Here is a 576716-nt window from a genome sequence, read left to right as displayed (position 1 = left end):
GTATTAGCTGCTCAACCGGATTTCTTTATGTGAACCTTTTAGTGAGAGAGAATCGTCAGTTGCCCGACACGGGACATCCTGCACAAACCTGCCATTTTTAAATTGGTAAGCTACGATCAGTAGCAACCTCTACTTTTTCTTCAAAATGTCAGTGCACAAAGCCACGCCATGGTCATTTGGCGAAGTTCAACTTCCCCCCTTTTTTGTTGCCAAAGAAAGGATTGTGTTGTGTCGTGTTGAAGATTATACCATGCCAGTTTCAGGTGAGATCAATATGACGATAAGCTCAGAATCTCGCCTACAATGAGGGGGTACTATCTGCTGTGAATCAAGAAAAGTAACTGCTACCAAAAAGCGAGCAGAGCTGAGCAGAGCCATGGAAATGTGATGTGAAAGAAGTATTGTGGGATGAAAGGAAAGATCATTAATCGCAGGGGATTGTCCACGTGTGCTAAAGTAAATGCAAAAGTTACAGTAAAATAAATACATCTAAATAAGTTAGTTTAATTCTTAAGCAGTTGGTTATTTGTAAAATTCACACTTCTCCACACAGAAACAACAAACGATCACACTAACAAGCTTGTAGGCCGGGAAGTACAGTAACTGCATGGGTCTCGGGGATAACCAGGTTTCCTGAGCGTGTAAAGGTATTGAATTTGATCCACAGCAGCAGCTTTATCACATAAACAGTCACAAGAGGAAGTGAGCAAAATATATAAAGTAGTTTTACATGACTTGTGTGAATTACAAGGCGAATAACAATGCTTAGATATTTCAGCATTAAGACTACTCTGCCCATAAATTCACTCATAAACAGCAGCGAGGATATTGGTTCAACTTTAGTCTGGATGACAAATAAACACATGTCAGTTGACTGCATGCAGATAAGCAGCTATTCCTTGAGTTGACACAACCTGCTGCTCCACTCACACGTGCACGTGCTGAAAGAGATATAAGTCAGTCAGAGATATAAGCCCCACACACACACACACACACACACACACACACACACTAGTGTCTCTTTGATGGTTTCATGCAGGTATTTTCCTTATGATATTTCCTGTGCTTTTGAACCACACATTGTGTCCAGCCGCCACGTTTAGTCTTTGAAGAGGCCCCTTGATATATCTTGTCAGTTCGATCCACAGTAATTCTCGGAACAACAGGAGTGTTGATTTTCGGAAGAAGCTCGACCATCATCCGCTTTTCCAAAAGACTTGTTTGGACAAAAGAAAAAAAAAACATGTAGTCACAATCTCTTCCGTAAAGAGTAATTCCAATGAAAGCTGCACAGTCAAAGTGAGGTCTGTGGATCATACGTAACACTAACAGGAATAGTCTGTGTAATCTGTGTCATGTCCTGCCTCCTGCACAGTCTACCCAGATGCCACCACTCAAATAAACCATACAGAGTATTTCCAGTAAGAGAGAACACGTCCGACACAGACACATCTCCGGTGTGAAAGGGAAACTTGGGACAATGTCCGGACCTGATTCATCAGACATTGTCCCCAGTTCATTTCCTTGATTTGTCATCTCTTGTTTTCCAATGTCAAGAATTAATTGTCAAGCTGAAAAACAAGAGTGTACCTTGTGCCTGTATACTTTTACGTTGATGTATAAGTATTCTCCATAACCCTTAATATAATTATAACTTTTTCATGTTTATCTTAACCATTGAGATGAAGCCCATACTTCTACTCACTGGAGATGATCCCTCCTGCCACGGAGGCAGTATATATATTCACCTTTTGTGCATACAGGTTTGTCTCTTACTGGCCATTAAGTTGCGAGGGATTTCCTGGCAGTTTTGTAGCACTTGTTACAAAGAAACATCATATATTAACTCGCTCCTGTGTCCATCGGGAGGTCAAAGTCCCAGGTCAGCTACAGTCTTGCTCTTGCGCCTCAACACTTAAGCGGGGCATTTAAAGTTCAGACAGGAAAGAATAGTGCTCTTAAGTGTTTTCTGCAGTGATTGTACATTAAAATGTGTTTAGATCACTGAAGTGCACTTTGGAAACTATAATGTGGAATTTAAAAACAATCCTTCAGGCCCGTCTCTCGTCTGCTTTAGGCCCGATGCCACAGAGCAGACCGAAGTCACAATGGGAGACATCACAGAGTCACGGCCTGTAAATGTTAGCTTTAGTTTCTTTTACATCAACAGTTTACCCATCTCTAATTGGAACGTAGCCCCCCTCCCTCCTCTCTCTATCTAAACACGTAGACCTGCACGCGCACACACATGCTCACACGTCCAGATATACTCACACAGTCAGGCCTGCACGTAGACATCCAGTGGAATTATGGGAACATCTGGAGGAGCTCATCCAATGCACAGACAAACGTTTCCTGGAGAGCACCAAAAGAACCATCAGAGAGGCTTCAAACAGCCCGCCACTGCTAACACAAACACACACACACACACACACACACACACACACACACACACACACACACACACACACACACACACACCTCTTGGCTGCAGAGGTAAAGGGCCAGATCAGATGAGCAGAGGGAACAAAGAGCGTCTCTTTGCACTCGAATGTATTGCGGCACTTAAGGTTAACTCTCCGAGCACAAGGGCTGTCTTTCTTCTCCGCCAGTGTCTCATCTACACATCCTCATATATACACCACCCTGTCAGGGTCCCTGGGTCCACCAGGACACAGAGAAAGCCAATGTGCATAGGGAGATTCTTGTGGAGCAATTTCAGCATGCAGGGTCAGGCTGTTTGGCCCTTAACATTATCCAGAGTGCAGTAGGGAGGGAAGATCAATACACTGCATGTGTATGTATGGTAAACAGTGTTATAGATGACCTGAGATAGGGAAGTATTGGACAAATGTCCAGGTGCCATGTTCATAAAGCTTCTGAGAGTACTTTAAGAGAGCTCCTAATTAAGTATAAAATGTACTAACAATTCTCATCAACTCACTGTCATTCAGCGCTAGGAGAAAAGTAGAGCTATTTCTTCTACCTCTTTGTATTTCTGCCATTTTCTCCCATGCTTAAGAAATTCTTAAGCCTCTTAAAAGCTCTGTGAATAACTTCATAAAGCTTATATATTTACCAGAATCTAGTCTTAACTATAGGGGGAAATTCTTAGAAAACGTCAGAATTATCAGAATTTTCTTAAAATGTCGGTCACTAGAAGCAACTCTTTGTACTCAGAAGCTTTATGAATACAGCTCCTGGTCTTTAGAAGTAAAGACAAAGCAGCTTAACATGCAGAAGCAATGCTGATACATTGGAAAAAGCATTTTTCTTGTTGTTTTTTTTGGAGGGGGGGATTGCCTTTTATCCAGACAATCAAAAAGAATCAACAATCAAAAGCACCGTCCGTAAGTGAGAGAATCACGTAACGTAGACGGGAAAGGCTTTAAGTAAGTAAGTTAAGTAATGATGTCTGGGTCATCAGTCAATTTGACTTATATAGCCAAAAATCAAAGATCACACATTTGTCTCAAATGGACATAAGAATTGCAAATTGCATATTCAAAGTGTGTAAAACTAAATGAAAGATTCAGGCGTAAGTACTCTTCTTAGGTCAAATGATATAGCCGGTTGCTAACAAAAAATGTTGTAGAATTGGATTTTTTTTTTTTAAACACGATTTTGTTCTGTCAGTGATGAGCTTGACTGTTGCATTCTTGATAATTACGTTTTAACATTTGACTCTGCAGAACACGATACCTTTCCTTTCTATTCTCCTTCCCTTTTCCTCCATCTCCCTATTTCTCTGTCTGACACGACAGAAAAAACACAGTTCATCATTATCGCCCCCTCTCACCTGAGACCTCACCTCTTGTCTCCCCTCTCGCTCTACTTCCTGACACCCCCTCCCTCCACCCGCTCGGCCCTTTCACCCTTCCTCTCCCCTGCCACTACCCATCCCTTCACACATTCTCTCCTCCCCTCCCTCCCCCTCCTCACCTCCCTACCACCTAGTGAGCACATTTCCTTACTCCCTCCCTGCCAACAAAGAGGGGAAAAAAAGCTTTTACTCATTAGCGGATGACCCTTGCCCCTAGGCCACATTTTAAGAGGCTCTACTTGACTCCTGACATGGCCGTCAGCAATCAAAACATGTGCGTTCGGCGCGTATAGAGCTGGAAAAGCCCTGTGTGTATTGATGCTTGGCTCGATGTGTGTGTGACAGCAGTCTGACAGGAGACAGACAGGTTCACTAACTACTGCACAACCTCTGCGGTGGTTCCTCTGTCCCCGGGCCGGACGCTGGCGATGGTTACCCACGATGGAGATGGATCACTCCCTCTCTCTCTCTCTCTCTCTCTCTCTCTCTCTCTCTCTCTCTCTCTTACTCCTCATGTGGCCCGTTTTGCGGGAGCCCCATTAGCTTTATCACCGATGTGTGTGTATACTCATTGGGAAAGGTGAAGGGTTTAGGCATAGCGTGTCAGAGTCGGTGGTGTTGATGCTTTTCTAATTGCTCGCAGGAGTTGGATGTGGTAAGCTTGTTTAAGATGTAATGTGTTTGTGTTTCTAATTTCACAGACAGGATGCGAACGCACGTATGCTGTTTATCTCACTCTTGGCCTCTTTCCCTCTCCCACACACACATTCTGCTTGATATAAAACATTATAATAGCTTTGAATCTTTTCGTCATATTTATATCCCCTAGATATTTTTTGGGAAATTGACAAAAAAAAACTGTAAAAGAGTCAACCTGAAAATGTGAGTTAACTTGAAGCTCTCTCCATGCCCCGGTCAGTCTTTTAATGAGGAAGCTGACAGCATATTCCCTAAGGCAAGGTGCTGCTACTGTAGTAATAGCCCTGCATTGCTGACAGATTCATGCACACTCCTCGTTTGATGTGGCTCTCTCCTTCTGCTTCGACCTCAGCTCATCTGCTTTTGGAAAGTTTTCTTCCAAGGAAAAAAGAACTTTTCAAAGGACACCAACCAAGCAATTAAGGTCCTCTTTAACCTGTTTTACTGTGTGGTAATGTGACATACCTCTGGGTGTCTCTGACACTAATATAGACATGTCTGCTCCTGATATGGCAACAGAGGGCTGATATTGTTGCTGTTGACATTTGCATGCAGAAAATGACCCCGGTATAATCGATAATGACATTTAAAACTACAGACACAAAACAAGAAGAGGACAATAACCATTCACTCCGCCAAGGGACTGCAGAAAAAGTATAAGGACAGGAGAGGGGTCAGTGAAGGGGGAGGGATAGGTTTGTTTTTTTGTTTTTTGCTGAAGGGAAGATTTTTTGAAGAGGGTCTTTTAAAATGTTCTCATCCCAGATTCATTCTTACCTTGTGAGATTTATTGTAAATAAAGAAAATCTAATAGATACACCACAAAGATAGCTTTGGTTATATTATTTAATGCTGTGCTCTTATGAAGCCTGTCTGGGAAAACATTTCCAGCCATGCAACTCATCTGAATTGAGGAACAGGCAGACATCTGATCTCCTGAATATCAGACTATAGCATTATCTGATCTAAGTCGTGTATTTTTTCATTAAGCGAAATCCAGGCTCAGAGTCACAGAGCGGCCACCTGTGCTTGTTTCTCTTATTCTGTGGCTGTAATAAATATTTACATACAGTTACAAAATAGCTAAAAATTAGAAAGTAAATAAATACATTATTTTGATATGGGGGGTCTTGTTTTATACAAAATGCAATCTTTTATTTAACCCTCCTCCACAAACCAATCATTTTTGGACGGTCCCTTGGCTGGTTAGAGTTGAAAGTTGGGAGTCAGGGTTAGAGGTCAGGGTTGATGTTTGGGCCTGAAGGACCAAAGCTGGGTGGATAAGGAGGTAGTTGTTGGTGAAAGTCTCATCTGGGGGCCTGTCTTCACCAGTTCACCACAACTCCTGTATTTAGACAGGATTTATTTTCAGCCTCTGCGTCGATGTTAACACGAAAGCCTGCAATATCCAGGCGCTGAGCAGCACAGTGACATGTGGCCACCAGACTCCTTCAGAGCTAAATCTCCTCCCTCCTCCTCCTCCTCCTCCTCCTCTTCCTCCTCCCTTACACCCCCCTTGCCCTCCGCCCCCTCCGCTGCTCCTGCTGTTCCTCTGAAAACATTGTGTCCCATGGCATGAGCAAACATGCTTGGCCATCCTTCCTGTGAACCTGTAGAATGGTAGGACCCCCCTCTTTCCAAGGCCCATAAGACAGCCTGACCTCCTCTCAGTGTAACTCAGAACTGGTGAGACAACAAACCTTGAAGTTGTCTTTCTGTGACCTTTTAAAGGTATTTTAATGGCCCTATCTCCCCACTATTGAAATATTTGGTGGGGCACGGTAATTTTATCTCTGTGAAGTGGAAAACAGCTAATCCTGCTTGAATAGGCTACCCTCTAGTGTTTAAAGCCATTATGACTCATGTCTCCTTCCACATAAAGTAGGATTAATCACAGCTCAATTAGTGGTGGGTTTTCACACCAAAATGACTATCAGAACATTATATAAGCTGCTGCTGGCTGAAGAAAACTGCAAATTATCAAACCAATACAGTCTAATAACCATGGTTATTCCTACACGCAGTAGCAATTAACCTTTAAGTATGAACTATCCGTACATTACTTTAGTTACTAGCTCCCTACAGATGCAGAGAAATAGATCTTTTTATTCCTTGTTAGGTCACATTGGCCTGAGCTTAGCCTCGCTTTCACCCTCCAACTATAGCTGTAAAAGTGTTTGCCTGATGATTGCTTTCCAAACATTTACTCATATCCAAAATAGACAGCTTGCAGAGACTGAGAAGCTCTTTCTCCTTTGCCCCAGTGTCAGTTGCAGAGCGGTGTGGTGTACTCAATAATTTGAGGGAGTAAAAGATCAAACACAACATCAACATCACATGTACATACATCATATATTCTATTACTGTAAGTTAAGCCTCTCGTGTCTCTCTGGGGAAATGAACTTAGTCACTGAAGGGCAAGAAAAAAAAAGAGAAAAGTAATGAGAATAGAAACAGTGGTAGTGGGGGGGTGGAAGAGAAAGACGGGAGAGAATGGGATATCATGGCACGTGTAAAATAAATTAAAGGGTTTGAATAAAATAAAAAATAAAAATAAAATACAATTGTTTCCTTCCATTCCAAGTGGTGTCTGGCCATGCAAGCAGTGTTGTTGTTTTTTTTTTTAACCCAGATTATGTATTAAAAATTAAAACAATGTGTGTAAAGGTGTCAAATCCCTACAGTACAGGTGACACCTTCCTACTCTGCCCTTTTCCACCATACTCTACAGCGCGTTTTAGCCTCTTTGAGTTCTCTGTTTTGGCTTTATGCTCCACAAACTCCTGTTTGGTTTTCTTTAATCCATTCTTGTTTTCATCAACAACAAAAAAAGGTCTAATAAGCCCACTTTTTTACCTGTCCAGCAGCAAACAGCGGACAGGCAAAGTTAATAACTAGCTTGTGAAAGAAGTGAAACACCACACAGGGCTGAAGGAAGGGTGAGCTGGACTTTGTTAGGTGGCCAGAAACACAACTTTAAATGAATACCAATGTTGGAATCGTGTCACCATAAAAACTTTTTTGTCAGATGTTATATTTTCAGTCTTTTCCACCTACCTTACGTGTCCAAGAAAGGCTTTAAAACTACCTTTAGATGTTCTTTTTCCTTGCTTTGAGAGTACAAAGACTCCTTAATCATGATTTTCATGACAGAAATTTTAAAAGCAGATATCTCGAACTACCTGCATAGTTAGACACCCATAGGGGTGGAAAAATATATGCAATTTTTGGTGAACTGACCCTTTAAAGATCTTCTCCTTTCTTAAAAAGTCCTATGCGTTTGTGTCCCTGTGGGCTGTGGCCAACATTCTTTCTATTGAATGGCAAACAAGCTTCTGTGCTGCATGTAATATGTGTACTTGGATCAAAGGAGCTCGATCGTGTTTCTACAGCATTCGATACAAATGAATACACATTACAAAGATATATGTAAGAAATATATGTGAGAAAACAGGGAGAAGTTTACATGTTCGATGCATTGTGTTTTCTTTGGTCAGTCTCCCATGGATGCCGGACGGTTAGCCTCAACTCTCAAACCAGGTGATGACAGCAATATTGTAGTTAGGTCCCCAAAGGGTTATGGTCAGTGTGTTAAAACATTATATAGGCCGTGACGGTCAAAGTGAGAAACAGCTCTTTTCACCTGCTCTGCTCACCGTAGTCACTGGAACCGGCAGACTCCCATGGTTGTGTGAGGTCTTCATTTGTCTCCCTCACCCCTGATAGAGGAATACAGTAAATATTTGAGAGAGTTATTGCCGGGATCGGATTAATTACATGCAGTCTTGAGTTTCTGCAATGCGTCCTTTGTTACCAGAGAAGTCACACAACATTAACAAGCTGTCAAGCTGTGAACTGACATGGTTTGTCTCAGTGACCTGTTGTTGGTTTTCCTTAACATGCTCTGTGTGTGTGTGTGTGTGTGTGTGTGTGTGTGTTTGTGTGTGTGTGTGTGTGTGTGTGTTTCTTATAATCTGTGAATTTTCATGTCCGGGAAGCTGATGGCAGAGAGAGAATGAGAGAAGGAGACAGTGACAGTGAAACAGCAGGAGAGTAAGAAAGGGGGGGAGTAATGGAGCTTGACTAAACCAAGCGCTTGTACATAAATTGACATGTGCAATTAGGGAGATGTACACAGTCCCCCTGGTCTGTTTAAGATCTGGAATAGTTTCCTAACAGCTTCAAGATGCCCTGTTTTGGCTTTGGTTTCAAATCTAAATCGGGTTTGACCTTGTTGAATGATGGTGCTGGTGAAGTTCCCTCTGTTCTCTTTGGCTAAAGTCCAACTCCACACCATACATGCACGGTGAACACAGAACAAGGTTCGGTTTCGCTGGAATCTGATGAATGGTGGAAGAAATTCTGACCTGAACTTCCTAACATTGGATTTTGCAAGGTGGTCATAAACACTTTGGGTTTCCTGTTTATATGGCGTACAAAGATGGAGGGGGCATTAAATGTGGAGGAGCTGAGGGTTGAGCTGCTTGGCCTGACTTTGGGTAGCTCTTGCTGTTTTCTCTTCTTTTCTTTTTTTGCATTTTCTTTCTGCTTTTGTCTCGACCTCTTCTTTCACTGTGTCAATGCAAGTACTTGCCCACAAAAGAGTAGCATTTTACACAGTGGTAGCGTGGCAGACTGGAACTCAGGTGGCATCTCATGGGTTAAAGACAGCTGCCAACATCTGTAGCTGTGGTTAGCTTTTAATTGTGAGGCCCAGCAAGTGAGGGAGCAGCATGGTGGAGAGGGGGCAGGCCCGCATATTTCAGCCGAGTGTTCACAGAGCAGCTTTCCGGCCGGCCATGTGGACTCAATGATGGCGTCCAGGGGTGCGCTGCGCTCCTATGAAATATTAAATCTGCTTGGCCCCCAAGTGTGGACAGACCACCTGCAAGCAAGCGTGGCGTGCGGCGAGCCCAGAGATCGGATGTCCCTCAGCAACACACATGCACAAACACGCACGTATGCATGAGAAAAAAAATATACTAGCCAATGTCCCCACACAGGATAAACCTGTAGGCCTGCACATGCTTACACTAATGGACATAAACACATGCAAAAGAGTGAGAAAATGGAAACACTCAAACTGATGGGGGAGGAGAGATCTCTACAAAAATATATTTCCTGTATGTGATAAAGAGAAGGATTTTTGTATGCATGATGGTCTGTTTAAAGCTGTGGCGAAGTGGGGAGGTTCAATTCACCTATTTCGCTCCAATGAACAATGGATACATCTTATACTCTCTCTTGAAACAATCAGAAAAGGCAATGAACAATGATGAAGAACACAGACAAGTAAACAAAAGATCTAGACCATAAAAAAAGAATGGGGGAATTTACAAAGTCCAAAAAGAAACATAAGCCTACTTCGAAAACGCAGCCAAGAGGACAACGGGTGCTTGTCGACTGCCGTCCCCTTCAGGGCCTCGTTCATTTACATGTCGTGCAGTCGGTCCTCAGCCTCCCCTCCGCTCCCCCAAGGCATCTCTGCCTGCCCAGATGTGCAGCTGTTTATCTGGAGCAGCAATAAAAGCAGCTGGTCTTCCCTTCACGTCTTTAAAGCGAACAGAAGAGGTCGCCATTATCCAAACATACAGCTCTTAAGGAAGGAACTGATTGGCTCAGATAATCCGTAATTTCACTCAGGTTCAGAATCAGGAACATTTATCTTAATCCTTCACTGTTACAACCATTTAAAGCAGCCAGGGCAATATCACACTGCCAATATTGATCATTATAATGTGGTAAGCTGTGTTTTTAGGGACTTTGGATCACTTTTTAATTTGCTTTCCACTTCAAGATTATGATTTAAAAAAAGGCTGGAAATATCCTAATCACTACTATAGAGCTGATAATACTGTAATACATATAAATCAACAAAATAATATATACATTAAGAATGCAATACTGAGTCAAAGGAGATCTATAAATTGAAAAATTATTATTTTAATTTGTTTTGCTTGCCAACCCATCCTCCCTCATCCATACAACTAAATGTTGTTGTTGTTTTTGTTGTTGTTGTTAAGAATACTGTAAAAACATTGTAGTTTAAATTAGTTTATGCACAATGATTGATTGGCTAATGTCAATCTAATCTTCACATCAGCAGTACATGTCTCATGCAGTATCTCCTGGTCATTCCATAGACACTAGTGACACCCTGTGGTCACTTTGTGTCAGTGAATAATAATAATATAATAAATGTGTGTTGTCATTTGTCCATTTCTTGTTAGGGGGTGCCAAACTCTGACACAGCTGCACACAGAGGGATGTGAATGAGACATTGCAATGTTACTCTACAGTAAGGAAAAGAATGTCTTGGTTTTTTTTATGATTTTAATATCTAATGCATTAGCTGAAGTTCATGCTGAGTGGACAGATTTTACCAAAAGCAGCAAAGCTCATGACAAAGTGATGACGTCTATGGCTGAGTCACATCCATCGCTGTTGCTAACAAGCTGCAGTATCTATATAGTGCACATAATATTGAAATCTAAATCAGCATCCATAACAACAGTAAAAGACACCTACTGTATAAATTCAACTTTTCTGGTTCAGAATACATAAATCTTTATCTTTTCATATGTGTGTGTGTGTGTGTCTCTGTGTGTGTGTCTCTCAAAGGGTACACATGACCCCAGCCCAAGACACACAGGGGGGGCCTGCCCATGCAAAGGTCTATGATTGACCATTAATGGGATCTATAGCCTACAACAATTTCCTTATTGCCTTATATCACATATGATGCAAGTGATATGTATTTACATGATAAATACATGTGTTATTATCATTAAAATACATTTCAAATTGTCATCTAATTCCCCATCCTCCGCTGTTATTGTGAAAATGGCGGCCACAGCAACAATGGGGGGTCAGATGTGCAGAATTCACATGCACCACGAGTCAAAATGCCCCCCCAAAAAACAGGGGCTCAAAAAATAGAAGCTAGAGAATAGAGAAAACAAGAAAATAAAAGTAGCAGACAGGCAGTGGCCACATTTCTGACTGTGGACATAAGACTTTATTTGTATGTCTAACTGCTGTGGTGTATTGTTGACTTAATGTACACATTTTACCGATGATACTTTGTATAGCTGTCAAGAGGGACAATGTAACTAAATAGACTGCTAGATATCCACTTCTATAGCTTTGACCAATATTTGAAGAAAAAAACATTTTTGATTTGAGGAACAATTGGCTTATAAGGGGTTAAAGAAAACTCTTTGGGCAGCGTTTTTAAAATAAGACACATAAAGTGCTTGTTTCCTCAGCATTTTGCCTTCCTGCCGGGCATTTGTGCCATCTGCTGCCACCCAAGAGATTTTAATAAAGGGCACTTGCATACTGCCAGATTCGTTGAAGATGAGCTGCATTATAATGTAGTGTTTACGTCACTACAAAGATATAAAGAGAGTGATTTACTTTTAATAAAACGCCTTTTTACAAAAGAATATATATGCACTGTACAGTATGTTTATTATTATGAATGAGACAACTCAGGAGTCATCCTCGGTTGGTCACAAGGTGGCAGTAGAGACTTTCTGGCATTTAACCATCTACCCCTAAAACTGCAGAGCTTCCCCTGTGCACCTGCTTCCCCTGAGCCAAATGTACATACAGTACACCGCATGCAGGGGAATAGACAACTGGGCATTATATAAGGTGTGAAGGTCAGCTGTGTCATAGAGGTCCTGACCATAACATAAACACAGACAGGTCCTGGAAAATCTGGCTTATTATACTTTGAGGACATCATTTCTGAAATTCACGACACAGCCCGGTGGCATGTGTAGGTTAGTCTGCACACTTTATAGGTATATTTAAAAAAGCAAAACTCTGCAGGAGGATCCATTCATTGTTGTAGCCAGACATTGACTTGCCCTTGGAATATATTTGTGAATGAACTCAGGCAGAGAAGCTCTCTCTCTCTCTCTCTCTCTCTCTCTCTCTCTCTCTCTCTCTCTCTCTCTCTCTCTCTCTCTCTCTCTCTCTCTCTCTCTCTCTCTCTCTCTCTCTCTCTCTCACCTCATTTGGATACATGTCACGGACTACCTAACGGGCGAATCAGTGTGTTTTTTGTCATTCAAGAAGGTAAGACTGTCACTTTTGTTGCCTTGGAGACTACAAATCAATAGCATCATGCAGTCGTCTCGTCCATTCCCAATGAGAGGGTTCAGTCGCTGCTGTCGTCATCAGGACTGGGGAAGAGGGTGGAGTGGGGGGGGAGGCGGGGGGGGCGGAGTCACCTGTGCTGTGATTGGCTCCTGCTGATAACGCGCCTGCCATTGAGGTTTTCTGGCCCGTGCGAAGGGGAGGTGTGTCCGCGGCCGAACAAGCACACGCCTCTCGCATAAATGCTCAACACAGCTGAGGTGATGAGCAGACGCACCAAATTATAGAGCTGCCGTTTTCGCGCTCACACTCGACGCACAGTTTACTTTCGGGTTTGTTTTTTTTCCCGTTACTGTGCTGCTTTTATTGGGGGAAAGAAAAGAGGGAGGGGAGGAGAAAAAACTGAAAAGTAGAGAGAAGTCCCCGGCTGTAATTAGATTCCCTAATCAGCAGAATTGACAGCAGGTGTGAATTCATGTCTGTATTCTCCCCGCAGATATACTGGTGAGTACATCTTTCTACCACTTCCACCTGTTCACATGTGAGCAGCATTAGTTTCCTTTGCGTTTTATAGAAATTACTAACATTTGTTTGGCTTTGCACCTGACAGGTAAGAGGTATAAAGTGGGCTTTTATAGGCTTTGTAGTTGTGGCTTGTTTTTGCTTAGTGATTTCCCTCAGAATCAGCCACCTTATGTTGCTACACCCACTCTTGTTTCCTTCTGAGATGTTCTGTGATGTGGGGTGTTGCCCCTGAAATTGGAAATGCCATGGCAAAAAAAGACTATTCTAGCTCTCATGTGCTTTCTTTTTCTTCTGTTCTTTTTTTTAAGCAAGTGGTTTTCAGAATCCAGCTTGATGAATGTTGCTGCACAACAAAGGGCACAGTGATCACAGTCTTCTATTTAGGGATTAAAGGCACTTTAATTTCCCTTCTCTTTTTTTTTTTAACCTCTGACCGTGCAGGCTTACTTTCCTGCATCTTTTAAACATTTGAATGGAATAAGACACTGCAGGTGCAATTGGAGGACGGATGCACTCTGCTCCTATCTGTTACCTCCATCTATTATGGGTGCCTCTTTCCTTCTTCAGTAGCCTAACTTGTTGATTTACTTCTTGACACAGAAACGGGGAGTGCATCTTGAGCCTTTTCTGTTCCCTTATCTGTTGAATACTTTCCTGTCTGTAGAGAGGATATGCAAGTTGAAACATTGTTTTTGCGAGCACTGCTCAAAACCTCAGCAGGCTTCTCTCTACCAGGAAGTTCAGACTCTACCTCTTTACTGTAACCACACTTCTCTCTCTCTCGTACTTACAGTAGACATGCTTCTCTTTTCTGTGATGTCAATCCTATGAGATAAATAAATCTGCAAGTTCCTGTAAGAACTATTTTCAAATGTCTGCACTGTGGTTTTCTTTCTGTGTGAACGGGAAGACATTTTTCTCACAACTGTAGCTGGATCTCACCTAACGTGTAGAAAACTTGGTAAAAGCTGCTCAACAGACTGTATAAGGTCAATAAGATATTCACTCCTACACCAGTCACTAAGATGACCATAAGGCACTTAAGCGGTAACTGATCCATTGTGTGTTTTCATTGGAATCTGGATACAACCATTCATTCCAGCACACTCTTGGGGGTCTTCACTCCCCCCACCCTCCCACATACCTGCACAGCTCTGCTGGTGAATAGCTCAGCGCTGGCATGAAGCGTCAACAGCTCTGCCCTGTCGCCACACAGGCTGAGATTTATGATAGTAGTAGTAAGAACTGTGGGGTGGCAGAGGGGGAAACATGTTGCTAATGCAAGATGCTTATTCCCTTCTTGTGCAGGGAGATTGTTGTAGAGACCACTCGGGCTCCTGCCAGCACAACTAGGCTACAGCATAGAGGGGAACTAGCGTGGCCTTGGTCTCGAGACAAGTGGATGAATTTGGTGTCATGCTTAGATAATGGCCGTCGGCATCTTTAACAATGATTTTGACCATCATAGATGAAGGTGTAAAACCAGCTGGGCAGATGGCCTTACTAACAACTAGCTCTGTTAAAATGGGAATGCTGCCTACTGTTGTATGAATGGCTGCAGCATGAAGTGAGAGCTACTGGGAATATGTTCAATATATAATGAGGTGGTAGATGTTTTACAAAGCAGAACTGGAGGAGGGCTGCTAAATATTACTCCTCCACTGGTCACTGGGTCAGTGCATTTGTCTGCAGCTCGGTGACTGTAATCCTCAGGGCTAGGGTAGGGTGAATTTAAAAATACACTGGAAGGAATCACTAATTTAACTTGGTCATCTTTCATGCAACTGTAGCTTTTTAAAACTAGAAGAGCACTTGGAGAGCGCAGACCTCCACCAAGGCCAATCCACTCCAAAATTAAATGGATTCTTCCTTGACCCATGCTACACCCTTTCCACCAGGTTTCATAAAGAAATCTGGCTTGAAGTTTTTCCATAAACCTGCTGGCAAACTAACAAACTAAAAACGTAACCTCCTTTGGTGGAGGTAATAAATATTGCATAGGTAAACTCTAGTACGGCTGCAACGAACTATCGTTTTTCCATTCTTAATAACTTATTCATGGTTTAAGGTGGCATTTTTATCAAAGACTGAAACCCCCTAAATCAGATTTTGAGAAGTGGGAATCAAAAAAATGATTTGACTGATGAATTTATTCATATTATGTTGCTGATACATTTTCTATCACTGCCAAACGATTTCAGCTCTAAACTCCTAGTAGTCCCTCTGATTGTGTTATCAGTACACCGCACACGACCGACGGTATGTCTTGTACCTGCTGTCCGTCTATGCCGTGGCTGTGTGTGGCATTAAGGAGCTGGCTAGATAGGCGTTGTCTTAACTGGATCAGGAGGTAAAGAGGCTTACTATTACCTGCCACACCAACCTCACACATTAATCAATGAAGGCCATTTGTCGCCAAATGGGACTGCCAAATGTGTGTTGGGCAAAGACTGATCTTATGTCATAGGTGTACAGGTGCAGGTTGCTTAATTGCATATAGAATGACGTCTCTTCTCTAGGAATCAAGTTTTCTGCTCAGGGACCCGCTGTTCTACTTGACACTCAAAGCAGGAATAGATGTGACTGTTGCGTGTATGTTTGTTTCCTCCCAGGTTGACTTGTTTCTTGTGCACACTCACTTCCTCCTCATTGTGCCCCCTCTATGTTTTATTAGGTCGATGTTCTGTTATTCTTAGCCAAGCAGGATGTTTATACGATCCCCGAACAGAAATATGACTGGCAAGGCCTGAGTGTTTATCTTTCTTTCTTTTCCCTTCCCTCCCTCTCCTCCGCTCAGGTCTTCACTGTCACTGTTCAGCACTCTGTCCCCACCTCTGCTGCTTTTTGCATGCCTGCCTCACCCTCTTTGCATCCCACACAAAGATGAAAATAGGTGCAAGAGCAGCCCCAGCTGACATTTAAGTTTTCCACGTTAAACCTTGCGTATCCTTCAATCCTCATTTTTGGTTATCCGTGTATTGTTTCGGCCAGTGCAGTAAAGGTTACTCTACAGTGATTCAGGCAGAAGCTTTTACATTTACTCAATTTTTAGAGCCACCCTACACCTTGCTGTGATGTCAGTGTTTCCTTGTGAAAGAGAAGAGGGGGGGAAATTTAGGAATGGAAAAACTGATTGATAAATGCCACTGCTTCAGGGGTTATTGATCTCCTGGCGTCGAGTGACTCATGTCACCCGATTCTCTCCCCTCAGGATGAATCGGTGTCAAATGTGCTTCTTTCATTCTACATGAAGACTGCGTGTGCGTGCGCGCGTGTGCGTGTGTGAGAACAGAGCATTGGCGACCTAATCGACAGTTCTTGTAGAGACGAACAATGTGGAAAACTGAAAATCCTGCAGGTTTTGTCAGATATTAGTGAATATGGTCCTAATCTCCACAGATTAGGGGAACACATTTTGTTCTTCTTGAATGTAATTTAATATCACTTGCAAATACTAATATGCTAAGATATAGTGTAACACTACTGAAGAGTCAGCAAACTTAATTACAAAGCAATCTAAAGTATCAACCATCATTCAATGATTCATAAAATTTAAGGTTTTATATGTTCAGCACCGTTGAAGTGAAACTGAACTTCCATGAGCAGTGTGACAGTCTGACATAAAAACTTTTTTTTTAAATTGCCAATAAACATGGATAGATAGATATCTTCATGACGTTTTCACTATATAATGGGTTTTGTATGCGTCATAAATGCAGACAAAAATACATAACTGAACTTTGCTTGGAAATTCCAGAGGCTGTGTATCGTAATTGCAGTTAATCATTTTTAAAGGGATTTCTGTTTGTGTGAAACCACAATGATTTAGCGTTTTTCTCCTGTTATCCAATAGACTTTGAAGTAAGTCTGTTCTGATACATGAATGACTGGGATGAATGGTGAAATTGACTCAGTTCAACACATGTTTACATAATCACTCCTTATCTTAAGTCCATGTTTTAATCACTGCCACATTATAATTTTTGACCATTTCCCGTAGCGAAAAATAAACATTTTTATTTAAGTATTAAGTAGGTTGAGTGAAGCCCACACATCTCTTCCTCAAAAAAATCTTAAATCCATTGAACAAGTTAATGTGAGGACGTGAGTGAGCCTCTTATTGTTTTCTTTGTTCTATGAAGTCCGTGACCACACAAACCACAAGCCTGTGGCCACTGACCACAAGGCACAGTCTTTAAATAGAGAGCGTGAGACCGGCCGCTCAGCATCTCGTTCCAAGACTTTGTCTATGGCAGTCCTGGGACCTGCTTCAAGTCTTTCTTTTCTAAGCTTTACTACTACAATACTGGATAGAGGCACTGGACATGGAAAAACAACCTCTTACTTTAATCTAGCATGGAAAGTTTGGCCATGCTTTGATGGAACCGAGTGCATCAAGTTCCACCCCAGTCAAATACCACAGCACGCCCCCAAGACACTCTCACAATGACTGTGTTCTCTGGTTGCTAGTGCAAGAGCACACCATCCTGTATTTAGAAACGGCCACCTTATGCAAGCCACATCATGAGCTGTGCAGCTTTGCAGTGCATCGGCACACCAGAGAACTGGATGCTTGCTGTGTTGTGGTCAATCTGTGCATAAACAAAACTGTCTTAACATGCAGGTAAAACAATCATGACTTTCAGACTTTGTTCATATGCATACACAGTCAGTTTGATAGATGGCCTGTTTGTCGGTGTTCTACTTTGTTACATGCCATTATTGATAGTTTTTTAATTGTGACTTTTATTATCCTCAGCGTATCCGATTGTCCACTACATTTAGTACAAAACCAACAGGGACCAAATTTATATTATATAGCTACATTTTTATCATTCATTTATGAATCAGCACTACAAGCCTTTTTTCGTGTTGTAGCTAGTATACATTATCTCATGGTATGTCAAGATGATGGACACGTTTTCTCAACATTGCACAGTATCTAATCGCACAACTTCTTTTCTCCTTTCAACGCTGCAGCCCAGTGTTTGTGCCAGGCCGAGATATGACTGAGGTGATGATCAACAGTGCCCCCATGGAGGACATGAGGCTCAGCCCCAGCAAGGACAGACTCTCCTTCCAGGTAAGACAGACAAGGAGACACAGACACACACACATACGACAGTGAAAAACCACCACCTGTCCCAATTCCCTACCCGTACGTTTTTATGGAGCGTGGTCAATTTTATACCTGTCCTCATCCATTCATTATCATGCATTGAACAACAGCTGCATTTGGTATGAGACAGTAGAAATGTCAGTATAATGTAAGTCAAGTGTTTAAAGACATAATTATTTTAGAACAGTTTGACCTTGTTTACCATTATGAGGCTAACCAAACTTTTGTCAGTGAAGTGTGGTAGCATAAAGATCATTTACAGATTTAAGAACTAATAGTACTTGGGTGGAAACACTAACTTGCTAAAAAAAAACAAAAAAAAACAGCTAGATAATGAAATTGCAATGCAGAGAAAAATTCAACATAACTTATATTTCCTTTTGCTAATATTTTGGTTGGAAGGCATTGGAGGTTCTGGTTGGTCACAACTTTAAACATACAAAGGAAGGAAATGTATGTGTGGGGGACTGTAATTTACTGCAGCCCATCACAAAAATAAACTGCAGATTCAGGGAGATGAGAGAAGCAGCCATCAGGTGGCCCTGACAAGGTGTTGCCAGAGGCTTTGTTTTACTGTCAGCTCAACAGGGCCATCTTGGAAACAAAACTACTTAAACACAGTGCTGCTTGCTTATTTTAGTGTCACGTTTGTAACTTGGGTGAAAAAAGAGCCATATGTTAGTACTTAAGCCATTTTACTGTAGAAAATGAGATTTAAGAGAGCATTTATGATTTTGGACAAGAAGTTGGCCTTTTGGTTGGTAACGCTGCCTCTTAACTGGTGAGCGAGAGTGTTGGAGGGGCATAGACCTAAATGTGTCCACCTGCTGAGGCTTTTCCAACTCACAGGACTAAAAGGCCATTTCCCATTTTGAAGATAATTTAATACAATATTGGTGTAATTTATTTGTATGAAAGCTATGCATTCATATCTAATACAATAATGGTATGCTGTATGTAGATACTGACTCTGAGGATGTAGACTGGCCTACAGGAAAAAGGCTGGCTTCCTCTCTCCACACTTCACACCCCAGCTGTGAGTCTGTCTGAGAGGAAGAGAGGAGCGGATGAGGTGGTGGAGGAGGGGAGGAAGAAAAGGAGGCTGCCACTTCTCCACTCTTTCCATCCCCACTCTGTACTTCCTCACCTCGGCCACTTGCCCAAGGTCCCAGCCACTCCTTAGAGAAGCACTGTATGAAGCAGTGACGTTGCCATCAGTCACTTCCTCCATAATGGGTGCCGGGGGCTTTGACACAAATTGTGTGACCATTAAATTCCAGCTGCACTTCTAAAAAAGGTATTGACATGAATGTGACCTACCAGTGGAGAAGGATGAGCAATGATTTACCAAAGCAATGGCATGATCCAGGCGTGTACAGTGCGCAACAACCGCACACCCCAAGGATCCTAAAATAGCCAGCATTGTGCCTCACTGATGTCGTCTCTTCCTGCCACTGGACGTGAAACAAGTTATGACATGTGTTAGCTAGAGGTCCAAAGGCAAGGTCATTTACGGCCTAACTCCCCTTGGTGCTGACGCACAGTGAGGATTGTTAATGCAAGCCAGGACATGGAGATGCATGCAGGCATTAGACGTGAACAGACATGCACACAAGCATAATGACCCCTTTTGGCGTGGTTCTGTACACGGCTGTATTTGGAATATGTAAAAGCATAAATACACATGTAAATGCTTTCATAAACTGACAAATTCTCACATTCACGAGATATATTTATAGCTTTTTGTCTTTTTCCTCCCTTATCTGTCTCTTATGGAATTCATGGAGATTTGGACACAGCTGGATCCCCTCTATCTCTTCCCCTCTCTCCTCATCTCAGGCTCTCTCTCCTGCCTCATCTAATGCTTTCTTTCCACTCGGCTCTCTGCCCAGACAGCGACACTGCTCCCGCCCCTCCAATGTCTTAGAGTGAAATATGCAGGTCTAAAAATATTCATCCACTTTATCCAAACAACAGCAAAAAATGCTGTTCTTGGATCAGAAGGGGCAGGATTTTTTTCCCCCTGGGCCATTTCTCTGGTTCCTGAGAACAGAAAGTCTGGGGTTGATGTCCAATCTTGCCAGGACAGGGAATGCATGTAATCTCTCGTCAAAATGTCTCTCATGAACTTCGATTTAGTTCCAAACATTTGAGTATGGCATGCTGCTTTTATAAGCAGACATATCGATGTGGATTTTCAGATAAAGCGAGTGATTTCATGTTCTTTCCTAAACCTTTTTTCCAACGCCATCTCTACAGGAACATCAAGTATTCAGCACTAAATACTGACCATTATAGGGAATGTTGTTTTATTTATACATAAATCATGTCCCAGTTAACCTTTTTTCTGTGTGTTTTACTGTTGATTTGAAATGCCCTGATTATTCTCTTGTATAATCTTCTGAGTAGTGGGTGATGTGGTACTGGATGAGTTCATAAGCAGCTACAGGCTGCTTGGCACAATGCCCTCCAAAGCATTTAGATTAAACATGATGCAGCATTTACAACCAAGTCTGACTAGATGTGCCTCTCTTAGCTGTACACAGCCACTAATGTAACCATTTCTTGTGCAGTTTAATTTTGAACGAGCACCTATGTGGAAAGCTAGCTTGGCTTTTAGAGGAATGTGGGCTGGGAAAGAGCAGGTATGCCACTGGGGTTTTAGGCAACCCCTTCTCGTCGCAGATGTTACTGGGGTTTTAGGCAACCCCTTCTCGTCGCAGATGTTTAGTCTTCACATCACTTCCTTCACAGTTGTTTAGCCTTGTATTGGAGCCTGCAACACTTCTACGACGCTCAACACTAAGTTCTGGTATCCCTGAGCCTACCGCACACTTAGCACTGATCAGAAATATGCTCACAAATCATTTCTTGCATTACAGCAGGGGACAGCTGAATCTGCTAGCTTGAAGCAGTCTGCTCTGCAGTTCAGAAAACAAACAGTATTAAATCCTGAGGTTAATGAAAGATTAATCACCAGTATTTCACCCTTGTCTTTCTCTTCAGATATTCCCAGACCCCTCAGACTTTGACCGTTGCTGTAAGCTCAAAGATCGGCTGCCATCCATCGTGGTTGAGCCAACAGACGGAGAAGTGGAGAGCGGGGAGCTTCGCTGGCCCCCAGAGGAGTTTCTGGTCAGTGAGGAGGAGGAGGAAGAAGAGGAGCAGCAGCAGCAGAGTAATGGCATCATCCAAAACGGACAACCAACACAAAATTCTCAGCACTAGAGGTTGTGTTGCAGCACCCATCTCCCTTGTTACTTCTTTCTTTCCCACACTGGTTACACTGCACCTCAGCACCCCAAAAAACTAGCAGACACACGTTCAGTGTCTGCCATCTCGTTGCCCTTGACACCAAAGCATCACTCGAGAAGCAATGCACACAGGCAACACACTTTGTCACACAATAATTTATCGTACCGGACTGCAAACCCACCAACTCCAACTTGGGAGGACACACACACACCTCTAACCTGCTTTTTTCCCAACATGCCTACCACCGTGTGAGTGTGTGTGTCTCGGCTCAGAACGGATGTCCTGTTGGACAGCGGCAGCTCAGTGCTCCATGGACAGCTCTTAACACTGCAGGGGGCCATAACTGCGACATACTTACCAAAATGGCTGGCGTCATGACCCCAGAGACTTAATTCTTGCATACAGAACTATTGTGGTACCTGTGGGGATTATCGTCTACATCAACACTGTCCATACCTGGTGTTCAGTTTCTGGACTGATGTTAATTATTGTGATTGCCACTGCTGTCCATAGATTGTCTTGTTTTTGAGAAGTTAATGTTCTTGTCCTGTTTTGAGAAGTGGGTGTTTTTGTGTAAAATGTTACCAGGACTTCACCAACCTCACCCCCACCCCCAAAAGATTTTGTGTCCTTACGTCAGACGTTCACAGTAAAAAAGGCAACCTGGGATAGCTTTTGAGAAGTAAGCAGAAAGTGAAAGAAAGTTAACCAGTGTGACAATTCATTTTACGAGGGCTCTTTGTGTTGCAAGGGCAGTCGTGCTATGATCCTCTCATCACATTGGCCTCCTGTGAGCCTTTTTACAAACATTACTAGGATGACAAAACACAACATCGAGAACAAAATGTCACAAACAGGTCTATTGTTCCAAAGGGCAAAGCTGAGTAAGGACTGCAAATTGTAATTTTTGAATAAGCCGTTATACCAATGTACAGACCCGATGAAGGATGTGTAAATACTTGTTCCCAATGTTCCAAGCCCGAGGCCTTGTAGTTCGCTGATCTTGTTTGTACTATGGGTTTGGCTTACTGTTCAGAAAGACCGACTAAGAATCGCTCTGAGCTGTACACACCTGAACGAAAAGTCTGTCCTAGTCTTCCTCTTTCTTTTTGAAAACAGACATGCTTTTGACACCGTTAAGTTCAGGTCACAGAGAATTCACACTGTAGGACAACGTTCACAGATGAGTAAGGTTATATCTGACAGTATTAAACTCTTTATTCACAATATAATTAGCCCTGATGTTTTCCATAAGCTGTTGATGGGGAAAATCGTATTTGTTCTCTGGTAGTAACGTCCGTTTGATCTGTTCAGCAATTTCAGAAATTGGTGTTCTTTTGATCACTTTAAATCACCACTTATTGTTTGTGGAACAAGTCTCATCAGTTAATATGTAGAAAATTTCACTTTTGTGTACAATATATGAAATCCTGTTGTACAAGCATGATCGAGATATGTCTGTTCTCTTTGTAAATTCTCATTTGAGTGGCATTAGGGCTGTGTACAGAACATCTCTCTCTTTCTCCTGTCTGTCACCTACAGGTCCCGCATTGTTTTTGTAAAGCTCAGGGAGATTAGCCGCCATCTTTCTCTTGTTTTTTTGTATTTAGACCACTTTTCTCTGTGAGAATTACAGAGGCTGTAAATAAACATTTGAATTTGCTATCCAACTGCATGACTCTGCTGTGAGAATAATTGACTGTGAAGAGTTACTGCTTTTTAAATGAGTCTTTTAAAGGGGTAATCCATCAGCACATTTAAAGTGTTTCCCAGCGACTTCTATGTTTACTTTCATTTTCCTTTTATTTACCACCCCCTCCCTTTTCTCTGCTCACTTCACCTGCAGCGGTTACAGAAAAGCAGTATTTCCTGCTCGGCATCTCTCTACGAACACCGACGCGTGTATCAAATGGCTATATGTGGAAGCGAGAACAGGCCACATGCTACTTCCTGTCTTCAACTTGCACACACGATGTGACTTTACTTAAAGCAAAACTTACTGTAATTCCCTGAGCAATGAACAGCTTTTAATCCTCCGTTCTTAAAAATTGCACTAAAATGATGCCATCCATCTCCTTTGAGTGCATCGGTTTGACCTACAAATCTAGAGGCTTTTTACAATTACAGAAATATCGAGTATAGTACATGGTATAAAAGTCTGTGGAAGCAACTCCTCACGCTCTACCCATAAATGCTCACCACAATGATACAAGACTAATAAAATGTGGTTGAGTGGAAAAGCTCTAATGGGGAACTGGGGGGTTTACAGGGGGAAAACAGAAAGCTTTCTGATCACTGTTACAATGGAAACTTCTCAGGTGATTTGCTGCTACAGTATGTGCTCTATTAGTGACCCGACAGGTCAAGTTTGATTGCATAGTACCGGGAATAGTGAATCAGAGTTGCTGCGGTAGGGCCTTTGGGGGCCAAGAGCCTGACAGATTGTGCCATGGTGGTACTCTCAGGGCCTTATAGTCACTTCCTGGAAGGGGAACAATGAACTGACATTCTATCCTGCTTCCTTCTTCCTGGAAAAAAAAATGGAGCATAAAGAGTTATTAATACCGCCCAGCTGATAATGGTGGTCAGCAGCAGATTGTGTGACTGGCCACAGGAGCCGGTGGCTACTTGTGAAAAGGTTAGAAAAGCAATGTCCTTTGTCCCTTTCTTAGCAACTGCTCCTTGATCTCAGTGGAAAAGGTCATGAGATCATGGAAAGAAGAAATCATAAGTTAGAAAAGGACAACCTCAGCCCTTGGAGAGACTAGCTGAACTCGCATCCATCTACGCAATCGTGAGACGTCAGCGTCGAACCAAATATAACTAGAAGGAATAGTGAGAAAGCAATGTACTCCAGTTTTTTATAAAGGGTCCTATGTTCCTGGGAGATATGAAAGGGAGCCCCTGAAGCATCTTTCCGTAGCATTCTGACATTTTGAGCAGCTCTTATCTTCAGCTCTTCTCCTTCAGCTCCTTCTGATTAACTCGGAAACCTTTGCAATTAAAGGTAATGGAAATTTGCTAAGCCCCCTCAAACATGATTGAAGCACTGCAAAAAATAAATGTATTTCCATCAAACTATTTTCTCAATAAGCTTCTTGCTATGAATAACAGGGTCCTACATCAACGCAGCATCTTCTGCCAAAAATAGAAATGTGTCACTGTTTTTATTTTAATCCTTACAATTTTCTGACTGGTTTGAATTGGGCGGGGATCAGTTTGTTAAAGGTAATGTCACATACTTCCATGCATCATGATTGAGGGTTATTAGCTTATGTTGCCTATATACAAAACTGCTGAATTAAATGATACTATGCTAAACTAAGCTACGCTAACAGACTACAAGCTGCAATTTCATATTTACCATACAGACACGAGAGAGGAATCTATCTTCTTGTCTTACTCTCGCCAATTAAGTGAATGAGGATGTTTCCAAAACATCCAGCTGTTCAGTTACACTCTTAACGTAGTATCAATGCTACGCTAGCAAGAGTGTGTATGTGTTTGTGAGGTGTAGACGAGTAAATGACAGCCTTATATCGACAGATTGGGTTGTCTATTCCCCAATGACATACAGTATACCACTTATATTTATATAAGAGGTGATATTGACCAAAATATAAAGTCGGCAATAAAATGCGTCAAGATCCAATACATGGCTGTAACTCACTGAAGAAAAGTTGGATTTGCACCAAACTTCACATGTAGCTTCAAACACATTGTAAAATCAGGAGGTAAGTTATCCTGAATCATATGGTTGTCCTGAATATTAGAATGTGACACTGCATACTGACTGGAAGAATAAGCTCAGAATTGGCAGGTGTTTATTTGTTTATTCATAAATGAACTCTCAGGATGTTTTTCCTAACTGTAAATGTAATTGTTACTTACTTATATGCATGGCTTTTTTATGCTATAATGATGTCATGATTTGAAATCAACTTCTCTGGGGTGTTTATCTCATATTGCCCTTTCAACATGCCCTCTTGTTTTAGTGGGGTTTTTTTTATCACTTTATCTCTTGTGTGGAAGTAACTTCTTTACGCTGTCCATCTTTTTATCAGCAACTCCGCTGGTGGTCAGAGGTGACAGAGTTTCATTTTGCGAACGGAATAAGTACTGCAAGCGCTGAGTGCATACTGTAGGGGAACGGAGTATGTCTGGCACACCATTGTCGGTGTGAGTCGAGACACAGTATCTTTAAATGTGTGCGTGTGTGTGTGTGTGTGTGTGTGTGTGTGTGTGTGTGTGTGTGTGTGTGTGTGTGTGTGTGTGTGTGTGTGTGTGTGTGTGTGTGTGTGTGTGTGTGTGTGTGTGTGTGTGTGTGTGTGTGTGTGTGCCTGTCTATGTATTAAAACTGTTGTCAGAGCCCTCTGAGTGAAGTCACTGATAGCTCTTCTGGCTCATTCTTGGAATTCTTTCCAATGGAAACAATCCCATCGCTGATCCCAGTGTGTCAGCAGAGTCTGACCTGCCAACCCCTGACTCCCAACTATAGTCCACATTAATGCTGTTTCACTGTCACCCCTCTACACATAAACTAACACCCCATAACATCACCCCACCTCTTCAATGTCGTGAGGAGAAAAATAATGCTTATCCAAGGAACTCTTTTTCCACTCCCTCTGCTCTTACATTTTTATCCACTGTAGCTGTTTTCTTGTTCTGTCTATTTTTCGCTCTCCCAGACTTTTATACCATTCTGTTGTTTCAGCAAGTTTCCCATACATGACAGTAGAAATGTACCCTGCATCTCCACAGAACGGATTATGTAATGTTATTATAAACAGTGCCCCTGTTCTTATAACCTTGCTATTTTAGTGCGCCAACCTTATGCCACCAGGTTTATTGTGTGTGTGCATGCATAACTGTGTCTGTGTGTTTGTGCGATGCTTGCAAAGGGGCGCATGTGTGCGGAGGTTTTATGTATAACTGCGTCTGTTATTATGAGTGCCATGTGCGTAAGGGAAAGATTCTTTTCCCATGGTTCCTCAAGTGTGAGAAGAAAGTAGAGCTCTCAGGACATGAAGCAAAAACTCTGCTAGTTATTTATAACCTGTCTGGAGACGGCCCACCAAGCGTAGACACATATCTGGCACTGTCAACAAGGGAAGAGCTAGAATAAGGTACGCTGAGAGGCATACAACAAGGAGGGAGGATTAAAATGTGGAGGGTTTTAGGAACGAAAAACAAGGGATGTTGAGGAGGTATAGAGCATGAAGAATACCTGCACCGTGACACGGTAAATCATAGGTTAGAGACCGCTTGTCTCTGTCGGTGGCCTGATAAGATCAGGCAGAATGCAACCATAGCATAAATAACACTTGGGAACTTGCTTAGTGTCACCATACCCTCATACAATTTAACTAATGTACTTTCCAAATGCGATAACAAACAACATGTCAGTGATGTAGGACTGGGTGATATGAGGTTATTTCATATCTCAATAATAAAGCATGTTTTATAGTAATTCAATACATAAATAAATATTCTAACCACATGCAAAAGCCTGTTTTTGTATACTTGTGAAATAAGTACTTTTTAAATGAATAATACTCACTTTATCAAGAAAGTGCGAAATGATCATAACGTGCAAGGATCAGAATGTAAAGCGTCATCTAAATGATATATATGTAGTTCGGCTGCTAGTTTTTCTACATTGCAGTAGAAACGATACAGAAAAAATATATACAACAGACATTTTTTATATTGTTTTGACGATTTATATCGCCACACTGAGGTAACTCATTTTGCTGTTATCTGTGAGAAGTATTCTACATTTGAAAACCCCACAGCACAATCATCCAGAACAGAGGACCAGTAGTGATTGCAATTCAAAACAAAGCCTCCACACATCACGATCAATCAGAGTCAAACATACTCAATACTCTGATAACTGCTGTCTGTACCTTCACGTCAACAGCCTTAAGACACAACGCAACTGCTGGACTGACAACCACAGCACATCCACGATTGATGAGTCAAAGCACCCAGGGACTCATTGTCTATTTAAGAGGGTGATGTAAGGTACATCTCCATCTCATCCTCGAGCTAGCCTTAAAGCTTTGATCAGTACAAGTCTGCCGGCATCAGCTTTATACTCTAGTTCTGTGTGTTAATGTGCTAAGCCACAGAATGCTGCTCTTCCATAGGCTGTTGTTGATATAAATAGACAGCTTATGGCCCCGCCACTCTAATCCTTATTGCCTAGAGACCAGGGTGGAAAAAGAGAGGGAAGAGAGAGGGGATGGGGACATGAATGCAGAAAAACATACAGAAATTAAGATGCAAAACTCGAGTTGCAGTGCTTTTACAGGTGTGAGGCCGAGACGTGTTGGCAATGTGAAGAGGAAGTGAAGTGAAAGAGAAGACAACACAAGTTAAACCATCCATGTCCCCTCTTTGAACCACCACGAAAGCACAAGAGGTCATTAGAGGCAAGAATGTTTTACAAAAACAAACTGAAGAGTTGTTTTTTCTTTTCAGTAAAGCCTTGTTAAAGTGCTATCAATAGACTCTATTGAAAATAAACCAAAACACGGTGTACAATGCCCGAAAAAAGTCACTTTGTCTCTCCCATGTGGATTTATGTAAGTGGAATGGTATGTCTAACATGAATTAATGTTGTTGCTCTCTATCTGTTGCATTTAACTTGGCTTACCTCCCGTGACGTTTTTATCAGCGAACATAGCTAGAGTGTACATGTTTTATGTTTTTTCGTGGATTAAAATGATTCTTACCAGAGGTCCTACATATTTGGAATTCTCAAGGGGAATATGATTATAAGTACCTGATCAACGAGCTTTTGCTAAATTATCTTGGACAAGCGTGATTAATCATGTGGACGTGCTTCTCTCTTGAAGGTGAGTTGGCACTAAAGTGAAAAAACGAGAGCTTGTTTCAAAGCAAAGTTTTTCCATTCCCCTCTGAAGTGATGCGTTGACCCTTGAGAAGTTTATACTGACAAAGCTATACAGTTCACTCAGTCTCTCAGATAGAGTGGATGCCATAGGGAGCAGGTCATGGAAAAGTCTTGAGTTAAACTAAGTGCACTCTCTCTTTTACCCTGTCTGTCAGTCCGTCTCTACCTCACACACCACACACACACACACACACACAAGGGAGTAAATGTGCATGCTTGGATACGCTAAGACACATTGACTAATCTGCGCACACACACACACACACACACACACATCCCTGAATGCTAAGGTAATCTGTAACAGTAGAACACCTCATAACTGTGGGTAAAAGAAACAAATGACACATGCAAGGATTTATGCTACTTTAAAAGGCTATGTTGGGGGACTCAGTCAAGAAGTATATCATCAATACCAGGCTTGAGACATGAATGAGTTCTGACATAGTATTAACATGGCGGTCTTATGGGAGAACACTGCAACATGAGCAGAACCTCCCAAGCTCTGAGAAGAAAGAGGATTAGTGAGAACAAAGTTAGTTACAAAAATGGATGTACTTTTCCAGTGGCAGTTCATGTTAGCAATACATGATTTAAAGACAGTTATGTCACTGCAAAGGTTAAACTTCCATAAATTAAGTAGCTTTTTATTAGGTAGAGTCTGTTAAAACAATGTGAAGCCTACTGGATATTTACTCTTGGAACACTGAACTTCTGAAGTTTTGTTGTAGACTTGTCATGTCCATTGTTAATCTGTGTTAATAATTAAAATGATGATATTTTTGATCAATTAATTGGATAAATAAATAGTTAAAAAATGTAAAGAAGATGCTGTGATTTTTGGAGGGAGTTTTGGAGGGATTGCTGACAAGAATTTTGAGGCTTGTTCCTTACTTGAGTATTGCCTTTTGTGCTACTTTATTCTTCTATCCTATTCTATTTTAAAGGGAAATGTTGTACTTTTTTCTCCACTACATTGATTTGATAGCTATTAGTTACAAGTTACTTTGCAGACCAATGTAGACTATTATGTTTTTATGTAATAATAAGCAATCAAAGTGATACAATACAATATTCATAGGAAACATTTTTTCTGCATACCACTTTTAACACTTTTGCCACTGATGCTTTAACTTCTTTTTTCTTTTTTTTTTTTACCACAGTGTCAACACAGTACCTCTCTCTCTTTGCACCTTCAACAAGGACTGTATGAGTGCAGGTAGTCTGACCGCTGCTTAACATATACTGTGCTTTACTGTAACCTAGTTCTGTAGGAAATGCTGCTACATTTCACTGTGGTTTACTGTAACGTATCTCAGTAAAATGCTGCTGCACTGTACTTTACTGTAACTAACTTACTTCAGTCAGAAAGGCTACTACACTTCACTGTGCCATACTGTAACTTAGTTCTGTAGGAAATGCTGCTACATTTTTAACACTTATCACTCATCGCTCCTTCTCACTTATTTAGTTTGTACTTATTTTATTTCAATCTGCTGCTAAACTGCACGCTGCGTATTGTTGTATATTCTATATACCTACATTTAACCACAATGTCTGTTGCACTCTGTCACAATTGTTTGATTTATTTTACGTTAGCTTTCTTTTGATTTGATTATTTTAGCTTATTGTTACTCTGATCCTTTCCCACCTTTGTATTGAAACTGTTGCACAATAATTTCCCTCAGGATAAATAAAGCTTCTTGAATCTTGAATCTTGAATCATATGACAAACACGTCAACTATAGACCCTATTAACATGTAAAGTTTACATAGCATTCACCTTGACACATTTAGCTCCACATGCTGTATCTGTGGATTACTGTGGAGGAATAAACATGACTCAAGTCTCAATAAATAAATAAATGATAACATAAATACAGGAATAAATCAATAAATGCAGAAATAAATCCTTAAAAACAGAAATTAATAAAAAATTAAATAAATCAAGCACTAAATAAATGCATATATGTCTAAATAAATATGTTTGTTATTTCTTTCTACATTTGTGCTCATCAACATTTATTTATTTCTGTATTTCTGCGTCCACATGTTAATGAGGTAGGAGGTACAATTTAGTCATGCATGCATTTAATTATTTCAGCTTTTATTCATTTATTTCTGTATTTATTTCTGCATACATCAACTTCCATCCTATCTGTGTTCTCTAGTGGCTCCTAGAAACACCAGAATCTGCACCATCCGCTCTAGCAGCCTTATTATGTTCAATGTTCCTAAAACCCAAAGTGTGTTTGGTGAAAGTGCTTTTTAAATATTAAGCACCCTTATCTTGGAATAAGCTACAGGATCATTTCAAACTGGAATTCCTCATCAACATGGACCATTTCAAAAGCAGGATTAAGGACTTTTTGAATACAATTTGCACATGCACTGTTTCTGAGCACTGATCTGTTTATGTATTTATTTTTTATGTTATTTTATCATGTTAAGTCGTGTGTTGTTTTTGTTTTTCAATGTGAAACTTTTACGTTTTGTGCTGCTGTCTTGGCCGGGACTCCCTTGGAAAAGAGATTTTAAATAAAGGTTAATATAAAATACAAAATGGATCTATTTATTTATTCCTGTAATTATTGTTTATTTATACATTATTTATGCATTTAGTTATTATTGAGTCATGTTCCATGGCTCTGTTTTTGCTGTCATCTACTCCTCGACCACCGTAGCTCGCACAAACAGCGCCCCCTGTTGACGTGTGGGTGTAATGGACAGGTGAGAGGTAACAAGTGTAGTTGAGAGGCCGTGTTAGCAACACTGTAAGGCGGGTATACTTTTGCTGCAGTCAGAGTAAGTAAAGGCACCCAAAGAAAGAGAAGTTGTCGTTGGTTAATATATCTCACATTGGTCGCGAAACTGTTTCAACAGTCGTCAGTTTTGAGGACTAGGCACGCAGTTGTTGATCAGCTCTGCTAGTTAGCGCACATTAGCAAGCTGCTAGCTGGCTCGCTAAGTTGCTATGTCGCAACCAAGCGCTTGGACGTACTGGAGCTAACATAACTTAGCTCACGTAACTGAAACTTTGATTCCGCAGGAGAAACGAGGAAGGTGTGTATATTTTTTATCTAACCGTATGCTTTATATGTGTTTGACAGTAGCATTAACCAGTCGTTTTAAAATAATAGCGCCGGCTAACATGAACTAGCTTATGATATAAATTAGATTTAGCTTGCTAATTTAGCATTCATGTTGTTCGTGTCAGCCTGGTCGTTAGTGGCACAGATATAACCTGCAATGACAACAGGTAGCTTTCTCTCAGTTTCACAAGTAGCTATAACGCTAAATTGTTATTATTTGTTATGGCAAGTCGTCGTTTTGATCACATTTGAACCCATGTTTAGTACAATTGTGTGGCCACAAACTGACATAACGGAAAATAGTATTATCATATTGTAACGGTTATACACATACAGTGGGTACGGAAAGTATTCAGACCCCCTTAAATTTTTTACTCTTTGTTAAATTGCAGCCATGTGCTAAAATCATTTAAGTTCATTTTTTTCCTTTTAATGTACACACAGCACCCCATATTGACAGAAAAACACAGAATTGTAGACATTTTTACAGATTTATTAAAAAAGAAAAACTGAAATATCACATGGACATAAGTATTCAGACCCTTTGCTGTGACACTTGTATATTTACCTCAGGTACTGTCCATTTCTTCTGATCATCCATGAGATGGTTCTACACCTTCATTGGAGTCCAGCTGTGTTTAATTCTAATGATTGGACTTGATTAAGGAAGCCACACACCTGTCTATATAAGACCTTACAGCTCACAGTGCATGTCAGAGCAGATGAGAATCATGAGGTCGAAGGAACTGCCTGAAGAGCTCAGAGACAGAATTGTGGCAAGGCACAGATCTGGCCATGGATACAAAAAAATTTCTGCTGCACTTAAAGTTCCCAAGAGCACAGTGGCCTCCATAATCCTTAAATGGAAGACGTATGGGACGACAAGAACTCTTCCAAGAGCTGGCCGTCCAACCAAACTGAGCAATCGGGGGAGAAGAGCCTTGGTGAGAGAGGTAAAGAAGAACCCAAAGATCACAGTGGCTGAACTCCAGAGATGCAGTGAGGAGATGGGAGAAAGTTCAAGAAAGTCAACCATCACTGCAGCCCGACGAGTGGCCCGACGGAAGCCTCTCCTCAGAGTAAGACACATGAAAGCCCGCATAGAATTTGCCAAAAAACACATGAAGGACTCCCAGACTATGATAAATAAGATTCTCTGGTCTGATGAGACAAAGATAGAACTTTTTGGCCTTAATTCTAAGCGGTATGTGTGGAGAAAACCAGGCACCGCTCATCACCTGCCCAACACCATCCCTACAGTCAAGTGTGGTGGTGGGAGCATCATGCTGTGGGGGTGTTTTGCAGCTGCAGGGACAGGACGACTGGTTGCAATTGAAGGAAAGATGAATGCGGCCAAGTACAGAGATATCCTGGACGAAAACCTTTTCCAGAGTGCTATGGACCTCAGACTGGGCCGACGGTTCACCTTCCAACAAGACAATGACCCTAAGCACACAGCTAAAATGACGAAGGAGTGGCTTCGGAACAACTCTGTGACTGTTCTTGAATGGCCCAGCCAGAGCCCTGACTTGAACCCAATTGAGCATCTCTGGAGAGACCTCAAAATGGCTGTCCACCAACGTTCACCAGCCAACCTGACAGAACTGGAGAGGATCTGCAAGGAGGAATGGCAGAGGATCCCCAAATCCAGGTGTGAAAAACTAGTTGCATCATTCCCAAGAAGACTCACGGCTGTATTAGCTCAAAAGGGTGCTTCCACTCAATACTGAGCAAAGGGTCTGAATACTTATGTCCATGTGATATTTCAGTTTTTCTTTTTTAATAAATCTGTAAAAATGTCTACAATTCTGTGTTTTTCTGTCAATATGGGGTGCTGTGTGTACATTAATGAGGAAAAAAATGAACTTAAATGATTTTAGCACATGGCTGCAATTTAACAAAGAGTAAAAAATGTAAGGGGGTCTGAATACTTTCCGTACCCACTGTATATGCACATCTTATTTGCATGTTACTGTAAGGGTCGTGTAATTATTTACCACGCAACATGCTAACCGAGGGGATGATTATTTACAGACAGAGCAAATCTGCAAATCTCGTTTAGGGCTTGTGCTGCAAACATTGGCTGCATGGCAAGAGGTTTTAACATGTAAGAGAATCACACTCCTATTAGATTACTCCTAGTAAATTCACTAGTCAGAAGGACAGTTGAAGATATCTTCACTAACATTCTTCCTACCTACAATGGTCATTTCACACAACATCAATATGCTGCTAAACTGCACAGGGCGTATTGTTGTATATTGTATATACCTACGCTTGACCACAATGTCTGTTGCACTCTGTCACACTTAGTTATTGTTTGATTTATTTTATGTTAGCTTTATTTGATTTGATTATGTTAGCTTATTGTCACTCTGATCCTTCCCCACCTTTGTATTGAAACTGTTGCACAATAATTTCCCTCGGGATAAATTAAGCTTCTTGAATCTTGAATCTAGAAACTATAATTTAAAGCCCAATACACATGAACGAGAAAAGGACCATAATTTGTACTAGTAATAATGATGTTGTGTGAAATGACAGTTGTTGACAGGAAGAGTGGCTATTCTGATTATGTAAAAACATGTGCACATTAGCTAGTAGCGAGTTATTGGTCTGGATTAGATTGCATTCAGAAGGCGTGGTTTAGTTTGTGTTTCCTAATGCAGTTTGATATAATATCAGAAAATAATACCCAGCATGATTGAATTACTCAATTTGGTTGACTGGGAAGGTCCACGAAGCAGCCACTGACATGCACCTTGCTCCCAAGCTCATTACTCATCCACAGGGTTTTTGTACAGCTGATAATATACCCCAGTTCAGACACAATCAAAATGTCTTCCTGCTTTAATGAATAGTCTTTACACTGGGATTATTGGCATGGTTGTTGGTAACAGGAACGCCTGGAATTCTTTTTTTGTTGTTTTCTGTAATTAGTGTTTTCTAAGTCTTTTGTGTCATAACATAAATTAAAATTGGCTGAATACATTGGTTGAGAGACTGAACTATGTATTTCAAAAAACAGTGGTGGTTCCCTGAGGGCCCTCTTCCCCTTTACAATTGGTGCAAAATTGTTTAGTCCACCCATCATGACTCAGAGATTACTTATGTATAGGGCCCAGAATTTAGTGCTACGCCTCTGTACACAACACTTACAACCCCAATTCCAAAGTTGGGATGTTGTGTAAAATGTAAATAAAAACAGAATACAATGATTTGCAAATCCTTTTCAACCTATATTCAATTGAATATACTAAAAAAACAAGGTATTTAATCTTCAAACTGATAAACTTTAGTTATTGTTTTGCAAATATTCGCTGAGTTTGAATTTGATGCCCGAAACACGGCATGTGTTACAACAGCGTGGCTTCATTGTAAAAAAGTGGGTACAAGACTGGTCTGCCTGTAGTCCGAACATGTCTCAATATAAAAATATGTGGTGCCTTATGAAGTGCAAAATACAACAACGGAGACCCCGGACTGCAACTGAAGGCATACATCAAGCATACATCAAGCAAGAATGGGAAAGAATTGAGGACACTAAACTCTTTAGCGATTAGTATCCTCAATTCCCAAACACTTGAACACTTAAATGTTGTTAAAGGAAATGTGATGTAACACAGTGGTAAACCTGCCCCTGTCCAGCCTTTTTGAACTGTGTTGCTGGCATCAAATTGAAAATGAGTGAATATTTGCAAAAAAAACAATAAAATTTACCAGTTGGAACATTAAATGTCTCGTCTTTGTAGAGTATTATATTGAATATAGGTTGAAAATGAAACTGTTTGTTTTCTGTTTTTATCTACGTTTTACACAACGTCCCAACTTCATTGGAATTGGGGTTGTATTACCCATGACCATGACCTGCTTGTGGGGCTACTTGAAAGTGGTTAGAAAAATTACTCCACAACACCAGATTATCCACTTTAATGGCAACATCACCAACTCATGCTCTTAAATCCTCTATATTTTATCCTGTTAATGCAAAAAGTTGTTAGGCCCTTCAAACTCATTGTGACATCCAGTTGTTCAGTCGACGAAGGATGTTTCCCGTACACTCTCATTGTGTTTCATTCCTCCGCTCAATAATGCTTCCTCTTCCACTGGAAGAGCCTGGTTGCTCTTGGCATAACCAACGTGTGTAGATTGAGTGAAGTTGTTAAGTCATGTACAGTAAGTTTAACAGTTGTTTTCTTGATCCATTTAATGTTTGTTTTTGTTTGTTTGTTTTTTGCCTGTACATTTGTCAAAATTATATCCAAAAGTTCTGTAAGGATTTCCTGGGAAACTTGGTAAATACTGAGACACTTGATTATCCCTAAGCCTTATATCTAAGTTTGCAAGGTCAATAAAGCATAGCAAAATTTAAAATGAGTGATAGGGATGATGTTGTTGTGTATCACAGCAAATTGAGTTGTTCAGTTCTAGAGGAATTTCCCCCTCCAAATGCCTATAAATAGTAAAATAGACCTGCACTTTAATCTATTTGTAATTCATTTTACTGCATTATCTGTTTCATTCATCCCCTTTGTTTCTTTCTCTCTCTGTCTGTCTCTTAACACACAGACACACACACAGACACACACACTCACACACCACTTAAACTCATTGTTGAGCCTAGACATGCTTGACCTCTTTACTCTGTTCTTCTCTGTTGGGATGTCTGGTCTTGGCTTAAAGTAAGGAATGCAAAATGATTGCCAGAGAATTCCGACTTGCACTGTAAGGGCTGTGTTTTGCATTGCATGTGGTGTGATGTGTTTGGGGAAGTACTTTCAGGATAATTGCTTTCTTGATTAAATAAATGTTAAACCATTCCCAAATGGATGGGACTAAATCAAACCACAGGTGGTACTTGCTTTTGAGTATGGAAACAAAAGATTTTCCGTGGATCCCTCGTATAAATAGTGTTCTGTTCCAGGTGTCCAGGCTAAGCGGAAGAAAAAACATGTTTATTTAACACTTATGTCCATAATTCCATTCAGTACTCACACCCCTGCCTCCAGGTGTGTCATGCCGTTCTGCTGTATGAATAGGTTTGTCTGCTACTTCCAGGAGCCACCCAAGGGTGTGCTTTTTGTGTGTACAGAGACGCGGCCTAATTGTGCTGAGCAAGCCTGTTTTCTCACCTCACATTTTCCGTTGTTAAAACCAGTAACCCTTAAACCCTTATTGCAAGCATAATCATGCACACAAGCACACTTGCATCTTTTAAAATGCACCTTCAGCCACTTTGGTTGCTGCTGTGAGACTTTGCTGTGTCATGGTACCGCAGAAGGTGTCAATGAGGGCAAGATGATGGGAGTGTTGAGGGCAGGTAGTTTGAACTTAAGGCTTATGTAATCATAACGGTAATTGAGGTGGAAAGTGTGAACCACAGTTCATGACAGAGAAGACAACACCTGATGGATGAAATGACTCCCTGTAGCATCAGTTCAGACATCCTGCTTCAGCAAGGCCAGGGCCTAATCAAATCAAGACTTAATGTATTTCCACTTTTAACCTTTATCTCAGAGGACTTGCTTGTAATTGACTTGCTGTAGTGGTAAGCTTAACTTTAGTTAACCCTATTGTTTTTAAAGGTTGAATGATGGGGTTTTCTCTGAACATGCATGCCGTTCGAAAGCAATGTTATGTTTCTCTTAATATAGTCACAAAACTACATCCAGATACTATAGACAAATAGCCCTTCCTTATCATAGCTGTCTCAGCATGTAGCAATGGCGCCCCATTAAACAATTGACATTTAACTCACTTTCCCAAGGGCAGTTTGACTTAGTTGCTATCGAGAGTGTCTTTCATCCACTTGCCCCAGATATTAATCTTGTGGTTTGACTACATGGAAATTAATTGGTCTATTTGGGCACTAAAGTTGACTCGGAGTAGTGGCTATTTTAATTTTTTATTCATTTATTTATTTATTTTTTAAGGCTATAATATGTAATTAGTATTGCTTACTGTTACAGCTTGGCCTCATATCTAAAAGCGCGTGCGTCACTGAACCAGTTGCCTGTTATTTATTTATTTTTCATCGCCTGTATTTACAAGACGGAGCAGCCACACAGCCCGGCGGAGCAGCAAAGCTCAGCCGTGGAGATCTTTTGACAGTCATATTGGCATCATAACAGCGCTTTAATTACAGTTCCAATATGTATTTGTCTTCTCTGGTTTAGTTGGGCCATACTAGGAATTACACAAGCTGACTAAAGTCCATCCATGTACTAATATACATCAGAACAGGTGCAACGAAATACACAAGAAAGATAGGGAGATTCCAGTCAAGCACACCCCTGAGAAAGGTCAAATCAGGCAATAGACCTGTGTGTATGAACCGTATGTAGAGACATGTTCCACAAGTGTAACATTACCATTGGAAGTTAAAGTAGTTACCACTGATGTCATTGAAATGACAAGGGATCCCCTTTGGTATGTCCGAAAGAGCCCTTCAAATGTCTCTGATACTGTATGTCATGGACAATTGAAGGTCCTGTTACTTGGTTTTGGATTTCAGAGTAGACTCCATTCACTTCCCTCAGAGAGCTAATGACCTTGTGGTATTTCTGCTATGTTGCAGCTACCATTACAAGCATGCTTAACCATGCTCATGTAGTCTACTTAAATGGTTTCCATTAATGGTCATCAAGAGCGTTTTAGTTCAAACCACTTGCTACATCAGCTGTTTTCGAAACTGCCTTGTCATGCCTACACCTGTGTGAATGATGACTGATTTAAGGGCTTGTAATTAATCATAAGGATAATTATCAAACCAAGGATGTAATCAAATCATTCATGTCACAATAAAGTTTAAGCTTATCGGTTCAATTGTGCTTCCATTCATGTGTTATCATGCACTCTCTTTTTTTCAATTAGTTCCACTCCTAATACCCGGGTTGATGGCACAGATAGATAACTGTCATAGCTGCAGGTGCTGGTGTTCTCTCTCCCACCACAGAAGTGGATCTTTTTTTATTTGGAGACAGGAGATCCTTGAGAAGTTGTTACCAGAAGACCCTTTTTTGTTAATGACCATAGCTAGTTGGATTAAAAAGTGAGCAATATGTCCCACTATATTTAATTTTATATTATATCATCAATATATTTTGTAATATAAAAAAAATGTGAAGTCTGAGAATCTACTCTTGGAACAATATCTGACATTGACTTGCTGTTTAATCTGCAATATTGCCATCAGTTGCCTTATACACCCACAGATAATGAAGGGATAGCTAGGGCTGTACGGTATAGTCTAAAATGTATATCACGGTATAATTTGAAGCATAGACGTTAGCAGTATTATATCACTATATTTTGAAGCCACAGCCACACTTGATGTAGTGACCACAAACCCACAATTAGTTACCCACAGTCAAAAAGGTTCCCCTATTTACATTCCACACTAGGAATGTCTGCCCTGGATTTTCCACTGTTTGTGGGAAAATATGCCAGAAGAAGAACAGAACAGCAGGCCTTGCTATTGATGAGACTGTCGATAATCCCATTTGTCTCATGTTACAGCTCTGCTTCATCTACTTTCCATTGTGGAAATCCAAGTCAGGAATTAATCCCTTGAATGTCATTATTGTCTTAATACATCAGCTCACGTTTTGACTGCTCCAGACCATGTTATTTATTTAGCGTGGACTTTTATATATTCAAGTTAATCTTGTCTCATTCATCTCTCCACAGATGGCTGTGTCAGTGCGTGGCCTGTACTTTGTGGTGACCCTGTTTTTGGGTAGTTTCTTCGGAAGTGTCTTCATGCTGGGTCCAGTTTTGCCCCTCATGCTGCTGTCTCCTGCCTGGTACCGCTGGATCACTGATCGCATTGTCGCTACCTGGCTAACCCTGCCTGTGGTGTGTACTCTAGCTTAGCCTTTACTTAGCCTACTTCTATGTGTGCCAGATGGTCTGTTTGACACAGTCACGATAGTCTGCGTCATCTTAGCCTTATTTATGCCTCCCTGTGTAATCAGATTTTATTTTTTGTCAGGAGTAAATTTGATTCATTTAGATTACCCTTGACAAAAAATATGCAAATCTTCTTTACAGTAATAGAATTATTTATGTATTCATTTATTTCCTTCTCACTCTTCCCAGTCTCTCCCCTCTCCCTCTACATTCTTTTACAATATTCCTTCTTGTCTCCCCTTAATCATCTACCTCTCCACTGTGCTCTCTCACTGCCCTTTCCATCCTTCCCTCTCTTGCTTGTCTTCTTCATCCTCCCCCCTCTGCAGTCACTGCTGGAGCTGGTATTTGGGGTCAAGGTGGTGATAACGGGTGATGGCTTCATTCCGGGGGAGCGAAGTGTGATCATCATGAACCACCGTACCCGTCTGGACTGGATGTTTCTTTGGTGTTGTCTGCTCAGGTACAGCTACCTTCGTCTGGAGAAGATCATTCTCAAGGCTGCCCTGAAGGCTGTGCCTGGGTTTGGTGGGTATACAGTGGGTACTCTGCCCTGTCCTGTACACACACACACACACACACACAGGCGTTCAGACCTCTGCAAAGCACTTTGTCAAAAACATCATTGCAAATCAGTTTACACGATATTATGCAAATTCAGAGCAGTAGAATTATAAGAGGAAATTCTGTTTAGCATCAACATGGATATAAATGTACTGGACAAAATAATATACAGCTGTCTGTATAATGCAATACAGACTCAGAAATGACCATACAGAATCAACGCCTCATTAAAACAGTGCAACAAAAACATTTGTTGAACATTATAACCTTAATGAAGGTCAGATTTCATGCAAAACAGTGTAGCTACTAAACTGGCAACTGAGTATAGTTAAGTTAGTATTTTCTTACTTCTTTACTTAGAAGATGCTGGTTTGACAAACCAGATATCCAGAGAGCATTGGTACTTTGATGGAAAAGGCCTCAGGTCAGATACTTTTCTTGGGAAATATAAGCTCTGCTTGCTTTGAATCAGTTAAGCATGAGAAGTAAACAATTACACATGTAAAAAACTTTGTTTTCTCCAGGCTGGGCAATGCAGGTGGCCTGCTTCGTCTTTATTCAGCGTCGTTGGGAGGAGGACAAGAAGCACTTGGGGAACATGCTGGACTACTTCTGTGACATCAGAGAGCCCCTGCAGCTGCTGCTGTTTCCAGAGGGCACAGATCTCACCGGTAAGAAATAAACAATGCAACACTCCGTCCAGTCATGGGACAATTTTCCCACATTTCAGTTGTTATTCTCAGAATACATTACCCACCAAAACTCTGTGTGGCCCTACACCTGTCTAACACCTTTCCATTGATACTGTTCTACAAACTCAATTTCCAAGTGTTAAGGCATAGCAAAATCCCATGACACACAACACACACGGTAATTTCTGCAAGAATGCTCTGATCTTTCAGTCCAAGCAACAGTGACACCAGTGTCTAAAGCCCTTTCAGACCACAACTAAGCCAATCAAAGTCCCGAGTAGCTTTACTGGGGGAGGCTTAACGTCACTGTACATATTGTGATGTCACGAGTGGTCCAGTGAAGTTACATCATAATTGGGCAGCAGATTTAGGGCTTTAAAGATCGCTTCACTTTTGGTGTTGCGTTTGCGCCTGTGCATGTGTGTCTGTATGCTGCACACGTCTGCATTTAAGCCTCTTAAACCTTGAGGCTTAATCTGACGCAAACGAGCATATTCTGACGTCTTATGCGGAAGTTGTCCAGTTCTACTCTTGGCATACATACAGACTTTCATCTACAGTATCAGGTCCGAAGTGCACTTAAATCCCTCTTAACATTTCCATGACCACTTTTGATGATTGTAGAGCTTGTGTGAATTGAATGAAAGATTGTATAAGGACGACAAGTCACAGCTTTGCCCCCCTGCGAGAGCAAAGGCCTGCTTAATAGAGGTCTGTCCATAGTCCTTTTTGTCCTAGAAGTCGGCCTGAAGGAGCTACTTGTTACATAATATGACTTGACTTGAGTCATGATATAGTTTACGTGTTCCTGCAACAAGTTCCAGAGGAATGTTTGGTTAATAAACATTCATTTTTCCTGTGTTTATGTCCGCCTGTGGTTTTTACAAATGTGTAAGTGTTTGTCACAGGTGGATGTATTCCATGAATGTGGTCATATCCCGTAACCGGTGGGCGATATGACAAAAATATAAATATGACGTATATAACAAAGCATTTAGGCCAAAGAACCAGATTTTAATTAGTTTTTGCCAAGTTGTGCCAAGTACAATGGACATTTAGCAAAAAGCTACCTGTTGCCTCTGCTGGCTGTGGTGTGGCTGGTTTCCTCGCCGTTTCACTGTCGGCATACTACCGGATTTCTACTTTATTTCTGTTGCGCACGTTGAAAGTGTTGCGATCGACAGAGAACAGCTGATCATGAAATTATCTTAATAAGACCTCCTCATTTCACTACAAAACTTAAATAAGTGTGTTGTTGTAGCTAGTCCAGATAAGGTACTCTCACTGCAGTGTGTGTGGGGGGCAAGTTTGGGAAGAGGATGGATTCTATGAAGTTGTGCTTTGCGCTCGTTCCTCGTTAACCACATTAGCAGTCTGCTGGTGCACGGGACATATAACACGCTCGCGCTCTGTTAGGACACCATGTAACTCCTCCATTCTGTTTACATGTTTAGCCTTGACTTCCCACTACTCTCTGAATCAGGATGTGGAACGAAAAATCCTCGCCACTGCCTGTAGTTAGCTATGATTGGTTGAACCGGATGCGTCTGTAAAGAGCGTAGAACAGAAATGGATAGAATGTGCCCTATAGATGATCCTGTGATCTCCCTGCCTTGGTAGATTGTCAACATGTTCTAATTCTTCATGATCTAATACCGTCATATTGCCCAACCCTAACCAACAGTATGATTGTTTAGCTGCTATTTTTATAATAGTCATTAAAATGTCCTTGAGTTACCTTACATTGGATGTAAACATAATGCATGCTGTAATTGTGCTGTTATTATTAAGTCTGCACATGGGAATTTAATTTCCAGATGTGCCTTAAAATAAGAACAGTTATACATGGGTCTCTCCTTACCTGCAAATAATATATGTATGTTGATTGCTCCCCAATCAGAACAGTTTCCACATACAACATATGTAACACAGTTTACAAATTAACACGATGTACTGTGGTGATTGCAATTATCTGTGTCCCTTACAGAAAATACAAGAGCAAAAAGTGATGCGTTTGCTGCCAAGAACAACCTGCCGAAATTTGAGTATGTGTTGCATCCCCGCAGCACTGGATTCACCTTCGTTGTGGACAGACTCCGTAAAGGTGAGGAAGATCCACATCAACCTTTTCTGAAATCATGAAATGTCCACATTAAACATGGCACAAGTCTTGAAAGTTTGGAAAATGCTTAATTTGAACTGTTGTGTCTAAAATATTTTTAGATGCATAATTAAACATTCCTCCTCATTTGCTGTCTGATGATGGCTTTTAGATTGTGGAAATGTTTGTTTAGGGACCTTGAAAGTGCTTAAAAATTGCTGTACAAACCCTGATGACAATGATCTGCTCATATTAAAAGAATGTTATTGTTAGTTGAAAGTTAAACAGCAGCCTTTTTGGTGATTGGATTATTTGGTCACAAAGACAATAAGCAAACACAGCGCCAAGTGATCATGATGGAAATATATCAGCAGAACCAAGGGGAAATAACATACTATTATGATGATTGTAGTTAATCCACTGACGCTGTTGAAAGAGAGGGATCATACCTGTTATCCTTCAGAGTCTAAGACCTATGCTTCATCTCACTGCCAGCCATTACAACACCCCAGAGATGCTCATGTTTCCCTATGAGCTAATTCTGGCAGTCCTCCAGAGTTCTTAAATACCACCTCTGGCTCTGCCGTCTGATCCCCCCACCTGCCCTGGGTGCTGAGCATGGCACTAACTCTCCAAGCAGGTGTTGTGAATCAGTGTGATGTCATCAGACTAAGCTAACTCTCCTCTCCCACTCTCTGCACTGCTGACTGACATGCTGTGCATGTTGTCTTTGTCCAAGTCTGGCGTGCCCCTCTCCGCTCTATTTTTTCTGTGGTAGAGCTCAGCTGTACATGAGCAGGCGCTGGCAGGTATCATCAGATATTTCATTTCATTTCACTGACGATGGTATAGAGCTCATGATAGCTTTGAAGGCAGAGAGAGGATAAAGCTCTAAGCCCCTGGATAATTAGTGGTACGTGTTTAATGGAGCTAGGTTCACAAAACACTTCCAATAACCGCTGTGGAAAAGGGATAATATGACGTCTCCCTACAGTGTCATGTCTGACACTGCATAGTTTACATCAAGCTGGTCCTGTTAGTGTTGAAAACAGAGTATTTTTCACAGTTTTTTTTATACTTTTGCAGTACCTCATTTTGGTTATTATACTATTATATCAGCAAGTGTTCCTGTGATCATTTAAAACTGTCCCTTTTCCTAGGAGACAACCTGGATGCCGTCCATGATATCACAGTGGCATACCCCAAGAACATCCCTCAGACAGAACGCCACCTCATCCTGGGGTATTTCCCCCGTGAGATCCACTTCCACGTCCGCCGTTATCCAGTGTCTTCCCTGCCCACCTCTTCCTCTGACCTGGAGTCTTGGTGTCGAGAGCGCTGGGCTGAGAAGGAGAGCCGCCTGCGGGACTTCTACTCGGGCCAGCCCCGGGGCTTTGATAGGGACGGTATTGCACGTGTGCCCCCTTGTAAGACGGAGTTGCGAGTGTCTCTGATCAAAGCCACCTCACTGCTGTACTGGAGCAGCTTCATTGCTCTGTGCTTCACTGGCTTGTGGATGTGGGCTTCATTCAGGCTCTACTTCCTGATCATGGTTGGAGTGTTTATGGCTCAGCAGAAGCTGATTGGAGGGCTGGAGCTGCTGGAGCTGGCCTGCCATCGATACTGGAAGTCCATGGCTGTCAAAGTCGGTGAGAAGAGTAAGGTACTTGATGGGAAGACGCAGTGAGGATCTCAGAGAGGGTCGACTGGACAATGATGTTTCCACCTATGCTCAGCAAGGACACTGATGACTCAGTTGTCTTGGCCTGTTCAGTCCAGAGGGCAAGAGGATCCTTTTGAGGGCCCCAATGCTCCATGCCTTAGAAAGGGAGTGATGAGTTCACTTCCGGGTGTGCATGGCTTCAGTGAAGAGAGCTTACCTTTCTGCTAAGAAAAGAGGAATGTTAATTTACATTTATCTGTGTTGGATTTGAGGAATTCTTCACACACAATGCGTCACATGCCCTTTGTATGTCTCTCCTTGTATGAACACTGTTATTTAGCTTGCCGTCGTTGCATTTTATCAGTTTATATTGTTGGTGTTTATTATAGTTGTTTGTTCAGAACCTCAGTGTGGACATGTGTCATGAAACAATGCTGTTAGTATTTGTTATACTGTTGCCATGTCTTTGAAACTGGTTTTATTGTATGCTATGTTATCTTTGGTTTTATATCGGTGTCAAAATTTCGGAGCAGAGCCATAGTACAGACCACCTGTACATATGATGACTTGACTCTAACCAATATTCAACTCAGCACTGTAGTTAGCTGGATTAGACGGATGGGACTAGTTGAACAATATGTTCTGTTTATTAGTCTCTAGCAAGGAAAGAAAAGGATTTATATAATTCCCTGAGAATTACTAAGGAATATACAGGTATATGTGTACCATTTTATTTTTTTTACCTTTATCGGGTATGATTACCTTTTTATACAAATTGGGGAATCAAGTTTCCCAGTGAGTCCATAACTTTGTGTCATTTTTTTATTTTTATTACAGTATAGGTTGTGAAACATAAACTGTTATTCTGCTTGTTTGCTCAAGTAGCTTTTGCACATAAAAGCCAAAGTTGATGAAAGCAGATGTGATTTTACAAATACAAAAAAACAGAATGTAGTCTGTCTGTCAGGAAATTGTAGCCTCACCCACCACTGGCAGGGTTCCCAGCAGCAACGCTGAGGTAACACTTGTTGTCATCAACTCGTCAAGATCAAAGATCTGACGGAGACCTTATGTGTGCAGACGCAGATGAGCTCTGTGCCCTTTCTGGGAATGAACGGATGCCTTGTAAAGGCAGAATATGGGTGGTGGTGCTGGGGTGGAAGAATGTCCTGTTGGGACAACATTACCCCTCGATGTTCAGGGTGGCATAGAGGACCAGACTTGGAGTGGAAAACTGGCCATGAACTCAACCTAATCCAAAAAAGCCCTGTAATGCCCACCACTGCCTGTGTCCCCCTAGAGGACTGGCATTGATGCGCCTGCTAAACTCAATTAGCGAATGACAGCTGAGAAAGCTACTTCATTGTGCCAAAAAAGGACAGAAATTGAAACAAGATTGGAGTGGTGCTTCAACCACTCTTTTAGACACTGACTCTCCTTGCCATTCAATACCATCCAAAACAATGTTAATTCTGTGAGTTAGGAAACATTTGTGTCTTGGACAGTCTGTAGCCCTTCCTGTAACACTGTGATGTGTGATCTAGGTGACCACTTCAACCCTATTTTGTGAAACAAATGTCTTGGACTGAAGCGTCTTTTTTTTGTTTGTTTGTTTATATGAATCTGAAGCTCCTGCAGTTTAAGTGTGAAGGGGCTGTTTCCCGTCACTGTGATCCAGCTGTGTTCATTTTGTCATCAGCATGTAGTAGTTTACCAAACATGGTACTATATCGGTTTCCTCAACCCTGAACCAGCCAGAATCTTCTTTGCTCTTTTTACCTGTGCTGTTTTCTGTTGCTCATTTTACAATCACTCGCTGATGCTGGACCTCTTCAAAGTCACTGTCCTCAGGTAAACAAGAGCCAGTCTCTTACAGGAGGAAATGTATATCTAAATAAATATACTATATCAACTCATTCATGTTTCAAGTCATTATTCTTTCAATGGTATTTTTAGTTGCTGCGGATGATCTTGTGTATTGTCTCAGCAGCCCCTAAATCTAGTATATACTGTACCAATCACTACACTGAAGTGAATGAGTCAACAAGACCTTGAATGCTCATGTTACACAACACTAGGGCCACAGCTTACACACACACACACACACACATGCACGCACGCACGCACGCATTCTAGTCTACTGTAGACAACCAAAAAGGTCAGGAGCTTTGAAGGTGAAGTGCAGTCACCATAGTAACCAATGTTGACTCCCCTGTCTCCTAGCAACGGGATGTAGAGTGATGTCAATGGAAAGCATGCTATTTTCTCCTCCTGACAGAATGATGTCACTCCTTTGTGTGTGTGTGAAGAGCGAGTGATGGAAAGATAGAAGTTTATTTCTATATTCTATATCTGCTCTACTGAGGGGATACGGGGGGGTTGTGATGCTGACATCCAATGGAATAAAAGACAAAAGGCGATGATAAACTAAAATAACTGTCCGGAGACGATGAATCATGGGCCAATTAACGGTGCAATCATGCTCCTGGTGCTTTTTTTGGTCCCCCACCCGCCTTCGTCTAAATCATCCTCTGGATATGAATATAACTTGAGATTTGCTCTGATAGGTTTGATAATGGGAGGAGGAAGATGGATGACGCACACATCATCCAAATGCGAGCATCACTTCACTAGTATGTTTTTTCCCCTCCCCTTTGAATACTGCATCTCTTAGTAACAGAACAGCTGAATGAGTGAATAGGATCCCTTAAACACTCATGAGAGTTTAAGGTTCAAATCTTTAGGGAATCTCAATGTCTTGCCCAAGAGCACTGGGGAAGTGTCTAAGGGGTAGTGGAAAAACACAGACTATCACATCCAGATTTATGCCTCGTCTATCCAATTGTATATAGACTAATAGGATCGACAAGGCAGTGTAATTCTCTTATCTGGCCCGATGGCTTTTTCAATAAGAGAGCAGATAATCCTGAGGTTATGCAGGGACAAAATCAAAGTCAATGAATTATAAAGCAGGACAGTGGGAGGTGGAGCCACCTTTTTGCCTTTAGTCATGTCCGGCATTTAAATGACTCTAGATGTGGTTATAAAAACACCAATCCTCTTGATTCAATGCACAAATAAAAAGCAATTGGAGTGGATGCAAAAATAGCTGTGACTGAAACCATATGTACCTTGAGTAATATTTCTCTGAGCTAACTTTAGTGCTGCATGAACAGTGCAGTGCGCCTCCGGGAGTGACTGCAGGAAAGCAGACCTGTTGTTGATTCCACCACTGTGACACAGACACACTAACAAAGGAGCCTTCCAACAGGATTGCAGCTATATATAACTCTACGGCAGCACTGCAATATTAGTGGGTGGATTAGGAGAGAATCGTCACCACCTATTTATAAACTCAATGCAGTCAAGCCTCTTCATCGGGAATGATTCACAGTGAGTACTGAATAGGTCGGATTAAAGTGGAATGTATGGTTTATACTTTTGTCATGAATGTTTGCACTTTCTTAACAACTCATTCAATATTTGTCTGCATTGGGCATTTGTTTAGCTGGACATAACAGACAGTAATATCACTGACATGTATTTCCAGACTGCAGTGAGGCTCTACAGATCTTGCCAAGCAGGTTAACGTCAGAGGCAGCATGAAGGGACTCAGCATCACGCATCCAAGGGGAAAACATCTTCAGAGACCAGCGTGTCTCTCAGTATCTCACTGCCACCTAGAGGTCTAAAGACCCCTTTATGGACATGAACATGACAGTATTCAAATATTAAATTTATAAATCCACGTGTGATTATTTGCGCATTTGTCTTGAGCACCAGGTTTAAGCCAAATATTTAGATCTAAAATACAAACATGTTGAGGAAGACGGAAAAAGGAGGCTAGAAGAAAAATGTTATTTGGTATTCATTAAAGTCATGATGTGATCAAACGCCTGTCCTCTCCTTACAGGAATAGATTTTAAACTGTATTCACATTGCTATTTCTCTGACTCTTTCGTACACAAACATGTTTTACTCTACAAAACAAGTGCAAATAAGACAAAGAACTTTAACCCAGCAAAACTACATGTTTATTTAGAAATCACATCAGAGAAAAACCTCGCTACAGCCATACAATAAAACCTTTTTTTTTCCTTCAATAAAGAAAATATACAGTAAGATACATGTATCAGTCTATAAAATAATCATATAAATGTAAACGCAAATAAAAACAACGGCCTATCAATAAAATGGTAAAAGTAAACAAAATGATATCCTGTCGGGGCCATTGACTGCACACTACATGGTTGAATTGGGATATGGATGGTGTCGGTGCCCTGTCCTGTTTTATTTGGTAGAAATGACAACTTGCTCTCGCACGACCTTGTAAAGGCGAGCAAAAGCATAGACAGTGTCGCTAGTGACGGCTTGACCATTCTGCCTGCAGGCATGCCCGCTATGAAATGGCACATACACCAGGGTCATGATGCTGTGCTACAATCCACTCTAAAAATAACTTTAAATGTCATCATGGAGATGAGATGGGGTTTTTTGTTTTGTTTTTTCCCCACAATTTGACATTTTGATGAAATCTTCACAGGACACCGACGGAATAAAATGAAGGCTCTGGCATAGTCAGAGGACAAAGGTTCAACTTTAAAGATTAGAACCCAATTAAAGCTCGCATTGCTTTGTATTGTATGAAACAAGTCATTTTATGGCCAAATGTGCCCAAAGCTTAGGATTATAAAAAAAAAAAAGGGGATGGGTCACTATCCTGAAAGTGGTTCAACACTAGGAGACAGCATCCAATTGTTTAAATAAATAGCACAGTCAAACTCAGGCTTTGATTTAAACACGTTTTCAGTGTCTTCATTTCCAACACTGTAATGTATTAAGTGGTAAGAGAATGTCTGCTGTTGGTTATCTTTAAGAAGGCCGTCTGTAAACTTCTCTCGCATTGTCTCCCAGTGCTGGCTATTTTCAAACGCTTGCATGACCCATCCTCTCATAATCCTGTCCTTAAGTCGGCAGGCAGCCAGAGAATGTCTCCATCACGTCTCCTTGTCCGTCATACTGAAGAGACGCATAGCTGGAAGGTACATGCTCCTCATAAGTCACCAAAGTGACATGTTGCTCTTCACACCGCACACCACACAGGCACAGAATCCATGGCAACGGGATGGAGAGTTGTAGAACTCAATTAAACTGTAGTATCAATTGTATGATTGTCTGCTGTTCAGGAGATCACGGCCACACTATGAACTGCAAGCAGAACCACTTTGTGTTTGTCTCAAGAATGCCAAGTCAGTCAAAAATAAATGCACATCATGTGAACCTGATCTAAATAAAACTCCCATTATGGTCAAACACTACAATGAATACTTAAATATGACATCAATCTGTGCGGCCCATATGGTATCATTTGGACGTGAACATAGATTTTAAACACTATGACATTCATTACACTACCAGCTAATAAAAAGTAACTGATATAGAAATAACAACTATCGTCGGTCTTAAATGCATTCAGTGCTCACCAGTGACGAATACACTGAAACAAAAGGTCACAACACAGAAGCACAAGCCCAACGGAAACATTATGTGGAGTGACACCTCCATCGGTTCATTTAACATTGCTGTGCAGAGCGGGGTTGATTGCTTTGCTCCTGTCTGGATGATGATAAATATACTCAGCTCTACTGCCTCCAGTTATCTAAATAAACAACACAACTAGTTGATATTTCTTTTGTGACTGACCATGTCTATTATCATGCATGCATCTAATTACCAAAAGTGGGCAGCATGCCTTGTGAGGTGGTGAAAATCCTGTGTGACCGTGCATGAACACTTAAACAAGTGAAGTTACGACCCCCCTATCTGTGTCCCCAGCTGTTTCGGGGTGGTGCCCTTTGACACATATCGGGAAGTATTTTGGGGAAGCCTATTCAGCAGGAGTAGAGCCAGCAAACCAATCTTCTAATCAGCAGAGTCATAGGCAAGAGACAGGGAAGAGGTGTGGGTGTTGGGAAACCACTGACCACTATGTCTGCAGGTGGTGGTGCGCAGTGCAGAGGCAAGGGGATAAAGGAGGGGGATAGGAGGACATGGGAATGAGCTTTCCCACACAACTTTATCCAAAAGTAGGGGCTCACGAGTTGTCTGAGGGAACGTGCTCCTCAAAGCCTTCACTCTCCCTAACAAGCGCTCTCTCCAGGATGACACGTCCCTCCTTGTACCGCTGACTGTCCTCAGTAGCAAACTCGTAGATCCAGCCCAACTTGCTGTTGCAGTTCTTGCAGCTGACGTCTCTCACCATGTGTCTGCCCGTGAGCATCACTCTGTCCTGCACCTCGCTGTACTGAAGGTTCACCACCTGTGGAGTTGAGACACAAGCACGCACACACACACACATTTTGAAGCAGGGAACTAGATACTGAATCTGTGTATTTGTTTGATTTAGGTGTAGACTTCATAGGTAGTTCTCCCTAATGCCTCTGTACCTTGTTGAAGAGGAAAGCTCTGCCTGTGGCTCCTGTGAAGCGTGTTGAGATAAGCTCAGACCTGTTGGTCAGGATGGTGTCACAGTTGGCACAGGAGAAGAGGCGAGTTCCGCCAATGTGGTCCAAGAAGATGCGTCCCATCCTCAAATCTCTTGGAGTGACAAACTAAAATCAAAAAGAGAAAAAAGGGCAAACTTGTTGCAAATTTAAATAAAAATAGGACTTCACTATAAACAGTATATAGACAGTAACACCTGACAATACAATACCCAAAGGTAGGCCAACATGACAATGAATAACCTGAGGCAGTAGTGAATAGCTGAATATGTAAGATATTATGGGCAATGTTGTAAATCAACAAACAGTTTGTGACGGTTTTATGGTCACATTGGATTATTAAGTCTATGGAGATCCTCAGTCCTCTAGGCTAACAGGTATCTAGACATGATAAATCAAAGGAAACTGTGCTCGCTTTAAGCCACCACAATGAAATAAGGACCAGGTGAAGCTATTTTGGGTTCTGTCCATTTTCACTTTTATGCCTCAATGCTCTCTCTCTCTGACACACTCTCCTTTCTCTCCCCACTTTCTTCTTTCTCTAACGAATTTTCTAACAATGTTGTGTGTTTTGGGAGGATAAATAGAAAGTGCCCCTGAAGCTATGTAAACCCACAAACAGACTGGGATGGGTGGGATGAACGTGTATTGTGTGTTACAATAATGCCAAATGCCAGAAATTAGAGTTTAAAACATCTGAGAGAATGTAAAGCAAGTCCAGCTTGCATGCATTGTAGTCTGATTATTATTATTTTTTTATTTAAATTAACACATTTTCAATTACTTTCCAGCAATGTACTATATCATGATACATTTCAATCATTACAAGACACAAATAACATGTATTCCTTTCAGTTCAATCATGACGTTTTTCGTAATAAAAAAAACAATGTCAGGTGTTTGTGAACAATGCATCTGAAAAAAGGCAGTGACAATATCCATGCCAATGCCAATGAGCAGCATGTACCTTTAAATAAAATACATGTTTAAAAGCAATACAATGCAACTTAACTAGGCACATAAATATAACGTCATAGTTGACAGTCTTACAAACATTGTAAGCTTAAATTAGTATTTACTGAACTATACTTGGAGGTGTGTGTGTTTACTCCTCTTGCTGTAGAAACTCCCCGATTCAGTACTTTGTGTTCCTGTCTGGACTGTCATGAGGATTGTTGACTGTAGATGGCAGCTGAGCTTTGAATAGTGCTGAAAACAAAAGCCATTATGAATAATAACAATATAACCTCTCTTCAAAAGACAAATACTGTGGAATAAGTGCCACAGGGGAACGCGTTTGCTGGTTTCCACCGGTGTTTCGGTCGTGTTAGCTCGGGGGTGAACATATGTATCAAGTCAAAAGAAGCTACATTGCGTTAGCCGTCCAGCTAACAGCGATAACGACGACAAACTAGGAACAAGGCGACCAACAAAACGTATATTTCTGCTCTACTTTAGATGACGGCTTCCTACCTTTTCAAACTTGTTTCAATGTAACAAAATGTCCCCACCAGCGCCGATGTCACCGACGTTTGTGGTGTATTTCAGGCGCACATCTGTTGTTTTTGTCGTCGTCTTCTTGGCTTTGTTGTTCTTTTTCAGCTGTTCTGTCTGCGCTGCTGCGCTCCAAAGCTAGTATCAACATCCGGTCATGACGTAGTAGGGTGCCCATGGGTGCTGCTGGCTCTCCACGAGGTGTCAGCAGAGCGGAGGAAAGTCTTCACCAAGTACAAATACAGTATTCAATTCAATTCAAATCAGTTTTATTTATAGTGCCAAATCATAACAAAAGTAATCTCAGGATACTTTACAGAGTAGGTAAAGACCACACTCTATGACTTATTCATGATTTACATAGACCCAACAATTCCCCCGTAGAGTATGGTGGCAACCCTATAACAGGCAGGAACGTATATAAACCACATTAAGAAGACCTCCCTTTGAATGTATATTTTACTATGCACAGTGGTGGAAGAGGTCCTCGGAAATGTAATCTTTAATGTAAGTAGCAACACCACAGGGCGATAATACCCTATTTCCAGTAAAAGTCATGCATTCAACATTTTACAGACAGAGGCTAGGTAAAGGTACAGGAGTAGGCTATTAGCATTAAAGCCCCTGAACACCCACACAGGTGTTTTCAGTTAACCTGTTGATTAGACCTTTTTCCAGGACTGTGTGGGTGTGTATAGTGTGATGAGTGACATCTTCCCCAGTCTCACCTGGTCATATTTACTCATATTTATTTATTCAATACTATATTATTACAAAACAAGAACAACTGCTCCATATCATGTGAATATGTATATGTCTATTTCTATTTTCTTCCCTTTTTAAATGTAACTTTATTGATTATTTTTGCTATTTTTTATCTTTTATCGTATTTGATCTTATTTTGTAATATGTTTCTGCTTGTAATATTCTGTTGCTGCTGTGACAAACGAATTTCCCCCGTCTGCAGGACATTAAAGGTTTTCTGATTCTGATTCTGCTAAGGCGGGACAAAGTACACCTTTATCATTCTTATTGGTAGACGGACATTTATGACCTCATAAATCCCCATCAAATTCTCATCAAAGCCCCGCCCACCTTCGCCCAAGCAGGGGTCTAATCAGCCAGAATAACTGAAAACACCTATGTGGGTGTACAGGGGCTTTAAAATAATAACCAATGGTAGACAAGAGTATATCATGACTTACTGGGACACTGGAATAGAGGTGAACCATTGTTAACAGAGGCGATTCTAGAGTCTGTTGGGGCCCTGGGTAAACATTCACACAGAATGCGGTGATCAATTTAGTTGAGTGGGAAGTACAATATTTCCCTCTGAGGTGCAGTTTAGAAGTATAAAGTTGCATGGATGAAATGGAATTACTCTAGTTAAGTACAAATACCCCGACCTATCCACCTTTGTAGGCTACTTAAGTACAGCACTTGAGTAAATGCACTAAGTCACATTTCACCACTGATTTCCAGCAAGTATGGTCCTGTGAGGAAGGGCATGCATAGTATGTTTGAAAAAGACAGTAGTCAAATATAAAATCTGCAGATGGATGAAAAATACAAGGCAAATCAACTCTGTAAAGTCTCTTAGTTTTAAGTAACCAGAACATTCTGAAGCATAAAAACCTGGATGTTACATATCACAAAATTATACACGTTATCTGCTGCAAATCTGATAACTCAACAACATCAAGATAACTTGTTTTACTCTCTCTTGACTCCAAGGGTTAGGCTATCTGCAAAGCTGATCTAAGGACAAGCTCATAAAGTATTTAGCAATCTTGTCATATCATCACATCTCCAAAATTGAACCTGTCCAGCTTCACTAAATTGCTGGTTGTTAACATGCACGTAGTTATTTAACTCTTGGCTGAAATTTATGAAACACCAGGAAGTTACATTTACCATCACAGTTTACAGTGTCGTATAAATGTGCAGCACAAACATGACGAGAAGTTACACTAAAAAATGATTTAAAAATGAAATTGCACCCCAGCATGTTATCCTGCTTTGTATACTTCTGTCTATATCATTAATGGTGTACTTCCTCTCTGTAAGCTGGAGAACCAAGATTATGAACTTTGATTGAGAAGCAGAACATTAATGGTTGTTTGAGCGTTTACACCCAAATGAGTTTTATTATGAATCACAAATGTACTCATTTCCCCGGAAAATCACTCAATCTGGTTACTATCGCTGTGTCCACACAGCTTGTTTGAAATAATGGAGCAGATCTAAAGTGATTCCTGATGACGTGTCCTACCGCTTATGGAGATGTTTATGTGGCCAAATAACAATTGGCTAAACTCTCCGAAATAAACAGAAACAAAAAATATATTTAAACCAAAAACACTCAGCTTTGAGACGTACCAACTCATTAGATATGATCTTAAAAGTTGTGTTTAGTCGTTTTCATCCATTGAGCGTATGATGTTTTTTATGATTGAGTGTAATGGTTAGAGCCATAATGTGTCACTTATGTGATACGTTTTGTAATTTGGTTGATTGTTATCCAGATAAACTGATAAGAGGAAGATATGACTGAGAATAAAAGAGTGTCAGTGGGCGATAATCACAGAAAAATATAATTTGAAGTAGTTTTCCTCTTCTTTTCCACTCTAAAACTTTGCCCTCTTGGGAGCTCTTCTCCTTCTCCATACCCTCTACAGGTACAGTGAACTTTTACAGTCAATGAAAGCTTTGTGAAAGTCATTCATTCTCTGAGGCTGAGGGTGAAAACAGGAGGGCACTACAGAGACTCTCAGTGTGGAAGGCTCTCAGTATCTCACCACATCATGACTAGATCTGCACTCCTGATTCTGGCAGCACTTGTTGGATCCTGCGCTCAGCTTACAGGTAATGGCTCTATTCACATTCATCACTTTGACAATGTTGAATTATTTGATGCAGGTGCAGTAAACAGTGGCACAGCCATGTGATGAGAAATATTGGGTAAATGAATAGCCAGTCAGTTTGTTGTATTTGGGAGGATGGTTGTGGTCACGTTCACAATGTTGTTTGATGTATCCCCTAATGTAGCACTCTATAGGCCATAATGTGGATGGAAGTAGTTTATATCTAAACTACTCATCGCTTTACTTGTGTGTTACAAGTGTGAGCTTTCTCAAGGATTACATGATGTAAGATATGATAATGAACTGTGGTCTACATCGTAAAAAGAAAGGTTTACAGTCTCTCTTTATATTACATATACAGTAAATGTCCACTGTGTACAAATGGGTTTGGGTCGCAAACTAAAACACAATAAAAAAGTAAGTTCTGGGAAGTCATCATTAATCACTACTAACCTCTAAGGTAAAGTAAAATAAGATGTTGGGAAAAATGGAGGAAGAAAGTGTTTTTATTCTTACCTGTAAACGTTTTCAACTTATTAACTTTTTTGAAACTAAAACGTTAAAGAGAAATTCATCCTCTTTGAGATAATTTTGGTATCTTACAAATGTATCAAGTTATATTTTTGTTTCTTTTGTCACATTTAGACGCTGTCAACATTGATGAACAAAAAAATGAACTATCAAAAGAGATGGTACAGTATGACAGTAATATTTGTATCGACAGTAATATATGTATTAAGATTATAACTCACTGAATTTTCTTATATAATAATAACTTATATGGCACCTTTAAAAGTTTACAAAGTGCGTTGACGGACAAAGCGAAGGCAGGATTCAATGTATTGACCAGATCACAACAATTTCTAGCATGTATTAATAGTGTTCTGATACTCTGATACAGTATCAATGACAGTCTGAGGAACCGTTTTTTTTTCACCTACAGATTGAGAGTTACATGCCAATACTCTGCTCACCAACACTTGCCTCCTTATCCCCACCTTCTACCGGTACTACACTCAGCAATCATCACCAATAATAACATTTATCTGAAGTGTCTGAAGACGAAATGTAATTATAAAACATGTCATCTAGTGTTGTACCATGACATTGCTGCTTCCTCTCCAACAGTTCATACTCTCACACCTGTCGATATCTCAGCTGTTTATGTCATGGGGATTCCACACTCTAACAGGTAGACAGACGCAATTACAATAAACACACTTCAGTGATACTTCAGTGATACTTACAAATGTGGCTGCCTGAGCTGCTTAAAAGAGTTAGCTAATATGTTAAAACCTTCTTCAACCCTCTCTCATCTTCATCTTTAGGGATGAGGCATCCAGTGTTGTCAGTAAAGTTGCTGGTAAGTCTATAAACTCTCACCCACTAGTCTTTGTCATCACTAAGGGTTTGTACAGTTAAGTAGAAAAAAAAGAAAGAAAACGAGGTAATCTTGGGTTTGAATATAATCCCTACTGTATTCTATCTAAGATAACAATTTTGAATATATCGTACATATTTTTTCTAGACAAATAGCACTTTCAGTAAACTGAATTTTCTTTTATTATTCTCAGACCTATTTCAGATCAAGGTTGTAGTCAGGACCGTGTCACAAGAAATGTTAGATACAGATGGGGGAAAAAGCTCTCAGAACAATAATCTTTTTGACCAGTTTATCTGTAAGGATAAGACAGTGGGCCATAAACACAGGTTATTGACCTTCATTTCACATAAAAGTAAAGCTGGAAACATGAATGGATGCTTTTACCTGCTTCCTTTATCACAGCAGTTAACGCACAATGTGCATAATCCACTGTTTGACTGCATTTTAAGGATACATGCTGCAGATTAAGTCTGTACAACTCTGTGTATGTGTGTTGAATAGAGTTGCTGTCTATGTTTAACCCCGAAGTGATCGCTCAACGTGTGGATAAGCCCTCAGTGCAGCCTAGGTAACAAGCACATATACAGTCACACTCATGAATAAGCTGTAGCTGTAGAAGAATATTACTGCAGGGGTTTTAAATGTGAGTGTGTGTGTTGCAGAAGTTTGTTGCAGGAAGCTGAGGAACTGTCTCTCCTTTCACATCAGGTACACATTAACCCTCTTATAACATCGCTAACAAATGTTAGCAAGACCATAATTGTCTAAGTGCACAACCTATATTTCCACCGTTTAAGATAAACGCCCTCATATAACCCGTATAACACGTGTTTGTACATATATAATATAAGGGGTTAATTCATGAGCATCAGAGGAGCTTGGAAGATGTTTTGCCTTGGGACAAAGTCAGGCTAGCGCCTTCCCCTTATGTCAGTATGCTAAGCAAAGCTAGCTTCCTCAAATGCTGAACTGCTCATTTACCACCCTTAAAGTGTAAATCCGGCATAAAAGCGTCAGTATTTTTAAGCATGATAATATTACTGAATGCACTGGACTTCAGTTTAAAGAGGAAAGTATTGAACTGAACTCCAGTGAATTCGGTAATCGACTTGTATGGACTGCCTTTAGATATGTACGTAGCCGACTGCTAAGTCTTGTAGCATTGTGAAACAGTCTTTTTTCTTATTAAACTCTCACTTCGCTAACTACGTTATTGGTGCTTTGTTTTATGTGTAGGGACTGTTATCATAATACTGCAGAGGTTTGGTGTTACTTTGAGCAATATTAGTGGTTAAAAAAGCCATTTTGGATGGTTGAGCACACCGCCCCTTGCTACTTGGTGTTAGCTGTGTCTGGCTGATAGCGACTCCCCGGAATTTCTCTGTTAATAGATGATCAATGAAAAAAACTGCCTCAATGGCTCATTTGACGTATATTCATGCCGAAAAAGACCATGGGATGCTTTAACGCCAGAATTACACTTTAACCAAGTGACAGAACAGAAAATGGACACTCACATTTTGCCCTAATCTTAACCTTTACCCTGCGTGATCAGCCAGTGTAAAATGGGGTAGGTTATAAGCCTCCATGACCCTCAACAGACACATGTGTTTTTACCTTTATATATCTTGTATCTTTGCAGGTGACAGACTGGAAGTGTGTGCTGCTGTTTGTCCCGGCAGATTCCATGTGTGTCTGTTCACCACATGTAAGATTCTTCACTACAACAAAATCATGTTTGACGTAGCATACAAGTTAGTAAAAGGACGTTACTGTAAGAGTGTGTTACTGTTTCTTTGTACTTCAGGTTGCTGCAGATGTTGGAGCTGTTGTGCAGGAAGTGGAAGCAGCTCTGCAGTTGTTGCAAAAAAGGGTATTGTACTTTTCGTTGAATACAGTTTTGCCATGAACAGATTGAGTGAAAAAAATTAATGAGCCTGGTGTATGTCTACAGTTGCATCGCACTTTAGTCCACGTTGTGGTCTGGAGCACAAATCATCAGCAGGACAAGTGAGTGTTTTGACTTTTAGGTATTAAAAATATGGCAAAATACATTGTATGAACTATATATATTTTGGCATGATTGAAACACTTTTTACATATATGCAGTCTCTCGTGTTATGATAATACTTGTAAAATGCATGTGGCAGTGATGTGCTTTTTATTTTGTGGCAGGTGTGAGTGTATGAGAGATGAAAGCATAAACCAGCGACTCCATAAAGCTACTCTTCTGAAAACACTGCAGGTAAAATACATGTAAATAAATGGTATGTGTGTGCTTGTGGCTCATCTGAATCAAATTAAGCTACTTACTTGACAATTATGCATCTGTCTTGTTTTCAGGACGCCCTAAGTCACGTGTTGAAAAATCCAAAGTGGCACAGCGAAAGGGCAGACTTCACTGCTGTGCTACAGTCTGCACCAGTTATCACTGAACCATTTTCAGATTCTGTAAGTTAAAAAAAGGTATTTCCAGACACCAGTTGCATTCATTACAATAACTAACAACTGTAAATTATTATTCAGCCTTCCTTCCAGTAAAAATGCACGAAAGGCCCTTGAAATGGCTAATGTGTAACTAGCATATGGCGCGTGTTTCTTTGTAGGAGAACACATGGTCAGACCTAAACCAATTAGCTGTTCAGCTATGGACAAACCTGGTAAGTTCTTATTAAATCAAAGTCCTGAATAACAATTACAATATGCTGTTTATTTGACTGGATGTCTGACAAACCAACAGGCTGAATACCTTCAACATGTCCACACTGAAATTGACCCTGTGTCTCTGTTGTAAAAATGAGCCAACATTGAAGAGTCATCATAATCTCTCAAAGCAAAACTTAGATGGAACAATGATTACTGTGAAAGTTTATAACTCCGACAAGAGATTAGATAAGAGATGTAAGGATTAACTTGATGAGACTATTTTAACCAATTGTGATTTTTTTTCCTTCTCCAGCTTCAGCCAGCGACAGGTCAGGCAGAGGTCATGGACAGCCGCGTCATTACTATTCCTTGCCCTACCCAGGTGAGGCACTCTATCCCACAATACTGCTACGGTGAAAGAAATGCTTCACAAAATGTTGTCACGTGTTGTGGCACAATCACGTCTCAAGGATATAATCAAGATGAAGGTTTTAAATATGATGCTGTGGTTAAAAAAATGGAACATCTTTTATACTGTCATCCCAGGAACGACCTTTCCTGCGCACGCAGAAGAACTCCCCAACTGAATTAGACGGCAGCGTTTACAGCAAAGCCTCTACACTTACAGATCCTGTAAGCCTTTCATCTCATCTTCAGCGCTTACTGTTACTTACATACTGTTAAACTTATTTATTTATTTTTATGTACTGTATGTTTGCAGGTTATGGGTACTGAGATACCTTGCACCGACCGCAGTCCATCTCCCACGACACCCACTTCAGGTAATAAAACAAACAACAACAAAAAATGATTGTGGTAATGCATTTTGGGAAATGTAGTTTAATCCAACCATTTTATTTTGTGTGTAGTTCATAAACTCAGACCTGGAGATATCAAGGTGGTGGCAGCAGTAGGTGACTCTCTGACAGTGAGTGTTTCCCTTTTTCTTGGAAACATACTTATGCCATCGGCATATACATATTAACACCAGATATACAGTATATAATATCTATAACGGAGCTATTAGTTTGTACTGTATGTGTGTGAATGTGCACGGACATACAAACACAGCCACCAAGGCATCAAAGACTGCTAGTTAGGGTAGATTATAAAGCTTAACAAAAAAAAAAAGTGCTCAAATTTGAACTTTAACATTGAGAAATGACTTGTAGATATTTGCACGGTGGCTTTCAACCCCCACAATTGCGATTCTAGTTCAATAATTATTGCCTCTGGTTCTGCTGTGGTGTTTCGATCTCACATCTGATGTGTTTTTTTTCTGCAGGCAGCCAATGGTGTGGGCGCAAAGACAGACAACCTTCTGTTAGTGATTACTGAGTACAGAGGACTGTCATGGAGGTAAGATAACCTAAAGTACACATTTGTTTGGAGTTTGACAGTGTGGGAAAATACTTCAACGGTTCGTTTGGTGATTCTGTGAGCTTTCATTTGAAACTAACAAAATGTTTCTTCAATTTTCAGCGTTGGTGGTGATGAAAACATTACCACTGTGACCACTCTGCCAAGTATGTTTGTCTTCTATTTATGTAAATTAAAATTGTGATATCATTGCCTTACGTACAAATGTGTACTTAAGGTTTATCTCATTAAATATCTGATGTCCATCACTGGATGTCCATTCTGTTTGATAAGCTCTATAATGATGGTGTCTTATCACCATTGTTTTATGCTTCACTGATGACTTTTTCTGACTTCCCCTGTTTGTGGTCTGCAGACATCCTGAGGGAGTTTAACCCCTCCCTGACAGGCTTCTCAGAAGGAATAGGTAACGAGGACACTCCTCAAGCCTTCCTCAATCAGGCCGTGACAGGAGCCAAGAGTGGGTCAGTCTTCATTGTAGTTTTGCTTAGTTTTTACTTTTAATCACCCTTTGAATCTTAATAAATAAAATCTAAGCAGAACGTATGGAACACCAGAATAAGAAATGTACTATCTAATCTTTCTATTTTCAGTGACATGGTACGACAAGTGCGAGTCCTGGTGGACAAAATGAAAAACGATTCGGTAAGGCAGTGGTTACTACAGCCGAAACACATGCAGACCTACTCTCATTGCACCTTAGTCTCAGTTTTATGTTCATAATTACCAAGTTATCAACATAATTAACATATACCTGGTATCTCCTTTACAGCGCATCGATTTCCATAACGACTGGAAAGTGATCACCATGTTTATTGGTGGCAATGACATCTGTGACTTCTGCACAGACAGCGTGAGTTTACTTTTTTTGAATTAGGATGGTTGCCATAATTATATACTGTATTCTGTATGTTCTTTGGCACTATGCTTTGCTTATTTTCCTGCATTCAAAATATATATTAATTAATTTTAAACAATACTAAGATCTACTCAGTCTAAGATCTACTTTATAGTGTCCTTGTCATGTTGAAAGCCATGAAACATTTTCAATGATTCCAATCACTTGTTTTGCCAACAAAATGTCAGAAAACATTGAAAATGCCCATCGTAATTTCCCAGAGCTAGAAGTGACACGTTCAAATTGCTTGTTTTTCTTGGATGAACAGTCCAAAACCATCATAAATAACTAAGAAAACCAACACGTTAAGTTTTGAGAATCTGGAACCGGCTTGATCAAAATTACTCATTGACTCAAAAGATTACTCAATTTCTATAATCTGTGATTATGTATTCACAGGTTATATTTCATACTTTTGGTCCTGTGTACTTCCACAGGTTTTTTTCTCACCCAGGAATGTGGTCAGTCGTATCCGCCAAGCCCTGGACATACTCCACAGTGAAGTATGTTTTCATCTTCTTGCACTACATACAAACATACAATCTCACCTGTTTTGGGTCATAATTCAAATTAGAGACAGCCCACAAACTTTATGTTTTGCATCCTACAGGTGCCTCGTGCTATCGTCAATCTGATAGAGCTGTTAAACATCGTACCATTGCGTGATCTGCACAAAGATAAGACTCTGGGCTGTCCCACCTGGTTTGTAAGGTCAGTGATTTTTTTTTTATTGTGAAAAAAACAACAACAGACCATGTGATTCTTTAACAGTTTTTATGTTTATGTTTCAGTTTAGTTTGCCCCTGCATACTGAAGCCTAAAGAGGGATCATCTGAACTCCAGAAGGTCAATGACTTCAATGAAGCCTATCAGGTACAAGACTTAAAGATAATAAAAGGACGAATACTTACTCTTAAGAGATTTTTTATTTATTTACATTCATTTAGGTTTTGAGGAGGTTTTTCATTTCTTTTAGTACCTATTTTATTTATCGTCTCTTAGTTTCCAGCTCCAGTGTTCTCCTCATGGGAGCCCTCCAGAGTTCTGTCTGGCCTGCCTGCGGGGGTGTTGCCTGGGGGTTGTCCGAGCCCGGACAGTTGGGGAGTCCTGACCCAGGGCTTTATGGCCGTGGTATGGGTCCCTATCTGTCTGGGTCGGGGTAGTCTCTGTGGCGGCATCCCCTGTAGTAGTGGGCTTGGACGGCTCTCGTGGGGATGGCCCCTTAGGATGGTGTTTCCTCTCTCGGTCTATCAGTGCTCAGCCATACAGCCATAATTCACTTTATCTGTGGGGGGTGGGGCGTATCAGTGTGTGTGTGTGTGTGTGTGTGTGTGTGTGTGTGTGTGTGTGTGTGTGTGTGTGTGTGTGTGTGTGTGTTAAACGATTGGGGGGGTCGGGATGTCAAGGGGGTTTGTTTTATTTTATTTTAATATAAAGCACTTTGGGCTGCATTTTATAGATAAAGCTGATTTGATTTGATTTGATTTGATTTAAGTGCTTTAAACATTTTACAATTTCACTAGTGTTGATTTGACTTAGGTTGAGAACATAAATGTACCACCTAATCTTCATTATGGCATTATCAACTCCAAATAACTGTCACTGAAAGTCAAACACTTCCTTGTTTGGTCTTTAATATTATTGCTGTCTTTCCGTCCAGCATGCTATGAGAGAGTTAATTGACTCTGGCCGGTATGACACACACCACAACTTCACTGTGGTACTGCAGCCCTTCCTCAGGGAGATTTTCCTGCCCAAGTTAGAGGTAACACACCTGAAATATTACATTCTCATTCGTTTGAGAAGTTTTCATTTATTCACTTATGTATTTTTAATTTCTTCCCCCTCCTGTCCTGTTCTTTTTAAAAAGGATGGTCGGCCTGATCGCTCATACTTTTCACCCGACTGTTTTCACCTCAGCCAGAAAGCTCACACTCTCATGGCTCAGGCTCTTTGGAACAACATGGTAGGGTCGGCTTTATTAAAGACATTTGTATTTTGTCACGTGTATTGTTTTCTCTTATAATGATCCAAAAATAAATCACTGACTTTCACAATCTCTAGTTGGAACCAGTGGGCAACAAGACTTTTACACAGGACTTCGCAGCTGGCATTGATCTGAAGTGTCCCACTGAGGTGACTAAGTCCAACAAGTGATCAAAAACTACATTATATGTTGTTTTATCAATTTTGTGTGTTCATGTGTTTTTTTATTGTTTCTCTATCAGATCAACCCATTTTTAAGGACTGCTGTCAACAGCAACTACACCTTTCCAGGCCCTCCCCCCACTCCTGCTCCTGTAACAGTAGGTCATCGTTTCATACGCAGAAAAGCTTTAAAATGGCAAATAATTATTATTTATGCACGATGCCAAGTTATAGAGTACAACTACGAACCCCTTTAACGTGTCTCTGTCATTCTTTAGAATTGGGGAAGTGACTTTTCCTGTGTTAACACAGCTCCATCCAACTCTGTGCCCACTTCAGGTAAGCACTCAGGTTGTTGATTATGTATTACTGTATATATTAAATTAAATATTAAAGGGAAATAGAGAGGTTAGATGAAAAATATGCTCATGCTGATGTTTTGTTAGCTCACAGGTTACGACCAGCAGACATTAAAGTGGTGGCTGCTGTGGGAGACTCTTTAACAGTAAGTTTGTACACAAGAATGTGACCGAGGAGTTTGTAAAATTTCCCAACTCAAGGCCCGCGTGCTAGCTTTTTCCAAGAATTTGTGATTATATCTCACATCTGACTCGATATACTTTGATTTCTGTCTTTACTTTTTATTCTTCCTCTAAAGCACGTTTGTGGTTTGTTTGGGTCCTTTCTTAAAGACTACAAAATAAAACTTGTATGTAAGTTATTACATTACCTGGCACTAGTTTCATCATAAGTGGTGTAACGTAATGATGTAATGAATATATTGTGAGATGGAATAGATAAGTCTCTGAAAGTAAGTATGGAATAGCATGTTTTTAGCCAGTGCTATTATAGCGTTTTCTTGTGTTGTCTATGGTTGTTCATCACACATTGTCATGTTTTCTAACTTTTGTCATTGAGAGAGCATTATTCATTCTTTGGGTTAGAGAGAAACAGAAATGATTTTAATAGATTAGAACCATTTGTTTTTTGCATGCAGGCCGGCTTTGGTGCTAAGGCAAAGAATCTCCTGCAGCTAAGAACAGAGTACAGAGGGGTGTCATGGAGGTGAGAGACTGCAGACTATACATATTACAAATGAGTGTACATTGCATCGTGATCATTTTATTTATTGCTTGTTTTTCATTAAAAAGCATCGGAGGGGACAGAACTCTTGAGACTGTCACAACATTACCGAGTAAGTGCATATCAGCACCACTAGGTGGCAGATTTGGACTTTAGCTAACATCTCCTGTTGCAGTAATTTCCCTACTTTTTTACATCAGACATCCTTAAGAAGTTTAATCCTAAAATCAAAGGCATGTCAAAGGGCCAAGGGAAAAGGCAGACTGGCTTCAACATGGCTGTATCAGGGGCTAAAATATCGTGAGTTCTAACGTTCCTTTGATCTGTTATCAGGTTCAAATGGTTTCACTTTCATGTTTCATGTTGTAAGCATTTTGTGCACTCATAAAAACACAAAATCTCATACAGAGGAATCCCAGGGCAGGTCCGACGCCTGATTGATACCATGAAGAATGACTCTGTGAGTTTAATACATGGTACTACACTAATTGGTGCGCCAATGTCGTTTTGTTACTACAAATTATGATATTTTAATGTGCAAGAAAAAAACAGATCTGTGTTCCATCTCTCTTTCTTTCCGATCCTCCTTTTAACAAAAATAGAAGGTGGATTTTGAGAATGACTGGAAGCTGGTGACCCTCTTCATTGGAGGCAATGACCTGTGTCAGTACTGCAATGACCGGGTGAGTTGCTACAGGAAAAGCAGGACGATCCAGTGGAGGAGGAACATTTTCAAAGCACCACCCCCAGTTGGGAGAATCTCTTACTACAGCACAGTGGTCAAACAGCCCGTAGTGTTGTGCGATGCCTTGTGTAGAGCCGTCTCATGATATCACTGTCCAAATGGGACTACGCACTGGAGCAGAATAATCAAGCTTTGTGAGCAGCCCTCCCCTAATTGTTTTATTGTGTCAGAGCAAGATGAGAGCAGACGTGGTTTCTTTTCAATGAGCACATTCTGTTACACAAACACCCCCCCCCCCCCCCCCCCCCGTCTGCATTAAACAAGCACATGAGGCACAGTGACAGGCTTTGTTCTAAGAGGCATACACAACACAGAGGTCAACCGAGACTCTCTTCATCCTGCCTCAGTCTCACTCTCTCTCCCTCCTCCTCCTCCTCCTCCTTCTTCTCTCTCTTTCTTTTTTCTCATTTTGCCTCTATTTCCCTTTTTATCTGTCTTTCTCTCTCCATTACTCGCCTCGCGCTCAACTGACAGTGTAGTATCTCTTTTAATGTTTGTGCTTTGAAGCAGGCCATCAAAGCCCAGTATCAATTTAGGATGAGCTCTGAGACCATGGTAGTGACAGCTTAGGGTTAGTTGTTGCTCGTAAACTCATACATGTTGCATCGCGTCGGCTCTATTAGTTGATGTGCACTTTTCAGCTACAAACTTTGCCAATTTTCCCTGAAATGTGCTGTAATTATTCCGCTTGTCTGTTGCCACAACAGAGAGTTGTTCAAGGGAGAGTTAAACCTTTTTATTGAGTGGGGTTGTCAGTGTCTTCACCTAATGTCAACTACTAGATCCACTGCACCCGACTGACAAACAATCAGAGCCTGTGACGCAGATTGTCTGTTTCATTGTGCTGTCAGAGTATAGTGACAGTTACAGCAAATATGAAAAAACTACATTTTGCATCGTTTGTAATGTTATTATTGTTTTGGTCTCAAAAACTACAGGCTTCTTTATCACCCCAGAACTACAGCCATCATATGATGACGAGCTTGGATATGCTGTACAAAGAGGTAAAATAAGACTGTTTTCTACCAAGAAATGAAAATATACCATAATGGACGGGGACATAAATCCTCCCAGATTAAAGGCCTTCACATTTTTATTCCCTTCTCTTCATGAACCACTTCTGTGATAAAAGAATCCATTGTGAATTTTACTCTTTAAGACTACATAAAGGTCTTTTTTTTTCTTGCTCTCTGGCCGTAGGTGCCCAAGACAATTGTCAACATAATGGAGATCCTGGAAATTGAAGGCCTTCGCAGGATCAAAAGGGATAGTATCGGGTGCAACGTGTTACAAAAGTACGCCACTCAGTCTAAGGCATATTTCTCCTTTAAATCAACAACACTTCACTTAACATCGATCTCATACCGAGCCAATCCAGTAAAGAAATATCTAATAATTCGGTGTTTATTGAAGGATACCTCTTACCTCATCAATGACAAATCACGTACTATGCAAAAAGTAGCATTATGAACCATTTGAGTGATGATTTAACATGTACAAAAGCATTTAATTTATCTTCACCCTTGATCTTCAGGTATGTCTGCCCGTGCTTCTTGTTACCAGGAGAGGATTCCCCAGAGTTGGCTGAAGTAAAACGGATCAATCGAGAACTGCAGGTTAGCAGACTGGAACAGTGCATCTAAAATATGTGACCAGCAGCATCTACATAAAGTCAAAGATGGGTTTAGCCTTTTTTTTTTATTTCAATCAGATGTTTAAGCTTCCCTTTGCAGACTCAAGTATGTGCAGAGACTTACACTCGATTGCTGTTTTCACATGCGTCTGCTGAAGAGGGAAAGATTATCTTCACTCACGTGGAATCTGAGTTAAAGAGGTGTATGTACGAACATCAGTTTAGTTCGGAAGCCAATTATGGTTCGATATGCAACTTACACTATTGTGATGTGGAAACATGGCACATCCAGTGCATATACACTGGAGGTTTAATTGATCTTTCAGTGTAATAGAAGATGTCCTATGTTCTGTAGTTAAACATAATATTTGCATTTTCATAGATTCTAGATGTTTCAATGATGGAGAAAAAGTAGACATAGATATATTCAAATAATTTGTGGTCTTTCTTTCAGATTGAGACGGAACAATTGGCGTATGGAGGCCGCTATGATGAGAGAGAGGACTTTACTGTGGTCATACAGCCCTTTTTTAGGAACACCATCGTTCCTTTGAATGCTGTAAGTCTTCTGTGTACCACTGCACTCGCCTCAAATCCCTCAAAGCACATGTTTCCTACTATCACTGATGTTGTATTATTTTTTCTCCAGGATGGCAGACCTGATGACACCTACTTCTCTCGGGACTGTTTTCACTTTAGTGAACGGGGACATGCTGACATGGCTGCAGCTCTGTGGAACAACATGGTGAGTCTGTCAAGGCCCAAGGTTAATGGATAACTGTTTGACAGGGAAAGGGTTTGTGGATAAGTCTTACTAAACGAACACATTCTCACTACAATTGAATCATGTGATGAGAAAAGATATACTTTGTTTTTATCTCTAGTTGGAGCCTGTGGGTAAAAAACAGGAATACAACAATTTCACAAATACCAGAAATAACATTAAGTGCCCCACTGAGGTAAGAAACCTGCTACACAAGCACGTCTCACATGTCAACATACAATCTATGCACGATGAAGGGTTCATAAAAATGGCTGTGATTGCATAGAAGACCTTTTTTCTTATGTTTTCCAGGAGCATCCTTACATCTTCACAAAGGTGAACAGCTTGCCCAGTTCCACCACCACCAGAGCACCCACAACACACAGCACCGCTTTACCTCACAGCTCCACAGCACCCCCAGCTCACAGCACAGCCCTGCCTCTCACCTCTGAGTGCACTGACAAGGTGTCAGTGGGGCTCGCTGCTGGGCTGGCTGTAGCAGGTCTTCTGATTGGCTGGGGCGTCACCTGGCTCCTCCTCTCCTGCAGAGACAAGAGAAGGAAGCACATGATGACGGCTGCAGTGGAGATGAAGGGCACTGTGTTTTAAAGTGCTACTTATTGTATTTTTGCACTGGACTTTCCAAGGACCACAACTAAAAAACATCATTGCAATATTTAATGTGATAATAAGGCAGTCTTTCATAACAAGACATGATAAGATAGACCTGCCTGCTTTGACTGGAGACGTTAATTACTGTCCTTGAACCACAAACAATATTACTGTGGAAGGAAAGCAATGAAGAAAGATAAGTGTATTTAAATGTTGTAGCTGGTCAACAACTGACTTAATGAGACGATGCAGTCACCAACTACACACCAACTACAGATCGTACAGTAGATTCCATGTTCAAAAGTCAAGACTATAATTACTGGCTGCACATTAACTTATTTCTGCTGTTATATCTAATTTTACGAAAAGGGCCTAAGGATATGGTGTTGTATGCTGTACAGATTGTAAAGCCCAATGAGGCAAATTTTTGATTTGTGATGGGCTGTATAAATAAAAATGACTTGACTTCAAATGAAAATGTATTTGAATTCAGTACTGCCACACTTGTAACCAGCATTATAAAAGTTGAGAAGTACACTCTTTGTAGATGTAAATATGATTCATGCTATTTGGTGCAATGATAAATAGTTGGAAAAAACAATGTAGTTCTAAATTGTTTTTTGTCCTAATGCATGTGATTGTAATGATTGTAAATATTTTTTTTTTTTTGGGGGGGGGGGGGGGGGGGGTTATTTGGAATAAATAACTTTCAATCATTCCTATAAACTTTAATCAAGTGTGATAGTTCAAGTGAAATGGGGACAGCCAGATACCAACCAGTCCTGACATGTTGTCGCCTGCCTGTCCAGGAAGTCATCACCATTACACCTTAATGGTATTTATTTTAGATACAGAGGGAATACAGAATATCACCATATCATAAATGACACAAACCACCCATGCACAAATGATTCTGCTAGGATCACAGCACACATCAGCCTTCATGTATTACCGTCATCATTACCACCAGTGAGAAAGCCCACTGATAAAAGATAAAAGGGGTTATTATATGACCTCCTTATACAGCCGTGGGAAGCACATTTACCCAACTACTAAAGTACAATTTTGAAGTTTGTACATTACTCGAGTATTGTGTGTTTTAGTATGTGCTATTTTATAATTCTACTCCACTATATTTTACTTTTAACACCACTACATGTATTTGATAGCTGAAGTTTGGACTTACATTGCAGATTTACCAAAAAGACATATGATCACTTTCTAAAATGGGATTCATAGTTGCACATTAAACTACCCAATAGTATACAAAATAGTTCATATAAAATCCAGCTAAATCGGCTACAACAATAAAATGCCTTTTTACACGTTTATGCATCAGTAATAATAATTTAACTGTTGCTTTTTTTACGTTTCATACTGTACATTTTGCTGAAAATAATTGTAATTCAGTAAGATTTTAACTACATGACTATTAATTATGAGAGTTTGGTATTTATGTATTTTCCATTGTGGTATGGTTATTATAGGATCTGACTACTTCTCCCACCATTGCAAACATACACACAAATTGTGCCTTTTTTAAAAGATAAGTTTGAAAGTAATACCGTGTGTACTGGATGGTATTAAGTATAGGATACAGTATATTTTCCAGCTTAAAGTCACAAATGAACTTTGAATTAATAGAGACCTTTTCCAAGTTTTAAACATAAACATTCTCAATGTGCCCTAGTTTGGAATTGAACTAACAGATAGAAAGTGTAATAAACATATACGCCAGTGTTTTCAAATGATGAATATAGTTGTACCTAGAGGAACGTTTTACCGGAGGTCCTTATTACAGGACATAAACTGGAGAAGAGCTTGGCTCCTACCCCAAAAATATTTAATATCTAACAAGGCTAAAGAAGTCTACTGTCTTACCTCTAAAGATGTTGTTGCAGGGGAGGCAGTAGCTCAGTCCATAGGTGACTTGGCCAACCGGTCGGGTCACTGGTTCAAATCCCTGTGTGTCTCCATTAATTGCATGTATATAGGTCCTGTCTGTGCATGTGTGTGTATTTTGGGCCTGTGTGTGTGTGTAAAATGAAAATTAATAATAGAGTGAAAATTGCATTTCCCCATTGTGGGACAAATAAAGGAATTCTTCTTCTTCTATTTGCTACTATGTTAGCCCAGAAGATAATACTCTTGAACACCTGATGGACTCTGTTATCCTATGCAAAATTCTTTATTCACATCCAAAAATTTGCTAAATCTGTACCTAAATTTGCTCCTCTCCACCTGGAACTGAGCTCTTTGCTTAAATCTCTGACCTTGGTCAATAACAAAAAAAGTAATACCTTACTGAGTCATTATGAAAAGCTTTTTCCCGAAGCCCCTGTTTTAACTATTTTTTATTTATTTATTTTTAGCTAGTATTATTGATTTAATTGTATTTTTGTACTCTCTTTTATTTGTTTATTAATTATGTCACCAATGTGCCGTTTATTGTATACCTTGAATTTGTTTACATTTAAATTGACATCAACTCACAGGAAGTAAACAAGCACCAAGGCTGTTGCCTAGCAATGGACTTCCTTTGAAAACATTGAAAATGTCTATAGAAAGGCGTTAAAGTGAGTTCAAGTCACTTTTCACTACTTCCCTTAATCTTTATTGTCATCCACCGTTACTGTTTCCTTGACAACAGCGCCTCCTTGTGTCCGTAGGGGGGATCGAACCGGCCAACAGTAACCACATCAGTTTGAAGATGGCGGAGGGTGAATTGAACGTGGACAGCCTCATCTCTCGGCTCCTGGAAGGTGAGGTGAACAATTTCAATAGAGTCCGTAATGTCACACACACTTTGCTGTTCATGTTCATTGAGGCGGGTTTGACTTGTTTTCGGTAACTACCGCGGTCGCCTCACAAAACGCGGGGAATGTGTTAGCTTGTGGGTAGCTAACGCCAGCCAATGGTAACGGTGTATCCCCCAGCTAGCTTTGGCGCTAACGCTACTTTTAGCTCGCTGTGTTTATAAACACTGTCAGCGGGGAACGCCTAGCAACGTTTCTCATTTATAGAAGTCATTGCTACGTCAATCTCGGCAACTAATTTAATTGTGTCGTGGTGTTTACTTTAGCGTGTAGGCCTTATTAAACTTCATGCCTGGTGTGTGTGTGTGTTTTTTTGGTGTGTTCTGGCTCATTTTCCCCCAAAATAATGTACGGCTGGTGTGTATCAAGCAGGACAGGCAGGGGACGTTTGACCTGTGCGTCAGAGCTTTACAATACAACTGTGAATCATTTGACATGTTTCTGACGGTTACGTACGTTATTTAAAGTCAATTAATATTTTTATAAGCAAAGGCATGGACACTAATCTCCACCAAGCCCTTGACACGTTTAAGTTACGCCAGATATCAGTATCACTGTTTATGTTGTATGTATGTTACATTATTGAAGAAAGGGGAATCTGTTTTTGTTGACAGATTGGTTAAATATATATAAATAGACCAACATTAACAATTACAACATGAATATCCCTCTTATCTGATATTGAATGCCCTGATCAATACATCTGAGACTAATTTAAGTTGTTTTCTGTTCAAGTCATTTTAACTTTTTCCTGTTTTTAGTGGACAGGTTTCTGTGATTCATTGTACTCATGCAGACTCTGCCCGTTAACATTGGTACAGGTGAAAAACACACACATTGTAAAATTACTGTCTTACCATGACCTGCACAAAAATGAAACTATCTATAGTTTAAAACAGTGGTGTTCAACCCTGCTCCTGGAGAGCTAGTGCCTTACTATCACACACCTGTTTCAAATGTCCTGCTCATTATCAAGCAGCAAGATTGTCACAGGCTTGATCATGAATTAAGCGAATTAGGTGTAGAGTAGGGAGATACATGCAGGGCAGAAGCTCTGATCGCAAATATTCCTTTGATACATGGTAAATAAAAGATATTTTGTTGGTGTGCGAGGACGATTGGGTTTTGGCAGGGAGAGTGATGTGCAAAAATCATTTTGTGTTTGCCACTTTGCTCAAGAGAAGGCGGGGAGTTTTCTGTTCCCCTGCGCTTTATCCTTTGAGTCAGACCAGACCACTAAGGCAAATTCAGCTGTCCTTGGCATACTTTCCACCAGTATCTGTGACTCTGTTGGAGCGATGAGAGGCCAGCGTGCCAGCACTGAAATGCTAAGATTTGTTATTTATAGTAGCTGCTGGAAAATGCAGTCACACTGCTGCCGCCTCATGTTTCTTGCTGTTTCAGTTTTATTTGAACATTGCTAACATATGATTGAATTGAAATGATATCATTGCTTGTCAGCCTGCAACTTCTTGTGTGTTCTACTCTTAGGTGTGAAACATTATTTTCCCAGCTGGAAAGCTTGTTGATACTTCACACATTTTTTTCCGTGTCTCTCAGCTTGGACTGACAGTGACTTGTTGACTGCGTTGCTCATGTTTTGAATACAAGTCGGACTTGGCATCCTTCATGAGTAGTTAGTTTTGCTGTGATCTTGTTGGTACTAGCAGGAAAATGCACCCTGCAACTCAACAGAAACCAAAGCCACCTTTTCGCAGTGGTCCGATGCGGAGGAGGAGGGGTTACTGCAGATTTTGTCGGATGAAAATATTCAAAAACACTTGGACAAAAACTCCAAGTGTTGATAACGTATAAATAAGAAGCAATTGTGCTGCGGTCAGGTCTTTTCAAGTATTGTGAGTTCAGGCCAGGCCTGGTCCGCGGGGGAAGAGGGAGGGGGTGCGGGGCAATCACGCTTAAGCATGGCTCGGATCATCCGGGCTGAGCTGTGCTTTAGCTTTAAATGATTGCCTCCAAAATTCTGGAATTTTTTTTACTGGATATATAATAGTTGTAAATGTGGTGTTGGTCTTTAACACGTGCAAAGATTTTGTGTTGGTATTTTCTGATATTCTGATATTATTTTCTGACAGTTGCCATAAGAAAACACAAAATTTCCCTGTTGCTGCTTACTCTCTTTAGCCAGATACATTGATATGTCTTGAGCTCTTATTTGCATCCCAACTTCACATAATAGCTAACTGTATGTTTTGCTGTCTTGGAAAAGAAAAACACATTGTCAGAGTGCTTATTCATTGGAATTAAAACTTGTGAAACACCGTGCCACTTTCTCCAGATTTACAGTGAAACAATCACACACTCAAACGGTGAGTTGGTTTATGACGGTTGCTTCATTGCCCCCATTGCTCCATTTTAGCCATTGTTCTTAAGAATGTAATCTGTTTTAAAAGTGCCCAGACTGCATAAGTGGTCACAGTGAAAGGTTCAGTGTTAAAGCCTGGCAGACTTATATCAGCATCCAAGCTTAACTCGCTCAGCTCTGATGAGGCCTGACCGATGAGTGAAGAGCGCTATTTCTGCAATTTCATGCTTCACACCATGCGTGGCACATGGGTATGACGCATTGCAGATACAGTAGATGGATGATAAAGAAAATGATGGTAGAGTAACACTTTAAATAAGGCTGGTGAAACCCTGGTTTGGCACTAAGATTCCCCATCTGTGAGGATCCATATCCCTCTGGTTCAGTGACTTCTCTCAGATTTGGATGGATTATATAACTAATGAACGACTGTGAGGCAGTCTGTCATCTGTTGGAGTAGTACAGTGCATTAGTAGCATGTGTATGCACATGTGTGAATGTGCACAAAATGCTTGCACTGAGCTATAGGAATTTCTCACTAATACCTCCCCATTTGGTCATTCTATAATTTGTCATAATTTAAGGAAACAAGCGAATATGAAAAGTGTTTAAGGAAACTTCCTCTCTGACTAATGTGCATTTTTTTCACTAGGCACAGCTATCCTCTATGTAGAGGGTGTCTAGCTTTAAGGCAATCCCAAAATGGTTAGTTATTACATAATTCCTCAGTCATGGATTTTTTTCATCACTTTTGTCCCCATCGTCAGTGATTCATCTCTATGCAGTGCTTTGATTTGCTCTTTGTGATGCCAAACAGAGGCGTAAATGAAGATTGCTATATAAGTGCCATCCAATTACCTTTTATGTATTAATATAGTGACAAAGCACAATTAGTCACTGTTATTTCACAACTATAAAAAACATATAATTATAACATATATTTATATAGCACCTAACAACGTTACAAAGTGCTTAATGAAACCTATAAATTAAAGAAAAAATATAAGTTAATCTCAATAATTACAAAAAATACCATCAGTTATGAAAAACCATGAGATAAATGTGAGTGTTATAGGAGTATATTGAGTTTATCTGCCTGCCTCAAGCAGCGATATGGCTTAAATATAGTGATCTTAGATATAGGAGTATGAAAAACTTATGTCATGTTTGTTGTTTTTTTTTTGAAAATGTGATTGCTCATAAAAGAAACCACTTGTGTGGAGAATTTTTCTAAAATCTTTGAGAAAAAAAATGGAAGCTTAGAGATCACTCTAAAACTAGCTAAAATGGAGGGATCCAGAGTTTGTGTTTAAAATTGGAGGGGAAAATGTCAGCACACAGAGCAATTAGTAATGCCTGAAATGTCTTAACCAAATGTATGAAAAATGCTGCTTTTAAAAAACAAGTAGGAATGCAGTCTGAAGGGCAGGTGTAGGAAGTGCAACAGTGTGGTTAGGAAGACCATTCTTCAGCCCAATACGTATTTATTTGGATTCTTGCCTTTTAGTTTACTTTACTTTTGCACTGGTCACTGTTTGCGTAGTTGGTTCGCCATGTCACTATTGGTTTGTTTGTTGTTTTTTTTAAAAACATGATGCAATCTTTCAGAAAAATAACCAGGCCGCCCAGCTTTAAATCAACACGAATAAGCACAAATCTATAAAACACCGAATTTTGAAACTAGATGGAACTTAAATTTAAGTTAAAAAGAAGTTTTTATGCAAGCCACAAGGTACTATAGCAAGGAAGCAGTTTTTATGTATAATCCCATTTTCCATATTTCCTATTATTTCAGCTGCTGACTGTAGCAACCGTTTGCAATTCTCACTCCTCTTTTCATCGTTGTAAGCTAAATCGGCTCCCAGAGCTGTGGCAGAACGCCAGAAAGTAGGCTTAAGCAAACATTGCAACTATACAGCCAATAAACCCACACCAGTGCTGAAGATGCAAGCTGCTCTAATAGTCTAAGCATTGGGTTTTTTAAGTGTGGCTGAGACTTATAAGCTGCAAACCATTACAGCTCATCAGATTGCTTGTGATCCTCCTGTAAGTGTTTTTCCCCTTAGGTGAAAAATGATTCTGATCCGGTTTGTGGTGTTGGAGGTTGCTCATGCAGTTGTGTTAGGACTGACGATGATGCTAATTAGGGCTGTGCGATATGACGATATAAAAACGTCCATGGTTTCATATTTTGCTCTATCGTTTATATGCGGTGTCATGATTAATGCACTTTACAGGCTGAGGGGTGTGTGAAGATGAAGTGAGCTGAAGGAGTTGCTCCGGGCCATAGACTGTTTCTCTCTTCATTAAATCACTAGAACACAACTGTAACACAGAGACCAGTCTACACACCAGATGCATGACACACACATGTGACTCTGACATGGAATGCAGTGTTTCAGTCGAATTAATAAATTAGAGGCTAATTACGGCTGTGCCATCAGTCCGACGGTCTGACACAGCACTGTGAAACTGAAAATACCGTAAGCTATGAAAAAGATACACATTAATGTTATAACAACAAATACTTTTGCTGACGGTGTCTTTTCTCTCCTCTGCAGTACGAGGATGTCGCCCGGGGAAGATCGTCCAGATGACCGAGGCAGAGGTGCGAGGCCTCTGCATCAAATCCAGGGAGATCTTTCTCAGCCAGCCCATCCTGCTGGAGCTTGAGGCACCCCTGAAGATCTGTGGTCAGTGTTGTACATTTCTGGCCTGGATTTAAGGCCATTTTCTTACAACCTCGTGTTTTTTTTATGCTCAATACTATATACCATTCTCTAGTGTGCCTTTTTCCTCCTATAGTGCATCTGAACCGAAAGGTTTAAAAGTTTATTTGTGTAACCAGGCCAAATATCACTGTCTTAGATCAGCCTTGGTCACATGATAAGTCACTGTTACTCTCTTGATCACTCTGTGTATGTTATTGAAGGAGACATATAAGCAAATTGCACAAACATACACAGATTGTGTATCACTGTCTTACACACATAATATGGACAGACTGAAGTGGAATAAAGCACTTCACATTTGCCGGCAAACTCCCTCGCAACAGTTGAAATGCTACCACTATCACTAATATCTCTAGCTGACTCCTGCACATCTCTGCACACTCCCACATGCTTTATCTCTACCCTCCAGCGTAGCGCTGCAACTGTAAACAACTTAGCACGGTCTAATATATGTGCCAGTCCTTAAAAATACAGTACACAAGATCAAATATACACCCGGACCTACGCACAGTTAATTTGTGGATGTCCTCAAACCAGTTTCCTCATACATACATTTACTTAGAGTATTGTTGTCCTTAATATAGGTCGACCTCAGATGGCGTCATTTGTATTTCAAGTGATAAATGTTATAGTTTAAAGAAGTCGTCCTATTGAATATTGAGAGAATAATGTTATCCATATGTCTGAGTAACTGACCTTTTCAAAGGCCTCAAGTGCCTTCATCCACATAAAACTAAACCTGACACATTACTCTAAAATATGCATGAGTTTGAGGTGGTTTTATTTGTCACTGTGTGGGGTTTCTTTGTCTCTCCTTTACTTTCTTTGTTTTGTTGCTGAACCCCTATGACCAGGCTAATTACTTTACCTTTAACCCACGGCTGTGACGGCAGGCTTTCAGAGCACCAGCACCGAATACAAAGACCAAACAGTGAATTATTTACAAGGGCCACACGGATCTGGTTCTGAGCTTACTCTCTCCTTCAAATGTTAATGTAAATGCCACTGGCACACTTTTGCCCAAGCCGGCTGCTTTGACACCTTTTTTATTTATTTAAACAGAATGTTATAAAATGGGATTTTTCTTTATTGAGTGTTATTGGCAATAGTGTTTCTTGTGCAGTAATCAAACCCTCTTTGTGAGGATGTGTTGAATTGGCTAAAGAAAAACCACAAGCATGCACGCTGTGTTTATGTGTAGGTTTGGATTCTGTGGTAGCATTTGTCTCTGGGCACAGTGTTAAGTCTGAGCTGGATAGAGTGCCTTTAATTATTCTGACCACTGGTACTGACTGAAAAGTGGCACAAACTGTTCATAGACTGTAAGAGGATGAGAATAAAACGTTAAAGAATGCACTACAAGCATTATATCACAGGCAGCCTGTTGCAGTTTCTCACACTAAAGCCATTTTTGTTAATTGTTTACCTTTCGCATTGTTATATCAGGCTTCTGAGTAGGGAGATGCACATTTATTGTTGACTATTGTTTTTTGTTTTTTGAGATGTGCTCTGATATTGTCACATCATTTTATACATCATGCTCTTTTAAAAGTTTCAGATAACACTTGACATTCAACATTTGCCTATTTTATGGGTTGTGGATCCTTTATTATAAAATGAGTTTACTACAAGTGCAGACTATATCACAGTTATAAACAATGACCCTCTCCGCTGAGTGTTTCTGTGTTTATTTGTTGTTTTCAACTTGAGATGTGCTCTGATATTGTCACATCATTTTATACATCATGCTCTTTTAAAAGTTTCAGATAACACTTGACATTCAACATTTGCCTATTTTATGGGTTGTGGATCCTTTATTATAAAATGAGTTTACTACTAGTGCAGACTATATCACAGTTATAAACAATGACCCTCTCTGCTGAGTGTTTCTGTGTTTATTTGTTGTTTTCAACTTGAGATGTGCTCTGAGCGACATTATGCAGGGTTCCTCACACCGGTTTTTATGTGGGTTGTTTATTATCTGGCTACACAAGGTCATGCAACAGTGCACTTAATAACAGCTTTGTTACTACAGTACCAGTGCCCTGATTCCACGCTAATAATGTAATGGCCACTCCATTGCGCATGCATAGAAGTTGTTATTGTTAGTTTATCACTGATCTGTTTGTCTATTGGTCTGAGCTTTCAGTGTATAAAAGCATGCCTCTATGACATAAAACATTGTTGTACTGCACATTTGTGGCATACTTGTAAGTCATAAGGTCACTATTGCCTTTTTAGATTGCGTTGTCTTCTGAAACAATTCAGGCTCATTTTTAACACAGACCTCAGGAACAGCACTACTTTCTTTTTTCCAACGCTCAGCCTTTTGCGCAGCTTTTGAAATCCTAAATCTCTGTGCTGCTGTTGTCAGACTGTTTTGACACTGAGTGCTGAGTAAATAATTCACTGTCATCCTACAATTTTCTTGTGAGAGGGCAGGCGGGGGGCTGCCCCATAGAAAGCCAGCCTCGGAGAAGCTCACAAATTCACATTCAGTCATGCAGCAACTCTTCCGTCTACACAAAACAAAAGTGACTACAGCGTGCATGCGACACTGAAGCGAATATCTATATCAGAGGTGTCCAACCCTCCTAGAGAACTACTCCTCTGCATGTTTTGTCTTTCTCTCTACTACTCACACCTGATACTAATGAAGATCAAAATGTTGACCAGTGTCAGCTGCTTGATAATGAGCAGATCATTAAAGTCAGGTGTGTTAGAGTAGGGAGAAACCTAAAACATGCAGGGCAATCTCTCTTCAGGAGCAGGGTTCAATTTTATTTATAGTGCCAAATCATAACAAAAATTATCTCAGGACACTTTACAGACTAAGTATAGACCAAACTCTGACTTATTTATGATTTACATAGACCCAACAATTACCCCGTAGAGTACGCTGGCAACGAAAACCTTCCCTTTAACAGGCAGAACCGTCAGACAGACCCAGCTCTATAAAGGACGGGCCATCTGTCTTGACCAGTTGGGGAGGAAGAAAGGGAGAGAGAAAAGACAGACAGATGGACAGAGAGAGACAAAGACAGACACAAAGACAGTATACTATACTATAATAATATCTATAGTAATGTGAATATGACTTATATGTTATGGCAGTTAATACAGCAGAATAGTAGAAACAAGCACAGCTAAGGTAATAGATTATAATAGTAGCAGGAAGCATCATGAAGGACCACGATCAGCAGAGACCTGAGAGACTACAAAGCACAAACAACTCCAGGGAAGAAGTTGAATTAGTAACATGCATTGATAAAACATGAATGATACAGACAGAGAGGAGAGAAGCTCAGAGGACACCTGTGCCTTAAAACCTCTTCGCAAAGCTGCTGAGACCTACGTTTACTAAAGAATTGGGAGAAGTCTTAAGCTAAGAGAAAGGGCGAGATTGACCCTGTTGCTATGGATGATGTCATGTTTCATGAAATTGTGATTGGCTGTTTTGTATCTCTGTCAGTAAATTCCTGATAGACATACGGTAGGAGGTATGTTGCCATATCCAAATAAAGATTTTAAAAAGCAAAGGATTTCACATAAAGCAAGGAGCAATATTGGCTGACTAGTCAAGTATGTGTGTAGCTTATTGTCAGCTTCTTGCATGTCTGGCAGCTCATTAACAATTAGCAGGTGTCCAAGTGAGAAGCCTCGTAATTATCAGACTACAATAACTATGGCTGATAGGGAGAGGTGTAAACCAACCAAAACCAAAAAGAACAGTTTTATTTGTTGCCCAACTTGTGCATGAAAGGAAGGCCATTTTTAAAGGAAAATTCAGAGCCAGGATGACTGCAAAAGCTCAAAAGCATGGGGAAAGCTATATACTCATTAAAGGTTTAATTTCCAGTGGCAGCCAGTTATTCCTTAATCAGCAAGTTAAGAGCTACTTTTAGCCTCAAGATGTTTTGGGAATACGGGTCGGGCCCTTGTCTATTCCAGTTCTGTCTGGTTTGAGCATTTCAACACGTCAAGCTGCAAGCCAAACTTTCTGTGCAGTCTGCAGTTTTCCTTTGACACTGAACATGGTTTGCTCCTCATATCCCTAAAGGCTAAAGTTTGAGAGAGAATGATGATGAAATAATGATACACCCCCAAAAACATGTAGTGAAGAAGTAGTGTTCTATTGGGCATCAACTTCAGATTTACACACACTGTGCAAAAAAATAGACTTTAAGCGTAAATATAAACTTTCAGGTCGTGGTTACGCCTGTGAAACACAGCTGTTAATAGCCTGGCTCCTAGGCTGCAACAAAGATGGTAGACCAGATGAGTTATAAGCGTAAAATAAGCATATTTCTTCACAAGATGTAATAATAAAAAAAAGAACGTGTATGAGTGTGTGGCAAAGTCTGCAGCAACCGAAACGACAGCTGTGCCGGCAAGGGAAGAGAGGGAGTGTGTGGGAAGGTGGTGAGCTTTATGTGCAAAACCATACCAGGCCCAGGTGTGGCTCATGACGCTGACGACGACCCTCTGCCTTGACCAGAACCTAAAACACCTGTAACAAGACCCTGCAAAACAGGCCCACCTAGCAGAGAGCGAGTGGTCATCACCTGAGACCCGAGCCTGCAAGGAGCCGACAGCTGCACAGATTAAAAAGGAAACATATCTGTTGCGTGACACATGCAAGTAAAACCACGTCTGACTTGCTTGAGATCTAGACATAGGGTTAGTGTGGATTTGCAGAAAGTTAAGACCGTAACTAACCTGTTCTCAGGCCCCATGCCTTATTCCAGGCATAGAGCATTTTTCAGATTCATATGAACTTCATTAAGTACATTGTAAATATTTATTCCAGGGCAATTTAGGCTCACAAATTGCTTCAACCCCGATTCCCTTTTCTGAGCAAACTGCAGCATAAAGAAGCTCAGCTAATTGTTTATATCTCATGTCCATTCTGTTTTGGTGCAGGCAAAAGCAGGTTATTGTTCTGTGTGTTGTCCTCTGTATTTACTCAGCCCTACTCTGTTTTGCTGTTTGTGTTGCTTTCAGCCCACCAAGACAAAAAAGGAATCTGTGTTTTCATGTTTTAATGCACTACTTGTAGCTTTCAGCTATCTGTTCCCAACTTTACCTAGATTAGCACAATGAAAACTTAAAATGTTATTTATGCCCATAGATAAAAAAAATAGATATGAATAATGTTGCATACTATTGTGGCAGACTTACATTGAAATAGTTGTAATTGTAATTCAGGCGAGTATGCAAGTCTTTGCACCGATCCAATAACATGATCATTTATTTGTTATAGCCTTCCAAAAAATACATTTTAAAGTAGTTTTACCAGGATAAAACTGCTGTTTTCCCTGAAATCAATTCTTCTTCACTCTAAAACAGACCCTCTTGCTCATATATGCCGCACAAAGGATTGTGGGTAAGAACAGCCAGAAAAGCAAGCTGGCTTGCATTCTGCAAAATCCATCTGGATGTAGTAGGACATCCTGGTATTTTTGGCATACTGCATTTGACATACTATGTACTGGGGCATACAAAAACTCTAAATAGTCTCCATCTAAATAGTATGGATATGGAAATGCAGGGTGCATTCTTTCTAAGTATTACAGAGGGTTTAATATGAGGTCCTACTACAATGATAACAATCATACCACATCCATACAGGGTTAGTCCTATAATCATAATCAAAATGATACGTATATATACCAGTATACATTATCAACATACTGGTATCAGATCTGTACCTGTTATTGGGAAGGAAAAAATGGTATTGAACATCTCTATTTTGTTAAATACTTCTCACACATGGATTCCAGCCTTCCACCTACCATCGCCTATTCATATTGATTGAAAACAGCAACTAAAGTGATACTTTGGACATTTTACAACCTTTCCTGGTTTCATACTGCCAGCTTGCATCCAAGCCTATGTTGCTGGATCAGTGCATTAATACTTTAAGACTTGTTTCATTGAAGTTTAGACATTGTATTATCTTTGTGAAGTGTTTAACATCTCCAGTACTTGCATCAAACATCTAGATGGCAAGCTGGGGCTGCGTGTCCAGTGGGAAGAAAATTATTGATGGTGAAACACAAACCAACCAGCTAAGCACAGCATGATCACTGAATATAAGAAATAGCTACACTTCAAACATTCAGAACTGTTCCTTTAATCATTCTTTTGCACGGTAAAAAAAAGTTTGCTTTTGCATGCCATCCTAAGACACAGGCAAAAATAAGTATAGGCCTGTTGCCATATAGGTTAGATGCCAGTCGTGGTTTGGGTTTTGGTGCCTAGATCACTGACGGGCAGCATGAAATAGAAAAAAATCATGCCAGCCCCTCTCATGATGTAAAGTTGTAATTTTACTTGGTCATTTTAATCTCAGGGCCAGACAGCTGCGTATCTTAACAAGGCAGGCCCTATTATTTCATTTTAATTTGTATTTGGTGCCATCTTGTAATGAAGCATTGCCATAAAAAGAGTGTGGCACATGAATTTACTTTCCGTTTTCGTCACAATGAAGCCTGTTATTATTGTCTTGGTCTCTATGTTGATGCTCCCTGGAGTCATCTGTGTCTGGAGCACTAAGCCCAAATTCAGAGCAGCTCCTAAATTGGTGCGAGAGGATATAAAAGGAAGCAGGTCTTGGCTAGGTGCACATCACTGCCTGAATGATGTCAAAAACAGACAAGGTTGACCCTGAATCCTGAGAGAGTTGTTAAAATTAAAGTTAGTTTGTGTAGGTGTGTGTATGTGTATGTGTCCCCCTTTTTTTGTGATTAACCTGGATTGTCAGCATTCGCTCCCTCAGTAGCTCAGTTCCCATGGACCATGGCATTGATCTGGTGGCAGTTGTAATGGCTCATTTGATGTGTGAATACATGCAGGTGTATAACCCAGTAAGGAAAAGACACAGGCATATATACCCACCAACCCACATAAGTGGCTGTGTTCTGAAAATCAAAATGAATTCAGAGATATATGAGTTGCTGTGTGTGTGTGTGTGTGTGTGTGTGTGTGGGTGTACTTGGGAGTATGTTAATCAGCCTGTCCTTGTTAACTGCACAGTTGTCAAATTAATGTCTTGTCTCCACCCTCACCTTTTTTTTTAGGTGATATCCATGGGCAGTACACAGATCTACTGAGGCTGTTTGAGTATGGTGGTTTCCCTCCAGAGGCAAACTACCTGTTCCTGGGTGACTACGTGGACAGAGGGAAACAATCCTTGGAAACTATCTGCCTTCTGTTGGCCTACAAGATCAAATACCCAGAGAACTTTTTCCTGCTCAGGGGCAACCATGAGTGTGCCTCCATCAACCGCATCTACGGCTTCTACGATGAGTGTGAGTTGAAATGAAATGCACACAGTATACACACAAACAGCCCCGAAGCACATATATAGATTGGTTGTGACCAAGTGTGTTTGCGCTCCACCAGGCAAGCGCAGGTTCAACATTAAGTTGTGGAAGACCTTCACTGACTGCTTCAACTGCCTCCCCATAGCTGCTATCATCGATGAGAAGATCTTCTGCTGCCATGGAGGTAAGGGAACTGTTGGCACATATTTTCTCCCCTTTTCCCAAACGTAAACCAGAACCCTTGTTCGAAGTATATTCATAGTAACTCCAAAAAAAGTTTTTAAAAAAAAATCTTTATTTTCTATTTTAGGACTATCGCCTGATTTGCAGTCAATGGAGCAGATTCGCAGGATCATGAGGCCAACAGACGTGCCTGATACAGGTACTCTGCGTGCGTGTGTGTGTGTGCTTGCTCTCACTCAGTTTTCCTAAATGAATGACTATTACATCAATAGATATTCTGTGTTGCATCAGCAAAGTCAACTGGATCTTTAGCACTTTCTCTTCCCCCCCCGTTGTCTGTCTATGCTCTCCCTTCAACTCTTTCCCGTTTTTTAATGTTTTTTTTACTTCTCTCCGTCTCTCCTCTCCATGTGTGTCTCAGGCTTGCTGTGTGACCTTTTGTGGTCAGACCCAGATAAGGATGTACAAGGTTGGGGGGAGAACGACCGCGGGGTCTCCTTCACCTTCGGAGCAGATGTGGTCAGCAAGTTCCTAAACCGCCACGACCTCGATCTCATCTGCAGAGCCCACCAGGTAATTATGAAGGGAATGCATGTTGCAGAAAGTGCATTTCAAGCAAATTGATCTTGTTTCTTATGAGACTTAACATTGGTTGCACGTTAACAATAGCTGACCTCCATTAGACTGTGTGTCTTTGGTACAAGTAATTACTGTGGCTGATGCAAAGACACAGACACTAGAGCTAAACCACCTATTAAGGGAATAATGAAGTTATAATAAATGATGCATGGGGGAAAGAGATCTGATCTTCCTTTTTTTTTTTTTTTTTTAACCATGCATCATTCATTAGAACTTGATTTAGCACTCAGTTATTATCAATTTGAAGTAAAATAGTATAAATATAGAATGAGAAGCTACTGTTTGCTTTTAAGACACTGACATCAGGTATATTTATTTACCTGATATATGACTAAAAACAATTGATTATGAAAATTGGTTTGTACAACTTTTCTGTTCTACATTTGCTGTTTTGGCTCTGCGTTGGGCGTTTGATATTGATTCAGGTGTAGGTGGCTCTGGACACTCAACCATGATAACAAAGTTGGACTCTGAAGAGCTGTTTCTTGGTATTGATTGCTGTAGGCGGTGGAATAATGTCACATGTCTTCTAACAGGTTGTGGAGGATGGATATGAGTTCTTTGCCAAACGCCAACTGGTCACACTCTTCTCCGCTCCAAACTACTGCGGGGAGTTTGACAATGCAGGCGGCATGATGAGTGTTGATGAATCCCTCATGTGCTCCTTCCAGGTAGTCTAAAACTATAGGGACACATGTACATGTATGCTAATTGCCTTTTGATATTTGACTTAACGTTATCTCAAACACTCACAAATGCATCTTTTCTTCCTGTGTCTCTGTGTTTATGCGTCATTATTCAAAGATCCTAAAGCCCTCAGAGAAGAAGGCCAAGTATCAGTACGGCGGTGTGAATTCTGGCCGACCCGTCACCCCACCCCGCACTGCCCAAGCCCCCAAGAAGAGGTGAACAAACAACCTTGGCTCTCCCGCTTCTTCTCCCCCTGTCCGTCCCTGGTCTGCCATCCCGGCAACCCCTGTAACTCCCCTGTATAGCAAAGATACAGGGCTTATCTAATTGCCCAAATCTTTCTCCTCTTTCTTCCCTACTCATCCACCCCCTCTCCAGCTCCGCTGACAGCTCTTTTCTTAATGTGTATGTGTACATAAATTTGCTGTGACCAATCTGTTTTTTTGCCTGTTTGTTGGTATTTTTGATATTATTAACAGATAATCTTTTTTGTGGTTTTACTTCCAATGCCATTTGAGGTTTTTTGAGGTTCTGCGTAGAGGGGCAAAGTGACTGAGTTTGAGGAATTCTTTTTTCTTTTTCTTTCCTTTTTAAATGAAAAACACAGTTGAGATTGAAATTTATTTTTTGCCTTGATCTCCTTAAAAGCAAAGAGAATCCTTCCATAGTGTTTCAATGAGACTGAGGTTTCCGTGCAATGCTAAATCTGCAGACACAAATAACATTTCTTATATTCCTGTTTAACAGTTTAAACACATGACAGCATATGCGGTGCACTTGCGTTGTTTTATATATTTAACCATTGAAAAAAGCGCACCTTCCCATGGGTAGCAAAGAATGTGAAGAGACCAGCTTGAATGAAATAAGAGGATAAATCAGATGCTGCTGGCAGTGGACATGCTCTTCCCGAACACAACGCCCTCTGGGCCTCGATTCCTCCACACTGTTATGCCTCCCTGTGCCTCAACTCCACACCCACACAAAAACATGCCGCTCCTCAGACGGAGCTGCTATTTATTATTTTTTCTTATCAAGATAATTTCCCTGATAAAATGCTTTTGATTTGTAGCGAAAGATGCCGAGAGATTTTTTTCATGTCCATGCACTATGAGTAACTTATGGTCAGTATTTTACCTGCCGACACACTGGATATATGGTGTACTAAAAGTGCTTAAAAGTGGTCCTTTCCTAGTCTTTGTATGAAGAAGCAAATAAGGATAGAAAATATCTAATTTCGCAAGTGTCTAATGTATCTAAGTAAGCCGTGCAGTGTTTAAAAGACTAAATACATAAAAAGCAAACTTGACTAAATACTCCACAATATTTTAATTGTTTAGTACTATGTTTAAAGTGCACACAACAACAAAAAAATGAAGAAAGTTTGCTCTTGGAAGCTTTTAAGTAAAATGCCAGCTATTCATGTCACCCAATCTGTTCTGGAAGAGAGCGGGTGGCACAACCAGGCCGTTATGCTATGTGATAGTGATGCCACCTGGTGTATATATACAGTGTTACAGTACAGAGTCATTCAAACAAGACAGCTCCGGATGGGCTCTTCATTGCATTGCCAGTACAAAATGACACAAAAGAATGCCAAAAAGTTTCCACAAGGACGTACTGGCAGTTAACTTCAGTCTACTGCAGGTAAGATGCAGTTGACCTAATGTGGAAAACAGTTGCCTCTTTTCTTTCTTTTTTGCTCTTTCTGGTATTATTTGTTTCTGTTCTGTTCTCTATTCACATTGTTTACTTTTATTCACTTAATTTATTTCCAGATACTGATAATAAAAAACAATGATGAGTTACCAAAAGCTGTTTTGCAATTTGTACAAGTTTGTTTGAAAGTCTATCAATTCAATAAAATGGATGGAAACTAACATTGTTGTCCCCTCTTTTTACTTATCTATTTGCATGACTGCGTGTTTCTGTACAGTAGAGAAATTAAAAGGCAGAGGACATCTTGTGTTATTTTTCTCTTGTCTTTGTTTCATTCAACCCAGTGTGACAGTTTACTTAACTGGGCCTCGCAGATGCCCCTTAGCCCAGTTCAGAGCTCTGTGCATCGGCCCTGAATACAACCACAAGATCAGTGGCATGAGAAAACATGGAAGACCCAGGTGGAGGTGGGACAGGATCCAAGCAAAGACGATCCACAGGGCCACTTTTAGAAAGCAGAGCGCATAGTAGATGAGGTTCTGTTTGCTGAATGTAGAGTTAGCCTGAAGAAAGAAATTGCATTTATGATGTCTGTAATAAAACAGATTAGGATGTCTGTTCATTTTAAGCATATGTGAAGCAATCGCTTGCTTTGTCGAACCTGCACATCCTGTGCCTCCACTGCATCAGCCATCATATCATCGCTGTCAACAGACCTCAGGAAGTAGGGGGTCTGATAGGAGAGAGTCCTCCTTTTCTTCTGTATGCGCCCAGAAGAAAGTCGTGGCCGTGGTTCTTCCATTGTCAGCATGAATCTGCCTGAGTAAAGTGTTGGGTTTCGAGCACTTCTATCAACTGTGGAATATTATAAACAGAAAAAGTATGTTAAGCACATAGATCTATCAAATATATCAACCAAATCAGCTCATTGGCATTATGTTTGTTATTAAATGCCTAAGCTCAAATGCATATTGGGTAGCTATTAGATTTTAGCAATAAAAAAAGTAAAGACAAAAAATGCTTTAAACATTCAAAAAGAATCAGAAATCAGTAAAGGAGAATATTGTTGACTCCGTTTGTGGAAGCATATATATATATATATATACCTGTATATATTTTATAGTAGTATCTGTACATTAATTTCTGATATACGGTACGTTTGCAGTCTGCCTCACTTACCGTTATGCCTGATGGTGCAGATGCGCATGCTTTTTGTCGGTTGTAGATGTCGGCAACAACTACAAAATAAAACTTGGAATGTTTTTTTTTAACCAGAGTGTTAGAATAATAACAATATTATATAAACATACGATAATATATTTAATTACATAGCACATTTCATGCAAAGATGCAGCCCAAAGTGCAAAACAAACCCAGATCAAATTAGAAACTGACAAAAAAACACAGAAGTTACAGAAAAACAAACAAAAACAGGTCCTTTTGGTCCCTTTTTTTAGATGGGATCAAAATGAATCAGTATCATCCTACTCAATAGACATTTCCAAAGTTGTAAACATAACCATTCTGAAAGGGGTCCAAGTTTGATTCCTGTTGCAGTAAATGTGAATGACATCAGCTGACAGGAAGTCAACAAGGACCAAGGCTGTTGCCTCGCTATAGAATTCCATTAAAGAGGTCTATAGTAGGTATTTACCTCGCAACTTTATTTGCAAATTCTTACAAACATGTGACTCAAACATAGAACATAGTATTTTTATATAAGGCAGTCATTTTTCCTTTCAATAAACATTATTTTACATTATGCTGACATAACACAAGTAAACTGAAGAAGAGATAGTGCTTAAATACACAATAAGAAAAAGTAAATAGACAAAGTAGAAACTAAAACAATGAATAAAGGCTAAAATAAATAAATACAAAAAGGCAAAGGCAGGCTGTATGATGACGTTTCCTTAAAAACAATGTAGTATATCAGCTGTATAAATAGCTTTCTTGTTATTAATAATATGGATAGACTCAAAAAATATAAATTTTTTTATATGAAATTCGCAGAGATTTTGAAAATGTAGCTTTGTGGATGTGACATTTTCCTTGTAGAATCAAAAGGTTGACAATCCAATGTGTTGTTGTGTTTTTGTTTTAACAGTAGAGAATCACATCCTTTGGTCCTTTTAGGTCAGACCGGTTTGTTGTACACCCTCCCAACCGACTGGGGGCGACACGCATCACCTGGAGTCAGTAAACTGTCCCTTTGACTGTTGCTGACGCAGTGACGTAACATCAGCTCCCTACACAACATGGATAGGTCCAGATGGCTCTCGCTCACGGCGCAGTTGCTGTTGTCGCGTTTACAGATCTGCGACGATTTCCGGGACCAGCTACCGAACCAGAAGTGTAGGCTAATTGTCCTGTCTGCATCCCACAGCTCACACAACGAGAAATAATTAATGAAGAGTGCTCCGAGCTTTCGTTAAACTGCTTGTGTTAAACACTAGAGACTGTATTTCCGTGGGCACAGTTTGAACACGGAAACAAGTGAAGTGTGTGACTGTCGGAGCATCACACTAATACTGTGTGACCCCTCTGGGCTGCTGTTGTCAAGTCTAAAGTTCATCAAAACAGGTAGAGTTGACCGTTGCTAACGTTAGCTTGTTAACTGTGTCTTTAGGTGTCGTTAAACTATGCTAGCAGCGATATAGCATAGTTAGCTTTCTGTAGCTGGCTGTCATTGTACACCTGACTGCACTAAGACATAGTGTGCAGTCATTTAAAAAGGTTGTGGCTGGCTCTCTCTGTATTTCTGGACCTCTTGTATTTATTTTCTGTTTTTTAGGGATCATTTGATTTATTGTTTGCATACTTTTTTCCAACCAAGCTGCCAAACATTTGATGGTTGCAGCTTCTAAACTCAAATGTGACAATTTGCTTCATTTCTTTGCCTCTCATTGTAGTAAAGTAAAGTAGTACGTGAGCTGCAACAGTCTGTTAGTCGGTTTATTAGGGATGTAACGATACACTGAACTCACGATTTGATTCGATTCACGATACTGGGTTGACGATGCGATTCTTCGATTCTATATTTTTAACACAATGATATAAACTAAGGTTGACACGGTGTTGTGGTGGTCAGCACTGTCGCCTCACAGCAAGAGGGTTCGCATCCTGGCTGGGATCCCCTTCTGTGTAGAGTTTGCATGTTGTCTCTGTGTCTGCATGGGTTTTCTCCAGGATCTCCAGTTTCCTCCCACAGTCCAAAGACGTGCACCTGTTAGGTTCATTGGTGACTCTAAATTGCCCGTAGGTGTGAATGGTTGTCTGTCTCTGCTCGTCTCTATGTGCCCTTCGATAAACCGGCTTCCTGTCCAGGGTGGACCCCGCCTCACGCCCGATGTCAGCTGGGATCGGCTCCAGCCCCCCCCGCAACCCTGACAGGGACAAGCAGTTGAAGATGGATGGATATTTACTAGTTGTTTCAATTAGGCTATATGTTCATTTTATTTTGAAGAACTATGGCAAAACAAACACCAAAAGCAAAATGTAAACAAATGTTTAGAGACTGAAATGACGGCTTATTTTTTCATTTTGGTGATCCAAACCTAACCCATTCTACCACCAACCAAACTATCTCATCAAATATAACAATTTGAAGTTTCTTTAAATATTTGAGGTATTTATTAGTTACTTTTCATAATCCACATGAACCTTTCTTCAGCTCGGCATTATTTACTTGCACAGAACTTATTTACATAGAAGTCACTTTTAGAGCTGTTTCCTGTTACTCCCGTTATTAACCTCTTCGAAACAATCTGTCAGCACTCACGTGATTCGCTACCCAGCCTGTTAAGATAAACACTGACGGGAATGCATTGAAACGAGTTAGACTATTTAAAAAGGTCAGCGCGATTCACTTTTCATCTCAACTGATACGCATTTAAATACATATGTAACTGTCTCGCTACGTATCGTTACATCCCTACAATTAATAGATTAGGCGCTTAGAGAAAATGTATCAGCAACTTTTTGAGAAATTTTGACTGCTATTTTTCACTAACAAAAGGATTAGTTGATTAATTTAGAAAGTAATTGTTAGTTGTAGCCCTAACCCCTCTAATCCCTTGTTTCCTCAACCTCCAGGCTGAATGTAAAGTGACTGACAGAGCTTCGATGGCATCCTGTCCAACAACAATCCCTCACTGCTGTCTCAACAATGACCTGTGGAAAGCCTCAAGCACTGACTGAAAAATGGCAAGGTTCAGGCGCAAATCTTGCATCGCATTAATTTCTTTGGTGTTGCTTGTACTCATAATAACGGTGTTCTTTAAGGTGCTGACACCTGAAGACTCTCCGTTCAGCAGCCCTTTCGGTGCGGAGCTGTTCCCAAACAGAAATAATGACAATCACATCCAGAAAGAAAATAGCAATAAACCTGACCAGACCAAAATGGATAACTCCGCTCAGTCAAACAAACTGGAAGCCTCACTGAGAAAGTTCCCTCCTCCAAACTACTATCTCCATGCCTTCTACTACGCTTGGTATGGGAACCCCAAGTTCGATGGCAAATACATCCACTGGGACCACCCGCAGCTGCCACACTGGGACTATAAGGTGGCTCAGGGGTATCCACAGGGGAGACACGTCCCACCTGATGACATAGGATCCAACTTTTACCCGTCTTTAGGGGCTTACAGTTCCAGGGATCCCTCCGTTCTAGAGTCTCATATGCAGCAGATGCGCACAGCAGCCATTGGTAAGAAAGAAATTTACCTCAACAGGGCTGAACAATCATTTTTATCTTTGATTTTTGTTTTTTCTGCCCCTATTGCATTTCACCTACAACCCATTATTTATCACTGCAGTAAATTTACACTATATGAATAACTCATAATGAACAATTATCTGATTGTTTTCTCATGTTTGTACTGGAACTGCGTCTACCCTCAGGTGTCATTGCTGTTTCCTGGTATCCTCCTAATAAGAATGATGATAATGGTGATCCAGTGGATGAGCTTGTGCCTTTGCTGCTGGAAGTAGCAAATAAATACCACATCAAGGTCTGTATGATGATAGCAGTGAGTTTAGTAGCCTTTTGTTTTGTATTTAGCAGTGGACTAAATGTTTAAGGTGCAGAGTTCTCAAAAAACATCTGCAATATTCTGAAATTTGGTGGGGAAAAAAGCTGAGAAATTCATGTCAATAGGTATATTTAATGTTGCTGTCATTTCTATGTTTGCAGGTTGCGTTTCACATCGAACCATACAAAGAAAGAGATGAAGCCAACATGTTCAATAATGTCAAATACATCATTGAGAAGTGAGTGAGTTTCTTCAGTGTTGTCAGTCAAATCTCAGCACTGTAATCTTACACTCTGACCGGATTCATCGCTTCAATCAATAACTATCATGTTTGAATCCGTTCCTTTTGTTCCTGTGACATTTTCCTTTCTTCGCTTGTTTATCTTGTATGCCTCCTCTCTTCAGGTACGGGGAGCACCCTGCGTTCTTCAAGTTCCGGACAAACACTGGCAAGCTTCTTCCACTCTTCTATGTGTATGACTCGTATCTAATGAATTCGGAGCAGTGGGCCAAACTGCTAAAACACACAGAGAGCAACAGCATCAGGGATACCCCGTATGACGCCATCTTCATAGCGCTGCTGGTTGAGGATAAACATAAGAGGGATATCCTGACTGCCGGTTTTGATGGCGTTTACACCTACTTTGCTACTAATGGGTTTTCCTACGGGTCCACTCAGAGGAACTGGGACTCTATTAAAGCTTTCTGCGAAGATAACAACCTGATATTCATCCCAAGTGTGGGCCCCGGGTATATAGACACAAGCATTCGCCCCTGGAACTTCCAAAACACTCGAAACCGCATCAACGGCAAATACTATGAAACCTCTCTAAGTGCTGCATTACAAGCCAGGCCCGATTTTATCTCTATAACGTCTTTTAATGAATGGCACGAGGGCTCTCAGATTGAAATGGCAATTCCCAAAACAAGTCAGACTGTGTATTTGGACTACCTGCCCAATAAACCCGCAATCTACCTGGAGATAACTCGCAAATGGGCTGCAATATTTGGTGGTGAGCGACGAAAATGGCAGGATTGATCTGACTAATGATGTGTTCACACCAAAGGCAAAGCAAATTTTCATCTAGCGTTACTCCCGAGAGATGACCACGGGACCATTTATGCATATGCATTCATGTTTATTCACGTCATTTGCATGATGAAATGCCAGTATAGATACCAACATTTCTTTCTGTCATCAATAATGGCCAAAATGACCACTATTGCTGCTTTGTACCTGTTGTGGAAGTCTCAGATATGTTGTAACCACTAACATCATCTAGAGGTGCACACAGCTTGGTGAATTTTTTCAATAAACGGATGTAAAGGATGCCGGCAGAGGCGCATTAATGCACAGGCTGGCCTAGGCTGCAGCCCGGGGGCACCAGGTGTCCAGGGGAGTCTTATTTGGGACTTAAAAACATTTAAAAAAAAAGAAAAGTTGCTTATTGGATACATATGGGACACATTGATGTGTCACTCACTGTTACCAGAAAGTACAGCGGCAAAATGTCCTAAAAAGGAAATGTGATAAAAGAGCAAGAAAGCGCAAGGCCAAGATCCAGTAAAGAAAAATTTCAAGGTTGCAGACTCTTCTTCTGTTCTTTTTTTCTGATAAAGCATGATTAATATTGTGGGGGGCTCAAACAAACAGCAGCCTAGGGGCCCCTGACCACCTTAATCCGCCACTGGAAGCCTGAATAACTTGATGGCTAACTTTATTATGATGCCGTAATAACTTTATTATGACTAAGTTTACTATGATGCCGTAATAACTGTATTATGACTAAGTTTACTATGATGCCGTAATAACTTCATTATGATTTTTAAAAAGTCTTAATTGATGCTTTAGCTGTCAGGTCTGTCCTCCACACAGCCAGCAAACAACTTTTAAAAATGCTTCTTTTCCAGATGGAGTTTAGATTGATTAGGTCTATACTATGCAGGAGAATCTCATCGATGAAAGGCCTTCGCAGCACAGCTTCACGTGTGCTCACCCCAAATTCATGTCTATTTGCGTCTTTGAATTGACTTTGTATATAATCGGGCCGCGGGAAAAGTTGGCTTCGCGTTTGGTGTGAGCACAACGTGAGAGTCATAGCAAATGTTTATTTAAGTATTGTTGTATAAAATAATTACATGAAAACTAAATGAAGTTCTAGTTGCAGAATGCACAACCAAATGTAAATGATGAATTATTATATAAGAACAGCCAAAGGATTTTTAAAGCCACAGGCCAGTGAACTAAATTAACTTGATTTTTTTGTGATTTATGTTATTTTTTTGTTTACACTTGGGTGAATTATTGTTAATTTAACTGATGTCTCAATACTTATGTTCACACACACTCGCACATTTTGGGATTTATAACGTAATCAGCATGTTTTATCACCAAACTCAGCGTATACAGCTAAAACTGTGCATAGGCATGTTTTGCTGTCCTGTAATCTGTGCCTATATTAAACCTCAATAGAAATAAATGAACCGCACCCTGAAAAAGGAAGGAAAGTTAACAAAATGTTCTGCTACTATAAAGATTTCGCTTCACTTTGCTTCCAGTTCAACAATTCAAGAAAAAGTATAACAGATCTTGATATTTGAAAGGTGTGTCAAGTTGAAATCTGAGATGAATCATAGGGCGCACTCACACTATCCATCCGCACCGTGCCCCGTGCTTTAGGGTACCTGTCCCCCTCTCTCCCCCCGTGCCCCAGGCCCGTTTATACTCACACTGCCTGGGCCTCGGCGAATGCTTCTTGCCTGCCTATACGACAGTGTGAGTGTGCCCATAGTGATAAAAACAGCAGAGGGATGACAGGACAGCAGTTCGGTTATTGAAGCAAAGCACAGAGGGCACAGGGGAGATGGTCTGACACCACCGTACATGCCTGAACAACTATAACATCTCTCTGACTTTATTTTGGAACTTCATTAGTGAAAAAGTTGCATTTTTGGAAGAACATTTCATGTCACTGTTTTCTGGCCACTTGGTGACCTCCAATATGGTTTCTCTTTGTAGTTCTGTTTTTTGTCTACCAACTTCTGAGAGAAATATCTGGCTCTTAAACGGCTAAATGCTCCACTGTGTTCCCCAGCTAGGCCCCATCTGTGTCTTTCCTCTGTTTGGTGCTGAGTGCTCAGTGGGTTTTTAAAGCGTTTAATTTGAAAGAAGTGGGCATTTAATAGGCAGTGAGGGGGTGGTTTAATGAAAGACACTATTGAGTTGCATTATGGGAATTGGAGGATTCAGTGTTTTTGGAGCTTTATCCGTAGAAGGGACAAAAAATGGTGATGTCTAAGCATTTGCTCCTTTGAGTTTGACCATCCAACAACTTAATGGAAGCGCAATAATACATCCCCAGAATGTTCCTTTTTAAAATGATGAATTAATGAGATAATAGGCATAACTTATGATGTGCTAGTGCCTTGTTTGTATGTTTTTTGTTTTCCATCAACTTTATTATTGGTTTACAAAATACACTAACAGTGCATCAAACCATATGATGAGCATCACATTAATAACAATTGGATAACAAATAGACGTAGCAACAAAATCAATGCATACATACTGTAAATAGAGATAAAAAATGAATAATGATAATTTAAAAAAGTAAGATAAAACCAGGGGACATGAACAATAAAAAAATTAAATTGAATTAAAGATATGGAAGTGGGAGCACAGATTTATAGTTTTGATAGCTTTCTTCTTGATAGCAGAGGATATTGACTTGAAATACACCTCCAGTTCTTTCATGAAAACACAAAAAGGGTTTTACTTTGACAAATTTACACTTGTGGATGTAAAACTGTGCAAGAATGAAAATGAGATTCATTAAAAAAAATATTCTTTTTCAGCTGGAGCTTCACTCTTTGCAAAGCCAAAAGTCAAAAACAGTCTCAGCAAGTGCCTTGTTGTTATTACCATGTATATGTGTGCTGAGGCATCAGTCAGTTCATATCAGCTTACAACAGTCAGATTACATGAAAATGTGAATAATTGGCATAAATTACTTAATTTTTTTCCTAATTTTTGCGACGAGACTAACCAATCCCCACATTTTATTTATAATTTATTTTTATTTGTGCAATATAACATTACAAGAACACATGGTGGTATACAACATTACAAACAGACACAGGACAAAACATGTGTTAATACAGACATTTAGGACAAGTACAGTACAACGATTTGCCAGTGTAACAGTAGGGAGAGCAATAGGTAGGCAAATAAGTAGAATAATAGTGATGGGACCAGTCCTGGTCAGATGCGTAAAGGAACTGATGAAGCCTCTTGGATGAGAGGTGAAACGTCTTCCTAGACAAATAACCAAGTCCAGTTGCTTCTGACTTAGATTTCTTTGGGGGTAACGATGACCTGGACAAATGAGAATATTCACAGGCTTAATGATGAAAGCAGGGGATGTGTGTGGTTTTAATCTTGTAGGGTTGTAAACTAACCATGTACAGGACTTGGTGGTTGTGGTGTATCATCATCACTGACTGGCGGTCATAGATTAGCCTTTGGCTTGCCACTACATCACTAAAAGGCAGCCACGCTTACCACAGACAGTAGACCTCCCATTATTTTTGTATTATAATGACTAAGAGTCGGTACAGCCCAAGAGGCAGCAGCAATGATTCACCTGCTTATTCAATGGGGAACCTTAATCAGATGACTGAAGTGCAATACACTCACATTGAATCTCAGTATCACACACACACACACACACACACACACACACACATTGGAGCTCCGCCACAGCCTGCAGCTGCATTGACGGTAAACAGCAAGGTAGCGCATGGGCAGCCAGCAGGGAATTATTCCACATCGCATCACATCACAGCGCATACATGGCGTCCTCACACACCGAGGCATGCATTTAGTGTGCAGGCTGACTGGGTAGTCGGCACATTTTTTTTTTCCTCCTTTTTTTTTTCTGCAGCCATCATTCTTTGCGTCGGTGTTGAGCAGCGGGGACGGTTTTAGCGCACATCGCTACAGTAGGTGTCGTTTTCTGGATCAAGACGATGGATGTGGGCTCATCCGGATACATCCCTGCGAACACGGCGGACGGGCGCGATTTTCTATTCCAAACGCATCCGCATCTCCCGTATGTTGCAAGGTGTCTTTGAAAAGGGTACGGACCTCTGGAGGAAATGAGAAGAAAGGTCTATTTTGACTCACGCCTGTCGAGATGGTGAGTGAAATGCATGGCTGTTTTTGTGTGTGTGTGTGTGTGTTTTCATCCCTGCATCCCACGGCTGAGCAACGGTACCTGATTTTGTCGGCAAATCCTCGCCAGCTAATAAGAAATGATCTCTCACTGTAAATTCACTGACCGACGCTCTCCCATTTCCCCCCTGGGTGTTTATTTTTTTCACAGCTTCAATGCACTGGGTAGTTTACTTTAGGGGGGATATTTGTTTGTTTTTTTCTCCAGTGACTCGTGTTATACACCTTGCATTGCACTCTCAGTTGTGTTTCATAGGCTACTGTACATTTCTCAGCATCATCGCGCTTATTATTTATATTCTGCGCGTTTCATGCGCAAAAAGGGTGCCGTGCGTGTTCGGTAACACACGAAATACGCCGGCGGATCTCTCAATATTCCAATCAACTAGGATGCGGTGTCACGCCTAAAGACAACCATTTTAAACAGTGGCTCGACCATAGCATCACGTTTTAGAATGACCTTCAGTGCTCGCTTGGAAATCCGTTCTCACCTGGGATGGAGTGTCCTTTTTTTTTTACAATAAGTGTTGTGGCCTTCCTGACACATTGCACATAAATCAAAGTGAATATATGGAGGGGAGGGGGGGGGGCAATATTTTTCCCTTTAGCCTACCTGTTATTAAAAACCACGCCAGGGATTTGATGCATCTCTGTGACTGATGATGACACCAAAATCTGTGCGTTGCGTTTTTTTTTTCTCTGCCGCTCTCCATTCATTTCTAACGTAGCCTCGCTGCAGACTACTCACCCATGCGGTGCTCATTCCGTGTCCCAAATACATCACAATGCATTTGACAAAACCCCAGTTACATTATTTAAAACCCGAATGGATGCTTGAGCTGCACACGTCTGATGGATGGAAAGAAGAGAGGACAATTATGATTGTGTGAGAGCCATACCCCTCTCATGTGAAATACTCTGACCTCAGCACCATCACCATGGAGACACTATAACTTTACCACACAGTGCATATTTAATAGGCGTGATTTTGATCTCTGCACTGCTGTACACTTCAGCCTTTCCATTATGTGTTTTAATAGTTGAAGGAACATGTGAAGGTATGCATTGGGCTGCTGCATCCTCTGTAAACCGAGGAGCTTATCACTGCTGTGCAGAAAACATGTTACAGTAAGAGGATTTGCCGACATGAAAATGTATTGATACCGCAAGCCTTTAAAAGCAATACACTCATTTGGCTCTGGTTCATGTGGCCTTTGGGTGCAGCTCTGTGTACCACAGATGGGAGAGATGTGGACGATGTGAAGAAAAACACATAGAAAAGTGTTAGAGCTTGCCTTGATGATTTCAATAAAGCACCTCTCAAGGTCTATTTCTGCTTGTATGGCCTCTTTATGCAACATGCAGGTGTGTTGAGCCCCAGAGGGCTGGAGAGTCGGAGGGGGCTTTCTACTGTCCTCCTCAGCCTTAAGATGGCAGCATTCTCTTACAATATATAGAATATGCCAAAAACTAATAACAGCTGGAAGCTTACATGCATGCTTAACTAACAAATTTGAAATAGCATCCATGATTAACTTGTGATTTTGCAATAACCTTAGTGTTTTCATTTTATTTTCCAGCTAATTTAAAAGATTTGTTGGTGGGGATCAAGCTTATGCCTGCGTGTGGATTGCACATTACCTCACAGGCATGCTTTTTCTGTGGTGATGTTCAGTCTCTCTAGCCCTAATTTATTCTCTCTGATTCTCTCTCTCTCTTTCTGCTCACGTAAAGGAGGCGTCACTAAGAAGACCTGTACATTCAAGATGAAAGGCACCTCATTAGATCATTAAGGATCATTGTTAATCTGCGTAAGAGCACAGAGGCATCTCTTAGCTGTGACCTGCAATTCCTTTTGTCTATGAACACTGCATCACAAAGAAGACTGATCCCAACGTCGACCCAATGTAGTAACTGCTCCCTCCGATTCCCACAGCCTCTACTCTTGCTTGGATTTCAGCATTCAGTTAAATCCACCAGGTTTGTACTATAATGAGCCTCATGAGTCAACACATTTTTCTTTATGAGTATTGATCCAAAGTAGTGGGTGCCTTACGTACAGCAGGGCGCACACTCATAGATTATAGCAAGAATAGGCACACTGTGTTCACATACAGAAGCCAAGCCAACTGTATTTAACTGAGGCACAAATGATGTTAAGAGTCAATGATCCGGTATAACAGACATACACACGGTGGTAATGTGTAATACCTGTGCATGATTAGATGATTAGTCTGGATGTTGTATCCCGTTGGTCATGACCCTCTCTGTCGTTTTTCTTCTTTGGTGTGCCCTTTCCAGGACAGAGTATGCCATCTGCACCTTTTCACAGAATCCTACGACCCCTTCTGCTCGGCACTTTCGTACTGGGATGCTTTGTGACTCTGTTTTTGATGTATTTTAAACCATCCACCAGCTGGTTATCAGGTCCCGTAGAGTCAACAGTATCCACAGACCGGGACAAGAACCTTTTCTCCACCAAAAGCGATAAAAACGTGACCACAGTGCTGATCTGGCTCTGGCCCTTCGGACAAACCTACGACCTGGGCGTGTGCAGCTCTCTCTTCAACATCGAGGGCTGTCTCATCACAGCTGACAGGAACCTCTACAACAAGTCGGATGGGGTCGTCATCCATCACCGAGACATCTGCACTGACCTGTCCAACCTGCCGCCGGTCCAGCGCCCATCCTTCCAGAAGTGGATATGGATGAACTTGGAGTCGCCGTCGCACTCCTCCCAGCTACCTGGGATCGAGAACCTGTTCAATCTGACTCTCAATTACCGTCAGGATGCTGACATTGAAGTGCCTTATGGGTCCATCGTAGCAGCGGAGGGCGAGGAGGACTTTGTCCCACCCAGCAAAAACAAGCTGATCTGCTGGATTGTGAGCAACTGGAACCAGGACCACGTGCGGGTGAAGTACTACAATGAGCTGTACAAACACATTGAGGTTCATGCATATGGACAAGCCTTCGGGGAGTACATCTCTGACCAAGACTACTTCCCCACCATTGCCAGCTGCAAGTTCTACCTGGCTTTCGAGAACTCCATCCACAAGGACTACATTACTGAAAAACTGTACAACCCGCTCTCTGTGGGGACAGTGCCAGTAGTTCTCGGCCCGCCCAGGCAGAACTACGAGAACTTTATCCAGGGAGACGCCTTCATCCATGTGGACGACTTCACCTCGCCCAAGGAGCTGGCCGATTACCTGCTACTCTTGGATAAGAACGAGGAAATGTACCTCAGGTACTTTGAATGGAGGCGGCACTTTAAAGTAAAGAAGGCCTATTTCTGGGCAGAGCACACATGCTTGGCTTGTGATTACCTGCGTAGGCACAAGGAGTACAAGGCATTCAATAACCTTGACAAGTGGTACTGGGGCGGATAGTGCTTTGAAGGGCTATGCAGTGCTTGTTCTGTTGTTAAAGGCAGTGTGTTAAAATTTTTGTCCTTCGGTTAACATGAAGGTTCATTATTGTTCTGTCCAGAGCTCCCAAATGATGTTTTTCTATTGGATCCATGGCACATCGAGACATTCATCTTTTTTTATTTATTTGCAAGCCAGTTTTGCTAAGCCTTATTTTGCCTTTGTGTTATTCATTTATTATTTATTCTTAATTCATTCAAAATGACAAATGCACCACACTTATTATTTCTATTTCAACCCATGTTTAACTTAACATGACAACATTTGCTGCTATTTTTTTATGTTTTTGTTCCGTTATTTGTAAGAATGCTTGATTGTATGGATGTTGCTGTATAACAGGAAACATTCACGATGCAAGGCTGCTGTTGTTTTTTTCTTTAAATATCACCTTTTCATGAAGCAGACATCGGAATAGTATTAGCTGCAGAGGGAGACTAAGGTAAGAAGTGCAAATATTTATGTAATATTTATTCAAGTGAGGCATTAAATGATAAAAAAAACAGTCTCATCTGTGCTAGTGATGCAGTCACCTATGCAGTGTTTACTGAACTCAATGTGAAAGTAGTTAAATTGTGTCATGTATATATTGTGCATTTCTTTGAATTATGTAGCTGTCATTTTTCCCCATATTTTTGTATGTTTTTATTTGCACTGCTAATCTAACTTTACATATGTACAGTAAGACAGACAGACATTGTGTCATGTGGTTGTAGATGGCATACTGTATGGTGATCATTACCCCAATAGTCTCCGACAGCAGATGTCACTCTGCTCTGTGAGGGGGAGGTTACTATTTTAATCATATTGTGAATTGTTCTTTGTCACATTGTGTCACAGTGCAGTTGGATCGTGTGTGGACGATGATAGTACAGAGCCATTGTGCTGCAATTTGAAACTCTTAGACACCTCATTATGTTGCATTCTGATTTGATCTGTCATTTTTAAGTGAATACAGTGACAAGAAAGAGCACAAAATGAACATTTTACTTAAGCTGTTTTTGCTGTGAGAACTGTACTGTCATCCCACAATGTGACATTAAATATATACACTGGTATTTTCAACGATTTCAGCGGATGTTATCACGTGGTTGAAGTGGTTGTGAATTAAATGAAATCAGATCAGGTGAGATCTTTCCACAATGTTTGGGAAACATTTGAAAGATGTGAAATGTGAAAGATTATCCATATATCTGTCTTTGAATCATCACATTGCAGCGTTGTTCGGGAAGTGTTCTTTCCTGGATTTCTTTTGTTTACACTCCTGTTTACAGTTGTGTGGCTTGCCAGCCAAATCACCACTCGAGATCACACTACAAAAAGCCTCAGCATCTGTAGATATCACATCACTTTTAAATGTTGTCAGAACAGCTAATCCACCGAACAATGCATCTCAACAGCACTCAGCAGCTATTGACGTGACGGTTATGTTTTTACAGAAAGAACTGTGCAAAACCAAGTCAACATTTTATGCAAGATGAGCCGGCATCTTCTTGGACAAATAACTCAAACATGTTTCAGGTTATTATCATTTTGATATTTCTTCAGTGTCAAAGGGACCATTGTTGTAAATTAGGATGAATTCAATTATTTTTCTTATGGAATATGGTTCCAAATGCCATACTGAAACCTGTATATAAACCTTGTAGTGAACTGAATCATCATCTGGATCAAACCAGCCCACTAACACAGATCATTCCTGTATGTGCACCGGACTGAGGGAGCTCCAACAGTGTTTGCATTTATGGGGAAAAGAAACAATGTGTTGTATATATTTTTAATAATTCAGATCTCTTTATAACATGCAAGAAGTGTTGTCATGCAGCGAATGTGATTTTGCAGCCCCTTTGTAGGTAATGTTGGTGCTTCAAGAGGCTGTGAATCAAGGTTGAAGGAGAGAAACACTTGACAAGGATAACCAGCGTCAGAGACAATGGCTTTAGTGTTCTGAGTTGGACATTTTCATCAAGGGAGGCAATTTTACACTGATGTTTTATTTTTATTAGTAAACCTGTCGGCATGACCTAATTGAAAAAGTTGTGCAAAAATGCAGCAGAGATATAGCACTTTTATTCATGTGGAGTTATGTGACTCACTGTGCTGGTGGCTGTCTTTAGATGGGGCTATTGTGAGATCAGAAACTGTCATCCAAGACCTCCGCTGTCCCACAGATTACCTATGAAACTGCCAGTCATGGTTTCATATTGTACAGTACAATTTCATGTATGAAAACAACGGTTTCTTGTCCAATGTGGTCGGTGACTTTAAGGAACAAAAGTTATTTTTCTTTGTGTTGTGTCTGTCTCTTTCATCCTCTCTCCTTTTCTCTCTTTTTTGCACAAAAACAAACATGAGGAGCTGTGGTTTCTCTGTGGTTGAACATGAGAATTTCTCCAGAAATGCTTATTTTCTGCCAGTTCACTGAAATAATCAGTGAGTCAATCAGTAGAGGTTTCTTGCCAAATCATTGTATTTTGCCAAATGTTGTGTTTTAACTGTAGATGTCTGATAGTGTCAAAGAAAAATAAAGATATGGACAAATGAGCATACAGAACGGTATTCTTTTGTAGAGACAGCTGATGAAATATTTGAAGATAAACTTCAAACTGAATCCATTTTTCAAACAAAACACCTGTTACTGCTTGCTACCATTGAAGGAATAGTCTGCCAGGCTGGTAGATACATTTATTTGCTCTCTTGCTAAGAGTTACATGAGAAGATTGAGACTCTTGTTTGTACAGTAAATACATTGCAAGAACCAGAAGCCATGTTGCTTAGCTTAGCATAACGACTGGGAACAGTGGGAAACAGCTAGCCTATATCTCGTTTGTTTGAGTCATACAAAAAGCAGTGTAAACAACGCATTTTACAGTCGGTTAAATAAGATATAATCTGGTTTTATTTTATTTTTTTACCTTAGGACAGAGCCAGGCTAGCTGTTTCCACCCGTTTCTACGCTTGATGCTAAGCTAAGCTAGCTGCTGGCTTTGGCTTCTTACAGTACAAAGTTGAGAATGGTATTGATCTACTCATCAAATTCAAAACAGTGAGTTAGGACATTTCTCAGAATGTCCAAATATCTCTTTAACTATAAGTACTTATGCTATTTTACGGGGATCCTGTGGAAATTTGAGTTCTTCAGGTTAGGCAAAGTTAGTTAGTTTGCACATTTTACATGATACCACCTCAAAATAGTCTTCTTGCATCTATAACAAATACAATTTTCACAGATGCTGTTCCCCAGTGCCATGAAATGCAGATGGAGAGGTATAAATAGGTATTCAAAAGCCTTGATAAGTGATTGATGAGAGCGAGGAGAGTGTTGTGTTGGTTACGCCTCAATCCTCTGCTTGTTGTTAGTTACCCCATATCCTCACTAGCTCTCTGGTATTTACAGTCGTCTCCTCCACTTGACAGAGATGACACATCTTTGTCAACTGCCTCTTCTCAATGCTGCGGGTCAAAGTGTGTGATGATACGTGTGTGTTGGCGAGATCAGTGGCACAAATAATCCATCATGTCATTTGGGGATTAATGTGAAAGTTCAGGTGGCAGGGGGATATTGTCCCTCCTGTTTTCAGAACTCAAGACAGTGTCAGTGAGGAGAACATTAACATCGTCAAAGGTGTGTCTTGTAGTGACAACCCCGACAAAAATATCACTCCTCTGCACTTCCCCTCACCCATAATTTGCTGTTTTGGTTCACTCTAACCTCTCTGATAGCAACATTTTCTGCAGCTGTTTCCAGTGTAAACCCACTGCAAAATACCTGCTTATCACAAAACCACGGACAGGCAAAGTTAGCAACTAGCTAGAGTCTAGAAACAAAAGAGAGTGAATATTGGACTCAGGTGGCCAAAAACATGACTACGAACAAATGGTAGTGTTGCTCCATATGTAGTAGGTGTATAAATCGGCAAATTTCTACTGACGCATTCCCCACCAGCTTTAAAGATGATGATAATGTGGGTGTTGTCTGCGCCCAAGTGACCAAAATATCGGTTTATTGCAGGTTTCAGATAGAAATCAGAACATCAGTTTCATAACATCTAAATAAAAAAAAAAAGTCACATCAGCGCTATAATAATGGCAACAAATTTTTTTGCCATTTGCCTTCATTGAGTAATGGTTTGTGATCTGATTTGCTGGCGCTCCAATGTAATCGTCAGCTTTATCTACACAGTTAATCCAAATACCATAAAAATATGTGGGATGGGAGGAGGCGAGTGATGGAAGAGGAGGACATTTTAATGGGTTGTACATTCCTAAGAGTAGACAACTTTCTCTCCTCTTTAGCAGCGGAGATGGCTATGTGACACGTCTTGTCACCCACTCATGACTCATTTTGGTGAGAACTGGGAGGAAGTGGGGTGCAGAGTCGGTGGAGGCATTACCTGGATGCTCACAGGGCCTCCCTGAAGGGGTGTAAGGTTTTGCGAGATTGTAGGCTTAGTAGATTGTATCTCCTCGCCCCCCGTCAACCCCCTATGTGGCTATCCTGTTCAGTCAAAAACGCTGCGTTGAAAGCGAGCTCTCCACGTCGCAGAACAGTGCAGAGGCCTGCTAAAAGGGGCCAGGTTTTCTGTGAGTCCTCTCATTAACTACTAAAGCTGCCCCTCATCTCGACCCTAATGGATCCCACTTACGCTGTCATCGCCATGCCAACCAGCTGTCAACTCTGGTGCGGCGAGGCTTTTGTGCTTCAGAGAGATGCAACTGTGTCGTGTTGATCTGTCTCAGTCAAAAACAAGTCACCACCTCAAAGGAGCCACCAAAGTAAATGCTTCTCTTCTTCTCTGAGATCACTGGATTAAGAGGGGCAAAAAAACAGCCACTGACACCTTATTGTAAAGACTGAATACATTAAGATAAGAGGACACCCGAGTCCAGGTCATATAAAGGCCTATTTATTGAGGCTCGACAGGCTGCATACGAAATCTGTTGGCAGCTGCTCACTAGTTGACTTCAGAGGATTAAGCAGGCAAAAAGGAATATGCAAGATCAGCAAGCTTTTTGCTCTGTTGTCTGGTATACGAGTTAATAATCCGAGAGACAAAGACCAACACCTGGTATCTATCAGATGCATATCCGAGCAGTTATAGTAATTTGACTAGGTCGCACTTGAAAAAGAGATTTTTAATTTTAATGTGAGTATATATATATATAAAATTACAAGCAGGCAAGCACGAATGAAGATTAACACTGATGATATCAACAATACAATCATCTCTGCTCAAACACAATATACAATCATCTTTAATATCTGTCTGTTGACATGCAATTTATTTTTCATGACTTCTTACATTGTTTTAATACACTCAAAGAGATAAGAGTTCTTGATGCTGGTGAATATAGGTCACCTCAGCCCCTCGTTTGATGTCACACGATGACTGACAAATTGTGCAGCAGCCACCAGTGAAACAAAGATTAGAAGCTTTTTGAGAGGCAATGACTATATTTGCCCTCCAGTTGGCTCAGGGTTTATTTAAGGTCTGGATGGCTTTGTGATTTGCAGCCACTGATCTGGACACCAGCAGGGAGCGGGGATACAATACAGTGGTAATTTAATCCAGAACAGCAGATGACAGCGTGTAATCCGACGGATCCACCTACTTACAAATAAGTAAAACCTGAAGGATGGCATGATTTCAGATCAGAAATACTTCCTACACCTGAATTCCTATGATACGGTTGTTTTGTGCTGAAAGCCTTGCATAACACGCAGCTTGCAGGTCAAAAATAACACAGTCTTACATTATTCCTTAGAGGTGTTCAGATACCACCTACATACAACACAGGCCCGTCTTCCAACATCATCTGCTGATCCAAAAATGGATTACATCTAATTTATTCACCAGGGTGTAATTGTAGATGAATTTCTTTACAAGGAGTGGTACTGAAGTTAATGTAGAAAAAAAAGACAGATTTCCCAAAGTGAGAGTTGCATTCCTCTCAGCCTCATCCCTGTCACTGACCTTCCTGTGTGTGTATCTGTGTGTATATGAGGGATTAGGCCTGTGGCCTGGACGGGTGGTCTCCATGGGGCTATTTTTATGAAGATGTCCGCCCCCTGATCTTTTTGGAAAACTGATATGAGCACATGTTCCATGATTTAAATGTAATTAGTCGACTGTCAGTCAACGATGCTGAAGAACTGGAATTTATTTAAGGTGGAAAAGGAGCATTTGTAAAAAAAATTCAGACACCTGGGGCTGTGCTTTCAGTTGATATGGGTGACTGAGCATGCCGACAAATCAGATGCATCTGAATTCTATATCGTACTGTAATGATCTGGGCTCTGTGCTACACTCACTGGGTCAAAATTGATCCAGTTTGGGTCAATATAGCATTCAGCAACACATTAACTTAACCGCCCAACACAAGGGTTGTTTGGACCCAGCGTTAGTGTTATTTTTTAAGTTGTTGTTATTCCCCCAATGTACCTGTGTTTGGTATGGTTGCAAACTGTCACAGAGAAACATACTACATATGTGTGTTTAATGAAGCTACTACACTGTCATATCAGCGAGATGGTCACCATCAAAATGTAATTTCGCCTCCCCCTCCATTATTTTGCCGTGGATGGATTGGACATCCACAGGCCTGCAGCTTCCCCCTTCTGAAGTGCTGCCAAGGCACTCTCAATAACTCTCAATAGCTACTGAGGTCCTGGCAATATATAGTAAAGTACCTGGCAACCACAATGCTGCTGGCGCCTACCTCTCATAAGCCATCTGCAACTGCTCGTTTGTGTAGCAGGCACTGACGAGAGGCCACAAGTGTGTCCAGACACGTCACAGTATCCAAATGGCCAGCCATCCCTGCTCTGGCACCAATATCCAAACTGATGTAACTGTGTGAAAAAAAGACAAATATTTTGTGTATTTATGTGAAATGAATCAAACATTTGGGCACTGTAATTTGTTTTCATTGAAGGTTGTCATCTTCTTGTCATAAAACTGCTTTTACACATACCTGGAATAAAGCAACAATGAGTGACTCAGTTCAAAGCGATCCGTGCACCATCAGCTCCCTTAAAAGGTGCAGAATAGTGCAGCGGAGCACGTCCATTCTCCACAGAGATTACCGCTAATAAGAGGGCCAGTATTTATAGACGATTCCCCCCCAGTGGATACCCCTAATCCTGCCTTACCCCTTTTCATCCCTGCCCCATCCCTCTGTCTGGACCGCTCGCTCTCTGCAGCCCCCCAGCTCCAGCCTCACCCTCGCCCCATTTTAACTGAGGTAGAGACTTCTTTAATGCAACACTGCTTTTTTCAGACTCCTTTGAAATAGGGGGGGGGGAACATCTCTTGGCCTCTTTACTTGCTTGATGAGAGGGGGAAGAGATTGCTTGGACTATTGCGGGACATTTTCCATCTTTCTTATCCTTCTTTATTATCCAATTTTCCCCTTCCTGCTCTCTTTGACCTGCAGCTAAGAAAACCAAACAACAATGTCCACCATGGAGCGTTTCGACTGCCATTACTGCAAAGACTCCCTGCTGGGGAAGAAGTACATAATGAAAGAGGACACGCAGTACTGCACTAAGTGCTATGAGAACCTGTTCGCAAACTGCTGTGAGGGCTGCTCTTTAGCAATTGGCTGCAACTGCAAGGTAAGAGAGCACTAGTGATACCCTGTGAGTAATGGATTTTGATGTCAACAATGTAAGAAGAATAATTAGAAAAAATAAGAATGTGTGTTATGTTATGTTAATTTATGTTATGCATATAAAGATAAAGAGTTATTCTAAATTTTAAAAAAGGTTAAATATCAACAGGATATGTCCTACAAGGATCGCCACTGGCACGAGGAGTGTTTCAAGTGTGAAAAATGCAGCCGCTCTCTGGTGGAAAAGGCCTTTGCCGCAAAGGACAACTTGTTGCTCTGCACTGAATGCTACGCCAACGATTATTCCTCCAAGTGCAACACCTGCAAGAAAACTGTCATGCCAGGTATGGTATGTTAGGATGATGAGGGGGATGGCGATAAATGGGGCTAGACTATAACAGATAAAAACCTATATTTATAACCTTTACAAAAGAAAAAAACCAATAACCACAAGGTTCATAACATAGCTGCTCTGAACCTTTCGTTGACCAGACGTCCCTAAATGTAATTTTCTTATTTTTGTCCTAATTCAAGAAATAGTTTGGCATTTTGGAAAAATATGATTATTTGCTTTCTTGCCAAAAGTTAAATACGAAGAAGATCAATACAACTCTTATATTTATGTAATTTTATAATAAATATGAAGTTACGGCCAGCAGCCGTTAGCTTAGCTTAGCAAAAATACTGGAAACCGGAGGAAACAGCTGGCTTGGCTCTGTGGAAAGGTAACAACATCCACCAGGACCTCTAAAGCTCCCTTATTAACATGTTATTTCTTGTTTGCTTAATCTATACAAAGTGCAGAAAACTATTCCAGAAATGTATTGCTTTAATTACAGGATGACCTGATAATGATGCAGGATTTTCTGGACTAGAGTGTGAGCTGTTTGGTTGGTTTAATTTCTGGTCAGACGTCCTTAGTTATTGTTGCTATTCTCAGTTTGTGTATATGACATTTGGACTATTCATTCAGATGTGTGATGTACTGTGAGGTTTATTAAGAGATCCATATTTAGTTTTGTTGTCCATCCCTAAATGTGATGGTGATAACAGTAATGAGTTTTTTGACCACCACACACCCTCACAACATGGTCCATTTACAGTTGCTCTTTTGGAGCTTTCAATCATATCAAAGGATCTTCCTCAGCCCAGGGAGTTTGCACAGTTACAGTTCATGTTTCTACTCGTCCACATTGGCTTAAAGGTTGAGATTGAAATAAGCTTTAGTCCATGACAAATGCACAAACTCCACTTTCTGAGGAAGATCTTGTGACAGAAAGCTCCAGAACAGCTACTAAATGGACCTTGTGGTTAGGTTGTTTTATGAAACAGGCGACTCCCAACGAGAAGTTCTTAAAGTAAATGTGTACTTGAATTCTATTATTCCATAACAAAGCAACTCCATCTGCTAAAAAAGGCTGCATAAAAAAGGCATGACAGTTATTGTGTATCTATTGAGCACAAAAGACACATAAAACTAATATAACAAACATTTAAAAACACTAGATGTGATTTCGTTCTTTTCCGAAATTCTTTAAGATTATTAAGATCGCACTTCGCCTTCTCCCTACAAATAAAGCAGGACTATTTTGGGCCGCGTTGTGTTCCTGTCATAGAGGTACCATATGCTGACTTAGCTGCTCTCTTCCCCTGTGCCAGGATCCCGTAAAATGGAATACAAGGGGAACAGCTGGCATGAGACCTGCTTCCTGTGCAACCGCTGCCAGCAGCCAATAGGAACCAAGTCCTTCATCCCAAAAGACACCGGCTACTTCTGTGTGCCCTGCTTCGAGAAGCAGTTTGCGTACCAGTGCTGCGCTTGTAAGAAGGTAAGGTTACAGCTGAGTGTTTATTGACTGCTGCGGTAAATCCCCCTGACTCTGTTGTTTTAGTATCACTCACACGGTGGCTGCAGAATAAAAAGGATGCATAGTAAAAGAAATGTCACTGTGTGTCTCTTTTATTCATGCCTTCCATGGATTTGTGTTACTTCTAGGCCATCACGACAGGTGGAGTGACCTATCAAGACAAGCCATGGCACCGTGAGTGTTTCCTATGCATCAGCTGCAGAAAACAGCTGTCGGGTCAGCGCTTCACCTCCAGGGAAAACTACCCCTACTGCCTCGAATGCTTCAGCAACCTGTATGCAAAGAAGTGCGTGGGCTGCACCAAGCCCATCACCAGTGAGTCACTGTCTTCATTCACTCTGACATGCAATTCTCCCGCTCATTTTTAAGGCCTTTAATTGCATTTGTGTAGGACCTGTCAGATTAACAAGGTGAAGATCTTGCATTAACCTGCATATACACATACAAATACATGGATCTTTGTTTGATGTGTGCAGGTCTGGCAGGAGCCAAGTACATCTCTTTTGAGGAGCGCCAGTGGCACAGCGAGTGTTTCACCTGCACTCAGTGCTCCGTGTCACTGGTGGGACGTGGCTTCCTCACCCAGCGCGACAACATCTTGTGCACCGACTGCGGCAGGGAGAAGTGACCTTTCCAATGAAGGAGTCACAGCTTATCCCAAAAACAGATTGTGCATCATTTAATATTTCTCCATTGCATGGTACATAAACAAAGTCTGAATGTCAAATGCTAATTTTGGCGTGTTTGTAAATGACCATTAGTTCTCTAACTTCACCCCCACACACACAAAAACTGTGATGTTTCCCATAAAAATAAACATTTATCTTTAAAGTTAGGCCACCTTTGTTCCATTGTTGAATGTTTTATTTGTTTGCTGAAATGAATAATTCATGTTTTTTTTTCCCTCACAAGCTTTCATTCTGGCCAAGGATAAAATTATATTATTATATTAGAGATGTCTGGTCAATGAATCGATGATCTTTCTCTTTAAAACTGAATATATTTGGATGTTATACTGTTAACATTTTGAAGACGTCACTTTGGACGAAATGATTCATCAAGAAAGTAATTATAATTGATGAATTTATGATAAAATCAATACACATATAATTCTGCTGTATGCCTAGTAAACAGGATTTTGACTGCCTGGATAAATGTGTTCACACTGCGGGAAAAAAAATGATGCATGAGTCATGCTTGTCTCATGTGCTGGCTGTTCCAATAAAGACCTTGCTCATCCTAATACGTCTTATTTCACTCCTACGATGCCATCCACAGGAGAAGTCTGCACATGTCACTTTAGGACAGAAACTTTAGTTCAGCGTAACAAATATAGCTGTGATGGTAGGTTGGAAATCCACATCGTTTTACGACCATCGCCATTTAGACAATCATTGCAGTAAAACACGCTTCGGTTGCCTCTTGACCTCATCACACCCAGCACTTTCAAGTTGTAAACAAACTTAGAGCGACCATATATGGCTTCATCATCAGATCACTTGCTCTTCTACTTGTCTATTATCCACTAACCAAAGCTGCCACTTTGGTCCATGCTGGAGCCAAGAATAAAATCAACCGTCACTGTGGGCACCTCAAAATATCTGTGTTCCTCACCATACCTATTGTTTTTGACAGTTGTAAAAGTTGGTTTTCATGGTGAGGCCACTGGATGAGTTGTGCAAGTGTCCTCACATGGCAGGATGAGCGGTGAAAAAAAAATGCTGACAAAGATTTCCTGTCAGGATACAGTCACGGGGTGAGGTGAAACTACTTTACACTTCATAAACTTGTGGAGCAATGAGAGAGGAAGGCAGAGCAGCAGAGGTAGGGACGTCTTATTTGACATATTTCACAGAAAAGACCTGTAGCTTTAATTTAGACTAATACATTTTGTATTTTAACCGTACGACAATCAAACTGCCTTAAAATATCTGCAATGGCTTTTAGAGCATTTACACAAACACATGTCTATGAAAAGCAATCGGCCCCAAAAGAAAAGGACAAATCCAGCAACCAGTGCCTCGCGTGCTATGACCGGAATGTGTATATAGGGACCAAAGATGCAACAGTTCAGCATCTCATCCTTCCCAGTGGCACAATAGGGGAGCTGAGTCCTGGCCAGATTAAAATCCGAGAGGGTAGGGTGAGAAAACTAGGCTCAAGCAACCAAGTAACCCAACTGAGGGTAGTACCACTTTTCAACCATCTGCTGGTCCTGTGGGACCGGAGCGTTATTGCCCTCAACATGTTCTCCTTAGAGCCCATTCCCACCTTGAAGAAGATCCAACACGTGTCTTTGTTTGAGGTAAGCGGCTCATTGCTCGCAGCCCAGGTAGCATGTGTGGAAATGGTGACTTCCTCCAGCCGCAGGAAGGTGATTCGGATCCACGTGGTGGGAGTAGACAGGTGGGACGTCGTAAAAGAAGTCCCTCTGCCCCAGGACCCTGTGGCCTTGGCAGTACATGGCGCCAGTGTGTGTGTTGCGACCAGTGACAGGTATCTCCTCTGTGATACTGGGACTGGGAGCACCGAGGAGCTTTTCCCCCACAATCACAGCAGGCAGAGTGTCATCGTTACCTCAGTGGGACGAGGGGAATTCCTCCTGAATGGGCCTGGATCTTTGGGTAAGAGCTGCCAAAATGTTTATTGTACATGTTGTTTCTCCAGGCTGTGGAGCACAGACGCAGATCTTGTGCATTATATGCTTCTGTTCCAAAGCAGCTATACAGTTAATCATCTCCTATTACTCACATACATCCATATAGCCAGGGGATATTTGTTTTGCCCAAGATATCATTACTCCATCCTCATCCCTCAGGCATGTTTGTGATGAAGACAGGGATATGCCAGCGCCCTCCCCTGCAGTGGCCTCAGGAGGTGCTGGCAGCCGGAGTTTGTTTCCCTTACATCCTAACCCTGCAGCCCCAAGTGCTGTCTGTCTACAGCGTGGTAGATCAGCAGCGCAAACAGACTGTGAGTCTCAGCGGAGCGAAAGGTCTGCTTTCCACATCAGGTAAATCAGGCAACATCAATTCATCACCTACTGTAATCCTGGCAGATTGCAGACCGACAGGCTGTCAAACGGTGGCTTTATTTTTCTAAAGATGTCACTGTGTCTGTCTCAGTCTGCACTGATTCAGTCAATCATCCTCCCTGCTACTGTTCCTACTCTACTGAGTGTTTCCAAAAAAGACGAAAACAAATCTCCCCTCAGATGGCGTGTTAGTGTTCACAGAGAGAGACATTTTCAGCCTGCGTCTGGTGCCACTCGAGGAGCAGATCAAGGCTCTTGTAAGGCATGAGAGAGTCGAGGAGGCCTTATTGCTGCTCGATGGAGTTCAGAGCCGTTGTCCACTTGACTCATACAAGGTGAGATTTAATTTATAGATACAAACAAATCCCTGCTTTGAAGGTTTCTAACAAATTTGTTCTTCTTAAAGCAGAATTTCTGAGGACAACTAAATGCTACAGATGCATTTTAGTAGGGCGGGGGAAACAAACTTGGAATGATCTGCAGGCTAAGCTCAGACTCAAGAGTTGTATTTTAAACTCAGAATAAAGGAAGTGGTCACTACAAGCTACAGCTGCAAACCTCACAAAACAAAACTTCTTACTTTGACTTGTAGTCCTGTCAATGCACCGTTTTAGGTAATGTATTTTGTATCCATTTAAGGCTACGTTTACACGTGGCCGGCTATCTTCATAAATGGACACTTTGCCATCTCCGTTTTCAAAAATAACATTGTGCACATCTGTCCATTTTCAGAAATGTTTTTGTTTACACTAACCCGTGTATATATGATGTCGAGAGCATGCCAAACCTGTGGGTGGCAGTGTATAGAGAAGCTCAAGCCCTGGTTAGCCAATGATCCATGATCACCACAGCCAAATGAAAATCTAAACACACGTCATGCCTATGACACAGGTGCAAGTTCTGGCGCATACTGCGACGTCGGCTTCTCTGTTTACAAACAAATGTGAAACCGGAGTTTTTCAGAATCTCCACTTGGGCCGGAGTTTTAGGAAAGATTCGTTTTCAGAGGCGAATTCTCCGTTTGTGTGTAAACGAAGGGCACGAACGCACGGAAATGTCTCTATTTATAAAAATAACCTTCTACGTGAAAACAGGGCCTTGGTCGTCATGATCTGTTGTTGTTGTTGTTGTTGTTGTTGTTGTTATTGTCCTGTTTGTGTGTTGATGCTGCTACAAGATCCTTTCTTGGCTAGAGCTCAATTGTAATAGAGATTTGTTTAATCTCAATGTGACTTCCTAGTTAAATAAAGGTCAAATAAATTAATGTATTTAAAACATCAAACCTTTTTTCCCTTTAATTTCCTTTTTTCTGTATTAAGGCAACATTCAGTGCTGCTATAATTTCACCATTTTATAAACTAATTCACACCATATTGTGTAGATAATATGCATACATTACAACCCAAACTGACATTGCATCATAGGGTTTGACTTTCACATTCCATCACTGTAGAACAGATTGAACCAGGATGTAGACGCTGACTACGTCGTTGTAAGCTGCTATTGTAGGTGTATTCCAGTTGGATGAACTGAGGACAGCAGATGGTGCCTGAGATTTAGTGTAATCTGTGTCATATCCCAGGTTGCAGGTTAGAGGTGAGGGTGTCAGAACTTACGCACAGATGAATCAGTCCTTTATAGTTTGGCTGGTTTTTATATTATAGTGTAACATATTGCCCTCAAGATTAAGCATAGTCACAGTCATCTGCCTTAATGATTCCGACTTACATTATGGTCCTTTAAATATGTCCGTGCATGGTGGGCCTGGTTTTAATTGTTTGAGGTTTTTTTTATCTGGCAGGAGCTTCAGAAGGCCATCACTTGCCTGGCTGGACTTGTTCATTTTTACCAGGAGGATTTTTCTGAGGCCAAAGATCTATTCATGTAAGAGTAAAAACCCCTTTCACGACACTCCAAATTCAAAGCACACCGTATAATTCCCAGCACACTGTGCAGTTAAATGTGAATTTTGTGCGATAGTGAGCCCATCCTGCTGAATTCTACCTTAAGTCTAACACAAATCAATACTCATTACCCACTTGAACAGTACAGGAGAGCTGGACCCCAGAGAAATCATCCGCCTCTACCCTGACATGCGGTCGTGTCTCGCAGTGGACTTTCAATCCCAGCTTGATCAAGTGGGCAAGGGCAGGGATCTCCAGGTGCTCTGCCAAGAGGACAGGAACAGATTTCATCATTACTTGGCCTTCCTGGGAGATTTTCTCAGAACAATCAGGGGGACGGAGCAAGGCCTCAAGTGTATTCAGGAGTTGGACTGCGCCCTCCTGAGGCTGTACGTAGAACTGGGAGAAACTGAAAATCTGCAGCAGTTTGTAGCATCTCCAAATGAGTGCAGGCTGGACGACTGTGTTCCTGTTTTGGAGCAACACAACAGGTGAAGATAAAGGATCATTTGTTGAATAGGTGTCTTGTAATCACAAATATGGGGTGGACCTTTTGTTGATTGACGGATATTCTTGAAAAAAAAAACACTAATTAATTATTAGAGACATTTTTTTTAATTTGATGAATTTCTGATCGACTATTTGCTGTTTGATCTCTTTGTATTAACAGATTTTTTGCGTTAGGGTTCCTCTATCAAAGCCATGGAAATCACATTGGTGCAATTGAGGTACCATTTTCCAAAAAAGACCTCACATTTGATATAGAAACTTGATGTATGAATGTACTATGTTTTAGCCTTTTATATTCTTCCAGACTTGGGTGAAAGTTGCAGATGGCTTTCACAATGACCCCTCTTGCTCAGATGTTTATGGACACATAGTGTGGACCCTCACTCGACTGCAAGACAGAGATGCTGTTTGGAAATTTGCAGACTGGACTCTTCAAAGAAACCAAGAGGTGCCTTTTTTCCCTTTTTCATGCCCCTAACCTAACTGCAGAGGGCAGAGTTGCACAATACAACTATGTGCAGCTATAAACGCACAGCAAAATGCCACCCATTAACTAAATTGCTTTGCCTTTTAGACGATTACTGGCAATGAAATCTCCAATAACAGTTTGTCTTTATTTGAAAAAGATAGGTGTGCAGATTTTCAACAAGCGTCCACCAGATCATCGATTTGAGACACAAGACGTCCTCTCTCTGTTGGAGAAGTACCCACTGGCGTTGCTTTTGTATCTTGAGTTCTTAATCCATGATTTGAACAGTGAGGTGGGTGCAGCAGCAGCTACCTAATCTAATATCCCTGACTCCTTTATTAAATGCACTGAGACATGATTGGTGTAATCTGCCCCCAGGAGGAGAAACATCACAACCGTCTGGCCTTGGCATATGTTACTCAGTCGCTGCAAGAGAAAGAGGAAGCAGATTTGAGGAAAACCAGAGGGAAGTTGCAGCAGCTGCTATGGGAATCCACATTCTATGACGTCTCTACTGTATATGGTGTGTAGATGCCTTATGAGAAACTGATTCATTCCTAAATAGACATTAAATAATATTGCATCACTCTTATCCCAGAGAGAGTCAAGTCAGCAACCCTGCACGCAGAGAGAGCTATTCTCCTCGGCAGGACCGGTGAACACTCTCAGGCGCTGCAGGTGCTCGTTCACCAGGAGGGTGACCTCCAGGCTGCAGAGGCCTACTGCTGCAGGGCCTCCCAGGGCCGGGACCCGCAGTTCAGGCAGACCCTGCTGCTCACCCTGCTCCAAATCTACCTGAGCTCAGAGGATCTCACCAATGCTGCCGTGGATCTGCTCAACAACAACCCTCGGGTCTTTGCAGCAGAGAGGATCATCCAGCTCCTTCCTGATTCTTGGTCTGTTGAGCTGGTCTCCCAGTTCTTAGTTGGATCCCTCAGAGAGACATTCCACCAGAGGCGGATGGCAAGGCTGCAAAAGGCTCTGGGCCAGGCAGAGCTCATGCGGCACAAGGTCATTTGGGTGAGTTTAATGACATATTGCACATTGTTTTTGCTCCATGAACATTGTTTTGTATTCATGTTTCCAGTTGTTCTTAACCCTGTTGCCCTTTCTCTGCCTACTCTGCAGATGCAGGCCTCAAAGACAAAGGTCAGACTGGACAAGGAGCAGAAGTGTAGAGTTTGTCAGAGAGACATCGCAGAGCCGCAGTTTGCATGTAACCTCCAAGGTGACCTGATGCACACGAGCTGCACAGGCTTTCCCTCATTGTAAAGACAGTGAAAAAGCAATCTATTGACCATTTATGTGAATATGTGCACCTCTGCACTCTTGAGAATCACATTCATTTTCTAGTGGGATAAGTCGTTTCCTACCTGATCATTTTGACTGATTACACTGTGTCATCTAGACAAACTCTCTACAAGGAGTCAATTCATGGACCTTAGACCAGACACTTTCCCTAATTAGAAAAAAAGAAAATATATTGTGTAAATAACTGGTTTCAGAATGCAAAAGAGCAAGCGGTGCACTTTTTTAGGGCGGCACGTCTGAGCCATTTCCTCGAGACACTGTAGACAGCAATAGTTATGAAGTGGAGGACACTCAGGGGCATATATTCACTGATCAGACACTGGTGTTTAACATGGAAACCACCAGTGGTCAACCTGTTGACCATAGGGAATTTGACCATCATCCATGGCTGTATATATGCATCCCCGCCATCATGGTTTCCACTGACTGTGTATATTTGTCTGCATACAGCTGAAAATAGAAAGTCAACAACTGAAAGGCTGCACGTGAGACTTTTTTTTATTCCGCTCATGCATTAATATACATTTATAACCAAAAATGTAATCCCAATTACAGGTTTAAAAATGAAAAGCAAACATGTTTGGGGTCATTTCTGCTCATTTTGCCAGCGACCAAATGACATGTCTGTGCTGCGTATGGAACATGAAATCAGAATCAATTTTTACCAGCATCCTCCCTATATTATTAGGGTGCGCTCCAAATAATGAAACTCCAGACTGTCCAAACGTAGGGTATGGGAATCTTGTATATAACTTAAACACATATCATTAAGTTAGATAACATTTAAGATGTTTTTGTCTATTTGTGTTGAATTTTAGTCATTAAGGCTAACCATAACTGTGTGTCTTTATCCTGATGCATTTTGGGAGATGCCTAAAGGAGCTAGAACAGTGTCTGTGCATTTGGCTGGACTGCTTGTAAGCTTTTGGTGTTTGTTTTTGGCCTAGGGTGAGTGAATTGTAGTGTAGATAAATAGTAAATTATGAGCATGTTGGAAGGGATTATGTCTCTGTGATGCTCTTGCCAAGATTTCTTGCGTTTTTCTCTCTTAATGAGGTTTTTGTGGGACTTTTTCATTGTTCTCACCGGGGGTCTGAGAGTTTAATATTTCAAAGTGTGGGTGTTATGCAGAAAACAAAGATGTTTGTTTAAGAATAGACTTGATTTGAGCTTTGACTTGAAATTTCTCACTTGAAGTGTTTAAATTTAACCTCTGATTCATAAATAAACTTACTCATATCCCAGAAAACCCAACAAAACCACATTCCAGAGTTTTTCTCTGTGATGTGGTTGCAGGAAAAATTGCCACGTCCACTCCTCCATATCGCTTCCTTGTAATTTTGATAATCTAGGCATTTACTTGTAATCTGCTGTTCAGTCATTGTAAGCACTCCTGGATAAACAGCTGAAATATATCAGTGTGGAACAAAAAAAAAAGAACACAAAGCATCCACTTTTTTCTGACTGAGGGCTGCTGCTCTGTGACTGGCTGATCTTTGGGCCGTGCCTGATGACCAGCGACCACTGGGTGGACCCTAGGCTGGGATTATGTCCTCTCATTCCCTCTCACGGACATCCTTAGGGAGCATTAATGTTGTTTTGAACACTTGCTGTCATGCCTCGAAAAAAAAACACAAAACGTTTTTTTCATCTTTGATGTAGACTTACAGCCATAAGCTACCAAAAAGGTAAAAATATACAGAAGTACAAGTACACCTTCTTCTAATAAAGACTAACAAAAGACCTATTTTATGCATTTACATAACTTTTTAAATTTTTCTTACCTGATGCACTTAGATGCCCCTCTCATTGTATATAAGTGGCAATCAGTAGCTCACATTGATGTGAATGTAATGCTCGTGCAGTCTGGCATTCAGCGCATGAGAAAGTGGGGGCTCCGGGTCACTGCAGGGTGCTCTGGGGCGCCGGCCAGATGGACATTTTACACATGAGGGGGACTGGATGCAAAAATGAACAGTTATAAAACAAAGTATGGTGGGGTATCCAGACATTGGTCTCCTATTATAAATATCCATGCCGCCACAGAGGGAAAACAAGAACATTTTCTTCTTGTGCTTTTCTAAATTTAAGACAAAATGTCTGGACTGTAGGATGTAATTGTTTACATGTTAACATAGTTTTGTTTTATATGAACGGGGAGGAAAGTAGTTATGAGATGCGCAGGACTTCACAAGTTATAAATACCAAAATTAGTCTATTTGAGCTTCCTGTTATTGGAGTTTCATAATAGTTTGTTTATAAGAGGTCTAAAGGGGAAATAGACCTCCTCTCTAATTGACCTTAAATAACGTCACTGTGAAGAATGACATACTGTGCAAAAACTTAAAAAAAATACATTTGTACATCATCCCACATAAAAAATTAATTATTTAAATTCTGTATTTTGCCACCTTCATCTAATATGCATGCTCAGTTTGTGTAGAAAGTGTCAATACTTCTTTAATAAGATCAGAAGAAAAAAAGAATGTTTAAAGAAAAAAACATCTGATCGTAATTATATAGTAAAGCCAATGTGAAACTGGGTTCAAATATGCTGTTTAAAAATGTAATACCTTAAAGTCAACTGTCTGTTTAATACATAAAGATATACAGTTTATTCCACACCAAGTCTAAAGCAGATGCTGCCTCAGGATAATAAAAAATTCATCAGGTACCTCACTAAATAAAGCCTATTGGGAAAATGAATACACAATGCTTCTCTGTGTATCATGCATCATATTTATAGTCGAGGCCACAAATTACTGTATCATGTCCCTTATGACGCATTTTTCTGTCTCTTAGTGGTTGCAGAGGGAGACAAGAGAATCTTAATTTGCAGCCCTTTTGGTAGCAATAATGGTAAGGTAGCAGAAAACCTAAACGATTGAACTTTAATTTCCACTTTCCCCAGCAAAACTAATTCTATAGATATAGCAGAACAAGTATGGGAATAAATAGCTGAAGAGGATGATCAAAACATCTCTATTTTTAATTCCAAAGGGAAACGCTCTCATTTTCATGGCTTGCTACCTTGGGGTTTGGAAGAGCGCCACTTGGGGAAATGTGTAAGGCCCACTGGAGACACAGAGGGCAGTGACGGTGACCACAGACACCCACCCTGCCCTGTTGAAGGGAGGCAAGAGTTATATACATCATACTGTATGCTATAGAGAGTTGTGTCACCATGTCTACAGGGCTAATATTGTTCACTGTGTCTTTCAGTGCTCAAAACGGTTTTCCTGACTAGGCATTTTGAGCAAGATATGATTGGTTTTGTACACAACTGCCACTTTAAGTATAATTATCCTACCTGCAAAAATATAATTTCCAGATAATTTGTTTTCCTAAGAGTTAAATTCTATTATTACAAATATGAGTAAAGCGTTAAGGGACTGTGCGGAAATTAATAGGGGGACTTTAGGGTCAGAAAAGCAGGAATACTTTACCTTCAAAATGAGCATTTACCGAGTGTTGCCTTGAATTCTTGAAAAAACATTTTTCTTGCATGCCACCAAAGGCAGGCTGTTCTCATGCATTTTTAAGTAATTCGCAGTAATTAGTACATTTTCCATTTATTAACTTGTGTATTAAAAGCAGGGGATGTAGTATAAGGTCTTATAGGTTGGGGTGGTGGATGGGTCCCAAAACATAGGACTTCCACCCAGGTGACTTGGGTTTGTTTCACATTGGTGTTGTTGTTAATGTCCCGGATGTACTTACCTCCAGACATGACCTTTTTTCTAATCCTAACCAGTAGTTTTGGTATCTAAACCTAACCGACAACAAAAGCAACCATCACGGTTGACTTCCAGTCCATCGCCTCCTCGCAGTTGACTTTCTTTCGCCATTTTGTAAGATATCATTCTACAGCGGTTTGAATCCAATCGTTCTACTGGCTTGATCCTATAGCGAGTGTCCGTTTAACAATGTTCTGAAGGTTTAAGGAAACAACACAAGACTATATACAAATTCAGTCCATTCCTATGATGTGGGGATAGACAGATAACAGAGTCTAGGTCTAGTCTTGGGTCTAGGTTTAGGTTACAGATAATGGTTGAAGGAGGGAGATTGTGGAACAATAGGAAGATTGGTGAGAAAAATCAGTTTTCACACAGTGGAATGTGTAACATAGTTTGTTTTTTCCACAGTTAACCAAACTGAGACCAAGACATTGGCGAGACATAAAGCTGTGTTTACATGTGTGCAATTTCTTTTCTTTCTTTCAGTGAACTGGAGTTTGCAGTATGCTACAGGTGTCCTTCCTTTTCTTAGAGATTCTGAATATTTTTGGGAAGTAAATTATGCGGGAACACAGCCTGATTAGCTCTCTTGCCTTGAGTTAGATGAGAAATTCGATACCACTCACGTCTGAAGAGCGCTGTCAGCTGGAAAGCACACAGGCCGGATCACTTGAAATTCAGCTCAGGTGCCTCTTGTTTCTCTTGATCATCTCGTAGATGTTCTGAGTGCACCTTGTTAGGAGTCCACCTGCGGTCAATTTAAATGGATTTAACATGATTTGGAAAGGCACACACCTCTCTATATTAGGTCCCACAGCTGGTTAAACGTGGTAGAGGAAACTACCTGCAGAACAGGGAGAAAGTTTTCTCTGAAAGACAGTTTAGAGTTTGCAAAAAGATTATCTCAAGTGTCACATCACATCATCATACTTCCTGAATTAACTGTAAATGGCACAGCTTTTGTGAATGGGGGTTATGTACCGGGTAGTTGCACAAATCATTTAAATGGAAAGGGTTTGAATACTTTGATTTCATATTTACAGTTTTCTTTTTCATACATTTGTAAAAATATTGTCTTGTCATTATGAGGTATTGAGTGAGATGAGAGGGGGAACTGATTTCAACCACTGAAGCATAAGACAGCAACATAACAAAATGTGAAAAAAAAAGTGAAGGCATCTGTGTGCATGTATATTGTCTTATGCACTATGCAAGGATGAACAACAAAATGCTATAACAGAGAATTTCAGTCAACATAATACAGACATTAAAAATACTTATACTAGTTCAAGAATGTGTTTGGTACTATGAGATTCATTGATGTTTCACTTTGCACAAAGAGAAAGATTTTAAAAGTTTTTAAATCACTTTTTGAAGCACAGCATGCAGATGTACTTCCCCCGGTTTTTATGGGTTTAAAGAACGCTTACTCTGGTTTACTCACACATATAATAGTGGCTGTTGCCATGGTTTTGTTGCTTCATTAAGCAACATGTTGAGCATACACAGTGTTATGTTATAGCTTGGAGTTGGTTTTGGTGTTTAGACAATGGAAGGCTAGAGAGCTTTATTTAGGACGCTGTGATTTAGTGTGCCGTCACCACAATGATGACTGCTCTTTGATTCACTGCTGTATCTTTGGACCCACAGGGTTTGAACATATGCTGAGAGCTGACTAAACACAATTCAGCAAATTATCCATCATAGATAGAGCTGGTGTCTCTGTGGCATGCAGGACCAAACGGCAGAAAGAAGTATTCGGATCTTTTAATTAAAGGCGCAGTCAGCTATTCTAATCCAACACACTTATGTCAAATTCAGCAAATATCTCTTTACGGTCTGCTAGCTGTTTGTTTTTTGTGTGTGCTGAAAAAGAAATCTGGTGTTCATACACAGTGCTTGATCTGAAAATGGGAAAACAACCAAAGGAGCTCGGACCGAGCCACACAGTGCTATTCCAGCCAAACCGCAACAGCCGTGTCCTTGCACAGGACAGGGAAAAGGCCGTGGATTTATATAGAGAAGGCAGTGGGAGCGAGAGAGACGGTAAATCTGACACATGCTAACGCTCGGAAGGAGCACTGACAGGCGGGGAGTACTTGTGAGTTCAAATGTCACAGGACATTCAGCCAGGAGACTGCTGTTAGTATCCTTTGTGAAACCAAGTTAATGTTGAAACGTTTACCTAACGTACTTAACCTGCATCATCTGCATAATGTACTTACAAGTTGTACTCCATAAGAATTGTGATATGTTGTTTCTAGCGGCCTCTTTGTCAGTAAGCTGTAACTGCAGGAGAGCCTGTTCTTTCAGAGCCATCCATCTTGTCACGTTCATGGTTACGATGTGTGTGTTTTTTTGTTTTGTTTTTTGCTGTTTTGTAAACTTTATTGAAACATTCACTTCTCTACTTCCAGTCCGTCCCTTATATGTTACCCTCTTAAATCCATACACACACACATTCCTATGTCACTTCTGCCCAAGCCTCCACCACAGGGACTTCCTGGTTGTTCCAATAAGGAAGTGACAAAAATTGCAGTTTGTCAAGTGTCCACTAGGGGCAGGTTTCATAAAAGAGGAATTTCTCATTGAACCCCATGTTTAACAGGCCGTTTTCACAGCATAATTAAACCTATTTAAGGCCTTGTGCAAAGAACATTTTCTGTATGTTTAGGTCATATCTCCATGACAACACCGAGTGTTTTGTACCAGGCTAGTTTTCTACTTTATTGAGAGCTGGTGTAATCTCTGCTAGAGACACAGGAGTGCCTACACTTAACCTTGCTAGAGACTGACCTCCCGTGTCAGTCTCTACCCTCTAAAAAGTCCCATTCCCTTTACCAAATTTTTAAAAATGACTCCCACTCCCGTTTAAATAGTAACATGTTCTGTTAGCCTAGCTCCTGTGCAGGTTGCTAATTTGGCTAATTCAGTATACGTCAGCCAGATGGTCAAGTTGAGAGAACGGACCTTGACGGAAATGCTAGATCCATTTTTATACAGTCTTTGCTTCTGACAGCATAGACAGTTGGCATCAAACACCTGAATACAGAGATTCAGGTGTGTTATGCTGATAGCTTCAAGTCGCTAGCCTCAAGTAGAGATGAGGAGCAGGCTACAGACATCTGGTGAACTCACTGCTTTCTAACTTCACACTCCCAAATCATTAATTTTTTAACTTGTAGTCTTCAGTCACATTACTTGAGGCGATTTATCAAAAACTTTGCCCAGCTCCCTGCACAGCCACAAGATGATTTATACAGTGGTTTTAAGATATGCAGTAGTACTCTACACCCACCACTGGGACCAAACAGCTAAAAGGAGTAGCAGTGAAGGAAATTATGACACATTAATTTAATTTACAAACAAATATTTGCTTGTCTTGTGTACTTTTTGGTCAGAGAACGTCTTGTACTCTTTTGGAATTGTTCCCTGCGTTTTTCTTTTTAGATGCAAAGTGATGCTCGGGGCACTCCTGAAATACCCTCAAGTATGGGTATGTGTTGGTGCATGAAACCACAAAGTGTAGAGATGTCGTGCAGCTTCACGTCAGCTGAGAATCACTCCATTCTTCTGCGCTCCGTGGTAGTTAGGGTTCATGAAAGACTTAATGAAAGCCTTGAAATATCTTTCGTTCGATGCTTCCAGAGATATTCGATCTGTCGAAAAATAGAATTGTAATTCTATACTAAAACACATTATACCTCTAATTTGTCAGAGCCCTGATTGGAGCTTTGATTGCTATATATAAGTTTATGATAGCTCATGGGGTTTTTTTTTTCCTCTAAAATACAGATTACTTGAGATTGCTTCAATTCAAAGATTGAATGAGGCCTTTCGGGGTTAGTTTTGGATTCCCTTTCTTTATTGCGTAGGTTACAGTAAGTTCAGTCCTAGATAGCAGAGAAAGGGCGTTTTTGACTCCTGTGGTTGATATCAGGGGGCGCTGGGACATTTTTAACTCCCTGGCCTATCTGTTGTGGTGAAGGGTGTGTTCATCTGTGGAGAGGATTGGCGCTAAATGTCTAATTATGCGTGATCCCACGTTCTCAACTTTCCCAGGGTACAGTAACAGTAACTTAATGTGGCACATGCTCTGTAATCAGTGATGTCAAACATTGCAAGAGGCAGAGTCTCGCGGATGAAGTGATTGGGGACCCTGCGGTGCAGAACACATGTCCCCCTGTGTTGTCAGAGCTTTAATTATGTTTCTTTCACACAGGATAGACCATGAAGCCATTTTTTGTGGTGCTATATTCATCACCTGCAGCTTGCTAAATAGCCCTCTGTGAATGTCAGCAACAGCATGCTCCGAATTTAGGACCGCTTGTAAGTAAGATTAATTGATTTATGTTCTTTCACTGAGTGGTATGAATTCATTCTTAATGAAAGATGATACAATCTTATTTGTTTTCTGGCATGTTGTAGTACTAACAAATTGTTCACCATATGGATAAGGACGTTTATTCGTATGAATGGGTGTGGAACAACGAAGCGATCGGGCTGCCAGATTGCAGTTTCCGCCCCAACTTTTAGATTACTCAGCAGGTCTGTTTGTTTCTGTTCCCAGAAATCCAAATGGTCCAGAGATGAAAGGTGCCAGATCTGGAAATGAGACACAAGCTTCCAGATTCCAAAAATGCAGGTGGACAGCCACAACTAGACCCCTTGGGCCGAGCACTTAACTCTCTGCCTGAAATTCACTCATTAGAAAAGAGCTGCGTAAACACACACGGCTGCCAAAAAGTCCTAAACTTTCCAAAAATGAACTCTCATTCTTCATCCAAAATGAAGTCATTAGACGTACGCAGTACAGACCATTACGCTAATGCCACTAAAGTTGTTTAGAGACATATCTATTTATGGTTGACTTGGAAAAAGAAGTGTTTCCTTACATCTGAAGCTGTGTTTTTAATTTTATTTGTTGCGAAATGGAAGCTGTTGGAATAAGGGACTGTATGAAAATTAGCAAGTTGGGAAGGGGGCTGAACCTTGTGTTTCCCTTTTTCAAAATATGTTTGTATTTATTTAGTTGGCTTTAGAGGTGCAGGAAGGTAGATGTTGCATTAAGATAGAGTTGTTTATAAAAAGAAAGAAATGAATCACTTTTTTCACATTCAAATTGTAAATAAAAATAAAAGCTTGAATACGTGTTGTGGCACTGGTTTGAAAATGCTGAAAAATACCTTCCAGCTGACTGTAATGAAAACGTGTTTGACAAAGTGTGCATCTGTGCACCTCTGTGACTGCACACACCCGTGTTTTTTTTCTCTTATCCCGAGGTGATTGCTGACATTTACAGTTTATTGCTGCATTTCACCACAGAGGAGAAAAAAGCTTAAATGTCTGGAGGAGCTCAACTCAACTCTCCTGCTTTCTGTACAGACCCAGGGAAGGAGGCTGATTTCCACAAACTGAAGCTTATATGCTAAGCTCTCAGTTGATGTCAAACTGGGACAGACTGACAGACTGGAGAGACTGGGCAGCCTTCTGCTCCCAAAACAGCTCCCCAACTTATAATGTCAGGTTTTGGCACATTTCCGACCTTTAATTTGGAGAGGGTGTTTCACAGTCACGAAACCTTAGAGAGATAATAGGGGGTGAAAGTATAGCTTATAGTAGCTGCATGTGTACAGGCGTGGAATATAATTAGCTTAATTTCAATGAAGCAAACCGCTTGTCTGTGGGGTATAGATGGGATCAAACTGTGCAATCAACAGAGGGGCTTCACACTGTGTATAAAGTGAAAGTGAAGTGCTTTGAAATAAGAGTACAAACATGAAACTAATCTCATTTAGGTTTTAAATCTCTTATTTTGCATCTCTAAGTAAATGTATGCAATTAACAGGGATTTAACAACAGAGCAACAGGAGAGCAAAGAACTCTGTTATTAGAAATGCAACGCAATACCTGATTACAAACGTTTAGCATCTGTGTGAAATCCCTCATTAACCGTGACCTTAAGTTTGGGTCAACAAAAAAAAACGTGTTCAGCTTTTGATCAAAATAAATCAGCATCAGTTTTGAAGAAATCCCCTCGGGGGTGTATATTTTCAAGAAGATCGTTGTAACAGAATAGAGAAAATTAAAATTTGTGATATCCACTGGGACTCACAATCGTCTGCTCATTACATATATGTATCATGTCTGACCACATCTGAATCCGATCACTGTCCACTTATATCTTTTCTGCACTACAGTTCTGTTTATACCTGTTTCAACAGTCTACTGCATGTTTACATCATATACACCCATTCACATGTCTGCTTACATCTGATACACGCATGTCTTTCTACATCTCACGCCGACAATGTTCTCCGTATCTAACTTTGTGACTGGATTCTAACCTGTACTAACACACTAACATCCTGACACTTATTCTTCTTTTACACTTTATTCTTGTTGTTAGATTAAAATGTTTTTGTATAGTTGCACTGCAGTTATTTGCTGCTCCGTGTGCCCTGAATTGCCCCCCGGGGACAAATAAAGTTTTTTGAATTGAATTGAATTGAAATCTGAATTACATTTGTTGTTTCTGATGTTTGTTACGAATAAAGTGAGCTGCTATACTCAATATACTGCTTAGAGTGGGAACGCTTTGTCACAGTGTAACACCAAGTCAGTTAAACTTAAGGGGTATCGGTGTGTCCATTTAGGAAGCACAAGTGATTGTCAGTCTCACCTGCTTTGATGCAAATGAAAGTAACAACAGGTGCAATGGAAATGCAAAAGCAAAACAACCCCCAAAAAGGGAATGGTTTTGCATGTGGTGGCCCCGGATAGTTGCTCTCTCCTCATCCTTCCTAACTGATACGTCTCTAGTTTTGTGTTCTGCTTGTGTCCTTGTCACTACTGGCAACATACAGCTCAATCCGGTTGCACAAAGAGGCAAGTACAAGTGCTTTCATTAGTGGGTCATATGATCAATCACCATTGTTTGAACTCACTCTTTGATAGATATTAACTTAACAGACAATAACTAGATGAAAATCTACATTATATTAAAAGGAAACATGTATGCTATCAATTTATTTGAAAAATGCTCATAATGGTCTGTAAAAATGTTCATATAAGAAAAAACTCCACATATAGGCTTGAAGAAATAAAGGAATGGGTCCATCTCTGTATTGTAAAACTAATCATTAGTGGAAATGCAAACAGATGGCTTTGAATAAAAATATAAATTTTAATTCATTCTGGCAACCAAAGAGGTTACAGCCTCCTGGAAATGTCTGGCTCGGCTCCCCAAATGAGATGCACACAGTCTGTGAGTGAGGCCTGTTTCCATCTAAGAAAACATGTTTGATCAAATGTTCTGTCCCCTCAGTAGACAACCACTTGAGAAAAGCTGCTGTCATTTAAATGCCACTGCAGGAGTTTCCAGACACAGTCTGAGTCCACCTGTCTGTCTGGCATAGGATGGGGACCAAGCAGCGGCTACAACCAAAGTTTTATTCAACCACAAACTGTTGCGATCTGACCAGAGTGGGACTAGACCAATGTAAACAGAGCAGCAGAAAAAGTGCACCAGTATTCGGACTGTACAGCTCTCTTGTTTTACCACAGGACCTCAGACTTCCACATTTGGAGATTTTGTTTGAAATACAGAACTGCAAATAGCTGAGAATACAAATTGGAAACTCTTCAAAGTCTCATATGCACCATTCAGCAGAACTAGCAGTTCACCTTGTGCCATCCAGACTCGACTGTCCACCTCCAACTCTGTCACCGGAGAGAGACATATACTTACAGGTTTAAGATGTGCCCCAACAGCAAAGCCCATACCCTTGGAAAAATGGTGTTTACAGTAACTGTATTATCTCTAAAAAAGGGATATTTGGTACAGGAATTATAGAAGAGATTAACAGAAGCTCTTTGTCGGGAAAGAAGGTCAGAGACCCAAAATAGTCATCAGGCCTGTCCTAGAAAGATCTTCCAGCAGCAAGCTGTCATTGCATTTAAACCTATACATGCTGCAATTGAGGGAGAGAGCTCTGGGAAGTGACATTATAATTATTATGTCAAGAGGAAGGGAAAGTTTTACATGTGGATCAGTCTGGTTAACAGGTCTACAGCCGTGGTCACTTAAGACAGCTGCAGCGTGCCGAAATTACAGAGCACAATGACTCACACTCTTTCTGTGTTTATGACCACTTGGCTCCGCTCAGGACGGGACGGGACAGTAAAACAGGCTCTCCACAGAGAAACTGTTGCCTCATTGAAATAACAAACTCTTTGTTCTGCTTGGCGGCATTGGCCCTGCAGACCACCTGGAAGCATTTATTATTTTTGTCATTAAATGTTGATCAACTCTAAGTAGAAAGTGAACCCTGGATTTTACACACAGGAAGAAACAGGCCACGCCGGTAAATAAAACATTTTTGAAGTCATTTGAAAAAAAATAATTCATCGAGAACCCCTAAGAAGCTACTCTGCTTTTCATTTATAAAATTACATTTCCATAGCTTTCATCTTCGAAATGCAGCTGAGTGGCATACATCATTAAACAAAACCTAGCCAGGATTCAGTTCATTAGACGCCTCGGCCTTACAAGTGCATGTTAAAAGCTATAGAGGATTACAACACTGGAGCTACCTGCTAAAAAAAAGGAGGGGATTTAACAGCTCATTTCATTTAAATGCAGGGCTAATAGCTCCTTTAAAGATGTGCTCAATCATGACTTTTCTTTGTGAAAAAGGTTTAAATCACTTGTAATTTTACAGCATCCTGCAGAACTGCGAAAACAGACGTTCAGTCACAGTGTTCATGTTGCGTTTCTGAGTAAATGTCCGCTAAACACGAAAGAGCCAAATTTAGCCTGCAAGCTTTTTTACACTTTAACTTTAGATTTGTTTTGTCTAAATGTTCGGGACAGTCTCGAATGACCTGTGGTTAGACATGTTTAATGCTCTATGGTTTCCTTTATTGTGGGTGTTAAAAAGATACACTGAAAGCAAGAATTGCCCTGGACCCACGCTGTGTCAGACAGCTCTCCAGGTCCATAATCACCGGTTCACGTGAGACTCTGGACAAACTCACAGCGCAAGTTTACATTCAGGGTCCACCTTTGCCATCAGTCTCAGATATCTCTTCAAAATATCCTGCAAATATGAAGTCTGGTTCCCTAAACCCCATGAACAAACACAACAGGAAGCCAGCTACCAACAAGAAAAACCTTTTGGAATGAAACTTGATTTATTCTGGGATGTTCTTGTGTCTGTGGATTACCAATAACAAACAAAAAACACTTTGCAGCATTGTCGTCTTTCTGAATATTTTCAGATAGAAAGCCAAACTCATGTAGACTTTGTTACATTCTTGGTCACATCTGATTTCAGTTCACAAAACCAACTGCATATTTGCGAATTTATATATTACTGTCTCAAACATAAAAATGAGATTTGTAAGCATACTAGGGCCCAAGCACTCGACACAACTTGGAACCTGTGTGTGTAGTGTACAGAGGCTTTTTTTTACCCCAGCTGCCTAAAAAAGAAGGGAAAAGCCACAGGGCATCTTAAGTTCACAGTTTATTGATTTGTCTTGAACTTGGACCTGAAACTGCTGAACGACCCACAGTGAGATGTCAGTTTCAAACTTAAAGGAACCATATTGCAAAATGGGAGATTTTCTTGTCTTTTTTATTATAAAGAAGGTTGAGGTGCTATTTAAATACTGTGAAAGTATCAAAACACTCAATCCACAGAGAAATGCTCATAGCTTGAATTCAGAAACTGGGCCTTTAAAAAGGTGTCAGGACTTCTGTACGGTTATGATGTCATAACTATACTACTGTATATATTACGGTAGAAATTGCCCCTATAGTGCCCCGGCTGCAATGATGGTGCAGAGATAGAGAGAAGGAAGACCCAGCAAGACTGACCAATCAGAGCAGACTGGGCTTTTGGGGAAGGGGGGCTTAGAGAGACAAGCGCTAAAAGTGATCATTTCAGACAATGCGTGATGGAGCATTCACGTCCTATATAAAATATTGGAAAATGCCAGAAGCAGAAGAAGAATGAAAATTGCACATGAATACCTCCTCACATGGTAATTTTCCACTGGGGAGCTCTTAGAATACTTTGATACACGAGTTGACGAGATTAGATAACCTTTGACCTTTTCAACATGGCGGAGCACAACGCAAGAGTCGTGAATGGTAAGCATTGCACGCTATTAAACGTTTTCTGCTGCTGTTAGCGGATAGTTTCTGTAGCTTATACAATGTTGTGGCATAGACAATTTCAATGTCATGTCACTTTTAAAAATACTGTAATTGTTTAGTTGCAAGATGCAAGATGCAGATGCAAGCTAGCAGGAAAGGATCTGTGGGTTGGCCATGTTTCATTTCACTTCGACAACAAAAGCACTTGAACACAACGCACTGGAAATTTTCAGTTTACAAATGGAGAGGACCATCTCTTTCCATAGAACGTGAGGGCAGCAAGAATACAGGTATATTCAGACAGAGAGAAAAATAATATGTTTTTTGAACATTAAAGCAAGTAAACAAGTTCTAGTATAATCTTAAAATACAGAAGATGCAAAAGCATGAACCTGAAAATGAGCCTAGTCTGTGACCTTTACAACAAATATGAAAAGAAAGAACTGTGCATTAATACCATTACTGTCTGCTGGTATCGTCTCTGACCCCCTGCGACCGTCCAAAAGGATAAGCCGGTGTAGCCAATGGATGGATGAATACATGGATGTCGTAAGTAAAGAGCAGACAGGATTACATTGTTTGTGTATATTATATAATGTGGAATGATTCCCATTTAGACTCAGTAAGGGCCACAGTTCCTGGCCCGAGTATCATCCCACACGTTGTCCATCAGCCAGCAAGACAAACCTCCTAACCACAACAGTTCGAGACTCCACCCCGGCATTGTTACGGACACACTCTACGCTAACTTCCCGTGGCCATGTCTTTATATAAAAACATCATGAGCAAAGATATGTGAATTCTGCGGGCACTAACTAAAAGTTGAGCTCCAACCCTTATTTTGAGACAGACATGGCTGGAAACAAATATAGTGTACAGGAACAACACTTGTCTCGTCTCACAAGTCATTATGGTGCAGAAGGTGAGGTGACATTGTTTTGTATAAACTAATGTCTTAGTTGTCTTTCTACATTACTCGACAGCCGTTTCCCCCCACACAGTAATGCTTAAGTCAAATGCCATTATGGGCTGACAAGTGAAATATAAATCGACCTCTGCTGTGACGCAGTTCACTCTGCATGAGAGCTGGGCGTTTTCATCCTCCTGTCTTTCACAAGGACCTCTCCACACACACTGACAGGTTTTTTTTTTGGCATTTATTGTGAAATGGCTGACGCTGCCTGATACAGACAGTGAAACCTGGAATTTTCGCAGGCTTGATGTAGCAGATTAGTCATTATCCCTAAATACAGGACTCCACCACCTACACTTAAGCACCGAAAATCCCATTAAGTTAGTTTTATTTAACTTTGATATCTTTCAATGATCCCACAATAAGCAGATACTTCTAGCAGTCTGTCTTCTGGGAATTTCTTTTAACTTTGAAAAGATTTGGAACAAGCCAAGATGATCCAGAGAATAGTGGAAAGTTATAATGTCATGGATAACGAGCAAAGAGTCCCTTGTTGTAAAACAAGACAAGAATGAAATATATAGAGAGTATATTGTATGTTACTCTGACCTTTTTACCTTTGTAGTACATTGTGTGCACCAATGTCGTTTTGCAGCACCTCATAAACTGTCTGGCTGAGTAGTTCTAGTTGAATTACTTTTTTGGCTGCTGAAACACTGATTTCCTCAGCTAAAGAAAGACTGAGAGTGCTGGTTCAAACCAACAGCTGAGTCAGACCTTTCCAGAAATAAACTCACAGCAAATGAACTATAGAAACAGAAACAATTAAATCTCACAGTCGAGATAAAGTGGCATTTGCTTTGGTTGACCGGCAATAAGCAAGTTCTCGCTTTCAGAAGTGATGGTGACAAATATTGTCAACTCATCAACTTAATTACATAGTAAATGTGTTCACACAATAAAACACCCTAAAGTAAGATTTTGAACATTTCAGTGGTTTCTAGCTTTTTGTTGCACCTCAGGGAAGCGTGCAAGGCAACGCACACAGCTTCACGTGTGTACAGCTCCATGCATTCACACCTGGGAGTTGTTAAAGGACATCCAACTGTTGCTTTTTTTCATCCAACTGTTGCTTTTGTTCATCCAACTGTTGCTTTTTTCATCCAACTGGTTGCTTTTTTTCATCCAACTGTTGCTTTTTTCATCCAACTGGTTGCTTTCTCACCCATCCCCCATATTTTCCTGCAATTCTGGGGTTTCAAACTGGTGACCTCCCAGACGTCAACCCTCATCCCTAAGGTTACCACCACCACGGTTTTTCAGTTACTTTTACACTTCCGGCTCCTTTTTGGGTCCATGTTTGTTTTCAGGACCCTGTAATTTCCCCACCAATCATTCACAAGGGCCCCCGTCAAGTCTGCCATTCATAAAGTTTAAAGTAGCTCTTAGTGGTCCGTGGAGTTTATTGAAACATTAAATTTGTATCCCAGCCGTGATGGTGTATCTTTAGCCGTTGCTTGACTCACGTGCTCGGCCCGGGTCCCCTTACATCAACCGCCAATTATGTTCTCCTCTTGGGTGTGGGTTGAGCCTCGGTCAGCATGGCGACGAAACCAGAAACATCAATTCCTGGGCAGTGGAGCGAACAAAAACAGACAAAATGCGAAAACCTTTCTTTTGGAACACTGTTATCATTGTAGAGTACAAGCACAAACATCACTAACATCGCCAGTAAGACTGTCCAGCAGCACTCTCTGGGGAATTTTAGTCAACTCTGAGCTTTTATTAGATGCGAATGAAGGCCTGAACAACAACGACCTTAGAATGCCAGATTATGTCCTCTGCAGAAGGGTCAGACAAAGAAAATGTGCCCCGTCAGAACATCCCATGCTCATTTTATCTTTCAGTCTATTTCTGTCGACAGAGGATAATACAATTCACGTTGAGTTATCCTTCCAAACAGATACCTGTGGTGGAGGTAGTGCTCAAGTACTTTACAAGCAACACCACAGTGCACAAGAAAACGTAAACATAAGTATTAGCATAAAAGCACGATGAAAGAACTAAAAGTACTCATTATGCAAAACGATCCATTAGATTCAAACATATTATTGGATTATAATTGTGATGCATCAGTGTGTGAGTAACATGTTAATGATGCAGCTGGTAAAGGTGGTGCTAGGTTTGATTCATTTATATTCTGCTTGCAGCTTAATCAATAATAATACATCATAATTAGTTGATTTTATTTTGTATTAACAATTTGAATCTGCAAATGAACTGGTCACTAAAGCTGTAAAATAAATGTAGTGCAGTATAAAATGGAAACACTCAAGGAAAGGACCTCAAAATGGTACGTAAATGCAATACTAAGATGTACTTAGTTACTTTTCACCTTCACAGAAATCATATAAAAACAGAATCTGAAATCAATATAATCCTGAAATTGAGCCTGTGCAGCTTTCATGTGCCCTCAGTGACTTTGGGTGTGACAAGTTCATAATTAACCATTTTCTTATTTTTCTAAGTGCAGTAAAAGCGTTTTTTGTGTCATACGCGTATCAAGTGCGTGAAGTGACATGAAACTGAAAGCATATTTTACAGTGAGGGTCTCTCCACAATATAAGAGCAAAGCGACGTCACCGCCTCCAGCCTGAAGGCTGTTAACCTAATTCCTAATGGTTATTACAATGAAGCCTGCCGACCACATCAAGCTGCTGCGGCGCTGTAATGAGCTGAGCAGAGACAGAGAGAGCTCTGCCATGCCCTTTCATAGCCTTCAATTTCGCCACTATAAGCACAGGGACACAGAGTCCCTCGCAAATGAGTGCAGTGGCGTGTTTAGAAAATAAAAAAGATGCTGCAAGGTTATAAACAACATCTAAATTACACTGTTAATCCAAGTCTTCCTCAAGCCAGAGTATACTTTGGTTCCAAAGCCCAGCGTGAATGTTTCTGCCTCACATGCAGATGCAGGTTGTTGTTTCATTTTATGCATAGAGATGAATCATTGTTTTCAGAACGTCTGACCAAAATACGGAGAACCTCTTCTGCAGTGGTTTAGCCAAATTTGAAAAACATAAATAAACTGAAATTATCTAAACCTATAAAATCCTGACTCCACCCTCTCTTGCTCTGTCATTTCAGCTAAATGCGACTACAACTGGCATAGCTAGGCCTCGTCTTGGAGCACAGACATAAAGAGAATTAAAAATAATATAGTAACTATAAAAGATATCAAAACTGTTGGCACAGGGAACGTATCGTGTGGCAGCCACCAGCAAATCAATCAAAAAAGGAAACTTCAGCTGCTAAATACATGGAAAGGAAAAACATGAGTTTACTCAGCTGCTAAAGCAAGACCAAACATGTATAATCAAAATATAAAATATGACTTGCATTTACAATATTGGCATAAAGTCATATTGCTTGAGTTGCATGTATACAGTACATGTAATGTGACATTTCTTAATTATCACACAGCCTCAGGTAGTCTGCACCTCAACTGTGAGCTGCAGCTCCTGTCTCGGTTATCAACGGAATTTCAAATATTTGGAAATGAAGATCACAAGTGACATATGTTTTATTTGACAGGAAGAGCAAACTTAAACAATACTTGCCAGAAATGATTAAGTGCTAGAGCCAGCCAAAGTAGCACTTTAGAAAATTGAAGATAATTTGGTCTAATTTACAAAAAAAAGGGTTTAAACAAGCTCCATGTGCTAGAATCTTTAATTATACCCTCGGTGAAAGACGCCTGTCACAGTTAAACGTCTAATATAGAAACTTTGTGAAGGCCTCAATTGTGCAATGCCTCATTATCATTTCTGAGAATGTACACATGCTGTCAGCAATATGTATATACATTCAAAGAACACAGGAAGAGCGTGTGCCATAAATGGTCCCATGTTGTTGAGGAAGATTCTGGGATGGGATACCCTACACATCGTTTATGGCTACTTGTGTGTTTGAGAACATGTGATTATTTGGGTGTATGCATTTCCTATGTGGCCGCGCTAAAATTGAGAAATTACAGTTGGAGGAGCTCAAAGTAAGCAAGGCAAGGTGGAGGGTGAGGGAGGATAACACTGGAGGATAGCTCTGATTGAGGGAATACAACATTGTGACAGAAACTGGCTCTAATTGTAGGAATAAGTCTGAAACCTCTGATGATGTATATGCCCTGAGGGGAACAAAAATACCAAGTGACCACAGGGGCACGGCCCCTTCCCTAATGCAGCAGCAGCAGCAGCAGCAGCATTAGCAGCAGTGCCTTGCTCCATGGAGAGGTGATGTACAACAGTAAAACCTGCCCTCTGGTGTCCAAACATCAGTAATGCAAGGGCTGTTGCACACTGGATTGCATTCACTAGACTGCCCAGAAACAAGCCCAAATGTCTTTTCCAGCGGCTCCTTATATAGTTTTATTAGCTGTTTTGAGAGTGAAACACTTACAAAAATACACAATTTAAGAAAAAGTGTTCATCCTGAAATAGAGACTGAAATCAAGGCCACTATGTCCTCTATTAGCCACAATAACAAGCTGACCAAATCATACGAAATGTACAAAACTAAATATATGTATATGTATGTATACGCCTTAATATATGCGTTCCATAACTGTAGACATTACGTCTGGATTAAACTTAATTACTTGCTTTCAATCTAAGGCAACTAAGATCTCCACATGGAACTCTGGACAACCTTTCCCCACTATTTCCCTTGTTTACCTTATCACGGCATGCATGTAGGTGCCCAGACAGTCGAGAAACGTAAAGACTAGGCTCCACGCGCCGGCTGGACAAGATGTAAATTTGTGTCTACTGTACATCCTCAATGCAAGCTTTGTGAAGCAACACAGGTGGTGCTGCAAATCTGGTGTTTTTTATAGATGTGTTTTGACTATTTTCAGACGTTGTCATATTTAAACAGGGGGGCTTATAAACATTCAGAAATATAAACATGTCCTGAGCATTAAAAAAAACATAAAATGTTGCTGGAAAAGTGTAAATATGTGAAATATAAGTGCATCAGGACTGAAAATACACTAATTGTTTTTATTCCTCCTGCAAAGCTTGTTTGTGTTCTTACTGTAGTTTATGTATTTGTTTATTTTTGCTTATTTTGTACGGGATTCAATTTTAGTTCAGAAGAAGACTGAAATAAGTGATAATCATGTGTCTGGATAATCAAGACATGGAGGCATCCTGATGTGACATGCCCGCTTTGGGCTGATCTGTCGGCTAATTACAGCCTAGCTCTGAGGAGGGAGGTACTTGCACGGTGGGGGCCTTTTTTTTTTTTAATGATGCGAGGGGTAGATATGGTATAAATACCCACAACATTGTACTGGAGGCAGCATATCCTGAGTTGTACTCCTACCCTAAGGATATACAGCAGTACCAGGAGCTCACTGGTGCTGAAGAGATTGATTTACCCCATTTGGACGCCGGTATGTGTGATTTCTCTTCCTCTCTAAACAGCTCTATCTCTGGGAGACTGTAGTCAAAAATCTCTGTCTAGGCCTTGAGTCGTTCCTATGGCAGGCTGACGAAGGAAAGGCGGATTTTGGCCAGTTTGGAGCATCCTGGATGATATTCAAAGAGTCCTGAAGGATGCTCTGGCTGAATCAAAATTCTTGATTTACATCCTGTTACTCTAACTTATCTTATTTGTTGCCCATTGAGTGTCTGTAAAGATGTTCAGCATGTGCACTTAGCCAGGGAAATTTCTAAGCTCTGTCATATAACTCAAAACTAGTAAGAAGGCTTGCTGACACTTGGTCCCTTGAAAGTGGTTGTGCTGACTATGTCCTTTTTTCCCCTTGCAGATTTGACTTTGCAAGATGGATCTACGAGTAGCATGCGTCTTTCTCCTCATGGTGGCCTTGGCATCAGCCCATGGGAAAGGGTACGTGGTGAAGAAGTTGGTGAAGGCCGCCCCTCAGTACCAGCCCTACTCTGTGAAGAGCCACGGTAAGAAAATACAGCCTCCTGCTCTATAGAATCTGTTTGACAACAGAACATGCTAGCATCTCTCCTGTCTTTGTCTAGTTTGTCCTCGTCTAAAGTCAGATTTTCTTCTCTAAAGATGATCTTTACTTGAGCAAAATCTCATGACAGTCAGTCTTGCCTTACCTTTGAATCTTCAGCTAGCAAATTAGCATCTTTGTTGTGGCAAACTGGAGTAGCATAGGGAGTCAGACAGATGCTGGCCACAGCCAGCTGCACTTTACTTTGAAAACTGAACTCCACCTTGCACTGGAACTGCCTTGTGCTCTGATTGGCTGCAACAGTGTGCATGCTTCTCCTATCACAGCATCCGTTTAGATCTAGGATTTGAATACAGTTTATTTAGTCAGGGCAAAGGTTTGCAGTTTTCTTTTACTGGAAGTCATAGCATCCGATACATGCACTATCACTGAAGTGTTTTGGTTGCTACATTAGCAATATTCAATGGAAGGATTTTCTGATCATATTCGTGATGAACTCGATTGGAAACACTTTAAATACTCTTTTGAGACTGTCTTTGTTAACTGTCTGGTACAAAATGTTCATTGCATGAGCCACAATACAGAGGAGTCACATGTTTTGAGGAGCATAATGTTAATACATTTAATGTGTTAGATTTGCCAAATATGGTTCTCATTTGAGTCATTTTAGCTGTAAATGTTGCCTGTTAATTTGCTTTCTCTCATGCTAGTCAAAGCAGATTTCATCTCAGTTCATTTCCAACACAAGTTAACTTTTCTTTTTCTAAAGATTCCTCGTGCAAAGAAAGAAAATACCCATATTTCAAATATGTTGAAAGATTTACTGCACCTTAAAAAGTTGAGTGCTGTCTAAAATACAATATAAAACATGAAATGCTGCTTTTGTGTGAATCAACATATACTTTTATTTGAGAAAGTAGCTTTTAGTGAGTTATTTTTAGTTTGACAGTGACAATTACAGTCCAGTCACCCAGTAGTGTGGTTTGCTTGGGTGTGCCTGCTTCACACAGAAGTAGAAACATCTGTTTGGCTTTATCCACACTCAGCTACAGTGAGCCAAGGAGCGAGCCTTTAATACTTAAACACATGTGACCACATTAAGGCAGCATATAATAAAAATGCTCCTTCTCATTTAGACCTACTATTTGACAAACAGGTCACAAAGTATCTCTTAAAGCTCTTTTATACAGTATAGAGAAATTGTTCTTAAACACATCATTTAAACCCATTTTTAGAACTATTATACTTATTTATACATTAACATCTAAGTAATCATTTAATTAAGGCCCTCACAATTAAAAAGATGTATAATATCAATATATATTTAAAAAATAAAACAGAGACAAATTTCTACACTTTAGAAGGATTTGCAAGATTAAGATTTGAAGAGGGATTTTATAAAACAGCACCAGTATATCAGCACCATGTAGCCAAACTTCAAAACTACAAGACTGGTTCCTGGAGACGAATCTAGCTCCACCTCCAGGAAGCAAATTTCACTGAATTTGGACCAATCAGAGAATTATTTTATAATGCATCCGTCATTTTAAACTACATGACGAAATACATATAAGTAATGATTGAGAGCAACATTCAGTTGAGAATTTTTCTTAAATTGTGTTAATCATCTCACATTTGATTGTTCAACAACCGTGTTGCTCGTCATCGAGAAACTACCAACACTGTTTCATACGTACACTCAGACCTGAGAGCTGGCCAGTACATCCTTATTCTTTTTCTTTTTCAATTAGATATAATGAGAGGTAGCAATACTAGCCCCTGTACTCTAAGATATCATGGCATGAACATGAGGCACAAACTATGTTACTATACTATGTTGACATTTCAGTTTCAATGCAATAGAATCATTAAATAAGAGGGTTTGAAATGTTATCTTCATGTATTTAGTCCAAGCTCTAACTCTAAGTAGTTATTCTAATTTTGGTACTTTTTATTTCTTGTTCTGGGTGGTACTGATGATGGACTGTTTCACTCTTCACAGTGGTGTCAGTGGCAGGTGAGCCCGGTGCTCCAGGTGAGCCTGGCGCTGAGGGACCTGCTGGCCCTCCTGGCCCCCCAGGTCAGGACGGCGTAGGTGAGCCTGGACCCCAAGGACCTCCTGGAACTCCCGGAGCTCCTGGCCGTTCCATTGCTGGCAAATCTGGAACCCCAGGTGGACCTGGCAAACCTGGCAGTGATGGCGCACCTGGTGAAAAGGGAGACACTGGAGCCCCTGGCTCTCAGGGACCAAGGGGAGCCCCTGGATCCTCTGGAAGTCCTGGACCCGCTGGCCTCTCTGCCAGTGGCAAGCCTGGATCTTCAGGTCTTCCTGGACCAATGGGACCCAGAGGAGAGTCTGGTCTGAAAGGACATCCAGGTGTACCTGGTCTGCCAGGTGCTAAGGGTGATAGAGGGGTGGGAGTTCAAGGACCTCAGGGTGAGACAGGACCTGAAGGGCCTGCAGGTGCATCTGGGAGACCAGGTGAGGCTGGAGTTGGAAAGCCAGGAAAACCAGGTATGGCTGGTGAGCCAGGAAAGTCAGGTAGCCCAGGTAGGGATGGTGCCACAGGTCCCATGGGACCACAGGGGCCTAAGGGACACACTGGTGCCCCAGGTGTAGGTATGTCAGGTAAACCAGGTGAGAATGGCGCCCCAGGTCTGCCCGGCCCATCTGGCCCTAAAGGCCACCAGGGACCTGCTGGGGCCACTGGTGCCCCCGGAGTTCCCGGATATGGAAAGCCAGGTGCAAATGGAGAGAAGGGAGAGAGGGGAGTTACAGGTGCTACAGGTGCCACAGGTGCAAAGGGTGATCAAGGTCCAACAGGATATACTGGTGCTACTGGTGCAACTGGCCCAATTGGTCCTGCTGGACCTCAGGGTGCAACAGGTTTCCCAGGTGAGTCCGGCTCTACTGGCCCTAAAGGTGATACAGGTGCAACTGGAAATCAGGGACCTAAGGGACACAAGGGAGATCAGGGAGCACAGGGTTTCGCAGGCAAGCAGGGTTATCCAGGTGCAGCTGGTCCTCCTGGACCCAGAGGAGCCACTGGTCCCTCAGGTGACAAAGGTAATGTAGGCGCCCCAGGTACCCCTGGTGCCCCTGGTATTCCAGGCCCTGCCGGACCCAAAGGTCACCCCGGCCGTGCAGGTGAGCCAGGTGCTGCAGGTTCTGATGGTGCTGCAGGTTCCAGAGGACCTTCTGGGCCTCAGGGTCCCTCAGGTGCTCCCGGGCTCAAGGGACACCCAGGTCTCCCTGGTCCTTCTGGCCCTGCTGGTTTGGCTGCTAAGGGCCTTCCTGGACCTCAAGGTGCCCCTGGTCAGCCTGGTGAGAATGGTGCTGATGGAGAGCCTGGCCCATCTGGCCCTGCTGGTCCCCCTGGTCCTCCTGGTGAGGTTGTGTTTGAGAAAGGCATGGGAATGGGTGAGGTTATGGTCAAGTCCCCCATGTCTGCTTTTACTGCATCTCTGGCCACCCCCTACCCTGCTGATGGCACTCCCATTAAGTTTGACCAGATTGTGTACAATGCTGAGAATCACTATGACCCTGAAACCGGCATTTTCACTTGCCAGATTCCTGGAGTCTACTATTTCTCCTACAGCATCCATGTTAATGGAGCTCATGCCCTGGTGGCTCTGTACAAGAATGGCCAGCCTGTTATGTTCACTTATGATGAGTACAACAAGGGCTTCCTGGACCAGATGTCCGGCAGTGCTGTCCTCTTGCTCGATGAGCAGGACACCGTCTACGTTCAGATCCCCGATGAGGAGGCCAATGGTGTCTTTGCCGCCGAGAATGTCCACTGCTCTTTCTCTGGGTTCCTTATTGCTTCAACGTGATACGTTGATACAGTAGTTCCCAAAAGCCAACCAACTAAATTTGCAATCTATTTCTCAAACTAAAGTAAACTCCCTGTTCATTTTTTCCTCAACAAATCAGACAGGCAGTTCACCCTTATTTGAGGAATAGTAGCATCTCGACTTGAAAACTACAAGAAATAGGTGCTTAGAAGAAGGAAAACTAATTTATGAAAACAGGTGATCAGGGATGGGGGAAGCAATCCACAAAGTTACCAGAAAGCTTTTGTAATGGAGACAGCATGTGAAATTGAGGTGTTATAACTGTGTTGTGTCCTGACTTTTTCTTATTCCACTCTGTTCCTTTAATACTGACTTCAACTGGTGATTCTTAACTTAGTGTTTGTCTGTTTTTATTTTGTTTTTGTTTTTTTGTACCTGTTCGTTTTTGTTTGGGTGACCAATAATCTTATTAAAAGTACACAAATACTTTCTGTTCAACATGTTGTAACTGTTATCTTTGTATGTGACTTGAATATTGTGAAATGGTAATGGTCAAATTGACCGTTATAATGAAATGAGTCACCAGAATACTGTCATACAAACACAAACTACCAGCAACATCGTTATATCCCTGAACATGCATTATGTCTTGTAAAGCATAATGGCCGAAATAAAAGATGTCTAAACAAATGTTTTGTCTCCGCAGAACTTTTTTGTCAAAATGAACCCAAATAATTCTGAACATAACACATAACATAATTCCTACTTTGATGTGTATTTCATGCAAGTATTGCACATGAAATCTGATTAATCCTCTGTAAAGAAAATTTCCCCTGCCCCCTGATACATTGGGGTCAGAGGTCAACTACAGAGAAATGGACCTTTAGTAGTACAATTTCGGTATAGCTTGTGTGCTTACTTTTCCACCTGGCTCTCACTTGTGTTTGCAATAGGGTACAAACTAAGATTAAAACCTTTCTTTTTGGATTTATGTACTGTTCATATTTCCCAAAATATCAATAAGATGTCCACTAACAAACAAGGAAATTAGGCTAAATAGTTTCCAAACTAGTTTGTTTCAAGTTCTGCGAAAATATTAAATCACTGCCAAAATAGAAAAAGTAAATCATATGGTCAAAAGCCACATGGACTATGCATAGTATGATACAAGATATAATAAAAGTAGCAACAAGTAGTAACAATACCTCAACAGAAAATATAGGCAACATTTATAAACATCATATGAACATTTAATTAATATAATTTCTAGCACTCTGTAATGTAGTTGTAAGCTCTAAATGATAGTTGATGCATTTGTCAATATCTATAACCTTAAACCTCCTGTGGGCACCATTACCTGAATGATAGTACTAAATAGTGAAACACAGCTGAAACCATATAAAATATGTCCTCACAGGAGAATAGTGTACATTAAAAAACACTTTATGTAATAAATACTTAATAGGAAGAAGACCGTTATTGATCGGCGGCACAGTGGTGTGGTGGTTAGCACTGTGGTGTGCCTCACAGCAAGAGGGTCCCTGGTGTGAATCCCGGCTGGGGCCCTTCTGCATGGGTTTTCCCCAGGTTCTCTGGCTTCCTCCCACAGTCCAAAGACATGCACGTGTTTGGTCAATTGTTTACTCTAAATTGCCAGTTGGTGTGAAAGAGAATGGTTGTTTGTCTCTATGTGCCCTTGACGTCCTGTCCAGGGGGTACCCCGCCTCCAGCCCCCCACAACTCTTAGGGACAAGTGTTTGAGGATGGATGGATGAAGAACATTATTGTATAATTAAGCAAAACAAAATCTACTGCATGTAAAAGTACTCTTAATGCAGAATCCAACCTTTCTGTTTCTGATGTCAGCAGAAATATTATGTTACTTTCGGGTATTTTAATGTGACATCAAGTTAATGTAAACGGGTTTGCACTCTTGAATTAAGACTTTTCATTAGTGTCAGGTACATGTAGCCAAAGTAAACAGTCCCATATCATAGACAAAAGTTTAAACTATGACAAGGCATCACATTTTTTCAATCTATATTCTATGTAGTATCTCAGTAGGCGGTTACGTTATCTGTCAAATAAATGTAGTAGAGTAAAAACTACCACATTTGCCTCCAAAATGGAGTAGAGTAAAAGTATAAAGGAAATGGAAAATGGAAATATCACTTAAGTACAGTATGTGTGTAAATGTACTACGTTACTTCACATCACTGGTTCCTTATAGAAGCCGGGATGGATACGGATCAAATACGAATTTCTCCCCACAGGATGGGCACTGGTTGCCATGCTTGGGAGCCAAAGTTTACAAAAGCTACTCTACCGTGCAAGTCTGAATATGGGTGTGCTGAAAATAGTTAGTATGTGGGATGAGGGAGAGGGATGGTCCTTTTGCAGGGCAGCGGCTGTTTTATCTTCCCTGGGAGAGAGAGCCAGCCCGTGGTTAGGTGAGGGGCCCTGAGGCACAGAAGAGAGAGGAAGCCGGTTGAAGGAAACCACTGGGGACTGCCATCTGAGGGGACTGCCATTCAGAAACATTCTGCGGTTGGTGCATGAGGTGGGACAGACAGGAACACAGACGGAGCGCTGGCTCTGGTCGACTCCACAAGCCACACTCCAAAATTATCTGTTGCACTCAATGGAATACTTGATTTCTTTGATATTTTTTTTAGGAGGCTCACCTGTCTGTATATATTTGTATGTGTAATATCTATTTGTCTTGATAGAAACTAACAAAGGAAGGAATAACCTGAAGACACTTTGAGGAGGATGGAGACTGGTTTGTGCATTATTGGATACTGCGTGTGAGGCACACTGGGGGCAAAAAAGGGCAGCAAATCCCTCAACAACCTGACCAAGATGGACAAGCAGACCAGGATGCAGAAATAGAAATATTATGTGTAAAACACACCCTGCTTGCGGTGGCTAAAGCTGCAGTACACCAGGTTAAACTTGGTGCAAAGGAAATAGAGGGTTTGAAAATGAGCATGGTTGCAGATGTGGGTGACTAAAAACACCCTGGAGACATTTGCAGCAACCTCTTCCACTCTTAAAAAGACTCTGGTGTTTTTATGGGATTTGAAGGAAGGAATCCCAACATGTCGATGGTTAGTGCAGCCATCAGTTAGGTATGTTGCTGTAGATACTAAAACTCTACATGCCATAAAAATGTTTGTTTCAAACACCATCATTTACGGTGCAAACTGCAGAGCCAGCATCTGACACAACCTACCCCGCATCTCATCACATAATTATGTTGTGGCTGTTCCGAGAAAGTAATTTCCTAAAAATACTGCAGGGCAGGGAGCATGTTTCCATTTGTCTCTTTGCAAATTAGAAAAAAACATTGTTTGTGGTAATTGCGTATATTCTTAGAATGAGCCGAGGCCTCTTGTCATTACTTTTATATCTAGTACTCTAAACAGCTGTACCTTCACAGAGGCTGTGCCGTATTTTATCTTCTTGCTTACTCGATTCAAGTAATTATACGACCTGTTGAAGGCTTTCACTTTGTTCCAATAAGATTCTCTAAATGTGAGATGTTACGCCATCACATGGACTGGTGGAGCTTTACCTCAGACTGTTCCTTTAATGCACCACATGGGGGTGCTGTAAATCAAGCCAGTGCCTGATCCGTCAAAAAACACAATCTCTCATCTACTCAGTTAAGGGATTAAATAAGGGGGACCTTTGATGCTAAGCATTGTGAATAAATGAGTTCAAAGTGCCACTTCATTCTTTTATTCTTCATCAGTGCTCACATAAAATAAACTGAACACCTGTAACCAGTTTGTAGGCAATGTTACATTCCATATCGAATAAGGTGAAGCCTCATTATATACAAGAAAAGATGCTGTTCAAATATTACACACCTAACCCAGAATTTGTGTGCTTTCTCGTGTCATTTCAAGTGGTGTCATAATCACAGCTTGATGCAAAATTTGCTTAAAACATCTCCCAATTTTTATTCAATCTTACAAATGGTGAAAAACAAGAAAAACTTCATTTACAATGGGTAATCTGTTAAAAACTTCAGTCATTTAGGTACATCTCAGTCATAAAACCAGTAATATCAAAGTCTATACAACGTGCATTACTACAGAGTTTTGAAATGGTGGGATCTAATGGGAAGTGACGAGCACCTATTGTTGCGACAGTTAACTAAATCTACTTCATTCAGGAATGGTTGTGTCCACAGGAGCGTCGAGTTTCAAAGAGTTGTAAACAACTGTGCACTGCAAAGACAACATTTACGACTTGGTTTAGGACTTTTCCCTTTAAATATCACAATGTGTCAAAATCTTGCAGACACAGCATTAGCTGCTACATCCAATTGCCCAGCACCAAATGCTTTGATAAAATATGTCAAATTCAGCATTGTGTCAACACAGTCATGGTTTCATGTAGAAAAAAATAACACATTCACACTCTCATTCACGCTTTCACACTCACCCAACGTCACACATGCAAGCACCAATGAGCAGTGAGGAAGCAGCACACTCTCCAGTACACCTCCTGCCCATCACTGCCAAGGACCTTGCAGTCAATATGGATGAGATGGTTGCAGAATAGTAAACAAACACCAACGAAAAAAAAAAACTGAACAAAAAAAAATCCCTGGTTTTAGACAAGTCCTCGCATTCCTTCAGACGAGCTCCGTCGCCTCCTTCATTCCGGTGTCTGGTTCAGCAGGATTACTCGGCGGCGGCGGCCTCTGGACTGGCTGCCATCTCTGGCTCAGTAGGTGAAGCCTCAGCTGGTTTCTCCTCTCCTCCTTCTGCCGCTGCAGGTTCTTCTGCCTTCACCTCCTCCTCAGCCTTTGGTGCCTCAGCTTCAGCCTCCTTGGCTCCCTCCTCAGCAGCAGCAGCAGCTTCAGCCGGTTTGGCCTCCTCAGCGGCCGCTTCCTGTGATGCCGCCTTCTCTCCTTCGGCTGGTTCTTCTTCTGCCGCGGCTGCTGCTGCTCCTTCCTCTGCCGCCTCCTCAGATTCTTTCTTGGTCTTCTTAAATGAGAAGCCGCTGAGCTTGAAGGAGGGTTTCTTGAAGGAGAAACGCTTCTTCTTCTGCTTGCCATCCTCGCTGGTAGATGGAGTGCCTTCCTCCGGCTTGGCAGAAGCCTCCCCGTTTGTGGCGGCGGGCTCCTTCTCGCCGTTGGCCTCGGCCTCTACTTTCTCGCCTTCTTCTTTTGGCGCCTCCTCGGTAGGACTGCTGCCATTGGCCTGAACATCGGCTTTGTTGGCCTCCTCTGTAGCTGGAGAGGCATCCCCATTGGTTTTGGCGTGGCCATTCTCCTGGAAAGAAACAAGAAATGTTATTCTTGAACATGCACATCACCCTTTAACTATACTCAAAGTAAAAAAGGGGGTTAGGCTCTGTTTATCTGTTATGCATCTGGAGGCCAACACTGGTCTACATGTGAACATGTGTGTGCAAGACCACCCCCTGCAAAATCTGGTGTACTGTGGAATTTAATTAAATGCGTTGAGTAGCAGTAACCAATAGGAAAATAGCCCTAAAACTGCAGCAACATCTGTTACTAGGAGAGTGACGACAGATCTGTGGCTTACAGCAGTAGGCTAGTCGGTTAGACTGCAGTAACGCCGGGATCCGCCAGGTGGCGTTCAGTGTGGAGCCGGTGACTACAACATAGGAATTTAGGGGTTTTTCCTTTCTTTTAATGACCCATGCAGAGCAACCAATGTGTATTGTTTTAATTTTGATGTACTTCCTTAAACCCACTCTATGTACTCTGTACTTAATTTGTAGATTTTGTGGGTTCAAAAACGTGGCTCCATTCCTGAATCTGGCAACAAAGGCGTGGTATCGTTTTTAAAATGGCCATGCCACAGTGAGAGCGGCCACAACCCCCCACCGCACACATTTCAACCAAATGAACAATAAAAAAAACTAATGAAATAGCCATGATGTTTAGGAAACTAAAGCCCAAAAATTCTGCTTATAATAACAAAAAAATTACAATTCTAAAGTAACAATTGTGATAAACTAAACATTCAGCAGATAAATGATGCAGTCTGATATTCAAAAGAAACGCCTGTGTCGATTTAAAGCGTTTCAAAATAAAAATGCATCAATTTAAAGAAGTAAAAGAGAGAAATTGTAACAATGCCCTCGCCGGTGAAATGGATACATGTGGCCACTTTCCCTGAACGCCGGTGAGCGTGGGGATGCGCTACAGGGAACATGGAGCACGCCATTGACGCAACACATTGCTAAAAAACGAGATAAATTCCGCTTGAGCGATTCAGACTTGTACAAATGTAAATGTAACATACCTGTCCGTTTGTCTTCGCGGCCACAGCTGCACCTTCGGCCGGGTTTTCTACCGCAGCCTCCTCTTTTCCAGCGGTTTTGGAGATTTGTGCTCCCATGCTTTCGGCGCAACAAAGGAACCCACCCGATCAAATGAATGAACAAAGACCGCAAGCTTCCTCCCCAAATACTCAAGTCGAGCTCCGACACCTCCTCGTCCGATGAATCAGCCCCGAAACCGAAGTGACCGCAGAGAAACGTGCGAGAGCTTGCAAAAAATGTGGCGAAAAGGTGCAAAAAAGAAACGCGAATTCTTTCAATTTTTGGTCGAGCGGAGTTTGTAAATGGAGAAATTGGCCCCGCCGCAAATGAGATGCGGAGTACAACGCCCAAGTCCGCTGATGAATGGGCACCGGGGCTATGACGACAAAGCCGCCCCGTCTGCGCCAATCACAAGTCCCAGATCCAACGAGCAGGGGGGTCATGGAGTTTGGGGGCCATGGACAATAGGAGAGACACAACAACACGGCTAAGAACTTGTTTTTAGATTCACTTTGGAGTGCACAAACGTGATTTTCACTTGACCGAAATAAAGACGGGGATTTCAGGGAGCACACCAGATTTGAATGGGCGCCGATTTCAAGGGAATGTCCCAGAAATATTGAATAATCCCATACTAAAATAAACAATGTGTTTTGTTAAAACAACCCACAAAAATGGCCAACATTTGTTTTGACCGCGTGTAAATGACGTTCAGTTTGTTTATTTAGAAATTTTTATTGTCCCCACTGCACTGGCAAATGTTTTGGTTGCTCTTTTGATTTATTAATAACTGTAATCTACAAGAGTAACACAATTGTCTTTTTTATATAAGATAAGATGAGATAGAGTCCCATAAAGGGGAGATTTCCTTTTTACAGCAGCAAAGTGGATAGCAAACATAGAAGAAGCATCAATAAGAAACAATACATTGTAGAAAAATATGAACAATATTAACACAGGGAAATATAAAATGAAGGAATAACAGGAACTATGTGTGCAATCTTTTTAAAATGACATAATACAACTGTACATATGCCTACACACATTGATGTACAATGTAATATGCAACAATATAGCATTTACCATTTTTTAACCTAATTTAGAGTAAATATATAAGATAAAATAAAACAAGATATACTTTTTTTTATCTCACAGGATTTCTCTTTCTTGTGCTCCATGCTGCTGCATCACACTTGCCATTCATTTCACAATGGACATATATCATATACACTCATGTACAAGATAATTAATATGTATAAGGATGTATTTCTTCATATGCAACGCTGCAACAAATAAGGTCTAAGGAGTTGTTTATCACCACTTATCAAACTGATATGCTAGTGCCATAACAACAGCATGTTTTTGGACAGCTGAGCTCAGCTGGTCTCGTGCTATATCACCCTCCTGACATATGCCTCTCTCTGTAAACAGACGTCCCCTGTAACTATAAGCCCCTGTGCCCACAACTTCCCTCATCCCTCTTCTTGCATAATAGGGTCTTGTCTGCTTGTTGCAGCTGGAGCATCCCAGTGACCCAGATATAATGAGAGTTTATGGCCCTCTGCTCCAGCAGCCTGCAGTGCTCTGACTCCACCACCATCCACAAGTCTCCTCTCTCTCTCTCTCTCTCTCTCTCTCTTTCTCTGCCATCACTGCATGACCCACATCTCCATGGTTACCAGTCCAAAATGGCTCCAAGCGAGAGGCTGCACGTTGAGGGCTTTCGCAGTCATGACTCCTGGTCATGGAGAAGTAGGGTGAGAGTGAGTTCAAAACAGCACAGACAACAGTTTGAGGATTAGGGTGACTTCTTTCACCCACCCTCCCTTCATCAGGCTAACTAGGCCACGCTCATTGTTGTGATATTCTGATTACATGCAAAGCTGTGGTTATTATGGTGAGCTGTCATGAATATGTAAACCAGGGGACAAAGCCATAAGGGCATGAAGTGTTTTCAACGAGCACAATGCAGCCCAGACGTTCAGACATAAAGACTTCACCTGTCAGGATTTGTGTGTGCGTGTGTGTGTGTGTGTGTGTGTGTGGGTGTGTGTGTGTGTGTTGTGTCAGCAAGATGACTTATGGTATAAAAAGGCACAAAATATTAAACTTGCCAAAGGTTTTCATTAAACTTCTCACTGTAAATCGTTTCAAATCGATCTCTTTTATGATCCCATTCAGAAATAAAACAACTATTTTCTGCACTATTTCAATATAAATGAATCATTGTTTTTATTTTTTTTTTTTAAATTATGGGCCAACCACACAGTAGAGATGTCCAATTATTTATATATATATATAAATGTATGTTATCAAACGGTAAACATATAGTTTGAACACTCTGCACAGATTTGTCCATTTCCATTAAAGCGGGACAAAAACAAGAGCAACGTCTAAAACCCATAATTAAAATATTTTACAAATGACATAAACACAAAGAATTCTTTTTTTAAAGAAAGTGCAATTATTAGCAAAGAAATGCACTCTGAAACTGTGTGCACATCAAATTGTGCTATAAAAGATTAAAAATAAATAAAATATATATTATATTAACCTTTGCAAAAAAAGACCAAACTGGGTTTTAAAAGCTAAATCGTCTGATATAGAGCAAGAACAGCCGAATACTTGAATGGTCAATTTACAGAAAAGGAATCAGCAACAATTTTGAGCAAACATCAGTCTTTGTTAAGTGCAGCCTGAATCTGATATGCTGCTAGTCATGGGCGGTCTTAGGTGGTTGCAGTGTTAGAGTCAGTAGTCTCATTAATCCTGTCCTCAAAGCGTTCTTGAGCCAGTGAATGCAACTCAATGAACCTGGAGTACATGCACAGCTGCAAAATGGAGGACTGTTAAGTGAATGGAGGTCAAAGGTCAGCATCGTGATTCATATGTACATCCCTGAACCAGTTTAAATCGCCGTAAATCCTTGTAACGTATTGAAAAGTAACATATGGTTGGGGATTGTATGCACTAATTGTTGTAATACATGTTGCATTTCACACCCCAAATTCCCTCTAAGTGGCTGAAAGTTGCTGATTCAAGGAGATACTTTTTTCAGTTTCAGTTGCCTGGAAAGCATCCAGTGAGAGAAGTGTATCACCTGAATATTATCTAGAATAAGAAGCTACCAAGTATTTTTCCCCCACCTATCGATTGTTATGGTAGAACTTGAATCAGATTTAATGCGTGAGCTTTGGAGGGCCGGTCGTCTTTTCAGTTGTTCAATAATCATAATTTAATAAAACTCACCTGCTGATTTTAATTGTAGTAGATAAAAAAAACCCACCTAGACTGATGAATACAACAAAAATAGACCCAGAGATTTAGGAATTTTGTTTCATTTTATTCAACTCATTTTGCTCTTTGTTGTGCATCGCTCGTGCATCGTGCTTTTTCAGGCTGTTAAAGCTGAATTTCATGGTGTTTTTTTCTGCATTAGGATGTGTATGTACTCTGTGTTTCTTATTCACATTTAAATACTTAAAATGAGATTTAAAAAGAGCTCTAACCACTTGAACAAACAGACAATTTGCCAATCATGTTGTGTTTTCCAGTCTTCCCACAAACGAGGCGGTGTCCCACTGTGCATCGCAGCTCGGTCTGCCATTGGAGGAAAGCCGCGTCAATCACAACCGTATGCGTAACCACGGCTGCGTCAAGACGTCAAGAGATAAACCGGAAAACAAACCCGCTTTTGCACGTACAAAATAAAAGCACAAAAGTCTAGCCTTTTTAGAAAACATACATTGGGCGGGCTTCACATAATCACACCGATACAATGTTAGTGGAATCAAAATCATAGGATTCATTTCTGTTTACTTAAACGACTCGTTATTCTTGTCTTCACCTCGAAATGACGTGAGGGGGAAAACACTTTATTTTGACAGGATCCACCGGAAGCTGTGGGCTTTGTTATTGTTGTGAACTTGCCCCGCTGGTCGCCATCGTCATCCTCTGTACGCACGGCGGCGACAGCAGCTCCTGGCTCGGCAGCGTCGGGTATCCCACCGCTATTCTCTCTCAATGCGAGGACAAAACACTCGCAGGGAGTAGCAAACCATCGGCGGTTCCCCCCACACGAACGTCCCTCTGGAAACACCGATGGATTAACCTGATTTTTCTGCGGTAAGCACGCTTTTCCTCCCTCTTTCCTGTGTTGAATTTCAATTGGTGCACCCGCCTCGTCCCTTATTTTGCGCTGTGGACTGCGAGATGAATCCATCTCGGAGAAAGAGAGAGAGCGAGAGAGAGAGAGAGAGAGAGAGAGCAGAGGGAATAAATAACACACTGTGGGTTTCTGCAATCAAGCCAGTTGCATATTCTCTCCGGTCATCCTGCAGATGGAGGTGCATGTATTTGATGGGCAACTATGTTGGGGGTAAAAACAAAGAGAGTGGTGCTCTCGTAATTGTGGGTGATGTTTTGCAGCGCTGTGATTGTGAGAGGGGGCTCTTGTGTTGCAGCAGCAACAGCAGCAGCAGCAGCAGCAGCAGGGATGGATGCGCTGCAGAGCTGAGCAGAGCTGACCACTGAGGGCATTCACACACACGATGAACGCCACAATGGCCTGCAGACAGCCTCCTATTGATTCACCCCAAAATAACCGTCATATGGTTTGAGCTAATTGCATTGCCACCCTGTTAAATATCCAATTAAAGCTCTCCTAATCGGGTTATGAGATGTGTCTGGAGGTGCAGCCATCCATCTTGTTGGCAAACATTGGGGATGATATAGTGCAGAGTGTAGCTGGGAGCTAAAGGCTCGGTTTTATTTATGCATGTGCAATAAGTTAGGTAGTAGTTGTGTGTTGGTTTGCGCCTGAAGCTCCGAGTATTCAGCATGTCTTGGGTACATGAATGACTGAACTGACGTGCGTGATGCGTATTTTTGAATAAAAGGAGTTGCATATTATGGTTAATCATAGACCATGTACATTCCCCCCTCAGGCCCTCTCTGTCCATACAGTTTAACCTACTTATCACACACACTGGCACATGAGCTGCTACTTGTGACTTTGATTGTTAGGTTCAAATGAAAAGTATGTCTTCACAAAGGTGACATATTTAGCCCAGTAAGGGGTTAATTGGTTACTTTGGTTAAAGCGAAATGTATTTCATTTGCAGGATATCCATGTTGTTTGACTGCTTTCACGTCAGTCAATAAATGTCACACATACAGCAGAGGGCTGCGGCTATAATGATTATTTTCATTTAGAGCTGCTACAATGATGAGTTGATTGATTCGTTGATATACAGAAAACGAATGAACGGTTTTCGAAACTGGTGAAGCTTTTGCTTTACTTTGACATGACTGGAAACAAAATATCTTGAGGATTTGGAACTGTTGACAAAACAACTCATTTGAAGACTCCACCGAAGGGTTCAGGAAGTTGTGATGTTTTTTTTATATTTTACCGAGTAATTGATTAATCATATAATCGTTTGGTTCAAAACATTCATCAGACGTAAAAGTCCCAGCTGACATTTTAAAAAAGTCTTGTTTTATGTGACCAACAATCCAAACCCTAAAGATATTCAGTTTTATACCGAAGGGTTCAGGAAGTTGTGAAAAAAAAATAATCGAGTAATCGATTAATCATATATAGATTCAGTTTAAAATGCCATAAAACAGAGAAAATCCTCACATTGGAGCAACAAGCGCCAGAGATTTTTAATGACTTCTGAAAATATTGTTGCCTGTTGACGTTTTATTGATCTGCTAATCATCAACTCATCGTTGCAGCTCTTCATGCAGCGTTCGTGCACCTTCTGGCTTTTCTATCAACTCAAGTGTTATTCAGTTCTGCCAGAAAACTTCCAGCCTCCATTGCTGCAGACCCACCACATCATTATTTCCAGTGGATTCTTACATCGACCATTGCCCTCCACTGGCACGACATCTGGAAAGAACTGTTTAAAGTGACAGGCAGAAGCAGCAAGAATCTGAGTAATATTGTTCCTGTTTTTCTGATTTGCCCTTTTCTCCCGTTTGCTGAATATTCATCTACTAGGCACAACTGTCACTGACTGAATGGGCATTTACAATGGGCTCAGTGATCTAACAACATGACTCAACACACTCAACTGTGAACACTGTCACCAGAAAACACAGTTAAGGCATAACCCACACGTACATACCATGAAGCTCAGCTGTGGGTTTTATAAACAGCTCTGTTCATTCAGTACGACAAGAATGCTTTAAAAGCCTTAACAGTGTGTTTCATTGTGCTGGTAATCTTGTCGCAGAGTAAATGTGGCCATTGTCTTGTTGTTGATACAGTGAATTGACTCAGTTGTCCGACACAAGCAAATATTGTAACTATTCAGAGAATGGCAGCCATAAGGAGGAGATTGTCAAGGTTGTACCAAATCCAGCAAAATGCACCACGAGTTTCGTATGCGTTCAAATGGCACACGACAGAAAATGATCAACTTGTTTGTCATTTCTTTGTTGAATGAGCAGAAAGTCGCATCACGGAGTTGAATCGGGTCTGTGCGAGTGCGGCTTCAGTAGGAGGGGTGTGGGAGGTTTGACCTTGTTTTGTGCCATGTCAATGAGTAGAAAGGGACCCCACACTTCAAATTGAAACAGAGCGCTCTTGTTAAAAGCTGCCGTTGAATTGCAAAACGATTGTATTCTGGAGAGATTTGCTAATTTATTATCAGAGTTAAATAATGAAGGCATTCTTGGATGTAATGACAATTTGAGAGCATATAGTTTGTAAGTCAAATTTCAAACATGAGCCTATCGTTGTTCTGAACTTTTCTAGATAACCAGTTCCTGTGTTCGGGCATTTTTCAAGCTAAGGAAAAAAGAAAGATTTACTGATTGGGATGGCCGATGACTAAGTAGTTAGAGCAGCCGCCCCATGTAAAGAGGCTGAAGGTCCTTGAGGCAGTCGCTGTGGGTTCGACTCCGACCTGTGGCCCTTTGGTGCATGTCTCCCCGTCTCTCTCACCCCATTTCCTGTCTATCCTACTCAATAAAGGCTTGAAAACTCCCCAAAAATCCACTTACTTTATTGATCACCAGAGGAAAAATTGTATATTTTACATACAAGAAAGAGTCTAAAGATGTATACAGTACTCCTTTTTCCTATTATTTCAGTCTACACTATTGTTTTTTTAGGCTGCGCATATGTCTGTTTCTCAGGCCTGACTGTCGCCTGTGTAATCCATCAGCCAAGCTGACGTGACCCTGACATGTCTGTCCTTTTTAATTTAGTATATTGATCTCTCAGCTTCACTATAAATGGCCGAGTATCTCATTATGGCCCCCAGCTTTCTGTGTTACTACAGATGATTAACACTTATACCCGTACTGCATCAAAACAAAAGCATTACTTTGGGAAATTAATTTCCAGTTGAGCCCGGCAGCTGTGACTGCCAGTAGCACTGTCCCTGTCCTGTTACTTTGTGTTCACATTATATTGGCATCTTTACATTCCTCACTTCCTGGTGTGAAGGAATCTAGCGTCAGTTTTGACAAACTCTGTTCAACACATTTGGCCAGACAACAAAGTTAAATTTTCAGACCACATCTTGAGCCAATCAAGATGAGGAGTCCTAATATGACAGCTCTGTCTGCCTCGTGTGAAAGTCAAGTCCTCCCACTCTCCCACGTCTACCTTTTTGCCATTAACTGTTACAACACAGCTACGATCCTGTCCCATTGGACAGTCCTTATCACGCCAGTGTGGTCCTATCGGAGGCGAGCTGTTCATTTGGGTCCGAAAATAGCGTGATGAGTGTTTTTTTGCAGGCTGAGGTGGTCATGCGATACCCAGGCTGTGCCACGGAAAGGAACAAGCCCTGTGGCTGCAATGCCATCATCTGCTTTTTTTTAGGAGGGGGGGTTGTGTCGCTGTTGGACATGGAGCAGTGTGTCTATCTGTATCCCTGAAACACACCTAAAATCTCTATGTTGCAGAGCTTTGTTTTGACATTTTGATATGATCCACAGTGTCAATTCGTGCGTGTAATTGAATAACAGAGTTGTCGTCCTTTGGCTCTGAAAGCTAGTGATGGATGCGTGTGAAACTCTTATTATATTATAAATCTGCCTGCCGCTGTCAAACGCACTTGAGCTAGACTTGATGAATATACAATTCTGTTTCTTATATCCAAAGATGGTGGATTTGTATCCTCCTAAATTCCAGCAACTTGAGTCACATCACAAAGTGCGCACAGATATGATTCATGTGCAAATGTTTACTAAGCGAACACTGCAAAAAAAGAAAAGAAAAACAGCACAGCAGAGGGAACATATGTATATAAACAGTACAAGATGGCCTGGTTTCTGTGCAGAAGAATGGTTACAGATATGTTAAAGCTATGGTAGTCCCTGCTGGTCATTTTTATTTCAAGAGCAGGAAGAATTTCATTATCCCCACAGGCGGCCCGGCGATGTGAGATCTCCCCTCATTTACGCTGATCCCTCCAGGAGGAGATTCAGTGCTATTTCCATTTCAATCACTGCGGTTCAACAGAAAATCCACCATAAAACATTTGTGTTTGTGTCCCTGTCCGTTGAGTTAATATTTCCATGCTTGTGCAATTCTCGGTCAAAGCTGTCAAAGATTTTAATATGTTACTAACCTTGTTGTCATTGAGCAAGAAGCTGGTCTGGACTGGGGATCTGTTTGTTATTTTTTGCAAATAGTTTGACAGCTCGTCACATTGACGTTATATTAAAGAACAGACTTTACTTTCTCATTTCTACTGGAGTGCTTTGCCCCCCTAAATGGAAATTGTAGGCTTAACAGGCATTTTAAGGTGGATTTTCACTTTTAATATACATGTATTACTGTAGAGAGGGGTGCTTTAAATACCAGAAGTAAGGAGATTTAGATACATTTCTATGAAGATTATTTGTTATTGTAAGCATTACCGGATGATCAGCAGTCCTCCTCCTGCTTATATTTCAGTCTGTGGTCTTTGGACTTATACTGTGATGCTACCGCTGGGCTTGTTTCTACTTCGGGGTATTTTATGGGTTTTTATTGGCAGTAATGAATCACCACGATTCCCCTTCTCTCTGCAGTGGCTCTGTTCATCTCTTAGTTAAGCAGTGTGGAGCAAATATAGGACTGGAGAAACTGGAACTGTTGTGCACAGGAGGGAGGTGAATACTGTATTTGGTAGGCATGTATTTTATACTTCCATGTACCTGTGGGCAGCAGGTAACACTGTAGAGAGATACTTGTTTGCATCACAAAGTATTTATTTCTTATTGCTGCAGCCACATGCATCAAGTCCACAGATAGTAAAAAAGCATCATGGACTTCCTGGCATGATAAATGCGTCTTAAGTATTCTGTGCTTTTATAAAAGTGAAATACTAATACAAACTAAAGTTTTTACCCTTCAAACTACATACTGTACTGTACACTTTGCATGTACCATGTTGTAGTGCTCAAAGTGCACATCAAGTGACACATCTGTTTGCACTTTCTTCTTCTGTAGGCATTCAGGTTTCTGGCTAGTAAATGTAAAACAGGCCTGAAGGAGTTTGGTCGTATACTCTGTAGCTTTCCTTGTAACCATTGAGCTCCGGTGTCCTTCAGGACATACTTCTGACTGGAACATTTTCTTGGTTAGCTACAAATAAAATCTATAAAATGTCAGATATAGCAACAAAACAAAATGCCCATCACAAGTTCCCAGAGAAATCTGCCCAATAGTCCAGAAGTGAAGAATATTTAGTTCACTAGAACACTTAAGAAAACCAGGAAATGTTCACAACTAGTACTAGTACCTAGAACCAGTTGTAGGTATTTCTTTAAACCAATCACAATCCTTTGCGCAACGGCAGTCTACATTTGTTGCAGTCAGACTACTACACCTTCACACATTCCTACTGATGCTACTGGTTATTTTTATATTACATATTCTGACCTTATTTTTTGTCTGTATGTTTACCAGAAACATTTTTCATAAGATGATCCTTCTCTGTGTTGTATAAATTACTCTAGACAGAAACGAGGCACCACCTGTGCGTCCACCAACTGTGCTTTTAATGTGGATCTGAATCTTTTAGCTTAAGTGAAGAGCAGGGCGATGGTTCCCCCTCCTTTTCCATCTCCTGCCGGACTGGCGTTTGCCCCTATAGCACCCCCCACCCCCACCCCCCCTCCATCCACAGCGACTGTAAACAAGTGTGTTTCCAATTAGCTGTCTCCAAAGTCAGCTGGCCGCTAGTGCTGATGAAAGACAACAGTGCTGTCAGTGCGGTCTCTTCCAAAGCCGTGGCTTCATGAGCTTGCAGGGCTTAAAGGAGGGCACAGTGAGCCCAAATGTGCATTAGTTTAACTGGGTCTTTAGAGACGGTAAGGCCATTTTTAATTGGTAAAGCAGATTGCCTCACTCATTACAGAAACTGGTTTAGCTTTGCTTTAGTGAGGCCATCCCCCCTCATGAGACTCAGTGTACAGTCGGGGTGCGGTTTGCTCTTAAGGGCCTCTCTGTGCATTTTAACTGAATCTATACATGTGTGTGTGTTTGTGTGTGTGTTTGTGTATGTGTGTGTGTGTGTGGGGGGGGGGGGGGGGGACTTGTAAAGAAAACAAAAACAAAGTGCATGCCAGCTTGTAAATGCAACGGCTGGGTATAAATTCTTCTTACACATGTGGTCGTGCAATGAGACGGAAAAGTAAACCATGATAAGTAGTGCTGTTAAATGATTTTATAGTGTAGGTTAAGCTGGATGTCAAGTATCTTATCTGTGCACATATTTACAACAGTGATCACATTATGCATGCACTGCAACACACATTATGTTGCTAAGTACGATTAGTAATGGAGTTTAAAGTATCATGTTTAATTTCAGTCTAGATTTTTCACAAGGCTCTCTGTAACTCTCGGAGGAAGCTCTGAAATAATGGAATATTGAATCATAATTTCCCCAAAGGAGACGGCTTTTGAGCTATTATTTCACCCACGTTCTAATTTCATCTGTGTGTCTCTCTCCACCCACAGAAAGTAGAGAATGGGCTGTGTCCAATGTAAGGATAAAGAAGCAGCAAAACTCACTGATGACCGGGAGACCAGCCTCTCACACAACTCGGGGTACCGCTATGGGTCGGACCCCACGCCGCAGCACTACCCCAGCTTCGGGGTCACCACCATCCCCAACTACAACAACTTCCACAGCGGCGCCACGCAGGGGGTGACTGTGTTCGGAGGAGTCCACACGTCCTCGCAGTCTGGGACGCTTCGGTCTCGGGGCGGAACAGGTGAGGTTGAAGGAGCTCTTTTTAAATTTGTCTGTGAATGTGCGTAAGACGTTCCAAATGAAAGGCAGCTGCTAGGGTTTGGCTGATTGTGGACGTTTTAAAAAATAATATTTTGTGATACTTTTTCCAACTGCACCTCTTTAACATTATTGCCACAATGGAAAATCCTCCGTCAACGTGTTTAGACCACCATGTAACACTAAAACTCTCTTTAAAACACTAAAATAATACAAATTAAATAATATGGGGTGAAATAGAACCAGGCTATCTATTTCACCCCATTTCCAGTCTTTATGCTAAGCTGAGCTAACCAGGGGCTGGCAGCAGCTTCATGTTTACTTTACACACATAAGAGTGGTATTGAACGTCTCCTCATTCAACTCAGCTGGGGTTTTTTTTCTCAAGATGTCGAGCTGTTCCTTTAAGACAGGGTCACGTTGTAATTGTGAAGTATGTAGCTGTCATTAAATGGAGTCTCAATTTCAAACGGAGCAATTAAAAGAGGAATAAAACATCAGTCTAAGTTGTAAACTTATCTGAAGACCACTCACTGTCTTGCCCTCGTCCATTATTCAATAAAAGAAGGCTAATGTCTTCTATGTTAACTGAGCGGCATACATCATTAGTCTGGTATCAAGTTTTCGCTCTCAAATGCTCTCAAACTTGATCAAAGTTGGAAATTTCAGCTGTGGGATTATTCTTTTTCCTCCTCTATTCCTCGTAAACACAGTTTGGGATTCTTCTTGTGTGTGCTGATACTGTTGTGATAAATTCACATTTCTGTTTCATGAGTGTCCTCCGGTTGAAAGTTAATGGAAAACAGAGTGACCTAAATTATCCCCGGTGCTCTGTGAAGCACATTTCATGACCATAAAGATCAGACATTGTACGGAATAGTGGAGATGTACATACCGTACATTCTCTCACTCAAGATATTAAAGATACATATGAAGTGTGATGCATAAATTAACAGCATGTCTACTCTGAGGTTTTTTTTCTTCCTAAGCAAAAAATAAACACTTTATATCTATGGAGTCAGCACCAGCAGCTTGTATGAATAAGAAATTATTCCAGGAGGAGCAGCACTAACAAACATTCACATCTCAGATTGTAATGAGAAAAAAAACCTCAGCTCGGACAGAGTAGAGCAGAAACCTCATCTAACCCCCTGTGAAGGTTTTTGGTCGTTGTAAAGTGTCTTTCAGAGGTCCCTGCAGTGACAGGGAAACATGCAGGGTTTTATTTGATGCATCGTAGCTCAGACTGTCCAGGAACGATTCAGATCAAATCAGAAAATGAAATCATTTTACAGTTTCAGGCTTATTAAGAGATACAGGGACTCCAGGGCCGTTCCAAGTCACATCAGATAAATTTGATTGGCCTCCCTAATCTAGACCCTGGCAGCATGAACTGTTCCTACAGGAGGCTCTGTCTGATGAGGCTTAAAGTCAGACTTCTGTTAATTTGTATGCAAAATGAGGAGTTCTATTTATTTGCATGTTAAACCTGTTAAACCAGCGAAAATGTGTTGTTTATTATGGGTTTAGGCTGCACATGTTGTTTTAGTTTCTATAATTTCCAGTAATTGACACGTGAGTGCGGTTTCACTTTATTTACCTGTTCCAGTTGTATGACAGGTTTTTTTAGACAAAGAAGGTGAGTAGGTCTCTGATATTTCCTGGTGATTGTGTTGATTAGCGGCCTTTTCATTCATATTAGTCACTAAAAAGGTGTTGGCATTATTGGCATGCTATTAGTTTATAAGTGAATGTCTCTAAGCTAACAGTTGCTAATTGACACATTGAGCAGATTAAGGCCACATGACAAATGTAAACTCAATGTTTGCTCTCATTTTAACTACATTTTGCTCTGTTTTTGTCGAGCGCCGAACGCTAGCGAAAGAATATATATTTCTGCAATTGTTATATGATTCATAATATTGGAGGGAATTATTATTTTTGCACCATTCTATTAATTTTCAGTGAAACATACTAAAGTGATCATTGTGTGATTTTCTTAATTTTCTAAATCATTATGATTTTTAATACGACTTGAGAGAGACATCTCTGCAGCACCACAATACTAAATTCATATTTTAGCCTTTTACACATATTTTACCTCCTGCGATTTCAATAAAATTCTGATTAATTGTTCAGCCCTATATTCATCCCCCCCAAACTGAGGGAAATATCAGGCTCTTCAGCTGCTTAATGCTCCAGTATGTTCCACTGTCATTTGTTGTTGAGCATTTAGCGTACAGTGAGCTTTTTCATTGAAAACAACTGTTGCCACAAACAATTCTTCAAAAATAACGCCGGCTGTAAAATCAAAACTATTAGCTAAAAGAATCTAAAATGATTTGTGGAGCCGAGGAGAACAGAGTCGGGTGATAACACTCTGTGGATGAGGAACTGTTTTCACATTCCACCTAGTTATTGGATGCATTGTTGATACCATTGATGAATACAGCTTTAAAATCAATAAAATAGCACTCGGAGAGCGCAGACCTCCGCCAAGGTGTGTCCTATCTTACAATGTTAATGCAGGGGGGTTTTTCCCAGTCGGGGGCTCATTTTTCCGATTATTCTGACACCTCTTGAACACAGCTCAAATGCCCAATCTGGTAATGTAAAAAAATGTAATGGGTGTGTTCTGTAGGAGGTTGAAGCAATTCTTACCTTTCCTGCATTTCTCAGTTAGAGCACTCAGCGCTTCCCTCGAAAGTCCCACCCTATTCCCCCTGCCTGACCTCTGAAGCACCCTCCTCTACTGACGCATGCATTGATAGAGAGATGCTGCGTTCAAGTGCCATGGGAAGTCAGAAGTTTCGGACCTCCAACTACGCAAAGTGCACTGGAATGCAATTCGGGGGACATCGATCTACCCCTTGTAGGAGGTTCCACTTTGACAGGCATGCCAGTGCACTTTTCCTTATTGGAGGTCTGAAACTTCGGACTTCTCATGGTGCTTGAACGTAGCATGAGCAGCTCAAATGAAACAAAGGTGACGGATGACAGACAGGAACATCGGCAAATTGGTGGAACACCTGGTGGATGTCTTTTACATTTAAGTGTGCCATACCCTATTAGGAGCATTTTAAGAATATAAAATAAATGTGTCAAAATGCCAGAAAGGAAAGAATTGCTTTAAGTGAATTAGTTTGAAAATAAGACATAAAATGATCCGGAAGATTTCTAGGTCTTAATGATGTCTTGTATATAATTTACATGTACTGTATGTCAAAATAATTAAATTGTGAGAATGTGAAGTTAAAATAAAAGCTGCAGCAACCAGCAGCCAGTGTGTGAGACAGATGAACGAACCCAACAATAAAACCACAACAGGAACCCCATCATAACGCTTCATCCACACAGCTCCCCTCTACTTACTCTAACCACCGCATGTCACTTTTTCTTTGTCCTGCAGGGGTGACTCTGTTTGTGGCTCTTTACGACTACGAAGCCAGGACCGAGGATGACCTCAGCTTCAGAAAGGGGGAGAGATTCCAGATCCTCAACAGCACGTAAGTGTGGAAACATTTGCATGACAGCATGAAGGGTGGCGGTTGTGTTTTCCCCACATTCAGATTTTTGCCCGTAGTGAATTCTGAATGCTGCGTTTGGACTGAACTGCTGTTTCACTGGCACAAACAGAGCAAGCGGTTCTAACTGTTATAGATCCGACCCGGCTTATGATGGTTACAGTGCATGCAGCGGTTGACTGACATCTGAGAAATGTTGTTGTGTCGAATCATGAATCTAAACCAAACCATATCCCGGTCTTTAGAAAAACTACAAGTGACACATTTCGACCAACATAAGAGATGACTACATGAGATTTCAGCCGAACTTTAAAGAGATGATTCACTGAAGCTTCAGGGGCCTACGCACTAGAAAAACAACTTGTTTTGAAGTTTGTTTTTTATGTGCTCTTTCCTCAGCTCTCAGAGACAAGACAGCCAATAAATCTGATCCATCCAGCATCTGATGTGTAAATGTTTTATTTGTTTATTCCAACCTGCCTCCATCCTCCATCTCTCGCTATCCTTCTCTCCCTAGTGAGGGCGACTGGTGGGAAGCTCGTTCTCTCACTACAGGTGGAACTGGTTACATTCCCAGCAATTACGTCGCTCCGGTGGACTCGATCCAAGCTGAGGAGTAAGTAAAACTTTATCTTTTTATAGAAGCACACAAGGCAGCTTCATCAGCGGAGAGCATATCATAAATATTCGAGAGCTCATCTCATCTCATTTGTTAACCATGGCACAGTGGCACGTACATTAGGATTAAAAGACAAGGTATATTTTTAAATGTTCAAGGCAAATATTTCACTACATAGTTTGATGCCTTCTTTTTTTTCCCCGCAGCTGGTATTTTGGTAAATTAGGCCGAAAGGATGCAGAGAGGCAACTGCTCTCCAACGGCAACGCCAGAGGCACTTTCCTCATCCGTGAGAGTGAAACAACCAAAGGTACTCTGAGGGAGCCACATATAACATGCTGACATGTTGGATGCTTTTATCCTCCAGGAAACAGACAGAAGTGTTTAAGAATGAAAACCTATTTAGGAATGCTTTACGTAACTGTTTACGTGGCAGTAGTATCAGTTTATTCATAGACAAACTTCAGTTTCACATCACCTCATTAACTAATGTACGCAGTTGCTCCATATTTGATGCCTTTAATCTTTTGTATAATGTCCGTATACACACTCGTTAAAACTAGGTTAAGTCGTTTTGCTTTTAGTCTACTTGATCCTTTCTTAATCATTGTGTTGTCTCTGTTCCAGGGGCCTACTCTCTGTCCATCCAGGACTGGGATGATGTCAAGGGAGACCACGTCAAACACTATAAGATCCGCAAACTGGACAGCGGAGGCTACTACATCACCACCAGAGCCCAGTTTGAGACACTCCAGCAGCTAGTGCAGCACTACTCTGGTAACACAGTTATGGGGGGGATGTACAAAAAACTCTCTGTCATGATAGATCTGTGTCTAATTTCCCTTCCTTAAAATTAAAAAGTCATGTGGTTTCATACTACTTTATTTAAAATTCAAACTGCGTGGTTGATCCAGCCAGGGCTGCGGGGCTGTGCTGCAGACTGATCGTACCGTGCCACAAAGGCATGCCTCGTCTGACTGACCTGTCCGTCAAAACCAAAGACGTGTGGGAGATCCCGCGGGAGTCGCTGCAGCTCATCAAACGCCTCGGCAACGGCCAGTTCGGAGAGGTCTGGATGGGTGCGTATCTTTTTTGGCGTCCACGTTTGGCACGAATGAAGATTTTGGACAGCTGTGAACAGTGTTGGGAAACATGCTGCATGTGTTGGATCATTCCAAACTAACACCCTGCTACAGTAATTTACACACAGGGAGGAGTGTTTGCTTTCTGTGATTTCATTCAGGAATTTTCATCTCTGTTGAGTCTCAGGACAGTTGGACAGTTGCCCATTTTTTCTGCTTGGATTCAGGATCTGTACGGGCCTTTTTGACTTCGACTTTGTGTATATGGTGTTTGTTTTTTGTTCTAATTAGGTATCTGTGACATGGCTTATCTAGACTCAGTTCAGGCTTATGCTGTTTTATATTAGATGGGTCCATTAAAACTTAATTTGTCCCACATTGGGTCGTGAAATGTCCCATGTGTGTCTGAACATGTTGGCACCACAAACAAGGATTAACCTTAAAATAGGGATAAAAGTTAAAGCTAAATGTAAGTACAGAAAACTAAAGAATTATGTTACTTAATGTTGGGGTTTATCATTTCTAGTTAGGTAGATGGTTTTTTTGAACTGTGGTTGGAAAATTTTGTTGAGATAGTTTTGAAAAGAGGGTCGGATAAACTGGGATCATAGTCAGTCTTCATTTATTTGTCTATGGTATTGATGTTTTTATAGATCTTTATTGTATTTTTATGATCGTTAACTGCTGCAACGCACTATACTTTACTAAGTTTTGTACTCAGCGACCTTCAGCCCACTATTTGTTGCCAGTTATTTGCTCTTAAACCTAAAAAGGCAATAAAAATCTCAAGGTAACTGATGGGTAACTTCAGTAGACGCACATTACTTTAATACGGTTATGTTCTTCCATACCTTTTACATTTTATTAAGACTATAATAAGACTAAGACTGTAATAAGTTTTTTCAAATGGGTAAATATCTTCCACTGAAAATGAAATACTCCTGCATTTCCAGTCACTCACCTCCTGGGGAATTACCCTTGAACACCCTCTTTTTTGTTTTAATCCCCAGGCACGTGGAACGGCACCACCAAGGTGGCGGTGAAGACTCTGAAGCCCGGCACCATGTCGCCCGAGTCCTTCCTAGAGGAGGCTCAAATCATGAAGAAGCTCCGACACGACAAGTTGGTGCAGCTCTACGCCGTGGTGTCCGAAGAACCCATCTATATCGTCACTGAGTACATGTGCAAAGGTAGACGCTATTTTAAACCGACACTTAAAAAGACACTATGAATATTACATACATGCATTTGTGCATACACCTACACAGTGTGTGCATAATTGATGCATCGGCATGGACAGTACAGTATGTGTCCTACTTCATAGCAGGCCCACGTTGCTATACTGTCACAAACACAATTTATTACAGTGATACAAACACAACTTGGGGTTGTTAGAAGGGATTTTGTTCAAAAACAGAGATCTTCAGTTACCACAGCAATAATAAAAGTCTGAGCCAAGAGTATCGTGTGGCAGGAATCCCAGAATTGATGTCACATTAGCTGCAATGTTTTGCTTCAGTTTTAATCCAAATCTGAGTTAAGGTCTAGCATCTGAAGACAGTATGAGAAAACAGATCCTAACTCATTTTTCATCTGTTTTTGTAGGGAGTTTGCTTGACTTCCTCAAAGATGGAGAAGGGCGAAGCCTCAAACTGCCAAATCTAGTGGACATGGCAGCTCAGGTAGGCTGCTGAAAATGATGTTAAAGCTTGATGCTGTACACTGTGGATTTGTTACCAGAGCGCTCTGAAAGAGAGCTCTTCCAAAAGCTTTATTCACTGTAATCATCTCCAGCTGTTACCAATTAATTGACTTGAGCTCGGTGTTTACAGTGTAACATAGCATTTCAAAAAACTTGAACTTAACACATTGTTACTTATCAGCCTGGCTGGTCTGTGATCATTTTATGAGTATCTAATGTTAGTGATTTAGCATTACCATTGGAGCACTCAGTCGCTGCAGTTATTCTATTTTGAAGCTGTAACTTCCTGTGAGTTGATAAAAAAATCATACCTCAAACTGGAGTTTATTTAACAAATCAGTGGGTTTGCAGTTTAAAGATATCCTCTATTGCAGCCCCGCTTTTTTAAGGCTCATAACAAAAAAGCTGTTGATCTACGTGCAAATCTTGCTTAGCACAGATTTAATCACCTTGAAACTGTTCAGTGATGTGATGTTCACTGGAAAAATATGACTCAATTTCCCAGGTGGCAGCAGGCATGGCATACATTGAGAGAATGAACTACATCCACAGAGACCTGCGCTCTGCTAACATCCTAGTCGGAGAAAGCCTGGTGTGTAAGATTGCTGACTTTGGTCTGGCCAGGCTCATTGAGGACAATGAATACACAGCAAGACAAGGTAGGAGTACTTGGCTGGGTTGCACCAGCTTTTGGTTAATCCATCACTAAATCCCTCCTAAACAACTACTTTCCAGTTTCAAACTAGTGATTTACTAAATGGGGTTGTTGTTGTTGTTGTTGTTTTAGCTTATAGAGACTAAAGTTGTGTTGATGTGTAGATCAGTTGCTAGGAAACCTCTGTAGCACAGTCCAATAAAAAGCAATCAAATACCTAAACAGGAAGTCATTGTAGCTGTGAGGTAACTTCCAAAAATAACTGTTTCAGAAGGCCACCTTGAGGGAATACCCTGAGGGATTTTCTTCATATTTGCCACAAATGTCCACTTTAGATTTTCGGGATCAAAGATCGAGGTCACTGTTACTTCACAAAATGCATTTTTGGCCATAGCTTGAGAATTCCTACGCTACTTTTGACAACTTTTCATACAAATGTCTAATAGGATAAATGTATTGCATACGTGGAGGAGTGTGTGTCTAAGGAGGTTAGCATGGTGGCAATTCATTTTAAAACACACTGCACTCCTTCTCAAGAGTCGTAACTCAAGTCTGAAAACACAAACATAATACACATGTTTTAAGATACCGTGACTTGCACTGTACTCCATAAATCTGCCTAAAAATCATTGAAAAAAGGTGCTCCTTATGCTCCTCTTACAGAGCTTGCCTGAGAATCATCAAGTTTTTGGGTTTTCTTGAGTATAAAGTAATCCAGTGATACATTCATGGGCACGTTTAACACAATAAGCGCTAATAGCTAATTCGGCATAGTTTTAATGTTGCTAATTTGCCATAATATCAACAACTGAGGTGACGCTGTTAAACAGTGTCAGGTCAAATGTGTCAACCATAATACATACTTCTTTTATATGTATATATTTTTTTATATTAAGTTACACAATTGATCTCTACTTAGGAGGTAGTTTTGTAGCGTTTTAAATTTGTGTTTTAATTTTGTGATGTGTAAATTTTCACTCAGTAAGCACTTCTCTCATAGGCTGACTATGCTAAGTTTGAACCTACAAACAGCTGCAGCAACCAGAGACCATGTTTATTGTCCTGGTCGCAGTCTGGAAATGTATATTTTGTTAATTTGGAATAGAGATTTACTTGTGACTTGTGTATCTATCCTGTCATATTCTCTCAGTCCGAAAACCACAGCATATTCTGAAAAACCTCAGCGTCAGAGGAAAAAAGACGGCGGGCTGGCAGATGACTTATTCCATTTAGTTAATTCCAAGATACATTTTACACACATAGGCACACACCTTCTTTTCAGAATACAGTAAATGAGCAGGATTTGTTTTTCTTGGGGACACCAGTGGAAAACAGAAACACATGTGGTTGTTGCATATGGCACAGAGACAGCAAAATATCACACTTATACAAGAGCGCAGGATTTGAGACAGAGCGCTTTATACCCAAATATCCAGGGCCTCACTGGAAGGATGAGGAGTAAAGTGGCCCTTCCCCTGAATCACTCAAACGTTGTTCACCCCTGATTGTTTTGGCAGACATGAACTACACCAGGAAGACTTCCAGACTCTGTTAGTCACTCCGTCAACATGTTCAGTCACTCATTTGTTAACGATTTAAATATTTACTTGTTCGACTTTGGGCCAAGTGCAAACCGAGATGGAGAGAGATAATGGAATTGTTCCGTTTTTCCCTGGTGGGATGTTATCATGTCCTCATGTCTCTGTACTAATGAAATCACAGATGAAGAAAAAATATTCTTACAGAGGATACTGACCTACTTATTCCTTAGGCTTTGGTAAAGGTTGTCGCTTTATTTCTCTCTGTATTTCTGCTGGAATTGCAACAGTGAAATAACACCAACTGTTGCATCAGTTTGAGAACATTTAACAGTTCAATAAATCACAAATCTGAACTTTTTCTTTTTAGGTGCAAAGTTTCCGATTAAATGGACTGCTCCTGAGGCTGCACTCTACGGTAAATTCGCCATCAAGTCGGACGTGTGGTCTTTTGGCATCCTGCTGACGGAGCTGGTGACCAAGGGCAGAGTGCCCTACCCAGGTGAGAGTGTGCAGCTCTGCAGATTATGTAATCACTTCTCAGCTCCAGATGATTGCTCATATTTGATTAATGCAGAGTGTGTGAGAGCATTTGAGTCTGCTGAGACATTAGCCAGGCTAAAAAAAGAGCAGCATGTTGCATAATGTACATTTCATTGTGCATTATGCAGAGCAATGTTCCCAGAAGACTGTGAAATGTGTTATCTGCTATACACAGTTTGATATTATATCTTCGGCATTTACATGAGTTACAGAATAACTGGAAAGAACTATTGAAACTGTTATAAGCCTAATAGTGTCGCTGGAAAATAACTACTCTTATTACTGTATATGTGTAGCTATTTTTCATAAACCTCTACAGTTTAAGCACTGTCTTCAAATCTGACCCTGCACACACACTCTCTGGATGATTAAGCCTCTCTTCGGTGGAAGTTGCGTTGAGCAATGCTGGGAAATGAGTGCTTTCACCAAACTATTTATAAAAGGAGCCCTAGCACATATAAAACAAAACTTAAATCAGATGAAACCATGTTTATTCCTCACACAAGTGATAGGCTGTTGTGCCTTGCTCCAGAAAGCAACTCACTAATAGAAATAAATAAAATAGAATACTATAGAATGACATATTTTGCGTAAGTAACATTAGAACAAGAACGGTACATTTCAGAGAAATGAAAGTGAATTATGTATGATGAATGTTATGTATGATAGGGGAGTCACTGAGAATCTTTATATTATGTGTTTAATAGGGGAAAAACCCATTTATATCACTGTATTAACAGCAGATTTTAGTCAGTATCTATCTGCCTCAAAAATCCAAGTTTAGTCGGGCTCTACTTACTTCTTTTTAGACTCATTTTTGAGTTCATTCTATTATTAAGTATACCGTAAGTTGCTAAAATATTCTAAAGCTTTAATTAATTAATTTAATTATTGTAATTAAATTTGAGCTTTGATTGTTTTGGTTATGTGCATTCAGTTATTCTTTCCGCTGTTGTCTATTGTGCTATTTCTAATACTAGAGCTCATGAAGGAGGCATATAAATGCACAATATGTAATTTTCTGCCTCTCAATCAAAACGATAACAAAGGCTGAGTTTGGTGACATCTTGAAGTGAAGCATGAGCTCGGGGAGTTGTCCTCACCACCATTGTTGTCATTGCAGTCAGCTTCTCCCAGTTAGGATTCCTTCAGAGTTCATCATTTAAGATGATTATACCAGGAGTCAAAGGTCCCCTCCTCTATAAATAATCCGGACCAGGTGAATAAAACAGTTTCAAGTTAAAAGTCAGTGCTTCTCCGATGCTGTTCTGCAGACACAGGATGTCCTGGAGGGGCAGCGAGTCGAGCTGCTGCTCGTCTTTTCCCAGCTTGTTTCTCTCATAATTTAAGATCCAGATGTCGGATGACTTAAGTCCTTCATCAATATAAAAGTTTAAAACAAGAAGTGCATTGTAAAAATGGTGGTCTAAAACTGGATGAAAAGTAAATTTAAGACAGCTTCTGACAGACAACCACAACGCTGACGCATGCGTAAAGGGAATACGACGGCATTTACAGGTGACCCAATGTAACGGACCGTCACCTTGAATAAAATGAGAGATTTCTCTGGGTTTGAACAATGTAGAAAACATTTCGGATTTTCTAAGTGCACAACAATATAATATATATATACTGTATAGCAGTCACTTTTGGACATTTGAATGCAAAAAAGTTACATATTATATCTGTAAAGTCACACAGGATTGTATTTTTTTAGCCATATTTGACTTAATTTCTCTGTGTTCTTCTTTAGGCATGAACAACCGTGAAGTGCTGGAGCAGGTGGAGCGAGGCTACCGGATGCCCTGCCCGCAGGACTGCCCCTCGTCCCTGCACGAGCTCATGGTGCAGTGCTGGAAGAAAGACCCTGAAGAGAGGCCCACATTCGAGTACCTGCAGGCCTTTTTGGAGGACTACTTCACTGCCACTGAGCCTCAGTACCAGCCGGGGGATAATCTCTGAACCCCGATGCCCTCATCTCATGTCATTTCGCCAGCTTTCCACCAGAGGGAGCCAGACTCTCATTTTCTCTCATCCTGTGGCTGTCACTATTCAAAGCTCATTGACTTTCTTCTTGACTTCCAGGCTTCATACAAACAAGGATGGCTGCTGCTCTAACAGCAGACTGACGATCAAATCAAAAGATGTTTTGGAGATGGGAGGGGGGGGGGGGTGCTGAGATGACTGAGGGGTTAAAAATGACTGCCATGAATGAACAAGATGAGTCGTGTTGTGTAACTTGTATGTAGTGTAAATATAAAGTGCTTGTTTACTTAATTTTTCTTTTTTTTCATTTTATATCACATTTTGGGAATGTGTGGATTTTTTTTCATTTTTTTTTTAAACCTGGAAGTTATTTAAAATCGACCGCTCGTAGAAAGAAAAGAAAAAACGTGTGAGGCTCACAGCCGGTAACAAATCATGACATATTAATTGTAGGAATGGTAATAGTAAGACATGTTGGACCGGAGCATCTCAGAAAGTTTTCTGGGAGACCACTGACCTTTTTTTATGAGGCGAATATAACGATGCTCTCCTCTTCTCAAGGAACTTAGATGTACTATAACACCTGTTTTTGCCTTTTCATGTTTAGTAATATTCTTATAATGTAAGGGAATGCCTTCATGCTTTCTACACACTAACGTTGTGCATCATGGACTCTTCCAACCAAACTTGTATGGCATCTGCACTAATAATAAGTGCATTCATCGCATTTCAGCTTCAGCCAATGATTCCTTTTGGCTTAAAGTGACTTTTAGTTCAGCTTCTTGTAGTTGAAAAGGAGGCTAACTTCCTCTCCAACTGCAAGCGTTGTTCAGCTGACCGCTTATTATACTGGCAATATTTTAAAATGTATGTTGCATTATTGTATGGCAGCAGGCTGTGTAAGATTTCTTGTCCTTTTTCGCTTCAGCAGCCAAACATACAAACAAACTGCCACTTAACATAATTTGAATGAAGGAAGTGACCTGTGTTTGTCCCTCCATAATGTGTATCTTGAAATAACATGTTTACAAGACCAAACATGTGTATTTCACTGTGTGTGTTTTTTTTTTTGCTAAACATTTTGGCCAGACTTATGTGTCGCTGAGATTACATAATTCTGTGGGTTTTTTAATTAATCTGCAGCTCTGGAAAACGTTTTATCATCCTCAATTGTCAAATGTCTCTCTGTGTGCATTCCAGGACAATATACACCATTCTTGTGCGTATTTAAGTTAAGCTGTCACAGTGAGTTTGCCCTAATTCAGTAGATATACAGAACATGTTTTTCGGTGTCTGCATTATTTATTGTCTCTGTCTGTTACTTGTACACATCTGGTTTTGAAATAAATAATCTTGCCATCATCGTCCTGTGGGCTCACCATTTTGAAACGATCAACACTGAACGCGTGTCAGTGACTGGTTTTTAAGGTTACCTGATCGCTAACGTTCTCCAGAGACAATGCAGCACCGGGGGGAACGTGACGGCACAAATCCATCACTGTTGTGTAAAGACGTGCTGGAATGGCTGTGATGTCTGTGAGAGTTATTGAGTCTTTGTGGGTTTTTTTCTCCTCAGGCTAAACTTGACAAATAGACAACATGACTGAACTCAGGAAACATGCAAATCACTTCCACCCACCAACGGGATAGTGGAGCAATCTTGAATTTAATACCTGTTTAATTTGGGGTTATTATATGATTTCATGATTGTTTGGAATTTCTGTTCTGACTGAAAGAGTGAAAGAGTTAACGTGGAGTTTAGTTTGAATACAGCCTCGTTCAAATCAAATGAGAGTTTAGCCTTGACGTATTATAGCTCCCGTTTTATTGTTACTCCTTAAACTGAATGATATTCCTAAGTAAATCATATTCAACACAACTTTTTCGAGGAGTAAAGAATAAGACTCTACTTTTGAATGTACTCCTCCTCAGCCAGTCTTTGGTCAATCTGGCTTAGCAACATGAACATTCAATTCTAGTCTCTGATTGGCTGCAGCTGAAGCTTCAAGTATTTGCATATAGCAGGCTGTAGCACACACAAGCCTCTGCACCCACAGGAGTGTAAAGAATCCAGCAGGAAACAGGTATGTTATTGTTACTCCTTCTTTTCAGAGCAAGTGGCCTGGTACATTTAAAAGACATTAATGTAAGAATATGTTTTCTTGTGGTATGTTTATTTTAATAACTGCATGTTAAATAGTTTAAATAGTGTATTCGTTTGACTATATTTCAATCACACTGCCGACTTCCCTACAGTTCTGTGTTTTATTCTAACTTGTGAACATAACTTTTTACTGATTGTGTCTTTAACTTGCAGGACTATGCTGAAGTAACCTGGTTAAGATGAAGAAATCTGAACATGTGCCAGAACTAAAAGGGCTTTCCACCACAAATAAGTCAGATAATTCCCCTCGACAGTTAAGCCCTGAAGTCACAGTAAACCAAATATTTCATGCTCATCCACATCCTGATAGATTCATACAACCCTGTTCCACGACTGCAGATTATTTCTGCCCAACAACGTCGTGTAGAGTCGGACAAGTGAACCAAGATGTTAGGAGTCAGTCAGCTGGTGAGCAGCATTTAGAGCTGATGCAGCACAGAGAGACAGAGGATAGTAGAGCGATTCCTGCCAGGATGAATCTCCATCATCACCACCCTCATCCTGCTGAGACCAGGGAGGCTGACATGAGGGGACAGTGCTGCTGCTGGGACTGTGGACCTAACCGACGTGGATCAGCGATACCTGCAGACAAAGACACAACTAGGTGACTCATGTTGGTCTTAGGGAAATCAGTCAAAGAATGGAGTTCAATTCCCCTCAAGGTTCATTCGGGATCAAATAATGTATCGTATTTCAAATTATTTTCAGAGGCGAGGATGAATACAGTTCTCAGCTACAGAGCGATGAGGAGGACCTCGAGTCTCCTTTGCCCCTAAGATCTGATGACGAGTGGCAACACAGAACCCTCCCACCTCCTCACCACTACATGCACGACTACAGTAAGAAAACATCTATTAATTATACTGGAATTATTTTCACTGAAAATAAATGGCAAATAGGATAAATATGCAGTCTGCTTGAAGAAGAAGAAGAAGAAACAAATTGATGCCACTGTCAAGTATTCTGATCTTTTTTGTATCTCGTTGAAATGCAGAAGTAGTATCTGCATCTACTCACAGTATTAAAAGTGAAACTTATAATGCATCAGAATGGCCTCTTTGCAGCCCATTTCATCAGATATCACAGACGTATCCGCATCTATCGGTATCAGTGTATAGGTTTTCTGATATGCACTGGTATGAAAACCTTTTTTACACAACATATGATGCAGAAAACAATGCTTGAGGTGATTTAGAAATGCGGTATAGCTATTCATGTTTTAAATTAACTTAGTTTAAGTTAAGCAACTATATATAAATGGGCTAACCGATACTTACAATGACATTCATGTAGCTTTTTAATTTATTTGTATTTGATCTTTATTTTCTCAGTGTTCATTGTGTTTATTTAGAAATGGTTGACAATGTAATATATAATAATGTTAAATATTATTTAATAGAGTTATGTGCAGCCCTCGGTGCACCTTTGCAGAGTCATATTGGTGCAAAATCCACATAGAAAATGTCTATTTTCATTCCAGCTCAATATTTTTTCTTTATATCAGTAATCAGGGAATGTTCACCCTCTTAAATCAGTACCAGTATTGGTCTTAATAATCCCATATCTGTTATTATTATTATTATTATTATTATTATTATTATTATTATTATTATTATAATTATGGGTACAAAAATGTAAGCAGCACTTTATTGTTATAGTCTTTTGAGGTAAAGCAAATTTTAACTACTTAATATACTGTTGTGTATTTCTATCTATAACAATGCTATAAAAAAAAATGCAGTGAAAAGTATGATATGAAAAGTATAATATTTCGCTCTGAACTCTCTGAAATGAAGTTCCAGAAAATGCTGGAAGTGCTCATGTAAAATACAATTAACTGGCACATGTTTAGTTACTTTCCAGCACGGTCATAAGCAGCAGTTGTATTTTTATTGTGTAAACAACACAGAAACATGATACTCATTTAGCTGACATCCTCCTTCTCCTAAGCCCATCTTATTTAAGCCTTTTCTGCCTTCTTCGTGTGCTTAAACTTTACAGACCTTCATCATACTAGAGATGTCAGGTATTATCACTCTGCAGGAGAAGGACAGTGCAACCTCAGTCCAGTCAACAGACACCCTCCTCAGCCAAGTCACCACTCTGCTCCTTGTCGGCACAGAAGACCCTGGGATAACTCCCAAAACTGGTAAAAACATAATTTTGAAATACAGACAGGTAGCAGACAAGCGCTTCCTTTGTAACCTTACAAAAAGCCACAAAATTCCTCCGAAATCAGAATGTTTGTGGAAAAATGCAGTGTACCAGGTGTCGCAACTACTTTGCATATTACAGACCCTTCACGATTCAACTTGTTTTTGTTTTTCTTTCTAACTGCTTCAGGCAGCCACTTCATTGTAACTTCATGCATGACAGCGTGGCTCAGGGAAGTGTCTCGGTGAACGTGCCACAGTTCTCCGTCCCCCCTGTAGAGGGCTGGTCACAGGTCAGTGTGATGAACCTGAGCTCATCAGGAGCAGAGGCGTCTGTCTCACATCCACATGAGAAAAGAAGAACCATCAGTCTGCCCGACGAGTGCCGTGAGTCACTTTGAGTTTTATGCGTTTTATAAAGGTGTTACCCAGGATACTATCTTACTGGTTTTATCTTTTGGAATTGGCTTTTTATTTTATTTCTGAGGCTGTAGTTTGTGGTTTATACACTGGAGATCAAACTTAGTGAACAAAGTACTTGATTTATTCTAAAATATTGTTATTTTTTACTGTTGGGAATTTGATACAATATCCGCTGTGGCTATACCACTGCTGTACTAGCATGTTTTTTTAAATAACCAAGGCACTTCAACAAAAACCTTTATTTGGTAAAAAAAAAAACAGTGAGCAGAATTAGAGAACAGAAGAAGAATTACTTTATTGATCCCGCAACGGGGAAATTTAATTTTTTTCCCTCTTATTATTAATCATGTTACACACACAGGCCTGAAATTCACACACACTCAGACAGGACCTATACATGCAATTAAGGAGAGATGTTAGAGCGAGGGGGCTGCCAGTGACCGGCGCCCCGAGCAGTTGGGGGTTCGGTGCCTTGCTCAACAGCAACCTTGGCAGTGCCCAGGCGATGAACTTGCACCTCTCCAGCCACCAGTCCCGCTCCACATATGGTCCACACAGAGACTCGAACCAGCAACCCTACGGTTCCTAGCCAAGTCACCTATGGACTGAGCTACAGAAGAGAAGATTTAAACAATGTTTTCTTAGGGTTGAAAAGAACAGGAAGTGTAGAGGCCACAGCTTTAAATGACTTCAGCACGTGGTTGGTCTGGTTTGATCTTGGTTCATTCTTCTTCAGTTTCTTCCACACTTCGGTAACTGTAGTGGGTTTCTTAGCCATTACTTTGTTGCCGAGGATTTTCCAGAGATTCTCTATGGGGTCATGGGACAAAATAAAAAAGAGCATCTTCCAAACGTACCAGTATAGTCTCACGAAAAATGTAATATTTAAACAAAAATAACATACACAGGTTTAGCTAAGGTAGTATGTGGGACTCTTTTATTGCATTGTACTACAGCGTACATGTGTTTCAAACTGCAAAAGCATTTATTCTGAGATTCATTTGGATTTTTTTTATCTCTTCTCTTCTCTTCTCTTCTCTTCTCTTCTCTTCTCAGGAAACGTTTTTATAACTTATTCTTCAGACGTTTCCTCAGAGATAGTCCCCTTTGTTGAGTTCCTCACAAAGCAAGGTTTTCGAGCAGCTGTAAGCTACTACCTCTCCACTCAAAGGCCAGATTTAAATAATAAAAAAATATATTTAATTGACAACTGCATTTTATTTCCCAGATTGACATATTTGACAACCCCATCAGAAGCATGGACATCAACATGTGGGTGGACAGTCACCTGAAAGATGTAAGTTTTAGCCATAGTTGAAACCTGATTGGATCAGATTCCATGTACATTTTGCTCTTGTCACATAAAATATTTGTAAGTAGTATTATACATAATCAGTCTAAGTAACAAAGAAGACAAAATCAGACTTAATGTGACTTTGTACTTGGATATTCCATGTTTTATGTCTGTTGAAGTTGTATTTTCAGGCGGTCACTGTGTCTAAAATGTGTGTTTTTTTAACAGCCATCAACTGTGATCATCATTGCCATCAGTCCAAAGTACAAGGCGGACATTGAAGGATCCATAGTTGATAGCCATGGTCTACACACTAGATATATTCACTCCATGGTGAGACCATATACTTGTTTAAATGAGACATAATTCTGGGAATAATTGTTAATTGGTACTTAAATGTTAAATCTAATTTTGCCAGATGCAGAATGAATTCATCCAGGAAGGCAGCTTGAATTTCAGATTCATACCGCTTCTCTTCCTAAATGCCTCCCAGGTCTGAAAGGATTTTTCTTAAATGACTTAAAGTTCAATGTTTTTCCCACCATTTCTCTGCCTTAAATCTTTCAACATGTATATGCACACTGGTTACAGAAGCACGTCCCATGTTGGCTTCAGAACACACGTGTTTACCGCTGGCCACAGGACACTGAGGACTTGTTACTGCGGCTGCTCAGGGAAGAGAGATACGTCCCTCCTCCTGTGCCTCTGGAGCTCACCCTCATCATCCGGCCTGTGACCCCCAGTGCTGCAGCTACACTGTAAAGACACATGTTTATGCATGTGTTGGATCTCTCCGGGTATTGCAAAGCATGTGTATTTTAAAATCTCAGAATTTATCTACTCTATGTGAAAAACTTGGGATTGTCATTTAACAAAATAAATAAATACATACATATAAATATATACATAAATAAATATGCCTATGAAAAAGTATGCTGTGAAATAAACCATTGAGGCAATACATATATAAATGAGTCAACATAGTTCAATTTATAGATAGATAGGTTTCTATTCTTTATTACATTTTTCAAAGGAGTAGTTCTGTTTAATTCAGGGGGCTTTTATTTTATAACTTAAATTTCTTACATTCAAATGAATGAGGCGTGTAAATAGGATTCAAGAAAGGCCACAGGTGTCGCTAATAACAAGAGTTTATGAAAGTTACACAGAGAACATTTAACTATGATGACAAATCTATTTACATTTACATATATATAAAGGTATATATATATATATATATATATATATATATATATATATATATAGCCTATATTCCTTTATTGCCTTGTTTTGAGCGTTTATTTCATAGCCATATTTATTTATTTATTTAATATTGACTTAAATTACATTCCATAAATCATGTTGCATATAATGTAAAGTTGTTTTTCAAATGTTTCAATAAAGTTATTTGTTTGTCTGTGTATCTACACACAACATATCTGACACTCAGATTCAGAGTCATTACTGATGTCCCTCTCAGGATGAATTGTACTAACTTTGGTGATCCGTTAACTTTCCACATAACGCCGTCATCGGGTAAAAAACATATTTGTCTAACAGATTTCTGCACAAACTGATGTCTCACCTCTACTTTGTACTTTGTTTAATGTTAGCATGCTAACATGCAAAACTAAGATGGTGAACTTTGTAAACAAACAGAAAACTGACATGTCATTGTGACCATGTTAGCATTTAGCACAAAGTAGCACAGTAGCCGTCAACCTCACAGAGAAGCTAGCATGACTGTAGTCTTTTTAAAAATGCTTCCAATGGAAAATATGATTGTTTCTTTTATTTTACTAAAAAAATAGACTTACTTTTACTTATTTACCTTGTAAACAGTTTGTATACTGTACGTATAGTGTAGTATACAGTAAGTACAATAAAGCAGTTCAGTTGTTTCAGGTTGCTAAAAGGATCAAAAGATGCACATGCAAGATATTTCTTTTAATTCGTTGGTGAAGTAGTTTATAATTTTGGGAACATGTTTATGTTAACGTTGCCACCTATAATCAAATAAATGTTAGAACCTACAAAAGACATTGATTACATCAGTGTCAGTAGAAGGAAGAGACCACAAAATAAGAAAGTAGAAAGCATTCCTTTAGTTTTTTAATAGAGGTTCACGTTTCACGCATAGACTGTATAAAAAGGTTTCATGTTACACACACACAGGCCTGAAATACACACATACAGCATACATGCATTAATAGAGAGTTATCAGAGCCAGGGGGCTGCCCCTTGATGAAGTGCCCAGAGCAGTTTGGGGTTATGTGCCTTGCTTAAGGGCACATCGGCAGTGCCCAGTAGGTGAAATGGCACCTCTCCAGTCCACGCTCCATTCTTGGTCCATTCCCAGCTCAGGTCCCAACGGTCTGAGCTACTGCTGCCCCAAAATTGTTGTGAGCATGTTTGCTGGACAGTGAAACATTTTAAACACATGTTTTTTTGCTGTGTTCTTGTCTGTATCTCATTTTGAGCGCCTGATTTGTTTCAGTAGGTAGATTAAAGTGCCCCACCAGTAGGGGTGCCCAATTCAGCCAGTTAATCTCACACAGACCCTTCAACCGCCAAAAAAGGCCTGTCAGAGCAGCTGGTGCGAGAACTCCAGCTAAGAATAACCTGGACCTTCTGAGGGATAAAGTTACCTTGAAGCCTCCCTGTGCTGTTCCCTGACCTATACCCATGTGAGGCACCAGTAACACAGGGTGGGGTATTCTGTCTGTTCCTGCGCACCCTACCCAGCCCTCTGCTTAGCTTGGCTCTTTCCTTCCCCTGCGTTGCTTTCCGTCGCCCCACCGGCCCCAGACCCCCCTCTGAAATGCTGCCGAACTGGCAGCTCCAAATTCTCCAACACCTATAAATCTTTCAATGTATGCTTGATTTTTCATCTTCTTCTTTTTTTTTCCTATCTTGGAGAAGTTAAACCTGCGGATTACACAAATCAAGATACAAAGACTGTGATCACCAAGTGGAAATGGAATAACCTAATAACTTGGACACTATTTACGGATAAGTGGATGCTGATTCCTACTAAAGCTGTGATTTTCCATTAACTTCTGCATGAGGAGGCTTTGCCCCCAACTCAACGGATTATAGCTGAAAGTGTCTCCATATCACCATGGCTGAAGGTAGGACTGTTAGACCTGCATCAGCACTGGAATTACAACAACACTTACTGTTTGCTATAGCACAGAGAGCCTAAATAATATATGCTATGTAATAAATAAATAAATAAATGGTAGTGTTTTGATGGGGTACGTCCTCTTCAGAAAATGTGTTGAAAGTTGGTTGCTATAAATACAGGATATCATGTAGCCAGAGTATTAGTGTTGCTCTCCTGTGACAGACACGACTGCTGCTTGGGCCGTCCCCTGGTTTTCACCTTCATGCTTTGCCATTAAAAAATAAGCCTGCTTCTGTTGTAATCACCTCAAACAAGCGTTGCTTTCCACGCAAGTTAACCTTTGGGGTTTTAATGAGCTGAACAAAAACAGGCAGTTTTCCTTTAGAACTTGTATACATTTGTGGTGAAACACTGACACCGTCTGTCCATCCTGAATAATTCTGAAGGAGTTTTTTTTTCCATGACTCAGCAGAATCATGAGTCAGGCATGATCAGAGTTTATTCACAGTCAGAAGGTGTCTCTAACACCTCGGCGCCAGGTCTAAGTTGGAAAGGAAGCCAGTGTTGATGATGATGAGGATATGTCACTAAATGCCATCTCAAGCATTTTCCACTGGACTAAACAGGTGGCCATCATCCCCTAATCCCCAAACATCAGGGAATGAGTTTACATGTGTATGTGAGGCACAGGCAGAGGTTGTCATTTGATAAATGTGAAGATGAGACACATTATTGAAGAGAATATCCTTCACCTGCATGGTTTAGCTGCATTGTTGTGATGATGAAGGAAGCCGTAGAAGGACATTATTATCCCAAACTTGCAACAGGAACTTCTAAGTTATAAGCTGCTGTAAGCATTAGATTAATAACTGTAGATGGATCTTTTTAGTTTGTTGTTTATCAGGTGTTATGGGCTGCTCTGGCTCAGGAGGTACAGTGCTTGTCCTCTCATCAGAAGGTCGGGCGTTCGAGTCCCTGTCTACATGTTGAAGTATCCTTGGGCAAGATACTGAATCTCAAATTGTTCTTATCAGTGTGCGATTGAATCTTTATTTATTACTAATATAAACATATATATATATATATTTAAGTGCCACCAGTGAATGGGTGAATGCTGGTTTGTGTTGTTAAATGCTTTGAATAGTCAGTAAAACTAGAAAAGTGCAATAGAGATCCAGCCCGTTTACCAATATCTTATTAGATTAATATTCAAGGTAAACATATCTGCTGAGGCTTCATCATCGTTTATCAGTCACTGAACCATTCCTTAGTTATAGGCCCTACAAACTGGCTTTCTCAATCAACGTTATACCATGAACGATGCGTTTATTCATGTGATTTTGATGTTAAAGCAGCTCACTGATCTGCACTGGGTCAGGCTCAGTTGTCTCTGCGCACCAATCAGAGTTCAGAAACACTTGAACAAAAATCTGATGACATTTGTTTGGTTGTTTGCAACACTGACAAACAATCGAATCAAACTACACCCACACAACCCGGATAAAGCAGTTATTAATAATTAATAACAGCAGAAGTTTTTCAGAACTTTGACGTCATGATATTTGCCTGTTTAGTCATGAATATATAATGTTAGAAAATTAAATCCTCCCCTGTAAAGATAAAGGCACAGCAAACATTTTTGTCAGAGCCTATTTTATATATTGTATCAGAGCCTGAACAATAATCATTTTTAGATTCTATATTTTTTCGATAGGTCGATAATGAATTCAATATTCATAACAACAACATAACAATAACATCGGACTTCATATGGATCCATTTAATATGATTATTAAAGAATTGTGACCAAGATGTGTACTGAGCTGAACATTTTACAGTCAAAATATGAACATGTCAGTGCTCTCTGGCACAAACATTGTAATTATGACACAATATCTTTTGGATTTCTGTCCTCATGTAGATGTTGATATACTTGCAGTAAGCTAATACCAGCTGATATATTGGCCCTGCTGATTTATTGGTCAGGTCTAGTACTGTATTTTCAAGAAGGCACACATATCCACACATGCTTTTTTGTTTTTCCCCATAAAGGAGCTGCATCTGCCCCATCCTCTGCAGCCAATGGAGCAGCTGCACCACAGACGAGCTCTCTCAAGTCTAAAGGTCTGGGGCTCCTCAGGAAGCTCAAAGTGTCCGCAGAGCTGCTGATCGCCCTGGCTGCTCTCTTGTCCTGGGTGGTGGTGGGAGTGGTCATGTTTGACATTGTGGAGTACAAGGCAGTCCCTGGTGAGTCACAAATAGCCTTAAAAATGTATCTTTTTAGAATTTCAGTCAACAAACTAGATATCAATAAGTCTGTTATTATTCTCAGACATTCAGCAAGTCGTTTCAGACCCTGTGCAGGCAGTAAACGACGCCATCGATGAAGTATCCAGTCTGCTCAATAAGTTTCAAGGTGCATAAGAGTCAGCAGGCATGCCACATCTTTTTAGTAGTGCTCATGCAAGTATAGTAATATTTGACTCTTATCTCTGGGCTTGTAGAATGTGCACCGGATTTAAGTGACCCCATGTCCGCTGCCACTTACGCGGCTGAGGAAATATCAGAAGCAAAAGATGCCTTTGTTCGACATTTTTCAGATGAAGAAGGTATGAAAACACACTCGAAAGCTGTCAGCACTTTCATTTGATGCAACCGTGTAACCACAGGTCTAATAATCTACCCCCCAAACCCACAGGGAACTTCTACCTCAGCTATGTTGACCCTGTGGTCTTCGGCAGGCGAGCTTTCCATTCAACTAATGATTTCGTGGGTGGAGTTGCGGGCACCTTTAGGGACACCCTGTGTGCTATTGTGGACACTGTATTGGATACTATACTGGATATAAATAAAGGTATGTATTCCATATTCAATGCTTATCTGAAGGAATGTGTCTTTTTTTATTATTCAAAACTAAATGACATGATGATTATTAATTACCTGAGTGAAAAAATCCTAATTCAAGTAAAACTGTACTTCAGTATTTCTTTGTGTTTATGTTTGCCTAGGTTGGTTATTAATAAATTAAAATGTCACTCACTAATGTCCTTGTTTTTCTCAGGAGAAATTGACCTTAGCTACATTGACCCTGTGGTCATAGGCAGAACTGTCTTCAGTGTTACTAATGACCTTGTGTGTGGAGTGGGGGGCTACATCCAGGATGTGCTCTGTGCCATTTTGGACACAATTCTGGATGTAGTGAAAGGTATTAACGCTCCTCATGTAACATCTCTCTAATCTATAACATCTTAAAATATTAAAAGACCAGTTTAACACAGCATGCATTAGTGATTATTTGTCTTTATTTGTTTTCTATTTGTGCTTCTCAGGAACCGTGGATATTAGCTTCATGGACCCTGTGGTGGTCGGCAGAAATGTCTTTATTGCTACTAATGACATTGTGAGTGGAATAATGGGCTACATCAAGGACGTGCTCTGTGGCATCATAGACAGTATACTGGATATAACAAAAGGTACTCAACCCACATCATATTTTAACCTTATTTATTGTTGTGGAATGCAACAACTATATATTGTTTAATCCTTATTTGTTGCCTAAATACATTACAGATTAAATAATATTCACCAACTGTTTGTCATGGGTGTATAACAAAGATTTGTTTTTGCACTAAAAATGATTAATTACAGGCCTTTCTCACTGGTCTTTAACTGTCCTAAAAAATGTCTGGAAAAGAAATAGTGATTTTACTTTGTTGAACTAAGTAACTCACTGCAGCTTTGGCTTGAACGTGTGTTTGTTCTTCTTCAGGAACCACTGACATTAGCTTCATTGACCCTGTGGTTGTTGGTAGAAATGTCTTCAGTGTTACTAACGACTTTCTGAGTGGAATATCAGGATACATCCAGGATGTGCTCTGTGCCATCTTTGATGTAATACTGGACACAGTACAAGGTACAGTATTTTTAACCTTTCACCTAATCTACGGTAAACATGTGAACCGCTGCAATGTCTTCTCTGCTTTACCCTGCAAACTGCAGTTTTCACTTTGACCTTTCTGTCGATCAGATATCCAGAATGCTGTGGGATTTAGCCCGATGTCAGCTCTGAAGAGGATCGCAGAAATCACATCAGAGCAGATAAACATGCTCGTGAGCTACGTCTCGACAATGCTGATGGGTGAAGAAGGTCTGTTTAACATATGACGACATTTCATTTACAAATCAACCACAGTCATCACAGTTGTCGTAATTACTTATACTAAGATATGAATACATTTAGCAATGGAAGAAAAAGTAAACAACCAGAAGGTGAATTTTTTTTAGTATCACGAACAGCAGCTTAAACTGACTCTGTGCTGTTCTGATATTTCAGGGATTTTGCCTGAAGTATCCACTGACCCCATGAAAGTTGTCCAAGACGCCGTGCTGGAGTTCTCAGACAAGAAAGATTTGTTTGTGGCTTACATGTCGAGCATGCTTGTTGGAGATCAAGGTATGCTCTTTTTGCATTAGTTATATATGATAATAACTTCAACTTCAACTTAACTAAATTATAAAAAAACACAATAATATGCAGACACCATAGCATTTGTAATCATAGTTTCTTCTTGTTTTAGGTGAGCCTGGTGCCACACCAGTTGTAGATGTCATAACTGAAAAAGGTTGGACTTTTTATCGCAATTTTATTGGACAAATATTATCTATATACAGTATTATAAAGCAAGTTACATGCCATTTGCAAAACGCATCTGTTTCTTCTCTTTGTTTAGATGAAACCGTAGCTCCCCCATCACCATCTGATATAAAGCTGGTACAAAGGAAAGGTAAGTAATGACAACTTTTTTCTCACTTTTTCCTGCTGCAACACTAAAATAATCCTTTAAATATCAAGCTATTTGTCTTTCATTGCATTTGTTCTTGAAATGTAGGTGAATTCCTGCCACCATTTGAAAAAGGTAAGAACATATTAAAGATTATGTTTATCTGGGTCAGGTGTGTGTTGCCAGCAAATAGTTGCCTTTGCATGTTCCCACTGACTTTATTTCCTACCACTCCATATAAACTGACTTTTAATAGAGCGAACATGAAGTATGATGGGATTGTATGTTAATCTTGTTTGAATAAACTCCATTTTGTACTTTAACAAATATGCACCATAACCACTGTATACTTCCCTTTTAATAAATGTTCATATAAGGAGTTGATGACTGCATCTCTCACACTGACTGTTCGTTGGATGTAACATTTCATGGAATGTATTTTATATTACGTGGTTTTCAGTCATTGTGTTTTCTGCTGTATGTTAAAAATAAAAAAAAATACTAAGCATGGAAACTGATCTTTAATGTGTCCTTTGGAGTGGCATTCCTTTGACTGACCAGCCATTTATTTGTATGTCAACAATCTAAACATCCGTCATTTTTCTTTTGTCAACAAATCCCATGCAAAGAATAAAACCAACAATTAATTAATGCAACTAACAAGCCTTGTCTGTGTAGCCAAAGACTGAGTTATCTCATTTCTGTGTGCCATAGATTAGGGATGTTGATTCTCACAGATTGTATTCAGTATTCACAAACCGACTAAGAGAATCGTGCTAGCCTAGCAACATTAAGGCTACAAACAGCTCATCTTTCCATTCAGCCCAGCAGTATTTTATTTTACCTACACGCCTTTGAATTTGTTTTTACTATATATCTGTGAAGCTTTTTTTTTTTTTAAAGAGTTACATTTTCAGAAGAAATGTTGGAAGGTATTGAGAGATGAACTGCATTGTTGGTTTTGGTCAATTCCTTAGATTTGTTGGCAGTAAGAGAATTTGAATGATATAAGCAATTGTGAAAAATCAATAACTGCAGCATGTGGTGTGTACTATAACATTTTATGAAGGGTCATTGTTCCCATTTCACCCCATCAAATTATTCTGTACCTGAAAATAAGTTTGGAGCTGCGTTTCCATGTAAAGATGTGACGGTCAGATAAGACAGGTCACATGGGTTGATGATACAGTTACAGAGATCATGAACGCTGCCAAAGATGAAGCTGCCGCCGCTGCTGCAGAGTTAAATGAAGCCTCAGACTCAGAGATTGAGGAGGAGGAGGAGGCTGAAGTTCCCACTGACGCTGCCAGTGAAGCAGATGTGAAAGAGGCAGAGGAAGATGATGGTATTCAAACGTTATTTCTTTGATAGTCACATTCATTGGTCAGATAAAAGATCAATAACAGGCACTATATTTTTTAATATCACATCACTAGTGAAACATGTCGACCTTGAAGAGACTGAACATGAACCATCACTGGAAGAAGATGGAGAAGAGGTTGATACAGAGGAGGATGCCGCACACCAGGAAGAGGACAAAAAAGATGAGGGAGGTGTCGGTACAGAAGAGGAGGAGGAATTAAAAACAGAGGATGATGAAGAAGAACAAGAGGAGGGTGATGTTAAAACAGAGATTGAAAAAGAAGTAGAGCCAGAAAGGGAAAAAGATGTGGTAGAAGCTGAGGGAGAAGAAGAGGAGACCAAAGCTGAAGAAGTTTTGGTAGAGCAGGATGAGGACACAAAAACAGAAGATGCATTAAAAGAAGAGGAGGAAGATAAGACCAAAACAGAGGACTTGGTAGAGGAGGAGGAGGAGGAGGAGGAGGAGGAGGAGGAGGAGGAGGAGGAGATCATAATGGAGGATTTGGTAGAGGAGGAGACCAAAGCTGAAGACGTTTTGGTAGAGCATGAGGAGGACATGACAAAAGAAGAAGATGCAGTAAACAGAGAGGAGGAAGATGAAAAGACCAAAATGGAGGGTTTGGTAGAGGAGACTAAAGCTGAAGACCTTTTGGTAGAGCAGGAAGAGGAAACCAAAACAGAAGAGGTTGCAATAAAAGAAGAGGATGAAGAGAAACCTAAAACAACGGATTGGGTAGAGGTAGAGGAGGAGGAGGAGGAGGAGACCAAAGCTGAAGAAATCTTGGTAATGGGGGAGGAGAAGTTGGAAACAAAAACAGAAGAACATGCAGTAGAAGAAGAAAAAGTTTTGGTAGAAGATGGGGATGAAGAGGAGGAGGAGGAGGAGGATGAAGAGATAAAAACTGAAGAAGTTTTGGTAGAAGACGGGGAGGAAGAGGAGGAGGAGGAGGATGAAGAGATAAAAACTGAAGAAGTTTTGGTAGAAGACCAGGAGGAAGAGGAGGAGGAGGAGGATGAGGAGATAAAAACTGAAGAAGTTTTTGTAGAAGACCAGGAGGAAGAGGAGGAGGACTACGACAAAGAGACAAAAACTGAAGCAGTTTTTGTAGAAGATGGCGAGGAAGAGGAGGAGGAGACGAAAACTGAAAAAGCAGTAGAAGTGGAGGAGGAGGAGGAGGAAGAGGAGGAAGCAAGGGAGACCAAAAGTGAAGAAGCTGCAGTAGAAGATGAGGAGGAAGAGGAGACAAAAACTGAATTTCTGGTAGAAGATGAGGACGCAGAAGAGGAGACCAAAACTGAAGAAGATTTGGTGGAAGCGAAAGAGAAGGAAGAGGAGACAAAAACAGAATTTCTAGTAGACGATAAGGAGGAGATAACAACAGAAGAAGAGGCTGATGAGGAGGAAGTTGAAGATGAAGAGCTTCATGTTGATGAAGAAACACACGAAGAAGGCGTGGAATTAACTGACACTGATGTCAAATATCAGTTTGTAAAAAACGATCAGGACGATCAAGCTTTAGATCTCAGCGACGATGAGGCTGTAGAAAAGGAGGAGGAAGGAGAAAAACTGGACAAAGTAGATACGATGGAGGTGGATGATGAAAATGAAGACGAAGAGCCATCCGTCCAACAGCTTCATCTTACAATTCTGTCAACTGAAAAACTCGATAACGCCACCCTAGTGCCTGAATCTGTTGAGGAGCAGGATGAAGAAACAACTGTTCACGACCAAGACGAATACTCTGACATCATCAACGATCATGATGAGAACAACAACAACAGTGAAAGTGGGAAAACTGAACTCAAACGAAAGAGGAAGGTCCACGTTCCCTTTGAGAGGCTCAGAAGAGTCGCATCCAGAGCTGCTCGCAAAGAACAACTTCACAAACACGAGAAAGGTACAACACTCTTACCATTATCATCATCACATATTTTTCATCTTTTTTTTTCATTATCAGATAATGAAAATGTTTCTGAATGGTGAGTGTGTTAATAATGATAAATGTAATGCGTGAATATTGATCATCTTTACCTTTTCTAAACATGTTTTCAAAGGACCATTTGGTCGTGACATGACTAATGTTATTACAGCCCTAACTGAACAGAACAGGAGTTCAATGACTGATGTAACAAGGCTGTTCTCATTTCAGGTTCATATGATATTGTACGAAAAGTAATCCACAAAAATCTGTGTGTACTCCACATATTTCTTTTGTGTGTATTACACGTATTAGGAAGTGGTGCTTTAGTATAAGACTGGTACTATCCGCAAAAGCAGTGTTGTGCTGCTTTGTCCATGGAGTTTACTGTTGGTTGTTGGGCTCAAATGGCTCTCAGATCATAGTATACTCCACTTCCTTGTGGGAAACAAGGTCACCATCACTGTACTAGACACCCAGCATGGGATTAAACTGATCTTATCTGACTACAGGAAGACAAGCACATTTGCAAAAATGTTGGTGTGTTTCTTTAAGAGACAATTATAGCTGTAGGTTTAAAAGCAATTTAACGTTGACTAACAGATCAGCTCGAGTTTCATTTAGTTCAGAAAAACATAAGGTGTGAATTGCTGCAAGGAAAGAGGATCTTAGGACGAAAACAGTACAGCACTCCCTTAATGGATCTTTTCTTTTTGATGACTCAGCAAAGACGAATCTATTTCCCAAAGTGTTAATTGTGTATGTAAGTGTTCCTGCTTTAGACCCAACAGTAATTTCCTCAGGTAATGAGCCAATAGTACAGAAGACAGCTAGATGGAGCCAACAGGCTAAGGAAAACATTGCTAGGCTTCTGGATGAGGACACACAACAACATTTTGTGTACTGTGTGATCTTGTTTCCACAGTAAATTGTGTATCAAAGAAAAAAATATTTCTGAAGAACTTATGACTTAACAATCGTATATCTAGTTCTGATGTGTTTTTCATGTTTTTAGCATTGTCGTGCTTATAGTGCTTATGCAAGCATGATTATTTGTTTTGATGACTAACACTGGTTAGAATCGGTATTGTGCTGTTATGTTCTGTCTTTTTTTTACACATATTTCTGCATGATATACTTCAGTTCTCAAAGAGGCAAAGGAAAGACATGCAATAAAAGAAGTTAAAGACGCCATTATTAAAGGTAATACCCTTGAAATTGTGCACATTCTTCACTTTGCTTACATTAATTTTTCTTTCATCTACCATTAAATGCATTGATTTGGTAGAATTAAGTGAAAACAAAAATGTACTTTGCACACAAGCACCTGAGTTTTTCCCATGAATATTTATTGTTGCTTACAGACCTCAAAGCCACAGCAACTGAAGAGGAGAAGAAACAAGAGAAGGAAGCCAAACATGAGGAAACCATAGAGATAAAACTAAAAGAAGAAAAGATAAAGGACAAGGCCAAACCCTTTGACAAGAAACGAAAGCCCAAAGGTAGTAACACTTAATGATGAAAGTATAAAGTATTGTTCAGAACTACATTTTTTTAACTAAAAAGGGCATTAGGTACTTTGTCCAGTTGTCCATTAAGACTGTTACAGACATCTTAGATCAAATGAAAAATTGACACTTTGATGATTGTTTTTAGAAGAAGCGATTAAAAAGAAAGAAGAACCTAAGGAACCTTCCAAAGAGGGAGCAGAAGTAAGGAAGCCATCTATGGAGGAGGAAGAAACCGCTAAACTTAAAGAGAAGAGACACGTGGCAAAACCCTCTAAAGAAAAAGTGAAGAAACAACCCAAAGAACAGAAAGAAGTCAAGGAACCATCTAAACAAGACAAAAAAGTCAAGAAGCCTCTCAAAGAAGAGAAAAAAGAACTATCTAAAGAGGAGAAGGAAGTCAAGAGAACTCCCAAAGAAGAGAAAGAAGCTGAGAGAGCATCTAAAGTGGAGAAAGAACTCGTGAAACCATCTAAAGAGGAGAAAGAAGTCAAGAAGCCTCTCAAACAAGAGAAAAAAGAACCATCTAAAGAGGAGAAGGAAGTCAAGAGAACTCCCAAAGAAGAGAAAGAAGCCGAGAAACCATCTAAAGAGGAGAAAGAAGTCAAGAAGCCTCTCAAAGCAGAAAAAGAAGTTGAGAAACCATCCAAAGAAGAGAAGGAGATCAAGAAACCATCTAAAGAGGAGAGAGAAGTCAAGAAACCTCCCAAAGAAGAGAAGGAGGTCAAGAAACCTCTTAAAGAAGAAAAAGAAGTCAAGAAACCATCTAAAGAGGAGAAAGAAGTCAAGAAGCCTCCCAAAGAAGAGAAAGAAGCCGAGAAACCATCTAAAGAGGAGAAAGAAGTCAAGAAGCCTCCCAAAGAAGAGAAAGAAGTCAAGAAGCCACTCAAAGAAGAAAAGGAAGTTGAGAAACCATCCAAAGAGGAGAAGGAGATCTTGAAACCACCTAAAGAGGAGAAAGAAGTCAAGAAGCCTCTCAAAGAAGAAAAACAAGTTGAGAAACCATCCAAAGAGGAGAAGGAGATCTTGAAACCACCTAAAGAGGAGAAAGAAGTCAAGAAGCCTCTCAAAGAAGAAAAACAAGTTGAGAAACCATCCAAAGAGGAGAAGGAGATCTTGAAACCACCTAAAGAGGAGAAAGAAGTCAAGAAACCTCCCAAAGAGGAGAAGGAGGTCAAGAAACCATCTAAAGAGAAGAAAGAAGTCAAGAAACCTCCCAAAGAGGAGAAGGAGGTCAAGAAACCATCTAAAGAGGAGAAAGAAGTCAAGACACCTCCCAAAGAAGAAAAAGAAGTCAAGAAACCATCAAAAGAGAAGAAAGAAGTCAAGAAGCCTCCCAAAGAAGAGAAAGAAGTCAAGAAACCATCAAAAGAGAAGAAAGAAGTCAAGAAGCCTCCCAAAGAAGAGAAAGAAGTCAAGAAACCTCCCAAAGAAGAGAAGGAGGCCAAGAAACCATCTAAAGAGGAGAAAGAAGTCAGGAAACCCTCTAGAGGAGAGAAAGAAGTCAAGAGACCATCCAAAGAAGAGAAAGTCAAGAAACCATCTAAAGAGGAGAAAGAAGTCAAGAAGCCTCCCAAAGAAGAGAAAGAAGTCAAGAAACCTCCCAAAGAGGAGAAAGAAGTCAAGAAACCATCTAGAGGAGAGAAAGAAGTCAAGAGACCATCCAAAGAAGAGAAGGAGGCCAAGAAACCATCTAGAAAAGACAAAGAGGCCACCAAACATCTCAAAGAAGAAAAAGAAAGCAAGAAACCTCTCAAAGAAGAAAAGGAAGTCAGGAGACCTCCCAAAGAAGAGAAAGAAGTCGAAAAATCATCTAAAGAGGAGAAAGAAGTCAAGAAACCTCTCAAAGAGGAGAAAGAAGTCAGGAAACCATCTAGAGAGGAGAAAGAAGTCGAGAAACCATCTAAAGAGGAGAAAGAAGTCAAGAAACCTCTCAAAGAAGAAAAAGAAGTCAAGAAACCATCCAAAGAAGAGAAGGAGGTCAAGAAACCATCTAGAGAAGACAAAGTGGTCACCAAACCTCTCAAAGAAGAAAAAGAAGTCAGAAGACCTCACAAAGAAGAGAAAGAAGCTGAGAAACCACCTAAAGAAGAGAAAGAAGTCAAGAAGCTAATCAAAGAGGAGAAAGAAGTCACCAAACCTCTCAAAGAAGAAACAGAAATCAAGAAACCATCTAGAGAAGACAAAGTGGTCACCAAACATCTCAAAGAAGAAAAAGAAGTCAGGAGACCTCCCAAAAAAGGGAAAGAAGTCGAGAAACCAACTAAAGTGGAGAAAGAGGTCAAGAAACTTCTCAAAGAAGAAAAAGAAGCAGAGAAACCATCTAAAGAAGAGAAAGCCGTCAAGAAACCTCTCAAAGAAGAGAAAGAAGGCAAGAAGCTTATCGAAGAGGAGAAGGAAGTCACCAAACCTCTCAAAGAAGAAACAGAAATCAAGAAACCATCTAGAGAAGACAAAGTGGTCACCAAACATCTCAAAGAAGAAAAAGAAGTCAGGAGACCTCCCAAAAAAGGGAAAGAAGTCGAGAAACCAACTAAAGTGGAGAAAGAGGTCAAGAAACTTCTCAAAGAAGAAAAAGAAGCAGAGAAACCATCTAAAGAAGAGAAAGCCGTCAAGAAACCTCTCAAAGAAGAGAAAGAAGGCAAGAAGCTTATCGAAGAGGAGAAGGAAGTCACCAAACCTCTCAAAGAAGAAACAGAAATCAAGAAACCATTTAAAGACGAAAAGGAAATCAAGAAACCATCTAAAGAGGAGACAGAAGTCAAGAAACCTCCCAAAGAAGAAAAGGAAATCAAGAAACCATCTAAAGAGGAGAAAGAAGTCAAGAAACGTCTCAAAGAAGAAAAGGAAATCAAGAAACCATCTAAAGAGCAGAAAGAAGTCAAGAAACCTCTCAAAGAGGAGAAAGAAGTCAAGAAACCATCTAAAGAGGAGAAAGAAGTCATGAAACCATCTAGAGAGGAGAAAGAAGTCATGAAACCATCTAGAGAGGAGAAAGAAGTTGAGAAACAGTCTAAAGAGGAGAAAGAAATCCAGAAACCCCTCAAAGAAGAAAAAGAAGTCAGGAAACCTCCCAAAGAAGAGGAAGAAGTCAAGAAACCATCAAAAGAAAAGAAGGAGGTCAAGAAATCATCTAGAGAGGAGAAAGAAGTCAAGAAACCATCCAAAGAAGAAAAGGAAATCAAGAAACCATCTAAAGAGCAGAAAGAAGTCAAGAAACCTCTCAAAGAAGGGAAAGAAGTCGAGAAACCTCTCAAAGAGGAGAAAGAAGTCAAGAAACCAGCTAAAGAGGAGAAAGAAGTCATGAAACCATCTAGAGAGGAGAAAGAAGTTGAGAAACAGTCTAAAGAGGAGAAAGAAATCCAGAAACCCCTCAAAGAAGAAAAAGAGGTCAGGAAACCTCCCAAAGAAGAGGAAGAAGTCAAGAAACCATCAAAAGAAAAGAAGGAGGTCAAGAAATCATCTAGAGAGGAGAAAGAAGTCAAGAAACCATCCAAAGAAAAGGAGGTCAAGAAACCATCCAGAGTGGAGAAGGAATTCAAAAGACCATCTCAAGAGGAGAAAGAAGTCATGAAACCATCTAAAGAGGAGAAACAAATCAAGAAACCTCTCAAAGAAGAAAAAGAAGTCAAGAAACCATCTAAAGAGGAGAAAGAAGTCAAGAAACCTCTCAAAGAAGAAAAAGAAGTCAAGAAACCATCTAAAGAGGAGAAAGAAGTCAAGAGACCCCTCAAAGAAGAAAAAGAAGTCAAGAAACCACTCAAAGAGGAGAAAGTAGACAAGAAACCTCTCAAAGAAGAAAAGGAAATCAAGAAGCCATCTGAAGAGGAGAAAGAAGTCAAGAAACCTCTCAAAGAGGAAAAGGAAATCAAGAAACCTCTCAAAGAAGAAAAGGAAATCAAGAAACCATCTAAAGAGGAGAAAGAGTACGAGAAACCATCTAAAGAAGAGAAGGAAGTCAAGAAACCATCTAAAGAGGAGAAAGAAATCAAGAAACCCCTCAAAGAAGAAAAAGAAGTCCAGAAGCCACTCAAAGAGGAGAAAGTAGACAAGAAACTATCTAAAGAAGAGAAGGAAGTCAAGAAACCTCTCAAAGAAGAAAAGGAAATCAAGAAGCCATCTGAAGAGGAGAAAGAAGTCAAGAAACCTCTCAAAGAAGAAAAAGAAATCAAGAAACCTCTCAAAGAAGAAAAAGAAATCAAGAAACCATCTAAAGAGGAGAAAGAAGTTGAGAAACTGTCTAAAGAGGAGAAAGAAGTCAAGAAACCATCTAAAGAAGAGAAAGAAGCCGAGAAACCATCTAAATGGGAAAAGGAAACCAAGAAACCTCTCAAAGAAGAAACAGAAGCCAAGAAGCCACTCGAAGTGGAGAAAGAAATTATGAAACCATCTAAAGAGGAGAAAGAAGTCAAGAAGCCTCTCAAAAAAGAGAAAGAACCAGAAAAATCCCATAAAGACGCCAAAGAAGTTACGAAGCTTCCAAAAGAAGAGAAAGGCGTAATGATGCCTGCAAAAGAAGAACAAGAAAAGATCTCCAAAGAGAAGAAACAACCAGCTAAACCTTCCAAAGAGGAGGATGAAGAGGAAAAGAAAGCAAAACCTTCCAAAGAAAGGGCAGTACCAATGAAGCCCACTAAAGAAAAACAAGAACCAGAGAAAGCTTCCAAGGAAAGGAAAGAGGTCAAATTGATTCCCAAAGAAGAAAAGGAACCAAAGAAGATCTCCGCAGAAAAAACAGAACCAACAAAGCCTTCTAAAGAAGAGAAAGACATGAAGAAGACTCATAAAGACAAAGAACCTGCCAAGATAAAAGATACTAAGACAGGTAGGAATAGGCCAGCAATGCATTGTTTAGTTTGTTTTTTGCAATTACACACAATGATCTATTGACTATTCCTACCTAGTCCGCAGTAGCTCTGTAAGGTGGTAATGTTCACCATCTTAGTTTGCTCAGCATTTGCTAATTATCACTAAGCACAAAACACAACTATTGGCTGATGGGAATTGAGTTAGTTTTACAGGTTGTTGTAGAGTGCCATAGAGGGTCTGACTAGAGCCTAATGATGGTGAAATGGAGGGATAGGTTATCTTTGTTCAACGAAGGGTATATTTATTTCCTCTGTGTAATGTATGTGAAAGTGTTCAGTCAGCTTTGCCTTTGTATTTCAGATGCTGGACCCAAAAAGGCTGCAAGGAGGATTAAGGTAATCAAGAAGGAGTTTGCATCTGTCCTGAAGAAAGAACATCTTAACGTTACTAAAGCAGGTGAGATGATACAGTATATAAAAAAAACAGCGCACAGTGACAATTTGCAGTGACACAGCTTACACCCAGTTTAACAGAAATAGAACATAAAGAAAACTGTACTTGAAATGACTTTATTGGTGACTTGTGTCACTTTCTGTTGTTAATTTCAGCTGAGGAACCCAAGAAGGCAATAAAAACAGGTAAATAACAGGACACGCTAAGTGTAACACTGTGTCAACTTTAAGCTACAGTGACTCAGATCCCCGACAATATGCAATTTTTAAAATAACATGACCAAAAGAAATATATCAATGTTAAAAACTATGTTATATTTCGCTCTGCTTTATCAATATAATAAATTTGGCATATCAAGTGACACCATATTATATGGTGTAATATATGTTGTCCTTGTCTCATACAGTCTACTAGGATTACTCTTAGCATAGAGTGATCACATGTTTAATGTGAAGCTAAGATGAGCTAATTAATTATATCCTTCTAATATTGCCCAATAATAGAGCTTCCTGAAGTTCATATGGTGAAAGCCAAACCAGAACCTTTCAAGAAAGGTAGGAGCATGTTTTTGTCAATGTCAATTCATTTGTAGTAAATTGTAATAAACTGCATCTGATGGTTTTTAACTTTTATGCTCAACAATCAAATATCTCATCACTCTTTATTAGACTATTAAAGAATGAAATTATAGAATGAAATACTTGGATATTGTGAATATGTTTTGTTTGCTGACATTAACTAAAGTTATATATTCATCAAAAACACTTGTATTGATATAAACCTAAAAGGACTTTTTAATGTCATAATTATTTCACCAGTGGCAGCTCCCAAGGAGCCCAAGAAGGAACCAAAGGAAGAAATCAAAACTAAACCTGTAAAACAAGGTAATACAAAGCCTTCTACAGAGCCGTGCAGCGAGCATGGCTAAAACTACTGTTATGATACATGTACAAGTTTCATAACAATGCAAAATATGTAAATATTAGTTGTACTTTAGATCTGCTTACTCGTAGAAGGTCCCAAAGAGATGCCTGACTGGAGCCTGATGAAGGCTTAATATTATGATAGGTTTCCCTTGTTCAATGAAGGGTATGTTTCTTTCTTCTTTATAATTTTGTTGAAAGTATTCAGTCAGCTTTGCCTTTTTATTTCAGATGCTGGACCCAAAAAGGCTGCAAAGCCGACTAAAGTACTCAAGAAGGAGGTTTTGTCAGTCCTAAAGAAGGAGCATCTCAATGTTACAAAAGCAGGTGAGATGATACAATATGTAGAAGGACAGGTGACATTTTTCCTCCTTGTGGTTAATATTTTATGATTTTACAGTGACACAGGTTACATTCAGTTGTTTAATGGGAACGAGAGAGACTCGCCCGAAAATATCATTGTTATTTTCGGGCGACCATGTTTAAATTTCTCTAGTCCACAAAATTAATATTAGTCATATTACTGTATTTGTATCAAACTTCCCAGCAAAACAATGCTAAATAACATTTAATTAAATGAAATAGGAACGGAAATTTTAGCATCAAATAGTACGTTGGATATGAAATGCGCTTTTTAAATTAATTTACCTTTCTGTAATCTTCCTGCTGTTCAGCTGATGAACCCAAGAAGGCAGTAAAGGTGGTGAAAGCTGTGAAAAAGAAGATAGTTCCTGTCCTGAAAAAGGAGCACATGAATGTTACAAAGACAGGTAAGTCACAGGCGCAGTGTAACCATATGTGAACTTTAAGCCTCAGCGTGGGAGATCAGAAACAAAACAACTTGATAGCTATCCATCTAACATGAGACTGATTGAATTCCACTATCTTTTAACGTAACATTGTTATTATTCCCTAATAATAGAAGTTCCCGAAGTCCCTAAGGTGAAAGTCCAACCAGAACCTGCAAAGAAAGGTATGAAAGGAATTCATTTGTTAAAGTAACTTCAATTGGATGGTTTTTTTACCTGTTTAGATGCTTCATAGCCTGATCAATCATTAATGAAGAGTGGTCATTCAAGAATGAAAACATACTTAAATATTATGCATATATTATGTCTACTGTTATTTATTGATTTTTTTAAGTGTCACATAATTATCTTTATAGTATATATATATATATATTTAATGTCATAATTATCCACCAGTGGCAGCTCCCAATGAGCCCAAGAAGTAGAGAGGAATGTAAAAAAAAATAGAAATCAAACAGAGATCATAGTCAAAAGACTGTAAATCGTTACATAAACAACTTATACCATATATATATATATATATATATATATATACTCCGTTTATATCAATAAAACTAAATAGCAGAATTCTTCAGAATGTGATTGTTGTCTTTTCAAACACATAGATACTTACTTAAATCAGCAATATATTGATTAGCAGTTTCAAAGCTCCACTAATGTTCCTTGTTCTGTGACACAGACGTTCCAAAGGAAAAGGCCAAAGCAGCTCCAGCTAAGAAAGGTAGGACACACGTGATTTGTGTAGAAGTTCTTGATGTTTCCAATCACCAAAGAGCAAAGCGATTCATTGTCACAATGGAAATATAACGATCCTGCTGTTAAATTATTATTTATTTATTTTTAAATGCTGTGCTTTTGACACACACAGAAACTGTTGCTCCCAAAGAAAAGGCCAAACCAGTCATCTTAAAAAAGGGTAAGCACTGTAAATGTTGTAATACACATAAACGTATTAAACTAACTTCATGTTATACTGCAATTACATACTGTGTGTGTGTGTGTGTGTGTGTGTGTGTATGTGTATGTGTGTGTGTGTATGTGTGTGTGTGTGTCTGTGTGTGTGTGTGTGTGTGTGTGTGTGTGTGTGTGTGTGTGTGTGTGTGTGTGTGTGTGTGTGTGTGTGTGTGTGTGTGTGTGTGTGTGTGTGTTTTAAATCCAAATATCTGCTGCTGACAGAACAAGAAGGAGCTCCCAAAAATGCCTCTCTGGTGAAACAGAGAATCAAAATAGTGCCTATGAAAACAGGTGAAGTTCATTGGTTTATGTTTTATTGGTTAAAGATTTGTCCATGTTGAATGAGTTGAGTCAATGATCCTAATATGCACATTTTCTGTTTTCAGAAGTCAAACCACCCAAAGAGAAAGTGAAAGCGGTCTCTGCAAAGACAGGTTTGGCACATTTTAAATTTCTTCATTCATTCATCTTCAGCCTCTTGTCCCTGTCGGGGTCGTGGGCGTGAGGCGGGGAACACCCTGGACAGGACGCCAGTTTATCGCAGGGCACATAGAGACGAATAGAGACAGACAACCATCAATATTTAACATGGGTATGGTCTGGTGGTTAGCACCATTGCCTCATGGCAAGAGGGTTCCTGGTTCAAATCCTGGCCAGGGCACTTCTCTGTGGAGTTTGCATGTTCTCCCTGTGTCTGTGTGGGTATTCTCCAGGTTCTCTGGTTTCCTCCCAAAGAGATTTTAAATTTCTTAAGGATCAAAATGTTGACGACACCAAGGTTTGGTTTTGAATACTGAGCATCATGTAATGTGTGTTTTCTTTGGCAGCTGAGGTTTTAAAACAGAAGCCCAAGCCAGTTCTGACAAAGAGAGGTGAGAAGCATGTTTGTGTTTAGCTCTAACACTCTGATGCATCATCTTATCCTCTGGAATGACAAACCTTGAATCTCTTCACACAGAACCCGCTCCGCTCAAGAGAAAACCAGCCCCAGTAGTCAAAGGTAAGAGGACACTAATCGACATTTATGTTTGTGTTTAAATAATGAAGCAATTCATTTTCCTCCTCATTCATTTTTTTTCTTACAGAGGCAGAAGTACCGCACAAAAATGTCTCGATCACAAAGGAGAAGGTGAAGGTTGTGTCGCTGAAGAAAGGTACATCTCTTTGTTTCTAGGTTTATCATATTCTCACAGCTACAGTATGCTTTTTATTATTCAAAGTGCTCACTGCGCAATATACATTTATGAATGAAATAAAATGAATTAACAAGATGTGTTCTTTCCATTTCCTTATTTAATGAACTGTATCTTGTCACACTCTTTCTTTCATAGTGCCTCTAACTCCAAAAGTAAAACCCGCACCAACAAAAAAAGGTACTTACAGTGATGAAAGTAGTTTTGTTTTTGTTTTTTTAATTGATTTTAAAGGGTAAAAAACAGGAATAGCATGGACAAATATTATATATTCATATCATACCTAGTATATACGATATGTGAATCATTTACTATACCTTTATTTATAATTATTAACTTTTATTTTGACAGTCTGCTTATTAAACAATGCTTGAATAAAGTGGTTACATTGTGTAAATAAACTGCCTCTGTTATAGCTATGATAGCATGGACACAGAGTGCTGGAAATGGCCAATGTGACTGATAGTTTTGTTATTATTTGCTTTAGAAGCTGAGGTTCTCAAGGAGAAGGAGGCAGAGACAGTGACTCCCACAAAAGGTTTGTTTTTCTTCATCTATTTTGTCTCTCTTTTATTTTAATCAGGTTGTAGTTTTGCAACAACAGTTTCTTTGTGGTTTCTGACTTAACTGTATGCATTAGAATAAATGGGGCTGTATATTTCTTTAGCACCTGTTGTTAAAGCAAAACCTACATCTGCTGGAAAGAAGAAAGGTATGCGTATAAGGAGAAGTGTGTTTCTGCGGTGCTGTAGTAGCTATGGACATGTGGCCGCTGATCAGATGCTCATACACGCTTTATTACCACGACATAATTAATATTGTTGTATGAAAACTGATTTTTGTCATTTTCGGTTTGGACATTTTCATGTTTAAACTTAACTTGAAAATGTACATTCTTCACAATAAGCTGAAAAATTAGTTTAAATTAAGAAGAATTTGATATTTTGGAGATGCATGTTTTTCACACTGCAGAGAGGACTTTGCTTTATCTGAGCTGCACTGTGTGTGTGAAAATGTCTCTGGTCTTGTAGCTTTTCAAACTGAGTTATTGTGACATCCGTCCTTGTTTCTTTTAACGTAGAAGCTGTTGTGAAAGAAAAATCAAAGGCAGAAACTTCACAGAAAGGTGCTGACTGACTGTTCTTTCTGTCTAGTAATAGTGTGGGTGCATTTTCCACTTTCCAGATAAAACAAGAACTGTGTCGTAAAAGGCAGATTTCCAGAAAATGATCTCATGCTTAATTGCAGACATCTCAGTCACATCTTTAAAACACATGATATAGTTTCAGTACATCTCTCACATATCAAACAGCAACAATCATCATCACCCTGCTATTTTTTCTTCTCTCTCTTTAGAACCTGACACAAAGGCAGTTCTTGCCAAAAAAGGTAATACGGATAAAAATCCATCATTATTTGGTAAAAAAGTGAACTATCTTTAACACAAAGCATTTGTATTACACTCAGCAGCCGAGGTTGCAAAGAAGAAGCCTAAACCAGCTCTTGAAAAGAAAGGTAAATATTAGATAAAGACAGATACAAGACAAATATTATATATTTTTTTTAGATTGTGAATTTTCACAATTATTTGTCTTTCATTTGAATAAGCTCCTTCCAAAATAGAGGTGGAAACAAAGAAGGAAACAGTCAAATCACTCATAAAGACAAAAGGTATGCAGATACCAGGAGCGGTATTATCTAGTTATATTATTATTATATATAATTAGATTGTGATTATGTATTAACGTTACGTTAGCAACCAGATAACAAACCGAACATCAACAAATGCTTACATTCTCATTTACTCAGAGCCCAAAGTAGCAGAGTACAAAGTCAAACAAGCTGTTTAAGACGGTACAAAAACATTTTCTTCTAACATTCTCATCTTTGGTGATAAATCCATGTACTGGATATGAATATTCCTTTAATGTGCAGTAATTATACACCAAGCATTGTCACAAATAAACATGTATTCATTTATGCTCAGCAAGCTGCTTTAATCTTTTTGAAATGAGATTTCGCTGTGGCTCCAGCCGAAATATGATTTGTTGGAAAAAAGAGCTAACTGTCCACGCTCAAGTCCTGCATAAAGATTGGCTGAGTCTGACCTCAGTTTTGCTTTTTACAGAACTGGAGAAGCCTAAAGAAAAGGACAAACCCGCTGCAGTGAAGAAAGGTACAGCATTTACTTTGATCAATTTATTGAGCAGCAAGGATAGTGAGTCAACTCGGTGATGCTGAAGATCGGTGAAGATTTTAGTCTATTAAAAATGCTGCAACTCTGCCTCCAGAGGTTCTCCCACACATAAAATAACTGTATCAAAAGCACAATACATGGTTTCAAAACCTACAGTGAGGCAACTCTACCACTGTCTCACTTGCACTACATCATCTAATGTTGTCATATCAGCATTATAAGCTACTTGAAGTCTGTAAGCTTTTTCTTTAATTATATAAATTTTCTTCCTGATGACACAGTCGTTTCTAGGGAAAAGACCAAAGCTGTCCGTGTGAAGAAAGGTACATTTGTGGGGCTTCAGTAGAGGCAGCACTTGATGTTACCATGTAATCTGATTACAGTGTGTAATCTGAGGGCGGAGAATATTTTCATGCTGAATGTGACTGTGTCTATGAATACTCTAAACATCTAGAATGAAGATTTATAGACATGGTTTTATTCAGCGAGAAACTATTCTGTTACAGATTTATAGACAATAGATTACACAATACTACAATATTGATATTTTTGTCTATAAATCTTTGGCTTATAGAGAATAAATGAATAGTTTAGTAACATTTTCCAGTATCTTACTGAACATGCATGCTAGTACTTTTAACAACCCCATGAAGTAAGGTGTTGGTGTTGGTGATTTTTTTTTTTTTTTTTTCAGTTTTTGCTTTGCCATGGGGCCTCAGGCATGGCACTTGCTTACACAAATAGGAAAGAAAGCTCTTTTCTTTCTTCGCTGGCGATGAAACAATTTTAATTTATTGTCTCATGTGTTTTTTTCATATTTGTAAAACAGAGCTTGAGGTTTTAAAAGAAAAGGCCAAACCCACAGCAACAAAGAAAGGTACTGCGTACAACCAGCTTTGATTAATGTTCACTGTAAACAAATTTACAATAGATTTATGGAAAAACTGTGATTTATTGCAGACGATAGAGTTTGCAACCAGACAAACAGTTTACAATACACCTGCTGCTCTAGCCCTGAATTATTTATGAGCAAATATATACACATATATATATATATATATACATTTTCTCTTTTAGGAAAACCAACTGAGAAGAAGACAGCCAAAGAAGTCAAAGCTAAAGGTACAGTGTGGAATTAGTACTGAGCATTAACATCGTCTAATCAGCCAAATGTCAGTGAAAAGGACAAACGGACAAAAAGGGCTTCTAAATACTGCCCTACACAATACTGCGAGCTACATGTGAACCTGTACATACACTCAGGGCAAACATGCGACCCCTGAGGGCAGGTGGAACTTATGGAGCTGTACACCTCGCCTTGTAATTTGTTTTTGGTCTTTTTGTGATAGGACTGTTCTGTCCTAACCACCAGAATAATAAGCAGCATTACAGCCACTTTAATACAGATGAGGGAATCTAGTGCGACCTGTCCATTTAGGCCCACACATCACAACAGAGCTGTGTTCTAATTAAATGACCCGTCGCCTGAACAATGATCAAATCAAACTAAGCTAAAAATAGAGTTGTCGCAAAGATGCACACCTTCATCCACCAAATCCTGCCCTTTGACTAATACGAGTTTTGTATCTTGTGTTGCTACTTACAGAGGACAGAGTTCTTAAAGAGATACAGGAGCCGGCAAAGAAAGGTATAATTGTTTGTTTAGCAACTTAATTCGGACTGTTCAAACTGTATTTACACAGAGAAAATGCTCTTTTTTGTAGAAAAATCGTCTGAAAAGAAAGTTAAAGAAGAGAAAGTTAAAGGTACTGTGTAGCGAAGCTGCAATTTAAGGTAATATGGACTGTAATGTTTTATGGTTAACACCGTGTTCTTATTTTGATAGCAGCGCCTTCTGTATCAGACAGTTTTCAAATGGAAGGTGAGTACAAATTCCCCTCTTATTGCCAAAATATCACACAAGTGTGCAAATTGCACGCTCAGTCTTCTGTCTGGATGCCAGGGAGAGGCGAGGAACATAGTGTCCTGAACTCCACTGTCGTATATTTCACTGTCCTTCACAGAAGAGCTGCCCTACTTCCAGTGTTTCTTTGTGGATGAGGACGAGGCCCAGTTTCCTTTCTACGCCTTCTCGCCGCTGCACATTTGAGGCTTCAGTCTGAATCCAGTCTGAGGTTTACAATTTAGTCAATTTTACTGATAATGACAAGGTCACGTCACCCCCCCTCCCTCTGCGCTGCTGAAACGCAGCCTGCTGTCCACTGCTCGTCTTCAGGAGAAAACCCTGGACAGCAGAGGATGATGGGGGATGTTTATGTGATGGACTGATTTTTTTATTTCACTTCCAGATTTGGTTGAGCTCTCGTAACCAAATACATGCAGCCAGTGTCATTCCTTTCCATTTTTTTCTTTTTTTTCTTTACTTCATTTTTATGTTTGATTGTTTTGAAAGGTGGATATGATGAGAACGATGGAACAATAGAGACTATTACCTCCCTGGATCATCCATTTAGATCCTCACAGCAACACATGCAAATAAATATGATGGTGCATTTTTATAAAAGAAGGGACATAATGCTGTAGACAGGCTACAAAAATGGCCACAGTTGCAGATTCAAGGGTTCACTTCCCACATTTACTTGAAAAGTTGTTTGTGCAGTAATCGTACATACATTTTAATGCACCGTCACCTGTGTAATTTAAGATGTTTCCTTTGTTGCATTGCTGAAGGCGTTTGTTTAAGCTCAACTTATCCTGCTTGAATCAACAATTGGGCATTTATAGTATTTGTGCATAATTCTTGAAGTTATTGCAGACGTTTCAAGGAAACCGTGTTTCTCACTATTCCTCAATCTAATGAACGAAAAGTTGTTTTTTTCTGTTTCTTTCTACTATGTGTCAAAAAGGAATGACCATGCACTGTATATGAGAGCTCCCAAACGTACAAATAAAACCTTTAAAGTCTTATTAAACTGCTGACACACCTCATTTTGACATGGCGGTAAAAACAAGCATCGCATTGCCTGCACTTTGAGAATGAGGGTTGAGTCCATATTTAAGTATCAGATTAATTCTATAGTTGATGATATGTTGGAAAAGATTTTTTCTGCTCACTCTCTTCCAGTTCTTTCACGTAAGAAAGAATTGATGCTGCTCGTTTCAGTCAGAGAGAGAGTGAGCATTAGTCTTTTCTTGCACTGTTGTCAAATATGTTTTATAAGCTGGAACATTTAAAGCAGGGCACATGTGATGGATACATTTTTTGTCAGTCAAAAGGGACGTGGCTAACAGCGATTCCTTGATAGACCAAAAACGCTCGAAACGTCACTAACTTTGGTCGGTGGCTGTTTGTCTGTGTGCACGATGTAGAAGCACGATATATTTTAGCAACCTTTTTGAACGGGTTCTTAACATATACGACATGATATAATGCATATCTTATATAAATACATCCTATTATCTGCATATACAAAAGGTAACAGGGTTCATATGAACGTTTATGGATACCCTGTGCATGGGATGTACAGTATGGGTTATGATTTCAGATTGATTTCAAGTCGTGTGTTTGAAATCTCTGAGAAATGATAGAAGACGGTGAGAGGAGAGCTGCGAGTATCAGCTCCTCCACAGGTTCATTTGACGACCTGAATGTGGTTGAGTCGAAGTTTTTGAAATGACACATTTACATCTTTGGTTTACGTCTGCACAGCGTGTGATGACCCTGTTGGTGCAGACGGAGTCACCAGTTTGGGCGGATGATCTCAGATGTAAACCGGCACATTATTCTCAGCTTGTAGCAGCTGTTGTTTACAAATGGCTCTTTACATTTCGCTCCATATGTCGCATAGAAGACAGTTAACGCAGCTTGTGGCACTAATCCAAAGTCTACTCAAAAGTAAATCCACTTGTCTTTTTTTTAATTAAAATAATAAAAACACTGTTTATTAATCCAAAGATGGTGCTTAAAACCCTCTGCGGCTCACAGTGAGCTCAGGCTCCAGAGACTGTACTGTCAGAGCCAGAGTTGATGCTCCATTCTCACTGATGTTGTTGTTGTTGTTGTTGTTGTAGGTTTTGTTCCCAAAATGACAGTGGGCTGTCTTTGAATATTAATTTTTGATATATTGGATTTAACTAAATAAGACGCTGTTGCTAGTATAAAAAAAAGATATTGAGATTCATGGTGACAAAAGGTGAATATTTGTTTCTATTGTTTTAAACCAATTGTATCTAAAAACTTACCTTAACCAGGTAAACATGTGCAATACATACATTTTTGAATATCTCAGTGATCGAAACCATGTATGTTCGTCCGAATAAAATGTGCATGATGGGTTTTTTGTTTTGTTTTGTTTTGTTTTATTCTCACAAATGTTTTTGTGATATTTTTCCCAACTTTGAAAATGTCAACACTAAATTCTTGAATGTATTAATCATCTTAGAGTAATAACTGAAATTTTCTTCTAAATAGTGCTGCTAACAAGTACAAGTACCGAACCATTCACATTATAAAAGAATCTCATTGTACATAGTTGAATAAACTGAAAAAGTTTTATCCCCTGAACCAGCTGAAACTGGTTTAACTGCAGTTAAAGTATTTATGTGTTATTTGTCAGTAACATCTTCCTTATGCTTGTGAATAGTAGCAATTGACATTAAAACAGCAATTCAAGTGTTTCTTTTGTAACGGTCGTCTTTCTTCTTTTCTCTGGTTATGGCGATATTTTGTGATTAACGTGTGTCTCAACTGTTTATTTTAAAAGTGGATGAAGATTTTAGCGCAGAACAAAACCAGAAGGTTTAATATAAGAGATATAGTATGAAATGTATACCATTATAATTAACATGTTTACATTATTCATGCTTAAATGTTTCAGTTATATCGGTTTTATACAGTTTTGCATGTGGGAGTGGCTTTCTTAGTACAGATATTTTGATCAACTTGCCTAATGATGAGGTTATAAATTAACTTCAAAATGTAACTCTTCACCAAGAGCTGATATTGACACATATTTGTGCACTTTTCATTGTTTTTTATTATTACTATATGTTTGTGTGTCATTGTCAGGGCTATAAACAGGATTTTAGGAATACTGAGATCATGAGTCCCAGCCGACATAAGTAATTAATGGACTAGCCACCAAGCAAACTGTAAGAAATTAACTATTTAAAGATATCACAACATTTTGAATGTATTTATTTATGTAATTATTCAAATATATATTACCAGTGAATTCTATCACCCAAAATGTTATTTTGTAGCCACCTCTGTACTGTAATTGTAGTTAAGACTACTAAATCTTTGTTATTTTAATTCAAATGTTCCATTGTTTTACCAAATGTTAAGATACTACACTTGAAAAAATAATCTGAATCAGAATGAACCTTAGAAACACACATATGTAATACAAGTGTTATCATATAAATCCTGCTTTAAGTAATTTTACCCTCAAATTTCTAGAAATGTTGCTGTTTAAATGACATGAGGACCGGTTTCCTCAATAGTGGGGACAACCATGATGATGTGTTTGATGGGAAATAAATAAGTAAAACAAACTGAAGGGATATACAGTAGAGGGTCAGGTCTTCACGCTGTTTGAGGCCAGAGAGGGGTTACTACTGGTCAGTTTACACCGCTGACACAGAGACACACAAAGAGGAAACTCCTTCTGCTCTCCTGGGAAGCGTACTGAGAACAGAAAAGGCTTCACTCCACTCTTATCTCTCCTCTCCATCACGGAATATGATAATCTTCCTTTTCTAACTTTCCAGTGGGACTGTGCTGCTGTGAATATTGTTACATATACACGCCTGGACTTGCCTTGTTTTCACCCCCAAAATACTTAAAATGCAAATGATCTTGTCTGGTTCTGTGAGAATAGAGGCATGTTTTGGCATACTATAACTGGAGCATAAAGACAGATATTGAATGAAATTAATTCAGCGAGCAATGGCCCAATGAGTTCCACTCCAGTTACCACAGTTTTCTTTGTGTCACACGCTTTTCAGAGGTGGCCAAAAACTTGGTAGTCTGTGCATTGAGACAAGAAGAATGGCCACTTGTAGTCACAGTGTTCAGTAGGCTAGACACAGATCCCGGAGCAGGACAGGGAGGCTTTAGTTTGGCTTCTTAAAATGTGGGAAAGATGGAGGATAGATGAGAGAACCGTAAAATGAACGAGCTTTGAAACAGCATCCTCTTTTATATATCAAAGATGTAAAGAATAACAGTTGGGGATCACAAAGGTTTACTGACAGGCTCTAATTAAAGACTTTAAACTACTAAATGTGGGATACTGGATGGATACAAACTGTCCACGTCAGGTGCACTGTGCCGTGTCATCAGTCATGCCAGCGGCAGCGTTCAACCGCGGTTGGTCCGCACACCATCGAATGATGCCTCTACGTAATGACACCACAACTCTAACCGGATTATCCCAAGGCAAGTGACGTCACCACCCCCACCCCCTCGTTCTCCTACTCTTCTCTGGCCATCTGGGGGTTACTAGAGGACATTCATTCTCCACGAGTTCAATGGTCACACTGGCTGCTGCTGCTGCTGCTGCTGCTGCACGGCCGGCCCTGGCCTGCACAGTCACCCTGCAGCTGTCACCTGGAACTGGCTTGTCACAGGAAAAAGCACTGTTCCCACAACTTAGGTTGACATATATGAAAATAAATATAAGACTGTATTGAAAGTTGCAAGTAAAAAAACACCCTATATGAGATTCTATTGAGATGAAGCGGCACTCTTGATGGAGCTCTTGTGACTGTTCAGTACCAATTGAAAAGGCTGAGACATTAAGAAGGTTTATTCAATCAGTTTATTTTTCCCTTTTTCACAAAATGAAACCTTTTCAGGCCCTTCACAGTCTGAATTTCGTACAAAAGATCTTACAAAATAGTTCCCAAAATATTTATCTCATGTAACAATAGCAAATCAAGTGCAAATCACTGCATACTGTAAAAAAAAAAAAAGAAAAGAAAAAGGAGAACACCGTGTTGATCGTTTTGCAGTGCAGGGAGGATTTGCTTATTCAAGTGGGAGTGCAGTTAGGCTTTCTCATATGTGCGGACGGCCTCGACTCCCTCAAAAGTCAAAGTCTGTGTGGAAGAGAAGAGGGAAAAAAGCAAGACAGCGTATATTACATGATGGCAGTTAACATTTAGCTGTGATTCGAATGCTAATCATGGTGAAAATCAATCAGACTGGATGTAAAACTATTTTTCCTTGATCCATTTGGTTCATTTATGCATATCAGTTATTTATCACAAATGCAAAGGCAAGACGAGTTGCGTGTGTATGGCACAGGAACAGTGCATTAAATAAGCACTTTATAATTCAAATGGCTCAGTCAAATTAAATGTAACCACAATGACAAATGTATCAATTGTGTGTTAATTAATCTTACCGCCACCAGTTTCCCATCCTTGATTTCTCTGACAAATTTGGTCTCCTTGCCATCCCACTTCTGCACTTGCAGAAGTTTGTCTCCTTCCATGGTGAAGGTAGACTGTAAGCACAAGCAAAGTACGATTTAAACCACTGCAGGTCCATCTATGGCCAAAAGACGCTACACTCACACATTGTACTCATCATACTTTGACATGCCGGTCATCGGCTGTGGTCTCATCAAACTCTTCTCCCAGTTTGGAGGAGATCTCAGTGTTCCTGAAGGTGCTCAGGGTTTTCACCACCACTTTGTCCCCATCCTGGCTGATCACTACTGTTGGTTTGGTGACATTTCCCACTTGTCTTGTGGCAAAACCAACACCTGTCGAAAAAAAGTTCCTTTTTAATGAATGCATTATCTTATCTCATCTCATCTCATCTTCAACCGCTAATCCGAGGTCATGCTGGACACAAATTAAAACAATGACAACTATTCATTTTATTTATTTTCTGTACTTGAAGTGAAAATATGTGAGCAAAAAAAAGTACTTTCATAGAAACACAACAGTGCTCACACTACAATGAGCTCTTATTTCAAGGAGAGAATTGAATTATCTTACCAAGTGCCTTCATGTATTCATCAAAGTTCTGGCTGTCGACCAGTTTCCATGTAGCGCAGAAAGCATCAACCATTTTTGGAGATGTTAATGATCCAGTTCAGTGTCAAAGTGTCACACAGCCTCTGTTCTCTGTGCAGTAAATCCTGCAGCGTGTCCACCAGCAAAGTTAATACTGGCACAGAGGGCGGGGAGTTGAGCGGCAGAGGGGAAAGCCTATTGGATGTGCCAGACGCTTAGTGGGCTGTGATTGGTCATGTGCCGTTAAAATACTGTAACATATTAATGAGGAATGTCAACCGTAAGACACTGTGTTGTCTCTGTGATGGACATGAAAATTCAATTCAGTTTTATTTTTAGTGCCAAATCACAACAAAAGTTATCTAAGGACACTTTACAGAGTAGGTAAAGACCACACTCTATGACTTATTTATGATTTACATAGACCCAACAATTCCCCCCTAATATAGGTACATTGTGTACAATATCCACTACAAAGACATATACTGCAAACGCTTAATTCTTTCCTTTTTACATATACGCAAGCTATCATTTTTATGACATGCATAACTTTTTTATATACTATACTACGGCTATTTTTTATTACATACTATACAATGACTATTTTTATTACATACTATACTACTGACTATTTTTATTACAAACTAATGACTTTTTATGACAAACTAATGATTATTTATTATATACTATACAATGACTATTTTCATTACACACTAATGACCTTTTATTAAAAAAGAATGACTTTTTTTATTACATACTACGCCATGACTATTTTTATTACACACTAATGACTTTTTATTACATGTTATACTATGACTATTTATATGACATACCATGCAATGTCTATTTTAATGACATAGCATTTCTATTTTTATTACAAACTATACAATTACTTTTTCGTGATAGCTTTGTGACATCTCTCTTCTATGTCTTTTTATTACATACTTTATCCTTTTTCATGACATTTTTGTGACATAGTTTTATGACTTTTGGTATGAGATTATTTTATTATGGCATTCTATATTTGTTACAGTTTTGCCTATTTTGTCAGGTTGGTTTTGGTTTTCTTGATTTTTAGTTTAGTAAAAAGCTGGTTTTTATGAGGATTCTTGGCAAATCATTTAAAAGAAAGTCACATTTCAGTCAAAAACACAAATGGCAACCACATGGTGGAGCCAAAGAAAACATCAGTGCCTCATTAGGATTCATGAAATGGAAAGCGTTAGTGTTTTTGCCAAACCGACATCGTCATTCATAGAGCCATGTTAGAATCAGTATTAAAGCAACAGTGATTCAGCTTCAGCCTCATTGATGTGACATGACAGACAGTTACTATTGGATACCTTTATTGTTGATAAGACATTTCCTGCAGATACGGTCTGACACAGAAACAAACAGATGTCCACTGTCAAGATACAGTAGAGCTGTCCTTATCAACAACGCCAAATATGTTATCAATAACGAGTAAAATTATACAAAATTTCACTATTGCTGAGTATATAAGATTAAAATTACAGTTAAATGTATTGGCACTGATCCAAGGCCAGATTTATACATGAAACAAAACCTGCAAGTAGCATAAAAATATTGTATAACAAAATCAGATTTACCAAAAGAAAAAACACTTCACAATTCAGAAGATAACAAAATGATTCTGTCACCTTTTGTTTTCAAATTAAATATCTATAAGAACGCTTTGTACTTCCCTGAAGTTCTCATACAGTGCATGCAAATGAAACATTAAATGTTGCTCAATAAACTCATGGAGAAACTCATGGATCTTTACTTTTACGTTATAAAAGGAGAACAGTGGCAGTTACCGTAAATTTCTGAAGCAGAGGCGACCAGCAAATGCCTCTGGCGTCATTCATAGGTGGTTACATAACACTGATGGTTGGTTCCCCATAATTATTCCTTTAAATGTGAAATGATATATACTGTATAAACTGTATTGAGGTGAAAATTTAGATAGTTTTCTTTCATTTTCAGCTCTAAAAAGAGGAGAGTATAATTAATAGAATATGACTAGAATTAAACAACAGTAGACTATCTATAACAGTGGAAAATGCACAGATCCAAAATTATCAAACTGTGTTACCGAAATACTTTTTAAAACCGTAGTTTACAAACAGAGCAGGGGCATTAGGTCAGAAAAATGTAATTATGAAGTAGCAAGAACTTTGGGGTAAAAACAGACAGTGCCGCAGAGGTCGAATGAGCGAGGTAGAGAGTGAGGTAGAAAAGGACAGAGCAGCACTGAGGCTTCTCCGCATTAAGGCCAATCTCTCCTCTCCTTTACCAACCTAAAACAAGCCCAGATAAACATTTGTTCTTGCCACACAGTGACAGGTGTGTCATAAAAATTAGCATAACTTTAAACAACGCAACACCTAATGATGGTTGATGTTCTACCCTAGTGGCTTGTTTTACAACCTTCACAAGTCCAGATTTAAAGCCACTGGCTGATGGCTACAAGTATTTTTTTCCCCTGATTGCTCTAGTTTGTACAAAACAGTATATGAGATAGACACTCTGTCATTATATAACTGTAATAGCAGAAGACCTTTTGTCTCTTCTCCACCTTTCAATACAAGGTTACAAAATAGCTACTGTCCACGCAGCGAAAAAAATCTGTTTTCCTGAAGGCCACACTGTCCTCAAACAAAAAGAGAAAAAAAACACAGCAATTTAATTAAATAAAGGGCATGTGGTGGTTGTAATAGTTGTGGTGGAGCAGGATAAACACGGGGCATATAATAAAAAAGAACAAACTCAACAAAATAGTTAGATTTTAGTCAGTTTTGAAAGATTTGTGAAAAAATAATGTAAAAAAAAAAAATGGCACACGACTGACGTCCAGTGGATTGTCCCAATTGCATCATGGCATCTGTGTGTGTGGTTTTAGGGGTAGTTCTGATTTGTCCATGCAGCCACAGGAGCAGCAGGGTGCTATCTGAATACCCCGACGTTGATTGACAGCGCTACCTCTGGTTTTCTGGATTTGGTCGTTCCAGTCTTTATCTGTGGTCCAACACCATCAGAGCCTGTGGCCTGCCCTCTGAAAACAAGCAAGTGAAAAACAAATAACTATAGGATCCTGGATAAAATTGCCTTACACGGAGCATAATAAGAACAAATTGACACGGTGTCTTGGTATTACAGCTACAGTACTAATCACAAAATGATTGCCAAATATCGACTATGTTAAAATGTTGGATTTTTTTCCTGCAATCTGTAGTCAGTTTAAGCAAAAGCCTCTACAAAGCCATGAAGACAATAGTTACACTAAGTAACAAATATTTTCCCTGCAGCTGCACAGGTCAAGGTCAAAGTCCCACCCTTTCCTGCGTTGCTCTGCCTGCTCTCTGAGCCTCTGCTGGCCCCATTCATCCTCCACGGTGAGGAAGTCCCTGTTGTTGTCAACCAAAAGATTCTGGGAAAAATATCAAGAATGGATTCAGCATTCCTCAAATCATTTAAAAACTGACCTTTATAAATACATTAAAAAGGTATCAATACCTTGATGCCGACTGTGTCACCATCTTTGAGGTGAAATGGTGCTCCCAGCAGTGATTCTGCCTTTCTCTTCTTTTTCTTTTTGGAAACCTGCTGGCTCTGAAAGTTCAAAGGCACATGACTATTCACTGATAATGTGACAGTGAATTAGCAACACATACAAGAATACTGAGAATGTGGGATCTTTACTTATGAAAGAAAAATCCCACATGTTCCTGCCAAAATGATAAACTGAATGCTCAAGGTTGACTCTCATATTGTTAGTCACTCTTTGCTACATTTCATGCAGTCAACATTACGTTCTAATGCTCTTCTCAACTATCTCGAGCATTACAGTTTCCTCTCCACTGAGCAAGATAGTGCAAGTTTACATATGGATTGCCCTTAACACCTAAAATCAGGTTCCTTCTCAAGTAATGACCCTTACCCAGTTTGAGATTTCCTCCCAGGTGTGTTTGTCCGGCTGGTATTTGGCCAACAGCAGAGAGTCCGGGGAGAGGCCGTAGTGTGCAGCCAGACAAGTGCGTAGAGAGCGAGGGGAAGAGTCACGGGTTGCATCCCAAACCAACTCCTCTGGAGGGTAGTAACACCTCTCCCCTGGTACTCCCATTTTAACATTCAGCATCACATCTTTAGGGCTTAGGAACAGACGGACAAAGAATTTAAATTTCCTTAACATACGGGAAATGCACACACTGGGGAAAAAGGGTCCTTTCTCATATCATGGAACATAACATTATGTCTAAAGCATAAAGCTGGTGGCCAAACTTTACCCAAGATCCTCTTCTTTTAGTAGCTGTTGCACACAAAGGTCTATACCACTGGTCAACTTCAATTTTCTGAAACAAAACAGAAAATTTGAGTCAAAACGTCTGCATGTATCAATAAATAGATTCATTACACACATATAGGAATAAACTCAGTGACAGGAGAGTGTTCATACTTGAGTGTGAGCTGTTGTCCTCTGAGGATACGTGCCAGCCTCTGTCCCTCAAGCTGCCACAAACGCATGAACGCAGTGGTTGGCACACACACATCCTGAAGGGCAGGCAGCGTCAACACCTAACACAGAAGTAGAGTAAGAGGAGCATCTTTGAAAATTTGGTAAGGAGGATAAAAGCATAAAAAGAAAAATCACAAACACTTATATTTTGCATGGCCTGCTTTCGATATACACAAACGCTACCTGAGTCTTGAGATCCTCCAGGGTGGCCTCGTCTGATATCTCCACCTGTCCTGCATTTCTCAGCTCTGCAATGTTGCCAGCACACAAAGGAGGCGAGTGACCGTGCATTTCACCTGCAGTCTCGACCTCTTGCATTTGCTCCTCAGCGTGGTCGTTGTCAGTGTGATTAAAACCCATGGAAGCTGCGGAGTTGTTTCTGGGATCCAGATACAGCCACATAGATAACTTGAGAAAACCCTAACAGACAAAGAGTCAAAAAAGGTTAAAGAGAGGGGGAAAGTTGTAGCATATAATGAATCTGCCAACAAAATCAAAAGATTTGAACGTACCTTCGGAGGAAGTTGTCCTTCTGTGACGACTAATGTTTCTCCATTGTTTATCTTCAGCTCTGACAGAGAAGCATCCTGAGAAGAAAAGGTTGTTGTTTTTAAAATGGGACAGTATACGCATATATCTGTCAAACATATGACAGAAGTGGGTCAAATCATTTTTTAACACCAATCAAAGTTTCGGTTCCATCTGAGTGGGTTTTGCCTTCTAGTACAAATCTGCTTTTGGTTATATGCAAGTTTTCATTGTAAGATTTCACAGCATTTGTGGTTTGTTTTTGCTTAACGTGATCTCATCCTCCTTTTTCACCACCTGTATTTGTCTCTTTTTCTCATAACAAAACAAAACCTAACTCTGTGATATCTGTAAACACTGTTTGATTTAGGTATTACATTTTGTGCACAGTACAGTCAGCCACTCACCTCATCCATAATTGGCTCTCCAACCTCCTCACACCAATCGAGCCTCCTTAAGTGCCAACAGGTTCCTGCAAACGCACATTTAGATGACATAAACGAGCAGATGTTACACCAAAGTACTCATGTAAAAAACTGTTTCATTACAGTCTTGGTGAACAGAAACACACAAAAACTGAATCACAATACATGCGAGTTACATACAGTACAATAGGAAAACAACAGAAAAAGACTGGTTTTACCATCAAGCCCAATAGCGTCCAGCATTGCCATTAGACACTGAGAAAAACAATCAAAAGATGACAATTTTTTTAAAAGTACAAATACATGTGTTACACAAAATAAGTACAGAAACGCCCTTTTTCCTCACCTCTTTGACAGTACACGATTTCTCCACAATTATGTCCATCTCCATGCCAGCAGAGGGCGCTGTGCCCACAGAGAAGTGCAAGAAAAGCTACAAAGCAAAAGGAAATCTCCCGTCAACAGCATCAATCAAGCATTTTAACTGCTCGTAACTCGTCTCGATTTCTTTTTAAATATAGGTTAGGATAGGTTTATTGGTATTTAAAAGGTGCTGTAGTATTCACCTGTGCAGCTGCAAGTACAAAGGATTTAGTGAAGCTTTCAAATAAAAAAGACACACCTGTGACGCCTTGGGGGCATTTCCCGGACAGAGAGTCAGTGTGGTCATGAGTCGTACCCCTGCATCCCGAACGCTCAACTCCTCGCACACTGTCAGGGTAAGACAACTACAGTAAGTGCACTTAGTAAAAGTGTTCTTAAACTTCAAAGACAGACGAGAAGAAAGATTACAAGCAGGGGGAGTACCTTTTAAACATTTTATGAGGGGGGCAGTGTAAAGGGATGCCTATCTTAATATTTTGTTAAAATGAGGGGAATTTCCAGCTTTTCAAGTTATCTGCACCATTAAAATCCCCCCCAGGTAACAAATGACACAGTACCTGGAGGAAGGAGTTTCCCTGTGCAGTCCACCTGTCTCAGACAGTACTGTGCACCTGATCAGTGAGACAAGAAAAACAACAGCTAATTTAAGGATTTATAAGAATATAAAAACCAAACACATAAACACATTTTGTTATAATCCCTTGCACAGAGTTATGTTTAACAGCGAGCATCTTGCCTGGAGGTTCCTCCTGCAGCTGCAGCTCCTTTATGGCCCGGTGTTTCACCTCACACAGCAGCTGTAAGAGACGCATTAAACATTACTTTTAGAAAGAACTTTATGATGCTTAAATGGAAAGATAAAGATGACAATTGGACACAGGGCCCATAAATTACTGACCATATTTCCTGTAGCTGGAACTGTGATCTTACACCTCTCCTCTTCTTTCTCCCCTCCTCCTTCATGTGGTCCGAACTCCACCTGGAGCCAACGGCAGTCAGAAGGTGTAGTCACAGTGACGACGTCTCCGTTTAGAGCGAACACGCTGCGCAAAGTTAAAGAGACAGTAGTAAAACATACCTTAAAAAAAACAACACGTGCAAACTTGGTGAGGATTGTACCTGCTGTCGAAGGACTGCGGCTCCAGCACCAAAAGCGCATCTCCGTCTTTCAGCGACAGCTCCTTGAGCGTGCGTTGCATGTCATCAGGGGGGAACACCCTCCAACCACTTGCCCCTCCACCCTCTCCTGCCCCTTGCTCTCCTTTCTTTTCTCCCTTATGCTCCTGGCACAGCAGACTCTCCTCAGGCTCCCCCAGTGCCTCCCTCACCTCCCCGAGAGTTGCAGCACCTGCGAACCCTCTGGCCTCCCTTTTGAGCCCTGGCCCCCCATTTTTAAAACCCCCTCTTCCCTCCTCACATTCCACCGCATCTTCTTCCACCTGATGCCCATCTTCCCCTAAAAAGGGACGGACTACATTCAGCAGTACTGGCTCCCATTCAGCTCCAGTTAGGACTGTCGCGCCACACACCTGAAAGGATCAAAACCAGTCAGCCACTTGGGATCTTTTCAAGTGAGCGTGGTTACACTTAAAAACATAGTGTTGTACTCACCTCTCTACCGTTCCACACAAACAGGTCAGAGTTTGTACAAATGCCTGCACTGTACAAGGACACGCTGTCATCTGCAAAGAGAACCACAACAAGAATGTACCAAAATGTGTAAAACCTCCTCTATCCTCTTGAGGTATTTTGCATTTAAGTGTCTCACCTGTAACAGTATTGTAGAGGTGTAGCCCTGCAGGAAGACTCCTGGCCATAGTCAATGCCATATCCCCTTCCCAGAGCTCCTGCATCTATTAAACAGATACAGAAAAAAAAGAGCTTATTTCTGTTGTTCTTTTCAAGGTTTTAAAACACAACGGCTGGTGTTTTGGGAAAATGAAGTAACCTGATAAATAGCTAATCGGAGATCTCCCACAGTCTTTCTACGGTCAAAACTCAGAGCGGTGCTCCCGTTCTGCTCTTTGTCGATTGGTTGCAGTGCTCCATTTTCTAGCCTATAAGAGGGCGCCAGGTGGAGACGTAGCTCCACGGTGTTATTGGTGGCTTCAAACTCCTCGCTGTAATAGAAACAATGTTGAGTGATATTAATAATTGATGTGGGAAAACTATTTTCATATTCATCTTCTAGTTTAACATGCATTGGTTTCTGTACCGCATTTTCTGCACTTTGATGTTCTCCTCCTGAGCCATCTGGATGAGGTTAAGGGGAACTTTATATTGGGGATTGTTAAGAGCTGCAAATGTAGAAACACAAAACACATTTAAATACAAATAAGTCATCTAATTACTTCATTGTCTGTGTACATGATCCAATTTGTTGGTTCATTTAATCAAATTACCTCAATTTCAATTAATAAATCACCAACTTTTTCTTTTCTTTCCAACCCTCCTTTTCAATACAAATGCAAAACATGGTGTCCGTTACCTTCACTGGGCCTGTGCAGCTGTGTTTTTCTGTAGAAAAGCATGTATGCACTCTCTTTGCCCTGGAACTGCTTCTCTATGTCAGACTCCCTGATGGAGTTCACCGCTGAGTCGTTAAAGTCAAACCAGTGGCTACCCTGCTGACAGACAGGAAGAAACACTGAAGGAAAAGAAAAACAGGCTTCAAAGTGATCATGGGGGCCTAGACGAAAAAACAGAATTAGCAAGGTAGGGCTTTGCATAGAGAATCTTGCGATGCGATATGTTTCATTATACAGACGTTACAATTAAATATATTGCAGTTTTTTCTAATCTAAATTTAGGAAAACTGTCCTAGTATAAAAACCACTGCCCCACATGTATATGTTGATGTGGTGGAGTGGAAGAGTCAAATGGCTAAAGATAAATTACAACACTGTTCTCTAGTGGTTGGGGGATTGAACAACGCAAAATGAATCACACTGCCGGACCCAAATCTTTGCAGGTAAATCAATTCAGTGTTTTTGTAAATGATGCAGTATCACGAAACATAATAACGCAACACTCAAGTGTACTGATTTGTCATTTCACTCTTCATATTATTTAAAAATAAAATAAAATGTGCATTAAACCTCTTGTTCAGGCTCTGGCCTCTGGTCTAGTCTTGGCTGTTGTTCGGCAGCTCCGTGGTCTGAAGGTGTTAAAGAGTTAGCTGTCGGCTCTGAGGGGCTGAGAAGCTCAGTCACAGGGCTTGGCGGGTTTGCCTTCAGTGCCACTCGAGTACCATTGGACACCAACATGAAAACCTCATTGTGGGACTGCAGGAACTACACCAGAAGAGAAAAGGCAAAGAAACAACAATTATTGGTATAATGTATTGGTATGAGCCCCAAAGGACCAGCAATCATTCAAGATTTAAAGAAACATATGAACAGCGTAAAAACACAGAATACCTTTCCTATGGGACCATAGTGTTTTCTGAACTTTTTGCTCCAGGATGAACCAATCTTATCCATGAGTTTCTGTCCCAGCTGGTCTGTCAGGACACTCTTTGATGGCTCCTAGTGGACCGGATAAGAACAGCACCGAATTAATTGATTGGCTTTAATACTGACTCAACAATGAAAAAACGAAATTCAGACCCCAATCAGACAGAGTGTGCGTTGCAGGATGTGAATGCAAACGCTACACAGTGCCTTATTGGTTCAAGACACATCATTGCCAGTTGCGCCTTTTTGTTATTCTTGCTACTAAGCAACCACCAGATCCCAAGAGCTTGGCTGTTATTTCCGTGTTTAGTTAAATGAGGTTGGATGCTTTTCCACTCTGAGCTGATGTTCAGGGCACACCTGTAAACACAAGGTGCTCAGCAACAGAGCAGCAAATAAAACGCTTTACTCGTATTACAGAAAAGCTGCCCCATGATGCTAGAATGTGCTCGGTTTGTTCTGGGCCTAGGGAAGCTCTTAGAATTGTTCTCTCTATACCTGAGCAATAATAGCAGTGATGACAGACAACGGGTCATCTTCATGTAGTTTTGGCTCACACATTGGCTTGACCTCCTCCTTGACTTTCTTCTGAGTCTTGGGTTTGCATTCCTCCTCCTGACAACAAAAACACAGAGGTGATGCCTTTCCTAATGCACACATCCAAAAGCTTGGAGATTGATTGATCACATTCTAATAAGTACAACTAATGACTGCTTTTATTTCATTAAAAAAATATATTCTTTTGTCTTTCTCACCGGTGGCTCCCATTGGCCAAGCTGGTCAATGTCCCTGATATAAACATGGTAATGACCACCATAGCAGCCGCCCTTATGGATGATCACAGAGAACAGCTCGTAGGAGTAATCAGAGTCCTCTCCATCAGTCTGAAAGGCAAGACATCTCAATGATTCAGGAAAGTTATGTTAAACGTGCCTGATCTAAAAAGGAGTGAGTTCAGTATTAAAATCTGTCCAGTACCTCTTCGCAAAATGGCCGTAGGTTGATGTTTAAAGGAAAACTGTAGCGTCCCACCTCCTTGTATCGCTCACATTTGGCAAAGTCAAAGCTGAATCTCAGCAGAGACATGGTCATAAATGGAGGGAGCTTCTGTAGCTTGGCAGACTAAATAATAGCAAAAGAAGACAAGGAAGGTGAGAAACAGCCAAGATTTTTAATAAAAAGTACAAGTTTTAAGCATGTTTAGTTTTAATTCTACTCATTAAAACTTTTTATTTTTTATTTTAACATAATCGCTGTATAATAATGTCATTGTGTTGACACTGTCTGAACGCTGGCACTGACCTTGGCAGCAGTGACTAGCCTGTCACACTGTGCACAGCGGTACAGGTTGTTGCCCTCAAACAACTCTTCCTCCACAAACATGTTCCACAAAGCCTCTTCCAGGCTAGACACACCGCAAACACACACTGTCAGGTCCAGGAAGTCCTCCTAGAGAAGGCAAATAAAACCCAGAAATTGTTAATTGAGAATGTTTAGTTTCAGAATTTGGCAGTATAACTTATTCCACTAGGATAACTCCCATAGTGTCTTACTTAATCATAAAGATATTTCCATCAGTATCATTTTGACAGAATATAACTTCATAAAACAGAGTCATGTCAGAGAAACCCTGTACACGAGGACTAACCTGTCTCTGGCTGACATTACCACACTCCTTGCAGACAATGCTGTTGACAATGGTCCCATGATACAGCTGGTGGATGAATGTACTACTATTGGTTCCCACAAGAGAGTGCTCCAGAGCACTGAACAGAATCCTGTTCAGCTCCTGAACATCATGCTGATTTGTTCCCTGAGAGAGTAACAAACAGAAACAGGATCTAATTAATTGTGTCCCAGTTGCATCCTGTAATCTGACGGTGTACAGTACATACTTTATTACACTGCATGTTTTATTATTATTATTATTGAAGAAAGCAAATGTATTTAATGCAAACAGGAAAATATACAAGACTTGCACCGATGAACATCACTCAAACTTCACTGAAAAAGCAAGATGGTTATTTTCTTTTTTACTGTCTGTTGGCAGCTTCCTCATTTCTTTTGAGCAATGCATTGTAGGACAATAGTGTTCTTAAACCGAGTTAATTTTTAATAAGGAACAAAATTAGCCTTGGTATACCCATGCTGCCTTGCACGCAATTTAATTTTGGCCTGCTCGGCAACCTGGATTTCATGGATCCGATTTTCGCCTCAGCGCGGGAACCAATCACAAAACAGGGAGGGACGGCAGGACGATGACTTCATCCATGCGACACACCGAAGCTTGTAGTTTGTTTACATCTACGGATCCGACATGGCAGCAGACACAAAGTTACCTTTCGATGCAGCGTTAGATATTGTTTTAAGTAGTTTAGAACGCAAGTTTTTTTTGCCTGTCGCTCTGGCAAATGGGGGGGGGGGGGGGGGGGGGTTATTCATGTCCTGTAGCATGTTATGTATGTTTGTACATTTATTTTTGCATGACTGCAGCTGTGAATCCTCCAGACAAAATGTAATTCATGGGGCGGCCGGTGGCTGAGTGATTGGAGCAGTTGCCCCATGTAAAGAGGCTGATGGTCCTCGAGGCAGCGGCCGAAGATTCGACTCACATCTCCCCTCCTCTCTCTCTCTCTCTCACCCAATTTCCTGTTTGTCCTATATAATAAAGGCTTGAAAAACTGCCAAAAAATATAATAAAAAAAATGTAATTCATATCAGGTGTCTGGTCTGGTTTGCCCTGACCACAATTTTAAAGCCAGTTTGGTGGATTTCAGTATGCATTTCCTGGTATGACTGGAAGGTAATTCAATCACTGAAAAGAGAAGTGTAGCCTGAGCATCTCTTTCTCCTCCCCACTGACAGAGATAATGGACACAGACCTCGCTGCTGTTCCAGCCAAAACTGTTGGTAAGGTCGGCGGTGGAGGCGCTCTGCTGGTCCACCAGCAGCAGAGTGGCAAACAGTCTCTGTAGCTCCAGTGGGATCACTCTGACCTGAGCAGAGGAATAAAAAAAAAAAACATTATTACACTTATAATACACATACACTGTACATTACATTAGTGGTTACAGCAAACAACACTGTGCAACACTTACTTTGGCACCTGGTTTGTCTTTGTCTTCCAGGCATCCCAATTCATCTGCCCCCAAACTGAACAACTTTTCTGTAACAAAAAAAATAACACACACCCAACAATTAATACGTAAAAAGAAAATTGTTGTCTACTGCACCAGTGTGCTCAAACTCAGCCCACTCTGAGGCAAATGTGACCTGGCCTTACCTCTGAACTCTGGGGTGAACAGCAGGGTCTGGAGCAGAGAGTTGAGGTAGCAGGTCCCCCCCTGGTTCTTAATGCCGCACAGGTTGCTTCTTCCTCGGGGTGGAGGTGGCTCGTCTCCCCCCTTCGCAACTCTCCCACTGGAGGAAGTGGAAGAGAAGCCTTCCACCTCGTGTTCCTCGAAAAGATTCCCAAACATGATGCTCGGGATATATATTTTGTTTTCTGTGTTATCTTAGGGCTCTGCCTCGTAGTGAATCATATGTTAGCACACTGGTGCCCTCTTGCTATCTCATCTTGGTCTTGCCGAGTTCTCTGTTGACAGTGGCCGGGCTGACTCTGAAATAAGAAGACTTCACGGGGCTAAACATAGCGACTATCACCGGATGTGGCATGTAAGCGTTGGGCTCGCAGTTATGTTGTGTGACTAGTTTAGCTAGCTTAGCACCAAAAAACAACAGCAAATCAAATCGAGTCCACTAACAACAATAAGCAGCGTGACAGCTCAGCGAAAATGAAAAGAAAAGCGGTCTGTAACGTTAACGCTCAGTGTCACTACGACTGGGGAATAAAATGGCGTCTTATAACCGAAACTTTAACTGAACCTTTAGCTTCTAACACTGGCTCTTTCTTCCTCCCTCTGTCTTAAAAAGGACAACAAACGAAACGTAAATAGAAATACCATCGGTGAACTGTAGGCAGCCATGTTTCTTTCCTGGCAGAAAATGGAATGGTGCATTGTGGTACTTGTAGTCTCAGACGTGGTTCATGAACTGACCTCAAAATTCATAAAAAGTGGTGATATTTGCATTACTTGGCCAAAGCATATACACACCTGAAGTGTTAATTATTGTATTTTCAGCTATTTACTGTCGAGTAATGATTCTGCCATTAAAATATGTTCATGGCTATGTGTTTTTTTCACAGCAGCAAGAATTGTAGCTATAAAAACTACATTTAGACTAGACTACAAGTCTAGTCTTGACGTTATGGGGCTTGTAGTCTTCTAGAACAAACATGTTTCTCATTGTTATCATACAGACCATGGTTGTTATGTGCCCAGGGGGCCATGTGTGCAGCTTTGCATACCAATCATAGACCTCACCAAGATTTTTATTAGCCACAAAATTACTTTGAGTAAAAACGTGTGTGCTTTTGATGCTGCAGGGTGTGTTTGCCACCCTTGTTGCCACCCTACAAGCTATAAATGAAGATTACAGCTAACTGAAGGTTAGCAGAGGCATAAACAAATCTTGTCTTGGATATAAACATATTAAGTCCAGTTTATTGGAATGTTGATTTAATTATAATAGCATTGTATACATTCATGCAATAAGTTACCTTGGTATCACCAGACTAATCTGCCAGAATAAATGAAAGTCTAGCAGTAACAATCTGCCCAGTTTTTACGAGAACACACATTCCAGTTAATAAACAAAATGTTAAATATCATTCATTTTAAATGTCTTATAAATATATCACAGTATCCCCCTGTGAGCTGTTTTTTCAGACGATGCACAGAAATCTTGTGCTTGTGATGTTTGTGCTCAAAAAATGAGGTACATGAATTGTCAGCATATGACTGACGGTTGTTATTGTGGGGTAAAATTCCCCCAGCTCAAAACTCTAGGACATTTCTGAGTTATCATTTTATTACTTTCTTTCAATTTTATGAATTCATTTAACTTCAAAAATCAACTTTATGTATTTTTTTTTTATCTCCCTACATGATGGTAGGTTTTAAAACTTTAGGACCGGATACAATTCTTGTGGATAAACACTTTTTTTTAACATGTCAGTTTAATGTAAAAGTTATTTTCCCTCATATTTAAAGATATTTACTCTAAATATCAGAATAATTCTTCGAAACCCACCATGTGCAATTTTGATGTAATTGTAGAACGTAAAATTCTCCTCAGGTTGTTAAACCCCCAAATTCCCAGAAACAACATGAACAACTGTTTCTATGTCCCTGACTGTATGAACACTGAGAATAGGCGCTGTACTTTAAAGGCACATTTACTTAAACACACTCACACATTTAAAATATTATTGCAAACATTTTCTCACAGAACACAAAGACACATGTACATACACATAGACACAGTGCAACAAATACATGCACACTGCATTTTTTTGCCTAGTAGGTTTTCAGCTTGAACACTTTGGAGAGAGGTGCTTTGGCACTAGAGTAGATCAGATATGATTCTCCTCTAGAGCTGAAAAACTCCCAGTCACTGCACCCAATAGTTGGGAGCCAATGAACAGGAACAAATCCTTCATATCCCTGCCACCTAAAAACAAACACAGAAGAGAAATGAATTAGAAGGTGTATGTGCGTCTGCATAACAAAGGATCTAGACCTCACATTATTCAGTTCCCTATGAATCCTCACATGTCAAAAGTGCTGATTTTTCTTTCGCTAGTGTGGCTCACAGGAGGAAAATAAATCTACATTACCGCAGCGCTTAGTTAGGGGGCAATCAGAAGGGATGAATTATTGAACACTGGAAGGGGTGTTGTTGACAAGTTGAGTACCTGTAGAGAATGCTGTTGAGAGAGTAGGATTCTCCGTTAAAGGAGTTAGCGACGACCAGAAAATATTCCTCCCCGAGGCTGAAGAACTCCCAGTCCACTGCACTGGAGAGACAGAAAGGTATGTGGCGATGACGAGAGGTTGAAGTGGCAGCAACCAGGTTATTACACAGGAAGCGTTCTCACAATGTGTCTGTAGGTACATGCACCTGGCCTACTGGAGTGTTTGCACATCTGTACCTGAAGGTGACAATATCCTGGAAGCGGACAAACAGCTGTCCAATCATGTCCAGTTCGTAGATGGTGGAGTTGATGGCATATTGACTTGGTCCGTTGCCACGGAGTCTGTGTCCGTTGGCAACAACTAAGAAGACTCTTCTGCCGATCTGAAACATTTCCCAGTCTGTGGCGCAGAACGTCTAGATTGTCAGTGAGAGAGAAACCATCCAGTGTTTTCACTTGAGTAAAATATCTGAGTGCTTCTTTGACTATTGCTTGCTTGAACATAAGCTGAGAGTGAGTAACAGCTAATGTAAAACCAATGCCAAAATTATATATTTTTACTCATTTCTGGGTGAATTTACATGATTAAATTGCACCTGCCCCAAGGTGTTCTTCCTAATCCTCACATCCAGCTGTGGAATTCCCCTAAATCATCTCCTTATGGTTTCTCATGTGACTATTAATATGTCAACACTCTCTCCTGAAACGTGGATGAATTCAAATATATGATTCACTATCAGTAACGTGTCAAAGCACTGCTGTCGCTCAAACAAATCCTGGCAAACCGCACACTCTATTTTTGTCCCTGTCTTAAATGCATGGATACGCCCATTGCTTGCTCTCCACCGCTCTTTAATTACCGTTTTATCTCTCCCGATTTGTGTTCCCTTCCTTCTGTGCGTACAAAGATACAGATCTCATCAGAGGAAATCAAAGATGCTGCCCAGCTGGAGAAAATATAAATATATATGGAAATCATGCAGCAAAACACTACACTAAAGTGTTAATAGAGGTGACATATCGTGCTCATTTTCAGGTTTCAAACTTATATAATGGGTTTCTACTACAACATGTTTACATGCTTTAATGTTGAATAAAGCATTCATTTTTCCCACACTGTCTGTTTTTGAATATACCTGTATTCACACTCTACCTGAAATGCTCCGTTGTAGCGCCTGTCCCTGCAAGAACCCCTCCCAAAAAAGCCCAGCCTGCTCTGATTGGTCAGTGTTTCCGGGTCTTCTGCATCTGCGCTCTCAGTGTCTCTGCAACATCATTCCAGTCCGGGAATGACTGTAACGGCACGGTAGGGGCACTTTCTACCCAGATATATAGTATAGTTGTGACATCCCAACCGTACAGAAGTCCTGATGTCTTTGAAGACACAGTCTCTTAATACCGGCCATGTGCATTTCTCTGTGGATTGAGCGTTTTTACACTTAAACACCACCTAAAGCTGCTTTATGATTAAAAAAAGACATGAAAATCTCAGTTTTTACTATACAGTGTGGGGCCTTTAAGTTTAATTTACATCAATGCTCAAAAACTTCCAGATTCTCCCTGTATTGTGGTAGAGCAAACAGATGCTTTTAAAAAGTCTTTACAGGCATTTTTAGGGCCAGTTCTGCATTTAATTTTTCTATTTGATGTTCACCACATACCTTAATTGTCTGAAACACCTGGAAGCTTCCATTGACCCAAACGTAGATGACTGAGTCTACAGAAGTGGTCACTCCATCAAAGGCATTTGCGACCACCAGGAAATGGTACGGGCCGACGGTGAAGAACTCCCAATCGTAGGCCCCTGAGGTCAGCAGCATCTGGTGAGCCTCAAAAGACTTTGTTAACCTATTCCATTTGTATATCACACTATCTATTGTGTGATTATCATCACCTGAAAGACAAACCACAAAGAGAGAGAATGTAATATGGTAGTTTAATATTTTGTGGATGTCATGCCATTATGTATGTAGTTAGTTTTTACCTTGTCTGTGATTGGCCACAGCGAGATAGGTTTGTCGGTTGATGTTAAAGGCCTCCCAGTCCCGTGCACAGTGTGTCTGCAGAGTCTGGAACCGCACAAACCGCTTTCTTTTTTTGCTCCACTTGTAAATCACAGAAAAGTCAGTCTCTGATTCTTTACGCCTGTCTGGCCCTCCTCCGGAGTTAGACACCACTAGAAATATCTAGATCAAAGTAACAAAACATAGACTATCAGCTCCCCACACGACTTTGACCACTGCTTGATTCATTTTACATAACCCATCTCTTCCTTTCTGTCATACCTTCCTGCCCATGCTGAAGTGTCGCCAAACCAGAGCTCCATGAGTGCTGATATTCTGGTAGAGCTGGAAACCTGTGTGGCTCCACAGATACACAGCAGAGCCAGCTACTGACCTATGAGCCATAGCAGCCATTAGACCCATGCCAGGTACCTGGAACACCTGTATATTGGATAAAGAAAAATCAATGAAAAAAAAGTACTCCTAAACTCTGGTTGTCAGGATGGTTGAGGTCAGGCTTTGACTTTGAGTGGTTAAGGATAGGCCATGTCATCAGGCAGTGAGATGGATAAGATTGATGACTGAGGTTAGGCAGTGCCCTTGAAGAGTTAGCGGTAGGATAGGACAACAGGCAGCAAGTCGCAAAATCTAAGGTTACCATATACTGTAGACACGACCCTAAACTTGTTGGACAGCCTTAATAGAAGCAGGAAAATAAAGCCTGCAGAAATGGGTGGGTTTGCAACACAGAAAAGCATCAACCACGACCGACTAAGACTGACAGATTCCATTTCCAGTAATGGACACCTTTCTACCTACAGAAAACAAAATACTAGAACTATTATTCCCAACCTTTTTTTCTTGTGACACAGTAATACAAAGCAATATTTACTCATGACCCCTTGTTACAGGATGCATATCTTGTGTTTCACAAAAAGAATGAAAGAAAGAAAAGTCTGGCATTTTCGTATTGCATTCATCTATGTATCTTGTAACTCGGGTTGGGAATCCCTGGTCCTAAAAATCACTAGAATCCCCTAAAGACAAAATACTTTTTCTTCTTTTGTGGCTTTGTTTTCCTTAAATGTAAGTATGTGAGGATCCTAGAAATAACATAGACATAACAAATATGTGTAAATATTAATATTTTGTATATAAGTGGAAGGTTACAGTACCTCTATATCATGTGTCTCTGAGCTGGTGGTGAGGACCTGGTGTTCCAACGCGTAGTCCAGTCGTTTATGATCTGAGTAGATGGAGAAGTGAGAATCTGGTACATTTTAAGCTGAGTAAAAACTTGCTCATGATTGATAATTGGAAGTTGGATTCTCACCCTCTAGCACGGTGATCCACACTGTACCGTCGCAGAGGTAGAGGCCTTTCTTGATTGGATTGAACCACATCTGGCCTTGTAGTGGCTCTGAGCAGGACCGCTCCAACCCCACTGACACACGCTCTTCTGTTACTGACAGTTCATGATCAAAACACAAAGACATGCAGACAGTCAAAGAGGCAAGGAGGCAGGAAAGCATATCACGTCTTTCACCACTTCGTGGCTTTAAAATGTGTCTGCAAGTTACCATAGGAAGTCACGTGGTCATCACCCTCCGTCCCTGTGACAGGCAGGTCTGACAGAAGTGGTGGTACTGACAGAACTGCGAGTCGGGGGTTGGAAGAGGGGCAAATATGATGGGTGGCATCCGAACCTGGCACCAAAACCAGCTGTCGCAACAGACCCTGTGCACGGGGGCAGCAGATAAGAAAGAAAAAATGTACTATTTTAAAGAGCAAATGCATTAATCGTGTAGTTTAGCAGCTTATTTCCCATGATGAGGAAATATAACACTTACTGAATACAAGCCTTTCCACCTCCCCCGACTGCCAATGTGGAATCTCGCTCCCTGAATGTTGACGTCTGAGGGGAAAGGCCTGGAGGGAACACTGTTTGCCATAAAAAAGACATCATTATTTATGAGGTAAGTTGTTTTTTCTTCTGTGAATGAATTTTAATTAAAGCAGCCTCCTCCATTCTTCTGTTCGTAGAACTGACACAGGAGTAGTAGAACAGTATTTTATAGGCATTGTACAGGAGCTGATATTCCTCCCTACTGTGTGCCAGAGGGAGTTTCCACTAAAAACCATCTATCACATACTGTCAGTCTACTGTGATATGGCTGCGGGGTGTGAGCAGATTTGGCGCCATTGTATTCTGGCGAAGGATCTGCTATCCCTCAGGGAATTCAGAGGCAACAGGAAGAGTGGATGGCAGGAGACAGACAGTGAACCCTCCCAGTGAACAAAAAAAAAAAACAGCGAGAAGCAAGAAAAAAAAACTTACATTTCTAGGGGTGAGCTGCAGTCAACTATGAGTCTGACGTGACGACTGTCAACGACCAAAACCAGAGTATGCCACTGGTTGTCAGCCAGTCGGGCAGCTCGAAACGCCGAGTGCTCAACGACCCCTCCGTGACCTCTAAAAAGGAAGTGCAGACGTTTTCGCGAGAACCTCAGTCCCAGGATGACCCGTCCGTGTTCCTCATTGCTCTTGACTCGCCTCTCCTTCTCTCTCTCTCCATGTTGCTCTTCTCCACTGACACCCCTCTCTGTATTCCTTTCCAATATGTCGCCTTTATCACTCTGCTTTTCCTTCGCCCCCACTCCTATTTTCTCAATTTTTTTTGACTCCATCAGGGAAAAGATGTATTCATTTCTCTGAAAGGTAAATGGGAAAAACACTCAGACACACTTAAATGCAATGGGGGAGAGTAACAATGTATATTTGCTCCAGTAGAATTTTGATATAGCCTACTTGTACTGTAGCTGCAAAACAATTAGCAGATTCATCAATAATAATAAAAAAAACAATTGTTAGTTGCAACCCCTCTCCTTGCACTTCCATGTTTCAGTTTTATGTTACTTTGTACTTCTTCTGTTTAATTTTTAATTGAATGAAATGTTTGAAAACTGAAATTTCGATGTCTTGTAAACCCACAAGGGTTGGGCACTTTGTGTTTTCAGAGGGAACTATGGTACTTTCACATCACTACATTTATTTGACGGGTAGCAACTGTTTGTCTGTTCCTTTGATGATATTACTGTATATATAACGGGAGGCACTCTGAAGGGACTTTTAGAGCATGTCATCTTCTTCTTATGCTGCATAAATGAAGTCACATGAATCATCACATCATAGACTCCGTAATTTTAAAGAAAACAAAAGAAATTCTACTACAATAGTTACCTGTTACTTTCAGAGCTCAGTAGTACAGTATATTGTTATACAGTATGTTAAACTACCCTGAATTATGCAAAATAATTGAAATTACCTTGACCACCTTTATGCTGCATAATGAGCACTTTTAGTTTAGATACGTTAAGTTAAGTATACTTAGTTGATATTTTGTATATACTTTTACTTTAAGTACCATTTTACTGCACTAACTTTTACTTGTATAAGTATATTCTTTCTCACTCTCACCCTTCTTCTTCCACCACTGGCATTCACTACCAGGTGTTTAAGACGCACGTGGAGGCTCACCTTGGGCTCAGTGCTGGTGAATTTTAGTGTCACAACAATGGAGAATTCGTTGGGGAAGAGTTCACAGTTCACCAGCAGCTGGGAGGAGGGAAAGCTCATGGAGGTATGAGGGCTTGAGAAATGCACCCCCCTCACCCCTCCAGCCTGCTTCATGTGCACCCCTGGTACGAGTTTGGAGGTGTCCCTCTCGAGCACAAAAGAGAGAAGATCCAGAGGGAGCAAATCTGCAGACAAGCAAATAAAGAGGTCAAAATGATTGTTTAAAGCCTTTTTATGGAGAAATTGCTATACTTGTTGTTGTCCCTGACCTATGATTCGGGACCCCCATAATAAAATAAATCTAAGATGATTAATGGGATAGCAAATGTATGTAAGAACAAAACATGGTATTTATTAGTACTTTTATTTGAGTAAGCATCTGAGCACCACTGCTCATAAGTTAATATATACCATTTGAAACAAAGGTGTCACAAGTACAGTAGGCATATCTGTGATTTAAGGTTGGGTATAACGGCTATAAACTAATAAATCAATTAATGTCAAACCATGCTGGACTCCCTCACACCCCTGGTGTGTGAGAAATAGCCCAAGGTGGGGGTGAAGCTACAGGAGGTTTAAGGAGGGGTTGTTATTATGATATACACCCTTTGAACAGCAAAAATAATAGAAGAGAATTGCTCTAAGATTGGTGACTCATCATACAAAAATGCACCCTGTCCATCCTGATAATCTGATATAGCATATATTGTGGAATCCTAACCACATCCAATGTCTGTACTTGTTTGTGGAAGTTAATTTAAGTTAATATTGCACGCAATACTGCACACTCAAACACTCCCACCGTAGCAGACACAGACAGTTGGAATTATCCGAAAGAATTTTAGCTGGAGGGGTTTCCCAGGTTTTTAGATGAAACCGTAAACCACTCCACTGAATAATCATTAACTGAACATCAGATGTGTTTAAGTGAGCTGAGGTAATAAAGGAAATAGAATAAAATGGTACGATACCTGTGCAGCGTCTCCATGTGTCTGCGGTGGTGTCAATGGTCCTTAACCCCAGGAGAAGGAAGTGCAAAAATATGAGCGATGTCATCACAAAAAGCCTGTTTTGGTTCAGTTGCCAGCTTGTACCAATGTCTCCATACTGAAGGTCTTTGAAGTTGTCCCTTTTGTCTCTATCTTAGGTGACAATAGACACCAGACAACTGTGTATTCTTCATATTGATCCAAGTGAGCATTTTTTTTAGATCCAAAGGAAAATGTCTAGCCAACAAACTATTTGAAATCACCAAAATTCAACTGAGATTATACATTTGCCTAAGATTCATAAATAGTAGAAGAAGACCCCAAGCATCTGTGCTTCGCGAGGAATCCATTCATCTGTGGGTAGTATCCTGCACCTGCAGCTCCTCTTAAATACCAGAGACATGCAAATCACTAACCAGTCAGTCCCTCAAACGCCTCCGATGACACAGAACTCCCAGAGGGTGAGGGTGTGTGTATGTGTGTGTGTGTGTGTGTGTGCTCTCAGACTGACTGACAGACAAGGAGAATATTTTACTATAGAAAATTTAAGACATATTCCCTCCAGACTTTCACTACAGGAAAGGGGCCTTAGCAGACAAAATGTAATTAAAAAGTAACCTAAACACAACAACAGAATATATGTGCCCTTTGGTCCACTGATGGATAGATGGATATGAGCTGAGCTATTATCATATTAGCGGTTATCCCGTAGTTTATTACCTGAGAAACTGAGGTATGTGCAGGGACCCAGCTGTGATATTAAAGTCTCATGATCTACGAATATTTCTGGTTGAAAACGTAATGAAGTCTCAGGGCAGCGAAATAAGGAAACACAGCAATGAGAAAAGTATAAGAGGGCCTGGGACGAATAAAATCAGAATCAGCTTTAAAGGCCAAGTAAGTGTGTACGCATACAAGGAATCTGACTCCGGTCCTTGTGTTTCTCTCGATCTACATACACAGAAATAGAAAAACAGCTAAAAACAACAATGGTAGATATCTCAGAGCGATAAACATTTACTTCTATATACAGATATGAATCTATATAGTTTATGAAACAACAACACAGTGGACACAGTAACAGTGCAAAGGGTGCTGGAATCAATGTGATGATTGGTTTAACAGGTTGCTTCATATACATGAGGTAGGTGGGTATGGCAGTATATGCACTGATGGTTATGTTTATATTGATAAATGTTAAAGAATGAGCATTTAAACTATGAAATATATCATAATTTTGCAAATAATACTTTTATTGCATTATTTAACGAGGTTGAATCGTGAAAATAACAGGAATTCAAAGTCATGTAAATACAAGGGTTTTGATTATCCATGGTCTGCCAACAATTTAACACCACTACAAAGTCTCGCTTCTTGGTTACTAGGCACTCATGTTATAATCAGACTGTGTTTTGAGAGACATCCAAATCTCGGCCTGTGTCAGATCTCTCTGAATCCTTTCATCCACCGACCAGCACATTTACAAGGCAAATGCCCATTAAGTTCATAGACTGGCAGCAGACAGATCAGGATACAGTAGATACAGTATCAACTCTGCCTTGCTCTTCTTTTCCCTCTATCCATTCATTCATCTTTCTTCCTTCCAGGCATGGCATAGGAGTTTCTGAAGGACCTGTTTGGATGCAGAACATTTTATGTCTGTGTGCGTGTGTGTGTGTGTGTGTGTGTAGTTTGCCCACTCATGCTTTTCCTTATTCCTGGTCTGACACATCAACAGCTGCTGTTAGTCTTATCATTGTTCCGGTTGTGCTGCGATGAGATCTCAGTTTCTAAATCAGGCTCCAGGTGATAAAGGGCGATTTGAAATCATTATTAAATTTAATGTATCAACATATCTTTGAATAGTCTGCTTTGTTAAATGTAGTGATCCTTTGTATGTGTTTAAGGAACACGGTGGAAATAAGTCTTTAACTTTTTTTGCCCACTGTGATTGATGGAAAATTATTTTATTGCCGTTTGTAGTTTGTGTTTCTGCAGAGTCATGTTTCCTTTTTGTGGTGGGTTTCTTTTGGGTTAATATTTGGACAAGTGCCTTAGGTGGAGGTTGCGTTTTGGCAGAATTAAACCGTATCTGACAGAGACGTGAGACATAGTTCACTGGCACCATCTAGCTGTCAATTTCCTTCAAGACACAGGTGGTGTTTCCATCTTTAGTAGGCTACATGGGCATACATTTTTAGCAGGCAGGGCCAAGTATACAGTATATGTAGTTCAATGACAAGGGACAAAATGTACAGTTTACCAGGCAGCCTAGAGGTTAAATGGTTGACCCATGTCAGGGTTTGCTGGCGGGAATCTACTTGTAAAATGCTATTTCTTAGTAGTAAAACATTTTTTTTAAATCCGGTATTGTATTTTTAGATAAGCTCATTCAGGGACATGCACTGCAAGCTAATTTAGCTAGGTTAATTCAATACATTGTGTAGAATTGGTTTGTCCTGTGTCCTTGCACTATAACATTAATAATAAATATGTAAAATAACAGATTGATTTCTTTGCCTCCTAAAAAATATTCCCAGAAGAGATTGTAAAGCTTTAGACATTTGAGTTTGATTCTTGAATTCTCAAATACAAAGTAATGATGCGCTCAAGAGCAAATCTGAGTACCAAACTATATTTATTGTATACAGTAGTAAAAGACCACAAATAATGTACAAATCAGTAGAGAAACAAATAACATGACAAGACGTGGGCCCCGTTCTTCGTATATTACATGGCTCAGCTCGTACGTTAGCAAGCTCAAAGGATCCTCGTCGAGCCAACTCTGTTCTTTGAATGCAAGCGGAAGGCTATCTTGATAACTGTGCTTATTTTGTAAGACATGTGAAGCTAAAACCAGAATCTCTACATGTGACTGGCTTGTGCAGAGGTATGTCAAGAGTAATCACATAGATTTAGCATGTCTTTACCACAGTTTTACAAAATGCTTGTTGTTAATGACTGTGGGAAGTATGACATCTGGGTAGTCCTTCAATAAAATGTAATTTTGTATTAATTTGGGCCAGAGTGGACTGTAGTGGATATTTCAGGAGGGCTTTTTTTTTTAATATTCATGTTAAAAATGAATTTAAAATGTTATTGTACTGGCATTAGCCTTTCCTTTATATAGACAAAACAGTTGGGTTCATAATGCGCAAAAAGAAAAGTTTCATTTATTTTTTGTAAATTGCATTGGTTTTATTTGTTGTACTTTCTAGTATGTATGGCTACTTAACTCAAACCCTATTCAGTAATAATAACACTAATCAATGAATGCCTCTAAAGAAAGATTAGCCAAACCCAAGCTCACACCATGCCAGAAACAATCAAATCAAGCCAGCTCTTATCTGTGTACGAAGAACGGGGCCCTGTGGGTACAGAACACTTATTTCCCAAACTCCCGTTGCCCCCCCCTGCCCTCTGGATATGCAACAAACTGCATGCATCCTTCTCTGAAATTTAAAATATTGGAAACACCCATTACTGCATGGGATATTTTCACTGTTTGCAAAACTGCAGTCACTGCAGAAACTTTTGCCTTTAACACACAAGGAAACAGCTTGATAGTTGACACAGCAGTGAAACTTGTCTTGAAAATGTGTTACAAAAACATACGGACGTTTGTTGTATGTTGGATATCCTTAAACTGGAAGCTGCTCCTCTTCAAAACATCTAGAATCAGCTGTCCCATCAGCCTACATTCGCAATGACAATACAGAGATAAAACCGCTGACCACAAGACAGCATTGACGAACAACCTTCCAGTCAATCCCACCAACAGCCCACCCCTCTACTTTAAAAGCACAAAATGTAAAACTGACAAGCAGAGACACTTGTAAGAATACCATAGGGATTGGCCACTGGCCCGCTTTATCAGAAGGAAGGGAAAGCAAAGAAGTTATGTATTCCACATCAAGAGACTGTCCTTACACACAGAGCCGTACCAACTCCAACAAAAGATGACCCCCCCCCCCCCGCTCTTAACAGGCATTTGTTTGGATGAGCGAATAAAAGTCTGTACCACACAGATACCCACAGAGAACCTTGCTCAATTAGTAGAAGTCGAAGAGGAAGCAAATAACATTAATGAAATACAAACTCTCTTTAAATGTGACAGTTTTGACCTTGCAGTTTGCTTTCAGGGTGATCCAAGTACATCAAATATGAAACAGAAGTTCGGTATTTGGAGTATTGGTCCAAGACCCGCAACCTTTATCTAACATCCACTCTGATACTTCTGTACAGGAAAGAAATCAACAAGCCCCCTGGGTGTCCGTTCTTAAAATAAAAAATACAAAAACATCGCAGAACTCTTTAGCAAAAGCACCTAAAATGCAGAGAATTAAAATACCTTTTTGACAGAAGAGCAGGAGTCACCGTTCAGACAAAAAACACACGGAAGCGAAGTGAAATGGAAGGCGGGTGTGTATTAAGTTCATATAGTGCTTCCACTTCAAAACATTTTCATGCCTGCTGACTGTGACCCCCGGACAAAAAACTGGCAGGGCCTCACATTCGACCCCGATGGATGAAAACCATGACAAACTAGTGGATAGTAAGCGTTCACTGGAGAGTGAATGAGAAGCATTGACAAACCAGGAACAGCTGTGACATGCTGTTGGTCCAATCACAGCCTGCGGTGCCAGGAGGAAATGTTGTCCTGATTGGCCGACGGAGACTGTTGACACGCACAAAAGTTCAGTCCTGGCTGAGACAGTACATAAACAGCTGAGGAGCCCCCTCCCCCCCAAACACCTGACAAAAAACCATGACAGATATCTTTAAACTGAAGAAATAATAATAATAATAATAATTAATAATAATAATAATAATAAGCTGAGAAGAGCGATGGGGAGGGGAGGGACAGTGAAGGTGGCTGAGGGCGTGGTCTGAGGGTGGCCGTCGATGAGGTGGAGAGGGCTTAGCAGTGCCCGCCTGTCTGCTGCTGGAAAACATCTATGGTGTCTTCATCTTCCATCTCCAGCTGAGAGGAACAGAGGGAAAGATATTCCAGTAAGTCGATGTACAAAGTAACAGGTAAAATGATGCAGAGAATGGAAATATAAAACTTTCAGGCGCCGATTGTCTGAATTGTGCAGTCAATGTTAAATCAACGTCTCTCTAAAAAACATTTCAAAAGGATATAATGGTGAACAGAGCACTGTATCTTACCTGTGCAGGTGTATCCGTCTCATTGATAGGCTGGCCATCAAACCTGAACCTGATCTGCCTTATTGCGAGACCCTGCAGGACAAGACATGAAGATGAAGGTGAAGCTTGCGACTGCTGGGGGAGGCTGATTATGGGTGTTATAGCAAAAGTAATTGCATGTTGATGAAGAGGGGGGGATTGAGCAGTCATTTGGGAAGTCAGCTTACCTGTCGGTCACAGTACGCCTTCATTAATTTGCTGAGGGGTGTGTGTCTTTTTATTTTGAACTGGACCACCGACCCATCTTGCCCTGCAACCTTCAGGTTGATGTGATCGTTTTCAGTTTTTACTCCCTCCTGCAGACACAAACATAATTAGCATCAGATAAACAACCAACATCAATGTTACACTGACTAGAGTCATAGATAAACTACAGAAATAGCACTATTAGAGACGTATGACAGCCAAGTAAGTTACCAGACTACAAGCTACACATCCTGCAACTTTAAGTAAGACATTTCCAGCGAGCACGTTGTGTAGTGAAGCGATATGGTAACACAGTTTCGTAGATATTTTAACCAAAACAAACTTACATATGCAGAATAACGCAGGCAGGCTTGCTTCAGACACCGATGCTAACGTTAGCATGATTAGCTCCAGGTTGGCGCACCAGCCCTTTAAGACCGATGGCGAGTTTAGCTGACGGCTAACGCTGCTAGCGCTTTTGTTTTGATGTACTGAGGCAAAACAAGCACGGACACATTAAAAAGCACCAAGAAGAGCACTGCTACTTTAATCTTTAGATGAGTGCGTCACCTCCATTAGCGCTCTTTTGTCCCTGTTGCAGTTGCGGCATTTGCGGCGTTGCGGACATAGCGTGGTCCCGTTACGACAAAGAAAAAAAAAAATCCGCAAATGACAATCATGGTGTAATTGACATTTCTGCTGCCGATCTTCGAGGCTCTGGTTAGCAGGATATAATATCGCACATTCAACATCTACCTTGTGCTGCGTAAGCGCGAGTAGATGTGAATATGGATGTGCGGGCACTCATTCATTTGCGAAACAAACACTGCGCCGATTCAAAGAAACGTGCAAACCAGGCCATTTTAGATTGCACATATGAGAAACGGTTCGGTAGGAACTCGACTGAGCCATCGCCACGAATCTGCAGCTCTTTAACCCTTCATTTCTTACCTTGGGCTTTTCCTCTGACATCCTGGCTGTATTTTCGTGTGCGAGTTTTCAAAATAATCGGTTAATTGCGCTATATTTGTCTTTCTGCCGCCTTCTGTCCTCTCTTTTCCTCCGCTGACGGGTGCGCGCTTTGGACCGAAGTTACAAATCGGCGATTGGATCTGACAGGACCACGTGACCACTAAACCGCGGGAGCGCGGACGCGGGAGCGCGCATCTATGCTAAATACTCGAGCACGCGAACTGAAGAACCTATGGAGCTAATATTGAAAGAAAGCAAGCATGCCTTTATTAGGGGAAATTCACTTTTCACTCTTGTTGTTTACACACACACACACACACACACACACACACACACACACACACATACACACACACATAGGCCTCAAATATGCACACGTGCACAAACAGGTCCCGTACTCATGCATTAATGGAGCTGCCCCATGAGAAGCACCCAGGGCATTTTTTTGGGATTCGCTGCATGGCTCAAGGGCACCTCTCCAGCTACCAGTCCACCCTCCTCTCTTGGTCCGTATGGGTGGCCCTTTGGTTCCCAAGCCAAATCCCTGTGGACTGAGCCACTGCATTCACAAACTGCATTTGCTGTGAATATTAAAACACACACACACACACAATAGTTTTAATAAAACCACAATAGGCCTACAGGCAAAACACCAACAATAGTCCACTGAAGAAATTCATTATATCATGTCATATCATGTCTTACAACATTGCCAAGCACATAGCCAATATCCTGGCACCACTGGTGGGCAACACCCCACACCACATCCAAAACTCCATAGACTTTGTGCACAAGGTCAGAGACTTAAAAATGGATCCAGATGAAACCATGGTATCCTACGACATGACCTATCATGTTCACCTGTATTCTAACCATCAAGGGTTTGGCCACAGTAAGAGAGCGGCTCACACAGGACAGCTCCTTACACAACCGAACAAATCTCAAACCAGACCGCATTTGCCAACTTCCGGATTAATGCCTGAACACCACATATTTCTAACCTCACTCTCACCAGATGAATTTCATTCCCCCTTGCTTCTCTCATCTGGGATCGCTCCATAGCAAAGTGATTTCAGGAGGCTGGGCCTTATCAAAAATCCTTACATATGATTGGATAAACCACTTGTCCATCATCTTTATTGACGTACTACTTCAACCACTCACACCGAAACCAACCTGTGACGCTGATGAGCGCGACGGGCAAAAACATCGTTTACACCAACAAGAGCCTTCAGAGCCGTTCTCTGGTGTTCTTTTAAAGACGAAATGTTCGCTAGATTGAACACGGATGAAATAGCAGCATCGATGTTGACGCCTGCTTCCTCGATTCGAGCCGCCATTATTGTCTGAATCACAACAGTGGCTTCTACGCTACGTCACATGTATAAAACCCCGCCCAGTGGTCCTGATTGGCCTGACCATTTTTTGCGTCTGGGATCCCTCTGCGATGGAGCGATCCCAGATGGTTGAGTGAAGCTAGGCGGAGTCAAGATAGAAGCAAGGCGGAACGAAAGTCATCTGGGAATAGTCAGGTTCACATATTTCCAGTTTAATGGCAAATCTTACAGACAAAAACATGACTGGGCCATGGGTTCACCAGTATCCCCTATTGGGGCAAATCTATACATGGAGGAGGTAGAGGACAAGGCTTTGAACTCCTTTATAGGAGTAACACAGAGCCATTGGTTCAGATATGTGGATGACACATGGGTTAAAATCAAATCCAAATAGGTGCAAACTTTTACCGAACATATAAACTCTGTGGACCGAAACATCAAGTTCACCAGAGAAGAAGTCAAGGACAATAGTTTGCCTTTCTTAGACTGTCATGTCCATATGGAGAATGACAGGAGCCTTCACATTGGGGTATACAGGAAACGGAGCAATGTCTACTGTTTGACTCTCACCGCCCCCTGGAACACAAGCTTGGAGTTATCAGGACACTGCAACACGGAGCTGATAACTCCAAGCTTGTGGAGTTATCACAGGCCCAAGGGGAAGAACGCAAGTACCCGAGAGGCACCCTCACAACTTGTGGCTACCCCAGCTGGACCTTTGTGAAAACGGCAGCTGTTTCCAGAAAGAAAACTAAAGTGGTTGAGAAAGAAAAAGAAAACAAGAGAAACAACATAGTCATCTTGTATGTGGCTGGGGTATCAGAGACACTCAGGAGGATCTTCAACAAACAATGCATCCCTTTGTATTTCAAACCCAGTAACACACTCAGACAGAGACTCGTACATCCGAAGGACAGAACACCACACCACCACAAAAGCAACCTGGTTTATGCTGTCCAATGCAATGAGGAATGCAAAGATCTCTACATTGGAGAAACAAAACAACCACTGCATAAACGCACTGCCCAACACAGGAGAGCCAACTCCTCAGGCCTGGACTCTGCTGTCCACTTACACCTCAAGGAGAAAGCCCACTCCTTTGATGACAACAATGTCCACATCTTGGACAGAGAGGACAGATGGTTTGAAAGAGGAGTAAAAGAAGCCATCTATGCAAAAGTAGAGAAACCATCGCTAAACAGAGGAGGGGGTCTGAGACACCACATATCTCCAATTTACAATGCTGCCCTTTCATCACTTCCCAGGAGATTCAACAATCTAACCTCAAAGAACAACTGTTCACACATGGCCCGGGTGACCCCAACGACTGTCGTTCAGACTCAATAGAGCACTAACGAATTCGAAACCAACTGCCCACCAACGACTGTCACTCTAACGACGGTCGTTGGCACTCGAGGCACAAAGGGTTCCAGTGACATCATCGGCCTTGTGAACGCCCTCACCACAGGTTAAATACCTGGATCTCCACCAGATAGTTGGACCAGTCCCAGCCTGGTCAGATGTGTACATGAACTGATGAAGCCTCTTGGATGAGAGGTGAAACGTCTTCCTAGACAAACAACCAGTCCAGTTGTTTTTGACTGAAATTTATTAGGGGTTAACAATGACCTGGACAAATGAGAATATTCACAGGAACATGTCCAAAGTCTTTATTTGGCATTATTGGTGTACAGGGCATACAGGCAAATGTAGCATTATAGGCTAGGAATCCAACTTTAGGATCCACACATTCAACTTAACTTACATGATAAATTATGGATGATTTCATTTTGGCCACTCCTAATTGCTTAAAAATAATTTCTGTCAGTGGAACCGGATGAACATGCAGCAGTAACACAATAAAAATGCCCTCCTACATTTCAGAATAGAAATGAGTCCATTTGAAACTTGGGAGGAAGAAAATAACACAAAGTACAAAAATAGGTTATACTGTTCTAAGTATATCTCTAAATCAGCAGCAGCTCAGAGGAGCAAAACAGATTCAATCTGAAAAGATACAACTGATTTTCTTGAGAAAAAAGAAAGAATTGTTCAGCAACCAAACTGGATTATTTCCATTCTGTACAATTACACTTAAGAGTTACCCTAATAAATAGTATATGTAGACTGATGCTATATGAGTCACAGGATAGACTATCATGAAGAAAACGTCTGCCACATCTATTTTAGCTTTTGGTTACAGCCTCTTAGGTTATAACATTGATCACAACACAACTTTTCATTGGCTGGCCGGACGAGACTGCCTATACAAAACTACTGTCCCCTTTCTGAAACGGTCTTGGTTAAAGTTTACACCAGTTCTCACATCTACTTTCACAACTGCGAGACAGGTTGTTGATGTCTCGCGGGAACAGAAGGGTCTTGATGTAGGTTTAATCTCCGTTCACAGATCCTCTCACGCAAATTTGGAGTATGGATTTGGACCTTTTAGACCTGTAGAAGAAAGACAATCAGTAGAATCATGCACTCATTTAAAAGAGTAGTTTGAGAATTTACAGAATATGTGTACTTGTTTTCTTGCTGAGATTCTCAGTCTATCAGATATCTATATCTATATATATATATTTCTGAGTTTGGACAACCTAATAACGTATGCCAATATTTGCCTTATCTTCTGCGTTCTCAGTTACAGCATCAAAGGAATGTAATTCAGTACCAGGTGACATCGGAAACATCAGTTATTACCGTTTCTTTTCAGGACAGCTGAAAATGTGGCTCATTAATAAACAGTTATGTGTACATTAGGTCTGTAAATGCGTCCCCTGCTGACTTCTTGGTTAAAGTCGTGTCCTGCTGCCTGTTTCTTATGTGCTCATGTCCTTTCTTGTGCTTTGCATGTTAGAGTCCAAATCAATGTGTTGGTGCTGCATGTCTGTGCTCCGTGCTTTTATGTATCTGGGTGTTTGTCCTGTTTTAATCTACTGCAAAAGGTTATAATGTCCACAACGTATGATAATGTCTTATGTATGATGGGTGTTATTGTCTGTTTATTATATTATCTATTTGCCTCTGTCTGTCAGTTTGTTCTACTATGTTGTTGTTTTTTAACATTTGCCAGTACATGCAATCTTTATCTGAAATGTTAGGTTGCCTTTTCAATATCTGTCCGGGGACTACAGGTGTCCTCTTTGGCTCACTTACAGCTTGGCTGTTGATTAGTGTGCAATGTCCCTGAAATAAACCAATATATACAGTAAATATGTTTAGGGATGATAATCTATAAAAAATAAATAAATGCATGCCTATAAAGATGTGTTCTTAGGAGCTTCTTTACACAAGCTGATTCCAGAGGGTTGGAGCTAAGGCTTGCTGAATCAGTAACTTCTTTTAAAATATTCTTAAAACATACTTCTACAGACTTGCTTTTAAGTGATGTCATCTTTTTATTTTTTATTATATTTAACGTAGTATTTTATTTGACTTGCTTATTTAGTTTTTATTTTATGGTCTTTCTGCTGTCCTCTTACCTTGTCATCTGTTTAGCATTTTTCTTGTTCATCTGTCATTTCTACTGTAGTGAAGAAGCGGCCTACTCTCTACTCGCCCTGTTGATATGAATATACTGTGTATGGATCTCTGTGTTTTTGTCTTTGCTCTGCCTGTCATAGCACATTGTAAATGTGTGTTTTTAAAGGTCATATATAAATAAAGATATTATTATTATTATTATTAATAAAAAAAGCAAATGCATGAACTGAAGTGTGACATGTTCTCATTGACTTCTACAATCAGACTTATTTTTTGCAACCAGTGGAGTCGCCCCCTGTTGGCCCTTAGAGAGAATGCAGGTTTAAGGCAAACAAAATCACCAACCAGCTGAAATTTACTCATTATAGCGTTATATTGTGTTTGCATAAATCCAAAAACCAATGTCACAAAACAACACATTTTTTTAGGGTTGCGGTTGGTCGCAGTGGAGACGCCAGGAAGTGATCGCACCAAACAAATGAATAGTCTGACACTTAACTCCCCGTAACACCACAACATGTTGTTTTGACACTTAACATTTATAGAGTCTTAATATATATTAGCTTTTAAAGGCGCTGGTCCCTTTGGAAAGAGCCAGGCTGGCAGTTTCACCCTGGTTTCCAGTCTCTATGCTAAGCTAACCAGCTGCTGGTGGTAGCTTCATATTTACCGTACAAACGTAAGTGTAGTTTCATTGTTCTTATCTAACCTTCAGCAAGAAAGAAATAAGCACATTTCCCAAAACCTCAAACCATTTCCTAAATAACATCTGTCAATAGGATAGAATAAGGCGGCTTAATCGTATTTTAAAAAACAACATTCAGGTAAATGCACTATGTAAATACAGGCACATGTAGATGAAAAAGAGAAAAGCGTGTCAGCAAATGAGAGAGCTCACCATATTTGGTCCTGATTTCGTCATGTCTTTGTTTCATTTCTGCTCTCCTGTGGGGACAAAACATTCTCTTCTGAGCAACACAATGACTCAAAACAATTTTCACACACTCAGAGTTATGTGGCCACAAACCAGTTTGGGATGGTTACAGTTTGACGTGTGCTTTTGTGGCGTGCTATGGAGGAAAGTGATATAGATCAGGACCAACAATGCAACAGGGGCAGCTGGTGTGTCAGGTGTCCACATGTTGAGATTATCAAAAGGGATAGTTTGGATATTTTGAAGTGAGGTCGTTTTAGGCACTTATAAGTAGCTCTACAACATCAAAATAAGCAAGTATTGTATTGTCTCTACCTACGAGTCGTATTCAACATACAAAGAAAAAATCTTTGTTTGTCAGATCGTGGCAAAAATCACACCATCATATTTTGAATGTTTTTTTTTTATGAAAATGAAAATAATGATGCAAAAATTATCATTCCCTCCAATATCGTGACTCATATCGCGATTGCAATATCAAAATAATCACAATTTGATATTCCCCATATCGCGCAGCCTTACTGCTGGATAAGAAGGTTGACTTAACTTCCCTTGAACTTAATAAAAGCACTGCCACAACTGAGCAAACTGATCAGCACACAACACTCACAGTCCACCCAAAGTGAGTCAAGTCATTACAGCTGATCAGTCTACAGTGCCACCAATGCTACACACAGGTTTAACATGGAAATATGACTATGGGACCAAAGTAAAGCAGGAAATAAACATCATTAGGGCAAAGCAGTATGGATGAAGAAGTGGGATTTCCTGTTCAAGAAGAAACCGCTCTTGTGTCGTTAATAAACCTGTAAATCTTCCACACAGGGAGGGCTGGGAAAAGGCGGTTGCGGTGGAGAGAGGGGTCAGATTGCATTCAACAATGCACCGCTGCACCATCGTCCAGTTTCAGTAAATATGCAGTCTGATACTCTGAATATGTTTATGTTTTACTTCATTATTAACTATTTGTATGACAAATTATAGTCCTTCTTGTGCGACACTATCTCTTGAAGCAGTTTATTTTTGCACAGGGGAGACACTGGTAACTAGATTTATCATGTATACACTCCCAAAAACAGAAACCAGGTCAGGCTTGAAACCGCATTACACACAAACATTTATTTCTCACCTTTCTTCCTGCTTGGTTTTCGTCTTACTGGCCTGTTTCTGCATCTTGGCCTCAAACCTTTTGGATCTGACACACAAACCACAAAGTCCAAGGTTAGATAGTTCGATAGGTCACAGGAAAGTACGCGGTGTGTTTAGAGTGCAGACACCATTAGGTAACTACACCAAAGCTATAGTATGTGGCCTTATTATCTTCACATAATTATACTGAGATGTCCCCACATAGTAAACATGTTCACATACTGTACCTAAAACTAACCATTTATAATGTAAAGCATAACTACAGCATTTTTGTAGTTGTACCTGATTTTCAAGAGTTCAAGGCAACACAGGGTGAGTAATCAATATGAAAATGATAATTTTGAGGATGGAGAATTCCTTTAACACCTAAATGTAACTTGGATCCCTATCAAGCCACAGATAAAACTATCCCATCACTGAAATGACTTCTGTCGAACTAAAAACCACCCTGGAGGTACCACATCCCCATTCGTCTCACTGCTTTGTACTACTTATGTGGATAAGGTGATAAGTGTAGATATGCATATCTCAGACTGCAAGACAAACATTGATGGAAACAAATGAAAGGGGAGGAGTGGGAAAGATGGGACCGGGGGTTAACATGCGAAAACCCAGGAGGCAGATTAACTACAAACCGGATATACATCACAATACTTTAAACATACATTTCTACTTCCCACACTGTTATTGTAAGTGTGAACATTATTATTTTATTCATGCATGATGTCTAATGCAAATTCCTTCCATCATAAGTCATAGAGCAATAGGGTCAGCACTAGCTCACTGCACACTTACCCAAAGTTCTCACACTTGCAGCAGCAGAACAGGCAGACCAGGAGGGCGATGATGATAATCCCACCAACCACTGCCAAGGTGATGATCAATATCTGGAAGTTCACTAAAGACGGAGAAACACACAGTGACAAAGTTATGCAGGGATCCACAGATCTACCTTTAAAATAGCAAAAAATATATGTTGCACATTTTCTTTTCTTGCTTTTCTGCCTGAGATAATCACTCGTATCGTTGTATGTACAGTATATTGCAACACTCTTAACCCCTTGTGTGTTGCTTGATTGTGGTGTTATTTTAAGAAAGTGAGACATAAAGGTTAGTGAAAAGACACAAGTGGATTAAGCGTTTACAGAAGCAAAAGGTAATACTGAGGTAGAACGTTTATAAAAATTGTCCTTGTGAAGATTGCTCCTTTCAGAATGTTTAATTATCTACCTGTTAATGTGGAAGCAGCAGTTTGCTGTGTGTGACATCGACGTGCTCGCTAAGGCTGATTCCTTTATCATCTTAGATAGTTTCATTGACAGTAAGAGGCATTTTTTCTTTCATACTGTGGGATCTATCCTTTAATATTTGCTTGTATTAGACCATCATGAGCAATGTTTTCACTATTGCCATTACTGTATTTGCACTATAGGCTATATTTTTGAGAAATTAAAATTCCCAACAGCTAATGCTGCTGTTTTCATTTGAATTATCATTTAAACCATGTTTGATTTCCACGCTTTGAAAAACTCACAGTAAATTGTGTCCAGCATAATTCTCACAGGCACAATTGACCATCGCTTTGTTTAGAATGGCTTTGTTGCTTTTATATACACATTTGATTTGCTTAAATAAGGCTGTCTTCATTTGAACCTGAGCCAAAGAAACATCTCATGAAAAAACAACTTCTTCAGCAAACTAAATCACAGAGTTGGGCTGAAAAAATAGAAAACCCATCCCAGCAGACAAGACCAGTGCAGGAAAATCTGTAAGAGACTAGATCTCATTACTCAAGATTGTGAAGAAATCTTTTTGGTTGCTGTGTTTTGATGTGTAATGTGCACATGGTGCCATCTTCAATGCATTTGACATGGTTTTCAAATACATAAGGCATTGGCAATGTCATTATTTTAACGTTTTGCAAACAAACAGTGCACAGTGCTGCTTGTTGTATGGTGGTATTTAATATAAAAGTCAATGAAATGATTTCAGTGTGCGTATGAGTACTTTTTAAATTGTTTCAGCCCATTTGAACAATTCAGCGATAATACTAATAACTGTGAGCATTTTGGTAATTTTATCGTGATATGAGATGTTCGTACCGTTTCAGCTCTATACTGCACATGTTCCCACTGCTACTTTGCTCAAACATTCATCAACATTCATTTAAGCACTCATTGAAGTTGTGTTGGGCTGTGATGAGTCGTTATATTTTTATTTTATGTTCATCTTGCTTCTGAGTGTTTAGTTGAGGTCTTTTTATAAGCTTTTACCTTCTCCTGCACAAGCTTTTATATGACTTTAAATGAATGCATATCTGAGTATATGTTGATAAATGTGTGATTATATTCATGCCAACGTCTTTGTGTGTGTTTGTGTGTGTGTGTGTGTGTGTGTGTGTGTGTGTGTGTTCTCATACTCCAGCAGAGCCCCCAGCGTGCATCATTCAGCGGACAGAGTGAATGGGGTGGAAGGATAGTCTTCACTGGATACTTCATACACGACTTGGTTTTGATACACCACAGGCACTGTATTAAAAAAAATACATAATGACCTTTTTATGATTTGAACAAAATGATGAATTTTAAGGTATTTAGGTCAATAGAAAATGGAGGAGGGTGGGAGGGGATGACAGATAAATTACTCCTCAAACCAGTCTAACAGGTGAGGGGGTGGAGGAGGAGCCACTTGCTCGAGTTCCTCCACCTAGGAAACTTCTATTTCCATCTCTCACACTAACACACATTCAACACAGACTGAAATCAGCAGAAACTAAAGATTTTCTCCCCCAGGACTTACCGTCACATTTCTCAGGCATTCCTCACAGTTGGTCCCATTTTTTGCCTCACATACTGTGTGGGAGGGGAAAAGCAGTTTAGTTGAAACACCCAAAATAATCCACAGGGCGTAAATAAGGGAGTGAACTCAGACAACATGTCTGTCACAGGTACAAACATGTTCCCTCACAAGAGAAAGTACTCTGTTAGCTGAAAACACTATGATAAGCTGATTAAATGAGGCCTTCATTTGCCCACTGCGGTTTTTGTAACTACTGCTAATCCTCATGGGATATTTTTCCATGGAGACGCACCACAGTAAACACACAGGCTTCAGACCAGTCATGTTATTATCAGCAGACTGCACAGGACAACAGCAGGGTTTGTCTAAGTGTAGCCACATTTCTCTAAAACTGAGGTGTACACAAACAAAGTCTTATGTGGGTGGGTTTTTTTTTCTTTTGTAGCTGCCCCTGCTGGTTTCTTTACCCTGACACAAAAAACTGAGGGGGGTCATGAACTGAAAAGAGTTCATTGTTCCTGCTGAGAGGTTTCAACAATACACAAAGATATGGAACTAACAGAGGCTCAATGATAGCATGCAATAACTTTTTGTCTTGCTTTAAGTAAGATGGAAAGATGCCTTTACCTATGACCTTCTTAACTATTTTATGAGGAATAACCTTAAACCAGACATAAATGAAAACAATGGAAGTGTAATGCAGGACCAACACAGCTCACATAAAGTGTCTTGGTTTCTTTATGTCCTGTCCTATTCCCATTATTCAACAGAACGTGTAAGACACACAAAAATGATTAGAATAACAGCCTCAATACATTTGTGTTATTAACATTTGCCCTAGGGCCTCATGAGGCAGCTAAAAGCGACTGGATGAAATGGAGAATTAGCAGCCATGAAATTCCTCCGTCACCACAGAGTCACTGATTCCCACTCCTACCGTCGACAGGTGCGGAAGACTGAGCGAAAACTGTCGCCAGTCCGAGGAGAAGCAGTAAAGCGGCGAGAAAAATCCGTGAATCCATCCCCACGGCACTTGGACGCGGATTATTCCAGGTGACTCTTCGTCTGAGAAAATGTGAGTTAAAAAACAAAACAAAACAACAACCCGTGAGAGCAAAGCCAGGAAATGTTTCGGCTGCTGAAACTCGAGAAGTGAAGTTGCCGAGAAGGAACCAAACGCTGGATCTTGACGCACGCTCATTACGCACAAAAGGACAAAAGAGGAGGGAGGCGTGTGTGTGCACTTTTTTCCTTGGAGGCAGAACTAGAGCAAGACATACTCCGATGCCAATACAGCAACGTAAAAATACTCACTTGCAAGTAAAAGTCCTGCATTGAAAGTGTCACTTGAGTAAAGGTTTTATCAGCAGTGCTTAAAAGTAAAGTCTGCAGATGAATGGGTCCTTTCACTTACCAGCTGTATATGTTAGTCGGCTTTCACACAACATTGGCTATTAATGTAAAGTCAACTGGAGTTGCTTTTAACTAAAATAGAGGAATGTTAAGTACAATTCTGTCATCTGAAATAGAGTAAAGTAGCACAAAGTGAAAATATAGCAAAATGGAAGACACATAGTTCAAAATATAACAGAAATGTCACTTGAGTAAAGGTTTTATCAGCAATGCTTCAAAGTAAAGTCTGCAGATGAATGGGTCCTTTCACTTACCTGCTGTATTTGTTAGTTGGCTTTCACACAACATTGGCTTTCACACAACATTGGCTATTAATGTAAAGTCAACTGGAGAAGCTTTTAACTATATTGGAGGAATGTTAAGTACAATGCTGTCCTCTGAAATAGTGTAAAGTAGCATAAAACTAAAATATAGCAAAATGGAAGACACACAGTTCAAAATATAAAAAAAAATGTCCCTTGAGTAAAGGTTTTATCAGCAATACTTCAAAGTAAAGTCTGCAGATGAATGGGTCCTTTCACTTACCTGCTGTATGTGTTAGTTGGCTTTCACACAACATTGGCTATTAATGTAAAGTCAACTGGAGTAGCTTTTAACTAAAATAGAGGAATGTTAAGTACAATTCTGTCCTCTGAAATAGTGTTAAGTAGCATAAAATTAAAATATAGCAAAATGGAATAGTTCAGAATTATACTTAAGAAACCCCAGTTCTTTAACAAACATTATTTTCACTGTCTGTGTGTTTAAATAAATCCACAAAGACAACAACAAATAGAGGACAATAATTCCAATAATTTATTAAAGCATTATTTTGTAAAGCCAGTTACAAATTAAAAAAAAGAACAACACATATCTCTCTCTTTCTCTTTTCTTTTTTATAACAAGCACAATGTTTCACTATGTCAATGATGATAATAAGCATAACATAAGATAAGAACAGCCCCACTCTGGCCGCCTGCGGCTGATAACAGGACCCTCTGTGGTGAAGTTGCCCATCTGAAATGTAACTTCAATTAATTTTCTCTTTAGAAAACAAACTGGATCACACTTCAGCAGCTATGGGCGGCTTCTTCCTACTCAGTGTAATATCAGTGACAGACAGAACTATAGATATAGGATAACTAGAACAAACAGCAGGTTCCTCATTAGAGTAATTATGGCTTATGGGTTCTCTGGTTCTCTTTTCATTTTAGCCAAAACTAAAATAACCAAAAGTTCAAACAGGAACCTGTGAGTGAGTTCTGCTTATTCTACCTCTATATGCAGGATCCCAGGGCTGTGTGTATGCGCCCAGGGCCATAGCTTTCACTGAGGACACTGAGGTCATGTCCTTGGAATTTGTTTTGGGAACTTTGGGCATTTTAGCAAAGGTGGTGCAGGGAATTTAAACTCTACAGTGGAAAAAGTAATTTATGGTTGGCCGATTCCAGTATTTTAAAACTATTTCTTCATTATACCTGCAGGCTAAATTTAAAAAATAGATAAAATAGCAAAAAATCCCGAATTATAATACAGCTTTTGGGTGTTTGGTGTTATTTTCAGGGGTTTGGTTGTGGGTTGAATGTCTTTGACTCTTGACCTCTGTGAAGTCCTGGCTACGGCCCTGAACGTGGCACTCCAGATAGACGACAGGCAATTTCACCCTAAGAAGTTCAACTTCACTCAAATATCAGGCAAACCACAATAGCTTTCAGGGCAAACATTGACACAGAAAACAGTTTAGAGACTTTGGCTAAACCACACGAGATAATTTATTGGACCGTGTTTGATATTAGTCAGTATTGTTTCGTGTTATCTAAATATTACCCCTGGATATTTGACGATCTGAGTGTTATAGGGATATTGCAGTCTACCTGCAGTGCAACAGAGTCAGGTGAGATGACAGTAGAGTGACTTCACTTTCAGTCCAAACACACACTTGCACACACACACACACACATGATGCAGTGATGACTGTCAGCATTTCCAGTGCACAATTAAAACCATCTCTGAGCCCATATCCTCACAGTGTCTCATCTGCTCCTCTTACACTAAGACTGAACAGAAATCCAATATATTTGTAATACATTATCCTCCCAAACACACCTTGCAATACATACAATACAATAATATATAAATAACCCCCTAATCCTAATAATCACATGCTTTTCCCTTTAACTCTCAATCACAACGCCATTCTTTACGAAGGTTAGTCATGTAAATACGTCTTATTTCCAAAGAATACACTCATTATAATCACTTCTCTTTACTCATTTTCCTTTTCTTTTTCAACTGTTACACCATAAATACACTCACACACACACACACACACACACACACACACACACACACACACACACACACACACACACACACACACACACACACACACACACACACACACACACACACACACACATACACACACACACTCACACACACAGCAGCATTCCAGACACAGCACTTCAGGGTGGTTAAGATAGCAGAGGGCATACAGTACAGTACTAATAGTAGTATCAGTAAAAAAAAAAAAAAATCACATGTTCATTAACAGGTTGGAAATGGAGCTCTTATGCCATATTGTCTGAGTCACTGATCTTAATAAAGAAATTAAGTGAGAATAGCATGAGCAGACAAGGATATACAACAGTTTATGGCTCCAACTGATGCTGCAGAGTGAGTCCCACAGATGGACAACAATGATAAAATCAGCAAAATACTGTGAAAACACCACCGCAACAGCAGCCTGTCTCATTATGGTCTGTGTTTTTACAATTAATTTCTCTGTGAGTCACACTAATGGCACAGCCAGTGAATGATGTACAGTGTTGGCGTCATCTTCGGACATACAGTGGTCATTATTAACACCGTTCACTTGCATGTATCTTAGACGAGAGGTGTCGCATTGCATTTAGTATGGCATCTATATACTGTACAGTGCAGTGGCCACCTTAAATTCAATAATAACTCTCATAATGATATACAGTACAAAACAATACAAGTTGGTTCAGTTTTACATGTATGTGAATATACAGTAGATATATGTAGTGTGTGTTACATGTAGACATAGATAGGGAAATGTTTTGTCTCGTACTATTCTGGTTGATATTGTTCTCCTTGTAGAGCCGAGAGAGGCTTTTAACCACGCGCCGACTCTCCACGTCAAGTTAAACATGACCAGAGAGCCTCCAAAGCAAAACCTCTACTCTTTCTTCTCAAGAATATCAATCTGATATTGTTCAGAAACATTTAAAGCCACTTCCTTTGGCTGTGACTTCTTCTTGTGGCCACACGGTGGCGCTGACGAGTGAGCGAGTGAACACCATGTCTTGGCGGGGAGCCAGAAGAATCATCATAGAGTCCTTTTTCTCAGTCACAAACAGATTTGATACAGCCGATGTGACGGATAAACAACAGAGTAGAGAACAACAGAGAGAAAGCAAGCAAGAAGTTAGCATAATAACTTAATATCAGTAGCAAACAAAGACGCAACAGAAGTGAGGACACGTGAAGAGAAAGAGAGAGACTCTTGAAATTGGAGAAGTGAGAAAGAAACAGATTTAACTGAGAAAGTGTGGCTTTCTTCTGTCTGGCAGTGCACCGGGGGGTCGGCGGGTGGGCGGGTTTAGGGGGACCACCTGGGACAGACTGGGACTGGGTGGCTAAGTTGTGCTTGTGATTACCGTTTTGTCCGAAAGGGGGAGCGGAGAAAAGTTTGGAGTGTGCTTGAACATCTACATGCAGGACTACAACTGGTTATGTATTTGAAAGGGCTGTCCCAAAATACAGGTTGTTTTCTTTGTCATGCACATTTTTAAATAGATCCCTTATCCCCCTATCCCAAGTGAGACCCAAGGCCAGACGATTGTGCGATTGGCTTCTGTATCGACTTCTATCTCGCCATTCCCCCGTTTGATCATCCACCATTATTGATCCAACCTTGAGGTATAGCTGGTTGGTGCCACTGCCTCCATAAAAACCAACCAACTAATGCAGGGGAGCCGAGGCATCTGTTGCCACCGGGGGAAACGAGGGCTCTGACCAGTTTGTGGCAATCACCTGGCCCAGGAACTGGTTATGCTGGTCACTGACATGATGCTGCAACGTTTCTTCACCACCATGTTAATGTAAGCCCTCATGATCTTGGTAATCTCTCCGACCTAAAGAGAGAGAATAAAAGTTGTATGTTGATAAAAGTGTCATGATCTGGCTGTAAAATAAGGGTCATCTACAGGTTTCTGAAGAGTCGAAATTAAGCTTAAAGCAATTCTTACCTTTCTGGCATTTTTACACTTTTCTTTTGTAATGTTAAAATGCTCGTTATAAGCGTACAAATATTCAATTCTCATATATTTCTGCCAAAAGTCTGACCAATAATTTTATTCGGTCCTACTAAAATGATTTGCTGAGCTTCCTGCCTGTCATCCGTCCCTCCGTTTCACTTGCACTGCTCATGCTGTGTTCCAGTACCACGGGAAGTCTGAAGTTTCTGGCCTTCAACTAGGCAAAGTGCACTGGGATGCCTGTCAAAGTGGAACCATCTCATCTCATCATCTCATCTTCATCCACATATCCGGGGTCGGGTCGCGGGCAAAGTGGAACCTCCTACTAAATTTCGCTAGTAGGAGGTTCCACTTTGACAGGCATCCCAGTGCACCTTGCCTAGTTGGAGGTCCGAGACTTCGGACTTCCCGTGGCACCGGAATGCAGCATTTCTCTCTCACCGCATGTTTCGGGGGAGGAGGGAGTGTCAGAGGCCAGGCTTTAATGTGGGTGGCTCAGGATGTCACCATCTTGGCACTGCCTGACGTCGCCTAACTCCTGACTTAACCAAAAATAATCAAAGAGGTGGAGAGTGGATGGAGCTGAGGCGGGTCCAATGAAGCCTACAGTCTATGATAGCCACCTGTGACGGCACCCACCTGTCACACAAAGCCACCACGCCCTTAACTACACAGGTCAAAGAAAAAAAATCAGCTTGATGAAAATAATGAAAATAATCTTTAGTTGCAGCCCTAAAAACAAAAGAATAAAAAAAGAAAAGGTAAATAATAAGTAATGAGCTCTCACCAGTGGTGTCTCAAAGAACATTTCCCTCTCATCCACGATGATCTTGTAGGTGCAGGGTTGAGACGCCCCAAAGAAGGTGATGTGTTCGTACTGGAAGGTCTCCAGTGGCTTAGGTTCACCTCGTTTATACACTGACATATTGTCAGCGCTCACACTCAGCCACAGATCATGAGGGAAACCACCCTCTTTACACTACAGAGGCAGAGGAAACAGCAGAGAAGAGAAAGAAAAGGTCAATTGTCAGGGATTTTCTAGTCATTGCACAAGTCTCTGGCATCCATCATTCCTTCAACTGCTTTCTCACCTCCACATCAAACAGAGTAGATCCATATCCGGGCCACTCTTTGACAATGCTCATGTATTTAAGCATGGCCTGATGCTGAGGCATGCCCTGCAGTCGGGTCCACTTCTCCAGAACACTGGTCCGTGTGGCGGACGTCTCCTCCTTCACCCACATCTCCAGCATCTGCTCCTCCTCTACCTGCAACAACACCGTTCAGTCAATCAACAAAGAACACTCTGTCTAACTATCAGAAGATCCATCTGTCATTCAGTAAACCTTCTGCGTTGTAGTTAGGTGTAATACACATGATTTGCAGTAAATGGGCTAAAGCTTCACTTGCACCACTGACCTTCTGCTTCTTCAGTGACCCTGTCTTGAAGCTTCTCCTCAGGGTGCCATCCAGGAAGCTCGGGGTCCTTCGTTTCTCTACCCCGACCCCGCCGACTCCCTTTCCTTCTGCCATTCCCTTCCCATCTCCTGCTCCGGCTCCGGCTCCTCCGGCTCCACCAGCCGCCCCCACGCCTGGCTTGGTTGAGTGAAGGATGCGATTGCGGAGACGTCCGATTGGATAAACGGTTCCCAGGCTCCACCCTGCCCGACCTGCCCCATCACCGTGGAGATACTGGAGACGCAGAGCAGCCAGGTGCTGCAAAGTCTCCTCTGAGGCTGGGAAATGACCGCTTATCAAAGACTCATGAGCCTGAGAAAGAAAACAAGAAAGGGAGACAAAAATCTATCATACAGGCCTTGACATAACCTTACTAAAAAAGAATTTCAATGAGTAGGCTTAAGAATGGCAAGTCTTGTTGAGGGAACTTGGCTTAAAGCTCACCTGCTCAAACATAAAAGCAAACTCCACTCCTTCTTTTGGCATGCTCTCTACATCCAAGAAGCAGTAGAGCTTAAAGTAGAGCTTCCATTCTCCTTCCTCCTCCTCTTCTTCACTGCCTGCCAATCTGGAAAAATACAGTAGAAGCAGGTTAAAGTGTAATTCCGGCGTAAAATCATCATGTGGTTTTTTTAGGGATTTACATACTTAAAATAAGTCAAGGCCATTTTTTCCGTGTATAAACCACTACGGAGAGAGTCGCTAACAGCCTGACATGATTAACTCGGGGCAGTACGGTGAAGGCATTAAAAAATATATTTTTAAATTAACCACTAATACTGCTCAAAATAACACCAAACCTCTGCAGTAGCGTGATAAGAGTCCTTACACATGAAACAAAGCACCAATGGGCTCCTTCCTTTTGGATTGCATTTGGTTATTGACTTGAATGGACTTTACTACGAGAGGAGTTGGTACCGGGCCAGTTGGTAACTCTTTCAATAAACTACGGCTTCACTAACTACGTTGTTGGCGGTTTGTTTTACACTTTGAGTTACTATAAAGATCAAAACACACCCACCACACATAACTGACAGCAGTGTACGTACCTTTCAAACTTGGCCAGAACATCGGCCACAATCACTCTGCTCTCCAGAGCTCGGTCTGTGCAGGAGTTGTGTTCAAACAGAGAAAACAGATTCTTGCTCTCCTCCATGGCCAAACCTCTGATCAACTTCTCCACAACCTGCAGCAGCAACATTAAAACTCTCACCAGTTTGTAACAGCAAACTGCTATTCAACCGTTAGATCTTGAACTGGGTCTTAAAATTAGATTTGTTTGACTGAGAGGATGGTGCGTCAGTTTGCACGTGTGTATTTTAAAGCGCACCTCTCCAGCTGTGGTGTGTGAATTGATGGAGATCTTGCAGGAGCCTCCTCCGTGGCAGTAGACAGTGGTGCTCATCTCCTGTCTCACCAGAAGGGCGGCGATCTCCTCCTGAGAGGGAACAAACTCACGAGTCTTGGTCTTTTTCAGGGATTCACCGATGAAACTGGCGTAGCGCTCGATCTCCGTGCTGGGATAACGCTCCCGTACCCTGAATCAGATCACATTTATTACACATTTATTCCATGAATGATATATCCAAAAAGGCAGAATCCATATCACACACACACACACACACACACACACACACACACACACACACCTCTTGAGGTGAAAGCGGAGGTATCTTAGAATGACTCGACTCGGTAGGAAGGTGCAGCTCATGCAGGTGAGCAGATGCCAGTGTGCCCGATTGGCCGGGCTGTTAGGCTGAGGCACATGATTGGTCTGCTTGATCACCTGACAATATACCTGAAAAACAGAAATATGAAGTTGAAATTAGAGAAAGTTTTAATCAACATTTGACACCAAACAGACATGTCAGACGTCTGCACAAACATTATGTTGTGGAGAAAAAAGCAATGAGACGTAATTTAATAGAATAAGAAGTACCTGAAACTGAGATAATACTAAAATAGAAAACATTCCTGTAATACTTGTAATACTTACTTCAATGTTTACTTTAATGTATTTTTGTCATCCAGCAAGTTTTCTTTCACACTGCACATAACTGTATTCCTCTCTCCTCTTAACTCTTCTTTGACATTTTATTTAAGAAATTTTAAAAAGTCCTTTATCTTGTTGAGATTAGAGAAGATAGTAAATAAAGTACCTCATCCCTGAGAGGGCGCAGGTCCTGGCAGGTCTGCAGGATGCCCTGAATGATGGGCACAGTGTCTGCCAGCGTCTCCATCTCCTGCAGTGAGTTGAACACTCGCACCGCCTCATCCTGCAGACTGGCATAGCCCTGCTGCCTTTGTACTGCACACAGACAAAGATTAAAAGGAAAAGTTGAACAGAGACAGAGAAGAAGAAGAAACACACACAGCATGTAGCTTATCAATAAAGTCGAAGGGGAGAGTTTTTACTCACGGCTGGTGACCTCTCCGTAAGGGAGCGGCAGTAGAGGGGAGTGCAGAGGATGCTGAGTGTATCTGAGGATGGGGTTCCTCCTGTACATCTGCTCCACGATATCTGGGTTCACACTGTTCTCCTAAAAGGACACAAGGTCAAAAGTCAAATTCAACTAGGAGCAAGTGTGTGCTTATGAAGTGTGTGTGTGTGTGTGTGTGTGTGTGTGTGTGTGTGTGTGTGTGTGTGTGTGTGTGTGTGTGTGTGTGTGTGTGTGTGTGTGTGTACCTTAATGTCTCTGATGAGCTGCAGTGTCGGGGTCTCTATTGGGGTCTTGCTGTCTATGACTCCCTGTATGGCAGCGGTCCACCTCATGGCCTCGTTCAGCATCTTGGTGTAGAGACGGTACGAATGCTTCCTCCCGTACACGATGATGTTCCAGTAACCTGTAAAAACAGGACTCAGTCAGCATGCGTAATGCATTACTACTTAAATATAAAACCAGAAATATCTCTTTACATGTAGTCTCAAACCTCCTATGTCTAATCCCGGATTAAACCTGCTCTTTCTGCCTTTTCCCTTCACTTCGCGTTCCCCACCTGTCTCCCTGTGCACTCGTTCATCCGGCTGAATGACGGAGCAGAGGGAGTTGAGGACCAGAGTTCCCATCTTGGAGGAGTTTCGCTCTGAGCTCTTGTAGTAATCCAGGGAATTGTGGGTCAAAACAAACCAGCGTTTCTTCAGCTTCAGGGAGGTGCTCTTAGCGTTCGTCTTCATCTCCTTTTGGAGCCAGCCTGAAAGGTGATGAGGCAAGAAGAAGGAGGGGAGGGAAAGTGGATGAAAGATGTAATGAATTTGTACAGGAACAACCACGTTCTGCGATTGTTCAATATAATCATTTATCCCCAAATCTATTTGTATTCAAAATCTCATATTGAGATGTCTTAACAACCAAAAACCATCACATGAGGTCTTAAATACTTGAGAACATATGTATTAAAATTTTAAAATAGCTTCTGAAACATCCTACATAAAAAATGTCACATTTATGATTCAGATTTAACATGATATTGCTGACATTTTTAAAATGGTAAACATGCGATTTATATACTGTAAACAGACTTCATAGCTCTTCTAAAGCCCCAACATACAATTTAAAACACCAATAAGTGATGAAACAAATTCTCACCTCTGACAAGAAACTCCTGGCCGTCTATCCTGGCATCTCCTTTGGGTTTCTGCAGCAGACTGATCCAGTGATGCATCTCCTCCGGCGTGTCACTGTTGCAGTGGATCACACGGTTGGCCGTAATGATGACAAAAGAGTTGGGCCTGCAAAGGTCAAATGGGAGACTTTATTTGACTATTCTTAAGGGTTGTATAAATACGAGGGATAGTGATTGCATATTGGGTAACAGGTCTGTTGTGTCATACAGCACGTTCAAATTTAGTTTTTAAAAAGTTTTAATTTCGAACTGGACAGTTGCATTTTCTACAAAGGATTTTTTCCATGTATTCTTTGAGAACATTAAAAAATGTTTATTGTTTGTAAAGAGCGTATCTCTCTCTCTCTTATGATGGAACTGACACTAAAGGAAAAGCTTATTATCTTTTGCTGTAAAATTCAACCGATTTTAAAAACATGAACAAAGAATAAGATGATCTTCGACATGCAAAGTCAGTCAGCATTTGCTTTCTTTTCATCCATCCAACTCACCGATCGGGGTTGTCTGAAGCACAAACAGAGTCAATCAGCCCTACGTCAAGAGTTCCCTATAGAACAAAAGGGGGACGAGGACAATTTAAAAAACAAATTAATGCTGCACCGTTGCTTCTACAAGGATATCTTAGCAATAATAAATTGAACTAACTTAACACAAAGTGAGCTTAACTTTAGCTCAGGTCACATTGTACAGTAAAAGCCAAAAAATTAACTGAATAATGAATGGTAAGTTGTTTTCAGATGTTTACCACGGCGTTCTTTGGGTTCGCCTGCTCATGAGACATCTCCAGCAGCTGCTCAGGGGTGCACACGCGCACTTTACTGAGCACATTAAACCACCCACTGCACAGAAAGACAGAGAAGTTTGAATATATCAATCTACTCAGTGTCATTTACTCGACAAAATCACTGAAGTCTCCACCGCACCTTGCATCCTCTGGTGATTCAGCAAACACCTGATAAGTCCTCTCATCTGTCACAATGTTCAGAGCGTTCTCCTTTTCATGATTATTCACAATCTCCCTGTAAAAACACAAATAGGGATTGACTAAAATATGCAGGTGTCGTCTGCAAAATAAACAGTAAATAAAGGCTTTTTTTGGGCACCGGAGCTTCCTAGAAATCTTACTTGGCGGCTCGGATGTCGATGGTTCCCTTCAGCTTCTCCTCACTGTCGTTCTCGTAGTACATCAGTTTGCTGTCCCTCAGTACAAACCAGCGCATCTTCCAGTTCCTGAGGTAGAACAGACACAATAAAAACAAGACCAAGACGATCTATTCTAGAGACTATAAAGAATAATCTGGAATAGAAGTGATTTAGCTTCTTGATATAAAATACCTCTGATATACTGTACATGCATGTATAAAAGGGTACACAAAATCTATCTTAGTGCAGTCTAAAAGGTTTTATAATGTAAATTATTTTGATTAATCTTTTTGATTGTATAGAAATATTCAGGTTACCTTGTTCAAATTTTATTTTATTTTCACACAGTAATTGAGATAAATACCAGGGCTTCTATGGAAATTGGTTGTTACCTTTATATTCAAAGTCATTCATTAATTTAATTAATTGTTTGTGTTATGTGCAATTCATTTATTTATTATCTATATTTATTTTTTCTCCTTTTGTGCTTTCCAACATGTAACTCAATACCTCTAAATATATTTTGAATGTTCATCTTTTCTCTTTTTTAGATCATGAACTACAGATTAGATTAGTAAGTGTAAAGTAAGTCAGATCTCAAGTCAAAGTACACCATCTTGAGAGGGACACTGAAGTCTTCCAGCACTGCAGAGGGCTCAAAGCATTGGGTTAGACGTAAATATGATCCCAACACCTCAACAGCACACAGTCATTCACATATTAATTGTGCACATCAAAAATTGGACAGCGCACCCAAGGGATATTGTGGTTTCAATTAGCATGCAGGCTGCGCTCAGTAACAACTACAACAACCTCCGTGAGAGAGTGGACAGGCCTCCTCCCTTCTTGTAGAGCCAGCCGGACTTCAGAGACTCTTGTTTGGATCGGAACCACATGAAGGTTTCATCCTTCAGCACACACCAACGCCTCCTCCATGGGATCATCAGACCAGCTGAGGGAGCAGAGAACAAAAGTTGCTGTCATAAAAAATAAAGGTGGAGACTGTTTAACATGAAAATGAGATGGGAAAAAGAATGAAATGAAATTCCATTTTATTTATAGTGCTAAATCATAACAAAAGTTATCTCAGGACACTTTACATCTAGAGTAGGTCAAGACCAAACTCTATGACCTATTAATAATTTACAACCCAACAATTCCCCCAAGTCGCACTATCTTTATTAATAATAAAAAATATAATATAGTTTTGATCCAGCAATGTTATGCACACAATACCCACCCTTCATGTAGAGGTAGCCGTGGAAATACGGTGGTCCATTTCCATTAAACAAGGTCACTCTGCCATTCGTCACTTCTTCATCCGTGTCCATCATGCCATCGTGTTCATCGTCACTGTCCGCATACTGCAACATCATACGATAACATGAATTATCTCTTCTATATAATAACCAATGAACAAGTATACTATATTATCAGATTTATTTTACAATGCTGAGTCAATTTCACTGCATAGCTGCTCATACATATCTGCGTGCACGCGTGTGAGGATGCGTGTGAGTGTGTGTCCTCACAGAGTCGGAGCTGCCTCTGTAGGACTCGATGCTGGCGTTGGTGCAGGTCGACTTCCTCGGGTGCTCGTCGTCCGTCGCGGCGGCGCTACCGCGGTTGCTCCCAGATACGGAGCTGTCGTCTCCGGCGTTGACAGACCCGTCCTCCTCCTCCTGGTCATAATCGGACTCGGTGTCGGCCGGCATGCTGTAGATGGGCTCCTCCCCGTCCCCCAGGCTCTCCACCATGCTCACCTTCCTCTCTGGGTCTGCCTTGGCTCCATCTTTCTTATCCCCCTCTCCTGGGGGAGCTGGATGTGGCGGTGGAGGGGGAGGGACAGAGGAGCTGTCTCCAGGTGGAGGGAGAGGAGAAACGGATGCCCCATCTGTGGGCAGAGGAGGTGGAGGAGGTGGTGCAGGAGGGACTGTCCCCTCCGCAAATGCGGGCGGGGGAGGAGGGAGGTGAGCAAATATGTCCTGATCGATAGGGGCGTCCGTCTCAGCAGGAGGAGGGAAGTCAGGGAGAGGGATGCACTCCTCCTCAGCATGAAACCCTTCGTCAACCTCCTCTTCTTTGGACGCACCTCTGGTGGCACTTGCAGCTTTCGGAGGTTTGACCTCTGCAGCAGGCGTGGCTGCAACTGCTCCCAGCGAAGGGTCCACACCTCCAAAGTTGAGGAGATCGATGAGCTCTGTGGCTTTGCGGGAGGCTTCCTTCTTCATCCGTTTGAGCTCAGCGTCCCGCCGCAGTTGCAGCTCCTGTTTGGAGGACTCACACAGCTGGGACACCTCGTCCTCTCTCTTCTTCTGCAAACGCTCGATCTCTCGCTCTAACTGCAGGATCTCCTCCATCTGCCGGGCCTCATCCTAGACGGGAGCAGAGAAGAGAAGGGTCAAATGATGCTTCATGTGCTTCATTCTGTAAATCAACGGGAGGAGAATAAGATGCAACATCATTTGTTTTAGAAAGAAAACCCACTGAAGCAGCAGCACCGTCCTCTGAAGGCGACACTGATGGTTTTGCCTTTTTCTCCGCTCCTTCATTCACTTCCTCCTGCTCCCCTTCGCCCGCCGCCTTCTTCTCCTCCCCCTCCTCTTTCTTTTTCTCTTCCTCCTCTTTCTTTTTCTTCTCCTGTCTGAGCTTTCGTACTCGCGTACGCGCCACCTGACCTCGCCTGTGTTTCTGCAGCACCAGCGCCGCCTTACGTTGCTTCACGAAGTGTCTGTGTTGGATGTGCTTTCTGAAGTGTTTCTGGAGGGTGACAACACTGGCACGTACACGCTTAAAGTGCTTCCTGTGAATTTAATCGAAAAGCATATAAAACACAGGGAATAAGAACTGACACATACATTTCAGTTCCTGTTATGAGGGGCTTACTTGGCGGAGAAAGTGAGTAGATGGGCTCGAATTATCATGGCAGCTTGGCGCCGGACTTCATCCCTGTCTTTCTCTAAACGCTGCTCCAGGGACTCTTTCATAAACACCTGCAGAACAACAGTGAAAGGTCAACAGGAAGATGTTTAACGCAATGTAGGAAATAATTAATTAAATGACGGATTAATCATGTTTCGTTTGTGGTGGTTGTTCAAAACTTCTGTCTGAGAGGGCTGCTGCCAAGAACAACACAATCTTACCTTGGTCTTGCCCAGCTGCCACTCTTTCTTGGTCTTGTCGTATTTGGTTAGAAGATCCGTACTTTTCTTCTTGTCATCTCCTGCTGCTGCTGCAGATGATGACGATGATTTCTCTTTCTGAATGATTTTATACCTTGCACGTAGGAAAGAAAGAAGACAAATTCTGAGAGACAAACAAGATCTTAGCAAAAAAGGGTAATAAAATATATAATTAAAAGACACTTGCACAACACACACTCATACACAAATGAGATAAAAGATAAGATGAATGCAGATTCAGAGATTCTTACCGAGAGGAGAAATCTTTGAAGGTTCTGCGGACGGGGAACCCAGCCCGACGGATCTTCACGGTCTCCAACATCCCAGAATACCTCAGCTGGTTCAGGACGACCTCCGGGTTAAATACACTTGGATTCTACAAGTGAAAATAAGACAAATTATTCTACATTGAACTGATACTTCACTAGGTGATTGCCGATTGGGCTCTGAGACGGCATCAATGTGAATTTGAAGACTGAGAAGGAAACAGACTGACCTTTTCCATGTTGGGCTTAATGCAGCGAATGAAGAAAGGGTTGGAAACACTCAGAGTGGCCATGAGAGCATGGAGGGAGTCCTGAGGAGACAGAGATAAGGAAACGAATAACATGTCTGAGCATTTCTTTCATATAGTAGTGAACAAAACAGCCATAGTAACTCCTATAAAGATTGTTACATCTTTGAAGGAGTTAAGCTCTTTTGTCTAACTAGTCAACTAATCCTAGTTGAGTGACAGAAAGATTAATCATTTAAAATATATATCATATATATACGTCCAGGTTTTATATATTACTATAAATTGAATATCTTTGATTTTTGGACTGTGCGTTGGACAAAATTGAAGACGTCACCTCAGGGCTCTGGGGAAATCTGATGGGACTTTTCACGTTTTTTTAAGACTAACTGTTCTCTGACTTTGAGACCCTTTGGTATGAGTGGCTCGTTACGTTGGGCATCTAATAATCTCAAAGTGCTTGCATCACTCACCCTGAACTGGGAGCTCACGGTGGGTTTCCGTCTGGCCGTTCCCATCTTCTCCTCATTGTTCCTGCTGCCGACCTTCTCGAACAAGTCGTAGATGAAGTCCAGTCTGAGAGAAACACGATGGATTACACACTCACATATGATGAACATATGAACATATGAATGCTTTTAAATTCAGGCTGAGAGCACTTGAGACGACTTCCTTTACTTGTACAGTAACTGTTTTTTATAATTATATTTGTTGTCTGTATATTGTAACTTTGTAACTTTGCTACCTTGGCCCGGAATCCCTCGAAAAAGAGGTTTTTAATCTCGATAAATTAAATTAAATTAAATTTCAGCTCAAACAACTAATTCTCTAAATGACTGAAATGTACCTTATACCTGTACCTATATCTTGTACCTTATAACCTGATAAACTATTAATTTAGTGTGTAAATGTCCTGCCTGCTGTCCTTAATCATGTTAAGGATGTCGTCTCTGAAGGTGTCTCTGTTCTTCTCCAGGATCCCTTGAACATCATACAGCACCTGAGCGAGACGGACAGGTTCATCAGAAATCACCCAGACTTCACCGCGCTGACAAATATGTCGACACAAGTGGCTCAGATGTACTTCACTCACCTCCCCGGCATAATGTTTGATACCGAACTGATGGTCAGCAAGTCTGGGCTTTACATAGTAAGGGTTCGTCTGCAGAAAACAGGAAAACAGCACAAAAAGTAAAACATAATGTGACATTGAATACTGAGCTCAACATTTTTTTTCTTTAAATAATGCATGCATTTCGCGCGTGTGTGTGTGTGTGTGTGTGTGTGTGTGTGTGTGTGTGTGTGTGTGTGTGTGTGTGTGTGTGTGTGTGTGTGTGTGTGTGTGTGTGTGTGTGTGTGTAAAGAACCTACAGAGTGTCTGCTGTGTAACTTCTCCAGCAGAGTGAAGTCAGTTCCTTTGGGAAATCGACTCTCTTCATTCACGAGTGCCAACAGGCCTAGTTTCTAAGAGAAAGGGAAAAAACATCATTGCATCAACTTTATGAAATCAGGTCCAGTATTATTATCTATATTATCAGTGTCCAGAGAGCATCTGAGGCCCATTTATTTCAACTCACTTCTGCCACACAACTCTGATTTCGAAAAGGCTCCGGCTGACATTATTACAGACATCTAAACCCTTCTTCGGGTAACAAGTTATGATGCATCAATGCCCTACCTTCTCTATAAGGTCCAGACACTCTGCATTGTCCATCCAGTCTATGGCGTCCCACTGGACACCTTCCCTGTAGAGAGTAAACACAAACAGTTACACATGGAAAACCTATATATCATGACATATCATGTAACTTGGTGTAAGGGTGTAGCTTGGGCCAAAGAAGAACTCATTACATTTTGGACAGGATCTCACTCATGGGATGGATACACAAATCATTTTTCCCTTTAGTTGACATTGCAAACTAGGAAATTTGTGCTGCATTCATGTGGTGTCTGAAAAATCAGAAATATTAGTTCCAGACTTTGAAAATGTACGCTGTACTAAATAACATTGTGAGATGGGGTATGCCTGACTGTTGTATCTGTATAGCACATTTTAAAACAAAGTGCTTCAAGGGATTAAAATAAGAGAGCGGGCATAAGGAGAACTAGCTGTAAAAATAGATTAGAATAGCAAAAGGAAATCAAATAAAATAATAAAACAAAAACAGAACTAAACTCAAAGTCAGATTTTTAAAAGTAGGTTTTAAGTTTTTTTCTCAAAAGTGTACAGGATCAACTGCCTTTAAAGTAACTAAATATCTATAGAAACAGACGTAATTATGTTATGTTACGAAATACTTTTTGGTAATGTACCGTTTTGGGTTGTAATTTTGTTGCAATGCATTATAAATCGATATTTTGTTTGGTCTTGTGATTGTATTTGATACCTTGAAGTTTTATATTTTTAATACTGCTATAAAGAAGTCCATTAACTAAATAAGTCACTGTCAAACTAACTAACTATCTTTGTTTGTAACGATATACTGTATGTAGAAGTGCACCTGTTGTACTCTAGCTGCTCCAGGGAGAAGATATGCTTGTTGAAGTACTCCTGAAGTTTCTCGTTCGCGTAGTTGATGTTAAACTGCTCAAACCGATTCACCTGGAAGCAAAGACACATATCTTATATAGCGATCTGTACGTGTGTGGGTAAGTAGTACTTAGAAAACAGCCTCCAGCAAAACAGTTCAAAGGTCTGACCTCAAAGTTCTCAAAGCCAAAGATGTCAAGGATGCCGATGGATTTAAAGTTTTCCTTTCCTTTGATCTTCTGATTGATCTTGAGGATGATCCAGGAAAAACACTGGGAATACAACGCCATGGCAACAGAGTCCCGGGAATCCACAGCCTGTAAGGACGGAGATGCGGGAGTGTGAGCGTGTTGGGAATAGCCAAAGATTGATCCACAAGGGGAGAGTAACTGTGTGTATATATTTGTGTGTGCTGACCTGTTCTATAGTGAGTGGAGAGCAGATTTCCTCTCCTCTGAGAATTATGGAGCGCTGAGTCAGGACTTCGGACAGCTGGAAGGCATCCAGGCCCAGCAGCTCGCTGGCATTAGTGACCACTGAAAGATGGACAATGATGTGTTACACTTCTGCAACACATCTTTCTAAGTTTTACTCTTCCTAAGTCACTTTACACAAACCGTGGACTCACCTTGCTTTGTGGTGATCTGGGCTCCTCCTGCAGTCATGAACTCGATGTTTCCCAGCTGTAAGACTCCAGACAGCAGCTTAAACATGTCTCTGATCTCATCCTCTGCGAACTCCAACACTTTCAGCGCCTCCTACACGCAGAAAAGAAACAGAAGAAGAGCTTTTAACAACTTTTATCTCAGTGCCTGCATTAGAAGATAAAAGGAATATAGTGCAGGTGCTATAGGCTAATATGGATCATTCTTAGTTTGACAAGCTCTGCCTCTAGAGAAGATTTTGTTTATAAAACTCAAATCTACTCGACAAAGAAAGGAGAAAAGACAGAGTAAATGCAGTCACACTGACCATTACACTGTTATACAGTTCTTTGTCATTCAGGCTCTTGTCCTTCAGACATCCTGATTGGCTGAGGTAGTGGAAAGATTCAGGAGGGTCCTCCAGGAAGTAGAGGCCTGATAGAGGAAATGTGTCAAGTCAGGGTGATTTTGGCAGAGATGCACATTGAGATATTTAACTGCTCTGCTGTTTAAACCATCAAATATTCTATGGAGGAAAAAATCAGGTGATGATTTGTATGCTCTCCCTTACTTTTATGGTCTTTGTTAGCACCCGCCAGCAGAGCATAGAAGATGTGGTAGTTTCGTTCTCCGGGGTTTTGTCGCACCACTCGGTTCTACAACAAAATCAATGCAGCAAATCCACAATTAACATTTCATTAAGATTCACAATGCAGAACCGACAAATCCCCCCTTATTAATTTCACCGTAACTTAATATGACTGCAGACGTGGTTACCTTTTCCAGTAAATCTGAAAGGTGGAGAGTCAAGGGAACGACCATGAAATGCGACATCTTCACAAATATACTCCTCTTGCACAGCTTTTTATTCAAAAGCATACACATTTTGGTAGATTTAATACAAATATGCTTATTTTAAAATACATATAAGGATACAGTCAATGACGCAGCCTCCCTGGATGTTGCCGCCCTCAGAGAAGTGAAGTTGGATGAACTTCCCAAAGCGACTGGAGTTGTTGTTGTAAACAGTCTTAGCATTACCAAACGCTTCCATGATCGGACTGCACAGAGTAAAAACCTGCAGTTAGTGCATTTTGTTTAGTCTGTCATTTATCTGTGCATGCAGTATAGAATACAGTACACCCACCATGTGCTACCATTGTTTTACTGACCTTTACTTATCTATGGAAAACTGACTGAGGAAGCATGTTCTTTTACAGCAATGCTCTGCGTCATATTAACATAATCACACACTCACGTTGGCAAAGGCTTGATTTGACTTGTAAACAAAATCCTGACATCATGTCACTGATGTAAAAACATTAATACTACATTAATAATATTAAAATTCACTGTAATTTTAATAGTTAGCATTAAGGCTGCAAAAATGCGTCCAGTAATCGATTTGTTGAGCGACAGACACTTAATCAGCAACTATTTTTTAACAATCAATTAACCGTTTTAATCATTTAAGCAATAATGTCAAACATTTGATGCCACCAGCCTCCCAAATATGAGGATTTGCACCTTTTTATATCACAGGTGTCTCCTTGGAGTTAGCATTCAGAGAGTCAGCCTTCAAGACTTGTTTTTGATGACTTTATTCAGAGTTGTCCCTAAAGACTTAAAACTTTTGACATGGTCTAGACTAGAATGTCTTTGAGCCCTTGATACTTTCTGTTTCAATATTTGACCTGAACGTCTTTCGAAAGACTTTAGACTTGACTTTGACAGTCCCACACCACTTAAAATAGCACTGGCGGTTAAAGTAAAGCAAAAAGAAAGTGTGTCATCTTCACTTTGCTCATCTGTACCTGCTCTGCACGATGGCCTGCTCTACTCGTGTACTTTTCTCCGATGGAGTAGTCCCAGCTGAGTTTTGGCTCATCACCGACAGGAACTGAAGCAACAGTTTAGTGCTCTCCGTCTTCCCTGCCCCTGATTCACCACTGGAGTACACACACACACACACACACACACACACACACACACACACACACACAATCACACACAACGCAATTCAATTTAATACACTGTGACCTTCTCTGACATTCCCATACCTCAAACTAGTCTGGTCATTTAATTGATGTTAAGGATTGATAGCTTGAGGGATATTGCATTAACTCCCAGTCTATCTTAATCATGATAAAAAGAAAGACAAAGCCCGAGTGTAATTGAAAGTATGAGCCAGTCTGACCCAATTACCAGATTAGCCTAGCGGACCAGTAGCCGTTAACAAACTCAACCCAGGGTTTATTTGTTTTTTGTTTTTATTGGTGGAGGGATGGTGTTTCTTAATTTTCTCCGCCAAGGCAGATGCAATCTCGATTTGATCTTCTCCTCTAGTCCTTCATAAATAACACTACTTTAAGATTGACTCTTTGAGCTTGAGCTCAGCTCTGTTTCTCTCCTCAAACACCCACTGAAATCAATACGTCTTAAATGTCAGCCTTCACCTTGATTTTCATTGTTGTTTCTTCCAGCCTCTGCATGAAAACCAAATCCACCTAGAGGCACTTCTAAAGCACACTAATTATCTTGTTAAAATGTACCAAAAAAACGAGGTGTAAAAATGTTTCTTTATGCTAAGATAGGCTAATGGTCGCCTGGCTGTATACCTTCATATTTACAGACATATATGGGTGCTTTTGATCTTCTCCACCAACTGTTGACATGAAAGCAAATAAGGCAACGGAAGCCGCTGAGAGGCAAGTGAGAAAACAAAAAGTCAATTATTAGTGTTTATGAGAAGCTGAATTATTTTTTTGCCAGGATCATTTTCTTTAAAAAAAAAAAAAAAAAAAAGGGCCAACCTGTGAAATATGCCGTGAAAAAAAGTTAGAGGCGGTGATTTTTCTTCTCAGGATCATTATTTTGTGTTTGATGTTGTAAAACTCATTTCGGCCACAGGAGGCTGAAGTGCACTAATACCTCATGTTCTGGAGCAGATTAAAATATATTTTCAAGCCAAAAGAAAGACATATTAGTTATGTTACATAACTTTCAAACACACAATGTACTTTGTGTGTAGAGTTCATGGAGAAATTCAAACTCATGTTAGTCTAGTCTGGAACAGTGGTGCACTTTAGCATCATGTGGCCAAACGTTATTTTACAACAACAAAAAACTTTTGTTCCTACCAGACGTTTTTTAAAAGTTTATCCTGGCAAAACCATTTTTCAAACAAATCTACATCAGACTCTGAAAATGGATCATCAGATTTTTTTTTTCTCACTTGCCTTTCAGGACTTCTGAATGAGGCAGACATTCAGACACATAAAACATGAAATTGTATCTCTGGGTAAGTAGGACAGTAGGAATTGTTGGATTTTCTAAAAAACAGAACTACCCTCCAGCCTAATGCATGCTGGGATAGGCTGCAGTCCCCTGTGACACAGGATTTAACAAATGGATGGATTGATGGCTTTGGAGATCAACCATGAATTAGAGGTAAACCAGTATATTTAGCGATTAAAATAGCCTTGAACTCACCTGATGAGGACACACTGACTGTCGTGGCGTTTCCAGATGCAGCGGTAGCATTCATTGGCCACGGCAAAGATGTGCGGAGGGAGCTCCCCTATATGATGCTTGGAGTACAGGTCCACCCTCTCCGGGTCGTACATACCTGAGATCTGCTTGTAGGGGTTGACGGCTGCCAGGATGCTGCCGATATTAGTCTGAAAACAGTCAAGGAGTGACCTTTCAGGTTCGGTCTCTGTATCACTTTTATTTGCCTTTTTTTCCACTTCTCTCTGTTCCAAACATACAGATATAAACATGCACCCGCACACTTACAGTAAAATCACTAACATATGGAAACAACAAGCTCTCAGGAACACATACAGATACATACAAATATGTGAAATATGAAAGCAGCCCTGTTTTGATATTAATCTGGATTGGAGGCTAAGGGAACACAGCAGGGTGGAGACCTGACAGTGAGAGAGACGATTGACGAATCGCCAGATTTTTATTAGAAAGCTGAGGTCAAATCAGTGAGATGATGGAGGCGGGAGGTTGTATTTCCATTTTGAGCTGTTTGTGATTTGACACCTATCACCTTGCCTTCTACCATTCTGCACTGGTAACAAAAAAATGTCCGCAGGCCTTCCAACGTGTCATATTACCCTGTCTGTGCATTTCTGTGCACTACACAAATATAAAATAAACTGTGCCGAAGGGCACAGATACACATAAATATGCAGTGACACAGAAAGCTGCTGACCCACACAGGGTAAATTCTTCTGATCAGATTAAGGGAAATCTATGTATGGACAATATTTCATCATCTAGATTAGGTCACAACCAGGGAGGCTGTTATTGGTCTGTTGTCTGGTAATCTGCCAGGTTTTCAGGGTTCCCAGATGTCTGACTTTCAACAGAACATAATCGTGATCGAACTGAACCAATTTTAATTGATCTGAAAATCCATTTTATGACCATAATCAGAGATTATCATACAGTAATTTCATATCATCAATGGTCATGGGGGAGATAACTTCATTAAGGTGGGTAATAAAGACGTGAGAAAGCCCAATGCTGTTGCCAATCAACTGGTTTGGAACAAGTCAACCAGGCTACAGTGTAGTTGGTAGAGAGAAGTGGAGGTAGCTAAGATACAAAACAAGTAATCTCGGCCATCTAACCCCACTACTAGATTAACATGGAATTTGATTCAACTGGGAAAATTTGAATTGTTCTTTCATGCCAGCTAGAAGCGACCATGTTTCATGCAGCCCGCAGACGAAGACAAATGAATATGATACTGGAGAAGACCCTGACAACGGAAACAGCTGATCAGTCACGTGTGTTAAATGTTTGCCACATCAGAACTTAGTCAGCAGAGGTGTTTCCATATCCCATCTAAGCGCATCAACTCTTTTTCCACAAAGACAAAAAAAAACCTCAAGCCAGTTTTTTGCACATTTGAGAAAGTTTTATCAATTTGTTCTGTTTCCATACAGCTATCCTAATGCTATCCTTCAAAAAGTCCATAAAAAGCATCGGTTGTGTCAGATTTACTGCATAAATGTACACAAAAAAGAATCATGCATTTGTCCTTTTAGTGTTTTTCTCATTCAGTTTCTGTTAAAACTGCAAAAACTATGTGTAATTGTTCGTCATTGTGGATGTCCCATCAGGATTAAACTCTTATGGATTACATCTTTAAAGAAGTGGATTTTAGTTTATTGTTGTTTTAACCGTTGATTTAATTTAGCACAATATTCTCCCTTTATAAGCCTCTCTCTCGCCGTCTCTCAACCTATTCCACTCAGAGTATCCGATAAGATGCTTTGCGCTTCCATCTAAAAGCCTCATATATGTGAAGATTACTGGAAGAGGAAAAGGGGGACATATGAAGACATAAACACAATGTACACACACGCACTTAGCTACAATCCCACAGACACCTGAATACACTTACATATATGTTATCCTTCTGGTAGCGCTGGTACAGGTTGTGCATGATGGCGGCCTCGTGCAGCTCAGCCAGCGCTGACATGTCCTCCACCCCATCGATGCTGGACTGGTGCATAGCGTACACCCGCTCCCTGGTAACCTCGGCCTGCTGCAGGTACAACACCTGGAAGACAAGACAAACAGACTGTCACTTATCATCTCTAAATTTGTTGAATTATGTGAGTTATATTCTTGTCCTTTTAGTGCGGGCCCACTTTTACCTCACCCTGACACATTGATTTCTATATCGGTTAGAGTTTCAAACATTTCCCACTATGGCTTTCAATAACCCTGGGAAAGCACCTGGAGTAGTTGCAGTCATACTCATGGTGCTTTATAAAACAAGAGAAAAAGCTCTACTTGGATCATCTGATAGCAATGTAACCCAAAGCAGGTGCTCCTCACAGCAGGCAACCAATGTTCACAAGAGAAAGAATAACTTTCCCAAAAAACACTGCTTCATTAAAGTAATGATTTAAAAATGAGTACAGGCTAATCCCTCCTCCAGTCCGCATGTCATAGTGTCCTTGGGCAAGATACTTACCCCTAAATTGGTGTGTGCATATGCATCTGAATGATAAGATTAGATCCTGATGGGCACTTGTGTGTGAATGTGGCGTGTAGTGTAAAGCACTTTGAGTTGTCGGAAGACTAGAAAGGCGCTACATGAATGCAAGCATCCATTTACCTCTGCAACAGTAGTTTTAAAAGTTGCGACTGGTACTGCAAAGTTTAGATTATTTCAGCCCCAGGACTTTTTGCTTGTGGAAAATAAGAGGACAGGGGGGCAGAATATAAAATGGGATTTGCCTTAAATGACTAATTCTACAACAAGAGAGACTTCTGTCACCAACTTCTGTCATCTACTGCCAAATCCACACTTTCAACAGCCAATGATAAACGAGTGCTGATGAGTGACAGCAATTTCAGACTAATTGCAAAACCACAGAACCACTCAATTATGACTGCCAGTTAGCTTAGCTTAGCTTAGCATAAGCTGAAATGTGATGAACTATTTCCTTTTCGAGCTGGTACAAAACACCTGTACCAGCTCTACATGTCTTCACTGGTTGGTTTCATGTAAAAACAACAACAAAAAACAAAATTGTAATGTCGTTGGTGAGGTGCTGGTAGGCATTTCAGGTTTCAATCAGGTTAGCTGTTTGCCCCAGTTTCCAGTCTTTACACTAAACTAAGCTAAGTGGCTGCTGGCTGTAGCTTCATATTTACCGTACAGACACGAGAGTGATATTGACTTCTTCGTCCATATCCTGCGGGTATTTCCCCAAATGCTGAACTATCCATTAAGAGAATTTAGGGGTTTTAAAGTGATGTTTCTCTCACACACTAACACTGAGTGATGTGCTGTGTTGTATTGCATTAAGATTGTGTGTGCTCAAGGTCAAGTGAAAAAAAAAAAAAGAAAATACGTCACATTATCTTTTTTGCTTCAGTTTGTCAACCTTTTCATTCATTCATGAAACATTTATTTATACTGGAGAGATCATTGAGGGGAGACCCCACATTTACGAAGCTATCAGTCAGACTAATTGTGATGCAACATGATAAAAATACACATGATGAGAATACAGAGCTTTATGGCTCTTCCTCAATCTCAACAATGTCATCCGATGCCATGGCAACTAGAGGGCAGGGGACAAGATGGTTTGGGAACCTTCCTATTGGAGGAAAAGAAGAAGAAGAAGAAACGTGACAGAGTAACAGATTTGATCTGGCAGGACGTGACAGGTGAAAGCAGCTCGATGCAATTCATGTCAGGCGCACACACATGCTGCTATCACAATCTCTTTCTCTTGCGTTCACACACACACACACACACACACACACACACACAAACACACATACACACGCAGATACAGATAGTTAAAAGTCATTATATCTCAACATAAAGGTCGTTCATTCATTCCAGCTAAATCAACTCTCTAATAATAGAAACCACGGCCTTTACAATACTGGGTTGGTAATATGTCAGCTCAGTCTCACAGCCAGTGTGTGTGTGTGTGTGTGTGTGTGTGTGTGTGTGTGTGTGTGTGTGTGTGTGTGTGTGTGTGTGTGTGTGTTGCTGTAACAGATGTATTGGGAGTCTGTTGTGAGTGGCAGAGGGGCACACTGTAGGCGTTTCAACATCATGTTCTTAAATAAATCTTTTTCCCTCCAGTAATAGTGTTTTCTCCTGCACAGAGCTCTTGAGTGCAGACAGCTCTCAACAAACTTACATCCCTATCATCGTTCGCCAACACTCCTGCACGTAAAATGTTATTTGAGGCCGACAGATAGTCATGTCACTAACCTTTCCCCGCTCACTCGGCTGTGATGAAATGACCAAATTATCCCTTGTCGTCCATTAGAGAAAGCATAGCACACTATCTTTACTATGACTACGTCCACTTGACTGTTCACCCATTTACAAGAGTGCTACTTAGTCAAGGTATGCTATCCGAGCACAATTACCTATATACATGAGTAATACAGCTGGGGTCAGGATCTGTGGCCAGCTCTGGCATGGCAAAAGTGCAAAAATGCAGCAACAATAAAACTAGGTTGCAATTTTTTATTATTTCAAGTTTAACGTTAGTTATTTAAGCAAAATTTATAATAAAAATGTACTGTTTCTGTTTGTATATTAACAACAATATACAAATCTGCTTAAAGCTGCAGTTGGCAAGTCTGGAAGATCTTAGCGATAACTCTCACGCCCCTCCCCCACTACCAACAAGCTCCCTTTTGTGCTCGTCAGTGCGCGTGCACCAGATTTCTGTGAGCGCGTCCGTCTTTTCAGTATCCATCAATGAGATGGAGAACACGCTACACGGAGGTAGGCTGGCTAATTTACTCATAGATAGCAATTGCTAACATCATTTAGCGTATGCCTAGCTTGGCTTTCATTACTATTCTTACTTCTTAGATGACAAAACACACATCACTGTTTCTGCGCTGAGTTGTTAAACGTACGATGTGATTAAATATATAGATTACAAGCAGCTAGGTTTTAGTGATGAGGGAAGTTTGGAGACCCATGCTAGAGCTGCTGCCTTCGCCACCCGACCCCGATAAGCGGTTGAAGATGAGTGAGTGTATGATGAGTGATAATGATATCGTAACGTGTAGGTGGGATCTGTGGCATGTGCACAAACTGTGATTGACAGTCAGCTCTCACGCAGCCCTGTGCTGAGTGGACAAGATGAACCAGGCGCTGGATTTTTATAAAACAAATAACAGGCTCTAGAGACTTAGACCCCCCACCCCCAAGTAAGCCAAAAATCAGGCTTTAACGCTGTGTTGTGATCACTGGCTCACTTTTCTGAGTGATGAGCTGCTTCATATCGACTGCATTACATCAAGATCTGAGTGTTTTCCTATATCTGTGAGCAAGAAAAGACTGACAGTCCCTCAAATTACATCCACGTCCTTAGTTCTCACCCTATTAAATCTCTCGCTCTCCCACTCTCCCTGTCTGCATGCCTTCATGTCTTAAACATCTCTGGGTCTCTCTCATCTCGCTTTCCCTTTGTACGCCACTCCTCTTTTATCCCATCCCCCTTTGTCATTTCTCTCTGTTCTCTCGATCTCGTCCTCCCTCACATCATCCCACTCTTCATTAATTTGCTCCTCTCTCTTCTTTATTGCCGGTTCCTGTAACCTCCATGCTTATTTCGGATGAGCTTCCTTCAGCTTGTTTTCTTTCTGATCTATCTCTCCATCTGTCTGTCTAATGTCCAGGCATCCCTGTGTGTTCACTCAAACAGATTCACTAATGCCTGAGTGCCTCAAGCTGAGACCCCTGCCTGTAATTGAAGGTTTACTGAGAACAAGAAAGCATCAAGCATGCCAGGGTAACTGATAGTGGAACAGGGGATAAGGCTTCACACACACAAACATGCAGCACATGTGTTGAAGGAACAACTGAACTGGAGTTCTGGGTTGTCAAAATTCAACTCTGCCCGTCTCATTTCTCATCTCATGTTATTCATAAATAAAAAGCCCTACTGTTGTAGCTTCCAAACTACCTCACATCTCTTCTCTCGTTTAAATCTAGTAACTACAGTATACAATCCAGTAATTACTGAACGATATACAGTATCCTTTATTTACGTCAGCAGAACTGGTTTCAGTTGAAACGGCAAACGGCCCTAATTGTGTTGTTTCTGTTCTGTAGATTGTGTTCTTGTTCTCTCTTCTCAGGTCTCTCTTGAAATAAAGAGATATTAATATCAATAAGACTGACTGATTAAATAAAGATTCAATTAAAAAATAAAATAACTTCCTTCCATTTACTGTAAAACTTGTTATAATGCTCTGTGCCAGGGGATAACCAGTGGTTGTCTACATAAAGAAAATGGTGTGAATAATAATTCATAATTGTATGGAAAATCACATCAGGTGGCTCAGTATGGCTCAAGCAGAACAATTAAAGCAACCAAGAATCTACAAATAAGCATGGCTGCACTGTTTCACAGTAAGACAGACCTGTATAATGATGTAGTTATGAATATTGTTATGATGTAACAGATAACTCCAGGTGGTTTACTATAATCTAAAATTAAAGGGATTTAATTTTGTGATTCCAAAAAGTTAGGGGATTACAATACACTTCAATGTAGCGTTCCTGACTTTTAGTGTCTGAATGAAAATTAATCAGAAACACTGCATCCTATACATTTCCCATAATTCAATTGAATAGCATCTCTCTGTTGGACCTCCCATTCCATTTCTTCATAACACAGGCTTCATGTTGTCAGAGAGCATTTGTAAAATCATCAGGCTTATTTTCTCAGACTTTAGAAAATTCCCACCAGACTCAGAAGACAGTAAATAACTGTTTTCGCAGTTTAAGTAGCACTCCTCATGTAAACTGAATTTGTGAGTGCCCCTTTAAAAAAGGCTCTATCGCCAATCATTGCTTTTATGAAAAAAAAAAAAAAATGTAAGATTAAAGCAAATAAATGCCTGGGCTATAGTTCTGGGTTTTACAATGGCGTCTAAGCTGCTTTCATATCTAAAGGCCTTTAACAGCAGATAAAGCAGACATCTTCAGAGAAAACCGCGTGGGACAACATAGATTCAGATGATTCAGAGAGAGGAGGGATGCTACGGAGTGAGAAAGTATGTCAGTGACTGAAATAAAATGCAGCTGAAGTGGAAGATGGGGAAAAAAAAGGTTTTCGCAAACATCTCCATCTTGTTCTTGCATTGCCCTCTGGTATGCTTGGCACACCACACACACACACACACACACACACACACACACACACACACACACACACACACACACACACACACACACACACACACACACACACACACACAGAGAAAGGACACATGCATAGACAAACTGTACTGTATGTGAAGCACATACACACAAATACAAACATGTACCGTAAGTCTGACTACACACAGAGTCTAAAATGGGATACAGCATATTCAATAATTCATTATTGGAGAGAGGAAGACAAGAAAGACATGGGATTAATGAGAGAAAACATAAAGAGAGACTGGCATAAACTGAAAGGGAGAGAGCGAAAGAGTGAGAGTGATGGAGACGTAGAGGATGGTTAACCAACTCTGATTTCTCGTCAGTGTTACTGTTACATCTCTCACTATCAAATAAAGTGCTGGAGAGGAAACTTCTGGAAGGATAGCATCTGTGTTATTCTGTATATTTCTTATTGCCAAATAATCACATGAAAAGACTAAAACCAACAACGTTACGAACTTGTAGGTAAGGGTGATAAATAACGCCATAAAAAACTGGCAAGACCATTTTCAAAGGACTCCCTTGACTTCTGACCTCGGGAGTCTCCCACTTAATGATAATCCCAGACAGTTTTTCTCATGCACTATAAATGTGTTATTTTCACCTATTCTAAAATGGTTTATTTGAATATTTATGCATACTGGAGTTTCAATGAATCCAATGGTATTCATGTGTGATGATGTTAGTCCCCATAGTAGCCTTTTCATGTAGTGAGACCATTTCTTGAATCTTGTGTCACTGTATAAAATGAGCTGTTGTGACCTCTGGGTTAATCACAGCCATATGAAACTTTGAAACCACAAACTAGAGACTTAGAGCATTCAGAGGATGTATGGTGTATTATAAATTATATACCGACAATAAGGGGGTTCTGAGCAGTTTCCAGAACAGAAGTGCTCGTCATCCAGTTGCCGGAGAACGCAATTTTTGCAAAACTCTCCAAATGTCGAAAGGTTTTGATACCAAATCACAGCATGGATTTTTCTACGCTGTTCCTCAAAGTCTGGTTCTTGACAATATTTACTCTCTCAGACACACAAATTCTTCTTCCCTTTCAGGATTTTCTGTTCCTTCTCTCTTGCAGGTAAATTACTGCATTCTTAACCTGCTTTGCTCGTGTGTGAACACATTTTCACACACATACAGTGCAAGGAGCGACCTTCCTGTAAAGCCCTCTGATGTCTGAAGCTGCTTTGCATGATTCAGGAGGAGAGCCAGGGGAGACAAGCCTCTTCATCTGACCTCACATATTAGCAGCAGCCAGAGCGAGGAGGAGAGGGGACGAGAAAGATAAAGATAGAGCATGGAGAGAGAAAGAGAGCGAGGGAGCTGTGGGCACAGTGACCTATATATTCTGCAGACCTCTACCCAGTGCAAGATACAGTATCACACAGTACCGTTCGCACCTGCAGCTCTCTGCACTGACCTCGGATCAGGTCTGGCAGACCTCCACGGATCAGATTAGGATTGGGGAACACTGGGGAGGCATGTTGTATGATCTGACCCTCAGATCAGAGTATATAGGAAACAAAACGAGCAGATAAAGCCAGAAGTGCAGCCCAAGTCACATTATCTTAAGACCAAAGGGTTTTTACAGTGAGCTCTTTCTGACCCACTGCAGGAGCCAGGTTATTGAACTGAAACAGCTTCCTGCATTGGATCCTTTGCAGTGGAAGCTATTGCCAAGGGTCAAACAAAGCGTATTTCCTCATATGAAAGTTATGTCAAACCATACTACATTCATTTGGTGCTGGAATAATCAGAAAACATGAGTTCCCAACTGGGAAAATCTACGTCAACACCCCCTAAAGTTGGAACAACAACTCAGAAAGTTGGCGAAAAGTTTGATAGCATTTACTCTGTAACAAGCCTGGAAATGAACGATTATAGCAATAAAATACAACACACCTTTCTTTGTAGCGTTTCTATTGTTTCCACATGACAACTCAAAGCTCATGAGCACACAGAAGTTGAAAGAACAGCTTCCAACTCCGGAAATGGGACTATCCAAGGAGCATGTGAACGCACCATCATTCACTTTATCGCTTTACCTTAAAGTAAAAATGTCTCTGGCAATACTGAAAAGAACTTTGAATTGATGAAGAAACACTAAAAAGGCTAAAACAAGGAGAAGAAAATGCAGAAGTGAAGCTAAAGTCATTCATTTATTTCCTTTCAATTCCCTCAATATTGCATATGTGCGGTGTAAACTTAACTCAAAACGTATTGTGTTGGGAAAAGTGCATCCTACCCCTTGTTGTGTCTTTTATCACCAATCTTAGTTAGTTGAATTGGGAAAAGGAGATTACTAACAAGCTTTAACTCTATAAATGCCTTGTCTGCCCCACAGCACCCATTCAGCACTGCAGTGTATAACAACTTTCATATGTCATCATCCTTTAAGATGTGTGTGTGTGTGTGTGTGTGGCGTGTGTGTGCATGTGTGTTAACATATCAGTGTTTTTGCGTACCGAAGTTAATCTCATTATATGATATTAAGTGAGTGAGTAACTACACGGACCTCAGAGGGTTAGATATCTGAAACTGTGAAGAGGAATGTGGGTCAGGAGATTTCCTGTTACATTCCTGTTTATGTAAGAAATCAGACATAGCAAGTCATCTCTGCACTTTGCATTAGGCGCATTTGACAGTGTGTGTCTGTGTGTGTGTGTGTGTGTGTGTGTGTGTGTGTGTGTGTGTGTGTGTGTGTGTGTGTGTGTGTGTATGTGTGTGTGTCCATCCTGTAGTCCTTTAGTCATTTTGTGTGCGCACAAGGAGGAGTAAGGCATCCCTGCAGCATGTTCTGTGCTCGCGTGAGCTTTCGCTGCAGCTTTCACGCTAGCTACTAAAATCCAGGTCACATAACACACACTGTCCATAACTCATCTCTAACGTAACCTGTGTGTGTACACATGCATGTTCATGTTGCTCATGTTGTGCGTGCACACTATTTAAGTGTAGTGATGCAGGTGTGTGTCTGACCATATCTTCCCCTGTGCAGTGCATTCCTATGTGGTGTAAATGTTTCTTATAAGTATGTATATTGGTACATCACAATTACAGCATGTAAGGAGGAGCCCGATGCTAATTCTGCTGCCGTATCCATGGCAACCAGACCAGGACGATATCTCCCAGGCAAATAATTGCTGGCATGTCTAAAGTAGTTATAAATATGAAGGCTTAGAAATATAAACTTTCATCTTGGGTTGCAACTTTTGTTATTTTAATTTATGTCTGATCCGGTGATTACTTTCTCAATTAAATTGTTGTTTCATTAAAATACAAGTTTAGTTGATAATTAAAATAGTTTCAAATAAATTTTCTGTCAATCGTTAGATGGACTTATTGTTTCTGCTATACTTTCATTTTTATAGGCACATCTTATAAGACAGTAACAGCTCTGTGTTATCAAGCTACAGTGGTCTACCTCTAGATTTTATGGTATCATCATGTCAATTCATTTTATTATCTTCATACCTTCTATTTGTTCTATATTTATCTCTATCAAGTTCTTTGCTGACGCCGTTTCACACAGGTTCATTAAGGTTTCCCTTAACCTGATGTAATCTAATCATACTCTCTGAAGTAAACTACACAGACTTAAAAGAGAAAGGTAAACCCTTGGATCGTGGATGAGATATTTGTGCATGATCCAAAGGTTTTACCGATCTAGTGCGATATTACATTCATTTACCTTCCAACCCTAATTTGTGGTCATTAACTTGAGGTAGTGACTGAAAGACTGATGGAAATTAAATGAGCTTCCTGCACAAGAGGATGACTGAAGGGATGGGGACTAAAAGGAGTTTGGAGAAGAAATTCAGCTCCTTCCCATTGAAAGGAGAAGGTCGAATTGGCGTCTGTTAGCGCTGCCTCCTGAAGGCCTCCCTTTATGTCCCCTGGTTACATTAAAGGTCAAATATCAAAATACAGTATCGGTTGTGTTCACCTTGGATCAGAGGGATGGATGGATGGATGGATGGATGGACGGACAGATAGATGAATGGATGGACAGATGGATGAATGGATGGATGAATGGATGAATGGATGAATGGATGGATTGATGGATGGATGGATGGATGATGGATGGATAGACAGATGGATAAATGGGTGGATGGATGAATGGATGTATGGATGTATGTATGGATGGATGGATGGATGGATGGATGATGGATGATGGATGATGGATGATGGATGATGGATGATGGATGGATGGATGGATGATGGATGATGGATGGATGGATGGATGATGATGGATGGGTGGATGGATGATGGATGATGGATGATGGATGATGGATGATGGATGGATGGATAGACAGATGGATAAATGGGTGGATGGATGGATGGATGGATGGATGGAGAAATGGGTGGGTGGATGGATGGATGGATGGATGAATATGGTTAGATGGATGGAAGGATGGATGGATGAATGAAGGGTTATATACAGACAGGTGAAAAGACTTCAGCCTTGACTTGACTGCCATGCTGCTGTGCATTAACACAGAGATGCATTGGTGCATTCATTGAACTGGACATCTGATGCACTGTTTAGAACTTTTGTGACTTTTTGGCCTTTTGCTTTTGTAACGCACAAACTAATCATGAACAGAAAGACCTGCAAAGACATTTTGACTTGCAAGTCAAGTGTAAAAGACTTGGGACTTGACAGGCTTTATATTGCATCAAATGAGCAGCACACATCTAACCTTTCTGAAAGGACAGTGGCAGTGACTGACATTTTGTGGTTTTTGCTTGACATTTTAAAATGTAGGAAAGGTGCTGACAACTGTATATGACAGAGAAGAGGGGCTAAAATGTGGGTGATTTAGTACCATGCTATCAATGAGACTAAATCAAAAGGTCAGTCAGCATGTAGTCATAGAGACATACAGACTGATGTGTGGGGAGAACATGCAACATTAGCCCACCACCCTAAACATTACAGTAACCTTAAATCTAAGCATACATATACCCCTGGTAGTTGTGAGTTGTGCTGATTTGACATGAAAGCTTGATGTTTTGCAGCCACAGCATTTGTAGAATTGGTAATGTAGTGAACTGGGTCAGGACACGCTGGTTACAGAGCCAGAGAGATGTGTCAGCTGCGAGCAGAATACGAAGAAAGGAACGTAAAAGCAAAACAAATACCAGAAAAAATGTCACATGCTGTTCAATTTTGAATGTTTCTTGTTCTTCCAGCCACCTATTAAAATGCCTCAAGGCCCCACTAGGCTCTTTGGACGTAAATAATGGACGTAAAAAAAAAAAAATGTATTAATGATTATGGAAACCTGGGGCAGAGCAACATTGAGTGATGTGGAACCTGGGACTGTTTGCATGGGTCAGATCCTGTTGTAAAAGGGTAAAACACCCCATCCTGCTAATTCTCCATCAAATATTCACCACCTCCTGCAGAGCTTACATTTAAACACCAACAGCTAACAGAGGGAGGGAGGGCAGAGGGAGGCAGTGAGAGCTGGATGGGGGTTGGGGAGGTTAAGGACATAATCCAGAGCAAAGAGAATGCCTGCTCCTATAACCATTCCTCTATTTCGTAAAATGCATCTACAGCCCCGCTGTGCGCCCAAACAAGAGCGGGAAAGCGGCTATATGACATGAAAAGACGACGCTTTTAGAGCAGCATTTGGCCATTTTATGTCTTAAAGGCCAAACATGAATTTATTGTGCATCTCTGAAAAAGAGCCTAGATGTGGATGTTCTTTGGGGCTAAAAAGGGAGGATTGAGACTCTTGAATTCCAGCCAAAGAACCAAGTCTATTATTAGCTTCATCTAAATGCTGCCAACTGGAGCGTGTGTGTGTGTGTGTGTGTGTGTGTGTGTGTGTGTGTGTGTGTGTGTGTGTGTGTGTGTGTGTGTGTGTGTGTGTGTGTGTGTGTGTGTGTGTGTGTGTGTGTGTGTGTGTGTGTGTGCAAAACACATCAGCCATGAAAAACATTAAATCCAACATGTGCATGTCCTAGCTCTGATACCGATTAGATGAGCACACGCACGCGTAAACACACTCATAATGAGATTTAAACATTCAATTACATTATTTTGGCAGGGGGTTTGGTGTAAAACGGCTGGGGCTCCTGACATCTGACATCCTGAAATGTGCATTTGTGCTCCTATAATACTCTCCATCTATTCTAGCTCTCCTCTGGAGGATGAATGTGTGTCACAGATGAATTTTGCATATGTACGAGGAGGAAGAGGAGGAGGAGGAGGAGGATGAGGAGGAAGGAACTGGGGCAGGAAAGGGGAGCACCATGACCAGGAGTTCCTATCGATCCGCACAGGAGAGGTCGAACCTGCACAGCTGTTTCACTTTCACTCTGACCTTCATCTGAAAACTAAGGCACTGCCCAGAGATTACACATTACAAGACTACTGCAGCTTTTGCTAATCAAAGTATCAAATGCTGACACTGTTGACTTCTTCTGTCTGGCTTTAATTAATTAAATATGTTTTCAGTCCGTAGAGTGTTTGGAATTCGCCTCCGTTTGCAACATAAACAGTCCCCTTCACGTAAAAAAATTAAACATTTTTCTAGTTCATCACAGTTTTAATGGAAAAATCAGTGATTGTGGAAATGTGGTGGCCTCTCCAAGGCGCCAACCACAAACACCAACACCCCCAGTACAAATTAACCTGGGAACTTTTTAGGGCTACCCACTAAACGGTGATGACCCGAAAAATAAGACTTCAGTCAGTCAAATCACTGCACTTTTTAGTTAGCTTGACTACAAAAACTGCGATGGAAACAGAAAGGGGTTATCAAAATGCAGGGCTTGTTTTTGTTCGTTGCTCCAGTGCCAAATGTTAACAAAGTTGGCTAAAATACTTTTGAACCAGGCGCTGGTACAACCCGCTCTACTGTTGAGCGTGATCCGCAGCCAGGCAGGAGAGGCGCTCTGCGGTGCGTTAGGATTGTAAATTCAACTATGCCACTTTTTTATTTCTTTGACTGTGTTGAAATCTGATATTTTCACATCACAGTTGACGAACAAAGGCATTAGAATGTCTCGCAGGTAAAACATGAGTCTCATGTAGGCAGCTGCAGGAGGTGAGTGTGGTGCCGCTGGTCTGTGTGCACGTGTATAGTACAGTACGTGTATGTGTGTGTGTGTGTGTACATTTCTTACCTCTCCATAGTCCGTTGTGACGACAAGCGTTCCATCTCCACAGGAGTTGACTGTTGCGGGAACCAGCTGCTCCTTCTCTTTGACCCAAACACGGGCCCCCTGGATCACAGACACACACAAGCATCGAAGTTAAGCGACACAACCAGTACAAAAAAAGAGTATTTGGTTACATAAAGTGATGAACCCCAAACTGAACGGAGAGGAGGTCTTGCGCTCTTAACCTATGTGGTGGAGTCAGACTAATGCAGAACGCTCTTAATTAGAGAGATATGTGTTTAGGTACACCATTTCTGCAGAGCTTGACTGTTGACTGTCCATAGATTTCCAGTGGTGCTCGACAATGAAAGACTGTGAGAAGTACCTGTATATTGTCATATTGATCCACTAATACACAACACAGTCGGCAGAATTTATGGACATAAAGCAAGCACACACAACTCAGATGTCTTAACAGAGTTTAAAATAATATTATCAACAGCAGAATATCAAGTGTTGTTAACAGAAAGTGTAATTTGTCTGTTGGACAGCACATACATACATTACAAACTACTTCTGTTCGAACATAACTCTTGATGATGTGAAAAGTCACTTGAGATAGTCTCACCTACAACACACATCTTTGTATGTGTGGTGAGTGGGCATGGGTGCACAGACATAAGTCACAGATGTGTTAAATGAGAGGCAAAGACTGTAACATCTGGACTTGTGAAGCAACAACGCTTAACATCTGTGTGTGTGTGCGTGTGTGTGTGTGTGTGTGTGTGTGGGGGGGGGGGGGTCAGAGGAAGTGTGCTCCTCCAAGACCCTTTCCACACAGACAAAGCCCTCTTTCAGATAGTCACTGACCTCTGACCCTAAAAGCCTTAAAAAGCCTTAAAAAGGGGCACAGCATAACAGAGGAGGCCGAGAGGAGGTGTCAGAAAAGGAAACATGAAGAGGACGCAGTCAACATGGCTACTGAAGTAAAGACAAATGAAAATGTGAACAAATACACACAAACAATATTGGAAAGAGGGATCAAAATAATGGTACAATTAGAAAAGGGTAAAAGGACTTTCACTCAGTTTACTTAAATATGTGGGGATACCCAATATTTTTGATATAAATATTGTAAGTATGCATACTATTTATGAATGTCAATAGAGAAAATACCAAGTATTACAATTTGTTATGGGGCACCTTTCATTATCCAGAGCAAACAATTTCAGCAAACATTCCCAAATTTGTTCTGTAACATTTGCTGCTTTCCAGTTTGATGCCCTGGTAAATTTAATGTTTTGGGTGTTTGTCTGCCAAACAATGCATTTGACATTGACTTACAGTAAATTTTGATGATCACTTTTCACTCTTGTCTGACGTTTTATAGTCCAAACGATTCATGATTTCAGCTTTAAAGCTTTACCCATTTACATTCTCTGTTGTTTATAGTAAAGTCGTGTGCAGTCAGTTTCACCTACTTTCAGGTTTTGAGTGCACAAGCCTCAGAATAATCTGTATCCATGTGATCATTGAACATTTCGGGATGATCTTGTTATAGGGACAACGTTTCCAGACTCTAATCTAAAGCCTGAAAAGATGTTTGAGTCCCGAAAAAACTCAGTGGAACACCAGATGTGTGCTTGTGAATGAACTGAGCAGCAGAGGACTGCAAATGAATTGTTTTAGCAACAGATGGTGCCTCGCCCCAAAGCATTCGCTGACATCTTTTATCTCTTTCATTCTCCCACTTCTCTCCCTTTTTAGATCTCTTTCTGTCTTTTTTCTGGTACTCTATATCAATCTGGCGTGTACACATACACACACACACACACACACACACACACACACACACACACACACACACACACACACACACACACACACATACACACAGATGATAACAGAAAACCAGCCAAAAAAATGATACAAACACATGCAGTAGACTATGTATACACACTGTAGCTCAGGGTAAGGCTTAGGGGGAAGAATGTCAAAATGAATTTGGTTACACTGCTGGATTTTGCCAAACAAACACTCTTGTATCAGTGGCAGAAATTACGTAACACGCACACAAAAAGCTAATGGTCATACCAAACCATTAGCTTTTTGGGCGTATTAAATAAAGAAATTGAGCGATTTATGGTTCAAGAATTCAACTTTAAAATAAAAAAATAAAAACACGTAAGATACAATAATATAATTATATAGAAAGACTATTCCAAAGGACACCACCACAGGCTACATGACGTATAACTGGGTTTATTTGTAGGCTGTGTGCAATAAGACAGAGCCTACTGTCAGTGTCTAACTCACTGTCGGATTTCACCCATGTTATCGGCATGACACAGTGTATGGCAATGTCAGTCTGTTGGTTCATCATTTTGGTCCAGACTGAAATATCTCAACAACTATTGAATAGATTGCTATGATATTTTTAACAAACAAATCTTTCCTCTTGCACCACCCATCTGTATTTCACAGTGAAATGTATAGACAACTACTGGATGGATTGCCATTAAATTTGGTACAGACGTTCATGAGAAAATGAGAGGGGACAGAGAGTATATCATATCATTGCATAGCGTATTGTACCGTATGATATCGCATGTTCTCCTCAGGATGAACTGTAGTAACTCGAGTGACCCTGTGACTTAAGCTTTGCCACCATCGTCATATTAGCTTAAGTAAGATGGTGAAAATATAAATGTTCAGTACACAGAGTATATATTTTATTTGATTTTTGATTTATCTTGTTATAAGCTCCACCGGAACGTGCCTCATTGAGGTCATTATCTGGATTTCACTGCATGTTACATTACATGCTAATTCACTCCAATCTTTGCGTGAACGAGCCTCATGCATGACAACTGAAGAATTCAAGAGCCTCCTCTCCACAGCAACTCTCTGTATATAGCCCTCTCTCTATTTCTCTCTCTCTCTCTCTCTCTCTCTCTCTCTCTCTCTCTCTCTGCAGTCAGTCAGCCTGTCTCATCCCTAACTCCAGCTCATCTGCCTGTCAGATTCTAGCACACAGAGCCTTTGTAATATTGGCGATGCTGTGATTTGACCTGATGACCATCCTCCCTAAGCCTAAGGCTACTTGCTCACAGTGCACAAGTACTTCAATACATCCTGTTTTAACTGATAAAATGACCTCTGAACCCACGTAAACCTCTGATACTGAACTACTATGTATAGACTCTTCTTTCTCTCACCAATTAGTCCTTATGCTCTCCACAAATAAGAATATAATGCATGTTTTTGCTTTCTGTCTTGCTCTCTTTCTGTCTCCTATTTAAGAAAATTCTCCAGTAAATTCTTTAGTAGAGTCTCTAGTCCCAGATCGATGTACCCTGCCTCAGCCACGTGTTATCTCTGGGGAAAATACAGCAAAGGGGGGACAGAGGGTTATAAATTACCTGCCAGCATTACAACCTACACCCACCAACACCCTCGTACTCTGCCTCCCCTCCCCCCGTCTATTACTGGCCCAGACAGACAGGAATGGTCATGCATGACAACAAACTCCACTGCTTTCTGAGCGTTGAAAACTGCACATTTGGTGAGCAAACTCGCTCTCTGACATTCTAACCAAACTGCAGTCAAACTGGAGCCTCCAGCTTCGTCCATCACCTTTCGTCAAGCTCCATTAAAGCTCAATTGTCACTCTGCCCTCAAACATGACCCCTGACCAATTCTCATACTAACCAACAGGAGTTGAAAGAGTACATCCCACCCAACATATGCTATTTGATGAATTTATTTGTGCAAGTTAGGGAGAAATAACTGGTGCTTCTGTTACATTTCTATAAGCTATACATTAGATGTTTGGTGTCTTCTTAATTTCACCCAGACATGATTGTATTCTGCACCTGATTGGATGAACACACTTTTTCAACCCGGCAGCTAGTCTGAAAATGCATTTGCATTAACATACATTTGAAACAAGAAACAGGTCATTCCTTCTAAAGGCTTAACCTTTTACATTTTAAAAAGCTGTTTGAAAGAATCGATGGATTCTTAGTAGATGATTATCAAACTTAAAGACAGCTGAGCTTGTGAGATGTAGTCTGGTTTGCAGAATGTCAACAGCAACATTTTAAATTAAATAAATTACCAAATTGCTTATTGTTTGTCTTTTTTGCTTAATTTTCTGACAAAAGCTGTGGCTCTGATAACAAATTTTGGTTGTTAGAACATCCTGGAAGACAGAGACAGCTGCATTACCACCCAACTAAAGCATGACTTCTACAATAAAAAAAAAAAAAAAAGGCAAGACCTGTGTAAAGGATTGCGGTTTCTTTCTCAGTAATTTTATTTTCAAACTATGCAATAATTTACATTACACCCTGGAAAGTGGGAAATGTACCTTTAGTCAAAAGTAAAGTATAGAAAATGATTTGTAACTGATGGGTTAAAATATGCAATAGCTCTACTGTTCCCTCCATGTATCACAGCCTCTATGTAGAGCGAGCAGGGTTGATTATATTGTCATACACTGGTTACACCAAGAGGAAAATTCCAGTAAGAAAATACTGACCATCTAATAATCTATCATTACTGAACACACAAAAGAGAACTTCCCCAGAGCATTCGGCCCAGACGCCTGAACAGCTGTATGCATGTGTGTGTGTGTGTGTGTGTGTGTGTGTGCGTGCGTGCGTGCGTGTGTTGGTGTGTGTGTGTGTGTGTGTGTGTGTGTGTGTGTGTGTGTGCGTGCGTGTGTGTGTGTGTGTGTGTGTGTGTGTGTGTGAGTGTGTCTAATAAAGGCCTCGTTTCTGCTCGGGCAATCACATGGATGCCTGCGCCATTTGATTGAGGCATGGCCCTGGAGACAACCTCCTCCCTCTGAGAGACACTCACGCCCCAACAAACCCAAACATATGATGTTCAAAAGTCTCAACTGAGCATCAACACACCATGTTACATAAAACACATGCAGATCTATACAAAGGTCACCAAGTCAAGAAGTGACCTACTACAGTGATAAATGCTATCTCAAATATTCAGAGAGGACCCCTATTAACCGTTACACTGCCAAACAGCATGCTGGGTACAACTCGCTCAGTACAACTCACTCTCTACGTTACACTAAAGAACAAATGAAGAAAGAGAGACCAGAGATGTTTCTGTTTATTGTAGCAAACATTTCAAACATGAGTGACTTTCAGAATGAATGCTTTTCTTCCTGGAAACAGCCTGGCCCCAAATAGTTAGCTGTTAGCAAATGACATGTTCACCGACAAAACGATGTCATGGCAGGTGTATTGCTCAGGATCAGAGGAAGCGTGAAGTTATTTGGATTAGCAGTTCTTGAGACAGCTGCAAGCAGCAATATAGGGTACATCCTTTGGGGACCACAAATGTGGGTGCAAAATGTAATGTCAATCCATCTTCATTCATTCATTCATTCATCTTCAACCGCTTGTCCCTGTCGGGTTGTGGGAGGCTAGAGCCGATCCCAGCTGACATCGGGCGTGAGGCGGGGTACGGCCTGGAAAGGATGCCGGTCTATGGCAGGGCACATAGAAACGAACAGAGACAGACAACCATTCACACCTACGGGCAATTGAGAGTCATTAATTAACCTAACATGTGCATGGATTGTGGGAGGAAACCGGAGAACCCGGAGAAAACCCACGCAGACACGGGGAGAACACGCAAACTCTAACCAAAAAGGCCCCAGCCGGGGCCCGAACCAGCAACCCTCTCGCTGTGAGGCAACAGTGCTAACAAAGCGGGAGAATGACTAACATTTCCATCACTAGAGCCACAAGAAATAAAGGTAAAATAAAAAAAGGTAAAGACAAACGTGAAGGAAAATACTAGAAAAAGGGAATATACATTAATACTAGAGACAAAGAGAGAGAGAAAGAGTAGCCATCAGGAACAGAAGCAAAACTGACAACCTTGTTGTCATCAGCTGAAAGGAGAACAGAGGAGAGAGACACGACAAAGAAACAAGGGAAAAGAGGAATAATGGTGATGATAGCAGAAAATATACAAAAACAACAAAATGGGACCAAAGGTTAGAAGAAGAGGGAGACACAGAATGACAGACAGATGAATAAATGATGACAGAAACAGCTGACCAGTCACCAGCTAATGGAAGGAAACTAAAGACCAGCGTGAAGGTGGGAGGACACAGTAGGATCTCTGGGGACCAAAGGTCAGAGGTGCATTTGGAGAGACGACTTTAAATGTCTGTCTCTGTCTCGCTGCTTAAGAGAACTCATTAACTACAGTTACTTCCACCGCAGTGTTAAAACAGCACCGAAGACACATCCAGCCATCAATTATTTAACATGATCATATCTTCAATGCACTTCAGCTGCTTTTCTGTCTCCTTTCTTCTCTGTGTTTTGGCACTTTCTGACACCCCAGGCACCAAATCTGGCAAACAAGTGTGTATTTTGTATAAAAGTAGCTTGTGTAGGTTTTTCTACTTTTTTGTTTTATTTTAAAAACATTAGCCACAAAACACTGCGCTCTACAATGATGGATGTCTCACAGGAGAAAGGATGTAGGTGTGGTTAATCGGGCGAGGAGGGGAGGGTCCTCTAGCTGTCCAATATGTCAATCCTGAATGGAGGGCTTGTTTCTGTGATTGATTTGATGTGATGCCTCAAGTCCGATTGATGTGATTGCTTCAAGGTAATGAGTTATATTATAGAAGAGCGGACATTCCCATTGCAAAGGACCATGACTCTAACTTCAGCATAAACTTCTGTATAAATCCACTTTTGTCAAATTGCAGACTCACTGAGGTGAGGTTTGCGACAAACGAGCAGTTGAGTGGTATAAAGCACGGAGAGGCCTCTTCGGTCCGTTGCCTTGTTGTCAGAATAGAAATGAGGATTGCTGGATTTCATTGCTTCATATTTCTATTTCTATATATTCAATAAACTATAGGCCAAAACAGAGTTGTCAAACTAATGACTGTGGCTCCTTTTATTGCTTCGCTGACGGCTTTTTAGAGGAGAAACCTACACAAGCTTTGTCAGGAAATAATTTATGTCTTTATTGTGTTTTAGTCATCTTCTTGTTCATAAAGATAATAAAAAAGGCAATCACATATCTTTGGTCAGGTGATATATATGGTCCATATTTTTGTGTTCTCAAAACATAAACCAGTTGAATGCCAAGCAATTTGTTTATTTGACTTCCTACATCAAATATAAAACCTCACAAGTTAAAGTGCAAAATGAAGAAGACCCCATGATAAAGGATGCTATGGGCTTCTATTGAAATGTAAATGATCCAAGTATTGATAATATGATCTTATATCTCCATTATCTTTTATATTTCCTGCCATGCGTTAGATGTTTTATATTATTTGTTGTATTATAAAAATAGGTTAAGCGCATAGATGCACTATAGTGCAAAATTCACTTTTCCATCATTCCTCTCAACATTAAAATTGTTGCCGTCATAACTTCCACCTCCATCAATGGCAGAAAAATCCATGTTGTGGAGGTCAGGGTATTTGTGGTGACAATGGCCTTTCTGTGCACTTTTAGTGAGGACCACTGGCTGTCATTGAAGCTATCGTACATATGAAGTAAGTGAATTTTTTTTGTGTGTTAAATGGACTCATGGCCTTTGCTTTTTTTTGACGACATCACCGTGATAAATCTCCGTGATCCATCTCCTCTAGTGCTGTGTCAGGGATGTCAACTGTGTCAGTAATATTCCATCAAAGGTGATAATACAATCAGGGCAGCGAGGCTTTCAGCAGATTATGGTGGCTGGAAGGAGACAGCAACAACATGTGTACGAGAGGGTCAGCGTGGGCGTCACCTGTCCTATATGAGTCACATCTGTCAGTGAAAGAGATTAAAGTTGGACTTCAACACTGTAGGTACAAAAAATAGCATCTGGGGACACAGCGTATAGTCTCACGAAATTACGTATAAATACCCAAGTCAATTTGTTAAGTCATTTTGCGTGGTATTTCTCTGCATTTCATTTTATGCTATGTAGTCGCACCATGCTTTAAACTGCAAACCTGCGTGCATCAATATCACACACTTAAGGTGAGGAGACAGAGAGCAAAATTTTTTGTTTAGGTGAAAGGGGAGATGAATGAGTCAATCAAATACAGGACCCTGGTCTCGGAGACTCGTGTTTGTGTTGTGAAAATAGTTTGGTTATTTACATTGATTTACATATCAAACCTCAAATATTATCTGAAACTTAACCACCTGTTGCCTATATTTGTGTTTTGTTTGAAATCACAAAACTGCGATCGTAGTGAAGCGTCATAGTATTTTTGCGTAAATGTGACATCAAGGGGTCCTGAAAGCGCCCCTATGTGACGAGTTGTGAATGAGAAAGGGGCGTCAAATGATGCGCAAAAGCTAGAAATGTCTTAAAATCACGAAAAATGGCATGCTATTTACACACTTTCACGTTGGGGGGCATGAAGAAACATGCACAAGGTCAAGAATGAAATGTTTCAAATCATTATATTTCCCTTTATATGTCAGATAATTGCGTCCTCAAGCACATGTGTATCTTTTAGTCTGAAGATTAACTATACTTTTGAGGAGAAAATAATCAGCAGATTGTTTGATAATGAAAATAAGCCCTAGCTGCATGCATGCAATATTCTAGCAGAATTAAATGTCTTTACATTAACCCTAATGATTCCACACAATTAACTCTAAAATGGCTCCGTTGCAAAGCTTTTCAGAACCGCAAAAATGTTCTGTTCTCTCTATCCCTGTGAGATCTTTTAACTAATATGGCACAAACACTCACACACAAACACACACACAGAGAAGGCTACTGTAGATACAGCAGAACCACAGAGTTTTAAGTGCATAAGTGCGTAAGTGCATCGTGTCCCCTGTTTGGCTGCTTTAATTTTAAGTCTGAAATATCCGAAGCTTTTGACGGATGACATTTGAACCCGTCCTGAACTCCAAAACAAACACATGCATGATTCATCCAAAGTAAACCAGATCAGAGTAAACTGCTAAATTACAAACAGGGATAAAGGCAGCGGATAGAAGCAGCTGTTAATGTGTGTGTGTGTGTGTGTGTGTGTGTGTGTGTGTGTGTGTGTGTGTGTGTGTGTGTGTGTGTGTGTGTGTGTGTGTGTGTGTGTGTGTGTGTGTGTGTGTGTGTGTGTGTGTGTTTGTGTGTGTGTACAGTGCAAATCCTCTTTGAGAGGCCAGTTTTGAGAAGTCTGCTAATTATCACATTCTCTCTGATCTTGGATTAAACTACAGTAACACACCCACCCCCACCCTGGTAACAAGACTCCACGGCAACAGCGTGGAAACAGGGCACCATGGAAACAGCCTCTCTCCTCTAAGCATTGGTGGATGCTGGGAGATGGTGCTCAGGTGAAGAGGATTGAGGGCTATGCCCTGTATTTATTTTAGGTTGTATATATATATATATATATATATATATATATATATATATATATATCAAGCCTTTTCAAGGTGGAAAAAAGTAGAAAACTGTAGCAATCTGATAGAACATGAATATCCCAACATGGTGCAAATGTATCACGTTATGAATCTCTTACCAATCCAAGTTTATTAATATTGCAATATTTAATTTTCAATAAATAATTAATGTTAAACCTATTATACATTCCTTATAATATAATCTCTGGATACCTAGACTATAGATGAAACAAAACTTAATTTAGCAACTATTTCTGTAATCAATTAATCATTTAGGTCATTATTTTCTAACAAAAATTCCCCCAAAATGATTGGGTCTAGCTTTTCAATGGTCAGGGTCTTATAAGTTTGTGTTTAATATCATTTAAACTGAATATTTTGGGGTTTTGGACTGCTACCTAAACAAAAAAAAACATTTGAAGACATATTCTTAGGCTTTAGGAATCTTTCTATTATTCTATAGACCAAACAATCAACTGATTGATGATTAAAGTAATCAGCAAATTAATCGACATTGAAAATAATCGCTAGTTGCAAGCTACAGTCTAATGCATAAGTCTGGAAATTCAAATAAATCATCCTTTAAATCAGGGGTGAGCCTCTACAAGAAATAACATATAATGCAATGTTCTTAAAATAAATACTCAGTGTCATATTATATTGTTGGTATCTAATTAATTGTGCCATACATTTTCGGCGATATTGCCCAGCTCCATCCATCACAGCCCTTGTAAAGAAGAGCAGGATTCTGGGACGTGATGTTTTTTTTTCACACACTATCAAATAGCTTCAATTCGGTTTTAGTGAGGCAGAGCTGTAGTCTCAGACCTACACATGCAGAACAAGCAAGAGAGTGAGACAGGAGAAAAGAGAAGGAAGCAGAGGAAACACAGAGCTGGAAAAATGCCAGAAGGAGGAGGAACACATGCAGAGCAGCACCGCAAGTGGTTAGTTGACTGAGATGGAGAAGCACCAAGTGAGTGGCCGCAGGGAGAGAGAGAAAGAGCATCAGAGGGAAGGGAACAGAGGAGAGAGAGAGAGGGAGAGAGAGAGTGGGAGAAGCAAAGCTGATGCAGCTCCTGAGCAGAACAAATGTGTTTGGAGCTGCTGAATATAGGTCACACATCTCCAGTGACTGTTCCCTCCACTGAACCAGCTTCCTGCAGCGTGCGCTTCATACAAAATCCTTCATAGTCTTGACCGCAATCTATGGACCGCTAAATGTATCCCTATAAGCTTTTTTACATCACAAGAAGACTCCATCCATAGTTAAGTTAAAACGTGGAAGCTAGTTTGAGATATGCTAGTTTCTTTAGTGTTGCTCTATAACTATTCCCACTATCGGGGGCACTCAACAAATTGCAGAGTAGTAAATGATTATTTACCACTGAGGTAAACAACAGAGCAAATATGAGGAGAGGCATGTGTACTGGGCTAAAGCGAGGCTATGAACAGGCCGATATGATACAGCAACAGTGACAGCAGGCTCGAGATCAAGTGTCAAAGCTGTTCTTTCCACATTCACACCTGTTTATCTCCCAGTTATCGGTGCATGGTGGCTGTGTCCAGGTCTATCACATGCACACACCAGCACTAACACAAAATGTCACCCGCCTTACTCAGGCACATGCATACATAAATTCAGGCCCTCCTCATTGATACATACTCTTATCTGAACACAGAGCATGCTTAAGGACATTTATGTCAGGATCACCATTCAAACAATCTAAGATGTCTCTCTGTGTCTTCTTATGAGTGCCCAAGTACCACTACTGTAACTTTTAACATGTTGTTTTTCAGCTAACCTAAATAACGACAACAACTTGTTTTTCTTTGCATTCAGAGCACATCATGCCACTGGAAGTATCCTGAACCAACCCAGTTTGAATATGAGGGGATTATACAGTAGTGTACTGCCACCTGACATTTCATGCTTGGCTGGCCGGCCAGCTATCATGTTTTCTGCCTGGGTTGAGAGAGAGAGGCAGAGAGGTTAGCTGTTCACTCTTTCTGGTTTAAGTGGAGACTAGTGGAGGAATGCATGGATATAAGAGAAGGGATGGAGAGCGGAAGATTTCAGAGGGATGTAACTAGGAGAATTTTGGGCAGACACCTCCCGAGTGGATTGATTGCTCAGCGTCCCGTTGCATGAAGTGATGTCTCTGGGCACCAGTTTATGCAGGACTGCAGGCCTGAACATCATAACTCAATAAGTCACTCCATTTTCAGGTCTCACATAGGCTTTCAGAGTCTGCCCCATGTGGGGGTGCAGGGTTGGTGATGTGATGGTCGGCCAATCGATGCTAGGATCAATATATTACAAACAGACTGATGGGAAATGGAGCAGGAGAGATGGTTTCTGTATGATCATCCAAACAGATGTCATGCCCCTTTTTTGATGTTGACATAGCTCACATCTCTGTTTTTCCCAGCAACACTGTGGTCCTGGTACCCACCACTCACACACACTGTGGCATGACAGCACTGCCAATGTGAGAGCCATTTAAACCCATATCAGATTAACTTAAGAGGCGGGTGGATAAGTAGCTTGGAGAGGACGGATATTGGCATCAAAGTCAGCTGACAAGATGGTCAGATTCATGAGATTGGATGTATGTGTGTGTGTGTGTGTGTGTGTGTGTGTGTGTGTGTGTGTGTGTGTGTGTGTGTGTGTGTGTGTGTGTGTGTGTGAAATGAAAGGAGGGAGGGGGACAGAGAGAGGTAAGAGAGGCTTGCATCTTCAGAGGGGGGTGACAGTGCACAATGAAGACCCTACAAGGGAGGAATGGAAATACAGAAATGCAAGAGATAAATAGCTGGACCATCACTCTGAATGAAGAAACCATCCGGCTTGGCATTGGTTTTTACAGGCATGAGAACGGCTTGTCAGCTAAATCCCAGGATGCTGGAGGTGAAAACGTGTGATGAGTGGAGGAATGATCAGTACACTGAATTAATAACTCGTTTATCTATTACCAGTTGTCATTGCCTCACCTAGACTGCTCCATCCACCCATAGACACACACAAACACGAACACCTCCTGTTCCTCCTCCACCCCCTCCTCAATTCCCGCAGCCTCTACCGACCCATACCCACCCATGGATCCCGGCTCCATCCCATTCACATCGCACCTAAAAGCACACAAATTGTCTCATAAGAGCAGCATGGTGTGGAAGGGCTGTTACTGCAGATCAGCCCGATCAGATTGGCTTTAATCCGAGAGCCAGCCGTATGGATGCAAAAGACCGTGACAGCTCTCGTTTGGCCAATTTATCTGCGGCTCTGCTCTGAATTAATTCACCATGCCGGCAGCTATAGGCCCTTATTCTCTGCGGTGACAATACAACAATTGTGGTGTTTAGTGTATTTATTTTTTATCGACATAGACATGCAGGTAAGGCGCAGGCCCAGTCTATTCCTTGTGGGTTTTGTTGGGCACGGTGAGGCATGGTTCCAGTCGACGGAGGCAAAGCAACACCTGCCAGATAACCCAACCCGATGTAAATCCAAAAAGAAACCATACAAAAAATCATATTGCACAATAGGTCGTGCATCGGTGCGAATGTAGGCTGCATCACGCCGTGAAAGGTTTAATCTGTCATTAATGTTGAGCTCGGTAACATTGACACACATTCACCGTGGCTTACCTCTGTGAAAAACGCCTCCATCCTCCCTACTCCTCCCAGACGACGCGCGCCCGGCCCCGCGGAGCGCAGACACCGGCACCGGCGGAAGGGTGAGCGTGTTCGGAAGGGTGAAGACGGGGGAAAGGTAGCGGTGCCTCCGTGCTGGTGTTTCCCATTCACTGAGCGTTTGTCTTCATCTCGGAAATGTGCTCAATTTGCTCAAACACACCTCAGACGCGTCCGGACTCTATGCGCAAAAAAAAGCCACTTGAGAAAAAAAAATCCAAGGAGGCTGTGATGAAAAAAATGAAAAATGTTCACGCCAGGGATCCGTCGGAGGAGCGCTAATTGAAGCGTCCCGGTTTTCCAGGTCTGCCTCACTCAGTGTGTGTGTGTGTGTGTGTGTGTGAGAGAGAGAGAGAGAGAGAGAGAGAGAGAGAGAGAGAGAGAGAGAGAGAGAGAGAGAGAGAGAGAGAGAGAGAGGAAGAGAGAGAGAGAGAGAGAGAGAGGGAGAGAGAGAGTTAAGTGCGTGGGGTTGGGAGAGAGGACCAGTCCGGGGGCAGAATGAGCCTGACGCTGCCCACCGCACACACCGACGGGGCGGTGCAGACAGCCTTCTCCAATACAGAGACACACACATTCATCTCTCTATTTCTCTATCTTTCTATCTATCTCTCACGCACACACATACACACACACATACACAAACACGCGCGCGCGCGCACACACACACACACACACACACACACACACACACACACACACACACACACACACACACACACACACACACACACCTGGTAGTGTAGATTTAAAGTTTTGTTGCAGTGAGCGCTGACAACATCTGGATTATTCAGAAAAAGGACCCAGTTGTTATGACCACCATAGGGTGGGAATGAAGTTGCTTTGGTTAGTGACTTGACAGATGAAAGAGCCTCTGTACCACTTGGTCCAATTACAGGTGTTGATCCTGAAATGAACCAGATTGACCACCAGCATGTTTGATTTCATACAGCAGTGCAAAGAGTTGAAGAGGGGTTTGCAAAAAGAAAATAATAATAATCTAAAAGATTCTTAAACGTTGTAACTAATGGATTTATAATAATTTACTGCTGCCTTTTGTGCAATTTATTGGTGCCTAATCTGTCTTTAGCACCTAAATCAAAACTCCATAGATTGTTTGACCTCTGATCTCCTGCAGGGGAAAAGCAGCAGAGCACCTGAATCAAACTTTATTTATTAACATTTACAACCAGACTTGCATTAGTCGAAGGACTCTCATTTATTGACTTATATTTATGACTGCAGACTTACTTTTTAATACTCTTTATAACTGATTTACTGCAGCTATGATGGTTTCCTTTATTAATGAGTCCATATTATGGTTATGAATGATTTATAAAGCAGTGGTGAAAACTCATTGACAATTATGAAGTCATTTGTTACAATATCATAGCGGTACAGCAATCTTTCCCCTATATGTGCCTAATTCTGCATGCGTGTAATTTCCTGTATAGTAGAACTTATTGTTGAAGGATAAAATAATGAATTTTGACAAGTTGGCTTGAGTGGATATGAATATGTGAGAACACAGAAAAATAAATCCCCCCATCACTGAATGAAATGATGTCTAAATTAGCCATGAGGCGCGAGCTGTCAGCAGTATTCACTCTAATGTGTATCAAGAACCACACAAAAAAGAAAGAGTAAGAGGAGGAAAACTGTATGATCTTTTCAAAAAAGAAAAAAAAAGAAAAGAAAGAAACCCTCATTGCATATGAGGAGGAGAAGTCTTAGTTACAGGGTTGGTCAAAGTCCCTGTAGGGTGAAAAATGATATCTCATAACACACACAAGTGCACACAGGACCAGAACAGCAGGGGAAAACACCCCAAAACCAAGAAGGATAACACACAATGTCCCCTAAGACAGCAGTTTGTATGAATGAGGTAGAAATAGCTAGACAGCTGGTTTATGTGATGGTTTTTTATTCTGCTCTTTAGAAGACCAAGCTGTGGGGGCCAGGTGCAGCGATTAGGAGCCCGAAGGGGGTGAGGCCTCTCTGGGGTAAAGTATTGTGAAGCTCAGCCTGTTCTCTGCTGGAGCCCTAGAGGTAGAGAGGGGGCCTCCTGTACGTATGCCTGGAAGTATTATTTAACTGTGCCCTCCATCTTCATCAGTAAGACAGTTCAAAAGCTATAGCCCCCACAACAGGGCCTCCCGTTTTTGTTAGAAGTGTGTGTTTGTAGGGATGAACACACACACAAACACACACACACAAACACACACTCAGGAAATGAGGTATAATCTTTAATATTGAAGTGGCTTTGAGGGGGAATTTGTGTGGTGAACCTGCGGCAGCACAGACTATGAACACTTCATCACTCACTCACACTCACTCTTAAGTGTAAGAAAGATTGTCTGGACTTAAACTGGAGGAGTGCTGTATAAACATAAACCAGTATAATAATAATAAAACTTCAGCACTAAAACGAATTGCCAGTGCTGTATTGTATAGTGGTGCGTTCATGTACCAGAAGCAGTTGTCGGCTTGATTAGGTGGCCTGCAGCAGAGCTTGCGAATCACAACGGACTCTCGATTGATCTGTATTGTTTTCTCAGTTGAGTTTCTCTAAAAAAATAATGAAGGCCCACTCTGAAGGACACTGACATTATTGGCCATTTTGGGAGGAAAGTATTCATATTCTGTGACATTTGGAATAGGCTAGACAGTGTATTTTCTGTATAAACAATTACACAACAAGCACTGTGTTTATTTTAAGCATTTGTTTTAAAGTAATGAGGGCCGTTTACCACACCGGAACAGTTCTGATAGTGTTAAGGATAGCTGAAACAATTAGTCAGTAAATCAACTAGTTGATTGTTTTAATAATCAATTAATCAATTAAGGCATCCAAGCAAAGATGATCTGGTTCTAACTTCTGAAAAACAGTATGAGGATTTGCTGCTTTTCTCATGTTTACATAGGAAACTGAGCACTTTGGGGTGTTTTACTGTTGTTTGTTTGGACAAAATAATAGTCTGTATAAAATATGCACTTCACTTATAGGTTTCTGATTAATGTAGGTGGCTCTGACCGTCGCCATCTTGGCAGAGGAAATGAGGCGAAGTCAAAGTCTGACAAGATGGTAACTCCCAAAGGTGAGTAGGATTGGATCAAGTTGAGAGAACGGACCTCGGCAGAGATGCTACATCCATATTTTATACAGTGCATGATTTTAACATGGGGGTAAATGGGGATTGACTCCCTTTTGGAGCCAGCCTCAAGTGTCCATTTGAGGAACTGCAGTCTTTGGTACCTCTGTATTAGCATAATTTTTTAAGCCCCAGAGGTTGCCGCTTCAACAAAACGAGACATTTGAAGATGTTCATGTTTTACTGATTTTACAAAATAAAATGTTGGTTAAACTTTCTACACTCCATATTGTCTGCTCTGAACCCCTCCTGACTGGCACTCCAGGATGTAGGAAACTAATGATCTTGATGTTATTTTTGATCCTTATGGAAGTCAATAGCTAGAGAATGCAGCCGACTGAAATTTGCAAAGAAAACTTCCTGGAGTGGAATTGTGGAGGTGAAGGGGGATGCTGCAAATCCGCGTCAACCACTAAAGCCATCGACCCAACTCATCTAACCTGCACATGTGTACAGGAACACAGATGCACTGAAGCACGCATTTTAATACACAGAAAGTCTGGGCTATTAAATTCTCATTACCATGACAACACCAGGACTGAGTGACCCTATGCAGTGAATTGCAGCATAGATTTTTTTTCCTGCGAGTCAGAAGCAGAACTCTGCTTACTCATCTGACCACAGCTATCTGTCTCTCTCTTTCTCCTTGATGTCTCCTTCTCCTCTTACTGTTACAATGAATATGTGTGTGTGTGTGTGTGTGTGTGTGTGTGTTTGTGGGCTGTAAATCTGAGGGAAGTGTGTGTCGAGGACAGATCATCAATAGGTCCTCTGGTTCTCTGAGTGAATATGCAGACAGATTACTGAAGAGTCCGAGCTGAGCCCACCCATCCACGGTGCTGAGTCTTCATCTGTATGTACATGTGGAACTAACAAACAACACGTATACAGTTAACTAAGCATAACATTTAACACGTATCTGATAACTGGTGTGTGGATGCGTGGATGTCTGAGTGTGTGCACATGTAATATGTTAAATGCTCTAATAGGCATCACTCATAATGTCACAGCCAATCAGTTTTATGACCGGAGCATCCATAAATCTCTCTTCATTTATTAACCTCTTTGTTTTTCAGTCGCCCTTCTTCTGTGACCTGACGCCCTCCCTGCAGACACATCTGTTTATGACTGTCTGTGAGGACACGCTGAATGTAACAGGACGCTTAGAAACTCAGTGTGAAATGTACTGATTTATCATCAACCTTACATTGTGCTGGTTAACTGGTAAATGGGACAATCCAAAACCAAGCCTGGAGGCTAAATTTGGTCGTCAGCAAGCTCTCTTTTTGCTTTTTAACAGAAAGACAAAGATGCATTGTTTGGTCTAATTGAATGCAATGGAATGGAATGAAATTCATAAAAAACATTTTTAAAATGTATTATCATTTCATATATATATATACGTATATACTGTATATCAGTACTCTACGGAGGAATTGTTGGGTCAATGTAAATCATAAATAAGTAATAGAGAGTGGTCTTTACCTACTCTGTAAAGTGCCCTGAGATAACTTTTGTTACGATTTGACATTATAAATAAAATTGAATTGAATTGAATTGAATATACATATATTTATACACATATTTATATAGACCTCATCAAAAGCCATTAAAAGATGCTCCCCTTTATGTTTAAAACGATACAATACGATATGATACGATATGGTATGATACATTACTATATGATACAATATGATATGATACGACATGATACGATACGGTACAGTACGATACAAAATGATGCGATACAATACGATACGGTACGGGACGGTGCGGTTTGGTACGAAGCGATGCGGTACAATGTGGTACGATACGATAAAACACGATATGATTCGATATGATATGACAGACAAGACAGGACCCAAACGTACATACATTCAACATAACATTACAATATAAGACAACATCATTTTCAACAAAAGACAACATTTATAATCAAATATATTAACACCGTCTTGTAATAATCTATAATACAATCTGCAATACATCAACAGTTACTGTTCTGGCAGTAGAAGACATAAGATGTTATTACAACAAGTGTGGCAGCTTTATTAAAACCTTGTTTTCACCAGTCTACATTATGGTTTATGTGGTTCATAATGACACACATAAACAAACTCACACACACACTCAAGGAAATGTGATGTATCGAGCAGATTAGATTACTTAGTCCCTCTAATTTAATTTACTTTAAATCACTCAAGATTAAACTTTTGCTGGCAGAGGGCAAACACTTGTCCACACCAGATCCCACAATATTCCCTCACATACTCCTCAACACATCAACACAAACACGTTATGCTTTCCAGCAGTTCAAATATCAATATCTCAGTTGGTTGTCAGAGAACTGAAGACACATTTGATCAAATTAAGTTGCTCTTGTAAACTGATTGAGTAATAACATGGAGGACTGGAAAGATTGTAAACGTGAAGGGTGACTCTTGAAAAACAAAAATATGACCGAGAAAACTAGCATAATAGGGCATCTTGAAAGAAATAGATCGTCAATTTTGGTAATACAATTATTTGGTTTCTTGCCAAGACTTAGGTGAGAAGATTGATAAAATTTTTCATGTTTGTGCAGTAATAATGAAGCCACCGCCAGTAGCTGATTAGCTTAGCATTAGCTAAGACTGGAAATGGGAAAAACGCTACGCTTTGCTTTGTCCAAGGCACAATCACGTTGTGCCTGTCACTGTGCTAAGCTAAATGGTAGCTTCATATTTACTATTGAGACAAGAGTTGATTCTCCATCTCTCAGCAATTGGTGCTCAGCATTTTGCACTGACCTTAGAAATAGATAGTCAGCCCACTACAATAGTCACAGTTCTGCATAAAAATGACCACTGCTCTGACCATCCTGCTATGTTGATTTAAGTGGAAATGTCTGTTCTGCTCATCGTATTTCTTTGGTCAAACAATTCCTTTAAAGAGAGCTATTCTATATATTGTTACGTTTTTCTATTATATGTTCCTCCAGACAGTTGTAATTTGTCCTCACATCGTGCACCATATTTCCATATCTCTTTATGGATTATTAATTACACTACTGATCTTGACCTTTAACCATTCTGTCTAATGAGGACACTCACTAGATGTCAACTGAAGGACATCTGGATGTCTGGGTGCCCAACATGAATTAATTTTTTAGGGATAATACGTAGAGACTATGGACAAAGGGACACAGCGAACTCGGAGAGACAACTGCTGCGCAAAGGTGCAATCTGAATGTTCTGCTGAATAATAAATAACACCATTAGATAATGAACACATTTTTTAGATGCCTCTTCATATTACAAAAGTGGACAAGAAATAAACTGGAAAAAAGAGGGTGAGCCGCTGCGGTGCTTTTGAGGGACAATCCATGCAGTCTGGTGTCAGAGTTCACTCCCTGAGGACAAGTATACTGAACGATACAATGATTCATGCATTCATGTCTGATGCACCCCCCACTCTCAGAGAGTGGCATATATAATGTCATCCGATCTGTATGACTCATGCAACACACAGTTTGTGGCTCTGGATTCAAAATGACATCACATTTCTGAGATTAAAGGAGGAGTAGAAGGTCATTTTGGAAGAAAGTTACTGACCAGGCGCCTTTTAATACGGAACAAAATGTAGGTGTTCATGTTTTTACTATCAGCAGACCGTGAAGTACATTATTACTATTAGTATTAATATCTGGAGACAGCTGTGGACTATTTTAGAAAAGATATTAGACCAGCAGTGTCATATCAGCAACTTATGAATGAAAGCTTGACTTGCTCTCCTCCACACAGGTGTATTCATCTCATGAAAATTTTGTATTACTTCTCTGTGTGATTACTGTTCAAGTTATCTCTATTTCCTTCACGCACACACTCACCCACATACACACAAAAACAATCTAACCGTCAAACATCTCCACTTAAATCTAACACAGACAGGAAATTGATATCAAACTCTGTGTGTGTGTGTGTGTATGTGTGTGTGTGTGTGTGTGTGTGTGTGTGTGTGTGTGTGTGTGTGTGTGTGTGTGTGTGTGTGTGTGTGCGTGTGTGTGTGTGTGTCTGTGTGTGTGTGTGTGCGTGTGTGTGTGTGTGTGTGTGTGTGTATTATTTTCTGTCCACGAGTGTTGCAATAAACATAAGGCATTCTTCCGGATGTGTAGATGTTGGTTCATGTTTGGAATTGTTAAGCATACCTGATAATCACACTGGACTGAATTACAACATTTTAACATTTTCATTCAATAAGAAAAAACAAAACTCCTGGAGCAATCAGAGGTAAACAAAAATCTATTGAGGTTTAATACCCAACCCTGGAAAGGTCTCAGTATTTCTCAATCAGAATTCATTTTGTGGCAGTTTGGCTTTGAAACAATATTTAGACCCTCATGCTGGGAAATATAATTAAGAGTCAATAAGACAGTTAACTGAATAAATAATATATGAAAACTAAAATGAATTATTAAAAGAATGATGGGTCGGGTAGACTTGGACTCATGACCTCATAGCTCCTAAAATCCTGGCTACGCTGTATAAATTGACATAATTTAAACAGAAACTTAATCGTGATTCACAATATTTGAAAAAGATTCAAGATTCAAGAAGCTTTATTTATCCCGAGGGAAATTATTGTGCAACAGTTTCAATACAAATGGGAAAGGATCAGAGTAACAATAAGCTAACATAATCAAATCAAAATAAAGCTAACATAAAATAAATCAAACAATAACTAAATGTGACAGAGTGCAACGGACGTTGTGGTTAAATGAAGGTGTATACAGTATACAACAATACACACCGTGCAGTTTAGCAGCAGCATGTTGAAATAAAATAAGTACAAACTAAATAAGTGATAAGGACCGATAAGTAATAACAGTGTTAAAAGTGTAGCAGCATTTCCTACTGAACTAAGTTACTAAACTAACATAATAAAGTGATGCAGTGATGATATAAAGTGATATAAGTGATATTAAAGGTTCCCTCGATATGATAACAGCAATAAAGCCCTTCAGGAAGTGGGGCAATTAGGGTTGTTAGAAAACTGCCCCAGGGGTACCAACAGGGAGAGGAAGACAGGCAACAATTAAATATTCCTTTCAGGAGTCCAACGTTGCACCTTATGTAAACTGTGTGTGCATGTGTGTGTATGGATTTCATACCTGCTGTGTTGGGTTCACATGGGTGCGTGTACAGGAAGGAGCTTGATCTAATTAGGTCGCTCTAGAGAGATGACTTCATCATGATTCCCTTTTCCCTCCCCCCTTCTCAGCCAGCACCCCCACCTGCCACACCCCGCCCTCCACCCCTGCTATAGCACCACCCATGGCAGCATGACCGCACGTCTTTGGACCAAATTAGCTGTCAATGCAACCCCCTAATGCCCGACAGACAGTGGGGTAATTTAATCAGCCCGCTATAGCCTGCAGCAGAGCACTATCATGCTTACACAGACGCACACATAATCATACAGACACAATAGTGTATGATTCGTATACAACACAGGATCAGTGTGTATAAATTAAGTAAAAGTAAAAAATAATAACAATAACTGAGTGGAGAAAATAAGAAATGAGCTCTAGCCTAACTCTGGCTTTAGCTTCATTTGAGTTCTGTCAATGCTCGGTACATTTAGTTTGTATTTCATCTATTGTGATTTGGGGGAGAAGGGTGAAAATGTTTAACTGAGTCAGATCAGAAAAGTCATCCTAACCTCTTTAGATCATCTGTAACATCTGCAAGTTTTATGTACGAATGTTAATAAATTAAGTGCAATACAATGAATTGAAGCAGTTCAAACACGGTCTAACAATAGGTTTATGGTGAGAAACTTTAAATTATTATAGTACTTTTATATCACAGTTTCTGTTTGGTGTTTATCAGCTAGTGAGCTTTGTTGTGACAGACTTTAACTACCAGATTAAACTGTATGAAGCCTAATCCTAATCAGGACAGATTAAATTGCCCAGATCACTATAATAACTGGATTACAGACTCCCCCAACTCAAGACACCCTGCCCTTTTAAAAAAAAAAAATCTCTGCACACACACACACACACACACACACACACACACACACACACACACAGGCACACACACGGGCACACACACGGGCACACACACACACACAGTGATTGGTGTTAACAGTGTAACAGAGTGACAGTGAACAAAAGCCCAGCTGTCACTTCAAATTCATATATGAATATTCATCACAGCAGAGAGCGACAGAAGGTGAGCTTGGCTTTGCAAAGTATCATCTTGATGCTGTGGAGTCAGCGCCTGTACCCCATTTACTGTATGCTCATTGAAATACGAAGCACAGGCAAATAGCTTTAGGAGTCTGTTATTATTAATTTAGCATAATTTAGCACTGGGGAGATACATTTTTTCAGTCTATATATCTGTCCTGCTTTTTCAGTCTGAGTCAGAATCTGAATATTTGTTAAAGAAATTATTATTTTACCTTGGTTTACTCTCAGCTACATTTGATAAAAACAATACTGTGTGTGTGTATATAAATATATATATATATATATATATACCTATATAGTCTATAAATGAATGTAAACTAGCAGACCTATGCATTCCTGAATGATTGCTTTAATTTGGGAAATAAGCTTTATCTTTGAGGCGTCTCCAGCAAAATACATTCTAATCACCAACGTCAGATCCTTTTAGGGTCTAAAAGCATAATGCTTCATTATATTTTTATCAAATATGTACATACTTAGCAGAATTACACTTTTTGATGATGATCTCAGATGATCTCACAATGATACATTTTAAAAAAGGAGGAAAAAGTAAGATACACCAGAGGACATGAGCAATGAAAATTAAATTGAATTAAAGATATTAAAGTGGGAGCACAGATTTATAGTTTTGATAGCTTTCTTCTTGATAGCAGAGGATATTGACTTGAAACACATCTCCAGTTTTTCCATGAAAACACAAAAAGGGTTTTACTTTGGCAAATTTACACTTGTGGATGTAAAACTTTGCAAGAATTAAAATGAGATTCATTAAAAAAAATATTCTTTTCAGCTGGAGCGTCACTCATTACAAAGCCAAAAATGCAATGCATTGCATGAGGAGCTCAAAATCACAGCAGATATGATCTAAAATGATTTTTAGAAATATCTTTCCACAGGTTACGGGTATATGCACATTTCCAAAACAGATGAATAACAGACTCAGTATGTCACAAAAGGCACACTTCAGATCTAGATCAACATATTTGAATTTGATAAAGAAGTATTTAACAGAGTAACATTAATGAATAATTTTAAACGACATGAATGAATGAATAAATAGCACCCTCTCACAGAGTACACTTGCAGTATGACAGCAGCTCTGACCGCATTGTGGTGCTACTAAAAACGACCAGGCGGTGGTAGTAAACACCACAGTAAAGGCGGCTCTAACGGGGCGTGTTCAACTCGCCTCTGGCCGCCCCTGATTGGCTGCTTTTCTTACCCGTTGGGAAACTGGCCGCACCTGATTGGCTGCTTTTCTTACCCGTTGGAAAACTCTCTTTCTGATTGGATAATGCCCCCGTCCCTCTGCTGTGACAGACTCCACACTGCTAGCTGTTTAGAAAACGAAACTGGCTCATGTTTCCCTTCGGGAGGTGGTCAAAAAGAAAGGAAAACAAAACTGATATTAAACAATAACCCTACAGGGGTTAGAGAACTGTTTTAACCCGGCACAGAGGAGGCGGGAGAGCCCAACGGTAAGGACTCCATGCGGCGACATGTTTTTTCTGAGGGAGGCAGGCCTGGGCTGTCAAACCACGACAACAACAACACCTGAATCTATTCTGCTGTGTTCATACTTTGGTATTCCGCCGACAACAACCACTTTCAAACAGCCACTCAGCAGTCAGTCATTTCTGTCATGTTGTGTGGGTTAGCCCTGTGCTGTATGGTGCTTCCGAATATAAATATGGCATAAAGCGTTTTATGTCTCTTCCTTTTTTTTTTACAGCTGGGGATGTTGAATAAACACCAGAGCTGGGTTGGACGCACTGTACTGCAATGGAGGTAAGCTCATGTCTGTAGCTGACATAAGCTACGCCATAGCTTTCATTTAAACAACATGTGTGGGTCACCAGTAAATGCATCATTAGGTGCATTTCACCATTTCTTTTTCAAGTATCTGGAGTAAATGTTCCCACTTCATATCTAAAGGAGAGTTCCTGATATGTGGTGAACTGTGGTTTTAAGGACAGTGATTACTTATATTTGGGTAAGCCAGAATAAGATGCATTCCTGCTGATGATTTAGACTCCTTTTGAAGTCATTTTCTTTTTTATCTGCTGTTGCTGTTTTGCCCTCATTGTTTTATGTTGTTTATACCCCAAACCATGAAATCATAGTCTTGGGTCAATACAATCTCAATCTATGGAGTGTGTTTGGGATGTCCTGGGGGTATTATTATCTACATGGGGGCTTTTAAATGAGTCTATCACAATTATAACTAAATCTTGAGACAGAGAGACCCTTGTCAAAGACCTATTTGGTTGGTTTTAGTTTCACTTAGTTAGTTTCAGGCTAACTGACGAGGGCGGATGCAACATAAAGGTGCTATACCACACGTTTTATAGATACTTCAGATATTTCAGAGTCCATCAGTCACAAACCCAATTGTATAGTTTTGGGGGCACATTTTCTGTGTCTACTCTCTCAAACTTAAGTCATGTGTAAAGTTAGTTCAGTTGTCCAGGGTTGAAGTTTAAAGAACCTTTAACCAGGTTGTAAAACCATTTGTCAGCAAGAATCCAGCTTCAGAATTGCTGCTCTGTCACTGATCCTGACCACTGACCTCCTCTCCTACAAGAAATGTTCCCTTATGGATAAATCAATCCTAAATCAAGGATAATGTTGATGGTAAGACCTCAGTGGAGGCTGCATTAAATTTTCTATCATGCAGGGTTTGTAAGTTTCAAAATGAGTTTATTATTAATCAGTATATGATGTGTTAACCTTGTCTGTGTATCTTTAACCCTTTTGCCTCCCCCTCATCTCTCCCTGCCATTCTCTGTGCTCCAGTCTGTAGCAGTGGGCTCAGCTACTTGGTGAGACTGAAGCTGCTGTCACTATGGCGCACTTTGACACAGAGTACCAGCGCCTGGAGGCGTCCTACAGCGACTCTCCACCCGGAGAGGCAAACATGTTGATGCATGTGCCTGAAGGAGCCAAATGTATGACATGCATACACAAATCACAATCAAATCATGAATGTATCACACGCAGAAACACACCCTTCTCTGTACACACTCATAGTGATGCCTAATAACAACACCATTACTAATTTATAAAACATTTTTTGCAGCCCAATGGCATCATATAGAAAACCTGGACCTGTTTTTCCAGAGAATATCCTTTTACCTGGTTTTGGCACGCATTCCTACTGTTTTGTTTTCCTGACACGTGAATTTTCCTTCTTTGATTTTGCATTGTAAAAGTTTTAACACAAATAGGATTTTTAACATTTACAGATACATTTACAATATTCCTTAACGTCCATTACGTCTATAATCTACACCAGAAGAATGGATTCACCTGTATGCTGCTGGGAGAGATCTTTGAGCTGGTGTACGTATCCTATCTGACAGAAATTGTGTTTTTGAGGGATGGATTTGTCCATCTGTAAGAGGTTTGTTTACAGTGGAGCTTGATGAAGTATGTTTTCTCCTTTTCCTCTCTTTCTCCATGCAGTCAGTTGCTGTTTGTGGTTGGCTTCACAGTGTTCCTAGCTAACTGTGTGGACTACGACATACTCTTTGCCAACAAGTTTGTAAATCACACTGATTCATCTAAGGTCACCTTGCCTGATGCCTTTCTCCCAGTGGATGTGTGCAGTGCCCGGTGAGTGTGACACTGTATTTATTCATTTTAAATATTATTTTTTTGGGACTCTTTTGTCTTTATTGTCTTAATATAGCATAGCTGTAGATAGACAGGAAACAGGGGAGTGAGAGGGGGGTGACATGCAGCAAAGCATGTGGCGAGGACTCTAACCACTGAGCCACTGGGCGCTCCCACTGTTTTTATTTATGATACTTTTGTGCAACTACTTTGCAATTGTACCTTCTTTGTGAGTGTTTGGCTGAGAATAGATGTGATGACTGTTCAGAAGGGTGTTTGGGCGATACTGAACGATCAACACTTAAACTGCTATTTGACTGTTTATTCCTTATTTGTTAAAATCTCAGGAAAATAACGTGACAATGAAACCCGAACAACTTCCTCAATGTCCGTGCCCTTTTTCATGTTAAATTTTATTCCATAGTAATAGCAGTGAAACAAAGTTCTCATGAATAAAGCTGAAATGTGTCATGATGAGTTAATTTATTTAGGTAAGCTCTGGTGTGTTTGTTTTTTTCTATGTGGAAATATTAACTGTGCCAAAGCAATTAGACATGTATGGAGACCTTAATGCTGTTGAATTCATACATCTTTGAATTACAGAAGGGAATATTTTCTCCCGCAGAATCCGAGACAATGCATTTGTGATCTTTGTGCTGATAATCTCTGGGGTGTTTTGGCTACACCGCCTTATCAAATTTATCTACAACGTCTGCTGCTACTGGGAGATCCGATCCTTCTACATCAACGCACTCAAGATGACCATGGTGAGACAGACAACATTATCACAGGAAATATTGTTTTAGAGATGTATTGAACATTTGTTTTGTTGGCAATATATAAACATTTAGTAAGATTTCTACTAATTGCACGTATGTGAAGTTAGTCACCAACTAACTTTCACTTTTTCTTTTCAGTCAGAACTCCCCTATGCAACATGGCAGGAAGTTCAGGCCAGGATAGTGGAGATTCAGAAGGAGCACCAGATCTGCATCCATAAAAAAGAGCTGACAGAGCTTGACATTTACCACCGCATCCTCCGCTTTAAAAACTACATGGTGTGGCCAATGTTAATAGTGCTGTTGGGTTGCTGAACTACTTGTGCCTGACACAGCTACTTTCAAGCATAATGAAATGGTGTGACCTCAAACCAAAACCTTTCTTCCTGTACTTCTCAAGGTTGCCATGGTGAATAAATCACTCCTTCCTGTGCGATTTCGACTACCTGCACTCGGGGAGTCTGTGTTCTACACCCGGGGTCTCAAATACAACTTTGAACTCATCTTCTTTTGGGGGCCAGGTGCGTCCGTGGTTGATTCGTTATATATGTAAAGTCTACATTTCTATGGTGTCATATTCAGGTGCAACGAACCATTTGCATGCATGCATTCATACATTTCCCTATCTATCAACGTTTATAATGACAAAGGAGTCTTCTTATTACCTCTCTTGGTTTTGTTTTGTTTTGTTTTTGGTTGTTCTGTAGGTTCCCTGTTTGAGAATGAGTGGAGCCTGAAACCAGAGTACAAGAGAGGAGGTAACAGGCTGGAGCTGGCAGATAAGCTAGCATCCCGTATCCTGTGGATCGGGATTGCCAATCTGCTGCTGTGTCCGGTAATTTTGGTGTGGCAGATTCTCTACGCCTTCTTTAGTTATACAGAGGTAAGTGGTTCACATGCACATACACACTTAATACGATTTTCCTTTGCCATTTGCTGTTCTAAACAATAGTTTGTTGTGCCTGTGCGCCTAGGTGATCAAGCGAGAGCCTGGTTCTCTGGGAGCGAGATGCTGGTCCCTGTACGGTCGATGTTATCTGCGACACTTCAATGAGTTGGACCATGAGCTCATGTCACGCCTCAGCAAAGGCTACAAGGTCAGTGTACTAGCTTACCTTATGTCAACATTTGATGCTCTTAAGTTGCTTGTTGTCTTTAACATTGTGCTATAACTCTGCTAAATTTTAACACTGACTTGTTGTGTTTCTTAAAATAACTGCTTGAAACATGTCTCTCAGTGGCAGAGCAGAACATCACTTAACGTTAACATGGTTCTGTATTACTACATCATGCACGTAATGCTTATACTGGTGCCTCTCATCCACTGCCTGTTGAGTTAATAATAAAGTCAGTTTCCTCATTTTGCCCTTCCTTTGTTCTCGTTTTATTCAGGCTGCATCCAAGTATATGAACTGTTTCCTCTCACCACTGCTGACGGTGGTTGCCAAAAATGTAGCTTTTTTTGCCGGATCTCTTCTGGCCGTCCTCATCGCCCTGACTATCTATGATGAGGATGTTCTTGCAGTGGAACATGTTCTCTCATCAATCACTCTGCTTGGAGTGTGTATCACAGTCTGCAGGTAGGGGATTAATGTCACCCAGCTAATCGTTTATGATCGATCTAGATTCTATATAATAGTAGAATTTATACAAGGGTTTTATTTAACCATAGCATTTAAGAAACACACAGATCAATCATTTAATGGTTAGTTGTAAGGAACTTATTTCCACTGGGGTTCAACAGCCCGCAGCAGTTAATCATTACAACTAAAAGAATTAACATACATCACTAGATCTTTATTAATTGCTCAGAAATCATTTCATTTGTCAACATAAAACTGATATGAAATGTTGAACATCAAATAATAATATAGGACACAAATCTTCCACTACATGGCTTGTTAAAGCTGTTAAGAAGGAGCCCTGTCTTTATTGCCCTTTTTAAAGCTCCTCAGAGTTGTAATCTCTTTAATGCTCTTCGGCAGCTTATTCTGCTGTAACTGATGAGTCAAAGAGGGTTTCCTTCCTTAAGTATTTCTAGACTATTTGAAGTCTATTAATAACTCTGAATTGAAATAATAATATATTTCGGAACATTCCCATGACTTGATCTGTGTGGAAAAATCCAGTTCTATCTTTATATTTCTATCTGGTACTGTCAACCAAGACATTAAACAGGTAGATTCAGAACTATATGATCTAATGTAGTTAAATCTTTAAGTTGAGTTAGGTCTTTGATTTTGAACCTGGTCAGATTTAGAATTAAAGTTCTTTACCACCACCTCTCTCTCTGTCTCTTCAGATCATTTATCCCAGATAAGCACATGGTGTTTTGTCCTGAGCAGCTGTTGAGGGTTATCCTGGCTCATATCCACTACATGCCTGACCACTGGCAGGGCAATGCACATAGATATGAGACTCGTGACCAGTTCTCCCAGCTTTTCCAGTACAAAGCAGTGAGTATGAATACTAAACTGGGTATAAATATCAAGATTCAGAATACTTCCAAGGCATAAAACTTGTCAAACTGTGTAGGGTTGACATTATAACATGTCATAACATGAATATCGAAGATGTAATTAATTAACATAGATGATGGCTGTATTCCATTTATATATATTCCAGTTTCAGGACCAGGCTAGTGGTGAAACTGACTCATGACTTTTGAAAACTTAGCTCGGCAGATTCATCTGGTTCCCAGGCTACATCTGTGCATTTTGAATTCTTTAGTCTTAGTTGAAAGAGTTTTTAAATAACACTTATGAATCAGAGGTTCAGCATACATTCGATGTGTTTGCTGAACCCTGCTCTGCTACCTGAGTGTACAGAGTCAACCTTTCTACGCTGTTTTCTTCCAGGTGTTTATTCTAGAGGAGCTGATAAGTCCAGTGGTGACTCCCATTATCCTGATCTTCTGTCTGAGGAGGAAGTCTCTGGAGATTATTGATTTTTTCAGGAACTTCACTGTGGAGGTGGTCGGGGTAGGAGACACTTGCTCCTTTGCCCAGATGGACATCAGGCAGCATGGACACCCTGCGGTGAGGGACTGCTTCATTCAGTGCAGCCACACAGAAAATATCTAAATGACTTATCTATAGACTGTGTGACATGCGTTAGATTGAAATATGAGTAAGAGAGTGTGTGTGTGTGTATATCTCCTCCCTCTGTAGTGGATGTCAGCGGGGAAGACAGAGGCGTCTATTTACCAACAGGCAGAGGATGGGAAGACAGAGTTGTCGCTTATGCACTTTGCCATCACCAACCCCCAGTGGCAACCTCCTCAGGAGACCACACATTTTATCAGCCAGCTGAAAGAGCGAGTTCACAGAGAGGCCATGGGGGCTTCTTCGGACACACATCCCCTTTCACTGTCTGAGTCTGAGGTACGGTGGCAAACCAACATTCATACTCAAGTATCACAGTGGTCATAAGTTAAATGTAATCACAGTCAGAGGTAAAAACTGATTTCCTCTCGTCTCTTTGCTTTTTTTCTTTTTCTCAGCCAAGGAGCCTCATTGCAAATATCTTGGGTCCATCTGCACTGAGCTCCGTTCATTTCGGCAGAGACAGCTCTTTGACAAATCATGCTGCCGCTGGTTTAAGCGATGGGGCATCTGCCTTACGCTCCCTTTCTCCAATCAGCAGCAGTCTTCACCTGAGAGGCAGCTTGAGTGCTGCTCACAGGGCGTCTGGCAACACTTCAACCATGAGCAAAGCAATGGCAGGCTCTGGGTAGGAACATTCTCCATCTTAATTGTCCTCCAACTCTCTTTTATGGCTAAATCTTTCTGCACAACACTTAATATTTACTAAGCAGCTAGAGGAAAACTCCCAGTTCAAAGTGAAAATCTTAAAGAGCGCTGTGATAGATAAACCCATATGTATATTAAGTATTCTCCTTTCTTTTCCTCATCTTCTCATCCCAATCCCCTGCTCTTTGTGTCCTCATTTTCTCCACATTTTTGCATTATCTTCCTGTAGGACTGATGCCCGGACTGTGAGCTCAGGCAGTAGTGCATGGGAGGGTCAACTGACCAGTTTGGTCCTCTCAGAGTATGCCTCCACTGAGATGAGCATCCATGCACTTTACATGCATGAGGTAATTGGTTGTGAGCATGTGTGGGAAGAGAGTACAAGACATCTGTCGGATGCATCAACCAAATGAAGCGAAGTGTCTACCCTGAATATCTCTCAGATCTTCTCCATCTTGGGTCCTTACCCATTCTTCTTTCTATGTATTTTTTCCTTGTAGCTACACAAGCAGCAGTCACGTGGCGAGCTATCCCGTCACACATGGCACAGGCAGGAGAGCGACGAGAGCAGCGATAGCGTCCCCGATGAAGTGAGGAGCGAACCCCACCCTCACTCCAGACATTTCCCTCGCTCACACACATTCCCCACTACAGTTCCCAGTCCCAGTGCCATTCCCACTTCATCCTCAGCCATCAACAGTACCACCCTAAGCCAGGAGGGGGCCTCATCACACAGCAGCAGCCAGCGGCACTATAGTGGACCACATAATGGTACCTATCTTTTTTTACTATCTCTTATCCCTCAATTTTTTTTTTGTTAAATATTATCACTTTACTAAATTTAAGAATGAGACATGAGCTCATCTCAGAACAGAAACTGTATTTCAAGGTGATGTAGTTTGTACAGAACATGAAAACATTCTCATCCCTTGTGTGAAGGTGAGCACAGATTTCCAATCTGAATACTAACTAAAGTCTACCTCTCTATCTCACACTGATTTAGTTTAATAACTATAGGGCTTTCAGACTATTCCATCATTTGTTTAAATCAATTGAGGACCGTAAACAGCACAGTAGCTGTACATTGTGGTATACAGATCAGTGGCACTTTTCAACTCTGCTTTCTTTATGTTTTCCAGACTCCTTTAGTGCAGGGGGGAAAGTAGTGAGGTCGGCCCGTGGTGTGCCCATGGGAGGGTGGGCAGAGGAGGGTCAGGCAGCGCCGCGGCACCATGAGACACTACCAGAGGAGAGCTCGGAGGATGATATGCCACCCCACATACACAAGGTGAATGCTGTTTGTGTGTGGCAACGATGCTTTGCCTGCGTGCACTGCCAGTAAATTAACATTTTGTCCTCTTCCTCTTACTTTAGATTACATAACCAAGCCAAGTGACTAAGTATCAGCGTCCCACCCTCCGTAGATATCCGGAAAAAATATTCTCTTCCATGACCCAACCTTTTCTCCAGGATTGACCATCTGATCTGACGGATGAAGATGGACGTATCATGATGCCTACAAACACTTATCTAGGGAAATCATCTAAACAAGTCACAACCGATGCCACCGTCAACAATTCAAATATGACTTACTACATGCCTAAACAGGGTAAATATCTGACTTTGTGTATCAGAAGAGGACCTACAGGATCAAGTTATTTCTAATAGCCATTGATACCATCAGATTACGCTTTTATAATGAAGATTACATAATTAAAGTGCATGTGTTGCTAGGATGTAAACTAACATTGTGAACACTTCAGTGCTATTAGAGACATCCTTTGCACTATGCCACTGTAGAAAAAACAATTACAATTTGCCCAAACTATCATCACTATCATCCTAATTGTGCCATCTGTATTGTTTCCCTATGTAACAAATCAGATGGCTTGAACGGTGAAAATTGCAGAATGTATGGTGTCTCATGCTGGAAAACAATGACTTTTATTGTGCGTATCTGTTATTGTACTGGTAGCAGGAGCCTGTGTATCATGCCCTGTGCTCTGTATTTCAGCTTGCATTCTGCGTCTTTGCAAAACATATGAAGGCCTCAAATAGTATCAAAGTCACCCAGCATTTTTAATAACATTTTAGTCCTTATGGATTTTGTTTCTTTCGGCATTTATTGCATAACACATTTCGTGTTTCGATGTTCAACTTTCTAAAATGTTCAGAAACTTTGCACAGATAGACGCTTGTTTAAAAGATAATTATACCGTGTAGTTCGATATTCTGCACATACACAAGGAATGTGTAAATAAATGTTATCAGGTAATTTCCCAGTGATCATAATATTTCATTAATCAAATTTACACAGTTATAAGGCCACTATATTTTTCAACATACTTGCGAAAAGGTGCAGCAACAGACAAGGCTGTTGCGAGCATGTAATATTGACTTCTGTGCCAATCAAAAACCCTCAAGCACAAGTGCATGACGATCATCCACACATTCTTCTGAAAAGCTGTGTCACCCCACAGCAAAAACACTGTCCCATGACCATATCACAGCATGACTTTCCCCTGTTCTCCTGGCCGCAATTCTTTAAAAAAAAGAAGAATTATGCACTTTAATAATCTGTTAATGCAGAGGGTGTCACTTAACTTCGACTGTTTCTATGTGTATGTTTTTGTGTATACATTTTTTTAATTATTTTATTTATCAAAAGGATGTGCCATGTTGATTGACCATTGTAAATAAAGGTTTGGTTTCCTGTTGTGCACGTGTATGGGGATGAATAAGCACTGATAACATAACCTAGACTGATATTATGGTCAAGGATGCAGTGCCACAGTGCGGTAATGTTGGATTGGAAGTAACTGTGTCTGTTTTGTAGATCCTGTAAAATACAATTTTGTACAGCTGTAAATTCATCCATTAAAGGGAAGGCCAAAATGCAAGGGTTTGTGTACTAACTGTCAAAGCAACTATCGCGATATGTCACGGTAAGTCACTGACTGATTATATGCACTGTAGTAATTAGAAGGCGTTTAAACCGTTATGGTTAACGCAACATTTTACGTTTATGTTTAGTCATAGCGGATATCTTGACTGCAACGTTTACCATTAGTCTAATTCAGCCCTGCGTTGTGTTCTTGTTTGATTTGGTTTACCATGCTGTCAGAGCCCGGATAGCTCAGTCGGTAGAGCATCAGACTTTTAATCTGAGGGTCCAGGGTTCAAGTCCCTGTTCGGGCGGTAGCTTTTTCTTTCGTCCCAACTAAGAAACTCCGATGAATTAATCCTCATTTTATATGTTTTCCTGACATTTAATCTTTTTTTTCTTTCGTCCCATCTCCAACTGCGCTTATGAAGGAACCGTCAACTTTTACGTCATAACGTTACATGTGTTAACTTCTCTGACGTTACTTGATTTTAGAAACTGTTCATTTAATCATGTTAGAATAGCGTTACATTAATCTTAAACTACCTTAAAGTGTTTTGGTCATGTTAGGTTATGTCACGTGTCTTGAATGCAGGGCGTTGCACAAGGAAATGAATATGTATATTGGCTGAATAACCCACAAATATAACCTAAACAGCGAGAAAACAAACATTATGATGTTATTCAGTTATTGCAAAAGGAGTCTACCATGTAGGGGTTCGCTTGAAGCCAACGTTAGCTATGGTTAGCTTACCTCAAGTGGTGTGTCAGGTGTTTCACAGGGACTTCAAAGTTGACGACTTGCAAACATATGAAAACTTAGTTAAAGTAGTGCCCCCTGTCTTTTTGTTTCTCTATCATTCAAACATGATACATTTTGGACTTTTTCAAGAATAAACAACTTTTCCATTACACCTAATTCCAATTGTGGACGTGCAATATGGGCTCTTGTCTGAAGTATGTACTTGCTTTTAGGTTTCCTCTTATTTACTCATGGTTTCACTTTCAGTCCTGTCAAGTGTAAACACACTCACAAACACAAACACACACACACCCCTACACACAAATGTGTTTGTGAGTAAAACACAGAGTACATGTGTGCTGTTAGTGAGCATTACGCATTCAGTGGTGGGAGTGTGAAAGGGGCTGTTACATGGTGTATGGAGGGGAGATGTCCAGCTGCATGCTCCGCTGGGACATATGACACAGTCTGTGGGCAAGTAGGGTGGCTGATGTGAGGCAGCTGTGGTGCTGCAGTGGTAGGACCATAGTGATGATGATGATGGTGATGATGATGGACACCACTTCCTCTTGGTGAAACATCTGGCCTTGTGAAGATGGGGTTTCCCTGGTAACTGTCCTGGAAAAGAGACAGAAAAAAGAGTTTTGTAAAGGGTCAGAATTTAGACTTATTACTTTGTCTCTGTCTTGTCAAAGAGTTGTGTTTGTGTGTACCTGCCCAAGATATGTAGCCCGAGGCGTACAGTGACCAGGTGGCCACAGAGGAGGCATGGCTTTCAGCATCATATTGTGCATTATGATCTGGTGCATCTGGGCATTTTGCATTAGCATCAATTCCACCACGCCTAGCACACAAAACACATAAATATACAAACATATGTTCAGGGAGACTGAAACAAAATAAGTTCTTTATTTGCTGTTGCATACCCTCCTTGATGGTGTCTGAGCGTGGTGCAGGGTCGGGCTGAGGTGGAGTAATTAGAGGCTGCTGTTGTGTGATGGTGGCAGGCTGCTTGGGGAGCTACAGAGAGAGACAGAGAGAGAGAGAAAGGCATTGGGAATCAATTGCATCTTTTCACTATTTCATTTTCACTATTATTACACTACTTGAACTCATTGCAAGCCAGTCCGGATAACAGTGTCGTTATAAATATCTAGCATGTAAAAAGGAAATATATGCACAAAAAAATAGAAGAGTACAAGCGAGGAAGGAGGGGAAAGGGGATTAAATACACTTAACAGACCACATTGAAAAAGAGTAAGAGATCTGGGTGTTTTTGAGATAAATGCCAAGTGTCGCACAGTCTGTTGGATGATGTGTGGAGGCTGAAGCGGGACAGGTGGGGGATGGGGCAGAAAGGACAGAGCAGGGGTTGGCTGGTGGAGTGGATGGGACTTGTAGTGTCTTTGAGACCCTCCCCGGTTGTGAGGCGTGTTAAGTTCCTCTAACATGTGCTGGTCCTACACAAAAGATACCAAACACAGCCGGACAAAAGACAAAAATTATACACTTTTCACATGGACAGGTGAAATAAAACTCGGTGTGGAATGTATTCTGTCTTAATGTCCAAATGTGGGTACACAAGACATGATATTAATATGTTAATACATACAAAACAAAGATAGATTTAGTACAAACCCTGAGTATTCGCAGTAGGTAGAGTGCACGGTGCAGTTGATGTAACTGTCCATCATAATAACTCCCTGAACAGACAAAATCAACTTCTCAGAAACTTGCTCTAGTATTTTATATTGAAATAAATACAACTTTTACAGCCAGGTTATTATTATTATTTGTTGTATGTTTATTATTTAAGTATGTTATCTTTATTTATTTGTTTATTTCCAGTCTTGTGAAATCATTCTTAGTATCAGCTAAATGTCTAAAATGGGAAAAGTGTTTCTGTAAAGGCAGCTGATAGCTTCCACAATTGAAAACTCTTCATCACAAAATAGTTCTTGTTATCTTACCTGTAGACTGGGCTGATTCTGCTCTGTCATCCATAATGCACTTTTCGTTTTCCAGTCTCTAAAGACACAAGTTAACAATATATATTAAAGATGTTGATGTAAAATATTCAAATCAGAACAAAATGCTGATTTATTTCCCTTCAGAATACTAAATAGTAAAGGTTAAATTAAATTGAAGCAATATATTTCCACCTTACAACTTGTAACCTCACCTACCGTCTCCAGCAGTTTGAGTTTGAGTCTTGTCATCTGATCAACCATAGAACCACCATGCTAAAAGATTACACAAAGTGATGTTGTAACATTTTCTGTGCGCTGAAATGAACAGAATTGGTAAGAATACAGGCAAATGTAGGCTATGCTTTTAATGTATCATTTACCTGAAATCTTGGCATTTGGAGTCACACAGACTCGGTGTACCCCTGGTGTTTTTGAGTCAAGGCTAAAGCCAGACAGCGGTTGCCATGGGACACACCTGTTTATCACTGGCACTTGACCATGACCTGCATAACTAGCCTGCTTGGTTTCTATGCCTTGAAAGAGAAGGGGGGGGGGGGGCCTCGTCACATTGTTTTATATGTAGACAAACTTCATTGTAACCACACCTCAGTCATCATAAGCTGTTCCATAGAAACCCATCCGCAAGTTAACTACTCCATACATTAAATGAGAATGAGTAGAACACCACCATCTAGTGTCTCAAGATCGTAGTCGCAACAACAACATATAATTAAAATCAGTCGGGTTGCCAGGTTGGTCAGACCCGCCCCAGCAGCCTACAGGAGACCAGAGTCTGTTTGAGTCGGTTTGAACCCAGCTCCTCCGGCAAATCGCACCATATAAACAAGTATTGCAGAGCAGTTTGGCTGATAGTTACCATTACAGCTAAGTAAACATGAAAGTTAGCTTACCATCAAGGGGAAACGTAGCAGTTTCAGCGTGCGTTTTAATGCTGTTAAACTCCTTTATCCCTGTCCAGCGAGTGAATGCTTGGCCTATACTGACTCTGGTTTTTGCCCGTCTCCGGTCACATAAGCAGCTGCAGGATTAGCAAACTCCATTTCACCCAGTGCCAGCCTACAGTAGCTGCACCGAACAACAGATAACGCTATTAATAATCCATCCATTCATCCATCTTCAACCGCTTGTCCCATCTATCGCAGAGTACATAGAGACAAACAGAGACAGACAACCACTCACACCTGCGTGCAATTTAGAATCAACAATTAACCTTACACATGCATGTTTTTGGACTGCGGGAGGAAGCCGGAGAACCTGGAGAGAACCCACGCAGACACAGGGAGAACATGTAAACTCCACACAGAAGTGTCTCAGTCGGGATTCAAACCAGCGACCCTCGTGTGGAGATATTCTGGGGGGAAAGGGAGCCAGTGAAGAGATTTCAGGATGGGGGTGATGTGATTGTGTTTGCGTACCCTCATCAGGATCCTGGCAGCAATGTCCTGAATGTACTGCAGTCTCTGAATGCTCTTGCACGAGATCCCAATGAGTTGGAGCATTACAGTAATCAGTATTGGCCGGTACAGTGTAAACAGAACGTGAGAGAGAGTATTTGTCAAACCCGTCCAAAAATGTTTTAAATATTTATTCAGACTAAATATATTTTTTATGGAGAAGCCATACTTTCATTCTGTACCCCTCAAAACCCCCCAGTGGCTGTATTATTATTTTTGTTCAAATATACATTTTAATGAAGATTCTACATATTAAATCTTTAACTTTCAAAACATAGAAGTGGGCGGGATATGTTTGGTGTTAGCCTATCCTGATTGGCTACAGGAGCCGTCAATCCAAGGTTGAAGACTTGACAGAGCCATTTCATTGGTCAACTACGCTCTAGTTTTTGAACAATGTACTCGACAGGAGGTGGGTTATGAGGAACGTTGTATTAACGCGAAGCCCATTGGCTGAAGATGTCGAATGTAATGATTTGATTGGTCCGTTCATTCAGGGAAACTCGATAAGGGCGGAGTTGAACCGACTTGGCGGCCATATTGAATATTATCTGTTGACAGTTGTGTCTGAAGGAAGCTCAAAGATTTAGTTTTAGCTAACTTATGCCAGAAGTGAAGTCTGGTGTGCTTTTAAGTTGAATTAGGACGGTTGTCCTAAACTTTTAATGGTTCTGTTTGACCCAAGAGATGGATGACGATGAACGGCAGAGGAAACTAGAAGCTGGAAGAGCCAAGGTGCGTTGCTAACATGCTAGCGTTTAGCCAACTCTTTTGTCATAGCCTTGCGTTTGTCCACTTCCAAACTTACACCCACCCCCAGAATGAGTGTACGTTTTGTTTTATCGTTGCTAAGATTCAGTTTGCCCGTTAAATTACTGCCATTCGTAACTTTAACGGTGCTCGTTTCCCGCGCACATGCGACATGGTTGATGATGAGCTGAGTTTGTAACGATAACACTATCACTATCGTTATCGGTTAATGAGTTGAATCACCTTTTATAGAACTTATACTCGGAGTCTAGCAGAAAGATGCACATATTTACGAAGACGAGGGAAATGTGTCTATAATCATGATAAAAATGTCTTATTTATGTTGCTTTGTATCAAAACACGGTGCAGGTGCATCATATGTTTCTCGGAATGAGTCTTGCACATGCTTAGATTTTTTTTCTGCCTTTTGCAAGAAATCTTTATTTCAGATTAATAACAGGCAGCCAATGAGGAAAACATACATACACACACAAAAAGACCAGTGTGCAAATAACAAAAAAATACATAAAGAATGACAACAATAGTTAGAAACTGGGGCCACAGAAAACCTTTCATCAAAATATGTCAATGTGCGTTCCCCTTTACTGCCAATTAATCCATGTACACGTTTAATTCAACAATGAGAATGCAAAGGGAAGGATTTAGAGAATTTCGCTTTGAAAATATGAAATTTACCAAATGCAAGTATGACATTTGTCATGTTGCTACACACAAATCTAGTGACGATATCCTTTGGCACAATTGCTATATCATATCCTGTCCTGTCCTGAACAAACTTCTCTGCCTCTCTCCAAATCACAGAAGAAAGGGGGCAGTGGCCGAACAAATGCAAAACTGTTTCTGGCTCAGTTGGAAAATGCTTAGATCAACTTCAATGAAATGTTCGTTTTGCCTTTGTGGAAATATATATTTTGCAAGCAATTTTTCAACAGCCACTACAACTTTCACCAACATAGAAAAACAATGATACAGCTATAAAACATGCTTAATTAAAAGGGGACTTTTGGTGTAATAAAGGGATTATGGCACAGCCTTGAAAGCATGAAGTTACATCTATAGTGACACTTGCGAGAGCCAATGATTGTATGGGTACAAAAATGAATGTGTAATGTCTCCTATGGTAATTTTTTCTGTGAAAATGGCAGCTCTGGTGTTGCAAAGATAGAAAAGGCTAGCAGTTGTTTTTACTTCAATGGGAAGCCATATTAGTAATGGGCCAATAATCAAGAATAGCCTACCCTGTATTGACAACCAGGCCATGTTGTCTAAAAACTAGATTTGAATCTAGGTCGCGTGTTTAGAGCAGCTCATTGAATTGCATTTCTTAGCTGTGGTAGAGCTCATTCTAAAGACATGGTTGGAACATTAGTTTATTTTGCATAACACTTACTCAACTGAACCACTATTCCTTGTGACAGAAATCCTCCAACATGCCTCGAAGTCAGTCGGTAAGTATAGAAAGTCTTGACAGGCAGAGGCATTTGTTTTTTCCATGGGATTATGGTTTTGTGGACATTATTTCTTTGAGTCTTCTTGCTTTTTGTTTCGTTTCTCTTGGGTCGGCAATCAGGGCTTTCTTCTGCTTTTCTGCACCGGGATGAGATTGCTGCTGAAATTTTAGCCCGCTGCTCTCAACCGTATGACTTGCAATCAAGACTGTAGCCTTTAATGAAAGTCTGTTTTGCCTTGCATGAACCATTTTAATGTTTCTTATTATCAAAGGCAGTCTGTCACACACCTTGAATACACTGTCATGATGGTTGCAGGCCATTAGGTGGTGCAGTGAGCCCATGAGATTTGGCAAGGTTCAACATGTTGAGCTTGCATCTCACATGAATGGTGTTGCTATGGTAATGCAGTGCTGTCAGCTGCCTTTACTGTATTTTGCGCATCAGAGAAGCTGTCATTTATTTTCCGCACCGAAAGCACGGCATGTATGTATAGAAATCACCCACAGACAAACATACACAAAAATATTCAAATCCAGTGAAGTGTATTGGTGTTGACATTGTTGAAGCAGAACACAATAGCAGCATTCAGCAGGCCAGTAACATCCGATGTGACCACAATAAGCTCCATCCAGCTGGTTAGTCAGACTCTGAGTAGTGCAGGAGCGGCCTTGGGCTAAACACTGCTCAAATGGCTAATATGTCTTTCTGAGATGTGTTGTAGCAGGCGGAGGCGGTGAACAGCAAGGTGGTGGAAGGAGATGGAGGGTGGGGTTTTAAGTGACAATAAGTATGAAAACAGATGATTGTCTTACAACATTTTGGTTTTAGAAGTCAAAAGAAAAAGATGGTTATGGTGGTGGTGGATGCATGGCACTAACTGGTATTACAAAGCAAATTTACAATGTGGTTTTATAAGCAGTTATCTAACATCAGAACATTGGTGCACATGCACACACACCACACGGTCATACTATACATGTGATTCATCACAAAGCAACAGGTAGCTCTCCCAGGGTCATGCAATCTCAAATTGAATTGTGCATACACACTCGAATGCTGCTCTCCACACACAGAGCCCTGCCTCCTCCTCTCCATGTGAATTCATCTCCCAGTCTCCACCCTCTTTCCTTAGCCTAGACACATACATCCCCTATCCAGAGTTTGTAGATCCCTCTGCACTGTACGCTGGCTGTGGTGAGGAGTTTTAGGATGAAAGGTTTGGCACACTGTGCTGTTGCTACAGACTGCAAGATCTACATCTGGACAGTAGAGCTACTGCCCTGATGAGGAAGGATTGACAGGTCTGACCACCTGCAAGGAAGGAACCTGAGGATTGACTGTCAGTTATTGATGGAGTGATGCATGAGGGTCTTTGTCACAACGTGGACAGCTGTAATCTGATTTAAGCTGCTTAAAGAAGAGAGACCGCCTGGGAGAGAGGGAGAGATAGAGAGAGAAAGCAATAAAAAGAGGAGTGAGGAGAAACAGCCTGAGTTGGATTTGTATATTAATTAGAGCGTAATTTCGTGCCCTGATCCTCCTGATTTCAGAGAGGACGCTGTTGTGATGCTTCAAAAATGCTTCTGTCAACCAGTTTACCTGTCTCTGACTTTGCTTTTTTCTGCATATAGAAAAGTCAAAGACTGAGATGGATGTGTACTTTTAAAAACCGTTTCTTTCAACCTTGTGCTGCTTTTGGTCTGCTGAGAGGTTGTCCAATGTGTGTCACTAAGATATGCACTTCTCATGGGTTTGATGTAGCTCTCTGGAGATTTGAGAATATTTAGCACCGTCACCTCATTTTAAACTTGGATACTTGATACTCGTCGGGCTATGGTGTAGCCTATTTTTGGTGTGAGTTTGGGATTTCTTCTTGCTTCATTGGGCACTGTTTTTTTTTTTTTTTTGCTGCACAACTCTGACTCATCAAAATAAGGGTAGCCAATCTATTCTTTTCTTCAGCGAGGGACTATCAACAACTTTTACTCATATGCATTTCTACTTCACGTAATTTTTTCATCATTTCAGAATGATGCTTTCATAACTTTTTTCATTTTTCAACTGATGACGTAAACCTGGACTCCAGTTCTTTTTTACTCTTGACCCCTGAGCTTCACCATGCTAATAGTGTGGTGGTGCTCAGTGGTCCTGACCTATGTGTCCATCTACCTCTCGCTGTCCTTCCTGCGCAGCTTGCTAGCTTCCGACAGAAGCGGGCGAAAGGCAACGGTGCGGGGGCGCCGAAAAAGACGCAGAAGAGGAAGGGCCAGACTGACTCGCAGAATGACGGAGCGACGCAAGGCCGCCCTGTAGAAGCAGGACTCTCTTCGGCCATTGACACAGACCCGAACAAGAAGACCAACCATGAGGTATACTGCTATTTACATAGAGATTAGCAGTCATGTTTCATTAATGGAGTTACAGAGGGGACTGAAGAAATGTGATTTGTGTGTACCATAAGACTATTGATTGAATTCAAACAGCCGATCATTTTCATCACACAAATCACTCAGGACTGTTTCCGAGTAATTTGATTTGCTCACTGTATGCTTTAACAAGTGGCCTGTGCCCCCCTGTCAGTAAACATACATTAGAGAAATGGGTCACTAACCATTACATTGCCTCTGGGGCATGTTGTCATGGCAACCTTGTCATGGATTAAGTGTGGCACTATTTACTGCGTTTTTTTTTTTTTGTTTGTTTTTTTTTAAAAGGAAAGTTCACCCACAGCATTATAGAGCACACATGGATTACAATGACGAAAAATAGACTTAATACTAAGACTCTCTCATTCTTAAGGAACCACAGAAGCCAGAGAAACCAGAGGTTCAGCAGGGCCAACTACAGAAGGATCAGCCCCCTGCCCTGGAGCAAAGCCTGTCCCCTGTGGAAGATTTGAGAGAAGAGGAATTAGTTGCACTCACTGGCAAAGAGCAGCTCAAGGTGTGTGTGTGTCAGTCATTGATGACATTTAGAGTAGATATCTTGCTTTCTTTTAGCATGTTGAAGCATCTGACTACTTTTATGTCTTCTAAGTAGTTAGGTTTGGCTTTATGGAAGATTGGTTTAGTGTTATGAAGGCATACGTGGCATAATTTGAGGCTTGGAATTCACTGTTCTCCGAAACTGTTCTATAGATCAGTGTTCCTGTTTACATGCTGTTTACATTTGTTTGGCGATATGGAGTAATTTGTGTATGATAAAGAGGGTGTGCGTATTTGTGTTCTGTGTCATCAGCAAGCCACAGGGAATGTAACTGCCTGCTATTCTGCTTGGCTGCACTGATCTGAAAGTACAGCTTGGTTCATCTATGAGCATGTTCATGTCTGTGTGGAGAGGAATAAGTTTTCCAGTTGCCTCAAATTGTCTTGATTATAGTGTTTTACATTGTTCTTTTTGATATAATGTCGTCTGATATTGTAGGGAAATAGTTTTCTGTCTGGTCGTTTTTTCATCAAGGAAATTAGTATATTCTTATTTCATTTTATGATCATGTGTATGTCTGACCTCTACATATATTACACTTGCAGCAGCTACAGCAGGCTGTGGAGAAGCGCAACGAGATTATTGCGAAGCTCAGCGCTAACCTGCAGGAGGCCCAGGCCAGCAGAGACCAGGTGCAGCTGGAAGCACAGTCACTTGCTGGGCAGATTCAGGCACTACAGAGACAGCTCCAGCAGGTAAGTGCCACTCAAAGTTTAATCTGTGGCAGCACTAAAGGATTATTGTTGCCTAAAAATCTAAACTTCACTATTCATATGCACAGCAACTGAACTTGCTAACACTTCTCTGAATTGTATTTCACACAGACCAGTGTAGAGTTTCTGCGCATCAAAGGTCAGTCAGGGACTGAAGTCTTCAACACTCGACAACAGCATCAGCAGGACCATCAGCATGGCCCTAGCTCCCAAGAGGCAGACCTCCTTCATGAGGAGGCACCGTCATGGAAATTGTGGAGTGCAGGTCCTAGCTTCAGCACTGGCACGGACGGTGCGACAGACACTGTACTGCACAAGCTGAGGGCAGAGCTGGAGGGAGAAAGGGAGAACAGCCAGCGCATATGTGCTGAACTAGCAGAGGAGATGAAGAAACATCAACATGTGCTTTCTTTACTGGAGAAGGAGAAGAAATGCAGAGAAGAGGAACGGCAAGAAAGGGAGGCACAGCTGCAAGACCTCCAGTCCCGGTTAAGTTTAGTCCAGACTCAGTGCCTTGAGATGCAGCAGTACAAGGAGGAGAAGGAGAAGCTGAACAGAGAAGTGGTGGAGCTGAGGAAAAGGCTAAGGGAGGAAGAAAATGCAGAGAGCAGGTTTAGTGAAGAGGTGGCCAGCTCTGCTCTTCGTCTTCAGAGACAGGAGGAGGAGATGCAGAGGCTCAAAGAGGAGCACAGGCAGGAGTTGGAGAGAGTCAGGCAGCTGTTGGAGGAGAGGGAGGAGGAGGTCATAGGGCTCAAAGCTTCTAAGAATCGGCAGAACCAAGCAAAAGCTGGTTTTAGCAGTGATGAAAAGGTTAGTATAGATGAGGCCAATCTGGAAAGCGGACCTGATGATGACAGCATGAATGTATTAACACCTGGGGATGTTCTGATGGAGCGCTACCTGTCTTCAGCTCCTTTTGCACACTCACAATCTTCAGTGGTCAATGAAAGCTTTGAACACTGCAGTCAGCTGGAAATCTCTGCAGACTACAGGTTAGATAAATTGTTAATGCTATCTGTGCGTGTTTCTGTGTTATAGGCTAAACCCCCTGATTTGTCTCTGTGCCTCTCTTCACAGTTTTGAGCTCAACAGTGAAGTGTTGGGAGATGAGCCTCTATTGTCAATTTCAAACCGTTTCCCCGAAGAAAACAACCACAACGCCTCCACCCCACAGCGCTCCCCTGGCATCCCTGTGGCTGATCATTTCCACCCCCAGTCTCCATCTCTGTGGCTTCACAACTCCGCTTCTGGCGAGCTGGAGATGAGTAAATTGTCCGAGCAGCAATTTGAGGAGACTGATCTTGGAAAAGAATTGCTGAATCAACAGTGTGGGGAGCTCTGCGAGGAGCTGGCTCTCAAAGACAGGGAGTTAAATCTGTTAAGGGAGGAAGTCATCAACAGTGCTGAAGAATTGGAGGAGGCCAGGAGCAGGTAATTAAGTTAACTGGGGCATGTGGTTGAATTTTGTCCCCCCAGTAAATGTCTTTGTATTTTTTTATAGGATAAATTTTTCTTATAATATTTTTCTTCTATCCACCAAGTGCCACTTTCATGTTTGCCATTCAAAGTACGTTGCCACCACTTAAAAGTTATCTTAAAATCGATGATAAATAAATAATAAAAGTGAATTTACGTGAACTCATCCACTAGGTCTAAAAATATATATAAATGGTGTATTATGGTATGCAAAGTGGTCCTATGTTTTTATTGGTTGCTCAAAGCTCTTCTACGATTTAAACTCTCTCGGTAAACTTTTTAAACTATCTTTGTATGTTTAGGTGGGGCCAAGTAACAGAAGACCTCAAGCAGGCTCTGTGGGAACTTGAAGAGGAGAAGGAGAAGAGGAGACATGTTGAGGAGGAAATGAACTTGAAAGCCCATGAACAAGACAACCTAAAGAACAAACTCGGTGCCTTAATGGAAGAAAGAGAAAAACAGAATGCAGTAATGCTGACGGGAAAGGAAGCTGCTGTTACCTCTCCATCAGAGGATAGAGAGAAACTGGTAGGGGAGCTAAAAAATAAGCAGGAGAAGGAGGCTGCACTCCTGTCTCATCAAAAACAGCAGGAGCTGCTGCTGTTGTCTCTGCAGGAGATAAAGCAGCCGACAATCTCTGCCAAACAGAGCCCAGAGCTCAGACATGACAACCAGCTGCAAGCACTACAGGTACACCAGTATGATAAGTGGGTTTGTGTTAACATCTGAATAAGAATGGAAACATAGTAGTCTCTGCACACAGTTTTTTTCCTCAACTCGATTTAGATGGTTGAAAATAAATGCTATACAGCTGCAGTAATATGTTTTTTTTTATAAAAGTTTCAAATGGAGGAGACAATAAACTGGTATGAAAAATTAGCATAATGCGAAAAAAAAAGCTAAAATAATTTCCCTTTCTTTCTTTTCCCAAGGCTCAATGTGAATTTCTCATGTTAGAGCTAGAGGAGACAAAAACAACTCACAAGACCACAGAAGCCCTACTCGGTGAAAGGACTACAGAGCTGGACAAAACATTTAAGGAACTCGAAGCTACTCGTGCACAGGTTGTAAACGTGCGAGCAGAAGTGGAAACGTTGCGGGAAGAGCTGGAGAATAGCCGAAGTTGTCTGGGCAGCGCTGAAAAAGAGAAGAATGAACTGGAGTCTCAGATCTTCTGTTTGAAACAAAACCTTGCCAACCTGGAGGAGGCCCAAGTCCAGGCAGCACAGGAGAGAGAGGAGCACAGGAGAAAAGAAGAGGAGATGGAGGACCGGATTAGGAAAATGGAACAGGTCTTAGAGGAGGAACTGGAACAGTTTGAGAATCTGCTAAAAGCCAAAGATGTTGAGGTGAGATATATGATGTGGATTTATCGTGCTCCGTTAGAAAGAATGCTGTCCAGAGATTAACATGATGTACAAAATCATTTTTAAAGTTGGCTGAAGAAAAGGAGAAATGGGAGGAAGAGAGACAGGAGAAGGAGAAAGAGTTCCTTGATGTGAGGCATCACCTGGAGGAGCAGAGGAGGGCGAGGGAGGACGAGGTGAAGGCTCTCCTGGAGAAGCAGCTCGTGGCTGTGGAGGAGGCTACCGAAAGTCTCAAGACATCTCACCAACAGGAGATAAAAGACCTGATGGAGAAACATCAACAAGAGGTGGGATTTACAGATGACAAACATCCAATGCCATTCATTTTAACAGATTTATGATGGTGTTTGTTGCAAAGTTAAAAGTTTTATGTAAATATTTTTGATTGAAAACTCCCATATTTGCTTCTCATGCCACTCTTTGATTGCCTCACTTTAGTTATTTATTTGTGTATTATGTATTTATTGCTTTTCAGTATGTCATATTATATTGCATGTTGCTGAAACCCACATTTGACATTGAAAGAATTTTTTTTTAACTATTTTTAGTATTTTCTCCCGAGCTATTTATTGTCTCAGAAATTTGATACAGTTTCAGATTATTTGTCAACATTTTTTATCAACGTAAAAAGAAAAATGAGAGTATTGTGCCGCTTTAACGATGCTAAGCTTTGATCCAGTGTCATCTAGTCTTGTAATTTCCTTGGTGTGTTTCTCTATAAATTGTTAGATTTCTGAATCGAACACTCAACTGGAGTCAGAACTTCTAAAGCAGCAGGCCATTATGGAGGAAGGACAAAAGAGACAGATCGGCCTAATCAAACAGGTATCAGAATGAATAAGTCTGAATACTCCAGAGAATTAACTTCACTCTCAGAAAGACTCACTTCGGTACATTCTGATGTAATTTTGTATATTATCGTTCAGCTTCTCCCATTCTCTTGTCTACCCCAGGTAACTGAACGTGAGCATGAGAGGATGGTTTCAGAGTTGACCGCCAAACACAATGAGGAGCTTAGTCGCCTGAGGACAGAGCTGTCCTTGGAGCTGAGGGAGAGCATGGAGGCTGCCCACCAGGCTGAGCTGCAGCAGGCACAGGTATACTATAGTACGCACATGGGTACAGTGAAATATCTTCAGCCACATCATCCTGAGAAATACCACTTCTTTCTGGCTAGTTATTTTCCTCCCGTACATTACCATGTCATAGTCAAGGTAATGTTGTCAGTTGCAAACCGATACGCAGCCACTACAAGAAAGAGTTTCTCAGACAAAATCCTACCTTATGCTTTTTGTTTCCTTTAGGTCCAAAAGACCTGCGAGCTTGAATCCTTACGTCTGAGCCTGACCAACGTCCACATGTCTCAGCTAGAGCAGGAGTCTGTTCTCATGAAGGTCCAGGCGTCCCTCAGGGAGACGTTTGCCCAGGAAAAGGCACTCCTGCATGCCCAGCATCAGTTAGAACTGGACAAGATCATACGGCAGAACCAGGAGCAGCAAGAGAGACTGCGAGAGCTGCACCGACAGGACATAAGTGAGTGCAGGCTAGAGTGCTTTTTCAATTGTTCAGTCAGTGTTCTGTTTCATGTTTGCCCGTAGGTGCACTCAAAATGTGGTTTATGGGTGTGGGTTCTTTGGAAGCATATTCAGGACAAAGTAGAGCGCAGTGACAGATGTAACCATTATTTGACGCGAGTAAAGCATTTCATTTGTTTTGTGTGTGTGTGTTCAGATGAGTTGAAGCAGCAGTGGGAGACTTGTGCTGTTCAGGAAAGAGCTGCCACGAAGGAAGAGCAGACCAAAGAGATACAGGTCGAGCTTCATAGAAATTGTTTTTATAAGTGTTATGTTTATCACTACAATTCTGTGATTTGCAAAGTATATCCACAGTGCCATTTCATTGATATGCCATATTTTGATTACATAATGAAGTTTATTTTTGTGTTCTCTTTTTCTCAGGCTCTAAAATCACAGTGGGATAAGGATGCAAAGAGTGCCCAGTCACACCTCCAAACATCTCTCTCAGAGACCCAGAACAGCCTTACTGCCACTCAGACAGACCTCGCCGGCACACAAGCCTCTCTCTCCCAGACCACCAAAGCTCTAGCTGAAGCCCGGGCAGCTCTATCCCAGACCCAGTCAGAGCTGCAAGAGTCATTGACCAGGCTCCGGGAAATCCAGACCTCCAGTGAGGAGCAGAAACTGAAACTGGAGGAGGAGCTGGCACAAGCCTGGGCTGACAGAGATGCCGCTGCCAGTGAGTTTGATCCTTCTACCGAGTTTACACTATGCGTGTCATTCCATGTATTTTGCGCTCTACGTCATATAAGTTGTTATTGTGTCACTCATTCTGTTGTGAATATGACTAAGGTTCTCTGGAGCAGTTGGTTTCTAGTCATCAGGCAGTGCTGCAGGATAATGAGCAGCAAGCACTCCACCTAGAGGAGAAGGAAAAGCAACTGCAGCAGGAGGTGAATTCACTCAAACACATAAGCATGTAGTTAAGTTGTCATTTAGTTCTCATTTCACTCCTTAAGTGAACATCTATTACATGATACAAGCCTCTTGACACTTTAAATCAAAATACACAATACTGAAAAAAACAAAACAATGATTCCTCTCTGTGAACCAGGTTTTGCGCCTACAGGAGGAGAAGACCTCGCTAAAACAGAGCTCAGAACAAGAAGTAGGTCAGCTGTGGACCCAGCTGGAGAGTATGAGGACCAGTCGGCAAGAATTAGGAGGTAAGATTGATGCGCCTGTTTGACAGCTGCTCGACAATTATGCATCTCCATCTCCTGCATTTATGTTATTGCTAAGTTAAGATATTCAAAACTGCCGGTGTGGAAAACATGTTGGCTATTGTCTGATGTGATATTACACACTGCATGCGTGTCATTCCACCTACTGTGCTCTTATCTTTTTCTGTCTTGGTTGTCTACGTTATTTTCTCACAGAGCTGAAGGAGCAGCTGCTCGCTCGCTCATCTCGTGTTGATGACATTGAGCGCCTGAAGACAGAGTTTAATGAACAAAAACAGGAAATCAAAGAACAGAATGAGGCTGAGCTGGAAAGCCTGAGGAGGTATGAGAGCACAGACGGGCACACACAGACTTGATTCATTTATTCCCAGAATAGTCTTTGCCTCTGTTGTTTGTCCAGGTTTGAAATGTGATGTTAAGAATAAAAACTCATATCAAAGCTGTGGTTGTTTGACATGGTTTGCACACCATGGCTTAATTTAGCCACAGTCAAGGTTGTCAGTTATCTGTCAGTTGTCTTCTTCCTACCATTACTCATGCTCTACCTTCATCCTCCTTTAGGTACTTTGAGCAGCGATTGCGGGCAACAGAGGAGAGCTACAGAGAGGAAATTGCTCTGCTCCAGCTGAGGCTGGTGGAAAGTGCCTTGGAGGAATCTCTGCTTAAAACGGCAGATGATAGGTATGCCAAGAGGTCAATATGTAAGACCAGATAAACGCACTACACTTGGATACAATTATTTTAATATGGTCATTGGTCTGTGTTTCAGTTTCATATCACAGACTGATGAGGAGAAAGATCATGTGCTTTCTGATTCCGGCCTCAAACAGGAGAAACACAAGGTGTGTACATACAATATGTGGAAATTAACTGTATAAGACATTTTGAAGACCTTATGTTACTGGATAAATGTGTGCTATTGAGCACTTTGAAAAAATCTCAATATAATTTTAGGCTTCACAGGGTAGTGGACTTCATTTTTATGCATATTTCAGCTGCATTTGTTTTGTTAACTTGATCACAAGGTGTCTTATGCGGCATGTTATTTCTCATCCAGGAAGGGCTTGACAGCTTGTGTCTGCAGCTGGAGGAGAAACACACAATGGAGCTTGCCAGTCTACAATCTTCTATGGCTCTTTCCTTTAATGAAGAATTGCAACAGGTTGGACACAAACCTAGTCCTTAAATCTTCATGCCTTTATTTCCACTGAATAAGAAGCTAAAGTAACGGAGGCTCTTGCCACATGGTACCTTTGCCACTTGAAGGGGAAGTTAAAATGCGACTGTAATAGTTTTTAATATTGTTTGAATATGGGGGAAACGGCCCACATTTGCAGACGGTATCTCCTTGAAGGCATTCATAGTGTTGCATTTGTTCTGTGGCAGTACACTGGCCCATTTACTCTCTCATTTGCTTGTTTTTATATAATTAATTGTTCATTAGGTGCGCTCAGATATTACTGACCACTACTATGAAGAGCTGCAGGAGAAGAAGACTCGTCATGCCCTGGAGCTGGAGCAACTCAGAGCCAAACTTTCTGACCGTCACTTACAAGGTACTTTTCACGCACGCACACGTTATGAAACACAGAAATGGTACTGAGAAGTAAAGTCAAATAACGACTCCTCAAATGTCTTTGTTGCAGAGCTCACCAGTGTTCGCTTGGAGGCAGCACGGCAGGTTGAGGTGAGAAAAAAAGTATTAAATAATCTTTACAACAAATGACTCTGGCTTTATGAGGCATACAATGATTTTTTGTGGTGATTATTTCTTTAAATAGGTTGAGGTTGAACAGCGGATGTGGAGTCACACTGAGGCGCTGCAGACAAGGATGACGATCATCCACACACTGGAGAACAGACTGGCTGCTTTAAGTAATCAACACGATGCAGAGCTGCAAAGGAACACACAAAAGGTACATACTCGTATACAAGAAATGTTGTACAGACATACTGAAAGTTATACAGAAATGCATCTTTTATGACACAATTTTGAATTTCAAACCTTTTTTTACTTATGTTTATGTTCCTGGCAACTCCTACAGCTGAAACAGGAGTTTGCTGGGGAGCTCGTTCATCTCGAGGAAGCTCTGAAGCAGGAGAGGGAGGATGTGCAGGAGGAGATGAAGAGGTTGAGAGAAGAGCTCCAAGAGAAGCATGAATCTGAGCTCTCTGCCCTGAGGTCAGACCTTCACAGAGAGATGGAGAAGGAGAGTACACGCCTTGAAAAAGCACTTCATGAGGAGAAGGAGAAGTTAAAATCTCTACAGGCTGCGCTGGAAAACGATGACAGTAAGAGAGTTTTTGAAACCCAAATGGGTTTTCAGTAGGCAGTTTATTATAGATTTTAGTTCGATCAGACAATTTGGAAATGGAATACATTTAAGTAGTGGTTGTCCATCAGCTTCTAAAATGTTTGTCTCTTTTTGTCGTTTTGTCTTTTAGGTCCACAGGTCCTAATTGTACGGCAGAGACTGGAGGCCCAGTATGATGGCGAGCTGCAAAGGGAAAAGAGCTGCATGGCAACAGAAATAAAGGAGCTCACTGCTCTCCTCCGGGAGCAGGGTGAGGAGCGGCTACGCCAAGCTCAGGAGAGGTGAGCTCTTTTGGCGCTAAAGATCCTAAAATAGATATATTGCTGATTTAAATTCAGCTCTGTGTGATAGCAGTTTGTGCAGATGAATGGTATTTGGCTCCTCTCGGTGGCTGCAGAGCTTGGAGCAATTTCGGCAGACCTCTGCTGGTGCTCATACTGCAATGACACAAGTATACTTTTAAGTGTTGACTGTAGCTGGAGGTCAATGCATGAGTCACGTTTGTATCGCTGCATTTATTTAATGTATTTATGCCAACTATTATTTTATTTTAATAATTATCATTTCAGGAGTGTATGTAATGATAAACTATAGAAAAATGAACAGTCCCCTTTAAAGGTTGTTGTGACATTTATTGTGTAAACATTTCAGCCACAGTGCTGCTATTATGGTCCTCAAACTGAATGCTATGCAGCAAGTCACTGGGAACTGGTGCATTTTTCTTAAAATCATAATGAAACCATCTCCAATAAAATCTTTAAGAATCCTAAAGATGCTTTTGTTTTGAACAATTTGTGGTATTTTTTGTTCAGGTTTCAAGAGGAAAAAGCAGCGTTGGAGAAGAGCTTGATCAAAAAATCTGAAATCTCTCTGGCAGAGCTAGAGAGAAAACATCAAACTGAGCTGGAACATGAGAGAGCAACACTGCTGAACAAACACTCCCAAGAGAAGGACACACTCGATGCCAAACACAAAGCACAACAAGATTCACTCAGTGCCAGTCACAGAGATCAGTTTGCAGCTACAACCGTTGAACTTGAATCCAAACACAAAGCTGAGCTCGTCGCCTTGGAAGCAGCTCTCGATTCCAAACGAAAGGCAGACCTTGAAAGTCTGGAGGTCGTTTTTCAGGAGACCAGTCAGGCTCAGCTGGAGGCTTTGGAAGCAGAGTTGACTCGCAAACACCAGGAAGAGAGGGATGAACTGGAAAAGAGGATGCTGGGTAATATGGACACTTTGGAGGCCACATACCTGAAGGAAGTGCAAGTAAGAACACAGAATTCATAATAAGTAAAACATAATGTTAAGCCTTTTGTTAGCAAGTGCACAACTACAGTTGTTTAGGTTTCTAAGTGCTTTTGAATGCTATTGTCTTTTTTTGTATCTCAGACACTGCGTGATGAAATGGTGCAACTTGAAGAAATACGTCGCCAAGACCTGAATCTCCAAAAGTCACAAAACAAGCAGATAATGGAGCGCCATGCCGCAGAGCAGCTGTCCATCAGGGAGGAACTGAGGAAAGAGCTGGCTCAGGTGCACATAGAGAAGTTTAGTGCCATGGCAGCAGAGCTCAGCCACGTTCACAAGGTGAGACATGAATGCAGATCGTCTACCTCTGGTCAGAATGTGGTTTACACAAAATTTCAGTCAATAAGCACAAATACTTTATAGGTAATTGACAACTTTTATTTCACAATTTGTTCTTACAGACTGAGCTGGCTGCTCAAAAAGAGGCCTTAGATACTGAACACTGCAACGCTCTGGAGACCCTTAAGAAGCAGGTACTTACTACATTATGCTTTTGAAAGTGAATCTTAGAGGTAACCTGTTAGCTTAACTACATTGCAATTTGCTTACTATATAATTTCATCACTTTTTCTTTGTTTTGATAAGAGTTTTGGGCAAAAAAAACTTTAAAATGCTGCTGCAATACACTCTCTCTATGTTGTATTAATGGTCAGCAAGATTTGATTTACCTTTGCATCACTTGCGCTTTCTTAGGTTTTAGAACTCGAGCAACAACACAGCACTGCTCTTCAGGAGCTTTCACATGCCTGCACTGCTGAGAAAGAGCAACTCATCGCACAGCACCAGCTCCAGCTACAGGTGTGTGTCAAGCATGAGTGAGCAACACGCTACCTTTTTGTGTGTGTCTGTGTGTGTGTCTTTTATAGCACTAGACTTGCAGTGCTCTGCCTGGCGAGTTGTTCTTAATGGATATCATTAGAGTTCTTCTCTCTATGGCTCTTGCAGCCCATTCGAGAAGGGATTACACAGAATTATTCTTCATCCTTTATAATGGGGTATTTGTGTGCAGAGGCTGAGGCACAGCATATTTATTTGGTCAAATGCTCAGATTTGAAGTGCTTTTCAGAAAAAATCCAAAGTGCATGTCGTGGTAGTAAACAAACTCATGGCCTGCATCCGCTGTAGGAGTTGAGGGGTGCCTCTGCACGGGAATTGGAGGCATGTCGCAGGGAGCTTGAAGAGGAGTCATCAAGGCAACGTCAGCACTTCACTGAAGAGGTGGAGCTCCTCAAAGTCCAATCAGAGGAGAGATTGCAAGACCGGATTAATCAAGTGAAGGTAAGAAAAGGAGATTTCTTTTGGAGTGATGACGGAAGTGTGGATAGCAATGAAGAATCATTTTGCCTAAGAGGTTTAATATTTTAACACATTTAAGCCATGTTGCTTGCATTTAATCATCCATTTTATGTGAAAAATATGATAATTCCCTTTTTTTTTTTAGGTTGTGTATTAGACTCTGAGTGCCTGTTTGAAACATCATTATGTAATATCTCTGGATTATTGAGAGCTTGTGTTTGTTGTGGCATTGCCCTTTCTAAGCTCCAGCTGCACCAGTTCATTCCGTGGGATAGCTCTTCCTGTTGGACTCTGTCCCACTGGAGCTTTATTCGAACCTAGTTTTCACATAATCCCACCGTCATCATATATGTAGAAATGTTCTTGTCCGTCTGTTTTCTCTGCTCTCTGAATGTGTGTTGGGCTGTGGGTTTGTTTGTGTTGCTGACATCTGAACAGTGGCTAAATGGGATGGCTCTAAGCTTTTTATCCTTTGATGCAGAAGGTTTTAAGGTTTTTTAAATGTGCAAATCAGTAGTGGGCTATAAACCAGGAAAGACATGGCTGGAGATCTCTTTAGCTGAGGAACGAATCAACCTGCACTATACTGCAGCTTTTTAAGATGATCTGCATCTTTTTGTTGATGTACCAACGTCACTGCTTTGCTTGAAGACGGAGTTTGAAGAGCAGAAGGAGGCTGAGCTGGAGGACCTGAAACGGAGCTTCACATCTGAACAGGAGGAGAAGGAGCAGAGCTACACTGACAAAATGAGCCAGCTCACTGTCCAACTGCAGCAGCTAGATGCTGTTGTGGCCCAGGTACTGGACACTCATACAAAATCTCTACCTAGTCTTGTGTTTTAACATGTTTTACTTCATGTTCTTAGTGCAAATTAAATCTCGACTGTGACACCTGTAGCTTCACTTTACTTGGGACCAGGCGAGACAGGCTTGTGCGGGATCATGGGTGTTGAGGCTCAAAGGATGAAATCAATGAAACGAATAAGAAGTTATAGTGACTTAGAAACTTTAAATCCAAAATAGAACAGGAATTAAGAGTGAGGAGAGCATATTGCTGCTCAGGCATGGCATCCATACACTATATTTTCCTTGCATGGGATAACGTCTTGTTAAAATGCATCACTACACTAATCTGTACTAATCTTGTTAATTGTGGAGTTTTGCTGCACTTCGTTATTGTATGTGATAGTAAACTGAATATCTTGTGTTTTTGAACCGCTGGTCAGAAAAAAAAAACATTTTGAAGACGTTACCTTGGGTCTCAGGATATGTATTTGACATTTTTGTAGAATGGAAGATTAATTAAAGACAGTTGGCAGATTAATGTAAAAAATGTCTATTGCAGCTTTGGCAAGTAGAAAGCTGATGGCAGATTTATGTGGATTTGCGTTCATAGCAACATGCGTTCATGCACATTTCAGCCTCTTTCTATTCAGTTTTATTCAATTATATTCTGCCTGTCATTGGAACAACGTTTCATTCTGTTGGTTGGTCGTTGTGGAGATGTGAAGCATACTTTTTTATGTTAATCGTTTACTATCTCTGTGGTAACAAACAAGGTAGTCACTGTTTCCAAAACTCATTTGTGGCTGCAAAGGGACTCACTTCATAAATACATAAATGTTATTTCTGCAATCTAAAACCTTTGTTCTACTTTTACTAGTTCTCTAAATCCATTAGAGCTTCAATGATTAGTTTGTTCAAATTTAAGAAGCATTTGAGGATCTTGAGTTTTGGAAAAAAAACGGATCCATATTTTATACCACATTTCATAGACCAAACAACTAATCTTCAAGAAAATAATAGATTAACTGACACTTAAGTAATCGTTAGTAGCAGCCTTAAAATCCATAATTAACCTTGTTTGCACAGTCAAAGTAAATGTAGCCAATGTGTGTATACATTGGTTTCCATGGCGCCTTCCTGGCTTGGCTCTTGATGGTGAGATATTAACCCCCCCACACACTCACTCAGGTTGGCAAACGCTTAAGAGAGGTTGGGAGGGTGCTGTTGTCAGGGCAACAGCATTGTTTTGTTGAGGCAGGTGGCTGCATGAGACAGGAAGCGGGAGGAAGAGGGAAAAAGAGAGGGGAAGACGTGGTGAAAGGAGAGAGGGAACAAAATGTGACAAATCAACTACAGACCTGGAAGAAAACGCTGATAAAGATTCTTCTGAGAGAAAGTGCAGCAATGAGTCCAGAAGTTGTGCTTGCATAGATTCTCTGACAATCAGCATCTGGTGTTGGTTTCCTTTTGAATGCAGAACATGCTTTCTGTTGGCAGTGAGCATGTCTATGAGGTGTTCATTTGATTATTTTTTTCCATAATTGGGTGTCAGTCTGTTGTTTATCCCCTCTCTGGTAGGTTAGTAAGTGTTGGTAGAATTAACAAGCTTGCTCTCTGTCCATTTTCCCAGCTGCGAGCAGAGGTCGGCTGTCTGCAGGGAGAGTTGGAAGGGAAGCGTTCAGAGATGGAGACTTTGGACACTCTCCTCCAACGACGGGAGCGAGAGAGTCAGGAGGGAGGCAACCTTCTGAAGATGCTCACTGATGACTTGCAGGCTGCTAAAGAGGAAGGGTAAGTGGTGTTCTGTGTGTGTTCTTTGTTGTGTGCATTGTTTCATGAATTTAGCGGTTAAAGTTTGGTCAGTGTTATACTTTGTAATATATCTTTAACGTGCGAGAACACCAGCCATCAGTTGATATTGGCATGTCCTCCTAACTCGGAGCATGAATGAGCTGTATGTTTGGTGAATACTCCAATTCAAATGTAGATTTGTGCCCTGACAAAGTTCTACTGTCAACTTTGTGGCATAAAATGGGCATTTCCCGTTAATTTTACTCTTAACCTTGAAATTGTATTTTTGTTTCTGTACATCTTTTTTTGTTTTTGTTTACCTAATTGGAAAACTAGACAAAAAAGACACCAGTGTGTTAAGTACAGCAAATAATTAGTCTTCCATCATAGTCATATAGTCTTTAACGTACGTGGGTCTGATGTCACTGTTGTTTTCCCAGACGTAAACTGCACCAGGCCAATAAAAAGCTGAGGAAGGTGATGATTGAGATGATTCACAGCACCATTGCGACAGAAGATCTGATTGGACAAAAGCTCACTGCCAGAGCCAAAACATCTGAGCAGTCGAACCAACAGAGGAACTCAACGGGGAACAAAGATGCACAAGAATCAGGTCTGTTGGGATTTTATTCATTCTGAAGTTGTAGGGCATGCTTTGCATTGATGATGCAGCGAACTGTTGTTCTTTTGGCTCAGTCTCGTGTTTGTTAGAGATTCAGATATACATAGACAACAAATCTTTGGAGACCAAGGGGCTTCCCTTGTATGTTCAATCTAAATATTTACATCAATGCAACAATTAATTTTGACTTATTCTTTTCGCAGGTATTTCAGTTGCAGACTTGTCTTCAGAAGAGATGGAGCTGACCCACCTGCTCTGTGAGAGCCTGCTGGTTTCAGATACTCAGATCAATCCTGCGGGAGAAGAAGCAGCTCTGAATGCCTGCTGCAGACTGCGTCACACTGTTGACACACTACTGGAGCTGCTCAACCAGGCCAACACACAGGTAAAGGATCCATCAACCTACTGATGTCTCAACAATCGACACAATAAAAACTTTCTTTATACATTGTATTGTTAACTGTCTAATAATCATGGGTTTCTCCCCTTTTCTCTAGCTGGAGCAGACTCATGATGTCCACCTTTCTCTGGAGGAGAAGTTTTCTCAGGGTAGAGATGACTCCGCCCAACTCATTGAGCAGCACAAGCTCCTATTGGAGCAGCTTGATCAGGAGGCAAAGCTGAAGAGTCAACTCCAGCTGGAACTCCACAAGGCAGAGGGTGAGCACTGTATCCCTGTTGGCTCTGCTTCACTTGACTCCTTGTATGCTGCCAAGTTACAGCAGTTAATCCACTGACTGATGCAATGCCTTGCTCCTCTGCCTATGCTCAAATTTCACCACTTGCGCTGAGGCTTAAACATAACGCAACTACTTCTGATGCTTACTTTATCGCTTTGTTTTCAGGGCTTCTGGAGGGCTATGTGGCTGAGAAAGTGGTCCTAGAGGAGACTCTTCAGCAGAAGGAGACGCAAGAGGAGAGGCTAGTGGAAGAGCTGGAGGACCTGAAGGTGAAGCTGCACAAGATGCAGGGCCACACCGCAGAGCTGAACGGCCTCAGAGTGAAGCATCAGGAGCTCAGTGAGGAGCATGCACTACTCCTGCGCCAGAAGGAACATCTCTCTGCAGGGCTGGGGGATCGAGAGAAAGGTGAGCAGAGCAAGAACACGATCATGAAATCATTAGGACCTGACCGATATGAGATTTTTGAGACCGATACCAATTTTAGAGGGAACATTTCAGCGATTGCTTATATGGTGAATTTTTGAGCTGGAATGAAAATAGACCTTTTCTATGTGGATTGTGTGAATATGACTCTGCTAACGTACTCTGAAGGCTGTTCTCCTAAACCAGTATCTTTATTAAACCTTTAACATTATTACACATTATATATATATACACAATGTTTTATGTCAACCATTTCTAGAAATGAACACGGTAAATAAAAATAAAATAGATTACTGAATAAAGATCATTACTGACTGTATATTCAGTATCAGTCAATTGCTGACCACTCTCTGCTGGACAAACTACGTAGCCACACCATTTCTAAATCACCCTAATTTTCTGCATTTTATGTTCTGTAAAAATAAATTTTCATATTGACTCGTCACCACATATGCGCTTTTGCAATGTCTGTGATAGGCCAATATTGGCCGACCACTATATCGGTCTGGCTCTAGAAATCCTGAGTCTCTTTCTGCATGAAATGTTACATGATCTCTTTGGTGCACTTGACCACACACTTATAATAATGTCTGTGCTCAGATGTGTCTCCTCTCCGTAGGCCATTGGCTCAATTTAGATCCTGACGCAGGTTTGTGGGTCAGAGTGTAGTATGTGTGTGTGGTGTGGGGGTGAATATGCAATACATTTGCAGTGCTGTGTGAGGTTCCTGTAGTGCTGTAACACTAGCTTGTAGCAAAGGCTCTTTGAGTGCTGTGTCATTTTACCTCTTAAACATTGGTCTAGTTCAGAGCTATGAATGCATTCTGTGCCTTTTGAGGAGGAAAGGCACAGTATGTCTAATATTTAACTCTGTCTTGCCCGCTGTTAAAATTCCTCTGTGCATGTATTTAAATCGGAAAAATGATCCTAACCTTCCTCTTTCATTCTTCTAGCTCTACTGACGGAGACGGAACGTTTAACCCAGGATAGGCTGGACTTGCAGCGGCAGGCAGAGAAGGACCACAGCTCTCTGTCCCTACGCCTCAGGGCTCTGGAGAGAGAGCTGGAAGAGCAGGAAACAAAGGGCCTGGAGGCAGAGCAGCACCACAAGACCCACACCGAAGATCTCAACCAGCGTGTCCAAGCACTCGAGAAACAGCTGAAACATGACAGACAGTTTATAGAGGTGAGATTTTACAAATTAAGATAACCTAAAAGTTTAAAAAGGTTCTTATTTGACAAAGTGTAATTCTTCATAAATGTGCTCTTTCGTTAGTCCCTTTCATTTGCATTACGTAGTCCAAACACTCACAATTATGATCATGCATTTTTTTGTCACTTTCTTTCCAGTGTTATTTGAGAGTGTCACATGCATTTTCTCATGTTGCCGCATAATGTAACTTAATGTATCTATCACATCATTTGTTCCTGTGCATATAGGAGCAGGCTGTGGAGCGTGAACACGAGCGAGACGAGTTCCAGCAGGAGATCCGAAGCCTGGAGGCCCAACTCAGACAGACAGCCGGCGTGGATAACAAAGGACACAGGGTGAGGAGCATTTATTTGAAAGCAAGTATATACAGTAAGATCTGATAAGGTAATATTTCTGAACTGGACAAAAACTTACAAAATGCTTGCAAAAAAATGCACTGCATTTGCTGTGTGTGTGTTTTGTGATGAGTGTCTAATAATACTGCAGTTTAAAGAGGTTGAAGTGATGAATGCATTATATATTTTTTGCCAATGAGCCTGACCGTTGCCATGTGTTTATCCCTGTGCTGAACGGATTGCTGTAGTTTGAGGACTTGGTTCTGCAGGTATGAAATCTAACTGTAGCATACTTCTCTTAGCTCCTCTGACTCTTATGCATGGTGTGTTTTGTACTGTTGTGTGTATCATTATTTCCATGAAATCATCCACTGATTAATTCTTACTGCTTGTATGTGCTTGGTAGGAATTTTACATTAATTCCCATTTCATCTTCCGTTTACCTAATATACATTTACTTCTGTTTCGCACTTCCTTTGTCTTTCACCTCCGTGTCCCCGCTCTCTGGAATGGCTTAACTTCAATGTTTGGTACCAGCGATTACAGATCCAGAATGGCCTCTTTATCTACAAATCATTTAGTTTTTCCCTCGCAAATCCTTGTCTTCTACTTAAAAAGAGTAAGAAAAACCTGTCATCCAAATGTTGCACCCTCTGTCTCTGCAGGTGGAGAGTCTACAAGCAATCATCAAAGACAAGGCGGATGATCATGCCTCCTTGCTCGCAGTCAATCAGCAAGCCCAGCGCGATATAGCAGAGCGTAATGAAGAGATAGACAAGCTAGCCGGGCGAATCCGAGAGCTAGAGCAAGCGCTGCTTAACAGTGCTGAGGGTAATAGATCTATCAGTCAACTGGAACAAGAACTCCACAGAGCAAAGTTGAGAGAACAGGAGCTCACACAAGTAAGAAAATTGAAAACACTTTAACTTGAAATCACTCTTAATGCCATTATGCACCTAGCCATTATTTTTCTCACGAATGTACTTACCTTTGTCAGGATAAGGAGGCACTGGAGCAGCAGCAGCTGTCAAACAGACTTCAGATCTCCGCCCTGCAGTCCAAAGTGGATGAGACGAGACACTGTTACCATGACAACACACGGGACCCAACCCCGGAGCTTAGCGACGCCCTGGACACTGCAAAGCAGAGCCTACAGAGCAAAGAGCAAGAGGTCTGATCATCTGATGATTTGGTCTGATAAGTGATGGTGGTTGATTGATGCATTTGGCAGCAGTGCCACCTTTTGGTATAAATGTCCAGAAACTGTTCTTACAGTTAGATTGTAGTCAATTAATGTAATGTCTTTTTAGGTTGAGGTCCTGCTTGGCCAGCTGGATAATGTGCAGAGTGACTTGAGCATCAAAGAGGTTGAACTAAAACACCTCACACTACAGCTGGAGCTGCTGACCAATCAGAATGCAGCCTATGTTAATCAGATTACCTCACTAAGGGTAAGTGCTATTTCTTTATTTTCGTCAAATGAGCTCTATTTAAAAGGTATTAGTGTTGATTTTTTTCTCGTTATAAGTCAATCAAAAAAATAGAAGGAAAAACATATAACTTAAAATGTATGACTTATTAATGAATTGCTATTTACATATCTGTTTGCAGGAGGATGTGTCTGCTCTCACCATACTCTCTGAGGAGGAAGAGAAACACAGAGAGGTGGAGGACACAGAGGAAGAGAACCTCCCCTCAGCATTACTCCAAGAGAAAAATCAGGAGATTGACCACCTCAACACTGAGATCCAAAGACTGGAACAGGAGTTGGAGAACACCAAAGACAACAAGGTACACACAAGTACACACAGAATACATTCAGACAGTGTGGAAGGGCCCATAGTTGAGAATAATGCAATATTGTCTGATTAATTGTTCTGATCTTTCTGACAAAAAGGCTTTGGAGGCTGAGCTTGAGGATCTGCGCTCACAGGTGGAACACCTTCAGTCCGAAATCATGAGAGTGCGCCAGGACAAACAGGAAGAAGAGGAGCGCCTTCACGAGGTGATCAGCACGCTGCAGGCCGAGCTCGCCACATTAGGCCCCAACCTGCATGAAGTCAGCGACTCTCAGGATTGTGACAGCATCAATCCCTCGCCAGCTCCCAGCCCCGAACCTCTTCACTATACCATCCAGGAACAAGCAAGGAGGGGAGGACCAAACAGCCTGAAGCATGAGCTCAGTCTGAGTCATTCCGCCCCCTCCCGTTCCCTTCGATCTCGTCTCAAGGCCCTCCAGAGTCAGATGGAGACTGCGGTGGCAGAGAAAGAAGGACTGGAGCGATTACTGCTCACCCAGGAGGAAGAGTACAGAGGACACTGGGAGGAATTTGGAAAGAGGCTGACAGCTGAGAGGGAGAGGGCAGATGACCTCCAAGGTGTCCTCGCCGTCAAAGAAGCCGAGCTGGAGGAGGTCAAAGCTCAGAAAGAAGAAGAGACAGAGAAGAGGAAACTGTCTGATGAGGAGAGGGACAGTTACACAATTCAAGCCCGAGAGATGAGCGCCCTACATGAGAAGAACACCCACCTCAGTTCTCTGATTACAGAACTCCAAGAGAAAGAACAGGAGAGCGTGACCAAGATCGAGACTCTAAAAATAAAAGAACATGAGATGGAAATGGAAATGGAGGTCCTTCGGGAGACCAGTCTCACTTTCGAGAGACAAGTCCAGGAGGCGAGAGCCGAGGTGACAGACATGGAGGAACTGGTTGCTGAGGAGAGGACAAAGATAAAAAACCTGCAGACTGTGAAAGGAGAGCTCTACGCTGAACGCGAGGCACTGAGGAGGAGGGAAGGACAACTCCAGGAGGAAATTGAAAGGCTCAGGAAGGAAGTGACTTCAATGAGAGCCTGTATCCAGGACCTTTCAGTTCAGCTCGATGAGAAGGACACCAGTCAAGAAGAGGCTCAAAAGGAAGTGCTGGTGAGCTACAAAATAAACTGTTTTGTTTCCAGTGTTAAAAGCACCATCTAAAATGCAAACTTGGAGAAAAAAATTCAAACACAGGAATGCAACCTCGTCATTTCCCAATGGAACAATAAAGGAAATACTGCTTGAGAATGAATTACTTCAGATTTTGCTGATGTAAAAAAGTTTACATAATTGGATTATAAATACAGTCGTTAAACAGACATTTATTTTCAGTTAACTGTAATTATGTCTCTGAATATACATTACTTAAAATGTTTGTGGGACCTTTAATCTGTAACCAAAACAAGTCCCAATGGTCCATGTCTGAGGGGGGCCTGGCTTTTACTCTGCAAACTCATTCAGATATTTGGTAAACCTGCTACAGCAGGCCCCATGTCCACAGGAAATATCTTGCTGCCACTTTTTTTCTCTCTTTGGTAGCATACGGCTGTGCTAGCGACTGCAGGCAAGTCCACATCTGGTTATAGTTAACTGCCGTAAAACGTCACATTACAGCGTCGCTCCTGAGACTGCAGAATCTTACTAACACAGAGGAAGTGACATTGAAATGAGGAAGCAGGAGGAAAATCTTTGTTAGATGTTGTGTATTTTTTAAAGTTCTGGCAAGCTTTATTTTTCATTTCTTTACATTCAAACTTGGCAGGATGCGGTAAGGAGAAGTCGTGGTTGTTAAAAAGAATGCACGGTGGCTGCAAAGCATTTGTTTGGCTGCTGCGTGTCTTTGCACTCTGATCTGTTTTTAATGAGTTTATAGTTGATTGTAGCAAATGTAGCTATCGTTGTAGTGTGCTAAAGAGGTATATCATCTTGTAGATGTTAATTAATGAATCAGATTTAGAACCCAGCATGTACATGTGGTACTCGTTAAGTTGCTTTTTACATCGCAAAGCAGTTTATCGGTTATGTCAACAGTAGTTTGTCGAGGAAAAACAGAAAGCTGGGAACAAAATAAGGTTAAAATATGGTAGGTGAACGACAGGTTTGATGATTATGAGTGTTTTGCTGCTAATAGGAATGTTTCCCTTTTGTCTAAGACCCATGCTGAGGTGACCCTGGCTAAAGCAGACGCTGCCTTGAGACAGAGGGAGGCTGAGCTTGCCAGACTGAAGGCAGAGCATCAGGCTCTGCAGGCGGAGCTGACTGCTGTGAAACAGGGCCTGAGTACCAGTACAGAAAGGGCGGAGAAGCTACACGAGGAAGGACAGGTGGGAATAAATGACAACGGAGTACAGAATATCCGATATAATTATAGTGAGAGCTAATCCGTCTCTTTCTGTACAGATCTGTTGTGAGATTTGAATCCATGGCAGTACTGTTTTAAGGATAAGCTGTATTTTAATGTCACTTATTTCTATCTATAAGACCAAAGACCGTGCCCTAGTCGACCTGGAGACTGATAACCAGCAACTGAAGGCAGAGCTTCGAGGTCTACAAGAAGATCTAGCTGTACAGGAAGAGGAACTGGCCTATCGGCAAAGAGAACTACAGCAACTCCGCCAACATTGTCATCAGCAGGACACACTTCCTCACCAACAAGGATACCCACAGAAGGGTGAATACTTAATGATGCTGACAGCATATTCTGCTGTTATATTTTCACATACTATACAGTTTTATAACACGTGCACCTCAGTGACATAAAAGTAAGTTTAAGTGTTACCACCAACTTTTGAGAATTAGGGTAAAACAAGTAAGTGAATGGGAACCCACTTAGAAAACCAGCTCCACAGGGAATGTTTTAAAGATGGTGTCACATTAATAGGTTCTCACGGTGACAGCTTTGATTTTTCTTCGTCAGATATTTCTCACAGAGCCTTTGAGGACGTTGTGAGTGTCTCTCGTGACGAAGCCTCTCTGAGCTCTCCGGAGGTCCTAAGGAGACTCGAATGCTCTGAAGACAGAATCATAGAACGGTTCCACGCCTCGGCTCTCGGCTCTCGTCTGTCCGAGTTCAGCGCTCTGAACAGCACAGGCCTGGATCTCCACCAGGTCAAGATCTCTCCCAGGGTTATGATGGAGCCTCCGCACTCCAGGACCATCACACCAGATCCAGCCACGCAGAGTACCCAATCCCCAGGCTCTGTGTCGTTGTCTGAAAACTTCTCCATGCTCGACTCCCTGGACACTGACAAAGTATGTGGTCTTACACTTCCATACATGCTACCTTTTGTGGCATTTTGGTCTGTTCTTTTGGTTCAGATGTTGTTAAATGTTGACATTTTTATAATCCTCTAGGTGCGTGAGTTGGAAGGACTTGACCTTACAACACCTCCATCTCCTCTTGGCTCTACCTCCTCCTTGTCTGCACCAGAGTGGGCCAGTGATGGTTATGGCAGCAGTGAGTATTTTGGAGCTTTATGGCACAGGGGACTAAGTTATATCATTTTTTTGGTCTTCTTATTGAGTTTTTTGACGATAAGAAAGATAAAGAATATCTCCAGATGGATCTACTTAACTCTTCTGTTCTTCTCGTGCTTTAGATGTGAGTTCAGAATTAGGTGCGAGGTTAAGGGTGGAGCTGGAACACACTGAACGGTTGGATGCTCAGTTTCTTGAGTATCTCCGCTGCCGAGGAATGAACCCCACAGTTAATACGGATAGCGCTGCAGGCAGTATGAGCTACAGTGATGACCTGTTGTCACCTGAGCTTCAGGTAGGCTTCATTTGTACTCGGAAATAATTCTACACATTTGGCCGTTAGCGTAGATTTTACTCAGTTTATTTCTCCGTCTCTCTGTAGGGTCTGTTGAGGAAAGTGTATCAAGAGAGCTGCAGAATTCTCACTTTGTCCCAGCGTCGTGCCACCGCCTCGAGCCAACCTCATGTCCCGGAGTTAAGAGCCTTCTCATTGAGTCAGACAACGCATCCTTCTAAAGATGACTCCATCATACTGGACCACCGGGACAATTCATCCTCCAACCCCCCCATGAGCTGGCAGCAGGAGAAGAGGGCACTGCAGGAGACTGTGATTGCTCTCCGAGAGCTGCTCTGTCGAATGGCCCAGAGAACCACACAAGTGAGTTTCTTTGGTTATGAAGAGACTTTACAACCATCTAGTGAAAGGAAATTTAATGTAGCGGCATGACACTATAATAGTCCTTATATACATAATCGCCAGTTCATTTACATTTTTGTTTACGTCTTACGTCTGCGTAAATGAGGAGAGAGATTCAACTTCATATCTGAATTTTTCTCTAGGTTCTATTGAGTTTCTGTGCTAATCACTCTCATCTGATCACTCTCTTTCTTCCTCAGAGTGACTTCAAAGATGAAAACGACTCGCACAGGGATCCGCTCCAGACTGACGGACAAGTTGAATCCCAACTGAGGGCCGAGCTGGAGGAGAGTCAGAAACAACTGCAGTGTGCTCATGACATTCAGCAAGAGCAAAAGAACACATTACAGTCAGTCAGGTATATTACTCGTTGAATATAAGTCATCACTTGTAATACATATCATTCATATAATACTACCAAAAGGCTTGAAAAGTAATGTTTAATTGTGCTTTTTTTCTTCAGACTGGCTGTAGAAGAGGGTGAGGACGCTTTAAGAAGGGAGCAGACCAGAGTCCAGGAGCTTCAACAACAACTAGAGCGGGAGAGAGCTCAGAGTCTCCACAAGGAGAAAGAGGAGGAGAAAAGGAGAGGGGTAAGACGAGGACTTAAAGGATGTATTCTGAAAATATCATAAATACTATGAGGCAACACAAACATGTGTTGAATGCGTTGGAATTACCTGTAGTATAATCTATAAGTATATTTTTCAGCTGTCAACAAAACTCATAGCTTCCTGATGGTTTTTCACATTAAAAGTCTACTGCTAATGGCCATACTTTTTAATGTAGAAATTATGGAGCTAGTGTTGAGATTCACTCAAAGCAGTTTGACATTTTTTTGGGGGGGGGGCAAAGACAGAAAACAAAAGTATGCTTCCAAAGTGTTTTCACATTTTTAAATAGCAAACAATGTGAAGAATCTAGAGTGTACTTGCGCCTTCCCTTTTTAAACTCTGACAGAGGACCCTTCTCTTCCCTCCCCAGGCTGTGCAAGTATCTTCTGAGCAACAGAGGTCAGAGGTCATGACTCTGAAGGGTCAGGTGGAACAGGAGAGGGTGGCCTGCAGCAACCTCAGACGAGAGCTTCAGATTGAACAGTCCCGCAGTGGGCTACTGGAGAAACGCCTAGGCGACACCCAGAAGGAGCTAGACGATGAACGGCAACTTTCTGCTCACCAACAAGAGCTCAACTTGCAAGACAAGACTCGTCTTGAGCGCCTCCTGACCGAAGCAGAGTCTCGCCTAGCAGAAATTCACTCCAAGCTGGCAGATGCTCACAGGAAGTTGGATGAAGAGAGAGACCGTTGCTCCAGGCAGGTGGATGATCTCAGTCGCAGACACGAGGCGGATGCCGCCAGAGACGGGAAGTTCATCTCTGACATGCGCGCCCAGCTAGATCAGGAGCGAAGGCAGGGGGCGGAGCTGGTACTTGTGATGGACACACTGAGAGCTGAGCTACTGCAGAGCAGGAGGAAATGGGAAGAGGAGGACAGAATGAGGAGGGTGGAGCTGCAGAGGGAGCAGGAGGTAGCCACCCGACATCGTATGGCTATGGAAACCTTAAAGCAGCAGAAACAGGAAACCAGCTCGGCTTTGGAGATGGAGCGAGAGCGGTCCAGACACCAAGGGGTGGAACTGGCCGAGCTCAAGGAGAGACTACGACTGCTGAAGGACAAAGAGCGGGAGAGAGACGAGCAGTGGGAGAGAGAGAGGAGGAAGGGCAGGCAAGAGCAGATTGAGAGGGAGAGACGACAGGAGAGCACCTACAACAAACTGGTAAAATATCATCAACCTGCTTCTTCACTATACTCGCTAATTTCCCAAATTTAACTCTTTATTTTAGATATTTTTAGGATACACACAAACACGCTGTCTTTCTGACTTTAGTGTGAGTTGGAGTTGTTGAGACAACAGGACCAGCAGCACATGCAGGACCTGCAGCGCACTCTGGCAGAACTGGAGAGAGAGGAGAGAGAGATGGCTGCTCAGAGGCTGTCTGGACGAACCACAGGGCAGCAACACAAGGCTGCATCCTCACAGCATCTCCAAAGGGACTTCCAGGCAGGCAGCGCACAACAAAACCAGCAGGTGCACAAGTGGTTATTACATAAACACTCCAGTAAAGCCAGAACTTGGTGCTATGCCACACACTTTACTTTATCTACTTTATCACTGTTGGATGCAAGTAAAACAAATGTACGTTTTCTCACCTTAGATGTCGTCATCACCCAGTCTGCTGGAAAGATTGATGAAGGAGAACTCCGAGCTGACGGAGCGCGTGACATCACTGAGTCAGGAGAGAGCCACCCTCAAACACACGCTCACCTGCCTGGAGCGTCAGCTGCGGCACACAGAGAACGAGCTCGCCAAGGTCACCACAGAAACCGAAAACAGGCCCATCCTTGATCTGACAAGCAACAGCAAGGTCAGTACGAAACACATGCGTGTATAGGGCTGGGTTAAAAAAAAGATTTTCCCGATTCAAAGTTATCTTCATTTGAATTTTCTGATTTTGATTCATAGAATATTTTTCATACTAAAACGTAGCTTTTGTTTTTGGTATGAAACTAGAAGACTCAGGGATTGGTACCAATCATGTCATGATAGCTTGTAGGGAAGGGGGCTAAACAACGCTCCAAAGTTGGGCTACATTTTGCCGAGGGAATCGCTGTTTTCAAAGGTTTCCCTTGACCTCTCCTAAAGATACCTGAATGAAAATGTCACTGTACTCACTGACTGTAGAGTCTGTACAGTTGCAGTCTATTGTGTTGACTGCTGTAGTATGTTCATGTTAAATTAAAAAAGTACATTAATGCAACTGCTTTGCGATCAATTCATCATGTAAACATTGATATTTTTGATAATGCACCAGGTTAGAGGGTTCTTGTAAAATTAACAGCATTAGGTCATAAGAAGTTCTTTCATATCTAAGCAAAATTGGTTTTGTAACTGAAATATCAATATTGTAACGGCAATATTGATGTTGAATCAAATCAATTTAAGAAATCAGTGGCAATACCCGGCCCTATGTACATACACACACTTATTACAACCTCTCTATATTGGTTTGCAGGTACAGCGTTTGTACGAGCGCTACCTACGTGCTGAGAGCTTCAGGAAAGCTCTGGTGTACCAGAAGCGTTACCTGCTGCTGCTGTTGGGAGGTTTCCAGGAGTGTGAGCAGGCCACACTGTGTCTCATCGCCCACATGGGGGCACGGCCGTCACCCCCACTCTCCCAGAACAGGCCCCTCGGACGATTTAGGGCCGCTGTACGAGTTGTCATTGCCGTCTCAAGGTAGGCCTCCATGATGTAAACATTTTACTGAGTTACCTCAGTCTTGTCTTTGTATTAAACTGATCACAGACACTTTCTTTCAGAATGAGGTTCTTGACCAGGAAATGGCAGAGAGCGATCAGAAGATTATCCGTATCTGGGACTGTCAATGGGCATGCTCCAGGTCAGCTCAGTGAACACATTTTTATGATACTATGCCTCGTGCGTGTGTATGAGTGGGTGGATTTTTAATCTTAATGCTTCTTACAGGGCCTAAAGCTGACGTTTTAAGGCAACAGCAGCCGAGATTACATTTTGAGTCGCCACCAAACAGAGACAGTAGTGCCGTCCACAGAGACACAGTGTCAGCTCTCGTTCCACCCACAAAATCACCCTTCAGGTTGCACAACAGGTTTGGGCTCTCTTTAACTTTAAAGTTAAAGACTTGTATATTTTAGTGGAATTAAAGAAATTATTCACCAGTGAGCTTTCTTCTTTTCTCAGGTCGTGCTCCAGCACCTCTCTGGCCTCGGAGCGCTCAGGAGGAACGTCTCAGGATCCAGAGCGATCTCTGACAGAATACATCCACCATCTCGAGAAAGTCCAGCAACGGTTGGTGGGAGAAAGAAAAAGTGAGCAGCATTAAGCATAAGTAAGGTGAAACAGGGATTTCAGCACAAAAGATGGAGTTGAATGCACAAAGGTGGATGACAAGTTATTTTATAAATTTGCTGCACACTGGGTGTGTACGGTGAATACTGGGTCCATTTATCGGTTAAAGCATCGGGGCACTGTCACTTTCTGCTCTCATTCATTACACGCTGCTGTTTGTGTTTCTAACATTTTATCGGTGATTTGGCTGTACAACGCACCGCCTCTAAACACTTTTTAAAATTACACTGGTGGTGAATCCCACACATTTCAAGTCAACCCACTGAAAGGGTTTTGAGCGCCTAATTAGAATAGGAGCAAGTGATATCACACGATTTTGGGAGATGTTACAGGTCACTGGGTTTATGTTTTCTAGCTCTTTTGCTGAGATCAGACCACACGACATCAGCCCGGGAATAGCCCAAACCGCAAAGGGCACACCTTTACAGCCAAGAGACTGTGAATGTTTCCAGGTTCACTATATCCATGTCTGTGTGCTGCCAGATGGACCAGTAATGTAGTTCCCTGGCAACTTACCGATCACCTCTGTACATCATACAAGTGAAAAAGACTTTCACAGGTCTAGGAGGTCCAACTTGTAATCTGCCATGTTAATCCGCCAAGTCATGGCAGGAATTTTAGACTAAAATTGCGTAATCTGACACAATGACTTTATCAAAAGACAAGAATATTGTGTAGTCTGATCCCAGCAATAGATGCATGTCTCCTAATTTGGTCACTTGTTTTCCAGGAAGTCTTTCTTTCCCATTCATTGGAGAAATATACAGAGAAAATGAGCTGCTGGTTACAAGACAAGTAGTTCTAGGAAAAATTCAGATTTTGGAATGGGTGGCCTAACACTTCCTGTAAAACAGCATGTCATTAAGTCCCACCTGTGTGCTCTAATCATCTCCCAACCTAGCGAGCAAGACTCATTTAGCCCCGCCCCCTAAAGAGGAAAGGAGGATACAGTCAGCCTGTTCCCCTGATATGATTGGTTATCGGCAGCGGTGGCTGCAGGAGAATAGGACGTGGCTGTACCTGAGCTGCTTGTCACCCCTTTACCTGAATGGTCCAGGTGAGTGTGAGTGTAACATACTCACTCCACCAAATAATAAAGTGGCACAACTCACCGCTCAGGATGCTTGCTGACTTTTCATCATTCTTTGAGTGCTGGGAATCCTTGAAAACACTTGAATTTTAGCGACCATAAGTGCTTGGATTTTGAATAATGTGCTTGAAAATGCTTGAAATGTATTTTATATGGGATGGCATATATGATATAACAGAGAGAAAACAAGATCTGGGAATTTGAGAGACTAAAAACAGCATTTTCTGACATTTTTGCATGAAAAATTACTTTTGACGATTAACAGTTTATCAAAATCTGACTAATTTTTGCAGCTCTTAGGGCAAGTCTATTTACAGACATGTAGAAAACCTCCAAACATGTTGGTTATTTCTAGCACAATAACATCTAATTGAATGTGCAATGATAAGTACCGTATATTGAATATACTGTATGTACTGTATACAAATATGTAGATTTCAACAGCTGTAAGGGGCTGGAAAATCATGAAAATGCACCTTGAAATGCTTAAAAGGTGCTTGAATTACAGAAAAGGTGTAAGAACTCTGATTATTAGAGGTGTTAATACCCTGTCTGGAATATATATATGGCCAGCAGGTTTATAATTATTCTACATTCTTGTTAATTCATATTAAAACACCCATTTTCTGCAGATTGCACAGCTATAACTTCACTACTTTCAAAGTCATCCCATAGTTTATTTCTTTCAATGCCTGTATTATTTTACTGAACTAAATATTTTATCTGGTGATGACAGGAGGTTATTTTGACGTGCCTTTGCTATATTTTCTGATTTATAAAATCTGGCTACTTGAGGAGCGTTCAGGATTTTGGCAGCAGAGCAGTTAAGGCAGATCTCATCCAAAAAAAGAAGATATATGCTAATTGTATAAGTTAACTAACAAAAAAAAGAAAGATGTTCACCTTGTCTGATATTTTGTTATTTTTGTGTTTCCCACCAGGCTCGTCTGTTCTCCAGCCCGACCCAAAGCTACCCAACCACTAAATGAATGTCTGCTGTCTGCATAGTTTTACTTAACTGTCCATGCCTTACACCCGTGTGGAAATCTGTAGAAAGGAATTTCATGCGTTGCATTTTTGGATGAGATGTGATTTTTATAAGTACATAAATTATTTTTCAATATTTTCTATTGTAATTTTTCTATTCTCTGTATAATAATATTTTGAAGGGGCACTTTTGAGATGTTGCAAGAACAAATGTTTGTTTTTTTTCTACTAATGTTTTTATACCCTTTTTGTTCTTGTGAATAGGGCTGATGTTCATTGTACAAATTGTCCAAATTTGCACTGTTTTTTTTTTTTCTTTAATGCAAATCTATGATCAACATGTCTAGTGAGCACATTATTGCAAAAGGTGAACCATATGTGTTTTTGTGTTATCTATGTTTTTACCATAAAGTTGATAAATATTTTAAATGTGTGTTTACAAACCAAACACTGGTTTTATTCTATGGCAGCTCATAGTTGAAGTATATCCTGAGGTATCTGTCACTTACATGCTATGTTAATAATGTTAACAGTTTAAATAAAATAACAGAATGCCACATAATAAACAATGTACAGGCTCATTTAAAGTGGTCACAGGCAGCTAGAGGATGATTTTCTAACATACTTTGAAATGTAACTATATAAACAAAACACCGGTGGGAGTAGGAACACTGTGTCGTCCGCTGATTAATTATATTTATATAGTTTGACAGGAACAGTGAAAAACGTTTTAACTGTACCCGAGTTAGCTATAAATCACATCTTTGGGCCAGATTTCACTTTCACTTCTCGTATCCAAGTTTGGTTTCTCTTTATACATGTTTTTGTTATTCTATTAGCATAAAGTAACTCCAGATTAATTAGACCTCTTGTTTATTTTGGCTTTTAATGAGATGTATTATTTATTTTATGTGCCTGTTTCCACCAAGAAAATGCTAAAATTCACTTCAAACTCTATAATACTATTTTAGAGTAACGCTGACAAAGTAGATAATGGGAATTAATGACACAAAATTTGAATCTTGCTCCATTAATCTAAACTAAAACTAAGTAAGTTTGTGTCCTAGATATTTAGTCATACCGGTTTTAAATCAAAATGTCAGGTTTCAAGTTGTGAAATTCCCATTGAATTTTTATTAAATGGAATATTTAGATGTATTACATTCAGCTCACCTAGACAATAAAGACCTTTTCACATAAATTTGTCCGTTGTCTTGAGTGCTGGAGTAACTGGGATAAGGATTTTTATTTAATTTTTTATTTAAAAATCTGTCAGATTATGAACAAGCAGACAATCAGCAAAAGTAGATACAAATAAGACCAGTGTGCAAATAATACTATATACAAAAAAATATATAGATAAGTCTTTTAGTCCCACTAAGGGGACATTTCCTTCATACAGCAGCAAAGTGGATAGTAAACATGGAAGCATCAAATTCAACAATGCATACTAGATAAATATGGAAAAATATGAACAATATAAACAGGGAAGCATCAAATATAAGAATAACAGGAACAATATATACAATATTTTTAATTGTTTAAATTTACACTAAGGCACAGGACAATTGTGATTGAAATTCCCCTGAGCGAAGTATTTCACACTGAAATGAACCCAGTTGATGAACATTATAATGCAGTTATTGTCATTATTATTATTATTGTTTTGGTGTGTGAGGTCTACTGGCAGCAGTGCTGATTGTCCAATCTGACAGCTGCAGGGAGGGAAGACCTGCGATAACGCCCCTTCACACACTTAATAGCGAAACAATATATATAACATAATAAATTCAATATATATATATATATATAACATGACAAATGTGAACATGAATAAACAATGACTGGGATATTGATCATTATGTAACAGATAATCGACATGTGAGCAGCTCGACTGCAGCCAGTGATCCGCCACTGCCGTCCTTTACCCTCTCGGTCGGGGGTCGCTTGTTTATGTCACCCGCAGAAGCCGCGTGTGGTCTTTCCACCGTTTCCTGTTTCCACTCAGATTCCACTCTTTAGCCCCGCCCACCCATTCTCTTCCGGCGTATAAAACGTTCGCACCACACGAAACATCAACAGTAAATGACGCACATCCTTCGCACCTTAGCACCGAGCTAACGGCAGGCTGCGCGTCTTCGACCGTTGCTGGACGTCTTTTCTGAGGTTGAACAGTCCTGGACCGCGTAGAGGACCCCGCTACACTCTTCTCGTATTTGTCTGGGATGTATGGATGGATAGTTGACGGCATCTCGTCGCTGTTTGAGCCCGTAAAGGGGCAAAACCCCACAGAGTGGCCCGGGAGAGGTGAAGTTAGCGCGGAGATACACGCACGACCTGGCGTGGAAGAAGCGAGAGCACAGCGGCAGGAGAGCCACGGCAGACCGGCTAAACGACACTACCAGAGGTCGGTGGAGGAAGATAAGCACCATTTGTGTACTCTATCTAGGTGTTCACTAATAAAACACCTTTATATCCCCTTAAAAAGCTCATGAAGCTATTGGTAACATGACAAAGGACGCTATAACGGAAAGTCATCTTACCTAGCTAACGTTAACTAACAACATAAGATAGTGATGTGATAGTGGCTTACCTGACCGTTGGTACACTGCTAGTTAGCTTAAACATGTCCTTCCTCTAATACAGGATTCATTTCGGTTGACGTTAATTAATAAACTTAAGTCTCAAAAAATAAATAAATGCTGAAATAAAGGAATAAATAAATAAATCCTGAAATTAAATTATAAAATAATGCATGAATAAATGGGACCTCCCACCTCATTAACACGTGGACACATAAGCAAATAAATGTAGGTGACCAAAAATGTAGATATAAATGTAAAGCATTAATTTATGCATTTATTTTTTATTTTATTTATCTATTAAAACATTTATTTATTTATGCATTTACTTTTCATTTATTCATTCATGTATTTCAGAATTTATTCATTCCTTTATTTATTTATTTATTTAATGAGACTTTAAGACATGTTTATTTCTCCATACAAACGTAGCTTACAGTCCTTTTAATAAATGTTCCCTTCATTAAAGTTGTAATGGTCACTTATTTGTTAAACTGTTTTAGAGAAATGTTTCTACTTTAGGGTCATTTTGGGGGCCATAGTTTGTGGTACAGTTGATCGGTATTGAGAGAGGTGACTTTAATAGTTGTAAATAATGGTAATAGTGAAAAATATTAGATAAAGTTTCAACCTGAATATTTTGTCTACCATATTTATATTTAAAAAAACAAGGGTGGATTAAATAGTACAAACAACACAAACGCTGGCCTTCCTAATGACAATGTAGTCGAGTCAACACCTTCTAAAATAATTTAATATAAACACTTATAACCTCCATTTAAGTAGGATGTATTGCAGAACTGTTGTATTACACTGAATAAATTTGGACATGTATACCTAAAGAACTGACAACTAAATAAGCGAGGCTGACCCAGATGTGTCATCACTTTGTTGATGTTATGTTGTGATTTTTCATATTGTTTGTATCAAACGTCTCACACTTTGTTTCTTCCTGTTACAGTGTCGATGTTGCAGACAGTGTTTGCCAGAGTGACCAGGTAGAGGTGAAAAGACGGAGACGAGGTTTGTTTAATAAACAGACGTCCTTTATATTTATTCCAAAAGTCTCACAAATGAAGACGGTCGTTGATTTGTGGTTTGCCCTGTGTGTCAGATGTAGTCATTAGCTTTGTGAAGAAGACGTTAGCCGGGGTAGCAGGTCTGCTCAGGCTGAGGAACCCGCTGAAAACCAGATGTGAGAAGCCCACACATTATGAAGAGACGCAGGTTTGGGCTCCAACTCCCTCCATCACACATGTGCGTTTAACGTTTGATACAGGGGAATTAGTCTGATCCACACAGATGCTAAAATGTAAAAAGTATACGTCTTGTCTTGTCAATATCAATTGCCATGTTAAAACTTGGTACTTCCTGAGTGACTATAAGTGAACAGTTACACCCAAAATGCACATTTGGGAATGTAACTACGTTTTTTTTTTTATGAAGTGTAACATTAACATAATGGTGTGATTTATTTAAACAGTCACCTACTCCTCTTTTGTAGTTTGCATATACTGAAAGGAACCTACAAAAAAACGTGACAGGGTTTCGAAGGCTATATTTAAGGCAAGAATGTAATTGCAGAATGATTATATCAAATGTAAATGGGGAAGAAAGATCTGATCACAAGGAGTTAAATAAGTTGCACTACATTGGACTCTTAAAGTGCTTTTGTCCTGTAGAGTGAGTTTGGACAAGAAGAACAGGAAGTAAGCACAACTTCAGTTTGATGTTCTAGGGTTACATTAGTCATTTGTATTCCCCACCTTTTAAATCACCTTGTATTTCCTGTTTTGTTCCAGCATGTTACTCTGATGGGGATAGATGAGCTCCACACCTCGTGGCTGAACAGTACTGAGTGGAGAATGAGTAAGTGAAGACATCGGTTACTACAGGAGAAGAATTATCTGTTGATCTGTCTCTAAAGGTGCGTTTCCATTAGGGTCGAATACCCGGAATAAGGCGGGTCTCCCTCGCAGACACCCCTAATTTCCTCAAGCCGTTCGACCAGCCGTTTGTTTACCCTGTCACAGAGCTTGGCCTTTTTTTCTACGCTGAGAGAAGCCTGGTTGCTGATTTGGATATTACTTTAAGCGGGGTGTGACGTGTGGCAGTACAGACACCACAACAACATGGCGAAGTAGAGTAGACACTTTATCCAGTGGTGTAGTGGAACGCAGCGCAGAAAATGAACTGAGAAAGCGCATCTTCGCACAGGCTCGTTAGGCCCGCTCTTTGCTGCATGCATCCTCTCTTTCTCCCGTTTTCACACACACACACACACAATGTTTTGTAGGCCTGTCTGTGAGCACCCACTTTTACAGCGCCTGGAATATTTAAGGTGGAGTGTTTTCTTTTTATGTTACTTGTACATAAGTTGAGGTTGTGAATCATACGGGCCACAATAAATCAAACTACAACTATTCTGGATTTCTCACTTGGAGAAAGAACGCATCTCCATTCCCCTGTATTAGTGATCACCTGCGATCGAAACGTATCCAGGGTGATACGTCTCCTCTGAAATCTCTTCAATCCCCCTGGAGCCTTTTTTTTTTACGGAAACACGGCGAGTGAGAGGACTTTGGAAAGCTCATACCCTGCAACTTTCCCAGCGGCAACATTTTATCCCAATGGAAACGCACCTAAGTCACTCTTCACTAAGGGGTCCTTTCCTTGCTTCTCCACAGGTAAACCAGTGGGGGGTGTGAATGACAGGAGTGGGAAGAATCCCTTTCAGAGCTCTTCACCTCCTTTAATGAGGAAATACAGGCAAGTGGTCCACTGTAACGGTCCAGTTTCCTTTACTCACACAGTTTTCTGTAAATGTCCATACAGGGCTGCATGACCATCTGCTTCACCTTTTTAAAAAGGCTCCCTTGCTAATGTACATAACCTTTTTTGAATCCAGCGGGGCAGGGCTGTCTGCAGGGCTCTCCGACAGGGGGAAGGACAGGGAGAGGAGAGGCTCCCTCCAGCTGCTGCCCTCCAGACCCGCTTTGAGGGTGGGAACCACTAACCCTGATCCAACCTGCAATGGCTTTGGACACAACCGCTGCTACAAGCCCAGTCTCACTGTAGAAGAGGTAAAATATTCAACTTTTTTGCTTCATTAGTTAGATTTATACAAAGATGTTTTATATCCTGGCAGTGTTTATACATTTTTATGAATTTGGAAGTGTCTGTAAGAAGTATGCAATATATCATTAAATTTTAACACGCAAAAACAATCTTGAAAGGGATCCTTTTGAAAGGAAGAATAAAATGACCAGAATATATACTTAAGGGACATTTTACAGTGTAAAAACAACCTGTCAGGACAGACTGTGTACTGGTTACACTTTCTAAATTACATCAAACCTAGTTTGGCATCACTTTATGCCAATTTCTTGTTACATCTCGACCAACTTATACCCTGATATGATATATCTGCAACAAGCTAATATTGGCCAATGTACCAGTCTAGCTCTAGTTAAAATAAAGGATATGTGAAACGAGAAGAAGTCCTGTTTCCTATAGATTCAGTAAAGGTAGTAGGAGTAAATTTCACCCACATGATTTCCATTTAATTAAGTTTTTGCATTTAACCATTTTACCCCCATTAACCACTTCCCTTATTCAGAGCACCCAATGTGGTTTTAAGTTGCCATTACCAAGAGAATAATCTCATAACACCACAAATCATGCTTTAGACTTTGCATCACTTGGCTGTGTCAGTTATCATGTATTTGGGTTCTGTCTTCAGGCCATAAAGCAGAACAATAAGGAGCACTACAGGCGCTTGCTGGAGATGGTGTCAGAGAAATACAGCAAAAGTCAACCACTACCTTTCAACCAAACAAAACCGAAAGAGTGAGTAGAACCCCATTAATCGTGTGGAGTATTTGGAAATTTCATCAAGATCCTTTTCACAACACACTCTAGGACATGAGCTGCTCTCATTTTCTCCTTTTGCTTCCAGTGAGTCGCTGTCACAGAGTGATCACAAACCTGTTGCTTCAGGAAAATCATTTGAATCAGTGCCCAGGAAGATGGGATACACAGGTAAGGCACCTATGTGTCTCCAAATAAACTGATCTGAATATGTAAATGCATTTGTTTTAAGTGATGCTTTAATTTCAGAGTCGCTAGTCCCATTTATTACCTCCTACTTGTTTGTTTTTAGCAGATTTTAAACAGTTCCTTGAATAAACAGACCAATTCACATTACACAGTCAGTTGCTTTAATCTAGGTTAAATTAGTTCCACACTAGTTAACGTGTGGATGCCTGTCTTTTTTGCACAGCTGTCCCAAGTATGTTTACATGGAGAAATGCGTCTGCAGCCAGAGACAGGTTAGTGTGAGATGTATGTATGCACAGTATATACATATGTGGGTTTGTCATGTATATTGATTCCTTCTGATTATTTTATTAACCTCCAATGTGATTCATCTCCAGGTGGAGTAGCTTGACTTTTAGCAAGACATTCAGTGGAGCGTTGGAGGATACTCAGCCTGTTAGATGTAAAAAGGTAGTAATTTCTCTTGCCCTTTCACTACATCACGTCAAAACGCTCGTTAAATTATGAGCGCAAACACAAATGCATTATTTATTGACTTCGATCTGTGTTGCAACAGAAACAGGCAGCAGATTTGGACCTTTCAACTGAAGTAGCTACTCGCCTCAATCTAGTGGACAGAGAGGCTCCTGTCAGTGTCCCAGACACACATTCTGCACATACGAGGCACAGCGATGAGGACATACCCAGGCTGACCAAGGTGAGATGCTCAGATGTGAGGTGTAGTCACTGACTACAGTCTGGTACACTTGGATAGATTTCATGTATTTGTTGTATTTGTGTGCAGGAAATGGCAGTGGAGGTGAGTTGTGCTCTGGCTCAGAGTGATCCCAACCTTGTTCTCAGTGCGGCGTTCAAACTTCGCATCACACAGAGAGACCTGGCCACACTGCAGGAGGGTGGCTGGCTCAACGACGAGGTATGTACTGAGAGTGTAAAGCCAGTTTTGAGTAAGTTCATTATATTTGGTATTAGATTTTATTTTATTTTAGCAATTAATTTCTATGAAATACAATCAACTTTGCAGATGTGTGGTCAACAAAGAAATGGATTCAACGGATATACCAAACATTGTTTTAGTTAGAATGGAGAGTTGTGACTGTACACAGCGTCTGTCACTGGACACCTAATGTTTCACACATATATTCACTCAACTGTATGTACATTTGTAGGGGTGCAGGTCACCCAGCGAGCTGTCAGAGTTCCCAAAGTTTACTCTATAGGGACTCTGCAGGGACCAGGAATGTTATTTATGTATTTTATTTAATGGTTTGTTAATTTGACTGTTAAAACACTGTGCCTCCTGTTTCCCTTACCAAGGTGATGAACTTCTACTTCTCCCTGGTCATGGAGCGGTGCTCTGGTGAAGCAGCAGGATTAAAAATCTACTCGTTTAGCACCTTCTTCTTCCCGAAGCTGCGGGGCGGAGCTGGCGGGCAGGCTGGAGGACACACTGCTGTGAAGCGCTGGACCAAGGCAGTCGACCTTTTCCTCTACGACCTCATCCTGGTCCCTCTGCACCTGGGCGTCCACTGGGCAATTGCTGTGAGTCAGAACCACGATGTCCACAGACGTGTTTGTTTCCATGTCACATTCCTTCTTGTAGTTGGTGATTCTTGACAAGTGCTTAAGCATTTTTTGCCAAGAATAAGATTTAAGGAATAATTACTTTGTCACTATAGTTTAATGGCTATTTCCTTTTTGTTGATCAATGTCAACAAAAAAAATCCTTATAACAACAACTGTGGTTCAGCGTTGTAGAAAAGAATCCATGTGGGTGAGTATACTGTTAATTTTAACTTTTCTTCATTCTCTCTTGTTCCAGGTGATTGATTTTAAGTCAAAGACAGTGAAGTCATATGACTCGATGGGCCAGAGACACGATGACATTTGTAGTCTATTACTGTGAGTTTTCATTGTGCTCTTAAGCTTTGGTTATCCGGCCATTTAAATTATTTTTCCATATATCAACCTGTATTCTTTCCCAATTAATGAAATCATTATGCTAATTCTCCAGACTCTACCTTAAGGAGGAGCACAAAGCAAAGAAAGGCAGAGAGCTCGACGGCACCAAATGGACTCTTGGAAGTTTGAAGTCCACCGTAAGTCAAACTGAGATAAGTGACGTATCACTGAATTGAATATTTGTCCTTTTTTACTGTGAAATTCAGGTTTTGAACACTGTTTGTGCCTCCATAGGAGATTCCCCAGCAGAAGAATGGCAGTGACTGTGGTGTTTTTGCCTGTAAATACGCTGACTATATCGCAAAAGGAAGGCCTCTCACCTTCAGACAGGTATCCGCGTTATAGTTATCTAATCTAGTAACACTTTCTTAATTACATTTTCTTTTTACATTAACACTGAAAGAAACCTTTACTTCTTTCTCTACAGTGCCACATGCCTCTCTTCAGGAAATTAATGATTTGGGAAATCCTCAATCAGACGCTGCTATAGAGGATCACAGCTTAACAACAGGGACGTTCTCAATGGGAGCAACATCTGTGTACAGTAACTACATGCTGAAGAAGCGGAAATGAACAGAATGGGCCAAAGAAGTGGACTGAAGTGAAATCTAACCCCGTGTAGCTGTTCTGGTCTGGATAAATTATAACCCTAGTCTTAAAAGTTGATTATGTCCCTTCTCTTGTTCGGGACGTATTAACACAACTGTAATCTCTGAGTTGTAATTGGAGACATTATCGTGATGGAAGAACCAGTGTATTTATTACACAAGCTTTGGCACTACTGACTGAATGGCTTTTGTATTGACTTTGGATTGTTGGCTCTACTCTGTGAAGTTCTGCCTTAAGTGCCTTCAGCCCTCTGACACTGAGCTCCACTTAGAGCATGCTTTTTTTTATATTTTGGGAAAGGACTTTGTCACGTACAACTCAAACGTCTGTCTCAAAATGTGTTGAATTAGACTGTTGCAGGTTGATATTTTGGTATAATTTGGCTGATTCCCTCCCAGTTGTCAACAGAGTTGAACTTAAAGTCGTGAAACTGAATCTCTCTGTGAAATATCTACAATGAAAATCAAAATACCTCCTTTCCAGTCCCGTTTTCAGATAAAAGATGCACGGTTGAGCGCTTGTTGTATGTGTGTTTTGCTATTATTTATGACTTGACTGGATGAGAAAGTGTTTTTGGACTGTGTATAGTTTGTTTTTTCCTCGGAGTGAAGCATTAATAGTTGTTTTCTCATTTGTAACATAAGGCACTGTTGGGTCTGTGAACCTTTTCCATGAGCATATTGCAAGAGGCTACTTAGGGCTATGACATTGACTTACAGTATAGAATATACTGCATAGCAAACTATTGTACACATGCATGTTTGAGTTCATGCTTTAAAAATGTGATTTTTTTTTTTCTCCTCCCTGTAATAAAGTTTGTCATTTTTAAACTTGAGTTTGATAGATGAAATGACTCATGCAGTGATATTATATATATTACAGTAAATTGGCACATTTGATTAGATAAACTAAGCTGCTTCTATGTTAATGTTAAAATAAAGTCCTCTAAGGGTGTTGGATTGTGTGTCAGGTATGAAAACACGTGGCTAAATGTAATCCCAAAATGGCATTTCTCGATTAAAATGTGAAGGTGAACAGTCAACAAATGGATTGTTATTTTTTACATTACTTATTTTGACTTTAAACTCTGCTTTTCTGTCAATGTTTAAGGTGAAGGTCGCTGTGTTATTGAGATGCTGCTTCTGAAAGTCAAATCAGAACGGGAAACAATGAAAACAGAATATTATGTTGGGGAATCGGACACTGCCAGGAAAGACATCATGGAAAGAATGCAAACTTTTAATTAATAGCTTAAGAGTAACGGGGTTCAATCAATATTTTATTACAGACTCAAAAATACATTGCATAGGGGCGGTAGATGTCAGTGGTTAGAGCAGACGTCCAGTGTAAAGAGGCTGAAGGTCCTCGAGGCAGCGGCCGCTGAGGTTCAACTCCGACCTGTGGCCCTTTGCTGCATGTCTTCCCCTCTCTCTCCCCCCATTTCCTGTCTGTCCTCTATAATAAAGGCTCGAAAAACTGCCAAAAGATAATGTTTAAAAATAAGACATTGCATAGAATAATAGCCACAAATTGAGGCTATTGATGACATGTCAATATGTCATGCCCCTAAAAGAACTTGTTAACCAAGTTTCATTTTATTAAAGGTTACTTTTTATTCCTCCTGCTTTTCCCCTATGTTTTTTATTTTTTATTGATTTTTTGCAAAAAAAAAGGCATACATCATATTCAAGATAACACAATATAAAATACAATATACTCTATATAACGTGGACGTGGCCGTGAACTTTCCACATCCATATTTTATCACATTTGCACTAGGCATCAATCTACCTCAACGCCCATTTGCACCTGTTTAGCATGTATATATTTATTGTATTTTAGTTTTTTATTCTGTTAGGTTCATAACCTAGTTATCTATCTATTCTTAGTCACTATTTTCTTTCTGCTCTACATGCCTTACCTTTAATTACCCCCTGGGGATAAATAAAGTGTTCTTCAATTCAATTCAATTTTATTTATAGTGTCAAATCATAACAAAAGTTATCTCAGGACACTTTACAGAGTAGGTAAAGACCACACTTCTTGCATCTAACAGATAAAGAACATAAACAATACTAGACGAAGCTAAATAATAATAAATAAAAATGAGTTAGCATACAAGTGGTCAGTCAGGAAATAGGGTTTCACTTTAATGTTTTTTAAAAACAGTTATACATCGTCATCTAGACATGAATCAGCCCCATATTCAACTGACTCTCCAGAAGAGAAAAAATGTTTCTCTCTTACCCAAAAGAAGAATAATAAAAAAGCACGAGCCTTATTCCAAAACGATATCGTTGCCACCTTAATATTACTGTTTATTGGAATCGTTTCACAAACCTTTGTTTTTAATCACAAATAAAGTGAAGGAGGTTTCTAACAAAATCATACACAAATATAATCCAGCTAATTATTATATGCAAACATTAATAAGACATTAGTATTAACTGCTCTGGTCTAGCTTATTCATTTTGATGCTTTTAATGGTACATAATTTCTGCACTTTAAGGGATTGTACTGTACATTTCGTTGTATGTACATTGACAATAAAGACAATTCAACCATTCAATCTTTCTGTAATTTACATCCAGAAACAGTTGTTCATTTGTTTTGGTTTTGCTTCTACATCAAAAAACTATGGGCAGACCTTAACAAATGTATTATTGACTATTTCACTATAGATTGGATTTTAATTTGGGAAAATGTTCATTTCCATAATTACCCTAAGCAAGAAGGGAAATGTTACTTTTAAAGAAATCTGTTTTTATTTATTGCAAAATTTCATCTCATCTCATCTCATCATCACATCTCATCTTCATCCGCTTATCCGGGGTCGGGTCGTGGGGGCCGCAGGTCTAGCAGGGGACCCCAAACTTCCCTTTCCCGGGCCACATTAACCAGCTCTAACTGGGGGATCCCGAGGCGTTCCCAGGCCAGTGTGGAGATATAATCTCTCCACCTGGTCCTGGGTCTTCGCCGAGGCCTCCTCCCAGCTGGACGTGCCTGGAACACCTCCCTAGGGATGTGGTGTTGCAAAATTTCAAACTCTTAAAAGTACATTTTCTAAAAAAAAAAAAACCTGTGTTTTTATGTTTTTAAAAAGAGAAATTAAACTTTACTTGAAACTCATCACAAAATCAGACAATACAAATACTATTAAAACCATTGACTGCTGTAATATGTATAACCTTGTATAATGGCACATGTTCTCTGTATTCTCAGTGTATAATGTTCCCTGTATACCATTTGTATCTATGTGAACTTATTTTAAATAAAGCTGTTTTAAGGTTGTTTTGTTTCCTGCCAGTCCACTGATCCCACTCCAGTCCAGCAGGTGGAAGTTGCGTCAGTTTACCAACCGCCGTTCGACTGGAGGCAGAAGAACAACGAGAAGAACAGAGCAACGGTAGCTAAGCTAACGTTAGCAGGTCGACCCGGTGTGCTGTGCGGTAAATTTGGCGATTAAGTTCAAACCAGTCGTTAGTCAGTTTACCACTCGTTTGTTTCTACAACTCTGCTGTCTAGTTACAGTAACATGAGCGACAACGAGACTTTCCGGGAGCAGGTGAGTTGCGATTGTTAATTTGTAGCTAACGTTAGGTGGAAACACGAAGCTAATGTTAGCTTAACGTTAGCTGCTAGCTGCGTGTGCAGGTCGGGTAAAGGCCTCACAGCGGACTGTAATATGTTGCAGAAACCATGTATGTGAGTAAAGTTAATTAGCCGTAGAAAAGTACTGATTTTATCGAATATGTCTAAAACGGTAGCTGTAATGTTGCAGCGTGATTTACGGGTTAGAAAGCCTCGCAGAAGGCTCGCGGCGTGGCCGTCGCCTATAGCAAGCGGTTTTAACATTTAACAGCTAGACTGGGTTTGTGTTGCAGATATCTGTAGTTCAATTCTTTGCCTTTCGTGTATATTGTGCTTTCAATTCTAGACATCCACAATTTATTTTACATTTCTAGAATGAACATACTGGATATCTGTTATGTAATTTTTACTAGGAAATACTCCCATTTCAGATATCTACAATTAAATTGTTACTTGTCATAATTTTAATATCCAAATTGAAAACCATTCCAGATATCCATAATGTAATTAAAAAAATAAATAGTTAAAATGTCATTACGGATATGTACAACTGCAATTTTACTACTAAGAATTACATTACAGATCTGAAATGTAACAGTGGATTTCTATAATTAAAAAACAAATACAAAAAAAATGGCAAAAGTGACGTCATTAATACTAGCAAGAATGATATTGTGTGAATGACAATTTTAGGTAGGAGCAATGTAATTGTGGATATCTTTACATTATGAAAAGTTAGAATTCAATTTTGACAACTAGAAATGGTATTGTGGATATTTGAAATGTAATTACTGATAGAGAAAATAATTTCACCCTTAGATTATTGAAGTATTTCTGATTCTGGTAGGAGTGTGATTCTGTTAAATGTTAAAACTGCTTGCCATAAGCGCTACTAATTGCCAATTTGTGACTTATCGTAAACTATTTTAAACTATTTTCAGTGAATATTTAAAAGTGACATAGTCCATATTCAATGGTTCATGTGTTCAGCTTTGTATTCATGCGTAGTAATGTAGGACACCATATCCAGCTAAGTTAACATACACACGTGTATTCAGCTAATGGACGTTGTGTTGTTTTCCTGGTTTTGCTGTTGTTTTTTTGTACCTTTTTTGGTTCCTACAGAAACCAACATGCCTTATCACCCTTGTTTGTTCTTTGTTAAGGTTGAGGTTGGAAGAAAGAAAAAGGCGGAAGACCTTTCAGATGTGAAGTTGTTATTGTTGATGCATGCTAATGTGTTGGATGCTGAAAAAAGAAGCGATCAAGATCTATCCCCACTACTACTAGTGTTGTAATGGCAGAGGTGGTAAATGGGGGAAGAGGAGGAGAAAAGAAGTCATAATGTCAAACTGAAGAAAGAAGAAATGAAGGGTTGTTTTGAAGTAATGAAGTTAAAGAAGTTATCAAGTTAAGATCAGAAGTTTTCCAGGGTAGGAGTAATTTCCTAACAGCCTGCTATGTTACTGTATTTCATCCTGTTTCTTTCTCTTACGCATGCACATTTCCCCCACTCTCTATCAGAAACATCACTGGTCAATCTCTCCATACCCTTTAGGTTTACCTTTTGTGCAATCTGTATTTCAGCTAAATTACATAATCTCTCATTTTAAAAGTTGTAACAATGTATGACCTCTTATAATCCAATTCCTAAATGTGTAGTGTCAAACCTGTTAAATGCCAAAATATGGTTAATTCTTTCTGAAGGGGGCATGTAGAGGCCAAAGCTGTCACCCCCGCGACATTTATTTGGCACACACTTGGCTTCATTGTTTCTTATCTTGGTGTCTTATCTGTCCAGGACTCACGGCCTGGCTCGAGGAGTGCGTCCCCTCGGGGCTCAGCAAAATCCACCAGCCGCTCACCAGCGCGCTCAAAAGATGGCTCCCAACGCTCCAGGTCCAGATCCCGATCTCGATCCAGATCCAAATCCAAATCCAGGTGAGATGGAGTTTTGTTTTCACGTGGACTGTTAAAACTACTTTTCTGAAGCTTGTGTGCATGTGACTTGAGTAAATTACAATGCTCAGAGTTGAGTTCATGTCCATCCCCAGGTCCCGTTCCCATCGCAGCTCACGCAGACATCACTCCCGCTCTCGTTCCCGCTCCCACCGACGCCGTTCCAGGAGCCGCTCTCGTAGCGGGGAGTACCGCCGGCATAGGAGCCATAGTCGTTCCCCCATGTCAGATCGTCGCAGACACATTGGCAACAGGGTATATATATTAAGTGCTTCCGCTACTTTAAATAATTGAGAATATTGAATTTGAAATTTTAATGTGTGTTACATTTTTGAATACTTGATCCAGAGAAACGTAATGGACTCATTAGTGGGTTTTAGTGTTGACTTTGATTGTGTTAAGACCCTTATTGGTGTCCAGTCTTTAGGAATTTCATGTCATAAACAAAACACCTGTTTGTACGCCCCTCTCTTTCCTCTAACAGGCCAACCCTGACCCCAACAACTGTCTGGGTGTGTTTGGACTGAGTCTGTACACCACTGAGAGAGATCTGAGGGAGGTTTTCTCTAAATATGGCCCTTTGAGTGGCGTCAACATTGTGTATGACCAGCAGTCACGTCGCTCAAGAGGCTTTGCCTTTGTCTACTTTGAAAACTTTGAGGACTCCAGGGAGGTATGTATGACACTTTTGTACTGTTGACTGCTTACCTCCTATTATATATAGCACCTATAGCAAATTCAATTTTTTATTACAAGTTGAGTAGTTTGGGGTTTTTTGCCGTTAAGGAAGCAATTGTGATACATTATTGCTTTGGGCTACGGTAAAGTGTGATGGTCTTCAAAATGATACAGAAATGTATATGGTACATATTTTTTTATATATCGCCTAAATCGCAAAGATGGAAAAACAAGCGGCCAAACTACGTTATGGCAGTATTTACATCATGTGGAGCATACTTTAAGTTCTGATCCTTGCAAGTTATGTTACTTTGCACTAAAGTTCTTTTTACTTTATTTAGTTATGTATTTATAGCACGCAGAATTATGCAAAATAGGCATTACCATTTCACCATTCATATGGACTATTTATTTTTAGGAATTACCAGAAAAAAAGCTATGTTGAGATATGAATAAAGACCCATATTAGGATAAAAGATTTCGGCCATATCGCCCACCCTCGTCTCTGTATTAAAGAGGCATTTGTTTAAAGTATTTGGAATGCGTTGGATTTAGGCCAAAGGTTAAACATGCAAACTATTTCATCATCTTACTAGATTAAAGTGTTCTTCTACTTGTGTCGTTGTGGCTTTTAGGCCAAGGAGCGTGCAAACGGGATGGAGCTTGATGGGCGCAGGATCCGAGTGGATTTCTCCATCACAAAACGGGCTCATACACCCACTCCTGGAATCTACATGGGACGCCCCACATAGTGAGTATTGCAGAATCAGGCAGCTGTGTTACCACAGTAGGGACATTTTCCAGAAGTTTGTCTGTTTGAAGTATCTTCCAGGGTATTCTGAACTTAAATTCTGTGTTTTTGCAGTGGTGGTGGTGGCGGAGGCGGCGGTGGTGGTGGCGGCGGCGGCGGCAGCAGCAGCAGCAGTTCCTCACGCCGTGCCTCGAGGGACTACGACAGGGGCTACGACAGAGGTTATGACCGGAATTACGATCGCGACTATGATCGCTATGAAGACCGGGAGTACAGATCATACAGGTGAATGGTTTTTCCAGTAGCCCTTTTCGGCACATAATGTATTGATCAGGCCCTGTGTCCACCAAAGTGTGTTTTCCCCAGTTAATAAAATGGCAAATCCCAGTTGGGAGCGCTTAGAAGCGCTTTGAAGGTCAGGTCAGAGAAGAAGAAAAACGCTTTGATGAACACAGGGCCTTGGTGTTATGGAGTATTTTTTTATTAGTAGTAGTATTTAAAGATCAAGTGTAAATTTGACTAAAATCAAGAAGTCCAAGTGTCTTTCAAATATAATGTGAGGTCAAATTCAGCATGTGAATTTATGATTTTAAATCTAATCATTAAGTGATCCTAACCACGTGTAACATTTAAAAGCCTCAGGTAAAGTGTTGTTTTGTCTGTTTTTCCCTACAGACGCAGATCTCCATCTCCTTACTATAGCAGAGGGTACCGCTCACGATCCCGATCCCGGTCCTACTCGCCACGTATGTTTTCTTTCATTAGACCATAGGGATTACAATATTAACATATTTACAGTTTATATGAAATTCTAATGTTTATATAACCTTCAAATATTCTTTTGTCACAGAAAAGTTTAGATTTTTACAAAACGCTTACACGTATACCCTTTTTTTTTTTTCCACAGGTCACTACTGAGCAGTGAGAGAAGAGTCAACACTTTGTGTGATCGCTCAGATGCTTGTCTTTTTATGTTGTAAGAATTATATTGTATATGTGTGATAAGAATTCTTTTTTTAATGTTTTGAAGGTTAAAGAGATGCTCGAAGTCTGTCTGAGCACCACGATGTAGGAACCTTTTTAGGAAGAATAGTGAAAAACGCCAGAACATAGGTTCAAGTGCAAATGAGCGATGCTTCGTATCTGCACCAAAGTTATCACTTGTTTTTGGCTTTGGGGGAAATCTGTGAAGTAATCTTTGTTTTTGTTTTTATACTCTATTTGTTCAAATTAAGTGATTTTTGGCTATCCTTCTAACAGCTTACAAACAAAAATAAAAAATGCAGCTTCTTTTGGCGGTGGTAATTTAACGGTGGGCTGGCTTGTTTATGATTAGCTCAACAGACTTGTTTTTATGTAAGCAGGATTTTCTGTGGCTGTTACCTTTTCTCATTTTGCTGTCGGTGTAGTTGGTTTCTTAAACTGTAAAGATCCCAGTCGACACTGATGTAATGTTTGAAGTAACATGTTACTTTTTCAATTTGTGTTTTTCTGGTTGAAAGTACTTTTTGGGGGGTGTTGTACATAAACATAAAAACCCGTGGGTCATTTGTTCTGAGGTTTAGTAAAGGTTTGTAGTATAGTGTAATGGCTGAGTCTCCCCATTATCCTAGAGGCAGGATTGCTGCAGGTGTTGTACCATGAAGTCCCATCAGACATTTTGAATTATTTTCCTCTTTTTTTTTCTTGACAGGAATAAAAATATTACTGGTTGGACTTCATGCATGCCCCCTCATTCGACACCAGTGATGTTCCATAATGAAGCCCTGTTGTATCACAGTTAAAGTTTTTGTTTAAATAAAGTCTTTTACAGAGTTGAGCTTTTTTTTCTCTCCCAAAAAAACAAATAGGAAATGTATTCAGTCTATCCTGTAACGATTCTCTTACGTACTAGTGAATAAAAACATTTTGGGAATAGAAATACTGAGTCAGATATATGATGGCTCCGGCTCACGAACTGTCCAATTCTGTGTTAATGTCCTCCAATTATATAAATTGTTGCTGTCCACCATATAAATGTATTAAATCAAAAACGTATTTAAGTTTGGCAGTATTTCACATGGTTCATTTTGGCAGTTAGATGTAACCAAAAGGCAGGCTGCAGTATAAAGTCGATTGATGCTACCTGAAAGAGGGATTACTCTGCGGAATATCTTGTGTTTCCCTGATCTCTTGCACAGACTGTGTGTGGGCGCTTTGTGCTCTCTTGGGCTGGAAGGCATGCACGTCCAAAAGAAACCCCGATATTTGAACACATCTATTCAAATGTGTGTGTGCATAAGATGTGAGATCGATCTGCAAAATAATTAGTGGCTAACTTGCCAAAGTCTGCACCCCACATACTGCATCCTCAGCAGCAGCCTGGGTTTGGTTATGACACACTTCCATTTGCTGCACATTATCATCACTCCCTGATTTCATGTGCACTGTCTAGTAAATGTTTGCCCAGATGTAAAGTAACAAAAAAAAACAACCAATTTCATCGTTTTCCAAATTGATTTCCAGAATTATCTAAAGTCTCTTAAATTCATGAACTCTAAAAAAAAGTATTGATGTGAAACTCTTTATCCTGTTTATAGATGATTAATGGTTTTTATATATAAACGCTGAAATGTATTTATCTTTTTAACTTAATTTATCTTTATTGAACAATTTCAATGTACAACACTACAAGGTATACAATAAAAACAGTGCATTGGTGACATAAATACATCAAAGATAGAGTACCAATAAAATAAAAAATACTAATTAAAATAAATGAATAAAACAAATAGCTCAAAAAGGGGCTTCAGGGAAAAATGCCCTTCTTTAGCCTTGTTAGATATGCAATATTTGTGGGGTAGAAGCCAAGCTCTTCTCTATTAAGGACCTCCAGTAAAACCTTCCTCTGGGCACAACTCTGTTCATTCTTTGGAAACGGTGGAGAACATGTTTATTATAATCCTTTCTGTTAGTTCAATTCAATTCAATTTTATTTATAGTGCCAAATCATAACAGAAGTTATCTCAGGACATTTTACAGACTAGGTATAGACCAAACTCTGACTTATTTATGATTTACATAGACCCAACAATTCCCCTTTAGAGTACTGTGGCAACGAAAACTTTCGCTATTACAGACGGGAACGTCAGACAGATCCAGCTCTGTGGAGGACGACCATCTGTCTTGACCGATAGTTCATTCCCACTCAGCATCAGTACAGTTTGACTTGTTTGATATTCACTGTAACTCAAGTGTTTTTTTACAGGTTGAATTAACTCTATAAGAATAGCACGAGTTACTGAACAGACATAAAACGTCCGTAAGATAACATATTCCCAGCATTATCAAAAAGATTGAGGTTATGGATGACATCTCTTTAAAACCGTTTTAGCAAAAATAGGGATTTATTTCTTAAGAATATTGCTATTATTCCAGAGGAAAGCCTAGTGGGTGAGAAAGTGTGGACAAAAGCCAGCTTCCATGCGAGGAGGGTGTGTTGATGACATTTTGATGGTTTGATTGGTAATATAATGGACAAAAATTACATTTCACAAGAAAGGAAATAACCCCAATTTTATTAAAGATGTGGTTTTGGATAAAAACCCAGATAGAGTCAGGGTTTCTGAGACACTTTTCAACCAGTTAACCTTAAAGGTATATCTAGGTCTTCAAGACCTCCTTTGTTGAGTTTATGTGCTTTATTTTTCCAGATGAAGAAAAAATGTTTTATTGACTATTGTGGTAGTTGGTTCACTTACAAAAAGGGACAATGCTGGATATACAAAGTGAGACAAGCCTTCTGCTTTAGAGAGAAGAACTCTAGGACAGATGAGTCCATTTGAAGCCAAATTAGTCTGTTTGAGAAATATAAATTTTGCCTAGCTGTAAGATCTTTAGTTTTGAAAATCTCTAAATATTTAACAGAAGTCTTTACTGGGATATTTTCAATTGTAGAATATTTAACGTTTTTTTATTTTTATTTAACGTATTTATTTATTTAACATATTTATTTATTATTTATTTTATTTGTATTTTATTTATTTATTAAACGTATTTATTTATTTTATTTACATTTTAGTTATTTATTTAACGTATTTATACATTATTTATTTTTATTTTTATTTTATTCATTTAACATATGTATTTATTATTTTTATTTTTATTTGTGTTATTTATTTTAACGTATTTATTTATTATTTATTTCATTTTTATTTTATTTATTTATTTAACGTTTGTCAGAGTATACTGATGACGTGGTGTTCCAATTCGATCTCCGACCAATCACAGACGTCTTCCGTCAAAACACTTCCGGTTCTCTCTACAACCTGCCTTTCCACCGGAGCGGCCGTTTGGACCAGCTACCGTAGCAGTCACTACCACGTAGACCATAAGCTTAAAAAAACACACACATAAAGGTACTAAAAGATGAGTTTTCTCAGCTAATTAGCTTTCGGGCTATTTGTTAAGACTATGAAATGCAGACTCTAGTTTCTGTTCAGTCAGATATTCCGGCTAACAGGTAGCTTAGGAGTGGTCTCAGTGAACCACCAGCTAACGTTAGCGTGCTGTGTTTGAATGACTGCAGCTGCACGTTTTCACCGGAGCTAGTTCAACACGATGGAGCTACTTGGTGATAACTGCCCCAGACCTAACGGGTACATTTTAGGAGGTGTTGATGAAATATTTTGACATGTAATAATGTTATATATATATTGTTATAACTCTCGCAGATGCCCCCCAAAAAGACAGAAGCCCCCAAACAGCCTCCATTAATTGGACGATTTGGAACCTCTCTGAAAATTGGAATAGTGGGATTACCTAATGTTGGGTATGTACACTCTTTAAGTAATGTGGATGTTTACAAAGCATGTTTTGTTATGTGAGTGAACGAACAAAATATTAGGATTTAATCATTCGGGGTTAGTTGTTGACACTCTCACTTGACTCTTGTCCATTGCAGGAAATCCACCTTTTTCAATGTGCTGACCAAAAGCCAAGCTGCTGCGGAGAACTTCCCATTCTGCACAATTGACCCAAATGAGAGCAGGGTACCTGTTCCCGATGAGCGCTTTGATTTCCTCTGCCAGTACCACAAGCCAGCCAGGTGTGTGTGTGGGTGTTAGCTGGTTGTAGATTGTAGATTGTCCAACATCTATGGGTTTTTGTCTCACAGACTGTCCCCTCCTTGTCTGGCTGTTTTTGTCTCCTTAGTAAGGTTCCTGCTTTTCTAAATGTCGTGGATATTGCTGGTCTAGTGAAGGGAGCTCACGCGGGACAGGGACTTGGAAACGCCTTTCTCTCCCACATCAGTGCCTGTGACGGCATCTTCCACATGACTCGTGAGTGGTCAACACTGTGCCTGCAGCTGCTGTGTAGTAACGACTGAGTAGAGATGACAGGTGGTGTAAGGAGGGCAAGTTAAGATCCATTACTGGCCTTCTTAAAGGGAAACTAGGTTCATTTTAAGAATTCGCTCAGTTTACACATGTGACCCAGACATACGACCAGTACCTGTGAACATACTCTGTTCTGTAGCACTGTACCTAACCTTAATACTTTATGGTACTGAGTATCAAACTATCAAGTGAGGAATGTCTGGTCAATCTCATAATTTGGTGTACCTATTGTCAGATCTGATAGTTCCTGAATTAAATCATATATAACTTTTAACATTTGAGCACTTCCGTGAAAAAATGGGTTGGCCAAAAAGCACGTTACCATTCCTCAAAGTAAGGTTTAAAATAATTAGTGTTTTGATATTACTCTGGTACCGAACCTCAGTAGTATAAGAACATTTTAAACAGCATCCAGTCCAAGCTGGAATTTGAAATAAAAGCTTTTACGTGTGTGATTTGCCTGCTGTGTAAAATTAGACGAGACGATGTAAAATTGATTTCAGCTTTAACAAAAGGCCCTCGGATTTCAAAATGTGTGAAAAATATTTCCAACGAGCTCACTTCATCTGTCAACGCTCGTGTCTTATTAGGTGCGTTTGACGATGAGGATATCATCCACGTGGAGGGTAACGTTGACCCAGTGAGGGACATTGAGATCATCCACGAGGAGCTGCGACTAAAGGACGAGGAAATGCTCGCTCCGATCCTTGACAAACTGGAGAAAACTGCGGTCAGAGGAAGTGACAAAAAACTCAAACCTGAATATGTAAGTGTATGCAATACGCAAGTGTGCTTGCGCTATGCATGTCACTACGCGTCACTATTTTGGGGGACATTGGAGATGATAGTCTGTAATCGGTCTGCAGATATCATTTAACCTGCTGCCTCTTGCTTCAGGATATCATGTTGAAGGTAAAGAGCTGGATAGAGGAGGAGAAGAAACACGTCAGATTTAACAGTGAATGGAACGACAAAGAGGTAACGATGTGTGTGTGTTTGTCTGTGGGCTTTAATAAGTTATAAGTGTTTGTTGTAATATTCCAAAATCAATGATACTGTTGTATGGATCAGTGGAAAGTTGCAATTCATTCTTCTCATTGTAGTCTGTTAATCAATCAGACAAGTACTTGTCTGTTAATCAATCAGACAAGTACTTGTCTGTTAATCAATTACAAGTACTTGTAAAGTTGGTGATCGTTGCGACTTTTTTTGTCAAATTATACCTTATTTAGTCTCAATGTGATGATCCTTTTCCTGTTGTTTTTATGTATTCAGTCCATTTCTCCCACTTCCGGCAGCATCGATCCTCTTAAGTCCTTATTTTATAAGTGAGATGATTCATAATATGTATTTTATCATTTTCATCCAATCTTCCTGTGATGGTGGGTCTGTCTTGTACTATTGTCTTGTAATTGCCTTTTTACAGGCTACTAACATCATTTTCAACATGCATCTATCATCCTTCAACACATTTCCTGTAATGACGCCAAGATATATTAATGTACAAGACTTGGATACAGTGATTGGTGTAATTTAGCTTGAACTGTGGTCTTTTTTTTTTTCCTGATGGACAGAGTAGTCAGGTCATTACGGCATCAGTGGGTTTTTAGACACTCTGGGACAAGATCTCATTAGCAGGGTGTCAGCTGAGATGTTTATTCAATCAAGTTTTTTTTTTTTTCAAAGAAACTGTTTCATGTTTTTTACCCTTTTCAACTTCTCCCTACAGATTGAGGTGCTAAACAAATACCTGTTTCTGACATCCAAGCCCATGATCTACCTGGTCAATCTCTCAGAGAAGGATTACATCCGGAAAAAGAACAAGTGGTAGGTCTGCTTTCACCTACCCAGCGTGCATGAATGCATGTTTAGCTGCTTTTGTTAACAACATTCAGAATAACAAACGCACCCCGCTGCCTGTTTGTCTCAGGTTGGCAAAAATCAAGGAGTGGGTAGATGCTCACGACCCCGGTGCTCTGGTCATTCCTGTGAGTGGAGCTGTGGAGTCTAAAATGTTGGACATGGACGAGGAGGAGAAAGCCAAGTACTGCGAGGAAATGAAGACACAGAGGTGAGACATAAACTCATAGCAAGAATATTACAAATCAGGTTGAGAAAGTTTAACTGCTACTTAGGGCAACTGACTAATTATTTGTAATATTAAATGTAATGTATTTACATAGCCCATTTCAACCAAGCGTGGACTAGCATGCTTCAAAATTAAAAGTAAAAATGTGCTCCACTGAAATGGTCATACATGACCAAAACATACTTTAAGAAGGTATTACATATATGAAACATGCATAAAAACACATGTATTACAATGAATAGGGAAGAAAATAAGATGGTCTTATTAAAAAAGGGAGTAATCATAATACTCTATATAAAATATTGGTTTACCCATTAACCACAACCTTTAAAATTAAAAGCTTGCAGAAAAAAGTTCATTTTTAAGTCTGGGTTTTAAAACAAAGACACTGTTTCAGTAGATCTTAGTCATCATGTGGTAGTTTATTCCAGATTACGACCGTAATGACCATTTTATAGATACTTGAACTGCGGCATCATGGCTTCTCTTTGTGTTTTTAGTGTTCTGACCAAAATCATCAAGACTGGCTACGCAGCACTGCAGCTGGAGTACTTCTTCACAGCAGGACCGGATGAGGTGCGAGCTTGGACCGTCAGGGTAAGTGCTGCGATACAAATAACCTTTCTTTAAAGTTTGTTATTACCCTAATGTCCCCAAAATAAAGGCTTTATATCAAAATCCTCTTTATTTTTGTGTGGAAGTGTAATTTAGAGTGGATTTATTTAAAGCAGAAGAAATGTAAAATGTTGATAATTTCTCTCTATCTTTAATCGTAAGTGCCTTGTTACCAAATGTTAGTAGTGGAGATGAAATAATTCTGTCACTGTATTATTGTTTTTGCTCTTTCTTATCAATGTACAATGATTTCAGTGTATTACCACAAGTTAATGGCCTGATATGCCACTCAGAGTCATATATATGTGTTTAAAAAATTACATTATAGCACATTTTTTGGCTTTGCATTTAGTTTATTTTATCTTTCACTGATCTCTATTGGTATTGCTAAAAGAGCTGAGATGTAGGCAGCAATTCAAATAAACCAGATTCACAGAATATCTTTCTTTAAAGTGTATTTCTTTTCTTTGTCGTTTAAGTATTTACAGCACATTTCTGTAACGTGTGGGTTTTCACCCTTGTATACATTTTGTCTTTAGGACACGCCACACACGGCTCCATTGGACATTGTTGCTTTTTTTTGCTTTCTAAAAATTAGATCATGGCCAATTTTGGATGTTTGAGACCAATTGTAGAGGGGGAGGATTAAGGATTTTTTAAAACTGGAATGAAAATAGACCTTTTCTATGTAGATGTGCACTGATATGACTTTGCAAAGATACTCAGAAACAAATATTTTTATTAAAGAATATTTAACATTGTCAACTAATCCTAGAAATGAAGGCAGAGAAAATAAAAAATAAATATTTAAGCCAAATAAACACGTTCAGTAGCAATCAATTACTGACCATTTAAATAGAAATAAATGGCTTTATGATACCATTTCTATATCACCCCAAGCATATTATTCTGCATTATATGTTCTGTAAAAAAGCTTTTCATATTGTCACATAAGGGAAAACATATACGTTGATACCAAAATGTATTTGGCCATTTTAGCAGCATGTTTGTCACTGGAGTTGTAAAAATAATTCACTGTTTCTTGACACTATCGTGGTTGCAGGCAGCATATAATGTTAATAGGGGGAGTTGCACTATAATCTGTAACCTCATCCATGATCAAATTCTTCAAGTTTGCGCTGTGTTAATATATTTCCAGTTATGTTTTTTTTGTGTGTTTTGCTCCAACAGAAAGGTAGCAAGGCTCCTCAAGCTGCAGGAAAGATCCACACTGACTTTGAGAAAGGCTTCATCATGGCCGAGGTGATGAAGTACAATGACTTCAAAGAGGAGGGCAGCGAAAATGCAGCCAAGGTGTGTGGTTTTTTTCTATTTCTTTATATTAGAGCCTAGTTATACGGTTTAATTTCTGCCAATAACTGTTTTGACTTTCTGAGAAACGTCCTTTAATACAATTGAAATGTTGTCCTCTTTCACAGGCCGCTGGAAAATACAGGCAACAGGGTAGAAACTACGTGGTGGAGGACGGCGACATCATCTTTTTCAAATTCAACACGCCCAATGCACCTAAAAAGAAGCCATGAGACCACACAGTCGGCAGAGGGAGAACTCAGAATACTATGTAGGCGGGGCCCAAAGAGCTACACTGTGTGCTGGTTTTGCTACTTTTCTTTTGAATTCAGCTCAGGGAGGCATCCACTCAACCGGCCTCCCAGGTTTATTGAAATGATTAACGTTCCTACACAAGAATAGCACAAATTCCTTTTCCAAAACGGCACTAACTTATAAGAAAAGCCATAATTGAACTGAGAAATGTACACTTTTTGATTTTACCGGACATAGATGACTAAACTGTGTATTGTTTTCTATTTAATGCTGAGAACAGTTTGTTTTTAATATGCATCAGATGATCAGAGCATGTCCTTGTTTTTAGATTATGCTCAAAGAGACTTTTTGTGGAAATGTTTCCTCTGAGAAACAACAGCTCGCCTTCTTCATTAGTGACAGTAACCTTCATGATTACTGCTGATTAGTTGGCGAGCTCTCACCTCATAACGATATTCATAATTAGTGCTTTATTACCGGCTGGTGTGCTCAATCTGTAAATCAGCTCCTTTGTAGTGAACTTTGCCACCATGAGTAATAGTAATATACAGCATGGGTGTGAAGCTGGGGCCTAATCAGCATTAATTAAGTAAAGGCCATCTCAAATGAGCTTTGGCTATTTCCCTTAGAATTAAAATCTGTTTTCTCAGTTCCTTTATTCCCTTTTCCACAATTAAACTAATTAAATGTTTCACAATGAAGTCATAACACCTTCACCATTTATGCTAAAATATACGTCTATAAACATTTGACTAGTGCTGTTAGAGAAAATGAAATCCATCACTCAGTGTTGCACTTCAGGCCGGTACTGTGCCGTGTTCTGAGGGGGAGAATATTATAAAATAAGATACCTGAATGGAAAATGTTATACACACGGCTCTCATTGACTTTGGTTTAGGTTGGTTAAAAACAAAAACATCATAATCTCCACACTGCAATACGAGACAAAGCTTCATTGTAAATCTGCACCAAGAGCGCTCTGTGGATCATGTGGACTGTACAGCTTCATAACGCCTTTGGTTTCATCCAACTGCCTCCGCAATGTGAATATCTTTATTTTTAAGAGCACCCAACAATCCCCGCATTAAACATCTTGTGGAAGATATAAAATCTTCTGAACTAAAGGGGACAGGATATAATAAATGCCACCCATCCATCATCTACAGCCGCCATCATCAAACTGCACGTGGTAATAAAAAGAGACAAACACGTCATTGCTTTGTGTGTTTCGAATTTTTCCTCATGTTAAATCACAATATAAAGATATAAAGGGACTGTGCAGCTGGAATAATCATTTTTACAGTGTTTGATTACAATCAGTTAATAGATTGATATATTTAAACAAGCTATAATTAATTGAATAACTCAATTAGTCAAATGAAGCTTCAAACAGCTTTAAGTATGTAGTGATCGCAAAATGCAAACTTAATATTAAAAAGAAAGAAAAGAAAGTAATTGACAATTTATTACACATCCTTAAATTAATTTAATATTAATATGTACAAAGGTTATCTTAAAAGGACATTATACAGTAATTCAAGTTGTATCTTGCAATTTAACGACTTTTCATCCAAGTTTACTTAAACGTTGAGTTGTATTTGATTGTTTTATATTTCAATAGTTTTTCCAAGCTCAAGAACAACCCTTTTTTTTTATTAACAATCCAGAGATTTTCTTTGGTATAACAGCAGTACACTCCTCTTCCATACAGGTGATATGAAACTAAATATGTGGAAGGTTTTTAGTTTTTAACAATTGCTAAAAACATTTATTTTTAGAAACTTCAGATGGCAAAAGACCAAACCATGAATGTGTTTGACTATGAATAAAAACAAAACTTTCGTTCATTAATAGCGTATTTTTATGGGCCAACTTCATTTGTAAGTGTGTGATAAATAAAGGTCAAAAGATTCACAAGAGCAGACGTTGAAAACAGTTTGTAGTTTGAAAGGTTAACATGTTTTTTTGGGGTTAGTATGTGACGTTTTGAACACAAAGTAAACTTGTAACTACCATAAACAAGTAAAAGGCTGTAACACTTTCTGTGAGTGTGAGGGGGAGACGGTTGAACATGTTTTAGATTGTTTTCATGTTTGGTTTGATTTACAGGAGCACCTTTCAAAATGTTTTCTAAAAAATGTAATACTAGCAAAGATGGATTTATTACTTATTCTTAACAATCCCAAATATTCAGCAGATGAAATTTACATAATTTGATCAATATCTTAGCAAAATACTCTAACGCTACGCTGAAATGATACCCTCCTTTCATTTTTTTAAAGATTCAGATTTTAAATCATATTTGACCGCCATGAAAATTCAAAGCTCAAGCAAAAACTATTAGATTATTTAGACATTTTCAAATTTACTCTGAGTTTAGCAGACCCCATACATTTGTGTTATTCTTCATTCCTTTGTTTTACTCTTGATTTTAATTCATGTTATTATTTCTACATTTAGAAATACAGTTTTGGTATCGTTTATAACTCTGGGATGGAAATAAGAGTATTTTCAGGGTTTGTACCTTTTTCAAAGTCAAATTTAAACACTTTCAAGGTCCATTTTCAAGGTTTTCCAGCATATTACATATTTCTACAAATACATATTGAATATTCTTATTTCACCTTTTGTATCCCATGAAAAGAGATGGTATTGTGCTATAAACAACTAAAATTGTGTTTTGTAACACCAGAAGGATAAGAAATATATATATATATATATATATATATATATATATATATATATATATATATATATAACATGTCTATGTTATAGCTATGTGTTGTGAAAGAAATGTAATAGATTTCCAGCACATTTTTTTTTCATGGATTTCAAGCACCCATACGAACCCTGTATTTTCAATTTAATAAAAAAGGAAAAAACTTTTAAAACTTGTAGTAATGGAGGCAAACTAATGATTTACAGTAAACTTAAACATTAAAAACTGACTTTTGCATGTGTTATGGCGAAAATAACTTAAACATAAAAACAACGAGCAAGATTTATAATTTTAACTTTTATTTCACATTAAAATTAAACAAAATAAAGTGTTAAATTTGCTGTTTTACGCGGATCTCTGTTGGGAATACAGCAAACTGCATTCCTCCTCTTGTCTTGCTCAACAACAAACAGGAAACACACGTCCTGTTAAAAACAGACTGACATCCCGCTCAGCCAATGGCGTGCCTCGAACCCGGCGCTCAGCCAATCGCGTCAGAGAAGAAGGGCGGGACGTCCTGTAATGTGATGCAAAACTCGACGGGTCAAGCTTGTTAGTCCCGCCCTTTTGTGTTTCCCGCACCGTCAATCAAAATAGAAAAAAAAATCGACCCGAATTCACCGATCAACACTTTTAGCCCGCCTTTGATAAAATAATCATGTTTGGAGTTTAGTTTATCAGATTATCGTCCCCGGTTACTACCACTCGCGCTATGACTGGTACGTAAACACTTAGCGCATCGAAGCGTGCAACTAATCGGTGAGTTTGTGCGACCTACAGCGAAGCAAGCTGCGTCTTTTTTATCTTAACTAGCTAGACATGGTGAGCTAACTGAGCTAGCTGGGTTAGCCACGGAGTTGACAAAGTAAACAGTCAAATCTGGGCCCGAGTCCGCCACACCAAAGTTGAACCTCGCAGTCAGCTCCTTTAAGGACTGGAGGAGTGGGGGATGCTTTGCGAGGCTTTTGTGGCAGGCAGGAGTTGAAGATTACTAGAGTTGTTGCTGAGTTTCCTCCCCCCTGTCTCTCTGCTAGCAGCCAGAGCCTCTTGAAACAAGGAGAAATGGCGTCCGCGGACGTGGACAGCAGTCAAAGCGAGTTTCTGCAGCCCGGCGGCGCAGCGGAAACACAGGTATCCGACATTTTCTAAGCTCGTCTTTTCTCGCTCGTCTTTTTCGAGTTGTAATTTTTGAGAGCATGAAGTTCACACGTTTTTAAAAAATTTGATAGCATGGGGTGAAAGACGTACACTTCCTGTGTTCCCCCTCAATAACGGCCACCCACTTTTACCCCTGTAAAACCCGCCCATAGTGGGTAGGACGCTGAAGTCAGTCACTTGGGTCGGCTCTCTGGAAGATAGCCGGTGTACCTTCGTGCTGGGAGGATGCCCGGGGTGTGTGATAATAATGCAGGGATAGCGTCCATAATCAAAAACAGTAGCGTTCAATTGTGTTGTAACTGCCACCCATCCCCCACACGCCCTGCTCTCAGCCATCTCTGAGCCTGTTATCTTCACTCTGTGTGTGTCGGTGGTGGCTGCTTCTCGGTTGTTGCATCGTTTGCATCAGCCACAAATCCTACATGATCAGCCTCTCCCCATGATTTACTCTCTTTGATGTATGTAGCAGCACAATCTCTGAATCCAGTAGCTGATTTTCCAGACAATAGCCAGTCTGGTTGTTCCCCTTTTCCTGAGATGAGTCTTCTTGTTGGAAGTGTGATCGGGCCATGTTAATGTTGATGAGTGATATTGTTTTATCCCCAGACGACAGATATGTCAGCCATACAGCTGACGGGTTCTGACCGATGGGAGGTGTTGACTCCTGTCTCCACCGGCAAGGAAGACCAGGGGATCGTTCACATTCCAAACTCTGGGATTGTCACATCCAACGGGCAGTACGTGCTTCCCATTGGGAGTCTCCCCAGCCAGCCCATTTATGTTACAGCATCTGGGAATGAGGCTGCCAATGGAGTGTCAGGCATTCAGTATCAGGTAAGAACAGAAAGAAAGGAAGATACAGTTACATGTTTATGATGAAGTAGGTTGTTCTGTCAGGCGATGCTCTTGCTCAAACCTATCGTTCCTTCTTCCAGGTCATCCCCCAAATCCAGAATGCAGATGGGACACTTGCGGGATTCACACAGGGATTGGATGACGGCACGGGGCAGATCCAGCTCCTCCAAGACGGCGGCCACGGCATTGGAATCAGCTGTGCCACAACAACGACCACAGACCTCCTGACGCAGGCGGGGCATGTACAGTCAATCCAAGGCGTCCCGCTGACAGGGGGGTCAGCATACACCAGCACTGTAGGGTTGCCCGGCAACATAACGTTCGTCCCTATAAACAGTATGGATCTGGAGTCTCTAGGGCTGACCGGAGCACAGACGGTCTCCATCGCAACAGGGGTAACAGCTGAAGGTCAGCTGATCATGGGCGGCCAGACGTTGGACAATCACGGTCAGGACGCTGGCGTCAAGCAGACGCTGACCAACCACGAACTCTACGTGCCAACGACCACTTCCTCCTCCAACGCCTCCCACCTTCCGGAGACCATCGACGGCACCGGAGTGCTGACCCAAGCAACCGCCGTGTCCGCTGGCGTTTCCGACCCCTCCACAGAGAACTTCAACTCCCAAAACCACATGCATCAAATCCAGGTCAGAGTGTGTGTCTTAAATACCATGTCATGGGTATGTGTGTTAGGCCCAGTATGATTTAAGGCAGTGGTCCCCAACTTGAGGACACCATCAAATGGGTCTAATGCGTCACAAGAATTTATTTAGAGGAAAAAACAAATTTCTGTTACCCAAAATTATGTTTATTTCTTGTGAGGTGCCCGACACTTGCACCTCTCCAGGCCTCTAAAAATCTGAAGAAGTAAAAATTACTCTTTGGTCCACACATATCATAACTGGTGATGAGGATATTGGCCCACAATACTTTTCTTGTACCGTCCAAAATGTGTTGTTGAAACGGTCAGATACTGAACGCTGGCATCCAATGTCTGATCAGACGTGTAGTCTTGTTTATTTATTCTTTGTTAGACAGTTCCTAATTTCAATCAAAGTTAACATTTAAGAATTTTGTCTTTAATTAAAAAAGGGGTTTTGTGGATAAAAGCCAGATATTATTCTCCTTAGTAAGGCATCAAAAATCAGATATTGTATTGGCACTAGTATCTTGGAATTGAAAACGACACTCTGCTGAGGAGGGGTATGAGGTAAACATAGGTTTGATTGAAGGCGTCACAAGCTCAAAAGGTTGGGAGCCACTGCTTTAAGGCCACAACAGAGTTACAGTTTAGTTGGAACATGGGTATGACACGTTTTTTTAATACTTATATTTTATTAGTTTTATGTCAGAAGTAATCAATCAAGTCAACGCCACAGTTCAATCAAATAAGAAATTACACAGCCAGGCAGTTGGACGGGAATGACACTTTATGCTTGTTGATTCTTTCACTGTGTCTGATCTGGATCTCAAAATTCCCAGAATTTATTTTTTATCTATTATTTTTGCCTCATAATAGAGATGTTTTCATTCTTCCTTGCACATGTTTGAATACTGCAAAACTACATTTAGTCAGACTTTGATGATCAGATGTCAGCGTATGAATGCAATGCTGTTGTGCATCCAGTTCTCGTGTGTTCGGATCTCCCCGCACCGAGTGTCAGCGACCACAAATTAATTCTTGGCCTGTTTACACAATTAATGCTAACTATCCACTGTGCTGCTCTCCTACATAGAATGCTGCTTTCTCAACCTTTTTTGTGAAGTTTGTGATTTATTTTCATGACTCTGCAGGTCTCATCCGCTAACCCCACCACCATCTCGCAGCCCATCCTGCAGCTGTCTGGGGACAGTCAGGCCCACGTGGTTCAGGGTCAGGACCTGACTGCAGCAGGTCAGACTCTACAGAGCGTGCAGCTGGTCAACCCGGGGACCTTCCTCATCCAGGCCCAAACCGTCACAGCTACTGGACAGATCCAGTGGCAGACCTTCCAGGTAACCTTTATAGAGTTTCTTCAGGTTTTTTTTAGCAACAAAGCGCCTTACAGAAGCTTCCCATGGGCATTATATAAGTGGCGTATTGTGTTTCTGGTGCTGTGAAAGATGTCAGATTACTAACATATATCCCATCTCTCTCCGTAGGTTCAGGGTGTCCAGTCACTCCAGGGCCTCCAATTGCCCCAGGGGCAGGGGCAGGCCCAGCAGCTGACCTTAGCCCCGGTCCATACCCTCCCTCTGGGCCAGACGGGCCAGGTCAACCTACCCAACCTCCAGACAGTCACGGTGAACTCTGTAGCACAAAGTGGAGTTCATTACGCACAGGGGGAGGACACAAACAGTCCAATCGGTATGGGATACGCTGTGTATCCTCACACATAATTCTTCATTTTAATGAGCAAATCCTACATTTCTTGTGTAAAGTCACTCCAAGTGACCAAAACGGCCTCTTATTCCCCGGTTCAGGTATCCAGATAAAGGAAGAGCCGGACGAGGAGTGGCAGCTGAGCGGAGACTCCACGCTGAACCCCAGCGATCTGAACAACCTGCGCGGTCCGATGGGAGACGAGGATATGGACACGGTGGGCGGGGAGGGCAAGAGGCTCCGCAGAGTAGCCTGCACCTGCCCCAACTGCAAAGAGTCTGGAGGAAGGTGGGCATGTCGAAAAAACACACACATTAATAACTCACAAATACCAGGAAGTAGAGGTGCTCAGCTCACCTTTGTCTAAATCCATTTTTTCTTTCTGTTAAAGGGGCTGTAGTAAACATTCCCTAAACCTCAAATGTTCTTCTCTTTTATTCCTTTTTATAGTTTTAGAACTTGTGTTCAATTGGAAACGATTTTCTGCAACCAGTTTTATATTTGTGTACTGAAGTAGTTTAACACGTTTTAAATCCTGTTCCCGTGGCAATAACCATTTGCATGGAAAAACATTGATGCAAATACAACATGCAAATGGTTTGGCAAGATTATTGTTCCTTTATTATTTAGCATTTTTTTTGCATTTGTGTTTTTTTATTAAGCTTTTTGTGTCGTTAAAAGTGTAATTTTTTTTAAACAGTATTCGTTTTTTCTCATCATTTCATACTTTTCCGGTATTTCACAGAGGTTCAGGCATGGGTAAGAAAAAGCAGCATATCTGCCACATCGCCGGCTGCGGGAAGGTTTACGGGAAGACGTCTCATCTCCGAGCTCACCTGCGCTGGCACAGCGGGGAGAGACCCTTCGTCTGCAACTGGATGTTCTGCGGGAAAAGGTTCACCAGGAGCGACGAGCTGCAAAGACACAGGAGGACACACACAGGTGAGATTGTAAACAAAACAAACTTTGCACCACTTTCTGCCCATGATACAAACTTCAAAGGAACGTATCATTTTTAAAAGAGTTTCCTGTTGGTCGACTTTGCTGTTAAAACATACTAAAATATTTCCATGTTTGTCTGCAACCGACCACTTTATTTTTTACTACACAATGTTCAGTGGTGAGTGTTGTCAACCATCATATGTGAAGTGAGAAAATGAAAACTTGCAGCAGCTCCAAAGCTAAATGCTCAGATATTTTGAAGGATGCACAGGGTTCCTCCGCAGTATGGAGTTTAATTTGAGTAATTTCCAGGTGTGGAGAAGTCTGAAACAAAGGAAAAGAGTTTGGAAAAATGTTTGTGTGGTTTCCAGACTATTATCTCACTTTCTAAAACAAAACATTATAATATATACAAATCAAAACAGGTTTACTAACACAACACAGCCGACCTGTAGATGAGAAGAAACTAATCAAGGTGGCTGTAGAATGGTGTCGGGTTACCATGGTTACCATTCCTAATTTATTGATTTTTTTTTACGTTTCGTCTACATTTTTATCTATGATTTATTTTTATTTATCATTTTATTTATTTACAAGTATGTTTACTCCATCAGATCACCTGAAGCAAAGATGTGTTTTCCACGTGTTAAAAGTTGGGTTTTAAAAACCATTTATTGACATAAACATCTTACAATTTGTAATCAGATGTTTAGTATTGACTGAAAAATCTGTCTGGAAATATGAGTCTAAAAAAATGTGGAATTTTGAAATGGAAAATACAGCTGAGCCTGGTTTGTTTAATAAAGGCAACCCAACACTAACTCGCAGGGACCTTCTTTCTCATAGGATTTTAATATGATGGCTGTTGTGTGACTTCACAGGACATGAATACTTTGTGATTGTTGTGAAAACTAGTGAAAGGGTGAAGCACAGGCTAAGGAAGAACCCAGCAAATTATGTGGGAGTGAATGGATCCGAATCAATGGCCGGATACTCAGAACATTTTTTTTGCTTTTGTTAATGTTGTGAACCTTAGCGCAGGTCTGAGCTGACTGTTCTTCTAGTTTTATGTTTATTTTGTTTGCTCTAGATCACATATGAGAGCACACGTTTCCCATAAACACATATATATATATATATTTGTATCAGTGGCCACAGTGCAGCTGTCGCACAAGTGTCAGAGGAGGTGGAGATAAAAGACCCAGACAAACAAGCTCAGCAAGACAAGTTTGCTAGAGTTTTGCTAGAAGTTTGCTCAAGTATATTGAGAAATCACAAGTATTTGGTACTTTATTTGAGTAATCTAATGGAATACTTATCTATATTTTAATTATTACAAAAGACCTGCCGGGACATGTATTCAGAAATCTGTAGTGGAATCTGTTTTCAAAGTTCTGCGTTGCTGTTGACCTTCATGCATCTTGATGGTTTCAAGAGCTCAAACGTCAGCCCACAGTCGGCACAATATATCTTTTTATTTGTTCTTTCACTAGTTTGTGATCTGACGCACTTGTGTAAGACTTTATAGTGCGCTTTAGATGCTTTACTGTTCAGAAAATAAACTCCTCAGTGCTCTCTGGTTGGCTAACGTAGTGGTGCCATTGTTTCTCAATCATCCCTTCACAGATTTTCTGCTTTTCTTTACCGCAATTTATTGTCACTTATCGGCCAACGTATAAAGTTAATTGGCCCGACCCATTCATCAGTCAGTGTTTAATGGTGTGTGTTACCCAGTAAAGGTTTAATCTGCGCCCACACTGATGTTTGTGTCTCACCGATCTCGCAGGAGAGAAGAAGTTTGTGTGCACAGAGTGCTCCAAGAGGTTCATGCGGAGCGACCACCTGGCCAAGCACATAAAGACTCACCAGAATAAGAAAGGCGGGGTTCCCTCTTCCACGTCGCCGCCCACCACTGACACTGTCATCACCGCCGACGGAACCACGCTCATCCTCCAGACCGCCAACCACGACCTCCTAGCCAATCAGGAGATCCCTTTGCAGCTGGTCACCGTGGCGTCCGGTGAGGTTATGGAATAAGGGTGAATGGGGGGGTGAGGTGTTTTTTTGAGAACTGGCCTATCACAGGGACCTCTTGGGCTTGTCTCTTTCCCCTCTTAACCTTTTTTTTTGTTTGTTTTTTACATATGAATATATACGTAAATATATATGACAAATATATATATTTTAAGTAAGAGTTATCATGACTTTATGTTTGTTTTTTGCAGTCTTTTTATAGGCAATCAAAAAAAAACATTACAATGTGGTTGCTATGTACACACACAAACACACACACAAAAACATGCATTAACACGACACACGACATGAATACTCAACACGATGAAATGCCTTATTTTGTATCATACTCTTGTATAAAATGCTGGAGGTGCATGTGTTTTTTAAGCTTTGCAGATGACGTAACTGTAATGGAGATAAATGTGTTTGTGAAATGATGATGATGAGTTTCTGAAAGAGAAAAGGAAGTAGTGGGAAGCAGTACCTCTCTGGAATGATTGATTTCTTGTCTTTGGGGAGTTCTGACAAAATCCAAGCGGTCTGTTTGAAGCGGCGCTGCATCCACGCTGAACTGTTGCACTGCAGCCACCATTTGTTTTTTACAGGGATAGATCAACCTTTTAGAAAACTCTAAACTCTCCGATCTTTTGCTTTTTTTTGCAGAGATTCAGATGAGAAGATTGACACCGCTCATGTTTGTATAGTAAATATGAAGCTACTGGTTAGCTTAGCTCAGCACAAAGACTGGAAGCAGAAAACGGCTAGTCTGGCTGTCCAAAAGGTAACAAAAAGTGTCTTCTCTTAACTCTTAAGCTCATTAGGTAATGTATATCGTTTGTGTAATCTGTGCAAAAGTGTAAAAAACAATTGACAGTATTATGGGGGATTATTTGCCACGCAACCAGTGGAGAGTTTCTGCTCCCAGCTGATAGTTCAGTACATAACCCCCCTGTAAAACAGCAAATTGTTGCTTAACATTTATAAATATTAAAAACAAGATACATGGTGAGCCTTTTAGGTGCTGGTATGCAGATTTTATTACCTTGAGCCAAGCTAGCTGTTTCCAGTCTTTATGCTAAGCTGAGGTAGCCAGCTGTTTGCGGGATTTTCGTACAAACATGGGACGGATATTAATATCAATCTTCTCATTCAATTCTTGGTAAGAGAGGGGAGGGGGCGTGTTTCCCCAAAATTCAAACCTTTACTTTTAAAAAAAAAGGCTGCAGCTGCTGTCTCCCAATCACCGACAGCCAACAGGCCGGTGGCACTGATGTCGTGCTGTGCTGGGATGTTCTGCTGGTGGTCAGAGTAGGACGACAGTGCCACTGTTAACTGATCAAAAGTTGGCGTTTTGGACCTCCAGAGGGGGAAAGGGGGATTGAAGCCGCTCTGGAAAAAGAAAAAGGGCAACTTCTTCCAGCATCTGGTCAGTCTGAACAGAATGTCTCATCTGTCCTCACGAGCACGCCGTCCGCTGTGCTCGTCCACGTCAAAACACATCTTTATTTTTCTTTCTCTTTTGCATATTTTTGTTGTAAATTCACATTGTATTTCAGTTTTCTTCGTCTCTTTGCCGATCTGCGTGTCGTCTACAGCAAAGCCACACGACGGTGATCATAGAAGCGTAGATTGGTTACCTCTGAATTCCTGCAGGTCTCTTCATTGCCACTGTCAGCTGCACGCGGCTGCAGGACGAGAGCATGCACAAATGTTGCCATGTACGAAAACAGAAACGGATGCAACGAATCAGAAAGCCCCCAAAGGGTGCGTTTGTCATCGAACATTCCAGTACACCAGAGGATGTGCGATTAGTTTTGCAATAACTGCTCTGTTGGAAATTATGACAAGATGTCACTCGAGTCAAAAAGGAAAGCAATCATGCCATTGTTTGTTGTTTTTATTTGAATTATATGTAATCCCTCAGTTTGTCCTCATGTTTGTAGCATTCATTTACGTGTATATTATCTTATTTTCACATTGTTCATAGAAGCCATTACTTAGTTAACTGAATTTGTTGTATCAAAACCTTATTTTAAGTGATTTTTTTTTTTTTTTTTAAAGAATTGGTGTAAAAATTGAATGTTACCTTTTGTAAAACCTTTTTTCAAATGGATCACAATAAAAATCTGAAACCTTCCAATAGCAGGTGTCGTGTGTTGAGCGCAGCATCGACGTATCAAATAAAGGAACGATCCTCGAACAGGACGCTGCCGGTTTTCAGATTCTAAAGTTGGGAAAACGCATAAATCACATATCCATGCAAATACCTGAAAACACGCATGGAACACTGGACCACGTCTTGATTGGGGGATTTTTATTTAACAAAACCAACAGCCAAAAACATGATAATGACAAATCCATGGATGTGACCAAGAAACAGAAAATCAAATATTTTTCAGCTGAAGTCTAACGTCATCACGGCTGCTCTTCCTGTGCCACAGACTCTTCTCATTCCTACTTTATGCTGCAACCCGCACGAGCGTCACACGTCTTTCCCTGAGAGTCACAGTGACATTTATAATCCAGAAGATTCAATGAAGCCTGCTGATTTTCTACTTCATTTTCATGTCAAATACCAGATGAGTATTAACATTACCACTCATTTCTTTCTACAAATTTCACAGATATTCCCTTTAAAGTGTTGCACAGGTTAGATTGGGCACCAAATATCCCCTGTACTTCAGCTGATTCTTAAAACAGATAGGACTAGTCGATCATTGTACAAAATCACGCATGCTGTGTATGAAGATATGGAATTAATTTTCCAGACTTTTCTAGTATTTTAGATTTTTTTTTTTAGCACGTGTCAACTGAGCAAAAATGCAATATTACACAAATGTTTGCTGCCCAAATTCATAATTCAGGGTAAATACCAAATAAACAAAACAAATCAACAGGCTTTCATAGCTCACTGCACTGGACCGACTGCCCAGCCCTTGTATTTATGCTGAAATAGGCAGCTTTTGTAAAAAAATTAAATTGTCATATTTGCCACTATATCCCAACAGCACTACACAACAGTTCATCTGTGAAAAAAAAACCCAAACATGTTCCTCTGCCTCCACCTGGTGCTCTTAACGGCTTCTGCATGATGCCACCGTGCCGGAAAACCACCAATCAGAGCCGAGGAGTCTCTGTCGTAGCGTCAATGACTGCTTGTGAACTCAGACTGAAACTAGGCAGCGCTGAACAAATAGGATTCAAAATTATGTGACTGTGTTGATTTTTTCTCGCATTACGTGTTTTTAGAAACGTATTTTAGTGTGACTTTTAGCTGTTTGTCGTTTTGTCCAATTGACTTATTTTACAGCTAACCCGTACAATAAACTACGTTTCTGAAAACACTGAAAATATGCAATACAGTCACATAATCTTGATTCACATGTGATCAGCGCCCCCTCGTTTCACAGTTTCATTTGAGTTCATGAGCAGTCATTGACACTGCGTCGGAGACTTCTCGGCTATGATTGGTTGTTTTCCTTCAAGCGTGGTGGACTCTTGCAGATGCCGTTAGGAGGAGGTTGTTTTTTTCCAGATTATCCGTCTGGTGCTGCTGTCAGGATTCAGTGTCAGTTTCAGCAAATATGACAAAAACTAATTTTTCGAAAAAGTTACCAAATTCAGCTTTAAGATGTGAAAGTTGGAAAATGATCAATGATTATTCACCTTCATGTAAACTCTGTAAAATAGAAGAGTAAACCACTTTGGAGGAACGCCTGACAGCTTGTGTGAGCAGAAATCTCTCAACACTGAATGTTTCAGTTCAAAACCCAAGTTTACCAGCAGTGAGATTTTCGAGGGTCCTCCTCCCTTTGTGCTTCAACCACAGCCTGAACCAGAATCAGTGCAAACTTACAGACTGACATCTATTACGGGGGAAATAAAACTATACTGGATTTATAGTCGTGATTCGCTTCACAAAAATACATTCTCACCATTTGCACACACGCGTACGGAAAAACCTCTTAGCCCTGACCACTTTAACGCCCCTTCACATGTTATAAAAAAAACAAAACAAAACCGTTTCAACCACGTAGCGCTGGTTTGAGGTCAGTCTGTCAGCCAGCAGTCCCCCAAAGGCAGGAGAGGAGCCTTTTTTAAAACTCTTTAAACAGAGTCCAGTTCACCGCCTCGTCACGGTCACTGCAGGATCCTCACAACTCTGTGTGATCATCTGTGTGAACATCTGGCAGAGAGACGGAAAAATAATGAGTCAAGTTTATGCAGATGTGTGTTGTTTCTACTGAAGCACGTGCAAAAGTGTTGCCTCTGTTCAGTACCTGCGCTTTGCTGTTTTTTTGTGTGGTTTACTTTCTCCTGGACTCGGGTCTGGATGCGTTTGATCTCCTGGTCGTAATCTGCCCACTCCGCCACGATCCTCACCGCAGCCTGCAGCTTGGGCTCCTTGGTCATTGGGTTGTTACACTTGAGATCAGGGAAAATGAGCCGCATTATTACTTGGTTACAGTAGGTGAGCTCGCAACAGGTGACAAGAACAGGCTGCGTCTTATTAAAGTGGTCACTCTAAAGAGATCACTGGTGTTTTAGCTGCCTGATCTAGCTTACTTTTTACTAAAAGAGAATCATTTCAAAGGCTCAAGGTTGAGCAACTCCCTCTGGACAGAGATTCAGATCACAGGAGCCCAGGTCTAACCGCTATACCGTCAAACTATTTATTGGCGTTAATGTTTAAAACGCTGATGATCCGGTTGGATGATGGTAGCAGGGTGTAGTCTGGATTTTATATTGTGCTGTCACTTGATGTACATTGATTTATGCAACCATGTGTGTTGGACTTTAGTATCTGTTTTACATATCTTTAAAGGAGCTGTACTCAACATTAAGGTAATTGATATAGCAGCAAACAAAGTAAAGATATAGTCAGGGTTCCTGCGCAGTATGGAATTTAATTGGAGTAATTTCCAGGTGTGGAGAAGTTTGGAAAAAGGAAAAGAGTTTGGAAAAATGTTTGTGTTGTTTCCAGACTATTATCTCACTTTCGTAAATAAAATATATTAATAAATACAAATAAAAACAGGTTTACTAACGCCACACAGCCGACCTGTAGATGATAAGAAACTAATCAATCTGGCTGTAGAATGGTGTCCGGTTACCATGGTAACTGTTCACCCGGCAACTGCGATTCTCATTTATCTAATTTTTTCCATACGTCATTTTTATTCATTATTATTTTATTTATTGACAGTATGTTAACTCCATCTAAAGCCACTGAAGCAGAGACTTTGCATAACGGAGGAATGGCGTTATAAGTGGTGGATGAAGTCACTGTCTGTGTTTTGTAAACAATACAGGAAAAACATCACTTTTTCATGTATTGTACACGTTTCACCCAAATCTAGGGTTTGTTATTTTCTATATGTGAATCACTTCATTTATCCAGAAAGAAACTCTTTAGGACTTTATACTTAGGCAATGACTTCCTCTCAGTTGGCCTGCCTGCCCTCTTGTGGCTGTTAGGGGGCACGGCGACCCTTTCACTCCTCTGTAACACTGCTGACATGTGCAGGGTGCTACAGACACGGTGTCTTCTGTTATCCCTGAGGTCTACACACAACAAACTGCTGTTACCAGGTCTATCGTCTTGGCGCTCTTCTTGGTGCTGTCATCACACCAGGTCTCACACCACAGCCACTCCTGAGGCAGAGACTTGATGGGCACCTGGTGGATCATGTTGTTTGGCAGATCCTGAAAGAATACAGAAGACAGACGATGAGATCAATGACTGAGGCAGGGGTGAAAACTCTTCACAAAGAGAAACGGGTAGAAAGAGTTGTTACGGTTTGTTTGAATCAAACCAATTTAAGTCGGCTTTTTCATTTTCATTAAACTGATCATATAAAGGTTGATCTATAACGTGCAGACAAGCATTGGAAAAAAGCATCTGCTTAATTAACACTCCTCCTCAGTCTGCTGCCCTTATGTTTTTGTAACTATGTTAAAAAGCTCTCTTTCAGACATTAGGAAGTCTGAGATGTGAAAGCCAGCTGCTGAACAGCGTTACGTTGACAATATGTTGTCATAAAATCAGAGAAGAAAGCAATTTACAAACACAGACACTGAAAAATGTATCGTTTCTCACATTAAACAAGACTGCTGTTCAGCAACCAACTTTCAGGATTACAGAGCTTCCTTGAACCCAGCAGGGGAAGTCTGCACCACAGTGCTTTCTCACACCCACACGAAAAAATAGCAGGCAACAAAATGTTCACTGATAGTTTCATAGATTTGCATAAAGCGCTACAATTAAAAAAACATTTGCTTTGGAAAACAAACGGCGGCTGTATTGTAAGCTGTATCACAGAAATAATGCAAAATAGACGTTTAAAAGGTCTCAGTCTTTAGAATTCCTAACGCACATTAATGTGAGCAACCAATGACAAAACGGACCTGGTCGAGGTTTGAAAGGCTGTTGGGGTCCTGGCTGAGCCCCTGGTACTGTCCTCTGAGTCGATCTCCTGCAGCTATTTTCCTGAACTTCTTCAGGTCGACCACATACAGGGCACTGCAGGGGTAAACGACGGAAACGCATAAAATATGTGTGAAAAAAACTGAAAATACAGTGACTGTGAAAATACAGTGTGTGTGTGTGTGTGTTTGTGTGTGAGTGTGTTTGAGGGCGAGTTGAGGTGATTCGGGCATCTAGTAAGGATGCCCCCTGGGCACCTCCCTAGGGAGGTGTTGCAGGCACGTCCAGCTGGGAGGAGGAAGACCCAGGACTAGGTGGAGAGATTATATCTCCACACTGGCCTGGGAGCGCCTCGGGATCCCCCAGTTAGAGCTGGTTAATGTGGTCCCCTGCCAGATCTGCTGCCCCCGCAACCCGACCCCGGATAAGCGGTTGAAGATGAGTGAGAGAGGGTTGTGTGTGTACCTGATGTGGTATTTGCGTCCGGCGAGGTGGCTCGCCCAGTAGCCGGACTTCCAGAAGCGGTAGCCGTCCATCTCCCTCCGGCTCTCGCAGAATGGAGTGTAACCGTATGGAGCTCCCTCCAGGTCGAAGTCACGCAGCTCCTTCAGGTCTGTTCGCACGATCTGAAAGAGAAAAACACAGACGGGGATCACCTTTGAACGGTAACACCTGATTTCATTATCAATTAATCTATGGGTCATTTTCTTGATTAATTTTTGCCTATAAAACTATAGAAATGAACACAAGTTGACCAAAATCCTAACATATCTTCAATTTACTATAACAGAACAATAACAAAACCAGCACGTTTCACAAGTTTGTTCCAGTGAATATTTGACATTTTTGCTCAATATATTATTATTGTTGCAATTTTTCTAATCCTTAAGCTTTAGAGCACTGTCGGCAAGACTATATAGTGAAGTTTAAAAGAGCAAATATTCGACAGAGGCAGGATGAAGGGCAGTTTGCACAGGTAGGTGTGAGCTAACCTGGTCAGCGTCTACAAACAGGATCTTGTCGATGGCGAGAGGAAACAGCACGTCCAGGAAGAGGATCTTGTAGCCCCAGATGATCCTCTGCTTCTCGGTTTGTTGGTGTAACCAGCGGGGCCACTTATACTGAACCAGCTCATACTGGAAACCGTATTGCTTCGCCATGTGGGGGATGAACTCCTGCAAGATGGTAATTCACAAAACAGGCCTGACAAAAAGGTACTAGTCATGCATACTGGCTAAGACATAAATTGATGAATGGACAATCTGATAAGGTATCAAAACAGGGAAACTAATGTGTATGTACAGATACAGGTGTAGAGTAAGGTTGAGTTTCCAGACACAAGTTCAATAAATATGAAAACACCACTATCTGCAGTGGAAATAATACTGAATCGATCTCTTTTGGACAGATAACAGAAGGGTCTGTCGACTATATCCTGGTATACTAAATATCAAAATGAAGAGTAATCCTTTATAATGCAACACTGGAGCGAGTCTGGAGTTAACTATGGAACGAGCTGAGTGGGAAATCTAAAGCCAGACAGTCATAAAAACAGGACTGATAATGATGAACGAGCCAAGAAAAGCACTGAAGTCTTCTCATTCACCAGGAGATTTTCTCAAATCAAAGTTTCGCCTCGTTTCTCAGAGCTCCTGTTTGAAGCTCGCATCGATGACAGACGAAGCTTTAGTCGTAAAGGTAAAAATCCTACCTTGAAAGTCGGGGACAGGTAGTTTTTGAGGAACCAGAACTTGACGGGAGTTTTAGTGTTTTTCAGAACTGACAGCATCATGATCCTGAGGGGGAAATGAAAGAACAATAAGGCCGTTGTTCTTTTTTAAGGATTTTTGGAGAGATACAACGATGCCCTTTTCTTTGCCTGGTCACATCTCCGAGGCTCACCTGAGGAAGCGCTCGTACAGATGCCCCGAGGCCACAGAGAAGATGTTGATCACGTCGTCCTTCTCCTGCTTCATCTCCTCTGTCTTCCCTCCACCTGTGAACCCTCTAAAACACAAAAGACAAAACAGTTTTTTTGTTGTTGAAAGTTTACAAATTTGAAAAAAAAAAAACATGTACACACTAATTAGATTTGATTGCCACTTGCAGCATAGAGTTAACTAGTTAAATAAAATGTTAATCTAATAAATTATGTCGATTAATTTGGGGTTCCTACACTTTTTCTAAAGTCAAATCCAAGCACTTGTCACGCATTTTCAGGTTATTCCAGCACCTTACAGCTGTGAATTACATATTTATATCCAGTAAATACATTCAGTTTACACTTAGTGGCAAACTGTTCTGCCACTTAAGATTGCTTTTATGACGTCTATGATGCTGTCAGTGTTTTGACACAGTCAGAGGTGTTGGTGTAATTGTATGTTCAGCACTGAGGTCATAGTAAGTGGTGGTGTTGTACTAGAGCATCATATTGTTTCGTATTGCATACGAATAAAGAGGACAAAAAATGATTAACACCTCTTAATACAATCTGGTCTCATACAACAGCACTGCAAACTACAACCTCAATGATAAGCATAATATTAGAGACTTAATTTACACATTTCTGACAATGTCAACAAAAACTGAACAATATAAACTTTGTCAGTGTAGAATTGCAGGCAGAGCTTCTGCAGCCAATAACTAATAAAGTGGCCCCATAGCAAATATAAACTGTATATACAGATTACTTTACATCAAAAAAGATATTTTGCTGATTTAAACCCACTTCTGTGTCATGCCACTGCCCAGTGAAGTGGATTAAACAAACTATTAACAATTGGAAAAAGATGAATCCCCAAACTGTCAGAAAATAGTGAAAAAGGGTTTAAAATCCAAAGATGTTCAATTATGTATCCCCAAAGTAATTTCAGTCGAATGCAACTTGGATTTTAGGTTTCCTAGACAAATAACCAAGTCCAGTTGCTTTTGACTGAAATTGCTTTGGGGATAACGACGGACAAATGACAACATTCACAGGCTTCAATTATGTAAAACAGAAAAAAGCAGCAAATCCTCAAAAACAATGACTGAGTCTTGTTGATTTTAGCGGATTAATAGTTCTATTCTTTCAACTTTATTCATTATAAAAGCGATAACTGCTCATTTTGAACCAAAGCTGCCGCCTACCTGGTCAGAGATTTCCAGAAGCCAGCGTCATTTTCCTCGGTCGCGTCACTCAGCAGCTCCTCGTTGAACTTGTCCGGTTTCTTCTGGACCTGATCAACGTTTTAATGCAACAAGGTGTGAGTTTGGTGCAGTGTTTTTGTGGGAAATTCTACTTATTATTACACTATTCCACTGATCTACAGGAGGCGCTAATGTGCAAAGAAACACATTAATGCAGCAGCAATTGTATGCGAGAAGATGAAACCCTTGTGAAAATGCTTCATGAGGAATGAAATGCATTCAGCATGTTTGTTAGACTTCAAGCATACACACAATGTGCTTTGGTGGGTAACACTGAGAGTAAACAGAAACATTGTTTACGAGAAAACTCCACAGGGCACCTTAAATGTTGAGGTGAGTTAGAAGATAAAAATATCTGGATTTATTTACATTTCTTTGCGCCTTGAGAATTGTCCTTTAGTCCTTCATGTCCTACAACAAAGCTGTGTTGGGAATGTAGTCCTGTTTATGTATCTGCATGTGGCCACATCCGTCTAACTTACCCAATGAAATGCTTCATTTTACCCATGTAATTTATGTACGTTCTGTATATGTTCCGCAAAACACTCACACACAGACGTCTGTTTCTTCTACTACAGTTGAATGTTTAACTGGAGCCCTGCAGTGTGCAAGCAATTCATTTCTGTTACTTCATTATTTGCTCACTTTTGGCTCAGCACCTTCCCTTTTTGGTTTGGATGTGCGTGCATACTTCTACTTCTATGAAACTGGAAAAGCTGCCAATGACCGTCCTGGATTTGATTTCATTTATTTACTCGAACTCGAGTAAAAGGACGTACACCTAACACTGTTTCCAGGCTATCGTGCCACACAGTCATCCCTTCACAACAGGTAAACTGACCTTGACTTTAATGATCCTGCTCTTGAAGTTGTTCAGCACGACTATGATGTCATCGGACTCTGCTGGAGAGTCAGTGCCTTCGTGGCTGCAACGTGAGAAAGAAAGGAAAACACAGAGTTTACACCGAGTTTGTAGATCCAAGAGACTTCACTTAAAAACTCATATGGCATTTTGTTTGTGACACAATATGGCCAATTCTCCTCATGTTCTCACCTGTAAATCTTGTAGATGTCATCAGAGCGCCCTTTCCTCATCTTCAGGATCCAGGCGCCGGGGTTTGCCTTCAGCTGAAAATAACCCTACAGAGCAGAACACCATAGATTTACAGTCATTGCGACTATAATAATAAACATAAAGAATAAGCTGTTTACCATCCAGGAAAACATTTAAAAAGTATTAAAAAAAAAACTATAGCAATTGCCACAGTTCTGCGCTGAGGTGTTCTGAGGCTCAGTGGTAACTCACCAGGTTTGCCATGACGATTGTATCCATAATGACGGGCTCGGAGGCCGTTCCCAGGGTGAACTGGAGGCCACGTGGCGGCTGTCCTGAACTGACATCAAAACAATGGCCTTCCAACAAAAGGTGCTCCAACTCGTACTCTGCAGCTACAACATTCTCTACCTGCAGACACAGGAGTCCAGACAAGTACAGTTTATTTTGTGAGGCTCAATAACAAGTCCAGGGGCTTTACATACGCACACATACACACGCACATTAGTAATCGCTCCCATAAAACCCCAAGGTCTTCAAGAAGAGAGACAGAAAATATCCACAAAAGTAAAAATGGAAGAGAGAATTCAAAGAGAGATCACCCCTCTTATATTTTATACCCAAAGATATAAAATAGACAATTTTTAAAATGCAACTATATGCGACCGAAAACTGAAACATACATAAATTTAGGAGCAAAGAAAAAGAAAAGTTTCTATGAAATATAATAATCTAGTGAGGTGACTCCATAATCTTAAAACAGCATTCAGTGAGATATACATTTATATATACAGGTATATATATATATATATATATATATATATATATATATATATATATATATATATGAGATATAATCAGACTTTAGAGACCTCAGAGTTTACTGTCAGAAACACTTAGAAATATCTCTCAACTGCAAATTCTGATCGATTGCTTTTACCTCCTCCAGGTAGATGTTGTCCAGGTCGTAGCGGGTGCGCACAGACTCCACCATCCAGCTCTCAGGAGTGTTGAGGTTCAGGGTGAAGAGGGGGGACTGAGGCATGTCCAGGAACTTGGCCATGGGGCCGGGAGAGAAACTACCATCAGCCTGAAACGCCACCTCCGGCTCCAACACATGACGGTAAAAACTGGAAGAAAAGTCATCATGCCATAATCTGCCATTTGCTAGATGCCTTTCATATCAGATTAACTTAACGAAAAAGATTTGCTTCAATGTTAAAGGTATGTTTTCTTGTAAACAAACAAAAGTTTCATTTTTTTAGTAAGTAGTTTAAATGCACCAAAGGAGCAAACTCCATCCAACTCTAAAAAGACAGCATGATGTGTTTGAAAGCTCTGGAATAACTGTTGTGAACTGGTTTTAAATAGTTTTCAAATAGATGTTATGTCCCAACACAGCCGAAAATAATGTTTCCTGCTGCAAGAGGACACCAGTCATCACAGTTTAATGTAAAAAAATAAAATAAATAGGTCTTCATGCAACACTGACATCTCAGGAGAAAAAAAGAAATGGGATAACGCAAAAAAAGAGCTTCTTATTATGCAACCAAGTCCCTCATGTTTAAACTGCACACTCAAAATAATTTTAAAACCAAAATACATTTCTATAACTAGGATGTAAGGTTCAGAAACAGCCCTCACCTCTTGAGAGGCATTTCTGACAGCTTGGACTGGCAGTTCATGAAGACCCGTAAGTTGACGTTTACCAGTTGCTTCAGAACCTGCAGGTGAAGGAGGGGGAGAGACGTTCAAGAGGACAAGAGAGATGGGTGAGAAATAACACATGGATGGGGTCAAAGTGGGGGCACGTAGATCAACTGGTCAGATCAGTGGGAAAGACACAATCGGTTGAGAGACCACATTCAACCCACCAAGAGCAGAGGAGCTAGTTTCTGTGCGTCCCTGGTTACAGGATCCACCACGGCAACAACATCAAAGTACACCTCTCCCTCCCTCGGGCGAATCTTCACAGCACTGGCGAAAAAAGAATAAAAAAACAGCAAATCAAAAATGAAGGGAAGTAAACACAAAATAAGATTTCTCAAGGCTGTTGCCGGCTGCCGAGGATGCACTGATTTCAACAATTTATTCTGTATTTACAATCAGTTTGAAGGTTGTTTTTTCAGTATTCGCTGGAGATGGTGCAACATTTTTAAGGAAACCACAAACTCTAAAAACAACACAGCAACATGCAATGCAAAAATCACACAACCCTGGAAGAAAAGCTACACAGTGTCTCCGCCTCAGTGAGTAACGGAGGCTTGTTGGATAAATTATGCGCATGTATTACAACTTTACCTGTAGCGGTCGTCTGCAAAGTCATATTCTACGCGTGCTTCTCCTTTGGGCTGAGAGGAGAGCAGAGCGTCCACTTTCATCACAAGGTCGCTGGCCCTGAGAGAAATCCTGCATTCAGTTTTAAATCATCTAAAAACGTCACTTAAGATTTAACCTTGTGAGAATCTACAGAGGCCATGACAGGAAATAAGATACCTGTCCTCTTCAATCCCAAACTGTTGGACTTTGCTTTTGATTCGCTCTCCAGACGTTTTCAGGATGATGCTCTCCAAAAGCAGGAAGTCATCCTGGTTAAACACCTCCTCCTCCTCCAGTGGACCTATAATCTGTAAATAAGAAACAAAAGTATGGATTGAATTGCTGCACTAATCCATAAATAAACTATATTAGTTCATGATGTATCCGTATTGGCGGTGCAGATTATTTAAACAAAAACGCTGTGACTCACTCTTCCATTGCTAATAACTGCTTTCTGTCCTTTCTTCAGTTTGAGCACGTCCCGGCAGTAGGCAGTGTGGGACAGCAGGAAATCAAAACTGGGGCCCTCGTACGCTTCCTTGAACAATGGCACATCCATACCCTGAAGGAAAAATACAGAACTTGTAGGCAGCTGATAAAAGAGAAAATTAAGCATGAAAAAAAGAATAATGGATGTTGTCTCAGCAACAGAAGGAAACATGATTATTTTAAATCATGGAAAGTGAAGCCGTCTGCTCGCCCCCGACTCACCCCGACAGCAAACTCCCCGACGTCGACTCCCTTCTCCAGGGCTGCGGCGGTCTCCTCTTTAGCCATCTTGGTGATGAAGTTTTTGGCGTTGTTGGCAGATTGCGTCTGCATGGCGGCCCAGATCGCTCTGGCCACGCGGCTTGTCTCTGCGGACGGAGCGGATGACGGGTTGTTGATCATCCCCAGTCGGACATTGTTGCTGGTTTTCTGTTGTGGGGCAAATGAGTGTTGGTGAAGGATGTGTTTTGAGAGCGGAATAAATAAACAGCTAAACTTTCCAAACACAAGGTGACGATCACATGATGGCACTTTACAATTGTATTTCTGAAGTATTGGTGTGTCTTTTTTTCATGATACCAACTATTCACCTACACTGTCACAACTTGTGTTCTCCAGTCTGTGTGATATTAGTAAGTGTGGTTAAAATCAACAATATTAAACAAAATATTTATTTATAAATCATCACTTTTAAGGCAAATGTATTCAAGTCACTTAGAAAATAATCAAACTAATGATTAAACTATCTTCCATTGCTTTTTGTTACATTGAACAAAACTCTTCACATGCGCAAAGAAACATTTAAATATAGGAATAATTCAACATTCTGGACACTAGTTTTATTTGCTTTCCTGCACAGAGTTAGATGAGAAGTTGATACTTTTCTCAGATCTCTAAGATTTTATACCATGTGTCTGATGGCATCGTAGAGAAGCTGACGTCCCGAGGGCTTGTCAAAGTCTCCGACCACCCAGAAGGTCACAGGACGGATGTAGCCATCATCTGATAGCCACAAAGGAAGAAACAGAGACTGTCAGATTAAGCTAATGAGGAGATGCAACACAGGCCATATTGTTTTCAGTGAATAAAAAGTTTGGTAAATTGGGCTGCAAGAAAAAAAAAAAAACATGAAAAAGTATTTTCTTGGTGTAATCTACTCTAAAAATCTTTAAACTTTTCTTTCCTTTTTTCCAAACACTAAAACAAAACGTTTAACATTTCATTCTCCGTGCAGCTACAACAAATGACACATGCTCTCCTAAAGATGGAAAGAAACAATGTTAGGACTTAGTGAGCGGTTATTTTTAGTACTGATATTTCATACCCTAATACACAATCATCACATGCGTAATTAGTCATTTGTGTCCTCTGAGAGATGAAACACAGATGGAAGTGAGGCATGGTATCACAAAAAACTTCTGAATACTGCCAGAAAACAGAAAAAAGAGCAAGTAAGGAGGAGAGGGAATAATGTGGAGGAAAAGAGTGATTACCATGCCTGTTGGTGGCGGTCATCCCTGATGCAGGGACATTTTTAAATCACATGAATAAGGAGGAAGAGGAGGAGGAGGAGGAGAAGAAGACAGAAGGAGAATACACAAAGAGATTTTAGGCTTGAAGGTGACTAAAATATCTTATCTAGAAAAAAAAAAAAGAAACTCCAAAAGCATTCTCTTCCATTCACCAGCTATCATATGAGACCGTCTTTCACACCGTTACCTTTCTTAGTCATGTAGTTCACGCTGTTGGCCACAGCGGTGCTCTTCTCTTTGGTGTCGAGAGTCGAGAAGCGAGCGTAGTCATCTACAAAGAAGTTGTCTGCAGGAAAAGAAGAAAAAGGAGTGAACTGTAGCTCATGGAGCAAATGCCAAAGATTTTTTGTGTATGCCAAGATGCATATATGTGAATGTGTACTAGAGGTGTACCGAAAAGCTAATATCTGTTTATGTCATAAAAAATATCTCTATTTGGATTTAGAGCGTACGCTGACAGAGCTGTGTGTCAGCGCTCTGTCTGTGTTTTCAAAAAACCTAAAGTAATAAAAAATAATAGTAAGGATACATCATTTGGAATTGAATCTAAGAAAATTAAATTACTTGTCTAAATAAAACCTGTTTTAATGGTTAATGAATCATTTTAAAAATAGAAAAATATAAGCCAGAATTGCAGTAGGCCTATGATACTGAAAATTATTATTACACATTTTTATTTCAGGCACTGACTTACTTTATTTCTACTCTATAGCTATTTGTTGTGAAATAAATGCAGATACAATTTCAAGTATTTTCAAGCCCTTTTCAAACCTTAATAAACACAACACTAAAATTCAAGCATTTTCAAGGATTTCAAGCACCCGTACGAACCCTGACACGCGTGTACTCACTGGTATCCGACAGATCCAGGTAGCTTCTGCTGGTTGACAGCACTCTGGGGTTGATGCGGGGAACGACGTTGGGCTGATTCATGATGTAGTCCACAACGTCGTGATCTGTGGCCAGCTCCCCCTGCCAGACACACGAGCACACATTCAGGATGTTAACGGAATAATTCGGAAAAAGGACATTCTTCACTGTTCAACGCAGGCCCAAAAGTGATGCAGGAGGTTTTTTGTCTGTGTGCTTTTCATCCTTTTAGTCACAGCTAAGACAGCCCTCTCAAGACTTAATAGCTTTTCAACTGTGTATCGACTAAAACGTTTGAGTGATGACAAAGAACGCGTTCACCACTGGAATTGGTATAGCAGCTAAATGAAACAGTGCTGCTGTAACTGTGCTTTAAGACCTTACAAAAAGAGGCACTTTGGAAAAAAAACAAACCGTTGAAACATTTGTCTCCTCAGAGTGCTGGAACGACATTAAATCAGGAAAGCATGAAAGATGGCATGCTCACAAAGATCTAGCTTTACAGAAAAAATACATTACTCACTAAAATCCAAGACAGAGTTCTTGTAAAAATGAACTCTTTTCCCCCAAAAACATCATCTGGAGCTCTCCTACTCCTTTCAGTTTTTCTACATTAAACTTGTAGCGAATTTAAAAAAAAATATGCACAACAGCACAAATAAATATCACTGTGTTGACCATCAGTGAATTTAATTTGTCTAAACAAAACAATAAGAGCTCATCTGCAGTATGTGAACAGAACGCAATGTCTTACAGCATTTAGGTAAAACAGATTAAATACTCCTTGATAAGGTATATGTGTCTGCAGACAACCATGCGGTCAGTCATTGAAAATTGTTTTCAAGCATCTTAGTTGACTATTTTTATTAAACCTTTCCTTTAAATTGTGACGTGATAAAGTGATGAAAGCCTCACGGCTCACTGTGACTGCATATCAAAGTGTGTGTGCACTGTAACTGACCAGGTAGACGGCTCTCTGGTAGAAGGAGGTGGTCTCCAGGATCTTCTGCATGGTGACCGTCTCCATTTCGTCTGGGTCCAGCTGTTCACGCTGGTAAGGAATGCCGTTGTACATGACCACGGGCAGCGGGCCGACCCCTGTCTGCTGATAGTACGCCCGGCCTTCCTGAAAGAGGAGACGCGAAGGGGTGTTACTTTTATTTGCATCAGCTTTTTACCATCCCCAAAACTACACTGGAATAGAGTAGGAATATCTGATCCATGCTTTTATCTTAAGCAGGTCTGACTATTGCAACAGTCTAATGCGACTACAACTTATGTTAAATATTCCCAGAGTTCGAAAACCTTACACCGGGTGTCAAGTCTCTTCATTGGCTCCAAGTAAGTCCGAGAACTTATTTTAAAATATGACACTTACTAGGCTGTTTTCAACATATTAACCTTCAAGACTATGTTACTGTTTGTGTTCTGTGTTGTGTCTCCTGTATGTTCAGTTAGTCCGTAACTTTGTGTTTTGCTGCTGCCTACCTGAACAGGTCTCTCTTTCAAATGAGACCCTGGGTCTCAATGAGATTTTACCCGTATAAATAAAGGTTAATAAATAAAAAGAGATCTTATCCAACACGTATTTGGATGCATTTTGCTACTACACTACATCTACTTTTATAACCTCCCAGATGATCTTAAGCACTGTCCAACTAAACTTACTAGCTCGATGTTGCCTGTATTCAAAAATGTGCCTCCTCGTTGATGTAAAGGTGACATATTATGTTCATTTTCAGGTCCATACTTCAAGAGACACATCCTTTTTCTTGTCTCTTTAAGCCCCATCTCCTCAAAAAGCACAGTCTGCTCTGATTGGACATGTTTCCGGGTCTTCTGCATCTGTGCTCTCTGCACCATCATTGCAGCCCGGGAACAACTGTAACAGCACTAAAGCAGCACTTTCTACCTATAAATAGTATAGTTGTGACATCACAACTGTACAGAAGTCCTGACGGCTGGTTTTAAGACACCGTTTCTGAATATGGGCCCTGTGCTTTTCTCTGTGGATTGAGCAATTTGATACTTTTTACAGTATTTATATAGCACCTTGACCTGCTTTATAATAATAATAAAAAAAAATCCACTTTTATAATATTCTTCAGCTATCTATTGCTCTCAATTTAAAAGATGTATTTGTATTTCTTGGGTAAAATTATTTGAGAAGATCGATACCACAGTCTGCATGTCTGAGCAGTAAACATAAACAACCACGCGATTAGCTTAGCTAAACTAAGCTGAGCATAAAAACTAGAAAAAGGGAAAAAGACAGCTTGACACAATCCAAAGCTCAGTAATCAACAGGTTATGTCTCACAACATTAATCTGTACACAAACAAAACTGTAAGCTATCTTCTAACCGCTGATACCCACACAAGGATAGAAGCACCCAGCCCAGTGTCATCACACGCAGTCCCTCTCACCTTCCTGTTGCTGTCGTAGCTGGAGTCGGCTCCCAGGACGCTGCTGACCTCCACGTACGGGAACCTCTTCTCCAGCACTTTCACCACGTCCCCAACACTCAACTTTCCACCGATGGGCACCCGGTTGAACATCTAGAAGGGAACAAGCAAATGAGAAGGGAAGAAGTGTTTTAGAGTCATTCACGTCAAACTGAAGCGTTGTAATTAAGATAACAGGTGTTGTAATTAGACGCATTCTTCATCAGTGATGGTGAAAGGTTGACTCACTGAGACGACAGCTTCAAATGCACTCTGACTGTCCACCTCGTCGCTGATGTAGTTGTAGGCTCGGACCAGCGCCACACCTGCGTCCTGCATACCGTCTATGTCATCTACATCTGACACCACGAACACCAGCCCTATCCTAAAACACACACCAAATAAAGTTGTTAAACTAGACTCTTGTGTGTATATTGGACAGTTAAAATGCAGAGCGGGCTGTCGGCTTCATCAGTATTCAAACAAACTGACCATCCCAAGACGCTACATGCAGAGAAAGAGGTATCAAAGATCCTCTCAAACCTGCCTGATGAGACTTCTGAATTAAAATGGATTTGAACTACATGTCTCAAATGACTGCTTCTGCTTGATAGTGCTTTTTTAATTTTGCTGTAACTGTGAAGCAATAAAAACAGTTTCCTTCAATATCCTTATACTGATGTAACTCATATTTACAAGAAGATACATTTAATGTCCAATATGTAAGCAATCTATCTCGAAAAAAAAAAGCCACTAAAATATTCTTGTCTAGTCTCTGGTGAGTTTAGAGTCTAGCACATCCCTGATGACTCAACAAACCTGAGTGGGATGTTGTTAGCGTAAAACATCTCTGCAACACTCAGTAGCTCAACAGCGTTCTCCTGAGATGGATCCAGAATGATCACCTGCAACACACACACAAATTATAGTAATTTTCAAAAGGATTTAGATCCATTAGGATTAAAAAGACGTTGATTAATCAGGTATGAACGAACCAGGTTGTGGAAGTTCTTGCGGATCTGCCTGATGACTCCGGGGAAGGTCGGTCTGAGCAGCTCCTGCACGTTGTAAGGCCAAGAGCTATACCTGTGGTCTGTCTCCAAGTTGTTAATCCACTGAAAGAAAAAAGAAAAATTTAAGCGCAAATGTTTGAAAGGAGCAACCGGAGTCCAACAGTTTACCGTCTATAAAAAAAATATTTTATTACTGTTGGCTGAAAAATAGGGCTTCAACTAACTTATGTTCATTGTCTATTGTCTAGTTACGTGATTTAGTGTTTGGTCTATGTAATGTCAGAAAATAGTAAAAATGTCCAGCACAAGTTCAAGAAAGCTTAAGTTGATGTCTTCAAATTTTTTTTTGTTTTGTCCAACCAAGAGTCTATAACACAAAGGTGTTCAGTTTAGTGCTTTTGGATGATGTTGGAGATGATTTTCTTACGCTGATGGCGGTGTTGCGGATATCTACAGCGTAGTCGGAGTCAGAGGGCTGGACGTTGAGCTTCAGGATGTCGTGGATGTAGGGCGTGTCAATGTGCAGCGAGCGCAGACCCTCCATCACCCTCGCCTCACTGCGCAGCACCTCAAACACACTGCAGGGGACAGAAGTCAGAGTGTAGTCATCTACAGTGCCACCATGACTGCTGACATCGGACTATGTGGACAATTAGTGTACAACTAGGGCTCATTATTTTTATTTCTAATAGAAAAAAATCTAGAATAGGGATTATTTTGCATATTGAAAATCTGTATTTGAAATCTGATTATAAAAAAATGCCATTTGAAAACATACACTTTGTAATTAAACTCTTTTAGAGCTGAAACAATGAACTCACTTGTGCATTTAGGGAACTGAATGACAATAATCACTATTTTCAAAACATTTTCTGGTGCATAAACAGCAGCTCATTTTGAATTATTTCCTCAACATTTCTGTACCTGGCAGATTGCAAGGCAACGTTTTTTAAATTTTAATTGTATCAGTATCTTCCTGCAGCAGTGAAATACTACTAACAACTCAGGTTATAATGAATCTGAACTGCTGTTTAAAAAAAATAAAACATGCATATATTTTGGTCAGTCAGTAAAAACTAAAAACATTGCCTTATGTACACCTAATGTTTATTTATAGTCTGTTGGTGTGTTTGCATGTGTGTATTAAATATAAGAATTCAATTCTAACAGGCAATACAGTAATAAATATTTGATCATGTATCATACACAGTATAATATTAGTATATTGGTAGTATATCAGCATGAGAATGTTACACATTTTAAATGTAAGTTACTATAAGTGTATCAGTTTCAAAAGGTTGTTGAAATACAAATAAGTTTGAAACAGATCAAAGGAGATGTATGATAAACTTAATGATAATATACTGTATATTAAATATATATATATATATGTGTGTGTGTGTGTGTGTGTGTGTGTGTGTACCTGAAGATGTCTTGTGTGTCCAGATCTATATGCAGCCCGTTGATGAACAGGGCTGAATCCCCCGGCTGCAGGCCCAGAGTTCCTTTGAAAAACTACACAGGCAGAAACATCAACATGACTAAACATCCTGTTCACATCAAACCCTGAAAACTCCCCATTCAACTTCAACTGAGCAGATCACTGCGCTATGTAGCAGGAAACGTCAAAGCTGGCCATCGCACAGTTAATTATAGTGTAGAACTTGAGGCAACACAAAGCTGTAACTGTAAGGAACGCCTATACCTCCAAACAAGCTCTGACAGCTCTGTTTAAAGTCAGTCTGTTTAGAGCAATCAAAGCCCACACTAAACAAATCTAATTATTAGAGAAATGGTCTGTGCACGATCGTGAGAGCTTGAGTGTTTGTGTGTCTGCACATGCGAAGGGAAAGCTCAAAGACGTTCTGGAGCCGTCAAATCTCATTACGGAAAGTCAAAGATGTCAAATTAATCATACTACAGACACTGCAATTACAACAAGACATGATTAATACAAATATTGTGCATCCCACTTAAACAGTGCTTCTGTGTGTGTGTGTGTGTGTGTGTGTGTGTGTGTGTGTGTGTGTGTGTGTGTGTGTGTGTGTGTGTGTGTGTGTGTGTGTGTGAGAGAGAGAGAGAGAGAGAGAGAGAGAGAGAGAGGGAGACAAATGTCTGTATGCAAGTGCATGTGTCCAAACTACTTCAATCAATAATCGTTTCTCGCTGCAGGACTCAGCGCGCCTGCCGAATGAATCCCTGATTCAGTAATTAGGACGTTTGCTGCTCACCCCCACCACCAACCCAGACTCCTGTCGGCGCGCTTAAAGATAATGTGAGCACAGCTTGAGGAGGCGGGGAGGGAGGAGTGAACAAATATTTGACAAGAAAAAGGAGTGATTATCTATCCCATTAGCAGGGTAAAGCCAAACACATTGTCAGAAAAACTGAATGCTTCTTAGCTCAAATGTTGTTCACAGTTTATCACATAATAAAAAGGTGAGAAACAAAAAGAAAAACAGGAAGGGCAGCTCTCATTTTGAGATATTTCCCCAAAGAAGGCTACGAGGTAGAGTGGTTGTGGTTGTGGATGTATGCAATAATACTATCTGAGGTCTTCTTTATTTTTCTCCTTTATTGGATTCGATTGGTAAACAGCTAAACCTTAATTATCCCTGACCACTGGACAATACAGTCAGCAGGAAGGAGAAAGTACCGGCATGCAGCTGGATTAAGACAAGACAGAGGAATACAGAGGACCAAGATGTCGAGTAACTAGCCAGGTTTCTATTGAAACGCAGTGCCATTTTTAAACAAATTCATAGAAAATCAGCAAAAAAAGGCTAATTCAATTTTTGACCCATTTTATCTAGATTTGTGACACTGTCAACAAATTCCACAAAAGGCCAAAAACAACAATGTATTGATCCTATTAACAAGTGTCGTGTTGTCTATTAAAAACTATTAAAAACAATGAGCTACCGTGACTATCTTTAAATGCAAAAAATATTAACTTTTTTGTTTTTTTACCTTATAATAAGACAATAAGCTGTTGAAAACGTCTACATGCAGCCGTGCAAATCAGGTTGTTTTTTAAAGTTTTCATTGACCCCCTTTACATGCATGATAATATTCCATTATTATAACAGATATAAAAATGTTACATATTTGATACAGGTAATAGCAAAAGCATATTGTGTTTGGATATTCCTTATTAGGCCTTATTCCAAAAATAACATTTTCTGAGTAAGATGTGTGCGATATGCCGATATTATTTGTGTTTAAGAAACATTCTTTGAAAACGTGTGCAAGTCAGCTCTGGGGGTTACTATGGTTGCTGTACTCAAACCAATTAGCCAAAAGTTTGCAAGCCTGAGGTAGAGCACGCACGCACGCACGCACACACACACACGCACGCACGCACGCACTACACACAACAGATGAAAATAAGTTCCCAGAAAATACACAATCTACGTTTAAATCTCTGTTTGAATGATGTCTGATAAAAACTTCCGCTGTTTAGGTAATAATAATTTGGTTTTTATCTTTTCATGGAATTTATTGATATAAGAAAAATATGGAATAAAGCCAGGCTCATCCCATTATGAGAGTCTGTTTTCATTGTATTATAAAATACGTAGACGAAAAATAGATAACTCGACAAACCAACATACCTTTTGGTTCTCGCCGATCTCTTTGCGGATCTCAGAGTTGACCACTGTTTTAGTGATGGACCTGTGGAGGACAGACTGAAATGTGAACCTGCAGACTTATTTATGTCTGTGTAAAACCAAAACTTCTTACTGTAGCTACTGTTTGTGAGTGTGTGTTTCTTCTTTACCTGGCTTTGGTGGGGAAGTTCTGACTGAGGTCTTTCATAACGGTGAGGGCATCAACTGCGGGAGCAGCAAGAATGCGAGCTGCTGTCTGGAAACTCAGATCTATAAAAGAAAAGGTGGGTGTACAGGTAGGTAGCAAGGAGGGCAAAACAATGGGAATGAGATGAGTGGACAACAGCAGAGAGGAGTGCACACACACAGAAGAGGGTACAGAGAAAGAGAAACACAGAAAGAGAGAAAGTTTAAATTAAATAGAAGCTGTATGAGCAATCATCTGTATTCTAAACTCACAAAGAGTGCTAGTTTCTGAAGCATAAAGTTTATTACAATTCATCCTGAGGGGAACCTGTCTATCTGTACTAAACCAAACTACAATCCATCTAATGGCTGTTTGAGACACAATGAATGTCAACCTCATGGTGAACTGGGAAGGCATTTTAACAGCTTTTTCAACCACTAATATTGCTCAAAATAACGCCAAACCTCTGCATTAGCATGAGAAGAGTCTCTACACATAAATGGAAGATACAACAACGTACTTAGCAAACCCAGAGTTTATTAAAAGCTGGCCCTGGTACCAGCTCCTCTCATAGTAAAGTCCATTCAAGTCGATCACCAAATGCAATCCAAAAGGAAGGAGCCCATTGGTGCTTTGTTTTATGTGCAAGGACTCTTATCATGCTACTGCAGAGGTTTGGGGTTATTTTGAGCAGTATTAATGGTTAAAAAAGCTGTTTTAATGCCTTCACCGTACTGCCCCGAGCTAATCAGTGTTAGCCACGTTCATCTGTTAGCAACTGTTAGCGACTCTACCGGATATTTGCGTTACTAGTTCACACATGGAAAAAAATATTTGATGTATGTTATTGCTGTAAAAGACCATGGGATGATTTTGCGCTGGAATTACCCTTTAAGTCAAGATTGAGAATATGGACTAGAATATATGGACATACGTATAATTTTAGAAGTAAACTAGATCATCAAAGAATCTGGGGTGTTCATTCTCTGTGTGCATTTGTTTATGTTGTACAAAGGGTTTATGAATAGTGGCAAAAAGCAACAATAATAAAAATGAGTGCAGCGAGGACTCTTTCAGTGCAGTGAGGATGGCTATAATGGTGTTGTAGTCTGTGTGATTATTAGTCCCTGAGGTCTCCCTATCTTTGTAAACAGGCAGAGCTAATGAGCCCCAGTGGGGTTAGAAGATAAAGACAGACATGACATGTCTAACAGTCGAACTCGCACACACTCTCTTTCTCCCTCATCCCCTCATATCCTTTATTCACCACAATCAAAGCAGTCTCCCATCCTGCCATAGACATTTGCATGCAAAACAAATGTAAACCAGGACGTTGCATGAGATAAAAACACCATTCAAAACACAAACAATTACATCTGTGAGAGGGTGTTCAAAAACGTAATTGAATAAATGATGTAGCACTAATCAATAATGTTTTTATTATTATTACTGCAGCAGACAGTGCTCTCATGCCTTTACGATGTTAATGCTCAAATGTATCAGGAGGACGCTGATCGACCGCAGCCACTGATTACAGAACGACACAGATACATTTTCCACTGCCAGTTTGATTCACTGATATGATCTCATGTTAAGGCAACAGAAGCCAATATTCATTTCTGGTTATTAATTAATGATGAGTGCAAACAAAGAGAAATCCGAGCTTAACACGCACAGAAAAGTCCTGCAATTCAGAGTTTAATTTATAACTCTTAAATTAGCAGAAAACTAAAGCTAAATTGTGCCTTTATGTTTCCTTCTAAACCAGCAGGACCATGTTTTTGATCCTTTTAATGAGTTAGCCTTTTCCAAAAATAAATTTTAAGGACGTTAAAATGCAGTTATTAGTTAGTCTGACAGTATGAAAGATACATTCTGCATAAGATCGCTGCAGCTCTTAATTGAAACTGTGTAAGGTTTACACTGGATAAATTATTCAAATAGCTTTTATAGACTTTCGTTTATGTCATCATGTCTTTTTATTTATTTTAAGTCTTTTTACTTTATTTTTATATTATATATATTATATAATACTCATTTTTGTTAATGTTCGTTAAAAGGGTCCTGTCGTTTTTCTTTCTTTGTTGTCGTGTAAATATGTAGATGTGTATGGTTTTGCCTTTGCTTCATCCGTCAAAGCACGTTGTAAACTTTAGTTTTTGCTATAAATTAAGTTATTACTTACTGGCATGACCATAACGAAATACAGTATCGCTAATATCTATAAATAAATGCTGTGCATCATCGAATACACATTGCACATACTTAAAGTGAGACAATGTAGCTCCTGAAAGAGGAAAGAACACATTATTTCTCTCACAAATGAGAAGTCGATTTCATAATCAATAAAACACAGCCTTGCAAAAATCAATACACTCAGTCTTGCATTTTATACCTTACTCAAGTAATAATAAAGAAGTATTATCAGCAAAATAGTTTTCAAATACTTGATATAAAAGTACTCATGCTGATGTGTTGTATTTACAATTATGAGTATTGGATTATTAAGCAGTAATAATTAAAATAGTTCGTCAAAGAGGAGCTTTTATTCAAATTAAGTTCTGCGGGTTTAAACAACATTTGAGGTTTCAGCGAGGAATCTGTAAAAATGTTCCCCAAGAACACTGAAAATGTAATTGTAACAACAGGGTCAAGAATCAGTTCATTCGATTTTGAAGGGGATAAATATCTGAGATTGCTGCTTTAGATAATTATCTTTTGTCAACTGTGGCTATCAAACTAACGGCCGGAGAGCTCAGTCCGAGTCCTGAGGGTGTATTTAAAGGATCGGAAAAATCGATGCCCTCAAAATGTGACAGGAATGATGCCTGCAGGCGTTAACAGTAAGCTGAGGAAGTGTTTAGCTTTGGTGCTCAGATGGCCACTTTTTATTTTCATTAACCCGTCAAAGCATTGGCTCTGTCTGTTTTTCATATTTGTTTCGCTCTGCTGTCAAGAGGCAATATAACTGATAACGGATGCAATACCAATAGGCAAGAACACATACAGGAGTATTTGGACTTACATATCCAATCATGTTACACAGGGAAGCAGAAGACCCACCTTGCATTTGCCAGACTTTCAGAGGTGCCATTTCATTGGTGCTTTCCACCAAATGTTTCCTCAACTCCTTTAACTGCTCTTTTAGCTCTGGGTAGACGGTCCTGGTGAGAAGACGACAGAAAAAGCAGCCAGAGTGAGTAAGTGCATCTGCTAAAAGTCCTAATTGCTAATTGAGGGTAAGCTGTCGGATTCATGTATTGATTTGTTTATTTTCAGGTGAGTTTATCAGACATAAAGAGTTATAGTCAGCACTTTGAGTGGAAGAAAAGGGCTGGTGGGAGCATGGTGCGGTTCCTGGAGCTAATCCAAGCTTTGAGTTTTTATCATGGTCTGACGCAGAGGCACTCACTTCAGTTTGCCAAAAAGGAATCCCTGGACCTCATCCACTGGATCATTCTCTCCGATCATCGTAGCATTCACCTCCGCCCCTGAAACCACAATTAATTAACTTGTTATTCAAATGAGGACTTCTCCAGGATTACACAATTGTGGGTATGTCTGTATCAATACTGTGTGTGTGTGTACCTTGAACTTGTGTGTCATCCTTTGCCTTATACTCCTGGCTTTTGATTGCCAGCTCCACTCCATACCCGGACAGATAGACTTTCTTTTCGCTTGCATTCTGGAGGGATCACAGATTCGATTTTCTTTCATTCTTAAAACTATAACTGACAGCTTACATAATCTTTTTTGTAACTTTTCTTCAGTGGAGTAAAGCTTAAAAAACTGTCAAATTCTAGTCGCTGGATGATCGATCGGTGCATCTCTAGCAAAACTCTAGTTTGCCCAAGTGGCTTCTGCTGTTATAAAAGACACTATTAATTTCATTGTATTCATTTTCATGTCTGTTGTAAAGAATCTTACTTGCATCACAAACATGTGCTTGTTTGTTACTTTGACAGCTCTCAAGTACAGACAACCTGTGTATCATGTGAGGGAAGAAGTAATCCAACGTTAACCTCACATGATTAATTAGAGAAGCACATTTCCTTCATGGTGAAAATGAGGAGCCCAAAATGAGACTGCATTCTTTTTAAGATGAAGAAAACTGAAAACACGAGTGCTTTTTAATCAATGACCTGCTTCATGTTGACTAACAGGGCTCCACGTATGGCTCATCTTCTTTTTCCCCCTCCTCTTTAACACATGCTGTTAACTGTTTAGTCCAACATCCTCAACTCACACTAAGCTACAGTGATCCTTCAGTACTATTCCTTCAACCAAAAATAAATGCAATGCTGCTTGCACGCACAGACAATGCATATTTTAATGATAGGTCTGATGCGACACACTTAGAAACACCAAGAAAAGCTAAGTGCACCTTGTATCACATGTTTCCAAAAAGGGCGAATTGTTTCATTGCTGACTGCGGGCACAATGAGTAGAAGGAGCAGGCTTATTACTGCCAGGTGTAAACGCAAATGCATGGAATGATTGTCATTATCCAGATACAGATCACATGTTAATAGGTGCAAATGCAACCTTAGTCTGCAGGCATGTTGTGTGGAAGGTAAGCCATGTTTTTAATGTTTCATTGCGTTACAATATCCAAAAATGATATGGTTTAATGTATATATTTATATATTCTGCTACCCGCTAGCTTTAACTGCAGTTGCGTCACATTGTACTGTGAACTGCATTCGCCATTTAAAGTTGTTATAAGAGTGTGAGAAACACCTACAGCCACGTAATGACGGAGCACGTAAGTCGCCAGGCCTTCGTGGACTTTGGATGATATGACTTGGTGAAGCCTCTGGAAATCTGGTGTCCCAAACTCGCCGTACAGAATGACGACCGGAGCATCTGGATTTGACCCTGGGTATCTGTGATCGCCTTTGAAAAGGTATGGCTTTGGCCTGAAAGAGACAGCAAAGTCAGTTATAAGAGCAGTCGTTATTTTACTGGTTTACCACCCTCATGTCTGAACTGTATGTGCGTCTTGAATTACCTCTCTGGTGCTGTTTTCAGCAGCGCTGCTAAACTTTCCTCATCACACGTCTTTTCTCCATGGACGCTGAAAAATGCTGAGCAGCCAGAGGGAGGGGGTTCATTGGACGCTATCTAAAAAAAAAAAAGAGGAACAGCAGGATCTTTCACACATTGAAGAGAATATGACACTCACATGCATGCCCAAGACATCAAACACAAACATTAAATCATCCTCCACATACCTGTTGGAAGGAGTATACTGTTGCAGAGTAGGCTCTCAGGGAGAGGGCAAACTTGAGCATGTTCATCTGGACAGAGCTGAGCAAGGCACTGGCTTTCTTCACAATCAGGTCATAGTAGGCCTGATCTGTGTCTGCATCGGGATAATAAGCACAAACAGAAGTAATGTGTCAATATTGTGTTCCTTGACACGTTTTCTCTCACCCTATTTAACGCTTTTTATCTCTGCCGCAGTTTTGGTCTCACTGTTTTAACACAGGCAAAGAGACACGAATGAGCAGAACAAAAATGGTTTGCAGCTCTGTTTTATCACGTTATTGCTTGCATAAGTGTTTGGCCTAAACACTGACACTGCAATTGCTTCCAAGAGGCTCTCATACACATCATTAATTCAGCTGCTCCCAGCACAGAGACTAAAAGTAAAAACGGGTCTAGAGTGGCTGCAGCAGCTTTACTTTACCATCATGCTCTCCTTCTATGTTCTGATTAGCCTCCACAAAGTCCCAGAACTTCTCCTGGCTCTCCTCTGCCAGAAACTCACTGAGGAAGAAAAGGAAGATGAATGTAGCAGGTTCATAAGACATGCAGTTATGTATGACGCACTTTGTGCATACTAAGATTATAAATTGTCAAACATCTAGATTTGGATCAATAATGAAAATCTCAATAAAAATGTTTTATTTTGCTCCTTAAAGTCAGAGCACAGGGTCAGATCCAGCCCACAGTACTGCATCTCAAGCTTTTAAGTATTCAGCATCTTGCTCAAGGACACACCAGTGAGACATAAGTTTAAAATCACTTAGAGGACAGCCTCAGTAATGACCCTACAAGCCCTCAGGACATTGATTTATCTATTATCTGCTTCCGAAATGTAATGTCAGATGTAATGCGGGGAAATGGCTGCTACTGCTGAGCAGTGCAGTGTCGTACCTCGCCTCCAGCAGCAGAGGGGTATCTGCCCATTTGGTTGTGAGGGTGGTGGTGACAGCCTTGGAGTCTGCACCCCCGGATACTGCAGAGAGCAGCGACAGCAGCAGGACCCACAGAAGCCACATCCTCAAGCCCACGCCTGAGAGAGTGAAAAGAGAGAAAGAGTGGAGGGACGAGGGAGTGGTGGCAAATGAGTTGGAGATTCATAGGAATGACAGAATTATCCAAGGAAGAATATGTGTAACAGAACCCGAGAGGAAAGTTCAGGCCTTGTGGTTTTGTTTTTACATTACATTTTACATTACCACTCAGTTCAATGCGCTTGACAAACAAGACTCCAACTGGCAACCTTCCAGTCACAAGCTTTTCCCACCTTTTAGCTCCATTACCCCAGAATACAATAGTGCACACATTCAGCTCTTGGCTGGGTTGTTTCTGCAGAATAATAGCGGCGTATAATGTGTAAAGATATACTCGGAACCCAAATGCTGGTTAAAATAAATTTTGAGCAGTGCTTTTCAACAGCAGTGTGCAGGATTGTCTTTGATCATCCAGCTCTATTGTTCAACTCCTGCATGCCTACACCACTTAGTCTGCTAATTCTACTATTGTCTTAATCTGATTACTCTGTATTGCTGTCTGAAAATATTCCTTTTTTTTTGTTTTTTCCTATAATTTCATTTGGAACCTGTGACGGAAATTACAATTTACATGTTTTGGGTTTTAAAACACTGGACATAACACATTCTTTATCTCCTCGTGATGAAGAAGTTCTCTATCTGGGCATGCAATGTTCAGCCCTGTATATCTTGTGAGATACTTCCCTTTATCATGTGATACAAGTATGACGAAGTTTATGATATAAATGTGACTAATGATACTGCCTTATCTTGTATCTCGTGTGTTCATGTTATGTATAAAATGAGAACTGCCCTCAGCTCTGGTTCTGTCTCTCCAGCAGCCTGTGTTTGTGTGCGTGGAGTCCTTTTCTGCAGAAAATGCTTTGAGAAATAAAACCATGGAGAGAAGCAAAAACTTGTTTGGGGTCTAATCTTTGTTGACGGACTTCTCCCATAAAAAAAGTTGTTCATTTCTCACTAAAGTTCTTAATAAAATGAGAAAATATTCAGCGCTTTGTATTTGTCACGTATTTAATTCACACAGGACTATACAACAATATATTTTACCATCTAGTTATTTCATATATAGACTATGTATTTATTGAATTACCAGAAAAAATGTTATATCATGATTGATATCATTATCTATCTGAAATCACCTATATCAGGATAGAAGATTTTGGCCCTATCACGCAGCCCTGAACTAGCAGTTAGGTAAGAATGAACCTGGAGTTAGGTACAGTATAGTTTACTATGGCTGCAACTAAAGATTACTTTCACAATCCATTGCCATCACGCTACTGATTAGTTTGTCAATGAATCGTGTGATCCATAAATCAACAGAAAACAATGAAAAATGAACAACATAAGAATAGAGCCTAAGTTGACATCATTTAAGTCTAAATCCCAAAGTAAATCAGTTTGCAACTATGTTTAGACAAGGTAAAGCTAACGACTATCTGACTAATCCTGACTTGCAGCTCTATAGTTTGTGGTGTGCACTGCACTTAATGAAAACTGTGAGGCGACAGGGTGAATACACAGAGGGCAGGAGGTGGAGGGGCAACAGCCACAGTGGGGCAAAATATCGATACAGCAGTATATCGTATTTCTTCCTCTTGCGATACATTATTGATACACTGCTGCCAAAGAGATATATTTATTGAAGAAAGATGTGTTTTTTGTATTCATATATTAGTTTTCTGTAGATGACATATCTCATATATAAGTCATTTTGCACTGGAATGATGGCACACATTGACATGTTTCCACTCTGTGAAACCGACACCACAATGCAGTTAATAAATACAGTTTGCCTCTTAAGGGTTTTTTTATTCTCTTATTAAAGCTAAAGTTGGAACCTTTCTATTTCAAATATGTATTCAATATCTTTCCATATTTGCGGAAACTGTCACTTTATCCTGACAGTACTAGAGAGAAAAAAATGTACCTCTGCCACTCCTAGTGCACTTATGCACTAATGGCATTCGCAAGATTCCACCGTGCCTGAAGGAAAACAGTCAATCAGAGCCGAGGAGTCGCTGACACATGAACTCCGAACAAACTGCCAAAGTAGGCAGAACTGATAAAATATGAATCAAGATTATGTTACTGTGTTGCCTATGTATAACAAGTGTTTTCAGAAACATATTTTGATTTTGTCCTGTAGGTCAGCTGTAGGCGGGGCTTGGTTTTGGCTCAACTTGGTCACAAACTTTCTCATTTTACAGCTAAACATTACACTAAAATAAGTTTCTGAACACACTTTATGCAAGAAAAGGCAATACAGCAAAAAAAATAACATGATTCCAATTTGATTAGTGCTGCCTAGTTTCGGATTTCGGATTTCGTGAACAGTCATTGACACTGCAGCAGAGAGTCCTCGGCTCTGTTTGGTTGTCTAGGTTTGGCGCGGTGGAAACTAGCAGGTGCCATTAGCAGCACACAGAGAGGGCTCTGGAAGCAGACAGGGAGCAGAATGTAGAGGTAGAGCTACATTACTTTTTCACAGATCGTCTGTCTCATTGCGTCGGATAGAGGATATACAGGATATAGTGACAGTTTCTGCAAATATGAAAAAAACTTATGTCTTATAGAAAGTTACCTATTAAAGAGATACTGATTCTATCTTAGATGATTGCCTGGTAATGTATCAAGTATCCCAAAATCACTGTACCGTGACACCACCGTTATCATGGGCAACGTATCGTGCTAGTATCGTGATAGTATCGTGAGTTACTCTGTGATTCCCAAACCTAGTCTGCCCTCCCCCAACAGGTTAATCCGACCATGGATCTTCTAGACCAGGGGTCTTCAACATATTCTAGGCCAAGGACCGCTTAGCTGAAAGAGAGATGAAGCCCCCTATTACAAATATCATATTAAATTAAGTTGCATATTAAATTGGGCCAAACAGCTAGGGCTGCCTAAAGTCTATACAGCTTTTATGTTGCATGCAATACTATGATATTACAATGATCATTATTAACATATTCATCATATGTTAATGTTAAACATACACTTGGAGGGCACATTGAATCCCTCAGCTTAATTTTATCTGTGCAGGGCTACCTCTCCTATAACCCAGTAAGCCTATCAGCAAGGCTTTTTAAATGTATTTATTTATTTTGTCACAAATGTATTCTTTCTAATAATACGTGGCATTCTTGTTAATGTAACTGAGGACTCCCTGGTGGTCCTGGACCCCCTGTTGAAGATCTTTGTTCTAGACCAGTGCCTCTTAAACTTTTTCCATGTCCACCACCTCAGAAAATATCAGTCTCTCTCAAGTACCACCACTAAGTCCAATATTAAAATACAGTAGTGTAGGCCGACACTATTCAGCTACGGACAGGAAGGTTTATTCCTAATCGGAAGATTATTTATTATTGACTGTCTTTAGCCATGGCGTACCCTGTACCCTACATTGTGCAATATGCCTATACTATCTGCACTTCTGTTTTTTGCACTATTTGGACATATTTAATCATATTTGTTCACTCCATATTACATTATTACAAACAAACAAAACAAGAACAACTGCACTATATCATGTGAATATGTATATATGTCTATTTCCATTTCTTCACTTTTTTTAAATTTAACTTTATTGCTTATTTTTGCTATTTTTTATCTTATTTTGTCATATTCTGTTGCTGCTGTGACAAAAGAATTTCCCCGTCTGCAGGACATTAAAGGTTTTCTGATTCTGATGGCCACGCTGTAGGAAGGGGTAGCATTAGAACAGGTTCATCCCTATGTTCCCCGGATGCATAAGCCTATGCCTCCACTGATTTAATTCAGTATTTTGTTGTTTTGGGTCAGAGGGTAGAGTTAGGGTATACATATTTGCCTATTTGCCGTGGAATTCGGCACTGATTGCGGAAAAAATAACATCAGACCCTTTTTAACTGACATGTCAGTGTTTTCATTTTACCTCTGCTTATTCTCTTGCCATCACAGTTTGGCTCATAACTCATGAACGTGGCTATGAAAAATATGACAGGAAATGCTAAACTTAAATTTAGTGTTCTCAACCACTGGTTCTCAAACTGTGCTACTTGTACCACCGGTGGTACTCAAGCTCTCTGTGGTGGTACGCGAAGGAATCATTAATTGCTAAATTAATATAATACTAAAAATACTTGAACTTTTAAGATCTGAAATGTAATTTAAAATAAGTTTACTATTTCCTGTAATGTTTTTGTTTGCTCAAGGGCTAAACTGTGATGGCAGGATAGTAAGCAGAGGTAAAATGAGTGGTTTGAAAACACTGACATGTCAGAGTTGATGCTACCCCTTAATACAGACAACAATAAATAATCTTCTGATTAGGAATAAACCTTCCTGTCCGTAGCTGAATAGTGCTACTGTATTTTAAAATTGGTGGTACTTGAGAGAGGTACGTGGTGTACAAAGTTTGAGAACCATTGTTCTAGACAAAATCTGGATAAAAGATATAAAGTGCGAGTGAGGGCAGGAAACGGAATAGGGTGTTTTGTAGTAGTAAACAAAAAGCTCGGGGATCTCTGTCCAATAGGGAAGTTCAGCGTGGCTCCTCCGTCCAATGAGCGTACAGCTTTTACATCCGGATTGTTTCAATGACAATCCTCAGAGCTGTAAGGTAACGTTACTGTAATTTTTAATATTTTTAAATTCTCGTGGTGTAAACGGCGATAATGTCCGTTGCCTTGACAACCAGAGCCCGTCGACGTTCGGTGAACTTACGGCAAGCTAACGTCACCTGAAAATGAACGTTAGCCAAAAAGGCGCTAACTGTTCCTACACCAAAACAGGGAAACTACACGGGTTTTTACCTGTTTCTGCTCACTCACAGTCCGCTAATGTCGCAGCCTCTAAAACACAACCTCGAATACAGTCGTTTATCGTTTCCTTGCGTAAAAAATGAAGGATATAGCCTCACCGGAGCCGGCTCTGTAGCTTCCTGCATTCATGATCCGCTGGGGAGTGGGAGGGACCAGACACATTAGGTAACCACACTTTCGCCTGTTCTAAATTATTGAAATCCTCCGAGCATTAAACTATTTAACAACACTGAGACGTGACTTTGGTGTTTCACATATATTTTATTGAAAACCTGTCGAAATAGCGATGCATTACATTTGCTTCTTCTTTCTTTTTTTTAATAACCAAATTGCCAACTGAAATCCTGGGTGCACATAAAAGGGAAAATGATACATAAAGTAAATACATAAACAAAGAGAGAGACAAAAACAAAATAATTAAGGCACAAATGGGAGGAAAGGGGTTTAGGTGCGTACATGTACAGCTGACCTATGCCAGACTTGGTTCTGTTCAGAGTCATTTAATGGTATGAGCAGTGGCGGATTAAGGCGGTCTGGGGCCCTAGGCTACTGTTTGTTTGGGCCCCCCACATTATTAATCAGCTTTATCAGAAAAAAACTCCCAGCTAGAGCAGAAAAAGAGTCCGCAACCTTGAAAAATCCTGTCAAATTAGGAATTGTCTTTAGTAGATCTTGGTCCCGGTACTCTTTCAGTCGTTGGGCTTTTCTTTTTCGTGCTCCGCTATCACATTTACTTTCTGACATTTTGCAGCTCTACTGTCTAGTGACAGTGAGTGACGCATCATTTGACAACACAACTGACTTTTTATGAACCCGGCCACGTGATGGCAGCTGATGGAGTACATGTGTCCCATTTCTATCCAATCAGTGACTTTATTTTTTTTTTTTATGTTTCTAAGGGCCCCAATAGGAAGCAATTTTTTTTTCCCCCAGTGAGGTAAATTCAAATTAAATATTATTAAATATTCTTGCCAATCCGGGGCTCCTGCACGGCTGGACATTAATCCGCCTCTGGGTATGAGATGGGTAAAGTCTGAGTTGACTCAATAACAGGAGACAAAGTTTTTCTTCCAGTATTATAGCTAGAGATGCATGATTCATTTTTTTCCCAATCCAATCCGATACCGATACCTGGACTGAGTGTATCGTCCGATATCCGATACTGATCCGATCCTACTGTTGAATGAATGAACTGTATACTTGTGAGTGAAGGCAAAGGCTACCTTGCTTACTCCAGGTAGGGGATGAGTCCTTACCCCAAGTGAAGGAGTTCAAGTACCTCGGGATCATGTTCACGAGTGAGGGGACGATGGAGCGTGAGTTTGGCCGGAGAATCGGAGCAGCAGGGGCGGTGTTGCAGTCGCTCTACCGCACAGTTGTGACGAAAAGAGAGCATCTAGTAAGGATGCCCCCTGGGCGCCTCCCTAGGGAGGTGTTCCAGGCACGTCCAGCTGGGAGGAGGCCTCGGGAAAGACTCAGGACTAGGTGGAGAGATTAGATCTCCACACTGGCCTGGGAATGCCTCGGGATCCCCCAGTTAGAGCTGGTTAATGTGGCCCGGGAAAGGGAAGTTTGGGGTCCCCTGCTAAAGCTGCTGCCCCCGCGACCCAACCCCTGATAAGCGGTTGAAGATGAGATGAGATGAGAGATAAATGTACTCAATATTATTTATTATCAAATAACAAAGTGTACATTAACAGCAAAAAAACCCCAAAACACTTTGATGTAAGGATCAGCTTGAAATCTGGGTAGAGCTGATCTGATACCAGTTTTCCCTCCCAATACCAATTCCGATTCTCGGGCTGTGGGTATCGGCTGATACCGAGCACAGATATTGATACCAGTGTGTTAAAAAACAATGAATGAATTCAGCAAATGGAAGCCATTTATATTTAAATGTACTTTTAAATAGAACAGTATAAAACAGTAGTGCAACAGCAACTTAACTAAAGAATTATTGACAAGAACTACTAAGAATTATTAAACTAATTAATTAAAGATTAAGAACAACCGTGTCAGAGCTAACAGACACTTCTTCTGAAACCTCCTCACCTAGTTTCTTTTCCCATGCTTGTCTGATGGCGTCGGTGGAAGGAGATATCAATTTCTGTGGTTTTTATATGTAAAAGTTATTATCTTTTTGTTTCTTGGGAGTGATTTTAAACAGAAATCCAGTTCGTCTGGTTCTAAAATGATAAAATCTGATAGATGTTGCTTGACATAGTTTCTCACTTGAAGGGAAGAACCGTGACTTAAAATACAAAATAGACTATTACACTCAATAATTAAAAACTGAAGTATGAGGAAACTGAACCTAATATGGCAATTAACTGTACTGCCTAACCCTGCCCTGAAAAAAACCCAACCCAGAATGAAACCATATTAAACATACAAAATTTATAATATTGGTTTTATTTTATTCTCCCCGAGAGAGTGGTGCTACCACACGGAGCATTTGGAGAAAAGAAAGTTTTTCAGCCAATATTTTTTGCTCCTTATCGAGTTGGACTGTGATTTAATCTCATGAAATCACATAATGATATTCCTGCTAAAAATTAGACATTTAATATATCCAAGAATATGAATGTGAGTGGCTGGAAAGACATAAATGTATTACAACAGAGCACATTACTGCATAGTTGTATATCTAACATGTATGCTTGGCAGTGGCCAGTGGTTATTTGTATCAGTTAAATGAAACCCCCACTTTAAACATAATTTACATTGTGCTATCCCAGTGATTCTGGACAGTAAAATCAATATTTACTAACATACACAACTGTCTCCGGCTACAAATCAGAGCATGTGTCACTTTTATGGAGTTGGTCCATTGACACTTCATTAGTGGCAGGCTCCATTGGCGCATGGAAATTAGTTTGAGATATTAAAAGCCATTCTTACAGCCGTGAAACTGAAATGTGCTGTTCTGTTTTTACTGCCTGTGCTGGAGATGTGCACGATTACTGAAGTCATGTCACTGCCATTCATCTAGACATAAAAGTCACATATTATATAATTTATTGAAAGGAAGAGTCCATGGAAAGCAGCACAGTAATTATTTGTGTAGGAGATATGTATTAGCAGGTGTATAAATACATTTGTACGGAGGTATGTGCCCTATATGCTGTGTACATGCAGATATACATACAGATGCTTGTGTGGGTGTATTTTTCCTCTCTTTTCTGTTTAATAGAGAACATGCTCATCATTTTTTTTCTATTCAATTATATAACACAAAAAATACTACATAAATCGCAAAAAATATTTGATAACATATAATTGTTTTTAACTGAATAATATATAAACTTCTTATTTTATAGCTGTATAATTATATGAATACAATTTCAGGGAAGGATTTTCCATTTAAAAGTTGAAAGGTGAGATATAATGGGTTGTATCTGTATACACTGGCGTGCACGGGGGGCCCAATCGGTGCCCCCTGGGGGCCAAAACGCGTGCTAAAGTACCCTCATGGCAGCCACAACACGTGCTTAAGTGCCCTCATGGGAGCCAAAATGTGTGCAAAAGTTCTCTCTAGGAGCCAAAACGTGTGCTAAAGTGCCCTATAGGAGCCAAAACGCATGCTAAAGTGTCCTTTTGGGAGCCAAAATGCATGCTAAAGTGCCCTCAGGGGAGCCAAATGCGTGCTAAAGTGTCCTTTTGGGAGCCAAAATGCATGCTAAAGTGCCCTCATGGCAGCCAAAATGCGTGCTAAAGAGTCCTCAGGGGAGCCAAATGCGTGCTAAAGAGTCCTCTTGGGAGCCAACACGTGTGCTAAAGTGTTATTTTGGAGCCAAAACGTGTGCAAAAGTGCCCTCTAGGAGCCCCAACGCAAGTGTGACGGGCAAATACGCGCTATATGTGCAATTTCTTTCCTTTTCGCCCCTGCCCTTCAAAAACTGTGCACGCCACTGTCTGTATACCTGTGCATGTAGATACGTTTAGGGCTCCTAGACTAAGTTCACACCAGACACTGTTAAGGTGAGCCCCAGGCTATATACTTGGGCCTTGGTTTAAGAAAACAGCATATATTCATGTGAAAAATGGAAATGAGGTTTGCTGTACGCATGGCGTGATAGCCATGGGAAATAAATCCTGTATTGAGAATAAGCCAAAGCGGCCCCTTTGGTTAACAGTATTTGTTATGTGGTAATAAAGAAGTAGAAAAACTGAAATCCCTCTCAATTTGAAGAAGGCACCTGGGATTCCCCGGGTCCATATTGTAAAGCTTTACCTTGAATTTGTGTTATAGGCTGTATCTTTTTTTTCCTTTGGGGCAGATTGGTAAAAAGTATCTTGTGTGGTTTTGAAAGAAGATGAAAGGTACAGGAGACACCGTCCCAGGGTGTGGAGACATGGGTCTTGCTTTTTTCATTTACTCGCTCGGCAGCCTAAATTAAATTGGACGGCTGATCCTCCAGAGGGAGCAGTTCCAGGGTTTGATTTAACATTATATAAAAAGCGGCGACATTAATTATCCTGCTGGAGTTGACCTTCACTTTGAAGTGCACGTACACACGACACCTCACGCATGTAGATGCATTCTCACACACACATAGACACACTCAATGTAACACGAAAATCAACTGCATCCGTGTGAGGACAGGCCAAAACGTCAAGCAGCCCTTGTGAGTATAGCGAGACCTAGCGTCACACACACACTCCCCCCACAGGGCCTGTTCATCTGTCATGGAGGTGACATCTTCAGATGAATTATGGGAGATGGTTGTCATCTTCTCTGGGGTCACATACGAAATGGCGAACCCGGGCTGTGGGCTCCCTCTCTTCACACTATCACACGTCAGCCATTTTAGAGGTTGAAAGCCTCGACGGGGGACCAAAACGACCTCAATTAAACCCCCATTAATATTAATACTTTTTGTCGTTTCACGTGAGTTGCCGCTAATTAAATGTGTCCCTGACTGTATAATGGGGGTCAGCAAAGGTCTCCTACATGAAGCTTATTCACCACATTACAGTCACCAACCACTGTGCCACTCTGGGCTCAAATCATAAATACAGATGGAAAAGAAGGCAGTCTTGGTTACGTTGTGTTTTTTGAACAGTAACATAAACACTTGTTCAGCAAAAGGAGAGATTTTTAATTGGGATCGGTCACTTTTATCATGTGCAGTAACATTTTAATTTCTACGCTTTCTTGTGCGTGCGTGCGTCACTGCATGTGTATAAAGGGAATGTATTACCTCATACAGCCTTAGATTGCGTGTTTGGCCCTGAGCCAGTGTTGGTATCCTGCTGCATGTCTCTAAAGTCAACATTTTTAAAGAGTTTTATGTAAAGGTTAATAAGTTTGCAGCAGATCAGCTCTTTATGAGCTCCTGGGCCACAGCACCACACACATACAAACGTAATAAACACACCATAATGGGATTGTGGGATACATCAGATTGGACTCCCACTGGTGTCAGCCTGTACGAGCTGCGGGGCCGAGTGCTGCCTGGGAGGTTGGATTCTTCGGTTCAAGCCTTTAATATCATGAGAGATGATTTGGTGCTGACCTGGGAGATTAGCCGAAACTGGGAGGGGAAGGTCAGATAAAGGCCCCAGATGTCCAGTCTAATCATATTTATTTTATTGCTGTAGGAAAAATGTGCACTCCCCCACTGGATTGTCCTCTCTCGTTGCCCTGTGCATTTACTTTTTTGCCAAAACAGGGTACTGAAACTCTGCAAATTGTTTGTGTTCAGAGATTTATCCATTGTATATTTGACGATGAAAGCCTAAGCCATGCTGCTGCTGGATATGACTCAACCAAAAACAGAGGACCAAACTCCATGGTGACCGGTGCCAGTGCCAACAGGGCAATCCTCCAGAACTACAATACCCTGGCTCTGATGCATGCAAGGGAGGCGCTTAGTATGAATTTATCTGCTGAATTCCACACTGAAAATAAGCGATAATAATGCCAGAGCTTTCTTTGTTTGCATGGAAGAAGCATGGGACAGGCAATGAGGAGCTGCGGCCAGTTTGACCCCCTAATAATGGATGGCGGCCAGAGCCCATACAATCTGTCGGAGCTGGATTCCCACTGCAGGAGAGAGCAAGAACCTTCTCTCAAACACTCGCATGCACATGTTCGCCCGAACAAAAGCCATCTAGCCTTCTGCAGTAGCTGAGCCATTATTGTTTGTTTAGTCCAGCTGCACTTGAAATGACAGCGACCCAGAGCTATGAGGAGGATTAAAGAGTGCGTTCAGTCCAATACACCACATAACAGCTGCCAGAGAGGCTGCACAGCCTTCCCTTTTTCTCTCCTGCTCCCCCTCATTCTCCGCTCATGTGTCAGGCTCCCATCTTACATAAAGGACCTCTCTGATTCCTCATCTCCCTTACACGCTTACATTCTCGCTCTGGTCGGGTGCTGTCTGCCTGCTCTCATCTCCCTGCAGCCAGCTGCCTCTCGCCTGTCGCTTTCCAGGAAAATTATTTTTTTCCGCCCAGCCTCGAGGGGTCAAAGTCGAAGCTCACCGGACTGTTGATGACACAGGGCGAAAGCATGTGTGCTCAGCCAAGGACAGGGCATGATGTTTGTACCGGCCCGCGGTCTTCATCCCCTGCTTGCCAAACGCCTACCTGCCGCAGCAAAGGAGGAAGCATATTTGTGTGCATATACGTGTGTTAGGCAGGCCCAGAGTGTCTGCAGGTTGAATTAATCTGTAGATCACGGCTGACAGAGTTGAGGCTGTCATTGGGGGGAGGGCAGGCTTCTTTATAGGGTCACGGTCCTGTGGTTAGTGTAGGCGAGTGGTAGAAATGTACTCTAGTTAGAGATTGGCCTTTGGATGGAAATGCAGAAACCTGGAGGGCAAAGTTCCCACACAAGTCGTCAAAACAACAAAAAAAAAGATTCCCCGAGCGCTCCTTAGAGGAAGATGTGTCTGGATCAGTTCTTCAGATTTATTTCACATCGAATGTTTTTCGCAATGATAACCAAAACACAGTCAGGTCTGTAAAAATGAAATATTTTAATTGGTGGCTTGATGATTCATTTTTGCAATCTTAAGAAACAAACCCAGAACGATGCATACAGAAGGAGCCAGAGACAGACTGCACACCAATCCGGAAAATAAGACAAGTCTCGATAACACTCTTTTTTAACACATCTTTAAAAAAAAAAAAAAAAAAAGATAAAAGGGATGATGTTAGCGACACCTGGGTTGCTTCATTGTCACAAAGGAAACGCTGTTAAGACATCAGATACACATAGTGATGAGACATAAAATATCGGAGTATAGCTTTATAGCATCAATTCTTGGAATCATTTCAGTGAAAGGATTTAAACCGTCTTTCACACGCTGCCGGGGTACGGGGAGTATTTTTGAGGACTGCTTCAAGTCTGATGATCACTTCATCTTCAACTGGAACGCTGAAAATCATAACGCTCTAAAAAAAAAAAAAAAAAAGGTAGATAATCAGTTTTGTATTGTGTCTTCCACTAACGCACAGCGAGATATTGGTTTGGAGCCTAAACGAGGCTGACTTTGAAAAAGAGGTTGTGGGCAAAATGCCTGGAGCTGCGGTGTTTTCAGGTCTCCAGTTTAAAGAATGCAATGAAGGGGAAGTTATTACCAAATAAAAAAAAGAGGAAGATCTCTCTCTTCCCATATCTATGTTACTTTGAAGGCTACACAAAAAGCATATTGACTGGATGCATCCCAATAGCTTTCATCATCCCCCTTGTTCTTCTCTCCTCCCCTTCGTGAATCATCCCTGATTTGAAAGGAGCTGATCAAAAGGAAAGAAGGATCCACGGTGATTACTTGAAATATTACAAGGAGGATGGTTGGTTTTCCTGCTTTCAGGTGTGAAATAAAAAAGATCTATTGTTAAAACAGGATGCGACATGTTATTTATCTTATACCGAGGAAGCATGCATCCTTCCCACTGCCCCCGTGGATGACACCGAACTTGGACTACATTCAGTTTAATCTAATTGTGCTGTGACACGTCTTTTCCCCACGTTTACATTCTCTTCTCCGTCTTCATGTTTTGAACTCTTATTGCACAGTAGATAGTTGAGTTTGGGGTAACGTTCCATGGTTTTTGCTTATTGAATCGGAATCCTTTTTGAATCCCCTACTGAACTTTATGCGGTTTAGCGTTATAATTAACTCAAAGATCTGTTGTCTCCCTTTGTTAGCCGAGGTGGCTTTACTTTACAACCTACGCAATGTTGAATAAATGAACCAGCGTCATTGAAATAACAAGTGACTTACTCCAAATGCTGGACTTCCTGATACAGAACTATGAAGTTGATCACCTTGAAGTAATAATGTGAAAATTTTAAAATGAATGTGATGAAATCAGATAGCTTCTCTTAAAAAAGGAAACCATTTAGTTGGTTTAATGGAACTACAAAATCACACGGTCAACTCACAGTTATAGAGCGGTGTTTCTATTCCCCAACAAAAACTTTTGCCGAGTAAAGACACCGAAAAAAAGTGTACTTTTAGTCATTACGGAATTGATTGGATACAGTTGATATAATCTGAGGACTCAGCACTCCGTATGTGGTAAATACGACACACAAATTCTACATTCCTATGCAGAATCTGTTTATAGAGATTACTCCGTGATTAATTCACATAGTGTTGTAAATTTAAGGGGAAAAGTAAAGTTTTTTTTTATAGTAAGTAACAGATTGCATTACATAAAATGTTTCCCAAGGGCAAAACCAGCGTTTAAATCCCACATTTCCACAGACTTCCTCTGTACTGGAATGTACACTCCAGTACATGCCAGTAGCCATCACAAATCTATGGAAATACAAGATTTAATTCTTGAATTTGCCCTGAGCTGACGCCTGTGGAGTCACAAAATTAAAAAACAAGGTTTAGATTTACCCAAGGTTTAAGAAGGGAACACTACTGTATGTGCTGAGATCACAAATGGTTCTACTTGAGGTGATGTTTATCGTTTTAACAACCGAAAAGCTACATGAATGTTTCCTACCATGCAGGAGGAATGATGACATGTTCAGTAAGAGATTCGTTAGGATAAGAGTTCAGCAAATGTGTTTATTTTTGCCAGGGGCGAGAAATTCTGTAACCTATCGTGTAAAACTGCTTGAACAAAAGCACATGACAAATTAAAAATACCAAAGTCAGAATTACTGACTGGGTCACAGAATCTGCTGCGAATGGTGGCGCCAACTATCGTGACCCGCATTAAGATTGTAGATTTTGCAGTCGAGAGTAAAGACGTGTCACATGGGCATATTTAAAAAAATATATAAATTAGGATTTTAGATCATTATATAGGTACAGTCCTCATGTGTAACTAAGTCATGGGGACGAAACGAGAAAGGGGGGGTATTAAAATGTTAAAGGAAAGGGCAGAGGGGAGTATTATTGGCTTGCGTCGCTGTGACGGTCACACCGCTGTGACATGCTGTTGGAGGGGCTTTGTTGCCCCGCTCCTCCACCACCAATAAAATGGCAAAATAGTTGGTCATGGAACCAGTCATTCACAGAACTCATCATCAGGCATCCTCTCCCAATCAGGCACACTATTTACAAAGGCATACACATACGCCAATCAAAGGCATACTGTACATACTATTTACACACATACACACAGAAACACACTCATCCACACAGACACACAAGTAGTCAGAGAAATTACTGTAGTATAATGCAGACATAATATCTGGCAATAATCGTGTTGACTTATGATCCCAGTACGTAGAGGCACTGCTACCTCGCCCCGTGCGCTCTTAAGGGTAAAATACTGGTCACACTAATGAACTACAGGTCACTGGCGCTGTGTGTCCTTTCAGTAGGTGGGAAGGAGGCTTGTTTGAGACCGCCGCATTAACAACACAGCTCTCGGTCAAGGGAAAGAAAAAGACCAGAAATTGAAAATGCCACCCACTACATTAAGGGCTCACATTGCCATGGCGACCAGTAGTTCCACAACTGCCATTTCGAGCATTTGTCTGAGTTAAGGTTTCCAAAGTGCTTGCTGCTCACACAGCACGGTTCCTGGCAACAACCTGCAGCAGACTCACTCCTCTCCATGCCTTTGATTTCTTCGCACCTATGTGAGATCCGACTCTATAATTGGCTGTCATTCTCTGCAGGGCTGAGACCCAAAAAAAAGGCGAGAAAAGGAGAAATAATGAACTTGTTAAGCAACAGAAACTTTGGAAACCTTTAACAGAGAAGCAGGCCACTCCCCCCCCCAGGATGCAGGGCTTCAGTAATGGCTATGGTCCATTGTACATCAATCCGATCCATTAGCTTTGACTTATAAAACCAATAAAAATAAAGAAATAAAGGAATCACTTTTCTTTAGGCAGCAACATTGGTCTCAGTGTTATTACAATTCTGCTTTTTTTAAAAAAAAAAGCAAAAGCAAAAAGGAAAATACAAATTAAATCATCCTAAAATGAGAACGAGTCATTATTTCATGACCAAAGCGTGTTCATGGGTGAAATGGCTGATTTTTTTTTTTTTAAGCAGAAAGCTTTAATTATACAACTCAGTCCAACATTTCTTTGCGTCTGTCTTTCTTTCTTTCTTTTAGGTTCAGTCTCTCATGTACTCCCACCGTTTTCGTTGTTCAGCTCAGCCATCTGCATTCTTTTATACCTTTCTCAGTTCCTTTGAAATTGGAGCATCCAGGACGTAGACTGGAAAAGTTAGTGGGAATTCACAGACTTAGTTTTATATTCTCATGCTCCATATTAGGCCACAGAGAACGAGAGGGATACAGGAGGAGGAGGAGGAGGAGGGGAGGATGGAGAGATGGATGAGATACTCGGTTGTCAGCAACTCTTAAAAATATCTCTCCTCCGCTCAGTCAGTAATAATGACAAGAGAGACAGAGAAACTCAGGGGGAGGGGTAAAGGGCAAGCGGGTGCTAATAACAACTGGGCAAACCTCAATAATGTGAGCTGATGCAATCGACCAAGCCCAGGTCTCCATAGCAACCGCTGCGACTCTCATTCCCGCAGCCCAACTCTTCAGTAAAGTCTGTTTGTCAGTCATTTGGGTCTTTTGATGCAGGCGCCACTCTCACTCTCCGTGTATGTGTGTGTGTGTGTGTGTGTGTGTGTGTGTGTGTGTGTGTGTGTGTGTGTGTGTGTGTCTGTGTGTGTGTGTGTGTGTGTGTAAGTATTTCACATTACATATGCATGTCTGTGTGTTTGTTCTCATTCTGCTGCTACCAGCGGTTGATGATCTGGTTCATGTAGTCCTCAGTGGGGAGCCTGCTGCCCGCCTCCTCCGTTCTGCCTCCCTCCTCACCCTCCTCCCGCTCCTCCCTCTCCCCTTCTCCCTCCTCCAGTGTGGACGCCGAGCTCTGCCGGCCGTGGGGTGGCCACAAGCCGACGCCCAGGCCGAGGCCCTGATGGCTCTGCTGCATGTGGTTCTTGATGCGCTGCTGCCGCCTCTCCTGCTGCCTGGTGTACTGGTAGCGCTGCTGGAACAGGTCTCTGGCGTAGTCGTAAAGCTCCATGTCCAGCTCGTTCAGCTCCTCTATACGCTGGATCTGACGAGGAGGGGAGCAGAGGAAATGTTTAAGTTAGCTCAGACTGGCGAAGGAGGGATGAAAGACGGGGAGAAAAGAGTCATGAAAGAACATAGAGAAAAGACCAGAAGTTAAGTCATAGCAGTTTTTGACCAAAGAATTGGAGGATTTGTGAAAGTAAAGTATTAGAAATGAATGGCAGAATTAATTGTGGCGTGAATCTAATGTTTGTGTGGATTAAATAAATAAATGGAATGGAGACAGACTGACTCCAGAGTGTCTGTCTCCACAGCAGACAATCTGGGCCCATGTTTAATAACCCTCTCAGAGTAGGGGACCTATCCAAAGTCACATTTTTGGTCATACTTTTAGGACTTGGAGTAAAAGCATGAACTGGCCTTAGAAAGTACTACCACCAGAAAAACGCTCTATTTCATGACATTTGTAGGAAAACGTTAAAGGATTTCTAACATGAGGGACGGTACAGAGGAAAAAAAGTGTGTTGGCAATATGTGGCGCGAGATAACAGAAATATGTTTGATGTTTGGTTGTGCAATGCAGCTAGCTTTATTGGGGCGTATCATCTGCTGTGTGTGATACAACAAGTAGGGGGAGATGTCTTTAATTAAGAGAATCCCTTTGAAATCTCTGACGGAGTGCTGGGTATCATTTGTGAGCAACGTGCGTGACAACAGAGGGAAGCGACGTGCTGCATCAGCGTTAGAAAATCAGAGATGTTTGCTCGGCAGAGCGGGGGGACACCGGCACAAAGCCAGTTAAGCAAACGCTGAGATCAAGTCGTCACAAAGACTTTATGTATCAGAGAACAGCCGTCACATAATTTAGAAAACCAATTTGGATCAAAAGTGACTCACTGGGATCTTGACGCCACGAGGCTATAAATGGGCTTTCAGCAGCTTTGCAGGAGAGTGCAAAGTAAATATTCTTTTGATCACCTGCTGATAATTATTTGTCTTTTTTTGAAATAATTAAATACTGTCACAATGTCACGCAGCGCCTTTTAAGGTATTTAATTTGAAAACTACTTTCGATAACAAAAATTTCACTTAAAACACCACACGCAGCCTCCCCCACCTGTCACAGTGTCCCCGTGTGATATTTTCTCCTTTCCGAAATAACAACCGTCATTTCCACCTTTCCACGGCGTCTGTCAGAAGGGCATTTTTTATTTTTCCATCCTCCCGACTGGTTTTGATGTATTAATCCCCAGTTTGCTGGGTACTGGAGGATGCTTCTTTGCTGGTAATTGAGCCTAAGAACTCCCACACTGGACCAATCAAAGAGGTGGGAACGCGTTAGAAGCTGCTGTTTTCTTTTTTTTTTTTGTTTAAAACAGCGACAGTCATCCCACCTATTTCACAGCCATATATAAAACCACTGTGTTTCCTCGCTGTTTCTCTCTTTTTCTCGTTCTGTTTTCTCAGATTATTTCCCACTTCTTTTCCAAATGTTTGTTTTATTTTGCTGCCTGTAAGTGAATGTGCTACAGCTAAGACAGATGTTGGTCATCATCATAACATAGTATTGGAACAAGTACTAAAACAAAACTTGTTCCTGAACTTTCTTTCCAAAGAGGTTGAGAGCCCTAGGTTTAATCTTTAACAGTGCGTTGTAATTAGATACTTGAACACAATATTTGAGTATGTGTGCTTACTTTTCTCCACTGACTTTCTATTATGCACTATCTAATTTGTTTCTGCTGAATGTTTGCTACAAGATCTACACGACTGAGCGGCAGCACTAACCGTTGCATTGTCCAAGTCCACCCCTGCAGCGCGGGTGCTGTTGTACTGCATGAAAGGCCTGATGAAGCGCAACCTGAAGGTTCGTTCAAACAGGAACTGGGTTTTCCTCTGGTACTCTGTCAGACCAAAGAAGGCCATGTCCCGTAGGTTCTTCTTGGCGGACTCCAGTAGAAGCTGGGCCCTCTTCTTCTCTGGAACCGTGGACATGTTGTAGCAGCCGACGAGGCTCAGGTCCGCTAACATACGAACCTTTAGACAAAGGAACAGGAAGTGAAGGAGGTTATGGAGATCAGTGAATGGAGTGTGAATGAAATCGAAGACTAACCCTGCAACTAATTATTTTAACGCAATTAATCATTTTGTCTATGAAATGGAAAAAAATAGCAAAAAGGTGACATTTCTCAGACGTCTGGTGATGTCACCAGTCAGCTTGTTTTGTCTGAACAGTACAAAACCTTTAGATTTTGGATCAGCTCTCATAAATGACAAAGAAAATAAAAAAAGGTCACATTTGAGAAGCTGGAACCATAACATGTTTGGCATTTGTGCTTTTAATATGACTAAAACAATTGATCATTTCTAAAAAGTGAATCATATTTAATTTTCTTTCAATAAACTAAGTGATTAATTGACTAATCATTGAAGCTCTACAGCCAACTAAATATCAAAATAAAAAATATTTAATGGGTTTTTTATTTGTTTTGTTTTATTCCACTGTTGACAGATAATATAATTCATAAGTAAATGTTTTAGATTTCACTTTGAGTTTTAGGAAGTTATTATGGATGCTTGTCCTTTTGTTTATACAATTTATGAATAAATCATTATTTATCTAACTACCCTTTGACTTTCCTTTTGAATTGCTTCATCACACATTGTACTAAATAAACTAAAGCAGTTTGGATTCTGATGAATTTGTTCCAGAAAAGAGACATCACTTCATCACTGAGTACATCCTTGAGCGGTTGTGTTTTCAGAACAGGAGCTGGGACTGCATACTGATTTGGATTCACAGGAATACACTGGGATGGCTCAAGTGTGTGTGTGTGTGTGTCACATTTATGGGTCATGGGATCCTGAGTAATACTAGCCCCAGGCTCAGGTGAGATAAGCTAGCCAACACGTTTAGGTGGGCCGACTGAGAGAGCCATCAGAAGAGAAGGTGTGAAGTTGAGGCATTTATGGCCGGCAGGCAAACTCCTGACTGTGTATGTGAAAGAGCGAGAGAGAGAGAGAGGGAGAGAGCGAGAGAGAGAGGGAGAGAGGGAGAGAGCGAGAGAGCGAGAGAGAGAGAGAGAGAGAGAGAGAGAGAGAGAGAGAGAGAGAGAGAGAGAGAGAGAGAGACAGACAGACAGACATGTGTGCAACTTAACTTATACTTTTCATATATTTATAAAAGAATGGATTTGGATGTATAATGCTGGCTGGTAATCATTCTGGTTAAGAAAAACAAGTTGGATGAGGTGCAGAGATGCAGGTTAGCCAGGTAGGTGATGAACAGCAGCATCATGACTGAAACCAGCTGCTCTTTTTTTTTTTAGTTTTTGCACAAATGACCAAAAGAAGCCCAAATGCAAAGCTGACTGACTGATTTGCGGGGACCTTCCCTCTCTGCAGCATTCTTTCACGCTGGCTTCAGTTCAGAGGAGTGTGACAACCCTGCATTACACCCCATCTTTTAAAGCTTATAAAGTGTAGTTTTTATTGTTAGGCACCAAACCTACTGTAGTGGTTGTATCAGACTTCATCATGTTGAACGCATTTTCTCTGTACCTGTCTGTTGTTGGCCAGGTTGTAGGGACAGTCCATGAACTGTTGCAGGGTGCACCCCGACCAGTCAGAGCCCTCGTAGCAGGAGGGCAGCTCCTCAGGCGTGGGGGTCCGTCCATCGCACATGTGCAGGGAGGTTTTCCACGTGGCTCCCCGCTGCACGTGCCGCCACTCGCTGAGGTATCGAGACACTGGATCCCTTAGCAGAGTGATGTAGTAGAATTTCCTGTTGGAGGGAGGGGGGGGGAGAAGAAAGATTTACGTTAACAAAATATTGCCTAACTTGCGTAAAGAAATTGCAGAAAACAGAAATAAAAACCAGCAGCAACACAACCTATAGAACAAACCTATGTTTGTTAATTTTACTGTGTTTTCACTTTTTGTTTTCCTTTGTGAATGAGTCATTTCTCAATTGTTCGGATCAATTGAAACAGATGAGAGGAGTTAGAAGCTAAAAAGAGCAGCGGTAACTTTCAAAAACACTGCATCATGCGCAATTCCCCAGTTGTCCATGTGGTGGCACTGTTTACAATGCTTTACTGCCGCAGTTCAGTCTGCATGCACAAAACTCAGCAGGATGAAGGCTACAGACTGAGGTTGCCATGCTTAATGCCACATTATATGCATTAACTTGAAGCAGCTCTGTGACGCACAAAGGAAATCTGGTCACCTGATAGGAAGTCAAAGTACAAGTGAGGGGGTCGGAGGAGGTGAGGGAGGGGGTTGATTTGTCTGGCAGAGGATCGGGTCAGTGTTCGGGGCCACGCAGTGCAGGAAAAGAAACTGCTGGCACAAGCACATCTCACTCTGCAACACACACATCTCCACACTGCAAACATCCTTATGTCTCAGACGCTGAAACACATACACATCCTTCCTCCCGCACCAAGCATTAGGTCTGCCTGCGAGAGATGACTCATCCCGCATCTGAGATATGGATGGGACTGTTTCTGTGGGGTGTGTGTGTGTGTGTGTGTGTGTGTGTGTGTGTGTATGTAACGTAATGGTGCATAGCACAGTTCAATGTCTCTCCAGAGGGGACACTCCCACCAGAGTGGAGACCTTTCCAGGACTTCACACTCCAGCTAATTACTGCAGTCTAATCAATCAACACATCCTCATTAGCCACACACACATACACACACACACACACACAAGCTATGTGTGTTAATGTGTTTATGTGTGGCTACGTGCCTGCAGTGTGTCTGGCAGCGATGGTATGGATTTGTCTGGGCAACAGACACGCCGCCGGTCGAAAATACACACGGGCACACACGCTGCCCTTCTCTCCTGGGCTTGCATCACGTCAGAGGAATGTTTGCAGAGAGAATTTTGTGTGCTGACAGGACTCCACGAAAAAGGCCCGGTCCACGCAAGCCACCTCACATACACACACAGACTCTCTGCTTGCATCGCTAAATCTTTGGCTTCACACTACAAAGATCACCCAGTGGGGGAGGAGGGATGCTGGGTGGATACAAAGCCCCAAGTGTCACACAAACAGCAGCAGTGTCTAGATATTAAAAAGAAGTGGCTAAACCCCTCCAAAATCAGTGGCAACAGGGAGATCCTGGACAACAAAACAACTAAATCCTAAATGTAGCAACAGCTGAGAGTACACAATAGTACAACCACACACTAAATCCAGCAGTGGCAAGCAGATCATGGACAATCAAAAAAAGAACCAACCCCAAAACAAATTTCATCAGGGAGATGCTGCGCAACAAAACAACCACACCCTGAATTTAGCTGCAGCACGAAGAGATCCCTGCAAATGAAAAAAAAAAAATGTAGTAGCAGCAGGGGGATCATGGACAATGAAACGACTTAACCCTAAATCCAGTGGCAGCTGGGAGATCCCAGGCTACGACCCAAACAGACCCTCAATCCCGGGGCAGCGGGGGGATCACGACCATAGAAACAAGTATCCGAACTCTAAATCCCATCAACCTAAACCTAAAATCTCATCCCTGATCTAATCAAAAGCAGAGGAGGGCAGAAACACAGTCCAACTGGAGCCTGCAGAAGACCGGGGTACATTATGGAGATTCCTATGATGACATTATCAGGATTCCTAACACTCCCTAGAGTGCAGAGTGTGTTTCTGCGTGTGATTGTGGGTGTGTGAGCCCACTGTGTGTTTCTGAGTAAGACTACGCCTATTAAATCACTGATGACATTTTCCCCCTCTTGGCTTCTTTTCTACTGAAAAAACACAGTACTGTTTGGCCCTTGCAACACAGACAGGAGAACGGGGGAGAGGGTGAAAAACAGAAGGAGAGAAAAAAAGGGGGGAGAGAGAGAGAGAGAGAGAGAGACAGAAACAGAGAGAGAGGGGGGGGGCAGACAGAGAGAGACAGAGAGACAGAGAGGGAGAGAGAGACAGAGAGAGAAACACAGAGAGAGAGAGGGAGAGAGAGACAGAGAGAGAGAGAGAGAGAAAGGGGGAGAGAGAGAGGGAGAGAGAGGGAGAGAGAGACAGAGAGAGAGAGAGAGAGCTACGAGGGGGCGGAAGAGAATTTCAATTAGTTTTCTAATACTGTGAAAGCAGTGAGGGCCCTGAGCCCAAGTGATTTATCAAAGTTATGGCTCCAGCTATAATGAAGGCTCAGGCATATTACCAGGGAAAATAAATAAATAACATGCACGCAAACACACACAGTTACACAAACACACGCAAACCCAAATAAATGATCTTAAACGGCATGCCTGCCTGTCGTGTCTGCTGGGTCAGGCGGACTGCAGAGCTGGTGCCGTGGAGACTTTCTCGCCTTAAAGCCTAATGATGTCTGGCCGTGTACTCAGATCCCTAGGTAATGATGTTTCAACCCACACACCAAATTTACTCACTCGCCAGCAAGTCCACTCCCTTTAACACACATTCTCTCTCACACACACACACACACACACACACGCGCTCTGCCTTTGAGGCGACAGTGCATTTTTTCCCTTCTTCACAGGTGATACTGCTTATAGTTGAGGCATACGTGCACTTGTCAAATTGACTTCAAAGCTAATACCCATCGCTCAATCTCTCACTGTCGACATTTTAGCACATCATCCTCTGGTTGAGTGCGGGAATTTGCGGTCTGTGAGCAGAGCCTTGAAGGGGCACTCTTGCAGACTACGTGTGATACATTTTTCCCAGCGAATTTCCACCGTTTGCCTTTTTTTGATATGAAATGGAAGAATACAGCTCTAACACCCTCACAAAAACACTCAAAACTGCATTTATCAGGTGTCAAACACGTCAACTAATCGGAGAGATTAATGCTATCAGATCGGTGGTGTTTAGAGTAGGCTGATAAAAAAGAGAAAAGCGAGTGTTTGGTATGGAGAGGTGCGATGAAGCTATTATCGCGACCACTGTGGGATTCAGACTGAACAAGGACAGTTTTGTCTTTTATCTCTCGTTTTCTCGCTCCGCTTTTTTTTATTATCCCGATTGCTATAACTCAATTCAAAATTGAGGTTGTAAGGGCAGGATGTAGTGTACTAGCTGTCTGGCTGACTAAAAAAGTAAAGAAAGCAAAATGAAAAAAAAAAGAAACAAACAGCATGCTATCGATCGCTCACATTTCGTTTAGAGGGCATTCTAACTCTTTATTCTTCTTTTATTGCCATCTGTACAATCTCCTGTGCACATCTGTGTGTTTACATGCTCCGAGAATAAGCAAGAATGAGATTTGTGAAGCTTTTCCACCCTGCCAAGAGGACAATCATCCAAGGAAGAACCAATACTTGTTATTCTTCACCATTTGATGGAACAATGATGGAACGTATAGGATAATGAAATAAACATCGGCACCTTCTCAACCCAAAAACGACCAGTTTCAGCCCTCAAAAAAGCCATATTTAGTACATGTGAGCTTGTTGAGCGTTATCAAGAGGAAACACACAGCTCCTGGGCCGGTTACGTCTCCTCAGAGCCCGGGGTAAATTAGCCCTTTGCCAGTTTCCTGTGGGACACAAATCACCACCTCTTCAACCTCCACCTTCTCTCTTTAACCCCTCTTCCTTTTCTGTTTAAATCTTTCCCTTTCTGTCGCTCCCCTTCTTCCAGCTCATCTCTTATTCTTGCCTCTTCCTGTAGGTGTGCCTCTGCCTGATTGCAATGTGTTCTTCCTTCAAGGAGTTTGTTTTGTTAAAATTTCAAACCAGAACCCTCGAGCAACATTCTGAGGAGTGCACCGCACACTGATGAACGGTTCGTTTTTAGTTTTAGTGTTGTTGAAAGGTTAAAAATAGGAGAATGATTAATGAGGGTTTGGTCTACAATTACACATGCTTGGGTTACCATTTTTAGATAAGGTTTCATGCAAGTTAAGAGTGTTTTTGGAAGCTTGCTTTATAGGACAGGGAAGCACCAGGAGCACAAGAATAACTGGAGGGGGTTTGTGGCGTTACACAAGAGATTGTTTTGTCTAAAGGAAGTGTGAAAATGTTTAGAAGCCTTGTTTTAATATAAGGTTACGGCTCAAAGTGTGATTTACGCCGTCAGACATACAAACACAGTGAGGCCAACAGTTTCTCATTGTATTAAGCAACCATAATTTATTAATAGTTCACAGATGTTTGTTGAAACCAGATCCACACAACAACACAGCCCTTTCCCACCTCTAAAAATGGGCCGTAACCGCTTAAGAGTAAAAGACGAAAAATATCGCCGCAGATGTAAGGCTAAATGAAAAAGTGCAAGTTCAAACACACGTTTGCACAGAGCCAGCAAAGTGCATCACATTTGGTAGAACAGAGATAAACAAATCAAATTCAAACACAGATAAAGAAAATGAGATTTAGCGTTAGTGGCAGGATGTCTGTGTTTCATGGCCTGGTTTTAATAAATCCCCGCCTGATGCCAACAATCCATCACCAGGGAAAGTTCACTGGATTCCACACTTCTGATGGGGTCTGGGCTAGCATTTGGTATCAAGAACCACTTCTGAGCGGATATAAATTAATTCAAGACAAGAGGATTTGTTAAGGTATTTACTTTTTATTTCTTCTTAAATGCGATGATTTGCTGCATATATCTGTTTCATATAAGTATGAACTATATCGTTGGGTTTTTGGATTGTTGGTCGGACGATAAAAAGGAGTTTAATGACGTCGTCTTGAGCTAAGAGAGTTGGGACGAGCATTTTTGCCAGAATGAGGACAAAAGGGTACGGTATTTATGCCAAAATAACAAAATAGCAAAAAAGAAACCATCCAAATTCAGCGAGGATGCAATCGACGCAGCTGTAGACGTTGGTCTTAGTCAACAAAACCTACAGTTTCTTCAATAAATTTGAAAAACATCAAAGGAACTGGTCCCTGCCACCGTGTCAAAATGTCATTGGTGGTCGCTACTGATTGGTTAGGGCAACAAAAACCCAACATCCTCTCCTCCTAACAAGAAATCACCTGCTGTGAACACAATGTTAGACTGAATATGCAGTGAAGCTAATTAGCGATTCAGTCTTTTTTTAAGGTGGTTTTCTGTTCTTAAATAATGCGGTGTGAGTAAAAAACAAGATTTTATACACACCAGATCCAATTTGACACACAAAATTTTAATCAGAATACATTAAATCTATTCCAGACCCGCCCAGCTCATTTCCTGGAAATACAGCATCAGTGTTGTTTCTGTGTGTTTGTGGTTTGACTTCCAGGGAAAGCCCTAAAAGCCCCAGCCTGTGTGCATCCACTCCCTTTTCTTTCAGAGGAATGGTCTCGTGGAATGTGCTGGCTTTAAATGCAGATGATATCAACCATGTCAGTGTGTGTGTGTGTGTGTGTGTGTGTGTGTGTGTGTGTGTGTGTGTGTGTGTGTGTGTGTGTGCGTGTGTTTAGAGAAGGGAGACAGAGGAGCGACATGTCAGGACTTGAATCTCAATAGGCTTCCACTGAGTCCGTCTTGTTCTCTTTTTTGGGCTGGGACACACCTGTCATCATTTGGACACTTGATTGCACACATACCCGAAAACAATAGCGATGTAGCGGCCTCATGCATTAGCCAAAAAACAATCAGACATGATTCTCAGAATACAGACTAAATGCCCCGTCTCCATCTCAATCGCTTCGTTTGCAGCAACAAATCAACGGTGACCTCTCGAGCCTGACCTTCGCCGTTCGGCCTCCCTCCTACACCTGTTCTCCTCTCCTCTGCTCGCCATATGCATCTCATCCCGTGTGTCCAGTGTGTCTTCTGTCCAATAATGACGCATTGAGAGAGATAGAAATAGACCCTCCAGTTTGGACAAGCTCCCGAGGCGTCTTCTTTGCCTGCCCTGGCTCTCTTTCTCTCTCTCTCTCTCTTTCTTTCTCTCTCTCTCTCTTTGTTAGTCGATCAATACAACAGCCTCAGGATTCAGACAGCCGGCCTTGGTAGCTTAGACTTTAAACAAAGCAGAGGTATGAGCGACGGAGTGAAAAAAACAGAGAGTAACAGAGGAGACAGTGGCGACAGTGTTGGAAAGAGGGGACACAAGAGGGGCCACGCTGGAGTTGAGCAGGCATCCAGGGGATTGTGGTTGAATTTGAGAAAACTTGTGGAAATTCTTTGTTCTCTCTCAGCAAAGAGAAATCAAATTGTGCCATGAAGTCATGGTTTCTGAATGTTTTCCATCGCAAGTGTCCACATTTTTTATATATCATAACAGCCTGACTCAGATATGCAGACTTTTGGATGCAATTTGATATGCTGTGTGCTGATGTGGCTGAGCAATGGGACTGGGACGAGTGGGCCAAGTGTAGCTTTTATCATGAAACAAAATCATATGCAGTAATAACAACTACAGCTGCAACTAATGATAATTTTCTTATCTTATCAGTTGCCTATCAAATGTAAAAAACTAAAACAAAATCCTCCTCATTTTCCCAGTACCAAAAGTGACATCTTCACATTGCTTCTTTTGTCCGACTCAAAGTTCAAAACCAAAGATATTTTAAAGCAGCAAAACATCACTTTTAAGAGGCTGGAGTCTGAAAATGTTGTCTAAAAATGTTTGCCCAACACAGTCAACACTTTCTCAGGTTGTCACATTACCAGAACTTTAAAGTTTGATACTATACTAGTATAAAAAAAACAGCATTTTCGATACCATGGCAAACAGGAAAAAGAGTCATAGGCGCTCAAAAACGTTATTAACAACCTGCACACACAAAAAGTAACTTCTAGATAGCAGAAGGATACTTTACAACAGTTTAAGTTTCTCCAAGGTGCGCCTGAATGCAGCATTAAAAGCCTGCCAGAGTTCACAGGCTTTACCATTTCTTGCTTATTTACATAAGGCAAAATGTTGCCACAGAGATGACTTCAGGGAAACTGGAGGACTCCTCCGACCCCTGCAGCAGCCACGGTGTCTCAGAAAGTGCAGCAGCGCGCTACCACCAGCAAGCTACACTGCATATTTTTGATACTACCCAATGTAACAGGGAACGAGCAACTTGAATATATCACATTATGTTTTCAGAAGGAACGTGACGGGCATTTTTTGTTATTTTGACATTTTATAGACAAAGTAATTAATTATCGAAAAAAGGGACCCATTAATCACTATTGAGAATAATAATCGGTTGCTGCCGCCATTCATTCCAACAGTCAGTTAGCAGACAATAAAAAGCAGACATCAACTTACAAGATGTGAAATGTTATATCTGTTAATAATGTAGATGACGTCAGTTCCAGTCTATTAACAGTGTAAATATCTTGTTTTTTTTCAACAAGCAGTCAAAACCTAAAGGTATTTAGCTCACCGTCATATATGACTGTGAATCACATTTGAGAAGCAAAAACAAGAGATTGCTTTGAAGCTAATTGTGTGTAAATTTGAACAGCATCAAGTCAAGTTTTTTCTTTTTTAATTCTTGTTAAGAACCAAAGAGGAGCCTTCTTAGGGGGGCTGTGAACAGGACGATTTCTACAGCCCCAGCCACAGAAATACACTGCAGATACTATCAAAGTATCGAGGCAAGCTCCTCTCGGCATGCAGAGTTCTCTTTAAAAGAAAAAAAAGTTGGCAATGCAAATGAGAATTGCCTTGTGACTGTAACTTAAAGAGCGTGTGAAAACGTAGCCTATGCGAAGAGTGCAAAACAACGCATGGCCGGCTGAATTTCAGCACAAATGTTATTAGCAGACAAAGAAATGAAGCAAACAAGGAGAAGAATGCCTCGGATGGAAGCTGGATGTTACAGAACAGGAATGGACAAAAACAAAGAGAGGGCAGAAGGAGAGAGAGAGAGAGACAGGGGAGGGAATCCCCTGAGTGCAGAGCTATGTTCGGCAGGAATGTACTGCCGCCTGTTCTCTCATGTAACTTGACTGGCAACAGCCCAGAGAGCTGTCTGAAACAGACAGAGAAAGGAGAGGAGATGTGTAGAAAATAAGATGGATTTGGTGAGGAGCATGGGTGGAGGACGGGAAAGATTGCACAAGTAATCATGGATCATTTTTCATGTTTTCACAATTTTTAAGTTATGTATCCCTGACAGAATTGGGTGATATGATAGCACAAGATACACTGCCAGGTGATATTAATTTGTCATTTGTCAGATATTTTGCAATAGTATCCATACCATGGTTCCTACCTCCTTTACATCTCACACTGTATTAGGTCATCATTGGTAAAGCTGCAAAAATCAATGAACAAGACTGCTTTCTTTAAACTCGGATCTCCATTTCCATTACTGCATCAATTAGCAGCACTGCAAAAGTAATTTGCCAGTTATTTAATTGGCTGGATTGGGGTGATGTTTTATCTAGGGTTGCAGTTACCGATTGCTTTCATTATTGATGTCTTTGCTGATCGTTCTCTTAATTAATCGATAAATTGTTTTGACTATAAAATATTATAAAATACCCATTATACTTTTCCCGGAGCCCAACGTGAAATCATTATATAGTTTGTTACTGTGTCCATCAGTCAACCCTCCCCCCCCCAAAAAAAAATCACCTTTAAAGCATCAAATCCTTAGAGTTGAGATGCTGGAATCAGCAAATGTTGTTTGTTTTTTTTAAAGATTATTTTTTACGGCAGTTTTCAAGAGTTTTTTTTTATTATACAGGACAGACAGGAAAGGGGGTGAGAGAGAGAGAGAGAGGGGAAGACATGCAGCAAAGGGCCGCAGGTCGGAGCCGTACCCCGGGCCGCTGCCTCGAGGACCTTCAGCCTCTTTACATGGGGTGACTGCTCTAACCACTCAGCCACCGGCCGCCCCAGATGTTGGGTATTTTTGCTTAGAAAAATGACTAATGGATTAACTCAATCTGAAAGAAGCTGCTGATTCACTGTGGTGATTCTTCTGGTTCCAATAGACTAATTGACAAATCGCTTCAGTGCTAATTTTTAAATCAGATTTACATTTGTGATTTTGCATCAGTGTGAGGAAACACATGATGTGTTAGGTATTGGCTTGCTGAAGTAGGAAAAAACATTCCCATTATTACCCATACGCCGATATTTACTAGGCTATAACATGATATTTATCTGTTTCCCTACATAGAATTACATAACCTATTTACATATATATCACCCACGCCTAATCTCTGAAATGTCAAACATCCGCTTCCTGTTTTAATGCCCAGCATGTGTTAGAAAAATGGGGTGGATTGGCTTAAAAATAGAAAAGAAAATGCATCACCCAAAAATTGCTTTTATCTTTGGTCTTAAGCCAGATCACGACAATAACTTCACTGATTCTTTGCCAAGTTTGCCTTTGGATTGCAGTTGCGTCCCACAAGCAATAAAGAAGTGATTATTAACTGATTGTGGTACATAAGGACTGGGGGCAAGAGTGTTAAGACTGTGGGTATGAAAAAAGTACTCTCAGCAACTTTAATAAACACTGCACTGAGACAAATTAAGTGATAATGTATGCAAAAAAAATCCAATAAAACAATCTGCTGTAGTTTCCTCAGGTTTAGTAAAATACAAGTGATTACAAGTGTGAACGCAGCACTGAGAAAAATACAGTAATCAGACTCCTTTTTCATAATCATGCAGCTATAACAGGAGCGATATGAGCCAGAAAATTAGAGAAACGGAGGCGGAGTTTAAGGTTGTTCAAGGTAACGCAAATCAACCTGATAGCCCAGTGTGTGTGTGTGTGTGTGTGTGTGTGTGTGTGTGTGTGTGTGTGTGTGTGTGTGTGTGTGTGTGTGTGTGTGTGTGTGTGTGTGTGTGTGTGTGCAAATCCCCCACCACCCTGCGTCATATTCATATGCCTCCTAATACTGAGGTCAAAGCAATCACTTTGCTAATACGCTGACATATGGACGTGCTGCACTCACATTACCCCACCCAGTCCCACCACGCAGACACACACTCACACACCTGCACAGGATGACATAATCCTTGCTGTATGATGATGATGTCAGATTAGTAATATGTCCCAATAGATCTCTTAACACTATGAAGAGAAATCACCAAGAGTGAATAAGGAGGAGGAGGAAGAGAAAGAAGAAGAAAAAGAAGAAGAAGAAGTAGGAGGAGACCTGATGCAGAGTTTGGGGGCAATTAAAAGGCTGGGTAACGAGGCTAATGAGTAGACAGGTGGCCCCATTACAGAAGCAGCCGCACACACTCATTAACACACACACATACGCGCAAAAACCTCCCCTCTGGCTGGGATTAATGTGTGCGCGAGTGTGTGTGTGTGCGTGTGTGTGTGTGACCCCCCCGTCCCCGTTAATCAGTCGTCACATACGAGACCGGAGGCAACAGGGTGTTTCTGTGCGTGTGCATTGTGTCTCTGTGTGTGTGACTGGAGGCGAGAGTGTGAAATTGGAGTGATAAGGCAGTTAACATTCAAACCTCCCCACCTGCCCTCACACACACACACACACACCCACTCTCTCTCTCTCTCTCTCTCTCTCTCTGATGCTTGTTTCTTCCACTGTGCTCTTGCCTCTTACCCATGCCCGTACTACATTTGTATATGTGTATGTGTGCAAAAACAGTATGCATTTCTTTGTATGAATAAACAGCATAATGAGATATTGCTGAGCCAGTAAAAGTGGAGAATGTATACGTGTGTGTGTGTGTGTGTGAGAAAGAGGCCCTTTTTAAAAACATTCTTTTAATGTAGTGTCAAGTGTTTGCCCAGCAAAGGAAAAAACGCAGTCTGATGTGCTGTAATTACACATACTGAAGATAGGTATGGCGATGCCTCAAGTTTACCCAGAGTGCTCAGCAGATAAACAAACAAACACAAAGCAGCAGAGTGGCATGGGGATAACTCTCAGACTCCGGGTATCCTTGAAAGGTAAAAAAATAAATAAATCCCAGAGGTAAAAAAAGAAAAAAGAAAAAGTTCTCAAGCAACCAAGAAACAAAGAAGCACAAAGAGTCTAATTGGGAGAGAGCCAGATAGGGAGAGAAACACAAAGAAAGAACGACAGAGAGGTAGCGGAGAGGTAAAAGCTAGCGAGAAGCGGCTAGAACAGCCCGGTGACATTTCGGGGGATTTGTGTGCGTATCAGTGGAACTTGTGTAGGTAGTGGTGGTTATTATCTATCCACAGAGAAGGGATAAAGGGGAGACAGCCAGGAGGCCAGTCAGTCAGCCAGGCCCGCAGACAGGCCCGGGGCTGGATTTACACTCGCCGGTCCAGGAACCGCAACCTAACCCTGGGGAATTGGAAGGGGACAATTGGCTCTTTAAGAATGGAGGGAAAAGTGTGAAGGCAGAAGGGGGAAGGGGTGCATATGAGTGATGTATGTATGTGCGTCTGGGTAAAGGGTCCTCCAAGCCCAATTAAGCCTGACTGCATGTCGGAGGGCTGTGCCAAACATGCCCCACCTGTTTAGAGAGGTCCAAGGGGCTAATGAGCACTGCCTGGAGGGAGGGATTGCATGAGAGCGAAAGAGAGGAAAACGGGAAAGAAAATTCCAGGGAATTAAAGAATAACGATGACGTTCCCCAGTTTTTGTCCCCCTGCCTCCTCTCTCATTATGCAGCCGCAACTCAGAGACACAATGTCAGTGGGATTTCACAGCTAAAATTAGCCTTTGTTATCATATGCAATCATACGGTACAGGCTAGATACATGTCACACACACACACACACACACACACACACACACACACACACACACACACACACACACACACACACACACACACACACACACACACACACACACACACACACACACACACACACACACACACACACACACACACACACACACACACACACACACACACACACACACACACACACACACACACACACACACACACACACACACACACACACACACACACACAGACACAAACAGACACACACACGCACAAAAACAAGGAGCCAAGCAAATTAAAACCAGAAACGGATAGAGAGGCAAGAGAGCAGGAAGAAGGGGGCATAATGAAATAATAAGTGCCAAATATTGTGCAACAGGAGCAACAACAGTTTTTCTAGACAGAGAGCCCCTGTGTTGTGTTGTGTTGTGTTGTGAGTACGTGTTAGTGTGTGTGTATGAGTTTGGGTGAAAGCAGCCCATTGTCTTGGGGTGTAACTCAAGCTCACAGCCTCAGCTTTGCTTCAAATGAACTGCGAGGCTGTGGCATCCTTCCTTCAGTGCTCATTTACTCATTCCTCCACTCAACCAGACTGTATCTATTTTGAAAAAGGAACAGTTTGACGACACAGATGAAACATTTCATCTCTAGACACAGCTATATAGCTTAGCTTAGCATAGCTTAGCATAAAGAGTGGAGGAGCTTGCCTGGTTCCATCCAAACATCACAAAAATCACAAAATCCTCACCTCTAAAACCAATTAACACCTTTGTTTTAGTGTAAAAAGTGTAAAAAAGATAACTTGTTTTTTTTTTTTTTAAGGTAGGCTATGTCTTGGCATCCCAGTGAGGTTTCTAGGCAACCAGCAATGACTTCAGGAAGTTATTGCTCCCAGCTGAGAAATAGTCTCGCACATAACCTCCCCCTAACACTGCAACTTGTAAATCTTCCATATTTTTTTCCCACAAGGATTACAAGATACAACAAGATACAAGTGTTAATAAGTAACCGTTTCCCCTTGTTTCCAGTCCTCATGCTAAGCTACGCTAACCTGCTACTGGTCATCTTTTTATCTACGCAATGAAAGTGAATAAACATATTCTCCAAAATGGCAAACAGATCTTTAATTATCAACTGGCCGATAGCTTCAAACAAACTAACATTTACACATTCAGGTGATCAAAGCAGTGAGAGGAAGCTAATTGCACATTTCATTTCTTTTTTTTACACTACAGCACACACGCACACACACACACAAACACACAATCAACCAGCAGCTGCTAACCCAGAGATTAAGGCCAGTGTGACAGACGTGATTTCAGGCTACATCTGTGACAGTGCGAGAAAGAGAGCAGAACAAACTCTTCAACAACGTAGAGGAACATGCAGCGAACATGCACCGAGCAGCAAATTGTTACTGGCTAGTGGAGAGTAAAAAACAAGGAGGTGGGGAAAGAAAGGGGGGAAGAAGAAAAGCAGTGGAGCCACGCACCATCTGTTGGGTTCATATTGACTGCATTCAAAAGGCCATTATTTCCGCCCAAAATCCAACATAGAGGGTGGAAGTGAAGACGTAGAAACGCTTTTAACAAACAACCCATTTTATCAAGAATTAGATAAAGAGGAGATGTTTGACTGTGAATGCATGCAAAGTATCTTCCCCTTTTTTGTTGTTTCTCTATTTGGCTGAAAAGAAGACAGGGATTAAAAAAACAACAACCCACAGATGTGTTTGCATTTGATGCAAGTAGCGTTTAGTAAAGCAACCTGGCTTTTGGTCATAGCTACAATTGAATTAGATCTCCATTTAGCCCGCCACGAACAGCTCGGCTCCGCCTGCGCCCATGTTCTCCTCTACACTCAGCTCTCTCCTCAACCTTTTCTCTCCTTTCTCTCATCTCCACTCCTTAAACCATTACGAATGACACCGAAAATAATTGAAAAGCCTGCTCAGTCCACCACAAAACTTCAAAAACCGCTTTTCAAGAAAGGCATGGGAGAGGGGAGGGAGAGAGATATAAGAGGAGGCTGAAAAAGAAAAGTGAGGAGGAGAGGGAGATTTCTTTTTTTTTGGGTGAGCTGCTCATTGATATGACAATTTGATTTTCTGGGCTCTGGTGTGAAGCAGCTTAAGAGGGCATCCCTCTATTATAAAGCCTGTGACATCTAGCCTCTCCAGCTCTTCAGCCCTCACCCTCTATGTGTGCGCGGGTGATTGTAAGCTGTTGTGTGTGTGCTTCTAACTACATGTGTTTTTCACTGAGTGTGTGTGTGTGTGTGTGGATTTGGATGTGTGTGTACGTCCTAGGCAGACTCTCCCCTGAGTTTCCAATCCCGGATAACATGCTGGGGAATGTGAAGTCGGAGCAGCTGTCGGCCTGGCAACGCTCCTCTTACTTACCAAGCATCAACACCCCAACATTCAACACAGCGGAGGACAGGGTACATGCAGTGTGTGTGTGTGTGTGTGTATGTATGTGTGTGTGTGTGTGTTTGTGTGTGTGTGTGTCCCCGCCTCAATAACCATTCATGTTGTCAGTAACCATTAGGCATTTAGCTGAGGACCCCACCCAGAATGATGTAGTCAGAATTCAAAAGCAGGATAAATGTAAATGTCAGTATTTGGAGCGTTTCAACATCAATAAATCAGTGCTAAATTAATTTTCGAGCCTGGCAGCCTCTATCGGCATCTACAGTGCCTTTCACAATTTGTACCACCTGGTTGGATTTGGCATGAAACCTGCTCGTTTCCCTTATAGAACGAAACAAGGCGGCTGTTCCTCCAGCACAAACTGAGCCCAAGCTATGGGATTTTCTCGCAATGGAAGACGCATGAAATGGAAAAAATAACAAGTGAAGAGGCTGATGGAAAATAATCTACATCACTGCTGACATGTTTATCTTAGCCACTAAGAAGAAAGTAAACAGAGGCCAGGGGTCAAAGCCAGAGTGCTCCTTGGAGAGACGCAAGAAATATTAAGATAAAGTCAATAAATATTCCCTATAATGGTCATGTTTAATAGACTACAGAAATAAAAACAGTTTTAGGGCAGGCACAAGATCAGGTGAATATAGGGGACTGGAAAAGTGTGTCTGAGGTAATGGAAGTATTCCAAGTTAGTTAGAGACCAAAAAGACGTGAAGGAACATTTGGCCCTAATTGCAAAACAAGGAAGACGCATATTTCCTGTTTATTAGACGGGTTTTCATAATGTTGGCCATGATTCAAGACATTGTTCCTACATCATAAACAATAGAGACCAACGCCGAAAAAAAACACACCAAGCAGCGGGGAAGTGCTCGCCCACAATAATACATTTTTCTGGGTCTGAGAGACGTGTTCATGCGTTTCAAGTGGGAAGAAATTCTTTGTAAACATAAGTAAACAAGTCCCGAGTCTCTGTCACTGATTGGCTGTGGGTATTTCGACACTGCTTGGTGTTTTTTTTGGCATAATGAAACACATATGTCAAATGACTTGTCATGTCTGAACGCAAACGGAAATGGTACTTTACAGTTTCTCCCGAGCCTTTTTCACAGTGAACATTTTGACTGTTCTTGACAGGAAAAAGCACAGGTGAGACAAATAAACGATTGCGCGGTTCCATCAGGTGTCCCAGTGAGCCGTGCGTGCACAATAACAGGTACTGACTCACCCAAATGGAATGTACTACATGTTATTAATTACACCTGTGATTTTCCTGCTATGACAAGCCAAAATGTCAACTGTGAAAAAGGTCTATAGAGATTCCAGCATCATGTCATGTCATGTCACCTGTGCTCCCTGCACTCACTTTGAGCTTGTTTCCTGCCCTTGCTGCTGTGTAAAACACAACATGCCAGCGGGGCTAATGGGGTAAGATCTTTTTACTGCACAGGTTCGACTTTGACGATTTTTGCTGTAGTTGGGGGGATTTATTATTGACATTTTGTGTCCGCTTATTTTCAGTTTTACCTCAAATTAGATCTCGTTTCTTGCCATGTCCGATTTTGTTATAGCAATGTCGACATGTAACCAGATCTCAGCAATTACTCTTATGAGTATATCACGGTTGTATTGTATTGCACAAAGGGTTGGGCATTTTGACATAATATTGAAGTCTTGGAGCAGATGTCAATGGGACTTTTACTTAATATGAGTGTGTATATGTGTGTGTGGGTGTGTGTGTGTGTTTTGAAACACATCCAACCCTAAACAAAGCAAAAAAAAATAAATTTGACTACTTGGGAGATATAAAAGACTGTTTAGGTGGGTGGAGGTTATTATGTAATTAAACACACACACACACACACACACACACACACACACACACACACACACACACACACACACACACACACACACACACACACACACACACACACACACACACACACACACACACACACACACACACACACACACACACACACACACACACACACACACACACACACACACACACACACACACACACACACACACACACACACACACACACACACACACACACACACACACACACACACACACACACACACACACACACACACACACACACAAAGGGGAGAATCAGGGTGAATCCGAGTGAATCCCAAACAAATCCTTGGATCAGATGCTGTAGCGGGTGCCAGAGGGAAGTAAAAGAGGGCAGACTGTGTGTGAGGACTGTGTCTAAGGGTCAGGGCTAGAGTGTGTATGAGGAGTATATTATGGCTAAACTCACAAGAGACCATGTGCCAGGGGAACAATACATTATGCAAATGAAGCTCCTCCATATGGCAAGAGTCAACAGAGCGCTCAACACACATGCACAGAAACACGTCTACATTGAAGAGCTAAGTGCTGTCCCTCATTTTCATGCTAAATCTGGAAAGCCTTGTAATCGCTATGTCTGCTCAGTCTGCAACAAAGGAAAAAAGGGAACGCGATGAGAGGGAAAAACTGAACGAGAGGACAGGAGATTGATAGGGTAAGAAGAGGAAATAAGAGAAACCAGCCAATACTGTGTTCTGCTCCTCCTGATTAGCATTCAGTAGGAACTGGAGGAAACAGTTAGCAGTCGGGCCCTTATCAGAGCCTGCCTGCACACCTCCCACACTGGGTCACCGTGCAGAAAGCTCAGTGTCTTTTTTCCCCCCATGTCTTCCCACTGCCTATTATCTGTTAATCCACCCACACTGGTTCATCCCAGTGTAACAGGAAACATTATTAACTGCTGGAAAAAGACTGACCTCGAGACTTGTAGGGAAAGCTAATCGCCCAAAAGCCTGCAGGACAAGTCTGTTCATCTAGCCCACGCCATGCCGTCTCGCCTGACAACGGGGTTGGTCTACCTACACAATGCTTTGGACGGCAACCTCAGGAGTTCACAACCCGTCCCCGAGGGGAGTGATGATGGGACAGAGGGATAAGGAAGAAATAGGAAGGATTTGAGGAGTAAAGTACAGACTTCTGTAGAGGTCAGACATGGTTCGAGGCTGAGAACATGCACCAAAGAGATGCTGCTGTAACAGAGGGATTTTACCAACCCTGTACTTTATTTTGTAGTGTTTAACCTCCGGGTCTACTACCAGCAGCTGGCAGGAGCCTCAAACTCGCAAACATAAATCCTTGTAAAAAGTAAATAAAACCATCTGTAAAAGGTTGGAGGTAGCCACTACTCCCCAGCTGGGGGTTAAATTCCCCTTTAAACTTTTCCCCCTTGATGGTCGTACAGCGGCGAATGTTCCACTGGAATGTGTGTATGGTTTGTGTGTGTGTGTGTGTTGGTAAGGTAAGCAGTGGTGGAATGATGATCCTGTGATTTCCCCCCCGAGGCCACATCTGCCCTCATTGAGCAGGCCGCCTCTAAAAAAGCCCCATCTGACATTCCTGGAGCATTCCGCCAGCATTCATCACTCGCTCCAAGACCCCTTCACAAAACCCCCACACGTCCCTGCTGTGTGTACCTCTCCCTCCTCCACGTCAACTAAGAATCTCTGAAGCTAGATCCAGAAATGTCCAGAATGTCTGCTGTGAGACTTGCCAGAGCCAGAGCGTGATCCCTCCCTCCCTGCAGCACTGGGGTCATTGTTCATCCTCCCGTGTTCATTCCTCATCCATCGCTCACTTCATCTCTTTTCTCTTTTCTCTACCTCTGCAGGGATTTGCAGCTCTCTAATAGAGGCATCTACCATGTCCCACTAACTGATGGAACAGCTGGAGCTGGGATGCGTGCGGAGCGCCGCCCAGTATGTGTGTGTATGTGTGCGTATGCTTGGTGTGTGTTCGGGCGTGCACAGGCGAACATCTGTGCTGAAAGGAGCGATGGGAAATGATGTTGCGAGCGCCAAGCCAGGAATATCTGTCACAATCTGACATATCAATGCGTCTGACTGCATGCACACACGAGCACGCACGGCTGAAGCTGGCGGTGCTCAGACACAGTGACACCCACCAAACACGGCAGCGGCTCCGGTTTTTATCACACACCATAAATCACCCATCTTCTAATTGTCCACGACTTTCCTGGTCTCTGACAATCTGCTCCTTGACAACCAGCCCATATAACTGACAAACTGTGCCCTCGACAACCGTCGTCCTGGGCAACCGGGGCGTTCATCAGGGGCTTCCATCCCTTTTGGAGTGGGTTTTGCTTGGCAAACCCCACAAAGTTTGATAAAGGTGGAGGTGGGCATGAAGCTCTGTATTTAGCCACTGCTGTCAAACCCTGATTAAGCACCACAGGTAATTGCGCACACACATCGTCACGACGACGCAGGCAGGAAGGGAGTTAGGGGTGTGGGATGGGAAGGCGGGAGGGTGGTGCAGGCTAAATTATGCTGAATAGCACTGCAGTGATATGCCCCTTTGCTGCTGAAACAATGCATCGCCGCCAACCACTTTTCATTGAGACAGCAGCATCAAAGCAAGAATAATGGATCCCTGCAGAAACCTCAGCTCGATAGTTGGAGAAACAAAGCTCTCATTGTAATCTCAGGCTCTCTCCCGCCTCTCATGCATTCATCCCAGTGTTAATCCTTTTCACATTACTCTGACTCTACTGTAGGCCATTAGACGAAGAGAATTAGAATTCTACTGTAGATTTCTAATCTGTTCCATCGCGTTCTGCTCCCATGTTCAATCAGCACTTGGCAGTAGAATAAAGAAAACACAGATGCATCAGAACCTTAAACAAATGTTCATTGGAGACAAACTCTAGCTGAGTAGTATCAAATACCAGACCATACCTTGTCCTATCGTACAGGATTATTTTGAAGCCTGAGAAAAATGACACCTGTGGGAATTAGATATTTAGTTTCTCTAGCTAAGATTTTAGTTTGAGGCTCAGAGTTAATTTGTGCTCATAGAAACAACACTCAAGGTTAATTTCATTGTTTTAAGAGCCTTTTAATCAGATCACATGATCTTCAGGCTTCAAAAATAAAAAAGGCATGGATTTCCCATCAACTCCAAAAAAAACTTTGCTGCAACATTGGGAATCCATCTCCAATTATTGCTCACATTGTGAGGCTCTGACGTACAGTCTGTGATTTTTTCCTTTTACACACATTCTGAGAAAAATCTTCCAGTGATGGAATTGATTCCTCCGCTAACCGTCACATGTGATAGCTGGAGGTCTATTTGGTAGATGGTCTGACCACAGGGTTTAAAAAAAAAAAAGAAAGAGTGACCGCAGATGCTATTGACTACAGCTCTGCAGATCCATAGCCACCGGACTGTAACTGGCCTGTAGGGGGATAAGGGGCAGCTGGAAAAATAGATGGGGGATTGTGATCTACAGCATCTTCTAGGCGCCAGGGGGCTTCAGTGATGATGATTGTAATGGATTTTACAGGGTTTCCCGCATAGACTGTGGCGACACAGAGCAGAAGTCCCATATTGAACTTTAAGGCAGGGTTCAGGGTTTTGTTTGCACAGTGTGGGACAAAGAGGCCAAAGAGCATGTGTCTTGGTGTGTGTACAAAGAGAGTATTGTGAAACCTAACAATAAAACCAAAAGGAGGACATAATAAATGCCAAAGCCATAACAGATAAGAGCGTCCCAGTTTGTGTCAGACTGACTGATGTCAAAAAATTCCCCACCTCTTGTCGGTTCAGCTCATTTATTTCTACATTACAAAATCCCCTTAATTTGAATGAAACAAAATAAATTGAATCCTTATCTTCTCTTAAGAAAAGTTAATGAACAGTGTTAAAGTGGAAACCGACAGTCTGGCGAGGGGAAATTAAGAAATAGCTGTTGAAAGATTAATTTTGTCAGGATATTTTTGCTTTATTAGAATACAGCTGAGAGGGTCAGCAGTGATTTAGTTGGGGAATAGAGGGAGAAACATGATTCAAATTTGAATTAAACACTAAGCTACAAGGACACCTCAGCCTTAGCCGCAGACATTTAGTCTGAGAATTCAGCCTCACTTGTCTGTGCTATACGACCACATTACTAATCACCCCTGCAGGAGACATTTAAACTGCTCTAAACTTTCATGCAGCCTGGAGCTTTTGAGCCATTGGCATCCATTATGTGATTATGGGGATATTCACAGTTCTCCGGGGATGGTGGAAGGTCTGTCTCCAAGGCTGCCAGGTATGGCCTAATGCCTGTAGATAAGATTTTTGTAATGTTTGATACCTATCTGAGGTTCTGAGGTTGCCCCGAGGGATACCTCAGCCAGCCGAATGCTTGCTTTCCTGGGAGGATTTGACCACGGGCCTTTCAGTTAAAGGGCAACTGGTCTTTCCATGAATCACTGCTGTGGGCATTTATACTTTACAGGGTACCTTTTATATTTGACATTCTTAAATTTATTTCAATTCAATCTTATTTATAGTGCCAAATCATAACAAAAGTCATCTCAGGACACTTTACAGAGTAGGTAAAGACCACACTCTATGACTTATTTATGATTTACATAGACCCAACAATTCCTCCATAGAGTACGGTGGCAACGAAAACCTTCCCTATAACAGGCAGGAACTACGGACAGACCCAGCTCTATGGAGGACGGACATCTGTCTTGACACAATCATCTTAAAAATAACAACATAGCTAGGAGCTTGTACACCCTAGGTGTAGGCTTTATCAAAGAGGAAAGTTTTAAGTTTACTCTTAAATATGAAGACAGTGTCTGCCTCCAGAATAACACTTGGGAGGCAGTTCCACAGGAGAGGAGCTTGGTAGCTCAAGGCTCTGCCTCCCATTCTACTTTTGGAGACTCGAGATACGATATTTACCCTTTTATTTGTGGAAATTCAAGTTTAGCGTATATACTGACAAATAAGGGTAATTCTTAACACGGATGGAGCATAACTATATAACTGCATATAACAATAGAATAATAGCAGCTTTGCTACAGGCTATTTCACACTAAAGTGGAGTTTGTTAGAAGTAGTTGTGCTTGAATAATTAAGTTTAAATGTAAGATCAGAAATAAAAGTAAAATAAAATGTATTTTCTTCTTGTCATTGTGGGCTCTCTCCCCCTCTCTGACACAGAACTTGTCACTTCAGTAAATAATTAAGAGGACTCTGAAGACCTAGGACATGATAAGATTGGTAATTTCAGTTAGATTAAGTTGACAGAATCAGTAAAATGGTGTAATTCTCTGTTGTTTGTTATTTTTCTTGCCTAAAGCTACACAGTAGACCCCCTTAAATCTTTCACTCTTAATCCGCAGCCATTTGCTAAAATCATTTAAGTTTATTTTTGAAGTGCCTTGCCACAATTCTGTCTCGGAGCTCTTCGGGCTGTTCCTTCAACCTCATGATTCTCATTTGCTCTGACATGCACTGTGAGCTGTAAGGTCTTATATATCTTATATCAGGTCCAATCAATCCAAGTTAACACATCTGGACTCAAAAAATAAAGGTGTAGAACCATCTCAAGGATGATCAGAAGAAATGGACAGCTCCTGAGTTGAATATACAAGTGTTAGAGCAAAGGGTCGGAAGCTTTATGGTCGTGTCAAAAAAATCAACTTAAATGATTTTAGCAAATGGCTGCAAATTAACAGAGTGAACAATTAAAGGGGGTCTGAATACTTTCCATACCCACTGTATATGAGTTCTTAGACAAATGTCTAAGATGTTCTGACATGCAGAGCACTCAGCTCTGAGAATAATGTCCATGTTTTTAAGTCTGAGCCAATCCTTTATGGCGATAAATAATACTCCTTCTGGTATATACTGTATCTGGGCTCACTTCCCTACCTTTGAAGGAAAACAGTAAGCTACAGTTCATGTTTGTAAAGTATGAAAAACAGCTTCAACAGACAGGTCTGCGAGAGTAAACGCGAAGTCTTACTCTGGTGTTGCTGTGTTATTGTTATTTCACGTTACTCTGCTTACTGTCAATCAGCTAAAACTCGCAGGAAGAGCAGTCTCTGTCAGGAAAAGAGTCCTGAAAAAACATGACAGCACCTTCCACACTTGAATCCATGTTTTCTTACTTGGGATGTACGTTAGCAAAGACATCAGTGGATTGCAAGATGGACTGTACACCATCGAATCTATATTTTGAACAGTGGGGGCAATGTGAAGACTAAATTCTAAACAAAAAAGTGCTGTGCAAACATTTCACTCAAATTTGTACTTTTGCTGGAATATAAGTTTAAAAGTCAGTTTAACTTTTGTTTTCCAACGGTGTTCAAGTTTCCTACAGCTAAATGCACCCAAATGACTTGAAAACTATGGGCTTCAAACTGCTTGGACATCAAATAAAGTGTGGCGAGAATCATTGCACTTGCTGTTGGAAAAATAAAAATCCCAGAAAAGCCTCTCTGATACCTGTAGCTCTTTCTGGCTCCCAGACACACGCGAGCACAGAGTGAGCTGGGTCTGATCCGGTTTGATCCAGTTCCACGCCAGCCCACCGTGCAGTGGAGGTCAAGGACACCCCAGTGCATCCTCCACCTGTCAGCAGAGGTTGGCGGGTGGAGGGATTATGATGCGACACAGGGGGACAGATTAAAGGGTGACACAAACAGAGATGTGGAGTGCCAATCTGCCGAGCAGCGTGGGATCCCCAGCTTTTTAAAGATCGATGTCAGAGACACACACATGAAAAACGCTCGCACACAAACACAAACTGCCGTGAACACAAACGGGCAGATGCTCAAACAAATGCCTTCATTCTTGTAGGTAGGGTTGTAATTTAAATGGAACGCTTCCTCTCTGTGACGTCCGAGCCCGTTACCTCACCCAACAGCCCTGAGTCACGACGAATAGAATCGCCAAGTAATGCTGATACAAACTTTGCTATCTTAGCTTTAATGCGCTGCAGTTTGAAGGCACTGCAGCAAGTAGTAAGCCTCGGGGCCGGGATGTGGTGTCTAGCTCTAGCTCTGTGAGGCTTTTAAAAACTCTGCCCTGGGAGCTTAGGCTGGGGGAAATAAAAAATTAGTGGCACCTTTGGAATCCCTTGTTAAAACATACTTTCACAGGCAAGCTTTCACATTGTGTAGTTTCAGTTCGATTCAGACTCCGTTCTCGCATATTTTTATCCTGCAGTCATGCTTTTAATTCATGTCTAGCAGTCTCATCTCATACTGTTAATCTTAATAGCTTTCTTTCATCACTGTTGTGTAAAGCCCTTAAATGCATTTCGAAAAACTGCTATAAATGTGAAGTTTACTGTTCTACAATTGCTGCTCAAGTAATTGTCTAAATTGGAATTAATGAATATAAAAAAGGGAAACATTTTATTTTTTGCCTCCGCTCGCTATCTGACAGCTTAGCGCAGCACAGAGCACAATCAGTGCCGGATGACACAGCATTAATGTCGGTTGTTATAGGGGAAAGCATTTCAGTGTAACAACTTTTGCTATAAGGTGATTCTGCATCCAAATGCTGACATCAGTGGAAAATGTGCACTACACACACTTACCATTTGCCACTTGGGGAACAGGAGGTCGTCGCTGTTGGAAACGGCTTCAGTGAAAGGCACACGGGGGTAAGTGCATGCGAGTGAACCAAATCCAGATGAGTTAATAATGCTCTTTGAAAAATACGCGCATGTGTATGAGTAAGCGCAAGTACACTCAAATACTCATGACCGCACACACTCATGATCTCCAGAAAACAAACAACAAACGCACAGGAGCCACATGGACTGTCCAACGCAGATTTGTTTTTGTCCCGTGCCCTTATCGTTTAAGATGCCCAGCTTTCAACAGGCCCTCATATTCTCTCTCCGTCGCTCTCACATCGGTTCCTTCCATGCGCTCTTTCCATCCCCCTCCCACTGTTTGCCACCATTCAGAAAAGCAAAATGTGAAAAACACTCTCGCCTCCAAACACTGATTTAATTAGCTGATTTAATTAACTGATTACCAAACTTCTATCTCAATGCTACAAACGGCAGCCAGCATTATTAATCTTTATAGCAACACTGCTGCACTTCCCACTCACTGCTGAAGCTGTTGCACTGAAGGAAACAGGACAGCTGCCCTACTTACACATCCCATGTATATACAATCACACCACTGTATCATTCAAATGCACCTACTATGATGTGTACTGAGTGAACATGTGCACACAAACACACACACACACACACACACGCACTGCACATCAACGGGCTTTAAGTCTGATGGGACAGATGCTGTGCTACGATAAAAAAAACCCACTTTGGTTCAGATACTGTCCCAGTGGTGCCCATAAGCTGTCACTTCTGTTCTCCTCCTGCGAATAATTCTGCGTGTAAGTAAGAGAGAGAGTATGTGTGTGTGTGTGTGTGTGTGTGTGTGTGTGCACACGCGTCCAAGTCTCCATTGTCTGTTGTCTTTCTCTAACAAAAGGGAAAGAGAGGGTCCCAGTTAAATTAGCAAGTTTCATTCCATCAATGTTCATCATTATTTCATGGACTCCTGAATATTTTATGTACCGAATGTGTGTGTGTGTAAGCATGTCTTTGTGTGTTTATGACTGTGCAAGTCTGCATACTGCAACTGCTGCGCGTGTGCGTGTGCGTGTGCGTGCGCGTGCGCGGTGGGACATTAAGTATTAACTGAGCTGGGGGGCTCGGAGATGAACGTCCGGGTCCTCTACTATCCCAGCATGCTCCGCTGCTCTCCTGTCTCGCCTTTCCAGGATAGGAGCCTGGGGAGCTGTCAAGATGCAATGCACTGCTTTCTGTGTGTGTGAGTGTGTACGCATGTTAAAGTGTGTTAAAAGTGTGTGGATTAAAGTGTGTGTGTGTGTGTGTGTGCGCATTGTCTGAGAAGACATGTCCTTGTCTGTCACCCTCATATTCCTGCGTCCTCACATTTCATGGACGGCAGGGAGGAAAAAAGGAAACGTTGAAAACACAGACGAAAAGAAATATTGCGGAGAGCGACAATGGAGAGGAAAGAATGCGTCTTTTCCGACGGAGCGCTGACATGAAGCAGGTGTCGGCAGTAAATTTCTCAACTGCCATCCTCCTCCCTTTCTCTCAATCCCACTTTTCTTGCACTTTTTTTCCTCGGCGCCCCTTCTGTTCCTCTTCGCTCGTTCTTTCTATCTGGGTCATCCTTTTATTCGCTTCCCCTACTGGTGTGCAGCAGGTACATAACAAGGTGAGGAGAAAATAAGGAAAGAAAGGCAAGTAAAAAAAAAAAAAAAGGGAGCTTCTGACAAAATATCCATGGAAGAGAGTCCACCACCCCCAAGTCTCCACGGCTCCCATCATCGACAGTACTTTCACCAACTCCACACGCCGAGACAATTATATATCTGTGTCTGTGTTCTGGTTGCCAGCCTGAGGAGCAGCACAGCAGACTCTGGCTGCCGGAGTGGTGATGGAAGCTTAGATTGTTTTGGCTATTGTTGTTGTTGTGTTGGCCTTCTGGTTAGTTAAAGAAAACAATGAAGAAAAAGAAAAAGAAGACGATAAAGAAGAAGAAGAAGAAGAAGCAGACTTGCTGCTTTCACGCTGACATCAGTGGACTGAACAAAAAGAAAACCGCAGTGGGGCCTGATGTACCAGAGACCAGGGAGAGATTCACACCCACACTGCATTCACACAGATGAATATACACACACACACACACACACTTAGATGTGCAGGAGGAAGCAGGGTGCTGGGCTGGAAACACAGATTTTCAACAGCTTGTAAAACTGAAGACCACTCAGGAGATAGAGGGAGGAAGAAGGGGGGGAGAGGGGGAGAGACACAAAGAAAGTACGATAAAAAGAAATGAATTGAGGAAAACAGACGGGTGAGCGTTGGAACGTGGAGAAACAGCTTCCATGACTGCACCAGAGTGCACCAGAGTGCACCGTACACACACACACAGGTCCATACAGGTGCTGTTTCTGGGCTTCGCTCCGCTGCAAGGCAGAGATAAGAGACTGGAGGGAGAGGATGGATGGAAAAAAAAGAGAAGGATGGAGAGAATACAGAATGATGGGAAACAAGGAAAACAACACTCTGCAGGTGAACACAGACACACAAAGGGACTAAACAATGTTCGCACTCATAAAGGAATCACACAAATACAAACTAGTCCCATAGGCTGCCTGAATGGAAGGAAGGAAGAGGGCAAGCCCATGTGGAATAGAAGAAATGTCCCAACAGGGGATAACACACACAGACACACACACACACACCCACCCACACACACACCCGCCCAAACACAGCACCGCAAAGGACAAACACAGACACAAAGACCTTCAGACCTTCAAAGTCGAGTTAACATTTAGCTAGTTTAGTAAATCAACACCGGCATAGTAAATCAACACACGTGGAGCTTGTATGTGTGTGTGACCTGAGATTGTCAGTGCATGTGAGACAACAGAACAAAGTTTATGTGCGCGTGTGCCTCAGGGGTTGTGCTTGTGTTTGGAGAACGCAAAGGGCGGTACGAATTGTTTGATTAATAAACCTGAGTGACGCAACGTTGAGTCTTTTGACAATAGAACTGATTTAGACAAACACAAAAAAAGGTCACATTAAAAAAAAAGGTCTTACCTGTTGCAGAAGAGGCCATGTTGAAGATGACGATGGGAAGGTCATGAAAAAGAAAGAAAAAATGGAGAGAAGACAGGGTGAATAATGAGCTGCGCTGGCATGGAGGCGTCACAACATGTCCTAACAAGAGTGACACTGTGTAAACATTACACAACCAAATAAAATCCCTCAGAAATCACACCGCCAGAGATCAATAGCTCAAAATGTCACTCCTTGGCTCATTTAAGGGATGCAGAAGAATTAATCTGACAGACTGACAAGTGGGAAAAAATGAAGAGAGAGAGACGGGCCGACTGGCACAGAGACAGGCAGGAAGACAGACTGGAGGGAAGGCCAGTTGGAGGGACAAATTGATAGGAGGGTGGCCTATTTTTTTTGACAAAAGGTGTGAGAGGCAGACCAGCAAACAGACAGGTAGACAGATTGGGAAAAGCGAAAAAAGAAAGAGATGGACAAGCAGACATAAGGGACATATTGGCACAGACAGAGCCAGCACGTCAAAAGCAGTGAATTTGTGCAACCACAAGGACAGGAATGCCTGACACCCAATTATAAATGAATGAGAGATGTCTGCTCAAAGAGGCTCACGCTCAGGGGAGAAACGCACAGTGAGAAATCCCCTCCCCGGAGTCGGCGACCATATGGACAGGTAGAGACGGGGGGGAAAGGAAGAAAGAGTAGTAGGAACAGAAGCAGAGGAGTGATTCCCGATTTGCTTTTGTCCTCTCCTTCCAGATCTGCTGCTGGTAAGCGCCAAGTTTCAGAAATCCATCTAAGTTTTACACACTTACAAGAAGGTACAGTCAGTTTGAGTCAAATAGAAGGATGGAGACATTACTAGAGAAGGAGACAAACGGAGAGAAAGTACAGAAAAAAAGAAGAGAGAGTGTGGATGTGTGGATGTGTGTGCCAGTGCCTGAAATAAGCCTGATGGCAGCTGTCAGCTTCTATCTGATGGACGGGAGAAGAAGAGCACAAGAGAGAGATATACAGAGAGGGAAGGAGAGAGATGAAGAGATGACAGAGTGCGCACAGGTAAGGAGTCGGAGAGACAGGGAAAGAGAGAGAAACACTGAGGGAGGGACAGAGTGAGATAGGAGAGGACACAGAGATAGCATCTTTTATTCCACAGGGACCAAATCCCGTGCTAGATATCCACAGCAACCATATGCATATATGCGTGTGTGTGTGTGTGTGCGATCATGCGATGTCGCCACATCACTTTCACCTCAAATTTTAATTAATCAAAAGGGAGATGTGGCAAAGCTGACAACTAAAGGGTGTATGGTCATACATATGTATTAAAGCATTAAAATGCATGTTACCATCAAGCGAACACACAGATGGTGGTGGTGGATGCAATAATGGGAACGACCTCAAATCCGTGACACAGGGAGTCACAGGGAGAAGGTAATGTAAGAGTTTGGAAGCTGCTCATTTAAAAAGGTTGCATGTTGTGCTAATTTTCAGATTCATACTTGTACTTTGGATTTCTACTAGATAACTTTTATTTAAAAAACAACAGTATTTTTCTCACACTGTCTGTCTGATTATATCTGTATTCATCCTCTGTCTGAAACGCTCCTTTGTAGCGCCTGTCTCTTTAAGCCCCCCCTCCTGAAAAGTCCCAGTCTGCTCTGATTGGTCAGTGTTTCTGGGTCTTCCGCATCTGCATCATTGCAGCTAGGAAATGACTGTTACAGCACTTTCTTCCTATATATAGTATAGTTGTGACATCACAACCGTATAGAATACAATTTGTTTAAAAGGCACAGTTTTTGAATACAGGCTGTGTGCATTTCTCTGAGGATTGATCATTTTGATACTTCCACAGTATTCAAAAAGCACCTCAACCTGCATGATGATTAAAAAAAAAGACATCTTTTTTTTACCATTTTTTTACAATATGGGACATTTAAGCTGATTCCCCTCATTAATGCGAGGAAAATTCTGGTTTATAACAACTTCAGTCTTATTTTTCCCCACATTGGTTGTGATAAGATTGTGTACCAGGGCAAGAAATGATCAAATGATCACAGAGGTTACCAAGCCAACAGTCTAACCAGTTTATCTAGAGCACTTTATTTGGTAAAACCAAAAGTGAGTGCCACCTGAAATGTTTGCAATAATCCCTCATTGTAAATGTTAAACCAGGAGGTCGATGTGAAACAAAACAGAACAGTGTCGGTGTGATTAAATATAGCACTGGTATTTTTTCCATGATGTGCGTGGATGTAAACAAAAGCTGAAGTACAGCGGCACACTGCACACACTCGTGGCATAGGAGAGAACAAGATATTAGTCTAAACAGGCTATTTCTGGTTTAATTTCAATTTCAAAAAAGGATGAACGTACTTTGTTATATTCCTAAAGTTAGTTTTTTTATAACTGACAGGATTTGACCCCTATGATCCTCTTTTCTTTGTTAGTCAGATATTTGTAGCTGCGGAGGACTTCCTTAACAGCTAAACAAACATGAAGCATCAGCATCTGCTGCGGATGTGGATCACTGCACTGATTACTGCACTTCCCTTAGAAATTGTGCCTGTTGTCCTCTTAATGTACAACAAAGGATTACTCCTCTATTTATGAAATCAGATTTGGAATAATTAACATCCCTTTTTATTGAATTTCTTGGGTTTACAATACGTTTACTTGAAATGCTAATTAGACCAACGTGACTATTTTTGCTTCATGCATACCTCTCAGTGTTTGTGTAGCTGAGCGATGGCGTTAAGATCTTATCCTCGCTGCAAATGATACTCACTTCAGAGGTGCAGTGAGACGTTCCGATCCTGCGCCCTCAACGAGGTCCTGGTCTGATTGTTTTGGTCCCAAGTGAAATTACACAGCCCAATTTCTTATACGGCCCAATCAACCGAAATAAGGGCAAAACACTTCAAGTTTGGAAAAGCTGATTCAAGTGATTTAGCTTTAAAAATTACCTCAGCTAAGGAGACTGATACAAACTGGCAGTCTGTAGACTGTAGTCAGACTAGTGACCCGAGAAATACAGCAATCAGTGTGAAATGTGTAAAATAAGTTGGTGAGAGATGACTGACCAAGTAAATCCAGTCTCCAAAGTAAAACGCAGGACAAAGTAGCCTCTTTTCATGTGGCAAACCCACACGCAGGGCTTTACTTGGGCCCTGATATTCACTCTGTATCACAACAGGAATGTAAGAGTGTTATAAACGTCTTTGTGTGCGTAAAGAGGGGACGACCTAAACATTTTTTGTCTGTTGTTACCACATTCATTTGTAAGCGTATCTAGAGCTGAAACTGGAAACTGAACTGAAACTAGGGTAGCTTCAGAAATATTTGCATATACAAGTGTTGAATAAAAGAAAAATGTCTTATGAACATGGTTCAATTGCTGATTTTTGTTTGTTTGTGATTTGTGCGCGGGAAAACCAAACACGCTTAAAGGTGCTATAGAGCTCAAGGGAACTGCAGAATTAATGATAATTCCCAATGGGTCTATCATAAAGAGCAACTGCTTTCAAATACAAGTAGCAACTTGATCCATTGTAAATAGAAAGATATTGATTACAAAACATTTGTGTTACATTTCTTGGATTAAATGCAACAGACAACGACAAGCAACGTTTGAAAGAAAGCTTTATCTTAAAAAAAAAAAACAGGAAATAACTTTAACTGCTGTGCTGTCCAAAGTCCAAAATCTGCCTCAGTATTGGGACTGCACAATGAATCAAATACGGAGAATAGGCAACTCAACACTGACTGCTGCAATCATTTCCAAAGGATTTTATTAAAAGCAAAACAAAATATGTCTCAGACAGCTTCCTACACAACTTGATGCTGTGAAGGAATCTCCTGGCCAATAAACAAAAAGCCACATGCTGGAGCAAATCCTTCATTTAAATAAAGCCAATCCTGATGATGCATTGCTGTCTCTGTTCATTTATACGCTGTGCATTATTTTTAAGCAGTGAAATTTGAATTTAAGTGTGGAATAAGCTGTGTCGAAATGCACGGCAACTAATGCCAATGTGCATAATTCAGAAAAGGGGGGAAAAAATGCCATTATAGTCAATAGTGGCAAGCCTTTTTCTCTCGCCCTCAGGCTATCACCTTCCTGAAATAACCTTAGAGACCTCTTTAATACAAATATGAAATGCACAATAAAGTTTAAAATGGTTGCTGTGTGACGCATTTTGATCCTTTGGCTGTTTTCTGATCTACAGCCTACTGCGTATGCCTGCCATAGTAAAACTAGTGGCAACAGAATTTCCTCTTATAGATGTGAGTTAAGATTTAAAATCATAAAACCATGCTTTAAAAAACCTGATGTCGGCCTTCACAAAAAGGAAAACAACTTACGTAAACGTAAACAAAAACACGGTATCTTGTTAGGATTTTATAAATTAAAAACATGAACAATGCATCATTTTTTATCTCCAAAACTGGATATTTGATGTCTTGGAATTTAACCCTTGGTGCCGCGTTTTCATTATGATGATAATGCTGTCAAACCTGATGAATCAAAGAACTGTTTATGGCCAGGAGTGTGTTGTAAAGAAAGCTCTAAAGGGCATTGTAATGGACCCCTGCGTGCAGTTGTTCACTTGAAGGACTTCAGACAAGGCTCCAAAAGGCCAGAACACTACGTCCGACCTTTTCACCCAAGGCACACACACACACGCACACACAGTCTCTGAAATGCCAAAAGGGCTGACCTCTTTACGCTGATTAACATTCCATCAGGGGAGGAGGGGGGAGACGAAGAGATACTTTCCCTCACCTTCGTGGCCTCTTGTTTTCCTCCTCTTGTTTTTTTTTGTTGTAAAACTACAACTCTGCTTTCCTGTTTCTCTCTCGACCTCAAAATGTTTCCATTTGTTTACATGAGCATAATTATCCCTCCCTTCCAATTTCCTCCTCTACGGTGCTTTCATTAGGCTCTTTGTCTTTCTGCCTGCATCTCCATATTCCTCCTGTGGTAAGGTTAATGTCCCTGTGTTTCTATGTGTGTATTTGTTGCTGAGGCATGTCGTGGCAGGCCTGTTACTCAGCTCGCGGGCTTACAAGAACCTGACTGAGTCACCACATTGGATCGAGTACGTTATTCACACATTAACATTAATTAATACTTAGAAAGCTAATTTATCTCCGTGAATGTGCAGCTTCTTAAGCCCAGACAAACTAACACGTTCTTATTCTGGCAATCAGAATAACAAAAAGTAAACCCAAAACTGTCTAGATGTTTCCTCAACTATTCCACACCGCCTCTGCTTTATTAAGACTTGCGAATCCTGCATGTCGCCACACCTGCTCCCTCTCAAAGTCTTTTGTAGCCGTTGGCATGCACTGGCGCGTGGCAGCTTGTGTGTGTGTGTGTGTGTGTGTGTGCGCGTGTGTCCGTGCTGATGAGGTGTTACCTAATAAAGATTGTGTGTGCGGACACGCCGATTATTGTGCCAAATTTTCGATGTATTCTCAACGGGTGATATTCCTCTTCTTTACTTGTTTTCACTTACTTTAAAAATGCGAAAAAAAACAACCTGTCAATGTGTTGATTTGTTTGAGGTCTTTCGATTGCATTTCATTGTTATTTGCCTATGCTACGAATCCATTTTGTCTACCGCCATTTACACATACATAATAAGAATTAGAAACGCCTTAAAATGTCATCCGACGCAACACTTCCACTAAATACAGCTCACACATAACCTGAGTCTAATTAACACAGTGTCAACACATACTGAATCACAAGTTTAGTCACAAGTTTAACTAAAAAGGTACATTTCGTCATTAAGTGATTTTCCGTTGAATTGCGTAAGCTTGTACATGTGTATCTAATGAACTTGTTCCAACTGCAATTCAGTATTAGTGTTAGCTGCCCTTTGTCTCTTAACTTATTCATATTCTCCTTTTGGGCATACAAAAAGTAAAACCTGACCTACAAACAGGTTGAGAGCAAAAATGAAGTTAATTAATACATTGATTGTAAAGTACTACTGTAATGTCTATTTTGATTAACATTTTAATGTCCCTTTTCAAGCAATTTCAATATCTTCTGGTTGTGGATTGTTGGTCGGACAAAAGAAGCAATTCGAAGTTGTCACCTTGGGCAATGAAGAGAATAACTGGAAAATAATCATTGGTGGCAGGTATTATTGAGAGCATGTTAATATATGCTTTCACTTTATGAAAGATTAAAAAAAAAACTGTCCTTGGTTGGCAAATGCCATGTGCATAATTACTGAGGAACAGGTAGGATTTGATAAATCGAGATTTCTGGTCCAACCAGTCACAATAAAGTTCTTACATAAGACACCCCTTTTTTTAATTCTCCCGCAATCATAACATCATAACCTGCTTGTTGAGCAGGGAAGGTTAACCTGGGCAAAAAAAAGATTTACATATATACATGTCTATACACAAACCAGGCGAGTCATGTAATGAAACCCATCTCCTTCATGCAGGAGACTGAGGCGAGCGTGACAGACTTTCAGTTATGACTTATGACTTGTGGGAGAAAAACAAATAAACGAGACAATAATGAGAAGACAAACGACGGATGAAACGCAGCCGGGCACACCTGCAAGTAATGCGTCTTTACAAGTCAGGCAACTGTGTATATAAGACCACACAACCACATATCTGTATAAACCACTCGCACAAAGTGAGAGCGATGAAGACAAAAACAAAACAAAAAACGTGGGCATATCCTTGTGTGTGCGTGTGTGTGTGTGTGTGTGTGTGCAGTTGAGTGTGAGCCAGACTCCAGCTGAGAGGGGAAGCAATAGCAATTCCCACTGACCTGAAAACTAGCTTGCCAAAATATAGAGGAATTGAAAAAAAGAGGGAGAATGTCAGTGAGCACAGAAGGCATTGAGAATACATAGGGTGAGATTAAGAAAGACTGAGAGTGGCCGCTGCGTAGAAAGGATTTGAAGACACACCCAGGTGCGGTGAGGGATTACGGGAAGGAACAGGCCTCGACATCCCCTTTGTACTGCTGCCTCGAGTGAAAAGAATGAAGGAAAGATGAGATAGAGAGAAGACGGATGGACAGAAAAAGAAGGACGGGGATCATGTATGCAGCATCTGCACACGCCCAACAGAACAAAAAAAAAGAAAAAGATTGTGTGCAAGTGTTGAGAGTGACTCTTTATGGGTGTGTAGATGTGTGGGAGTGTGTCCCTTTTTTGCTTTTGTGACTCCCGAGGTTCCCCGCGGTCAAGAGCGGATCCTCTTTCTCTCTCGTGCCCTCTTTTCATACACTCGTTCACCCTCTTTTTTTTTTATACACTCACTCCTCGTCCCCTCCCTCTCTTTTAGCGCAGCGCTGAATGGCCTTCTCTCTCTGATGAGTGACTGATGAATGAAGTAGCTCTTTGAAGTCAAGAGTCACAGCAAGGCTGGTCAAGCGTGAAGAGATGCCGGACAAAAGACGGCAGACAGACAAGGGAGAAAGGAAGGAAAGGAGGAAGAAAAAAAAAAACAGGGCAAGAGGGAGCGGGGGGTATATTCAACGAGCGACAACGTCAAACAGTGAACATCCATAAAGTCAGTGAGGGACGGAGGGTGAATGTGTGTGGCAGGACGAGAGAGTGTGAGAGAGAGCATGGTCTGCATTTTTGCATGAGTGCCTCTGAGTATTTGCATTGTGGAGCTCGACATGCAAAAGGCCAGCATCACGCAAGTCTCGACAGAGTGACATCTTTCTGGAACATGTCTTCTGGACTACAGGGACAGCCTGGAGGTCTTCCTGTTTTTAGCGGCCTCAAATGCCTCCACTCTCTTTTTTGATTGCTATGGACACACATAATCCAACAACTTTCAGCGTAGACTGTTTAGAAGAGTGACTCTAACAGTGCCACCGCATTTAATTCCTTTTGGTGGTTTTCTTGTTTTTTGGGGGCATTGCCGTCATTCTTCTGGTTCTGTGTTGCCATCTGCAGATGATTAGCCTTTTAGTCTTATGACTCTGGTATTTGTCTTTGTTGATATGTGTTTACCACTGGATCTAAATATATATTTTTTTTAGTTCAACCCACTCCCCCACTGCCCCATAGGAATAGAGATCTTGCCTTTGATAGGATGACAGCATACATGGTCTGGCTGCACAAGTTAACATTCAGACGCAGGAGAAAAAACCCGTTCTGGCTTGTTTGTATTGGTATTTTTTTTTTTATTTGTGTGTGAAATAGATAGCAGAGATAACGGACGGAGAGGAAAATGCCATGTAAGGCGGATGTAAACCTTTACTCTGGCACCGTACATCCATTACGCCAGAATCAAAAACTACAATTTACTCAAAATTTACTACATTTACCTAAGGAGTCTCTAACGCCTTGTCAATGACATTAACTTTTTTAAACAGTGAAACTAGGCAGTGCTGATCAAACATGAATCAATATTATGTTACTGTATTGCATATTTCTTGGAAAACGTGTTTTCAGAAACATATTTTAGTGTACTGTTTAGCTGTAAAATGACAACATTTGGTTTTGGCTCAACTTGGTCACAAACTTTCACATTCAGTATCAATACTTTTTTACATCCCTAATAGCGATACGTTACTTTTTCACAGATTGTGTGTCTCATTGTGTTCTCGGGATGTACTGACAGTTTCAGCAAATATGAAACAACATAGATATATATTTGGGGAATGTTACCAGCCTTTGTGTCTGTTTACTGCAGCGAATATGGAATTAAGATGGCAGTAGTGTGACAGGCAGCCAGACAGAGGGCTGTTAGATAATCATTGTTTTTGGTTTGATTTGTCCAGTAATTGAAAAAAAGGGAGATACTCATCCAAGTCGAAATTTGTGAAAGACTAAATGATTCAATTGTATCAGCTTGTGGTCCTGACACAAAAGACACATGTTATCAGTATTCGGGCGCTTTGCGGGGGGATAATTTTGCAAACAGTCTGCCTTCCATCACAGGGACAATACACAACAGGCTGGATTTAGCTCCATGTTAAAAATAAATTAATTAAAAAAAACTCAGGGTCATCCAGCAAGTTGAACCTGGCTCAACTTTTGCTATACCACAATGCCACGCCATCTGACAAGACAATCAAATACATGCAAGTGTACATTCCCCATACATTTTTATGTAATGTGAATGCCATATTTCCATTATTTACCATGCAATCATTGCAACCAAAGATAAAATGATTACCGCTGTGAGTGCTGTGAAAATTCCATCTCGGAGTACAAGTGTTAGCAGTTATGGCCTGTGATAAGCCTTCAAAGTCTATATATCCATAGATCTATACCGCAAACTGGACTTACCGGATCATATTTCATGTGTCATCAGTACACATATGCATATAGTCCTTATTCCAGCCCTGTTAGCTCGTTTAAGTCACATCATATAGAACTGAGAAGCCTTGATGATCAGGATGTACGCCACGTTGTAGTTTTACGTAGTTGAGGGAGGTGGACAAGTGCACTTAAGTTTCCCAAGTGTGTATGTGAGAACGAGTGTCAGGCTGGTAAGTATTACTCAAGAACCCTTCAGCTTTGATAAAGAAGCCGCATTCATTAGTTGAAGGACAGCCTCCTGATTAAATACATCACCTTAGCAAAAGTAAACTGGAAAATAAGATGTTGAGATAAAGTTGACAGATTAATTAAAAAATATCTGTCTTGGTTTGATATTTATGAGTGGTTGATGAATGTGTATTAGCCTTGCTTCTCCATGTGAATCTACTACAACACACAGGGGCCTTTTCTAATTTAAGACACTGCACTGACTGAAAATAGTCTCCAGCCTCGGTTGGATTGGGTTTTCCCTTCCTATTAAAGTCTAAACAGCCAATCTACGTGCTTGTTAGGACAACCCAAGGCAAAATCTGAAATATTGATAGGTTTTGTGTCTTTTTCATGTACTTGTCTTGTGAATGTCTCAAAAGTGTACTTTGCATGTGCAGGAGCGCCTGAAAGTGATTTAATAGATTTTCCTGCATTTATTTGATAGTCTAATATCAAGTATAAAAATGGTAACAGGTGGAGGCTTAGTTTTTTTCCCCCTAAAGGCAGTTTGAGAGACAACGCACGGCTGTCTGCAGACATATTAAGTATTGCAAGGGATTTCACTTTACAAGACTACTTCCTAAACTTCTCTTATCAGGTTTCACAGCAGATTTTTTCAAAGGAGTTGAGGGGCTGAACTGGTTTCAAAGACCCACTTTCTAGTATTCCCTTTGTAATTTGGCAATCACCCCAAGACCACCAGATTTTACTGTCTGTACACACAAGGAAAGAAGCAGTCGCATGCAAAAAAGAGTACTTCTCCATTGTACAGTTCTCTAGGGTGAGAGAGAGAGAGAGAGCTACACTCCAGCTGTGTTTATCACAATCTCACATCAGATCAGATCACTGGCAGATAAAAGCACTTCCTGACACATCACTTCCTCTCTCTGGAGGAAGCTGACACGTGCTGGGAACCCAAAAATACAGGGTGGTAGCGGGGAGGATGTAGAAGTGAAACTTTATTTTTGATCGAGAGAAAAGGGGGAGGCGGCCCGAGAGAGTTCGCAAAATGAAGGGGGATCGAGGGGGAAGTAGAGCTGGGGTAAAAAAAAAAAGCATCAAGGGAGAAAAAGGTGAACACTACATGCTTGTGGCCCAGATTTAGTGCTGTGTGGAATAAAGAGGAGGAGGTGGAACATTGACAAAGAGGTGAAGAGACACTAAGAATAGTATTACTGGATTAGCATTAACACTGACCTTTATTCTGCACGGTGGCACTCCCTCAATTGCTCTTTACTGCCATTACAGGAGAGGCCTGTTGTACTTTTTTAATGTTAAGCTTGACTCAACAATAGACTGACTGTGATTTCCAGATAACGTGGCATTTTTTTTTAACCCTATTTGACCAAATCTGCTGTTTTCATAAGAGATTGTGTGTGTGTGTGTGTGTGTGTGTGTGTGTGTGTGTGTGTGTGTGTGTGGAGGGGTGACCTAATTGTTGTCATCAAAATCTAGACTTGAAATCACAACAGACATTTTAATGACCTTAATAACAATGTCTTAACAAGATGCAATAAAAGTGTAGTGAAAGTACAGTTGGCAACAATTGTCTGCAGTCTGCGGCGACTTTGGCCAGCTGAAGTAAATTACCATTAATTTCATGAACTGGCCCAACTACAAAATAAAAAACGCATGTCAGCTGTCTGCTTCAAGTCTGTACTATTCATGCCCATTTGTCCCCCAAGAAAGAAGCGCCACCCTCGGAGAAGAGCCCTTTTCAACCTATTGTTCACTGGAAAAACTCACAAAAGCATTCATTATTTTACTCATTATATTATTTCAACTGTTCAAATCACAAAGGTTTCAACTTCACGTGAGTCTTTCTTATGTTTTTTTTTAATCAAAATACAAATATTGGTCAGAAATGGTAATTACTTTTAGTCATAGCAATCGACCTCAGGTATTAAAAAGGGACCGAACAGAACAGCAATGTAAGCAACAGTGACATATTTCATCTGCACTCACACAAGAATCCCACACACCTCAAATCACCATCCAGACTTGCAAACACAAACCACACAGGCCACACAATTCACACGGCAAACACCCATACACATGCAACCCCTGCTTGAATGCACAAATGAAGGCAGGAGACACACACAGCCACTCTGGTGATCTACAGCTCTGCCCTAGAGCAAAGCAGACAAACCAAGTGTAGCAGAACGAAGAATCTCTGTTTTTTTCCGCCTTCGCTGTCTTTCCATGAATGGCATCAGCACTTTAGCTCTTCTGGTGGGACGCCCACACGCACAGACACGCACACACATGCACACACACGGACAAAAGACACTGGAGGGCTGGTATGGCATGATGGGCAGAAAAATGGAGGAGTGATGGGAAAAAGACAGGGTGAGACGTGGAAAGATGCAGACACAACACTATCATTCATTCCCCTTTTTCAGAATTTGGTAAAAGTTAGCCCACTGTGTGTGTGTGTGTGTGTGTGTGTGTGTGTTCCCAACGAGGAGACAGTCCACAATCAGTTAAAACTCCTCCCACTAATTCAAAGAGGCAGTAAGGGATTTGCATTTTTCCCACAATTCAATTAACACGCCTGTCAGCCTCTCCTCTCCGTTCACATGCCTCTGCTGGCCATCTCTCCCTCACACACATAGAAACATGTGCCCACAGACACACATCAGCTTCATGCATTTATTCATAAACGCACACATGCAGAAAATTGATGCATTTATTTGTTTGTTTACAGATAAATGAGAGAAGCTCTAACTGAGAGACGAGGAGATGCTCACGGGTCACATCGTGTCTGGACTTGAAAAGACAGTGTTGTTAATGGATGAAGAGAGCAGTCCCTGGGGATGTCTCTCTCTTCTTCTCCATCTCAGAAGAAGGGAAGAGGGGACAGGCCAGGGAATGCCATCAAAGAATAGGGCACTGTGAGGTGGGGGTGTGAAAGGGAAAGACGGACACTCGGGGTCGATATGTAGCAAGAGGCCGCACGATACAGACAGTGCGAAACCAGATTTAGAAACCAGGAACTTTATCACTTTGCTGCGGGCCCGACTAATGACTTGAGCTAGCCTCTTGTCTGATTAATAGTCTGTAATCCTATTCCCATGGATAGCATACCATAGCATTCCTCTGCACTACTCATTAACCACTATTGAAATACGCACTAATCACTCAGTCATTTTTAGCTAGCAAGGGTAATGCTAGGCTAGGCTAATCAATAGGGGGTAATCCTGTTGGCGGAGCTGCTCTACCGTAGCGCCCCTCATTACCAGCCATAGAAATGTCTGCTAATCATTTGCCGCACGGTTATTTGTCCACAGGGCCGCAGAATCACTTTGGGAGGGGCGCAGGGGGGGGGGGGGGGGGTTGACATTTGACAGTCGGCAGCAGAGGGTGGAAGAGACAGAGTGACACACAGAGTCGCAGAGGCTGTGTAATGATTAAGAAACACATCACTCTTGCTTTTCTCTCCCACTCTCTCTCCCCATCTGTCCTCTGTGTTGAGCATGCAGCCAGATTGGATCTGGAGAGGCTCTGCACGATGTTGGCGTCATTCATGTTTTAATCAATCAATGAAAAAACCCTCTGCGATCCATAATGGCTAATCAATAATGAAGGCTTGCAGGCAGATCAAAAGATAACCCTTCACAGACCACCAATAGAGACAGTCGTTAGCGATCAAGCGGATCCCTGTCCTTGTCCTGTCTTTACTACACACTGAGGTGAAACAGCTGGAGCAAATCAATGCTGGCAACAGCCTTAACTCAACTTGACCGTGCGGGTTTGCACTCTGGACAGTTTAATGCTGATTCTATGAACCTGCTAAATAATACAAGAATCCATACTGTATTCTGATAATCAGCTTTTTTCAACCACAACACTTTGGCCATTTTGCATCCTTGATCAACTCCAGCCAAACAGATGTCTGCTGCAAAATGGCTGCAGAAGGTCGCTATGGCAGGGAGTCAAACTAACCCTGTGTGTGTGGCCAGGGGCCCAACAGAGGTATCCACATATCCTCTCGAGCTAAAGTCTCTCAACTCTGAATTGTGATGCTGGGTTATACGTTACAGTGACCTGGGGCTGAACCTGAGTTGAACTCTTGTATTTGAGGGGAAGCAGCGGTGTAAGTGAGAGAGGCTTGTCAACACTTGCCTCAAGCTACTGAAGAGGAAAACACATAGGGGCCGTATCTCTCACTCCTTTATGTGTGAGATTGCGTGTGAGTTGGCCATCCTTTTACTTAATGGTGAAGGACAGAACACAAAACCTGAGGAGCCACTTGTGTGAATACGTTATCTGCTGTTGGTTGGCTGACATTAGAGTCAGAATATTGTTTTGAGTGAGTAATTTACAAATGTGGTACCAATTGCATTTATAGACTTTTTCATACATAGAAAACAAAACACCTAGAACTACAACAACAAGTATAAAAGCTTTCTTCAAATAGGCTACTTGCTTGTGAATTACTGGATTCTTTTTACTGCTTCCGGCCTCAAAACAATACTCAAATAAAACAGTACGAGAAGAATTACATATTGGTAGAGGTGGTGACAACTTGAACATACACAACCCATGATAAGAGGTTGTAAGTAGACCATGCTTTGTTTTTGAACAAGGTCACCCTTGATTTGATGTTTAAAATGTCAAAAAACAAATGCTTATCACCAGTTTCTAGAGACCAAACAGCTTACTTTGACCGACAATCAGACTCCTCAGTCAAAACACAAAATGTAATTTAAGTCATAATGATAGTAAAGTCTGCAACCAGCATATATTTGGTATTTTATTATTATATAAAACAGAAATTGTCTACTGAAAAGTGTGTTAATCTACTCTCACTACTGTCATTCTAAATAGTTTGCAAAAATATCGCCACCAAATGTTTTAATGCCTTTATCTGTCTACCCATTCCTCGCACACTGGACTTAAAATAAACCAGGTACAGTAAACTATCAGGTCACCACTGGTAAACCTATCAGAGCCTGGTTTACACTAAGACCAGCAGGCTTGTCCCATAAGGGAAGGTGATTTGAGCTGAGTAAACAGGCAGGGAATAACTGACTGGAGGGATGTGGGAATGTTTGTTGGGAATGCTGTAACATTCGCAGTCGCAGGATGAGCGGACGTAACCGGCTTTGGAGAGCCTGGCCACCAGCTCTTAAACCCGGCTAATCTGATTGGATTAACACCAACCTGCCTGGCTCCACACGAGCACGCACACGCACTCATATAGACAAGGACACTAACACACACACATACAGACACAACACACACACATTCGTACTATGCCAATCAGCCGGGGCTGCCTCTGCCGCTTCCTGGAGTTCATCTGGATTCTCGTTGTGCTGGCTGGCTGGCTGGCTGATGGCACCATGCTGAGCTACCACATGCACACGCATCCGCTCCCACGCCATGCACACACACACTCACACACAGAGCCATCTTAGAATGCAGTGATTTGTGCTGTGAATCTGAAACAGACCTATTGAAAGAAGAGTAATGCCCAGTGCTTGACAACCGTGCTAATTGACTATCCCCCTCCCCAGCAATGAAACTAAACGTTTTCACCCCTCCGTCTTTTATATTTCCAATCATTCCCTGACAGCTCTCCTCTTGTCCCATATTCTTCCTCATATCACTCTTCCTCAACTCCATCTACTCCTCTATCCCACTGCCCCTCCGCTCCCCCTTTGCTCATACTCATACATGTAATCATTCATTAGAACCAAGGCAGTTGTCCATTAGGCAAAGAAGCCATTTTGGAAATTGCAGCAAATCTTCCATGAAAAGACATTTCCTCTAATGCGGTAGTCACGCTCGGAGGGAGAGGGAGAGGAAGATGGCAAAGGAGAGAAAGAAAGATGAGTGGGCAGGGATGGAGAGAGGAGAAAAGCGGAGAGAGAGAGGGAGAGAGAGAGAGAGAGAGAGAGAGAGAGAGAGAGAGAAGTGAAGGAGAGATAGAGTGAGCCCCCCGGCCATAAAGCCACCAAGCGGAAAGCAAGCCTGCTGTTTGATTAGAGAGTGACACCATCATGGAGGGAAAGAGGGAGGAAAGGATGGAAGGAGAGGGAGGGAGAGTGTTTTAAAAAGGCAAGTAGAGGGGATGAAGAGGAGGCGGGAGAGAAAGAGATGGGAGAGAAAAAACAGGGAGTGTTTTGAGAGGGCCGAGATAGAGGCAGTAAAATTAGCCCCATCACTTCGCTTACTAAAGACGCTCTATGACACACTAGGATTAAAAACAGACACACACACAGCCATGAGATGTGTGCACAAACACACATGCACAAGACAGATGGTATTCCCCGTCTGAAATTGTGGCTATAATTTGAGTAAAGTGGTAGATACCTCCTTAACCAATTAGAAGCCCCATATCTAAGGCCTTGCATTAGCGGTTGTGTCTGTTAGTTTCACACACTCATTAGTGTGTGTACTACTATGCATGTGCTTGTATCAGTGTGTCCCATGGGATCCCTGGAGAACATTAAAAATGATATAACGGGGGTGGTGGTGGTGGGGGGGTGACAAATCCACTCTGATTGGCACTCGGTCGAGTTTGTGAGTTCTTTTCTCCCACAATGCCACTGTTCATCTCAATCTCATCTCATCACCGATCAAAGACAGACCTGTCTGTCCTATTACGAACCATTCATCTCTGTGATGCTCGCCGCTGCTTAATGCGCCTCCTTCCAAAGCTGACACATTTGTCACCAGACCAAACTGAGAGCCTAATCCATCGGAGCATTTTCTCCCCCACAATTTATGATATACTGAATTTGAAAAATCACCCTATTCAATCGAATTTCCTCAGTGTCTCAAAGCCGCTTTACGCTCTCTTGACGTAGAAACATTTCGAAGGAACTGTGCAATACACAGTGATACAGACCCATCTGTGGAATCAATAAATAATACAGCCGTGAAAACAAGGACTGCAAAATGTTACGCTGCCGATACAAAACAGTTCAATAGTGGCTGTGCACATTCAGGGATGTTGTTTAAAGTAAAATCAGACACCGTAAATGTCAGACAGGCTGCCTCTGTGTCATTTAAATGGCATCTGGTGAGCTTACATTGTCATTACACTCCACTTCACAATATTAACATAGGTAGAGCGGAAACAATGGTTGACTTTGATAATTGATTAATGAAAGTCATTTCAATTGGCATTTTTTTGGTTTCAGGTTCTCAAATTAGAACGTGATATATTGGTATGCTACGATAGTAAGCTGAATATATTTGAATTTATGAATGTGTTTGAGTATTAGTCAGATGACATGAGCAATTTAAATATGTCAACACCACAGGCTGCAACACTGTGACGGGCACTTGTGGCACAATTAACCAACATAATTGTTTTTGGATGCCTCAACCTTAGCATTGGGCATGTGACAATTACTTTTATTGTTAGTTTATCTGTCGGTTAATCCATTAGTTGTTTGGTCTATAAAATGTCGACCAGTGTTTCCCAACTCTTCAAAGTCTTGGTTTGGCCGCAGCTCAAATATATTCAGTTTACTGTCCTGGAAACAAGAAAAGATTAGCATTTAAGAAGCTGGCATCAGACTTATTCATCGATTAGCAAAATAGTTGGCAAATCCTTTAATAGTTGACAACTAATCATTCTAATTGGTTCATATTTGCAGCTCTAATTAGCACAATGGTTTGTTTACATCATCATATGAAAACACAAACCAAAATGACAGTAAATGTCAATTACAACTTGCCTAATAACTTTAAATTTTTTAATCCATTTGTCTGTTTTCCCTCCATTTTTTTTTCTTGTGGATGTGTTTTCTGACTCCCAGGAGGCGTATTTATGTGCTGAATCCAGCTGATGGAAATAGTCCTAATTCACATTTATTTTTGCAGCATTTAAAATGTCTGTGTAAAATTCACTTGACAGCTTGATGAGAACACAGCTGCAGAAAGACGCTGGACTCCACATCAGAACTACTGCTGCTGCTGCTGCTGTGTGGTCATAAATTTCTAGTTAGATTTTCTGTTTCTCACAGTTAACAAAGCTGCTCCAAACCACTTCCTCCACAAAGTGCGCAGGCATGAGGTGTGTCACACATGTAAAACCACTGGCTGGGGCTGCAGGCTGTTTAACTCTCCCACACTGACAATATGCACAGCTGATTTTAGGGCTATGCGTACGACACTGCGCCAAGAAGTCCCTCACGGCCATTCTGTAAACACAGATGATCTTTTTCACACTTTCTCTGGCCTCTTCGCCGCACTGCAACTGCCCTAAAGACAAATGTCCCAAAACAAGCATTACCACAGTGATACAAGAGCGCCAAACAATGAGAGGCACTGAGAGTTAAACACACACAGACAGGAGCAGATATAGGGGAATAGCAGGCAATGAGACAGAAAAAGGAACAAAAACAGGAACAGAGAGTGCGGTTCCTGTTTCTCTTCAAAGCTCCTCATTCCAGCGATTCACTTCACTTTCCTGTGGATGTGAAGCTGCATGTAATACGGAGCAGAATTGTTTTTCTTCAGGGTGCTATTAAGCTTGTAGTCCCTTGTTTCTCCTGTCAGGAGTGATAGGATAGTCGATTACACCAGAGGCAAGAGATCCTCTCCTCTCCCATGCATGCATACCTAGACCGCTCTCATCTACTCTGCCTTCCTGTCTCTTTTTATTCCTGCGGCCTCTTCAGGTGCAAACAAGCACAGGCACACACATAAATACACACACCCGTACAAGTTCAGGCTTCGAATCAGTGCTCACAAAGTGATGAAAGGCCGTTTATCCTGCTTCCACTGTGATATCTCGGCTCGCCATGCAGAATGGTCGGACACGTTATCACCTCTGACCAGGGAAAACCACGGGAGTCAGGACTGACGCCAGCAGCAAATACCAGCGCTAGTGTGCGTATGTGAGTGTGTGTGTGTGTGTGTGTGTGTGTGTGTCCCAGCAGTAATAATCACCCGGATTAGAGCGGAGCCAAACCCCCGCAGGGTCCCCCTCTCCCCCCTACCGACCCAGCCCAGCCCTGCTTTCAGCTCTGATCCCCAGTTTGAGCAGCCATGGGAAGCAAAGCAGCCGGTCTAACATCTCCATGAGCCTGGCTGCCAGACAGATAGGCAGAGAGGCGGAAAACACCTATTTTCTTTCTTTAAAATTCCTCATATTTGTAAAGCCCCTTTGTCTTATTGGTCACGCATAGCCAAAATAAAATATTAAACAAGCTCAGGCAATACAAAGACACATAACCCATTCAACAAGCATACCCCTTAACCACAAGGGTGCAGTGAAATGGAAGTTGATACAGCCGTCAATATGTCTGGATGAGGGATGCAATATGTTGGCAACAACAATAGGGAGGCGCGGAGAAGAAATGGGCTATAACTTAATAAGAATGTGTGTTATGTCTGGATATCCTGCAGTCAATGCAAGGGATTATTACTGAGTGGATGTATTGCACTCCCCACGCCTGAAATAAATGTAGCTGAATCTCACTATGCGATCCAGTGGGAGGGAAACCCTGATACTGGCACCTATCAACAATTGTGAGAGGCACCGTTGAGCTCCTGTGGCATTTGTGACGGCACAATGTTGAAACGTCGCTCTACATTTGTCTCTCAGCGTCTGTTATCAAGCCACTGTCTCAGGAAGATGCACGGCGTCCTTGATGTTCTACTTTCTCTTTTAATATCGTCCCACCCAGCGAGGACAAAGACCTCTGATTTAAGATAAAAGTAAACGATTACATCCATTAAGATCCTGTGGGAACCTCTAATGTGTTTGGTTCACTTCAGGTTTGGGCTTATAACACCCTTGTATTACCTTCTGTTCTGCTTTATCTTCTCTGGTATCAATACTACATTTCTGCGGCATAAATTGGACAGGAAAAAGCTGTGTACTCATGTAGAAGTTTTGACATTTTATGTAAAGAAATGCCTTAAAATGCATTTATTAGTAGATTAGGCCTATTATAATTATCTCTCCAGAGGAATACGCCTGCATAAAAGACTGTTTTAATAGAAAGGTAGATAGAAAATGTTAATAATTTAGTGATTTTAGATTAGTTTGATTTAAATTTGAGTTTAATGCGATTGGATTATTAAAATCTAATCAGAAAAACAATTTAAAGAGTCGTGAGTTTACAGTGTCCTTATTGTACCTGCAGATAAATGTTCTCCACTGTGAAGTCACTGCAATACTGGTCTGACATTACATATATTAACCCAATAATCTTGTTTAAAAGTTTCAGAGGTATAATCCGCAGAAATATGTCACAGAGTTACTATAGATCCCCAGTGTTTGACTACATGGCATCTCCTGTACCTCACACTACACAAATCTTCATAACACAGCTTTACCTTTGATTTTTCTGTTTGTTCTCCTTCTTGTTGAGGACCCCCGGCACACAGTTGGTGAGCTCGGTCCAGTCGGCGTGCAAGCCGCAGCTCCAGCCGGTGGAGAACCGGGAGAAGAGCCAGGTCTCCTTGCGGTTCGGCCGGTAGCAGGTACACTTCTTCTGGCCCGGTCTGCAGTCGCATGGGACCTCCAGGCGGACATTCTGGACCAGGTGCCTGCCGAAGGTAGTCCCCCCGGTCTTCTGGATGTGCAAAAACACGATCACGTCCTCTCCTTTGATTTGGAAATCGATCGTCCTCTCCAGGTCCCTTACGGGGAAGAAGTATTTCTTAACGTAGTGGGGGTCCGGAGTGGGGAAGATGTCCCCCTCGTCTTCCTCCGTGAAATAACCGTGCGGGGAGCCGAAATTGATCACCCCGGGAGCCACGTACTGATAGAGAATCAGCATAAAACACACGGATCCGACGACGATCAACAAGAATTTGCTGCTCCTCTCGACCATGTTCCTTCCAAGTGCGGTTCCTACAGTACGCTACCATTTCCCAGTCAAGCCGACAACAGGGAGCGGGGCGCTCGGCTTCTGCATTCTCGCTCTCCCCCCGCCAAGAAGGACTCGTTTTCGGGGGCTCAAAAGTGGCTCATTCCGCTTCGAGACGACCGGCGAAGTTGGCTCATCGTTCACCGAGACCGTTCAACACCGTGAAAGACGCATTGTAACTCGCTAAAAGCCCCCCCGGTAGCCGACCCTCCCCCGTTTACTTTACTTTGGTTTCCAGTCTACACAACAGACTCACACTGCATCACCATGGAGTTATGTTCCCAGGATGCAGCGCGACTCCTACCTTTTCAACGTCTCTCGCTCGCTCGCTCGCTCGCTCGCTCTCTCTCTCTCTCTCTCTCTCTCTGAAAACAGTGAAAAGAGAGTCGATTTAATTTAGTGGTTGACACGTAACGACCGCGTCATCCGCTATTAGCCAATAGCCAGGGGCCATAGCCTAGATTAGATTAGATTAGATAGATAGATAGATAGACTGATAGATAGATAGATAGATAGATAGATAGATAGATAGATAGATAGATAGATAGATAGATAGATAAAACAATGATTTCATAAATAGGCTACTAAACAGGGGGTCAGAAACATAGTTTATGATGACTAACATTACTACTATTTTTAATAGATACAAGCATATTGCTATAAAACTCACATTACACAGTCCGTTTTTTGTTCCGTCTCTTGTTTTGTAATTGTTCTCTGCGTATGTCATTATAACACTACCTTTTTACCAAGCCCCCACCACAGCGACTTCCTGGTTGATCCAATATGGAAGTGCCCAAATCTGCAGTTCTCCGAGTGTCCACTAGGAGTAGTTTGCACAATAGAGCAGTTTCTCATTGACCCCCATGTTAAACAGGCAGTTTTTCACAGTATAATTAAACCTGTTTAAGGCCTGGTACAAAAACACATTATAGTCTGTGTGTTTAGGTCACATCTCCATGACAACACTGAGGGGGGTGATTTTTTTTGCACCAGGCAAGTTTTAATTTTTTTTTGGGGGGGGGGGGGGGTTAAAGTGTATGAATAATTAGGGGCGTGGCCTCTTGACTAACAGCTAGCCAGGGGCCCTCACTTTGCCTCTGAGGTAAACGTCAGCCAGATGGACGTAAACTCCCTCCCCCCAAACGTCACATACATGCCTTTTTTGGTAGAGCCAAAGTCTGACAAGATGGCGACTCCAGTAGGCGAGGACGATTGGATCAAGTTGAGAGAATGGACCCAGGTATGCTACGTCTCTTTCTTTATACAGTCTATGATTTTAACATGTCACAAAATAACATTTTAGTTTCTATTATACTGCATTGGCCACTTGTGTCCACACTCACAGTGGCCACTGTTTCACAAGTTACACAATTTTGTTTCAACTGCGATCAGGTACATCTACTTTACTTGAGAGTTTTAATATCCGGCTACTTTATATATAAATATTGTACCTTTTTTTTTTTTACCACATCACATCATTTATTTATCTTTTGTAGTGAGTTACTTTGCAGATCAATTTAGAGGCTTTACAAAACCTATGAGCTTATAAAGGCTACATAACATTGCCATAGGCGAGGCTGGATTACCCTGTGGCTTCAGGCCCTCTGTGGCCCTGAGGTTTGAAGGCTTGATTATTCATAAATGACTTAATCATAAGTAATATACTAAAGCACAACACAAACTGGTAGGGTAGGGCTCTTGTGTGGCTCCTGCATTTTTATCCAAATCTCAAGGCTGTGCACTGTAGGGGGACCTTGTTTGGAAAGAGCTAGCCTAAATATCTTTCAAAATGCCAAATTAATGAAAACACAGATTGTGGTTTGTGTGGAGATTTGACCCTTCCAAAAAACAGGTACCTCTACATATATATCATTAATATCATTTTTTAGTTTAAGTTTGTATCAAAACCCAATGCATTTATCTTCCGTCTGTAAAGTGACTCATGACGCACCTTAAAATTCAGAATGAATTCCATCAATTTAGAGCTTTACCAATAGATTTTGGGGTTAAACAAACCCCATACCCCATAATTCGAAAGCTGCATGTTTAGAGTACTGCTCCTGCTACTTTTGATTTCTCATTTAAGACTTCACACAAAAACATGTAACCATCCAAAAAGTGTCTTTTTGAAGGTTACTTTTGGTGTGAATTACAGGTACGTTCCAATGCAAGATATATTCTTCCATTTTGCATCATATCATTTAATGCAGGTTACATTCACCAGTAGTTTGTGGGCTTTCTTCTCTACACATATACAAAACAAACATGGAAAACAAAAACCATACAAACAAATAACTTTATAAAAAGGTGACGACATTTGCAAAAAAAAGACGATACCAAGAAACCACTCTTTGTACAGAAACACAGGTTTGTATTTAAAAGTTAAATCAAACAGCCTAAATTTCTAGAGGCTGAGAACAAACTAAATATGCATAAGCGAAACATCTCCTTCAGGTTATATGAAGTCATTTTAATGCACGCAAAATAGTCAAATGAGAAGTGTAACTAAATAAAGTCATGAGGTAGGCTACTTTTGGGATTCATAGAGAAAGCAAAATAGGAAGTAGGCTGATAAAAGCTTAATTTTAGCAGTTGTGTAATCAGTGTATTATTCCCTTTTAATGCAGCTTCCTTATTTCTATTACAAAAATAGCAAACTGACAACAGTATGAGTGGCACAAAGCTGCAAATTCATTTGGAAGAAAGCTCAATTGTCAGACAACCATGAGATCAACCGACTCCTGTTGGTTCACTGTTGCTTCTCAGTGCTACCACTGGTGGTCAGCACTGAGTCCTGCTGCTTCTCCTTTGATGCAGCTGAACAACTTGTCAGGCATATTTATGTGATCCCCAGGGGTGATTACTGTCGACCATGTTTGGACTAATCGCATCTACTAGTGGAAGAGAGAGACACGTTTCAACTGCTGGATGTTGTTCAGATAAGACCAGCTCCACCAAAGCTGACAGTGTGCTTTTTTTTTTCCACCGGTGCCCCTGAGGTTTCGCTGCAATTTCTCAGGCATTTGTTATTGCAAATGTTTATTGTGGTAATAGAGCAGAGCGAAATGACTGGCTGCTGTGTAATCTTGGTAAGCTACCAGGCCAGATTCCCACATGTTTCTTAAATGAAGCTCAATCAGTAAGATCAGCCCAATCAGCAGGCCCGGGGGTGTGAAAGCAGCAGTTGGTTGTGGCTGCTGGCAAATGAGGTTGGTAAGGGATGAGGGTGTATTTTCACTTTGAGTGGTTGGGGTTGATGATGTGATGTGTGTTTAGTCAGCCTGTAATTGCTCGTGTGCTTATCCACAGTTTCAGCTTCCATGATTTCCCAGTTGCATGTGGATCTCCAAAGGCATGAGCTCAACCTCTTCGCTGAAACCTGCCGTAACTTCTAAGTAATCTCAGGTAGTTTAAGAGAAGGCCAGGTGTTCATGATTTACAGATACACCGTTACTTCAGCCACACTTTAAAAACTGTTTCTGCATTAAAAGAAGAGGTTTCTCTCCTATTCAAGTAAAAAAAAGAAATTTGAAGTTACCCTTTAAGTCACCGTTTAAAAACTATTGCATTAGTGTTTATCTTTTCTATTTGGTGATAATGCTGTTATGAATGTTGGTTATCCACGAATAAAAGCTTGTGGGTCGCATACTTTCTCATATTCTACTGCATCTGGAGATGTTATTATTGTGTTAGTGTGGGGTGTTTTGTCAACGTGTATCGGTGCCATTGAATAGAATTAGAATTGTATTTATTGTCATTGTACCAGTACAATGAAATTTACAGTACAAAAAAGTGCAGAAATAATTTAACATTAAAAGCATCAAAAAGAATAGGCTAGACCTTTAAAAGACAAATTTAAAACGACAAGCTTTCACACCAACACGCACACACACACACACACGCACACACACACACACACACACACACACACACACACACACACACACACACACACACACACACCGTAGCAGCTTAAGGAGACAAAACAAAAAAACAGTAGATTGCAGAGACCCTGAGCATCATGTGCCGTCATAAGTAAAGGTACTTGCAGTGTTAAGCACTGTTATAGCAAAGAACTGTGACCAATGTAGTGGGCACAACCCAGTCCCTAGAAAAAACTTTGGCCCTGTATCAGCAAACCACAAATATGTTGAATCTCAAGGTTTCAGAAATCATACGATAAAGCAAACAATGTCCATTCTACTGTCATTCTGTTTCTACAGTTGTGATCTGTGTGTGCTCATTATGCTTACTCTATTGCAGATTCTAAAATGTCAGGACTCACCACTTTTCTGTGTTGCAAAAATAATGTTAATAGAATATTTTTGGGTCTGTTTGTTGGACAATACAAGCAATTTTAAGTTGCAAAATTGGACTTTATAAAACGAGACTGATCATAATGAAAATGTCCTTTCCTCACTGGCTGACACTAACAACCGTTAACGATTATGTTTTTGCCTTCATTTTGCTTTTATATGTCAATTTAAAGCCAAAGATGGGATGCCACCTGATTAATACCCAGGCTTACAGTGAGTCAAAGGCACCACTTAAACCCAATATTAACTGATATGATGAGGGGTTTAAGATGGGTCTTGAAGTGGATCTATCTCTTCAAAGTTTAGTTTTCAGATTACATATTGCATAAATAATGTCCCCCTGGGCTTATTAAAGCATGTCTGATTGTGATTCTGATATTCCTAAATGAGTTAGTTTAATCAAATGAACAGTTAACAAACTTGGGCCCACGGTATGAGAGCTAATAGGGGCCCAGCAGCCAACGTTTGCACCAGGGCCTCATAGGGGGTTAATCCAGTCATGCTTAGAGTGCAGATATAGACAGGAAATATGGGAGGAGAGTGGGAGGATTTGCTGATTATTTGCTTTATAAAATGTCTGGAAATGGTGACTAATGCCACTCAGCACAGGGTGACGTCTTCAGATTATTAGTTCCATTCAAACAACAGTTTCAAACCTAATGATGTATTGTTGACGATCATATAAGATGGAGAAAGCAGCAAATCTTACATTTGAGAAGCTGGGACCAAAGAATTTTTCAGTTTTTGATTACTCACTAATCAAAATCGCTGCTGGCTCAACAATTATGGTTTCGCCTTCGCTTTCCTTCACATCTGGCCACATCCAACACTGAACTCTCCTATTGTTTCCCCCCCTTGTCCTTCACACATCTCCTCCACGCTTAAGACAGCCTTTTGGCCGCCACATGTGCTCCCCCATGACTTCCACTAACCACGAATTTGCAATCATGTCACATGAGTTATTTGTCAAATAACAAAACTCCTGCTTGGCTCAGTCTTGTGTTTGGACTGTTTTGCACCTTGATAGAAGAAGACGTCCCTTCCTTTCCTGAGATTATCCCAGCACGACTAGAGCTGGCGAGGGCAACCAGCGTGTGTGAGCCGCTCTCGCTCTTGAATAATTCAGCCCTGCTTATTTACATGTTCTTTACTTACACTGAAGCAGCATCCGCCTGTCACACTGCTGTTAAACACACTCATGATTATGACTTCTGCCTCGCCCCTGGCATTACCCGGTTGTATTAAATACTGGGAGATTTTTTACGAGAGTGTATATGTGTGTGTGTGAACGTCTCGCTGTGTTTGTACAGTAAGACAGAGAGAAAGTGACGGAGAATATTAATACTGTGTGTTTGTGAGTGTTATCTCGTGTGTGTTTATGGCGGGACTTTGGCATATGTGTGTTTTGCTCTCACCATGCGCAGTGTCATTATGAGCGGCGTTACTTAAAGAAGATGGATGTCACAGAGTGTGTTGCCCTCTGGCTCGGGTATAGAGATATGACAGTCTGTTTATCATCAGCACCAGTTTATTGTTGCCTTTGCATAATGATCCTGTTTAGATGGATATTTTCACACTGTTTCCAGAGGCTTTTGAGCTCTGTATTATGTCCTGCCTCAGTGTCTTGCAGGCACACGTTGCGTCGCTTTGATTCTTTTATGCCTATAATGTGATTCCGGCACACTTTTATCAATGAGGTTTGTCTGATGATAAGGGAGTATGAGTCACACAGGTTTATCAGAAGAAACAAACACTAAACAACTGCATGGGCTCACAATGTTTACATGAAATGCACCCAATTAAAATGTCCTATTAATAAATAAACAGGTGGTCAGTGGATTATGGCTGGTTCCCGTGTTGACACAAGCTAAACAAGGTTCAGTCGTGGTGCTAACATCTTTGTCTTCATTTTTTAGGAATCCGATCTCAGCCTCCTAATGTCTGCCCTGCACACACACACACACACACGCACACACACATCATGCTCAGACATGCCCCGTCTGTTTGTGCTTTATTTTTCATTTAGCCAGCGGCCAGGACTGAATTCCACTGAGGGGAAAAACGCAAAAACAAAACACTCACAAAACACATTTTTCCCCAACTCTGTCGTGAACTTATATTTTGTTGTGAATGCAGCGGCCTCGCTTGGTCTTTATAAATAAACAGGCACAAATTAAGTCAAAAGAATTACCAATCTGTTTTCATCATGGAGCCCTGAAATGAATTATTCCCTGAACCTTCGGAGTGTTTCAGACACAAATATTTTCTTTGGATGTGCCTAAGGGGGAAGTGCACACTGTAGAAAGAAAACAAAACTGGGCGCCATCTATTTCCTTCATTCCAGAGTCTGTTAGTGTCTGAGTGTGTGTGTTTTTGAGGAAGAGCGTACACTGAGGAAGTTTGAGATTGTATGTTTATACATGATGTTAGATCTGAGTGCGTGTACATCTACGTATGTGTATGTGTGCCATTCGGGTGTAAATGTGCGTGAAGGCGTTTGTTTGCATGTTTGTGCTTTACAGTGTGTTGTCCATGCGTACAAGTGACTTTGCATGTGCGTAAATGATTATAGAATAGACTTTTGACACCAAAGACCGCAAAAAAGTCTTCACTCTGACCTTTATTAGTATGTAACCCACACCGTGATCTTTCTCTAACATGTTTCGAGCGCTGTAAGTGCCTATAAAAACATTGCGTGGATATTGTATTGCAAGTGGATATTGTAGAATAATAAATTAAACATAATTTTTTGCAGATACATTCAGAAGGCTGTCATAGCACATGCTGGTAAGATTATTTGTTGTAAGCGTAAAAAAAGAACCAACATACTTCGGTTGCCAATAATGTGAAGGTAAGCAGAACACACTGGACCTTTAGCTTCTTCCATTCAAGCCTCCGTAAGATTATTAGTAATGCAGGTAAACGGAGACATTTCCCACCTCCCTGAAAGCATCAGCATGGTTCACACAAAGTGACTCTCTGAAATTCTGTCCTCCTACACCTCTCTGACTTTGGATTTAGGTGAAAATGTGTCCGGTCATTTTTTTGCAACCTTTGAAACCCAACAATCTGACAGGCGTGCTCGCTTCAGGCAGCATTCGTTCAGATGTGCTGAAAGGAGAAACTAGGGCCAAGCTCTCTCCTTTCTTTGCACAACTACTTCCATCACTTTCGGTGTGCACAATGGAATGCAACAATGCCTTTAAGGAGAGACTTTACAAATCATCCTGCCTTGCCCCTCTCTATAAAAGCAGTCACCTCCACTTTCGAGTGTGGCAATTCAGAACAGGTACAAAAGACTTTTGCCTTTGACGACACCGGTTCATTTCGAGCATACTCCAGGCTCGGGCTTCCTCATGTTATCTGTCTAACGCTGCTTAAACATTCCTCTGTGAGCATGCATGCTCATAAACGCCTGCTGCACTTTTCTCTGCAGGGCTGTTATTTTCTAGTGACAAGTTGACCCTTGAACATTTTGCCTGAGGACATATGTTTTCAATGGGTGTGTCAGATTTAACACTTAATTCTCTCTCACAGACACAAGGGATTAAAGTTCACAGGCGTGTGTGTGTGTGTGTGTGTGTGTGTCTATAGGGAATTGGATTATCTCATGTTTCAAGGCAGTTGTTAATGATTAAGACTGTATTTAAAATGCTGCGCATAACCACTGTCTGCTGAGTGTGTATTGATTTGTGGAGATTAGTCGGGTTTAATAGCTGATGGCTTGCAAACAAGACTGAATTCAATTATTTCCTAAAAGTGCATCAGGTAAAACATAATCATCAAAGCTGCACATTTGTTTATATGTTTAATATGTTACTGTAGTGCAGATAAAACGTCTTTCCACAGCAAAATTTTATTTCTATACTAAATGAACTGAATTATTGTACTTAAGTACAATTTTAAGGTAGTTTTACTTTACTGAGTACACATTTTATGCTACTTTATAGACTTGTACTCCACAGGGAAATATTTAATATACTTTTTTATACATTTATCTGAAAATTGCAGTTACTAGCTGACATTTTACAAATGACATATGAATTTAATTTTAGCAATTTTAGCTACTTTTCAATAGATAAATTATCCGAAAGTATATAAAGTAGTTCAAATGTGCTCCATCTCCACCAGCTGTAACATGAAAATGATCCTTACATATTAAAGCATCAGTAATGATATAAATCTGTGACTTTATCTTAAGTAAAATATAGGATTCATTCTTCCACCGCTGCACCAGACAGAGGCTCAGTCTAACGTGAATGCAGATGAGTGCAGCACAGACAGCGCAGATTACAGCTTTGGTGAGGGAAATGCCCTGTGATCGGTGAAGAATAATATTGCGCTCAATATCAATTTTCTCTGTCAACATTTGCCTTGGGAAATTTAGCTGGTACAATGGCGGAGGAATCGAATAACCAAAGCTCTTTGTTTGAGTGGAGTGCAATCTGATCTAGCTACCGCTCCAGTTCTTGGAAGACAACGGACGGCTAATGGAAGCTGCGTAACCTCACACTGTCTCACTCTCTTTCCTCCTTACTCCCCCTTTCTCTTTCTCTCTTTTCTCTCCTACCCCCTATATTTTCCTCTCTCTCCCCCCTCCCCTCGCCACATCCTTCCTTCCTTTCATTGTAAGCCACATAAGGTTCTCACAGAGAGACATCTACACTATCCTCTATCAAACCGCTCATCTCCTTTGAAATAAATGGATAATAATTACTGGGCTGTTGGTGGTTTTCACCTCAGAGTCCCATGTTTCCTCCTGTCGTCTGTTTCAGCTGTTTCATGTGAGCCTCGACCACCTTCTGCCCTCTAACTCAACTTCCGCCTCACGTCAATTACACATTATTGGCATGACAGATTGGCCAATACAATATTGTTCCAAAGATAGCTGCAGAGTCTGGCTTCAGTACAGTCTCTCTGCAACCAGCAGATTGTAACCAGAGCTCTATTTCAATCACGCAATGGACCTGCCAAAGTATCTTCTCTGGACATGGAAATTAATATCTGCCTCTCAGCGTGGTTCCAGTTGAGCAGGGTCAGATGCAATCACTGCCAAGATGTAGTACCTTCATTCTGGGGTGTTTCCGAGGTGTTCATGACATGGTGAATTCAGAGAAAGTGGAGAAACTTTTGTATTCCTCTAATCCATGTGGGTAGACCTTATCACAGCTGTGAATTAAGGAATAAGTACTTTAATATTTTGTGAAATATGATTGCTGTTTTACTGAGAGTTAGAGGAAACAATCCACAGACTTTATTTTTTTTAACCTTTATTTTTGAGACACTGGGTCTCATTCTCAAGAGGGACCTGATTAACATACAACAGTAAAACAACACATAGAACAGGACATTCACACAGTTTTGAACATTTCTAAAGAATGAGGATCAGTGGATGTTTCAAGAGCTGGAGTGAAACTGATCTGACATTTGAAAAAGTCAAGAGACGATCAAAAAGCAAACATAGACATATGACTGAGGAATACTTAGAAATAGTTGCAAAATTATTTGGTTTGAGGAGATTAATACCACGTTTGTCCATCAAATATGTAGCTACAGCATTATCTGAACTTAGCATAAAGACTGGACGCAAGGGGAAACAGCTAACCTGGCTCGTCCAAAGGTAACAAAATCTGCCTACCAGCACCTCTAAAGCTCACTAATTAACATTTTCTATGTTGTTTGTGCAGTCCATTAAAAAAAAAAAATAGTATTAAAACTATTCATTGTGGTTTTACAAGTTAGATAAGCTCATCGTCTTATGGCTGTAGCTTTAACAGACAGACATGATCTTATTCTAAATGTCAAAATGTTCCTTAGTCTGGCATGTTTAAGCTTCTCATCAGCACCAGCACACAAAACCTACTGATTTAAAAAGCATACCGGTACTTCTTTTCAAATCAATTATCACAAGGTAATTTTTGACTTAAGGATCATAATGACTAAATGTTCTCTGCAATGTTCAACCTATCAGCAATTTCCCAGCATCTGCATATTGGAAAACAAATAAAAGGTAGTCAATGTAGATTAATCAATCTAAAAAATCTATAATATAATGGAGGAAATGGTTTTAAGTGAAACAAAGAATTCACAAAACACTGGTGTGTTCCTTTAAGAAATTGATGGCTTCAGTCAACTTTTTCTTTAGTTAGGTTGGGTGATCTCATCTGATTCAAACAGGAAATGCAGCAGCAGATGGCTCATGGAATAGAAAATAAATAGCATACATTTCCCCCTTTAATATTTTTATTGGTTGTTTCTTTTTCCGCATTTTGAGATAAAATCCATCACGGGATGCTAAAAGATTGAAGCCAGAGAGCCGAGCTCCTCCCATCTCCTCCCCTCCCTCGCCTCCCCCGCCGCCTCTTCTGCCTCCTAAGTATAAGCAGATTAAAGTTAATGATCTAAAGTGAATTAGATATTTAATCATCTTATCATCTTAGCGTAGTCAGGTCATAACTCTGCGCTGATCTGAAATCCCATCTGCTTGACAGCGCACTGCCGAAGCACAATAAGCCAAATTCAGAGGTCAGCTCGAAGCCTCCAGTAGGTTGTGCTAAATCAATTTGGAGATTGAGAAATTAAATTCACCTCCATTATTTCTTTTATTCCCCCTGCTTTGGTAAAACCTGTGATTGAGGATGAGCGATAATGTGACCTCAAAAAAATACAAAATAGCGCGAGAGACGCCTCCACTGATTCATCTAATTTCCTTCTTAACTTTTTAAACTGCTCTCATCATCCACCCTTTACACACTCTCTGCCGCCCTTCATCTGAACTCACACTGATTGAGGTGCGAGCACTTTGATTTTGCACACTTAGTTGCACACACACACACACACACACACCTACACACACACACACATCTACACACACACACACACACGCACGCACACACACACACACACACACACAAACACACACCTACACCTACACACACACACACACACACACACACACACACAAACACACACCCACACACACACCCACACACACACACACACACACACACACACACACGCACACACACACACACGCACACACACGCACACACACACACACACACACACACACACACACACACAGACACACACAGACACACACACACTCTTTTACTCTCAATTTTCCCTCATTGAGGTTCTCCCTCTTTTCACTCGGGTTAAGGTCTCCTCTTCAGTTGTCTCTCGATCCTAATTTCATTGCATCACTTCTTTCTTCTGTCGATATAGCTGAATTAATTTCCATCTGCTCAGCGTCTACACACTTTACATCCTATCAGTCTGGAAAATTTAAACATTGCCTTGGAGTTGTATTCACATGTGTCTTTGTGTGGGTTTATCTTCTGTGTATTCTCACATTTACAGGGGGGGAAAATACTCTTTGCAGATGAACCGGAAGGCTGTCATGTTTCCAATACTCAGCTGTGACTCATATTACCAATTCACCATGACCGTCTGTCTCAGGCTGCTCAAGGGTCACAGCCAGATAGATCTGATGATGTTATTTTGTGGTGATAGAGTGAAGTGAGTGGAAAGACACGAAGAGACAGTATGATCGAGGAAAAAGTAGTAAAAGAGATAATGAATGCCGGTCCGGTACCACATTGGATCATTTACAAAGTAAGTTTTAAAAGAGAACCGCTTTGTTTCAGCAGCATCTGAGGCCTCCCGCGCTGCCTTATGACTATGAAAGATCACCGAGAACACAAACATCAAAAGGGATGCATCTCATCTGCCAGATGCCAAAACAGCGTGTGTGTGCACCTAAAGCAGAGTGTGCAGCTCTCACAGTTAGGCAGATTGTCAACCCAATTTTTAAGCACACATATATAAAAAACCCCACCACATTCACACATCCTCATATTTTTACAGACGTTTGCACACTTTTGTGTACAGCATCCCGCCGGTACGCCTTGTGAATTTGTCTAAATGCTGTCACATTACTGAGACATACACGAATGCACCTTTCCTCAACAGCCAGTCAGATAAAAGCCATGGGGGGAAAAAAGATGAGAAAAAGTTGTTTTGGAGAAAGGTAGGTTAGAAACAGGAGGTATTCATGTAGAAAATTTGAGGGAATTGTGGTGTGTGCGTCTCAGCAGTATTTGTGTAGCACTTTATGGTTTTCTTTTGCACAGTCTTCACCTTATCTCCCTTCCTACTCCACAGGCGATAAGTTTGTCTCAGAGGAAATTAATTATTTGTACTGTGGCCGTGCTTCTTCGTTTGTTTAGGGTGGCAAGGGAGCGTGCCCAAATCATGTGGTAATTTAGTGTATTTGCAACAGTTTTTTGTCTAAAGTATGTTATTAAAAAATAATATGTCCTAGTGCATAAAACTGCATGTAGCTACACCTTTTCATTATGGAAGCAATGAGGATTGTTTTCCCTGTAGATAAAGTAAAGGAACCTCATTTAGACTAGATTAGACTCCTGTTTACTCTGGTACAGGAGGAAACTCATGGTCAAAGACCAGGGGCCTAATGCATGTAACGATTGTTTGTTTCTCCATGCATCCTTAGCGGGATCGATTGACATTTTCTTAATTTTTAAATGTAATTTGGTGAGAACAAAATCAGTTTGTGGTTGGTACCATTTGTAAACTCAAATTTGAACAACTAGAGACCATTTTAAAATCAGACAACACCAGCTGCAACACCAAAATCGGGTGAGGAGCATAAAGTGTGTGTTTGTATCTGGGGTAATGGAGGCACGCCCTACTTCTGGCGCTGGGTGCTTTTATCCAAAGCGCTTGCGAATTCAGCCTCCCATTCACCCATCCACACACCAATGGCCCAAGGACACTTCTACATGTGGACAGGAGGAGCTGGGGATCGAACTGCCAACCTTGCCATCAGTTGGGAACCTGCTGAGTCACTTTGTCAGACAGATAGACGGACAGAAATACAGACGGACAGATGGACGGGGATTTTCTTGGTAATTTCAAGGTACATAATGTAAGATAAGTTACTGTTTTTGTCCACAGCACAACTCCAGCAAACGACAGAAACAATTTATATCACTTCACCAGACCTAATTCACTCATCCATTTCAGTTGCTTGGGAGCTGCCTGTCCCCCTACTAGGCGGATTGCTACACCTGGCAGCAGACAGATGTTTTTTAGCTTCTGGGTTTCAATCAAATCCCATCCTTTATCTTCTTCACACATGTGCAGTTTTAGTTGCAATAACTGCACCAGTGGCATCCTGGGTCCACCAGTACACTGCTCGCACTTCAAATTAGAACCGTGTCTGTCTCCTCACATTTTTTTATTGGACACATTAAAGAAAGCAAATATTCACCAGCAAATACAACAAAACATTACAGTGCCACTATTCTTCATGCTGAAAGGGGGTCGTCCTTTCCTTTTGTTAGGGTTCATCTTTCCATTAAGTTCAGTCAGAGAGTTAATTAGCATTGATGGATGTCACGTTGTCAATAAAGCATGGTAGCAATGAAATGATAGTTAAACACTGATCGACCAGACAAAGAACAAGCAGGTCTGGTCAGTCATGGAGCCAGATGTATGCTTTTTGAACCAGTATTGACACGTCGTAAGTGTTTGAAGGATATTCATTATGTGTGATGAGGCCGCTGATTTAAGTGATTTATTCAAACCGATGGTGCAGTGAGAGGGTGAGTGGAAGGGCTCTGCAGTTGTTATTGTTTTATTCTAATCACTGTCCCCATGTGTTTGCGTTTTATAAAGCCTACTGTTCAGCTGTGGAAAGCAACTCACTTAGTGGTGCAACTTGACAGTTTCCTACAGTACATTCAAACACTTTCATTCGGTCTCAGCTGGCATTTAGATTGAATTATTTTGGATGCAACAGTGAACCGCTACAAGTTTGTTTTCCCTTTCATCCCACCACACAAGTTGCTGCAGCAGCAATACTGTGAAACCCTTACAATCTAAAAAAGTATCATGCTTCTCCTGGAGGAATTTACATTGGGTAATATGTTTCGCTTAATCCATCAACCTGTCAAAAGGAACTCGGTTATTGTGCGCTCTTTGTAGTAACCTGATTTCTTAGATGTCAAGAAAATGAATAACCTTATTTCCTTAATTGGGTAACCCACAGCTACATTTCTGCTGAGGAAATCAAACGCTATGTCTATGCTTGACTAGGTTTCTTTCTGTGCACGTGTGAGAAAAATGCCCCGTTTACAGATTATAGTCTAACTGTTGCAGCAGTGCAGTGGGGAGAAAGGAAAGATCATTACATGTAGCTGTATTTATAATAATTCAATCCAAAGTCTGACTGAAGCTGAAAAAACAACTATATCTACAGTAAGATGAACAGAATGTAACGTGGAAAAGACTATTTTCAATCGGGTGGGGTGGGAAACCACTATTCAGTTTGGTTGTGGCACAGAAATAAGTCGATTTCTCTGCACGGTATGGTGCTGCGTATAGGCAAAATGTGTGTATGCAATCATCTGCAGGCAATTACGGAGAAAGACATGACATTTTATTTATTTACTTTTTAAAAATACATATGTTTAGGAGCTTTTAGTACCTTTGTACCTGAATCTCTGCTGTTTGGAGTTTGGTTTGTTCCTGCTCTTCCTTTCATCTAACAGATCACTGTTTACAGACTCGTCCAGACGAAGCTAATTGGACCATATCCTGGACTTATGTTCTTTTGTTTTTCCAATTATGGTTTTAAAGCATTCATTATTCACTCAAAATTTCAGAATCTTTGTTGAACAATATTGGAGTACACTTAAATAACACATTCGTACTGCATGAGACAAAAAGTGCATGAATTGTCAAAGGGTGGGAGACTCATGGGTAACCATAAACCCCATTTTCATTCAGATATCTTGAGGTAAGAGGTCAACGGACCCTGTTGAAAATGGCCATGGCATTTTTTATCTCGCCAAGATGTAGCCTAACTTTGAAACCTTATTTTCAAAGAACTAGCATGACATAGTTGGTACAAACGGATTCCTTTGCTCCTCTAGATACCACCATATTCACTTTACCTTTACCTTTAAAACAAATCCTGCTACAGCTTATTGAAGGCAGTCATTTTGGCCGAGATAGATCACCGACGCCCCTGCTGCAGAGCCTATCCTCTCACTGTGTTAATGCTTTGTTCATGATAGGAGGAGAAATGCGATTACCGACCAGCTGCATGTAAACACAGCCTTTACTCCAACCAAATTATTGCAGTGCATGAAAACACATTGTCTGATTCATTGATTGTTACCTGGTCTGCCAAGAAACAATTACAGATCCACTTTCATATACACTAAAGTAATATTGTAATATATTGCCTGTATTGAATAGCGGATGTGATCTTTATATAATTGCATCAATGTTTTGCAGTTTCCTGTTGCTCTGCCTGGTTATCATCTTGATTTTGTTTTCATTGTTGTCATTTTAGTACCTTACTGTTCTGGAGTATGTCTGGTTTTCTTAACCTGTCACTTCACTGGATTAAGTACAGCAATGCTAAAGGGCCGAAGTTGAAATTCAGCCAAAAATTTGTGTCGTCCTTACAGATAAAGACAAATGATTTTACAGAGGAAAATGATTTTACAGAGGATTTTACAGAGGTTGTGCTTGTTTCTACTATTCTGCTGTATTAACTGCCATAACATATAAGTCATATTCACATTACTATAGATGTTATTATAGTTACTGTTACACTTTGGTTGCTTGTATCTCTGGAAGTGTGTCTGTCTCTCTGTCTTTGTGTCTGTCTTTGTCTCTCTCTGTCCATCTGTCCGTCTTTTCTCTCTTTCTCTCTCCTTTTCTTCCTCCCCAACCGGTGCAGACAGATGTCCGTCCTCCACAGAGCTGGGTCTGTCTGACGTTCCTGTCTGTTATAGGGAAGGTTTTCGTTGCCACCATACTCTACGGGGGAATTGTTGGGTCTATGTAAATCATGGATAAGTCATAGAGTGTGGTCTTTACCTACTCTGTAAAGTGCCCTGAGATTACCTTTGTTATGATTTGGCACTATAAATAGAATTGAATTGAACTGAATTATGTGACCGGGGGAACTTTTTTAAGAAAAGGGTCTGCTCTTCCCTGGGGAACATAGGGATGACCCCATTTGGTGTCCATCTACTTGGTTGAATTATGATTGCTTGTTAACTGCCCTTTGCCCCATGTGAAGGTAATGATGACACAGCATGTTCATGTTCATCAGTAAATACTGCACAGAATTTGACTTTGATATTTAAAGAACCTTTGTGTATTTTGTAGCCACACTAGCAGCATGGGTTTATGGATGACAATTCTGGTGGGCTGGTCAGTCCACCACTGAAATATTTCAACAATTATTGGATGGATTTACATTTCAATTTGTACATTCTGCACATTCATGATCTGACTTTGGTGATCCTCTGACCTTTTCTTTACCGCCATCATCAGATCAAAATTTGTTCAATTCTTAGGTTCATGGCTTAATACCTACAAAACCAAAGACATCCCCATCAGTCTCACTTGTAGTGTGCTCATTAGCATGCTAACATGCTAAACCAAGATAGTGAACATGCTTAACATTTTACCTGCAATATAACCCAGCATGTCATTAGCATTATGAGAATGTTAGCATGCCAAGGTTAGCATGCTGAGGTTGGCACACCAATGTTAGCATGCTGATGTTAGCATTTACCTCAGCCTCTCAAAGCTGCAGAAAGCAGGGCTGTAGACAGCTTGGGGGATACGATCACAAGTGGACAGCTCAAGTACTTTGGTTCGCACCTGGCATAAGATCTGTCGCTACATGTGTCCGGCACAGGAGCTATGTACTGCTGTGGAAGGGTGCAGCAGAAAAATATGTAAAAAGACGGTAAAACTTGTATAAGTACGCATAAGCTCAACAGTGCCACACACTGCCAACGGTTCCACTGTCGTGCTTATGTGTAGGAATATGGGAGTTCTAGGGTTGAGAAAATGTAGTCCAAAAGGAAAGGACGGTGGCGAGATTAGTATTGATTATCTTGGGTGAGCGATACTTTAGGTGGCTCAGATACTTTTTTTCTGCTGCCCCCCTCCACAGCAGTGCTTTGCTCCTGTGCTGTGACTCCTGCCTGCCTGTCATCTACTGAAGCTATTACACTGACTATGAATGAATGAATGAATGAATGAATGAATGAATGCTTTATTTCAAACATATGAAAAAAATAAATAAATTACACTTGAAACATGAGTCATTAAAAAACACTTTGTATGTTTGAAAAGGAGCAGGAAGAAGCATAAGCTTATTAATTCCTACCCCTTCTCCACTTAGTTTCTATACTATAGGTTTTCTAACTTCCTGTGTATCCTGTTTCTTTTATTCATTTTTTTTTTTTTTTACATTTTTTTACTATGGAAAACTACCTCATACGACCCCACTTTAAAATACCTGAAATATCCCTTTAATGCCAGGTCTGAACAAGACCTTGCTGTTGGTACTTATTATTTGCCACGTAGAGTCATCAATGCTTCAAAATAAGTTTAACAAAGTGTTAAATATAAGTTGTCTGTTTTGGGGCAGGGCTTCATTTTCATGTGCCCATCACTGCTGCAATTTGCACGACAAATGGTTGAAAAAACTGCCAGTACGACAGTCACAACCCCAATCAATAATTGCCGTGACAACTGCATTACTTTGATAAAGTTGTTGTCTATGTTTCCAATATTAATAATCACGTGGACCAGTTGTGGCGTATACTTTGATGCAGTTTCAATTCCCCTTGAAAGGGATGCATACGATAAGTCTACGATTACAGCCCCTGAACACGAAAGATAAAATACCACTCAACTTCAGAGATTCGATACCAGGTAAACAACTTCAGTATTTGACTTTGATAACCATGTTTATGTGGTGATCTTTAGTTCACCGTGTCTGTGACTTGTTTTGATAAGTGGTCAATTTATGACCTCAGTGTCTCTATGAATAAATGTTCTTCCTTTTTCTTTCTTTTTTATCACCTTCTGGGTCTCTCACTCCTTCCCTCTTCCTCCCTGTCTGTGCTGTATGGATGAGTAGTTACATCATTAGTATGCCATTAGCTCTGATCATTGATTCCTCCTGCAGATCTCCCCCCTCCTCTTCGTCCGCTGACACGGAATTCTGAGGAGATCCGTGAACTTTATCACCTTCAGCGTTCCGGTTTCCTCCTCAGAATTCCCACCGGATCAGCACTTTCCTCCCCTCCAGACCTTTTCTAATTATCCTGTTCCTGCCTTTCAATAAATAATTACAATAAAGGTCATCAATCAAAAGCGAAACATTGATAGGCCTAACTGAAGAGAAAGTCCAATATCCCCTTGGCACAGTGGTCCTGCTGTCATAAATACGATGACGGACTGTGTGTGTTGGTGTGTGTGCATCCTGGGGAGTGTGTGTTTGTAGCGGCAAATCATTTACACATAAATCATGTGCTATGAGATAGATGAGAAGGAGCAGGGAATGCAGTGCGGTACATGTGGTGCTGTGATTAAGCTTTGTGGAGTTGTGTGTGTGTGTGTGTTTGTGTGCGTAGGCATGCTTGTGTGTAGCTTTCAGATGATAAAGGTGACAAAAGTAAACAAAAGAGGATCAAACACTACCATTTGACCGGGAATTAAGCTCAGGCTAAGCCCACACACATTGCACACTAAGCAGCCGTACTGAATTTTGATTAGCACACACAAACACACACTCATACACACACACACCTGGATATGCTAATGTGTCTGCAGCGAGAGCCGACGGGTAGTCTCTTTGGTGCCAGTGATTGGTTGCTATCTGTTTTGCCTGGAGGAACGGCGAGGCAGCCAGTCCTCCCGCTAGGCTCAGCCCAGAGAGGAGCTCTGATAACGAGGTAAAAATGTGAGCCATCCGCGGCGTCTGCCTGAAGGAACCGCTGCCTCAGGCCTCTTCAGTACTGAAACTGCAGCCTAAATGAGTTTCTGTGCCTGGTAGCTCAGTACAACTCAAACACTGTTACTCGCCGTTGATCTGCACACACACACACACACACACAAACACACAAATCTGCACCTGCTGTTGCCCATGCATACTCCTGGTCAGCCACTTACAGAGGCGAATTAGAAAATCAGAGAGGAACATTGCCTGTTAAAAGAGTAAACAGCCTCGCTAGTTGTGTTTGAACGTGGGAGCCCAAATGCATTCATTATCCTGTTGCTTATAGAGGCATTGTGCTCTGCATGTCAACACTCCGCCACCCCCGAACACTCATCATAATGCAAAGCCAATCACACACGCACAGGCACTCACACATGCACTCACAGCTTCAATGACTCCGAAATGAGGAAATGACTTCCATTGGACTTTAAAATATTCTTATCCTTTTCTTGTGTCTGCCCTCACATCACTTCCCTCTCTCTATCCGTCTCCTTCACTCCCATCTAATTGGTCCAAATACATGCAGGCGGTGCCACAAACAGCACTAAATTAGTTTTCATCAAAACACAATTCCACCTGCACCCGACCTGCAAATGTGCTGAACACACAAAGATAAAGTGTTTAGGCTTTTAGGGGTGTCAGAGCCAAGAGAGATGATGGTTAGGAGGACACAGATTTGCTGAAATGGACAACTATTTGGGGGGGTAATGTTTGGTAGAAAAACAGCCTTCTATTAGGGAAAGGTGAGCCAGGCATATCTGTCTACAGGAGAGGGAGAAGGTTTCTCCGGCGTCATTGAAGAGACAGAGCGTGGAACAGTTTACAAGGCATGTCTAAAGATAGAGAGGGACAGGAAGAGAAGGTTGCCAGTGGGTGGTTAACCAGCCTATAACACTGCATTTTAAACAGGTGAAAAATGCGTCACAGAGCTGCTGATGATGTAGATATTATTCATCGTAAAGCTCAACGTCTCACCTGATGACATATAGAATGATGGCTTAATACTCTGGTGTTTTTTTATTTGTGTCTATCTAATTTTTATTCACGTGTCATGCGACATATAGGCTTATAAAATGCCAGAAACTGATGTAAACCAGAGCTGGACTGCAGTATTAAGTATATTTTCAAATCATACTCCAAAAAGATGGATAATGATGGATGCAGATGAATAGTTTAAAAAAACATCTTTTTCATTTCCTGTCATTTTACTGATTTACCGGAAAGTGAAGATGTTTCCAAGCATCTACGTTCACGGAATAAAATGAAGGTTAATTACCTCTATTTTACGGTGCCCTGTGGAGTCTTTGATGTAAACAGTAAGGGGTTTACATTCATACATCATGTTTAATTCTTGTGGTAAAAACACGCTGAACATATTTCCTGCTTCATAAAACATCAGCAAAGCCTTTCTTGAATGTTTTGAATCCATTGTTTACATCTTACGTGAGGTTCATTACTACCTTTTATGTTGCCATCGACATTATCAGTACCTTTGCCAATCGTTTCCAATGAGGCCTCCTCTCTGACAAGTCAGGTTACTACCGGTTTATAATAGCTTAATCTAAATGATTGAATTAATAAAATATATAGCTAGGTCAAACTTGACACAAAATGAATATTCTGTTCACCATCATTTTATTGTATTTTTAATGATTATGCTAATGATCAAATCTTATTAACAAGCGATTTTGCGTTTGGTGAATTTGATTTGGAAGACTGAGAAAAACTTATAAAATAGATAAAATGGAATAAATTAAGAATATGATAAAGAAAAAACTGAAGGGAGATCTAGGCTAAGCATATGAAAATATTCTTGCATGAGTATTAGCTGTTATTTTGTATTTTTTAAAGAAACTATCTAACTTTTGGATTTATCTATAGCTCTATTGATCTATGAGAGAGTGATTAAACAAGGTCCATTCAAAGTCCACCGACGATGATGGCCATGAGATGTGCTTAAAACAAAAAGTAGCACAAGTAAGTGGACCTTGTCGTAAGCTTCCTCTCATTTAATCATAACTCGCTACACATGTGACACCTTTGAATCAAATTTATATCTTCATTCTGGAAAATATTCTACAGAGAGAAAAAAACCTTTAAAAATAAAATAAAACTAATTATCTAATTTTGGAACAAAGCTCCAGATGTGTTTACATCACACCACTGACAATTTTGGGACGTACGTCTCCAATCTGTGTTGGCTCCCCCTTCACTCAAGACAGGGTGGTAATGCTGCTAACTGACAATAATAATGGCTTGTGTGTGTGTAGTGTGGGTGTATTTATGTGTGTGTGGCAGTGTCATTAAACAAGGTCTAGGCGCACTTAGTGTTTACATACGATTATACTCAGACATCAACACTGATTGGAATAGAGAGATAATTGCTCCAAACAAGATGGAGGAAAGTCTCTCTCCCTCTCTTTCTCTCTTTCTCTCTCTCTCTCTCCCTCTCTCCCTCTCTCTCTCTCTCTCTCTCTCTCTCTCTCTCTCTCTCTCTCTCTCTCTCTCTCTCTCTCTCTCTCTCTCTCTCTCTCTCTCTCTCTCTCACACACACACACACACACACACACTTTTTGTCATATGATATTCTTGAGACTCGGCCATGTTCATCCCCGTCTCTCATACACCTCTGCAATCGTCCCTCGACCCCCCTTTCCTGTCTTCCTCCCACCCTCCTAATCCCACTGAAATTACTAACACCTGTCACAATCTGTCCAAGCTGTATAAGATAATTAATCACACATTGCAGCAAATGTCACTGCATCTTCATGTGTGTATGCACAGACACACAGTCGCACACACAGAGCAGGTGTTCTTATGCTTCATGGAAATAACTCTATAGCTGTGATGTAAAAACCATCCTTTGAATATGACTGAGTCATTCTCAGCCTGCAGACCGCACTGAGTGTGTGTAAATGCACTCTATTGTAAACTCGTGAATTACTTCCCATAATGCACTCTGTCAGCCTGACCTTGGCAAAGAGACTCTCTCCGCCACCCTATAAAGCAGGCTGTAATGCTGGCCCTGTCACAAATGCAACACGCACGCACGCACGCACGCACGCACGCACGCACGCACGCACGCACGCACGCACACACACACACACACACACACACACACACACACACACACACACACACACACTGGAGACTATATAGGAACAAAAACAGCAGGTAAAGTAAGATGGAAGGAGGGGAGGGTTAGGTGAAAAAGTGGCTCCGTTTTACCAAAAAGTGGCAAACTTTTCTGCACGTCTTTACGAAATATGTGATTCCAGACCCCAGAAGGAATGTAGAGATTGGTCGGGCTCCCTGTACTACTGTACCTACTGTAGCGACTGCAGCTACTGCAGCTGGCGTGCTAACTGCTAACATGCCATCCAGTTGGGAACATGCTAGCACTAGTCAGTCACAAAAGTTTGCCAAGCTTCTTTCTTTTTTCTCCGCACCAGGTTGTTTACTCCAGTGATCTGCATATCCATTACCATTTGAGCTGTTTATGTATTAAATTTAACAATACAACATTTCTCCACTTAAGCTAATGTAATATTAGATCTCTAATTCACTTATTTAGGCCTACTTTTAACTATTTCAACCGTACACCATTTAGACTGTATATAAAGATGGATGACGCAGCTCCACTTTCTCCCACTGTACAAAAGTGAAGCCAGGATATACCAGATACTGTATGGGCACCGCCTCATTGTTGTCAGGATCCAGGTCCTGTCAGTCTCTTCCCTCTTCTTTTTGTGCAAGTTTGTCTCCCTCTTTCTGTTTCTCCCTGCACGTGTCTTTCCCGGTGTGTTTGTTTGTCCGGAGCTGGTAGGCGTGGCTGTATCCAGTTCTACTGATCACCTCCCTGAGTATAAGAAGCCAGACCGTTGTTCTCATTTATGTGGTAACTTTTCGTCGGTTAGCTCCCGTTTCTTGTTTGATTGCATTTTTGCTTCATGTTGGTTTGTTTATTAATTATTGTTTCCTTGTTCTTTCCCTCTGTAGTTTCCCGAGATCCCGTTCCCTTGTCCACATCCCCGACTGTTATTCTGTTACCAGTTCCTGTTACCCTCGACCGTCTCGTCATTCTCCGTGTTTTACTTTTTCCCCTGTAATTCGATATTTGTTTAGTATCATACCCTGTGTCCTTGTCTGCATTTGGGTCCGGTTCCATTGTGTTATTCCCCCGCTCCATTCATGACAGTTGTCGTAGCAATGATCGGGCAGCAGAGTCATGCCATCGAAGTCCCACCCATACACCCGCCTTACCAGTCATGAGTGGATTAAAGCTGTCAACCATGACATTTCACGTTGTTTTGACGTTTAGACCTTTTCAGCGGAATTCCATTGCTACAGCCTTGGTCCTTGTTAACTTCCTGTCCGTTGATGTCATTCACATTTACTGCAACAGGAAATAAACTAGGACTGTTTTGGAATGCTTATGTTTACATCTTTTAAAAGCTCCATTGACGAATCCGGTGAACCATTTGTGTGTTCTGCCATCCAGCAGTGCCACCATTACTGCGGTGGCGTCTCCCTCCAGTATGCATGCGCTTGAATGGGAGCTGTTATTATAAGTGTACCTTTTCTTCTTTACCTGTACTTTCTATGCAGCAATACTTTTGACAACAATGTCTAATAAGTCAGGAAGAACCTTTGCAAATCTCTGCTGCTCCAACATTAGTAGTGAAACTTCAACTTTGGAAAAAAACTGAATGCCAACTACTCAAACCTTTACCTCATGAAAAGCGCCCCTGTCTGAGGCTGGATGGTCTACGATTCCCTGGGCGTGCAGATGTTCGCCAGAAGAGGATCAAGAATATTTGGCTTTGTTCCCAACAGCAACAGCGTGCTAAGTTTTGGTTAACAAGTCAATCTCAAAATGAATAGCATGCCCATCTTAAGCCCAGTTCAGACCAAAGATTCGCAACGAGTCGACTTGAAACTTGCAACTAATTGCAACGTGTATCATCTCCCTAGCAACGCCTCTCTGTACTTCCATTCTAACCTTTTTTTTCGTGGCTGGATATAATTTGTAGTATTATAAAATATAAATGAGGACAGAGACAGTAAGATACTCGCTACAGCTGCATTTTGATTCACTGCTTTGTTCTGGAAACAAAACGGCCTTTTCAATCAGCTGACAGTTTATAAGTGACTTGACTAGCGGACTTTGCTAAGACTTGATTGGCTGTTGCAACAGGTGACGTGTCCTACATTCTAAAACCAGCTGCTGGCCATTTGAAAATAGGTTTGAGTCCAGACGAAACGGGTCACTTCACACCGCAGCAACTTTTACCTGCGACATTCTTAAACAGTGTCGTTGCATTGCGAATCTTTGGTCTGAACTGGGCTTTAAATCAGTGAAAATGTATTTTCACCTAAGCTAACACAGCTTAGCTAGCTCACGTTAGACGCCTCTATCAAGGCTACCATGGTCGCACAGGCAACCTAATGACCACAATGTAAACGTCAAGTAGCCAAGTTAATCAGTGATGGATAATTACAAGTACTCTTCATAAGGTAAAGGTTTGTAAAGGTTGTAGAAAAGGTACGCTGCTCCCATTAAATCACATCATACTGTCCGAAGCCGAAGCAATGGCGGCTTGTTCACTTCCGGTACTTTGCTAGGATTCGTCTAGCATGAGGATAGCAGATGTAGCATGAGTGCGGGTGTGTGCAGGACCGTACTGCACTGTATGACCACTGTAACACTGAGCATAGATAGACAGTAAAATGTAGCTGAGACAGTAGAGGGGTTAGAAAACCCATACATTGAAATAGGCTATTTATTAGGTTGTGTGAACGCCCCTCGTTGAGAGACCTCATGTTAAATGAATCTTGCCTGAAAAAGTGGAGGGGACAACATTGCTAATAAGCTACAAAAACGTTATGCATTTGAAGCTCTCTGGCTCTCCATTTAGGCAAAGGTCAACACTGTCGAGACACCGGCTGCTGTTGGTCAGTGGTGCAAGTTTGTGCTAAAGTTTACAAATGTTTGAAATAGATTTTGCGGCAAAATTTTAAAGTTTTATTAGCTGTTGTGACCAGACTCTTTTAAAAAGGGGTGAATCCAATCAGATTGTATCTGCAACAGAAGGCAAAATGGACCTCAGAAGCACTCAGGCAGTCTTTTCTTTATTGTTTCTATTCTGCCGTCACCATTTTATAATGCTGCCTTTTCTGTAATTTATTTCTGTGCCTCCCGTCTCTCCTTCCTTCTTTGCATCTTTTTTTCGCCCTCACTTCAACTTTCTGTCTTTCTTTTTTCGGTCTATTTCTTTGCATTTTTTATGCGTTGCTCCTTCAGTTGTTTTTTTTGATTAATATTGATTTAGCTGTAATAGTTGGGCTACAGGGACCCCACATTTCAATAACTTCTAATTACATGCACACACTCGCACAAACACGCAAGCTCTGATAAATCTAATTGCAAGTTCCAGTCATAACGCCCGAGTCTCGGCCCACAAATTACATCAGCAATCTGACATGGTCAATAAATACTGGTGCCATTCTGCCCCGCTAAGTTCTTGTGAGATGAAAGATGTAAATAAATATTGTGAGACATTTTCTTTGATGCCCTTTTTTCTCTGTCTTTTCTGTTTCATTCCTTTTAGTTCTGTTCTTCCTTCCTTTCCTTTCACATTCGCCCCGTCCTGCGCTCTTTCTCTCAGCCCACCCTCCTGTCTCGACTTTGTTTCAGCTGTTGATTCAGCATCAATCACTGCGAAATCTAATTTGTCAAACCTCAATCTAGCAGGGCCCCCAACCTTGTGTGGCTGTCTGTTTGTCTGGAGCCCCACAAATGAGATGTGTGATAAGGCAACAGAGGGAGTTCTGCCGGGAATAAAAACAGACTATTGCACTTTGAAGTCAGTGCAGATCAAAAACAACAGAGGGCTCTTTGTGGTACAAAGGGAGCGTTTCTCCCCTTCATCCATCTTCCCTCGTTCCTGCACCTTTTCTTTGCAACTAGTCTGTCACTCTGTGAACTGTCACATTTCCCGTACAGGCCTCCAGCCTGTCTCACCCACCTGCACTATCTACCAATCTACCTACCGCAGGGAAGAGATCTCACTCTGTGTATTTATGAGTGTGTCTATGTATGTGGGCATGTACTGTATATATATATACACACATCCCTGGAGGGTTTTGTGACAGGTGGGGCAATTTTCGCAGCCTCTACGTTGGTACACAGCTGATAAAGACATGCAGCGTATTCTCTTTGTCTACTTGTCTTCTCATTTCTGGGTCGCATGCTTTTAGTAGCGTCTTGCAGGCAATCTTCTTCCCCATTATTTTAGCACACCCAGCCGCTTTCCTGTCACTTTGATTTTTGCAGACACACTCGCGCCGCCAAGTCCGAAAAGAAATCGTCACTGTCAGTGCTAAGGCTAGGAACGTACAGTACATCTTGTGTCCCATCAGCCCACAACTACCCTTCATCAGACCCTCCCCATCACCAGTCCCATGTTCCTGACATGGGAGTCATTTCTCTTCTCTGTGTCCGCTGCGATGATGTGGGATAACGTTGGGGGCCAGTGGAGCAGACAGGGGAGTATTGGAATATCGATCCTCCTCCGCTCTCCCTGTCTTCCTGCTGGAGTTTTTTTCCCCCTGTCTGTGTGATAAAGTGACCAGTGCTGATGGGGTTTGGCTCCATACAATGTTTTTTATACGTTTTGTGTACGTGTATCTCTGCATCTGTAGCTGTATGGAAGTGTTCATGTTTCAGTTAACTTTGCTCTCTCACCATTCATATCCAGTTCATTCCCCTACAGTGTCTCTTTACACTGCACACTAATAACTGTCCAAGTCAGATGCATGTTACAGTATAAAATCTGCAGATACTACAGTCATAGTCATGGAGACAAAAAGGGCAGTTGAAAGGATGATTCTGGTTTATTACAACATTTTTACAATGATTTCTGCCATAATAATAACAACGTACTCAACGAGTTAATTGCTGACTTCTGTGATACACAGTGACATTACTAAAGAAGGGAACGCAAGTGGTCAAACGATCGTACCTTTTAAGCAAACTGAAATTAACCGAGAGGCTCCGGACCTCTCTCTTGGAAAGTCACATTTCCAACTTCTCGGTTCAAATTGACTTTTTATTTTGGACAATGAGGGATTCTTTCCAACATTTCTCTGTTGGTTTCACCTCAAAATGAACTGGTTTAGATAATCTATCATCATAACTGATAGAGATGAGGTCAAAGCAAAAGAAGATAAACTGTAATAAACCCATTATTTTCCCTTTAATACCACAAATGTATAAAGAAGAATGTGTTTCAAGAGGGTACCTTGTTTGTTTGAGAATATAAACCTGAAATTACTCAGCCTTGTAAATCTTTTTTGACCCAATAGTTCAAATTATAAAAATATTATAACAACGTATTTTTTAACCTTGTGTGATATCTTCTACATTGCTTTACAAACCTTTCTTTTGTAATGTTTGCGTATGCCCACGTTTGTCTGTCGTGTCAGACCATCGTGCATACACACAAACATTGTATTGCAACCTGATTTCTTCAATAAAACACATGAAATTATAATAATTAGTGATTGAACTCAAATTAGTGGAGTTGCCACAGAAATGTTTCATTTCCTCCATTACCTGGGTACCATCATTGATTCTTTACTCAAGTGGAGCTCAAATATACTGACAACATTCAAAGACTCTGTCCTCTGAAAATGGAAGTAATGCAGTGTAAATATCACAGCTGCTTTTCCAAAACCCACACTTATATCATTTTCCCTTCTGTTTTCTTGGCTGGTGTAGTGTACCGCCTGTAACTAACTTTCTCAACTCTTCCCCCACAGAATTGGTGCCAAACACATTATGCATGAAGTGACCCGCCCACTGAACAACTGGTATGAAGTGTTACCCTCTTTTGTAACAAACTTTTTGACTATTAGTCCTCAAAACAAGCACATCAAAAATCCTTTTCATTTCATATTTTACTGCCATTGTCACAGCATGCCACTGTCTGTATTACTGCAAGAGAAATGTTCCTTTGGCATAATCATGTAGAATTGTTCTTCTTTGTCTGGTGGATTTATTGGAGGAAAATGTCTTATCTAACTCCCCATTACAAAAAAGCATGGCTGACTGGGTGATAAAAGCCAGTTGTTGTGTATCATCACAGAGCCCCTATTATTCTTTTGGCCCAGCCTCCGTTGTTCTGTTCCTATCTGGTCAACACTGCTTACTTTGGCAGTGAAGAGAGCCAGTTTCTGCTAAGTGACTCCTGGTAGTTATGGAGCTCAACGCGCCCGTATGGAAAGAGACATCTGCAAAACAAAAACATGTCTATCGCAGGGGAAAGATCAACACATGATGAGTGAGAAAAGGTGATAAACATCTGTGTAAAAACCAAAACAAACAGGCGAAACCGTGCACATTTAAGCACATATTCCAAAAACACATGCACACACAAATACAGTAAATCCTCGTTGTTCCTTCGAAAACCATTGTTCTCCAAAATGGAAAACATTGATTTTTCAATTTGTGACAACTCAGATTTGAGATAACTCAGTGATTTTGATAAGGGTTTAGCTTAAAGGGAAATTCCACTGAGTTTACAGATAAGAGTCTGTTCACAGGTCTTGTGGAGCACTAAAGTATATGTGAAAAGCTGTATAAAGGAGCCTCAGTTAGGACTGAAAACTACAAGTTTGAAAAAGACACAAATATTGGGGTGTGGAGTTATAAAGAAGTAACTTTACAGGCCAGCTCTGCTCTTCATCTCTGCTTGAGGCTTGCGGCTCTGGGCTGTACTACCTGCTACTAGCAAAACGCACTCAAATCACTGCTTGAACGAGGGAGGTCTATTTACAGTCTTGCAGAGTAAACAAAAATCAGGCTTTACTACAAGACACCCCCCTAAAATAATTTCTTGGATTAACAAAAGGCATACTAAAGAGGCCCTATTATGCAACTTTTCCAGGAGATATTTATATTTTTCAGGTCAACTACAATAGGTTTATATGCTTTGATCTTCAGAAAACACATTATATTTCTAATCTTGCCCATTGCTGCAGCACCTCTGTGTGAAAAGACTTTGTCTGAGCGCCCCCTCCCAGAAAAGCCTGGTGTTCGCTGATTGGTCAGCTGGTCCAATCTCCTGTGATTGGTCAATCATTTAGGAAGCATACTGGAGATCTTACACCCCTTACCATATACAGAATCAGTTACCTCAACAGCTGAAAACACCATTTATACTGAAGCCAGCTACGCTAGATGCGCAGCATGCAAATGTAACAGGTTAACCTCCAAAATAAACACCAAAACAACATAAAAGTGGCCGGACTTACAGCTTCCAAGTTTGAAGTTTTGCCGGTAACAGTTACAGATCCCTCCTGAGCTTCGGTTTTGAAGTAACTGTGTAACATAAAGTTACTGAACCCTTGCCGGGAAGTTTACAGTCATTGTGAGGAAATTTCAGACAAAAATCCAAATAACAAAATCCTTAAAAAACAAAGTTAATCCACTGGGTCTCCCTCTCCTCTGATGATGGGAGTACATGACGGCTATTCTGTTGGTTCTGACAGGTAGCTGACAGGTCTGGCTAACTGCTGGTCTCTGTGCAGGTCTACACTGATCTGTTTCTTACTAGCAGGCGTGCACAGCCAGGAGTTTTGGGGCAAGGAATGACGTACTTTATTCAAGTAAACATGAAAATGCTATTGAAGCGTTTCAGGCAGGTAAAGAGAAGTGCTGTCTGAGGGAGACACAAAAAACTCTGCCATAGAATATAGTTTTTTTATTTATTTATTTAAACCTTTTACATGCACAAACAAGCTAAACTTGGTAACTATGGAGTATGACCAAGCCGCCAACACAGTAACTTCCTGGTTGATCCAATACAGAAGTGCCAAAAACTGCAGTTCTCCGAGTGGCAATTAGAGGAATTTGCACAATAGAGCAGTTTCTCATTGACCCTCATGTTAAATAAGCTGTTTTCACAGCATAATTAAACCTATTTAAGGCCTGGTACATAAAAACTATTTCTAGCCTGTATGTTTGGGTCATATCTCCATGACAACATCGAGGGTGATGATTCTTTTTGTACCAGGCTAGTTTTTATTTTATTGGAGGTTAAAGTTTATGAATATTTAGGGGCGCGTCCTCTTGAGTGACAGCTAGCTGCTGGCACTCAGTTCTCCTCGGAGGTAAACGTCAGCCAGATGGATGTTAACTCCCTCCCCCCAATCACATCAATGCCTTTTTTGGTAAGAGGAAATGAGGTGGAGTCAAAGTCTGACAAAATGTCGACTCTCTTAGGCGAGTACGATTGGATTAAGTTGAGAGAACAGATCCCGATGGGTATGCTACGCCCATTTTTTATACAGTCTATGGTCATACCAATAGACTGTATACAAGAGATGGACGTAGTGTCTGGGTCTGAAAAGTAAGCCAATGCGGAAGTGTCTTAAACCGGCATTCTTTTTAATGTCCAGCAGGCGGCAATTCCACTGGTTTTAAAAAGAGGTCTGATTGTATAGAAGTCAATGAGAAAATAAATAAATACATAAAATACGAGTTTATGGTCTCAATTGCTAGATTCAAGTCTTCTTCACTACAGCATGTGTATTTTGTAAATTATGGTTCCATTTACTGTAAAAAAGATGATATAAAGGCTTTGTTGTGATTGACAGGTTGCCATGAAACGACAGGATAGAGGCTAGTATGTAGGTAATGCATGGCGCTGTGTTCGTTAAAATAACTTGTCAACTTGTTTTGGGTGTTGTTTGTGCTAAAGTCTTTAACCCTCTCACAGTATTTTCAGTTCATTAAACTTAATTGTAGCATTTTGGACACCTAAAACATCTTGACTCGATCCTTCAAAACAGTAGTCCACAAACCAATGTAGCCACGTCATGGTAGCCACATCTATGGGGTATAAAACGTGTAGTGTAACTGGAGCTGTGATGTTGGGCGCCTCAGTGAAATTAATCAATCATCCCCATGTTCTATGACCGTGTGGCAGCTATTGAGCCTCTCAGCAATTGCAGACCAGATTTTAATGCATGTGTTGCGCACCAATGATATTATGCAGTGTGACACCGTGACTTGCCCTCTTTATACAATCCTCGGAATAACATAACCTATTATAACCCAAACCCCCTTCTTCTTCCTCTTCATCTTCTTTTCCTAAACCTACCATAGTTGTTTTGATGCCTAAATCTAATCAAACTGTGACTGTCTGAGGGGTGTTTGTGTGGCGTACGTAGGTGTGTTCTGTAGTATTGTGCAGCCCAACTGTCAGAGGTCACGATGCATTGTGGGTATGTAGGCGCCGGGATTTCACAAGGCTGAAGAATGTGTGAAATAAAAAAGGCATCTCTGGTTCTGTTTATAATTTTTAATACTGTTTGGTGAGTCTGACGATGTAACAGGCACAGAAACAATACATTATACATATACGAGCGCACGCAAGATGTGAATCACAAAATATTCAGGCAGTTAAACCCAATGGACAAACATTTTTATACACACACACACACACACACGCACACACACACACACACACACACACACACACACACACACACACACACACACACACACACACACCACACACCACACACACACACACACATGCACACAACACGTTTGAACAGTATAAAGGCTGATTGTGATCTGTGACTGCATGTGGTTGGAGTGGTTCTTAACACACCAACACATCAAGAACAAAGCAGTAATTCAAATCCTTTCGTACCTTCCACCGAGAGCCAAGATGCTGAATATAATTTTATAGTCGCGCACACACATACACACACACACACACGCACACACAAACACACACACACATACACACACACTCACACTTACACGCGCACACACACACACATACACGCTCACACACACAAAAACGGCCGACAAAACCACTCCTCAACACCACCAAAAGTAATTTGTCATGTTCATGATAAATTATACCCTCTCCAGTTCATAGCCTACAGAGAGAGAGAGAGAGAGAGAGAGAGAGAGAGAGAGAGAGAGAGAGAGAGAGAGAGAGAGAGAGAGAGAGAGAGAGAGAGAGAGAGAGAGAGAGAGAGAGAGAGAGAGAGAGAGAGAGAGAGAGAGAGAGGGAGATTCTTTACGGCTGTCATTTGTATTTGATGCTGAGAGCAAACAAATGAAACATGACAAAATATGGTAACACGAGGTTTTGCTGGTTGTGTGGTTACTTCTGCATGGTATTTGAAGCTGTGGGTGGTAAACTGTGGGCCATTTTCATTTTCAGGGTGGGTAGACTTGACAATCAAATTAGTCCCTGCAGCTTTCAAGTGCATCAAAGCTTTAATAAAAAAGGCCAACAGTCACAGTCCAGTATAAAGTTTGGCTCACCCGAACTACATCAAAACACACTGATTATCTTACTTCTAGTGGTGTGTAGATACTTGTTTTTCCTCAGGTTTGGAGATATCTGTCTTTATCTAAATACTATTACATTTTATGAAATACAGTATTGACAAAATGCTTTTAAAAACGCCATTACAAACACAACATCTTGGCTGGTTTCCCCGACCTGTAAATTCTCGCCCTCGCCTTTTTGAGAGATTCAGACTGAGGTTTCAGATCTGATGTGCTCACAGACAGCTGTTTTCTAATGTTGGGTTCATGTTATGGTAGAGTCGTGAAAGATCCCAGTGTTTATGACCATGCATTGAAAATCTCTACATCCATTATCTGTAACCATTAGTCAGGATTGCAGGGGGCTTGAGCGGATCCAAGCTGACGTTGGGCGTGAGCCTATGCTAGACTAGATCCAGACTATCACAGGGCTGACAAACAGACACAGACAATCATTCACAGTCACAGGCAATTAGAGTCACATGTCTGCATGTCTTTGGACTGTGGGAGGAAGCTGGAGAACCCGGAGAGAACCCACGCTGACTCGAGGAGAACATGCAAACTCCACAAAGAAGGAGTTTTAAAGCGCTAACCATTACATCACCGTGCCACTGCATTTAAATTATAGATCTATATCCATTAAATTAAAATAAATGATCATGAATAACAAACGTTGACTGTTGGGGCATCAGTGGTTGCTTGGTTTTCAGGCATTTTCCTTATTGTAAAGTGCTGAAAAATGCTGAAAAAAAAATGGATGTTGGATGTTGACATGAACACAACAACGGGTGGATTCATAAAGAGCGGATTGAGGCCGCTGAAAACGCAATGAGTTGCGCATCCCTTGCAAACACTATCTGCCTTGTCTCAAGGTCCAATTCAAAATATCGTGCTAATGATATTGTTAAGCAAAATTGACCATAACAGCACAGCTGAGTGCAATTTGCGTTTAATTACAATTAGCCATGTGACAAAGCAGAAATGTTGCCTTCTTGTCAGGAACAGAGTAGGCAGGGCAATGGCAGAGGGAAAAGAAAAAATAAAATATTCAGACCGCGGGCTACAGATCCTCACCAATGAGATGCAGAGGCATTCCTCAACACTTCAGCCAAAGAATTTAAATGTGACAGAGAGAAACGGTATTTGGGATTTAATCTCAGTCTGACAGTGCTGTTGGTGTTTGCAAACTCACATCTGTAAAAAAGATGGCATTATTTGAAGTGGAGGAAACTCCATATACACAAACGTGCTTCATCACCACCAACTCTCCGAGGACACTTAGAATTTCACTGCAACTGTGTGTGACTTTCAGTGCTGATCTTTGTGTGTTGGACTGTTTTTGCAACAAGGCTCATTTGCATAGAAAAGCGCCAATTTTACGCCAAACGTATGCATATCACCTAGTTTAAATACATGCAAACAGCACAGGACCACTGAGACTGTATTTGCTTGGCAGCGTAGTTAGGGGTGCATTACACCCCGGGTGCTTTGAGAATTACAGCTTCTTTTTGTCTTATTTGTGCAGGTTTAGCGGACGCAAAAGCAACACAACCCTTACTCATCTATCAGAGGGGAACTGGTAATTATAGTGGCACTGATATGATACTCAGATATGCCACAAGCATAATTAAATCAATTTACAGAAGTGAAAACTCTTAAACTGTCATTTTCTCTAATCCATATGTTTATGTTTATTGTGTGCTAAAAATTAAATCAGCTGGATGGGTAAACCTATCCCACACAAAATAATGATCATTTCTTCAGTTGATTTAAAGTAGAAGGCTAGTAATTAGTTAACTCTTTAGCCTAGTGTAGCAAATATCTGCAATAAAATTACTGCAAAATTGGCTTTGTTGGCTCATTTTCAAATATCATTGATGGGTACTGGGTAGTAATTCCATCATTTCTGCATCAAGTGTCAGTTCTCTTGTAGTATTAGCATGTATCTTGACACTGTATAAATAAACAACTGTCTGCATGTTTTTTTTGTGTCCATAAAATGGACGTAGCATCTCCGTCGAGGTCCGTTCTCTCAACTTGATCCAACAATCGTGCTTAGTGGAGTTGATTGTTTTACAGCGTAATTAAGTATTGTCAAACTTTAACTCCGCCCCATTTCCTGTCACCAAGAGAGGGTATTGATGTGACGCTGGGGGAGGGAGATACATCCATCTGGCTGGTGTATACCTCCGAGGAGAGGTGTGGGCCAGTAGCAAGCTGTCATTTAAGAGGCCGAACCCCTAATTGTTCATAAACTTTAACCTCCAATAAAATAAAAAACTAGCCTGGTACAAAAAAATTCACCCTCCTCATATTTTCCTGGAGCTATGACCCAAACATACACCCTAGAATGTTTTTTGTACCAGTCCATAGTTTTAATTCTGCTCTGAAAACAGCCTGTTTAACATGGGGATCAATGAGAAACTGCTCTATTCTGAAACCTGCCCCTAGTGGACACTTGGCGAATTGCAATTTTTGGTACTTCTGTTTTGGATCAACCACAAAGTCGCTGTGGTGGGGGCTTTGTTTTATCCAAAAAACCCAATTCAACAATTTGCTCTTTGCATGGGACTGCAGGAAATGTGAGTCTCCTTGAAAATCAATGCAACTGAATCACATGGTAAACACTCACGTGGCCATTCTCTAGTTAAAAAAAACACACATGTACAACCCAGCTAGAGAATTTATTAAATAGCATTAGTCTTGGAGATGCAGGGGGGAAGAATAGGGCAAGTCTTAGAATAGCCCTATACAGTATGTGTGTTTATGGAGGCTGAATGCCCACAGGAGCAGCATGAAGCAGGGATAGAGACACAGCCAGGGGAGAACTCATCTGTTCCTTGGCTCTTAGCTGTTCCAACACTCATAATGCCTCCATCCCCTGGGTGGTATTGCTTCTATAATAGCCTGCAACTATGCAGCACTGAAAAACAGCCTTGCTAATTCTCACGCACACCATGAGGGAGAGACCCATGGAAGGAAACGGGGGAGAGAGTGGGAGAGGGGGGGAAGAAATCCTGTGCTTGTATTCCCAAGTCCAACAGACCTCTTCTGTATTCAGGTAAGTTGGTTTAACGGGGGAAATACTGATAACTCCTTGACACAAGGTCACACATTATATGCCATTAAAAAGCAAATACAGGTATATATAATCCATGCACAAAAACACACATTCATGCGCACGGAAGTTTACGGAATCATGTAAACCACTTTGTTTCATTTTCATAACCGCCTCAAGGCTTCGAGCAGTCAGGGTCACTGACAAGATTATCCTATTATATGAGATAAAATGAAGGAGATGGAGAGAGGCAGTGAGAGAGCAGAGACGGGCAGGAAAGAGAATATTAAAAAGGCTCAGACATGCGGGAGCGTCTCCAGGTACAGTAAGAAGGATGTGCAGGAAATACAATGGATTCCTCTGTGGCGACTCAGAAATCCTACCTCAGGAAGAGTTGTGTGTGTATGTGCACATGCTCTGTGTGTGAAGGTGTGTCTGAGAAAAAGACAGAGGGATGGGATGAGTCATGTTGAGTGACAGCAAGAAAGGGGAATTTCAGAGTGAACTTTGAGTGTAGAGCTCATATATTTTGATCTGGCCTCAGGGAGAGTGGCTCTCTTCTTCCCTGTCAGCCACGACAGACTTCACTGATTGGCGCTATTCACCGCTTTTGTGTGTGCCTTTATGCAGAGGTTCACAGATGATGCACATGTTGATGTATGTGTGTAAATCCGGCACTGAGCAGCATGAATCGGGATGGAGCCAACCAGTCAGCGTCGCGCCAGAGCGCATTGGCACTGAGCGTAGCCGTCGACTGTGTTTTATCTTCATTAAATCGCCTGAAAATGACACCAGGCAGATAGACTAAGAACATACAGACCTCTACACACATCACACTGCTAGGTTCAAAAAGCTAAACATTTCTCCGTTCTTGGCTGAGACTGACGGCACAGAGGTGCAATGTTTCAGTGTTTACATTGTATAAATTAGTGGCTAGCACAAAACACTGCGAAAATCAGCCTGTATCAATGTTTTTTAAGCCTAACATTGTTGAAACAGAGCCGCTAATATTGGTAGTGAGACCAACTGTTTGCAGACGGCTATTTCCTGCAGCCCTCTGCTCTCTGACTATTTCCTGCATCTCCCTGTTGTGCACCCAGCCCCGTTGTGAGGAGAGGAGAGAAACATGAATGTAAATGACAGCAAAATGCAGCAGAGACTCTCACACTCTGCTGAAATAGAAACACCGTGCTGCAACACGTGTCTCTGGATTTAATCAAAGGCATTACTTTTTAAGGATTTTGTTTTTCTACAGTTTATCTACAGTTTTGAAAATACAAAAACGCATATCTGAATCCAAAAATTTAAAATGGAATGCCTACCCAACAAATGAATATCTGCACAGTCAAATTTTCAGCCCTAATCATTTTCCCCTTCATAACAACTCTCAAAATGACTAATTATATTAATGCTTAAAATTGCATAATCAAGGGTATGGCAAATTTGAGTGCCGGCATGGTGCCTTTGCAGGTGGCTAGCAAACACTAGGCTTCATCCATACTCCTCCTCAGTGTTGCTGGAGTTTTGACCTCTTCCCATGTTAGCATGGCAACGGACGGAGAAACCCACTTCATTTAGGCTTTTCAGAAATCTATGGGTGACGTCACGGATATCCTAAATACTATATGTACACTATAAAAATGTTCATATAAAACAAATTTGCATCAGCAAAACCATAACTTGTCCTTTTAACTCTCCTGTTTTTGTTTGGATAAAACAAAAGCAATATGACTTATTACTTAGTGGGCTTTAGAGGTAGTGGCAGGCAAAGTGTTTTGTTTTTATTTCATCTTTTTCCTTTGAACAGAGCCGGACTAGCTCTGTCCCGATGTTTCCAGCCTTTTTGCTTAGCTAACTATCTCCTGGTGCCTTACAAACAAATGTGAGAGTGATTTCAATCTTCTCATCTTACTCAAGGAACCTGATATGGATATCTCCCAAAATGTTAAACTATTCCTTAAATAAAATAAGTGTGGCTTTAAGTTTTTCAATATTTAACCAAAAGAGGATTGTTCCCTAACCTTATTGAAGTTTTATTTTTTGATGTAACAGTTCACCCCAACCTCCATCCTGTGACTTCTCTGCAGTTTAACAATGTCAGACTTGCAGGAATAAAAAAAAGAAAAAAGAGAGAAATGTTGCTAGTATTCAGAAGCAGGTCTTTCTACTACCAAAATATACAAAATAGTAGACTGGGTTGCTTTCCAGATTGTAAATTCCTGCAATAATGTGTAAGGAGTGTCTAACGGTTGTGCCCAGTGTATGAAATGAGCTCAAATCTCCAAGGGAGCAAATGGACGCTAATAAAACCAACAAAAGAGAATGATAAGAAGTGAAGACGAGGTCTGATGACGGCTCAGATTGCAAGGATTTTTACTAATTTTAGCAATAGATCCGGTTTACTGAGGGAGCATCTTTTACAACTGACCTTAAAACATTTTAACACCCACTGCTCCTGTTCAATGAACTGTTATTTTTTTACGTTCAAATGAAGGTAGAAAATGAAAAACCTAGGGGGAAATCATGAGGTAAAAGCAATGAGAGTCAGCTGTCGGGCATCAAATCTCCTGAGTCTGATGAACAGTTAGTTGTAAGGCGACTATGAGATTTAACTTTGAGTGACAGAAGCTTGAAGCTTCTTTTTTTAAAAGATATGAAATGTGCTGACATTTTACATCTGATATCTCGTGCTATGACACTTCAGGTGTTTTGCTGGTGGGAACTGAAAACACTAGAATAAATCAGCGGTTGTATACATATCTCAGTGAGAATACATTTGGCGGGGATATGGAGGAAAGGAGCTCGTGTTCACAACTTAACATGACAGCACCATATTTATTTTTAAAACCTCCTGAGCTAAATAAAAAAAGAAAACGTGCACATGATTCTCCTTTTTTAAAACTTTTTTCTTTTCTTTTTACAGTTTAATGTCACCGAAACACATTTTGGAGTCATAATACTCAGGCACTGAAAATGAAAAACAACAAAAGAGGCAAACCTGTGTTTATCACCTGTCTTGCTGTGCTCTGTAATGAAATGCGATTCAAATCCCGAGTTCCTCTGAGTACTCTGCTGCATTGCTGCAGTCCAAAACAAAACTCCTTCACTGTACCCTTGACGCTAAAACCCTAATGGTCCTTTTTTAAGGACGAGGTGGGGAATAGAAAACGCCCCAACAGTCACTTCTCCTGCCTGGCTCTCTCGTGATGACTTCTGATGTGGGTGTTTGCTCAAGGGCAGGTAAAATGGACAAGGGGGTGGGGGGGCGTACAGTATTCTTGGCTGGCATGTTTGACACATGCCGCAGTGCATTATAATCAGCCTAGCCGTCACTCAGCCGGGGCCCTGCGATATGAACCTGCAGCATCAATTCAATCAAATGAGCTTTTGTGATCGCGATTCCTCTGGAGGAAAGCCCTGAGCATAAAGGAAACATGTCATCCTAATGTCTGACACACACACACACACACACGCACACACGCACACACGCACACACACACGCACGCACGCACGCACGCACGCACGCACACACACACACACACACACACACACACACACACACACACACACACACACACACACACACACACACACACACACACACACACACACACACACACACACACACACACACACACACACACACTATCTGAATGATCAAACAGCCAGAGATAGCAACTGAGCGGAGGCTTCAGCATGCGTTTCTCTGTGTGTGTGAGTGTGTGTGTGTGTGAGTGGATCAGCGTTGCAGAATACTTGACTGGAGCCAGAGTTGCTGTGTAAGAACTTCAGCCATTGATTGATGATAATGAGTCCTGCTTAAGATCACATGATGGGGCAGAGAGAGGAAGTGAAAGAGAGAGAGAGAGAGAGAGAGAGAAGGGACAAACGTAAAAAATGGGCACAGAAGAAGAACGACATGGAGGAATGAAAACGAGAGGTGACGCCAGAGATGTAATATACGAGGAAAATCAAGTCGGAGGGTAGGAAGAAAAGGGAAAAGAAGGATGTGAAGAATGGAGCGGAAAAGAGAAAGAAGTGCAGGAGGAGGAGGAATGAGGGAGAGGATGAGCAGAGATGGGGGGAGAGTTTTTATTTTATTTTTAAACAGTGTTTTTGCAAAAGCCCAGGCCATCTGGTGAGATGGAATTACATTAGGGATGCACATAGAGCCCTCATGCTCCCTGTCTCATCAATGCACAAGCTGAGATGGTTTGTGTGCGTGTCTGTGTGTGATTACTGCAAGCATTCAAAGTGAGGTTATGACCTGACATTTTCACCAACATCTAAATCTGTTACCCATTTGCACCAAAACGCTTATCTGGTCAAGCATTTCCCTGTCCAGTGGAGCATGTGAGGTGTCCTTGCCCATAAACGCCTGTTCAAACAGTCCAAAGGAGGAAAAAAGATGACTGGAGGACTGGGGTGCCTTATATTTGCAACTATTACCTCACATAAGAGCTCTCCCACATTTCCATTTACTCAATGTTTCATGCATGAATAATCCAATACAAGCAAAAGTGCAATATTTCCACCAAGGCCCCGGCTAGATTAGCAGAGGGGGGTTTGGCACTGTCCCCCTGAGGACTCCCAGGCTTTTCCCAGGAACACAGAGCAAAAGTAATCAGACACAAGACACATCTTTCTTATCTCCTGCTCACTCCTAACAAGCACATAATTGCTAATATCTTTGCTGAGCTGGAGAACGAATACCCCGGAGACTGGCTATGTATATACACCGTGATAGAGAGATGAGGACGGGTTGCTATAGGAACAAGGAAGCCTTAATGTGGTAATGCGAGGGGGCAGGAGGGGAGGAGAGTGGCATGAGAGGGAGAGCCAAAAGGTTGAGTGTGTGTCTTTTTTTGCTATTAAACTTTTTATCTAAAGAAAAACAAGTTATACATGTTCATTAATCAAGAAAGATATTATTACAAAGGCATCACAGTACTTCCACACTGGTTCCTGACCGGTAGGGAATTTAGGAATCCCAAAAATAAGAAGAGGTAGTGGTAATTACAAAAATAAGAATGAAATAGGTGAGTACAGCAATAAATCACATAGACAATAACAGCTGTGACAGGAATACATGTCTGCTCCATGTGTACCTTTCCTCATTCATAACTCTTCTTACAAATAATATCTGATAGTGGGGTGATAATACCTGCGATCGCAAAAATCAAAACACAAGTGACAATAATTATAGATTAAGTAAGATCGTTTGTGCGTATAACTCTCTATTTGCTGAACCAAAGAAAGAAAACTGAACCCAATGAGTGTAGTCTTGTGTGTTTTTGAACTTTTCTTTAATGTTTTATTCTTCAACATCAGAGAATCACAGTGGATATAATTAGGTTTTGACACTGATCAAAAGGGAGGAGCATTTAATGTGAAAACAAATCTTTGCCAGTTACTCTAAATTAAGCACAATTATAAAAAGGAAATACATTATTGAATAAGCAGTTAGTGCCGCACTGTAACAAACTTTAATCATTACTTGCGCAGCAGCTAGTTGTTTTCAGAGGCCGTATAATGAGGATTAGGTGGATGGCAGAGTCCATGCCACAACCATAACGACAACGTCAGTGGTGGACGATCTCGTAGGAGTCACTTTAAGAGCGAACAACAGAAACACAGACAGCCAATCAGAATCCATCTGAATTTATAGGCTGTCATGTTCAAACTCTACATAATAATAAATAAAGTGTAATAAAGTCTAGGCTACTTACTAAAATCAACATATTCTCCTGTTCTCTCTTTCTCTCCTCGCGGTGCGAGGAGCGAGGAGCGTCTTTCAGCACCACGAGGTGCACCACAAAATGACAAATAGCAGCTAAATCAAGTGCTTTATAAAAGATGTATTTGCCATTTCTGTCTACCTCTTTCGTGTCAGCTGATTTGATTCAGGACATGCAATCATTCGACACAGCTGGAGTTTACAGCTCATGCTTGTCGCCACCGTTTACAGAACATTATCATTTATCAGTGTGGGCGCTGACATCGTTATTGTTATAGTTCTTGGTGTGGACGGCCCTTAACATTAGAGTTTAAGCTAAGTATACCCGTGTCAACACGTCCTCATACCTAAATGTCACACTAGGTTGATTGCCAATGACTCATGAAATTACATATATGACCGTTCAATTTAACGTTGTGAAAATGCTGTCAGTTTTAAATGTGACCATGTGAGACGGTTTGAATCACGTGACTGTAGCTGTATTGTAAAACGGTGGGAGGCCAGTCCCCAAGTTTTTAAAAACACTTTGAATAAACCCTCGGTTCGCTAACTACATTGTTGGGGCTTTGCTTTATGTGTAGGGATACTTCTCATGCTACTGCAGAGGTTTGGTGTTATTTTGAGCAGTATTAGTGGTTAAAAAAAGGAGTTTTTATGCGTTCACCGCACTGCCCCGAGCTAATCACTGTTAGCTGTTAGCGTCTCTCCGCAATTTCTCCGTTAAGAGTTGATCAACAAAAAAAATAACTGCTTATTTAATGTATAGTCATGCGGGAAAAGACCATGGGATGCTTTTACGCTGGAATTACACTTTAAGTTTAGGTTAGTTAAGTTGACAAAAATACGTGGATTAGCTTAAAATGAGTCACGGACTAAGGTCCATATCAAAGTTGGTAAACATTTAAAAAATACCCCACTGACTGTTGGATTCACCGTTCTAAAAGTGCTTTTTTTGTTTGACCCATCAGAGGTCACCTTGCTCCTGTGAAAATGACCAAGGCCGCAGCCTAACAACAGACGTAATTATGGGTCATCATAAGCTGCTCGCACAATCGACCAATAATATGGCTGTTAATATTTTATAGTGAGGACAGTCTGGTCCGGAGGGTCCAACACATAGTTAGACAATTCCTTCTTAAAACTAGATCATAAAGTCAAAATAACTTACCAAAAAGATCCAAGACACAGTAAGTGAAAAGTACCAGTCAAATTCCAAGGCACTGAATATCTCGTAGAGTACAGTAAGGCCAATAGTTAGCTAGTGTAGTGCCAGAAACGCCCTGGCCATTACACTTCACGCTACTTCATTCAAAGACACTTATGTTACGGTAAGGACCTTCATAGCAAATGGTCTAAAGTTAGATTCAGTGGAAAAGGCTCTGCTCTTTGAGGGGTGAGTCCTCTGAGCAGCAACAAGGATTCTGCAGATCCCCGCCTTAATAAACACACATATATAAACATTTTATTTTAGTCAGCTGGGTCGAGAGTATCAGCCAGAGTAGTTGTGAAAAGTGTCAGGTCATAATGCCCACACTGAGCACCTGTGTGAAATATATTCCAGACTTTTATTGTGTTTTCAAACATTTACATAAAATTCAAGCTATGATATTAAGTTCCCATATACCACCCACACTATCTCTTGGAGGACCGGCCAACACACACAAACATACTCAAAACCAATATTACACTGACCCTAATGTCCGAGAGCTATGGCATAATCATCAGGACCAATAAAAATAAAGTAAAAGCAAAAAAAAAAAGGGATCCCACAACAATATTCAGTCAAAGACATTATATGGCTGTCAAGGTTGTCTTCGTGAAATGTATTAATCCTAATTCATGTATTTCAACATATCCTCTTACAACGGTTTGTTTGATATCTTGTGGAAAGTTATGCAAAATTTTCAACGTGTTATCCGATGAATGTCCGGCAACATGAGAGATCAGTGCGCCTGCACGAACCCCTGCAGTGCAAAACCTGTTTAGGCAAAGAAACTACTTATTCAGGAATAAATCGTGGTTAAAATAACTAAGTTTGTAATGTTACTTACACATGTGGCTTTAGTTGTAGTGTAAAAAAAGTAAACTAAAATAAGTCAACGTTGACTTTTGCTTTCACATATGACACAAGTGGCGGCAATGTTTTTTTTACATGAACTAGTTCAAAGTGTGCATTTAGTGCATTTAGATCATAATCAAAAAAATTGAGCTTAGTTCTATTTTTCAATATGTTGCTGCAGGCTATTATTTTTCAAAATTATTGCCCAAGCCCATTTGAACCACAGACAGCAATTATTTTAACAGTTTTAACTTTTAACTGATGGCACCTTTTTGGATGGCTGCAACCCCTTAATTAAGTTTATGGAGGCTGCAAGTCTCCAACAATATACTGCACCACCAGGTCGCAGCTGTGGCTGGAAGATGACAATCGAGCGCTATTGTACGCAGTTAATGGGATTTGGGTCGAGGATCCGTCTTGACCGTCTTTTGATTTTTTTCCTTGCACATACCTTGAAATGCCGGATGCTTGAGTTCAATGTGCCGTTTCAGGTTTGCTGTGGATGTGACTGAAGTGCAGGTTTTCTTTTCGAAAGCCGACTGCAAAGTTTGCACAGAAGTATAAGGTTTCTCCTATCCTCAGGACACCTCCTTGCTGCTTTGTCGCCTCCATACTGGTTTTAGGTTATGATAACGTATGCGGCGGTGCGACACTAGTGGCTGGTGTTGCCAGATTGGGTGTTTTTTCCGCTGCATATTAAGGCCTGTTTACAGTGTGTGTTGCCGGGGCTTTGCCTGGAAGGCTCTATAGAAATCTGGCACCCTACTAAAAATAGTTAAACTGAGAGAGCGTGTCATTCACAGACATCAGAATGAACAGTAGGTTCAGTTCACGTCGCCCCCAATATATGAAAGAGTTCATGAACTATCGTAGCGTTCAGGCACAACACTGAACAGCGGTCTCCTGGATGAAAGCCCTGTGTTGGTTTGACCCATCCACCACCCCGACCTCCTCCCTATGCAGACTCTTTGCTCTTTATACTATGTCACCTGACTTCCCCCTTCAAGGCAGCCCTGAACTTCCCGGCTCATGATTACGTGGGTTGAATATAAATTATAGTGAATTATTTTTCATAGGTATAAGAACGAATGCTGAATGAGAACAACTTGTGTATTTAAGTGTTTCCGTCACCAAATTACTCATCACCCTATCCAACCACAGAACATGTATACAAACTACACCAGATACACAAGTGACAAAGTGCAGATGTTCCTCTGGTTGGTTGGCGATGAAAGAGTTCAGCCAGTGCCGCGTTGATGATGATGACGTTCTAGCAGTTACACAAGGCGTTGCTATGGCCATAAGCTGAATATCCTGCTCACACTGAGGGGCAGTGGAAATGCAGCATTAGTAAGTCCTCTTCTGCAGTGGTTTAATGGCACCTGACTGAAGGATTTGCACCACCAACTGTGTATCGTCATGCACTCAACTCCTACTGTAGTGGACAGAAACACATGCTTTCTTTTGGATCATTTTCTGGAAATCCAGCCCTGCATTAAGATGTCGAGGCTTTGACACTACAGAAATTGTTAATTTAAAGAAAACTCTTTGCGTCATAAGGTATAATGTTGGTGTCAGGTGTCTATGATGAGTCTGGTGTTCAGGTTTACAACCAGCTTGCAGCCATTCATTTCTCAGAAGTGACTTTAAAGACTGCTTGTACATTGTGGCTAAAAGACCAATGAATGAGAGCTCATTCATGTCCTTAGAAAGGGTTAGAAATATAGAAATGGACCATTCAGCAACTTTTCTGGAGCTCCCAGGAAATATAACCATGCAGACACAGATATAATTGTTATGACATTTGATAACTTGATGCTAAACTATAACTTTAAGCCGAGAAAAACATTATTTGTTGAAATCCTTCATGATCTCTAATATATATATATTTATACATAATGCAATATAAATGTATCGTTGAGAGACTGAGGTTATATTGATCAAGGAAACCTATTTGTTATAATCTTATTTAAAGCTAATGTGTTCATAATTACCTTGAGGTGTCCTTCCTTTGGTCGTGCCCTCTCCCCCTCGCTGGTTAATGACCTTTCACTCTGACAGACAGACGGATGATTCCATTTTACCCCCTCTGTGCAAGTGTCAAAGGGATGATAAAAGAGAAGAAAGAAGGATGCGATGAAGAGATGAGGAGCTTAGCAGGATTTGACAGAACACTGTTGGAGAGGGGCGGATGCCGAAAGGATAGATGGATCAGCGAAAAGTAGACAGGAAGGACAGCAGTGTTTGTTTGTCACTCTGAACCGGTCTCAATAGCCCCTTTCACACACACAGGAAAGACAACCATTGCCAGATACACTTCTTGCTTGTTCTCCCCTCTGACACCTACAGCTCAACTGTGGAGCTGAAAATTTGCACATTGGATATTATTTTAAAAGATAACTTTAAAGCAAGGTTTAAAGTGGCAGTCATCCAGGCGTAAAGTTACTTCCCGATCGCAGTTAAATTAACAGTGCTGTGCCTTTTGTTTTCCGACATATCTGGGACTTCCACAACAGCAATAGTGGTTATTTCCCTAGTTGATGATGGAACAAAGTGGTGTTGGTGCCCAGTAGTGTAGGCAGAAATCAAATGGGTTGGCCTATAGCTCATCAGACCAAACTTAATGTCCTAAAACACATATGTTAACTTAAAGCGATTACAACTAAACTTGACTCAATGCACTCAAGTTTATTCAGACAAGCTGTATGCTACATACACAAAACTTTAACAGCATAGCATAGCACGGTGGCCCTATAGGCCTACATAGACAGCATCAATATTAAAGAGTATGGATCTGATCAACACACCAGCACTGCGGCCATGCAAACCAAACACACACACACACTGGCGCGACGGGCACTTTAAAGTCCCAGTCGGCAACATTTGTTTGATCATATTCCCTGAAGCTGACACTATGCTCGAACAGAACGACATAAATCATCTGGTCTTAGGAAAAAAAAAACGCGACTTTACGTGCACGTAGAGCCTGTTGTTTGTTATGCAAAATATCGACAGTGCCCGTATCATTCTGTCCACTCATCAGAGTTCACTGTTCATGCACACGCCATAGATCCCTCCTCCTCGCTGACACATGTTACAACATCACAGACACAACGCCTTAAGCCATGCATACGCTAAATGACGTTAGCAGTTGCTATCTATAAGTTAGCCACAGCACTCGATTGGAGAGCGCGGCGTGGCACGGTGGAGCTCGGTGATGGGGGAGGGGCGTGACCAGACTTGCCGACTGCAGCTTTAATTAAAAACACACACCTGCATGTGTGGGTATAACCTACCTGTGCTTTGGCATTGATGGACGGCATTCGCAAGTGTAAATGCCGGTGACGGAGTTAGCAGCCTAGGCTGCACTTGAGGAGAAAACAAGTGTGGTCTGTGTTGATAATGATGGCTGTGTTTTCGTCCTCGGAGGGCTGCTGGCAATCTGTGTTTGGCCAAATGCACTTTCCCTCAAAAGAATTTCACGGTGATATATAGGAATTTGAAAAGAAGAAACATTTGTTTTATTTTTGTACTGGTCGAGTAGTCAAATCATTTAAAGTGTATTCATTGGCTGCTGTTCATTATGCAAATTTCACAGATTTTTTACCAGTCTTCTGGTGGGTGAGCCCAGGCAGGGGAGCTGAAAAGTATAGAAATGAACACTTAAGTATTAGTCTTTTCATCTGATTTGTTGATGATAACAAAAATCTAGAATATTGCCAGCCTTATACCTTTTGAGATTTTTTTTGACAAGTAATAAACTTTGTTAAATGCTGCTTTCTATTCACATCATCAAGTTGTTAAGTTCACATTATGACCAATCCCAATTGGTTTGCATTTTTACTTCCTGGTTGGTACTGATGCAGGAACATAACACAGGAGGCTGCATGTACATACTTGGAGTGTACACACCCATAATATCTCCTCAAAAACGTAGACAGGATGTGTCAACATCTGGCCTAAGATTATAATAAATAAATAAATGATAAATGGAGTGTATTATCAATTCATGGAAAAAACATATGCCTATACTAAAATGGTCCGTAAACGATAACATATATCTTTCCTGGCGTTAGTTTTTGGCTCTATTTCACATTCAGACGTTATGTTTTTACAGAGAATTTCCATAATATTTACAACAACAAAGGTTACAGGTGTAAAGGGGGTTACTGTATGGCTGTCACTTAATTTAATATAAACTGAAAGGTGCCCTCTGTTTTAGATTGTAGAATCAATACCCACATCACTTTTTCTAGTTTTCCATTTCCCAAGATCCCCAGACCCTGATGGAGGCAAGAGCAACTTAATCAGCAGTTTAAGGAAAACACTTTTGCTCCTCTGGCTGACAATGAAGGACAATGAAGACAGCTGTGCGACTGGAGCCCAGTATGAGCCCGTATTTACATTTCAGTCAATAGCGTATTCACTCATCTGTTTGAATGACCTTGTAATGTCAGTAATCCCTGCTTCATATGAATAAATACATAAACAATGAAATTTCATCCGCTTACAGTTGCTCATTTTTAAAGAAAGTGAGACAAGGAAAAAGAGGGAGAGGTGTTTGACTGGGATTTCACAGTAATTCAGCGACTGATAAGTAATTGCACTCTTATACAGAGTGCAGCTACTGTTGTTTGTTACTACAGGGTAGGGACTGTGGTAATGGCCCAATCCATATTGTACTTGTGGAGCAGATAGTGAGGCAATGTGTCTGTACAGTTATTGTGTAGTAGCCCCTTGTTGCATGTGGTAATGTATATGTCATATGTTCATGACCCTGAGTTAACTGAACAACTCCAAAACACATGCTCTGAATGCAATCTGTGTGAGCCCTGTGCTTTTCTTCCTCTTCACTATTAGTTCCAGCTCTGCAGAATACAGAGGGAAAGGATACAGAAAATTTCAAAGAGCAAAAAAAGGGAGAGAGAGAGAGAGAGAAGCGCTTCCAGTGTGCTCTGCAACCTGATGTTTTATTCAGAGATGAGTTCAGTTCACTTCACTCTGCTGTAGTGATTCATATACGGCCTGCTTGAACAAATGAGGGTTTTTTTCTTCTCAATGCAAAGACAAAGACAGAAGGAGGAGAAAGCTATTTGCAATTTGGAGCATCAATAAAAATGCAAATAGTGGGAAAGCATTTCTCAGCTGTGACAATGGTGGCGTTGTCATTGCCGCACCCATATATAGCGAGATGGATGGACACGTCCGGATCCACAACCCAGAATTCTTTATCTTTAAACTGGAACACTCACTGGGTGTGTGTGTGTGTGTGTGTGTGTGTGTGTGTGTGTGTGTGTGTGTGTGTGTGTGTGGGGGGGGGGGGGTTCCTTTCTATCTGCAAGTGCTGTTGTTTTATAAAGAGGAGGCTTTTTGTTTTTTTTTACAGCAATGCCGTGAACATGGTGGCTCTCACTACACAGGCGCAGATGTTGGACTGACATTCATGGTAAAGATGTCACCTTGACGTGTGGAGCAAGCCAAGGTCTGTCAATCAGTCAGTCAGTATGTACAAGATGTCCTTTAGGAAAAAAAATCACAGAGACAGGTGTTGATAAAGCTCACAGCAAGAACGTTTTATTGATAAAGAGGCAACTTGCCTGTGCGGTGGTTTAAAGTTGGCTAGGCTAGTAGGCTTGATGTATTATATTTGAGTTTTATGAAACATTATAGGCCTACTTCTACTCCACCACAATTCAGAGGTAACTATTGTACTTTTAACTTCACTACGGCTATAATACCAGGATTAAACACCGCAAAAAATAATTCCAGCGGTTGCGTTGCCATGTTGGTCAGACCCGGTCCAGTAGCCTACAGGAGGCCAGAGTCTGTTAAAGCCTGTTTGAACCCGTCCCCTCCAGCAAATCGCACCATAAAAACAAGTATAGCAGAGGAATTTGACTGACAATTACTATTAGCCGTTACTGTTAGCCGCTACAGCTAAGTAAACATGAAAGTTAGCTTACCATCAAGGAGAAACGTAGCCGTTTCGTCGTGCTTTTTAATGTGGTTGGGCTCCTTTATCTCAGTCCATGGAGTGAATGCTTGGCCTATATTGACTCTGGTTTTCGCCCGTCTCCGGTCACTCAGCTGCTGGGACAAATAAGCAATTCAGGATTGGCAAAATCCATTTCACCCAGTGCCAGCCTACGATAGCTGCCCCCGAACAACAGACAACCCTGGCAACCCTGCAATGCTGGCCGCTGTTGGCTGGTACAATGTGAACAGAACGTGACAGAAAGTCATTGTCAACCTGTCAAAATATTTAAAAATATTAATTCAGACTAAATATATATTTTTTTGTGCAAAAGTAACACTTTTATTCTGTATCCCTCTGGGTACGTCTGCGTGTCAAATAAATTACGTTTTAAACATGGGCAACACGTGGTTAACATTGGGAATTTGTGCAAAAATATGTGGTCAGGTTTAGGCAAGAAAAAGATCGTAGATAGGGTTAAAATAAATGCATTTGTAAGGTAACTACAGTGGCAGAGGAGATGCACAAAGAATGAATGGAGACACGCACCGTGGCCTTTTGGGTAAAAGTCCAATGTTTGTTACCCATCCACCACCCAAACCTGCTTCTTCATTTGAAGTTTGGATCTCTTAATCCTGGAGCACTTGCTCTATGCCTCTAATATCACTGTGGATGGATAAGCAGCTGAAAGCCAGGTGTGGATGGACGTGACAAAACAACTATTTGATGCTCTGGAAATGAGAACAGGCTGTTTGGATAGCATACGACTAGCCTGACAATGTTGTGTTGTCAGTTGTCAGTCATCGTATTGAACCCGCCCTAAATGAGATAATTGGTTATGATTGGCTTGGCCAGGGCCTGGTCGGCTGGAAATCTGTGTGAACAGGAGGGGACAAGATGTACCTGCCAAAGAAAACAAAACATGAAATCCCAGATTCCTCTGGTTGGCTAGTATACAACACCCTCTATCCTTAGACCCTTGATTTGTATAAGGAAAAACTCTATCATTGTAAACAGGAGAATGAATGGGGTTAGTCTTTGCAAATTTAAATCTACTGGTATCATTTAAACAGGGTGCCCTGTGCATCATCCAGCAGCATGGGGCCTATTCAGGAGCTTCTCAGCTCAAGGACAGAGAACTTCAAAGGGAAAAGAGGACTAGAGCGCACTGACTAATTTTCAGCCTTTAATAGTGCAAATGTTTCAACACTACTCACAACACAGAGTTTTTGGCTCTACTGGTAATCCATCCATCCAACCATCACTGTCAGCGAGCTTTTGCAGGCCTTTATTGAGAACAACACAAGTCCAGAAGCAAGTGTTTACATGAGCAGCGACCTGTGGCACATAGGGAGAAAACAAACCCATTACTTCACAGTACAGTTGCCGTATAGGCCTCTGATAACAACAGGGGCATATAGAATCGGCTGGTTGAGAACAGCAGGACAGTGATGCAGACACATTAAGAAGCATGTGAAGTCAATGAGAGTTTTTCTTTTCCCTGACTTGGTGTTTCCAGGCTTGCTGATTCTCCCTTTAAGTGGAGTAAGTGCACAGGTAAGCGTCCAGTTTATTGGTCCAGACTGAGATTGAAGAAATTCTTGATTGGCTTTGACGTGCAGCCCAATGATTTTACTTTTTTTGTGTGACTGTGCAAACACAGAAGAAAACGTAGTTGTTTTTGGAATGCAGACACGCACTCAGGTGTTCGTCGCCTCTGACTGAGATCAAAAGGTATATTTCGTCCTTGGGGTTTAATAGTTCTCCACTTATTCTGTTATTCTAAACTGCCTGCTTGCAATGTTTTGAATATTTCTCAGAAAATGATATTGCTAACAAGCAGATATTAATAACGACAGAATCACAACTCCTATCTCACCTCTGAAATACAGCGGCACCTAAAAGACACAGTGGAGCACTCTTGCCCCCTGAGGGAATGAAGGGATTCAATGTTATCTCTTTATTTTACATCTTCTTGTCTATTATAGTTCTTGTCATTCCCCTCCTGCACTTGTCACTATTTAATTCATGCATATACAATATGAGTTCAAAGATTTCCAACTTTGACAGTCTACAAACTCTGCTGTGAACCCTACCCTCCTGCTGTCACACCTGCATGTGCGCGCCTGTGTGAGAAAGCGTGTGTTCTCACTGCTTGGCAGTAATGCAGTAGAGTTTAGGCAGAGTGAATGATCACCCTGTTTATAGGGATTTGATTGCAACCCAGAAAGCAGCCCACATTCTCCGTCTGTCAGCTGCCAGCAGCCTGGCGTCAACATTTTACTCCCCGCAACTCTGCCTTCCTTTTCCCTTCCTTCTCACTGCCTCTCCCTCTTTTCTCCTAATTCTCTTCCCCTCTCCCCTCCCTTTCTCGAGAAATGTATTTATTTATTTGTATCCCCTCACCCCCTTACTCTTTCTCTTTCTGTATGTGCTCTGATTTCCATGGGAACTCAGCAGCAGCATACATATGCCTTCTCTTCTCAAAAAAAGGCACACTCACTTGAGCAGACGTGCACGCATGGCTATATATGTGCACGCGCAGGCATACTCACATGGTTATTCCATGTGGATTACCTGGAAATGACGGCGTCTGGATGTAATAATTTTAATGTTTGTTTATTCTGAGCTCCCGGTCCCCCAGTATGCAGTAACAGAAGTTTATGAAACCAAATTAATTATTAGTTCCAGTTCCCAGAGGAGCAGCAAAACACACAGCTCATCGTAAAATTTATAGAGAAGATTGAAATGTTAGTCTTCTCTGACCTTCAGATACAGTAGTGAACTACAGAAGTTACACAGCCGAAGAAATATTCACAATATAAAAAGAAACAGTAACAAGTAACAAAAGACATGTCATAATAATCCTAATTGTTTTACATTTGATGTCAATTTTAATGCTGTTTGACAATCTGACAAGATTTCTGATTTGATTTTGGCGCGGTTTATTTCTTTGTTTGTTTGTTTGTCTGTTTGTTTGTAAGCCGGAAAAACTAATGGCCTGATTTCCCTGAAACTTGGTGGAAGGGTGTAGCGTGTGCCAGGGAAGAACCCATTAAATTTAATAATGGATTGGAATCGTGTGACGAATACACATATTATTTTTTATGCATTTGGGCTGCATTTATGTGGCATCAGAATAACCTGAAAAATGATCTCCCAACTGGGAAAATTCACACTGCATAAACTTAATGAATTTATCATTATTATAACTGTGCATTTGCAACCTAGGTGAAAAAACTGTTAGCTTTGTACGTTTCTGCAAACCACAGATACGCTGAAATCTCACACGCTTTTTGAAACTCTATGGTCGCAGTTTTAAACATGAATTTAAACAACACTTTTACTTAGGTTAAGGCAAATACTAAAGGTCTGGCACGCCCCTGTGCGTCTGATATTGATGCACAAGGCACTCACATCCACTAACATACACATTTGGCTGGACCGGCTATCAAAACAAAGAAAACAGAGGGAGAGGGAGTTTATTCCACGACATCTTTACACAGCAGATATTTTTTTGGTGCTATATTAATGTTCTGAATATTCAGTATAGCCCCTTTAAAGTAAGTAGGTCTGGTATGCAATTAAATTTCACTTTCACCCAGGACTGTTCTTCACCGTGCACAGTCCAGGGTGAAAGGCCAGTGTGTGTATGAAACCACTTTCCAGCCCAACATCCTCCCTAAGTGGAGATTGAGGCTTGTTATACTCATCTCACTTCCGGAGCACTTGCTCTGAGCGTGTAATACTTATGTAGATGGTTTTACAATGGAGAAGTTGAGGGCACATCTCATACAGATGCTTAAGGGTGCCAAACACAGTACGCTTACATTTCTATGGTTGGGCTGGCATTTGCTTGTGTCTGTACACGTGCTGTCATGTGACTTAGTGTCAGAGACCTGAATATGCAGACAGCACTTCCACAGTGCTCAGAAACATACACCTCCATCATGTTCAACATCTCTCTCTGACACACACACACACACACACACACACACACACACACACAGACACACACAAAACAAAAGCGGCCATCATCCACTCCTACAGAGCCAGAAATAGGTTCGTATCCCTCCTCCGATGTCTCTACACAACATTGATATACGAGTTAGCTGTGATGTGTGAGGTTAAGTACAAAGACAGTTGATGCTGACGGCGGCTCTTGGTGGGCGGGGGGATTGCAGGTAGGTAGAGAGGGAGAGGTTAGGAGAGTGGGTGTCCTGAATGATTCATACAAGCAACTCCCGGAACCGCTGCTGCTGTACTCATCTACAGCAGTGGGATATGATAGCGTCTATTGATGTAAAGAGTTTTTCCCTGCTCCCATGTAGAAAAGTTCAAAGCTATTGATTTGGCCAGAGAGCTCACTCAAGAGTAGGTGTTCCAGATACCTGGCTCGCCAGCTAATTTTATTTTTACGCAGAAAAGCACGACCACGACTCTGCCCGCGTGTTGGGATACCACAAAGAAACCTGTCTCCCTCGGATCTCCTGCTTTGTGTCATTGACATTGTTTCCCACCTCTGCTGGCCTTTCTAGCTCTTGCTCGCCCCACTCCCTCCTTCCAAGGCCAGGCATAGCGCGAGAGATAAAGAGTCGAGTACAGAGGGTGGGCTGGCAGAATCACTGTTTATGGACGTTTGAGCCCAGTCTCTGAGAAAGGTAATTTCACGCTTGGTGGCTCTGACTCCAGTCCCAACGTTGTCCCTGTGATTAATTAGGCTTTTTAAACGAACAAACCAGGAGCCAGGTGAAGATGTTAATTATCCCACCGTTATGCAGAATATAGTCAAAGCCCTGCAGCGCTGGTTATCACGTACAAACCCATGTGCATACACAAAGGTTGACTTACATCTACGCACAAGAATGCACATTTGTATACAAATCAATATAATAAAGAGTGTGATGTCAAACAAAGAGAAACAAGTCTCAAATCCTCATCACAAACACAAATAGAAGTGACACTGCACTTATTCAATATCAGCAATGATCAAAACAATTACTAGAAAGTGCAATATCTGAGTTGTACAAAGACACAAACGAGCAATCTTTTATAACAGACTGGAAACCTGAATCATCCACTCACAGTCATCATCTTTATATAACCATCAGATATATCTGTCTGGGTTGTTGGACTTTATGTAAAGGGGAACAATTTGGAGCCTTGTAATGTATACAATGTAGAAACTGAAGACAGAGCGAAAAAGTAATGATTGATTATCAAACTACTGTTTCCATGGACTGTTAAGGACCTTTGATGATGCTCAACTTTATTTAGTTTTAATTATAATTTACAAAGTACACATAACTATAATTAAGATGTATTAAGTCTGTGTCTTCGGCCCCCACTGTGCAGCGAGCTGAATACAATTTAATGAAGTATAATAATGTCTAGACTGGAAGCCTTTGTAAAATAGTGAAACCAGTATTGGACAACAAGTTCAATGACAGTCATTATAAATAACAAAAAGATGAGATACCATTAAGCAAGAGTTAAATCATAGCCAACACGGAAGTGCTAAAAAACTGCAGTTCCTCGGATGGCCACTTGAGGCCGGCTCCAAAAGCAAATCCATCCCCACAGATCCCATGTTTAAATGCCCAGCTTACAAAAGTAATAAATGTTTTGGTCTCTACAGCTAATTTCTCTGTTCACAAAGGATTCACTTATATTCAGGCTCATAGTTCTGCATAATTGAGGGCATGGCTGCTTTGAGTGAGTGACCAGTTGGTGCTGTCACAGGCGGCTAGCGTAGACTGTAGGCTTTTATCAGCTCCATCAAAGCTCCACCTCTTTGTCCATTTTTGGATTAGCTGGAGTTATTGAGCGTCACACAGAAAACTATGGGTGAAGTCACAGAGACTACATCTACATTTTATATAATTGATCAATGGTTTTACTTTACCTATACTGACAAACTTTATGGAATTTTCCCGTTTTAACTGATTTCCCTCTATTTCTCTCTCTCTGTCCATCCTGCCGACGTGATAGAAAAAGAAAACATGATTTTGGACTACTATCCTTTATTCCAAAATCCTGCGCAACGCAACGCAACGCAACGCAACGCAACGCAACGCAACGCAACGCAACGCAATGCAATGTGTCACATTTTATAGAGGTGAAATGTACTATTGTCGATTACAGAGGACGTAGTGAATGAGGGGCTGATTTCAGAAACAGCCACAATGTAACCCATTTTTCCTAGAGCTCAAGTTCACTTAAAACTTTGAATATTCGCTAAAGAGATATTCTCTCATGTCAGCACTATAGATTTCTCACAGTGGGTGTCAGTTGTATTATGCAACACGACTTTCATTTTGAGATTAAGCTGTTTCAATGAAAATACACTATTTATAACTTTTTATAACTTTGCATCACATGGGGATACAACTCAAATCGATACACCAAAACTTAGAGGAATGAAAGCAGCTTTAATGAGCAAATTCTTTGATCTACTCTGAATGCATCTCTAAGAAAAATGAATGTAGGTCTAACCAGAAAGTTTACCAGGACATTTTCTCTAGATGATGAAAGGAACAAAATCCTTTTCAGTGCGTTTAATTAACAAACAACATGTTAATGCTGTTGAACCAGCCACACAGAGTGACCTTTTAAGACGAGTCCAGCTGGCGATGGTGTGTTGTTTGAAGTGCGACTCTGTCTCGCTGTCTCTCTCAGTGTGAACTAACAGCAAGCAGACATCAGACAGCCTATTAAAGACTCAATTAGACTGCCTGCGTATTGGATTCCTGTGGCTATCTGTCCTACTGAAATACCATTACAGAGAGACGGAGTGGAGGAAAACGAGAGATAAAGAGCCGAAGATAGAGACAAACACGCAGAGGCAAAGAGAGAAAGAGACAGACAGAGAGAGACAGATAAAGATACAGAGGGGGAGGCTGAACGAAGCGCCTCTGGCATCAAAGAATGATTAGAGCTCGGCCGACACAATGTGATCTCTCACACATAAGTTATGGCCTTGGTTCTTCTCATGCCACAGTACAAAAGCTGACATTACAGATAGCTGGCTGGTAATCCAGTAATGCACTGTACGAATGATACAGTCTTTCGATTCAATTAAAGCCACACTAATGTATTTTTAATACTTGTAACAAATTACTTTGATAAAACTTGAATTTTTGCAGCACATTAATAATAAAACAAGTATTTTCAGAGCCCTCCTCACTACTTTTCCCCAACTCTTTTCGTTTCTATTTCTGCCCCCCTAACTGCGTTGTGTTGAAATTCGACTTATGCTGCCCTGTGGACTTTTCACTGTGGGTTTTAGAACAAAGAATCAGACTAAATATCTAAAAATGTAAGTGAATCTAAATGCCTACTCTCTGATTTAAATGAAGTGCATATATAAAACACAAAATGATTGGTTGCATGAATATGAATGAATGAGTGCTGCAGGGATGACATCTTTTTTTAAGGCCAACCTGGAAGTTAGCGTCACCCTTATTACCTCGGGAAAAAAAACCAATGGGATTTTTCCATTGATTTTGGATTATTGTAGAAAATAAATAGCCCGGCATCACCAAATTAATTCACATATGTGTATTACTTTGCAAATGCATATTAGTCTCGAACCTCTCACTTCAATTTTGATTTCCGAGCGGCGTTATCAACCGTGTAGACCAGAATACTGCTGAATGCAATTGGATAGATCTACAACCAATCACAGCAATGAAATGAGGGAGCGCTGAGTGACACATGCAAGTTTAGGAAGTGATCCGTTCTGAAGTCAGTCGTCCTCTTCTTCAGTCGGTTGTGATTGGCTTGCTTTGGCAATTCTATTAGACATTTGGGTAAAGTATTGGCATAATTACTGTGAGAATTCTTCAGTTATGGCCAAAAAAAACTTCTGTGAGTTAGAGTGATGTTGACCTTTGACTTGCAAAATCTAATGAGTTCATCCTTGAATCCTAGTGGACATTTATGCCAAATTTGAAGAAAATCTCTCCAGGGGGTAATCGGATATTGTGTTCACAAGATTGGGATGGATGGACGGACAAAACGAAAACATAATGCCTCCGGCGATGGCTGCCTCTGGCCATGGCTGCTGCCAGCGCTGGGGCCATTGACTTTGAGACGAGAGAACTAGAAGTACAAAAATGCTTATTCCTTTCCAGGCTTCAAGTCTCGTTTCTCTCTATTCTATTTCTCTCTAAGCACTCTATTCAGTCAATTAGTGTCAACATTTGGTCGTTACATTGACGCTGTGAGTGATTTTCAAATCCTGCAGCAAATTCTGGATCAGACTGAGGTGCAGACTTTGACTCGAACACTCAAGGAATTAACATTCTTGTTTTACAGTAAGTCCTGTGTAGTTTTGACTGTTTAGCGTTGTGGCCATTATTCTTGATGGTTTCTCCTTGATCCACTTTGGCTCTAATTGTACTTCAGCTGGACTGTTTATCGCTTCGGACAAAAGCATCTGCAGTTGAGCCGTACCATGCAGTAGAAAAGCGGCATTATTTTATTTTCACCATCTTTTCCACCTCTTTTGTGCGATATATATATATACATATATATTAATTACTTATGTTTACTGTCAGGTTCTTTAATGCATTCATTGAATTAAATAGAATGTGCATACTGTCTAGGAGAAGCACAAGGTCACTTTCAATCATTGTTTATGGCAGAAAAATCTGTAGGAGGCACTTTTCGTCATTTGTATTCCCCCTGCGACCTCTCCTCAGTATTCATGGACAGTAAGGTGTGTGTGATATCATATATTTGTTCTGTATCATCCCTCAAATAAAAAATTCTCATTGGAAATGGAATGAAATGCCTGTGGCTCGTTGGAACGTCAACAGCGGCAGATAAAACTTTTACATCGCCTCCTCCACAAAGAGGATCAGTGCGATTCCCTTGAGAGAGAGAATGTTGAATTCAGCCCCAACATGTGCAGAGCACTTCTGACATATTCACGCATACATGGATAAATGTGTTGCGTAACCAGTAAACCATCTGTTTGATAAAACGCCAGATAAATAGGCTACTAGGTAAACAGTGGACATGACGATGTAAAAATGAACCGAATTAAGAAAGGTCTGTGAGAGCGGAGCAGACGGAGAGTTAGTTGGATAATTGGTCTGTGAGGTAGAAAAAAAGGGAGGGAGGTGTTGAATAACAGGGCAGAGGTGGAGAGCTAAAGAAAGGTGGAGAGGAAGAGGAGAATTGAAAAGAAAGAACAGAGTGAAGTTAAGAGATGGGTTCATGGACAGCTGGCTGATGAAGGGTGAGGGGGAGAGCGGGTAAAGAGCGGGAGGGGTTGATTCCTAATCTTGTTGTTTTTCTGCCTATGATGTCTCCTGTCGAACCCGGTTTGCCCCACGCTTGTCTGAGTCCACAAACACAGCACGCCACTCTCTTTTCCCATGCTACTCAGCACTATGTCAACCTGGGCCGTACCAGCCCCCATCAACAACCCTGTTCACACAAAGGATAACACTCACCGAGAGGCTTGACACTGACAGACAAACACACACATGTGCCCGTACAAACAGACACGACCGAACCTGCTAGACCAGCAACTTTTAAAAAAAAACACATTTTTTTATGCAGTAACCTGTTCGAGCCAGAGAAGTTGTGATTGCTTACTTCGTGTGTTTGTGATCCAGGAGGAGAGAGAGAGAAAGAGAGAGAGAGGACAACAAAGAAATTAAGATTTACTGGACAGATAACATGGGGGGAACAGGAGTGTATGGATCCCAGGGGAAGGCCTCTATCAGCAGTCACTCTCTCACATATGCAGCAGGGAAAAGGACACTTGGGTATCTAAGGTGCATTAATTATTACCACAACAACAGCCCCTCCTACTGGTGGGCAACAGAACAGCAGGTGATCTAGTTGGCAGACTGGCAGGCTGGGTGTAAAAGGACATAAAGTTGAAAGTCTGAAATTCCCTAAACTGTGTATATTATCTATTCAAAATACCTTCATTTTGATGAAATATTCATCCATCCATTAACTATCCCCATGTTTAGGGTGAGCCCTTAAATAATCCCCTGAATTAAAAAAGTATGCCCTTTTTAGGTAAGGGTACATTCAATGTAATCTTGTAAAAGGGGTTAAAAACAACAACCTCTAAACCCTAAAGATATAATTACTTTTTACCTGACAATATTTCCGATTTGAATATAAAAGGAAATCCCATCTGATTTCCTAAACTAAAATCTTTAAAAGCATGATAATGGGAAATAGATAAAGAGCATTAACAGAAAGAACTTGAGATTAACTCAACAATAATGTCAACAAAAACTACCACTACCACCACCACTACTACTACTACTACTACTACTACTACTACTACTACTACTACTACTACTACTACTGCTACTACTACTACTACTGCTACTACTACTACTGCTACTACTACTACTACTACTACTACTACTACTACTACTACTACTGCTACTACTACTACTGCTACTACTACTACTACTACTACTACTACTACTTATACTAATATACTACTACTACTACTACTACTACTACTCTTACTACTACTACTACTACTACTACTACTACTACTACTACTACTACTACTACTACTACTACTACTACTACTACTACTACTTATACTAATATACTACTACTACTACTACTACTACTACTCTTACTACTACTACTAATAATAATAATAATAAAGTATTAATGAAAATAAGACTCTTCATAATTTGAGGGGAGAGACTAACCTTTACTGGATTAAAAACAGTTCTGGAAGTGTAATGCTGGTCTAAGTTAAATCAACATGTAACCAAACATCTCATTTCAGTTTTTGGTTGAATAAATACAAAAAAAACAAAAAAAAACAGCCACTGACGAAAGAGGACAGCTGGGCTTAAAAGTCTTCACAAATTAAAAGAAAAGCCACACAGTAGTGTGATGAGCCGCCTCCAATGTCAGCGTGACCTCAGCCTCCGCAGAAATAGATAACAAATAAAAACGAGGCCATCGGGGAAAAGCAGCAGCAATTAAATGATGTCACCAATCAATGAGACACTCACACCTTAGTCCAACGAGCCATCATGGAAAACTGTGACGGAGGAGAAGTTGTTATCTCTTCACTCACCCTACAAATGGCAATATGTTTCTTTCCCCTCCCTTCACTATTATTGATTTTCTCTTTCAACAGAACTGAAAGCAGATCATGCTCCAGTTAATGCAGAGGTGACATGAGGTAACAAAAAAACTCAAGACAAGGGGGAAATTAGCCCAACAAGTAGCCTCTTATGATCACTTGCACTCCATAAGTATTGTTCCAAGCGAATGGAATACGCTGTAAATACTACGTTTGCATTATTAAAATGATTCAATATTTCAGTGTTGAATGTACAGAATGTGGAGATGCATTAGTAAAGTTTTCACGTCAGCCTAGGACGACTGGAGTGTCTGTGTGGTCCTCGGATAAGCAGTCAACAGATCACTGGCTTGTTTACGAGTCCATTGATGTCTTCAGTGCCCAAGGCTGCAGCTCTCTTAAAGGAATAATCAGTGACATTTAACTGCATTGTTGTACCAAATGAACATAATAGACATCAGTGTTTGTGGAGTTTGCAAGTGCTGAGCACTGCCTGTTGTTCCACTTTGACATCGTTGCCTTCTAAACGAGCGGCCTGGTGTTTACTGGGAACTTGGTGAAAGGACTGTCGACCGTGGTTTAGCCCTGCTGAGATGTCTTTCATTGAATAGAAAGCCACAGTCTCCAGCCAGCGTTATCTGCTGAACAGATGATGTTAATTTTTGCTGCATAAGTTTCGGGCAGACATGAGATGATCATCCAAGAATCCACCTTGATGGAAGTAATGAAACAAAGCTCACGAGTAATTACGGGAACTCTGACTCGAGCTGTCACTGTCTTATCAAGTGGCGTCGAATGTTTACGTACACTTTGTCAAAGCACCGTCTCCCTGGCAACTAAGAGAGGAAATGCTGTTGTGACACCGACAACCCACTGTCTGCGTGGAAGTGAATCTTCCTCTGATGGAGGTAGATACTTACTGACTTCCACTGTGAATCAGACAAGAGGCAACATTTGGCAACACAAAGGCAGGTCACGAGAGCATTCTTCTGGAAGTGCTTTTACACCTCTGCAACCTGTCATCCTAACAGCAGATATCCAGCAGATGTTCCTTACTGAAGAAGGGGAACATTTGAAACATATCAATTAAGTCCCGTAGCACACACTGAATGTGTCTTACAGACAGAAGAAAGTACAGAAGCCGACAGTGTTGAAGTAGCTTCTACATGCATGAACTCCTTTGGGTGCTGGGTGTCGAATGACTCTGTAATAGTAGTGTTTTTGTACCAACACCTTATCAAAGACAATTGTTGCATGTCCTGTCTGTATACTTTTGGGCCATATTTGGATGATCTGTATGACAGTGCATGGTCTTAAGTGCATAACGCAAATGCATTTAGGACACATCCAACTCCACTTTTGCCAGTTAGACGGTTCATATCCTAGACATAAAGTAAGATTAAAGGGGCAAAAGGGTTGTATTTAGTTTCTCAATTAATTGTGGGTGTGTTTTGGGCGTAACATGAAGGAAACCAATCAGAGTGTCATAGAGCCCTTAAAGTTTATAGAAAAATAACAGGAAATGCAAACTTTCATCTGGGATAACACAAATGACCTCAAAAACTTGGTGCAACCGCAACACTTTCGAAGTGGTTCATTAACAATGAACAATTCATTAAAGACCTTTTATAAGAACTTTCCACTACTTGTGTGGTTCTTTAAGCACATTTGAGGTCTGTGCTTTGTATTTAATAATAATCTCAATGTCTTAGTCTTTATTTTCAATGTCTTAGTCTTCATTTTCATCCATCTTCAACCACAACCAATCCCTAACAGGGTCGTGGGGGGCATCAGGCGTGAGGCGGGGTGCACCCTGGACAGGACGCCAGTCCATCTCAAGGCGCATAGGGACAAACAGAGACAGACAACCATTCACACTCACATTCACACCTACGGACAATTTAGAGTCCTCAATTTACCTAACACGTGCACGTCTGTGGACTGTGGGAGGAAGCTGGAAAAACCTATGCAGACACGGGGAGAACATTTTCAGACAGAATTAATTGTATATATGTTGTTACAGGATGTTTTTTTAAATTTGTATATTTTTGTATTCTTTTTCTGACATCTCTGAAATAAATTCATTTCAATTCAACATACAAACTCCGCACAGAAGGGTCCCAGCCGGGATTCAAACCAGGAACCGTCTTGCTGTGAAGCGACAGTGCTAACCATCACACGACCGTGCCACCCAGTCTTAAACAGGCATTCTTAAGTGCCTAATTTATTTAAGACTCGTTTGAACTGTTGATGATAAAACATGCGCCTGTCTACCTCAATCGATCCTCCAGCTTAATTTAAAATATGACAAATTCTCAAAAACCCATTACGGGGATGGTTTGTGTTTTTCACTCCTTGTGTATTAGTTTGAATTTGACCCACACAAGGACACATATAGATGTTTCTGTCTGTCACATGGTCTCCTGTCGTGGAGAGAAAGTGTAAAGTGTAGGGTGAAGATGGTTAGAAGAATGTAGATAAAGACAGGGAGACAGGGAGAGAGGGAGTGGCTGTTAGCAATTGGACAAGCACTTGACCTTTTCCTATTTTTTTCCCCAACCACATGTTTCCACCTCACTTAAGCAGTACACACACACACACACACACACACACACACACACACACACACACACACACACACACACACACACACACACACACACACACACATACACACACACACACACACACACACACACACACACACACACACACACGCACACACACACACACACACACACACACACACACACACACACACACACACACACACACACACACACACACACACACACACACACAGGTAGGCCCGTAGGGTGTGTTTAGCCCTGAGGTTGCCATCTGTACCTGCCTGTTTGGTATGCAGTGCGCTCTGCCCCCAATCTCAGTGAAGGCTTTTCCCTCTAAGCTGTTTGTGGCTCTACCTGGCTGCACTTAGCATGTGTGTTTATGTCTTTGTTTATTTGTACATATGTGGGATCGTTTTTGCCTTTGTCTGTGCATGCTTGTGCACTTGTTTGCTTTTGTCCCTTGATGTTTGCATCTTTGTGTGGGCGTACGTTTTGCAGTGTGTGCTTGTTGTTAAGATGGATCTTGAAGCATGGCACTGACTTTTTTGTAGCATCAGTGACTAATCCTGCAGTGTGGGGAGACCAGCTGTTCTGCACGACAGCGAGCTCATCTTAAATCTCTCGACTAAGTGTATAAATTTGACTGGATGTCTCTCATCATGGAAATGATATGGCGGTATGCATGCACATATTTGAATAACTGCTCAAGATTTCATTATACACTCTGTATTAAGTGCATGGTCTTGTGTGTGCTTTTGTGACATGCAGTGAGAGCACCACTCCATGACTGAAATCAGCAGTATTTTTTAAATTAGAGTCAGATTTTGAGCATTGAACGCTTGCATGGGAAAGGCTTGATGAGAATGTTCATATTTGCCTCTGATTCCACATCCCGTCAATGATATTTAAAACTTAATTAACAGATGATCAATAGTGTTTACACTGTAAAGCGACTGGGGCAGATTCTAATTAGAATATCCATACATTATTAATGACATTAGCAAACTCTGAAATTAAAAGGAGCCAACTGCCGCGTTCAATTAAGTAAGCACTCACAGAAAAACATTGGTGGCAGAAGACAGGAAATGAAAGAAAGAGAGTGAGGCGTAGATGAGGGAGTAGATGCATGGTAAGTGATGATAATCAAAGTCCAGCAGTCAAAGAGAGTTGCTTAAGGATATGACTGACATTAATACGAATAACTTTGCTGTATGAATAACGTTGTATTAATGATACCCATAAAGCTTGTGGAGTTTCAATATATACGAGCATTGAGTTATTATAGTAAAAGATCTGAGCACATCAATAAAGACAAGGTGTTTGAACGACGTGACCCTATGCCACCAGATGCATACCTTCAAAGATAATTATGATTTATTGTTTTTATTGACCATCCTTTCTGTCAGTTATGATGACACTGTACTCACCAAAGTGAATCCTGAGATCTGGTAGCATCGCTACAACGAAGAACGTCAGGGCAAGAAAAATTGGCATGAGAAAACTCAGTTGTGGCAAATTAACTAATGGTTAAAGTATGGTTAAGTTTAAGACAACTAGAACACTTAGGGAATGAGTGTGATTATGGCTTAAACAAGACTACAGCAAAGTAAAAGGATTACTAAAGTCATTACAATTAATCCTGAAGGGAACATCAATGTCTGGACCAATTTCATGACCCTTCACAAGACATTGGTGACTGGGATTTACTTTTTGGGAACCATGAACATCCTAACAATGGTTTGTGGCGATCCATCCAATAATTGTGAAGATATTTTAATTCCGAACAAAGCTGTGGAATGACCGACCATTGCCATGCTGCCAGAATCACTAAAATGTAATAAAAAAATTAAACAAACAAACATGTATTTCAGTTCTGTGACGGGCCATGAACTCTGGTCTCCCCCAGTTCCTACTTTATTGTCATTGTAATGACCATCTTCATTGTCACACATTATTTTTACTGACATTTCACCATTATACTATCACTTTCATTTACTATAGAGAGATCTATCTAGTCTATCCAGTCTATCCATTTGCAATACCATCTACAAAAACTTAGTAATAATTTGCCCTATATTGTAGCTTCTCTGTCTTATATCTTAGATTCATATTTTGCTTTTACTTGTGTGATTTTCTCCTTTATTTACTGAGCGTTGTTGGAGGGTGCCTGAGGCCTAAAATTCTCATTGCCAAGGACTTCTTCTTTGTAATTACTGTGCACATGATAAGAATAAAGAACTTGAACTCAACCCAATAATCCAGTAACTCCCAGGGATACTGGGCTGGTGCTACTACAGTAGGGCAAGTGCAGACGATCATATTTGAACCAATAAGTCAGTCTGCGGATGTTTGTTATTGACTTTGGACCCATTGGACTTTGTTTTAACATCAGAATAAAATAAGATTAACCTTTGCTGATCCGCAGTGGGGCCATTTCTGTAATGTTGGTGAATTTCCAGCTTAGTACAATCTCCTTTATTGCTGATCGTAACGATGACCAAATCTACACTAGTAAATATAGGATCCATATTGTAATGAACTAATTATCCTTTGATTCCTCCATCAGAACTATTTTAACACTCAATCTCAGTAGTTAAATCAGCCTCAGTGCAAACGAGAGAGTGTGAGATCCAAGCCTGAAAATAACACGCAAAGTTCATCTTGGTTTAGCTGCTGCCAGTTAGGGGAGTAAGAAAGAAACTTCTGAGGCTGGAGTGTAAGACACTCCAAGTTAGCTAATTACAAAAGAAGCTTAAACACTCATAATTAGCCTTTTCTATTGTAGTATCAGGTTATCACAATGTCACGTCAATGTAATTTTAGAGGGAAGTGGAGAAATGGAAAGAAAGTGGAGTTGGAATTGAAAAGTAGCACTTAGAGGCTCAGCTGGGAATCCACTTGGTTCATTCAGACGCATTTGGTCCCCACCAGTGGTTTCAACCACCATTATGTTGTGCTGACATAATTCACATGGATGGTATAATTTAAAATGAAAAACTAGCAAGCTAATTTGTCGGCGGTACATTTCTTTTGTTGAAGTTAGACCAACTTGGGTCTCTCAATTTAGCAAGTAGCCTATGTAACAAAAGGAATTAAAATAATATAGGGCTTTCAGTCGTTTAGCGCTGCATCTAACAATCTTCACATTGATTTTTCGTCAAAAAAACTGTAAATATAAATTACCATTACAGTTTCCCGCACTGGCTTGAGAGTGGTATCAATCTTCTCGTCTAACCCTCAGCAAGAGGATACAGCAAATTCACAAATATTTAAACTATTCCTTAAAACAAATGAGTGTTTTTGTTTCCCCGATCTCTCTAGAAAAAAAACTCAACTCAATCTCAATGAGATAACCAGATAAGGCTGAAAAGCTAATTTATCTAATATCAAAATAGAAACTCTTTTTTCTTACTGTCCTTGAGAGCAGTTGCCTCAGACATTTCATAATATCGTCTTCATAAAAAAGTTTAATGCCCTGGCCATTGACAATCGACCAGAACTCACTGCAACATCTCCATGAAAAGCCTCTTCAATAATGCTTTTTTAATTGGTCCTGCAGAGATTAACAGTCCTATTGAAGCAAATCATATGACCCTGAAGCTTCTGATGCGGGATGAATTGCTGACACTGTACAGTGAGCATTGTAAGCACAGATACGATTCTCAGTGTCATTCATCAGAGGGTAATAGATGTGCCCAGTAGGCCAGAAAACAAGAGAAAGCGAGGAGCGACGAGGAGGAGGAGAGAGGCAGAAGGGATGCTTTCATTTCAGCAGCGGCGAAAGACAAGAGACACAATATCAAGACGTTTGGGAGGCCATTTTTCACCGTCTCTTTACTCCGGTCTTGTGCGTGACTGTGTGTGTGTGTGAGAGAAAGGGGTAATTTGATTTTCCGTCCCTCATCTTCTGGCAAAAGATCGGGACGACCAGGCAATCTAGTCCACTGAGCTTCCCGTTTCTTTTAAACTTCCTGCCTTGAAACACTGGATCTCTCTCTGTTTTTCTGTGGCAAGAAATATTGGTGCATGAACGGTAATGCACATACATTGAAATAATAATACACACACACACACACACACACACACACACACACACACACACACACACACACACACACACACACACACACACACACACACACACACACACACACACACACACACAAAGTCTCATCTCTCACCCTCCGTAATTAAGCTTTCGTCATTGATTCTCTGCGCGTTTTGGTCGTGTAACTTAATACCAGCAGTAACATTTCTTGCATTTATAACACAAGTGAGTGTGTCAGTCTTATTTGTTTTTGTGTGAGTGTGTGTGTGTGTGTGTGCTTGTGTATTTGTGTGTGCGTGGGGTCGTGTTTCCTTGGATACACTGATGGGCTCTCAGACCGCTTGTAGCGGTCCATTAAAGATCAATGGGATCCCTGCTCCTAATTCCTACTATCAGGGCGCCTCTGATCCTTATCTGCTGTGTGGAGAATGCAGTCAAAGCCATTTCATCCTGGCACACACACACACACACACACACACACACACACACACACACACACACACGCATGCATACAGTATGTATCTGCATGAATGTACTCACAGGCATGCTGCCCAGCCATGTGTATGTGAAGATAGTCCCACCTACACAGACAAATCTTCCAGACGTCATGTGCATGTGTGTGGAGAATGAGGTGGGGATGAATGCCTATTGAAGTCTTAAGCAGAGATCATTATTGCTGTGAATGGGCTGTGAGGTGATGGTGGTTAGACCGTGAAGGCCAAAGCTCCTGGGCTCAGGATCTGTAGCTCAAACCCATAGCTGGAAAAAACAGACGAAACAGTAGCTGTTGCGGAATTGCTTGTTCTCAATGTGTGTGTGTGTGTGTCTGTGTGTATGTGTGTGTGTTTTTACCATTGTACGTTCAAAGATTTATTTGAATGATGCCCTCTATTTTCCCCCAAGAAACACAGAAGTCTAATTTAACAATATTATACAGTCTAAGGCCCTGATCACACAAAGAGCCGTCACCACATGACCGACCATTTAAAAACCTCGTGTGATTTGATTTTTGAAGTGTGACACTTCTTGTCAAGAGGTGCAAACAAATATTCTTTACTGAAGATTGTTTCAGTATGCACCTATGAAACGGTAGACACTTCACAAAGTGTAGTGAACATCATGTGGATGGATGAAAAGTAATATGTGCATATTTTATTTCTTTATATCTTCTTTTGCATTAGATATTTAGATAGCCAACTGCCATATGTTACCAGATCTCACGGTTTGTTGCTGAGACAGAAAGGTCTGAAACAAAGTAAATTCACGTGAGAGGTATCATAAACTGTCTCTTTAGAAGTGAGACGGTGCAAGTCGTGGTAATTTATCGGACAAATCAGGAGAAAATGAACTTTTTAAAAGCTTTTTTGTGTGTGTAACAGTCGTTTCTCGTTGCGCCACACTAAAACCCACCTCAAAACCAACGCTGATTGGACGTTCGCTTGGCAAACGGCTCCAGATTTTCTCCCTTGCACGTTACCAGACTGAACTGCGAGTAAAATAAAATGGAGCTTGGTCTCACGAGGCTCCGACATAGGCCCCTAAGAGCCAAACTCCAATACTTCCAGAACTCTGGACTGCTCTCACTTGGTAACTCAGTAGCTTGAAGGATTCCTTGCCTTGACTCTACATACTATTTGCTTTACCTGTGTGTGTGTGTGTGTGTGTGTGTGTGCTTGTGCCTGTGTACTGTTTCCTTATCAGTTGTGACTTCTATTGTGAAGCTGCTGTTGCGCTCGCGTGCTCCTGGGTGTAATTTGAAGAGGTAGGTTACTGTTAGGGTAAAGCGATACAGCGGTAAACAGCATTGTTATACGGGAAGGAGAGGGATAACGGAGCGGTCTAGATTTCACAGCCGATCTGCAACTGCTGTTATCGCACAGCAGTGTAATGAAACCTTTACTGGTCCGAAACAACGGGGGACATCCTTCCTCCCTCTCTCTCTCTCTCTCTCTCTCTCTCTCTCTCTCTCTCTCTCTCTCTCTCTCTCTCTCTCTCTCTCTCTCTCTCTCTCTCTCTCTCTCTCTCTCTCTCTCTCTCTCTCTCTCTCTCTCTCTCTCTCTCTCTCTCTCTCTCTCTCTCTCTCTCTCTCTCTCTCTCTCTCTCTCTCTCTCTCTCTCTCTCTCTCTCTCTCTCTCTCTCTCTCTCTCTCTCTCTCATCCTTTTTGTCCTTGTCTTGTTCCATCCCTGCATCCCTTCCTCTTATAACCTTTCCACATCCTCGTCTCCTCTTTTTATCTCTCTAATCCTCCTTCTCCTAACCTTCTCCCATCGTCATCTCTTGTTTTTTTTTCATTTCCTCTTTCTTCTCATCTTATCCTGCCATTCATCACACCGTTTTTCCTACATCCTCTGTGCTCATCTTTCTATTCCTGCTATTCTTTTTCAGAGACACTGACTGTTTTGGGTCCAGCAGGGAGATACAGAACAGGATGAAAACCAGGAAAAGAGACCTGCTTTTTATTATCTCTTTCACTTCATCTTGTGCAATTCCATGCTGCACTCCCCCCCTCAGCAGCTCAAAAGACTAATAATCACGGACAAGTTATCAACCTCTGTGGAAATGTCAAACACATCCTTGTAAAATTACAACACAGCTCCGTCTTTGGTGGTGCGTCAGAAGCAGCAGCCGAAGCAAAAACAAGCTTCTGAGGGAGAAAAAAAAAAATTGCCTGAGAAATCCCAGATTCAAGCCTCTCAGACAATCAACCAATTTAGTTAATAAACGAATTTTCACAATAAGGCTTTCCATTTTTGTTGTTTGCTGCTCTTGATGAGCTTTTGCAGGCCCCAAGAGGTCTCGGAAGTTTGATTAATTACTTTTCCTTTCCAGTTGAGCAAATTAAAGAGCTCAGAAGAAGTCCTCATCACGTAATCAACTAATCAGCTTCAACCCCCCCTCCCCCCACCCTTATCATTAGAGGGCGTACTACCCTCATTTCAGCTCTCTGAAGATCAGTCCATCACACAGACTAAAAACAGAAAAACACTGTTCATTCTCCCACTTGAAAAGAGATTTATTGATATACTTTTTCTTTGATGGAGGGCTAAAGCGGCCTTGTTAAAAAAGAGCCCATTCTCGCCTCGGATGTTTGCAGGCGTTTGTCTGGAGGCCTGGGTGGTAAAAAAGCCACAGAGGTCGGCTGGTCGAGTGGCTGGTGTTTACCCCCAGGGCAGTGAAGGGAGGCAGGCACGGACCGAGGACCTGGGAAGTCCCCCCATACCCTCTTAGCGCACTCAACGAAGCAGAACAGCGGCGAGCTTTCACAGCAGAGAAACCACAGAGACGCAGGAAGCTGATAAGAGTGAAACAAGCCATTGAGCCTGGTTAAAAGAGAAGATTTTCATTCCTCTATAAGTGTGGGAAAGAGTTATGCCATGGGAAAAAAGATATGTGACGGGAGAAAAATGTCTATGGTGCTGAGAAACAAGGGAGTGTATAAGAGAGATTTAATTAAAAATCAACTCTTGATGGGATTACTTTTGGACTGAAAGGTTTTCTTTAATTCACTGACTAATTTTTCCCCCTTTAGTTTGACCTTGAGTTGCCTCGACTGCATCCAACCCCCTCATCTGATAGTAGAGATCAAGCAGTCAGCACCATCCCTCTTTCTCTTTCCATCTCTCTTTTTTCCCTCCTCCGTCCACCTCTCCATCTGTCTGCCCCTGGCCTCCTTCCCCTCCATCCTTCCTCTCCCTCTCTTGTTACCTCGCTGCCTCCTTCTGCCGCCTCTTTTCCCACTCAGCTCTGAACAAGACTGATGAAAAGAACAACCAATTCTTTATCGCCTCGCCCTGATTCTCATCTCATCTCTAATCTACTGGACCCAGCAATTCAGCTCACTTCTTTGTGGTATTATTGTGTATATGTGTGCTATAAGTGTGCATGCATGTGTGTGTCTGTGTGTGTGTACAGCTTCAGATTGATAAACCGATAGCATCTCTCTCTCATCCCGTTCTTCTTCCTACAATGGGACTCATACACTCTAAAAGTGCTTTCTTTCTCTTTCCATCACGCTCTATGGCATTGTGGCACAGTCTGTTCTACAAAAGTAGTTTTCACATCACTATTTTCTAGATTGGCCAATTTTCTTTCTGACAAGAGAGCTGAACATGTGCCCTGCGAAGCCTCCGAGTGCCATATTGGCACACAACTTGAGAGTCAGGTCACAGCTTTTGGTTTGGTTTCCACGTGAAATCCAGAAGAAGACTTGCAACAATCGAAGCTTGGTTTCTTTTGTGTTTGACTCTAGAGAGGACAATTATGATATACATTAAAAACAAGCACTTAGGGTCCCTTTTTGACTGATGAGCTTGGGAAATATCGCTGCTATCTGTAGCATTTTGCCCATTGTAATGTCTTCATTGTAGTCACACAATCTACATTCCCTCTGAATGCACAATCAGTTGCTCCAGATAATGAATACAGCTGCCTTCCCTGACCTTGGCAGACATGAGTGAGTCCCTATTGCCCACACATGCATGACACACACACACACACGCAAACATTTGCATCTGCACAAACACATTGAGAGCCCTCGTCGTCCACACAGCTAGGAAAATGAGTCTCCGCTCAATAGCCCAGGCCTCTGGTGGTACGAATGATCATTGTATTCATGAGCTGACTGACCTGTTACAGCTGAACATCGGCTCACCCAGTGTGTTGCTGTCAGTTACAAGTACAAATTGCGCGTTCTTTTTCAGCTAATCAATTTATCGAGCGATCTATAATGAGAAAGCATATGTGTGTTCGTGTCAAACACACTCACTCACCCCGAAACTGTCAGTGTCCGGAGGTCAACAGGAGTGATTCATGTAATGTAGCCGTTGTGTAAGATTATATTTGTTAAGCGTTGTTACACTCACTGTAGAAGCCGTCATTTACAGTGCTGCCTATTCACCGCTCACACTGTAGCGTACATTTATCCATCAACAGTGTGTGGGTCAGGACTAGAGTATTTGTTTGTTTAAAGAATATCCATTTCAGCAGGCAAACAAAGCGTGTGTACATTAGCTATTTATAACCCCACATGAGCATAACTGTGCCCTCCGGACACAAATGGCCCACGCTTATGGAAAGCTGTACATCACGCTATGGATTTATATTAGACATAGAATCAAAACACATACCTCTGTGGAGTGTGTGTGTGTTTGTATGTGCGCCGTGTTCTCAGCTTCCACAGTGTTTTCCTTAACGCCCCGGGTGATTTTTTTTTGTAATGGCTTATCAAGAGTTTAATAAAGAACTGACTTGATAAACAGTTATGGGATAAGTCTTTCCTCTTCACTACAGAGGAGAGTACGGTAGAGAGAGATTTAATCCAAACAGAGTGGAGAAGTTTTTTGTTTTGTTTTATTCATGCATGTTTTGCCTCTTTTCAGTCAGTGCGTTTGCATGCACATCAGTAATCCGAAAATGGCTTTTCCCCGGTTCAGGGAATAATCAGATTATTAAAGTTCCCCTCGTATACATGAGCAGGGGTTGAATGGGAAAATGACGGATTGACTTGACCTCCGGTACAGTGCGTGGCTCAACATACAGCTGAACTGACCGTGGCTTATATTCCAATTCCCCTTTGCCAAAATTACAAACGGCCGACTTCTGGAAAGAATTACATCCGAAACGGGTCTTCTTGGTAGTGAAGTAACCTGCTGTTGTGAAGTCCTCCCCTGGTTTAAAGGTAATGCTCTATTATTGTTGTTTTTTCACTTTGTTTTTGACGCCATTGCTTCCTGGTTTATTCTATTTCTGGGTCAAAAGCCACTGCAGCGGAGTGGGGAGCATGCGTAGACAAGAAACCCAATAATAACCCGAGAACACTGTTTACATGCACGAATAATCAGGGAACTGGAGGAGGAGGAACATGGTGTTAAAGAAGCTGGGGTATGCACTTAACCCGAATGTAATCTGATAAATGCATGAACATGTAAACGCACTGAGTTACTCAAGCCCTTCTACCTCCAAATATCTTTATTGTTGGGTTAGCTTCCATCATTCTCTCTCACTCTGCGTCTCTGCTCCTGTCCATGACTCATCTTCCCTTGTCCTTGCATCTTGCTCCTCAACATGCGTCCTTGGGGCGGCAGTAGCTCAGACCATAGGTGACTCGACTGGGAACCGGAGGGTTGTCGGCTCGAGTCCCTGTGTGGACCATGAATGGAGCGTGGACTGGTGGCTGGAGAGGTGCCATTTCATCTCCTGGGAACTGCTGAGGTGTTGTTGAGCAAGGCAGCGAACCCCCAACTGACATCTGTCAGCTCTCCATTAATTGTAGCAGGTATATTGGTCCTGTTTGTGCATGTGTGTATTTCGGGCCTGTGTGAGTGTAACATGAATAATTAATAGAGTGAAAAAATCTAATTTCCCGTTGCAGGATTAATAAAGTTCTTCTTCTTCTTCTTCTTCCTTTCAGTGACTTCATCTTTCACTTTTTCATTTCAGACTTATTCGCTAAACGTCTTTATGTGACATCGGAAGTACATGAAGTGTGCTCTGAGCCCTAGCTCTAGATTTTACACTTGATTGCCACCATAGTGTTTGTCACCGATGGTAAGTGATCTATCAGTGCTAATTTGATGGGTTAGTTTTCTTGGTGAACTCAATGGGCGGATAAACAAAATCACATTAACACTGACGTACACCCAACCACGTGAAAAACAGCTGCAGTGACATACAAGTTGAGGGATTCTTTGTTTGACAGGCTTAACAGTCTGAAATGCCATTTTTGAGCCAATATTGAATAAATAAAGTATTCCTATGAAAAAATCCTGTACTAAATAAATGAGGCAATATATATATATATATATATATATATATATAATATATATATAGATAAGTGTGAATATAAATAAACAATTCAAATAAATATGGAATACGCCGTCATTGAAATAAAGAAAAATAGTCATTTGAAAGACATTCATAAATAAATAAACAATACTCTATTTATTCATTTATTTAACTATGTTGACTCATTTATGAATTTGATTCCTCAATTATTTATTTCAGGATTTATTTCATAGGCACATTTGTTTACTTAATATTGACTTGATGACATTTCATTACAGGTCTTAACCTCATCTTTTAATATGAGGATACAGCATTTAATTAATTATAATTTATGTATACACATCATAATCACAAGCATTTACCATTTATATTAAATTAATCATGTTCTATCTTCACTCAGGCAGCACAACAACAGTTGTTTTTTTTAGGACCAACTGTGTATGTTTGTGTATTTTGGATGGAGATGGAGTTGGGATCACACAATACTGGGAAGCCGCCCGCAAAAGCTTCAGCTTTAATGGTCGGTTGGTAAATAATTTCAATGCAAACACTGGCAGTTGGCTTCAATCTGCTCAGGGACGGCTGAGAAATAGCCACACAACAAAGAATCTTTTCATTCAAATGCTTTGTTGTGGGCAGTTTTGTTGGCGACAAACAGCATTTTATTGATTTAAATGTTTAGCTGAGTTTTTAATCACCTTTTTAATCAATTGATTAACATTTTAAACCTGCTTTGAGTCTGAGTGTGCATTTATCCTTTTCATATCAAAAGATTTGTGCTGTTTTTCACCGTTAGAACAGTTATTGGTTGCTGAAACCATCCCTTTCATAGAGTGACCACACTGTGAAAGATAGATGATAAAATACAGTGACAGATGAAACAAGGCTGCTATCTTGTATGAACAGTGGTTCTGGTTCTGTACCTTCTCACTCTGTAGAACTTGGGTGTCAAACATACGGCCCAGGGGCAGATCCGACCCACGAGGCCGACTGGATGACTTTGCAAAGAAGTAATTAATTCCAACTTTTTCGATATCCTATTCGTCCACTGAGGGTCATGCTTTAGAGTAGCAGGCCCTATGGATACGCTATTAGATCCCACATGTTTACATACAGGCTACACATTCAGCGTGTTTACATGCAGTTTAAAAACCTGATTCTATCCGGGTTAAGGGCATACCCTGGTTTCTCAAACACCATGTAAACACCATACACCGGGTCAAATCAGAACTCTTATACCCCGGTTTACAGACCTCGAGAACTCCTTCAGTTCCTTGACAGCATTTCCAGATTACTGTCGGGTTTCTTGTCTGCGCATGCTTCCCACTCCATGGCAGTGGCTTTTGACCCCGAAATAGAATAGAAAAAACAATGTGAAAAATAAAGACAATAGAGCGTTACCTTGAAACCGAGGGAGGACTTCGCCAAAGCAAGTAACATCACTACCAAGAAGACCCGTTTCTGTCGTTATTCTGTCCAAAAGTCGTCCGTTATCCCCACGCTTGTGTTTTTGTCAAAGCTGAACCGGAAAATAAAGCAACATTCAGATCAGTTGTATGTTGGGCGGAGCGCCACCTACTGTACTGGAGGTCATTCAACCCCGCTCATGTATACTGGGGGAACTTCATTCTTCTGATTATTACCCTAAACGGGGTAAGACCATTTTCGGGTTACTGATGTGCATGTAAACGCACTGACTGTCAAGTGTAGGCTACTGTAGGGCTGGGCAATATTGTGCTTGTATCTTTACAAGAGACTAGATATCGTCTTATATTTTGGATATCGTAATATGGCATGTATAGGAAAGTCATTGTTAAAATATTTTGTAAAAGCACCAATAGTTAACCCTACAATATAATTGCAATGATATTGTATGGTAGATATTGAGGTATTTTGGTTAAAAAATATTGTGATATTGATTTTCTCCATATTGCCCAGCCCTAGGCTACCGTTCCTGTTGGAGCCCCCATAGAGGGGGCACAGAGTGCTGGAAAAATTGGGCAGTTCTTATTACAAGAGAAATTTTCGGCACCACTATCACACTCACTTCCTTTCCCACCCTGACCAAATTACAGTTGAAAACTGAGACATATAGTTGAAATTGCACTTACTTACGATATCTCAGGTTTTACTGCCCTGGCCCACTTGAGATCAAATTGGCCCGTATGTGGCCCATGAATTAAAATTAGTTTGACACCTCTGCTTTAGACTTTCTTCTTTTCTTGCCTCCAAAACCTCAAACAACCCCTTCTGTGTTCTCTCCACCTCTTGATGTTTGGCGAAGGTACAGCACATAGCCATAAAGTTGATACAGACGCCCTAATCTATACCTCTACGGTTTCATTTGCTGCCAACATTTCTCTTCCCCACCCATTCCTCTCTTTTTCTGCCAGACTTTCTTCCATCCCTCCTTAACCTCCTCCCATCCCTGCTGTTCTCAGACACTGCCCCAGAAGCCGATGGCAGTTGCCCAGGGCTCCATCCCTGGATGGGGCTACTTAGTTGGATATATACATACCATGTGTGAGATATATGATGCGATGTGATTCCATATTAGCCTGCAAAGGTCCAAATTACACATGCAGCCAGCATGGAGAGCTGTTAGCTGACAGATGGTTGAAGCATGAATCTGCATTCAAGTCAGTGAAAGCTTGAGGCTTAAGGCTCATGTCTGCACATGATAAACAGAACTTGTGTTTATTGGCTCTGTATGAGTGTGTGTTATTGTGCATTTATGTTGCATTGTGTATTTGGAACTGAGCGGCTCCCCAATGCGTGCATTCAAGGATGCATGTGCGCCGTCGCGTGTGCATGTGTGAGTGTCTTTGGGTGATTGCTGGGCACAGAATCAGCAGAATGCCACTGGAATGAGAATAAGTGCTGGTTTGCCATGGCAACAAACGAATGCCAGAGCAGAAGGGAGCAGCAGAATTAAAGCGCAGCACTCATCACAGCAGGGGAAGAAGAACGAAGGACCTGATTACCACCTCCATCTCTATCCTGTAGCCTCAGCGCTTTTCATCTTCCATCTCAGTCTACGAAGAGATGCTACAAAGTGAACCCAGCTCGGACTCCCACTAATTAGTGTGCACAATCCCGGTTACAAGCAAGAATGCAGTTTATGCAGAATTGTATATCTTGTACGCTCTTGCAGTGCAACGTCTGTGTGCTCAGTGACATAAAAACAGATGCAATAGTATGCCAAAAATACAGTTATGCATGCTGAACAGCTGAAAGTCGAACAAGTGATGCATCACCACCCTGAGCGCCACTGTGTATCAAGGTAGATGTCAACTTGATAAGTGACTCAGAGTTTAAACTTGTCTCCTGGTTGCATCACAGAAATCTTTGATTGATTCATAACGGTCGATAGAGGGAAGTGCCACACACACACACACACACACACACACACACACACACACACACACACACACACACACACACACACACACACACAGGACTCAGTGCAGTGATTGATAGCTTCCCATGGACTGCACAGTAGCTGGGCTAATTGCTAGAGTGTGAACTCAGTAGCTGGTTTCTGGCTCCATCATCAATGTCCCAAAACACACCGGGCTAATCCTGTTCCTTTTTCCTTTTTTTTTTTTTAGGGTCACCAGGGAAGACAGAGGATTAGGGTACAGGGTTGAATGTCACCTCAGGTCAGCAGGTTTTTGAGACTTAACCTTTTTCCTGTCTGAAAGGGACAAAATGTTAAGTTTTTTTGTTATTTCCTAAAATCTTTTATTGGGGAAAAAAAGCTAAAGGAACATATATCACATATCTTAATAGATGTATATTCTGTTGGAGCACCTCATTAGAATCTTTTTTTTTTTTTTACTATGCGTCACCAGTCTCACTTCTCTTTTCTTTCCAATGCTGCCCTTTTTTCTGGACTTAAGACGATGAAAGGAACGAGCCCCCCCTGAGGGTGAGCCCATCTTCTGTCTTTGTCCAATGATATTAGCAGAAAGAAATTAACAATGCCGTCAAATTAAAAAAAGATCACTCTGTGACCTTGTAAAGACAATTATAGCTGCTCATTTTGGTCACACTGATGAGTTTCTTGTAGGTTCATCATCACAAGCTTAAGAAAGCGCGGATGAGATCAAAGCCAGTGAGCCTGACGCTACTTTAATGTAATTCATATTGACGTCCGTGGTGTAGTGACCGTGGAGAGTCAGCTAGGGGTAAGGAGCTAAACAATGTCCAACCCAACAGAATGTTCTCCATATTTCCTCCACTTATAGCTGGTGCTGTCGAAAAAATTATCCATATCCGTAACTTTTATCATGTCTATTTATAGTTAAGCACATGTGGCAATGTTTCATCTTCTTCCTTGATCTTTCTCGCAGGAGCCAATACAAAAGTTTTGCTGCTAATAAAAGATTTTCTTTATTGGCACTTAAATCATCAGGGAGACTCTCCTGTTGAAATGACTCTGGCTTAATATGAATGGAAATTTAATTTACGGTACCCTTTTTCCATTTAGAGATCCTATGGAATACACATTAAAGAGACAATATTTCTGTAAAATTGGAAAACATTCTTGTAAAGATTTCACGTCCTCAGCTTTCCACCTCTCTCTCCTTCGAAGCACCCTATAATTTCCCTTGTAATGTGAGAATGATGGAGTTGCGATAATGGCACGCTTTCATTTCATATGAGACAGGAAGACTCATTACAGGCCCTGACATGTTTCTCAACGGGGGAGAGTAATGCTTCCTGTTATCTCCACATCTCCGCCTCTCAACAGTTGTCAGTCTTACATTTCTTTTTCATCATCAGTTCCATCTTCCGAGATTCATTAGTGCCGGGGCAGCGGCTCAGTCAAGCATCGCTAAGTATAACACGGAGACCTGTCTGAGTTGCGAGGCGCTGCATTGTGCCTCCAAATGCAGACTCATGTATTCGCTATTGCCGCAAAGCACTCAGCAGCAATTAAAAGGGAGGAAAAGCGGGAAAATTGGACTCTTTATTAGATAAGAGTGGGGGTTACTGTAAGGTTATAAAGCAAAAAAAATAAAAAAAGTAAATCTTGGCAAAACCTCAAATAATCTCAACCATGGATCTGTTTTCAAACCACAGCTTGTGTAAATTGATGTTCGCTTTAGAAAGCTGAGAAAGATGAAAAGAAATGATTAAATATGTTCTCACAGGAGCTGTGAGCACCTATTTTGAAAACTGGATTTTGTTCTTATCACATCGTCTACAGTGCACCTATAACATCAAGAAAAGATTAAACAGGGAGGCTATGTTGCCTCCTTATTTCTACTGAGTGTCCTCTGAATCAAAGCCAAGACTTTTTTTTTTCTATGTGGGGTTTACAATAACATGAATCCTGGTCTTAATAACCCGCACAGGTCAGCACTAGCACTCATGCTCCTCTATCCCTCTCTTTCTCCCGACCCATTTCTCAGCTTCACTCCCCGGAGCATTAAAACAGACAACAGACCTTGGTTAGGTCATGGCCAACACAGACCTCATTTGTCACAGAGAATGAGCATCTATGAAGCCGGATTGTTAATTATGGGTGTAAAATAAAGACATATGAGGTAAGAAGGCAGACGCGCACACACACACACACACACACACGCGCGCATACACACACACACACACACACACAAAGCTGAAGCACAAGCTCACACCTTGAAAACGTTTGCATTGGGAATTAAATTATACAAGCGTGCAAACACAGACAAAACACACTTGGATGCACATCGCCGACCACACACACACACACGCACGCACACACACACACACACACACACACACACACACACACACACACACACACACACACACACACACACACACACACACACACACACCACACAGATAGATAGTGCCATTAGGGATGGATAAAGATGTATGGGAGTAATGTGTTCCATGACTCATGCTGTATTGCCCAATGAATGAGTTTCAAATGGTGCAGTTTAAGTGGGATTAGTTAATTGGTTAACACAAAGAGCACTTTATGTTTTAAAAACGGGGTAGTGGTTGAATTCTGGGAATTCTCACCCAAATGAACTCACTTTTCCCAGACAATATACTGTGAACACTGGATTTTTAGTGTGTATATGTTGGAATACTGAAGGCTCTTGTACTGAAACAAATATGCCTTCTCCAAACCTGATTATAGCAAGAATGCAATTTTCACAGCTAATTTCTAAGGTAATTTGAGTAAGTAGTGTAAGTGGATCAACATTTCAGATGCAGCTGTGTGTTCCAGCTATTCTACCATCTGTGTGGATTGTAGAGTAAATGAAGTGGAGCTTAAGGTGAAAAGCCTGCCTTTAAAGCACAGAACATCCTATTAGGATTTTTGTAGATCATTTGACCTGCAGTATTTCGTTTAAAATTGTTTAAAATTGGACTTGATATATGGCAAGAAATTGGTTTTCCGGTGAAGTAATCATTTTAAAATCACAGGAAACCCAACTGGCATAGGTACTTACAGGAATCTTAAGCCGTTTTCTTGTATGATCTCCAGACAATGGTGCGAATCAGTCATGTTGGTGGTTTGTAATTTGGTGGTAAACACAGAGTCTCTTTGAATTTGTATTATGATGATTACGAAGGAAGTTTCAGAATCTTGTCGCCTCAATCTTTCGATTGGTGTCTTCGTGTAAATACCCCCCCCCCCCTCCCCCTTCATTCTCTGTTTGTTTCCTTTTTGGTTTTGCGCCATTATAGAAACATTACGACCTGCTGTATTCACACATGGGCCCAATCGGACATGACTTTGTACTAGCTGGTAGGGGTAAAGTTAATTTAAGGTCCAGTCCAACTGATCGAGACTTACTGTACAGCTCCTCCAGGTAATCTCTAGAAAAGTTCCGGGTTGCAGTGCATGTATGAAAGGGGCTTAAGAGACAGGCTGATAAATGGGTCTAGAGGAAGGCCAGTTAGAGATAATGACAGACTGAGTGACCGACCAGCAGACCGATTGACAGCCAGTCAAGAAACCAGTCAGATAAGTCAAAGCAGGTTGACTGGCCGACTGACTGACTGACTGACTGACTGACTAAAGGTCATTAAAAAAAAAGCTGCAGGCAATCGGATAGAAGCGTGAGTGGCATCCAGGAGGAGTAAATTTCGTCCTGGTGACACAGTTGCGCGGTGGCCGAATGGAGACGAAATAGAGGGAAAGTGAAGGGGCATAAAGAGAACAGGGTGCAATACTGAGGGGTGCTGAGGCGGTGAAATGAGAGGTTTGAACTGCTGATGTAAGCGTGGACACACTCTTCCTTTCTCTCCCTCTCTCGCACGTGCACACACAGCGCTGACAAGCTGCTTCTGCCTACGGAAAGTCATTCAGGGTTCAGGGGTTCAAATGAAAACGAATAACAGCGGCTGGACGTATTGCTCTTCTTCTGGCACTTTCTTGTTGCAGTCATGATCCAGCATTTTCATCTTTCTGCTTCTGTCTCTGCCTCCCCAGCCCCCGTCCTCCGTCAACCTTTCTTCCTACTCGACTTCACCCTCACCCATTTTTGCCTCGGCTCTGGATTTCACACAGTTCCCTTTAAATATTAAAAGCTACAGTCTGAGGAGTTTCACTGTACGCTGGCGTTCGGAGAAGCAATTACGTATTCGTTTTAATCAGCATTCAAAGGGCGAGCATTCTCTATTCATTCTAATCTGTCTTGAGCATTTTAATAGGGACCATTCTCAGGACCTGCACTGAATTCAGTGCTATGAAGGAGTCTCCCTGGATTATAGTCTGCGCATGCTGCCATCTGTAATTGGTGTTTTTTGGGGTTTTTTTTCCTGTTGGGGGCCTTCTGCATCCTGACAGTGACAGTGGCGTTGAGTATTCCATTTTATCAGCAGTCGGTTGATGCTTTTCAGGGCGGGGAATGTTTTTTAATTGTGAATTTGACACAGCAGAGCGGCTGTGGTGGTTGACGGGAGTATCTGTTTCATCTGAGATCAATTAACAATGGGATACACACAGGGATGGGAGAGTTTAACTCCTCTGAAACCAGCACCATCAATATATTCATATCACTAACAAAACCCCAAAACACAGGCGCTCATGCTCGTTCTTGAGAGGATTGTTTTTGTGTGCTCGTCAGGTTGTATACCAAAATCACAGGAGCAAGGAGCAGGATTAATAAAATATCAAACACAGGTGCCCTGAGAAAGTGTTGTTTCATTCATGAAACTGGCTCTTCTGACCCTGTCAGTTTGATTTGTGGCCTCCAGTAGGTGAGAGCACAAGAGATGTAGAGTTTACCAATTCACTTTTTTAAATTCAGCCCTGTGTTCCTTCCATGTTGTTTACACGATAGGAAAAAACATCAGTGTCCACCAGTGGGGCACTGATGCTGTTTTTCATCAAACACAAGTTGGAGGTATTAATTATTGACAAAAAATCCAAAAGCATGTATGCATTTCATTATACACTACTTACTGACACAAGTATTTTCTATCGTTTAGAAAAGAGAGAGTAAGTAGGGCGAATTTAGGTGACAGCAACAAATGAAAAACAGTGAGAACGAGTTACATTACTGAGGTCCATTCTTGACTTTGGAAATGTTAGTTTCCAGCATCCACTTTCTAGCTTCATTCAGAGCTTTTAGCATGAATAAGTCTCCATGAATGGAGTTTTTCTAACCCATTCTCGCTCCCAACATGTCAAACACGGCAGCAAGTCACACAAGGCACCCTTTAGCATCTGTTTGAGACGCGTCAGGCTTTCAACTCTTTGACTGACGTGCATTGATGTGACCCAGTATAAAGAGCGACAAAGCAAGGAGGAGGTCGGGGTGGTGGATGGGTAAGACGAATACAGGACTTTCATACAGGAGACGTGAACCCAAAAGTCAATGTTGGAATAATTTGAACTTGCGTTTTGTAAGTAACTTACGTAAATTACATATGTACATAACGAACTTACGTGTATAGGTTATACAGACTAATTTTAACCCAAACTAAATCTATCCATACCCTGCGCCGCAAAGGGATACCATTAAAAAAGTGATGCCAAGTGGTCCTAACCAAGAGGCCGTATTTGACAAGTTAGCAGTGAGAATGCGTAGTTTCTCTCATTTATCATGGAGATTTTATTTGATAAATCATAAGTTAATTCAAAATTGTGTTTATCCAGCAGACATTACTCTCCTTTTAGCTCTGTTTTGGTCTCGACCAACTCTCGAGGGAAATGTCCGTCACTTAAGCTGCTAAACTCTCCACTGTGTTCGCTAGCTGGTCGCTAACTTTGTCTGTGTGATGTTGCTTGGCAGGTATACGGTGTACACATTTGAGAAACGTCTCAACCCGGCACGCAACTTACAGTCTTATATATCTGGGTATGATAAGAATGATAACTGTTTAAATCCATGGCTCGAGTGATCGTACATCTGCCTTTTCTAAAATATGACAAACACCAAAGCAAAATCAGAAAACCAAAATACATGTGGTTTTATTGTTCACAGTAATTTGTCACCATTTAACTTACTGCAGTTTGAAGGCTGACCAAACCAAAAGAAAAGTGTAAAAATGTCGCACTTTCACTCCTGAATAACACCCAGTCTACTGACCTAGGCGGAGCCCTTTATTACACACAGTCATGTACGATAAGATAAGATAAACTTTATGGTCCCAGTGGGAAATCTGTCTGGGATCCATTGTTATGAAAATATTGATAAGAGCAGCTTTAACTTTCCATTCAATATAAAAAGAACTCCTAAAAGTGCCGTGGATGAAAAGAATAAGACCTACAACGCTTGAATGTTAGTAACATGACTCACTGATAAACACCATGTGATAAAGTTATAAGCTTTGGAAAGCAGCCAGTAAGTTTGATTAGTTATATAATAATAATTAATATTCTAGTTATAAATATTATGCAGATCTGGTTTTGCAAATGTGTATATTTTATAATGGCTGTCATCCTTCCCTCTACTCCTTCAAGGATGGGGGAAAAAGCAAAAGCAATAGACATTTGTTTGCAAAGTAAAAGGTGAAATCTTTCATCTAGTTATTATTATTGTTCATGTATTATTTGTGCAATATGTACTTGGCAACCAAAGCCATTACTTTCTATCATTTGTCAATTTATTTGTTCTAAATTTATGCATGTTTTTAGTCGTCTTGCAGAGCAGGTGTCACAGTCTTGCCCTTGAAGCTTACAAAGCAATGCTGATGAAATGAACCACATCCTGTGTCTGCTAATCTACTGATCACAGCAGGACTCTTTTCCTTAGACTATTTTAGAAATTAGTACATTTTATTCAGCTTCATAAAACAGGAGCAGTGTGCTACTGTGCTGTCATTTTCTGACTTGTTCTTGATTGACCGCTCTGTACAAGGAGTTTATGTTGCAATAAGAGCAAGCTGTCACTCATACAGACCCCGATTTAAAGACGTTCCTGCCAGCACTCACACAAAAACACACACAACGGCAACCTCACAGTGACCCAGGAAAGGTGTTCGCGTGTGTTTGTGTGTTACAAGACAAAACGATGGACACTAAGTTGTCTGAAAGCCCTGCTGGGAGTCAGCAGAGCGCTCAGCCATGTAATGCTGTTAGGACCACTTTCAACAACGCATACACACAATCATGCACACACAGTCATACCTACTGTACCAACACGAACCTGAAGGTACAGTGCACACTGTTACACTTGACAAACAGCCCTAAAGTTTGAGCTAAGACACACACTCAGACACCATTACTACAGTGCTTTCACAGCATATTATTTGTGTCCCATTACAGGGCAGCAGCCATTTGTCCTCCCTCTTCTCTGTCAGGCCTCTTATTTGAGAAAGTGGGAGCAAATGTGGCACTTAACTAATGGTTGGCTCATTCAGAATTCCTGCCACGTGTCAGATTAATGCTTTACTTAGGAGCCATCTTACTGTAATGCTTATTTAATGCACGCCTCTGCTGCCATTATATCCTCTTTTGCACGTTTCTATGGGAATTGTGCACTTATTTTTGCACCACGATGACGGTGCAAAAGTACCCAGAAGGCTTCTTTTGTAAACAAATTACTCCATTAAAGAATATTTAACATTATTATACATTGTACATAGAAATTAGATCACTGAGAGAATAAATGAAAATAAAATAAAATAATAGATAAATACTACTATATGTTTAGCATCAGTCTATTGCTGACCATAAAGAATAAATATAAAATAAAATGCTAGTTAAGCATTATGTTCAGTATCAGTCAATTGCTGACCATTTAAATAAAGAATAAATAAAGAATAAAATAAATAGCTTAATAAACATTATGTACAGTATAAGTCAATTGCTGACCATTTAAATAAAGAATAAATAAAGAATAAAATAAATAGCTTAGTAAACATTATGTACAGTATAAGTCAATTGGTGACCATTTAAATAAAGAATAAATACAATTAAAATAAATAGCTTAATAAACATTATGTACAGTATAAGTCAATTGGTGACCATTTATTTAAAGAATAAATAAAAATGAAATAAATAGCATAATAAACATTATGTACAGTATAAGTCAATTAGTGACCATTTAAATAAAGAATAAATACAATTAAAATAAATAGCTTAATAAACATTATGTACAGTATAAGTCAATTGCTGACCATTTAAATAAAGAATAAATAAAGAATAAAATAAATAGCTTAATAAACATTATGTACAGTATAAGTCAATTGCTGACCATTTAAATAAAGAATAAATAAAGAATAAAATAAATAGCTTAGTAAACATTATGTACAGTATAAGTCAATTGGTGACCATTTAAATAAAGAATAAATACAATTAAAATAAATAGCTTAATAAACATTATGTACAGTATAAGTCAATTGGTGACCATTTATTTAAAGAATAAATAAAAATGAAATAAATAGCATAATAAACATTATGTACAGTATAAGTCAATTAGTGACCATTTAAATAAAGAATAAATACAATTAAAATAAATAGCTTAATAAACATTATGTACAGTATAAGTCAATTGGTGACCATTTAAATAAGAGATAAATAAAAATGAAATAAAAAGCTTTTGGCACATATCGGAAAATATACGCTGATACGGTACCTGTGACAGGTCAATATCGGCCGATAAATCGTTGAGGCTGTAGTTCGCAGATCTCCTTTTCTTTTACAAAACATTCACAAATTGAACAGTAGAGCCCTGACAAAACCCCACCTAGAGACAGATAATGTATTTTTCAGTTTTAGATGACTTGCTATGGTGAACAGAGGAGGAGATTAGAGAGCAGAAATGATTCAGTGCACAGAAGATGACATGAGGTACATCTTCAAAAGATACGGTTTCCTACAAAGGAAAGTGGGGCCTGACTGTTGAATGGAACATGCTTTCAAGGAGACTGACTGATGGATTTAATGAGCGTGTTTTCGGATGTCAACCCCCCCCAAAAAAGGGATCAGCGTGCGATTGGTGGCCGACGGATGACCTCACAAATGCGGTGATTGATGTGAAGCGTTTGGATGTTCTGACACGCACACGTGTTTGTCGAGAGGCGGTAACTGAATGTGTGAATATTCCCGTTTCTTATTGCTCTGGCATCATAATAACCCCTCATCAGGAAAGAGACCGCAGTTACATGTCCAGTAAATGCACTCACAGGAAGATTTATGCATGACCAAACATCTGCAGACTGATTTCCATTCATGAGCATTAAAAAAAAGAACCATATGATCTGTTTACCACAAGCCCCCCCTGCAGCAGACTGTGTGATGTTGACTGAAGCCACCAACAGTATACTGTTGCTTTACACTGCTTTGAGGCCGTCACTGGCGTGCATACTCTTTCATGTTTGTCTGTGTGTGTACTGTATTTCCAAGCTTTCGTATATCCTGTCTTCTATTTTTCCCCCCTGCTGCTTCTGTACACGATTAAAAATTGATGAGAACTTTATTTAGTGTGAGGCTTTTCACTCTGCCGGCCAACCTTGGTGTTCGGATGAATGAGGGTTTTGTGTGTGTGTGTGTGTGTGTGTGTGTGTGTGTGTGTGTGTGTGTGTGTGTGTGTATGGTTGGTTTCCTCCTGAGCCAGTGGGGGTGGTGAGACGAGTGGATGTGGGGTTACCGCTGGGTTAAACCAGTCTACTGTCAGGTCAGACAGAGTTCAGCGTTACAGAAGCTAGAAAGCAGCAGACACAAGTGCAGCTCAGGTACACAGGACCATCACATCGCCGCGGTTTAGACAGACAAGACCGCTGAGGTGGATATTCCCCCCACAGAGACCAAGAATTAAACGAGAGGATACCAGGGTTTAGGGGATGGCAATTAAATCCACGGGAAATCTAATCCTTTGGAAATGAAAGTACAGTGTAAAAAGAAAAGAGCTCCAGTCAGGAATGGGAAAACAAAGTGAAATCGTGTACTTTACCAGCGTGACATTATTCTGTCTTCACCATGGGAAGCTATGGGAAGAAGTCAAGAAACCACTCTGCCTTGATGAGAAAAGATCTATTTTTTCTCTCGCAGCTCCCCTCCTTCTCCCACACTTCTTCATTTCACTTTCTGAAATTGAGAACAGACAAACTGCTAGCTGTTGCACTTTTTTTTATTATTTTTATTTTTTATAGTGACAGTCGAGGGTCGAAATGGAAAATGCGCTAGTGCTCTTAAAGTTAAAAAAAACCTGCATAGTGTACATGTGCTAGAAGCATCCTACTGCAGCCTCGGAGCAGAAGCCCCTGACGTCACACAAGCCCCTGACGTGACACAAGCCCCTGACGTGACACAAGCCCCTGACGTCACACAGGCCCCTGACGTAGCACAAGCCCCTGACATTACACAAGTTAAAGTTTAACTATAAGATTAAACTACCCAACAGTAAATATAGTAATTGGAATTACCAGCTGCGACATTAAAGTGGTGGACATGTTTATTCATCACTAATTATAATCCAGTGATATAATATATATGATTTTAAAATGGGTCATTCTGCATAACTACTTTCACTTTTGATTTTAAAACTAGCGCTTGTCTCTTTAAGCCTCCCTCCACAAAAAATCCCAGTCTGCTCCGATTGGTCAGTATTTCTGGGTCTTCCACATCTGTGCCATAGAGCCAGGGGACGTCTATAGACCCTTTTTAATGGAATTTCATTGCTATAGCAACAGTCTTGGTTCTTGTTAACTTCCTGTCAGCTAATGTCAGTCACATTCACTGCAACAAGAATCAAACTTATGTTTACATTATAGTTGTGGCATCACGACCCTACAGAAGCTCTGACGGCTCGTTTAAAGACACAGTTTCTGAATACTGTGCATTTCTATGTGGACTGAGCATCTTGATACTTTCACAGTTTATAGAGCACCTCGACCTATGAATAATAACACCAACTTTTAGTTTATTTCAATGCTTATACTTTCCTACTTTTACTAAATCAATAAGTATTTTCACACCGTAGTATTACTACTTTATCATAAATAATTACATTACAGTATTTATCAGTAAAAGTTATTAACTACTAACATTACTTTCTCAGACCGTTTTAACTAACACCCATCTTTTTTGCATGCTAATTGTCTTATGCTACTTTTTTCCGTTAGTATATAAAAAGTCAATGTTCTTTACTTTTTCTTATTTATTGCATTTACCGATGCAAAATGTGTACTGCTGGGACTCTTTTGGAAGCTGCTGCCAATTACGCTTCACAAAAAGAAAGCAAAAATGTTTTTCTAAAGAGCATTTAAAACTTTTGTTTTCCAGAATCCTCTTCT

At 40.9% G+C, this 576716-nt stretch overlaps 28 protein-coding genes across 54 annotated transcripts; 18 read left to right on the top strand and 10 right to left on the bottom strand.

The window, feature by feature from the left end:
• The first annotated feature begins 12917 nt into the window (after positions 1-12917).
• lbh (LBH regulator of WNT signaling pathway) lies at positions 12918-23194 on the top strand. Its single transcript, XM_083923943.1, has 3 exons — positions 12918-13135; positions 18137-18239; positions 21282-23194. Exons 1-3 carry the CDS (start codon positions 13107-13109, stop codon positions 21501-21503), a joined length of 354 nt encoding a protein of 117 aa, XP_083780069.1. The 5' UTR covers positions 12918-13106; the 3' UTR covers positions 21504-23194.
• A 7990-nt stretch (positions 23195-31184) lies between these two features.
• On the top strand, positions 31185-46388 carry lclat1 (lysocardiolipin acyltransferase 1). 2 transcript variants are annotated; one of them, XM_083923875.1, is made up of 6 exons: positions 31185-31512; positions 39231-39398; positions 39782-39980; positions 40541-40687; positions 42696-42812; positions 43970-46388. In XM_083923875.1, the coding sequence occupies exons 2-6, from the start codon at positions 39231-39233 to the stop codon at positions 44494-44496; spliced, it is 1158 nt and encodes a 385-aa protein (XP_083780001.1). In that variant the 5' UTR covers positions 31185-31512; the 3' UTR covers positions 44497-46388. The 2 variants fall into 2 exon arrangements, with proteins under 2 accessions (XP_083780001.1, XP_083780002.1); XM_083923876.1 differs by having other exon boundaries at positions 31196-31254.
• Positions 46389-48483: 2095 nt separating this feature from the next.
• On the bottom strand, positions 48484-52584 carry LOC310955124 (protein yippee-like 5). 2 transcript variants are annotated; one of them, XM_083924879.1, is made up of 4 exons: positions 52449-52582; positions 52065-52184; positions 50919-51083; positions 48484-50791 (listed from the first exon to the last, which is right to left on the bottom strand). In XM_083924879.1, the coding sequence occupies exons 2-4, from the start codon at positions 52140-52142 to the stop codon at positions 50567-50569; spliced, it is 468 nt and encodes a 155-aa protein (XP_083781005.1). In that variant the 5' UTR covers positions 52143-52184; positions 52449-52582; the 3' UTR covers positions 48484-50566. The 2 variants fall into 2 exon arrangements, with proteins under 2 accessions (XP_083781005.1, XP_083781006.1); XM_083924880.1 differs by lacking the exon at positions 52065-52184 and having other exon boundaries at positions 52449-52584.
• A 2689-nt stretch (positions 52585-55273) lies between these two features.
• On the top strand, positions 55274-68622 carry LOC310954315 (phospholipase B1, membrane-associated-like; the record flags this gene model as incomplete). The annotated part of the gene is made up of 43 exons (XM_083923727.1): positions 55274-55334; positions 55979-56025; positions 56277-56340; positions 56462-56525; positions 56662-56696; positions 57219-57285; positions 57380-57425; positions 58360-58425; positions 58525-58590; positions 58672-58727; positions 58893-58962; positions 59061-59168; positions 59324-59377; positions 59677-59745; positions 59910-59996; positions 60085-60145; positions 60233-60291; positions 60649-60722; positions 60846-60889; positions 61099-61207; positions 61337-61388; positions 61516-61596; positions 62079-62144; positions 62252-62352; positions 62433-62514; positions 63302-63406; positions 63512-63607; positions 63706-63777; positions 63870-63947; positions 64068-64128; positions 64236-64294; positions 64787-64854; positions 64941-64984; positions 65073-65172; positions 65281-65332; positions 65475-65555; positions 66556-66621; positions 66818-66912; positions 67152-67233; positions 67705-67809; positions 67900-67995; positions 68135-68209; positions 68326-68622. The coding sequence occupies 43 exons, from the start codon at positions 55274-55276 to the stop codon at positions 68620-68622; spliced, it is 3321 nt and encodes a 1106-aa protein (XP_083779853.1).
• A 2685-nt stretch (positions 68623-71307) lies between these two features.
• On the top strand, positions 71308-87207 carry LOC310954987 (serine/threonine-protein phosphatase PP1-beta catalytic subunit). Its single transcript, XM_083924700.1, has 8 exons — positions 71308-71387; positions 76326-76457; positions 83579-83809; positions 83904-84008; positions 84135-84206; positions 84429-84580; positions 85183-85317; positions 85451-87207. The coding sequence occupies exons 1-8, from the start codon at positions 71336-71338 to the stop codon at positions 85553-85555; spliced, it is 984 nt and encodes a 327-aa protein (XP_083780826.1). The 5' UTR covers positions 71308-71335; the 3' UTR covers positions 85556-87207.
• Positions 87208-89407: 2200 nt separating this feature from the next.
• On the top strand, positions 89408-94262 carry manea (mannosidase, endo-alpha). Its single transcript, XM_083923632.1, has 5 exons — positions 89408-89575; positions 91088-91700; positions 91895-92004; positions 92187-92263; positions 92431-94262. Exons 2-5 carry the CDS (start codon positions 91196-91198, stop codon positions 93062-93064), a joined length of 1326 nt encoding a protein of 441 aa, XP_083779758.1. The 5' UTR covers positions 89408-89575; positions 91088-91195; the 3' UTR covers positions 93065-94262.
• A 5299-nt stretch (positions 94263-99561) lies between these two features.
• fut9a (fucosyltransferase 9a) lies at positions 99562-100650 on the top strand (the record flags this gene model as incomplete). Its single annotated transcript, XM_083924304.1, has 1 exon — positions 99562-100650. The coding sequence occupies exon 1, from the start codon at positions 99568-99570 to the stop codon at positions 100648-100650; it is 1083 nt and encodes a 360-aa protein (XP_083780430.1). The 5' UTR covers positions 99562-99567.
• Positions 100651-107838: 7188 nt separating this feature from the next.
• On the top strand, positions 107839-111359 carry fhl5 (four and a half LIM domains 5). Of its 2 annotated transcripts, XM_083923678.1 has the most exons (6): positions 107839-107931; positions 108124-108304; positions 108470-108644; positions 109960-110129; positions 110297-110483; positions 110645-111358. In XM_083923678.1, exons 2-6 carry the CDS (start codon positions 108143-108145, stop codon positions 110794-110796), a joined length of 846 nt encoding a protein of 281 aa, XP_083779804.1. In that variant the 5' UTR covers positions 107839-107931; positions 108124-108142; the 3' UTR covers positions 110797-111358. The 2 variants fall into 2 exon arrangements, with proteins under 2 accessions (XP_083779804.1, XP_083779805.1); XM_083923679.1 differs by lacking the exon at positions 107839-107931 and having other exon boundaries at positions 107950-108304; positions 110645-111359.
• A 618-nt stretch (positions 111360-111977) lies between these two features.
• On the top strand, positions 111978-118003 carry LOC310954993 (transforming growth factor-beta receptor-associated protein 1). The gene is made up of 11 exons (XM_083924707.1): positions 111978-112792; positions 112987-113181; positions 113383-113537; positions 115004-115086; positions 115250-115597; positions 115777-115834; positions 115921-116064; positions 116243-116377; positions 116464-116608; positions 116684-117105; positions 117214-118003. Exons 1-11 carry the CDS (start codon positions 112105-112107, stop codon positions 117355-117357), a joined length of 2517 nt encoding a protein of 838 aa, XP_083780833.1. The 5' UTR covers positions 111978-112104; the 3' UTR covers positions 117358-118003.
• A 19577-nt stretch (positions 118004-137580) lies between these two features.
• Positions 137581-142688, top strand: col10a1a (collagen, type X, alpha 1a). Of its 2 annotated transcripts, XM_083924479.1 has the most exons (4): positions 137581-137666; positions 138045-138189; positions 140209-140583; positions 140689-142688. In XM_083924479.1, the coding sequence occupies exons 2-4, from the start codon at positions 138060-138062 to the stop codon at positions 142041-142043; spliced, it is 1860 nt and encodes a 619-aa protein (XP_083780605.1). In that variant the 5' UTR covers positions 137581-137666; positions 138045-138059; the 3' UTR covers positions 142044-142688. The 2 variants fall into 2 exon arrangements, with proteins under 2 accessions (XP_083780605.1, XP_083780604.1); XM_083924478.1 differs by having other exon boundaries at positions 140209-142688.
• A 3205-nt stretch (positions 142689-145893) lies between these two features.
• Positions 145894-148474, bottom strand: marcksb (myristoylated alanine-rich protein kinase C substrate b). The gene is made up of 2 exons (XM_083923851.1): positions 148298-148474; positions 145894-147295 (listed from the first exon to the last, which is right to left on the bottom strand). The coding sequence occupies exons 1-2, from the start codon at positions 148391-148393 to the stop codon at positions 146702-146704; spliced, it is 690 nt and encodes a 229-aa protein (XP_083779977.1). The 5' UTR covers positions 148394-148474; the 3' UTR covers positions 145894-146701.
• Positions 148475-152302: 3828 nt separating this feature from the next.
• Positions 152303-171309, top strand: fyna (FYN proto-oncogene, Src family tyrosine kinase a). Its single transcript, XM_083924156.1, has 12 exons — positions 152303-152441; positions 159292-159548; positions 162975-163071; positions 163607-163705; positions 163915-164018; positions 164336-164485; positions 164623-164787; positions 165801-165980; positions 166396-166472; positions 166998-167151; positions 169056-169187; positions 170982-171309. The coding sequence occupies exons 2-12, from the start codon at positions 159302-159304 to the stop codon at positions 171188-171190; spliced, it is 1614 nt and encodes a 537-aa protein (XP_083780282.1). The 5' UTR covers positions 152303-152441; positions 159292-159301; the 3' UTR covers positions 171191-171309.
• A 4434-nt stretch (positions 171310-175743) lies between these two features.
• Positions 175744-178010, top strand: LOC310954880 (E3 ubiquitin ligase TRAF3IP2-like; the record flags this gene model as incomplete). The annotated part of the gene is made up of 6 exons (XM_083924568.1): positions 175744-175918; positions 177011-177099; positions 177183-177251; positions 177477-177581; positions 177667-177741; positions 177840-178010. The coding sequence occupies 6 exons, from the start codon at positions 175744-175746 to the stop codon at positions 178008-178010; spliced, it is 684 nt and encodes a 227-aa protein (XP_083780694.1).
• Positions 178011-179947: 1937 nt separating this feature from the next.
• On the top strand, positions 179948-205919 carry LOC310954273 (uncharacterized protein). 19 transcript variants are annotated; one of them, XM_083923668.1, is made up of 45 exons: positions 179948-180379; positions 182428-182622; positions 182708-182791; positions 182880-182984; positions 183074-183229; positions 183437-183580; positions 183705-183848; positions 184145-184288; positions 184403-184522; positions 184709-184828; positions 184953-184997; positions 185106-185159; positions 185265-185291; positions 189581-189640; positions 189802-189942; positions 190094-194770; positions 195115-195210; positions 195363-195392; positions 195711-195761; positions 196026-196091; positions 196362-196457; positions 196805-196900; positions 197053-197103; positions 197619-197660; positions 197808-197855; positions 198116-198184; positions 198280-198327; positions 198721-198765; positions 198852-198893; positions 198979-199047; positions 199225-199266; positions 199574-199624; positions 199754-199798; positions 200168-200212; positions 200443-200475; positions 200554-200601; positions 200695-200757; positions 201215-201262; positions 201565-201606; positions 202113-202160; positions 202361-202405; positions 202890-202931; positions 203008-203049; positions 203130-203165; positions 203308-205919. In XM_083923668.1, the coding sequence occupies exons 1-45, from the start codon at positions 180370-180372 to the stop codon at positions 203391-203393; spliced, it is 7791 nt and encodes a 2596-aa protein (XP_083779794.1). In that variant the 5' UTR covers positions 179948-180369; the 3' UTR covers positions 203394-205919. The 19 variants fall into 19 exon arrangements, 15 of the variants coding, with proteins under 15 accessions (XP_083779794.1, XP_083779789.1, XP_083779784.1 ...); XM_083923663.1 differs by lacking the exon at positions 183437-183580; XM_083923658.1 differs by lacking the exon at positions 184953-184997.
• A 2154-nt stretch (positions 205920-208073) lies between these two features.
• fabp7a (fatty acid binding protein 7, brain, a) lies at positions 208074-209388 on the bottom strand. Its single transcript, XM_083924074.1, has 4 exons — positions 209258-209388; positions 208847-209019; positions 208657-208758; positions 208074-208348 (listed from the first exon to the last, which is right to left on the bottom strand). The coding sequence occupies exons 1-4, from the start codon at positions 209328-209330 to the stop codon at positions 208298-208300; spliced, it is 399 nt and encodes a 132-aa protein (XP_083780200.1). The 5' UTR covers positions 209331-209388; the 3' UTR covers positions 208074-208297.
• Positions 209389-210744: 1356 nt separating this feature from the next.
• On the bottom strand, positions 210745-222540 carry usp40 (ubiquitin specific peptidase 40). The gene is made up of 31 exons (XM_083923636.1): positions 221870-222540; positions 221685-221752; positions 221469-221582; positions 220235-220399; positions 219889-220035; positions 219565-219708; positions 219342-219470; positions 219085-219201; positions 218551-218658; positions 218230-218424; positions 217620-217755; positions 217347-217428; positions 217080-217251; positions 216900-216984; positions 216743-216813; positions 216251-216660; positions 216030-216174; positions 215868-215928; positions 215689-215742; positions 215370-215458; positions 215094-215180; positions 214966-215002; positions 214730-214794; positions 214307-214381; positions 213978-214214; positions 213735-213853; positions 213565-213630; positions 213219-213429; positions 212795-212890; positions 212614-212708; positions 210745-212333 (listed from the first exon to the last, which is right to left on the bottom strand). The coding sequence occupies exons 1-31, from the start codon at positions 222063-222065 to the stop codon at positions 212225-212227; spliced, it is 3885 nt and encodes a 1294-aa protein (XP_083779762.1). The 5' UTR covers positions 222066-222540; the 3' UTR covers positions 210745-212224.
• Positions 222541-224006: 1466 nt separating this feature from the next.
• On the bottom strand, positions 224007-231046 carry LOC310954264 (thrombospondin-type laminin G domain and EAR repeat-containing protein-like; the record flags this gene model as incomplete). Its single annotated transcript, XM_083923647.1, has 13 exons — positions 230956-231046; positions 229946-230169; positions 228746-229119; positions 228258-228348; positions 227988-228144; positions 227741-227872; positions 227583-227653; positions 226690-226848; positions 226389-226590; positions 226066-226298; positions 224642-224820; positions 224405-224506; positions 224007-224160 (listed from the first exon to the last, which is right to left on the bottom strand). Exons 1-13 carry the CDS (start codon positions 231038-231040, stop codon positions 224007-224009), a joined length of 2163 nt encoding a protein of 720 aa, XP_083779773.1. The 5' UTR covers positions 231041-231046.
• A 2548-nt stretch (positions 231047-233594) lies between these two features.
• Positions 233595-237453, bottom strand: sumo3a (small ubiquitin like modifier 3a). Its single transcript, XM_083924075.1, has 4 exons — positions 237322-237453; positions 236352-236480; positions 236146-236217; positions 233595-235957 (listed from the first exon to the last, which is right to left on the bottom strand). Exons 1-4 carry the CDS (start codon positions 237340-237342, stop codon positions 235895-235897), a joined length of 285 nt encoding a protein of 94 aa, XP_083780201.1. The 5' UTR covers positions 237343-237453; the 3' UTR covers positions 233595-235894.
• A 2881-nt stretch (positions 237454-240334) lies between these two features.
• Positions 240335-248244, bottom strand: pttg1ipa (PTTG1 interacting protein a). The gene is made up of 7 exons (XM_083924701.1): positions 247988-248244; positions 247051-247103; positions 246671-246779; positions 245047-245149; positions 244232-244297; positions 243067-243113; positions 240335-241133 (listed from the first exon to the last, which is right to left on the bottom strand). Exons 1-7 carry the CDS (start codon positions 248070-248072, stop codon positions 241096-241098), a joined length of 501 nt encoding a protein of 166 aa, XP_083780827.1. The 5' UTR covers positions 248073-248244; the 3' UTR covers positions 240335-241095.
• Positions 248245-252497: 4253 nt separating this feature from the next.
• On the bottom strand, positions 252498-296774 carry myo10l1 (myosin X, like 1; the record flags this gene model as incomplete). Its single annotated transcript, XM_083924933.1, has 43 exons — positions 252498-252602; positions 253513-253704; positions 253817-253989; positions 254141-254495; positions 254628-254751; positions 255233-255369; positions 255514-255721; positions 255833-255981; positions 256343-256491; positions 256603-256723; positions 256870-257027; positions 257181-257375; positions 257771-257913; positions 258299-258354; positions 258553-258646; positions 258731-258826; positions 258933-259037; positions 259761-259902; positions 260191-260314; positions 260483-261325; positions 261438-261753; positions 261837-261943; positions 262094-262226; positions 262384-262508; positions 262629-262709; positions 263120-263222; positions 263564-263646; positions 263740-263808; positions 264018-264110; positions 264325-264391; positions 265148-265248; positions 265347-265493; positions 265594-265712; positions 265805-265934; positions 266149-266255; positions 266392-266476; positions 266598-266611; positions 266757-266881; positions 267635-267769; positions 269313-269500; positions 271249-271407; positions 283705-283803; positions 296754-296774. The coding sequence occupies 43 exons, from the start codon at positions 296772-296774 to the stop codon at positions 252498-252500; spliced, it is 6276 nt and encodes a 2091-aa protein (XP_083781059.1).
• A 10757-nt stretch (positions 296775-307531) lies between these two features.
• atg9a (ATG9 autophagy related 9 homolog A) lies at positions 307532-317217 on the top strand. 2 transcript variants are annotated; one of them, XM_083924838.1, is made up of 21 exons: positions 307532-307663; positions 307918-307973; positions 308086-308178; positions 308982-309133; positions 309265-309308; positions 309463-309527; positions 309651-309800; positions 310426-310567; positions 310718-310858; positions 310980-311100; positions 311287-311462; positions 311554-311676; positions 311972-312159; positions 312882-313035; positions 313438-313617; positions 313750-313962; positions 314082-314311; positions 314561-314678; positions 314832-315102; positions 315471-315619; positions 315706-317217. In XM_083924838.1, the coding sequence occupies exons 4-21, from the start codon at positions 309031-309033 to the stop codon at positions 315712-315714; spliced, it is 2577 nt and encodes an 858-aa protein (XP_083780964.1). In that variant the 5' UTR covers positions 307532-307663; positions 307918-307973; positions 308086-308178; positions 308982-309030; the 3' UTR covers positions 315715-317217. The 2 variants fall into 2 exon arrangements, with proteins under 2 accessions (XP_083780964.1, XP_083780963.1); XM_083924837.1 differs by lacking the exon at positions 308086-308178.
• Positions 317218-322045: 4828 nt separating this feature from the next.
• Positions 322046-356877, top strand: pcnt (pericentrin). Its single transcript, XM_083924414.1, has 61 exons — positions 322046-322137; positions 323592-323621; positions 325817-325993; positions 326424-326567; positions 327155-327304; positions 327434-328314; positions 328400-328753; positions 329101-329488; positions 329731-330147; positions 330234-330452; positions 330895-330990; positions 331119-331262; positions 331470-331698; positions 331897-331976; positions 332124-332421; positions 332535-332635; positions 332797-332908; positions 333122-333248; positions 333488-333607; positions 333696-333768; positions 333984-334088; positions 334371-334482; positions 334573-334613; positions 334708-334842; positions 334972-335218; positions 335372-335522; positions 336054-336507; positions 336631-336828; positions 336951-337022; positions 337243-337347; positions 337675-337827; positions 338497-338643; positions 340262-340422; positions 340863-341035; positions 341248-341429; positions 341542-341704; positions 341890-342132; positions 342770-342799; positions 343104-343336; positions 343591-343698; positions 344364-344600; positions 344696-344869; positions 345009-345149; positions 345310-345489; positions 345596-346621; positions 347665-347835; positions 347993-348182; positions 348429-348763; positions 348866-348968; positions 349111-349283; positions 349371-349646; positions 349886-350043; positions 350149-350278; positions 350670-351461; positions 351573-351773; positions 351901-352110; positions 352759-352982; positions 353066-353145; positions 353232-353373; positions 353466-353593; positions 355665-356877. Exons 1-61 carry the CDS (start codon positions 322090-322092, stop codon positions 355706-355708), a joined length of 12516 nt encoding a protein of 4171 aa, XP_083780540.1. The 5' UTR covers positions 322046-322089; the 3' UTR covers positions 355709-356877.
• A 960-nt stretch (positions 356878-357837) lies between these two features.
• senp2 (SUMO specific peptidase 2) lies at positions 357838-365833 on the top strand. The gene is made up of 17 exons (XM_083923822.1): positions 357838-358117; positions 359254-359315; positions 359407-359519; positions 360095-360161; positions 360980-361061; positions 361201-361375; positions 362035-362141; positions 362251-362333; positions 362575-362623; positions 362729-362801; positions 362908-363048; positions 363136-363267; positions 363669-363893; positions 364174-364253; positions 364366-364450; positions 364548-364643; positions 364741-365833. Exons 1-17 carry the CDS (start codon positions 357936-357938, stop codon positions 364801-364803), a joined length of 1815 nt encoding a protein of 604 aa, XP_083779948.1. The 5' UTR covers positions 357838-357935; the 3' UTR covers positions 364804-365833.
• A 2508-nt stretch (positions 365834-368341) lies between these two features.
• Positions 368342-373718, top strand: LOC310954462 (transformer-2 protein homolog alpha-like). Of its 3 annotated transcripts, XR_014593416.1 has the most exons (10): positions 368342-368487; positions 369680-369721; positions 370315-370454; positions 370568-370727; positions 370957-371145; positions 371786-371901; positions 372016-372186; positions 372577-372647; positions 372809-372877; positions 373595-373718. XR_014593416.1 is itself a non-coding variant. In XM_083923909.1 (9 exons), exons 1-9 carry the CDS (start codon positions 368458-368460, stop codon positions 372817-372819), a joined length of 930 nt encoding a protein of 309 aa, XP_083780035.1. In that variant the 5' UTR covers positions 368342-368457; the 3' UTR covers positions 372820-373718. The 3 variants fall into 3 exon arrangements, 2 of the variants coding, with proteins under 2 accessions (XP_083780035.1, XP_083780036.1); XM_083923909.1 differs by having other exon boundaries at positions 372809-373718; XM_083923910.1 differs by lacking the exon at positions 369680-369721 and having other exon boundaries at positions 372809-373718.
• Positions 373719-376206: 2488 nt separating this feature from the next.
• On the top strand, positions 376207-382763 carry LOC310954299 (obg-like ATPase 1). The gene is made up of 11 exons (XM_083923708.1): positions 376207-376298; positions 376614-376711; positions 376844-376987; positions 377095-377222; positions 377870-378045; positions 378177-378257; positions 379009-379106; positions 379210-379350; positions 379869-379965; positions 381175-381297; positions 381423-382763. The coding sequence occupies exons 2-11, from the start codon at positions 376614-376616 to the stop codon at positions 381525-381527; spliced, it is 1191 nt and encodes a 396-aa protein (XP_083779834.1). The 5' UTR covers positions 376207-376298; the 3' UTR covers positions 381528-382763.
• A 2121-nt stretch (positions 382764-384884) lies between these two features.
• On the top strand, positions 384885-393728 carry LOC310954475 (transcription factor Sp3-like). Its single transcript, XM_083923928.1, has 8 exons — positions 384885-385399; positions 386033-386260; positions 386362-386928; positions 388076-388276; positions 388424-388628; positions 388745-388931; positions 389389-389585; positions 391372-393728. The coding sequence occupies exons 1-8, from the start codon at positions 385331-385333 to the stop codon at positions 391620-391622; spliced, it is 1905 nt and encodes a 634-aa protein (XP_083780054.1). The 5' UTR covers positions 384885-385330; the 3' UTR covers positions 391623-393728.
• Positions 393729-393909: 181 nt separating this feature from the next.
• uggt1 (UDP-glucose glycoprotein glucosyltransferase 1) lies at positions 393910-425972 on the bottom strand. 2 transcript variants are annotated; one of them, XM_083924982.1, is made up of 40 exons: positions 425939-425972; positions 420896-421034; positions 420426-420505; positions 419968-420098; positions 419745-419857; positions 419478-419652; positions 418322-418418; positions 418146-418224; positions 417797-417897; positions 414717-414816; positions 414550-414610; positions 412359-412450; positions 411363-411513; positions 410918-411037; positions 410742-410827; positions 410172-410307; positions 409905-410036; positions 408440-408604; positions 407460-407580; positions 406796-406894; positions 405984-406078; positions 405299-405505; positions 405018-405149; positions 404765-404895; positions 404570-404665; positions 404143-404245; positions 403913-403992; positions 403209-403398; positions 402521-402679; positions 402269-402354; positions 402056-402140; positions 401155-401243; positions 399928-400032; positions 399737-399821; positions 399018-399200; positions 398491-398651; positions 398007-398121; positions 397188-397304; positions 395879-396023; positions 393910-395784 (listed from the first exon to the last, which is right to left on the bottom strand). In XM_083924982.1, the coding sequence occupies exons 1-40, from the start codon at positions 425967-425969 to the stop codon at positions 395753-395755; spliced, it is 4605 nt and encodes a 1534-aa protein (XP_083781108.1). In that variant the 5' UTR covers positions 425970-425972; the 3' UTR covers positions 393910-395752. The 2 variants fall into 2 exon arrangements, with proteins under 2 accessions (XP_083781108.1, XP_083781109.1); XM_083924983.1 differs by lacking the exon at positions 425939-425972 and adding an exon at positions 425832-425933.
• Positions 425973-432838: 6866 nt separating this feature from the next.
• Positions 432839-488434, bottom strand: hs6st1a (heparan sulfate 6-O-sulfotransferase 1a). Its single transcript, XM_083924835.1, has 4 exons — positions 487632-488434; positions 440874-441096; positions 439101-439349; positions 432839-437355 (listed from the first exon to the last, which is right to left on the bottom strand). Exons 1-4 carry the CDS (start codon positions 488129-488131, stop codon positions 437029-437031), a joined length of 1299 nt encoding a protein of 432 aa, XP_083780961.1. The 5' UTR covers positions 488132-488434; the 3' UTR covers positions 432839-437028.
• Between the last annotated feature and the right edge of the window lie 88282 nt (positions 488435-576716).

This window comes from Echiichthys vipera (genome assembly GCF_963691815.1).
Source record: "Echiichthys vipera genome assembly, chromosome: 12".
In the NCBI taxonomy this organism is placed as follows: domain Eukaryota; kingdom Metazoa; phylum Chordata; class Actinopteri; order Perciformes; family Trachinidae; genus Echiichthys; species Echiichthys vipera.
Note: the sequence above shows the minus strand (reverse complement) of the source record. Positions and strands in the feature narration are given on the sequence as shown.

Coding starts and splice junctions, on each gene's coding strand:
- sumo3a (XM_083924075.1), bottom strand. CDS start 237,342: ATGTCAGAGGAAAAGCCCAAG. Junction 236,218..236,351: donor AGGCGTACTGTGACCGACAG/GTAAGCTGACTT, acceptor CTTGTCCTGCAG/GGTCTCGCAATAAGGCAGAT. Junction 235,958..236,145: donor AGACGGATACACCTGCACAG/GTAAGATACAGT, acceptor TGTTCCTCTCAG/CTGGAGATGGAAGATGAAGA.
- LOC310955124 (XM_083924879.1), bottom strand. CDS start 52,142: ATGACAGTCCAGACAGGAACACAAAGTACTGAATCGGGGAGTTTCTAC. Junction 51,084..52,064: donor GTAAACACACACACCTCCAA/GTATAGTTCAGT, acceptor TTTTGATTTTAG/TTTGTCACTCCAAGAGATTT. Junction 50,792..50,918: donor GAGCTTTCCTCTTCAACAAG/GTACAGAGGCAT, acceptor TCAACTCCACAG/GTGGTGAACCTTCAGTACAG.
- atg9a (XM_083924837.1), top strand. CDS start 309,031: ATGGCGCACTTTGACACAGAGTACCAGCGCCTGGAGGCGTCCTACAGC. Junction 310,568..310,717: donor ACGCACTCAAGATGACCATG/GTGAGACAGACA, acceptor TTTTCTTTTCAG/TCAGAACTCCCCTATGCAAC. Junction 311,677..311,971: donor GCCTCAGCAAAGGCTACAAG/GTCAGTGTACTA, acceptor CGTTTTATTCAG/GCTGCATCCAAGTATATGAA.
- pcnt (XM_083924414.1), top strand. CDS start 322,090: ATGGATGACGATGAACGGCAGAGGAAACTAGAAGCTGGAAGAGCCAAG. Junction 340,423..340,862: donor CAGGCTGCTAAAGAGGAAGG/GTAAGTGGTGTT, acceptor TTGTTTTCCCAG/ACGTAAACTGCACCAGGCCA. Junction 350,044..350,148: donor AACACATTACAGTCAGTCAG/GTATATTACTCG, acceptor TTTTTTCTTCAG/ACTGGCTGTAGAAGAGGGTG.
- lbh (XM_083923943.1), top strand. CDS start 13,107: ATGTCTGTATTCTCCCCGCAGATATACTG. Junction 13,136..18,136: donor TTCTCCCCGCAGATATACTG/GTGAGTACATCT, acceptor TCAACGCTGCAG/CCCAGTGTTTGTGCCAGGCC. Junction 18,240..21,281: donor AGGACAGACTCTCCTTCCAG/GTAAGACAGACA, acceptor CTTTCTCTTCAG/ATATTCCCAGACCCCTCAGA.
- LOC310954987 (XM_083924700.1), top strand. CDS start 71,336: ATGGCGGAGGGTGAATTGAACGTGGACAGCCTCATCTCTCGGCTCCTG. Junction 84,581..85,182: donor TCATCTGCAGAGCCCACCAG/GTAATTATGAAG, acceptor GTCTTCTAACAG/GTTGTGGAGGATGGATATGA. Junction 85,318..85,450: donor CCCTCATGTGCTCCTTCCAG/GTAGTCTAAAAC, acceptor CATTATTCAAAG/ATCCTAAAGCCCTCAGAGAA.
- pttg1ipa (XM_083924701.1), bottom strand. CDS start 248,072: ATGGATTCACGGATTTTTCTCGCCGCTTTACTGCTTCTCCTCGGACTG. Junction 246,780..247,050: donor AATGCCTGAGAAATGTGACG/GTAAGTCCTGGG, acceptor TTTTTAATACAG/TGCCTGTGGTGTATCAAAAC. Junction 244,298..245,046: donor TGCAAGTGTGAGAACTTTGG/GTAAGTGTGCAG, acceptor TTTGTGTGTCAG/ATCCAAAAGGTTTGAGGCCA.
- LOC310954299 (XM_083923708.1), top strand. CDS start 376,614: ATGCCCCCCAAAAAGACAGAAGCCCCCAAACAGCCTCCATTAATTGGA. Junction 378,046..378,176: donor AAAAACTCAAACCTGAATAT/GTAAGTGTATGC, acceptor CTCTTGCTTCAG/GATATCATGTTGAAGGTAAA. Junction 378,258..379,008: donor GTGAATGGAACGACAAAGAG/GTAACGATGTGT, acceptor TTCTCCCTACAG/ATTGAGGTGCTAAACAAATA.
- uggt1 (XM_083924982.1), bottom strand. CDS start 425,969: ATGAATGCAGGAAGCTACAGAGCCGGCTCCG. Junction 419,653..419,744: donor CTGAAAACAGCACCAGAGAG/GTAATTCAAGAC, acceptor TGTCTCTTTCAG/GCCAAAGCCATACCTTTTCA. Junction 414,611..414,716: donor AACTTCCCCACCAAAGCCAG/GTAAAGAAGAAA, acceptor TGTCCTCCACAG/GTCCATCACTAAAACAGTGG.
- LOC310954273 (XM_083923657.1), top strand. CDS start 187,012: ATGGAGGATTTGGTAGAGGAGGAGACCAAAGCTGAAGACGTTTTGGTA. Junction 188,417..189,580: donor ACTTCACAAACACGAGAAAG/GTACAACACTCT, acceptor GATATACTTCAG/TTCTCAAAGAGGCAAAGGAA. Junction 198,328..198,720: donor AGCGGTCTCTGCAAAGACAG/GTTTGGCACATT, acceptor TTTCTTTGGCAG/CTGAGGTTTTAAAACAGAAG.
- lclat1 (XM_083923875.1), top strand. CDS start 39,231: ATGGCTGTGTCAGTGCGTGGCCTGTACTTTGTGGTGACCCTGTTTTTG. Junction 39,399..39,781: donor CCTGGCTAACCCTGCCTGTG/GTGTGTACTCTA, acceptor CCCCCTCTGCAG/TCACTGCTGGAGCTGGTATT. Junction 39,981..40,540: donor GAAGGCTGTGCCTGGGTTTG/GTGGGTATACAG, acceptor TGTTTTCTCCAG/GCTGGGCAATGCAGGTGGCC.
- LOC310954475 (XM_083923928.1), top strand. CDS start 385,331: ATGGCGTCCGCGGACGTGGACAGCAGTCAAAGCGAGTTTCTGCAGCCC. Junction 386,261..386,361: donor TGTCAGGCATTCAGTATCAG/GTAAGAACAGAA, acceptor TCCTTCTTCCAG/GTCATCCCCCAAATCCAGAA. Junction 388,629..388,744: donor GGACACAAACAGTCCAATCG/GTATGGGATACG, acceptor TCCCCGGTTCAG/GTATCCAGATAAAGGAAGAG.
- LOC310954462 (XM_083923909.1), top strand. CDS start 368,458: ATGAGCGACAACGAGACTTTCCGGGAGCAG. Junction 371,146..371,785: donor ACTTTGAGGACTCCAGGGAG/GTATGTATGACA, acceptor TGTGGCTTTTAG/GCCAAGGAGCGTGCAAACGG. Junction 371,902..372,015: donor TACATGGGACGCCCCACATA/GTGAGTATTGCA, acceptor GTGTTTTTGCAG/TGGTGGTGGTGGCGGAGGCG.
- fyna (XM_083924156.1), top strand. CDS start 159,302: ATGGGCTGTGTCCAATGTAAGGATAAAGAAGCAGCAAAACTCACTGAT. Junction 164,788..165,800: donor GTTCGGAGAGGTCTGGATGG/GTGCGTATCTTT, acceptor TTTAATCCCCAG/GCACGTGGAACGGCACCACC. Junction 165,981..166,395: donor CACTGAGTACATGTGCAAAG/GTAGACGCTATT, acceptor CTGTTTTTGTAG/GGAGTTTGCTTGACTTCCTC.
- fhl5 (XM_083923679.1), top strand. CDS start 108,143: ATGTCCACCATGGAGCGTTTCGACTGCCATTACTGCAAAGACTCCCTG. Junction 108,645..109,959: donor CAAGAAAACTGTCATGCCAG/GTATGGTATGTT, acceptor CCCCTGTGCCAG/GATCCCGTAAAATGGAATAC. Junction 110,130..110,296: donor AGTGCTGCGCTTGTAAGAAG/GTAAGGTTACAG, acceptor TGTTACTTCTAG/GCCATCACGACAGGTGGAGT.
- fabp7a (XM_083924074.1), bottom strand. CDS start 209,330: ATGGTTGATGCTTTCTGCGCTACATGGAAACTGGTCGACAGCCAGAAC. Junction 209,020..209,257: donor TGAATACATGAAGGCACTTG/GTAAGATAATTC, acceptor TTTTTTCGACAG/GTGTTGGTTTTGCCACAAGA. Junction 208,759..208,846: donor CCGATGACCGGCATGTCAAA/GTATGATGAGTA, acceptor TTGTGCTTACAG/TCTACCTTCACCATGGAAGG.
- col10a1a (XM_083924478.1), top strand. CDS start 138,060: ATGGATCTACGAGTAGCATGCGTCTTTCTCCTCATGGTGGCCTTGGCA. Junction 138,190..140,208: donor CTACTCTGTGAAGAGCCACG/GTAAGAAAATAC, acceptor CACTCTTCACAG/TGGTGTCAGTGGCAGGTGAG.
- LOC310954993 (XM_083924707.1), top strand. CDS start 112,105: ATGGCTTTTAGAGCATTTACACAAACACATGTCTATGAAAAGCAATCG. Junction 115,087..115,249: donor GAGGCCAAAGATCTATTCAT/GTAAGAGTAAAA, acceptor CCACTTGAACAG/TACAGGAGAGCTGGACCCCA. Junction 116,065..116,242: donor CTCTTCAAAGAAACCAAGAG/GTGCCTTTTTTC, acceptor TATTTGAAAAAG/ATAGGTGTGCAGATTTTCAA.
- senp2 (XM_083923822.1), top strand. CDS start 357,936: ATGTATGGATGGATAGTTGACGGCATCTCGTCGCTGTTTGAGCCCGTA. Junction 360,162..360,979: donor CAGTACTGAGTGGAGAATGA/GTAAGTGAAGAC, acceptor GCTTCTCCACAG/GTAAACCAGTGGGGGGTGTG. Junction 362,802..362,907: donor AGCCTGTTAGATGTAAAAAG/GTAGTAATTTCT, acceptor GTGTTGCAACAG/AAACAGGCAGCAGATTTGGA.
- hs6st1a (XM_083924835.1), bottom strand. CDS start 488,131: ATGGTCGAGAGGAGCAGCAAATTCTTGTTGATCGTCGTCGGATCCGTG. Junction 441,097..487,631: donor AACAAACAGAAAAATCAAAG/GTAAAGCTGTGT, acceptor TCCCTCCAACAG/GAAATTCTACTACATCACTC. Junction 439,350..440,873: donor ACCTGGCCAACAACAGACAG/GTACAGAGAAAA, acceptor CTTTGTCTAAAG/GTTCGTATGTTAGCGGACCT.
- manea (XM_083923632.1), top strand. CDS start 91,196: ATGGCAAGGTTCAGGCGCAAATCTTGCATCGCATTAATTTCTTTGGTG. Junction 92,005..92,186: donor CAAATAAATACCACATCAAG/GTCTGTATGATG, acceptor CTATGTTTGCAG/GTTGCGTTTCACATCGAACC. Junction 92,264..92,430: donor GTCAAATACATCATTGAGAA/GTGAGTGAGTTT, acceptor TCCTCTCTTCAG/GTACGGGGAGCACCCTGCGT.
- marcksb (XM_083923851.1), bottom strand. CDS start 148,393: ATGGGAGCACAAATCTCCAAAACCGCTGGAAAAGAGGAGGCTGCGGTA. Junction 147,296..148,297: donor CCGCGAAGACAAACGGACAG/GTATGTTACATT, acceptor GTTTCTTTCCAG/GAGAATGGCCACGCCAAAAC.
- usp40 (XM_083923636.1), bottom strand. CDS start 222,065: ATGTTTGGGAATCTTTTCGAGGAACACGAGGTGGAAGGCTTCTCTTCC. Junction 215,459..215,688: donor AGGGAAACTCCTTCCTCCAG/GTACTGTGTCAT, acceptor TTACCCTGACAG/TGTGCGAGGAGTTGAGCGTT. Junction 212,709..212,794: donor GTGACACAGTCGGCATCAAG/GTATTGATACCT, acceptor TATTTTTCCCAG/AATCTTTTGGTTGACAACAA.